The 556208-nt window shown below is 48.2% G+C and overlaps 9 protein-coding genes, 1 long non-coding RNA gene, 1 other non-coding gene and 1 pseudogene across 44 annotated transcripts; 7 read left to right on the top strand and 5 right to left on the bottom strand.

The window, feature by feature from the left end:
* The first annotated feature begins 8648 nt into the window (after positions 1 to 8648).
* Positions 8649 to 8761, top strand: LOC123797037 (small nucleolar RNA SNORA28). The gene has a single exon (XR_006780864.1). It is a non-coding gene; the product is annotated as a small nucleolar RNA SNORA28 (small nucleolar RNA).
* A 1420-nt stretch (positions 8762 to 10181) lies between these two features.
* Positions 10182 to 10690, bottom strand: GTSF1L (gametocyte specific factor 1 like). Its single transcript, XM_087853908.1, is given in 2 exon segments — positions 10182 to 10258; positions 10261 to 10690. Coding segments are annotated over 2 exon segments (507 nt in total).
* A 19909-nt stretch (positions 10691 to 30599) lies between these two features.
* LOC148108026 (large ribosomal subunit protein eL32 pseudogene) lies at positions 30600 to 31436 on the bottom strand (annotated as a pseudogene).
* A 102258-nt stretch (positions 31437 to 133694) lies between these two features.
* TOX2 (TOX high mobility group box family member 2) lies at positions 133695 to 262201 on the top strand. 5 transcript variants are annotated; one of them, XM_045804664.2, is made up of 9 exons: positions 133695 to 133835; positions 184815 to 184880; positions 215904 to 216149; positions 254053 to 254292; positions 256594 to 256821; positions 257254 to 257334; positions 257986 to 258381; positions 259073 to 259203; positions 261528 to 262201. In XM_045804664.2, the coding sequence occupies exons 1-9, from the start codon at positions 133737 to 133739 to the stop codon at positions 261556 to 261558; spliced, it is 1518 nt and encodes a 505-aa protein (XP_045660620.2). In that variant the 5' UTR covers positions 133695 to 133736; the 3' UTR covers positions 261559 to 262201. The 5 variants fall into 5 exon arrangements, with proteins under 5 accessions (XP_045660620.2, XP_045660619.2, XP_045660616.2 ...); XM_045804663.2 differs by having other exon boundaries at positions 261466 to 262201; XM_087853566.1 differs by lacking the exon at positions 133695 to 133835 and adding an exon at positions 161423 to 161568 and having other exon boundaries at positions 261466 to 262201.
* A 7669-nt stretch (positions 262202 to 269870) lies between these two features.
* On the bottom strand, positions 269871 to 334232 carry JPH2 (junctophilin 2). 2 transcript variants are annotated; one of them, XM_045804666.2, is made up of 7 exons: positions 333350 to 334232; positions 312832 to 312902; positions 312107 to 312801; positions 276691 to 276809; positions 273859 to 274565; positions 272989 to 273083; positions 269871 to 271627 (listed from the first exon to the last, which is right to left on the bottom strand). In XM_045804666.2, exons 1-6 carry the CDS (start codon positions 333726 to 333728, stop codon positions 273003 to 273005), a joined length of 2052 nt encoding a protein of 683 aa, XP_045660622.2. In that variant the 5' UTR covers positions 333729 to 334232; the 3' UTR covers positions 269871 to 271627; positions 272989 to 273002. The 2 variants fall into 2 exon arrangements, with proteins under 2 accessions (XP_045660622.2, XP_045660621.2); XM_045804665.2 differs by having other exon boundaries at positions 312107 to 312902.
* A 6583-nt stretch (positions 334233 to 340815) lies between these two features.
* OSER1 (oxidative stress responsive serine rich 1) lies at positions 340816 to 352665 on the bottom strand. Its single transcript, XM_045804667.2, has 4 exons — positions 352517 to 352665; positions 348624 to 348740; positions 345592 to 345705; positions 340816 to 341643 (listed from the first exon to the last, which is right to left on the bottom strand). The coding sequence occupies exons 2-4, from the start codon at positions 348698 to 348700 to the stop codon at positions 340956 to 340958; spliced, it is 879 nt and encodes a 292-aa protein (XP_045660623.1). The 5' UTR covers positions 348701 to 348740; positions 352517 to 352665; the 3' UTR covers positions 340816 to 340955.
* A 93-nt stretch (positions 352666 to 352758) lies between these two features.
* Positions 352759 to 399832, top strand: GDAP1L1 (ganglioside induced differentiation associated protein 1 like 1). Of its 13 annotated transcripts, none has more exons than XM_087853562.1 (9): positions 352759 to 352895; positions 361751 to 361927; positions 362556 to 362591; positions 362911 to 363026; positions 381334 to 381526; positions 382614 to 382787; positions 387434 to 387531; positions 388329 to 388443; positions 398389 to 399832. In XM_087853562.1, the coding sequence occupies exons 5-9, from the start codon at positions 381421 to 381423 to the stop codon at positions 398730 to 398732; spliced, it is 837 nt and encodes a 278-aa protein (XP_087709688.1). In that variant the 5' UTR covers positions 352759 to 352895; positions 361751 to 361927; positions 362556 to 362591; positions 362911 to 363026; positions 381334 to 381420; the 3' UTR covers positions 398733 to 399832. The 13 variants fall into 13 exon arrangements, 7 of the variants coding, with proteins under 7 accessions (XP_087709688.1, XP_087709689.1, XP_087709690.1 ...); XM_087853563.1 differs by having other exon boundaries at positions 361751 to 361955; XM_087853564.1 differs by lacking the exon at positions 362556 to 362591.
* A 9304-nt stretch (positions 399833 to 409136) lies between these two features.
* Positions 409137 to 476188, bottom strand: FITM2 (fat storage inducing transmembrane protein 2). 3 transcript variants are annotated; one of them, XM_045804682.2, is made up of 5 exons: positions 475224 to 476188; positions 451745 to 451804; positions 433176 to 433328; positions 414459 to 415025; positions 409137 to 412449 (listed from the first exon to the last, which is right to left on the bottom strand). In XM_045804682.2, the coding sequence occupies exons 4-5, from the start codon at positions 414803 to 414805 to the stop codon at positions 411834 to 411836; spliced, it is 963 nt and encodes a 320-aa protein (XP_045660638.1). In that variant the 5' UTR covers positions 414806 to 415025; positions 433176 to 433328; positions 451745 to 451804; positions 475224 to 476188; the 3' UTR covers positions 409137 to 411833. The 3 variants fall into 3 exon arrangements, with proteins under 3 accessions (XP_045660638.1, XP_045660639.1, XP_045660640.1); XM_045804683.2 differs by lacking the exon at positions 451745 to 451804; XM_045804684.2 differs by lacking the exons at positions 433176 to 433328; positions 451745 to 451804.
* R3HDML (R3H domain containing like) lies at positions 429206 to 437591 on the top strand. Its single transcript, XM_045804685.2, has 5 exons — positions 429206 to 429478; positions 432046 to 432164; positions 432274 to 432406; positions 433687 to 433802; positions 437185 to 437591. The coding sequence occupies exons 1-5, from the start codon at positions 429221 to 429223 to the stop codon at positions 437315 to 437317; spliced, it is 759 nt and encodes a 252-aa protein (XP_045660641.2). The 5' UTR covers positions 429206 to 429220; the 3' UTR covers positions 437318 to 437591.
* A 2680-nt stretch (positions 476189 to 478868) lies between the features above and the next one.
* On the top strand, positions 478869 to 504543 carry HNF4A (hepatocyte nuclear factor 4 alpha). 7 transcript variants are annotated; one of them, XM_045804681.2, is made up of 10 exons: positions 478869 to 479673; positions 483529 to 483703; positions 484794 to 484888; positions 489329 to 489435; positions 490155 to 490310; positions 493655 to 493742; positions 494633 to 494788; positions 497071 to 497307; positions 500191 to 500313; positions 501411 to 504543. In XM_045804681.2, exons 1-10 carry the CDS (start codon positions 479559 to 479561, stop codon positions 501551 to 501553), a joined length of 1395 nt encoding a protein of 464 aa, XP_045660637.1. In that variant the 5' UTR covers positions 478869 to 479558; the 3' UTR covers positions 501554 to 504543. The 7 variants fall into 7 exon arrangements, with proteins under 7 accessions (XP_045660637.1, XP_045660632.1, XP_045660635.1 ...); XM_045804676.2 differs by having other exon boundaries at positions 497071 to 497337; positions 500191 to 500343; XM_045804679.2 differs by having other exon boundaries at positions 478871 to 479673; positions 500191 to 500343.
* A 5095-nt stretch (positions 504544 to 509638) lies between these two features.
* Positions 509639 to 513375, top strand: LOC123796919 (uncharacterized). Its single transcript, XR_006780837.2, has 2 exons — positions 509639 to 510987; positions 511284 to 513375. It is a non-coding gene; the product is annotated as an uncharacterized LOC123796919 (long non-coding RNA).
* A 755-nt stretch (positions 513376 to 514130) lies between these two features.
* Positions 514131 to 555147, top strand: TTPAL (alpha tocopherol transfer protein like). Of its 9 annotated transcripts, XM_087853558.1 has the most exons (7): positions 514131 to 514361; positions 518183 to 518394; positions 533198 to 533349; positions 541508 to 541967; positions 544415 to 544608; positions 546436 to 546546; positions 548555 to 555147. In XM_087853558.1, the coding sequence occupies exons 4-7, from the start codon at positions 541523 to 541525 to the stop codon at positions 548831 to 548833; spliced, it is 1029 nt and encodes a 342-aa protein (XP_087709684.1). In that variant the 5' UTR covers positions 514131 to 514361; positions 518183 to 518394; positions 533198 to 533349; positions 541508 to 541522; the 3' UTR covers positions 548834 to 555147. The 9 variants fall into 9 exon arrangements, 7 of the variants coding, with proteins under 7 accessions (XP_087709684.1, XP_087709686.1, XP_087709685.1 ...); XM_087853560.1 differs by lacking the exon at positions 518183 to 518394; XM_087853559.1 differs by lacking the exon at positions 533198 to 533349.
* The last annotated feature ends 1061 nt before the right edge of the window (positions 555148 to 556208 follow it).

Raw genomic sequence — 556208 nt, 5'->3', positions numbered from 1 at the left:
CCTGGCCACCACGGGGACCGGGAGGGAGAGCCCACACGGGCGGAGGGACTGGTTCCCAGAGCCGGTGCTGACAGCCCCTCTGTGGTTTGACTGGGAGTGTCGGGGCACATAGTGCTCCAGAGGGCTCTGCATCCCGTGGACGGCCTGGGGAAACTGGGTCACATCTGGGTGGATCCAGGGTCCAGTATTTCCTAGGCCGGTGTGACTAGCAAGACGGAGGTAGGTGCCGAACACCCGAGTTCAGGGACGGAGTACAGGAGACGAGATAGTAGGAGGGAAGGGTGGGGTTCAGTTAGGATGGCAGAGGGCGGGTGTTCTGACAGGATCCAGACGGTGGCTCGGCATGTGCAGGCTAAGAGCCTGGAAGTGAAGGAGAGAGGATCAAATGCACAGAGATGAGAACTCCAGTAATGGCCCCTAAGGAACAGCTGTTCCCGGAAGCCACGCCCACGCAGGGCACGTGATTTGCTTTGTCCAATGGCGATCACTAGTTGCCACGTGAGGGATTGTGGGACAGCCTGCCGAGAGAGGCGAGAATGGCCCGCGGTTTTAGCGGAGTCCAGTCGCGTGAGCCAAGCCATTCGAAGCCATCTGGCCTCACCTGATCTGGCCCAGTCCAGAAGAACTGCCCAGCTGAGCACGGACTCATGAGCCATTGGAGCTCGGTATTATTTTAAGTCCCACGAAGTGTGGGGGTGGTTTGTTGGTACAGATGCTGTCCCGGGGAACTGGGGCGTGTGGGTACTTGTATGGTCAGGATGCATTGGCCTGGTGTGCTGGCCCTCACCGAGCGGGAGGCTGCAGCCGAGGTGCAAGCTGGACCCGCACGAGGGTGGAGAAGAGTTGGGCAGTGAGGAGCCCGCGTCCCAGTCATGAAGAATTCCGAATGGGACAACGGTATTCTCAACTCAACGTTGTAGCTGGGGGTCGGAAGCAGGCCCCCCGGGGACGAGTGCGGCGGGTGGACATCGTGTGAAGCTGCGGGGACTTATGTTTAGGTACAGGGCGTCTATGTGATGTTTGAGATCCGTAGTACGCTTACTTGGGTTTTATATCTCCCCTTTAATAAAGGGAATTGGCTTCTAAGATGCTTTTAATACTTTATTGTCTCTTTTTAAATTTTAAAAGGCTCACATGAAATTCAAGTGATACGAAGGGTACGAATTAAAATGCGGACGGTCCGTCTCATCCATCCACCTCCATTTTCCTCAGAGGTAACCACCACCAACGGGCTAGTAAAGTGCTTCCCGGATTCTGCACGTGAATCACATTAGGATCCTGTTAAAATGCAGACTTTGGTCGGGGAGGCTCTCAGGTGGGGCTTGAGGTGCTGCATTTCTAACAAGTTTCCAGGTGATGCTGAGTTGGGCACTGCACTTTGAGTAGCAGGGATTAATGGTACTAATTCAGTTAATCAAAATCAATGAGATGTCTGGGGCCATTGCTGTCTTTTCTACCTTGGGCTCCACAGCATCTCACAGTTTCACTCACTCTAAGAATTCAGTCCTGGCAGATTCAGGGCAGCCTGTGCCATGTGGTTTCTGTGGTGATAGCCACCTGGGTCCCCTCCACCTGCCTGCGTCTCTCAGGCAGTGGGACATCCACTTGGGAAGGGCCCACCTAGTTACAGTTACACTTGTATTGTGCTGGCTTAAAGTATGACTCCCTTTTGCATGTAACTTCCAAGAGAGCAGGGATGATACCTGCCGTGTTCACAGCTTTATCCCCAGCACTCATCAGTGCCTGGCAGATAGTAGGTGCTCAACAAATATTTCTTGAATGAGTATGAAAACCAAGAGGGATCAGTGATGCTCTGGCCATTGTTGGGCACTCATGAGCTAAGGATCTCTTGTTGGACTACTCAAAGTGGAGTTGTCCTCTTTTTTTTTTTTTTTAAGATTTATTTTGAGAGAGAGGGTGCATACAAGCAGGGGGAAGGGGGAGAAAGAGAAGCAGACTGCCTGCTGAGCAGGGAACCTGATGTGGGACTCCATCCCAGGACCCTGGGATCATGACCTGAGCTGAAGGCAGGTGCTTAACCTACTGAGCCACCCAAGCGCCCCCATCAGGGTGGAGTTGTCCTCTTGCCAAGACCAAGGGAAGACCTGAATTTCTGCTGTGTGACCGTAGGACTGACCGAAAAGCATCCGTGGTCCAAGAGTTGTATGTGCATCTTCACAGACCACCCCTCCTTCCACCCCAGCTACCCAGACACAGACCCTGCAAGAGCCCAGAGGCCTTTCCCAGAGAGATGCCCACCCCTTCCCAGATGCAGGCCTCCCTGTTCCAGGCTGGACTATATCCTCCATCAATACTCACCTGTGCTGGGGTGCCCAGAGATTAAAGTGACTCCGAAGGCCTGATTCACAGTCTCCGCTCATGACTGATAATCCCAGATCCCTTCTACATGAGTCTCAGTTTTGTCCCATTTTTTAAAAATTGTGGTTAAATACATAACAAAGTTTACCATCTTAACCTTTTCTAAGTGTACAATTCAGCCATGTTAACTCTATGCACATTGTCATGCAACAGATCTCTAGAATTTTTTCAGCTTCCAAAACTGAAACCGTACTCATTAAACAGCTCCTCATTTCCGCCTCCCCCGGTCTCTGGAAACTGCCATTCTACCTTCTATTTCTATGAATTTGACTACTGTAAATATATAAAGTGGAATCATACAGTATTGTTCTGTGACAGCTGATTTAACTTAGCATAGGTTTATCCCTGTTATAGCTTGGGTCAGAATTTCCTTCCTTTTTACGACTGAAGAATATTCCACTGTACATAGAGACCACGTTTTAGTTACCCATTCATCTTTCTGTGAACAGACAGTAGGGTTGCTTCCAGCTCTTGTCTATTGTGAATAATGCTGCTATCAACATGGGTGTGCATGTATCTCGAGAGCCTGCTTTCAGTCCTTTTGGCTGTATACCCAGAAGTGGGATTGATGGATCATATGGTAATCCTTTTTTTAATTTTAGTTGTTTTTATTTTGCTTCAGTTAGGTTTTTGGTATTTCCAGGAAAAGCTGTGTGCTGGGCTACTAAAGCTTTTGCAGTGATGGTGTGACTCTTTCACCACCTGGTGGCCATTTGTGTGTTCGCAGCAGCAGGTAAAGTGAGCCATAGCAGTTTCTTGAAGGTCTTGGAAAAGTCCTTGAGGCAGTTTTCTGCTTTTCAGGCCTTTTCTTCAGCAGCCTCATCAAGCAGTTGTTTGGCTTTTGCTTGAACACCTCCTCTAATTGGGAGAGGTGACTTTTCCTCAGCAGCCCACTCCATTGTTGGACAGCAATTGTGAAGAAAAAGATTCTTTATTTGGAGAAAAAATTCTCCCTCCTTTGTAATATCTAAGTAGGAATGACTAGGGTACATGGGAAGCTGGTCTGTGGTGAAGTCAGGGTCCCAGGACAGGTTGTCGATAGGCCAGGATTACCTGGGGACTCTAACTGCCAGAAGTAGCCACGATCTCAGCAGACCCTAGCATGAATCAATTCTGCCCTTTTTCCACAAATCACCGAGTCTCTGATTTAGTAATGATAGTGATTCAACCCTCTCTCAGATGGATTTATGTTTCCACCTTCAGCCATGTGTGTTTTAAAGTAATTAAAGCTGAATTTTGATATGAATTAAGAATCAGGCTTTTCACTGATGTAGACGGGTGGTCTCAGCTGGCCAGGATGGAGGTGTTTCACCTGTATGTTAACTAGGGCTGCCCTGTAGTTATCTAGGTTAAAGTATGCAATAAATGTACCTGGCAAGGACAGGTGTAAAGCCTGAGTCACAAATGCCCTTCAGAAAGGCACAGCTGAGAACATGTCTCTCCTTCTCTGGGAAAGAGTCCCTGCACCCTGCCCGGAGAGCAGCCCAGCCTGGTATCCAATAGGTGCTCAGTAAATGTCTCATTCTGCCGCGAAGTGATGTGGCAGGAAGAAATGCCTTGGGCAGCTAGGATCAGAGAGGTGGGGGAAGCTTTATCATTTTTTAGTGTTGATTTCTATCTAAATTGTGTTCCCTGTGGTCAGGGAACATAGTCTATGTGGTTTCATATCTTTAAAATTTGTCAAAACTTGCTTTTTGGTCAAGCATGTGATCAATTTTGATTAATTTTGTAATTCCTCATGCATCTGAAAAGAATGTATAGTCTGCAGGCATTGGGGGCAGTGTCTCATTTTTGTCATATGCTAATCCTACTGTCTAAATATCCAATATCCTGTTTTTTTTGTCAGCTTTTTGTAAACCTAGGTTAGTCAACCTCCAAATGACGCATGGTAAGAATGTTGTCTCAGCCGCTGAACGTTGGGGTGGTTTGATACTCAGCATTATTGTGGTAATAACTAGCTGATACACAAGGTAGACTTGTGTTCACTAGAAAGCCCTGGAAAATGAATAGTGCACTCTGGGCTCAGCTGGATGGAGGAGGAACTTAGGAGACCTGGAGTTCCTAGAACTGGGCTGGAAATGAGTGCAGTGAAGGGTTCTAGAATTCAGAGCCATGTGACTATGCCTGTGTCTTAATTGTTCCCCAGGACATCGGGCTAGCTTTCCCAGGCTCTTTGACTTTGGATCAGACAGACCTGGATGTGAATCCCAGCCTCGCTGTTACTGGCTATGTCTCTTCCCTCCTCTGAGCCTTGGAGTCCTCATGATAAAATGGGGAGAATCCTTAACCTGTCAGAGTTGTTGAAGGGACTAGAGAGAACACTGGCACACACTCGAGGCTCAGGAAGTAGGGCTCTTAAGATGTTACTACAAAATGCTTTGTCATCCCTTTCTCATGCTCAAGAAACCCTGCAAAGAAGGAGTTCGTGTGGAGTTCCATGCTTCAGTGGAGTGCTCCAAGGGGAAGTTTCCAGGCAGGGCTTGAGCCACTTTGGCTTGGAGGTTTGCCCTTTGGTGTGCCCGGTTCTGTGTCATCATCTGCTTCGTAGCTATCAGCTGGGGAAGTGGTGTGCTGCAGGAGAAGCAGCCTGGGCATTAGGTATGGGTTCAGTATTTTTTTTTTTTAAAGATTAATTTTAGAGTGAGAGCAAGATAGAGTGCACGTGTGTGAGCTAGTCGGGGGAAGGGCAGAGGGAGAAGGAGAGAAGGAGACCCCCCGCCGAGCTGGGAGCCTGACACATGGGGCTTGATCTCACAACCCCGAGACCATGACCTGAGCTGAAATGAAAGGTCGGACGGACGCTTAAATGACTGAGGCACCAAGGCGCCCCAGTATAGGTTCAGTTTTTAAAGACTTTTCATAATAGTTCAACATACAGAGAGCAAAATGCACAAATCCCAAGTGTATAGCTGGATGAATTTTCACAAAGTGAACACAGTCATGTAGCCAGCACCCACAGCAAGAAATAGAACGTGACCAGCACCCCAGAACCTCCCTCCTCACCTCAAACACCATCAGTTTGTTTTGCCTTTTTAAAATTTTACTTTATTTTTATTTTTATTTTTATTTTTTTGTTTTTAAAGATTTTATTTATTTATTTGACAGAGATAGAGACAGCCAGGGAGAGAGGGAACACAAGCAGGGGGAGTGGGAGAGGAAGAAGCAGACTCATAGCGGAGGAGCCTGATGTGGGGCTCGATCCCGTAACACCGGGATCACGCCCTGAGCCGAAGGCAGACGCTTAACCACTGTGCCACCCAGGCGCCCCTACTTTTATTTATTTTTAAAAGATTTTATCTTTAAGTAATCTCTACACCCAACACGGGTCTCAAACTTACAACCTCTAGATCCAAGAGTCCCGTGCTCTACCGACCAAGTCAGCCAGGAACGTGTTTTGCCTTTTTTTTCTTTTTTTTTAATGTGTAAACTGAATTTCATAATACATAAGATTTACCCATGTTGATTTGGGTAGTTACAGTTTGTTTATCCTCGTCACTGTATAGCATTCCATGGTATAATTTTTGCAGAATTTACCCATTCTCCTAAAGGACATGGGGAAAGTTTCTGGATTGGCTATTATAATTGAGCTGTTGTGAACTGCTTGTCCTAATCTTTTGGTGAGTTCACATACACATTTCTGGTTTATACATACATGGGAGTGGAGTTGCTGGGGATGGGTTCGAATTCAGTAGGCCACTTGCTACTTACGAGCTTTGTGAACCAAGGCTCATTTTTCATATCTGTATATTGGAAATAATAGTTGCCCCCCTCTGTTGTCACAGGTCTTTTTATTTTATTTTATTTTATTTTATTTTATTTTATTTTATTTTATTTTATTTTATTTTATTTTATTTTATTTTTTTAATTTATTTGAGAGAGAGCGTGAGCAGGGGCTGGGGGTAGAGGGAGAGGGAGAAACAGGCTCCCTGGAGATCATGACCTGACCTGAAGGCAGGCACTTAACTGACTGAGCCACCCGGGCACCCCTGTTGTCACAGGTCTTAATAAAACAATATCTGCAAGGCACCTCGTCCCAGTGTAGCTCCCCTTTTTCCCCTCTTTCCTCTGCCATGCCAGAGTCCCCTCTGCCCTAGGACACAGCTCTTCTACTAGACTCCCCCTATGCCAGGAGTTTTCGACATGAACTTGGAAAGCTTGCCTGCTGCTCAGAGTTGGTGGGTGCTTTTCCCTGGCCATGGGCTCTCCTTTGTGATTCAGCCACTGGCGCCCAGCCCAGCACTAGCTTGCTGTGGTCAACATCACTGCTGACAAATGTTTTTATGATGGTCTTGGTAAGCATGTGGCTTGAAGCCAGTGTTCTCTGGAGACTGGTCCAGGAGAGGCAAGGAATGAGGACTGAGGAGAGGGAACAGCTGGTTGAGAGCCAGCCCAGGAATTTATAACAGATATTCCTTTCTTGCCTGGTCTTTCTTTCCTAATGTCCAGGCAAGAGTTTTTCTTAAGCCCTTTTATTCCTTATTTTTCCTGAAACACCTCAGGTCAGGCCATGTGGGTCAGTGGGCCAACTGGAAAACTTGCCTACAGGGGGCTCTGTCAAGATAGAGCTTACTTCTGTCTCTGCACAATGGAATCCTGGAGCATTGTGTTGGGAAAGATTCTGAAGGTATTGTCCAGGCTCAGGAAAGTGCTGTGATTGATTAGTTATGTCTGTTATACGTGGGGAAGGTGGTGGCGGCGGCACACGTTTCATGTATTTATCTCTATCTTTGGCTTAAAGGTATTGGTTAGTATTGCTCAGAATAGACATGTTTTTGGTTTAGAGAGGTAAATGGAATGTTTCTTAATAGGTGGGTTAAGTCTGTTTCCATTTATATGACTATTGACATATTTGGATTGATTTTTACCATTTTATTTTGTGTTTTCCCCTTTTCTTTGTTGAATTTATAAAGTTTTCTGTAATCTGGTCTATTTTCTCCTCTTGCCTGGTTTGAATTACATTAAAAATATTTCTCTGATTTTAGAGGCTATTTAAAACTTTTTAATATGCATGTTTGTTACTGTTTCTGTCCTTTTGAACGATAGCCTTTCCTGGCCTATTTTCATTGAGTTTTGTTTTATCATTTTAAATGCAAAATTGATGATTTTCTCAGTTGATTAACTTTGTGTACATATTTTATAAATTCACTTACTCATCATTGTTTCTCTTACCTCATTACATTTTCTTTTTGCTAAGTAACACCACCTCCATTTCTGCTACTAGTAGGTAGCATTAGTTGAGAGCTTCCCGAGTGCTAGACACTATCCTGATAATCGTACATGAGTTAGATCCCTCAACGCTCCACATCGTCCTGGGAGTTTGTCATCCCAGGAATCACACAAGGGTTAGGTTATGCCCGAGATCTAGCATTAGGAAGAGGTGGAACTGGGCTTCAGTCCTGGCTATCGTGCTGCTCTTTGCTCTGTGTGTGTTTAAATTTTTAGTTTTGAAATCATTTTAGATTTACAGAAAACTTGCAAAGATAGTGCAGAGAGTTCGCATATACTCCCCACCTGGCTTTCCCTAACGTTAACATTTTACAAAAGCATCGTGCATTTAACAGAACTAAGGAAGTTTATATTGGTACAATACTAGTAACTCAACTACAGACTTTATTTGGATTCACCAGTTTTTCCACTCATGTCTTTTTCTGTTCCAGTATCCAATCTGGGATCCCACATTGCATTTAGTATATATACATGTATTTTTAAAAACCTTTTAGTATGGAAGATTTTGAATTTATATAAAAACGGAGAGAATAGTAAAATTTATCTATCACTCAGCTTCAGTGACGATTAACTCATGACCAATTTGTTTAATTCACGCCCCAAACCAAATTACGTTTTTCTTTTTCCTGGTCCTGGTGGCCTATAGTTTACAGATGTTTACAGGTGCCCTACAGATCACCTTATTTCACCTGCTTCCTATATGACAGTTTTCTAATTCATGTACTTTATTAATCATGGAGTTTCTAAAGCCAACACCTAGAACAACAACTACTAGTACTACTACCACCACCACCACTACCTCTTCCCCACCCACCTCCTCCTCCTTCTTCAGAAGAAGAAATCTTTATTTCACACTTTGTAGAAAGAATTGAAGGGCCCGGGATTGGCAAAGCTATGATTATTTAAAACTGACTTAGTTAAGACTTCCTCCTGAAAAGCTTTCAAAAGACTTAAGTCTTTTGCAGTTTAAGAAAATGTATTTTAATTCTGTGGCCTGATGATATATTCATATATACTCCCATGTAAAAGTACTGAAGGGTTGCAAGCAACAGTCTGTGGCAGATGATCGAACTTGTCTGACACAATATGAGCAAGGTCTAACCTATTTCAGTGTTTTCTCCTCCGTGAGACCAGCTGTTACATAGACTTAAACAGTGTTCCAGCTGTTGGCTAAAGTGCAGTTGAAGTATGCCCTTGTTCAAGTTCATGAGGGAGGGAGGAGACTCACGAGTGTGAACGATCATGAATTACCAGGCCTTCTGAGGCATCACCACTTCATCTTAATCTTCCCCAACAGTTAATACCTCTACTATTTAGGGACATTCCATTCTTAACCTGAGTTTCTTACATATGAAATAACAACAGATGAATTTGGTCTGTGAATCGTCTTAGAATTCCAGGTAGCATTGTGTTGGTGTGTGGTTATCTGAGGGGAGGGTTCCACAGCCAAAGAGTGCAGGGTTTTCAATGTTCATGAGACACAGTGAGGTGTAACATAAACCATGGCATTAAAATTTTACTTCTTTTTTTTTTGTCTCCCTGTAGAAAAAATAAATAAAAGATACTAAAGGGTCTATAGGGAAGTGTCTCTCTCCTGACTTTCGGTTACCTAGTTCTCTTCCCTGGGGAGGGCTGGTAAGTTTCTAGGGAAGAGACCAGCCAGCTTTTTCTGTAAGGGATCAGATAGGAGACATTGTAGGCTCTGTGGGCAGGTGCCTGTTCTGGTGTGTCCTTGAGGGAAATTTTATGCAAATACAAGAACATACATATACATGTTCTCTCCCACAACTCTGCAAAAATGGTAGTATAATATACAGAGTATTCGGGACTTGGCTTTTCTCAGTTAAACCAGGGGTTGGCAAACTATGCCCCATAGGCCACATCCAGCCTGTTACCGGTTTCTATAAATAGTTTTATTGGAACCTACATTCATTTGTCTACGTTCTGTCTGCGGCTGCTTCTCTGCCACCCAGGCAGAGCTGAATAGCTGTGACAGAGAACATGTGGCTTGTGAAGCCTAAAATGTTTACTCTCTGGCCTTTTAGAGAAAAAGTTTGCTGGTGTCTGAGTTAAACACTGTGTTTTAGCCTTTCCAAGCTAGTCCAGAAAGAGCCTCCTCACCCTTTCTCATGGCAGCATAGACGTCTTTGTATGGCTGTGTTATTCATTCAATGAAACCCTCCCCTAAGGGATATTTAGACCATTTCTGCCTCTTTGACCCTCACTGCTACAAATAACGTGGCAGTGGATAAGCGTGCACTTACCTCATTTTCCGCAAGTGTGAATGTAGTCACAGGATGAATTCCTAGAAAGGGGATTGCTCCATCCAAGCAGAGCACACTGCTGACTTTTACAGCTAATGCCTAATCGCCCTCCACAGAGGTTTACCTACCAACTTACGTTCTCACCAGTGTTATGAAAGTGCCTGTTTGCCCCATCTTTACCAGCAGAATGTCCTGCCAGCCTTTAGATCTTTACCAACTGCTACATGGAAAAAAAAAAAAAAAAAAAAAAAAAAAAGGCAGCCCAGGGTGGTTCACTTTGCATGCTTTTATTTGGGTGAGTTGCATCTTCTTTCAGGTATTTAAGAGGCGAGTGGCTCCTTTCTGCTGCTGGTGGTTTACTCTCCTGGTCTGAGGGTCTTCTGGGGGGTGGTCACGGATGGGGGGTGGGCCTCTCTCTCTGACTCTCTTGTATCGCTTTCACAAACAAGCTTTTGGGGAACAAAAGTCTTAAGGACAAACATGGGATGGCAGTTAGTGCCATCAACATTCCAGACGTCAGAACTGGGGAGCCAGGGGGGCCCTGGAGGGGCCTTTCCATTCTGCTCTGAACTTGGAAGGCTAACTTTCAGAGGGCGCAAGCTGTCCTCCTCCTCCATTGTGCTTCTGTTGACGCAGGCAGCCTCGTGCTCCTCCAGCTTTTTGATGGGGACCACGTGGCAGGCGTTGTATTTGCAACTGGCCATCTTTTTGGCTTTCTTGGGGTTCTTTTTCCTGCAGGATGCCAGGTGGTACTGAAATCTGCTGAGTGGGACTCGGTGGTGAGGGTTGTAAGGGCAAATTTCTAAGGCTTCTGGCTCCATGAGAAATTGTTCTTGAAGCAGAGTAGCTCACTTCCCAGAGTCAAAACGAAATGCGCCTGGTGGAAAAACCCTTTGGTAGGGAGGATGGAGCTGTCCTCTGCCCAGAGTTGGCCCTTAGAGCTCTGTCGGCCAAGTTCTTAACAACTTATGCTTCCTGTGCTGTGCGACCACGAGTGGTGGGTTAGGAAAAGGAGAGGAGCTGTCAGGGGCAGCTGCACAGAGAGCTGAGTTACAAATGGCAGGTGAGACAGAAGAACCATATAAAGCACCTGCAAGAGCCAGAAACCACAGCTGCCCCACAGGAACGTAAAGAAGGTACATGCCAGCCCCTCTTGACTCTGAGAGGTACACTGTGTGATGTCAGGGAGCAGTCATGAAAGGTCACAATGGGCAGCTTGAGTCATCAGCAAAAGGCTACTTGTCGTCCATCGCTTTTAAGGGGTGGGGTGGCTTTGGGAAAAGCTGCCATTCAAAATTACTGGTGGCATGTCTGTTGTCATTTAACTGTTTCTAAACTTATGTGTTTAATATAATTATCTATATTTGGGGTTAAAACTATGTTATTTTGTGTTTCCTTATCTATTCTTTGGTTTATTTTTTCTCTTCACTAATTTTAAATAGACAGTTTTAAAAAATCCCATTTCCTCCATGATTTTGTAGGTTACACATTCTCTAATCATTTAGTGGTTATTCTACAAATTGAAATATTCATAAATAGCTTACCAAGGTTTAAAGTTCATAATAGTTTCATCCTTTTTCCAAATAATGCAGGACTTTTTCTACATTTCTTCCCTCCTAACTTATTATTTTAAGCCTAATTTTATTTATTTTTATTTTTTAAAAAGATTTTATTTATTTGAGAGCAAGTGTGAGAGAGAGAGCGTGAGCTGGGGGTGGGAGGGGCAAGGGAGAGGGAGAAGCAGGCCCCCCTGCTGAGCAGGGAGCCCAATGTGGGGCTTGATGCGGGGCTCGATCCCAGGACCCTGGGATCACTACCTGAGCCAAAGGCAGAAACTTAACCCACTGAGCCACCCAGGCACTCCTTAAGCCTAATTTTAAAAAGTTCCTAAGACAGCATTGCTGTTGTCATTTGACAAAGTCCAAGTTTGTGGACACCTGTCCTCATGTTGACTCCTCTCTGCTGCTGGTGTTTCAGACCTGCTGCATGGGATGGCTATGTTTCCACTAGTAATTTACTTTTTAGAATGTTCTCGTGATGAACCCTTTTGGTTTTGTTTATCTGAAAATGTCTTTATCTCATCCTCATTCTTGAAGGATGATTTAATGGAGTGTACTTGTGCTATTTCCTTTCTTCCCACTGAAGCAGAGTTCAGTTTGTTCCAGCTCCCACTCTGGTTGAGAATTCAGAATTCCACCATCACCTAACTTCTTTGGAAGGTAATCTGTTTTCATATGTCTGTTTTAAATAACTTTTCTTTATCTTTGGTTTTTCGGTAGTTTCACTATGATGTTGACATGTGGGTCTCTTTTTATTTATTCTTTCTTTGTTTTTACTTTTAGACCTGTGGAATCTGTGGAATAGTGTCTTTCATTAGTTTTGGAAAGTGTTCAGCCATTGTCTCTTCAAATGTTGCTTCTATCTTATTCTCGAACTTCCACTGAAATGATACATGTCACTTCCACCAACATCCATTTTCCAAAGCGAGTCTCAGGGCCACACCTAAGATGCAGGGTCAAAGAGGCACAGTCCTATCATGTAGCCACAAGGGGGAGAATAGGAACTTTGTCAAGAGTCCTAAAAGGGGTACCTGGCTGGCTCAGTTGGTGGAATGGGGGAGTCTTGATCTTGGGGTTTTAGGTTCAAGTCACATGTTGGGTGTACAGATTACTTAAAATCTTTAAAAAAGGGGGGGTCCTAAGAATGTCCTGTCTCTTCTTGTCACCAGTATTTGTTTCCCTTTTCTCCACACATGCAGAATATACTCCCCTCCCCCCCCCCACACACACACAAAGGGAGAAAACCCAAAGTCCTAGCTTAGAGTGGGGTGACTTGGTCAGTGCTCACTGGGGGCTTCTTACATTCTGGCAGGAACTTACTCTAGGATAGTGGGCATTCTAGTGCCTCCAACCAGCCTGTTGCTGTGAGGAATGAGGGGCTCATAGAGTCATGCTCACTGTACCCCCACTACTGCTCATCCCCCCGGGGATATCTCCTGGTATACTTTGCTGAGAAAGTGTCCTTGGTAAATTGTAACTTCCATACCATTTATGGGACAGTGTCTGTTTTCTCCAAGCCTGCAATCCAGTATTGGAGGAGGTATGACCTTGACCCTGCTGGGAATTAACAGGCGGTTCAGCATCTGCTCTTCCATACCTCCAAAGCCTGGCACGGTGTGTGTGGGCGATGCTGACAGTGCTTTTTCATTTCCTAGTCCCATAGCCTTTTTCATGCTCATGACCAGGGCTGACCGAGGTACCGAGTAATTCAGGCGTGTGGAAGTGTGCAAATGGAGATAATGAAGGCACTTCACCCGTCATTGAAATCCACATAATAAGGAATAGGGCTTTAGCTCTTCTAGCTTCTTTGTGGCCACCTGCCCATTAGTGTGGCAGGCCAACATTTAGTCCATTATGGAGAGAGGGAAGGCCGGGCTTGATAATGCTTCTAATGGATGTCTTGAATGGTCCTCAAGCCTGCAGCCTTCTCCCAGCTTCTGCTCTGAGCCCGAGACCTGACAGGTTGCTCACCATGGCAACTTGAGAGGAGCGAGGGATGCATACACACCTATCTGAGTGGCACGTCCCAGGCCTGTCAGCACCTACCTGACCAATAATGCGTGTGAGGTCAGATTCTGCTCCTTCCCCTCCCGCGCTTAGCATCTTGAGAGATGCTGCTAACAGATGGTAATGCAGGCGTGGAGAAGGTCACAGAACCGCAGGAACAATGTTTTCTAAAAATGAACAATTGTGTATCTTGGCCAGCCAAATCTGCAGTTGTCATCATGGGGTGGGATAGAGCCATTAAAAGATTAGAGTCACAAACTGGGAGAGATATCTGACATCAAGACTGGCTTCTCTCTCAGGGCTGGGGTTCCTTCTGGAACATCCCTGGAGGTTGGTCATATGATGACAGGGAGCTCCCTACTCCCTAGAGAGTTCTGCTGTAGATTTCTTACACTGAGCCAAGCTGACCTGCCTCCTCGTACCCCTTAGAAGTCATTGTGACCTCTGTGTCCTCTGCTCTGGCACCATCCTCCAGGATGTAGGGATATCCCAAACATGCCAAACTCCTGTCATGTGTATGTGGCTCTGGGGTGGGCGATCCACTCTGTTTTTGGCTCCCAGTGTCTCCCTGCATGTCCAGCAGACAGGTGCCCCCCCCCCAACACTTGAGCTCTGGCCCGGGCTTCCCCCATGCTGCCCTCTGTGGGCTGCTCCTTGCTCAGGGCTGCCCCTGTCTCAGCCCATTGGGCTCCTGCTAGCTCCTTTGATTTGAGGACTTGATTTTGAAAACCCTCCGTGTCCTGTGGTACAGTGCTGCTCAAATTGTAACATGCATGTGAATCGCCCGGGATCTTACTAAGATGCCAGGCTGGGTGAAGTTTTGGTTATGTCTGTCAGGTTTATGTGACATCGCTGTGCTAGATTTGTAGGAGGAGTTGGAACACATCTTATCTTTTTCTGCTTTCTGGGTAAACAGCCTAGCAACATTCTTGGAGCGTTTGAAAGGACCTGTTTACTAAACTCTCTCACACCTTTTTGGGACATGGTTCTATGTCCATGTTCAACTTGGTTCCGTGGTTTTCTGTTTCTCTTGGCAATTGTCATTTTTCTAGAAAAAGCATGCTGTTATGGACTGACTTGTGCCCTCTACCCCCTCCATATGTGGAAGCCCTAACTTCAGTGTGATGGTATTTGGAGAGGCCTCCAGTTAAATGAAATCATAAGGGTGGGGCCCTCATCCATCAGGAATAGTGTCCTTGTAAGAAGAGGATGAGAACCCAGAGATGTCTCTCCACAGGAGCACAGAGGAGAGGCCATGTGAGGACACAGCAAGAAGGTGGCCATCTACAAGCCAGGAAGAGAGGTCCACCAGAAACCAACCCTGCCAGCACTTTGATCTTGAACTTCCAGCCTCCAGAATTGTGAGAAAATGAACTTTTGTAGTCTAAGCCACCCAGTCTTTGGTACTTTGTTAGAGAGCCCGAGCAGACAAATACACATGTGTTCCCCATTGAACACTGTAGATAAACTAGCATACTGTGTGTATTTAGTATTCTCTTATAATTTGAAAACTCTTCTCTGATTAAATTTCCTTTACTTTCCTAATTTTTATTTATTTTTTTGTATTCTCTCTCTCACCCCATTCCTGTTCCCTCCCTTTATTAGGCTTTTACAAGTCTAGATATCTCATAGATCTTTACAAGGAGCTGAGTTTTAGATTGAGCAGTTCTACTGATTTTTATGTTGTCTAGTTCATTAACTTTTACCTTAACTTTTAATTCTCTCCCTGACTTTATCTTGTTGCTTGTTTTCTAGCTTCTTGAGTTGGATGCTTCACTTACTTTCAGTCTTCCTTGTGTTATAACAAAACACTTAGAGCTACAGGCAGTGTCTGGTTACAGTCCAGAGTCTTGCTTTGCGGGGATCCAGTTGTCGTTACTTTTGACTGTAATTGCAGTTTTGTTCCCTACCTTCACTTGAGTTATTTAGGAATAAATTTTCAAGTGATTTAATTTCTTTCATTTATTCTTTTATATTTAATTTCTGTTTTTGCTGCATTGTGGTCAGATAATGTGAACAGAGAGGATTGCTCATTAGTATCTCTGAGGTTTTCCTTGTGGCCTAGAATTCATCAGTTTCAGTCACTACCTTGCACATGTTTGAATTAAATGTCTTTTTGTTTGTGTGTATTTATTAAATGAAGCTGGAACATGAGTCCTTCACATTACTTAGGGAACTGGCATATTGTATCCCTCTGTGTCCATCAACACGATCTGGAAAGTCCTCTGGGAAACAGCCTGTGTACCTTCACTTAGCTCAGTGTTTCCAGGCCTCAGTTTCTCTTAATGCCTCTTATCATCTGGAGCACCCAGTTTCCCTGGAACACATTTCAGAGAATTCTGTTTTAAGGTTTACTCTTATTTCTCGAGTGACAACTGTTTATGAAAGGTCATAGTACTCATTCATTCCTCAGGCCCCTCACTTTGGACTTCTGAGCCCATCATGAGTCCTGAGTTGCTTCTCTGTTCATTTTTACAGAAGGAGGAGCTGCAAAGGGGGATGTCTGTGTGTCTCTGTAGGATGCTGTATCAGTCTCAGCACAGGTAGGATTTGCTGTCCTTTTGCTTTGTTATCTTGGAGGCCCCATTGTCTGAAGCACCCAGTGGAGGAGTGGAGCTACATGGCAGTGACTTCACTGCTGTGTTTAAGGTTTCTGTTTGCCCTGGTGGCCCAAAGTTAGCTGGCCCCCCTTCTGCATCTGCCCGCAGGAACAACCCATATGTCATGCTAACACCAGTGCTGGGGGTGTGAAGTGGGGTTATAGCCCGCAGTGCCGTGAGCTAGCCCTCCTGTACCTCTTCAGAGGTAACAGCAGTACCAAGTGTTGGTCCCCTACAGCTGCCCTGTAGCATTAGCTTCCTTGCTCCTTATGCTTTGAGCTTGTCCATTTCATGGAGTCTTGCTGGGGATATGGCTCTGTCTTCAATTGGGTTCTCCCAGAAGCAGAGCCCAAGGCAAGGATTCAGACGCAAGTAGTTTCTTCAGGAAGTGCAGGTAAGCCTGTAGAGAGGAGCAAAGTGAGATACATGTCTGTATGCATGTACAAATATTTAAAAAGAATGATACAAACACTGTAATGGTATATCTTCTATATCTTCTAAAGCTTTCAATGCACATATTTTTCCATTTATTATGGAAAACCAAAAATTATATTTAGAAAAAGATACATGGAAACAAGTAAAGACTTACAAAGGTTAAAGTATGTGTGGTTAATCCAGCTATCTCAGTGGGCATCCAGGGGCCTTTGGGGAAATAATGGGGAAAAAGTCACACAACTCAGAATGGCCCCACCCAAGGGGTCAGAGAGCTGGAGTATGTTTACACCAATTTCCGAGAGACTCGTCTTGGAGGGCTATTTCAGGGGTTTGTAAGTTCCTTGGCACTTCTAACCTGCCTAGTACGGGCAGTTCTGGAACCATGAACAGATGTGGAGACTGGGGTTAGCCAGAACACACTGGAAGTTCCCAAGGATGGGTGGAGCACTGACTGCACCTGCCCCAGGGTCCCGTTAGCTTACTCACAGATCTGTTTCTTCTTATTTGGTACTTACGGCATAGCCAGTCCAACAAATGTTTAACAACCAGTTCTTAACAGCAACAACAAAAAGTCCCTGATTTGTAGCATCTGCTAATTTCCATGGTATGAACACTCCCATTGTGGCCATTTTCGAGCTACCAATGGTTTCACAAGGAGCTGGCAAAATCCAGCTCTCTCCCAGCACACCCCATGTCAATCCTTCGCTGGTTGGGCTGTCCTAGGTTTATGTCTCACTTGAAGGTTTCTAGCATGTGGTCTGGGTTTCTCCGAGGTTTACACACTAATACAGATTTTTCTGTCTTTTTCTTTTGACCATTTCAGCTGACATCTGGCAAAAAGCAGTTAAGTGTATACCACTGTCAGTCATCTGGAAATCCTTTCACTTTTAACGTTTATGTGACATTTCACTGCATGTGGGCTTTTCGTAAACAGCATTTATGTGAGTACAGGGAGGGAAAGCTGCTGCCCTTTGCTTGCTCTGACATCTCCCTAGGAGGAGCTGCTGACCGCGTTGGCCAGATTGCAGATTGAGAAATCCACTTTCACTTGTCTTCCACATCCCCTGTCGCGTAGCAGGGTGGGGGTTGTGTGCCATCTTCCCCTTCCTTGGCTCTCATTTTCTGATTTATCTGCTACAGTGTGCTGGGTTGATGTTTGGGAAACACCATGTTTCATTTACGAAGAGAAAAAATAGTTCTGGAGAGGTCTTTGAGAGTCAAGGACTGGCCACAGGGGCTGTGTCCCTGGGAAGCCCAGCAGCTGCAGCGCCGCCACCACCGCCAGAGGGCAGCATGGCCCCAGCTTCTGCAGCAGCTTCTCCAGCAGGCTGGCGGGCTTGGGGGTGGAGGGCCTGATGGCTCCCCCTCCTTCCAAAAATGGGGTCTTCTGGATTCACCTTAGTCTAGGGATCCTCAAACGGAGGTCTGGGACATGCTTCCTTCAAAATTACCTGGGGACTTACTACCAGATTTGGGGGGGCCCTTCTGAACCCATTGAATCAGTACCTCTGAAGCTCCAGGTGTGTGGGATGGGGGTGTCAGGGTTCAGAAAGCAAGGTTAGGAGACCTGGAGAGTTTTGAGAACTTTTGTTCTAGGGAAGTGGGCCCCGGTCTTCTAGGGTCAGAGTTTGGGGGTAGTGTGTGTGTGTGGTGTGTCACAGTGGGGAGCATTAGATTATCACACAGAGTAAGTAGAATGGAGGGTAGAAGGGCTTGGGCTTGCATTTTAGCCTCATCATTTACCTGGATGGGTGACAAGGTTTTGGATTTTGTTTTGTTTTGTTTTTCTTGGGTTTTGTTTAGCATTTCTCAACCATCTGTTCATCATCCATCCAATATAGTAACTAAATTCCTATTTTGTGTATTTTCTAGGTGTGAGGATACAGAGGTAGACAAGACAGACACTGTCCTTGCCTTTCAGGAGTTCATGCTTTTATGGAGGAGTCAGATACTAGCAAATAATCCCACAGTTATGAAATTACAAATTGTAATAGGTACTTTGAAAGAAGAGGAGTTTAGGATGTTATGTGAGTGAAGAACTATAGAAATATGTGGGAGGGCATGTGAGGGATTCAATTCAAACATAATTTCCTAAGGGAAGAGATCTGAAGGGTGAGTAGGAGTTAACAAAGTGAAGGGTCAGGGGGAAGAATGTTTCAGGTGAAAGACTCTGCGCGTGCAAAGGGCCTGAGGTGAGAACCAGCTTACTGACTTTGAGGAACTTCAAGAACTTGGCATGGCTGGAGTAGGGAGAAGAGGGGAGAGTGCCTGGATGTGAGGTTTGGACAGTAGACAGGGACTAGTACCCTCAGGTTCTCAGATTTCTCATCTTCAAAATGGGGTAGTAAAGTTTATCTTGCAAAGATGATTAAGTGTAATGATGAGTACAGAAGATCTAGTCTAGTGCCCAGTACACAAATGGTGTCAAATGTGAATTCGTGTGGGGAGAGGGCACCTGGGTGGGGGGCACAGTCTGGTTAAAGAGTAAGCCGTGGGGAAGTACCGGGCAGGTGCAGGGACCAGAGCTGTCTCAGTTAACTGCAGGGACCAACTGAGAAGCATATTTTAACCATGGTGAAAATTACCGTTGGCATCACTCTCGTTAAAAACAAAGTGAAATTGGAGAACATACTGTTGTCTTTAACTAAGCCAAGATGACTAATTATTGGACTCATTTTCTAAAGGTTACCATATACAGACATGATTAGCTGGAGGGAGGAGAGTTTGGAAACTGGATTCATTCTGAAACCCCGTAGATGGGACTCGTGTGAGGTTTCTGTGCGTAATGACTGTGAACATTCAGTTTAACTCAGCTGTCACCACAGGTGTGATACAAAACAAAATGTTTTGCAGGAGCTCTAAAAAGCATCTTGGGGGCAACTCAGGGCAGTGCCTGGGGGGGGGGATCTCTGCCAAATCGTGAAGGGTAGGAAAGTGGGAGCTTGTGTTGGGTCTGGAGGGACCCTGAGCCCTAGCTATGTTTTGACAGTTGGTGACCATGTGGTCTTGGCTAACTTCCTCCTTTCTTTGGGACTTAGTGTCCCCATCTGGAAAAAGAAGGGCCAGACCAGATGATCGCTAAGGGCCTTTCCAGTTTGCTGCTGTATGATATTTACTGATAGTGTGATCATGGAACTTTGCTCTGAGTCCTTGCTCTGCTCATTGTTATATCCTTAAGGCCAGGACCAGTGCCCGGACCCTGATAGGACATCAGTAATATTGGTTGAATCAAATGAAGGATTTTTTAAAAAAGATTTTAAGTAATCTCAACACCCAATGTGGGGCTTGACCTCACAACCCTGACCCGAGATCAGGAATCGCGTGCTCTACCGACTGAGCCAGCCAGGCACCTCAAATGAAGGATTGAAGGAAGGAGAGAAATGAGCTTTCATCTGATACGCATTTTTGCCCATACCAGGAGCACTTGCTGAAAGCTTCCTGAGTCACGTTTTCTGGTTTCTATGTTAAGTATGTTTTGAAGTCATTCACATGGTAGATTTGACCTACAGTATAATTTGACGTTCCTTTTCAGTGCAGAATCTACCTCATTTTCTTGGGTACCTTCACTTCTTTCACTCTCATTACCAACAGAAGCAGTTGGATTTCTTTTCAGTGCCATTTTTTCACAAAAAAGCAAAGTTTCATCACTTCTTGGGAATGGTTGGTGACACATAAGGACCAAGAAAGAACAGAGCCCTGTTGAGATGCACTGGGTGGTGGAACTGGCTCGCTCATTGGCTAAGGGATTCACCTTCAATAGCTTCTGTACACAGTACACATCATTTGAATTCATTCCTCAGCGAGGCAGCAAGTGATTTCATGTCCTGGTGTTGGAGGATGGCTTCCAAATGTCATTGTTGACTTCATGAATGCCAAGGAGTCTATTGGGTTTATCAGTCTGCTTGAGAGTCCTTGGTGTCTTCCAGGCTTCTGGGGCTCATCTCATTCTAAGTTCTCTTTGTTTACTCAGAGATCTAGAATCCCAACCACCAAGTTTCTCTCAAAGGCTCAGTCTCTCACTCGGAGAAGAGACATGTTGCTAGATGTTAGGCAGTGAGATGGCTGTGTCTGGTCCCCTAGTGTTCTTGGGAGCTAAGCTTTTAGTCATGTCACCTCTTGCCCTTGGTAGCTCTCTTGTGTATAGACAGTGGGAAACTAACACCTGAGGTCAGGATTGAAAACCTTTTTATGTTTCACAGTCATGAAGGATTTCTCCTCCAGCTTCCTTGATCTGTGGTCTCCTCTATTCTGGCTACCAGCATTGAGGACCTACTGTGTGAACCATGGCCCTCCATGAGACACAGGGATGAGCGAGACAGAGCTCTTCCCCCTCAAGAACGCAATGTCCAGTCCAGAATGGAGGTGGGACAGGTGTGGCAACATTTCCAGAGTAAAGAGAGTGACGTGTGTGCTAGGAGAGAGGAGTGAAAGAGCTGTGATTGTAGCTAGGGCGGGGTCAGGGAATGATGTACAGTTTTCATAAAAATGCATACACGTTAAAATGCAAAAAATATGGAAAGATACAATAAATAAAAGACCCCCCCATACCGTAAAACCACCATTTGAACTGTTTCTGTGCAGAGTTTCTAGATGGAGAGGTAGATAGAAATACTTTTATAAATGGGATACTTTTGAAAATAAAAGTCATTAAATGTAATTTTATTTGACATTAACAGAAAAAAAGGAAATCAGTGAAACCAAAGGAATTTCTGAACCTCAAACAAGTATTTCATCACTAGTGGAATTGTTTCCTAAAAGATCCCACCAGGTTTAATAAGAGATTAGGAAAATATGGTGGTTGGAGTCCTATGGTTTTAAAAATACATGTATTTTATCATAAGCACAATTAGCAATGGTATTCTTCTCAGATAAAATAGTTTCAATTAATCCAATGATAGAATTTTTGAGAGAGCAACATAAAATTATCCATTAAATCAAAAGACATGGTCATAGCCTGTGAAAAGTCTGTGACTAACTTTTCCATTCGTTCCCTAATCCGTTTTTCACGGAGCAGTGTAGAGCCAGTCCTGTGAGTTTTGACAAATGCACAGTCACGTCATCAAGATGCGGAAGCCCCGCCCTCACAAATCTCTGTGTCCCTTTGCAGTTAGCCCCTCCTTCCACAGCTGGACCGTCGCAACCACTGATCTATTTTCTAAAACCTATAGTTTCACCTTTTCCAGAAAATCACAGAATTCTTACAGAAGATAGCCTTTTGATTTTTTTTCCCACCTAGCACGGTGCATTTGAGATGAACCATGTTGTGTGTTGTAGTAATTCTCTCCTTTTTGTTGCTCAGTCCACTGTATAGGTGTACCACAGTTTGCTCAAGGATGTTTGGGTTGTTTCCGGTTTGGGGCAACTTGAGTAAAGCTGCTAAATAATTGCATACAGGGTTTTCTGTGGACAAAAACTTGCCTTTGTCTCTGGCAAATACCACTGGGAGTGAGACTGTCAGGTTGTACGGTAAGTGTTTAACTGTGTAGGAAACTGCCAAACTGTTTTCCTGGGTAGCTGCAACATTTTGCATCCCTACCAGTAATGTACAAGAAGTCCAGTGGCTCCGTGTCCTTTCCAGCACTTGGCATTGCCAATTTACAAAATCTAATCATTCTAATAGATATGTAGCAGCATTTCATTGTGGTTTTAATTTTCATTTTCCTGAGAAGAACCATGTGTTCTTAGAATCCTCTGATCTGTGGTCAGACGTGTTATCCATTGTGCCCCTGGCCCCATACTGAGAATCGTGCATTCTCAAATGACATGCTTACCTGCCAGTATGGATAGATGGGTGGACTCCTTGTAGTAAAGAATAGGTCACTAACCTTCTGCTTCCTCCCACCTCATTCCTAGTCTCCATATTTTTCCATTGCTAAGTTTTAAAGCATTTGAATTTCTATGAAATCACAATCTGAACATTGGTGTAAACTCTAATTTTAGATGGATTGATTGCTTGTGCTCAGTCCTTTGCCATGATGTTTCCTTCTCCCTCCCTGAGTTTTCTATTTTTTATTTATTTTTTCATTTGCTGGATTTTATTATCAAGAAGTTTTTTCAAGAAAGATTCATAGGCAAGGTACACTCTGCGTTAGCAGACGTTTGTGAGCGTCTGCCTGTTGCCTTTGCATTTGAACAACATCTCTGCGGGATGGAATGATCTTGGCTCACACGATTGATTGATTGATGGATTGATTTAAAATAAAAGATTTTATTTATTTGAATGAGAGAGAGGGAGAGAGTGAGGGCAGGGGGAGGAGCAGAGGGAGAGGGACAAGCAGACTCTGGGCTGAGGGCAGAGCCTGTGGTGGAGCCCGATCCCATGACCCCAAGATCATGACCCATGCTTAACCGACTGAGTCACCCAGGCAGCCCTTGACTCACACACGCTTTAATCAAAAACACCATTTTCCCAAGATCTTCTGGCTTTGACTAGCACTGAGTAGAAGCTGAATCCAGGCTGATGCTTCTTCTCCTTTGTAGATGATTAGCTTTTTCTGCCAGAATGCCTAAAATTTATTACTCAAAGTTTATTTTCCTTTTTCTAAAAATAATTTCTATTTTAAAAAAGAATAGTTGACTTAGATGAAAAAGTCAAATTGTACTTCCTAGGAAAATCAATTCTCTCCTCTTGCCTTTCTTCATTCTCGCCAACTTCTTCCAACTCTTGAAGTGATTTCTTTTAGTTTTATGTTTGTATTTCTAAATAACAGGGTTACATTCCATAGGCCCTGAGTGAGTTTGGGGAAAGGTGCTTGCTGGCTGATGGGCTTTACTTTGGAGTAAAGGGGCAGGGGTCAAGGTGTGCCACTAGGAGACCTCAAATGTTGTTATCTCCAAGTCTTTTCTGTTGGGCTAGTTCTCCTGGGCTGGAGGAGTTGTTTGCTCTCCTGCCTCGGGGCACCAGCCTATTTAGGTCTGAGTCGGGGAAGGGCTTCTGCCTCCCACTGTTCAGCGTGCGCACTTGGACTTCATCCTGGTGTCTCCATTCGAGCGCCTCATACCCTCCATGAGCCGTACTGATGTTTGTTTTTGAGCCTCTGGCTTCAACCTTCCCAAGGGAGTAAACGCCCTGCTTTTTTCTGCTGGGACTTTGCAGGGTCAGGAAAGGAGGCTGGTGTTTGAGATGCTCGTCATACAGACTCTTGGTCACTCCTGTTTCAGCATCTCTTGTACCCCAGCCTTCAGTGTTATTCCGCTTGATTCAGAGTTCTGTGACTCGAGTCTGGTCTTTGCAGGTTCCCCACTCTGCAGACCCCACATATAGGTCTCGGTTTTTCATTTTCCTGGGTCGGTTACCACTCATCTGTTCATGTTTTATCTTCCAAATGTTAATGACATCTCTCCTCTGCTGTCATGTCTTCTGTTATATTTGGTCTTGAGAATTTATGCCTTTAAAATATTTGTATTCTTATTATATAGTTTTGTAGCAGAGAGCACTTACGTGAAATTTTCTTCTGGATTTGAAATTATGTTTTCTTCTACACTGGATTCTTTATCTTTGGGTGATTCTTTTTCTTGGGATGTTGGTCGGTGTATGTTTGTGTAGTTGCCATCTGTTTCTTGTGCTCAGGCATTTCTTTTTTTTTTTAATTTTTAATTTTTAAAAAGATTTTATTTATTTATTTGACAGAGAGACAGCGAGCGAGAGAGGGAACACAAGCAGGGGGAATGGGAGAGGAAGAAGCAGGCTCCCAGGGGAGCAGGGAGCCCGATGCAGGGCTCGATCCCAGGACCCTGGGATCACGCCCCAAGCCGAAGGCAGACGCTTAACGACTGAGCCACCCAGGTGCCCCTGCTCAGGCATTTCTATCTAGGTATTCTTTTTGCTGTTATATAGTGTGACTTTTGGACTCATTTCTCAGCATTATCTGAAGTTTGCGTACAGTCTTTGGAAAAAAATACCTGGGGCTGTTCTCTCTCTCACTTATGAAATTTTGTTACTACATGATGCCAAGGTACACCTCCTTGGGGAGAAGGGTTGCTTTTCTTTGGGAATTGGGACAGTTAATACTCAACTGCCCCCAGCTTTGCTGGGGGAGGGGCAGCAATAAAAGTCACACCCAACATCCTGAAATGAATAAATGAAGGTGGTAGAGAGAGCCCTGTGGGGCAGCTAGTGGCTGAGTCAGGCTGGTGTGATGAGGGGATAGGATGGGGTCCCCAAAGCCCATCCCCGGTCTCCTTAGTGGCCATTATGAGAGTGAGTAGGTAGGACAGGAGTGGGGTGGCCCAGTCTGGAAATGCTGGCAGTGGACGAGTGGCCCTGTGGTTGCTTCTGGAACGTGTGCCAGGATCAGGATCCTGCAGTGGAGAATCTGGCAGGCTCTGACCAGTGGCTAAAGAGTCCAACTCCAATCTGAGCTCAAGTCACCGGGGACCATTTATTGATGTTTCTAGGGAGAAATGAGAAGGAATACATCAATTGAATAAGATGATGTTCGTTTATTACATCCCTGATGTCTTTCAAGGCTTTGAAAAACACCCTCTTTTGTCTAATTAGTCATTGTGACATGTCGCCATGGAAACCATTATGTTTGTACTCACAATAGACACGTGTGCATCCATTAAAGGGACACAGTTGCCAAATGTGAGCTATGGGCTCAGGATGGAGTGGCTTTTTACGGCACAACCATCAGGGCTTCTGCAGAAAGTGCCAGAAAACAAGCAAATGGCTGTTCCTTCCATGAAGGAAGACACTCTCTGGTGTCAGACCCTGGATTTAGGGGAGTGCGAAACCAGGAAAACTGAGAGTTCACACTCAGGGTGAGACCCCAAAGGAAGATTTCTTCTTCTTCTTTTTTTTTTTAACCCATGTCAAGGAAGTTTTTTTTTTTTAAACCCACTAATTTCTGAAGGATCCAGAAGGTATTAAAAGCTGGTTTGGAAGAAGGTCCAGAGAGCAGATGTGAATATAGATAAGTCAGGAACGTGGAAATGAGTTGGTTAATGGATACAAAATTGGCTTTTTCCAAGAGGGCTAAGGCCAGGGATAAAGTTTAGTTTCTTGTTTAAAAAATACTGAGAGCCAGCAGGTGCCCAGTGGAGGTAATTGAGTGCTCTGGTTGGGGTAGGCAGGCTGGGGTGAGGGACTAGAGCAGGGCCATGCTCCCCAGGCCTGGGTGGTCTGGAAGGTTGTACACAGAGGAGCAGGAGGCTGCCAGGGGATGAGGCTGGGTGGGTCCCATCCTGCTTGTGTTAGTATCCGCAGCATCCAGATATTATTGTCTGTAAACTCATGCACTGGCACGTCTTTGTTCTCATAGCCATTATCTCTTGTTTTGCACACAATTCTAGTAACTCTAATATTTTTGGCTTCCTGGTCATGGTGAATTTGAAATAAGAGAAGAGCCATTGGTGTGACTGTTGTTGGCAAGCACATTGGCACCAGCAAGCGGGAATGGCTGAGAGCCTCATGGGTCAGGGCCTGGAGAAACATAAAAGCAGTCACAAGATGCTGGGACCCAGCATGCTGGGCCATTCAGTGTGGGAGCAAAAAGCTCTCCACTCACCCCTGGCCTAGCCCACTATTGACTGTGCTATTCTTAGCAATAGCCTTGAGTCATCCAGGAAAGAGGTTCTTGACAACAGCGGGAGTTTGGGGCCATAAAGTTCGGGGTTCAATTCTCCACTCACTGTTTGTGGGGCTCCAGGCAAATTGCTTATAATAAAGCCTTCGTGTCAGAGTAATGGGAGGATCGCCTGAACCTATAGGGCACATGGTAAATGCTCATTACGAATTAGCTGCTATTAGCAGTCAAGTAAATGATGGTCACTTACAGGCCACCACATGGATGCATCTCAGAAACATTGTGATAAGGGAGAGAAGCCAGGCACAAACAGGGATCCACTGAATGGGTCATCTACAAGAAATCACAAAAACAGGCCAAACTAATCTGTGATATTAGAGGTCACGATAGTGACTATGAGGTGTAGTGCCTTTTCTGTTGTAAAATAGAACAGACGCAGAAGTCCACGTAAAATAAAGGTGTAGCAACTTAGTGGATTGTGGTAAGGCCACTTGAGAACCTACTGTTAGAGTCTCCTTCCTCCTGCCAAATGTTTTGCTTCTTGATTTAGGTGTTGGTTCCTCGGATGTTCAGTTTGTGAAGTCAGGGAGATGGGTGCCCTTTTCTGTATGCATATTATGCTTCCATAGAAAGTGTAAAGTGTTAGCTGTAATTATGATTATGGTTATTATTTTTTATTTGAGAGAAAGAGAATGAGTGGGAGGGGCAGAGGGAGAGGGAGAGAGAATCCCAAGCAGGCTTCGTGCTGAGCACGGAGCCTGACACAGGGTTCAATCTCACAACCATGAGATCATGACCTGAGCTGAAACCAAGAGTCATTTGCTCAACTGACTACGCCACCCAGGCACCCCTGTAATTATGATTATTAATGTTATTCTACTAAGTTTTTGGACCTCATGTTCTTCATCTTTACTACGGGGATGATAATCCCTTCTTTGCAGAATTGTTATAAGATGTAGTGTTTATAACATGTTCATTTGTTGGTCCATTCAGCAAATATTTACTGAGTGCCTATGGACCCAGACACTGTTCTAGGGGCTGGTGATAAGCAGTAAGCCAAACAGACAATAATCATGGCGCTTACATGCTAGTGACGGGGGAGACACATGCAAGGCATTCGCTTGAAAGGGACCTATTACCTGCTACAGTGCCTTCTGGTTTCGAAAACAAAACCCTAGAACACATCTCCATCCCAAATGGTTAAGATTTTTGTTTGTTTGGTTTGGTTTTGATTTGGCTCCTAAAATAATTTGCTTCACTTGTTACGAAAGCTTGGCTTGAACCAAGTCAGACCAGTGAAGGCATATATATGCTATACTGAGAATTTCTGACTCTTCTAGAATTCCTGGGTGCAGTTAAATTGTGAATTAGAGCAAACCATCCTTCATGAACTACAGCGTTGGGGGCTGAAGGAAGCATATCCCGGCAAAGAAATGCCTTCTCCCTCCTGCTTTGAGGAACTTAGATTTCTAGGCCCTGAACCCTGCAGGCAGGAAAGCGTTAAGAAAGAAATGTGCATTTCCACTGAACAAGAAAATCAACTTAGAAAAGAAATGTGTATTGGAAAATATCTATTTGCCTGCAAAATAATGTAAAAATAATGAGCTCCTATTCCCCTTTGATGTGCAGCGCACGCTTTTAAGGAAAGATTCTGCATTTCTGAGATACTGGGCCTGGCGTGTAATGAAGTGGTTGTTATGGCAACAACTTTCAAAAGCAAGTATTTTCTGAGAGATGTGCTCCACACAGCCAGCGTGAGAGAGGAAAACATGAAAACAGAGACAGGGAGATGAGCTCAACAGAAAGCATGAGACGCTGAGAGCGTCTGCTCTGTCCGAGGGGGAGGGAAATGTGCCACTCATCACCACCCTGGCCTGGCGGTGCAAACTGCAAGGAAGCCAGGCCCCTGCCCTGGAATGGGGGAGGGGGAGAAGGGAGCAGGGACCAAGGCAGTGTCTCTTACTTGGAGATGCAGCCTGGGGCTGGGGGCTGCATCACCAACCGCCCTTCATGACCCCCTTCGAGCTGGCCTCCCAGCCTCAGCCTCTGTCCCTGCCATCCTTCTCCATCAGCTCCCTCCTGGCCCCCGTGCTTCTGAGCATCAAAGGCCCCCATTCATTCCAGAGCCCAGTCTTCCACTGACATTCAGTTGAAGGGCCCTCCTGCTCACTCCACTCCCTCGTGTCCCTGGGGGCCCTGCCAGGCCAGTGCCCTGTGTGTGCAGACATGGCCCAGGAGCTGGCATTTGTCATCTCCTCTGTTTTCACATCAGCCCCCGGTAGAACAGTGCCTGGCACAGAGTGGCTGCCCAGTCTCTATTTGTTGAGTGAATGGATAGTCCTTCTCTGGTGCTACAGCCATTGTCCCCATTCCACAGATGAGGAAGCTCAGAGATGTTAGGTGACTTGCCTAAGCCCGAAGACAGTGAGTAGTGGAGCTGGGCTGCCCACACCCCTGCGTGGTGCTGCTTCTCAGAACCCCCGGCTTCCCAGCGTCCTTGTCATTGTTCATGCTGTGTCTCAGCCTGGTCCACGCCCTCTTGTGTCCTGCAAGGCGTGGCTCAAAGGCCACCTTGACCGTGATGTTGTGAGAAAGCCCCCTCTAAATTAGACCCTTGGATGTGTCAGGGCCCAGAGATTGGGCCCGCACTACCTGCTGTTGAGTGTGGGCTGCGGTCACCAGGAACAGCTACTTCTGGGGTCAGTGTCTGTCTGTTCACTACCCTCCCCACACAGTGCCTGGCACAGGGAAAGCACTTGACAGCCCTTAGTTCAATGAAGGAAACTTTAGAGCCCAGATAGTCCTGGAAAATCCTGTTGGGTCAGTAGCCAGATTTCTGAGATCCCTGGGGCTACCCTGGCCAAAACTGAAACCTGCTGCTATCCATTCCCAGCTCACATTTGTGGATGGGTGTGTGTGCATGTTAGTGTGTAAATGCATGTGTGCACGGCCTCTTTGTAGGGGTTTTGCGCTAAAAGGGTCAGGCTATGTATGTGTGTGCTTATGCACTGGGGTGAGGGAGATGGGTATGCACAAGGCTTTGAGAACATTTGAATGTCTAATGTGTGTGTGAGAGAGAGAGAGAGAGAGAGAGAGAGAGAGAGAGAGAGAGAGAGATGAAGGAGTATGCTACAGGAAGATCTGGTGTAAATATGTGTGTAAGGCATGTGCCTGGGAATGTGTGCGTGGATGCGTGAGGGGAGGGGTATATTCATTCAGGGGCTGCTGCATTTACCAGGCAGAGGCAAAAGGAGCCCACGGAAGATGGGCTGTATTTTCAGTTCGAGGCTTCTAGCTAACCTGCAACCACAGAGAAAGGCTCTGCTATCGGACTGTCTTGTGGATCACAAAATGTGAGCGTTAGAGCTGGAAGCAGCTTTGGAAGTCACCTCATTGTATCCCTATGTTGCAGCTCACGAAAAACAGAGAGGGGAAGCAACCTTCTGAGGTCACACAGCAAATTCAGGAAGAAGCTGGAACTTGGACTTGTATCTGGGTCTGGGCTCCCTCATTTTCCCCAGTCTGCTGCCAGGTCCCTGAGGAGGAGGGAGAGGGTTAACCATGGAGTAATTAATATCAGGCACCAGAGTATTACACAATTTCATTCGCACTTTAATTAGGGGAACTTTTTTTTTTTAAATAGAAGTCTTTGTTGTGTCAATTAGTTGATTGACTATCACTGGTTTCTAGGTTAGGAAAACTTGATCTGCAGTGAATGAATTTGTTTATCAGGGAAAAGGAGCCAGGGGATGGAAAAAGAAATTCAATTAAGTGTCAGGCTGCTGAGTGACAGGCTGCATTTGATAGGACTTTTAGCTTAATTGCTTGTATTTCATTAAGAGATTTATTTATCAAGAGAATTCTTCATTTTAAAATCTCGGGCACTGTCTGAGTGGCTTCTGGCTATTTTTCTGCATTGATTGAGGACATAGAAATGGGGACCTGAAGAATTACCTGGGACCTTGGAGACGTTCTTGTATCTAAGACCCTCCCTTACCCTGGCTGCTGGGGCTGACAGTCCCCTCATTCCTGCCATCCCAAAGTTAAACCCAGAGTTTGGAAAAGGTCTGCATTTCTCTGAGGAGAAGAGTCCATATTTCTCTTTAGATTTTCAAAGGGATATGGTCCCAAAGAAAGTAACATCCGATAGGTTGATGACTTTTGGTTCTTTGTTGTTTTCCTCCACAGAAGAGGTTTAACTTCACCCGCATTTGTAAAATGGTACAGGTAGGCAGTTCCAGAAACTAAATATTGCTAAATAGTAAAGGACTTTCAAAATAAGTATCCTTTAGAATAAAGTCATCCCTATAAGATTTAATTTAGAGAAATGATTACTACCAGTTAGAATAGGCTCCATAATGGATGCATTTGAAGTCAAATGGGTCTTGTTGTCCTAGAGGTAAATACATCGTATATGATATGACTTATTCGAGCTGTTTTTCCTAAGGACTCCTGATCCTGTTCACGAGAACTGCCCAATGTATAATCGACAATAGTTGTAGGAAGTGATCACCTCAGAAAACTGAGGCTCAGAGAAGGCAAGAGGTTTTTCTAAGACACATAGCCAGCCAGGGGCAGAACCAGGATGAGTACCTGTTCCTCTTACTTCTTTTCCAAGGGTCTGGCTTTCTGTGGGTCTGTCCGAGTTGCTGGGCTGAAGGCCTGCAAGGGACAGTTCACCTGGTGGCCCTTTTCCTTTCGCTCTAGCAAGGCAGGAGAGTAGAGTGGTTAGGACTGCCATCGCCTGGACCTACCGCTCATTTTGTGTCCTTGAACAAGTATCTCCTCCCTTCCAGTAGACTGGTGATAGGAAGATTATCTGTCTTACTGGTTTGTTGGGAGGATTCAGTGGGGTATGCCATGCGATGTACTTGGGCTGTATTCATTACATAGTAAATGCTTAATAAATACCAGCCATAATTATTATCATGCCTTCCAGGTAAGATTTCATGTGGAAAGAAAAACTTTTTTGGGGGGGTAGTTTTATGGTTTTATTAACACAAATATGACATGCCCATAAGCTGTCTATTAGTTTTCTTAGCTGCGCAGCCTGGCATTAGGATTGGTGACTGTGAGGGCCAGCTGGGCTGCTCTTTTTGCAATGGTTTGTGGAGGAGACACTGTGAGCATTCTCTACACAGTAAGATTTGTTGCACGTCAGCAGCACTTCAAGCTCCTTGATATGTGGACGAGGTACTTCCAGAAGCCACTGGACCGCAGTTGCACTTCCAGAAGCCACTGGACTGTTTTCTTGTTGCTCCCGTAACCAGTGCTGGGCATCAAGGTCTGGCCCTTGAATCTTCTGCACACCCTATCATCGGTGCCTCTGGGTTTCCGCCCTTTGCTCTTAATTTTGACATATCAATCTGACTGGTGCCAGATGAACTTCTTGGTCTTCTTAACAATCTTGGGCTTCACCAGAGGTCTGAGGGCAGCCATGATGCCGAGTAAGAGATGGCTGCCTTTCTCAACATTTGCTGCAACATGGACGGCACTGGAGGAGATAATGCTAAGTGAAATAAGTCAAGCAGAGAAAGACAATTATCATTTGATTTCTCTCATCTATGGAACATAAGAACTAGGAAGATCGGTAGGGGAAGAAAGGGATAAAGAAAGGGGGGGTAATCAGAAGGGGGAATGAAGCATGAGAGACTATGGACTCTGAGAAACAAACTGAGGTCTTCAGAGGGGAGGGGGTGGGGGAATGGGATAGACTGGTGATGGGTAGTAAGGAGGGCACGTATTGCATGTTGCACTGGGTGTTACACGCAACTAATGAATCATCGAACTTTACATCAGAAACCAGGGATGTACTGTATGGTGACTAACATAATATAATAAGAAAACATAAAAAAAAAAAAAAAAGATGGCTACCGCCAGTGCAGGCAGCACCAAGGAAGAGAGGGGCAAGAAAAAAAGTTTCTGATTCTTAAAAATAAATGAGGACTATTGTTCTGCATTATGTGAACCCCCCCCAGCCCCCAGCCTTTTTTTTAAGAGATTTTTTTTTAAAGATTTTATTTATTTGTCATAGAGAGTGAGCACAGACAGGGAGAGTGGCAGGTAGAGAGAGAGGGAGAGGCAGAAACAGGCTTCCTGTTGAGCAGGGAGCCCGATGCAGGACTTTATCCCAGGATCTTGAGATCATGACCTGAGCCAAAGGCAGACACTTAACTGACTGAGCCACCCAGGTCTCCCACCCCGCCTTGAGGACCATTGTTTTGTGTTACATGAACCCCTCCCCCGCCCCTGTACTTAAGAAGAAATAATTTACTCCAGCAAATGGGTGGATTCTTTCCTAGTCCATGGTGACTGGTGGCGAACCCAGGTCTCCTGCTCCTCAGGCTTTGCTCTCTCTGGCAATACTGGTTCCTGAGTATTTTTATTTTCTTCTCTAAGTAGACATTTATTCGTGGTTCTCCCTTCCCCTTCTTTTATTTCTCTCCATCTTCCTTCCCTCCCTCCCTCCTTCCATCCATCCATCCATCCATCCATCCATCCATCCAACCATCCATCCCCCCAACCATCCATCCACTGTAGCACAGAAGCTGCTTCTGTAGACATGTATGCACCAATTTTGCATGTGTCTTTCCAACTGTGTTCAGTAATGTCATCTTGGTAGCTTGTAACCCAATAGTGGTGGGAGTATTTGCACTATGGCAATTGGAGGACAGTATAAGTGAGGGCTTTTTTGTTTTCAGATAGCTATCTTCCACGCATCATTGCATCCATCCATCCATCCATCCACTTTCATTCATCCATCTTTTAGTATGTTCAGACATCCACCCACCAAGCCATTGCCCATCCAACCACCCATGCATCCAACATGTATTAAACACTTCTTGTGGACCAGGCCCTGTACAAGATCCACTGGGAGCACAGAATTGGTCAGAACCTCTTCCTTGCCCTTGAGGAATTGACAGTTGAGTGGAACAGACACCTTACATCTGTCTCATATTCAAGGACTGTCCTGGACATCATTTCATTTGATCACCACGGTCAGTATTGTTATCGCAGAGTAGCAGTTGAGGAGATTAAGGCTCAGAGAGGTTAAGTGAATTGCCTGGGATCACACAGCTGGCTGTACAATCGTTTGTTTATTCGTATGACAAGGCATGACATTCCCCTTACTAAGCTGCTCAAATCCAGCCAGAATGTCAAGGTGAAAACAGATTTTCAAACCTGTCCTTCAGAAATAAGCCTTCTTAAAAAAAAAAAAAAAAAGAAAGAAAGAAAAGGAAAGAATAGGGAAAGTTATTTTTCCATCTTGCTTAGATGGGGACAGTTTTGAATTTATTTTTTCAGATTGAACAATCGTTCCTCAAATGGATAGTGATAGGTGATCTAAAAAATAATCTTTAAAAATGTCGCCGAGTTGGGCATTTCCTCCGGGTGACATAACTCACTGTGACAGAATGCATTTAAATTCACAGAAAAGAAATTGAAAGGAGTGCAGCATGGAAGGTGTTTGTGTGGGCTGCCAGGTTCTTAACCCTCTCCTTTTACCATCCTCGCCCTCTCCCTCTTTGCCGCATCCTGGTGGGCACTCCCATCCCCCCCACCCTTTGCCTTCCACCAGGTCTCCACAGGCACCAAGCCCTGAAACTACTTCCTTTGCTGAAGGCAGATCCTAGGACATGGCCAGCTACAGGGTGGGGGAGAGGTTGTGGATTTCCTCATGAGCCAAAGAAAGAGGTGTTTGGACCAATCGGGAGGTGATGCTCTCTCTTTCTCTCTGGTTCTTATCTGTTCCCATTGCATGACTGTTCCCCCACATGGTTAATGTCGTAACAAGGAGTAGGCTTTGCCTTGGGAAGACCAGGGTGAGGCCAGACAGGGCTCAGGGACAGGGCCTGCTGGATCCATGGAATCTGTGCCTCAAGACCTCCCTAGTTTGGTGGGTGGCCTCCCTCCTGGAGGCAGAGTTCCAGGGCCATGCTAGGTTTGCTGGCAGATACCATGGTGCTCAAGACCTTAAAGGGTCTTTTGTGTGATATTTTCATTGCACTTCTGAAGGCATGTTCTTTATGCTGATTTCTCTTTTCCTGCATCCAGTTTGCTGTTATGGCTCTGGCAAAAGAAAGTAGCAGGTGCCATCTTGAGAAAGAAGAGGCAGATCTGGTGCAGGGTAGTGTCTTAGGCCAGCTGTTCTAGAATCAGAGCCTAAGATGGGGCCTCTGGTGAGAGTGATTTATGGCAGGAAGCAGAAGGAGAGGGGAGGGCCTGAAGCTAGAGGCCAGCCTCAGCCTAACTCCCTGAGGAGCTCTGGAACATGAATTGTATCACTGAGTTGGTCCCTACTTGAGACAAGGCGGTTGGCATTTATACTCCATGCCAGTTAGTCAGTGGCCACTGGATGTCACTCGTTAGGGAGAAAGAGTAACCTAGTAGGTGAGGCAGATCCTGCCAGAGGCAAGTCTCCAAGGAAGGGGATGCTGTTAGCCTTAGCAGCCAACACTTACCAGATGTGGGGACCAGGGGCTCTGGTCTAGTAAGGGGGATACGGCTTGGGAACCAGTGGCATCTACCAGAGGGAGAGCCTCAACAAGCCGGGAAAAAGAAAGGAGGGACTGTTGTATTTCCCTGCCTGGTGGCTTGTGGGAGGGAGACAGGAAACGGGAGAAGCAAGCATGGTGGCTCATGTGTCCAGATCTGCCCTCCTTGGCCTAGAGATAGGCTGGAGAGGCACTGAGCCCTCTAGGAGGCCTCCCCTCAGCTTCTTGTCTGGGGCATCAGGAGGAGATGGCTGCATAGAAAGGCCCCTGAAGGGTGGGAGGGCAGAGAGGTGAGGTCAGGGCAAGGGTTCAAGCCAAGAGCCTTTCAAAAGGGCAGCTGTGGTGAGAGGTTGGGGGTCTGTAGCAAAGGCTTCTGCCAGGGGATGCCTGGGGCCGTACCCGCTGCAGTGCTGGTACGAGGTAAGGAGGGGCTCGAGATATTCTGAGAAGACACCACCCTGATATCTGATGGAGGACGATCACAGACTTAGTAACTGCCAGCAGGGTGTCTGAGACCAACCAGGCTGTGTGGTAGTGACAGCTGGTGTATCACCTCCCAGTCATTCATGCTCACCCTCCCACAGTGTGGAATTACTGCTAGGAGGTGGCTGCCCAGGTAGGGACTACATTTCCCAATTAACCTTGCATCTGTGTCTGGCTGTGTGACAAGTCCTCACCAACAGAATGTGAGTGCAAGTCATGTGTGTCACTCCTGGGTGGTAGCTTTTTAAGAAGTGGGTGGGAATTTGTTTCTATTCTGGTGGCTAGGAGAAGACTCTGCGGTCCGAGAGGCTAGCAGAGCCAAAGATGGGAAGAGCCTGGGTCCTTGAATCATTAAATGGAGGAGAGCTCCCCACAGACTAGGAATTGCCTCATTGGACTATTCTGTGAGCAATATGGGGAAAGTCTATTGTGTGAAGCCACTGAAATCTGGGGGCTTATTTGTTGCATAAGCTAGTGGTGCCGTGACTTTGACAGGCCTGATGAGGAATTTCCAGCAAACCACATAATGCCCATGTTGGCACTGGTGCAGAACCAGTTCTTCACCCTTCCACCCTCCACCGCCACTCCCCAGGAGCGAAGGTTCACATAAAGCCCCCTTTCAAGACTCAGGTGCCATCTTGGAAAGGAGGAGGTGAGGGAAGAGATCAGAAAGACTCACTCATTAAAGAGAAACTGAGGTGAGAGATTGCTCAAAGTGGGGTCTCTGGACCAGCAATGTCAGCATCACCTGGACCTTGTCAGCTTGGGCCTCCTGAATCAGAATCTGCATTTTAAAAAGACCCCCAGGTGATTTGCATGCACTTTACAAGCTTGAAACGCTCTCCTCAGAGAGAGGTATTATGTCAGAAAATGTGCCTCTTGGCTGGACAGACAGCCGAAGAGCAGCACAGCATATTCACTCGTTCTTGTCTTCATTATTTCATTTGTTCTTTCCATCCGTTACTACTTATTGAACATCTATTTTCAGGCAACGTCCTGGAGAAGCAAGGCGGATACAGAATCTGCCCTCAGGGAGCGTGTTCTCTGTTGGGAAGCGAGGAGGGGGCCGACATTAACCATCATATTATATAAGTAATTATGACTGAGAAGTACTATAAAGAAAATGTGCAGATGACAATGAAAGCATAAAATGAGGTGCTGCCTGACTTGGTCTGAGGGCTCAGAGAAAGGTTCTGACAAAGGAGCATTTAAAGAGATAAGAAGAAGTCAGTCAGGTGAACAATGGGGTCAGCCATGCTCCAGGCAGAAGAAACTGTGTGTACAAAGGCCCTGAGGCAGGAAGAACCTTAGAGATCTCGAATAATTAAAAACAACAGCAACAACCCAGTCCTTGCTTTGAACTTGAATTAGAGAGAGTGGGGTGAGATGTAGGGGTGAGACCCTACAGGCCCTCATAAGCCATGAAAAGGATTTGGGACTTTGTCCTAAGAGCACAAGGAAATTTAAATCCTGGCTCAGCCACTTACTAGCTGTGAGATGGTGGGCCAGTTACCGAACCTTTCAACACTCCAATTTTCTTAGCCGTTAAAGGAGAACAATGCAGTGCCTATTTCATATCATAGGGTGGTTTTTAGGATTAAATGGGTCAATATATGTAAAGGGCTTATACAGTGTATAACACATAAGAATTTGCAATTATCGTTGAAGAGTTTTAATCAGGAGAGTCATGTGATAAGGTTTGTGCTTCAAGAAATCCCTTGCTCCTGCATGAAGGGAAACCAGCCTTCAGAGGGGAGAGGCTGGAAGCAGAGGGCCCCGGAGTGACACGATAGGTGGCTAGTCCACGCAGGAAACAGTGGAGACAGAGGAGGCGTGATGAGGAATTGGTGACTTGTGGGATGTGTGCCGGGAGGCCTGAGGGGGTCAGGGATGGCTGCCAGGTTGCTAAGTGGGGCATCTTGGTGGATAGGAGTGCCAGGCTTTCAGTGGAAGCTGATGAATTAAATTTTGGACATGCTGAATCTGAGATGCCCGTGAGACATGAAGATGGAGATACTGAACAGGAAGGTGAGATGCTGGAGGTGCGTAAATACTTGGGAGCCGTTAGCATGTGGATGGCAGTAAAAACCATTGGAAGAGATGAGAGTACTCAGAGCATGTGGTGTTGGAAGAGTTTGGGTTCGAAACCCCACTGGCTGTATGTTTTGGGGAGTTACTTCTCATCTCTGAGACCCAGTGTCTGGTCTGAAAAGTGAGACTAATGATCCCTGCACCAGACGGCTGTGTGGGGCGTAACCGAGATAGTGTAAGACACCTAGCACACCTGGCCCTCGGCTCAGTCCGTAGTAATCCCTTTTCTTGGTCTAGCTCCCTTCCTCACTTACCCCACACATTCTCTCCTACCTTGGTTTCTGAAGCAGCCTACACCCAGGGCACATGGCCGGCCTGCTTGCCGCCGCTGCTCAGGTGCTGAGCCCAGAGCAGTCAGCATCCAGATGGGAGCACCGTGGACCAGCCGAGGCCGCCAGACACGCAGAGAGTGAATCATTCTGTGAAATGAACACTGGCCTCCGAGTCAGTGGGACTTCATTCAAGTCCCATCTCTGCCTCCCTGAGGCCTCATGTAAGTCCTTGCACCTTCTGGAGCCTCGGGCACTTCATCTGCAGGGGGAGGAGTTAGGTGATCCTGCTCTGTAGTTTGTGAAGGCTGCTATGGCCAAGTGCCACGAATGGGTGGCTTAAAAGAACAGATATTCATTCGCTCACAGTTCTGGAGGCTGGAAGTCTAAAATCAAGGTGTCAGCAGAGCCATGCTCCTCTGAGACTCTATAGAATCTTCCCTGGCCTCTTCCTAGCTTCTGGTGGTGGCTACCAGTCCCTGGTGTCCTGGCTGGCCACTGCAGGACTCCGATCTCTGCCTCTGTCCTCACAGTGGCCTTCTCCTCTGGGTGCATCTCTGTATCTCGTCTCTTATAAGGACCCCAGCCACACTGGACCATGAACCAGTCACCCTACTCCAGTATGCCTTCGTCTTAACTTACTATATCTGTGGTGACTCTGTTTCCGAACAAAATCACATTTTTGATGACTAGGGCTAGGACTTCAAACAGATCTTTTTAAAGGGACACAGTTCAACCCATAACACATTCCTAGTCATCTTTTCTCTGAATTGGTAGGAAGTAAGGGGGAAGAATCTCCATGGAGGAGAGAGCTGGGGAATGTTAATTATATTTTTACTTGTTGGAAAACAGTTTCTGATGGCTAGAAATACATGTTCTCTCTGTTAATTATGGTCTCCTTGTGGCAGGTAATCATTGCCGGTGAAAAGGCCTTTTATTGAGAGAATAAACAGGAAGGTAAGAGCTGGACCGTGCTACCCCTGGAGAGAAAATATTTGTGCTTAATTGGAAAATGCAAACTTTTCTGCCTTCTCTGCTCTCTGGCGCACTCTGTAGGGTGGAGGCGGGCCAGATGGCGGGGGAATTGTCTTTCTGCCTCTGTTAAACTGGACCGCTAGACATCATTTGCCTTCTGTATCGGTGGCAGTACGCCTTTGCCCTCCTGCTCTGGGGAAAAGCCAGCTCTGGTGATGAGAGGCTCTGATGTCCCACCAGCCCATACAGCACCCTGCTGGTCCACTCCACTGACAAGGTGATGCTGTGGCTTCTGGAGAGTGTAAGGGGCCTGTGTCCCACAGCTCTTGTTGGGCCTCAAAAGTTTATGGGCCCATTGTGCTCCTATAATACTGTATCCAAATGAGTTGAAAAGTTATGTTCATACAAAACCCGCACACAAATGTTTATAGCAGCTTTATTCATAATTGCCAAAACTTGGAAGCAACCAAGACGCTCTTCAGTAGCTGAGTGGATAAACAACCTTGCTGTGTATATCCACTCAAGGGAACATTATTCAGCAATTAATTCAGTGATAAAACAAAAAATAACTATCAAGCCATAAAAACACATGAGAAAACCTTAAAGGCATGTTGGTAAGTCAAAGAAGCCAGTTTGGTAAGGCTACATATTGTGTGACTCCAGCTATATGACATTCTGGAAAAGGCAAAGCTATGGAGACAGTAGAAGGATCAGTGACTGCCAGGGATGGGGAGGAGGGGAGGAGAGAGATGGAGCACAGGGCATTTTTGTATAACACTGTAATGATGGATAGGTGACACGTGTTTGTCGAAACCTGTAGAATCTACAACACAGAGGGTGAACGCTAATTAAATTATGGAGTTTAGTTATTAATAATGTATCAGTATTGGTTCATCAATTGTACTAAATATACTGCCCTGTGTCGGGTGTTAATGATAGGGCCACTGTGTGCAGGGGTGAAGGAGGTATAGGGAAATTGTCCTTCCTGCCCAGTTTTTCTGTAAGCCTACAAGTGCTCTAAAAAACAATGTCTGTTGATTAACAAACAAACCTCATGGCCGGTCACTTTTGGGAAGCTCCTGGGGCTTTGGGTGTGGCACTTCTCGGAGTTTCCCCCGTGAAGCGGAAGGTACCTGCTGTAGCTCCTCAGATCTGGGTGGCCTGTTTCAGTCACTGACCCCGCTGTCATGCCACCAGTTCTGAATGGCACTGCAGGCAAGAGGAGGCCCCACAGCTGGTCCAGACTGTTGTGCGAGTGACCCTGCCTCTTGACAGGTCTGGTGGCACACTGGGACGCTGTTTGCAGCTCGTGGAAAATTTTGTGATTCTCAGCAGTGTGAGGCAGGGCCGAGGGTATAGCAAGTCAGGCATTTGCCGTGGGCACAGAATTTAAGGGGATGTCCCAGAAAACCTCAGTAATCAAGATGGATAATGTTTTAACAGTGTTTTAGAAAAAGAAAAGTGGATGCAAAAATGTCCATCATCAAAATATCAGAACTTTGAGTAAAGCCAGGATTTGACCCTGTGCTTGCCTGCTTCTGCCTCACTGGCCTCTCCCTTATCTTGGCCCTGTCAGATCTTATCTTTATCTAGTATTTTGATATTTGATTCGTTATAGAGTGTTCTGTGTTAATTTTTATTTCAAACATTTCAACAAAATATTTTTTGTCTTATTGAGATTTTAGGCACCTCCCTTCAATTTTGTGCCCAGGGCAAGCACTTCATGTGCCTCACCCTTGTCCAGGCTAAGCCCCTGATCAGATTAGTATATTCATTCAAAAAGTATTTATTAAGTATCTACTGCGTGCCTTTTACCAGTGGATGAGAGGACTCGCCCCATGGCTGTTGATCTTCCTCCTTCCTGGGCCAGCCCTAGTGCTCAGGGAGCTCAAGGCCATGTAGCCACAGCCTGCATGACCCAAGACCCAGCCTTCCTGGGCTGCCCCCACTGCTCCGTGCTCAGTGTTCCAGCTGCAGATGTCTGGCACACGCCCTTGATGAGGTGTCATACGTCACTGAGGGGACCTGGTGGCTGGATGGTTAATTGGCCCTCATTTGCGTTGGAGGAGAAACAATTTGTTTTAGCAGAATAGACACTTGTTCTGGATTTCCCTTTCCATCAGGTCCTGGCAGCATCCTTATCCTCAAACTTGTTAAATGCGGCTTCATAGCCACAATATTCCCTCTGGCCACAGCAAGAGCAGGGAGGCAATGAGCTGTGAGGTGCTCATGGGATTTGCTATTTTCACTATGCAGAAACAAGCAGTCAGTCCGCTGGAAGAAGTAGCCCGTGGAAGACTCAGCTCTGCCAACTTTAAGGCTGGGCTGCTGTTCTGCAGGACACAGTATGTACTCTGAAGTAGCAACTTGTATCTAATGTTTTGTCTTCCACGGCCAGAATACACAAGTCCTTCCCATTGACCCTGGATTCATTTTACTCAGAGACCTTGATTTGGAGCCGAGACTTGCCCAAATCATTTCTCTACTCAGCAGTCCAGCCTGTGGCCCCCTGTTCATACCTACTATTTTTCACCATTTTCTCCCTCTGGCAGCTGAGGATTGCCCCCAGACTTTTGAAAGCAGCCTAGATTCTAGCTCTAAACTGGAGGACCCCAGAACCAGGACATTTTGCTAGCTTCATAGTGCCCATGCTCTCCAATTAGAAACCTATCTATGGTCCCACAGTTTGCCCTGAGCATAGGGTCACTGTGTACAGGAGTATAGGTTGTGCGCTGCACAAGCCCAGAGGGCACTATTCAGATGGAATAAGATGTGAATGATGCCCTTGGAATTGTGCAATACAGCAGCCTTGCCTAAGAAGTTAAGCATGAGATGACCATACCCTTAAGGAACTTGTACCAACGTATTGAGGGGAAAGGATATTGCAGACTGACTCTGGTGCCCGAGGTCAAGGTGGTGATCATAACAACTACAAAAACCCTCATGACAACCCTGTTAGGTGATATTAATAATTATCCCCATTTTTCAGAGGGGAAACTGAGACCATGAGGTTGGGTAATTCGCTAAGGATGCACAGCTGAAACGTGGTAGAGCCAGAATTTGAACCCAGGTAGTCTACCTACCCAGCTTTTGCTCTGAAACATGATCCACCACGGTTGTTCCTCTGACCTCTTCATTTCAAGACTGAGAACTGGATCTGCCTCAGTAGAACCTAAGATCTTGCCAGGACCCTAAACATACTAGAGGGGAAGGAGATTTTTCAAACAAGACAATCTGGGTCAAAGCCACATTCCACCACGTACCAATGTGACTTTGGCCCCATCCCACAGTCTCTCTGAGCCTCCATTATCTATTCAAATGGGCCTTTGAAGGTGAACAGGTCTTGTTCCCACTTAGTGGATGCCAGGCACAGCTAAGACTTCAACTGCATGACCTCAGTCTTTGCAGCAGGTCTTCCTGGGGCCCTTGCTGCATGGGACCCTGGCCTGGAGTGGCGGCCAGATAAGGTGGGTGTGGAAGGGCTTTCGAAGCGTCAGTGATCATGCACACGCATTCATCGGCAAGAGCGACGATTCTAAATTTGTGGAGCCCCCACTTCGCATGAGGCCCTCGCTGGGTGCTCCATGTGCAGCATCTCACTCATATAAGTCAGGCTCTTCTGTTATGTCCACTTTCAGATGAGGACACTGAGGCTCAAAGATGTGGAATAACTTTCTCTGGGTCACAAAGCTAATAGGTGGTGGACCTGGTGTCTTAGCCAGGGCGGGCCGACTGCAGAGCCTATGCTCTTGACTTCAAGTGACAGCGCCCAGTGGACTCTCCAGATGGCCCTGCTTCCCGGGCCCCTGTGCGCCACCTACCTTTTGTGGGAGCATGGCAGTAGGCTGGGAGCAGACGTAGAGAAACTCAAGGGAAAGAAGCCGCGAATTATCGTGACAGCTGCAGCCTAGAGCATGTGTGTGATTGGTCCACAGTTTCTCCAAAGGGTGGGTTTTGTTCCTCGTGGTGCATAAAATTGGGACCATGGTGGTGCCAGGGACGCCAAATCTGCCTCCTTTTGAAAGAAGTTGGGCACAAGGGGAAGGCCCTTGGAAGGCTGAGTTTTCTCCTTTACTGTTGCCAAGGTCTCCTTTTTGATTTCATCTTCATTTGGGGCCATTGAGAGGGAAGAATAAAGTTATAAAAAGACTTGCTTCCCAGGCATGTCATTAAGGCATCTCTTTGTTTGTTGGATTCTGCTGGGTCTTTACTGGCAGCATTTGCAATGTTGGGGGACTTGTACCTGAGCCCTGAGAGAGGCCCAGGCACCCACATGGCCTCACAATGCTCTGGATGACCCTTTCACACACCTTGACAATTGGAAATTGAGATCCATAGATGTGTGACAGGATTTGGGGTAAAGAGAAGAGCAGACTGGCCACTCAGGGAGTGGGGACAGGTGCATCAGGCAGGGTTGTTGGTCATACCCTGGGGGATTTCTCTCAACCGGGAAAGATGTTTGAATGGTGGGGAGTCAAAAATCAACAAAGATGTATGAGGCGTGACCTTCAGTCCTGACTTGGCTTACAGGAGGCATGAGAGCTATGGGGGTGAGGAGCACTCTGGGGTGAGTTCTGCTTTAAGCATCTGCTCCCTGGGCTGTGGTGGTGCTCTGCACTACTCACTGTGTGACCTCAAGAGGTCTCTCAATCTTTGCCTTGGTTTCCTCATGCACCACTGTGGGAGACTGTGGTGTTACTACTTTGGTTAGTGTGTGCCTGCCCAGTCTCCTCCCCACCTCCCTTCTGGCTCGTTTTCCTACTCTACATGGTGCCATGGGGCTTCCATCTCAGTTTTGCTAGTGCCCAGCACAGGGCCCGGCTCAGAGCATGTAAACCAAATTAACAAATTCATGAAGTAAGTGCTGATAAACAGACCGTGTGGAAATAAGGAGCTGAAAGGAGATATGTGGGCTCCACACAAATGTACAAAAGCCCCTTGGGAGATCTGTCATTCCATCTCTCTAGGAATTTTCATCTCGATTTATTTCACATAGTGATGCTTTGCCCTGAAAAACTGTAACCCTCAATCGAAATGGCCATACAAATGTTATACTTTTATATGAAAAAGTAAAGAATTTTTGTTGTTTGGGTAATTAGAATTTATTCTGAACATTTATTCTGAATATATGTTTTGATTGTCTAGTGCAGACCTGTCAGAGATAACCTCTTATGTCTGGTTACTAAGACTCTAAGCTATGTGGGATGCATGTTGTTACCTGTACTTCTGATTGACTGGATATAAATGGAGGTTCCCACAACCCCCTCTTCTTGTTTGATTCGTTTGCTACAGCACTCACAGAACTCATAAACATGGTACTTACTAGATCACCTGTTTACTATTAAAAAAACTCAGGATCAGCTAGATGGAAGAGATGCACAGGGAAAGCCTGTGGGGAGAGAGCAGAGCTTCCGTGCCCTGTTTGAGTGGACCTCTCTCCTCGAATCTGCACATGTTCACCAACCTGAAAGCTCTCCCAGTCCCGTTTTCTTGGGTTTTTATGGAGGCTTCATTACATAGTCATGGTTGCTTAAATCATTGACCATTGGGGATTGGTCCAACCTCTAGCCGCTTTCCCTTCCCTGGAGGTCAGGGGGTAGTACTGAAAGTTAGCCCCTGTTGGCAACCAGCCGACATCTTTAGTTGCTCATTAACATAACAAAAGGGACTCTCTTAGTGCTCTCAATAGTTAGGAAATTCTAAGGGTTTTGGGAGTCAGGAGCCATGGATGAAGACCAAATATATGTAAGAAATATATTTTGCATTTCTTTGTGTCTTCCTCAATTTCTTTCAGAAGTATTCTATAGTTTTCAGAGTACAGATCCTTTACCTCTTTGGTTAGGTTTATTCCTAGGTATCTTATGGTTTTTGGTGCAATTGTAAATGGGATCGATTCCTTCATTTCTCTTTCTTCTGCTTCATTGTTGGTGTATAGAAATGGATTAGAAGAACAAATGTGGTTAAAATGTCTGTGCTACATTCTGTACATTCAGTGCAACCCCTATCAAAATACCATCAGCAGTTTTCACAGAGCTGGAGCCAACAATCCTAAAATTTGTATGGAGCCAGAAAAGACCCCGAATAGCCAAAGGAATGTTGAAAAAGAAAACCAAAGCTGGAGGCATCACAATTCTGGACTTTAAGCTATATTACAAAGCTGTGATCGTCAAGACAGCATGGTACTGACACAAAAACAGACACATAGATCAATGGCACAGAATAGAGAGCCCAGAAATGGACCTTTAATTCTATAGTCAACTAATCTTCAACAAAGCAGGAAAGAATATCCAGTAGAAAAAAAATAGTCTCTTCAACAAATGGTGCTGGCAAAATTGGACAGCTGCATGCAGAAGTATGAAACTGTACCACTTTCTTAAAACCGTACACAAAAATAAACTCAAAATGGATGAAAGACCTAAATGCGAGACAGGAATCCATTGAATTCCCAGAGAACACAGGCAGCAACCTCTTTGACCTCGGCTACAGCCACTTCTTCCTAGGCACATCTCCAAAGGCAAGGGAAACAAAAGCAAAAATGAACCATTGGGACTTCATCAGGATAAAAAGCTTTTGCACAGTAAACAGTCAACAAAACTAAAAGGAAATCTATGAAATAGGAGATGATATTTGCAAATGACTTACCAGATAAAGGGCTATCCAAAATCGATAAAGAACTTATCAAACTCAACACCCAAAAACCAAATCCAATCAAGAAATGGGCAAAAGACATGAATAGACATTTCTCCAAAGAAGACCTACAAATGGCTAATAGACACATGAAAAAGCCTCCACATCACTCAGCATTGGGGAAATACAAATCAAAACCACAATGAGATACCACTTCACACTGGTCAGAATGGCTAAAATTAACCACTCAGGAAACAACAGGTGTTGGCGAGGATGCAGAAAAAGGGGAACCCTCTTACACTGTTGGTGGGAATGCAAATTGGTGCAGCCACTCTGGAAAACCTTATGGAGGTTCCTCAAAAAGTTAGAAATAGAGCTACCCTACGATCCAGCAATTGCACTGCTAGGTATTTATCCAAAGGATACAAACATAGTGATTTGAAGGGGCACATGCACCCTGATGTTTCCAGCAGCAATGTCCACAATAACCAAGCTATGGAAAGAGCCCAGATGTCCATTAACAGATGAATGGATAAAGAACATATATATATATATTTTTTCATTCTTTTTGATGGTCAAGGAATGGGCAGAAGACATGAATAGACGTTTCTCCAAAGAAGACATACAAATGGCTAACAGACACTTGAAAAAAATATATATATTTCATTCTTTTTGGTGGCTGAGTAATATTCCTTTATATATATATCCATTCCATTATGGAATATTACTCAGCCATCAAAAAGAATGAAATCTTGCTATTTATAATCATGTGGACGGAACTAGAGGGTATTATGCTAAGGAAAATAAGAGAAAGACAAATACCTTATGATTTTGGTATTTGTGGAATCTGTGGAATTTAAGAAACAAAAAATGGAGACATAGAGGAAGGGAAGGAAAAATAAAATAAGATGAAAACACAGAGGGAGACAAACCATAAGAGGCTCTTAACTGTAGGAAACAAACAGGATTGATGGAGGGGAGGTTTGTGGGGGAATGGAGTAATTGGGTGATGGGCATCAAGAAGGGCACTTGATGTAATGGGCATAGGGTGTTACATGCAACTGATGAATCACTGAATTCTACCCCTGAAACTAATAATACAGCATATATGAACTAAACTGAATTTAAATAAAAAATTAAAAAATATATTTTGGTTATCTGAATGACCAAATATATATTTTTCTTATAAATCACAATATCACAATCTTATAGACCCTTACATAGCTTTGCTTTTCTCTGAGAAGAGAGCCAGTGGAGGGTTTTGAGTGAGGAGTGGTTTGATTTGACTTAGGCTACAAAAGGATCGTTCTGGCAGCCACAGCAGGATAATGTGGAAGACGGCACAGGTAGAAGCAGAGCGAGGAAAGAGGATCTTGCAATGGTCCAGGTAAGGAATGACGGTGGCTCAGGCCAGAGTGTTGATGTCGGAGGTGGTGACAAAGGGTTGGATTCCGCATCTGCTTTGAAGTGTAATGTCCCAGGATTTGATGTCCGTAAAAGAAAGATGTCAGGGATAACATGAAGGTTTTAGGTCTGAGCAACAGGAAGGGTGGGTATTACCTTTTCCTGAGATGGAGGTGACACTAGGAGGAGCAGCTTTGAGGCACAGAAGGGCAGTAGGAAATCAGGAGCTTGGCTTTGGACATGGCTTGTTTGAGGCACCGGTTAGACGTCCTGGGCAGTGTTGGGTGGGAGGCAGTTGGATATGCAACTGTGGGATTCAGGGTGAGTTCTGGGCTGGAAACTCTCAAGTGTATATGAACCCTTTTTAAGGGTTTTAAGGCCTTTAAAAATAGTTGTCAAATTCCTTTTCAGAAGGGTTCATAAACCAATGCTCTCTAGAGGATATAGAAATTCCCAAATGCTGGCTGTTACTTTAAAAAATCCATGCCATGGGGCACCTGGGTGGCACAGCGGTTAAGCGTCTGCCTTCGGCTCAGGGTGTGATCCCGGCGTTATGGGATCGAGCCCCACATCAGGCTCCTCCACTGTGAGCCTGCTTCTTCCTCTCCTGCTCCCCCTGTTTGTGTTCCCTCTCTCGCTGGCTGTCTCTATCCTGTCGAATAAATAAATAAAAATCTTAAAAAATAAAAAAATAAAAAATCCATGCCAATTTGATAGGTAAAAGATGATGTCTCAGTATTTCAATTTGCATAATGTGAATTTCCAGTGAGATTAACTTCTTAATTTTTTTGGCTATTTCTCTTTCATCCTCTGAATTGCATGGTGTGTCCTTTTGTCCATTTAAAAAGTGGGAATGACATATTGTCTTTATATTATATTTAGCAAAAGAAATCTTCAATATTATGTTATTAGGTGACAGTTTTCTGAATTTTAATTTTGTTTGTAGTGCTTGCTGATATATGAAAGGTCGGCATATTTGTGTAGTCAAGTATATCATCTTTTCCTTCTTGGGTCCTTCGTTTTGTTTGGAAAGCCTTCTCCTAATATCAGAAAAATATTAATCTATATTTTATTCTAGTTTTTTATAGTTTAATTAAAATAATAACTCTGATTCATGAAATTTATTTTGATGTATGGTGCCAGGCCTTGAATTTTTTCCTGTCGCAAATACTGAATGAATTGTTCTTGCATAATTTATTGGCCATTCTGCAACATTTCTCATGAATTTCAACGCCACTTTAATCGATACTAAATTCTTGCCTAGACTAGGGCCTGCTTCCAGGCTTTTAATTTTTTCATAGCTGTGTCTATTTTTCTACACTGTTTTAATTATTATAATTTACAACCCACCTAATATCTGGTAGATCAGATCCATTATTTATTTATATTTTTGAAAATTTTCTTTATTATTCAACCCCTTTTTATTTTTCTGTTGATACTTTAGACTTGACATTTTTAAGTTCCAGAAAGTTTCCAGCCAAATTTTAATTGCAGTTCCATTAAGCTTAGACATTACTTTGACAGAATCAATAGATGTGTAATATTGTTTTCGCACCCTGGAATATGGTGTGTTCCCTAACTATGCGTGTCTTCCTTCATGTCCTTGATATTCTGTTACTTCTTCAAACACTAATGCACATATCTCGATTATTTTATTCCTAAGTAAAAACATAAAGAAAAAACCCAAACTCTCCTCCACCCCTCTATCTAATCTGTCTTCTGTCACAGTGGTTCTCAACAAGAGCTATTTTGTCCCCCAGCGACATTTGGCAATGTCTGGAAATCCTTTAGTTGTCGCACAGGGGCCCCAGTGCTGGTGTCTAGTGGGAGAGGCCAGGGGTGCTGCTCAGCACCCTACGAAGCCTAGCACGTCCGCACAACAAAGAATCCTCTGGCCCCAAATTCAGGAGTGCTGAGGTTGAGAAACCCTCATCTCTTTATGTGGTGCCTGGAGTCTTTCCCCATGGATTGTCCTTCTGGTATAGTGCTAGTTTGATAGGTGACAGAGGTGAGTCTGTTAAGTATCACAAGGGGTACCTGTTCTCTAGGTGTCTGCTTTGTGCCCTGCGACAAGCAGCCTCCTGTGAGAGGCTGTACCCCTGTCCTGCATGACACCGAAGAGCACTGAGGTCTGCAGTCCTCAACCGTCACTTGCTCTGTCATGTGTCTGTTCTGAACCCCTGGTGTCCTAAAGAAGGCCAGTTTTCCAGAAGGAGGCCCTGGAAGGCCTGAAAGGAAACCTATGGTTCCATTTATGTATTTATATATTTATTTTAAGAAGATTTTATTTATTTATTTTGAAAGAGAGAAACAGAGGGAGAGGGAGAAGTGGACTCCCCGCTGAGCAGGGAGCCCCATGGAGGGCTCAATCCAAGGACCTTGAGATCATGACCTGAGCCAAAGGCAGACGCTTAACCAACTGAACCACCCAGGTGCTCCCCATGGTTCCATTTAAAGAAACTTCAAGAACAGGCAAAACTCACATCAGGTGATAGAAATCTGAGAAGTGGTTGCCAGGGGGAGAGGGTAGAGGACTGGTAGGGCCACAAGGGAACTCTCTGGGAATGGTTTATGGCCTATTGAGTTTGGTCATCGGGTGGAGTGTTTTCTCCAAGGCTTTTTATTCCTTAAAAAAGAAAAAGAAAAAGAAAATAGCTACAACCATAATGCAAGCCCCTTTGTATGCTTCCCAGTCCCATTCCTCTTCCTCTATCGCCAGAGGAGGCCAATATTCCAAACTTGGTATCTTTCACATCTATATTTTTGTATTTTTCCGAACAGTATAATCTGTTTTTCAACATTACATATAAAGTATCACATTGTGTATATAATCCTGCATTTTCTTTTCCATTTGCTATTTTTATATCGACTTAGTTCATTTTAACTGCTATATAGCATTCTATTGTGTGTGTATACTTCCACTTATCCAGTCTCCTATTATTGGACATTTAGGTGGTTTCCAGTTGTTCTTTATCATAATGCTTCAGTGAACATCCCTACTGTGCCTGTATATTTATTTTGTAACCAGTCAGAATATTGTTTTTCAGTTGGCCCTCTTGAGTTCTCTAGAAAGACAATATTATCATGGGCTAAAAATTATACTTTTGTTTCTTTCTCTCATAATTGTGATTCATATCTATTTCTGGTCCTTTTACATCGCTTAGAAATTTCAGAACAATAGTAAATAGCAGTGAGAATAATGGCCATCCTTGTTTTGTTCTTGACATTAATGAGGTGGCCTCTTGAGTTTTACTGTTAAGGATGATTTGGGTTTTCATTTTGAGATTGATACTATTTATCATGCTGAGGGATAATCTTTTTTTTTAACCTGAGTTTATTAGGAATTAAGATCATGCATAAATGAATTTTATAGACCGATTTCAATGTTATTATGATATGCTATTTCTTATTTGGATTAGTATAGTAATAGACTTAGAAAATTGAAACAACCTTGAAGTTTTTTGATGTATTGTTCTTCTGATCTGTTGCAAGATTACCTTTGCCAATATTTTGTTTAGTACTTTTGCATATACAACATATTAAGTGTGATTAAGCGGTTCTTTTATTTATTTATTTTGGTTTTTAAGTCATGGTCACAAGGTTTTTTTCTAAGAGTACATTATTAAGGTATAATTTACACACAGTAAAATGCACAGATCTTAAGTGTACAACTTGATGATTTTTGACAAATATACACACCCCAGTAGCCATCACCCAGATCAAGATATGGAGCATTCTCATGGCCCCATAAAGTCCCCTTGTGGCTCCTTCCAGGCAGTCCTCCATCCCCACCCCCAGCAACCACTTCTTTAATTTTTATCACCACACATTAGTTTTGTCTGTCTTTGAGCTTCATATAATTGGGATCATATAATTTATACTCAGTGTCTGGCTTCTTTCATTCAACATAACGTTTTTGAGATTCATCCAAAACCTTATGTCAATAGTTTTGCTAGCTTTGTAAAATGAACTGATAAGATTTACATCGTTTTTCATGCCCTGAAGGGGTTTATGTTACATGGAAATTATTTGTTCTGTGGAAGGCTGAAGTAACGCACCCATGAAATCATCTGAGGCTGGAAGCCATTTTAGGAGGCAATACTTTGACAACTTTCTTTAGATTTTTTCCCCTTTATTATCGGTCTATTCAGGTGGTCTAATTTTTCTTGAGGCAATTTTGATATGTTATGCTTTCCCAGAAAATAATCCATTTCACTGAGGTTTTGAAAGTATTAGCATATAATTATGCATAGAATCCTCTTACAATTTCAAAATTTATGGTTTCCCTTTTTACATTTATAACATTTATTTATGTCTCCTCCAATGGCGGAAACAAGGCTATTTCATGAACCAGCTCTAAGATTTATCTACCAATTTTACTGTTTTTTTCTGACTATTAAGTTTACTAATCAATAACATTTGCCTTAACTCTATTTTCTAGATTTCTTTCCATGGTTATTTTGATCTTTTATAAAATCCAAATTTATTTAAATCTAAATTAATTAACATCTAATACTTAAGATGTTTATTTTACCTACTTTCATGTTTTTCTGATTAACGATAAAGGCATTTAAGGTTATCAGTTTGCCTGTGAATCAGCTTTGCCTCATCCCATAAGATTTCCTATATGATTTTCTCTTTTTCATTGTTTTTAAATTGCCTGTTTGCAGTTTTGATTTTTCCTCTTTAGCCCAAATGTCATCTAGAGGACACTTAAAAATATCCAAGTGATTGGGTTTTTTGGTTTGTGTGCTAGGGAAGCATATTATTTTTAATTTGCCACTGCCTTGTGGGGAGGTTTCTGTGGTTTCTGTGCCTTTAGGGTTCTTTGCCTGATAGATAAGAAAGATAAGGGATCTTATCCAAATATAAGAAAATTAGAGAAAGAGACTAAGAAGTCCAGCATCCAAATACTAAGAGGTCAAGAATGAGAAAATACAGACAATGAAAGGGAAGACATTATTAATGAAATAATTCAAGAAAAATTGCTAAAATTGAAGGATATGGATTGTAGGACCCCTCAAATGCTCAAGAAAATAGACCCACACTTTTGAAAAAATATGTATTTTTAAAGGATGGTGCATCTTAAATTTCTGGTTGACTTAGAAGATAACTGAGGCCACAGCTGAAGAAAGCAGATTCACTTGTGATTTGCACGTGGCCACACTGTATAACAGAAGGACTTCTGGCCTCTGATAACATAATGGATTGGTATTATGTCAAGGAAATAAGTATTCCTATTATGAAAGAACATCATGTAGAAATACAACATTCTAACTTTTAATGTATTTTAGACTTAAGGGTGGAGGAAAACCGGTCACAAAACAAGGAGGGAGGCAACAAATAACCTAGTACTTTTTTAGAGCTATCCAGTTTACAAAGCGCTGTCACCTGTGTGTGATAAAATATTTCAGTTAATCCTAACAGTATCGTGAGTGAGGCATGATGACTCCCATTTGGTAGACCAGAATGAGGCTCAGAGTGGTTAAATAAACTGTCGCAAGTTCATAGAGTTTGCAGGTGCTAGAGCTGGGATTTAAATAGAGGTCTCTGATTCTCTTGGCCTGTCCCTTGTGGTCACCTCAAGGTCACAAGATGGTTGAAGAAGGAAGAGGAAAGCATAAAAAATAAAGGATGAGAAAGCTGAGCACACCTGCCTTTAATGACATTTCTCTGTAATTTATTCTTACATATCATTTGCCAGATGATGCTCTGTGGCCACCCCTCTTGGCAAAAGAAGCTGGAAAATGTAGCATTTTAATTGGGTACATTGCTCTGCTGAATGAAACCACAGTTGTGCTAGGAAGAGTGAAGGAGAGTTGAGTAGGCAACCATGAGTCTCTGTGGAAGCTGGGAGCAGAAGCAGCCAGTTCATTCCTTCCTTTGGCTACCTGGAAGCTGTTTACATGGATGAATGAGGTTTTTTGTTTTTGTTTTTGTTTTTTCTCCTTGGCTTCGGATGATGTGAATTATTTTTGTGGAATGGAATCAAGTTTTCAGTATATTGCATGTATTTAATACTTAAATACCATAAGTTGGCTGGCTTTTTCTCTCTTCATGACAAGATTATTATGATGGTCCCAAATCCTATGGAGATTTAATCTTAAATTGTCCTAATAAAAATGAAGTGATAGCATTTAGTGTTTTAAATATACCAATGGGGTGTCTGGGTGGCTCAGTTGGTTGGGTGTCCAACTCGATTTCAGCTCAGGTCATGATCTCATAGGTTATGAGCTCGAGCCTCATGTTGGGCTCCTCACTCAGCAGTGGGCGGGGTGGGGGTCTGCTTGAGAGGTTCTCTCCCTCTGCCCCTCCCTCCACTTAACGCACACTCTCTCTCACTCTTGCTCCTTCTCTCTCTAAAATAAATAAATCTTTAAAAAAAATTAAAAAAAACATACTGAAAGTGGTTGCTTAATTTTTTCTAACTTTCCTTTCTCTGCTATCTTCCCTAGGACTGTTTCCTCTCTATTCTCTCCTTACTTCCCGTTCTTCTCCATCAGTGCTGTCCCCTCTTACTGAATCTTCAGCTCGTAGACTACCAGAGAGAGCCTCTGGTTCAACCAGCTCATGTTGTGGGTGGGGAAACTGAGGCCCAAGGAGTCAGGGAGATCTCCGACAAGGACTAAGGCCCCCTCTCTCTACCTAGACTTTTTTTTTTTTTTTTGAGATTTGTTTGAGAGAGAGAGAAAGTGTCAGGGGGAGGGAGGTACAGAGGGAGAGAACCTCCAAGTAGACTCCCCACTGAGCATAGAGCCTGATGCAGAGCTCAGTCCCATGACCCATGAGATCATGACCTGAGCTGAAACCAAGAGTCAGGTGCTCAACTGACGGAGCCACCCAGGTGCCCCTCTGCCTAGCCTTCTTGAAGGAAGATCAGTGATCCTTATTCCCAGGATAGGATATGGAAAGTGAAGGCTCTGAGTTGGGAAAGAGATTGAGGGCATTTGAGAAACCAAAGGAGGATGGTGTGCCTTGGGCACAGGGAATGAAGTGAGTGGGTTGAAGAGTCAGCAAGAAGCATTGGAAGCCAAGCAATGAAGACCATGGTAAGGATATGGGATTTATGAGCTAGTGAAGGGTTATCAGCAGGGGAGGGGTAAGATTTAGCTTAAAATCTCAAAAGATCCTTATGACTGCTTTGTGGAAACAGATTGGAGAGAACAAGGAAGCCAAAAGAGAACAGGAGCTACTACAGTCCTCCAGGTGAGAGATGATGGAGGCAGTTGGGTTGGACAGAAGCAGAGCAGACAGAAGATAATATTGATTTATAGGGTTTCATGACAGATTTACAGATTGGGATATGAGAGAGGGAGGAGGCAAGGATGAATCCTAGGTTTCTTTCTTTCTTTCTTTCTTTTTTTTTTTTTTAAAGATTTTATTTATTTATTTATTTGACAGAGATAGAGACAGCCAGCGAGAGAGGGAACACAAGCAGGGGGAGTGGGAGAGAAAGAAGCAGGCTTCCCAGCGGAGGAGCCTGATGTAGGGCTCGATCCCAGAACGCCGGGATCACACCCTGAGCTGAAGGCAGACGCTTAACGACTGAGCGACCCAGGTGCCCCTGAATCCTAGGTTTCTGCTTTGTGCAAATAAGTAGGCAGAAGAGCCCCTATTGAGCTAGAGAGCACTGGAGGAGGAGCAGATTTGAGTGGAAAATGCAAATTTCACTTTTGCGCAGAAGTTTCTGTGATATATTCTCATGAAGTCAGCAAAGTATCTGGATATATATCATGAACATATTTTTAAAATTCTATTTCTAACTGGCTATTGTTAGTATATAAGAAAACACTTGTTTCTTACAAATTTATTTTGTATCCAATCATTTTACTGACCTTTTTCATTAGTTGGAATAGATTTTCTGTGATTTTTCTTGTTGCTTTCTGATACATAATTACATTGTCTGTAAATAATGATAAATCTGCTTCTTCATTCCCAGCAGTTTTACCTCCTTTTTTTTTCTTGTCTTATCACTGTGGCTGTAGCAGAGGTTCTTCTATAGTTACTCTTAATGGTAAAAATGATGTTGATATTTGAGCAGCCAGGGGGAAAATGATTTGGAGACAGAGGAAGCTGGAGGCTGAATAGACAATTAGGAAATTATGGCAGTAGTTGAGGGGTGGTGTGATAATGTCTTGAATAGAGTGATAACTGAAGACCTAGAGGAGGGTAGCAATACCTAGCCTCTTCCTCCGACACTCACACACAAAGGATTGTCTGCCATAAAAAATGATCACAAAGCCTCAAAACTAAAGCATGGTGGTCAGAAACCAAGAATATCTAAGCAGTAAATATTAAAATTGGGTCGTGTATGTTTATCCAAAAAAGAGAACAGAAAGAAAACAAAAATTCTCAGTTTGTGAACGGTTCTAAAAAGGTAGGATCAAAAGAAATGAATATATATATTTATTTATTTATTTATTTATTTATTTATTTTTTAAGATTTTATTTATTTATTTGACAGAGACAGCCAGCGAGAGAGGGAACACAAGCAGGGGGAGTGGGAGGGGAAGAAGCAGGCTCCCAGCAGAGGAGCCTGATGTGGGGCTCGATCCCAGAATGCCGGGATCACGCCCTGAGCCGAAGGCAGACGCTTAACGACTGCGCCACCCAGGCGCCCCCAGATATATATTTTTGTGATTTATCTCCGTGGTTAAAGCTTAATCCATCTTCTTCCAAAATGTCCTGTAACAACTACAATTTATACAATGCAAGCGGGCATATAACCTCATTCGGTTCCCCAGTATTTCTGTGATATGCAGAAATTCATATTTATCCAGGACTTGACATTTTCTAACATGCTTAGATTACCTCATTTGATGCTTATAGTCCCAGGGCTCACTCCCTTGCAATTCAGGCTCTAATAAACAATCTATCTTCAGTTCTTTGAACACAAAGTCCTGTGTTCCCTCTACTAAGCTTGTGGTTCACCTTGTGCATACCTGTTTCTCCTTCAAAACCTAGTTCAGACTCAAGGAAAGGTCTTTGTTTCATTGTAGGAAGGGAGAAGTGGGTATAGACAGCAAGGTCCCTGAAAAAAATCCCAGCCCAAGGGCGCAGCACAACCTCAGATATGCCACAGATACAGTATTACTTGCTGACCTGGGCTTTGCTGAGCTCCCTTGCTTCAGGGAAGAAAAAAAGTCCCTCCTCCTTTAGCCAAATGCATTTTCTTTTCACATTTTCCAGGATTACCTGTGGGAGGGAGCACATTAGACTGTTCACTGGCTTATCCTTACCAGCCACCCTTCTGTATGGGGCAGATGTCAAATCATGTGTTTTGTGGTGCAAGAGACTCATGGGGGTGACGTTGGGGGCTGGGTACTGTCCCAATAAGGAATGCCCCAAGGCTTCAGAGTCTGGACAGTCCGAGGCCTTCTTGCTGGGTGAGTAGACCTTGGCAAAGATGGGATATGCTTTGTTGGACCTGAAACTTTGCAGTTAGGTCTGGTGGGATGGGATGGGGTCTTGGGTGGTCTCCAAGACTTGGAGACCCCAGACCTGTAAGGACCCATTTCTGGAACCTCTTCTGTACATGCCCCAAGCTCTCCCTCTTTCAGGCTGCCAGACTGATGGGGGTATGGCTGAACCTCCTTCATCTCTCTCAACTGTAGTGCAGTCTGGGGCCGGGAACGCAGAGGACCACAGCAGATTTGGGTGGAATTGAAGCCACAGTCAGGCTTTCCTCTCTTCTCTGTGCCTCCCACCCCAGCTTCTCAGCCATTGCTCCATAACCTGTCACGTGGCTGCCTACAAAAGAAGAGAAAGGTAAAGTCCCAGGTGACTTTGTGGATTGAAGTGTTTCAAAGCTCTTGCTTTAGAAGCTCAAGCAGAAGTTTTACCCTGTGTTGACAGGATAAAGCATTCTGTCAGCAAGCCTGGGCTTGCCTGTGACTGGGGGCAGGGGAGAAGGGAGAGCAATGTTGTCACTTTAATTGCATTGGCATAAATATTTGATATTCAATAAATTAGATCTGGAGCAAGGAAAACATTCTTGCAAATGGATTTTTTACCTGGAGCCCAGCCCCATTAGCAGAGGAGTGGAGGGCAGCCTGCCCCAGGGCCGGTAATTAACTCAAGTGGAGCAGAACTAAGCATTTTTGACAGCCTTCCTGGTCTGGAATTAACTGTCATCTCAGAGGAAAAAAGAAACTGCACTGTCACATTACCGTTTACAAGAGGCTCCCAATGCTGCCAGTGACAGAGTTGAGTTATGTCTCCCCCACATGCCCTGCAATGTTTTTTCATCATTAAAGACAAGCTTAAAAGCAACTAATGATGTATTTTATATCCACGTACCTGAATCACAGATTTCGCCAAAAGAGAAGACATTAGCATGGTAATTCAATTTTTTTTTCCTTTTGGCAGTTGTAATGCAACAAGATACAGTGGGTGCTGTTATAAGTCACAACACTGTGATATTTGAAGGTAGTACAAACTGGATTTCTTTCTCCTCTCTGTATCAGGACTTGGCTATAATGAGCAATAGCTTAGCCCCTGTCTGTGCTTGCCTCCCCCTGCCCCCACCCAGTGTTTATGAAAGCAGCAGTTGATTCTCAGAAAAGGCAAAACCATTGGAGCCTGAAGCTCTTTCTAGAAGCCGCTGCTTGTCTTCTTGTTCTGTGGAAATGGATACAGTGGAAATTGGTATTGTGCTGGGCCTCCCCTTGCCAGTGTGCAAGCAGATTTTTGTAAGGTTGGAGATCTCTTAGCCAGACTCAGTGTGCGGGTGTGTGTTCACAGTCCACTGTGACGGACAGCTGACTTCAGCAAGGAAAGGCTGAGTGTGCATGTGTGTGCGCTTGCTTGTGTGCATGTGTGTTTTTGTGCATGTGTGTTGGGAGGGGTGAGTTGTACCGCTAGTATCACAGATCACACCTACTCCTTGAATTTTCCACCAACTTCAAAAGTAGTGGAACCACCGCTCACCTTCCTTATCACTGACCCACACTGTTTTCCTCCTGTCCTGCAGTCAATGGAAGCCTGGATCTCTCGACTTTTTCCCCTTTCTGCCATCCTGTTCATTCTTGGCTTCTGTCTGGCCTCACTTCCTGTACAGTGTCAGATCTGAAGATGGAATCATGTCCCTCCCTGGTTAAAAATCTTTCTGACTTTCCACTTGATGTTCCAGCAGGGGTTCCTGACCTTGGATGTCATTAGGATCTGAGAGATCCAGACTGGTGGGACCAGAGTGCAAAAGTTGGGTCCCAGGCAATTTGGATGCTCTGTTGGGTTGGCAGCCCCTGGCTTACGGGATCAAGCCCTAAAATCTTAGCCTAATATCTTAGCCTGGACTGCCATCTCGCTTTTGGGTCCCAGAAAGCGTAAGGCTTGGCCACATGCCTAGACCTTTCTCTCCTCCCACTCTTCTGAAGCTGGTTAACTTGCACTCATCCCTTAAGGCCCAATGAAATGCCACCTCCTCCATGAAGCCTTCTTTAATACTCCCAGGTCATTCATTTATTTACTGTCTTGCTCATTCATTCAACAAACACTTAGTGATTGCAGGTGCCAGGCTTTGAGCTGGGTTTTGTAGATGACTTAGCAGTAAATAAAACAGAATTGAGGAGTCCCTAACTAGTGGGGAAGGTAGGGGAGACATAGCCTGGGTGAGAGGAGTCAGTGAGGGCTTCCTAGAGGAAGTGACATTTCAGTATGATCTGAAGGATGTGTAGAAGTTAGTTACAAGGCGTGAGGGGTGAGGAAAGGAAAGTCCTTTTGTATGGAGAGAGTGTGTTGGAGGATAGAAGGGGTGAGATCTAAGCTGTAAACAGAGGCCAGGTTCCAGCCTACTTCACTGTTATGTGGTGTGTCCCCAGTGGGAGGAAGCTCAGTAGGTATTTGTGGGTAAAATGAAAGGCCTTATCCTGGAAGGTTGGGCCTCCTAGTTTAGAGAGCTAGTGGGGGTGGGGCTGGTAGAAGATGCTGGGGTGGAGATCCAATGTCAGGGAACACAGGATATATTCCCCAGTATTACAGAGCTAGAGAGATGGTGAGGTGGGTCCTTACTTTAAAGATAAACATGTAAAAAATGTAGGGCCCTGTAAGGAATCATTATTTCTGTTTCACAGATACAGATTTGGAGGCACTGACTAGCTAACATGCCCACGGGCATTCAGCTGCTAAGTGGTGGAGCTGGGATTTGAAGCCCCCGCTCGGCTCTGGAGTCCATGCTTTCAGTCACTGCTGGGCAGCCTCAGCCTGACCTGCCTCCTCACCGGAGCTGCCGGTTCTTTCACCCTCTGCACAGTCCATGCCAGGCTCAGGGCTGACTCCTGGGGGTGACTAGAGGCTGAGAGTCCTCACCAGCCATCTCTCTCGCTGGCCGCGGAGGTCTGTGTCACATCCCAGGACTGGAATTTTCAATGACAACATTTAAGAAGGAAAATGGGTTTTTGAAAAGGAGTTCAGATCTCTTGGAGAGAATGTTCTGTGACCCTAATGTGGCTGTTGCCTTGCTGCCCTGCGTTGGGGAAAAGCAGGAGATGTAGGAGGAAAAGTTAGCAGCTCTCACCTGAGAGCCGGTTCTGTGTCGCCGCTGTTGCTGGCTGGGTTCCCACAGGCTGCAGCTGGGCCGTGTGCTCGCCTGGATCAGGGAGCACTTTACGTGCTTCTGCCCCCCTGCCCCCCCAAATATTTTATTGAGAGCTGATTTACACCCAGTAAAATGACAAATCTAAATACTCAGTTCAGTGGCTTTTTTTAAAAAACACCTTTTTATTTTAGACTAATTTTATAGTCAGAAAAATATTGCGAAGATGGTACAGAGTTCCTGTGTACTTTACACGGTGTTTCCCCTAATGTCAGCGTCTGTGCTATCCTAATACACTTGCCAGAAGTGAGAAACCAGTGTTGGCACACTAGTGTTAATACAGTTCCAGCCTCTATGTGGATTTTACCCGCCTTCTTCACTAACGTCCTCTTTCTCTTCCAGGATCCCATGCAGACACCACGTTTCTTCAGGTCTCTGTGGTCTGTGACGGTTTCCTTGTTTACCGTAGCTTGACAGTTTTGAGGAATACTGCTCCGGCATTTTGTAGACGGTTTCTCAGTTTGGGTTTCTGTGACGTTTTGCTCATGTTTGCACTGGAGTTAGGGATTTGGGGGAAGTGCCCTTCTTGTGATTTCATATCAGGGGGCACATGTTCTCCACAGGATTCATCCCAGGTCACCAATGACTTTTTTACAGATCTAAATATAGATCAAGATATAGAGCATTTCCAGTTTTTCTGAATGTTACCTCCTGCCCCTTTCCAGTCAGTCTCTGCCTCTCACTCCAAGGTAAGCACCGTGGGGATTTCTGTCACTACCGGTTAAATATACTGAGGAATCATCAGTATGTTCTCTTATTTGTCTGGCTCTTTTTGGCAAAACATAACGTTTTTGAGATGTATCCCACTTTGCTTTTTCATCGTTGCCTAGTATTCCATTGTAGGGATACACACGATCAGTTTGTTCATTCTGCTGTTGATCAACATATGGGTTGTTTCCGCTGTTATGGATAAACTGCCATGAATGTTGTTGTGTGGTTCTTTTTTTTTTTTTAAGATTTTATTTATTTCTTTGAGAAAGAGAGAGGTAGCAAGAGAGCACAAGCAGCGGGGAAAGGGAGAAGCAGGCTCCCCGCTGAGCAAGGAGCCTGATGTGGGACTCCATCCCAGGACCCTGGGATCATGACCTGAGCTGAAGCCAGACGCTTCACCGACTGAGCCAGCTGGGTGTCCTATTGTGTGGTTCTTTTTGTGGACATGGCATGCTTCAGTTTTGAGAGTCCAGGTTGGGGGTAAGGGAGGCGCTTTAACCTCATCTCTTCAGCTTTCACTTTGAAGACTTTCTAAAAATGCCCTCATTTGCTCTCTCTACAAATAGATTAGGGTAGAATTAAGTCTCTAAAAGGAACAGAGAAAAAAAAAAAACTCTTGCTAGGAGATGAACAGTGTGTTAGCAAATCTCATCAGCTTTGGTTCCAAAATATTTCTTAAATATGTCTGCTTCACTGTTTTCCTAGCTCCCACAAGGGATGAAACCACCTCTGTCTCTCCCCTTCTCGCTGAACTGGTCGCCTCCATTCTGCGCCGCTACCCCTCAGTCCACTCTCTACACGGCAGCCAGAGTGGTCTTTTCACAACACCAACCAATCCTCGACCTTTCACACACCAGTAAGGCCCCAGAAGCTTCTGTCTTAGGAGACACTTCCAACTCCCCGTCCTATGCTCCAGACCCCGTAGCATGTAGCTTGCCTCATCTCCCTCCCCGGCAAGCTCTTTCCCGTTCGTCTTTGCCCTGGCTCTTGCCTCTGCCTAGTGTGCACTTCCCAAGGAAATCTGCATGGCACCTTCCGTCCCTTCAGTTAGGACTCTGTTTTACTGCCACCTCTGTAGAGTGGCCTTCCCTGCCTACCCAGTCACCCAACCTGTGTCTTCTGATTGGGTAAGTTAATCCACTTACATTAAAAATAATTACTGATAGGTGGAGACAGACCACCTCCATGTAAAAAACTCTTTTCTGACTGTTTTGTAGTTCCTTTTTTCCTCTGGTTGTCTTTGTGAGTTGATGACTTTTTTATAGTGTTATGTTTTGATTCTTTTCTCCTTATCTTTTGTGTCTTTACTGCAGGTTTTTCCTTTGTGATTACCGCGAGGCTCACATAAAACATCTTATAGTTATGACAGTTCATTTTAAGCTGATGACTTAATTTCCATCACATACAAAAGTCTACACTTTTACTCCCCTGCCCCATTTTGTTATTGATGTCACTATTTACATCTTTTTATAATATGTGACCAGGAACAGATTATTTAGCTATAGCTACTTTAAGTACTTTAATCTTTTAGCTTTGATGCCAGCATTCAAAGTGATTTATGCACCACCGTTACAGAATTAGGGTTTTCCGAATTTTACTGTGTGCTCACCTTTACCAGGGAGTTTTATACGTTCATATGTTTTCATGTTCCACTCGATGTCCTTTCATTTCAACGTGAATAACTTCCTTTAGCATTTCTCAGAAGACGGTCTAGTTGTGATGAACTCCCTCAGCTTCTGTTTGTCTAGGAAAGCCTTTTTCTCTCCTTCATTTCTGAAGGACAGCTTTGTCGCGTAAAGTATTCTCTGTTGACAGTTTTGTTTTGTTTTTCTTTTTTCCCTTTCAGCACTTTAAGTGCATCCTGTACCTATCTCCTGACCTTCATGGATTTGCTGAGAAATCCTCTCCCAGCCTGATGGGGGTCCCCTTGTATGTGTTGAGTAGCTTTTCTCTTGCTGCTTTCAAAATTCTATCTTTGACTTTGGACAGTTTGATTTTAATGTGTCACATTGAAGATCTCCTGAAATTCAGCCTGTTTTGGTTCTGTGGATGTTATAGTTCTGGGCGTTCATTTCCCTCTGGACATTTGGGAAGACATCTGTCATGAAATTGGCGTTTCTGTGGGGGTATGAAGCTTCTGTGGGGGTATGAGGCTCTCCTGGTCCACCATCTTGCTGCCAGCACCTCAGGTGTCTCCTCCTTCGCTGCTTTAGACGTGGTTTCCTTTGGTTCTTTCAACATATTTAAAAGAGCTGATTTAAGAAGGGGGAATGAAGCATGAGAGACTATGGACTCTGAGTAACAAACTGAGGTCTTCAGAGGGGAGGGGGTGGGGGAATGGGATAGACCGGTGATGGGTATTAAGGAGGGCACGTATTGCATGGTGCACTGGGTGTTATACGCAACTAATGAATCATCGAGCTTTACATCAAAAACCAGGGATGTACTGTATGGTGACTAATATAATATAATAAAAAATATTATTATAAAAAAAAAGAGCTGATTTAAAGATTTTGTCCAGCAAGTCCCACACGTGTGCTTCCTCAAGGACAGTTTCCATGGATGTTTTTGTGAGTGTGTATGTATGGGCCATATTTCCTTGTTTATTTGCATGTCTTACAGGTTTTTTGTTGGAAATTGGGCATTCTAAATAACATAATGTGACAGCTCTGGAAATCAGATTCTCCCTTCTTCCCAGGGTTTGTTGTTTTTGCTGTTTTTGTTACTGTTGTTTATTTGTTTAGTGACTCTCTGGACTAACTCTATAAAGTCTCTGTATTTTTTTGCTGTTTGTGGCCACTGAAGTCTCTTCTCAGCTTAGTGGCTACCCCTTGATTGGACAGAGGTTTCCTTAAATGCCCAGAACCAGAAAGTCTCCCAGGCTTTGCCAAGGGCTTCTGTATGCCTGTTGGGGTGTGCTTTCACTACGCAGCCCAGCACCTACAGTGCCGGCCTGGCCCTCACTTCCTGCTTGCAGTTAGCCTCGAGGCGAGCCAGTGGTGATCGCTTAGGGCCTTCTCACATCTCATGTCTTTCCTGATCATGCACACAGTCCTCGGTGTGTACACAGCCTTCTTGTCCAAACCATCTGTGGAATTCTCTTTCTCCAGCTTTTCCTTTTAAGTTTTGTTGTTAGTTCATTGTTTGTTCAAACTTATCTCTCCTTCAGGCAGCTGATGTTAAATCATTGCTACTTACTGTTTTTGACAAAAGCTCCTAGGGGGAAAAAAGGACTGTTCACACTGGCTGAGCTCTGAGCCAGGTCCAATAAGGATGAGCCTTACAAGTGGGGTTTTCCAGGGGACTGCCGGACAGATCCAAGTAATGATGGTTCTTTGAGATTAGGGCTCTGAAAAGCTCCAGCCCTGTTCTGATTCTACCAGTGGCTGCTGGGCTGCTAGTTTTCCCAGTGATTTGTTAGTGATTTGGGGCCATTAGTTTTCAAGGTTATTATGGGCTGGAGAACAGGGAGCAGGACTAGGGCAAGTTAAAATGCCACAAAGCTCACTGTTCTTTTCAAGAGTCAGTGTTTCTTGAAGAAAAAAAAAAAAAACCAAAAAACCAGCACCCTTTCCCTGATTGCTGCAAACTTCTGGTTAATTTCTAACATCCTGAAGTAGTTGATTCTGACAATTTTTGCCAGTGTTCTCATTGCTTTTATGGTGGAGACGGGTTTTTGGAGATTCTTACTCTGCCATTTTTTTGATGATGTCACTCCTATGTAGACAAACTTAGGCCTTTTCTTCTTTGTGATATCCCTTACATGCTACTGTTAATTTTCTCCAACTAAATACCACCATGGACATACTATAGTTGAACAAAGGTGGGTTTATTGACTTGTTGCAACAAGAGAGACCATACATTATGGAGAACTGTGAGGCCCTTATCAGAGGTGTTTCAAAGTACTTATTACAGGATTTGCACCTGAGTCAAGTGGTTTTGAGAAGGTTTCAAGGAAGCAGAGCTTTTCTCTCAATTGGATGCTTTCTGAAAGTGAAGACAAGTCTATGATTGCATATTTTAATATATCTTTTGTAGAAAATGGTAGGAATAGAGTGAGATTAAGGCTGTAATTGATAAAGAAGTAGTAGTCACCCTCCGTAGCTGGAGTTGGGGGCAGTGTAGGCTGAATAATGGCTGCCAAAGACTCAGATCATAATCCCTGGAATATGCAAATGTTCCCTTAGATGGAAGCCTGGTCTTTGCAGGTGTGCTTAAGTTAAGGATATTAGATGGGGAGAGTATCCTGGATTATCCAGGTGATACAATCACAAGTGTTCGTATAAGAGAAAGGTAGAGGTTCACACGTACACTCTCTCTGTCTCTGTGTCTCTGTCTTTTTTGGGAGAAGACAATGTGAAGATAGAGCTGAGAGAGATTTGAAGATGCTGGCACTGAAGATTGGAGAGATGTGGTCATGAGCCAAGGAATGATAACACCCACCAGAACCTGAAAGAGGCAAGGGGTGGATTCCTTACTAGAGCCTCTGGAGGGAGCACCGCTCTGACCACACCTTGATTTTGGCTGAGTGAGACTGATTTCATACTTCCGTCCTCCAGAACTGTAAGATAATAAATTTCTGTTGTTTTAAGACACAAAACTTGTAGTAATTTGTTACATATAGAAAACAAATATAGGGGATGTTTGATCATTTTTGTGGTTTGGACAATGTCCTCATAGTTTCCCAAGTTCATGGGTTATGGGTTGAATCATGTGCCCCCCAAGTTCACATGTTAAAGTTCTAACCTCCAGTACCCTAGAATGTGACCTTATTTGGAAATGGCGTAGTTGCTGATGCAGTTAGTGAAGATGCGGTCAGTACACTGGGCCCTTAAACCGACATGAGTGATGTCCTAATGGAGAGGGGAAACGTAGACACAGAGATGCACGCAGGGGGAGAGCACCAGGAAGAGGTTGGAGTTAGACAGCCATAAGCCCAGGAACCTCCAGAAAGTAGGAGACAGGAAGGAACAGGTCCTTCCCTTGCGCCTTCAGAGGAAGTGTCCCGCAAACACCTTGATCACAGGCTTGCGCCTCCCAGAACCGCGAGACAAGAACTTTCTGTTGTTCAATCCATGCAGTCTATGGTACTTGTTACGACTTTCCAGCAAGTGATACAGTTCAGAGAATGGTCTTGCTTTTGTCTTGCTCAGTCATGGTCACAGGGTGACCTTTTTTGATGTTGATATTGCTATGAGATTGTTTATGTTCAGCAGGAAAATGGCAGTGCCTCGCTGTGCGTGCCAGGCCAGCTCTCCCAAATGTCAGGGACTGCTTTTCTCTTTCTTCCCACAGAATCTCTACTTATCTGATAAATGTCCACTTTATATTGTCTTTAAGCATTTTAACTAATTCTTTTTTAAAAAACATGGAAATCTTCAATCCAGTTGGCATTTATTCTGGAGTGGGGATGGGGCAGAGGTGTACGGCCTCAAGTAGAGGCCATGATCACAGGGGCTCGAGCTCCCGACTTGCTGAGGTCTGTATGGACCTGAGCATTCCACAAGGCTATCTTAGACCAGTCCCATCAAGCTGGTTTGTACTTAGAAGTAACCTCAGAACAATCCTTCAGAGCATTTAGGGAGTAGTTTCTTTCTCTCTTCCTTGTCCTTCTTGATTGAAGGAAAGGTGTCAGCCCCCTTCAGTTAGACCAGGTCATGGCTGTGAGTGCCTTCTCCCTACAGCCATTAATTCAGAAGATAGGCTCATCAGCAGAAAACCCTCCCAGAGCCCCACGTGCCCCGGGCATCTCCTCCGTCTATTTGGATAAGTGCAGCTCAGGATCAATTATGGATGAGGCTCTATGGGAGATGAGTAAGTGGGCTGTTGTCTACTTTGAAAAATTAATGGGATCTGATTAACACAAGAGCACACTCCCTCTTCCTCAGGCTGGAGAGGCTCACATCTCCCTAGAAGCCAGGGGCAGGGGTGGGGTGGGGTGGGGTGGGGGCAGCAGCCCCTGTGTCTGTGTAGAGTTAGATTTGATTCATGGAATCATGCTTTGGACTTAGCCACCCCCTTGACAGATGAGAATACTGAGGTCCCTCAAGGCTGAACAACTTGCGCAAACAGCAAAGAAGAAAAGACAATAGTCAATTACTGTTATTTTTAAAATAGATTTTTTAAATATGGAAAATTAAAAATCTATGCAAAGTAGAGAGATAATATCATGTAGACATTTTTTTTAAAGATTTTATTTATTTATTCGACAGAGATAGAGACAGCTAGCGAGAGAGGGAACACAAGCAGGGGGAGTGGGAGAGGAAGAAGCAGGCTCATAGCAGAAGAGCCTGATGTGGGGCTCGATCCCATCACGCCGGGATCACGCCCTGAGCCGAAGGCAGACGCTTAACCGCTGTGCCACCCAGGCGCCCCCATGTAGACATTTTCAAACTTTTTGGTTTCATTTTACACTCTTAAAATTTTTTGAGGACCTCCATGAGCTTTTGTTTCTGTGGCTCACATCTATTGATATTTACTGTATTAGACATTAAAACTCAGACATTTAAAAGTATTAACTCATTTAAAAATAATAGTCCCATTACATGTCAACACAAATAACTTTTGTCCTTGACAATTTGTTTCTATTCTAAGCTTTTAGATGGCAGTTGTACATCATCCATTAGATTTTACTGTATTCTATTTTGTTATTGTGGTAAAATGTATCCGAATTTACAGTTTTAACCATTTTTAAGTGTATAGGTCAGTGGTATTAAGTACATTCACATTGTTGTGCAGCCATCACCACCATCCATTTCTTTTCTTTTTTTTGATTTATTTTATTTTATTTTACTTTTATTTTTTTAAATTTTTTATTATGCTAGTCACCATACAGTACATCCTTAGTTTTTGATGTCATGTTCCATGATTCATTGTTTGCATATAACACGCAGTGCTCCATGCAATACGTGCCCTCCTTAATACCCATTACCAGCCTATCCCAGTCCTCCACTCCTCTCCCCTCTAAAGCCCTCAGTTTGTTTCCCAGAGTCCATAGTCTCTCGTGGTTCATTTCCCTTTCTGTTTACCCCCCTTCATTCTTCCCTTCCTTCTCCTACCGATCTCCCTGCTATTCCTTATATTCCATAAATGAGTGAAACCATAGACAATTGTCTTTCTCTGCTTGACTTATTTCACTTAGCATTATCTCCTCTAGTCCTGTCCATGTTGCTGCAAATGTTGGGTGATCATTCTTTCTGATGGCTGAGTAATATTCCATTGAATATATGGACCACATCTTCTTTATCTATTCGTCTGTTGAAGGGCATCTTGGCTCCTTCCAGAGTTTAACTATTGTGGACAATGCTGCTATGAACATTACCACCATCCTTTTCTAGAACATTTTCATCATCCCATACTAAAACTCTGTCCCCATTAAACACTAACTCCCTATCCCTGCTGTCCCCAGCCCCTGGGAACCACCATTCTTCTTTCTGGCTCTAGGAATTTGACTACTCTGGGTGCTCCGTATGAGTGGAAACATATGTATTTGTCCTCCTTTGTCTGGCTTACATCACCTAGCGTAATATCTTCAAGATTCATCCGTGTTGTAGCATATATCAGGGTTTCCTTCCTTTTTAAGGCTGAATAATATGCCATTATCTGTATAGACCACATATTGTTTATCCATTCATCCATTGACAGAAATGTGGGTTTTCACCATTGGGCTGTCATGAACAGCGCTGCTACGAATGTGGGTGCACAAATCTCTCTTTGAGACCCTGCTTTCAGTTTGTTTGTGCACACACCCAGAAGTGGAATTGCTGGATCACATGGTAATTCCATGTTTAATTTTTTAAGGATCTACCCTGTTTTCCACAGTGGCTGCACCATTTTACATTCCCCCCAGCAAAGCACAAGGGTTCCAGTTTCTCCACATCCATGCCAACACTTGTGGTTTTCACTGATGATTTTTTTTTAATAATAGCCATCCTAATGGCTGTTAAATAACCTTTTGATAAGAAATAAACTATATTTTTCCAAACAAAATTAATAAGAAGAGAGGCATTGTTTTACATTTTACAAATCCTTTGAATGTCTGGCTTAATTGGCAGCTAACTGGCTTTTCAGATATGCTTCTGCATTTAACAGTTGTCCAATCACATGCCATGTAACCTCTGGAAAATTCCGCAGTACCCTCATGAGAGAGAGGGAGAAAGGTAAATGACATTGTAGTATTGTTAGGAAGATAATTCTGTCTTTGCAGACCTCAGTTTTAATTACCAACTCAGGGTCTATACTGTTTCATCTCTTCTCCTTCCTGTGCCTCCTCTCCATCATCTTTTTTTTTTTTAAAGATTTTTTTATTTTTAAGTAATCCCTACACCCAACATGAGGTTTGAACCCACAAACCGGAACCCACAACCTTAACCCACAACCCCAACCCACAACCCAAGATCAAGAGTCACATGTTCCACCAACTGAGCCAGCCAGGTGCCCCTGCCCCTTCAACATTTGAAGCAGATTTGTAACCATCAATTATTACCAGCATTGTAGTGGGTGCTTTCTTGCATTGGCTTCTTAACCCTCATTACATATCTGCTTTATTAGCACACGTGAGTATCTGGTGGTTCACCTGTGGGGACCAGGCTCCAGGGATGTTAGGAAATTTTCCCAAGTTCATGCCTCTGGAAGCTGATGGTACACAGGGTGGTGCCCTGGTTGGATCTTTATAACACATTCCCTTAAATTTGTCTTCAGACCATGGGAGTTGAAGCTGCCACTGGCTTGCTTCTTTTTCCCATTGGGACTTTAGGGAAAGCATTCCCTACCTCTGTCTCTTAGAGGCATGTGGATGCTCTTTCACAGATCTTCAAGAAGCCCTCTGGGCCAGGCCTCACACAGGCTGCTGGGCATGGAGGTAGGTTGGAATCTGCCATGTGAAGTAATTCTGGTCATTTCTTTGTGCATGAGCTGAGAAAGCATTCTCCCTCCCCATTTGGAAGCCCAGCCTGGGAGTGGAGGAAAAGCATCAGAAGGACCCAAGCTGGTGGAGTTTGGTATGGTCTGCTCCAGTTTGAACCAGGATACCTCCCCTTACTAAAGAATTCACAGAGCTGAGAGCAGGTGGGACTCCCAGGTCATATAGTCCTGACTACCTCCCAGGACAAACAGTCTGTGGATGGTGCTCTTACTGTTAGAAAGCTCAGCTCACGTTAAGTACCCTTCCAGGAACAACCCAAATCTGTGTTGTGATGGGAAGAACCAGTTTGGGAGTGGAGATTGCTGGTTATGAGATTAAGGTAGCCATGGGTGAGCCCATCCCCCTCTGAGAGTTTTTCTTTGTTGTGAAGACAGCTTGTCTCTGGTTCTCTTTACCACTAACATTATGGTTTATTTTCTGATTTAGCCTCCTTTTGTACAGAAGTGACCTTCAAGAACTTGGAGAGAAGCTCTGGTCCCCTTCAAATGCGGGCATCACCATTCCTCTTGGGACACATTCTCAGCTGCCCATCCAGGCACTACCTCTGGAAACACCCCTGTCTTCCGCTGGCTCTCTTGTGGAGTTTGATCTCAGCGCACACCTCCAGGGGTTCCCCGGGGGTTCCAGAAGCAGGCCTGAATTCCACAGAGCCTGCTACAGCCCCGAACACCCATAGCTGCTTCATCCACCTTCTGCGACAACGCCCTCCCCCCACACCAACCTCTCACTTTATAAAGACTTGGTAACTGCACAAGCCATGAGACTTTCCACGCCCTTCCCATATATCCCAATTGATTTTCAAATTGTGAGACCTTCTAACAGGAAGAAGAAAGAAAAATAAAGCAAAAGAACTCCCCAGTCAGGTAACTGAGAGAGAGCTGGGGCTCAGACTGTCTTTTTGGTTTGGAAAGGGTGTGGATATGGCTAATCTGGTCCTGGCCTGAGAGTCATTCCAGGCTGGCAGGCTGGACCGTCCATCTCCATGGCAACCGTTGTTATTGGTAACTGAATAAGCATCTCCAACAACAGGCTGGAGTGGCTGCTGATGGTTTTCCCTTCTAGTTGAAAGTGAGAGGAGCCAGGCTTTTTGCTGACTGATCCTAAGTGTTGGGCTCTTCGCCCCCATTTTGGGATCTTCTGTTGATGTTGGACAAGAAGAAGCCACCCTTCTATTTCCCTTCCAACTTCTGTGACCTAAGTGATGGGACAAATTGACTCAGCATGTATTTTCCAGCTTCCTTCTGAGGGACTGAGAAATCTGCTCAAGGACATCAAGCTAGTAAAAATCAGAAGTTGAAGCTTGACCATCTAATTCTGAAAGAATGCTTGTGACCACATGGCTGTTGTGGTCTCTGTCCTTTTCCTCTGAGATACCATGGAAAACTTCTCAGCCCTCCTTGCGATACCATTGATCTAATTATTTGTGAGGACAGGTGGCATCTCTTGGTGATTCACAGGCCCAATGAAGCCATCTCACTTGACTGTCCTCTCATGGAGTCAGTGGGACCGCAAGATGCCGTAGACCTGGAATTATTACGGGAGCAGAGGATTGGTGAGATGAAACGACTTGCTCACCTAGGCCACTGTCTCAGACTGCCTGCTCTCCCTTTCGCACCCTCCCTCCATCCTGGTGGGACGGATGCAGTGGGGCAGACCTGTCCTCTCGTAGAGGACCTTTGGGTGCGGCATTATGTTTTATCACACTCTCTGTGGGCGCTCTCATTTTATAGAACGTTTCAGGCATACTTCCACTGATTGATTTTCCTGGGTGGGCTTTGGAATTGCTTTTGTTGGGACTTAGATCTGATCCTGCTGGGATTTTGAGTGGAGTTGTACACAGATCACAATTTGTGAAGGCCTTGCCATGTGGAAGGCAGAAAGAACCCAGAGTTTGGTGTTTGGCCATCTGTGTTCACATCCTAACACCCCTTCTCAAGAAGGACCCTCGTGTTTCTGATTTCTCGGTGACTTCTGACAGAGCTGACCACTCCCTCCATCATGAACATTGCCCTGCTCTGGGCCCCTGTGACCCCACCTCTTCCTGGTTTTCCTCTTGTCTCTGTGGCTGCTCCTTCATGGATCCTGTGTTCTTCCTCGTCTACCTGACCTCTACTTGTTGGAGTGATTCAAGGCTTGGTCCTAGGTGACACCATCCACCATCCCTATGGCTTCAATTCCCTCCTGTCCCCAGCTCACACCTCTCTTTTGAGCTCTAGACCTGCATTTCTCATGGAAGACATTGCAGCTCTCCCTGGATATCCCACCACAAACTCAACTCATCCAAAACTCAGTATGACTCTTCCCTACCAAAACTACTCTCCTAACCCTCCCCACCCCACCCTCTATTCCAGTGTTTCCCATCACAGGAAATGGTGCTACTCTCTCCTCAGTAGTCTAGGCAGGACCTGGGGAATCATCCTTGATAGGTCCTCCCCCTCAAGTAATCCATCACTAAGTCCTGTTGTCCCTCTATTCTAAAAAGTCTCTAGAATCTGTCCATTTATCTCCATCCTACTGCCATTGCTTTCATCCATCCACTGTTATGGCTGGCTTCCTTACCATTCCCTCTGCCTCCGTCCTCCCCCAACTCTCTGTTCTGTACTCTAGTTAGAATGACCTTAAAATACAAATCAGATCCTATATTCCCCTGCTAAAATCCTTTTACAGGCTTCCCCTGCTCTCATGATAAAGATCTGTGGTGGTTTTTAAACACAGCTGCAAGGGGCACCTGGCTGGCTCAGTCAAAGTGTCTGCCTTCAGCTCAGGTCATGATCCCAGGGTCTTGGGATTGAGCCCCACATCGGGCTCCCTGCTCAGTGGGGAACCTGCTTCTCCCTCTCTCTCTGCCCTTCCCATCCCCTTGTGTTCTCACACACTTTGCATGCGTGCTCTTTCTCTCTCAAATAAATACATAAATAAAATCTTTAAAACACAGCTGCAGACTACATTTCCCCCTTGAATCTAGGTGGTGAGTGTTTCAACTAATAGAGCGTGGTGGAAATGATGTTGTGGGACTTCTGACGCCAAGTCATAAAAGGCCATGCAGCTTCTGTCTTGTTGGTGGAACATTAGTCCTTGGAGCCCTGGGTTACCACGTAAGATGTTTTGATCACCACGAGGCCTCCATGCCACCAAGCCCAACCCATGGGGAGTCTACATATTGGCGTTTTGGCCAACCGTCACAGCTGAGCCCAGCCTTTGAGGTATTTCAGACGAGGAGCCAGATATGTGAGTTGAAGAAGCCTCTAGATGATTCTGGATCCCCCTACCTCAGCCCCTGAATCACCGTTGCCATTCATGTCTTCCTAGCGGAGTCTCCAGACTTGGAGGAGCAGAAATAAGCCATTCATGTTGTTTCCTGTTTGAATTCCACAGACAGCACGAACATAAAATGGAAATTGCTTGGGGTGGTGTATTCAGCAGTGATGATTGTACCAAAGTTCAGGTCTTCCACAACACACGGTGCACAGTGACCATTGGGTGAGTGAAAAAATGGCTAATGGTAATATGATCATTGATATTGTTTGGGGGGCATATTTGGGAGTCAGGAGAACTTCTGCTATTAAGTGACATGGTGCTCTCCTGAGCACTTCTTACAGTGACTGGGAGCAGATGGGAAGGAAAGGGGCAGGTGTGGGGCTGTGTGGGGTTTCGGCTGTGGTGGCACCCGGTGGGGAGGAGAGTCTCAGGGCAGCCAGGGCTGGCAGGGTCAAGCAGAGTGTACGCTCCAGGCACCAGGTCTCGACTTCGACCTTTGTACCTGACTACCGAAAATTGGCTGTGGTAGGTGGAGGCGAAGCCCACTTCTAACTTGATGGAGAACTTGGATAGGGTTCCCTCAGCCTCCCTGGGCCCTGTTTTTATACGGATGTTGGACAAGAGCCCCACAAAAGTCTGCTTCAGCTCTATGGATCTGTACGTAAAGACAGCCAGGAGAGCAGGCAAAGCTGCTCATAAGTAGCTCTGTGATCCGGGCAAGTCAGCAGGGAGGGTTGCAATTTGTAATTTTTTAAAAAAAATTAACCAATTACATCCTCAATGCATTCAATTCCTAATCCCCTTGAAAATGATCTTTTAGGCATCTAATTGACATATTTTAAGAGACATATCAGCTATTAGACATCAATTGACATCCTTATTAAGTATCAATTAACACATTCCCTAACTTGATATTTAATTAGCTTGCTGTAGCTATTCTTTTAAAAGTCAATTAAATGCTTAGAATATTCTTACAAGTTGACTCCACTGATAGCGATTATGTATGAATTCCTGTCATAAGTGGTTTTTAGTTAATTGCAGGGCAAGCTGATTCTGAGTATACATACCAGGTCTTTCAATAAGAATTTTAGAATCAATCATTAGATACTTAATGAACCCTCTTCCCAGTGCTGATTATGAGTAAAAGTCACGTCTGGCTCTGGGACTGTGGGCTATTGTATTTTCACATGACTGTAGAAACTCTAGGTCAAACAGTCCATGCCCCAGCCCTAGTTAGAGTCATGCTTCATTTTTTTTTACAATTGTGATAAAATACACATAGCATAAAATTTACTATCTTAAACATTTTTTAAGTACGCAGTTCAAAAATGCTAGCTACAATCATGTTGTTGTAGAACTAATCTCTAAATCCTTTTTATCTAGCAGAACTGACGCTTAATACCCATGAAACCACCCACCCCCATGCCCCGTCCCCCCAGCCCCTGGCAATAACCCTTCTGCTTTCTGCCTGGAGGAATTCGACTGCTCTAGGGACCTTGTGTAAGTGGAATCATACAACAGTTGTCTTTTCATGACCGGCTTGTTTCACTTAGTGTAGTTTCCTCAAGGTCCCTCCGCCCTGTAGCCTGTGTCAGAGTTTGTTTCTTTTTTAAGAATGAATAATTTTCCACTGTGTGTATAAACCACATTTCATTATACATTCATCTCTCCGTGGACTCTTGGGTTGCTTCCACTTTTTGGCTATTGTGAATAACACTGCTGTGAACACGGGTGCACAAATCTCTCTTTGAGACCCTGCTTTCAATTCTGTTGTGCACACACCCAGAAGTGGAATGACTGGATCACATGGTAATCCTGTTTCCTCTTTTGAGGACATACTTCATTTTTAAGTTTATTCAACTCAGTGCATTCTTTGAACACCTTGGTGAGGTAGACGGTCCTTTGATCAGGAGCTCATTCCAGGGGGGTTGCCAACCCAGGAGTAATTTAGCAGTGGGGCTACTGCTGTAGTAGTGAGGTCCTAGCACAGATGGTGCGAGTGGGAGAGTTCGAGTAAATCGCATGGCGTGGGTGTGGTGCAGCAGAGGCACCAAGAAGGAGAAGGGGTAGCTGGGTAGGGGAGCTCGGCTGCGAAGAGGTAACACGGCAGGCCCAGGCTTCCCCCACACCTTCGTAACTTCCACAGTGCTGGATGGTTCCCGCACCCCACTCGATATTTGTCCTTCACCTCTGGTGGTAATCTCCCTAAAATTACTGAGTTCCTAGTATCTGCTTGGAACTTTGCTACATTTTCTCATATCATCTGTCTGAGAATGAGGAGTTGTGAGCATTTTCTCTGCTTTGCACACAAAGCTCTTGAGGCTCAGGAAGGCCAGCTAAGCTGCCTGGGGTTCCACAGGGCTCAGAGCGGAACAGTCCCCGCCTGACTGTCGCCAGACGTGTGTTGCTTCCCCTACACTCTCACAGCTGAGGAGCTAGGGTGGTACCTCAGGCAAAGAGGGCGCTTGCTTGGGGGCGTCACTGTTGCTGGAGCTGTCCAGAGCTGTCTTGCGGACCAGCCTGGAGTCGCTTGCGTGGCCTTCAGGTCAGTAGCTGGACCTGTTAGTGGACCTTTCAGGGTTCACATGGGAAAGGACTCTGATCCCTCAAAGTCCTCAACAATGGGGTGGATAGGTCCCAGAGGCAGTGAGTTCCCTGTCACCTAAAATGTGTTAGCAGAAGCTAAAGGATCATATGGCCACTTGGGATCGATTTGCACTAGAGAGTGTTTCGGGTTCACAAGCAGTTCATGCCCACAATTTTTGCATTTACTGTTCTTTTTGTCTGAAGCGCTCTTCATGTGTGCCTTCTTATCTTTCAGATCTCAACTTCAATGTCCCCTCCTCGAGGAAGTCTCCCTTGATTACCCACTCAAGGTAGGTTTCTTCTTCTCCCACCCTCCTATTTTCTATCTCAGAGACCTGTCTGATTCCTACATAACATTTTTCACAGTTTGTTATTAGTTTATTTGCTTGTTTAATGCCTGTAACCCTGATACAGACCAAGTTGTTTTGTTTACCATCTATATCCCCAGTGCCCGGCACATAGTAGGATCTCAACATGCATTTTTTGGATGGATGGATAGGTGGGTGGGTGGATAGTTGGATAAATGAATAGATGGATGGATGGGAGGATGGATGGATGCATGACTTCCCAGGGTTTCAGGTTCAGGCTTCTCTGTGCGTTCATGACATCCATATGTATACATTCTCTGCCGTGTGTGCTTTCATCTTCAGTCCCCATGGTCAAGAATTATGACTTGTCCTTAGGGAGTCACTGTAATGAACTGATTAGGAGATCATTACGAGAGAGAATTTCTAGGTTTTAACCCCAGAATTAACCACATGAACATTGATGATGAAAATCAGAGACTGGGCAAATTCATTTGAACATAGTTTAACATGCTTTTCAGCATGTAGACCGCTAACGAGAATGGCTATCTTTCACATCCAAATCTCCTCTGAAGGGTTCTCCCTCATGTCCCAGAGTCACAGCCAGCTCTCTTAGAGTGTGGCCTAAAGACCTCTGGAAATGGTTCAATCTGAGCTTTGTTAAAATGCAGATTCTGGGGCCCACCTCACACCTGCTGAATGAGAACCTCGTAAGTAGAGCCCGTGGTGGGGAATTTCTGAAGTACCCTGAGATGGTCCTGTCTCCAGTGGCATCCTCTCTGATTCCAGAGAGTGTCAGTGTTTAGGCAGTGGAGAGACTATCTAGTACAGACCCTAACAGATGATGAAACAGGCCCAGAGAGGGGCGGTCACCTATCTGAGATCACACAGCAAGTCCATGGCAGAGATCAAACTAGAATCTTCCCTTTCTTCTGCTAGACCAGCTTCTTCCTGATAATGGGTAAGAGGGAATGGAATTTAGGGTTAAAATAATCATAGTGCTCCCAACCTTAAATTTATATTTAACAGTTAGCCCCAATTTTCTACGAATAATGTCCATTAAATAATTAATGTTACTTAAAATAGTCTGTGTTCCCTCATGCCTTTTTATTCCTGGAACATCAAACCCTTTCAGATCATCATTAATTAAGATGCTTGATGGCCCCGAGAGGTAGCTAGACACCCACAGAAACTTGGTAATTCATTCTGGATACCGTGGGACACAGTCTGCATTCCAGAATGTTCCCAATTCAAAGACTGCCAAGGAATGAGGAGGAGGTGGGACTGGAGAGAGACTGCTGTGGGTCCCAAGGCTGCCACGCACCAGGCAGCCTGCAGAGTTGTTCCCTGCATTCAGGCGTGTCAGCCTCACAACCCAGTGCGGGGGAATTATCACTTGACAAATTGAGGCCACGGAGGCTCAGACCACAGGGCCAACCCTTCAGCACAGTGACATTCGAGGGAGTGGTAAATCTGTGTCACAGTCCCACCTGTTGAAGTGGTGACTTGTCCCGCGCTGTTTTTAAAACATGCTTTGCTTGTTGGTTGATCCGTCCTGACCAGCTTGGCTGAGCGGAATGGAGGGTGTTCATCCTGGGATGAAGGAGAGATGAAGAAGGGTCTGCAGAGTTGGGGCTGGACAGAGGCCATGCTGCAGAGAACCTGCCTCAAGGTGACTGGTTATTTGTGAGTCCGTCTTGTGTTATTTACAAGTACCCTTCCCTTGCATCCGTCAAGGCCTTCGTAGGTGCCACACACCATCACCCCTAGCTGTTTGTTGTTTCATGTACTCAACGAATATTTCCTGAGCACCTGCTGTGTGCCAGGCACTGTGTCAGACACTGCGGAACCAGCAGTGAGCGGGAAAGACTTTGTGGGTGACACAGACGATGAATCAGCCAGCAAATTAATGAATGACGCACTGTGACCCATGCGATGACGGTTGCAGATGTTGCTGTGGTTCAGGCATTGAGGAGGCAGCCACTTCAGGAGGGTGGCCGGGGAAGGCCTCTCTGCGGGACCGAGATTTTAGGCTGAAGGACAGGGAGGAGCCGGCTATTCGAAGATGGGTTGTAAGGGTGCTCCAGGCATGTGCTGAGGCTCGGAGGTTAGGGAAAGCTTGATGTGTGTGTGGAACCCAGAGAAGACTCCTGATGCTGCCTTGTGTGGTGAGAGGGTGGGGGCGTGGGGTGGGTGGGCGAGGGGGTCTGGGCTAGGTCCACAGGATCAGAGCATGAGGGCGGTTTAGCCCTGGGTAAGGAAATGAGGGCCTCTGGAGGGGTTGGAGCAGAAGAGGGACGTGAACTGACCTATGTCCTATGCGATCCCTGTGGCTCCGGAGTAGACAGCAGGTGGGATCCGGTAGCTGCTGGGAGCCCAGGTGAGTGGGGCTAGCGGCCTGGTCTGAGGATGGAGTAGTAAAAGCATGAGCCCAGGTCACAGCCAGATGTATTTGGTGGAGGAAAGGACACCCACCAAGGCTCACTTCTGGCTGTTTGGAGGCTCCCTCTAGGCCAGGGTAGGGACTTCTCTCCCATCAGACAGATGACGACACAGAAGCCCGCAGGAGTGAAGTTCTTTCAAACACCTACAGCTCTAAGCAAGGTGTCTGTCTCCTTGTGTGGCCCTGCTGAATCCAGGGACCTGGTGTGTCAGGAAGTGAGTGAATCCATTTTAGGAGAGATCCCTGCCCTGTTGGTCCTGAGGGCTGACACAGCCTCTGTTTACAGTGAGCCCCTTACCTGGGCTCAGAGAGGTGTAAGCTCTGCAGGAGGTCACAGTCCAGTGGGGGAGGGAGATAAGAGGACCAGGCATGACACAGTTAAATAACTACACCAGCAGGAGTTCTGATGGTGGGCAGCAGGAGGCCTTCCTGGAGGAGGCAGCAAGGGAACCATAGGACCAAAGATGTAGCCAGCAGGGATATGATGAGAGATGCCAGTGAGAATGGAGGGTGGTGGCAGGTGGGTAGTGGGTGGGAGAGACCCTCCAACGGGCGCTATTTTGGGATTGAGGATTAGCCTCATCTGTCCAGGCGGGGAAGCAGGAGAGCTGGCTTATATAGTGTCCATTCTGCCCTGAGTGACCAGCTGCATGAAGTGGCCAGTCCACATTCCCTCCGTAGAGTTCATCCCACCCCCTGAGCGTCTGTGCGGTACCTCTCAGCATTCCCCGTTCATGGTAAAAATAATCTCTCCAACCCTCCCAGAAAATTTATAAATCTATTTCATTTCTTTCATATGGCATATGTTAAAAAGTATTTAATTATTTAGATCAGCATACTATTTAAGATTGTATTACAAAGTTTATGTTTAATACAATCGTTATACAAAAACGGACATTTTTTATCTTGCTCCTTTAAAAAGAAATGCATACAATTAATTTATTTTGAATTAATTATGTAACAAACTGTACAGTTTGCTGACAAATACATCTTTAAATGACGTATCATGTTTGCTTTGGGGAACAAATCCATGTTAAAATGGGGATTGACATTTAATCGTGTTCATCATCAAAACAGAAAAATTGCTGTCATGGCTTGATGTTAGGGATTTTTGCATTTCATGGCTAAAATAAAAGCCATTGGCTTATTAGTTAATTTTGAGGTTTTGTTTTAAATTAGCTAAATAGGAGTGAAGGTTTCAGGCTGGTGTTGGTAAGACCTAGCCAAGGAACACATTGCGGGCTCATTTTTCCCTCCCAATAAGTGCAAAGCCGAATTGGTTGTACTCATGTCTGAATTTCCTCTCTTTATAATTGGCTTTGAAGGTGCTGGAAGCATATGGATGTGCTTTGTAAGGACTGTGATCACATGGCGCCAGTGAATGTTACTGTTTCAGCGATGTTCATTAACTTGTATTTCAAATTCACTGTCATCAGACTTCCTGTCCTTAACCAAATTCTGTTGTGGATATAAATGAAACACCGTATGAGTAAGAATGTGAACTTGAACTGTCATAGAGCCAAAATCCCGCAAGCAAATGTGAAATTACAACAGCAATAATGCCTTTCATAAGATGCTTATTACAGTGCCTGAAATATACTAAGTGGCCAATAAAGGTTCGCTACGGTCATGCTGATAATTAACGCCATGAAGGAGAGGGGCGTGGTGCACAGTGTGTATGATATGGGATTTAGTTCAGAAGTGAGGGCTGTGGAGCTAAACTTCTGTGTGACCATGAGCAAACTGATTAAACTTTCTGTGCTTCAGTTTCTTCACCTGTAACATGGAGATGATCAAGAAGCCTGCCACAGATTTGTTGTGAGGTTTAAATGAATTAATATATGCGAAGTGCTTAGAATGTTCTGAGCACACAGTAAGAGCTAAAAATACTACTTTCAAAAAGTCATCTTCATCATCACTTTACCATCATCATATTGTTATGTCCAGGGAGGCCTTGCAGAGGAAATGACTTTGATCCGAGCTGTGAAAGATGAGTCAGTGGTAGCTAGGCAACAGTAGGAGGGACAAGCATCCCAGGCTGAAGGAACAGAACAGTATGTGCAAAAGCCCTGTGGGGGGAAGGATGGTGGTGCATTTGGGGAGTGAACAAAGCTAGTGGGGCGGCAGCTGTGTGATCAAGGGGGAGGGGGACATAAGGCTGGGGAGATAAGCTGGAGCCAGAGCAGGCAGAGCCTGGGAGGCTTGACTAGGGCTTTTGGTGTTTGTCCTCACAATGGTGAGTGCCAACCGAGGGTTTTAAGCAGGGGGAGAGTCCAAATCGGATTTGCCATTTGAAAAGCTCCCTCTAGTGGCGTTGGGGAGAATGAGTGGGAAGAGCCCAAGAGGGCTTTGGTGGGATGGGGCTAGTCAGGATGAGGAGAGCAGAGGAGACTCTAGTAGGTGGACCCCCAGGAGCTGGTGATGAGTGGGGTCAATGTGAAGGGTGAGGAAGAGGGTGGAGGCAAGTCCAGCTTCCCCTTTAGTTCGTGTAGCCATCGGGTGGATGATAGTGTCTGAGAATGATGGTGGTGGGGTGAGTTGCTTTACCTCTCTGAGTCTCAGTTTCCTGATCTGTGCCCTCCATCCTGTTGTGAGGATTATTAAGTAAGAGAACACATGAAAGTCAGCACAGCCCCTAAAATGTGTCTTCTTCCCCCAAACTTAGCGCTCGAGACCTGCCTCTCAGCTATCCTGGGTGTGGGTAGAATGGAAGGTACCTATCATCCGCATTGAAGTCTCTGGGTCTTCATTTCTCATCCATAAAGCGGGGTTCAGAACCCCTGACCTACAGATTTCTATGAGTCCCTGAAGGTTGACAAAGGTGAAGGAGATTTCTGCCCATGGAAGGCCATACTCCTATGGATCGTGGTCAGTCAGGGGCCAGCAAGCCTGGGAATGCCTCTGAGACATTTCCTCTTCCCACCCTCCCTTCTGCAGCATGCTCCGGCATATCCATTTATGTGTGCACATGTACGTGGACACACGCGTGAGCTCACACATTCCTCCTTACACATGCACACACACCCTCAAAAGATTTTAACTTAGGGCTCCAGAGCAGTGCTGTCCGATAGAAACATAACGTAAGCCAAATTGATAATTTAAAAAATTCTTGTAGCCACATTAAAAAGTAAAATGAAACCGGTGGAACTCATTTTAATACCATATTTTATGTAACCCAGTATATCCAAAATATTATGTAAGCTGTGTAATCAAAATAAAAATTGATTAAAGAGATATTTTAAGTTCTTATTTTTTCGTACTAAGTGTTAGAAATCCATTGTGTATTTTACACTTTGAAGACACACGTGGCTAGTGGCTACCATACTGGACAGCACATCTCTGGATTATCTGCCCATTCAACAGATGAGGAAACTGAGGGTCAGTGACTGGCTCTGGGGAATTCAGGCTCTTGGCTTCATCCCAGATCGCCCTGCCATGTAAGGTGTCTGCGGTACCCAACGCCTGCAGAGCAGCCCCCGCGCGGCTCCCACCTCCAGCCTCCCGGGAGAGGTGGTGCCTGTGCAGCCTCTTATTTAACCTGCTGGCTTGTGATCTCCCTTTGAGGGAGCCTCAGCTGGAAGCACCAGGTTCACAGGCATGGAGGCAATGCTTGGGTCCACCGCTTCTCTTACACGCCCACCTGGAAGGACCACATGGAAGGCAGAGATGGGTGTAAACACGGTGGACATGGTGGATCTGGTCCTGCGGTCAGTACATCCATTCTGCTTGCCCCAGGCCCACCTGTAGCTGCTGAAGACAGAGTTCACAGATGATAGATGGCTGACCCAGATCCCAGCTCCTCCCATCTGTGAAGGTAGCTGTGTCTTCAGGCTAGATAGGAGGTAAGGAGTCCCCTAGAACAGTGGGTCAGAGCCCTTTAGCTTCGGCTCACCTGCTGCTGAAAGCCTCTGCATCAACTATCACACGGGCTCCAGGGTGAGACCTGCTGGAACTGGGCTCTTTGAGAGCGGGGTCGTAAGACTAGGCCATGGAGGGCCTGTGGGCCACAGGGGTTGGAGATGAGCAGGATTCCTGGGGTGGCTTCCTGGGCTCTGCTTCCTGCCACCTGGCCCTTGGAGAGGAGACAGGAGCATCTGCCACACACTCAGGGCCAAGTGCCATCAAATTTAATCCTCTCAGTGACCTATGGGCAGGTTGTACTGTGACCATCCCCATTTTACAGATGAGGAAACAGGCTCAGCAGGATAAAGGAACCTGCCCAAAGTTCCACCATCAGTAACAGGAGGATTTATTTCTGACCCTGTGGTAGGGGTGCTTTCATCTGTCGTGTAAGCCAAGCAAGCTCCATTGCTCAGCCAGATCTCTTGCCAGGCTTCTCTCCCAGAGAGCCAACTGTCCTGTGGGTTAGGGTTACCTCACATGCCACACACCCAACCTCAGCTTCCACTGGTCTCTGCTCTGTCCCCTTTCTGGAGATGGAGGGCTCTCAGAGCTTAGAATTAGATTCCCAGAAATCACCCTGGACTCCTGCCCCTCCTTCAACCCCAACCTAGGGGTTCAACCTCTCATTCATCCAACAAACATTTATTGCACACCTACTATGACAGGCACTGTTCTAAGCTCAAAAGAGAAGTCAATTTACAAAACAGACAAATGTTCTACATTCTATCTCAGAGGCAGACTAAACAGTAAACAAAGAAAATAAGCAATTGATATGTGTCAGGATGGTAGTTGCTGTGGACAAAACAGAGCTGGGTAAGAGGAATTGGGAATCTTGGCAGGGGGTGGGTTGCAATTTTTAATAGGTGGTCAGAGTATGCCTTTTAAAGAAGTGGAGCAAGCACTTTAGGTGATCAAGAGAACTAGTCATGGGTATATTGGAGGGAAGAGGATTCCAGGAAAGGGAACAGTGGTGCAAAGGCCCTGAGGAAGGGCCTTTGAAGAGTGGGTGCAGAGGAGTAAGAAGAGGAGAGACAAGTTAGTAGATGAGGTAGGAGAGGAAACAGCAGGGAGAACATGCAGGGCTTCATAGGACATTGGCTTTTACTCTCAGTGAAGTGGGCAGAGGAGCGAAGTACTCTGATCTGCCCTCTAAAAGTCTCAAGTGGGGAGGCAGGGAGGCCAGTAAGGAGGTTGCTGCCAAATCTAGGTGAGGCAAGATGGCAGCTGGGACTGGGGGTGGGTGGGAGCAGAATAGGTTCGATTTGAATTGTGTTTGGAAGGGCTTGCTGATGGATTAAATGTGGAGTGTGAGAGGGAAGGAGGAGTCTGGGGTGATCCCCCCTACCCCTCCACCTCGGGTTTGGCCTGAGCAACCAGACTGTGGAGTCACCCCCAAATGTGATGAGTATGACTGTATGGAGCGGGTTGGGGAAAAACCAGGAGTCCACTTTGGACTTGTGGGGGTTGAAATGCCACATGGAGATGCCGAGAGGGAGTGGAGTTGATAGGGCTGGCGTGGGCCGCTGTTTTGCTGGCATGTAGGCAGAGTGATGCCATGGCCTGGAATTGTTGGCAAGGACTAAGTCCCAGGGTCCTGGGAGGGGGCTGAGGAGGGGTGGCCAGTGGGGTGGGAGAAGGACCAGGAGGACCAGGGTTCTGTGGGTCAAGTGAGAGGAGGACTGAGCTCTAGCCAACATGGAGCTCCTCCGTGACTGCCCTTCTCCAGGTGTGGGCAGTCCCCCTTTTCTCCCCATTGTAGGCTGAATAACGGCTCCCAAAGATGTCAGCTCCTAATCCCTGGAAACTAATGTGGAAAAGTGGTCTTTGCAGATGTGATTGAGTGAAGGATTCTGAGATGGGGAGTTATGCGGGTGGGCCCTAGGTACAGTCACGGCTATAAGAGGGGGCCAGAGGGCATCTGACAGAGACTGAGGAAGGACAGTGTGAGCGCGAAGGGAGCTGGGAGCCCGGGCAGCATGAGTCTCTGAATGCGGTTGCCCCTGGGAGCTGGAAGAAGCAAGGAACGGATTCGGTGCTGTGCTGCTGACACCTTGATTTCAGATTTCTGGCCTCCAGAACTGTGAGAATAAACTGTTGCTTTAAGCCACCAAGGGTGTGGCGGTTGGTTACAGCAGCCCCAGGAAACAGATGCACTCCCTCTGGCATCAGACACCCTCCTGGCCCTCGTCTTAGTCATCAGAGTCCAGCAAGTGTCCCAGCCTCAGCACCAGACTCCTGTGCTGCCTACCCCCAGCCTTCCCCTTCACGGTCAGGCTGTGCGTGACCGAATTCCCTCCTGAATTCCCCCAGCACAGAGCCCACATGTGTTAGCCCGATGTGCAAGACTTTTCCTGCCCCTGCCCCCCACTACTTCTCCATGCCCATTTGTTCCCACTGCCTTCACCCCCCCCCCCCGCTGTAGCTGTATCAGCACGTTCTCTCAAGCTTCTGCGCCTCGGCATCCTGCTGTTCCCTCTGCCTGAAACCTCTTCCAGCAGATACCCCCAAGTATCTCCACGTCTTGTTTCCTCATGGACTTCAGGTCTTTGCCCAAAGACTTCCCTGATGACCAGTTTCAAAGTGCAGTCCCCTCTTCTCACCTTTCTGATTCTCCCACCCAACCTTGTCTTTCTCCATGGTACTTACCATTACCTATGTATTTAACTATTTGTTCGTTATCTGTTGCCCCCCACTAGAACTGTATTCCATAGGGGTAGGAAATTTAGATGGGGTGCCTTAGGCAATGAACTGTTATTTCTCACAGTTCTGGAGTCTGGGAAGTCTAAGATCAAGGCTCTGGCAGGCAGGCTCCATGTCTGGTGAGAAGTCTGAACTCTTGTCTCTATAAGGGCACAGATCCTATCATGCGGGCTCCACCTCATTGACTTCATCTAAGCCGAATCACCTCTGAAAGGTCCCACCTCCAATACCATCACACTGGGGATTGGGCTTCAACATATGAATTCGAGGGGGAAACACTCATTCCGTCCATAGCAGGAGGGTTTGTGAGTGATGTGTAAGGCCGTCTGGGACCCTCAATCCTTTGCAATCCTCAAGGTCAAAGATTCCTAACCTTTCTGAGCCGTGCACCTCTTCTTCTCTGAGCAAGCCTTCTAAATACATAAAATCAAATGGGTTAGATTACAAAGGATTCCAATTATATTAAAATGCAGTTACCAAATATTAGAAAAACATATTTTTGATAACAGCAATAAATGTGCTTCTCTATTAATGCACTAAATACCAAGAGCTAGGGACAGGTCTAATTAGTGTCATAATCTTGAAGCGATGATGAGTGTAAACAATCTTTTAAGATAGCAGCAGTGATAGTAATGTGACATGAAAATATCTGTGATTTCTCTTGGTGACAGTCATGGGCACTGCAAATACTGTGATTTGCTGTTAGCATTCACAAGGGGAGGAAATGATACATTTCAGTTAGAGGTGAGTGAAGAGAAAGGTATAATCTTTTTTCACTTCCAGATTTGCCAACCCCCACCCCCCTCCATGAAGATCCCCTGTCATTGCTGGAGTTGGAGGTGAGCCAGGAAGGGCTCAGACCCCAGGATCTGTCAGCACAGAGAGGTGCTGCTGAGGAGTGTACCCTCCTTAGCTATAATGGGGGGGGGGGGAGTGTAGTGAGAAGCAAGCCCCAGCAGTAGGCAAACCTGAGATCTTTACGGGCCCTGCCCCTTCCTCCCTCCAGCCCTGGTGAGTCACAAAACGTCCTTTCTCAGGAAGACCAAATATAAACAGTTCAGGATTATCTTGAGAACAAGATGTTTGTTTACTTTTAAAATTGCAGACATGGCAAAGCGCTCAGGCCTACAACTGCAATTAATAATAATTTAGGTCAGTCTCTCCTGGGGTGAAGCTTCCTCTTCATTTTAGAGATGAAGACCAACATTTTCCTTATTTTGTGTTCAGGTAACATTATGTTGCTTATCTCTTCTTAGTCACAGATATTTGAATTGCTCCCCCTCCCCCGCCCCAGCCCAGATTATATAAGCAATACATTCTCATTGTAAAAATTTCAAAACACAACAAAAAGTGAAATTTCCCCCATTTTAACTTATTCCCCAGAGAGAACCACTGATAATGGAGTAGACTACATCACACATGCTTTTTGTCACCATGAATGTACTTACGCACATTACCATACACAGAATTTCTTTTTCCAAACAGCATCCTATGAAAATTGTTCTACATCTTATGCTTTTCACCTGAGATATCACAATTATTATTTGTTTATCTGTCTGTCTCCTCAACTAGGAATTTGAGGTTCAGAGGGGGAAACCCTGTGCTTTATTAGTCTATAAATCTAATACCTTGCCCAATAATTAGGATCTAATAAATATTTGCTGAACAACCAAATTAATGAATAAATGATTTTTTTTTCAAAATGATATTGCACACTTTTCTGTGTTTGTCCATTGAACAATATTTCATCGTTTCAGGGTGCTGAGAATTAAGTTGTGCGGATGTGATGGACTTTTTCAGTAATCACTAACAGGTACTTAGACTTGGATTATTTCCATTTTTTCAAGTTTATATCTGTTCTGCACTGAATATCCTTATAACATATATATCTTTGCATACTTCCTTATGCATTTTTTTAGACTCACAGAAAAGCTTATTTTGATAGATATTACCAGATTGCCCTTTCTTTTTTTTTCTCTTTTTCTTTTTTTTAAAGATTTTATTTATTTATTTGACAGAGCTAGAGAGCACAAGCAGGGGGAACAGCAGAGGGAGAGGGAGAAGCAGGCTCCCCGCTGAGCAGGGAGCCCCACTCGGGGCTTGATCCCAGGACCCTGGGATCATGACCTGAGCTGAAGGCAGACGCTTAACCATCTGAGCCACCCAGGTGCCCTACCAGATTGCCCTTTCGACAGGTTGTAGCAAATTGCAATACTATCACTGGAGAATCTGCTTTTCTGTTCTCTCACTAACACTGAATATTAAAAAATACACATATTTTTGGGGCGCCTGTGTGGCACAGCGGTTAAGCGTCTGCCTTCGGCTCAGGGCGTGATCCCAGCGTTATGGGATCAAGCCCCACATCAGGCTCTTCCGCTATGAGCCTGCTTCTTCCTCTCCCACTCCCCCTGCTTGTGTTCCCTCTCTCGCTAGCTGTCTCTATCTCTGTCAAATAAATAAATAAAATCTTTAAAAAAAAAATAATAAATAAATAATACACATGTTTTTGAAATTTCAAGCTTACAGAAAAGTTGCTAGAACAATGCAAAGGACTCTCATGTACCCCTCACCCAGATTCCCAAATTGTTAACATTTTATCACATTTGGGCTCTCTTTCCATTATTTTTTCTCCGAATCTTTGGAGGGCAAGCTGCAGACATAATATCCTATCATCTCTAAACATTGCACTGTGTATTTCCCCAAACCTCGTTCATTCTGCTACATAACCTCCACGCAACTCTCCAAATCAAGAAACCAACTTTGGTGCCAATACCACCTTCCAGTACACAGACCTCATTCAAGTCAGCTGTCCCAACCATGTGCCTTTCCCCTTCTGGTCCAGGATCTTCTCAATCTTTTCAATGAGTATGTATCACATTTAGTTCTTACAGGCCTCCAGTTTCCACCAATCTGGAACAGTTCCTCCATTTCCCCCTGTGTTTTGAGACCTCCATGGTTCCAGAGGGTATGAGCCTTATATTCTGTAGGATGACCCTCAACCCGGATCCACCTGATGTGTTCTCAGTTGCACTCAGGTCAAGCCTCTTGGGAGGAAAGACCACAGAAATGATGCTGTGCAGTTTTAGTGCAGTGTGTGTGTGTGGAGCGAGGGGGCACATGGCAGTGACTCATCCCACCCCAGAGATGTTAACGTTGGCTCCTGGTCATGTTGGTGCCTGCCAGGTTTCTCTACCTTAAACTTGTCGTTGCCCTCTTGTCACTGATGGCATGTTGTCTGCGATTATGTCAATACTCTGTTGCTCATCAAACCTCCTGCATGGATGGCTCCTGCCTGGGCCAGCCACCTCTGTGATGGTTGCCAACTGGGGATTTTCTATCCCCATCATTCCTTCTCCACTAATTAGTTGCCCTTGTGTTGTAAGGAAAACTTTTTCCTTTCTCCCATTTATTTGTCTCAGCAGGAGCTGTGGATCCTTATTTTGTAATCCATTTCTGTCATTACTTCTTTTGATGCTCTGATTGTCCCAGATTTGCCCAGTGGGAGCCACTTCAAGGACACAATATCTCCGGTGTCCTTTTGACTTGACTCTATCATTCACTGATCATTTCTTTACCTTCTGGCACAATGAGATATTCTAGGCTCATCTTCTCACCTTGACTTGGCTTTGGAATCCATCATTTCTTTGATTTGTCCTGGTTTATTTCAGTGAAGGATGATACTTAAAACGAAGATATGGGCACTCAGTATGCTCATTGTTACTGGGATGTCATTGCTTCTGTCTACCTATCTATGTATCTACCTATATAATCAATGTAATCCATGTGTATATGTATCTATCTACCTGTGTATGTACACGTATACACATATAGTCATATATTCACCTTTAGGTTATTTCTGTGTCTATTTGTATACGTATTATAGAACCATGCGTTCATCTTGAGTCCTCCAATTCCAATCCAACACCTTAGGGTTCTTTCTAGCCTTCCCTTTACATTCGTAAATATCTTCTTAGGCAGTTAAAATCTTGGCTCTTATTATCCTCAATATTTTTTTTTTAAAGATTTTATTTATTTATTCAACAGAGATAGAGACAGCTAGCGAGAGAGGGAACACAAGCAGGGGGAGTGGGAGAGGAAGAAGCAGGCTCATAGTGGAAGAGCCTGATGTGGGGCTCGATCCCATAACGCTGGGATCACGCCCTGAGCCGAAGGCAGACGCTTAACCGCTGTGCCACCCAGGCGCCCCTATCCTCAATATTTTTACTTATTTGCTCAATTGATATAGTTTTTGCTTGATATAACCCATCCCCCCACTTGCCCTCTGTCTTCTTTGCCCACCAGCTCAGCACCCACCTCACCGTCTTGCAAATTTGGCTGCTCTGTCAGCCCACACCCCAAGCAGCCCCCCAAGTCTCCCTCACCACCCAGCCAGCCCTGCCTCCTTGGCCATGGACAAATACCTCTATGCTCCTATTCCTCCTCAGCATTTTCAGTTACTAAATACTGCAAATCTTATAGTTTAAAAGAAATGTCAGAGTTACAGTTTGAGTTCTTTAACTGTTGGTGAGATTGAGTATCTTTTCATGTTCTTTCTTATTTGACTTGCTTATTTATTTTGCCCATTTTTCTACTAAGGTCAGCTATTTTCTTATTGGTATGAAAGAGCTCTTTGTACTGTAGAGACCTTGGCTCTTGGTCATATGCTACAATTTGTCTTTTGATTTTGTTTATGGTGTTCATTACCATTTAAAAATTGTACATGATAAAATCAGCCTGGTTTTTTTCAGGGTTTCATATTCCCCAATTTTTATATAAATATTTTTTTCCTAGCATTTTAATCATTTAAAATATAGGTAAACCACTGATGTCTGGAATACACACACACACACACACACACACACACACACACACACACTAAGATTTTTATTTACTTTAGAGAGAGAGAGACACCACAGCCAGGGAAGTGGGGGCAGAGGAGATGGAGAAGCAGGCTCCCCACTGAGCAGGGAGCCCAATGCAGGGCTCCATCCCAAGACCCTGGGATCATGAGCTGAGCCGAAGGCAGATGCTTAACCGACTGAGCCACCCAGGTGCTTCTGGAATATATTTTAGTATTAGGATAAAGATTGGGAATGTCCCCCCCACAAAGCGCTAGACAGTTATCCCAATGTCTTTTATTGTGTAATCCATAATTTCCTGATTTAAATTCTTGCCATTATTACAAATTAAACTTCAATGTATATTTGAGTCTAATTGAGTTCTCCAGTTTGTTTCACTGATTGATCTGTCTCTTTAGGCAACATGCCACATCATTGATCACAGTAGTTTTAGAATACATTTTAGGGCGCCTGGGTAGTGCAGTCGTTAAACGTCTGCTTTCGGCTCAGGGCGTGATCCCGGTGTTCCGGGATCGAGTCCCACATTGGGCTCCTCTGCTAGGAGCCTGCTTCTTCCTCTCCCACTCCCCTGCTGTGTTCCCTCTCTCGCTGGCTGTCTCTCTGTCACATAAATAAATAAAATCTTAAAAAAAAAAAGAAATCATTTTAATACTTGGTAAGGAAAATCCTGCTTCATTGTTCTTTCAAAAGGATTTTTACAGCTCTCTATATTCATTTTTCTTAGCAAAGTTTAAAATTATTTTGCTAAGATCCCAAAAAATGTTTTTGAGCTTTTAATTTAGATTGCGTTAAATTTTAGAAGAATTTGGAAGAATTTATATTTTCATGATTCTAGATTCCTCATAAAGAAGGTATCTATTACCACTCATGCAGGTCTCCCTCACTTTTATGTCCCTACATAACACGTTTTCTATTTCTCTGCATCATGGTTCTGCACATTTCTTGTTATGTTCATTCCTAAGTATTTTCTTATTTTTGCTGCTATTGGGAAATGAGTCTTTTATTTCATCATATTTTCTGACTAGCTATTACTCGTACATCTGAAAGTATACCGAGAGGAAGCAGTCCCTGATGGTTAGGCAGATGGGCTTTGGAATGAAGCTACCTGGGTTTCCATCTTGGCTCTTTCACAAGCTGTGTAACTATGGGCTGGTGACTTCGCCTCTCTGAGCCTCAGTTTCCTCATTTTTAACATAAAGATAAAAATAGTACCTATTTGATGGCAATGTGCCTGGTACATAGTAAGTCCTTAGTAACTATTAGCTATTATTATTTAAAATTTTTGTAATGAGCTATTTTCCTGAACTATTATAATGTATACATTTTCCTGAATTATTGCCTTCTTATTTTTGTATTCTTGTATTGAATTGTTATATTATTTCTAATAGTTTATCAGTGATTTTTTTAGATTTCTTAGGAAAAAAATTGTATACTATATGAATACTTTGTTACCTCCTTTACAAAAGCTGTATCTTGTTTAATTTTCTTATTTACTTGTGATGTCCTAATCTTATTTCTGATTCATCAGAAATACTCCTATTGCTTAACTTTTGAGTAAGATGTTTGTTATTGGAGACACTTGTATGTCTTTATCCTAAAGATATCCAGAGATATGTAAATAGATATATGTTTAACAATGTTATAAAACAATATTATTTAAAATTCTTTTTCATTAGAAATGGAGATTTCATTTTTTAATTTTTAATTTTTTAAATTAACATATAATGTATTATTTGTTTCAGGGGTACAGGTCTGTGATTCATCATTTTTACACAATTCACAGCACTTACCATAGCACATACCCTCCCCAGTGTCCATCACCCAGCCACCCCATCCCTCCCACCCCCTCCACTCTAGCAACCCTCAGTTTGTTTCCCGACATTAAGAGTCTTTTATGGTTTGTCTCCCTCTCTGGTTTCGTCCTGTTTCATTTTTTCCTCCCTTCCCCTATGATCCTCTGCCTTGTTTCTCAAATTCCACATATCAGTGAGATCATATAATAATTGTCTTTCTCTGATTGACTTATTTCATTTAGCATAATACCCTCTAGTTCCATCCACATCGTTGCAAATGCAAGATTTCATTTTTGATGGCTGTATAATATTCCTGTGTGTGTGTGTGTGTGTGTGTGTGTGTGTGTGTGTGTGTGTGTATCTCACACCTTCTTTATCCATTCATCTGTCGATGGACATGTAGGCTCTTTCCATAGTTTGGTTATTGTGGACATTGCTGCTGTAAATGTTGGGGTGCACGTGCCCCTTCGGATCACTACATTTGTATCTTTGGGGTAAATACCCAGTAGTGCAATTGCTGGGTCGTAGGGTGGCTCTATGTTCAACTTCTTGAGGAACCTCCATACTGTTTTCCAGAGTGGCTGCACCAGCTTGCATTCCCACCAACAGTGTAAGAGGGTTCCCCTTTCTCCGCATCCTTGCCAACATCTGTTGTTTCCTAACTTGTTAATTTTAGCCATTCTGACTGGTGTGAGGTGGTATCTCATTGTGGTTTTGATTTGTATTTCCCTGATGCCGAGTGATATTGAGCACTTTTTCATGTGTCTGTTGGCCATTTCATGTGTCTGTATGTCTTCTTTGCAGAAGTGTCTGTTCATGTCTTCTGCCCAAGAAATGAAGATTTCATTTTATCCAATACCTCCCCAGCCTGCGTCTAAGGAAATGATCTTGTCATTTTTCTATTTTGACCTGTTAATATGGTGAATCCTATTTACAGATCTCCTAATATTACACCATCCTCATAGTCTTGGAACAAACCCCTGCTTGGACATATTATGGTAGCTTTTTAGTGTGCTGCTGTGATTGGTTTGTTAATATTTTATTTAATGTCTTACAATCAGTTTTCCCCTTTTTTGTTGTTTTCAGCTTTTAGTGTCATATATATACTTGCTTTCTTAAAAATTCAGAATGCTGCTTCTTTCCAAATGCTCTGGAGTGCTACCTTTTTTCCTTAATTGTATTTGAAAAGTTATCATATAGTAAAATTGACTTTTTTGGGGAGGGATATACAGTTTTCTGAATTTCAACATATATATATTCAACATTTATGTATATATATATAATTCAACATTTATATTTATATATATAAACATATATTTACACACACAGACATATATATATATATATAGTGTAATCAACACCATAATCAGGGTATAGAATTATTCCATTGGCACATACATCCCTCTTGTGTTGCTAACCCGAGAAACAAGGAGGGAGGGAGGGAGGGGGAGAGGACGAGGAGGAATCTGTAGAACACAGAAGCAAGGAGCAAGGGGTCCCAGAAATGTTTTCATGGGGCACTGGGTAGAATACTGGACTATGGTTAGTGGGATGGGGGGGCTGACAGTCATAGTAATTTGCATCTTAAGATTACTTTGCAGCCATAGACTGCTAAAGTCTAAAGACATGTCAGTTAACACTTGTTTGGAATGTAACTATTGAAGACAATGAGTTTTCTGAATCTAGTTTCAGTTTCTTCCTCTTCTTTTTAAATATTTTATTTATTTTTGAGGGAGAGAGAGAAGCAGACTCCATGCTGCACAGAACCTGACGCGGGGCTCGATCTCATGACCCTGAAATCATGACCTGAGCTGCAATCAAGAGTTGGTTGCTTAGGGGCGCCTGGGTGGCGCAGTCGTTAAAGCGTCTGCCTTCGGCTCAGGGCGTGATCCTGGCGATCGGGGATCGAGTCCCACATCAGGCTCTTCCGCTATGAGCCTGCTTCTTCCTCTCCCACTCCCCCTGCTGTGTTCCCTCTCTCGCTGGCTGTCTGTCACATAAATAAATAAAATCTTAAAAAAAAAAAAAAAAAAGAGTTGGTTGCTTAACCGGCTGAGCCACCCAGGTGCCTCTAGCTTCAGCTTCTTGATTTCTTCTTTGAGCCAAGAGTTCTTGAGGGTAGAAATTGTCAAAAGAAAAAAAAGAGAGAGAGAGAGAGAAAAGAAAGAAAGAAAAATTGTCTCAATTTCTAGTTTTGGGTTTTTTTTGCCTTTGCTACTTATTTACAATTTTATGACATCAAGGTCAGAGTTAGTGAGCTGTAATGTATCTACTTTTAGAATTTTTACGTTTCCTGGGGCGCCTGGGTGGCGCAGTTGTTAAGCGTCTGCCTTGGCTCAGGGTGTGATCCCAGTGTTCTGGGATCGAGCCCCACGTCAGGCTCCTCTGCTGAGAGTCTGCTTCTTCCTCTCCCACTCCCCCTGCTTGTGCTCCCTCTCTCGCTGGCTGTCTCTATCTCTGTCAAATAAATAAATAAAATCTTAAAAAAAAAAAAAAGAATTTTTAGGTTTCCTTTGTGGCCTAGCACATACAAATTTTGCAAACACCACATGACACTTGAAGAAGAAGAATATTGTTTCCTATGCACTGAGTTTAATATATCATGTAGAGTCACTTAATAAATTTAGATTATGTATAGCCTTAATATTTTAACTTAGTCAAAAATCAAGAGAAGGGAGTTAAAGTTTCTTACTCTTGTATTTCTATTATTCCACAATATATTTATCTATAGTTTTTACTTCATATATTTTGATACCTTGTTATCTGAAGTGTCATGACATATGTTCTCATTGTGTTTCATACCCTTTATCCGTATAGGTGGTGCTCTTTCTCATTCAGTAAGTTTGGGTTTCAGTTCAACCTTTTCCAAAATTTGGATCATGGATCCTGGTTTAGTTTGCATTTACCTGGCTCATCCTTGAAAATCTTTTTACTTTTTAAAAAAAGAAAAAAGAAAAAAAATCTTTTTACTTTTCACTCCCATCCATTCCTTCTTGCCTCCTTCCTCTGCCCTCCACTGTGCTGAATGGTTACTGATACAGTTTATCGTATATTTTTGCTTTCCTAAAAATAATATACTCAAGCCTCTTTTTCTTGATTTGTCAAGAAACAGAATAGCACATGATAGTATAAATCTACTTTTTATCATGAAAGATCATAAATCTAAGTATTCATATTTTCCCCTCCATTTAATTTTGTTGTGGTCTGAGATTGCTATCAGAGTCAATTATAGATACTCTGTTATTTATTTTTACATAACATAGGTTTTCTTTAGGAATTACAGTTTTCATTTTGATTTAAAATTAATTTTCACAGTTATTGAGGCTTAGTTTTATATTTAAAAGGATCCAAGACTCAGTTATTACCCTTCCTTTCAATAGCTTTCCTGTTTCTGATTTCTTATTTGGAATTAACTTATGATTGTCTGAGTTTTATTATCAGAACATTTTTGAAAAGAAATGCTGATGGATCCTATAATCCCTGAGTAAATATGAATCAAATATTGGTTCGGTGTAAAACTCTTAAGTCATACTTTTGTTTTAAAACTTTGCAGGTGTTACTTTGGTCTTCTGACGTGCGTTAATGTGGAGAGATTGAGGGTTAGCTAATATTCCTCCCCATGTTAATGACTTGGTATTCCTGGCTGGGTGCTCAGATCATTTCTTCTTAAATCCTTTACGTTGAATGTCTTGATCAGACTAGATGTAGATTTGACCTCTTCTCTAAAAATATTTTTGCAGGGCACCTAGGTAGTGCAGTGGGTTGGGCATCTGACTCTTGGTTTTGGCTGAGGTGGTGGTCTTGGTGTCCTGGGATAGAGCCCCATGTCAGGCTCCATGCTCAGGGGGAGTCTGCTTGAGATTCACTTCCTCTCCCTTTGCCCCTCCCCCTCTTAAACAATAAGTAAGTCTTTAAAAAAATAAATAAAAATATTTTTGCAATGCCATGTCCTCCCTCAATCTCCATGTTCAGCTTTTCTCCCTTTGTTAGATGCTGGATTGTTTTTATGATGTATTTGCTCTGCTCTCGTCTTCAAGGCTGCTCATAGGTATGTTTACTTCCATTGTCTGCCATCCACAGCAATCATCTTCTCGAAATAGTTCCGAAATCTTTGACCTTTTCCTTTGCATTTTGTGTGGTTTTTCTATAGGTTATCTTTAATGCTCCCCACTTACTTTTCTGCTGTGTCACTTCTGTCCTCTGGGTTTCTTACCTGTTCGATGGTAACACAGCAGGATGATTCTGGTGCATAATTCCTTACCTTGGTTCCCCCATCCTACTAATCTTATCTGTTATCATCTTATCTTTAGTTTCTTTGAGGCTGTGATACATTTGTGGTCTCATTTTTTTTCTGTTTCCTGTCTTTTTGGCCATATCTTTTTCCAAAATGGAGTCTCTGTCTATTTTAAGCATGATCTATTTCTTCCTTTTCTTTCCTGTTGTCTCAAAAATTTCCATAGTTTTGATGTTTGATGTTATTTAAGCTTATTTATTTTTGAACCAGTGTACTTTCATCAAGCCTATCATTTGCCCAAATTTAGAACAGCTGTATTCTCCCTCACCTCCTTCCCTGTTTACCTGGGTCTTCTCTGTACCCCTCAGATCTTGAATTTAACGGCTGCTCTTCTGGTTCCTGGAAGGGAGGAGAGGAGGGGCAGGGGCCCTGGCAATGGTTAGAAGTGCAAGTTCCATGACTTTCTGTGTACAGCACATGGCTTGAAGGCCTGCAGGGGAGTCACTCTGCTGGGTTGGGGACACATCCAATAGTGGGCAGTGAGGGGAAGGGACACTTTCAATTTCAGGTGGTCCCAGCTTCAGAGACGGTCTCAGCTTCAGAGACGGTCCCCTTCTAAGGCCAAGTCTTTGCCATCAGAGCAATCAGTTTCAGACCATCAGTCCAGCCCAGCTCTTCTGCCTTCGCATGAGACTGAGTTCTAGGGATTCTGGCTCCTCTATCTATTCACAGGGAGAGAGAGAGGCCAAGAAGGTCATTCTTCACAGTCCACATCTTTCCCCACGCTCCCTTAGCCCACAGGAGATGCTGTGGTCTCTCTCTGTTCTGTAAAGCTTTGGTATGTCATTGGAGTGCTTTGTCCTGGTGTTTATCCCCTTGAAAGAGTTCTGCTTCCTTCTTGGCTAGAAGCACACATCACAGGTTTGTCCGAGTTTGGCCAACTTACTGTTTTCTGGAGTAAGGGAGAGAGTCTTCTAGACCATTGGTTCTCATCTAGGGGCAGTATGGCCTTATCCCCCCAGGGGACGTTTGGTAAATTCTAGAGATACCTTTGGTTGGCACAGTTTGCGAGGGGGTGCTTCTGGCATCTAGTGGGTAGAGGCAAGGGATATTATTAAACATCTCACAATGCACAAGGTAAACCCCCCCCCCCCGCAACAAAGAACTCTCCAGTCCATGAGTCAGTTGTGCAAAGTTGAAAAATCCTGTTCCAGACCAGCATTCGTGACCCATCTCTTAGACTGTGCATCTCCCTATCACCACCCCAGCAAGTGGGGTGACATCATGAGATTCTTCTGAATTTCACTCATCCAGCATTTTTACCATTGCAGAGAAGATCAACATATCAATTCTCAGGGTCTCCTTCCAATTTGATCCTTTTTTTTCCAGGAAGATACGTACTTTTCAAAATTTGACTCAGGTCGTTGGGGTCCATTCCACGCTTCAGAACTGCTGGCTTATTCTTGGTCATTTAAAATTTACTTTTGTTCATTCTCCTCAGGGGTTGGCCAATGGCTAAGGAGATTGGTGCTTTAAAATACCTGGAGCGGGCGCCTGGGTGGCTTAGTCAGTTAAGCAGCTGCCTTCAGCTCAGGTCATGAACTCAGGGCCCTGGGATAGAGCCCCACATCATGCTCCCTGCTCAGCAGGGACTCTGCTTCCCCCTCTCGCTCCCCGCTCCCCCCTTCCTTCCCCTCTGCCCCCCCCCCCCCGCTTGTGCTCACCCTTGTGCTTGCTCTCTCTAAAATAAATAAAATCTTCATATAAAATAAAATAAAACAAAATACCTGGAGCACTCGGCTTTCACGCTGTGAGGCCTCAAGACAGTGTTCAGTGAAAAAAAATGAAAATTTTGATGAAACCATTCGAGTGGTTCTGTGCCCCACTCCTGTCAACAAGAGGAAGAGAAAATACTTGCTGTTAGAAATGTCTGGGCCCCTCTCCTGCCCTGTCGCCCTTGGAACCTTTGTCATTTGCTCAAAACTGGTGGAGCCTTCGTACCCAATGCAAGGTCTTTGCTAGAGATTCCTTTCTCCATAAAACCATTTTGAACATCCCCCCAGATTAATTTTTGTTCATTCTGTTCTATTCTATTCTATTCTATTCTATTCTATTCTATTCTATTCACAGAGAGGGACATTTAGTAAGCCTGCATTTATTATACCATCTTTCCTTGAAGGTTTCAGATAATTTTAAAGAAAACCACAAAATAATTCATTTGATTCCATGTTCCAGCAGCAACTGTAATGACCATTAGGTGTACATCCTCAAATCACCCTTTCCTGCGCATGATCTCATTCAATCCTCCAGCAGCCTGTTGAAGTAAATATTATTATGCCCATTTTACAGTGGCTCTCACGTACCCGTGGCTCATGAGTTGTTGTAGATTGGATGTTCTTGACTCCAAGTTTTGTGTCTTTTCCACCACACACACTCCTTCTCAAGAAATGAAGCAATGACCTCCTTGTCTGCTGGAGAGCGTGTTGGTCAAGGAGATGGGATTCTGACAAGACATTGCTCACCACATCTACTACTACCTAAGGGCATATTTAACTGAACTTAATTGGAACAACTTCCCAGGGTTTTAAATTTATCATTACTTTTTCTACCTCATTGTTAAGCAACTGCAAAAATTCACCATCATTAAAAGCAGGTGTTATTATAAGGGCAATTATATGTGAACGTGTTTTTCCCCTCTACCTATTGGAAATAGAAGAAATCTAACAGATGTATTGGCTCACCCTGGATTGGAATTTTCCACCAGACCCCCTCCCCAATCAACTGTGGGATGGATCACTACATTCAGGTTACCCAGAGGAAAGAACACCGTGATTCTTGTCTCAGCTGTGTGACCACGAGCAAGTTCTCTAACAGTTCTAGGCTTCATCCCTCTTCTGGTGGGAGTGAAGGGTGTAGGGCTATCCATTCTTTCTGCCTTTAAGTTTTCAGATTTCATGAAAGCCAAACCTGGGAATTGACCCCCCAACCACAGCTTCAGCCTGGGCTTTGCTATATTTCTGGGTGGCCCTGGCAAAGTTTCCTTGGTTGGTAAAATAACCTTGTTTTATAAGCCCTGTGGTTTTCAAACTGTGTTCTGAGGAGCCTAGGAATTGTGGTTGGGGAAACAGAAAGACCACGCTAGTGCTTTATATGCTTGAGTTCTGGGTAAGGTTACATGTGTAACAGGTACTCCATTATTTACAGATTTACAAATTGGTGCCAGCTATTCCTTCCAGGACAGTCTCTTCCCTGAAAGAGTTTCCCCCAAGTAAACATTCTTAGAAACCAAAACTTGTTCCTTAAAGCATCATTTCGGTTTGGTATTGAATGGGAATGAATACCAGGTGGATTAGATATCTTGCCTTATTGAACGTGAGAGACTGAGTATTAACATTTTCCTGATGTTAAGGATCATTGTCACGAATATCAGCGTGACACAGTGATGCCTTGAGGACCTGGTTCCAGTGGGAACAACCATCACCCGTTTGCTGACTGTGCCCATGGGATTGTGCTGCTTTAGCTTGTGTGTCTGTTTGCTGTGGTTTCCTCTCTCCCCCATGGCCATCAGGCCATCTGATGTCCTTACACATTGCACTGAGGGGTCATTCTAGACCCTGAGAAGAAAGTCCACAGGGAAGACCATTTTTAGAGGCATCCGCTTCCTCCTAGCATTCTCTTCTCTTCACGAATCAGTGGCCTCAGGACTCCTTGCTTTGTTGTCCGAGAAATACTTCAAATCCAACACCCGGTCTCTGCTTCCCCACAACAGCACCTTTTCCTGCAAGGGCTCCTCATCTCTGTGCCTGACCCCAGGACAGAAACCTGTGACTCATCCTGGATTCTTCCGTCGTCCTCAGCCTCACCATCCCATTCGTTACCCTGCCCTGCATCTGCCCCCAAAACAGCCCAGTAACTTTTCACACCTCTCCTGGTTTCTCTGAAAGGAAGAAGAAGGCAGGATGGCAAGATAAAAGGAAGGAAACAAGCACGGAGTCCCTTCTCTTTGCTGTAGGCATCATATAAAGAATTTGACATCAAACAGATGGGGTCAAATCCGTCGCTTCTGCTTCTTCGCTTTGTGTCCTTGGCAAAACAACACCGCCCTTTCTGAGCTTGTTTCCTCATCTCTCAAACAGGGTTGATAAAGTGTGTTTTGAGGATGAAATGACACCGTGGACCTGGCACTTATTCAGCAGTTGGTGTACCACAGCCAGCCTGCCTGTCGTCCTTCCTTCCTCCTTCCTTCCTCGCCTCGTGGACAGTCTGGCTATTGAGCTGTACTTTTCCATCCAGGCAAACGCTCTCCCCCACAAGCGTGTGTGTTGTTTGGAGTGTGGGCCGTGAGATGAGGCTGTGAGTTGCAAACACATCACCTCCTCCAGTTTCCGTTGCTGGCCTACAAATGTCACGTTCATCCAAATAGCAATTTCAGGGCATACTTCTTTTCTGATTTGTTGGTGCTTCTGAAAAAATTAAATGGAGAGAACATTGTGGTGCCAGGAACATGATGAACTCACTGGAGAAGCAGAGTCAGCTATTCCCCCAAACCCCAAAGCTCTAAAATTAGACTCAGCCAACCCTGTGAGGAGGGCTCAGTCCACTCTTGCCCCCAAAGCCAAGGGTGTCCCATTTGCCCTGAGGACCTGAAGTTTGGGGGACAGACCCTCAAGGCTGACCCAGAGTTCATAGCATCTCTCACCTCCCTCGTCTTTGACATTGAATGAACCCCTATTGGAGAGGCCGAGCACCTGCCAATCAATGTCTTGTTTAATTGTTTTCCCTTTTGAAAATGCGGGGTATTGAGATATCATTTACATGCGAGAAAATGCCCCCATTCTAGGCATCCAGTTCAGGGAATGTTGACAGAAGCCCACATTCATGTAACTACCAACATCCTCACCCTGGTAATTTTTCTTTTAAATTCAGAAACGTTACAACCACCCAGGAAAGAACAGAGATTAATACTACAAAGTAACATTTACAAATTTGCCACCAAGATTTAGCAAATGTTACTGTTTTGCCATATTTGCTTTGGTCTAGTCTCATTTCTTATTCTCTCTCTGCCCTCCTTGTCCACCCTCCCTTTTAAAGACATGGAAAAAAATTCTTTTGAAGAAACAAAACATGATAGATACACTTGGAGCCTCGGTCATCTCAATCCCCAAAGGAAACTACTGTCATTGCCCGTGTTTTAAAGGTACCTATATTTTGAAACTCTTACGGTATTGTGTATAATCACAGACAATAGTTTTGTTTGGGAGGCTTCTGATATTTACATAAAATAATGCCATAACGTACGTGTCCTTTTGCAACTTACTTTTACTCAACACATGCTTTTGAGATCTATTCACCTTTTCATAAGTAGATTTGGTTCATTTGCCTTAATATAGTGTTGTGGTATATGATTGTTCAAAAATTTCCTTATCCCTTATCGGTAGGCAGTTAGATTGTTTCCTTTTTTTTCTTCTTAAAAATATTGATGCAGTGGGGCGCCTGGGTGGCTCAGTTGGTTAAGCATCTGCCTTCAGCTCAGGTCATGATCCCAGGATCCTGGGCTTGAGTCCCGCATCAGGCTGCTTGCTCAGCGGGGAGCCTGCTTCTCCTTCCGTCTCTGCCTGCCACTCCCCCTGCTTGTGTGCTCTCTCTCGCTTTCTGTCAAATAAATAAATAAAATCTTTAAAAAACGATATCAGTGCAGGAGGAAATATTCTTGAGCCCGTGTATAAGAGTTACTCTAGGGTATTTACCTGAAAGTGGGATTGTTGGGTCATAGGATCATGGGGCATGCACATCTCCAGCTTTACTAGATATTGCCAAATCGCTCTCCAAGGTAACAGTATCCACACCAGACTATACAAGTCTTCCTCTGTATTGTTAGATAAGCACCCCCCACCAGTCTAGTATTTATGAAAGCTCTGTCCGTTGTTTTAATTTGGGTCTCTGGTCACCAGTGAAGCTGAGCATGTTTTCATATATTTATTGGCCTTTAAAGTTTTTTTGTGAATGTTTGTTGATATTTTTGTCTTCTGATTGCTTCTACTTCTTCTACAAAATAACAAGCAAGGTGAGCAGCTATGAATGAAAGGTGGTGGGAGTTGGAGATTTGAAGGGAGGGGACATGGGGAGAGTGGTTTATTTTACTCTGGGTTGCTCAAAAGCAGTCCCTGAGACAAGGATGTAGTGCATATGGTTTATATGGAAGGTGATCCCAGGACACACAGGTGGGAGAGGGGGAAGTGAGGCAGGGAAGGGGAGAAAGCCAGTAAGGGGTTCACAGTCAAGTCCATTACCATGGTGGGCAACTGGGGGTCAATCCCACTGGGGAATTTGGGGAGCCACCCTTGAGGGGAAGAAGCTGGAGTATCTATATATCAACTCAGGGTGGTTTTTACAAGAAGGCCACTCCTGTTTGGGGATTCCATGGGTCCCTAGCACTTACATGGCTGCAGTGGTGGAAGGAGACCTCTGGCCAGCAGAGAAAGCCCTTAGGCAAAGATATGTAGATAAAGGCGATTAGGAGTTGGGTCAGCACTGAAGTGGTCACTGACCCCAGCTCATGGCTAGGAGAGTGAATTAACCAGCAACAGGCTGGCTGGGCAGTATCGTAACGGGCGGTTCAGGGCTAATGGTGGTAACTCTTGATCTCCAGGTTCAAGTCCCACATTGGGTGTAGAGATTACTTAAAAATAAAATCTTAAATAAATAAATAAATAAATAAATAAATAAACAAATACATAAAGGGAGGCAGAGAGCATGACAAGTGCCCAAAGGATCTTATCCATCACCAACCCTCTGGCTTACAGACGAGAAACTTAAGGCCCCCAAGGAAAGGGGACTCTCTCAAAATCACAAAGGACTCAGTGCAGGAAAGTTAAAATAGCTTTTATATTACAAAAGTAAAGCATGATTATTGGAGAAAATTCAGAAAATATAAACAGAAAGAAAAGTCAGTGTAATACCTGTAACTGTCAACAACTTCATTTGTATCTTTCTAGGCATATACATATCCATATAGGGGTTTTTTTCCCTATAGTTTTTCTTCAACAAAAATTCTTCTTTTTTAAAGATTTTATTTATTTATTTTGTTTTAGAGAGAGAGGGACGGAGAGAGACAGCAGCATGAGCTGGGGGAAGGGCAGAGGGAGAGGAAGAGAGAGAATCTCAAGCAGACTCCCGGCTGAGCTTGGAACTCAATGTGGGGCTTGATCTCATCACCCTGAGATCATGACGGGAGCCGAAATCAAGAGTTGGATGCTTAACTGACTGAGCTACCCAGGAGCTCCCCCCGGCCAAAATTTCAATCACATTATACATGCAAAACATACCTGTCTGTAACATGATTTTTTTTCATATTCTGGTATATCATGTATGTCTTTTCGTACCATTGAATATTCTACATAAATATTATGTGCTCCACAATATTCCATTGTTAAACATTTAAATTGTTTGCATTTTTTTCATTATTATGAACACCATTGCAGTAAATTTCCTGGAAACTGTAAGGATGACCATGATTACCTCCTAAGAATAAATTCCTAGAAATGGGACTGCTGGCTAAAAGTGTAAGCACCTTCTAAGGCTGTTACTCCATGTTGCCAATTCGATAAACTTTGTTAACTTTGGGAACTGCACAACTATTCGCTCAGTTGCTCAGGCCAAAATTCTTGAGTCTTGCACATTGTAATTTTTTTACTTTGTGCAAGATTTCTGTGGGGTCCCTGGAAATGGGTTTGCTGAACTTAAAAAGGTGTGCTGGTGGCTGCCTGGGTGGCTCAGTTGGTAGGGCTCCGTGTTCAGCAGGGAGTCTGCTTACGTATTCCCTCCCTCTGCCCTTCCCCCTGCTCTTTCTCTCTCTCAAATAAATAAATCTTTAAAAAAGTGTGCCATTTTGATATACACTGCCAAATTGTCTTTTAAAATTATTTACACCAATAGAATGTTCTTATCCAAAAGCATGCTGTTTTTCTCCCTTTTCTATTAAATATTTGGGTAGAATTAAGTAGTTGTTCCTTTTTCGGTACAGGTCATGTACATTTTTAAAAGTTTATTTTTAGATCTGTCTTTTGTTTTTTATTGATGGCATTGGAATGAACGCAATTTTGAAAAATCTGCTATATTTTCTAATTGGTCATTGCTGGAAATCGAAGAAAACTGTTGATTTTAGTATATTTATTTTAAACCATCTACTTTACTGAACCTATTATTATTTCTAATACGTTTTTAATTGATTATCTTGTTTTCTCCCCAGACAGAAAATTATATAATGTGTGACTATTGATCATTTTGCTTTTTCCCCCAAATATCTATGCCTCTTGTTTTATTCTCTTCACTTCAGAATAGAGGGCAAAATGGGTGGTAATAAGTTGTCTCTTTATCTTTCCTCATGATTTAAGGGGAATGCTTCTGAGTGTCTTGCCATTGAACATGATGCCAATAGTCATTTGATGTGCATGTGTAATTTAAAAAAATATATTTTATTTATTTGAGAGAGAGGGAGAGTGAGCACGAGAGAGCGAGTGAACACCAACCAGAGGAGAGGCAGAGGAAGAGGGAGAAGCAGACTCCCTGCTGAGCAGGGGTCTTAATTTGGGGCTTGATCCCAGGACCCTGAGATCATGACCTGAGCTGAAGGCAGATGCTTAACCGACTGAGCCACTCAGGCGCCCCATGTAATTATTATTTTTTTATCATGCTATGGAAATATATTTCTCTTCTTCTTCTTTTTTTCTTTTTTGAGAGGGAGTGCACAGAGGGAGAGGGAGGGAGAGAATCTTAAGTAGGCTCCACACTCTCTGGGGAGCCTGATGTGAGGCTCCATCTTACGACCCTGAGAGCATGACCTGAGCTGAGATCAAGAGTTGGACGCTTAACCAACTGAGTCACACAGGCGCCCCCCCTTTCTAATCTTATTTTATGAAACATTGCTATCAGGGGTAGATTTTATTTTAAAAATCAGGTTTTTTTGTCATTTATTGAGATTGTTTTTTCTCTCTTTGCATTAATAGTCTATAAAATTTTGAACAATTGTTGCTTAATCTCGCATTTCTTCTTTTAACATACTACTTAGTTTATTTGCTAATATTTTAGTTAATATTTTGCAGGTGTATTCATAATTGGGTTTATGGTGTTCCATTTCGTGCTTTGTCTTGTCTTTTTATATTAAGTCCTGCATAATTTGTAAAAAATAATTGAAAATCTTCTTTCATTATGCATTGGAATAATTTAAATGACAGCTGACTTCTATGATATTCGAATGTTTAAGAGAATTCTGCTTTGTCTGTTGCTCACATTGTGCCTATGCTTTCTTCTTGTTTGTGTTTCCTAGACCCTCTTTGCTCTTCTTCTTACTCATAATCTTTCTGAATCATTTTGTTTTACTTAAGTGTTTTGTAGGCATTCCCAAGCTGTATTTTGTGTTTTAATTTAAGCAGGTTTTTAAAAATATCTGTGTTTAACCCTTTTTCATTTGTTGTCACAATAATTTCTGTTGTTTAAAAATGTTCGAGTATTTTGTTTTTTGTTGTGATTTACTGCAGCATTCTTGCTTTATATCTTTTGCTGTAACATTCACAATTTTTGAAGTAATTTAATAACTGTAGACTCTGTTTTTTAGATCTGGTAATAGTTGAATGATTAATCCTAGATTCTCTAATACATCAATTTTAGAAGCAAGACCTTGTCTTATGTCTCTCTCTATGAAAGGGGAGGAAAATTACACATTTTTACTTCTTTTTATCCTCTCCTCTGTCAATCTCAACTCCAAATCTGCACCAGACTAGTGTATCCTAAATTTTTGTCCCACTGTATTATAACGAAACTATTATTGATAATTATATTATGTGCCCTTCTCTGTCAAGGAATTGAATATTTCCATTCTGTTTTATAATCATATTTCTTATAGTTATTAAGTCTTAATTCCATGCTTAGAGTTGGGCTGGATTTGTCTTTCTCCCATGACACAATTTCCGTGTTCAAAAGTATTTATGTATTCAGCTAGTTCTTGCTGGAAAAAGTATGGTCTCCTCAGATTCTTCAGTGTTTCATAACATCTTGTCTGTTTCCTTACTGGGTGATTGGCACCTTGGCTGGGTTTAAAGTCTGGGGCCATGTTCTTTTTATTCCTTCAGACCTTGTCTCTGGCAGTGAATTGTGTGGCAGAAAAGTCAGGGTCCTGCTTTTCTACATGGATATTTACATAAAGTTTGATTTATACATAAAATGGAATAATTTTATCAGAATTTTCTTTGTTACTGTTTGTTTGACCAATTTGTTCTGGCCTCTCCTTTAGGAATGCCAACCATCCTACATTGAATATCTGTTGTCTTTCTTTTATGGATTTTCCTATTCTTTTGTCCTTTGCCCCATATCCTGTGTTAATTTTCGCAAGTCTGTTCCCCACCTTGCTGGTTTGGGTTTCTTCAATGATGAGTCTGTTTTTCATTGCTTTGTATACCATTTTTTTAAAAATGTTGCAATAGCATTATTTCCTTAATGATTTTTCTTAGCATCACCCATTCCTTTGTTAACCTGATCTGTTGTTATAAGGATCTCATTTTTCATCCCTTTTTCTATGGAGTCCTTGGTGATTTTTTTCCATTCCACTGAGAATCGAAAGTAGCTTTGCCCCAAGTTTTCATCTGTTTTATGGGTTTGGTTTTTAGAAACATATTCTTCATATCTCCATGCTGCTGTGTTTATTTCATTCTCTTTTGTTGGAAAGTTTTGCTTATGTTCCCTTTTGTCATCTTTTTTTTTTTTTTAAGATTTTATTTATTTATTCGACAGAGATAGAGACAGCCAGCGAGAGAGGGAACACAAGCAGGGGGAGTGGGAGAGGAAGAAGCAGGCTCATAGCGGAGGAGCCTGATGTGGGGCTCGATCCCATCACGCCGGGATCACGCCCTGAGCCGAAGGCAGACGCTTAACCGCTGTGCCACCCAGGCGCCCCCCCTTTTGTCATCTTTGAATAGGATTCTTTTTAGGATTTTTACTTGCCTCAAACTAGCATGAACAGATTTTCCTTGGTGATTCCCTACATCTCACACTTCACCCCTAGGTATTTGAGTAGCTTTGGCTTCATCTTACTAGAACTGTATATTTTGGTTGTGTTTGGAGAAAGATTTAAAAGGATGTAAAACTAACAGAAAATATTGGTTACTTAAAGGTAGGTTTGGAGGGAGAGACTTTTAACTTTTTCTTTAAGAATCTCTTATTAAAAAATGGACAAACATTATGAATATCAGATACAATTTATAAGTGACTAAATTACCATGTAAAAAGATGCTTGACTTTGCTGATATCCAATGAAATGCAAATTAAAGCAACACTGAAACATCATCCCTTGCATATCAGATTGGAAAAAATTAAAATTTTATAATATTTAATGTGGTAAAGATATGGGAAAAGAGGCACTATTTAAAAAAAATTTTTTTTAAGGGAACTTGATGACTGTATCATAAAACTTAAAATACTATTTCAGGCATTTAAAACTCAGATTAAAATGGGGCTATGGACAGAGTGGGTTAATTTAATCTTTGTGTATTTTGACTAAAGAAGTATTTCATATCCTTTTAAGAACACTATGAACAAATTCAAGATCAGACTTTATTTTGCATTAGGATTGCCTTTAGTTTTTCTGAACTGTTATGTTTTGCCTAAAATGGTGATTTCTCCACTGCGTTATCAAATACCAAATACATCAACATTATAAAATAGATATATACAGAGCCTGAGGACTTCAAGTTCCTGTCAAGGTGACCTTGTAGCCCAGGTTGATGGCTCTTGCCCTCAAACTCTACCCTAGAGAAATGATAGAAATGGGAGGAAACATGGATTTGAGGAATTAATGAAGAACTGAAAGAAACCCGTGGGGAGTCTGCAGGCTGCCTTGAGGTGGAGTGTGTGTGTGCACGTGTGCTGTGTGATGGTGTGTGTATGTGGTGTGTGTGTGCACATGTGCTGTGTGATGGTGTGCGTATGAACGTGTGCTGTGATGGTGTATGTTTGCATGTGATATGTGCATGCATATGTCATGTTTGGTGTGTGTATGCATGTGGTACGTGTGTGCCGTGTGATGGTGTATGTATGCATGTGTGTGCGTGCGTGCTGTGTGATGGTGTGTTTACGCATATGGTGTGGGTGTGCATGTGTCATGTGTGTGGTGTGTGTGCATGTGTGCTGTGTGACGGTGTGTGTTTGCATGTGGTGTGTGCACGCACATGTGCTGTGTGATGGTGTGTGCATGATATGGTGTGTGTGCATGTGTCATGTGTTTGGTGTGTGTATGCATGTGGTGTGTGTGTGTGCACATGCGCTGTGTGATGGTGTTTGTATGCATGTGGTGTGTGTGCGCACATGTGCTGTGTGATGTATGCATATGGTGTGTGTTTGTGTCATGTGTTTGGTGTGCATTTGCATGTGGTGTGTGTGTGCACATGTGCTGTGTGATGGTGTGTGTTTGCATGTGTGTGTGCACATGTGCTATGTGATGGTGTATGTTTGCATGTGATGTGTGCATGCACGGGTCATATGTTTGGTGTGTGTATGCATGTGTGTGTGTGCACGTGTGATGTGTGTCTGGTATATGTGTGTTTGGTGTGTGTGTGCGTGTATGTGGTCTGTAGTGTGTGGGGGGTATGTGTGCATGCTCACATATGTTGAGGGGTAAGGAATAGGGTAAGTAAAGACGATGGTGGGAAGATAGATTAGAGCAATGGTTCTCAATCCTGGCTGCACATTAAAAATCATCTGAGAAATCTCTTAAAAATATTCACACTAGATACAATGATAGGTAGGAGAAGATTGGTGTTGAAGTATTAAGGATGAAAACTTGTGATGTCTGCAACTTACTTTCAGTGGTTCAACAAAACACCCTCACCCCCACCAGAGAGAGAGGAAGCAAATGTGGCAACATTCGGTAAATCAAGGTAAAGACCACACCAGTGTTCACTGTACTATTTCTTTCAATTATTTTATAGGTCTGAATTTTTTTTTTTTCCAAAATACAGTGTTGAGAAAATCTTTGCTCACCTCTGAACCTCATCCCAGGTATCCTGATTTTATAGTGTGTGGTGAGGTGGCATTTTTTTTTTTTAAAGCTCCACATACAATTCTAATCCTGAACTAGGATTAAAACCTGTTGGGTTGGAAGAAAGCTTTTAAAAGTTCCGCTCTTGCTGCTCTTCCTAAAGTGCCCCAGTACTGGCTCTGGCTGCCATTTCACAGTCTTTGGAAGGAACAGCCCAGACCTCCAGGGTCAGTGGAATAACAGGACAGCTGGGGGCTCTGCTGACATTTGTGGAACCTTGAACTCACAGGCCAAAGTAACTAGACACTGGAGAAGTACACCTCTCATAAAAGAAAGGCAAGAAACTGAATGCATCCCACCTGAAGCAGAATTATTGAGACCAGTGGATTCAGAATTTAAAATAAGCATTGTAAAAACCCTTAAGGAAATAAGGAAAGACATTAAGAATATGAAGAAAAATTTAAAATTGTTTAAAAGAACCAAATGGAAATGTTAAGCGTGAAATATGTAGTAGTCAAGATAAAAAGATACAGGATAGAATTGATAGCAGGATGGAAACAGCTGAAGAACAAGTTAATGAAATGGAAGATCAGGTTGAAGAACTTGCCTAAGAAGCAGCAGTAAATGATAAAGAGGGAAAATATCTACTATTAAAAATGCTTTGAAATATGAAGGTTAGAAACAGAACTGCCAGCATTCAGAAAATCAGAACTCTAGGAGAAGAGGAAAAATGGAGAGGATAAAATATTTGGAAAAATAGTAAAAATTCAAACTTTCTAAAATTAAAGACAAGAGGGTCCTGGCTTGAAAAGGTTTATAAAACACCATGTAGAAGAGATAGGAAAAATCTACACCTGCTGTAGGGTGTAACATAAGAGCATCAAAGACACATTCTAATGTTTCTGAAAGTGAAGCAGACTGTCAACAAACAAGAATCAGACTGACATCAAGAGGATACCACAAATAATATGTAAAACAAGGAGGAGTAGATATAAATACTGTCAAGTTCAAGAAATAAATAAGGGAAATTGAACTTGAGTATAGGTCTTAAATTAAAGACTGTGTAGTGGTTACTACTAACCACAACAAAACCAAAAGCAGAATATATAACTTTTGAACCAGCAAAAGGAAATTCTCCCTAAACAATGGAAACCAGGAAAGAAAGAAAGAAAAAAGAATCCTTATCAGTCGTGAAATATGTTCTAATATAACAATAATTGCCATAAATGCAAATGAATTAAACTTACTTATTAAAAGACACCTAAGATTAGACTTTTTAAAGAAAGAGTCAATATTATTTTTTTAAAATAAGAAATACACTTAACATGAAAAGACAAAGAATGTGGGACCAAGACTGGATTCCAGGCAAATATCAAAAGAGATCTAGAGGTAGCAATTTCAGTATGAGACAAAATAACATTTAGTGTAAAAGTATAGGGGCGCCTGGGTGGCACAGCGGTTAAGCGTCTGCCTTCGGCTCAGGGCATGATCCCAGTGTTATGGGATCGAGTCCCACATCAGGCTTCTCCGCTAGGAGCCTGCCTCTTCCTCTCCCACTCCCCCTGCTTGTGTTCCCTCTCTCGCTGGCTGTCTCTATCTCTGTCAAATAAATAAATAAAATCTTTAAAAAAAAAAAGTATAATAATGCAAGAGGTTGTATACTAGTAAAAGGAACAGTATAAAAGAGAATATAACTGGCGGGAAAATACATGTACTTAAGAGTATACAAATATATCAAGCAACAGTTCGCAGAATCCCAAGGAGGTGTTTGATAATCATTATTTGTCATTGGACATTTTATCATATTCCTCTCAGAAATGGACAGATTAGTTAGTGGTCTGAAAATAATCAGAAATATATTTTTAAATTTTTTTAAAAGATTTCATTTGTCAGAGAGAGAGAGTAAAAGCAGGGGGAGCGGCAGGCAGAGCAGGCGGAACAGGCAGAGGGAGAAGCAGACTCCTCATTGAGTGAGGAGCCCGATGACGGGCTCCATCCCAGGACCCTGGGATCATGACCTGAGCCAAAGGCAGATGCCTAACCAACTGAGCCACCCAGGTGTCCCAATCCAAAATATTTTTAAAAAATCTCTTTGCTACTGGTGTTTTGAAATTTCATGATGGTATACTTTAGCATGAGTTCATTTTTTGTCCATCTTGCTGGATACTCATGGGCCTTTTCACCATGGCAATTGATGTCCTTCTCTGTGGCTGGGAATTGTGATTATTTTGTTGCTGACATACTGTGATATCGTGAATTATAATAAGTATATATTTGGTCTTCAACCTATTCGTAGCACTGAGGTTCTAAAATCTTTGATGTTACTGGTGATTGGAATGTCTTATTATGTTAATGAGGTGACCTTTAGAAAGCCCTTAGGTAACCTAAGGATGGGGGCTGGTTGTTGGGGGACCAACCATGTGATCAGAGGTTTGGAACTTTTAGCACCCCAGTCCCCCAACCTCAGGGAAAGAGAAAAGGGCTGGAGGTTGAATCTATTGCCAGTGGCTAATGATTTAACCGCTTTGACTATCACTACCATAAAAACCCAGAAGGAAGGGGTTTGGCAAGCTTCTGGGTTGATGAGCACATGGTGATATGGGGAAAGTGATGCCCCTGGAGAAGTCCTGGAGGCTCTGTGCCCCTTTCCTACACCTTTCCCTATGCAACTCTTCCATCTGGCTGTCCCTGTGTTATATCCTTTTATAACGAACCAGAGACCTGGTTAAGTAAATTGCTTCTCGGACTCCTATGAGCCACTCTAGCAAATTAATCCAACCCAAGGAGGGGTCATCAGAACCTCTGATTTACAGCTGGTGGATCAGAAGTACAGGCTACAACTTGGGCCTGTGATTGATGTCTGAAGTGGGGTAGGGAGCCGTCTTGTAGGACTGAACCTTTAACTTGGGGAATCTGATGCTATCTCCAGGTAGACAGTGTCAGGACTGAGTTGCATTGTAGGACAGCCAGCTGGTGTCCAAGAGTTGCTTGTTGGTGTTGGAACTGGTACCTGAACCTATTTACGTACTGCCCTCTGTTTCTCTAGAACTGCTCTGATTTGGATGTGGCATCTTCTGGATAGTTTCTTATCTTTTCTTGCCTATTTTCTCTGTCTTTATCATTTGATCTACTTTCTGGGAAATTTCTTCATTTGTTATCTTCCAACCTGGCTGTTGAATTTTAACTTTTAACTTCAAGAGTACTTTTTTGTTGTCAGAATATTGCTTATCTGGGGCGCCTGGGTGGCACAGCGGTTAAGCGTCTGCCTTCAGCTCAGGGCGTGATCCCGGCGTTATGGGATCCAGCCCCACATCAGGCTCCTCCGCAGGGAGCCTGCTTCTTCCTCTCCCACTCCCCCTGCTTGTGTTCCCTCTCTCGCTGGCTGTCTCTATCTCTGTCAAATAAATAAATAAATAAAAATCTTAAAAAAAAAAAAAAGAATATTGCTTATCTATCTATCTATCTATCTATCTATCTATCTATCTATCATCTATCTATCTATCTATATATCTAAAGATTTTATTTGAAAAAGAGAGCACGAGCAGGGGGAGGGGCAGAGGGAGAGGGAGAAGCAGACTCCCGGCTGAGCAGGGAGCCCAACGTGGGGCTTGATGTGGGGCTCGATCCCTGGACCCTGGGATCATGACCTGAGCCAAAGGTAGATGCTTAACTGACCGAGCCACCCAAGTGCCCCAGAACATTGCTTTTCTTAAAAGAGAACCCTGAGCTTACAGTACTTCATTTCTTTGAGATATGAATGCTTTTAAGAAAAAAATATTTATCTCTTCTTGAAACATACCTGTCTCTCGAACCCCCCTGTGTTTGGTTTTTATTGCTGCTGTGACAAATTAACACAACTAAAATGTACCGTCTTACCATTCTGTAGGGTCGGAATTCAGTATGAATTCTCCTGGGCTAAAATCACGGTGTCTGCAGGACTATATTTCCTTCTGGAGGCTCCAGGGGACAATCTGTTTTCTTGCCTCTTCCAGCTTTTAGAGGCCACCTACCTTCCTTGACTCATCCCCCCCACCCCCATCTTCAAAACTAGGAACTCACATCTCTCACTCTTCGCTGGTTGTCACATCCCCCTCTGACCACGGCCAGGAAAAGTTCTCCATTTTTAATGACGCATGTGATTAGACTGGGCTCATCCAGATAATCCAGGATGATCTCATCTCACAGTCAGTGGATGAGCAACCTTAACTGCATTTGCAGCCTTCAACCTGCAAAGGTGCCATGCAACATAATACGTTCACGGGTTCTAGGATTAGAGGCCTTTCGCAGAGGCCGTTATCCTGCCTGTCTAATCTTTTGTTTTGTTTTGTTCTCTGATTTTCACATTAGAGGATTTCTTCAGATGTCTGGTAGTCTTTAGTTATCTGAGCACGGTCTTCATCATTCACCCTACGACCATGGTCTCAGAATGCTGTCTTTGTTGGGAATGGGTCTCCAGTTTTCTCATGGCCCATCCATGTCTTTCTCCTCATGCTTCCAAACTGGAGATAGCAACATCACTTTGCATTTCGTTTTATAGCCATAGGAATATCCAACATCATATATGCTTAAACAGAGGGCAACCCAGAATTTAAAGCACCTCCAGGGGCACCTGGGTGGTACAGTAGGTTAAGCGTCTGACTCTTGATTTCGGCTCAGGTGGTGATCTCACAATCGTGAGATCAAGCCCCGTATTGGGCTCTGTGCTCAGCGTGGAGTCTGCTTAAGACTGTCTTTCCCTCTCCCTCTGCCCCTCCCCACCTCTCTCTCTCAAATAAATAAAAATTAATCTTTAAAAAAAAGAAGCGCCTCCGTTCATTTTCCAATTTAGAATAGCCTCCAAATTCTTGACCAGCTTACATATAAAAAACCATTGGGGGCATAACTGAAATAGATATTTACTTCTAAATTTTACTGGGATAATTTCATTACATATACACATTGACAGCGGTATATTATAAAACAACTTAGTGTACTGCTTTTTTCCCATTTATATTTTAAGAAACAATGGTATTCAAACTCTACACCAGCATCTTAAACGTTGGTGTCTTCACCATCAGTAAAGCCATGTTTTGAATCATCCCGCAGTTTGCCACAGTCCATCATCTTTATTTCCATTTGAGGTATTTAAGATACGTTAATGTTTGAATCTATATTTTTGCTATCACCGAAATTTGTATCCCAAGCCACAGTAACCCATTTCAGGGCAGGGTTGTGGTGGTTTAATCTGTCCTCGTGGTATATGTGCCTGACTTCCACAGACAACCATTCCCTGTATTGATTTCAAAGTGAGCTTTAAAAGGCTTGTTTACGAAGACATCTGACACTTGCAATTGTGAGGTGCTACCTCCAGCAATAATTACTAAATCTGTGTCAAATTTCTTTGCCTTCCTTATTTACTGATTCTGTCAGGTGCCATCCCTAATCATCCCAAACCAACATTGATTGAGGTCATTTCAGGTTGATGTTTCTTCCCCAAACAGGATTTTTGTTCAAAATAAAGAAATTAAGAATGTATTCCCATAAGGTGAGAGATTTTGTAAGAACTTAAATTTAGGTCAATTCTTTTCTGAGAGTTAATGTTTAGAAATACATGATATTTGGGGTGAATTCCATACAAAATCAGTTTTCTTGCTTATTCTCAGTTCCCTTTCATCACAATCTTCTCATTTCTGGTCCCATACTTTGATCGAACAATCAGCGACCTTTAAGGATGGGGGTTTTAAATATCATTTACACACTCTGTTTTCTATCTGAAGCCCTGACATCCCCTTCATGTTCAGGTATATATTCTCCTGGCAACTCAGCACCTCCAGCTGTTGTGATTGATGTCTCATAGGCATCTACAACTTAAAATGTCCAAAAAAGAACACGGAATTAGCAGTGGCCTCCTTCCAGGACTGTTCCTCCTTCTGTCTTCCCATTTTAGTTAAGGGCTCCATCATTCATTTTGTTGCTCAGGTTCAAACGCCTAAAAGGTATTCTTGATTCTTCTCTTTCCCTCATCAACTCCCACACCCGATTCTTCCCAGTTCTATTAACCCCCTTCAAGATTCACCACTAGTCTGACCACTTCTGACCTCCTTCATCACCCCCACCCTGGTCACAAGATACTCCTCTCACTCTTTCTCTCTGGGGCTATTGTGAAAAACATCAACACTGGCTTGCCTGTTTTCACTCTTGACCCCATACAGCTTACACACCATGTAGCAGCCAGAGGGATCCTTTTAAAAACATAAATCCTTTGCTCAAATCCCTCCTGTGGATTCTTTTCACTTGTAGAATAAAATGCAAAGCCTTCAAGTGGCTGGAAACAGTGCCTCTCCATCTTTAACAGGCATACAAATCATCAGGGGATTTGTTAAAATACAAATTCTGATACCATAAGTCTAGAGTAGGGCCCGAGATTTTGCATTAAGCTTCCAGGTAATGCCCAGGCCGCTGGTCTACTTATGGCACTTGGAATAACAGTGGTCTTCAAAACCATTCAGAACCTGACCCTATTTTTCTGATTTTAGCCTACCACTTTCGCTCTTCCTCAGTTTGTACCAGCCATCCTGGGCTTCTTCCTCCTGCATGCAAATGCCTTTTCCTGTGCTATTTCCTCTTTCTGGAATATTCTCCCTCCAGATATGCACAGGTCTCTCACTTCATTCAGGTCTCTGCTTAGATCTCGTCTTCCTAACTACAGCCTGTCCCGTTCACATTCTTTCACATTGAACTTTTCTCTGACCTTTTATTTTAGATCTATTTCTAGTTAAAGAGCCTATAAAAAGAGTTTTATGCTTTTTATACAGTCTATCTTTGTCTCTTATTTTGGTCATTTAGCCCAAATGTATTTAATGTAATTATGGGTATACTTGAGTTTATATCATTTATATAATCACATTTTACTATGTGATTTGTCTTTTTCTCTGTCCTGTGTTTTTTTCTGTTGGAGTTGTGTATGTGTGTGTGTTCTCCCCTTCTGTTATCTTAGTAATTATACATTCTTTTACTATTGTTTTAGAAGCTACCATAGAGATTATAGCACATGACCTTGACTTATCAAAGTCCAATGTTAGTGGGTACTTTTATCTTCTTCCCAGTCAATGCAAGGACCTTGGAACATCTTAACACTGTTTACCTCCTCCCAGCCTATATGCTGTTATTGTCACATATTTTTTTAAAAGATTTATTTATTTATTTATTCATGAGAGCACAAGAGAGAATATTGTGAGGGAGTGGGGAGGGGCAGAGGGGCAGAGGGAGAGGGAGAGACAGAACCTCAAGCACGCTGAGCATGGAGCCCGACACAGGGCTTGATCCCATGACCCTAAGATCATGACCCGGGCAGAAACCAAGAGCTGGATGCTTAACCCACTGAACCCCTTATTATCACATATTTTATTGCAATATATATCTTGAGCCCCATAAGCCATTATTATTGTTGTTGGTATTATTTTATATAGTCTGTAATTTATTTTAACCTATCCATGTATTTATCCTTTCCATTGCTCTTCATTTTTCTTACATCTCTGAACTTTTATCTGGGATCATTTTCCTTCTGCCAGACCCTTGGTAATCTCATTTATGTGAGTCTACTAATGACAAATTATCTACATTTTGTGTTTGTTAAGACTTCTGAGGCAGAATTGTAGGTTGGAACTTTTTTTCCCTTACAGCATATTGAAGATGCCATTCGATTTCCTTCAGTTCATTTTGCCAGTTTTAAGAAGGCAATTGTAAATCTGGCTTGCTCCTTTGAAGGTAATCTGTCTTTTCCCCTTGCTGTTTACAAAAGATTTTCTTTGTCATTGGTTTTCAGCAGTTTTAGTCTACTGTGCCTAGGTGTGGATTCTTTCTATTTATCCTGCTTTGTATTTGGAGTGCTTCTTGAAGCTATACGTTCATATCTTTCATCAGTTTTGGAAAATTCTGAGCCATTATCGCCTCAAATATTATTTAAGCCCCATTCTGTCTTTTCCTTCTGGCGCTCCACTTACGCATACACTGAATCCTCTTGCTCCATTGTCTGTGCTGACTATTCTCTTTCCTATGTCTTCCCTCCATTTTTCTCTCCTCGAGTGAATATACTTCACTCTGTGTATTTTGTTTTGTTCTGTCTTCCAGCTTACTAATTCTGTGTTCAAGTGGGTCTATTATGTTCTTTAACCCCATCCATAAGGTTCCTCCTTTTGGTTCCTGTCTTTTTTAGGTGCCAGTATTAATATTTAGTTCTTTTACAAATATGCTGTTTTATTTTTAAAAATGTTCAGTTCTGTAACAAAATTCTTTACATTTCCCTTTATTTTACATTTGTATCTGGTTACTTTGAAACTTGGAGCTGTTGTGGGGCCATTCCCTGTCTGTGGTTTCTGCTGATTTTATGTATGTTGTGTCATTGCCCAGCTCTTTCAGAGGTCTGGGTTAGCACCAAAAAATCCAACATTACACCGTTGCTCAAAAACCTTCATTGGCTTTTCATTGCATTCTAAACAAGAGCCTGAGTTTTGGTCTAGCATCCATAGCTTTCTAGAATATGGTCCCAACTCCCCTGTTCAGTCTCCTGTGTAATTCTCCCCCAACATCTACCACCCTTCTTTGGTACAGCTGGCCAAACTGTACAGTGAATTGGGACTTCTTTATGCATCTAACATGCCATTCCACACAGTGCAGTGGAGAGCATGGATTTGGGGTACAGGGAGACCTACCTCTGACTAGCCACGTGACCTTGAGAAAGTCACTTCAATTTTTCAAATCATAGTTTTGTCGTCTGTCAGAATGGTGAATAAGTCTGCCTATCTCACTCTGGTAGTGAGGCTAAAATGGAATAGAGTATGTGAAGAGCTGCAGAGGACAAATTTTGCTTAGTCCTGCATTCTTTTTGTTGGGGGAGAGGCTTCCCATCCTACTTCCACTCTTTGGTTATGTCTATGGCTGTCAATCATTGCAGCTTACTTCCCTGGACCAATCAGAATCCTTCCTGGGAGTTTTTAAATTAGAGTTGAGGGAAGAGAAATAGCATCTTCCAGATGGGAGAGCTGGGAAATGTGAGGCAGGGAGTGGGTGGTGTCCAGGTGGCCCACACAGCCCATGGAAGAGTGAAGCCTAGAGCTCTGGCGGCATTTAACTTTGGGTTCTGGTTATTTCTGAGGCCAGCTGCAGCTCTTTCCATATTAAGCAGACTCATCCATCGGTTATTCTTTTTTTTTTTTTTTAAGATTTTATTTATTTATATGAGAGAGAGAAAGAGAAAGAAGGAGAAGCAGGCTCCCACTGAGCAGAGAGCCCGATGCGGGACTCGATCCCAGGACCTGGGATCATGACCTGAGCTGAAGGCAGATGCATAACCAACTGCGCCACCCAGGTGCCCCACCCATCAGTTATTCTTTTTGCCCAAGCTGGATTACTATAAGTTTCTGACTCTTGCATGAAGTCACTTGATGAACTCAGGGGTCAAGGGTCAGGGGACCCTCAGATGAGGTCATTTTCCTCCTCCATTCTCTCCCTTCCTCAGGCCCCTCACCACACCAGTTTTGTCTTGTTGTCCTCTGATTCTTATCTTCCCACCAGATCGAGGGCTGTATGTGAACAGAAAAATAGTCATCTGACTTGGTGTTTCTAGTGAGCTAGCTTGGGGTTCAGTCAGGTTTGAGGATGAGTTTGCTAACTCACAGGCTCAGACAACAGCAGAGCGTCAGAGTCCTTGCCAGGGGGATACCTCGAAAGTTCCAGTATGGTTGCCCAGACCTCTGCCAGCTTCCAAGGAGGGCTGAATTTGGATTTCTATGAATCTCAGTGGCTGAACTACCTTCATTTCCACTCACACCCACCAAACCCAAGTTTCCACAAGTGGGGCTGAGAGTCTGCATGTTTGTCAAGCATCTGGAACGTTTTAATGCAACCAGAAGTAGAGAATCTCTGAGCTGGGTGTTTTTCTGATGCCTTGAGTTAATAGTTTTACTTCTTCAGACTCCTAAGCAGAGCACTTTGGGGGAAGTTATGAGCAAACAAGCCAGTGAGCAGAGTTTCTTATATTAATGGTCATGGAGGCCTCATAATTACAGGATAACACAAGTGTCCCATAATTAGCGTCTGCTGTTCTGTTCCTGGGGGTGAATTGTTCTGCAACAATGGCCATGCACAGCCCTGGACAGCCTGCAGCTCAGCTCACTCCCCTCCACATTCCATTCCCGTGAGAGAAGAGTCCCCGGGTTCTCAGGACTTTAACCCTCTCCTGCCAGGACCCCAAGGACCAGCACTAAGGTGGGAGAAGTTCATGATCTGGTGCTGGGCATCCAGGGAAGTGGGAGAAAGATTTGCAGAATGACTATTTGCGTCAGCTAGCAGTTTGCATCTGAGTCTGTGTTCCTCGGACCCAACACATTCACTTTTGGGATTGAAGCCCAGGGCTCCTCCTGGGGACTCTGGCTGTGGCAGGATTTGGGACACACTGACCAATTCCCTGCCTTTTCCATGCTAAAGAGTTGGCTAAGAGGGCAGGGGGACTCACTCCTGACATGTATTTGTCACTCAGAGCAGAATAGCCTTCCCCGTTCTCAGCGGGATTATGAGTGACTAGTGGCAGCCTGGTGTGGTGCCTCAAAAGCTTGTGTCAGTTCCTGGCTGCCAGCCACCAGCTGCCTGATTTCAGAGTCCTCATCTATAAAATGAGGCTAAGAACACTCACCTCTATTATTTGCATATTTAGATTGTTTCCATTTTTCGTTGTCTTTTACACTATTCTTGGTATTATCAGTTTAGCATTCAGAGTTCTGACCAATGGGTAATACTTGGGGTCCATGAAAATCACCTGGGGAGCTTTTACAAAATAAAGACCTAGGTCCATTGAGTTGAAATCCATGAGGACACAACTAACTCAGGAATGGGTACTTGGAGAAAGTTCTGCAGGTCCTCCTGATGGACTCCATCTGTCGAAACCCGTCTATGAGAAACCTGCAAGGACTGTGGCACGTGGAAGCACGTGATTTTGCAGAGGCATCGGTTTAAACTGTGCACACTGCTGGGCTGGAGCAAGTTAGCAGGGAGTGGGCCTCGTCAAGTACCCAGCATTGGCCTGTGTGTCTCTTTCTAAGACTAACAGCTGTTTAAACACTTTACGTCAGTCCCTTATTTAATCTGAAATTTCTGTTGCTAGTCTGGGCCGCTCCCCTGAGCTCGTCAGCCATGCACCCAGCTACCTGGCAGCTCTCTCCACTTGCAAGTGAACAGCTGTGTGCAGTGGAGTTTGTCCCAGGAGAATTCCCGGTCTCCCCCAAACCTGCTCCGCCCTCCATCTCAGTGGCCACTCACTTCATGGCAATTCTTGTAATCTCTCAGGCCGAACATTCTGGTCTTCACCACACTCATGGTAAGGTATCTTTACCATCCTCATGGCTCCCACTCCATGCTAAGCCACCGTCACCTCTCTCCTGAATAAGTGCTGTTAGCATCTGAACAATCTGCCTGTTTCTGCCCTTGACCTGCTCAAGTCAAGTGTCACCTCACCAGGGGTCCTTCCATGAATACTCCACCTCAGATGCAACCCCCTTCCTCCAGTCCATTTTCCTGCTTAATCTTCTTTTTTGCACTTAACTACTGGCTCCTATAATTCTGTTTATTTTGTGATTGTCTGAGCTATCCTATAATATAAGTTCCACAAAGGCATGGATTTTTGTCTGTTTTATCAGTCCTGGGTCCCTAGTACTTAAAACCATGCCAAGTGATAGACGCTCAATACATATTTGTTGAATGAATGGATAAATGAATTGCCTGCAATATCTAGGCGTTATCGTCTGCATTTTATTGACCAAGAAATGGAGGTTCAGAAGATAAGTTATTTTTCCCAAGGCCACATCGTGAGTTGAGAGAAAAGCCGAGTTTTGAAATTAGGACTGACATACTCCAGAGATCATTTCTCCACATGGGAAGGAGGGGCCATTTTTGCAATCTACCACAATTTCCTTCTAAATGTAGCTCCTGCTTTTGCATTTCAAATCGAGATTGCTGTACTCATAGATCAACAAGAAAGCTTAACTTGAAGACAAAGGGGCTTTCTTGCCCCGGTCTCCAAAAGCTCTCTGCGCTGGGCCGAGCTAACCCGAGAGGAAACCAGGCAGCTGTTGTCAGTACTGACATGATAAGAAGTTGGACCCTCCATGGTTCTTGTGCCCACTGTTCCCACTGGTGAGGAATCATAAGGAGGAAGATACACAAACCATGGGGAGACCCATTTGCCCAACAATATTTACCACTGAATTACTCACTCAATGGAATCCTTGAGAGTTTCAACTCTGAGCTCCAGGGTCCAAGGCTAAGAGGTTCTGGGAGAAGAGAAGGAACCAGAAAAGATACCAAAAAGGAGTAACTTGGGCGGCCGGAGGAGGAGCAGGGAAGTGTGGTGTCCTGAAAGTTAAGTAAAAAGTATATCAAGGAGGATTCTAGAAACAAGATCAGGAAATGGTCTTGTGTGGAGAGAACAGTGAGTTTGCATTGAAGGATATAAAATAGAGCTTTAAAAAAATATAATAGTAAATAAATAATAGGACTTCCTATCCTGGATAAGATGATTCAGGATAGCAAGGATGTTCATTCTTCTTAGATTAGCCTTTAATTCAGTGTAATCCCAACAAACACACATATATACCCTCAAATTGATGGGATTGAATAAGATTATTATAAACAGGTGTGAAAGAACAATGAACTTTTCTGAAAAGAAAGCATAATTAGTGGGACTTACCTTACCCTTTTCCCAAACCATGTTGTAAAGTAAAGTAAGGAAAATCACAAAAGAGACACTGATGCTGAGAACAGGACACAGAGTGGAGGTATAGACTCGAGGACCCTTGGGTCTTCAGCATGCGATGAAGTTGGTGTTTCACATTTGGGAAGGAAATAATGAATTATTCAGTAAATCATATCTAAATTGGGTAGTCATTTGGATTTAAAAAGTTAAGCTAGAAAGTATCCTCAGGTCTTTACTCCCAAATAAACTTCCGAGCTAGATCAAAGATGAAAAGAGAAAAAATTTGATCTGTAAATCCATGCAGTATTGAAAAAAAAAAACGAGAATATTTTAGCAAACTTTAGAAAAACTGAAGGAAAAGGCAGGCGATTTAATTGCTTGAAGATAGATTTCTATAGAGCAAAAGAAGTTGTAAGGTTAAAAGATAAATATCAACATGGAAGAAAAAGTTTAAAAATGTGTATGAGGGAAAGGGCTAATACCATGACTATTAATTTGGAGTAGGGATAAAGTTGGGGGTTAAATAAACATTTAGGTGGGGGAGGAAGAGCCTTAGAGAATGTCCACCGCCACTAGACAGTAGCTTCCAGGTGGGCAGGCTGGGCCATGGGGATGTTCCCAAGTACCAGGAGCTGAATGCTGCCCCCCCCAACCCAAACCAATCCTCCACCCCAGAGGGCTCACCCTGGACCCTCTGGCTCTTTTCCCTCCCTCAAGTGGTAATGATGGGGGTCAGGAGGAGTCCTGTGAGTCCTCTTCCCCTCAGAGGTGATCCTATGGAACTTGAGGCCATGCTGGACATCTGAGCTGAAGGGGGCAGGGTTAGGCCTGGTGGGTGGGGGCTGAGGTGGGGTGAAGAGTCCCAGGGTGGGGCATGTGAGCTCTGGAAATCATGAATGGCATCTAGGAGGGGAGTTGAGGAAAGGAAGATTTGGGGGTAGGGGCCCCAGGCAGGTAAGATTCAGGGGCAGAGCAGAGGTGGGCAGCAGAGGGGGGTGTCACAGGCCCCAGAACTGTCACTTTGCACTTCCAGTCCTCCAATTTGGAATGAGTTCCATTTGCTATGGGGAAGTTACCCACATGTCCTGTTTTTAGGAAATAATGTGATGTGTGAAAGCCCGTCTTGAGACATTACTTACTTCTTTGGTGCATTCATTCAATAAATGATGTGTTGATTATTTACTCTGAGCCACAGTGAGCCAGGCTCTGGGATAGTTCCATTCTTCTGCATTTATAAATTTTAAGGCAATGTGAGAATGTTTGGATTTAACATGGAAAATCACAAATAACAGTGTTCTCCACCAGCTCTAATTTGCTGCCTTTCGTGGGGATCAAAGAAACGCAGGGTGTGGATTTCCGTCTTAAGTTTATTGCACCTGCTGTGTGCCACACACTGGGTGAGGCATGGGGAGTACACTGCTGATGATCCTTCATCCGCACTTATTAATTTCATATAAGGCCCCCAAACCAGGGTCACATGGTATCCAACATGAAACAACCTTTGGACTGACACAGTCTGTTCCATAGCAGCTGAGATCGGTTGCCTTTTTGGCATTTGATTTTTGGTGCTGGGCCAAAAAAAGGGGGGGATGGGGAGACTCTTACATAAATGCAGCTGTTTAATCCACTGTCACTTTGTAAGGGTCCCATTGAATTTTTGATGGGGAAGATGTTTTTGTCTGGGTCCAACTTCAGGACAAAGGGAAATGTAGCGAACACAGGGCAGAGTTGATAGTGTTTAGAAACATGTTCAAAGATCTTGTACTTTGTAACTGAGTTGCTGAGCAATAATGGAAGAATTCCTGACACAGCAGGGTGAGCCTGGCTAAGCTGAGCCCACTGACAACTGGGAGGAGGGGCCTTTATTCCCCAGTAGAATGCAGGCTGGATTTCAACTCCACTCACCTCCTTTAGGCAGTACACAACCTGTGCATCCGTGCTTGGTCACCTTGGCTTTGAGCTCCAAAGCCTGGGTTATGGGGTCCTCTCTCAGGGTTTGCTTCTCCAGCTATATCCAGACTCTGCCATGCCCTATATTCTTTACTAGTAACTAGCTTCATGGGACGCTCTGCGCGTAACAGGCTACTTTCCTTGCTTTTGCTGTTTCTTCTGACTAAAGTTCAGTCAGTTCCTAGTCATTCCTGAGACTTTGGGAGGGTCTTTATCCTGAAAGGCCATCTGTACTCCTTCCATCCTCCCTTCTTGCCTCCCACAGCCTCCACCCCTAACACCTGCAGCCCCTGGGTAACCCCCTTTGGTACTCACCACCCTCCACTGTGGTGTCTGCCCACACATCTGTCTAAACCCAGCTGCTCTGTGGCGGGGACCACATCTGCCATCTTGATAGCCTGCCCTAGCCCTAGACCTGGCTACAGAGGAGAACAGGAAATGGAATCGGATGGGGGAATGGCTTCAGCCTCCAAAAGTGGTTGATAGGATGGAATGAGTCCCTACTGATAGATTCAATCGGTCATGACTTGCTGGTTCAGCAAATATTCTCCAAGTACATACACTGTGCGCCAGGCCCTGTGCTGGCCCCTGGTGCACAGTGAATAACAAGACACTGTTTCTGGCTCTACTGGAGCCCCCAGTCTTCGCTTCTGCACACATCCCTGGAACAGAAAGAGAAGTGTGAAGTGGTGATTCTGGTTGGAGCAGTGACAAAGGAAAGCAAAAGCCTCTAGAGTCTTCAGTGGGCCTAACCCGGCAGGTGCAGGGTGAGGAGCCCATGGTTCTGGGAGCAGAAGGAGGGCAGCAGCCTGGGCCTCGGGCTCTTCTCTACCCTCCTGGAACCTTTAAGAACCTAGGCCTTGCTCTTGAGTGACCAGCTCAGCCAGGCTTGGGCCAGGCACTGCCTACCCATTCCCCCACCTCCCAACTTCACCTTTGAGGAGGGAAGAGCCTCCAAGGCTGAATGACACTTGGGTCCCAGAGCTGATCCAAGTACATGGGGGCCTGCGCTTAGCACCAGCCCCTTGCTGTCAAGTACAGAGGCCACACCAGAGCCAGGGGCAGTCAGGATCGCTTTCTGGGCCAGTGCCAGGCTGCTTGCTAAAATTTGAAGAGCCCATCTGCTCACCCACTGCTGCTAGAGTTGCCATTTTAATAACCAAGTTTAGGAGATTCAATTAAGATTAGGAGCCTCATCCCTCTTCCAGGTAGTCCTTACAATTGGTGTTTTTCTCTGCGAGAGCATGAGTGGGGCCCTTTGCAAGGGGTTTTTGGACAGCAAGCGGCGCAGAGAGAGAGAAAAGAGAAAAACAACTTTGGTTCAAAGATGCCAATAATAGGGGATTTCTTTTCTCAGTCTCCCCATGGAAGGTTGTCAACAGTGCAGGCATAATCAGGCCGGGCGGCTGCCCTGCTCAGAGAGGGGGACGTGTGCTCCTTTGTTATGATGGGCTGAATAGGATGTCCCTGCACCCAGACCTGGCCTCCCGGCTAACAAAGGGCCCCTTTGTCACCCCGGGCAAAGAGTGCTGCAGAGGTTGCCACAGCAACTCAGGGACACAGACTTAACGTGCAAGTGACATTTCAGACGGGAAGCGGGCATTCAAAAATTCAAATTTCTTTATGTATAGTGGTTTCCTTCTCTGGGTATTTTAAAGAAACCATATAGCAAATGAAAAAAAAAAGCCAGTGATAAATACAAAACCAAGCAAACAAACACAGCAAGTCAGCATGCTGGTTCTTCCTCCCTCAATGGGTAAAAAACCATCTTTGGGGCCCCTGAGTAAGCTGTGAGCTCTTCTTATCCAAAAGGCAATTGGACACCATTACAGAAAGTTTGAAAAAAAAAAAATCATCTGGAATTCCACCTGCTGGACCCAGGACATTTTTTCCTTGTCTCTGTGTCTGCATTCCTTAAGTGACTGGGGATGATCCACTTCATGCCAGGCCAAGAGCTGGGGGATGCAAAGATAAATCGAGTTGTTGTCTGCAAGGTTGACGGTATGGTGGGGTTCCTGTGTGCATGTGATCTCCATACAACTCTACTCTACTTGGCCCTTAGTTGGGGTCTAGACAGTCCCCATCAGAGGTAGTAACCAATGCTGTACGGGGAGAGGGGGTGAGCAGAGCTTGATGGAGGAGGAGGAACCTGAGAAGTGATTTGCTGCCAACTGGCACTTTGTTCCTATTTGTTGGATGAAATGAGGGAGGAGTTGGGGGGGAGGGAGGAAGGGGTGGGAAGGGTTTTCTCTGCATTCTTTTAAAGGGGAAAGCATAGCAAACAGCAGTGAGCAGGCAGAAGTGTCAGGCACAAATGTCTTCTCAGAGTAGCCACCACAACGCACAAGATATTTCCCCCAACACTTTATTTTGACAGTTGAACAAACAATGTTGAAAGAATATTAGAAGTGAAGACCTGTATATCCACGGCTTGGGTTCAGCCATTAGCGCTTTACTCTCCTGGCTTTATCATATTCATCTATCCAGCCATTTCTCTATCCATCCATCAATCCATCTCATTTTTTTTATACGATTGAAACACAATTATCCTTTAACCCTAAAACACATCAGTATAGTATCATTAATTAGAGCCCCAAATTTGTTTACATTTTCTTTTGATTTGAAATTTACATGCAATGAAATGTACAAATCTTAAATGTACATTAACTGAGATTTGACAACTGCATCTGCCTATGTAACCCAAACCTTTATCAAGATATAGAACACTGTGATCACTCCAGAAAGTTCCCTCAGGCTCCCTCCCAGTCAGTTCCTGCCAACACAAGCTCTCTCTCACACACACCATTTTGTCATTTGCTTTTTTCATTTACTATTACAGTGCAATTAATTTCCGTGTTGCTTCCTAGTCTTCGTGGTAATTCATTCTTCTGTCCATTCACTCCAACCTTTAGTCACCCAGGGTCTGCTCTGTCCCATGTGCTGGGGACATGAGCCCATACGAGCTGGTGTTCAAGGACCCCAGAGCCAGGTTGTTTGGGTTTAAGTCTCAGGTCCAGAGTTATCTAGGGCTAACCTCGCCTAACCTCTCCAAGTTTCACTTTCGTGACAGCCTTGCTATGGGGAAAGCAACTTCCCACAGGTGGTTGGGAGGATTAGGGGAATAATTCACGTCAAACACTTGTATTTAGTAAGTGCTCAATAGTTTTCTTGAGTGAGTCCACAGCTGAGTGGTTGCTGTCAGCACATCAGGACTATGAAACCCTTCTTTTTCATGGCCATTAACCAAACTGCTATCTCTTTCCAGTTTAGGACGTTAGAAGTCCTACTCCTCTGGACTAGGAAATTGAGGTTTCTGCAGAATGGTTTCCTTGAGGTCCCAGGGAGGATTTGGAGGGGAGTGATCAGAAAGTTGTACAGCTTTTATTTTAGTGTACTGGCTCTGATGTGTCCCATAGGCTGAGCCTGTGGACAAAGCCACCAGTAAGGTGGGGGAGTAGCTATCACTATGAGGAATTTTGTCACGTATCTTCTTCTATTTTTATTCTCCTCTGCCCAGGCCTGTACATGGCTAAGGCCACTATCAGTGGTAGAGAATATCGGGTGGGTCAGCTGAAGATGGGTCCAGGGGTGGAGCAAAGAAACGCCCATCTTTTTCATTAGTGTAACGCCTTCTAATCCACTCAACACCGCATCCTTCAGGAAATCTTCCTTTGTGTTCCCCTCCACTTTGTACTTGCCTCTGTTGTGTTTATCACATTGTATTTAAATGACCCTTTGCTTGGCTGTCTCCCCAGTTCAGCTGTAAGCTCCTTGAGAACACAAATTATGTCTCAGTCATAGTTGAATCTCTGGTCTCTGGCATGTGTTCAAAAATATGTTTTCATGTATTAACTTAATGAGCATTTACCAAATGCTAAGTACCAGGTACTTTATAAATATTATCTTTGTTTTTAAAAATGTTAATATTTTAAAAACCCAGTAACTGTAGAAAATTTGGAGAGTAGAGGAGAATATAGAAAATAGAAAATATAGATTAGAGAAAAAATATAGTGACATAGACAAACCTTGAGTATAATTGATTTTAAAAAAGGAAAAAAGCATTGATAATAGATACAATAGAAATTTTTTATCAAAGTATGGCTGACTCACAATGTACATTAGTTTCAGGTGTACAATGTAGTGATTCAACAAGTGTATAGATTATGCTGTGCTCACCACAAGTGTATCCACTGACCCCATAAAACGCTATATGATACCATGAACTCTGTTCCCTATGCATGCCTTTATCACTGTGACTTAATCATTCTGTAACTGGAAATGATACAGTAGAATTTTTAAAACTAAAATAATACTAAAAACACCTTTACACCAATACATTTGAAAAGTTAGAGGAAATGAACAACTTTCTAAAAAAGTATAGTTTACCAAAATTTACTGAAGAAAAATAACGCATAATGATCCAATTATAATTTAAGAAGCTGAATCAGTTATCCAAATTCTTCTTCCCCAAGTCATCAGGCAAAATAATTATAATCTTGACACACAAAACTTGGCAAGAACAGCATAAAAAAATGTAAGACCAATTTCGATTATTGACATAGCCATAAAAAAACCTAGATGAAATAATTGCAAATGGAATTTAGCAGGATTAAAAACCAAATTCCAGCCAAATATAGGTTCTAACAATTTTTGCTAGGAATTCAAGGATGGTTCAATACTAGCTTTGAAGATAAAATCCAAATGATTATTTCAATAGATGCTCAAAAAGCATTGTAAACCATAACTAATGCCAGAAGAAATCTCTTAACAGACTAAAAATAAAAAGAAACTTTAACTGATAAGGAGTATTACCAAAAGTTTACAGTAACTATCTTACTTAATGGCTTAATGGTAAATGTGAACAATGCGTTTATTGAAGTAAATAAGACGAGAATGCCTGATACCCACACTTCTATTTAACTTTGATCTGGGAGGTGCTGGACAATGCAATAAGAAAAAACAAAAAAGTGGTAAGATGATTGGAAAGGAAAAGAATCCCTCTGCAGATTCCATGATCATTTACACAGAAAATCTACAGGAAAAAAACTATTGGCACATACCAGACAATTTGGTAAGTTTCCTAGGTACAAGATAAGCATTCCTTATTTGTAAACCAGAGATAATAGTAGTACATACCTCAAGGGGTTGTTATTGAGATTAATAGAGGCACTAGATGTCCAGCACTTAGCACAGTGCCTGCCACACATGAAGTGCTCAGTAATTCTTTGTTGTGTGTCAACTATCCTCAAAGGAAAAGAAAAGAGAAGTCTTGGCTCTGGCTGTGTGACTGAGGCTCTGGGAGGGCTCAGTTTCCTCATTTGTGAAAAGTGCTTTGATAATAATGCCCGCTTTGAAGTCTGGTGAGAGGATCCCAAAAGCTCAGGTGCTGGTTCTCAGCAGGTGTTCCATGAACTTCCCGTGGACTCTTCCCACCCTCCCTCCTTCCATTCAGCCCCCGCTTCCTCTCCCCAGGAAACCCCAAGGAGTATGAAGTCTCCCAGATGGACCTTGGCACTGCCTCTCTGGAAAGATAGACAGGGATTCAAGAGGGGGGCATCAGGGAGAAGTCTCCTTTTGTGAGGGGACTTTGGAATCCTTGACTAGGAAAACATCATTTAATGATTCACAATTTAATAGTGCTTCACAGTTTTAGAAGTGCTTTGTTATTTCATCATTGCTTCTCACAACAAACCCTATGTTGTAGAAGTGGAAACTGAGGCTCATAGAAGTGCAGTGATTTGGCTAAGATCAAACAGGATGTTGAGCAGAACTCAGGACTTGAATTCAGAACCCTTGGCATCTCATGCTTTTTTTCTGTGCAGGGGCCTGAGTGAATCATCTTGTTCCAAAGCCTCCACCACACGCATTGGTCCATTTGGTCTTTGGTCTGGCAGACATTTGGAGTGGATGCTGTAGACTGACTTGGCTGGTTGTCAGAAATAATGGACTGGAGCGCTGGAGTGCTGTTGTGGGAATACGATGGCCAGGGCCCTAGGAATGTCCAAGTACTGCCCCAGACAATAGTCACCCACCTCAACTAGGTTCCCAAAGGAGATGCATGTGTGCATACACACACATAGAGTGAGCGTGCCTAAGGAAAGCAGAATTCTGCCCTGTTATGGGACGGATCTGAGCCCTGTTGCAGACACTCCTGTGCTCCATCCATATCCCCACAAATCTTACCATTCCAGCATCACGACACTGCTGACTGCTGGTACCCGTATTTCTTTGTCTAATGGCTTTCTCTGGTTTCCAGAAACCTATTCTACCTTCCTAGGTCCTTCAAAGCTCTGTCTCCTCTGGAGGAGGGCATGACATATCCATGCTGTCTTAGCTCCTGTGCTAGTCGCTGGAGGCGCCAAGATCAGTGAGACATTGTCCCTGACCTGGAGATACTCACGGGGCAAGTGTGTTACTAAGGTTTGGTGAATTTGTTCCGTGTGCAAACAGTTATTGGAGCAGCAAATTGAAACATTGAGTTGGAGTCTTGGAGAAGTCTTCACCAGAGAGTTGTTACTTGATTTGGGTCTTAAAGGAGGAGTTGGGATTTGTTAGGGTTTTTATGATGACAGAAAAGAGAATAGAGTCAATTATGCCCAGATCCTTTAACTTCTTGGCGGGAAGTGACAAACATTTCTATTTATGTTCCCTTGGCTAATGCAAGTCACACTGTCATAACTAACTTCAAGGGGAGGGGAAGTATAATTCTACCAAGTACCCATAAGAAGACTGAGACAGAATATTAATGATGAGACCTAAAGACTTCCACAATTGGGATTCAGCTCCTTGGCCACAGGTGTTTTTAGAGAGTTGGCCATTTTGATTTAAAGCCAGGACATTCCTCAGGTAAAGGGACCATAGTTGGAGTAGGACTGATTTCTCTCTGGGATCCTGGGGATGAGTGGACATGTCTTGTATTAACCATGTCCTTTCTGTATTTGATGCTTTGATATCTGGGGCCTTGCAGACCCTGGACGGACTGCCCCTTCTAGAGTTAGCCAATTCCTAGAGATAGTAAACAGCTCTTCTGTGCATGTGCTTTTCAAATGTAAACCAACCAATCTGGAGCCCATACCAGCAACCATCTCCTTTACCTAGCTCTCACACTCCAGGCCACTGTCCACTTGCCCTCACCACCCAGGGCTGGGTACCAGACAATTAAGGTCAGTCCCTAGGCCTGGAGGCTGCTGAAATTATTTGAACTAGCCAATCCTCAATCTGCTTACCCTATCTTGCCTATTCTTTTCCATGGGAAACCATAGTAAATGCTTTTGCTCACACTTCTCCCCTCTCCCTCTGCCTCTGAGCAATGCATATGCTTCCCTGTGTGCCTCACCCCATCCCACCTCCATCGCGTGATGTGCCTCCTTCTCTTGGGAGCTGTGAGTAACAAACTGTCTTTTCAACGGCAATTGTCATAGATATTGCCTTGACATATCTAAGTAGTAAAACATATTAAAACATATCTATATTCTGATATCTCAGCTGTTTATGATACTAGAAGGTGAGAACAGGAAGATGTACAGGAAGATATTCTGGGTCCCCAAACCAGGTTGCTGAAGGCAGGGCATGACAAAGCTGTCTTGAACCAGCTGGTCACTGGCTGAGACCTGAGTCTCCCCTCTCACAGATTCTGTATGGAATCAAGAGAAAGAGAGGAAGGGTCAAGCCCTATTCTTATCCTGAGGACAGCAAATGAGACTGGATATTTCTTTGGGGAAACTGAGTCATCAACTTCCTATCTGGTCAACTGCCAACATGAAAGGGCAAGTCCAAGCTTTGGGTCTGCACGGCTTCCTTGCTGGGCTCCTTGCTGGCCTTCCCAGAGACCTCCTTGGTGCCCACCCTCTCCTTAGGGAAGGGAGTGGACAAAGGACGGTGTTGATATTGCTGCTGCTGGCAGACGCTTAGAGAAGCCAAATGGCTGCCTGCAGCTGACCCATTGCACATGGGCCTCCATACTGTGGTGGCTGTTGTTATACATATAGTGGGACCAGGACTGTGGAAGTAAGGGAAGCGGAAGTGCTCCAGGTGGGATTTCTAGGCCTATGTACTGCCAATTAGTCCTGCTATTAAGACTGTGATGTTGAGCATTCCTCTCTGGGCCTTATTCTTCTCATCTGCAAAATGACCACAGCAGTCTTATTTCCTGATGTACAGGATTGCTGTGAAATTTGACCTCCCCAGCCCATAGCAGAGTTATCTACAAAAAGTAACAAAACAACATAATGAAATTAAACAAAAAACTATAACAAGCACTATAATTAATGGTGAAATGCTGATAGCTTTCCTTCTGAGATCAGGAATGAGACAAGGATGCCTGCTATTATTACTTCTTTCCAACATTGCACTGGTAGTACTAGCTAGTGCGATAGGCAAGAAAAAGAAATAAAACGTATAGGGATTGACAAAGAAAAATAGAACTTTCATTTTTGCAGATGAGATAGAATATGGTATATTTTTTAAAAAGCTAAAGAATCTAAAGATAAATGGTTAGAATGAGTGAGTTTGGGCAATGTTGCTGAATACAAGGGCATTATACAAAAATCTATATATGTTCCACATCTATATTGCTAAGTAACAAATCACCCCAAAACCTCATGGCTTAAAATCACAATAGTGTTTTATTATCTCTCATGATTTCTGTACATTTTGAATTCAGGAAGGGATAAGCTGTGTTTTCCCAGGGTTTTTCATGTGGTTGTAGTCAAATAGTAGATGGAACTGGAACAGTTGGGGGCTGATCCAACTGGGGGCTGGTGAGTCATCTTACTCTTTTAGTTTCAGGGTCTTTGCCTATGGATTCTATGTATAGGTTACTTCAGACTTCTTTAAAGCACAACAGCTTGGACTTCTTACATAGTGGCTTTGGGTTCCAAAGACCCAAGAGAGGGAGCCAGGCAGAAGTTGTATCGACTTTCATGACCTAGACTCAGAAGCCATGTGTCATTTCTGCCATATTATATTTGTTAAAAACCATTCACCAAACCCATCCCTTTTATAGGGGAAAGTTGTTAGATTCCACTCCATGGAAGAGTGAGGGAATTTGTTGACTTGTTTTAAGACTGCTGCACTGTACTTAAAACAAACAGAAAAATAAAAAGCCATATAAAGAAACCATTTATAATAGCATCAAAGATATAAAACATTCAGGACTAAATCTAATAAAAGATGTGCAAAGGCTCTACATAGAAACTAAAAAAAAAAAAAAAAGTGTGAGGCGTGTGGGTGGCTGAATCCGTTAACCATCCAGCTCTTGATTTCAGCTCAGGTCATGATCTCAAGGTCCTGAGATCGAGCCCTACATCAGGCTCTGTGCTCAGTGGGGAGTCTACTTGAGGTTCTCTCTCTCCCTCTCCCTCTGCCCCTTCCCTCTGCCCTCCATAAATAAATAAATAAATAAATAAATAAATAAATAAATAAATAAATCTTAACAAAAGAAAGAAAAGTATAAAACACTGCTGAGAGAACTTTAAAATGAAAAAATTTAAACAAGTGAAGGGACATACCATGTTTATGGATAGCAAAACTTAATACTGAAAATGTCAATTTTATCCAAATTGATCTAAAGATTCAATGTGATAGCAATATAGCAATCAAAATCCCAGCAGGATTGTGTGTGTGTGTGTGTGTGTGTGTGTATGTGTGTGTAAACAGAAAAGCTGAATTAAAAATGTCAGGTTGAAGTTCAAATGTCAAGAATAGCCAAGACAGTCCTGAGGATAAAAGTGTGTAGACCTATTCTGTGGGGGCACTTATTATAAAGCTACAGAAATTCAGACAGTATGATAATGGCACAAGGAGAGAAAAATAGGCTAATGGGACAGACTCGAGAATTCAGAAACAATCCATACACATATGGATGACTTGGTTTATAACAAAGTTAACACTGCAGAGAAGTGGGGGAAAAGGTGATCTTTTCAATATATAGTGTTGGGTCAGCTGGATGTCCAGATGGAAAAAAAAAGTAGAGGGGCCAATGGGAAATTCCTTCTGATGAGATATGGCAGTGTATTTCTAGAAACAATGACTGATGAAATTTATTTGGAAGTTCTTTCCTTTCTGAGCAGTAATTTCCCTCTGTCGTTCCCAAACCTTTAGCGAAAGCCTGTTTCCCACACCAATCTTGTATTAGTGGATCTTTATGGTCACAAACAGTGGGTCATAGCTCGCAGTCAGGACGAACAAAGCTCAAGTAGCAGTTGGGAGCTAAGTTCCAAGCTGGCTCCTGTGTGGCCAACAGGCTCACTCCCTTTTCTCCAGATAGCATCCCATGTCCAGCTGCCATCCAACAATCCCATTCTGACCCACTTCTGCCTCCTGGCCTCCTGGCACTTCCCAGCCAGACATCCCAGTGTGCCAGAGCCAGGAACCAGAGGGCAGTGGTATAGCAGTCAGTAGGGGTGAGGGAGTGGAGACTGCTAGTGTAGACAATTCTACAATTCTTGGATGAGAAGGGGAGGAGCAACAGGCCAGCTGCGGCAGGTTATGTGAGGAGTTAGGGGGCTTTTTTCTGTGGGAGAAGGAGCCTGCTTCAGTCACCTTTCTGCTCCACCATGGGAACCATTCCATATCCATTCTTCTCTGTCTCCAGGGGAACTTGGGGTAGGGGTTGGGGGGTAGATTCTGGACCCTCAAAACTTCAGTTTCTAGGACATTTCTGTGGCCCAACCCTATCATTAAAGGGGGCAGGGTCCTCTGCCTTCTCCCGGTTGTCTCAGACCTGGATCCTCTGGGGGCAGTGGGCCCACTCACTTGGAGCTTCATTACTGAAGTGACTGCCCTTGCCTCAGTTTCCTCATACGTAAAGTGAGAGTTTAAGCTCAGCAACTCCCAGAGCCCCTCTCACAGTGATTTCGGATCAGTGGGACAAGGAGGGAGGGCCTCCTAAGATCAGCCGCAGGGGCTGGGCCGTGCTCCCCCGGGCAAGGCAGCACCCATCTTCGAAAGTGTTCTTGTCACAGCCTTCCTCTCCCGCCCCCGCTTCCTAAATATTCAGGGTGGGCCGTGTCCCACTTCTGGGGAGGGGTGTCAAATGGGCTGCTCCCTCCCCTCACCCTTGGTGGGGAAGGCGGGACGGGAAAGGGCCGTCTGGACAGGCGCGCGCCCCTCCCGGACCCCCGGGGTGCAGAGCCAGGCGAGGGACCCGGCGGCGGCCCGCCCCGAAGGAGGGGCCCCCTCCCCTGGGCCCGGTCCCCGGCCCTCCGCGGCGCCCGAGGCCGGAACAATAGCGCGCACGGGCGGGGCGGGGCGGGGGCGGGGCGCTCCGCCGGGCCCCGCCCCCGGCCCGCCCCCCGCGCTCGCACACCCGCTCGCACACTGGCTCCCACCCGCCGCCCGCCCAGGCACTGCCCGCGGGAGCCGCCGCCGCCGCCGCCGCGCCCGCCATGGACGTCCGCCTGTACCCCTCGGCGCCCGCGGTGGGCGCGCGGCCCGGGGCCGAGCCGGCCGGCCTGGCGCACCTGGACTATTACCACTGCGGCAAGGTAGGCGGGGGCCGGGGGTGGGCGCCGAGGCTGGCGCGGCCTGCCCGCGCCTTCGGACCCCGCGCCGCGGCGGGAGCGTCCCGGGCTGGAGTGCGGGGCAGGAGTCACCCGGCGGCTCGGGACCGGGCACTCTCGGAGACCCACGGGGGGAGGTGCCGGCGGTGCCAGTGCGCGGGGACCCGCACGCATCAGCCCCGCCGACGGGCACATGCCACTCACATAGAGACCCTCGCCGTTACCCTCATGCCCTGAGTTATTCCGTTCACAGGCAGAAGTCACCTCGACAGTCGCTCACACGATGGCACAGTGACACGCTCGCCTACGTCCCCCTGACAGCCTCACATTCATTCGCAGGCTGACACACAGTGACCCACTGCCACACATAGGCAGCCAAGCACCTACTTACACTGTTTTACCGTCCCACAGAAGTCACCCTAACAGTCATTTATACACAATGACATGCAGTCACTCGCCCACGTACACTGTCACATTGCCACATACGAGTCACCCATTCACACAGTACGATGCCACACACTCCGTTACATGCCCCCATCGCCTGTCACACCCAGTCACAGCAGGGGACAGTCACACAAAGAAGTTGCTCCGACAGTCACACGCTCACACACACGGGCGCACACTGTCACGCACAGCCACCCATGTACGGTGAACCTGAGACACACTAGTCGCCCGGCGGTCACACAGCCACACACGGTCACGTCCAGCCTCCGCGCCGTCCCGGCCCTCACCCCGGTCACCAACTCGCGCGTCGGGGCTTTAACTTCCCGGCGCCCAAGCGCACTAATTGGCCGTTCACTAATTGCCCGGCGGGGCCTGAGATTCCGAGTTGGCAATGGCCAATCGAGGCCTGTACCCTCCCGGGAACGGTGAGCGGGCGTCCCTCCAGGCTGGGGCTGCAGAGAGGGACACCCCCTACCCCCCGGCCTTTTCCGACATCGCCGCCCCCAGCCAGGTCCCCGCTGCGCTGCCCCGGCGAGTCCTCCGGATGGAAGAGTCGCGTGCCCGGCACCCCGAACAGGGGCGTCCGACCCCGCTCCCCACGGGACGGGACCCTTAGGTGCAGCTGCGCAGTCCGCGTCTCTTCCCTCGCTGGGGAGGGAACTTTCAAACTTAGTTAGCAAGCCAGACGGTGGGTGCGTCCGGCGGTAGGCGCGTCGGTCTTGGGCCGGCCGGAGCCCAGCGCGGCTTTTCGTCACTCGGAGCCCGGATTGAACGGCGCGCGTGGGTTTCCCCGCGGCCCTGGCGCAGACGCGCGGGCTCCGTGGCGCTGCGTGGTGAGTGCGCGTCGGGTGGTTGGATGGGCGGCCCTCCGGGGTCTGAACCTCACCCCACCCACCGGCTTTACGCGAGCCCCTTGCTGTGTGGATGCTGCGGGAAGGGGGCGTCCCCTCGCGGAACGCAGGGCCTAGGGGCTGGGCCTCGCTGAGTGCGTCTTCAGGCCCTGGGGAGCGGCTTCTAGGGTCGCAGGGCAAAGCCCTCCACAGTTTCCCCCGAGTGGAGGAGTGGGATCCTGGGCCAGTAGAGCCTGGGCGGTGTGGGGGACGAGGTGGGCAGCAAGTGAGGTCTCACAGCGGGTGGGTGTAATTATCTTTGTCCTGTGACCGGCAAAGTTAGAAGCGGAAGAGGGGGATGGTGTCCTGAAGAGGAGGCCGGTTCTCAGGCTATTTCCAGTCTGATGGAGGGAATATTGATTAAAAGTAGCAAGTGGAGTCTTGAGAGAGCAGAAGACGACTGTTGGGTGCGGGGGCAGCTGGACTGTCTTCTGCCCTTGGCTTTATATTTTAAAATATTAAGTTGGCAAGGTTCCAGCCTCTGGTTTGGGGGGGGGGGGGCATGGGGATCTGGAATTTGTGCCTCAAAGCCTGGGTCGGTGGGTGGGTGGCCTTTAGCCCAGAGTGCTCCTTTTGCGGGTGGTGTTTCTGTAAACCCTGCCAGAGTGGGGTGGTCCCACATGTGGGCCTTCTGGTGGGGGGCACTCAGCTGAGGCCCCTGTTTTATTCTGATGCTCTGTAAAGCTCTGACTCAGCACCAAGAACTAGGGTGAAACCCGGCCAGGGAGGGAACCACTCAGGGAATGAGAAGCTGGTGATTCTGTTTCTGTCTGTGATCTAGGACCCCTGGCCCAGAGCCCAGGGTGTGTCCAAGTGGAGGAGGGTGGCAGCTGGTCCACCAAGGTAGGTGAGAGAAAGGTCTGACCTTGCACTTGGATGTGAGACCTGCTTCTCAATCTTCAGGCTTGTGGCAGAATGAGGAAGGGAAAGTCACTTGGCTCAGCTGGGGTGGGTCAGATGCTTATTGGTAGCAGATCCCAAGTGGGCAGTCATCTTTAGTGCTGGTGGTTGGGAGGTAGGGCACATTGTAACCAGGGTCTGTTGGTGAGGGACTGGGGAGGGAAGTGCCCGGGCTCCAGTCTTACAGCTGATCACTATCAGAACTGGAGGGGAAACTGAGGCCCAAGGTGCACCCATGACCAAACTTGGGGTCTGTAAATTGGGCTGCAGAACCAGGGCACAGCCTGCACACTAGGGGCTCGGTCCTTGCAGTCCACGCAAGAGGCTTGCCCCCACAGAGACCTAGGCCTAAGAAACACAAGGGCAAGCATTTACCCAAGTGATGCCGGACGACTATGGGACAGTTGACCCTGAAGGGCCCTTGGCGACTGTTCCCTTGGTGACTGTCCCCTTAGTGATGCTCTACACAGAAATTCCAGCCACTTTAAACCAAAGTCATGAGCAGTGGCTGCTCTTTTGGTATCTTTTGTTTGAGAAAATACATAATGGCAAAAGCTGCTGTGGTTTCATTTTTGCTTTGAAATAGATGTTATTTTATTAATTACAATAATATTAACATGCATTTGAAAAATAGCTTACCAGATATGAGGCAGACACATTACTCATTTCATGTAATAACAATGCCTAGTGAGCATAGGAGCTTGTGGCCCTGTGGCTCCCAGGATCTGTGGCCCCATACTGGGAACCACTGATCCTCTCCTTCTTCCTTGCTTCACAGAAGGGGAAACTGAGTCACAGAGTAGTATACTTATAGGTTACATAGTGTGTGGAGAGCAGAGTTGAGGCCTGAACCCAAGTTTCTTGACTCCCAGCTTGACACTTATGTGCCCACCCCTCAAGTCTCTGTCATGGTTTAGGGGTTAGGGGGAGATTGTGACACTCTTCCATGGGTATCTATGGAGTCCCTTCATTCTGACTTTGGCAAGGCACTTTACCAGGCTCAGGGCATTGCCTGGGGGCCCCCCACTCAACTATGGCAGGCTAGTGTAAACTGGCTATTGGAATCGGGCAAACATGGGTTCAAATCTCCAATTGTGGCTTTGTGATCTAGGGCAAATGATTTGTAGGTCATTTTTTACTGAGATATGATTGACATAAAATAAAATGCAAATTTCAAGTACACAGTTCCATGAGTTTTGACAAATATAAACACCTGTGTAACCACCATCCCAATCCAGATTTTGCTCATTTTCCATACCCCAGAAAGTTCCCTCATGCTCCTTTCCAGCCCACGGTCTCCATCCCCGCCTCTACAGGAAACGACTTATCTGATTTCTATTACCAATGCTTGCTTTAAGTTCAGTTTCAGTGTGCTAAGTATACTTGAGTTCTAGAATTTCATATGCAGCATATACATCTTTGCATCTGGTTTCATTTTGCTCACCATAGCATCAAGATTCATCTGTGTTGTGTCTATCCAGAGTTGTGGTTTATTGCTAAGTAAAATTACATCGTATGAATATAGCTCAATTGGTTTATCTGTTCACCTCCCAATGGATGTTGGGTTTGTTTCCAGGTTGGGGCCATTATAAATAAAGCCGCTGTGAACATTTTTATACAAGTCTTTTTGTGAGAATTTGCATGTCTAGTGAGCTCCCGGGTGATGCTGCCAGCAGTCCAGCAACCACACTTCGTGTAGCAGCGGTTTGGTTGTTTGTGTACGGGTTTCTGTGGGCTCCCAGCACCTGGCACAGCGCCTGACCCAGAACTACTCAGGAAGCATGTGCGTGGGTAAGTGATGCAACTCCCTACCCATGCAGCTCTGGGCACAGCGTCTCGCGTCTTGACGGGATCAACACAAGCTCGGCTAGTGAGCGATTGGAGTCTCCCTGGGACGAAAATCCAAGAAGTGGGAGTTGCTGTCCCCACCTCACCTGTACTTGAGATTTATGAGGCCTGCTTAGCCTTTCTGGTGGGTGAGGTCCCCACTGCTTCTTTGTGCAGGGGCACAGGTAACTGCGGGTGGGACCTGTGGGCCAGGTGAGCTGAGATGGCTGGTCCTGGGGACTCTGGAGGATGTGAATACTTTCCGTCTAAATGTGTTTTCCATAACTCCTCCCCTAGTCTGTCCTGAAGGGTCCTGTCGGCCAAACTTCTGTACCATATGAGTGTCAAGAGCCATAGCCCCGGCCTGGCACTGCTGCCCGCAGTCTGCTAGGTGACCTTGAGCATGATAGTGCCATTCTCTGGGCCTCTGTTTCCCTCTTGGCAAAGGGAAAACGAATCAGTGAACATCAGTCTAGTGAGATGCGGAGCTGTGGTGTGGCGATATAATGAATGAAGCCTGGGCATGTCCCTTGTAATTGTGAAGTGTAGTGCACCCAGGAGGGATGAGGATGATACTTTTAGAGGAGATGCGCCCTCATATGCTTCAGAGGGCAGGAACCACTGTGTCTACCTTTACTTTTGTATTCCCAGAGCTGGCCTGGTACATAGGTGCTCAATAAATATTCGCTGAATGAATGCATGAATGAATTCAGGGCTCGCCAGTTTTCCTCTGTAGCTTGAGGAACTTAGCATCTCTTTGGCTCTTAGAAGATTTTAGTGAGGGACGCCTGGGTGGCACAGTCGTTGAGCATCTACCTTCGGCTCAGGGCGTGATCCCGGTGCTCTGGAATCGAGCCCCACATCAGGCTCCCGTGCTAGGAGCCTGCTTCTTCCTCTCCCACTCCCCCTGCCTGTGTTCCTTCTCTTGCTGGCTGTCTCTCTCTGTCAAATAAATAAATAAAATCTTAAAAAAAAAAAAAAAAAAGAAGAAGATTTTAGTGAGCACATCACACCCAGGGTGGAGCAGGGGCCAAGAGTCTCTTGGCTGACCTGATATTCCTAGAGGAGCTTACCCAAGTAGGCCCAGAGGACAGAGCCCAGCACAGAGAGCAGCCAGGAAGCCTGGAAGAGCAGCTGAGTTTGTGCATATAGCAAAGGAAACCCCTGCAGGACTGCCAGCCCTGTGTGATTCCATAGGACCAGCTATTTTGCCTCTCTGATTTCCTAGAACTAGTCTCAAGATAGGAAGGCAGTGTAAGTTCTGGAACGTGGCAGAACTGGGTTTGAATGCTGCCTTCACCATCATCAGCACAGGCAAATTATTTAACTTCCCTGCGCTTCTGTCTCCTCATCTGCAAAATGGGTACAGGAACACCTCCCCCATGGGGTTTGCCTTGAGGTTGGAAATCGTGCATATATAGCATGTGGCCCCAGCAGGAAATGCTTTCATTTCTATTCATAAAGAGCTGCACAATTGAAAGTTACAATGCTGGAGGAACGGGTTTCAGCCCTGGATGCTGGAGGACTGACTGTCCTAGCTGCTGCACGGGAAGGGTCCTCCTAACATCAGGTGTTTCCATGCCTTGGTCTCTGGATCTGATTTTTCCTGTATCCGGTTTGAAGCAGTCTCTAGTTGGACCACTCAGCCTAAAGAATTAACAAAGAGCTGCTCACTTCCTTGGCTTCTGATTCCTTCTTGAATCTGTGTGGGAGGAGAGTTGGGTTTATCAGGCAGAGAAGACTGGTTCCAATTGCAGCTGCGCCATTCGCTGGAGAGGTCTGGTGACCTTGTGCACATCATTTAACCACTCCACGTCTCAGTTTTCTCATCTGTACAAGGGGACAGTAATGCCTTCCTCATACTGTTGCTATGAAGTTCAGATTAAAGAAACATTTATGGAAGTCCCGTTTGACCTAGAACAGTGTTTCCCAGCCTCAGCACAGTTGACACTTCGGGCCTGATAATTCCTTGTTTTGGGGGGGCTGTCCTGTACATTATAAGGTGTGTAGCTGCTTCCCTGGCCTCTATTGATTAGGTGCCAGTAGAGCCTCCTGCCTGGTCATGACAGCCGAAAACGCCTCCAGACTTTGCCAGGTATCCCCCGGGGGAAGAAAAGTGAGCCGGTTTCAGAACCACTGACCTAGAAAATGTGGTGCAGGGAACCTAGAGAGTCACGGGGATGAGAGGGGTGGAGCTTTAGAGCTTGGACTTTCAGTTCGATATTTTAGTCCTGCGTCTCCCTGTCAGTAAATTCTTTATCCACGTGGTTGGCAGTCATCCTATTTACATGGACCGGAATCCTGCACAGTGATTTTTCAGTGTGGTTTGGGAGCAGCAATAAAAGCATATGGTAAGTAATTATTAACTTAATGAGTCGTGGTAAATTGTAATTTTATCTCTTAGTGAAAACATGCCGTATAACACGGGATAATAAATTTTGATCAATTATCCTGAAGCTTCAACTTGCTCCTGTAAGAACCGCAAACTTCTGGTGCCTGCTAGAATGAGCAACAAGATGGTGGTTTTTCAATATGTAATTACCCGTTTACCGCTGGGCTTCTCAGATGTTCAGTAGGTTTTTATTGAGTGCCTACTGTGTGCCAGGGGACCCAGCCTTGTCCGGAAGCCTCAACCACTCAACGGGAAACTTCTCTTTGTTAGCTGAAAGGCTGTGTGGATCTGTAACGTGGCTCCAAATGCGGAGTCATAATTAAATATAGAATTGTCTGGGGCAGTGCCAGGGGTGTAGGAAGGCCTCACAGGCAGAGTCTTAAAGGAAATGGTGGGCGGGCTATGTGGGGGCATGTAGAATTCCTGGAAGCATGTCCTAGGCAGAGGGAAGAGCCACTGCAAAGGGGGCCTGGAGGGTGGTTTGGGGATTCTATCAGCCTAAGGCAGGGAGGCCTGCCTACAGGGGAGCTGGGACACCAGCAGAGATTGTTGTAAAGAGTGTCACATCCCAGCTGGTTGGGTTGTAAGTAGAGGAGTGCGTCGGAGCCAGAGGTGTGGAACAGAGTATGGGATGTTTCATGTTGCTGGCTCAGACTCTTGTCAGCAGCTGTCTCTTGGTCTTCTGCTGATGGAAAAGTTTAATGTCTTGTGTTTGATTTCACCTAGTAGTCAGGGATTCTCTGCTTTTCAACCTTCAGAATCACCTGGAGGGTAGTTGAAACACAGATCGCTGGGTGCCCTCTCAGACGTTCTGACTCAGTAGTAGGTCTAGGGAAGGGCTGAAAAGGTGCAGTGCTAACAAGCGATGCTGATATTGCTGGCATGGGAAGTATACTTAGGAGAACATGGCTATAGACTGGGATGTGGGAAGGTTTTCCCACCTTGGCTTAGGACAAGGGGGATGTATTGCTGGCCTGTGCCCTGTAGCCTTGGCTCAGACACTGTCAGATATCCCAGAGACCCCCGAGTTCTTCAAGCCCCCATAGGTTATAGGGAGAGTCTCCTTCGTCTTGGACAGAGTCTTACATTGGCTGCCTTGGAAACAGACCCTGAGGTGGAGAGTAGCCTGTGGAAGGTTTATTTGGGGGAACTTCTCATGAAGTATACCTGTAAGGGAGTAAGGGAAGCAGGACTGGGCAGAGGGAGAAGCTGGCCTGGAACCTGGTCACTGATCTGGGATGGTTCTTCAGCGTTGTCCCAAACTGGGGCAAGGGAGCTGCTTGTGCCTCTTGGTTCTCGCAATATCCAGTCATTGGCATCAGGGCATCTCCTTGTCCCAGGTAGCTCCCTGTGGCAGAGAGGTTCCTCGTGCAGGGGTACAGCTATGACATTCCCAGCAGCTGGGGATAAATGCATAGAAAGGGGATCACCATAGTGCCTGTCTGAGGGAGATGCATCTTAGGGAGAAAACTCCTCTTCCTTTTGGTTCCCTGGAAGTCAAGGGCCAGCATGTTGATGATTTTTAGAGACTTTGAGTCACTTGCTGAGGATTCATCCTTATCTCGTGATGGGAGTGAGAGCTGCAGGATAATTGCTTCTTAGGTCGGAGTGAAGAAAAATGATAATTAACGGAATTTTCTGGGGCCCAAGGAATTCTCTTACTTGAGATGTCATGCACATTCTTGTGTGGTGGAGAGGACTCCACACTGATTTCTGAGAAGCTTCTGGATTGTGCCTAAGGGAGTTAGCTCTGGTCAGGGGACCATGGCTTTCTCCTTGGGTTGGAGTCCTGTCACAGCTTCAACAAGAGGCTCTTCACCTGGTCCCTGCCTCAGTGTTGGCCATGATCCATGGCTGTCCTATTCCCATTGTCTTCAGTGGCTCCCAGGAAGCTTGGAGGTAAATGAGTGGGTCCTTTGTACCTATAACATAGGATATCACACATGTCTTTTGCTTGTTAACTTCTAATTTCATTTCACTCTTCTGTCATTTTCAATTTATCTTGAGTCCCGCCATCTTTTTTTTTAAATTTGTTTTTATTCCTTGTAAGATACACAGAAATATAGTAGGCTATAAAGGAAAATGGGGGTGGGGGCCACTCATTCTCATTTCCTCTCCCTACTGCCCTCTCAGCCCCATTCCCCAAGGCTAACCCCTAAGGGGAGTTGGGTGGGGGTACTTCTAGTCATAACCATTCTTCAGTTCATGTCCAGTAATTTTATTGTCACTTTTCATTTCCCAGAATTTTGTAGTATTTCTTGATTGATTTTACATCAGGGTATCCCATTCCTTTTTTTCTAATGGAGTCCTTTTGAGGATTATAATACAGTTAAAAAGTTATCATCTGTTTCCTGCATTAACTCTGTTTTCTTGGTGATTAGTTCTTCTGTTCACATTAGGCCCCTTTTTATGCTGATATTTTATACAAATGCCTGGTGATTCTTGACTGACATTTACTTGTAAACAGAGGTCTAGACTGATCTGCTCTGTAGTTGTGAGTTTCCTCAATGCCTGTGAGATCCACAATTCTGTGGCTAAGCAACGTGGCTGTTGATTTTGGGTGCCCTGGGTATGGTTTGTGGGTGGACACTCGAAGCGGGTAACTTCTCTTAGTGCTTGGGACAAGCTCACTTGAGGTTGGGGCATCTGTTTCTCATGTAGACCAGCAGTTACCCAAGGGCACTGGTGCACTTTGTTTTTCCTGTCATGCCTCCCCACGGGGGACAGTCTCTGAGGCACATCTCTCATTTAATTGGAGTTCTTCTCCCTGGCTTTAGCCTGAAGGCAGATCCAACAGTCAGCTTCTCCAAGGTCTGTAGGCCACCACACAAATGTCTAGTCACATGCCTGGCCCCGGGCTTCCTGCTGCCCCTCTTTGGGGATGTCCTGGGGTTCAGTTAGGATAATAGCTTTTCCAGAGGTCTCATGTTGGTGTGCTGGTGCCTTGAGGCTGATAGGCTTCTTTGTCAGTCTGACTGCTTACTTCCCAGCAGTCTTGGTGTTTCTGATCCCCAGTCCTTTCTTGTGTTTTTATGGGGGCTTTTTTGGAGTTAATCTATTTTAATCCATCTATCTATCTGAATTATGAATATATATGTATGTGTTTGTTTTGTTGTGTATCTTTTGGGGGGGCATTCTAGTGTTGTTTAGAAGAGGGGAGAGGCAAAAAGTGTATGTCTGTCATCTTGAACAAAAAGTCCCCTCTCACTGATTTTTATTTTTAAATTTCGTGCTATTTTGTGGAGAAAAGTGGGGTAGAAATAAGCACAAATGTATTTGCTGTGCATTTACCCATCTTAGGCTCATTCTCATATCATCTCATTAAGCCTTCGTAAGAACCGTACCAGGCACACGTGTCTCCATTTTGTAGGTGAGAAAACTGAGGTCCAAAGAGGTCATGTTACAAAAGGCAGCAGAGAAGCTGGTTGGCTGAGCTGGCGTTCAGAGTGTGCTCGTCTCTTCTGCAGCCTCTGTGGTGCCACGTGGGGCTCCCAGCCTCTTCAGGGATGGAAGAGGGGGTCGCTTCCCCTTGGTTTTACTGTTAATGCATTGGCTCTTCTAGGGGCCAGGGGATTCCCAGCTGGGCCTTCTGCCTTGGTTTTCAACTTCAAACATCACTTGGTAATAGAATGCCTTCATATTACAGCTAATTAAAACGTGCTTATCTCGAAGTTGGGCCTAATTTGCAGGAATGATTTAGAAACTTGTTGGAAATGAATCTAACTCAGTAGTATCACCCAGGGTCAATCTCATGCATAAATTTTATTGTTCCATTTTGCTGTTTTGACTTGAACTGAACTTGATAATGTGGAATATGGACCCTGGGCCTTTTGTTGCTCATTTATTTTGCAAATATTTACTGAGTGCCCCAGGGGTGCTACCTACATTAAGGAGGTCCTTTCACCCCAACCCCCATGCTTGTTTCTATTCTATACATTCATCTGAGCTATAAGTGAATTGTTTTGCAAAACCAGACAGTGGATTCAAATGTGATTTTGAGTTCAATGGAAATGCCTGGCTTGATATCCTGCCACTTACAAGCTGTGTGACTTTGGACCTGTCACTTAACTTCTCTGATCTCCAGTGTTCTCACATAACCACAGTTGCATCCCAGATTTGTGGCGAGGCCTCTGGGAGATCATGCAAGCCATGCCCTCCCTCACTCCTGCTGCCAGCTGCCAGCTGCCATTCAGGTCCTCTGTAGGACAGTGAACATAGGCTCCATCCCAGGTTTTTGGTCTTTTATAAATGGTATAAATGGTAGAGTCTCAGGAGCTTTCCAGTTCAGAACGGGCATAGTGGTGGTTTTGGTTGGGATGGTTTCCTTTCTTTCTGGATCAGTTCCCTTATTTCTCGTTGTTCTCCCACAGGGACTCTATGAGGTTCAGTTAAACATTCAGACTCACAAGACACACATGGGCGATACTTGGTCCCTGTCTTCTTGTAAGAGGTGGGCAGGACCCAGCACCTGCCAGCAGGGCACAGGATCTGCTCCTCTTCCGTGGGAATAGTTCCAGCCGCAGCCCCTGCCTTAGTCCACGGAGGTGGCCCCCAGCTCTTCTCTTGCCTGCCTGCCCTCTGCAGGTTTTACTGTAGGTGCAAGGGAATAAGCCCCATGACGGGTGGGTTTGGAAGTCACCCTGGCTCGGAAGCCTTATTCCCCAAAGGACCCGTAGCTCCTGTAGTAGTTCCATCTTCCAGGGTATCTTGCAAGGGGCATGTCAGTTGTAAGTGTCACTGCACTCAGGAAAATCTAAAGTTTGGTTTCTTTATCAGATATTTATAATTTATTTATAGTTATTTCCAGTCCAGATGCAGCTTACCAGCCAGGGGTCATTTTTGCCATAAGCAGAGTTGCCTAGTAACATAGTTAACATCTTACCTTCATCAGGTTTCCAGGGGAGTTATGCAAGACAATTAGCAAAGGTGAAATTCTCTTGCAAAAGGAAAAAGGATTTGCTTAACCCGTTACCCTTAGACACCATCCTGTCTTCCCCAGAGAAGTGGTGTTTTTCAGGATCTCTTTTGGAGGGATGAATGAAGTCCTCAGTATGGTTGTAATATATTCCATGCTTATTTATGTTTTCTGATTGATCAGTATAAGACACAGACATAGGGGGCGCCTGGGTGGCACAGCGGTTAAGCGTCTGCCTTCGGCTCAGGGCATGATCCCGGAGTCCTGGGATCAAGCCCCACATCAGGCTCCTCCACTATGAGCCTGCTTCTTCTTCTCCCACTCTCCCTGCTTGTGTTCCCTCTCTCGCTGGCTGTCTCTATCTCTGTCAAATAAATAAATAAAATCTTAAAAAAAAAAAAGACACAGACATAAATTCTGGCCAAGAGATATGCTTGTGGAGTCATATCGGCTTAGGATCAAATCCTGGCTTTGCAACTTATGAAGAGTGTATTCACTCATTCAGCCATGCAGAGAGCATTCACCGCCTGCTGTATGCAGGACTTTGTGGTAGATGCCAGGCAGGTACAGGTGTTTAAGACCTGGTCCTTGACCTTGAGGAGCCACAGTCTTATTAGAGAGATAGGTAAAAATAAGCAATTCCAAATGGGTGTGGGATTACCAGGCCAGGCTGGGGTAGTCAAGGAAGGCTTCCCAGAGGAGGGTACACCCAGTCTGTGCTTGAAGATGAATTGGCCAGGTGAAGAAGGTAGAGAAAAGCATTCCAGGTAGAGAAGGGACAGCATGTACAAAGGCATAAGAGGGGACCAGAGTGTCAAGAGATGAAGCTGGAGAGGGGAGCAGGGGCATTTGGAAAGCTACTTAATACCTCCGGGCCTTAGTTTCCTCATCTACAAAATGGGGTTACCAGTGCTTACCTGCTTATGAAATTAAATGAGATAATAATGTATGTTTAAGCACCTGGGAGAGTTCATTTTAATTTCCTTTCCAAATCTGTCTGTGGATGCCTGAGAGCCAAACTTTGACTTTAAACGAGAGACATGAGACAAGGAGAAAAAACAAACAACCTGGAGGGCTTGGCCACCCACCTGTGTGATGCAAGCATTTCCTCCAGTGGCTCTTGCATTAGTTGTCTTACCTCTTTTTTTTGGATGAAGCGCTAAATGTTTGTACTCTGTCTCAGATTATGTCTTGCAGTATCCGTGAAGCACATAATTGTGTTTTACTAATGGCTCGACATGAACAATAAGCCATGACCCTGTTGAGTCGTTCTCTGGGACAATTTTCCATCTGCCAACAGCCTTGTGCCCATCTGATGCTCTGTCAACACATCCTGTCATTTGCTGCTTTGTCTTGCTTTTCTGAAAAGCGGCCTCCTCCCACTTGCCAGCTGGGGATGCTTAGCTTTTGGGGACATTTACTATCCAGTGACCACAAGTCACACATCAGGATGAGCCGAGGAGCTATCCCAGCCATGATCAAGATCTTTCTGATGTGCAAATTGGACCCTGTCATTTCTCTGGGCAAAACCACTCAATGGCTCTCTGCTATGGCTTGGTGAACTCTTACCAACCTAAATCAGAATTCTGCTTACAACCTTCCAACGGCTTTCCCTGGTGTGTAGGTCTCATCAAATGCTTTTTTGGGTCCATAAATCTTGCTGTGATCTAGCCCCTGCCTGCTTTTCCAGCCTGCTCCCAGCTGCTCTGTCTGAGGCACCAGGCTTCGTGCTAGGGATATGGTGGTGAGCAAAGCCAGCCTCTTCCTCCTTGACACCATTCTAGCCACCCTGGCTTTCTTCCTGTTTTCCAGCCCCCTCCTCTCCCCAGTCTCCCCCACCATGCTTTTTTAGGCTGAGAGGCTTTGCAAATGCTCTTCCCCTTGCCTGGAATGTTCTTGCCTTCATTCTTCACATGGCTGGCTCCTGCTCATTTTTCTTCGCCTTCTCAAAGACACTGACCTCCTAATCACAGTGCTTATCCCATTGTTCTCCTTCACAGTCTCTAGTGTATTTTTTCCCCATTGCATGATGTAGCTATGAGATGACTTGAGTGTCTGTTCTGCCTTTCAGACCACTGGGGGTCATGATGTTTGCTTTACCACTGAGTCCTCAGCACCTTAGTATGGTGTCTGTGTAGTAAGTGCTCAATAAAAATTTGTTGGAAGAATAAATGAATCGGTGTGGAGGTTATATTTTCCAGAGATGACCACTACAATGTATCCTAGGCTGTGTTAATAAGAATAAATCACTCGTCGTCTCTGGGCCTTCCTTGTCTTATTTGTACATTGTTGTCAGGACGATTAAACATATAAATGTGAGAGGCAGTGTCTGGTGCCTGCAGGTGTTTTGTTTTTACATTTTTATTTATTTAAATAATCTCTACACCCCACGTGGGGCTCGAACTCACAACCCCGAGATCAAGAGTTGCATGCTCTACGGACTGAGCCAGCCAGGCGCCCTGGGCCTGTAAGTGTTAATAAATCTGAATTCCCATTGTAACAACACGCCACCCTTACCTGCAGCTGAGCCCAAGAAAGAAAGTTGAAGTGCATTTTCATCAATGTTTGGCTTCTGGGGCAAGGGCTGGCAGACCTCAGACCCCTGTTTTGTCCACCTCCCGTCTCCCTGCCGGGAGTGACCTTGCTGTTTTCAGGAGGGAGGTGTAGCTCCCAGTTGCCTGTGTTGGGGTATCTGGGGCACAGTCAGTCTGGCCTCCAGAGATAACAAAATTTCCAGCTCGTGGGAACATTTCTGTTGAGCAAGCAGAATTTTTCTGGTGACTTCTCTCCTCGAGTTATTACCCCTTTCTTTTTATTGAACTGTAAATTATGAAGATTATGTTACCTGCCAAAAAGTTTAGGGAACAGGGGGAGATCCCCTGCCACTATCCCACCACGCAGACTCAAGAACAGTGTTGATTCGGATACTTTCCTTTCTGAAGATTCAGTGCCACAAACTGTTTTACCCCACCCGGTTCCCCCAGAAACCCCTTACCTGTCTCGTCTTTTCTTTTTTCATGGTGTATAATATGCATGTTCATTACGTTTATTGTTTATGTCCCATCGCCACCGCTTAAATATCGGCTTCACAAGGGTGGGGGTCAATCCGAGCACCTCGAACTGCTCTGCCTCTGGTTTGGGCATTCCCCACCCACCTGGCAAACTTCAACACACATGTCCTTTAAGTTTCTCCTCCAGTGCCACCTGCTTGGCGAGGCCTTTGCTACTGTCCCCTCCGCTGCTGTCATTGCCCCTCCAACACCTGGAACACCTCAGGCCATATCCAGGACCTTGGACTTTGTCTCAAGGGCAGTGGGAGCATTTTTAGAAGAATCTTGGTGACTGTCTTATGGGGAAACATTGGCTGGGGGGCAAGAGTGGATGCAGGAGGACAGATGGAAGTGATGACTATGGTTTAGGAGGGAATCCATGATGGCTTGCTGCACTGTCCAACATGATAGCCACTAGCCACGTGCCCCTATTTCAATTTAATATCACACCAAATCAAATCAAACTCAATTCCTCAGTCACACTAGCCATATTTCCAGCACTCTAGAGCCACTGGGCTGTGCAGATAAAGAACATTCCCACCATTGAAGAAAGACCCAGCCTGTTGGCTATGGGCCAAAGTAGAACCCCTGGGTCCAAAGGAGTGAGCATTTTTATGACTCTTGATTCAGGTTGTCATGCCATTTTCCAGAAGGGTCATCCATGTTTCCTGGCAGCACAAGAAAGTACCCATTTTGTCACACCCTCCTGACGCAGCTTATTGTTTCTGGAAGAACCTTCAATAGTGTAAGTGCCTCTTGTCAAATCTGCCTTCACTTAGGGTCTAACATGTGGACCATGAGGTCTTTGTGATCAGGGAATTATATGTATATTAATGCAGATTTCAATAAAAAGAGTTATGTTTGCCATTGTGGTACAGTCTGATGCTGTTTAAATGCCTTTGGTAATATCTTCAATCAGATGGCAAATAGAAAACAGGAAAGTTAGTAATAAAAAATGAATTAGGACGATTAGCAAAAGGTGAACCGCTTCCCTCCTCAGGCAACAGGGAGCGTTGACCGAGCTTTGCAGGGTGCTCCTGTCCAAACACTCGTCTGGATTATCGCAGCCTCCAGGGCTGGCCCTGGGGTCCGTTCAGCACATAGGACTTGGTTATTGCCTTTAGTTTTGCAAAGGTCATGGACAGCCCCTTAGAGGAACTCTGAGGGGCTTGCACCAGGATGAGGGGCTCATACCCTTGGGTGGCTGGAGTGGGGCCTCTGAAGAGGGGTTTCTGACTCAGGGCAAGCCAGCAATTTCTTCTTCTAAGGCAGAGACATCTGCGTCCTTGTTCCCCCTCCCTACATCCCCCAGGGCCCTGGAGAATCCTAACCACCCCTCTTTCTAGCATCTTCTCCAGGGGTGTCCTTGGGGAACCTTTCCTAGCTGTCTGGTGTTGCGGATGGGGTCTCCTCAAGAGGCAAAGGCTTTAATTGACTAATGCAGACATTGGACTAGTTCCAAAGAGAAACAGAATTCTGGTGACCGAGTAAGGTGTGTGGGGTTGGAGCTCAAGCCAGAAGGACATGGGACTTGCCCTCACCAGAGCACGGGCCACGGTCGTGACACACTGGTGGTCAGAGTGCTTATGTCCACACTAGGTGGCTCACCTCTGCAGTCAATAATCAGGGTTGGATAACGCCCACATTAGCTGTATGATTGCTGCAACAGATGGGCACATTTTGTTACTTCCATGTTTGCTGGATGGTCCCCACAGTTGGCCGGTGGCTACTGACCTTAAGCCAGAGCTTTTCAAACTTTAACGTGCATGCAAATCACACAGGGCCTTGTTAAAATGCAGATTCTGATTCAGGAGACCTGGAGTGGGGCCAGAGAGTTTGCAGGTCTAACAAGGTCCGGGTGATGCTGAGCTGCTGGTCAGTGGACCACAGTTTGAGAACCAAGGCCTTTGTGTCAGGCTGAGCTCCCTAGAAGCAGAGCCTGAGACAAGGGTGCTCGTGAAAGAGTGCTCGCCCGAGAAGGGGCGCGGGGGCCCCAGGACAGGGCTGGGGGAGGAAGTGAGCAAGGAGGTGGTCTCAGCTGGAGACCGGCTTCTGCCCGATCCTGCGGGGAGTCCTGGAGCAAGAGTGATACCCCAGCGCTGGTCCCATCTTGAGACCGGGGCTGGGGGTGGCCTTTTGCATACCCTTGTCAGTCGGTCACAGGCCATGGGCTTCCTCAGGGAGCATTGGGAGAGAGGTGTCATGCTTCCTGTGCTTTTCTCCTGTTATGCAAGGGCACCTCTGCAGAGGAAGGAGCATTAGCACTCACAGCCTCTGGGGGATGGATCTGGGTAGGACCCCGTCAGCCTCCATACACTGTATCCTTGTCTGAGAATAGTCTTGAGAATGTGGAAGGGGAGGCAGGATGGTTGACTCGTTTGAACTCTGCTGTGTGACCTTGGGTAAGCCACTTCTGCTCTCTGGGCACTGTTTGTGCTGCAGCCTCCCACAGTTTTGGTCGTGATTGGTCCTTTGTCCTTGTCCTAGGTTGTGATGGAGCCTGCAGGTAGGGATGGGTGGATAGGTGGGGGTCTGCATAGGTAAGACAACTCTTACTTCAGAGCCCAAGGAGGGGAAGGAGAGAGGGAGCAGAGAAAAGAGGAGGGTGAAAGGGAGGAGGGAGAAAGGGAGGGAGGAAGAGAGAGAGGGAGAGAGAAAGGGAGAGGAAGGGAGAGAGACAGAGGAGGGAAGGGGGGAGGAGGGGAGGGAGAGAGAGAATCCCTGAGACCTGCAGTGTTCAGGGAGTGCTTCCTGGCAAAGGGAGGCATTTAGTGAGGACCTCTAAGAAGGGTAGGTTGGGGACGTATAGGAGAGGGGAGAACAGAAGAGCCATTAATTTCGCATCTATCATGGGATAGGTGTTTTGCTTATATTATTTATTTATTCTTCACAACCACACTTGGAGTAGAAGCTGATCCTGCTCTGCAGGTAAACTGAGGCACTGGAAGGTGACTGGGCCATGGGCACACTGGGGCTGGAACCCAAACCTGTTTGCAAGGACCCCCATTCTTGACCTCTATGACCTCATCCAGCAGGGAGGAGCTGTGGCTAAGGACAAGGGGACGGGAGGCTTGGGGAACCGGGGCACAGCTGTCTGGATGGGTACAGGCTAGTGTGGAAGAGGAGACAAAGCCTGCGGCTTGGGCAGGGCACTGAGTGCCAGGCCCTGGAGTTTGGGTCCTCTAGTGAGGCGCCCCAGAGGGCTTGGGGGCAGGTGTGATGTGTGCAAGGGGAGTAATCCAGTGTTGCACCCCTCTGCTCTGGGGCCCTTCCTGCCCCCACGCTGGGCTCTCTTCCCCACATGTCTGTCTTTCCTGATTCAGCTTCTTCACTGTGCGTGTGTGTGTGTGTGTGTGTGCGCGCACGCTGGATTGGGTGGCTGGAGTCTATCCTGGACCATTTCTGTAGACCACTTTCTTGACATTTGGGGTCCTTGGGGCAGAGGGGCTTCTACTTTTGCTGTAGGTGCTTTGTGGAACAGAGGCGCTGGAATCACACTGCTGTCCAGCAATCTCAGTGTAGGTAAGAGCTAGCTACCTTGCTGCCTTCTTCCTTCCTGCATGCAGGGGCCTTGGAGGTGAAGGGAGGAAGGACCACAGACAGTTATCCCAGATGAAGGTAGATGGGGGCTTGGGTGTGTCAAGACTTTGAGGCCGAGGATTCAGATCTGAATCATTTTCAGCCTTCCTCACTCTCTTATCCATGGTCTGAGTTTTCTCCCCCAGGCAAAGCTGGCAACATCCAGCTCTTTCTCATTCTTCAAGTAAACCTCTCTCTCTCTCTCTCTCTCTCTCTCGCTCTCAGGATGTTATGTAAGCTACAGTCACAACTTGGCACCTGGCACAAGATGTTGATATCGAACATGGAAAGCGTTACTGCCAAGTGGGGGTGGCAGGGCTAAGATGGTAACGTGAGAGGGACCTGCTGGGTAAGGGTTGCAATGGAGGAAGAGCTACTATTGATTGAATACCTACTATGTGCCAGGTGTCTTGTGTATACTGTTTTCTTTAACCCTCACAATAGACCTGCAAGTTACATATTCTTATTACTATGTCACAGACATCTGGTACCTTGTCAGGTGACACCAGAAGCTCAGAGAGGTTGAGAAACTTATCTAAGGTCACACAGCCTGCAGGTAGCAGAGTGGTTCCGGAACCAGAATCTGTCCAGCTCCAAAGTCATGACTTTTATTCTGCAACACTTGTCCTCCCACGTGCAGAGGTCTTTGGCTTTCTTTGGGGGGGGGGGTCTTTCACACGTGTTCCCTGTTTAGACTCAAATCATCCCAACCTAGAAGACTTGGCATAGCATGTGTTATTCCTACTGCAGACAGAGTTGAGTGCCCGCCTTGTCCAGGCTGAAGCCAAAGTCATAGGCCAGTAGGGTTCAAACCCAGGGGCCTGAGCCTCACCTTCTAGATGCTTTCCACCTCCCAAGAGGCTTGTTTTGTTCTCAACTTGAGGTCGTATAGACCAGACACTCGTTCTTCGGCTGGGAGCATATTGTGGTCAGTGCTCTTCTGTTAGCTCCTGTTAGTTGCTGCATTAACAAGCCACCTGAAATTAGTTGTTTAAACCATCCACGGTTTTATTTAGCTCAAATCTGTGGGTTGGCTGGAGGACTGTCTGGGCTGGGCCGGCTGGTCTCTGCATGGCCCTCTCCTACCTCTGTGATCACTTGGCTGTTACCTGACAGCTGGGTGATGCAGGATGGCCTTGCTCACCTGTGTGGCACTTGGCAGGCTGCTGGCTGGGAGTTGGCTGGCTGTTGGCTCGGCTTTCCCCCAAACCTCTTCTCCCAACAGCTAGAAGGCTCCTCCACTTAGTGTTCTGGGGCTCCTGGTGCAGCACGAGCGAGACGCTCTAGTGCACACATGCTTTTCAAGCTTTTCCTCCTGGCACATTTGTTGCTGTCTCAGTGGCCAAATAAAGTCACATGGCTAAGCCTGGCTTCAAGGTGGAAAGACAGACTCCATCTCTTGGTAAGAGGAGCAGTGAAATCACGGTGCAGAGGGCATGCGTGTAGAAACGGGAGGACCTGTGGTCATCTTTGTAATCTGCCATGGCTGACCACAAACATTTATGGGGCCCCTGCTGTGTGCTAGGCACTGCGGGGGGAACTCCAGGGTGAACAAGAGACATATAATGACATAATGAAACACAAAATGTGAGCATAACAGGGCTGGTTAGGAGGGCTGCACAGGTACTATGAAGCCAGGTAATGGAGGGTCAGGGGAGCCTCAGGAGTCGTAGGAAGACAGGTTGCTACATGGGGCAAGGGAGACATTCTAGATAGAACAGCATATGCGAAGGCCCTGTGAAAGGAGAGACTTGGCACATTTGAGCAGCCATTGAAGTGCCAGTCCTCTTTAAGTGTCAGCACAGTTGGTCTGAGAAAAGAACTTTTGGTTCCTAGATGTCCCCTGGGAAGCCCCTATGTGACCCAGTCTTGGGAGGGAGGTGGGGAGAGACTTGCATGGGCAGCCTATACACAGGGTGGCTGGGTTTGGTGGGCTTTGGGATGAGGGAGAGATCGATGCTCATGGGGCACCCAGGAAATTCTTGTGGAAGAGGAGGGATTTGAGCATTGGAAAGACGAGGAGACAGAGAGGGAGAGGTCATGTGTGTAGGATTGAGGGGTGGGTCTGGGGTGCTAGGTTAAGTGAGGTGTTTGGATGTAGTTCTGTTGGCCAGTGATCCTTGAATCATGAACTGAGAATGTTGTCGGATCTAGTGTGGGGACCTGAGTGTCCAGCCCCCTGGAACTGGAATGCCCATGAACTGCCTCTGATGTCCCCGAGCCTTCAACAGGTTCCCTCAAGGCATCTCAGGGGGTGCCATTTTAGAAAAGGCCTGAAGTCTCTGGGAGCCAGAATAATGATCATAAATGAGCCAGCACAGAATTGGAAAAATAGGACAAGTCAGGCAAATTTGAGTTTGAATCCCTGCTCCTTGTGGCGTCGCTATGAAACTCCGGGCAGGTACTGCTAGCCTCAGGCCTTGGTTCTCTCATCTGAAAATGGGGCCTGGTCCCATCCACCGTGGGTCCGGTGGGAGGACCCTGTGGGGCCGAGTTAATCTGAGTGCCTCTCTTCTGGGCATGCAGGCTCCTGCCTGTGTGCAGCCCAGGACAGTGTAGGGACCTCGGTGACTGCAAGTCAGAGTACAGCAAACACTCCTCTTTACCAGGCCCCAGAATAAACAGAAACCATGGTAACCGAGATGCATCACGTGGGCTGCAGCCCATCCTGCAGCTGATTGCTGGAAGATGTTGCAGATATCCCACCAGCAGTGGGACAAGCCGTGGGGACTCCCTGAGCCCTCCCTCCCTGCCTGGAGGTAGGACTGAGCAGTTCTAGCAAGATCAGTCCCGACTTTGGGTTTCTATTCAACCTCACATTTCATTATTTAATTTTATTTTTCAGTCTTGTCCCAGAAAGCATGTCCTGGGTGAGATAAGTTGGAGCAAACCTCCCTGCCCTCTCCTTCCCCCTGTCATCTCCCAATTGATGCCCTGGAGGGAGTTGCCAGGATGCTGCTGGAGGCAGGCACTGAAACAGCAACACATCTCCTCTGGGAGGGAGGGCACAGGGCCGGTGGGCTCTGCATGTCCACAGACATCCAGCAAGGTGGTGGCATCTGGCATCAATACCCCAATTTGCAGAGAGGCTCACCTTACCCAGGGTTCACAGCTAGTAAGTGACAGAGCTGAGATTTGAACCTGAGTCTTCATGCTTCAGAATTCATTTCCATTCTGCCTTTGGCTGAACTGGGGGCTCAGACACCAGTATGGCTGGGAGGACTGTGTTTGTCAGCTCGCCGTGTGGGGCTAGCTGGCTTGCGACGCCTGTCCCACCACACAGGGGTCCAGGGTGGTTGTGGTGGAGAGGCAGCGGAGGTGGCCTTGGAGATCCTGAAGGTTTCTAGTCCTTGTGTTTCTGCCCGGCAACCTCCTTGTGTACCTCTGGCTGGAGTGGTCTTGTATCCTTGCTTCTAGAAGCATGGCTTTGCCTTGGCTGGACTTTGAGAGTGGGGCTTCCTGGAGCCCCTGGCTTCTCCATCTACAGCTGTAGCCATCCAGACCTGATAGTCAAAGCCCAGGCTTGGGGGAACACTTTGTCTCTTGGAACCTTGTCTCCTTATCTGTAAAATGAGGGACTCAGTGACTCAGTTGACAGCACCACAGTGAGAGGAAACTTACTTCTAATCCTGCTTGTGACACTTATTAGCTGTGCACATCCAGCAAGTTACTTACCTTCTCTGTGCCTTAGTTTCCTTCTCTGTAAAATGGGGATAATAATTGTATCTACCTAACAGGATTGTCTTGAAAACCAGTATGTGTAAATGCAGGAAACCGTACCGAGGACAGAGTATGTGCTACTCTCAGTGTTACCTCATGTTGGGAAGTGAGTGTGGATGTAGTGGGACCTCTTACCTCTTGTGCTTGGCAAGAAGCAAATGTGCAGAACCTGCTTTTGATTGAGGAGGGGAGAAGATGGGGTTAGATAGGAGTAGGAAGAGCACGCTGGGCTCACTGTGGGACCTTGGGACACCGCCTAACCTCTCAGTCTCACTTTTGGTGGTTGCTTGTTTATTTTTGGTTATTCGGTGACAAGAACACATACGAAGATATAGGTAATACACTATAAAATTAGAGCCGATGAAAACATAAAATAGAACTAATTCTAGGCGAAAAAATGAAAGCAGATATGTTGGCCCTGGGCTCTACAGTTATTGAAATTGGCCTGCAAAGCTGGCTCTGGGCTTCCTGGCAGATAAGTGAAAAGGGAAATAGGTTTACTCCATGATTTCTTTGATGAGGGGGAAGAGGATTGGCAGCTCCTCACAAGAAAGACAGCCTTAACTGGCATTTGGAACTGAAAGCAGTTCCTCTCACCAGCCTCATGGAAGTTCTCAGACCTCAGTTTCCCCAAATATAAAACAAGGGGACGAGCCCCTGCTCCCTTGCTGCTCTGGCTGCTGGTGGGGATTACATGGGCTCAAAGAACCTGGTGCGCGCCCGGCCAGTAGTGGGCGCTGGGAGGGCACAGTGCTCACCCCTCTGCTCCTGTGGATTTCTGGACAACAGCTGTGGCCGCACAAAGTCAGGCCAAACAAGCCTGGCAGCGCCCGGGAGTAAAATTGTGCTGTTGGAACCCAGTGGGGGGAATTCCGTCTGTGGGAGGTGGTGGCTGCTCCATCACAGGACAGATGCCAAGGCCAGCGGGGCACTGAGACACAATGAGGCTGGAACGTGGTGTTGTGGGCGCGGTGACAAAAACGCACACGCTGTGCAGTGGGAGGCTGTGTGAGGACCATTTGGTGCGACTCTGTGCAGCCAGACATGAGTTCGAATTTTGACAGGGCTGTGGGGGGGGAGTGGGAGGCTCTGACAGAGGAGGAGGGGAGGCAGGGCCCCGTGCACCCTTGGGTGCGCAGGGCGGCCCCACGGTGGCCGGCGTTTTGGGCGAGGAGGCACGTGGGATTGAGCAACCACAACGTCCGAGTGGGTGCGAGGATCCAGACGGGCACCAGAGAGGCGTGAAACGGCTTTAATCACTCCCCTTGGGCGAGATGTATTTAACAGCAGCTCAGAGCTTCTCAGCACTTACAGGTGCTGACGGGGGCATCACAATATTGTGAAATTAAGCAGGGAGCCGACTTCATTACAGCTTACCTGGCAAGGAAGCAGCCGCCTTAGTTCGCAGCGATGGTTGGATGTGACAGAGCTAAAATTGAACTTGGCAATTACGCCCCAGAGAGGTTCTCGACGCCGTAAAAGGAAGTTCCATGGAAATCAACCCTGGTAATCACAGGGTTTACAATTAGTCAGTTACTATTAAGGTTGCCCTGTCAGCATGTCCTTCAGGGCGATGCAGGGGAAGGGATGGAAAGGGTTTTTGACTGTCTCGAGTTACCATGTGTTCACCTGCATCGGCTTTTTTTTTTTTTTTTTTTTTCATTTGTTGCAAGGACAAAAGTTTTAGAGACCCTGTGTTCATGTCATGGTGCAGGGTGGCCATTTGATGACGGGTCATTGTAAAGTCCTTTTTTTTTTTTTTTTTTTTTAATTTTTTTATTTTCATGAGCTCACACCCCTTTTCCATGTTCAGGATTTCTCCCTACTTGTGAAGGTGTTTTCCCAAACAGCTTCGTGCCTCTCCTTGGGGTATCGTACATGGAGAGCTCAGCTTTTTGTTGACTCCTTGTCCCAGAGGAAGGAGTGATGTGATAACATTGAAGGTTTCTAAGCACCTTCATGGCAGTATTTCATTAAGCTGTGACTAGACTCTTTCAACAACCTCAGAATATTGTTCCCATTTTGCAGATCAAGGCTGTGAGGACCTGGTGTGCATTGGACTGCTGGTGAGAGAGAGTCAGATGGACAGAAAGAGCTTATAGAGATTCACTTCTAAGTCAGCCTGGGGTGTGTACACTGACCCTCTTGAATGGGGAGAAGGACACTCAAGTCAGCTCATGGCTTTGAGCCCCAGTCCATTCAGCCGTAAACTGGGACCTTGTGTTCAGCAGTGTATAAGGATTAAGTGAGTTAATCCAGGCACAGCAGAAGCTCGGCACAGGTCGCTGTAGTTACTAATAGCCATATTTATTGTACACTCTCTTTGTGCCAGGCATGGGACCAGACCCTTTCCATGAGTGACAGCAGCTTTACACAAAGACCCCGCAAGGCGGTCTTAAGTAAACACGGGCTCAGACAGGGTATAACTTTGTCCAGATCTTCTGAGTGAGTGAGGGGTAGTGCCAGGATTCAGACTCAGGCTGTCTGGCCCCCAGAGCCTGGCCCTCATCCCTGCCCCCACTCTGGGAACAGCTGAATGTCAAGAAAACAAGGCAGCCTGGATGAGCTGCCTCTGTGGCCGAGAGAGAGAAGCATTCAAACAGAAATATCTTTTCCAAAAGGCTTCGGCTCTTCACATGAAGCTGAGTCATCTCTCTTTGTTTTGAACCATCACCATCAAGCTGCCTCAAATTCCACCCCCCCCAAGAAAACCTAAAAAATGCTGAGTTCCGTCAAGGTGCGGTGGTCTGTCCCCAGCTCCACCCCAGAAGAAATTGACTGAGCAGAGGGTCTGTGGAGCTGGGACCCCCTCCACCCTGCACTGGGTCCGTTGGCCCAAATGTTTAATGGGACAGGCACTCTCAGGGTGAGTGAGTCTAGGTCAGGAAGCTGTTCTCTGACCACGCACCGGGGGACAGCATCGTCACAACCCCAGAATTCTCTGTCTAGCTCATGAGTGGCAGAATCAAATCCAGAGTCTTCTGGACCCAGGCTCAGCTCTCAGATCCCTTTTCCCACCCGTAGTGGAGTTCAGTGTTTGATGGATAATGCAGGGACTTTCTGCACGGGCCCCCTGTCGCCCCACCTCTGCTTCTCAACATGCTTCCTCCCTTTTGTATACCTAACACTGCCCCTCCTTCCATCCCCGCTTGGATTACACCTTTTCTGGGAAGCTGCCCCCTCAGCCAATGACCCTGAGGTCCTTAGCCAGGAGCACTGTCTCCCTTATGTACTAACTTCTCACCATGTATTTGAGCTGAGCTGTCTTCGAGGGCAAGGACAGTGTCCTGATCACACATGACCCTCCTGTCTGGAACCTTGCCCTGCACAGAGTAAGGACTAGGCGCAGGGAACAGACAATGCTTTTGAGTGAATGAATTAATAAATGATAATTGAGGGCTTTTAGCTTCACACTTTCTCTGTAATAATCAGTTACACCTTTTGCTTATTGGAGTCTCTGGTTTCCAATTAGAAAGTTCAACATCCAACAAGCAATATGGACCTCTTTCCATATCAGAGAATACAGATCATCTGTCATGGCTTCAGAGTATTCCATCATATAGAGAGTTGTGATTTATTTAACCAATACCCTATCAAGGGATTTTATTCTTTCTTTTAAACAGCAACAGTGTGACATTTAAAGATTTTTATTTGAGAGAGAGTAAGAGAAAGAAATTGAGGAGAGGGGCAGAGGGGGAGGGAGAGGGAGAAGCAGACTCCATGCCGAGCATGGAGCCCAACTGGGGCTTGATTGCACGACCCTAAGATCATGACCTGAGCTGAAACCAAGAGTCAGATGCTCAACTGACTGAACAACCTAGGCACTCCTTAATGGATTTTATTCTTGTTTCCATTTTCTTATAAATAATGTTGCAATGAAGAAATAGATGTCCATGTGAAAATGAACTTCGGCCTAGAAAGTCCTTTCCCATCTTAAGCCTATAGAAGCATTCGTGGCTGGGCTTTTCTAGCACCCTCCCAGCTTTGTGTGTGTGTGTTTTCAGATCTTCAATATGTCTGAAATTTCCATCTTTCTATCACAGTACAGAATCTATATTTCCCTTTCCTTCACACAAGCTGCATGTGCTGGGATCTGGGCCTTGGATCTATGGATTGTGTGTCCTTTCTATTTTTTGAGCATCTGCTGTGTGTCAGGCCCTCTGCTAGGAACCAAGACCCAGACCTGTGCAAGGCTCTAGAAGGTCCTGGTCATCCCGGAGCTCACAGCCTAGTGAGGAAGATGAACAATAAACAGAAATGAAAGCCATCAAAACAAATAAGCAGAAACCATTGGCTGGAGGGGTGTGCTGTGAAAAGAGTAATTCCGTGTGGGTGAGTCAGAGGAGCCCTCTCAGGGGAGGAAGGAGATCTCCAAGCAGGATGTGAAGGATGAGACACCAGTTGTTTGAGGGTCTGGCAAGTGTGATCCAGGCAGAAGGAACAGCATGGGAAAGGTGCAGAGGCACAGACACAAGACTCTTCCTCTCTGGAGCCCTTTCTGATCCTCCCCCCCGAGCCCCCTCCTCACACAGAGATCTGGGCATCGGTCCCCTTTGTCACCATTTGTTACCCAGGTCCTTCTCCTTGTCACTTAGTTTATTATTGGTATAAGTGTTCAATAATGGGATTATTCCCAGAACACCTCTCACTGAGTCCTGGATGTCCTCAGCTCTCTGAGGCTTCCTCAGCAGCCTCTGGTGTTTCTGAAATGTCCAAAAATTAAAATTGGTTTAACAGTGCCTGGCATGGTACATGGCACTTAATAGGTACTGTCATCCCCATTTTACAGATGAAGAAACTAAGGCTTAGGGAAGCTAACTGTTCCAGCAGGCACAGCTAGGATTTGAACCCAGTTCTGTCTTATTCCAGAGTCCACATTCTTCATGGAGCCCTACGTTAACTGCACTTGTGTGAAAGCTAACAAGGCTGCCCCTAGGGGGATCCATAGTGCCTCAGGCCAGCCCTGTCCCAACCTGATCCAGCCTTGGGGTGGGTGACCTCGGTCCGTGGTCTGCTGGTGTCAGAGGAGCAGGAAGGAACCAGGAAGGCTCTTATGTTCTTGTTTTAAATTACAAATGTCATACGTGCTTGTGGAAGAGAAAAAAAGAAGAAAATAAGACAAAAAAGAGAAAAGTAGCAAATGAAAATACCCTCTCCTCCTACTCCGCAGGGTGACCACTGTTCACAGTTTGGCATCTTTGACAGTGCATATCCACACACACACACACACACACACACACACACACACACACACACACACAGAGTTATTGTTTTTTATAAAAATGGAATCATGTCCTTGACTTTCTCTCCCAACCAGTCTCAAGTCAGCACCTGCAGACCTTCCTCATTCCATCGTATCGCACAGAATATATTTTAATCTGTTCACCCGGATCCTGGTTTTAGACACTGAGCGCGCCCCTCATTCTTGTCTGTAATGAACAACATCTGTGGGCATGCACTGTGCACACCAGCACAGGGATGTCTGCAGGACGGATGCTCAGAAGTCTGATTGCCAAATGAAATGGCATGCAACTTCCACATGTTGACAGGTGCTGCCAGGCTGCCTTCCAGAAGCCTTTTCAGCTCAATACCGGCTCCCGAAGCAGTGTGCGTGAGTGGGGAAGGCTGCCTCCCCTTCTGCTCCCCGAGACCTGGTGTGGAGACCGCTGCCAGGAGCTCCAAACACTCAGGCCCAGATTGGGATAGGAGATGGATTTTGATAAAAGAGGTTAAATAACAGGTTTTTCCATTTCACCTTATAGGAATGGGATGGGGGGCGGGGGTGCTGGGCCTCCAGCCAATAGAGGACCAAGACTTGTCAGGAGGGCTTATAAAGCTTGCTATTTCTGGCATTTTTTCTCTTTCTCTGCTGATTATGCAGCAGAATCGCACAGAGGCTGTCGCGGGCGCGTTCTTTCGCTGCCAGGGCTTCTGTGGAATGAGACTCGGGCTCCTTCTACTTGCAAGACGCTGGTGCATTGCAGGTGTGTTTCAGCAGAAGGTAAGCAGCGGGTGCCATCTCCTCCTGCGGTGGAGGTAGTCAGGCCGTTGCTGCGGGGTGAAGACAGACGGTGCCGGTTGGGGGGGCAGGCTGGGACCTGGACTGGTGCTTGTCACCTTGTGGAGTGAAGATGCTCTGGAGGGTCCAGGAGGCCTGCAGTTGGCAGCTCCTTCTTGAAAAGACGTTCTGAAAGTGGCTGGGATTGGCCCCTAGAGGGGCAGGTCTTGGCACCTTGAACACCATAGGTGCCCAGCGTGCTTGGAAGTATTCGTTCGTTCATTCATTCATTCGTCCATTCAACACCCCCTGCAGTGGGCCTGGCCAGGTGTGGGTGGGGGTTCTGGCCAACTCAAACCAGAAATGGGGATGGGGCCAGTACATGGTATGGTAGGAGCCCAGAAGATACCTAGAGTGAGGAGTGGGAAGGGCTTTTCAAGAGGGAGGGATGAAGAGTAGCCAGGGCTGTCACTAAGGAACAAAGTTTGAGCTGCCTTCTTGCATTGGATTTTGGAGTTTGTGGAATCAATAAAACTTCCTCCCCAAATTTGCCAGTACCACCTTTTCCTTTTGTCCATTAAGAATCTTGAAAAATAACCAGTTGGGATCTCCAGCTGCCATCCTGTTGTAAAAGCAAGGACAGCCAAAGATGAAGGAGGACGTTGTCACAGATTTAAGGGCAAACACATACACACAAAATAGGTGACAGAGATTTTGAATGCAGAAACCTAACATTGATGGCATTTTCTAGCTGTCGCTGGGGAGATGGTCTTTGTGGAGGGAGTTGGCTGAGTTGGGGGTGGGGCTGCTTGCAGGTGACGGGGCTGCACCCCACTGAGCAGGAGGCCTGACCTCTTCTGGTGCTGTGATTCATCACAGTCATTGTTGAAAAACTGGCTTTGTGCACGTGTGTCCCAGAAACAGAAACCGCCCTCTCATGCCTGCTTTCCCTTGCCTGGAATGTCCCAGGTGAACTGAGAGAGACCAAGAAGCAGGAGCTTCTGTGCCCCCTGTGTGATCTCCACTTTCTGCATGCTGGATCAAAGACAAGAGGCCACAGGCCCTGTCTTCTGAGGAAGGCTTTGGAGCCAGCCAGCCACTGAGGAAATGGCCATGGAGTGCACCCTGTGTACCCGAGTCTGGGTTAGGTACTAGTTTCAGATCTCAGCTCTGCCTCAAATACAATCTGTGACATGGAGCAAGTTTCTTGAGCCTTGCAAGTCTCAGTCTCCTTATCCATAAAATGGGGACACTGCTATTTCCTTCCCTGTATTGTGATGATTGTGTGTGCATGCACACACACATTGCCTAACATTTTGCCTTGTATGTGGTAGGACCTCCATAAATGTTGAATGAGTGAATGAACAAATGCTCCAAACCCTTAGCTCTGCTTAGGAGAACTTCATGGCTAACACTCTGTGTGTGTGTGTGTGTGTGTGTGCACACAGACGTGCCCATATGGGCACAGGACCTGGGGAGCGCTCCCCCTTGTGCTTATAGCTAGAGACTCCGTGTTCTGGTTCCCTTCTGAGGGAGCTTGGATTCAGGACCACATTCTGCTACATAGCCCTGTCTGGTACCAATTTCTCTATGTCTCTGGTTACATCCACGGGCTCTTGACTGGGAGAGGAGTTAATTATAGGGACTTATTGGCTGTCTTCAACAGAACCGACTCTTATTTTTAACGCTTCCTGAACAGCTTTCTGAATACTAGCATTGTATTGGTGGGATCTTGGGACAACAGCCAGCCGGTAAGCCAGTGTTGCTGAGAGCCCAAGGTCGGAGAAGACTTTGGAAGGGAGGTGGGAGTGGTCTTAGAAGGGAGGGTGTGGCTGGAGTATCACCACCCCTGAGTCCCCCTGGACCTGGAGAACAGGAGCTGCACCCAGGTCTAAGACTTGACTTTGAGTCCTGGCTCTGCTTTGTGTTTGCTGTGTGGTTTATTGCAGGTCACTTTACCTCTCTGAGCCAGTTTCCTTACCTAGAAAATGGCAGATTATTAGAATTAAATGGGACTAGATATATAAAGCACGTGTTGGTGCTCAGTGAATAAAAAGACTCTCCCCTCTTGGGGAAGGACCCGGGGAGCCTTTGACTGGGGCACAGGCTATCTGCGGGGTCCTAGTCTGACACACAGCAGACACCTACTGAGTATTTATGCAGAGGTGAGGTGCACAGGGAGTGGGAAGCCAGAGTTATCTGTTTGTATCCTTCTGTGTAGTTGCTTTGCGATCGTGGCTAAGTTTCTTTGCCTTCTTTTGGTCTCCGATTCCCTAGGAAAAATAGTTCAGCCTGGTCCTACCAACACCTACTCTTCTATTCCACGTTGGAAATCAGGGCTGTATGTGGAACCTCCAGTGGAGGATAGGTTCATGTTGGAAATTAATTTCCTTTCTGTGATTAGTGGCGCCCGTGAGGACTCTCTCCCTCCTGCTGCCTCCTGCATTCGCAAACCAGTAATTAATGGAATTGGGAGCAGAGGCAGGGACGTGAGGTTTCCTGCGGAGGCAGCTCAGGCGTAGCTGGGGCTCCCCGTGTGGCACCTGCTGTGATTGCCTCAGGGGGCCCGAGGGCTGTCCAGGAGTCACCACCTCTATCCAGCCAGGGGCCGGGCAAGTGTTCCCATGTGTGGACCATAAATGAAGCCCTGAAATATCATAGATGGGAAGTGATTTCTCCAGCTTCTCCCAGACCCTGGGGTGCCATTTCCCAGGGAGGGTGTGGGGGACTTGCTTTTGGGTGTCTGTTGAAATGGGCATTGATACAGGAATCAGGTGGGCCTGGATTTGCAGGCTTCCCTCTCTTGATTTCTGGCTGAGACTTAAGGCCACGTACTCACCTTCTCTGGGTCTTTCTTACTTGCTGTGCGGAGCATTTGAGGCCGTGGGAACAGCAGCCTCTTATAAATGGGGGAATGGTATAGAAAAGCCACTTTGGTTTGCACATCCTTGCCCCAGAGGGTTCATCTGAAGGAGACGGTGACTCTAAATGGTCCTTGTCTTGATTCATCCGCCCCTGCCCCCAGACACACCCTCCCTTGTCTTGCCCATCTTGGTAAACACTGTGACTATCCATTCCTCGGCTTACGTCATCCCCGGCCCTTCTCTCTGCCTCACTCCCTGATGGCTGCACCTGCAGGTACAACCCCATCTCCCCAATTCACTGTTGCCTGGCTGATTGCCTGGGTGATGCAGAGCCTCCGCTCAGGCCTCCCTCTCTCCACCTTCCTTGTAGAGGTTGCTCTCCTCACATTGCCAGCAGGATCTCTGTGAACCACTCCCCTGCTGAAAAGCCTTTTGTTGGATGGTTGCTTGTAGCCTGTTGGATCTGTTCTGATACCCTTAATGTGGCCTCTTGAGAAGCTGGGGCACCTGTCTGATCTCATTTTTTTGCAGTCAGCAAGCTAGCTTCTGCCTCCTCCCTCCCAGGTGGAATCATCACTTGCTGTGCAGCTTTCTGAAGCCCCCTCCCCCACTAACCAAGCTGTGGTGCTTCTGGATTTTGTACATGCAGACCTTTTTGTCCAGAATGTTTCCTTTACCCCTTGAACTCCTGCTCATTCTGGCAGACAGAGTTGTGGCATCACTGCTTTCCAGAAGCCTGCTCTGATTGCTCCCTCTTCCCACCCCCAACAGCCTGGGCCAGGGACCCTTCCCTGTATCCACCCCATCGTAATCCTCCCCATCAGGGCTGTGATGCTCTGGGGGGACTGATGCCGGGTATGATGCTCCTTTATCCTCATGCCCTCTGGAAGGACATATAGCACAGAGCAGCTGCCTGGAAAACATTAATTTAGGAGCAAAGGTAAATAACTCTTTGCAAGTTAAGGGGCTTCAGACCTTAGAATCCTCAGCCTGTGGTTTGATTTGGCTGTGTTACCCTGGATAAACCATCTAACCTCTCTGATCTCGGAGGGTCATGAGGACGGACAAGAGGACACGTATAACAGATTTCCTCTTCTTTCCCACCTACTGGACAGTAAATATCCCCAAAGACACTTGGAACATTTAAATGGCTGAGCAGAGCAAACCCAAAGAGGGGCCAGGCCCAGCGGCCCCCAGTACTGTGCACAGAGGAGCCCTGCACAGAACCTCAAACAGGAGCAAAAATAGCACCCATTGGGGCAACCTGCATTGCAGAAGCCACAGGAAGAAGCCGCAGGCCGAGCGGATGTCAGCTGCTCTGAGGCCCCACTGAGGCTCCTCGGATGTGTTGAGCTGTTGCAGCCCTCACGCCTGCCCTTACTGGCTTCTCTGACCACAGCCATCAGATAAGGCTGCGGAAAAAGTGCTGGCTTCCTCTCTCTGGGGAGGAGTAATCTCAGTGCCATCTGTGGGGTACACTCCATCTCTGTTGCTTCTCTGGCTTCTCTTCCCCCCACCCCCTTGCTTATTCTGCCCACCCTACTGGTCTTCACCGGCACAGCCCCACCTTTGGGACTTTGCATGGGCTGTTTCTCCACCCCTCCCCCCCGCATACTTGCCTGGCTTAGTCTCTTCCCTCCTTCCAGTTTGCCCAACTGCCTAGCTGCCCTGAGGCCCACCTTAACCACCCTGTTTAAACTCGCATATCCTCCCTCCCATTATTCCTGATTCGTCTCACCTGCTCACCTTTTTCTTCTTTCCATAATTCTTAGAACCTTCTCACACACTGTGTAAGTGACTTATTTACTATGTTGAATGTTTGTTTTTTGTCTTCAATGCAAGAAGCAGGCTCCACGGATCTTTGGTCCTGGAATAGTGCCTGGCCCCCAAGTAGGGAATAAATACTCTTTCAGGAAATGAATGCATGAGTGAGGGGATGAGAACCAGCCCAGCAATCAAAAGAGGGTCAGGCTGGATGTGTTTGGATTCTTGTTTTATGTGCACATTTACTCACATATGTGCTCACACTGATGTCCTTAGCCACTTTTTGAGCCTTTCCTTGTTCAAGACAGAGTTGGCCTGGGGTAGGTGCTCATCAAATGTTCATAGGAAGGAGGGGGGAATGACAGGAGGGCCAGTGTGAAAGAGGCCTCGTGCTTTAGGGAAAGGACCTTGGCGAGTTCCAGGAGTGGCTCAGGTGGCATGAGAGGAGAGGTGCAGTGGGAGATGATGAGGGATGGGGCTGGAGAAAGTGGCAGGAATTAGGTCAAGCAGGACCACAGAACCCAAGGAAAGAAGTGGGAGCCTTTGAAGGATTTTAATCAGGGCAGTGATTTATGGACGATTGAGGACTGGTTTCTCCTGGTTTGTGATTAGGTGGGAAAATCCAGTCTTTGCTCTAAGTCAGCTCTATGCCAGACACCCTTGGCTGTGCTTTTTATGAGGTTTCTCATGAACCCATGATGTAGATGAGAAAATTGAGACTATTGGGAAGGAGCCTCACAGAGTCCATCCTCCCCCTATGACAGCCTGAGTCATCTTTTAAAATGTAAATCAGAGCATGTTAACTCCTTTGCAAGAACTCCCCAAGGGCTTCCTGTTTGGGATAAAATCCAAATCCCTTCTATGGCCCCAGGATTTCACCTGCTTCCGCCCCTGCTGACCACTCTGATCTCAACCTTGTCCCTCCCCTGTGCTCTAGCCACGTTACTTCTCCCCCGTGTGACCCCAGGGACTTTGCACTGAATCCCTCTGCCCAAGCGCTTTTTTGTGTGACAGGCCCCTTCTCCAGCTGCAGGGCTCCCCCAGTTTAACCCTAGAGAGAGATCTTTTTAAGTCTCTCCTCTCTGTCTTCTATCTCTGTAGTTCCCTTGTTTGCTTCACAGCATTTATCACGATTGTAGCCGTGTTTGTGTGTTTGCGTGTTTGTTGCCTGCCTCCCCCAGTGGGCTCTGAGGTCTGTGGGGGCTGGGACTATGTCTGCGGAGGATGCAGGGAGCTCTGGGCCTGGGTGGCCTGGATGGCTGCAGGCCCCTGGACCTGTGTGAGGAGACAAACACGCCTCCCGTCCCCCCCCCCCCCGCCCCACCGAGGAGGAGCACCACAATTCCTGCTGCATCTGATCTTGTCCCCACTCCCAATGCTGCCCACATTCCCCATAACGCTCAGTGCTCTGCCTAGCATTTCAGCCGCCTGGAGAATCCATGAATCCATGTGGAAAGATGTCAGGTCTGGGCTCAAATCTCACCTCATCCACCTAATGGTTGTGAGACCTTGAGCAGTTTCCTTTACCTTTCTGAGCCTCACCGTGCTTATCTGTAAAATGGGCACACAGAGGGATGGTCTCTCAACAGGGGCCTCGCACCTGTGTGCCCCGTGCTTGACTCAGCTCCAAACTCTCTTATCTTAAATCCAAAAAGCTCCGCCACCAAATGTTGGTTTGTAAATATGCTGCAAACTCATTTGGCCCCAGAACCTGATCTGAACTGACACAAAGCTCTTCGTAATTTTTACTTAACCCACTTGTGTGAATATTCAAGGATTCACTGCAGAAATATGTGTTTTACTGCACGTGTTACTCCAGACCCGTACTGAAGTTACTATGTAATTTGTGGGATTATCACTTCCTTTTGAGAAATCCAAACAAATTCCAAATTCTGAAGTCCCATGAGTTCTTGCTAAGGGGCTTGAACCTGTGTGTGTGAGCTGGTACTGACGACCCTCTTGGGGCACGGGAGGGCTGGGGGGCCTCTGACAGCTGTCACAGAGCCAGAAACCTCTTGTTTCCTCTCGGTTTCTTGGCAGCCAGTGTCTTTTTAGCTGCTTGGGGTTAAGTTGGGTTTTGTTTGCTCGGGGCAGAGGTTATAGCTTGGGCAGGGTGAACTCAGGTGCTTAAGCATTTCAGATTTGAATTTAAAAGGGGAAATTTTTTTCTTATGAATCATCAGAAAAAGAAATCAGAAGGAAGCGTGTGACCAAGGAGAGGAAATTAGGGTTTGCAAACTGCGTGAGTCACCCCCTTTCTGACTCCTGGGTGATCCCTTGCTCTTCGCAGTTTTCATTCATCTCTGAGACTCTCCGTTCTATAGTTTGGAAAACATACTGGAGACTGCCGTGGTTTCATTCTGGCTCCGACCCCGCCAACAACATAAATGTCTAGCCATTTTCTAGCCATCAGTATAAATGTCTCTTTTTGAATCCCTTCCACACTGGTTTACTTATTATTGCTTCATCAAATGTTTCTTCTCTGCCCAGGCTCTGCTCAGAGTCCTGCTTCCTGGTCCCCACCCTGCCGATCGTCACAGCAGCTTCTGCCTGGCTTCCTGGACAGGCTTTGGTCTTTCCTTTTCCAGCCCATTCTCTGTCCCAAAGCCAGAGGCCGGCTTTCTACACCGGCTTTCTACAATGCAGCTCCCATTGTGGGCTTCAACTCCCTAGTGTATCCCCGAAAGTTCCATCTTGATAAGGTCCTGTTTGCCTCGCATTTCAGCTCTCACTGCCTCCCTGCTCAGTGCGTGGGCCCACTCTCCAGCCCCCCAGCCTTGGTGAGGGTTGTCCCCATGCTCTCTCCCTTCCATCCGGTGCCTTCTCTCATCACCTGGCCAATTATGCTCATCCTGCAGGTAGAAGCCATCTCCTCTGTGAAGTCTTTTTACATGGCCCTTCTCGAGGCTCCCATGAACTCTGGCTCCCAGTACACTCATCACCTGCATTACAATTCCTGGTCCCGTCCCCTTCACTACACCACAAACTCAGGAGGACAAAGTCTGTGTCCCACCCATTGCTGGTACCATCTCCAGCACTCAGAACAGAAGATTGTTTTAAGCAAGACTAGGTATACTCGAGACAAAGGGGCAGGTGTGGTGAGGGGGTGACTCCTGAGGCAGGAGACAGAGGTCTTGGGTTTTCATCTACCCTGCTCCCGGCTGGCTGGCTGCCTTGGGAGTGGCTGCCATATCTTTTCCCAATAGGCTGGAAACTGTTTTCCTTGTCACCAGTGGAGTGAAATATCCCTTTCATTACAGTAGGTGTGTTTCATGTACATTTCTCCCCTGTCATTGAATCAAGTGTACATTTTCCCTATATATTTGTTTCTTGGTAGATTGCCTCTTGCCTGACTTTCCTGTTTGTGTCCTGTGTCCTTTTGTCTATCAGCATCTTGCTGTCTCTTTAATTTGACTGAAATGTTTCTGCATCGTATATATTAACTGTCTCGTAGTTGGTGCTGATATTTTCTTAGTCTGATGTCCTTTTCATTTTGGTTTTATTATGCTTCCTTCTACAGAAGATATTAATGCATATATATTTGAATCTGTCAATCTCCCTTCTTCTGTGATTGCTTCGAGGGCTGAGGAAGTTACCCTGCTGCCGTGGATCTGATAAACATTCTGTTCTGTTTTCTGATATTTCCCTATAACATGACTTTTTATACTTAACTCTTTAATCTGTTTAGAGTACATTTTGGTGGGTGGCTTGCAGTGGGTATCTAGTTAAGTTTTCCTAAGTAGGAACAGGATAATCCTGTCATCCCAATTTTTTTTTTTTTTAATAATTGGGCTTTGTCTCTTTGTTTCCAAAAGAAGAGACAAAACAGAATAGTTGTTATGAGGGTGAACCTTGGCAGAGTGAAGATTCTGGCTTTGCCACTCTCTAGCTCTGTGACCTTTGAGCAGTTGCTTAAATCGTACCATGCTTTTTCTCCTCCGTAAAGTGGGCTATCTCCCTCCTAAACTCCAGTGAAATAGTGTATGTAAAGCATGTCATGTGGTACCCAGCATATCGTTAAGTGCCCTCCTTCACCATACATTTTCATACAGAGTCGGGTCTAATTCTGCACTTTCTCTGCTGTTGCCCTTGACATCACTATCACACTCCTTCGGTTTTTGGTCTCACAGAAAGTTTTAGTCTCTGGCCAAACTAGGCACCCCTCCATTACTCTTCTTTTAGGAATATTGCTGCAAACTCTCCCCATTTTTTTTCAGTGAATGTTGATTCCTTCTGCCCACTCTTCACTGCAGCCCCCCTCAATGGTTTCTAGAACCCCCTACCACTTGTGCACGCACACCCCGGGTTGTTTTTTTTTTTTTCCCCTCTGCTCACTCTGTTCCCTCTACCTAACAGGTGTGCATCAACTGCTCTCACCTGGCTTATCTCCCTCTAGTGCCTTGTCACCCCCAGTGTCATCAAGTCCCGGTATCTGTATTCCCTCTGGACCCAAGCTTCCCTGGAGGTCACTTCTGTGTCCAGTCCTCCGAGTCTGGCACGTGGCTGGTACATCATAGGTACTCAGGTCGGAGATTGGGGAAGGTGACATGCTCCCCATGACCTTAGGCTTTGATGGCAAGCGGGCTAACTCTGGCTTCTTTTGGAGGCCCAAGCTCAGAGGACCTAGCAGTGTGGTGGTCGTAACCCTCAGCATGCTGTTGCCAATAACCGTGGGCCATCTCCCAGCCCGGGCCTCAGTTTCCTCCTTGGGTTAAGGAGAAGGTCTCTGAGGCCCCTGCTTTCTCCTACCCTGGGTGGCTGCTCTATAGTGAAGATGGTGGGTATTAAGGAGGGCACGTATTGCATGGAGCACTGGGTGTTATACACAAACAATGAATCATGGAACATGACATCAAAAATGAATGATGTACTGTATGGTGACTAACATAACATAATAAAATAAAAAAAAAAAAAAGTGAAGCTGAAGCAGAAGAACTCACTGGCCTGTGTTGAGCCTTGGAGTTCAGGCTATTCTCTCTCTGTTCTCTGGGGAGAAAAGGTCTGTTAGGACAGAGGTTCCTCCATAGTCCTCCTGGCCCCTGTGCTGCAGGGTCCTCAGGGAGGGCCCAGACTTGGGGCATAGGGGTTCGATTGTCAAGAACAGAGGGGTGGGGGCGGGAACCCACCTCAGTATGCCCAACACACCGGTTCCGTTCCTGTTTTCCAGGGGAGGAGTCTGAGGATCCCACAGGCGAGGTCCTTGCCTTGGCCACAGGATCACACTGGGCGTGAGCGAGCTCAGGTCTGTGGGGCTTCCAGAGCTGCGCTGAGCCACTGTTCTCTCAGCTCCCAAGTCCAAAGGCTCGTTTTAAGACAGCACTTAAAAATATAGCAGCAGTGTTTACAAATATTATTTCCTGTGTTATCTGGCACTGACAGAGGGAAGTGAACGTAGTACTTTGTCTGTGTTAGGTTTTGGGGTTAGATGCCTAAATGCCAAGTTCAGGTGACCTAGAAAACCTTTCTAGGTCAAATTACTATTTCAAAAGATTTTTTTTCTTTTCTTCCTTTTTTTTTTTTTTTTTTTTAACCGTCTCACGATTGAACGCTGTCGTTGACATATTTCCCTTCCAACAATGCAAGCCCTTTGTGGCATGATTGAGGGCTTGTTTTGTAGCTCTGGGAGAAAATATCTCCCAAATCATCTGCTGCTCATTGTCTCAGGCACTCGCTCACCCCACCCCCCACCCCATGCCACAGTCCCACCCCACGCTCGCTCATGTGGCCTTTGGTTAATTGTCTTTGGCAAGGATCAGTTTTGGGACATGTTCCCAACCGCGGAGGGTAGATAATTGTCAAGCACGAATACTGGCAGTCCGGTCAACCTGAGGCTCTAGACCGCTGACCGCAGCCGGGTCTCTGGGGAGGCGGCTGGGATTGGACAGCGCTGAGCCTCTGCAGGGTAGCAAGCCGAGGTCGCAGATGCGGGGTAGCCTAGTCGTTAGAGCGGTGACCCTGCTGGTGGACTTCTGGGTTTGAGTCCTGACTCTACCACCTACCAGCTGTGTGGCCTTGGGCAAGCCACTTCCCCTCAGTTTCCTCATCTGTAAAATGGGAGCCTGTGTAGTAGTAACTTACCTCAGGGTTGTCGAGAAGATTATATGAGCAAAAATTTACAAATCAGTTAAAGGAGTGCCTGACTTAGGCAAGCGTGGTGTAAATGTTGCACCAACTAGTTAAAATGAATAAATGATCATAGCAGTAGTGGATGCTATCATGTCACCCAGATCCCTCCTCATCTGGGACACTCATCCTGCCAGCTACTCAGTGTTGGCTGCCGTTGCCTGGCAGCTGAGCCTCTCTGGCTATTGCCTTTGGTGGAAGGAGGGGGCCTTTTCTGAGGTTATCACCCTCCCCTGGGGCAGCCTGGGTCCTGAGGCTAGAAATGCTGTGACTCCTTGTCTTAGTCTGGGACATGGCTCCAGAGCTGTCCTGTGGACAGGCTGCTGCCTCTGATGTGACTGCATCACAGCTCAACTTGTCCCTCTGCCCCTCCTGCCTCCCGCCTTTCCTGTAGTGCCCCCTGCCCCGTGAACTTCCCACCTTCTCTCTCAGAGCCTGTTCCCAGGACCCTGCCCTAAAACCACAGGTAGCCACCAGATGCTGAATGGATCTTGACATCCATTTTAAAACACATTTATCTCACTTGCTTGCATTTCCAGAAGCTCACTGAGGAGCAGCCTTGGGGGTGTGCACCATCCCCATCCCCCCAACTCTGCGTCTGCACCATTTGTGCACCGTAGACCTGCCTCGGCAAAGTCCCCCTGCTCTGTAGGGTTGTGGCGGAATGTTTGAAGGGAGATTGGTGATTTCAGGACCCTCTTCTGGTGGGAAGAGGAAGGTCTAATTCTGGGACAAACAGCAAAACTTAAAACTGACCAAGCGGGGGGTGCCTGGCTCAGTCAGTTAAGCGTCCAAGTCTTGGTTTTGGCTCAGGTTGTGATCTCATGGGTCGTGGGATCAAGCCCTGCGTTGGGCTCTTCACTCAGTGCAAAGTCTGCTTGAGTTTCTCTCTCCCTCTCCGTCTGCCCTCCCCCTGCTCACATTCCTGCTCTCTCTCTCTCTCTAAAAATAAATAAATAATCAAAACAAAACAAAACAAAACAAAACCTGACCAAACGGCTAAAGGACCCAGAGAGCCCCACCCATGCAACCCCTTCATGTACAAAAGAGGAAAGTGAGGCCCAGAGAGTGGACGGTATTGTTGAAGGCCACACAGCGAACAAGTGCTTCTCCTTTTCCCCCCAGAGGAGATAGTGCTTTGGGGAAATAGTGGAACCGTCTGGTCTTAGGAGTCAGACATGCAGCAGGCAGGTATGACATTACGGTCCAATAAATGCTTTCGTGCTGCCCCCAAGCAGAGGGGCAACCGGGCTCATCAGGGGCGTCCTGGAGAGGGCAGCATGGAGTGAGTGGGAGTTAACTGCAAAGAAAGGGAAGAGAAGCGAGGTGCGGGGGGAGGGCGGTAGTGCAGAACTGTCCAGGCCTGGATGTATGTGTGAGACCTCTTGAAAAGGCAGAGCACGAGAGGAGCCCAAGTGAGGGCCAGGAGGCCACCAAGAGAGTTGGGTTGGCTGGGGACAGGTTCTCAAATGCTTTCCAAGACTTTTCTTCATTGGGAAGGATGGAGCTTGAGGGAGAGGGTCCTGGGCAGAACCAGACAGGTGCCTTGTCTTTCCTGACCCATGCTGGCCCCTCCCTGCCAGGCCTTTGCTCAGGAAATAGTTGTGGAATAAATGATGAACAGATGAGGGAAGGGAAGATTATGCTGGAGAAAGATGGCTCCACTGCAGTGTGGGGGGTGGGTGGGAGCAGGGACAAGCTTTGAAGACACCAGCTCCTGGTGGGGGAGGGCTCATGGCTCCGAGCTGGGAATGTAGGTCCCCATCCTCCCTCCTCCCACCCCAGAGAGGCCCATTGGCGCCAGCTGAGATGAGACTGTGGGTACACTAGGGGTGCAGGTGGGACCAGCTGAGAACACACAAGCTGGCCTCTCCTGCCGCAGAAGCCCGGTGGAAGGCCATCAAAGTCTGTGCCAGATCTGATGGGGTCCTTGCCCTGCTCTTGGACAACCTCATTGGACCACACCCTGACCCACTTCCCAGCCTGCGCCCTCCATCCAGCCGCAGGCAGCGTCTGCAGCCCCCTTGGAAACATTCCCCCTCACAGCGGCCAAATGAAAATGTTTGTTGAAAACAACATGTGCATAATTAAAGCTTAATGAGCGCTTGTCTGTTTGGAATGTGCAATTAGATTTATAATCGGGGATGGGAGCGAGCTCCAAATGGCTTTAAATGGAGCTGAGAGAGAGGATAATTTTTGCCATAAATCTGCGGTAGTGTGGATGGTATGTAAGCAGCCATCGGCCTGCCAGGCAGCCAAGCTCTGCCCACTGGGCTACCATGCCCATCAGCCTCTCCTGGCAGCTGCAGCTGGCTAATGGCCTGTGTGGGACTCACCAGGGGTCTTTGAGGTGGTTCTGCTCTGGTTTGGAGTGGGAGCTCGAGTGTGTCTTCCTGTCTGTACTCCCTGAGCTGTGTGATCAGAGCTCACTATGGGGAGATGAGGGTCGGTGCTGGGTCCGGCTGCCCTGGTGTGTGGGGGCCTGGTCAACAAGGAGTCCTGCATCATCACTGTGTCCCCCCTGGGCTGGGAAGTGGCTCCACATGTTGTTCTCGGCTGCATCCCAATACCTAGAACTCAAGTAACATTTGTCCAATGAGTGCTATGCCTCTGTACCAACCTCTTGCCTTAAACAAGTTACTCCCCCTTCTGGGCCTCGGTTTCCCCATACCTATCACAGAGAATTCTTCTATTCACCTGGGATCACATCTCAACCAGTGCTGTCCAGTAGAAATAGAATGCAAACCACATGTGTAATTTCAAGTTCTCTAGCAGCCACATTAAAAAAAGTAAAAAAAAAAAAAAAAAAACCAAAACAAAAACAGGTGAAATTAATTTTAATAATATATTTTAGTAAATTCATATATTCAAAATGTTATCACTTTAGCATGTAATCAATATAAATTTATTGATGAGGCATTTTATATTCTTTTGTTCTTGTTCTGAGTCTTTGGTATCTGGTGTGTCTTTTGTACTTACACACATCTTAATTTGGACTAGCTGTGTTGCAGGAGCTCAGGGGCCAAATGTGGCCTATGACCACCCCACTGGACAGCATAGGTCTAGAAGGAAAATAAATGGTTGGAGCCAGTTGAAAAGGTTCTGCTTCCCCATCTGTAAAATGGGGATAATGACTCCTATCTCCCAGAGGAGACAGGTGGCTGGTAGCACTCCTCCGCGGGAGCTGTAGCGATCACTATCTTTTTACACTCCCTCTCAATGTGTTTTATGACTAAAACAGGCAGCACCATCCACACCAACTCTTGTCAGCGGTAGGGAGGAGGGTCCTGCAGTAGCCACAACACTGGGCTTGCTCACAAGGCCTGCTCCCTGCCCCACTGGCAGGCATTGCTCCCCTTTACTGGTCGATGAGGCCCCAGGAGCAGAGTTGTGAGGTCACCCGCTCTGGTTTACAAAGCTTGGAAATGGTGGGGGTAGGAAGCCAGTATAGGCCTTCGGGGGGCCAGCAGCCTGGACTGCAGACTCAGCCCTGCCACCTCCTGGCTGTGTGGCCTTGGGCAAATCCCCTGACCTCTCTGGGCCAATCATAGGGCTGGGTTTCTCAGTGGGCAGAATAAGAATGTGCATTATGCCCCATAAAGCAGGTGCACCAATAAAGAGAAAAGCTTTTTTTGGGGGGAAATTGATATTTGATATTTAGGAACAAAGGATAAAGGTCATCATCATAGGAAAAATCTGCTCTCACTTGGACTTTTATGAAGATTTTAATTTACAAATTTTATTTCAAATTATACATGGCAGGTAGAGGCATCAAGGGTCTTTCCCATGTGTAAAAGCTCAGAGGTTTGTATGAAGGCCCACTAAGTTTCCTCTCCTATGGAAGTTATAGTGACCTAGTGACCTCTTGGGGTAGTTCTGAGGATTCGGTAATAATATAATAGCTAACAATGATTGAGTGCTTGCTGTGTGTGTACCAGGCGACATTCTAAGTACTTTCTGCATATTAACTTATTCAATCTAAATGATCGTCATACCCATTTTCCAGATGAGGAATAGTAACTTAGTTAAAACATCACACAGCTTGAAAAGCAAGGCTGAGATTTGGACCTAGGGAGCCTGGCATCAGAGCCGGTGTTTGTAACCACCATACTATCATCCTTCTCTAAGTGCATCGGCGCCTGAGGCTCTGCCCCTGGCCCCCTTCCATCTGCGCAGCACCTCTCAGCCCCTCCCCCCGCCCTGGTCCTGATGCACATCTCTCTGTGACACCGCCACATAAAACCGCACTCTCGGCAGGGCCCATGGCGCAGCTGCCACATTCGCTGCCGCTAGCTTTTGAGCCGTGTTTTATCTGTGCAGAAGGAGGGTTCTCACGGCCCGTCGTGGGGGTAGGCAGGCGCGGTGTATGCTGCTTTGATTGTTTCCTCTTCAGATCTCCGTGAGGTGCAGCACTCAGTGTCTACCACTGGCTGCGCTGGGGGCTGTGCATCCTTGGTCTTTGATCTGTGTCTCTGTGCAGGGGGCAGCAGGGGGAAGCAGCTTCTACAGAATGACTGTTGCTTTGGTACCAGGAGTCAAGGCCAGGGCCAGACTGGCTGGGTGGATCTGGGCAAGGTCTCCAGCCACCCTGAGCCTTGCCTTGCTCATCTCTACAGTGGGGCTGGTCCTGCAGCCTTGGCATTTCTGGGAGGGTTCCAGCGAGATGACTAGGCACGGCTCTGGAATGAGGTCTGGTATATGGTAGGTGCTCACTGGCCTGAGCTCACAACAGCCTTGAATGCCGTGTTCCCTGCTCTTGGCCTGGCCAGTTCCTGTGTGTCCTCCAGCATGGAGCTTCCAAGTGACCTTTTCAGAATGCCTCTCTTGAGAGGCCCTCCTCCTTGTGTCCACTCTCCTGCAATAACCGTATCCTACCATTGTCACATTTGTCAGAGAAGAAGCCATTATTTGACATCTGAAATGCTAAATTCATTGCTATACTTTGCAAAGCTAGTCTCTCCAAATCAGGCATGAACTGAGCTTTGTAGGGTTTGGGGGGAGCATGGAGTCCTAGGGTAGAGGGACTTTAAGAAGCAAGAGGTTCTGGGACTGGCTGAGCCCCAGAGGTGGACATGTGGCTATTGGAGTTAGACTGTTATTGATCACTTGACTTTCAGAGGCTGGGTAATGTGGAGCTGTCACTGACCACTTGGGACACGCTTCAAACAATTTTGTAGTTACTTGTTCTCATCTCAGGACTATGGCCAGAGAACTGCCTGTCTTTCTCAGATGTGGAGAATGGGAACATTTTATTCTCTGAAGCTTCTACGTAGAACTGGGGGCTCCTTGAGGGCAGGGACTATGTCATGATCATTATGCCTGTGTCAGTGCTATGTTGGGCACATGCTACACGCTCTCTAGATACTGTTCAGTAAACAACAGTTGCCCCCTCTGTAACCTCAGAACCCTTTGCTTTTATGTTTTTGTGCCTTGCGACAAGTTTTATTTATTTTAATTCACAATGGTTGGGTGGGCATTACTTGGCACATTGTAGGTCTTTAGTACATGATATACAAGGGCATGGACTGATTTCAGTTTGCTTCTGCATATTTTAATTAGATCCTAGACCCCAGACGGAGAGTAAGGGTGAATGAGGGGAAGATGTGAGGGGTGGGGTCAAGATGAATGGGTTGACCTTGGACAGGACTGAGATATTTCACCTTTTCAGACAAAAGGGAAGGAGGGCAGGATGGGTGTCCTGTCACCTGTGTGGGGGAGGGGAGAGATTTGAAGGGATAGCTGACAGCCTCAGTGACATAGGAAACATGGTCCTGATGGAGAGGGTTGCCCCCCTGATGTGGGGGTAAGAGTTTAGCACGTAATAACAATAATAGGTTAAATCTGAGGTCACACACAAGTGGTTACTGGTAGAACCAATACTCTAATTCATGAATCCATACTGTAGCCCAGGACATCACACGACACGTAGAAGTTGAATTGAATCTAGAGCCGACTTGCGATGGAAGCTTTAAGGTTGGGCCCAAAAACACAGGTCTACAGAAGCAAGCAGGACTGCTAAGGGTACATTGCGTAGCCGGAAACAAAAGATCTGGGGAGAGTTGGATTTCAGTGGGTAGAGAAGGGGAGGGTGCTCCAGGCTGATGATGGGACAATGTGTGTAAAGGCAGGGGCGCTGGAGGTTCCTGCAACCTTGACGGATGCCGTGGGAGCTGAGGCTCAGGGCCAGTTGTCATGGAGGGTCCTGGATGCCAAGGCTGGTGATGTGGTGTCACTGCAGGGTTTTGATCGAGCACTCACTGAAGTAATCACTAGTGATAGCCAGGGTGGAGGGTGGATTAGGGGGAGTGGGAGCTGAGCACAAAGCCTCTGTGGGTGTTTGGATTAGGGGGATGTAGGAGCGACAGCGCCCAGAGTCATCCTGGAGGTACTGCCTGTGTCCTGTGTAGAAGGTGACATCTTCTCTCCTGATGGTGGACCCCTGGAGAAAGAGCAGGTCCACGCACATGTCATGAGTTCAGTGTGGGGTGTGTGGAATCTGAGATGCTCATGGACCAGATGTCCAGGGAGAAACTATACATTGGAATCTGGATGTAACTTGGTTGCAGATGAACATTTGAGAGTCCGTGGTATGTTGTAACCCTAAGAAGCCATGGTATTGTCCAGGGGAAGTGTGAATAGAGCAGAAGGAATTATCAGATATAGTTATCCACCGACCTATCCATCCCACTCACCCACACAGCCACTCCATCAACCCAGGCATCCCACCATCTGTTTATCTCACCCACCATTCCGATCATCTTCTCATCCACCTGTCTCTCCATTCTCCCCGACCATCCCATCCATCCATCCATCCTACCCACCCACCCATGCCACCTCTAAATCTGCTGTCCAGTCACTGAGTCATCTGTTGATCTACCTACTGGCCCATCTCTCCCATTCGTTTCTCCAAACCACTTATCTTCCCCACCCCCCTATTTATCATCCATCCATCCATCCATCCATCCATCCATCCATCCATCCATCCCACCCATCCATCCTACCCACCATCCATCCACTCATTTTACCCAGTACAACTATTTCCTTCTGTATTCACTATGTCAGCCACCAGCCACATGTGACTGTTGAACACTTGAAGTGTGGCTAAGTCTAAACTGAGATGTGATGTAATGTAAAATACACACCATATTTCAAAGACAGTACCAAAAGGAAAAAAAAAACCAAAAACATTAAACCATCTCATTCACAGCTTTTCTGTTTGATTACCTGTTGTAATCATAATATGCTAAAAATGTTGGGTTAAATAAAATGTCATTAAAATTAATTTCACCTGTTTGTATTTGCTTTTTAAACTGTGGCCACTAGAAAATTTAAAATGACATCTGTAGCTTGCATTGGTGACCTGCATTATACTTCCATTAGACTGTGCCGATCTATACATCTATCATCCATCCATCATCCATCCATCCATCCATCAATCATCCATCCGTCCATCCATCCATTTATCCACCCATTCATCCATCCATCCACCCATCTGTCTCATCCTCCACTCCCTCCCTCGTCCTGTCCACTCATCCATCCAGTTATCGCATTTGTCCGTCCCACAGATATTTAATTTACACCTGTTATGAATCAATGACTCTGAGGGTTGTAGGAATGAGGAAACCGAGGCATAGAGCAGCTAAGTACTTGTTCACAGTGGTGCTGATGGAGCTGGCATCGTCCGATTCTAAGATCACGGCTCTCACCTTTCACGTTGGCTGCCTATTTGCTAAGTTTCCTTAAAGATAAAAATGGGATCTAGGTTGGGAGGGCTGTTGGAATAGGGGCCCAGGAGCCCCTCTTGCCAAGGGGACCACACGACTTGGGGGAGAGACAGACCTTTCAGAAGCCTCTGGAGCCGGGTCCCTGGTGGCCGTCATGAAAGGGTTATCCCCACACATTCTATATTTGCAAAAATGTGGGTTCTTTCAGATTCCAAAACTCATTTCCATGACAAAACTCTTGGGAAGAGAAGATGAAGGTCTGGCTCTTGCAGAACAATCTTCCAGCTGTAATGAGGACTGAAGATGGCAATGGGAAAAGGAATTATAATTAGAATATGAAATGGGGGAAAATTAATCTATTCCAGTCAGTGGTAAGAGGCTGTTCTCCTGGCATTTCACGGAAATTCTTAGGCCGTTGTTTCCCCTGCATTTTATGCCCCCCCCCCCGATTTTAAAGCATACAGAAGGTTGTGTGGTGTGAAAAAAATATTTTTGGCCGAGGAACTGATACACTGTGAAACATGCACGGAGTTTAAGCTCCTCTGTAGGTCTGTGCATGCTCATGCCATCCATGTTCGTGGGCACGTGTAAGTGAGTTCCGTTTCTGTAGCTGCAGATGAGGGTGAGCCCTTCCCTTCTGTGTGTGCATGCTGTGGGCATCGTGTACCAGTCACATGAAGGGTCTATGACATGTGCACACTCAGGCTTGGGCTATGGACCCCTTTGTGTTGGCCTGTGTTCCCCATGGGTGTGGGCTGTGCGTGACTAAGTGCTGTATGGTCCCCCACTGGTTTGTGGTGTGTGTGTAGTCACCAGGCTTGGGCACACTGCATCTGTCTATGCATTTGTGTTCACATACACACCCAGCGTTCGCTGTGTGGTGGGTACAGATATGGGCATTTGTGGTCTTGGTTGTGCACACAGAGGAGCAGGGGGCCCTGCTTTGCTCTGTGATTTCTCCCCTTGGCTTACAAGTTCTTTCCCCCAGAGAGCAATCTCCCTAAAAGGGCTGAGGAGGTGAGCTCCAGGCCTTAGGACCCTGGGGGCCAAGCCAGGAAACGCCTTGGACCCTCAGGGTCACCCTGTCTCCTTCCTCCCCCTCTGCAAGGGCTCTGATATGGTGGAACTCTGAGCAGAAGTAGGGCAGAGAACAGACACCCCACCACCACCACCACCACCACTGGGTTCATGGCTGCTCAGTAGCCAGGTCCCAAACCCAGTGTGTTCCCAGGGCACTGTGCAAGGCACCTGGGAGTAACCAATCAGAGGCTGACCCAGGCCTGGCCTTGGGAACCTCTGCCAACTTCTCAGGTCCTCCTCGAAAGCAAGAAGTAAGCTTTACTTTGGTATGTGGCATCTTTTCTTGGTTGAATAAATGAGTGGATGAATGAGCCCAGTAGAGGCAGGCCCTGGTGACCTCATGTGGTCCCCCTGGCAGACCCCCTTGTGTCTCCCACAATACACACATCAAAATCCAGGGTTTTCTTTTCTCATATCCCCAGAGCCATCCCCCACTGATCACTGCAGATAATGCCTCCCTCCCTGAACCACTAACACGTATTTACCAAACACCTATTATGTGCCAGCCCCAGGCTGGTTCTATAGTGGGGTGCAGCAAGGCCTTGGTCTGCACCCTTAAGGAGCTTCTGGCCTAGTGGGAGAGACCAAACCAAAGAAGCAGGCAGCCCACTCTGAAGCCCAGCCTGTCTAAGTGTGCAGTTTTGGGCAGCTGCTAATCCTCTCAACCTGTTTCCTTGGTTTTCAACGGGGAAAATAATACCTGCTTTGTTGGGTTGTTTTGAAGATGAAATGAGATCTTTTATGGCAAGTGTTTTGCTCAGTGCCAGGTATATTCATCCATTCACCAGATGTTTGTTGAGTACCTGCTGCGTGCGGTGGGGAGAGCAGACCGGGGTCTTTCCTTTTGCGGTGGTTCCATTCTAGCCAGCAGTTAATAAATGGGCTGTAACATGGAGTTTTGGGGAACATCTTTCCATCTGCTCCTTTGATACATGTTCCTGTGTTTTTAACGTATGCCATACTGTCTGATTACTACTGCCTTATAAAATGTTTCAGATACCTGGCTAAACTAAGTCCTCCTCCATTTCTAGTCATTCTTTCTTACAGAACATATAAATTATGTGTGGTTTTTTAAAAAGGTTTTACTTTTATCTAAGTAATAAATGGCCACGGTGATACATCAAATAGTACCCAGGAGTTTTTGTTGAAAGCTCCCCACCCTGTCCCATTCCTAATCTCATTTCTGATGCCAGCCTGTTCCAAGTGCTGGGGGGGGGGGGTGGTTGGAGATGATCAGGACACAGTTCTAGCCTCCATGTTGCTCCCACTCTGGAGCAGAAGACAGATGTGGATGTAAGAAGGACAGCCAGAGGAGGCGAGAGCATGGCAGGCCTCCTGGAGGAGGTGATTTCTGAGCAGGGCCTTGAAGCATGAGCTCCAGGCACAGTGTGGTAGATGGATTCCTGCATTGGGAGCCAGTTCCCAGACTCTAGGCATGGTTTGACCTTTTCTTTTGTTAATCCAACAGTCACTGAAGGACTCTGCCCATCCCTGTGCTGGCAAGGCATTTGGGTATAGCCATTAATCCTACTGCCTTGATGGGAAGACTGGCCTAATAAAAGACAATGTGAATGGTGTCATGCTTGTTTCATTCCTTCATTCATTCAACCAACAAGCAATTATTGATTATCTGCTTTGTGCCAAGCACTATTCTAGGTGTTTGGGAGGCAGATAGACTAAGACCCCTGACCTCCAGGAACCTCCATTTTGACAGGGGAGGTCCATTATAAGCAGCGAACATGGTAAAATAAGTAAATGCTCTAGAATGCTAGAAGGTAGAAGGGTCTACGGAACAAAGAACAAGGTAGAGCAGGGCAAGGGAATCAGGAAGGGTGGCGGGGGTCGGCCCACAGAGGTAGCAGGCTGGCATCTGAGTCTCTCTGCGTGAAGAGGGTCTGGATGCACTGACATCTTGTGCATGATCGTGGGAGGGTGCTTGGCAATGCCCACCAAAATTACAGACGCACACACGTCTGGACCCAGCGATTATACAGACTAATCCTCCAGATAAACTCACACCCAGGCGATATGATGGATGTACAGAAATATTCATGAGAGCAGTGCTGGTATAGGGAAAGACTAGAAACAGCTCAATAGCCCGTGAGCTCAACTAGTTAAATATATCTGTTACATCCATACCGTGGAATACCAGGTACTGGAAGACAGAATTATGTTCTGATATAAAATACTTCCCAGGATGTGTTGCTAGGAGAAAAATGAGGTGCAAAACAGGGTGTATAGGATGTTGTCATTTATGTGAAAGAAACGACTATAAAATGTGTATATGTGGACCATCTCTGAAAGGATGTAAAGGAAGCCGTTAGACTCAGTGGTAGCCTCTGGATGGCGGGGAGGTGGGGCGGGAAGAATTTTCACTCTGTTGCTTTTTGTGCTTTGAACCATGTGAATATAACCTAATAAAAAAATTAAATTTTCAATTAAAATAAAATGGCCAGCTGCCATTGGGGCCCCACCCAGATCCCTTTACTAGCCTCTGCAGCCACCTTCCATCTGCTAGGAGCACTGGCTGCACATGGCTCACGGCTGGCACAATTCCCTGGGGGAACTGTCCCTGGCCAAATGGGGGCCACCCTGCTCAGAAGGTTATGCCTCCCCTTGTCTCCTAAGGGCAGCCCCCAGACAGTGACTGACTGAACTCCATGGGGCGATTCATGCCCCACGGCTCCTCATGGGATCGGGCTGCAGCAGGTCTCCAGTTGAGATCACATCTTTGCTTAGCTACTTCCACTGCCCTGTCCTGCTTCCCTCCCTCCCTCCCTTATGGATTTTGCTAAAGAGCACTTCTCAAAAATCACATGCATTTGAATCCTGGTCTCAGGCTGTGCATTTAGAGAACCTGATCCAAGACACCTTTCTCAAGGGAAGAGAACTTACTGAAAATGAGCTAAGTGCCCTACGTGTTTTGGTGCAATACCCCACAGAGAGGTATGACCACTGTCATTATCCTCATGCAACAGATGAGGAACCTCAGAGGTTCAAACACCAGCTTAAGAATACGCATCATGGAAAAAAGCCAGCGCCCCAAAGCCCACACTTCTCCCATGACACCTGCTTCCTACTGCAGGGAGATCTTCCTGCATCCAGACTTGGCAGTTTATCAAAACACAGGATTGTAGTTTCTGGGCATGGTTTCTATCACAGCCCTCACTGCCTGTGGCCAGAGGTGGCCTAAGGGGCAAATGGGAGGGGGCCAAGCTTCTTAGGATGGTAAGACCTGGGGGGCATGTCTGGGCAGGTGTCATGATCCCAGGGCTCTGAAGATCTCAGCCTCCTTCCATCTGTGAAATTCTATCTCTAGCTGATAGTCCGATGTTCTTTTGGCCAAGAGAGATATTTGCATACCTCCAGGGATAGGGAGCTCAGTATCTGACAAGGACCATCTGCCACATCTATAGACAAGGCATAAAGGGCAGAAAGGTTTTCCTCTCTTCATCCTGTGATTAATGATGCTAATTCAAGCCCATGGGGGCCACAGAACAGGGGCTGCTCTTTTCACCCTAGAGGGAGTCCTGCTAAAATGGGATTTGGGCATCTTGGGCTCAAACTTTGCTTCTCCAGGCCCCACAGACCTTTCCCCTCAGTGTGTTCAGTCTCCTGACCTCCTCGGGCATCTCCTGGGGCCTTCTTGAAAACAACTTACTCAGACCCACTTCTCTCTCTTTCTCTGTTCTAGTTTGATGGTGACAGTGTCTACGTGGGGATGAGTGACGGGAACCCAGAGCTGCTATCAACCAGCCAGGTGGGTGCTCTGTCCTCCCTGTGGGGCGTTCCGCCTGGGGCTGGCTGGAGCTGAGCTGCTGCGAGGTGGGGCTGGGATGGTGCAGAGCAGTGGGGCATGACCCACTACTATCCTCTCTCACAAGGATCAAGAATATCAAGTATCCCCTTAAAAGTGACAATCCAACTGGGACCACAGTGTTTTCTGTAAATCACCTACCTGGCTATGGTCGGCTTAAAATGGGCACCACTGAAAACTTGGTAGAACTCCAAATGTGTTGCCCACATTTCCTATGCACAGAGGAGAAATTTTCAGCAGTAGTAAGTAAAGATGTCACATGCTCCCTGGTACTCTCTGCCTCTTGCCCCCACATAGCTCCTGTGGGATCTGCACTGGCACAGAGGCACACGCACGCATGCAAAGGCACGCAGACTTCTCCTGCCCACCTAGAGTTGTCTAGTACCACTGGGGAGGATTGCGAATGTGGCATACAGGGAAGAGAGGAGAGGCTTCCCGTGCGGTCCTCCCTGGGAAGGAGACTGAGTCAACCCTGAGCAAAGCTATCCCAGTCCCCAGCCTTCTGGGAGTCCCAGATGCCAGCTAGAATCTGAATTTCCACTGAGAGCCTGGTCTCCATAAGTTAAGCGTTCTTTCAGCCAGGAGCATCCTCACTGCAGGCTGGGATGCTGGGGAGGGTCCTCACTGCAGGCTGGGATGCTGGGGAGGTCCTCATGCAGGCTGGGATGCTGGGGAGGGTCCTCACAGTAGGCTGTGGTAACCTGGAGGAAGGTTCCTTAAGGCAGGGTGGCAGCGGCTCAGGGTACAGAGGAACTTGGGGAGCTGGAGGGCAAGCCCGTCCCTGGAGCTGACCTCCATCCTCTGTGCAGTCATGATGGTTGTGGCAGTCTAAGTTGGGTGGCTGGGCCCATATTTTCCAGCTGGGGACTCAAAACCCTATTAATTCACAAACACTTATGTGCCCTTTTATGTGACAAATCCAGGTGCAGACATAGATGAGTGAGGCGTGGGCCTGTGGCCCCCTTAGGGCGCAGCGCCAGTGAGGGAAGATCCTGTACTCAGTGCGGTGTGTGAGCTCCACTGCAGGGCACTGCACCCCCCACCCCTGCCATTGCAGGGGTGCTTGTGCTGGGGCCACCATGCCATCCACACCCCTTCACTGGCCTGTGACCACGTGAGCATCATGATGCTGCCGCAAAGCTGCCTTTAGATGGCACTGGCTCGTGCCAGCCTGAAAGACACTCTGGTGGGCAAGGCTCCAGGTCCTGGAAATGCTCGTTTTGGAAGAGACCACTGAAGTCATTTAATTGCTCATAATCAGCTTGGACATGTGGTTGTCTCAGAAGACCGGAGCTTCCTCCCGAGCATCTCATCGAAGCCCTTTCACAGTGTTTACAGCGCATTTTGTTAATGTGCCGAGCCTGGCTCTCAGAACCGTGGCCAGTGGAGTCGCTGTGGCTCAAACCCTGATGGAGAGCGTGGCCACCATACTCCCATGAGAAGGGAGGGTGGGGCTGGTGGGGCTCCGCGTCTGCCCCAGGCTGGGACAGGGGAGCACAGTCCTTTGCGGGGCAAATAAGCGTCCCCACAGGCTGTTCACAGCAGCGCCCTCACCTGCCCGCCCAGCACATCGTCACGGTTGCAGAGCCTTTTCCTCAGTGGTTATTTCAGCTCATCTTCACCAGTCTTGAGAAGTAGGAGGTTGCCAATAATCCCATTTTATAGATGAGGAAACCAAGGCTGGAAGATGTTGAGTGGCTCATTCAGGGAGGAGACAGCTGGGGCTCAGAACTCCACACATTACTTTGCTCTGTTCCCACCTCCAGCCTGCCGCCGATGTGCTTCAGCTAAGTGTCCCTTTGTCACAGAGGTGTTGGTGACTCTGAAATCCAGATTAGGTCCCCTCCCCTTGATTCTCTCTCATGACACCATGTCCTTTTAAATTCGTGGCATCTGTCACTGTTTGGGTTCACCTGCTCATCTGTGTGACAACTTCCTTAGCATCTGATTTCCACACTAGCCTGTGACTTCCGTGAGAGCACGATCTGGTCCCTCATTCACTGTTGTGTCCCCCAGTGTGTTACAAAGCCTGGCATGTGAAAGGCACTCAGGACTGACTTGTGTAATGGGTCGTGTGGCCCCTTCTCTTCTCTGGACTTCAATATCCCTGGCAGTGAAATGAGGCAGTTGGATTTCCCCGGGTCCCTTCAAGTCTCTTGTGCTGTCGCTCAGAGAGTTTCCATAACTTAGTACTTACTTTATAAAGAAAACATCAGGATTCCCTGCAGTTGACTAAACACCTGGTCGCATGAGCCAACCTTGATGGAAACAGATTTAGCAATGACAATCTAGACTTCTTTCAGGGTACCAGTTGGCTTTTTGCTGCATAAGAAGTATGTCAAGGAGCATCTGGGTGGATCAGGCGGTTGGGCACTGGACTCTTGATTTGGGCTCAGGTCATGATCTCAGGGTCGTGGGATTGAGCCCCACATCAGGCTCTGCGCTCATGATGGAGTCTGCTTGAGATTCTCTCTCTCTCTCTCCCCCTGTCCCTCCCCCACCTCCCCATTCACCCTCTCTCTCTCTAAAACAAACAAACAAACAAACAAATAAATAAAATCTTAAAAAAAAAAGAACCAAGCAAGTCAAAACTTAGTGTCTTAAAACAACGAATATTTACATAGTTCATAATTCCATGGTTTGGCGGTTTTGTTGGGTTCAGCTGGGTGTCTCTTCTGGTCATGGCTAGGAACCATGTAAGTGGCAGCTGTAAGCTGCCAGGTCAGCTGTGAGCTGGTTGGTATGGGGACTTGCTTCTCTTCCAGACAGTCTCTTTTTTTTTTTTTTTAAAGATTTTATTTATTTATTCGACAGAGATAGAGACAGCCAGCGAGAGAGGGAACACAGCAGAGGGAGTAGGAGAGGAAGAAGCAGGCTCATAGCAGAGGAGCCTGACGTGGGGCTCGATCCCACAACGCCGGGATCACGCCCTGAGCCGAAGGCAGATGCTTAACCGCTGTGCCACCCAGGCGCCCCTTCCAGACAGTCTCTTGTCCCCCGACAGGCTAGCCCAAGGTTGTTAACATGGTGAGAAAAGGGTTCCCAGAGCAGCAAGAGCAGAAGCTGCAAGACCTGTTGAGGTCTAGACTTAGAACTGGCACATGAGTACTTCCAGCACGTTCTATCACTCAAAGCAAGTCAGAGAGCCAGTCTGGATTCAACGAATGGGGAAGTAGACCCCACCTGTTGATGTGAGGAGCTGCAAAGTATTGTGGTCTTTTAACAAACCCACAGGAACGTGGGATGTTGTTCATACTGATTTTACTGAAGAATAACAGACTCGTCCAGCACATGCAGCCCCCAGTGGCTTGGTGGGGCTCCAGGATCCCTAATTCTTAATGTTTTCTTCCAGTCTTTTCCCTGAAGTGCTTACCTGAACCCCCCCTCCCCGTCCCCACCCCATACACATATGCATATGAATGCCCTGTCAAGATGGGCTGCCCCACCAACTTCAGGGATTGTATTGTCCCAGGTCCTGGGGGGCTGACATAAACATCTGGGCAAAATGATGGTCTCCTCGCCAACAGAGGATTCAGAAATACAAACACTCTGTATGTGTGTGTTTTTAAGTAGGCTCCTTGGCCAGCGTGGAGCCCAATGTAGGGCTTGAACTTAGGACCCTGAGATCAAGACCTGAGCTGAAATCAAGAATCAGACGCTTAACTGAGCCACCCAGGCGTCCCCAGAGTACAAACAGTCTGAATGGCATAAAATGCATTTTATAAATACAGTTGAGTATGAGATTCACCCATTGAACAAATGTTTACTGGGCACCTATTATGTGCAAAGCTCTCGATGTAAGCAGGAAGCCATTTCTGGAAGATGTTTGCTTCCAGAACACAGAATTTCATCATATTAAAAACCTGCTCTTTAATGTAACCTCCTCCTGAAACACCATCTTCTTTATTTAGAAACTTCAGTGGAGACACAGGTTCCTATGGGATATACACCAGCCAACTGCGCCCCCTGTTACAAACTTTCAAACCAGCTCTTGTGGGCTTGCAGTTTCTTTTGCAAGTGCATGCTTTATTGTTTGGTTTTTACAAGTTTCCACAAAATTCCCACCTGGCTGCCTTAGCTTTCACACGGTATCCCCTTTCCCCCTCCCTGGATCTTGTGATTATTTTGTACCAGACTCCTGTGGGTGGTCTGAGACCGAAATGCAGTGTTAGGCATGGCTTCTGGCCCATCAGCAGCTTCTGAGAGGGGAGGGCCTTGCAGAGATAAGCTCTTCCCCCCGTTGAGAACAGACCCTGGCCAGGAGTTACAAGGATAATATTTCGTGGTTGTGGACCCGGGGAAGAGTCTCCTTCTTGCTGGGATAAGACTGAGGAGGAAAGGAACGAGGGAGGCTGTGGGCTCAGCAGACTTGGATTCAAATCCAGCTCGGGCACATCCTAGCCAGATGCCCTCTATAACCCTGTGCAAGTTGTGTCAGCTTTCTGTCCAATAGGACTAGTAATGTCTGTGGTGCAGAATATTTTAAGTACCTGAGGTGAGTGGTGTGGATTCCTGTCACCAGGCCAGGGCACCCATCCTCCAGCTGTTGTGAGTGCTGCCTGCTAACTATTCAGAGCTGCCCCTTCCCTGGAGAATTGGCCTCTGTCTGCCAAATGAGAACCATGAATGGGGAGAGGTGTGGGGGATGGTCTAGAAGGCCAGGTGGGTGTCTTGTCTCAAGCGGGGAGCAATTCTGCAAATCTTCACGGAGCTCCAGCTGACGTGGCATCCCTGCTCAGCTCCTTCCTGTCCTGTTGCCCTCCTTTCCCTTCCGAGGCACTTATCAAGAGGAATGTCAGTGTCACAGGAATCCCCATCTCAGGCTCTACTTGAAGAGAATCTAACCTAAGATACTGTATAAACTACCAGCATTCCGTAAAACTAGCTGGGACTTATTTCCATGTTTTTCTTATCATAAATAATGCTTTGGTTACACAGATGACTCTCTGGTCACCTCTCATGCTCATTTATAGCTCTGTGCCTTTGTATGCATTGTTTTTTCTGATAGGAATCCCCTAGCCATTTTCACCCAACAAATCCCTATTTGTCCCTTCGGGAGCACTGCACATGTCACCTCCTCAGTCTACCCTTCCTGGCTGTAGGTAGAATGTTCCACTCTCATAGCTGTAAATATGACTTCTGCTGAAGATTTCTGACTTTGTCCTAAGAATTATTGAAAGGGTGTGTGTGGTGGTGGGGGCGGGGGAGGGAGAGGACTGGCATATCACTACTTCCAGCACATTCTATTAGTCGAAACAAGTCACTGGGCTTTGTTAGTGAGAAAGAGATTGAGATTGGATAACATGATCAAAGAGTACAGTTTTAAAAGCTCTCAATGGCAAGAGTAGATACAGACAGACCACACAGGAGGGTTAAGTGAAGGATGGTGTTGTCCTCTATTGTGGTAGAGACAGAGGAGATGGAAAGGAGTTAATGGGTACGAGATATGCTTTGAAAATAAAGTTTGGTAGGCCTTGATAATGGATGGATCTAGGGCGAGAGAGAAATGAACGAGTAAAGAATGACTCCCAGGCTTCCAGCATAACCCATTCTCGAGCATGGTGGTATCATTTTTCTGAGTTGGGGAAGGCCTGGGGAAGTGCAGGTTTGGCAAGGTCAGACTTGGACAAGTTACATTTGAGATGCTCATTCAAGTGGAGGTGTCCAAGTAGGGAGATGGTTGTACAAGACTGGAAGTCACTGGGAAAGTCACCTTGGAAGTCCTTAGCCCGTGCTGTTAAAGCCCCATGAGGAGGAAATTTACAAAGCCACAGAGAGAGAAGATTGAGAAGAAGACCAAGGAGTCTTAAATGTTGAGGTCCAGTATTTGAAAGCAAAGTGTAGGAGAAGACCATGAAATAGGTTGAGAAGCAGTGACCAGAGAGGTAGGAGGAGAACATGGAGTCTTAGATGGAGGTAGGTGATCTGGGGAGAAATTATGTTGGGTCCATAGCTTCTTCCCTTTGATAAATCAAAGATATATATGTACTCATGGGAACCATAAAGGCACCAGAAAAAAACTTTAAGGTATATTTTACAGCTTTAGAGTGGGAAAGATATTTCTATGACTCAAAGTCTTAGAAGAAAGACTTAAAAATTTGACCACAAATAAAAAGAAAAACAACTTTTGTATGGCTAAAACAGCATAAGTAAGCCAAAAGACAAATAAAAAATTGGGCCACATTATTTTCAACTCACAATATAGTCAAAGGATTAATCTCCCAAATACATAAAGAGTTCCCAGAAATCAATTCAAAACCCTGGTAGAAAAACAGGTGGGAGATATGAACCAAGAGTTTCCAGTATAGGAAATGCAAATGGATCTTAAGTTTGTGAAGAGATGCTAAAATCAGTTCCTGAAAGAAACAAAACTACATTTTTCACCTCTTAGATTGACAAAAATGCAAAGGTTTGATGATAGACTCTGTTGGAACCCTGTGGGGAAACAGGCACTTTTGTAGTTGCTTGAAGGCAGAGTAAATTGGTGTAAACCCTATAGAGAGCGAATTGGCAACATCTATCATAATTACGAATGCATTGACCTTTAACCCAGCAGTTTCCCTTTTGGAAACATATCCTACAGATATATTTGCTCGCATGAGGAATGATGTCTTCAGGATTACTCATTTTCTTATTGGCATAATGGCAAAGGATTGGCAACAACCCAAATCTGCTACAATATGGGACTAGTTAAATAAATTAGGTACATTTATCAAGTGGAATACTGTGTGACTATAAAGAAAGCATGAAGAAACTGGAGAGATATAGAAGTTCTTTAGATACATTGTTTATTGAAAAACACAGGGTGGTTAACAAGTAAGTATAGTATGTTACCATCTGTGAAAAAAGGTAGTGAGTGTTTCTTTCTAGGTGCTTGTATTTGATTAAAGCAACTCTCAAGGGTATGTGGGAACTAAACAGTGGCTTTGTTTGTTGTGTGTGTGCACATATGTGCCTGTGCATGTTTATATGTGTGTTCGTGTATGTGCATATGTGTGGGGGTGTGTGTATGTGTGTTATGGAAACTGGCCAGAAAGACAGGGAGGGAAAAGAGACTTTTCGTTGTACCTTTTTATATTTTAGGGGTTTTAGGCCTTAGAGATTTATTATTAACTTCAAAAAGTTGAATAAAATGTGCACAAGAAGGAGACGGTCAGATGCTTTGAGGGATTCGTTGGGATAAGAGTTGAAATGTGTCCAATAGTTTTAAGAAAAAGAAAGTCATCCTGGATCTCAGAAAAAGCAGCTTTGATGGACTTGGTGCAGGTCCTGGGGCGGATTGAGAGGGAAGCGTGCGGTAAGGATGTAACCAGGGAGTGTACACAACTTGTGTCTTGTGTGTGAAGTCTGGCTGCACAGGACAAGGGCCAGGCCGTAGCTCAATGAGATGAGGACTCCAAAGGAGGGATTTTTTTTAGATGAGAGAGTCTTTAGGGTGTTTAGTTGTCATTGGAAGCATCCAGGAGAGAGGGTAAAGCATGGGGTTCAGAAGAGGAAAGCGTTAATTGATGGTTTACATTTTGAGAGGGGCTGGGTCCTGCCCAGAGGTGGAAGCTCTGCCTTAGCCAGGAGTGGGGACAAAAGGGGAAAGGAGTGAATCACTGTAGATTGTTCCTCAGGAGCAGAGGGCATCTGCACCTGAAAGCATCTGTCTTCCCCGAGAGGTTGGTGGGTGGGTCACCTGCTGAGTCAGGGCACCAGAGGTCTGAGGGGGTGGAGAAGGTCTGGGGTATTTGTGTGGCCTGTGGGAGACTGAGCTCTTGGTACAGGTGCTATGGGGGCAGACAGTTGAATCCAGGGTGAGGATTTGCACAGGTGTACCAGAAGGACACTCAAGCTTTTTTGGGCAAAAGAGACTGAATTCAAAAAGTTGAATTCATCTGAAATGAAGAACCAGGGAAAGCTAAGCTGGGTAAGGAGAGAAGAGAGGGGGACCAGGCTCTGAGAGTCCCCAGGTGGGGTGCTGGGCAGTGAGGACATCTTAGTCATGAGTGGGAAGTGGGTGGTGATTCTGCGAGAAGGAGCCGTGAGCATGGGATCCTGGGTGTATCTGGGGAGTGGGCAGCTGACACTGAGTGCTGCAGAGCCCAGCATCAGCACGGTGGCTGAGCTGTAGGGACCCAGAATGATGCTGAGGTGGGGTGGATGGGAAGCCAGAGCCCAGAGCCGAAGGCTGGGAACACGGAGGGGTAGGGGGACAAGCAGGAGGTGTGTGGGCAGCATGCAGGGCCGCATGCTGATGGAGCTGAGTATGGTGCAGTGGGATTTGTAGGAAAGACGGACAGTGGTCCAGGTGGGGCAGCGGAGAAGCAGGAGGATGTCAAGCCTGCCTTCCAACCTGAAATACGTAAACAGTGGGGAATGAGCAGCTCATCCACAGAGGAGACAGGAAGGGAATGGAAGGCGTGTTCCAAGGAGCTCTGGGGAAATGGAATTTTTTTCTTCTTAGAGTAGGAATCCCAGTGGGACTAAGGGCTATTTGCAAGGGAAAAGGTTCAGGGGGCTCACATTTGAGGTGCTCCTTGGGGAACCCTAGGGCCTCCAGATCGTGGTCAGCACCACCAACTATGAGCATTGCTGGCCGTGAGCAGGATCCTGTGTGGGCCCTGCCTGCGCACTGCTCCTTTTGCGTCCCTTGCTAATGGAGCAGCAGAATGTGAGCTGGACTGGAGTGATCTCATAAAGGCCAAGATTCCCATACTACGCTATGAGGCCCCACAGTGCCTCACACCACACCGGGCACACATAGGTGTGCAAGGACTTGCAGTTGAGCAGATTCTTGCCGTGGGGTCTGCACACCACTGTGAATGACCTTCCTTCATAGATCCTCAGGGATGCCTGGTCCATTTTTCTTACCATTGGATCAGGCATAGTCCTAGGCTGTGTGGATGGTATAACCAGGAACCCAGAAGGCCAGAGCTGGTCAGAGTCACACCTGCACTTCCTGGGCGCTGTCCTCGTGCCTTAAGGGTGCAGCCTTCTTCCAGCAAGGGACCGTTTAGGATGCCCGGAGTAGGGAAAAGCCCAGAGCTCCGAGTTCCAGGTTCTGCCTGCTCTATTTCCTTCACCTGGGTTGGTATCTATCCCAGCCTATTCCTCATGTGAATTAGGAGGGGAGATGGTCTGTTGAGTTTTCCCAGCCCAAATACTGATGATGCTGATGATAGTGAACGTCCACAGTGCACTTCCCGGGGCTCAGGCACTGGAACTTAATGTTTCCCATGAACTCTATCAGGTAAGTCCTGCTGCTGTCCCATCTTACAGACGAGAAAACCGCAGAGCAGAGAGACAGAGAGGGGGTTGAGTCGTTATGAAACAAACAAACGATACACTGGGAATAAATGCACAAGCAGTAAATGCATGGGGAGGCAGGAGGCCCTCCTGTCCTTGCTGCAATCTAAGATTCTGGGCTTAGTAACTCTGGCCTCAGAGTCTGTGTACATCGTAAAGGGCAGGGACGACACGGCTTTTATTGCTTTAATTAAAACCTGGGTGAAGAGCTCGCGATTCATATTAAAATGAAATTGTGTTTCGCTGGCCGTGGTGCCGAGAAGGGAATGGCAGTGATTACTGCTAAGATTACAAACAATCAAAGAGAAAAGGCCTTTTGCAAGCATTTCCTATTAAAGTCACAAACATCACACTTTAAAAATAATTATGGTTGTGTTATCCGAACATGATTCATGAATTCTGAATAAATATGAGGGGGCCTTGAAGGAAACTGTTTCAAGACCATAGATTTTGTTCAAATCTGATGAAATTTAATATCATTTCGCAGCTGGAGAATAAAATGCAAGGAGGGAAAAAAAACCCATCCTATGTGCATGGAGAGAATTGAGTATATGTCAGACGGGACTAATGAGCTTTCCCTCATCAGTCCTACACACGTGCTTAGAAAAATGGACGAGCCTCTCTTGTTTTCATTGAGAGAAAACTGCTGAGAAGGAGCTGGTACTTACACCTCACAGATCTTCATTTTGCATTCCAGCAGCTAAAAATATATTCACTTTAAAGCTCTACGTTCCTGGCTGTGAGATGATTAAATGTTCGAGGGTGCAAGCATGGAGGCCTTAGGGGATGGATTTGGGGGTGGGGGATCTGGGTCTGTGTTTACTCAACCTTCCCTGTAGTAAAGATCTTTTCCATACAATGCGGTGAATGTTTACAGCATATAGTTTTGTTTCCTTCCAACTATTATGGGAGAAATTGAATCCCTGGAAACGATCCTTCTCTCTAAATGGGATGGAAACAATGAAGATGATGCAGGAAGTTTATGGGTTGGGGGAGGGAACAGCAGTGGGTTGGAAATGTCATTGCAAGGATTTTCTTTAAAACAGCTCCCCTCTCCCACTTTCAGCCACTTTGAACTCAACATCTCCGGCGGGGCCTGGGTCTTTGCTGCGGAATGTGGGAGAGCCGTCTGCTCTAACACATTTGTTCACTGCTACATGAAGCTAGCATCAAGAAGTAGAAATGAAGCCAGATGTGGGACCTTTCCAGAATGTGCTGGGTCCTTAGCTTCTGGAGGGTTGGGAGCCTGGGTCTGGCCCTCTTCAGCCTCTTTCACTGTGTACCCTTGGGTAGGTCATTTGCCTTCTCTGAACCCTGTACTTTTGTTTTGTTTTGTTTTTTGTTTTTTGTTTCTGCATCTGTGAATGGGGGCTGAATTGGTGTCTCTGAGAGACCTTCCAGGTTATAATCTGTGGCCAAAGGGTTGGTTTCCTCCACGCCCTGCCTGAGTCGCTAGGAGGGACAGTGGTCTGTCCAACATGCCAGAGACTCACCTCCCCCACATAGTGAGTTGCCCCAGTGCTGAGGGGGCCTTAGAGATAGAGGTCAGTGGCTCTGAGTGAGGTTCCAGCCCACCACTGGTGACAATAAAGAGATGTCAGTGGTTGGGTAATAAGGGTAATGACATGAGAAGACAGACCTGGGCTCAAATTATGGTCTTTGGGTTGTTTTTTGTTTTTGTTTTTTGTTTTTAAGATTTATTTATTAGAGAGCGAGCACACACAGTCTGGGGGTGGGGCAGAAGGAGAGGAAGAGAAAGTCTTAAGCAGACTCCCTGCTGGAGTGTGGAGCTGATGGGGGGGGGGGGGCTCAGTCTCACGACCCTGAGATCACTGAGCAGAAACCAACAGCTGGACGCTTAACCGACTGAGCCACCCCTGCGTCCCGCTGGTCAGCTATTTTATCTGATGCAAATCAAATTATGTGAAGGGTTGAAATTGAAAAGATGATATTGAAGCTATCTTGTTTTAAAAATGTGCCAAGAAATGTTCCCCCTCAAATAACAAAAATAGTAGAAAATGCCTCCTGCCAATTGCCAGCTCGCTGAAGCTGTGCGAAGCCTTCCCAGCCCCCTCCACTAGACAGACCTCCAGCCCAGTGCTCCCGGGAACAGCAGGGGTGGTCAGGCCTCCTTCATTCACACTAACATTAAAAGGCCTTCATGGGGTCCAGACAGCCCGTTTCTCTGTCTCTCAGATACTCAAAGCCCGTGGCTCTACTGGGGAGCAAAACTCCAGGCATGAGCCGGTCGCCCTTTCTGGGCCTGAGGTCCTTCGTCCTGCCAGCTGCCAGGAGAGTGTGGAGCACAAGCGACCGGTTGGGTTGGGAGTGAACGGCAGGTCTGTGGTCCGTGGGACCCCTACTTCTGCCTTGTTTTTGCTGTATGATCTTGACCAAATTACTCACCTTCTCTTGGCTGTGCTTTCTACCTCTGTCAAATGGGACTATTATTACCTTCCTGGCAGGTTAAGAAAGCCAGAAGTGGGTATAACTTCGCTGAGTAGTTTAGTGTAGTTAGACTAGTTAAGTGGGTATAGGCTAGTTGAGAGGACTGGTTAAGTGGATACAAGGTAACCAGCCAGGGCTGGTTATGATAGGAGCTTGGTAAAGTTTTTGTTGTTGTTTTTAGAATTTACAATTCGAAGAAGAAAAGCAAAACAGTGAAGGAGCTAGGAGAATGTTTGGTATCTCCATTCTGTGAATGCTTGTTACACAGGACTGGGATGCAATGAATAAGATGAGGTTTGCGCTTCAGGTAAACAAACAGAAATCTCACCGCAGGCCAGCACCGCGGGCCCCCGAGATACACCCGTTTGCCTGGTGGCACGGTCTGAACAACCACCCAGGGCCACTGAGCCGTTGGAGGGGGGCTGGCTCACAGGAGCCTGGGGGAGCTGGGGAGCATGGCCTCGAGGGGAGCTGGGCCAGGCTGGGCAAGAACGGGGAGGTGGGCCGTATGAACGACTGCTGGCTTTGGAGATGGGGAAGGAGGGCCTTGCTGAAGTCTGGCTTTGCTTCATGAGGTGGGATTGTCTCATGGAAGTCCCCTGGAGAAAACCTTAGAGTTCTGTGTAACAGCAGAGGCCTTGGAAGCTGATCTGGGCTAGTTTTGGCTGTTTACCGGGTGGGGATGGCCCTCAGGAATGGGTGGCTTGTGGCTAGAGGTGGCGTCTGTGTGATATGTACACGTGGGGCAGTGCTAAGTTTGCTACTGGCCTTCGTGAACAATCGCCAGAGACAGCAGCTCGAGCCAGATGGCAGAAGGGATGAGGACGCATTTTGAAATTTATTAAATTCTCCCCCTGTGCCACCGAATGCAGAAAATGGGAGAGACAGAAAATACCGATGGGGCGCCTGGGTGGCACAGCGGTTAAGTGTCTGCCTTCGGCTCAGGGCGTGATCCTGCCATTATGGGATCGAGCCCCACATCAGGCTCCTCCGCTATGAGCCTGCTTCCTCCTCTCCCACTCCCCCTGCTTGTGTTCCCTCTCTCACTGGCTATCTCTCTCTCTGTCAAATAAATAAATGAAATCCTTAAAAAAAAAAAAAAGACAGAAAATACCTAATTAGCCAGAATGTGGAGGAACCAGGGTCCTCATATGTTGTCATGTAAATTGGCACAGCTGTTTTGGAAAACCATTTCTCAGCGTCTAAAGCTGTGTGACCCCATCATCCAGCTCCTAGGTGTTCACTGAACAGAAACGCATTCATCTGTTCACCAAAAGACACCTGTAAGAATGTTCATAGTGGCCATTTTCATAAACACACGAAACTGGAAACAATCCAAATGCCCGTCCACCGTAGACCGATGAACTATGGCAGGAAATTCCGACACCGTGGAATAGTACGCAGCAATGAGAAGGAGCCATGTGTCACCGCACGGGGTAAAATGGATGAATCTCACAAACCCCAGGGTGAGGGGCAGAAGCCAGGCCCCCAAACAGAACATTCTGGATGATGCCATTTACTTAAAGCACATGAGCAGGCAACACTAATCTATGGCGATAGAAAGTCTGAATCATGGTTGCCCTGGTTGGGGCGTGGGTCGTGAGGAATCCTGAGGGGCTTTGGAGGTGCTGGTACGGTTTTCTCCCTTTATTTAGGTGCTGTTTCCATAAGTCTGTTCGCTCTGTGAGGATTCATCTTTGAGCTGTATACTTATGACTTGTGCACTTTCTGTGGGTTACCCTATGCTGCAGTAAAAAAAAAAAATTCAAGGTATTTGCACAGATGTCTCCATTTTTAGAGATGTGGCAAGATGGGGAAGGGGACCTAGCCACATATCTTGTGTAGTGCGCTCCCACTAGGGGTGTGGGCAGACTAGCCCTTCATAGCCTGGGCAATTTATTTAACTTGCTGGGAGGGGAAGGACTATTTTCGCCTCATAACGGATGATGAACTGTGAAATTGCTCCAGCCGTGGCTCGCCCCAGGGAAACAGGTGGTATGGGCTTCCCTGGATCGGCTCAGCTCTGCAGGCCCTGACCTTCGCTCCTGTTTCTCTGTGGACAGAGCTTTAGGAAATGTTTGAAAATATGAACACCTGAAAAAAGAAAGCGTGTGTGCACGTGTGTGTTTTTGTGATGCTGTGTTGTGGTGCCAGGAAATCTTGTTTGTGGAATATTTGAAGATGTCTGGACACGTGCACAGATACACACGTACTTGTATACAGACACGGTCACGCACAAATACAAACGTGCATGTCGCGCTCGTGTAGGCACGCTCGCTGACATACGCCTTTTCACACACTAAGCATCACTTTGTGACTCTAAGCAAGCCACTTAACCTCCCGGTGCCTCAGTTTCCTCCGTGAAACGGAGGTAATGATAGCATCCAGTTCTTGCGGCTGTTATGAACGACACACACACAAATTAGATTTTTGTGTTTATTTGTTTGATGGCTGCCTCTCTCCTAGAGTGTTGGTGTCCTGGGAGCCGGGACCTGGTCCAGAGTAGGAGCTGAGGGAGTGAGGGAGGGAGGGGACAGCTCTCACAAACCCACTGGCACACATGCTGATGTTTAGACGCATTGACACACACACTGGTGCATGTCTGCAGACACATCCATTCATATGTGTAGACACGTTTAGGGATATGCACACACACACCTGGACAGACATGTCCAGGCTCAGGGCTCAGGAGGCTGGATTTAGCTGCAGTATTAAGACTCTGGGCTGAGGGGCGCCTGGGTGGCACAGCGGTTAGGCGTCTGCCTTCGGCTCAGGGCGTGATCCCGGCGTTATGGGATCGAGCCCCACATCAGGCTCCTCCGCTATGAGCCTGCTTCTTCCTCTCCCACTCCCCCTGCTTGTGTTCCCTCTCTCGCTGGCTGTCTCTATCTCTGTCAAATAAATAAATAAAATCTTTAAAAAAAAAAAAAGACTCTGGGCTGGAAGTCAGAGCACAGGGTTCTGTTTGGGGCTCCAGGTAACTGTTATTTATTATGTGACCTTGGGTAGGTCTTTCCACCTCTCAGAGGTTAAGGACTCCTAGCCGGGATGTGACAGAATTGGAATTTGAACCATGGTCTGTCTGGGTCCAAGTCTGTGCTTTTAATGCCTAAGATTTTGCTGTCCACAGGGTGACCCACAGACCAGTGGCCCCACCTGGAGTTTCTTGGAAATGCAGCGTCTCAAGTCCCACCCCAACCTCCTAAACTTTAACAAGTTCCGCAGGTGGTCTGTGTGGACATTACAGATTGAGAAGCATGGCCTGAGGTACACTGTCTTCCCCCAGTATTAAGAGGAATCGGGGTTCATAAGGTGGGCGGAGCACAGGTGCATGCCCACCCTGGGCACCACCAGAGAGGAGCAATCAGAGAACAGGAGGGGGGCAGCCAGGAGCTGCCTGTGGAGACGGAATCAACAGGGGGGCTCAGCATTGCTCGTGAGGGTGCCCAGTCCCTGCTATTTATAAAGGTGCAGAATCACATGGTACCAATTCATGAGCTAAACTTTTAAATGTAAAAACAATACATGTTAATCATCTTGTAGCTCCTGAGGGTCAGACACCCAGGTTTGGCTTAACTGGGTGCCTCTGCTGAAGACCTCTCGCGAGGCTGGAGTCCCATGTAGTGATCAGTGCTGCAGCCTCATCTGAAGGCTCGACTGAAGGGAGATTTGCTTCCAAGCTCATGGGCAATTGTTGGGATTCATATCTCTTGAGTGTGACTTCCAAGTTGGGACCAGGCTCTATCCCTTCCTAGCTGCATGACTTCCATTGAATTTCACATCTCAGTGCTTCTGTTTCTTCCTCTGTGAAATGGATATAATAATAGCACCTGCCTCATAGAGTTATTGTAAAGGCTAATAAATTCATGTACGAAAAGTCCATAGAACAGGGATGCATTTAGCACATTGTAAGCCCTATATAAATTATTGCTGTTATTATTGTTATTTGAACAAAAGTACAGAGAAGCAGGACTGCATGAACTTGACTCCCAGAGGTCACTCAATAAGCCTTAGGGGAGTGGATGAGCTCTGGGTTGCAGTTTCCTGTTGGGGCTTTGGGGCATATTAACAGGAGCTTGGGGTCTAGGCTATAGGAGGAGGCTTTGCTCCATTCTGCTCAGAGTAGACTTAGAGTGCTGGCCTAGTCCTTGGTACCGCCACCTGGGAAGCAAGGCACAAGGGTGTTGTGGTGATCCTGAGCATGAACAGGTGTCACCTGGGGGAACAGTGGCCCAAGAAGAGGGGCTAGCACACCCAGGGGCCTGGTGGTACCAGAGTATGCATTGTTTGGGTTTGTGGGGAGGTGCAGTGGGTTCACTGTGCCTGGTGTCAGGTGATGTTGCAGGATCTGGTCCAGGAGGTGTCACATGCCAGACAAACACTAGGACCCTACTCTGAAGGCAGTGAGCCTTGGAAGGAAGAAGTCTGAGCAGGGCAGTGTCCCTGGAGCAGCATGGACCGGGGGACTTGCCTACTTAGCTGTATGTCACAGGACCTCAGAGCACTCACAAAGGCCAGTCTCTGCGGACTTGGGTGCCTTCATACCCAGGCAGCTGGCTTGGCACATTTTTAGATGATGTCACCTCTATAGTTTTCAAAAGGTACAGATAGAAAAGAAAAAAGACTGCAAATAGACAGATTTTTCCCCAGAAGCTATTTTAACGTGGAAACAACTGGAGAGCCTACTCATCATTTTTAAATGCTTTCAAAATTAGTGCTGCCTCACGTCCGCCTGTGTACCTGCAAACCAGTGGCACAAACATGGATTAAATTTGGGTTTAAAAATCCCTTGGTCCGACCCCCTCTTTTCACATGTGGTGTAACTCATGGCTAAAATGGGGCAGTGACTTTCCCAAGGTCACACAGCCTATCTGGGGCAGAACTGGGACTCTAGCACCTTCACAGGAAGATGATTTCTAAGACGAGCACAGGGAACCGGGAGACCCTCATGGGTGAGGTGAAATTATTTCATTCTGAGAAGCATTTCTAAGAGGAAAGCCACTTCAGACGTTTGCTAACCTCTTAGAGCTTATGGGGAAGGTGGTGAAGAGCCCAGCCCTCTTCAGTAAATTGCAGGCCATCAGTAAATTCATTCACAATTCATTCATTCAAAACATTATTTACTGACCTTGTGTCAGGCAATGTTCTAGGTGCTAGGAATACAAGCGTGAAAACAGTAGTCCAGTCCCCTGATTCTCATTCATTCATGTATTGTTTCATTCAGCAAATGTTTATTGAGGGCCTACAGTGGGAAAGGCACTCTTCTTGGTCTTGGGATAATCAGTGACCAAACAGCAGAATTTACATTCTGGTGAAGGGAAGAGGCAATATAAATTTTTTTTTTTTAAGTCATGGATATTGTGTGTTAGATGGGAGAAGTTTGGGAAGAAAAACCACCTCTAGGACGGGGCTCAGCAAACCATGGCCCTTCGGCCACAGCTGGTCTTGTTTGTAAATGAAAGTTTTATTGGAACACAGCTGTATTTGTTCATTTAAATGCTGTCTCTGGTTACTTCCATGCTACAGCAACAGAGTTGAATAGTGACTGAAACGGTATGACCCACCAACCAAAAAGATTTATTATCTGTACCTTTGCAGAAAAGTTTGCTGACCTCTTCTCTAGGATACCCAAGGGAAGGTGTCAAAGAGGCAGTTGGATATGTGATTACAAGAAATATGTTATTAAAATAAGCAAAACTCTGGCACTTATTGGAAAAGGGGACTTCCTTATCTGTAAAATGGGGTGGTGCCCGGTGCTCAGGCCGCCCCCTTTCACTGGAATGCTGTGGCCCCAAGTTATCCTCAGCTTTGCTACTTGCTGGGATTGTTTCCTCCTAAAGGGGAAGGGAACTCCACCACTCATGGCTCATTTTTCCAGAAACACTGCCCGAACCCCAGGTGTATCAGTCTAGAAAACTACCTGAACCTTAGAGTGACAGAGAATTTCCCAAGCAAAAACACATGGGGATAATCATCATGTTTGTTCCCAGGTATAGTCTTAGTAAACAAAACTCACAGCTAATGTGACTGGTGGTCTAGTCCCATTGTGATGCCTCTGGCTGCTCTGATCTAGGCTTTTCAGGGTCAAGACCACCAGCAGGGCGTGTCTATACTCCCTCCTCCACCCCTGTTGCTGGGGCTTGGGAGCTCTGCCTGTAAATAAAGGCTTCAAAGGATATTGCATTCCTCCCACTCCTCCAGAATCCACATTTAACTTTAACTATATGGCTTTTTCATTTCCATTTTGTTTATATATGGCATGAGCTTTTATTCGTTTGTTTGTTTATTATTTATTTTTAAGAAGCATTTTGAGTCCGGGGAAAATGATAGCCCAACAAGAAAGCATAATTGTACTGATTTTCAGAAGTGCGGCAATACTCCAGCTCTGATGGACTGCGAGACATGAATCAGAAAGATTCTATTACACATCTCTGGGACGGGCGACACAGGGGTATTATCCAAGGTGATTAATTTGACTTGGTCATTATGGACACAGACAAGCCTGACAAAATTGCATTTCATTCCCCACTGAATTCATAAAATCGCTGTACACGTAATCAGTTACAGCGCTGGGTGCCCTGCTCGAGTCAACGGGATTTCAGGTTTGGATAAGGTACCATTTTCCTTGTTTTGAAAACAGAGCCAGGAGACACTGAAATGAATGAGTCTTTTCGCTGCGATGTTCCCACAGGGTGTGGATTTTACTTGCGAAAATGGGAGGGTGGTAAGGAGGCTATATCATTTACCGCCCAGGCCAGGATGATTTTAGAGTAAAAGACGGTATTAAAACTTACCCTGGGACAAGAAGCATAAACCTGGACTGTCCCGGGCTAATCAGGATTAAGGTGTGTGTGCTGGGAGGGTGCGAAGAGGGGCATGTGTTGGCTCCGGATAGGGTGTCTTGTCCTTGTTCCCATAAATGCTACCTGAGGGACTCTGGATAAGTCATTTTGCCTTTTTGGACCTCAGTTTCTTCATCTGTACAGTGGAAAAGATACTTTACCACCTGACGTCTTTTTCCCCCCTCCCTGGGCATGGGGGTGGGGGTCATGTTGATTTTCTGTTCATGTATTTTCACATCTGTTTCCTTGCATAATTCTCTCAGCTGCTAGGTGGGGTTTCCCAGATAAGGACACTCAGGAGTAGACAGTTTGGATAAGCGGCCAGAGGTCCCTCAGCGCAAAAGTGGCGGGACTGGAATTCCCCCAGGTCAGACTAACTCCAAGGCCAATATTCTGTCTGCAGATCAAAAAACCCCCCAGTACTCCCTGATTATGTATTCCAAGAAACTGGAACCTTTTTTGGGAAAAATATTTGAAATACATAGAAGCATCTGGAACCCTGAAGTCCTGTGTCAACATAAGGTACTGTTGCTGTCCCTCGGGTTATTTAGTCAGCACCCTGGATTTCTACAAGAAGGCAGAGGTCCATCCCTTGCTCTTTCCTCCCGGCTCAGGGCCTGGGGGGCCAGCAGTGGGGAAGAGGGCGGTCTGTCACCTCACTTCTACTCCCATTTCCTCTGCTGCTGCTGGAGACCCTAGGGTTAGGCAGGGTGAGGTGGGGTTAAAGGAGTAGGGTCAGAACCTCTTGCTGACAGATGTCCTACCATCCGCAACCCCTGATTTAGCAAATTTTTCACATGCTGCTGCTTTTCCATGAGGCACGCTGAGCTGGGATTCAGATAGCAGCTCCCCTGTTATGGCCTGCTCCGCAGCTAGTCCACCTGTTGATGGAACTCTTGCTGCCGAGACCTCCATGCCCTCTTAGGCCACTGTCTTGGGTGGGACCCTTTTAGATGCCTTCAGCTGGCTGCCTTCCTTATTTCACTTGCTCCCCAGGACCGCTCACGCATCCTTGCCTTGCCAAACCGCACACATGCAGATTGTTCTCTGTCTCTGTCTCTCTCTCATCCTCTCCGTCTCTCTCTTCTAATCTCTCAATCTCTCCTGGCCCTGCCAGTTCAGGCAGCTCCAGCTATCCTCCCATCTTCCCAAAACCTATCAGCACCAGTGTCCTCCTGAGCCTCTCTGGGGACACAAGCTGGGTCCTCCTGAGAGCTCTCTCTCACCAGGCTTCACCAGGAGGGAGGTGCCACCGCCTGTCTTGTGCTGCACCCTGAGTCCCAACCAGCTGTGTCTGTGGGGCCTTTCTTACTGGGCTCGAAGGTGGGGCTCCTCGACTCCTCTAGGCTCCCCCTTTGTCTTATACAGTGTTGGATGTAAGTGGGTGTTGGAAGTGGAGTCCAAATGTCAGTCTGAGAACCTTCTGGAAGCATGAACTGGATAAAGTAGGAAACCATCAAATTGTGAAAGGTATACTTCCCCAAGAAGGTATCATTCATTCGTAAATACTTAATGACATAGCCCTGAGACAGAAGAAGCAAAAATGAACAGAAATACAAGAAGAAATGGATCAAATCACAATCATGGTAGACACTTTTTACCTCTCTCAGAAACCAAGCATCGATCAGACAAAAGAAAACTAATTATTTAGAAGATTTAAACAACATAATTAAGCTGGAAATAATAAACATATGAAAATTAGCTTTATACTATATTACAAAGGAATTTGCATTGACTTTCAAAGAATCAATATATTTTTCATTCCCTTTTGGGTATTGTCTTTTTTTTTTCCTTGTCAGTGGTTTTCCCATTTGGTAGCCTTTTAAAAATGCCCAGCTGTTCCTTAAATTTATCTAAAATTCATTATCTGTTTTATTACTCTTTCTTCTGCTGACTTTTGGTTTATTTTGTTTCTGTGTCTAGCTTCCTGAGTTGAGTGTTGAGTTTATTTTTTTGTTTTTCTTGCCTTCTAATAAATTCACTTAGGTAAACAGTGACAAATTTTCCGTTATTCACTCTTCGCAGGTTTTGTCAGGTACTGTTCTCATTGTCTGTGATTTCAGCTGTAGTTGCCTCTTTAACCCGTAAGTTATTTAGAAGATTGCTTTTAGAGTGTCCAAAGCTTTAGAAGCCCCTGCCTGCCTCCATTTTTTTCTGCTCCTTTTTCCTCTACCTTCTTTGTTTTTTTGTTAAAAACTAGGCTTGTGCATTTAGATAGTAGAGTGTGGTCTATATCATTTCTTCCTTTTGAGAAATTTGAGATCATCTATGTAGCTAGTACACGGTCATGTTTTTTTAAGTGTCCCATGGACGTTTGAAAAGAATGGGTGTTCTTTAAATAGCGGAAGAAATCAAGAGGGTGAATTGTGTTTTTCAACTCTTCTACCTTATGGATGGATTTGTCGGTTTTTGAAGAGAGGTGTTAGTGTCATTGTGTTTATGGTTTTGTTGAATCTTCTTTGTACTTCTAAACAGTCTTTTACATTTTATATTCCTGTGGTTTATCAGTCTACATAAAAGTTTACATCTGTCGTTTCTTCTTCCTGGATTGTTATCATTTATCAACTGAAGTATTCCTCTTAGTTCCTTCCATGCTTTTGCCCTGAATTGTACCTTATTTGTTATTAATTTTGCCACTTCTGCGTTTTATTTGCCTGATGTATTGATTTATTTTTAACTTTCTGTGTCATTTTATTTGGGGCATGCCTATTATAAATGTCATATGCTGGATTTATTTATTTTAACCAAAATATTAATCTTTTCTCTTTTAATAAAGGGATTAAAATCATTCCTATTTATTGTGATTAGTAACATTTAATTAGTACTGTTATCTTATGAAGGTTCTTTATTATCGAGTTTCAGAGTTCATTCTTCTTTTCTTTTTTTCTTTTCAGATTTTTGTTAGGTTGATCCGATTCTATTTTCTTTTCCTTTGTTTTGGTTCCTCCGATAGTGTGGAATTTCTGCTCTCCCTTAAAAAATACAAACAAAAATAGCTAATAAATGAATTCAGTGAAGTTTCAGAGTGTAAGATCTACACACAAAAAGCAGTTGTATTCCTATATACAATGCAACGAACAATCCCAAAAGGAAACCAAGAAAAACAATTCCATATATAATAGTGTCCAAAAGGAGAAAATATGTAGGAATAAATTTAGCCAAGCAAGTGAAAGACTTGGACACTGAAAACTACAAAAAATTGCTGAAAGAAATTAAAGAAGATCTAAATAAATGGGAAAGACATCTTGTGTTCATGGATTGGAAGTCATAATTTTGGTACAATTGCAATATCATGAAAGCGAGCTACAGATTGAGTACACTCTGTCAAATTTCTACCAGCCTTTTTGGGCTGATATGTAACAGCTGATCCTCAAATACATATGAAATTGCAGGGAGCCCTGAATAGCCACAAAAATCTTACAAAAGAAGAATGAAGTTGGACAGCACACATTTCCCAATTTCTATAAAGCCACGATAGTCAGAACAGCGCGGTACTGTCCTAAGGATAGATATACAGACCAATGGAATAGAATTAAAAGAATCTAGGAATCAACCCCTACATCTCTAGCCAATTGATTTTTGACAAGGGTGCTAAGACGATTCGGTGGGGACAGAATAGTCTCTTTACCAAACAGTACTGAGACAACTGGATAGCCATGTGCAACATAACGGAGGTAGACTCCACCTACTGCCATATGTGAAAGTAAAGTCAAAATGGACCCATGACCTAAGTCTCAGAGCTGAAACCATAAAAATTGTAGAGGAAAACATAGGGGTAGCCCTTCATGACATTGGATTTGGCTATGGATCCTTAGGTATGACATCAAAAGCATGAGCAACAGAAGAAAAAATAGATGAATTAGACTTCATGACAATTACACACTTGGTGCATGAAAGGACATTATGAGAAAGGTGAAAAGACAACCTATAGATTGGGAGAAAAATATCTTCAAGTCATATATCTTATAAGGGCCTGTATCTAGAATATATATAGAACTCTTTAATACAACAACAAAAAGACAACCCAATTTAAAGATGGGCAGAAGACCTGAATAGACATTTCTTCAAAGAAGATATGCAAGTGGCCAAGAAACACGTGACAAGATGCTCACCATCATTAGTCACTGGGGAATACAAATCAAAACTGTAGTAAGATACCATTTCATGCCCCCCTAGGATGGCTATAAAGAAACGTAGTGGAACATAAATGTTGGTGGTGAGAATGTGAAGAATTTGAAACCCTCATACATTGCTAATAGGAATGTAAAATGTACAACCACTGTGAAAAATAGTTCGATGGTTTCTCAAAGTTAGACAGAATTACCATAAATCCAGCAATTCCCCTCCTCGCTATCTGTGCAAAAGAACTGAAAACAGGGGCTGTAACAAATATATGCATACAGAGCAGCACTATTCACAATAGCCGAAAGATGGAAACAGCCCGAATGTCCGCCAACGGATGAATGGATAAACAAATTGTGGTATTTACACACGATGGAATATTACTGAGCCGTAAGAAGCAATAAAGTGCTGATACCACTAGAATATGGATGAGCCTTGAAAACGTCATGCTAAGCAAAAGAAGGCAGACACAAAAGGTCACATATTATATGGTTCCAGTTCTATGAAACTATCCAGAATAGTTAAATCCACAGAGACTGAATGCAGATTGGTGGTTACCATGGGTCGAGGAGCCAGGGAGAATAGAAACTGCTTCATGGGTATGAGGTTTCCTTTTGAGGTGATGAAAATGTTCTGGAACTAGATAGAAGGGGTGGTTGCAGAGCACTGTGAATGTATTAAGAGCCATTGAAGTGTTTATTTTCATTTATTTATTTTTTTTTTAAGATTTTATTTATTTATTCGACAGAGATAGAGACAGCCAGCGAGAGAGGGAACACAAGCAGGGGGAGTGGGAGAGGAAGAAGCAGGCTCATAGTGGAGGAGCCTGATGTGGGGCTCGATCCCATAACGCCGGGATCACGCCCTGAGCCGAAGGCAGACGCTTAACCACTGTGCCACCCAGGCGCCCCTATTTTCATTTATTTTTAATAAATCTTTTTAAAAAGATTTTATTTATTTATTTGAGAGAAAGAGAGCACAAGCAGGGGAAGTGGCAGAGGGAGAGGGAGACAAGAAGACTCCCTGCTGAGCAGGGAGCCCAACACGGGACTCGATCCCAGGGCCCTGACATCATGCCCTGAGCCGAAGGCAGATGCTTCACAGACTGAACCACCCAGGTGCCCCCTTCTCAAACCATTCTCTAGGTTTGAGCTTTGAGTATTTGTTTCAGAAAGGATTATTTAAAAGAATATATATATATATATATTTATATTTATATTTCTCCCTATGGATGAATTTTTTATTCGTTTGTCATTTTATTTTGTTGTAGTAAATGAAAGAGTATATTCTGATAATTTCATAGAACATAAGCTTATCCCTGTAGTAGGCTTCTGGCTCATTGGATACTCTTAGATTCCTTCCTCTCTGTCCCCTCCTCTGTCCCCTCCTCAAGGCCCAGAGACCTCCCCTTTGCCCCTGTTTACTCCCCTGCCTCAAGGAGTCATTGCCTTAGATGTTCAATGAAGACCCTTCCTCCTAGAAACTCCAGGAGAAGACTTAGGCTTCCCTGACCAAAAAGGGCAAGCCACACGTTGGAATCAGCCTTGCATTCTTCCCTTCCTGGTTGCACAAAGAGCATGGCAGTCTGTCCTTCTGCCTGCCCCTTCTACACCAGCCATATTGCTTTGCTCTGAATTTTCATTCCTTAGTTATTTGGAAACGAGAAGCACAAATGGAAGAATTGAGGAACAAGGTGATCCTAACAGCCTCATAACCCACCTCTGTGTGGTTGGGGAGCTCTACCTCCTTGTGTGTTGGTAAACTCCGCATCCTGGCCCTGCCATTTGCCTCGATGCTTCCTCCTTCCACTTCTCCCCCCAAAAGGACAATCAGTTATGGTTTTTCATGCACCACTTCTGGGGCGGGAGGAACACTGGACTATTCAAACCACCTGTCCTACACTTGGGTCCCCGCCAAGACAAGCCTCCCAGAAGGAAAATCTTCATGGTCTGCCAGTCTGTTCATTTTCTTCCTACTCTTGCTTCTGGCATTTGGTGAGAAGTTCATCTGTTCATTCATTCACCCATTTATTCATCCATTTACTTTTTGAGCACCCATTACTGTTGAAGAAACTGGGGATACAGCAGTGAACAAAACTGATGATAATCTCTTCCTTCATGGAGCTGACTTTCTAGTGGGGTGAGATAGGTAATAAATCAATAAAATATGAAGAACGTTAGAAGGTGATAAACATGCAAGAGTGATGAACAGAAAATGGAGATTGGCTGGTGGTTTGTGATTTTTAAACTGAGCAGTGAGGGTAGAACGCATTGAGAAGGGGATATTCAGGTAAACATAAGTGACCAAGGAATGAGCTGTGTATTTGAGAGAAGAGTGTTCCAGAGAGTAGGAACGGCAGTGCAAAGGCTCTGAGGCAGAATCGTGCCGAATATGACCAGAATGTCATGAACCGGGTGAATGGCAGGAGGTGGTAGGTAGGTTAAGGAGACGGAAGTGGGGGCGCTAGACCATACGGCATGGGGTAGGAGGCCATTGTAAGGGCCCTGTTCTTACTCTGAGTGACAAGGGGACCGCTGCAGGGTGGTGAGCAGGGGAGTGATGTGATCTGATATTTTCATAGGATAATTCTGAGGGAGAAAGCAAGAGAGGAGGTGGGGAAACCCATCTCTTAGGGGCAGTGACCCAGTGTGGGAAAATGCTGGATTCAGAGTCAGAAGACCTGGATTGGAAGCCCATCCAAGACTTCCTAGCCATGTGACTCCCCCACTTTCTCAGCGTCATCTTCCTCACCTGCAAAACGGAGCGAATAGGCCTATGAGCTCTTGCAGAACTGACGTGGTCTTGACGGAGCAAGCGTGTGCGAAAGCTGCTCGCGTGGCCGGCGCAGGTGGTGCTCCGTAAGCAGCAGCAGCAGAACGGGGCGGTATTCCGGTGTCACACATTCAGGATTTGATTGCGTTCGAGGGAGGCATGTAGTGTTTGCATGTTTAGTTATTTTTAAGTGTGCTAATCGCCTCTTTAAATGAATTGTCATAATTGTGTTATTCCAATATTTTGATACAACAGATGCTTATTTTTGCAAAAGGCTTCTGGTTGGTTGGGCTGGTTCCAATGTGTTAAGGTTTGGGTTTTTAAATGAAAGGAATGGACTTGTGTAGTCATTTAGCCTTGTGTGCCAGCACCTGCTCTGGGAGCTGGGGGGCGGGGTGGGGCGGGCAGGGAGGCGGTGGTGGAGAGGCACGAGCTGCAGATGACTGAAGGGCTTACGGTCTGTCGGGAGGGACAGATACAGATACACCTAGGTGAGCGCTAAACCTAGAGTCTGGCACAGTCCCCATCTTGTGTGTGCATTCACCACGTTCTAACTGAGCACCTCTGTGTGCCAGGCACTGTGGTAGGTGCTGGTGACGAGCCAGTCTTACCCCTGCCCTCATGGAGCCTGGGATTGGGGGCTGGGGGTCGGGGGACACAAGTAAAAAGTAAGTAAAGAATCAAAAATAATTGCAGGTGTGTGTGATACTGGGGAGGGGGCACGAACAAGAGGCTGCAGAGGGAGAATGTGAGGAGGAGAGTTGTGCTGCGGGATGGGCAGGGGAGATGGGGGAGGCTTCCTGGGACCCTGCTTTCTGGGATGATATGATGCTGGTGGCTGAGTCCCACTATAGCCAGTCAGCCCCCAGCCCATCCCGGTAGTCAGGCTCAAGACAGACATCACCCCCAAGGCACGCAGGCTTGGGGTGTGAGGAGTTCAGAATGCTCCCAATGAGGGTACCGAGTGCATGAGCTGCTGTCTACTTGCTGTGTGTTCTTGGGGAAGTTCCTTAACGTCTCTGAAACTCTGAGCAAGAGCAACAGTGGTAACAGTGACAGCCACCACCGAGGGGGCTGACTCTGCACCAGGCAGTGTCCTGAGCAGTGCCCATGGATTGATCCAGTTACTCTTCACAGCCACCCTGTAGCACCTGCTGTTATTTCCTTCTTCTCACAGATGAGGAAACTGAGGCACAGAGAGGTTAAGGAGTGTGCCCGAAGTCACATACCTAGTGTGTGGTGGAGCCAGGATTCAAAGCCAGGCCCTCCGGCGCTTGACCGCACACGGCACTCCTGTGCCACAGGGACAAATATCATACATGTCCAGGGCCATCAGGAAGGCTGAGTGAGATGTGTGCTCATGGCGTCTGCCCTGGGGCCTGGCGCATTCATCCATTCAATTCATTATTTTTGAGCTCTTACTTTGTGCCAGGTTCTGGGAAACAGGACCAACAAGGGCTGTCCTGGCAGAACTCACAGTAAACATTAAACAATTACGCAAGCAGTTTGTTAACTACGCAATGAGGGCTTCCAGGGGGCATGCGGAGCCACCCGGGGGTATGTGATGGGCTCTGACCCACTCTAGAGAGTATCGGAGAGGCCCTCTAAACCAACCTGTTGCCGAGGGATGAGTAGGAATGAGCCAGATGAAGGGAGGACGTGTGGTGAGCACAGCATTCCAACAGGGGAACAGCCTGGGTGAGGGCCTGGAGGCAGGCAAGGGCATTGTGGCTAGAGGGGTCATGGGGGGCAGCCATGTGAGGACGACAGGGCAATGTTTGAGACTGTGGACTTTATCCTCAGGACAGTGGGGAGCCACAGAGGCTCAACGTGGAGGACTGGTGCCTGGAGACTCCTTGAAGACCTTGCTGTGTCACAGGAGAAAGGTGTGGATCCGACCCAGTTCCCTCCTTACGTTGTAACCTGGCTGAAGCCTCTAGATCTTGATTTTCTGATCTGTCAACTGGGGATAAATACAGGATTCTTTTAAGAATTAGAGATTAATTATATGTTAATTATATCTTCCTAAAGCTGGAAAAATTCATTCAGCAGGGGAACCCAGGAGACATCCATGTCAAGGTAGACTCACCTGGAGAATTCAGGAGATAACCCACACCAGGGTGAACACACTTGGGGAATTACAGAGACATCCCAGATCATATTAGACATGTATTTGTAATTAGGGAAGCACAGGAGGTCATTATAGACATGTCTGGGGTATTAGGGACACGTTCCATTTCTGTGTCACATGCCTAGGAAATTATGGAACAAAAAACCAGAACCAGAGATGGTGCCCATATAAAGCACCCTGCATTATGGGTGATCAGGAGTCATGATGGTTATTATTCTAGGTAAGAAATGGTAAGGAAGAGGGTTGGTTTGGGGTCCTGTGTAAGAAAATGTGCTTTTGATCTTCACAATTTAGAGGGAGGTGTTACTTTGCCAAGCTCATCAATATCAAGGCTGGACCAAAGCCTGTTTCTTGGTCCCCAAGCCTTCAATTTGGCAGTGACTTGGCCCCTACTCGAAGGATTATGAGGACCCAGATTCCCAGGATCTGTGTTATAGACACAGATTTGTCTTCCTTTGGAGACAGTGTGAATTGGAGGAGGAGGGAGGTAACCGGAGTGAGGCTTCTTTCTAATTGTGTGACTTTGGGCAAATAAATTCCCCTCTCTGTGTCTTAGTTTCTCTATCTATAAAATGGGCATAAAATAACAGAACCTCCTTCATACGGTTATTGTAAGAATGAATTCATTAAATGTTTGTAAAGTGCTTGCACCTGACATATGCTACACGTTCAATAAATGTTAGATTTTATATTCCTTGATTTTATCTTATTTTTTTTAAAGATTTTTTATTTATTTATTTGACAGAGAGAGACACAGCCAGCAAGAGAGGGAACACAAGCAGGGGGAGTGGGAGAGCAAGAAGCAGGCTCCCAGCAGAGCAGGGAGCCCAATGCGGGGCTCGATCCCAGGACCCTGGGATCACGCCCTGGGCTGAAGGCAGATGCTTAACGACTGAGCCACCCAGGCGCCCCTATATTCCTTGATTTAAAAAAAAAAAAAAAAAAAAAAGCTTAAGGAAATTGTTTTCCGCAGACCTGAGACCTACCAGGACATGGTCTCCACCTAAGTGCTGAGCTTGATCAGGAGGGACTGAATCTTCCTTGGGTCCCTTCTCCTGGCCATTCTGTTAATCTCAGGCACCAGCCATGAGTCTCCCATTGAATTAGAATCAAATCCCACAAATATTGATTAAGAGTAGCTAATATTCTTAGCCATGGAGCTTGAGATGGTTGAGATGATTCTATCTTCCACTCCCTTTATGCAAATGGGGAAATTGAGTCAAGAGGGGGGCAATGATCATGCAATAAAAGAATATAACTTTGGAGTATATATATAGAGCAATGAAGCAGGGGTCAGTCCCCAAATCTATGCAAGGTTTTCCTACCCCAAGTCTCCTGAATCCTGGTCCAGATCTTGAAAGAAATTACATGTAATAGGAAGGAGCCAGATCTTGGGGTCAGAAGACAAGGTCCTATTCCTGATGGTTGAGAATGTCCTTCGCCACCAGCAAGGTCACTTTTTCCTGAACTGCGCTTGCCTACCTGTGAAATAACCCCACAATAGCCCTGCAGAGGGAGCCAGTGAGCAAGAGGTGGGTTGGGCTCTGGGTCCAAGGGATGCGCACGAGTGTGGCAAGGTGCTTACCCTCTCAGAACATGTTTCTGTGGATATACAGGGCTCTTCCCTGAGGAATTGTGGTGAGCTTCAAACATGGTGCCCGAGGAGAAGAGTTTTGACATCAAGCAGGTGTTTAGATACTGTGTGCTACTTGGTCTCACCATAGGTAGTAGTAGGACTCATGTCCTACTCACTCTTACCACTCAGTAGCCTCAACCAACAAATATTTACTGGGAGCTGTCATACCAGGAACCAGGTATTGTGTTGGGCTTCAATTACCTGAGCTATTCTAGCAAACATACTTAACTTATCAAAGGGAACAAGGATGTTAGAAGATGTTATTTCCCATATGCTACCATGGTTTTGTATGGTTCCCCCCTCCCTTTTCCATGATATGTATTATGATTGTTCTAAAATTTACCATTGTATTCACCAGTACCTCTGGTGTCTTTCTTCAGTTCTGGAATATTCCCAACCATTATCCCTTCAATTACTTCTCTGCCCTATTCTCTCACTCTTCTCCTTCCAGAATGCTGATCAAACAGATATCCTTTAGACACCCTCACTTTGTCTTCTGTGTCTCCTAACATCTCTTTCCTGTTTTCTCCTGTTCATCTTCCAGTCCACATGTGTCTCTTCTTTGAGGCCTGATCTCTTTCAGAGTATAAAAAACGGGAATGATCCCTGAGGCTGACATCACCTCTATGTCTAAAACCAGCAAGGGCAGAAGGAAAGAGGGAAATTACAGGCCAGTCTCACTCATGAACTAGAAGCAAAAATCGTGAACAAAATATCAGCAGTCAAAATCCAGCAAGGCATAAAAACCATAATACATCATGACCAAGTAGGGTTTATTCCAGAAATGCAAGGCTGTTTTAACATTAGAAAAACCAAGTGAAGTAATTTACCAGTTAACCGAATTAAAGGAGCAAAGTCACTTGAGCTTTCAGAGATACGGGGAAAAGGAGTCCAATAAAAGTAAAACAACAATAACAACAAACCACACACAACTGAAAGAAAAATAAACACCTTCTTGACAAACTAGCCATGCCCTCATGCTGTTCCAGAACACCTGTAAGAACCTATGGCCGACATTGTACTTAGTGGTAAAACATTGAGATATTTAAGGTAAGGAAGAAAGCAAGGCTGTGCACTCTCACCATTTCTATCCAGCGTTGTACTGGAGCTTCCTGATCAGTGCAGTGAGGGGGGAAAGGAACAAACAAGGATTGGAGAGGAAGGTGTCCGCTGTGGCTCCTAGCTTGCGCTTCTGGGGGAGTCTTTGTACCACTTACCAAGATGAGAAAGACCAAGAGAGGACCCAGTTGGGCTGGTGTTCAGGGCACCCAAGGGAAACGTGTCCAACTGCCCTGGAAGACCACCAGGCGGGGAATCAGCTCCATTCCCAACTCTTTGACTAGACTGGGATGGGCCACTTTCCTTTTGGACCTGGATTCTCCCATCTGTAAAATGGGTGGGTGTGGGAAGATGGACTCATGGTGGGCTGCAGTGTCCAGATCTGATGGGAAAATGAAGATGGGAACAAGAGCTGGTCCCACTCTCCAGGGGGGCAGGTTTTTGTATACAGACCCTCTAGTGGAAGGGAGCACCCATTTGGAGATGGGGCAGGAATATGACCAAGTCATAGGGCCATCTTGACTGTCTGCCTTCCAGAGGAATTATCCCTTCTTTCCTTTGTCAAGAAGTTGTTACCATTTTGTTACTATTATTGGTGCTATTAAGTGTGTTCTACAGTTGTAAGACATCATGACCCCCAACAATGTGCCCTTTTGATGTTTTAGACCTACAACAGCCAGAGTGAGAGCAACGAAGACTATGAGATCCCCCCGATAACACCTCCCAACCTCCCTGAGCCATCCCTCCTGCACCTGGGGGACCACGAAGCTGGCTACCACTCGCTGTGCCACAGCCTCACACCCAACGGACTGCTCCCTGCCTACTCCTACCAGGCCATGGACCTCCCAGCCATCATGGTGTCCAACATGCTAGCCCAGGACAGCCACCTGCTATCGGGCCAGCTGCCCACGGTGAGTCCCTGTCACCCACCCCCCCAAATGGATCCACTGGATATAGCAGGGAAGGAGGTTGAGAGGGGAGCAGAATGCCAATGTTTTGATGAGGACCCTCTACTTGTGTGCAGGGCATGGGCTCAGATGTTTGCATGGGGTCTGCAGAATATGAGGGGTGGGCATGGACGGTAATTTATGTCTTCACACGGTTGACTTCTGGAGCTCTGTTTTTGTATCTTGGTATTATTTGTTTCATTGTTATTTCTCATAGTATAATCTCATCTTTATTTTTATTTTATAATGGCTTTATTGAGATATAATTCTTATACCTACAGTTCACCCATTTAAAGTGTACAACTCAATAGATTTTACGGGGTTGTATGACTATCAACACAGTCCATTTTGGAACATTTGCTTCACCCCCAAAAGAAATCCTACACCCTTTAGTCCTCATTCTCAACCCCCCACAACCTGCAGCCCTAGGTAACCACTAATCTTTCTGTCTCTAGATATTTGCCTATTCTGGACATTTCGTATAAATAGAATCATAATATTTTAAAAATATTGTATCTTGTTTCTCGTTTAAGCTGTCAGGGAGAAGGGTGATTGCTGAGTTAAAGTTCAGGATAATTAGAAAATCAGCAGGCAGACTAGGACAGGAAAGGACCTTCCAGGTTGGGGGAACAGCGTGTACAAAAGCAAGAGGCAGGAGGGCTCATACCATTCTTGGGGACAGCATGTCCCCAGCATGTCATTCTCTTTATAGGTCAGGAGAGAACTTGGAGCCAGAGAGAGAGAGGGAGGTGAAAGAGCTAGCAGCACCTGGATCATAAGGTTCCTGAATCCCATGCTAAGGAGATATATGATTTCTTAGCATAATGGCTGATTTGAACAATCAAGAGCTATAGAAAACCAGTAGAGCATTTTTTGTATAATAGAAAAAGTCCCTTAAGGGAATTCTAGAACTTCTCCTGAATAACTATGGTTATATTTGTTTGTATATAATATTATATATTAGTCACAACTCTTAAGTTCATTCCTAAGTGACAGGAACCAAACTCCAACTAGCTTAAGCAAAAAAGACTGAAATACCCAGGGGTGGACAAGGGTTTCAGGTATGGCTGGATCCAGAAACCCCAGTAGTGTTATTAGGGCCCTACCCCGTGCCCATTTCCACAGAGCAGGCATGATGGCTTCTGGCAGCCAACATCTTCCCTGACATCTCTGGCAAGTGACAGTTTGGGTCTTCCAGGGAGGACCATGGTGGAGGACGCTGGACCAACAACCACTGTGTCCAGGAGGAAGCAGTCTTCGATTTTGTCAGCTTGGGTCACAGACTCACCTGTGGCAGGGGAGGAGGGACCGCATAGTTGATTTCCTACCAAAATCACACGGTATTGGGTGGATCATGCAGATCTCTGCCGAGGATGCTCAGAGGTCATAGCCATGTACGCGGCCCAGTTCTAGCAGAGGCCTGGGACCTTCGGACGCACAGTGTATACCGTAACAATCTTGACAGTGTTTTATTTATTATTTACTCTTACTACCACCAAATCTCCTTGCTTAAGGAAAAAAGGGTATCCTGTATGTATTTTTGTAAGCTACATCACAGTTTTTCCTCCTTTGAATCTAGGTGAGAAATAAAAGGAGGGAGGGACAGAGGGGAGAGGGAGGCAGCCAACTCAAGCTCCACATTTTATAACGTTCCGGGTCGGACTGAAGTGCTCAGTAGAAACTGATACTCCATTTCTTGAGGAATACTTTTCTTTGGGGCCCATCAAGCATGCAGGCCCTCAGCCTCCTCTTCTCTAAGAGACCTGAAGATTCTGGAGCCATATGGTTTTAATTCCACTTTGTCAGAATGATGTGTCTTAGCCGCCTGCCCAGCTCCTTGCTCACAAAATGTCACTACTCCAGACTGTCCCTTTTGGGGAGTTATGGTACCACAAGCAAGGGAAGGCCAGCAGACCCCTCTGGCATGCGCCCTACGGAGGGCTGGGAATGCCAGGGTCAGTATGGCTGCGGTCCTGGGCCCCAGTGCTGCTGGCCTTTGGTGCCATTGGGCAAGAGAGACAGCGTGCAGGCTCTGGAGTCCCACAGACCTCCCTTAGGTCCTGAGTCCACCTCTGGAGTTTCATTCCCTTGTGCTGGGATCCTAACAGTACCCACCTCAAGACTGCAGTGAAGTGTATTTGAGATAACGTGTGCAAAGTCTTAGAAAAATGCCTGGCAGAGCGTAACCAACCAGGGAATCTTTATTGTTGTGATTATTAGTGATAAAAGTGAATTCCCACTGTAACCAAATGGGGACATTTTTCCCATGAGTCTCACTTACCTAAAGGAACAGATTGCACATACCCCCCGTACCTTTATAAGGCCACCTGGTTATAACAGCTCTGATAATTACAAAGAATGTCATCTGTATGTCCAAAATGACCTTCTGATCACTCCTCCTAGGATATGTTTCGGTTGGGTTTGGTCCAAATAGGCACTTTGCAGTCATTTTCCAGATTTCTTTAAAACTAGCTCATGTTAAAGACGCTTCACAAATTCAGATAGCTTTAATTCTTCCATTAATCAGTTGCCAAGGGCTCACTGAGCTTTATACTCCCTTGTTCTATAATGAAAGAGGAGCCAAACTGTGTTATCCAGGGGAGGGCTACTAGACCAGATGGGAAACTCGGTAAACACACGTGCATCTGTTGGGCCTCTCTGGCAAAGAGACACGAGGCACCCTTAGAGACAAGGTTTTCAAGTTTGTCCAAGCAGTAGGTGGCAGGTGTGTGTCTGTGCGTGTGTGGACGTGCGTCCTGAGAGTGGGGCTAGACTTTGCGTCGCCACCTGCTAGGTGCGGGGGGCTTTACAAACTGTTTACACACTGCTCCCAAGAACCGAGTGAGGTGGTTCTCATTCCATCGGGAAATGGAGGCTCGGAGCAGGCAGGTGACTGTATTGGCTTCCTGGGGCTGCTCGAACCAATTGTTGCAAATGCAGTAGCTTAAAACAACCAGAAGTTGGTTCTCTCACAGCTCTGGAGGCTAGAGGTTGAAATCCATATGGCTGGGCCCACATCGATGTGTCAGGAGGGGTGAGTTTCTTCTGGAAGCTCTGAGGAGAATCCCTCCCTTGCTGCTTCTAGCTTCTAGAGGTGGCTGGCCCTCCTAGCTTGCGGCCACATCGCTCTGACCTCACGTGGCCCTCTCTCTGTCCTTGCGGTCTCCTCTGCTTTTCTCGCAAAGACGTGTGTGATAGCATTTAGGGATAATCCAGGATAATCCTGCCATCTCAAGAACCTTCATTTAATCACACCTGCAAAGACTCTTTTTCCCCAAATACAGTTTCCAGGGATTAGGACCTGACATTTTGGGGGGGCTGTTTTCAACCTTCTGTGGTGATCACCTGTGCAGCCTCCTAAGGCTTATTGAGAGCCTCCTAAGTACCAGGCATTGTACTGAGCCCTGGCTCTACAAGATGCCCTTGAGGAACTCCTGGTGCAGGTGGAGAGACAGGTGAAGACTCCACTTCTGGAAATGTAGTAAAGACTCTGATAGAATCAGTGCACGCTGCTGTGTGTGCCCAGAAGAGGCACCTTTGGGAAGTGATGACCTGACACATAGCCGGTTCTGGAAACACTTTATGAGTAAATAAGTGAATGAACGTCACACAGTTATTAAGAAACCAAAGCAGAACTCAGGCCCAGCTCTGTCCACTACCGTGCACCTCTCAGTTTTACCAGGTGACAGAGATGGAGCAGCCGGGCTGCAGGGCCACAGGTGGCCCAGAAGTTGCCCCGATGGCCAGGAGGTCACAGATGCTGTTTGCACAGATAGAGATGCGTCAGGGATGTCGTCCTGGGAGAAGTGGGTGAGGCCAGGGCATCTGACAACCATCTCATTTGTGCCAAGCCCTTTTGGCTCTGGTCCCAGAGGCCACTGATTCCTTCTGGTCCCCTGCCTCCGCCTGGGGGCCTCCTGACTGGCAGTCGGCTTTTCTGCTTTTAAGGTATGGCTGCTGGCAGGAATCCTGTGCAGTATTGGAATTGGGCCCCTTTTACAAAATTAAATATGCTTAAAGCTTCTCCCTCGACTTCAGCGTCTTAACTGATTAAACATTCATTTCCAAGACAAAAAGAGTCAATTTAGTATGAAAGATACATTTTGCCAGTTTAATTTAAAGTACTGCACCTCCATCTGACCCCTATTTTCATAACTCAATAATTTTATCCTGTGTTGATTGTCTCATTTTGAGAGAGATATTGTATGTATAAATCAGTTTCTAAAATACCCAAAGAAACTAGAAGAGTGGAATTTATTAAGCAGCCTCTGTTAAGTCTGAAATAATTTATTTTGGAGTCGTCCTTGGGAAATGTTCAAGCTTATGGTCCCAACATACCCAGGAGAGGAATTATCCTGGGAAGGGACAATGCTGGATGTTGCCAGACAAGTCCCAGGGAACCTATACCTCCTGCGAAATCAGAGAGAGTCCTGGGAGAGCCTCGAGTGGCTGGAGGCAGGCCCGACGGGAGAGGAGTCCTGGCAGAGCTGTCCCCACCCCAGCCATCGTTTCTGGTGATTGGGGCAATCTGGGTTTCCCCAAGCAGAGCCCTGTGGGTCACTGGAGCTGGGTGGGTGCAGTCTTGGGCCTCGGTTTGCACGGGCGTAGCATGCAGCTGTCATTCAAGCATTCTCTTCCAGAGTTGACTATTGTTTGCTTTCTCTGGGGCCTCAACAAGTCACTTCTCTCCCAGCCTCAGTTTGCCCATCTATGGAATGGGGATTGGGGTGCCAGCTCTGGTGAACTCACAAATGGGAAAATGGAAATAATGACTCTGTCATCTGTGATACCCTGGACAAGTATATGGATTTGAGGTTGGATAGACCCGCCGCTACCACCACCACACATGCCACTGTGGTGGGCTCAAGTCTTACCATCTTGGATCAAAATCCTGAGTGCTAGACTGGTAGTTTTAGATCCTTTGTGTTCTTGGTCCCTGTCCCAAAGCATCTTGCTAGGAGTGGACTGGGAGCCATGGCCCAGGGACCCCATGCCAAGGGAAAGGTCTTCCCAGACTAGCGTCCTGGGGCAGGCTTTCGGGGAGGGGGTTGGGCGGTCCTCGGTTGCCACTTCACCCCTTGCTTTAGAGGTGGTTCCCATGAGAGAGCCTGCAGTGCAGGAAAGGGCCTAGAATGTGGGGCAGGGCTCGGAGCTTAGGAGCAGGGCCTGTGTATTGACTCTGGGAGGTCCTTGATATGCTCCTAACACCTATCCCGCTGTCTTCCTGTTCTCTGCTCTTCCCCTCCAATCCCCTCTCTCCTCCTCCCTTCCCTGCCTTATCCCTCCTCACCCTAGGAGATTTGGTCCACCTCTATGTGATTCTCACAAGCTGAGATGTGGGGGTTCCCCTCCTGAGTCTGAGGAAAAAGGACCAAAGACACCCCCCCCCCAGTCTTGTTTGGATGACTGAGCCACAGGGGGCAATGCAGACCCCTCCAACCCAACCTATTTGTTTTATTGTCCTTAATGCATTTAATTTTTGTTTTGTTTTGGTTTGGTTTGGTTTATGATTGTTAGCAGTTAGTTTTTGCTATGTAACAAGCCACCTCAACACTTAGTGGCTTAAAGCAAACAACAAACTCTTACTATTTCTTGTGATTCTGTGGGTCAGTGGGTCTTTTGATCTGGACTGGCTGGCTGACTCCTGGGGTCAGCTTGCAGCTTGGCTGAGACTGCCTGGTTGAGGATGACCTTGTTCACATCGTGGCAGATGACCCAATGTCAGCTGGGACCAGTGTCTCTCATCCTGTGGTGGCCTGGGCCTGCTTACGTGGCAGTGGCCAAGGATTCCCCCAGCAACAAGGAAGGACAGGCCCCAGGGTGCAACCGCTTTTCAAACCTCAACTCGCAGCACGTTTGCTCATGTCCCCTTGGCCAAAGCCAGGCACATGGCCATGCCTAGATTCAAGGAGTGAAGCAATAGACCCGACTTGCTGAGGGGAGAAATGTCAGCATCAGGTTGCAGAAGGGTGTGGATGCAGGGAGGGCAGGAATTCGTGGCCATTTTCATAATCTATCGTGGTAGTGTTTTGGTTTGCTTATGTCCTTTTGTTTTCTTGACTTTAGTATCACCTGTGAGTTAGGAGCATGGGCTCTGGAGTTAACTGACCCAAATTCAAAACCCAGCTCCACCATTTGTTACCTTCCACCCTGTGACTCAGATCAAGGGATAATCCTCCGTGAGCCTCAGTTTCCTCATCCGTAAAACGGAGGTAATGTTACTTGCTTCATAGGAACGTGTGATGGTTCAATGATCAGATGTAGGGAAAGTGCTCAGCCCGGTGCCTGGCACACAGTAGGCACTCATAATAAATGTAAGCTACTGTATTAATTATTCATTTTGCTGATGGGGTTTGGGTGGCTTCAGCCTCGTATCTACGTTTGCCCAGCCAGACCTGCTGGAAGTTGGCTTTGTTGGGGGGCAGAAGGTAGTCAGGCTGGCTCACCTGCCAGGGGCTGGGCCCAGAGGTGGGTGCTGAGAAAGGCAGGTCAGAGGCTGAGGTGCAGGGGGTAGGGAGAGGGCCCCAGCTGGAGAGTGGGCTGGAGGAAAGCGTATTACCTCCACTAGGACCTCAGTCGGGGCCCAGAGCTTGAAAGCCACCGCAAAGTGACAGTCCCACTGCCTGCCAAGAAGGCAAAGGCACCAAACACTACTTCACTGGGCTGCTTGACCAGGGGCAGGATCCATCTGGGTAAAGGAAGGGGTTTATAGGGATTCTGCAGCTTGGGCTTTTCCCCAGGGGCCATGTTTTTATCTAATTCCTCTCTGGGGGTGGGAAAGGGGGTGCGAATCTCACAACAGGCCCCTGAGGATCCTTAAGTGGGGGTAACCAGAGGCCCAGAGGTTTCTTTATATTCAGCCAAGTCCGGATGAAACTCCCACCCCCTGTGTTTTCAGAGGCAGTAAGCGAAAGAAATATGTCTTTTTACATTTTATAAAACTCAGAAAAATGGCTTTAAACAGCTTTTGCTCTCCTGCTATAATTATTTATTTTCAAACACTCCTGCAGGGGACTGCTCCGTTTTCTTATCCTGCACTCCCTTTTCTCATAAATGAACCATCACTTCAATAAATCATTATGAAAACAGAGACTAACACCAGCTCTGAAAGGTTGAAAGATTTATGTAACACATTTATGTTTCCCATTTTCTCATTCTGGTACTCGGCTGCAAAAGCTAAGCTAATAAAAGCCGCTATTAATATTTCTTGTTGCCTAGCAACCCCAGAGCGGGAGTAATAGCTTCAGCTAGAAAAATAGATGACCGATAAGGAAAAATTCAATTCTTTTATTATCTCAGGGGGAAATGGCCTTTTACTGGAACATTATGATGTACGAGTATGAAGTTGAACACAAAAGATTTTTGTGTGTGTTTGTTTTTCTATTTTTAATGAACATTATTTTACCTCCACTAACTCTTTTAGGGCACTTTTGTTTTCCTCCATCCTCTCCCCACCCCACCCCCCGCCCACCCCATCCCTCATGCTTAATTTAGCAGCTATAGTAGTTAAGAACCTGTCAGCGTTTTTTAGTTTAAAAATGGTTTTTGCAAAGGTTTATAACTCGGTCATAAAAATTCACTCCCTGTTAAAACTCAGGCCAGTGATAAGCCAACACACAGGCTAGTTCTCTGCGAGCAGGCTCCCGTTTGTTGAGAGATAAGACTCGTGATTTTCACTAAGAGAAAGGTCGGAAAAGAACAGAATGTGTCCTTTTCCGTGTCCCAGTTTTCTTTGGAACCCAGGGCTGCTGCCTCTTTTGAGAACTGTTTGCTCTAAAGTTTGAGGTGTGTTCAAAGGGGGAAAGGAGGGGGTGTAGACATTTATTGAGTACCTGCTGGGTACAGACTTGGTCCCATTGCCTCCTCCCAGCAACCTGTTAGTATCCCCATTGTTCAGATGCAGAAACTGAGACTTACAGAGGCCAAGCAACCAGCCCAAGGTAGCATGATGCCACGATGTCTCACACCCCTGTGCTCTAGCATAGGGTTTCTCAACCCAGCACTCCTGACATCTGGGGTGGGAAAGCTGTCTGTGGTGGGGGGCTGTCCTGGGCATTGTAGGATGTCTGGCAGTGTCCCTGGCCTCCACCCGCTATTCCTGGCCTCTGGTAGCATGCCCTCAGTCAAAATCACCATAAAAAATGTCTCCAGTTAGTGCCAAATGTCCCCTGGGGGACAAAATCAGCCCTGGTCGAGGACCCCTGCCTGCTGTTTCTTCTGTTTGGAAGTCTCTTCCCCCTTGTCATGCTGAACTCCTTTTCCTGTGTTGGGACTCAGTTCAGAAGTCATCTTCTCTTTGACGCTGTCAGGATCCTCTGGGTTGGGAGTGGAGTGAAGACAAGTGAGGCACTTGCCTCAATCTAAAAATTTGAGGGAGCTCCAAAAACCTCAGTAATCAAGATAAACGGTATCTTACTGTGGTATTTTTTTAAAATCAGAATTACCACACACACAAAACAACCCCATGATGAACTATATGTGAAAAGTACAAATAAAAGTGGGATGAGTCTGCGTTCATGGAGACAGGTGGTCAAATGTCCGTCTGTGCTCCCAGCCTGGGACAGCCTGAAGGCCGGGTCTGTGCGTTTTTCTCTGGCACCAGCATCTGGCAAAGGGCTGCCTTAGCAGATCACCCTCAATGGCTGTCTATTGACTGAATGAATGGGAGAAGAGAGATTACGCGTCCAAGGTCACATAGCGAGAAGAAGGGTGGAGCTGGAACTTGAACCCGCGCCTCTGACTCCGAGCTCCCTGCCCTCTGCACCCTTCAGGCTGTGCACAGGGGAATGGAGGTGCCTGAAGAGTGAAACCTAAGCCACACAGGATTCGAAGATGCCCCAGCGTGCTCACAACCAGGGGAGGGCCCGGCTCACAGCAGCCAGCATCTTAGCGTCATGTCCACCTCGCTCTCCCTGTGGCTCTCATTTCAGCCTCCCCGCCCCCTTGGCAGGTGGGAGCTGACGGCTTTCCAGTGCGGAGCATCTCCAAGAACGGAACCACGACGGCCTGGGCTCACTGTGGGCAGAGATTCCTTATCGTGGCCTTTGGAGGGCAAAGACCGCATCGGGTTTGACCCCATCTCCTCTTGGCAAACTTTTCTCCTACGTAGTGGCTGAATTGTCTCTAACTGTAGTCTGCTAACATTTCTTTAGCACTTGCCATGTGCTTGACACCCCTTTAAGCCCTTTCTGTTTGTTATCTCATTTCATCCTTCACCCTGAGAAGGAGGTACTCTTATTGTTGCCACTTTACAGATGAAAAAACAGAGGCACAGAGAGGCGAATCACTTGGCTACACAACTGTCGGTGGTGGCGCCAAGATTTGAACCCTGGCAGGCTGACTTCCCGGTATTCCAATATCTACAGCCTTCAAACGAGTGAGTGAATGATAAAGGAGGGAGCACGGGAGTGGGCCAGCCAGGATTGAGACCCATTTTATCTATTCGACTCCGAGTCAAACCGTTCATGTTCATAAGGAAGCGTAGCATGAAGTATGAAATGTTAGCTTGGAACAAGGAACAGATGAATACTGAGGACTTCAGATGAGAGTAGTAGCAAGGAAGGCTTCCTGGAGGAGGTGGCCTTGGGGTTGGGCCTTAGGGACCAGAGAACAGCAGCAGAAGCCCGAAAAGAGAAAACTTCACACCTGTCCAGACTTCCTTGTTCAGACCCAATCGCCACCCCTTCTGCTGGGATTTGCAAAACAGTTTGTGATGTTTTATGATCGCTTAGGTGCCCTCTGGTGGCCATCCTCTCCACCCCTGCCAGGCTCCTAATCGGAGCCGTGACCCTCTGGCCGTGAACGGGGCAAGGGCCAGGCATTTAACTTCCATTCTGGGCGAGGTGCCAAGCTTGGCAGACTACCTCTCCCTCTGAGACCTGCTCCCGAGTCATGAGGGAGAATTCAGGGAAAATCACAGCAGCATCCGTCAGCTGCAGCTTCGACATTACCCGGCATAATGGCCCTTTCCTCCGAGTGCATATTCAGTACCATGTTTGGGAAAATGAGCTTTTAATGTACCGTCGGCATTGCTGAGAAACCATCTCTGGCTCCGCAGAATGTCTGGAGCACATAAAACTTGAGATCTATTGGAGTCATTTTCCCTCTGCTCTGGCTGGATCATAAAAAGTCAGTCTCCTGCGCTCGTTCTCTCATCTTGTGGCTTTGTCCATTTAGAACTCGCAGTCTTTAGAAAAGGCAGCAAGACAAATACAACTCATCTAAATATCAAGGCTGCAGAGGAGAGCGTCGGTGCACTGTTGCAGCTGCGGAGCCACGAACATCTGAAGAGTCTGCGGGAGATTGCAGCACACCAGTGAGGTTGGGCTGTGGCTGCCACTGGGGTGGGGCCTCCTGGTGTCCAAGCAATAGTGCTTAACGGGGGGCCTGCAGTCCCGGGGTCCCTGTTCTGCCCTGTTGGGTGGTCTGGGGCATCACTCTCCCTCTCTGAGCCTCAAATAGTTGGGAGCTGATGCTGTTTGCCCCACAGGGTGGTGGTTAGAGTCAAATGTGCTAATAAAATTCTTTATGTGTGGAATAGAGCAGTGTCTGATAAGGGTTTGTCAAGTGACTGGCACACTGACTATTCAAATGTTGCCTGTGTCAACACTTCCCAAACTGTAGAGTGTTGCCTCTGTCGTTGTTGGCGAGTAAGCCAGGCGGGGCCCCAATAGCTTATTCTGTCTTAGGTCCAGTCCACCTTATCTCATCTAACCCTCCTGTCGACCTTGGAGGGAGATGGAATTATTCTTATTTTACATATGTGTCCCTGAGACTCTGAGGGCAAGTGGCTTGTCTGAGACACACAGCCAGGAAGTGGCAGAGGCAGGACGAAAACCTCGTTCTCTTGACCCCAAGTATTTTATGCCCTCAGTGTTGTACAGAAGCGTCCCTCATGGGGTGCCTGGGTGGCTCAGCCGGTTAAGCATCTGCCTTCAGCTCAGGTCATGATCTCAGGGTCCTGGGATCGAGTCCACATGGGGCTCCCTGCTCAGCGGGGAGTCTGCTTCTCCCTCTCCCTCTGCCCCTTCTCCCCTGCTCCTGCTCTCTCTCTCTCCCCCTCTCAAATAAATAGATATAATCTTTAAAAAGAAAGGGAGGGAGGGAGGGAGGGAGGGAGGGAGGAAGGAAGGAAGGAAGGAAGGAAGGAAGGAAGGAAGGAAGGAAGGAAGGTAGGTCCCGTGCCCCAGTCCCTGGCCCTGGGCCTCTGGACTGAGGGCTGGGACTCTCCCCTCTGTCAGTCCAGCCAGTGAGGGAGGTCCAAGCTCTCACCTGAGACAGAGTAGTGAGAGGGGCAAAAATGGCCCCCAGCGGCTATTTCTGCCAACTCTTGGTAGAAGGGCCAAAGGAAAGGAACTTTGGGGTGAGTGGTTACAACCTGTCATTGAGCTGGGTCTGTCACATGGAGCCGTGGGCCTGCAATGCTGGAGCCTTGAGGTGTCTCTTCCAGATAAGCCAGTGTGAGTTTTTCCTGTCACCCCAGAAACTGACCTAGAGACCCGGAGTCCGGACTCCCTTCCTACCTCTGCCACCACTGATGGATTATGTAAGGCCAGCCGCTTTCCTTCCAGCCTCACATTCTTCAAATGCTTAGTGGACAAACCTCAGATTACAGAGGGAGCCCAGGAGAGGATGTAGGGAGGGAGCATCTCTGAAGCGTCCTTTGAATGGGCCCTGCAAGGGGTTCTTGTCACTGGGGTTGCGGGTCAGAGCCACAGGTCCGGGAGCCTAGGGGTCCGGCAGCTGCATGTGTAACCAGCTGTGTGACCTCAGCCAGGCCACTTAACCTCTCTGTGCCACAGTTTCCTGGTGGGGTTGAGGTGAGGAGTAAATGGTAGAAGGTGTCCAGATCTGCACTGGGGGGAGGTCCACGTGGTCCCACAGGGAGGTCCCAAGCGTGAATCAGACCAGAGTTGCCGGCCTTGGCCTTGGTGCCTCTGGGTGAGGTGTGAGTCAGTCATTGGTCACAGGCTGGGGTCGGGGAGGGGCTTGTGCATAGCTTCCTAGATGAGATGACTCCCACGGGCCAAGGGCAGTTCTTAGAGGGGGCAGCTGCGTGCGAACCTTTGGCAGCCGGTACACCCAGGAGTCCATCGACCAGAGGCTTGGGCAGCATCTGTGTCTAAAATGAGTTCCCAGTGGGATCAACATCTCCTGGGAACTGGTTAGAGGTGTGGATTCTCAGGCCCCATCCTAGCCCCTCGGCCTGAGTTCAGCCAGCCCCCCAGGGGATTCTGATCCTGCTGATGCCACCAGACTGCACCATCCTCGGTGGGGGCCCAAGTTCTCCGCTGTTTTCAGGGTACACAGAACTGTCGCTGTGTGTCAGTTTGCCCTGAGGATTGTATCACACCTGTGACAGTTGCAAACGTTTTCCCCCAGAGAAAGCAGAGAATCCACACCTTTGCGGGTGGTTCCAGACTCTTGCCAGCCCCCTACACCTCTCATTGGCTCAGGCCTTGAAGCAGACCCTTTGGCATGAGGACCGTGCCCAGCCTGGGATCTGAAGGATTCCAGGCCAGATCTCCTCAGATTGTAGAACGCCTCATCCTTGTGAGGTCCGTGGGCCCATGCAGAAATAGAAACAAAATGCAGTAGGGGAAAAGAAGGGGAACCCAGGGCGGGGAGATCACCGGGACCTCCGTGTAACCGGGAGCTCAGGTTCTGCCAGCTGCTTATGGGGGACTGTGTGTGCTGGGTACGGGGCAGTCAGTGAAGCCTGTTCTCAGAGACCATGAGAGGACAGAGTGTGAGCAGTTGGGCAGACTCCAGCTTGACACCACCAGCACAGAACAGCTGCGCAAGAAGAAAGGTGCCTGGGGCAAAGGGGACAGCAGAGCATGGCCCCCCCCACCCCGCGATCAGGGCCCAAAGGGTCAGCCTGAGATGGCCACTTCCCCATCCCACAGCACTCCTCCTCTCCCTTGGGAACCCCAGACCTTGGGCCCCTATTTGTTTGCATGTAAGACCCTCCTCCCCGCTCCCCTTCACCTGCCTCGGGACTTGACATATTCTTACTCGCTGTGTCCCCGCTGAGGAAAAGCAGAATTCCAGCCAGCAAATTGGCAGCTCCCTCCTCTGCCGACCCTCACCACGGTGACTTTGGTCAGACCGAATTGGAGCTGTATCTTCCCAGAGCCCTACGTGGGGTAGGGAAGGGGCTCGCTGTGCCCCAGCACATGGCCGAAGCCTGCCACCCAAGAAGGCGTCCACCGTGCAAGTGACCAGCGGCCAGTCAATGACACTGGGGACAAAACTGCCTTCTGGGAGTAGGGGCTTAGCCTCTGCTGCGGCCTCTTAGCCTAGACACTCACACCATGTCTCTACCGGCTGCTCACTGCTCCGCTGAAAGGGGGTCAGCACTTTGCCAGAATTAATATCACTGGCTTTGGACCTCGAGAGACTTGGATTTAGATCTGAGTTCCTCCAGCTGCTTGCCATGTTGAACAGGCTCCCCACCCCCTCTGAACTTTAGTTTTCTTATGTGTAAAATGGATATGTTAAGAATTCTTACCGTATGGAGCTGTTTTGATAATTAAATGCTATAATGCTTATAAAATGCTCAGCATGATAGCCATAACAATGCTATTAGTCGCTAAGTGCTTTGCGTATGAGCTGCCTCTGTTTTTCTTCCCCGCCCACCCACATGGAGCACTCTGCATCCTTTCTAGGTCTCCCTAGAAATCCACCTGCCCAAGTGTTGGTGGACAAAGTTGGCTCCCTGGGGGTCTTAGGGGTTGCCCACCACAGAGAGCTGCACATGTCTATGCTGCTGAATCCGTTTTTGGCCACACAGATGCTGTGATGACCTCTCTGTCCTATCCCTGCCCTCATGGCAAGTTTGGGGTTGGGCTCCCCTCCGTTCTGTCTGCTGCTGTGTTCCCCCCAGCCCGTGCATCTCCGCCCAGACCCTATAGATCCAGACGCCCCGCTGAAGTCGGCCGAACGAAGGCTCCTCCATTCACAGCACGTGACTTCTTTAAAGGTTAGGTGAGGCCCCTTTGGTTTGAACTGAGCACCCTTGGGGTCACCCTCCACCCTGAGCAGGGCAGAGTGCATTTCTCAACACAAGTGAAGTACGGTTCTTCTCCCACCGAGGGATCCTGGTTCCCTTAGTTTGAATCCACCAAGAAGCAGCCCCAGACAGGATCAGGCAGGGAAGAGATTTGTTGAGAGGGAGAAAGAGAAGGTGCGAGGTGGGGGAAGTTTCAGACCATGATGGAGGTCTGACACCTGTTGGGGGGGGCGGCGGTTGGGTATGAGGAGTCTTGCGCAGTGCACAGTTCCCAGAAGGGTTAGGCCAGGCCAGTGGGGAGTCCTCCGACCAAAGTCACCCACCAGAGGAGCTGCTTGTCTCACCAGCTGGTGTTGCCTCAGTATCTCTCACGTGCTCAGCCCCTCAGGGAGAGTATGTTCATGGAGCCAGGGGAGCAGTGGCTGGGGCTCTCAGCACTGGGGTTCCCAAAGCACAAGAGTGACCAATGCACTTGACCATGGCCTGCCACAGTCCACGCCTTGTGCCACACAGGTCTAATTCTCCGTGGTCCCCCAGGCCCCTGTTCCTGAAGGAAACTTAGTGGAGCAAATGACAGCTCCCCTCTCCCTCAGCTGTCCCCTCGATGGATCTGGTGGCTTCTGTGTCTTACCTGCTTCGAAAGGTCTGGGTCCTTGGCCCTTGTTCAAGGTTGCCACACCTGTGCATTCACAGTGCAAGGGGGAAGGGAGTGGCAGGAAGCGCCAGGTGGGTCACCTGGGCTACAGGTGTATTAGACTCTCTGCCCCCACTGAGTCACAGCCACCCTCCCTCCTCCTGCCGATCAGGATTGATTCCCCTGCCGTGATGGTGAGTCCTCTTCACACCTGCTGCTCCCTAGTTGTAAGAACCCCCAAGGCCCCTGGCAGCAGCCATACCTGTTGTGTCCTCTGGCAAGAACACACCCCTTTGGGGGACCAGGTCCTCCAACCCAGCCTAGCTGAGAATTGCAGAGTCAAGAAGCACAAGATCCCCGGCGGGTCTCTGGGAGCGATACCGTGCACGGCCGCTTCTGCTTGCACCCCTTGGTTCCTGGACCTGTGTACTCTTCACAATCACATGGAGGTCTCCAGTGTGATGTCCATACCACATCACGAAGGACGGTGCCCCATCCTTTCAGTGTTTCCACGCTAGGGCTTTGCCCGTTCAGAAGGCCCTTCCAGCATTCTGTGAGGATACTGATTTCTGGCCGGTGTGACATGTGATGTGGCCACGAGACCCTCATGACGAGGGTACATTCCCACACCTGTCTCTGCGAAGTGGGCCCCCTGGTTGTGTACCATGTCATGGGGGATTCCATGCCTGTGGACCAGGCTTTCTGTCAGCCCCCCAGAGAGCAGTCCTGGCCAACGTCCTGTGGATAGGAGAGGCAAACCATGCCCAGAATATCTATCCTTGAGAGGATGCCCTGCTGGCTTGTCCATGATGGAAGGGGCCCAGCGTAGAACTTATCATCCAGGGGCTGTTTGCTCTCCTCAAGGAATGATGCCATATGTGGGGCCCAGCATTGGTCTCTGTTGTTGACAGGGTGGACATTCAGAGGCGGCAGCAGCTAAACTGGCCTTGGCAAGGGGGAGTTCGTGTCATTGGGCCCATAAAGAGCCTCCATCTTTGCCTCCTTGGCCACTCCATCCAGGTGCTCAGTGCCGTTTGGGGGTGTTTGGTAGTAATGGCTGGCTAATGGCAATGGGCCGAGCCATTTTGTCCACTTGATCGTTCCCATTCTATGATGAATACCTTCTGCTTGGCAAAACATGATTCAAAAATCACACTTGATGCTCACTGTTGTATCTCCATCCATACACCTCTCCCCCAGACCAGCTTGCCTCCAAGCTCACATTTCTCTTCCTTTTAGGCCCCTGACCGACAGCCAGGCCCGTGGCCACTGCTATCAATCTGTATATAATCCATCCTCATTATTGGCAGGTTTCTCTGTTTGCCACTTCATCTACTAGCTAAAATTTATTTATAACCCCGAAATCAATACTCACGGTGTATTTGCGGTCATCTGCGGGCATGCACAAAAAGCAGAAAATTCATGTCACTCTACGTGCACGTTTCCAGCTGGGGTCAGACAAGGCTGTGCTCTGCCTTCTGCTTCTGTTTTCCTTCCATCAACAAGGATCTGTTTTGCAGTTTGTGTAATGCCACATTTGTTTTGCCTTTTGTGGCTTATTTCGCGGTTTAAAAGTGGTCCCCAAGCAAGGGGCTGACATGCTGCCTGGTGCTTCTAAACTTGAGAAATGCCTCACAGAGAAAATAGGTGTGTCCAGGCATGAGTTACGGTGCCCTGAAGTCCGTGTTAATGAGTCAAGTCTACATCAAATAAGGCGTTTTTAAACAGAAACACACATAAAACAAGGTCATGTATTGATTGGTAGATGAGAATGTTGTGACCAGAGGCTCCCAGGAACCTAACCCTGTATTTCCCCTAGGAGCAGTGGTTCAACGATCGCTAATCAGAACCCAACTACTGTGAAGGATGAGCATTGACTGTAGTCTCACCCGCTCCTTCTTCCGCACAAAGTGGGTGACCAGATGCAGGGCTCACAGCCCCACCCCCTGGGAACATCGTTCTGATCTGTTCTCTTTTTTCCTTTTTTTTTAGAGAGAGAGAATATATACATGCCCTCGCAGTGTGGGGAGGGCCAGAGGGAGATGGAGAGAGAATCCCAAGCTGGGCTCAGTCTCACAACTCTGAGATCATGACCTGAGCCAAAATCAAGAGTCAGACACTTAACCTACTGAGCCACCCAGGCGTCCCTGCTCTGTTCTCTTTCAAGGCCCCTCTCCACCCCCATGTATTTTGCTACAATGGAGTCACCACCCACTTTTTAGCTCATACCCACGTGGCGAACTGACCCATCTGTAAACTGTACTTGGGCCTTTCCTTCTTGTTTTGGCTGGTTGTTCAAGACCTCTTCCATTTACCCAATGCCTATTAAGTCTATATTGAGGTGATCATATAGTTTTTCTTCCTTAGTATGTTGGGGTGATGAATTTTAGTAATAGATTCCTCAGTATTAATATGGTCTACTTGGTTATGATATGCATATACACATACATAGTTAAACATACGTGCATATATATGTATTTTTTTAATGTGAGTCTGGATCTAAAGCACTATTATTTTACTTAAAGTTTTTCTTTTACTTTTTTTTTTTTTTTAAGTAGGCTCCATACCCAGCGTGGAGCCCAATGCGGGGCTCAAACTCATGACTGTGAGATAAAGACCTGAGCCAAGATCAAGAGGCAGACACTTAACTGACAGAGCCACCCAGGCACTCCATCCTTTACATATTTTTATAGTGACTGGATCTGTAGTTTTCTTTATAGAAGATAACTTTCTCGTGTTTCTGAATTGAAATATATATAATCTGTATAACCATCATAGAGGTTATACCATCATCATAAAATGAGTAGTTCATTACACAGAGATCTATACGTTATTACCACTGAATTACATGTAATATTATCTTATAATTTTTATAGCCTTTGTACCTGTAATTACATCCCATTCTTATTCCTAAAGTTGCATATTGTAGTTTTTCTCTTTTTTTCATGCTCATCTTTATGGGAGGCTCATTCATGTTATTGGTCTCTCTACTTTGTTTCGTTTATTTTAGTCAGAGAACCAACCATCAGAATTACGTTTTAATTCTGTTACTTTTCTTTTTTCTTAATGTATTCACTTCCCCTTTTACATCTATTAATTCCTTCCTCTCTTTCTGTTTCCATGTTTCCCTTTGGATTCTTTAGTTCATTTACTTTTCTTGATTATTGCTTGGTGATTTAAAAGTTGATGGTTGTACATTTTTTTTGAGTATGGCTTTGCCTGTATCTTACCCTAAATTTTAAAGTGAGGTGTTCTTGCGTCTTCTACTTCTTCCAAAAACATACCTTTATTTTGATAAAAATGGTAGCTGGTTCATTGTAAAAAAAAAAAAATTACACACAAATACAAAGAAGAAAGAAAAGATCGTTGAACTGCACCAGCCACAAATAGCTATTAGTAACCTAACCATTTGCTCGCTAGGTATCTTTTCAATCACACCTTTGCACATCACACACATACAGTTTACGTAAATAAGCCAGGATCTGGGGCCTTTTCCTGGACTTTGTAGTCTGTTCTGTTGGCGCTGCTCTGAGGCCTGACGCTTTTCTGCATCAGTAGCTTAGGCAAGTATTTCCACGTCCGTCATCACAGGCCGCGCCCTTACTTTTAGTGGCTGTGTAACATTCCGTTGTGTGGCTGTTTCGTTAGGAGCGTAAAGAGTGTTCTGTCGGCCTTGCGGCTGTTTCTGACTTTTCTCAAGTATAAAACTCTCTTGAGATGGGTTCCTTCACATTGTGGAAGCGGTTTTTGGAGGGCTTGGTCTCAGAGAGGGAGGAAAAGAGAGCTGTACCCCAGGCATGCTTCTTCGCCTCGGAGCCTCCGTCTTAGCTGTAAAAATGGGAGTCGTCACGGTGCCCACCACCCAGGAGGGATATGACGCTAAGGCAGGGGCCATCTGTGGAGGCTTCCAAACTACTTACAGGTTATAGGGGCCCTAAAACTCACCCCAGGGAGAGGGGACACAGAATCCCCTGACCTGGGCATGGAGGGGCGGGAATTCTGATTTTTAATGGCGGAGCCAGCCTGGACTGCAAAATGGCCTGTGGCAACACTTGGCCATCGCCTTGAAGAGGCTACACAGCAAGCCGTTGGCTTCCTGCGTTCCTAACTCTGTCTCGGAGCCAGAGGTCCCCGCTCCCCCTTCGCCGATTACTTTGTGGCAGCTTAGGCGGAGGGAGCGGCCCCAGAACTCGGAGTCCCGGCTGTGTCCTGGATATGCCATGTTACCTGAGGACCAGTCCTTGCCCTCTCTGGGCCTCCCCTCCCTGAACCCTTCCAGCCTGACCTGCACCTCTTCTGAAAGGGTGTCAGAAGCTTGGCCTGCCGCCTCCAGCCCCTCCCAGGCATTTCAATCTTGGCTTAACCAGGGACTTCAACAGGCAACGCTTTTCTCGAGAGTTCATAAAAACATGTAAACACGGATGAGGATACAAAATATTGAGCAGCAAGGCAGTAAAACATGCCAGTGTTTGTTGTGTTAATTGAATATTCATGAGCTGACTGTTTAAATTACAGTTCACAACTGTTGCAGGGCCTGATGAATAATTTAAACGAGGGTGGCCAAAGAGATTTCAACATCGCATTAGCAAACTGCTCAGGATCAGCTACAGAGAATTTATAATTAGCTTGGAATATCCTATAATAAATTCTTTGGAAAGATGGTTTTAATTAGCACATGTGCTAATTTAGAATGTAGAACGTTCGGTGTTGAGTAAGGGTGAGTAACCCTTCGCTCTCCTTGTGCCTCCCTCTCCTGTGGGTCCCAGACACCTGGAATCTCTGAGCCACGCTGAGCCTGCCTCCTGAGTCGCTCCCACCTCCACTGCCCCTGCCTCGACCCCGCTGCCCCACCCCCTCTCAGACCTCCGCTGTCATGGCCTGGGCTGGCTCCGAAGCCCGTGAGCTGGTCTCCCTGCTTCTGTCTCTCCCCTACAGGTTCATTCATGAGCTGGTTCACTTCCACTGGGGCAGCTGGGGTAGCTTTCTGAGATGCAGATCTATTCCCCCTCTGCCCCATTTAGAGCCCCTCCACCGAGGAAGCCCAGAAGGTGAAGTGGCTGATCAACGTCATTCAGGTCATTCAGGGTAAGGTCTTCTCACCCTGAGCACCCCAGGACCATCTAACTCCAGCCAGGCTCTAGACTTGGAGGAATGGTTTGGAACAGCATAAGCAAAGGCAAAGAGGCAGGACTGCCAGCGGGGAGTGTAAGCCTCAAGCAGAGGAGGCTTGAAGGAAGCAGGAGCCCAGGCGGGCATGTCTCCAGTGTGGAGAGGGAAGAGTAGGAGGCAGTTCCCACTCAGGGGCTGGGTATTGACTGGGCTGGCCTGGAGCTTGGGGAAGGTTGCCACTCCCTGGCTCATTCCCTCCATGTTTCCTGAGGGCCTGCTGTGTGCCATGCCTGGGGCTAGACATTGGGGAAACAGCCCCGAGCCAAGCAGCCACAGTCGCCAGTTCATGGCTGGAGCACACAGCCAGAATCACGCACACAGGCAGGGAATGTGTACTCACAACCATGACAAGGCCAATGAAAAACACAAGGTGTCATGAGAGGCAGTTGCTGGAGGGCCCTGCTGTAGGTAGGAGAGCCAGTGAAGGCCTCCTGGAAGCATGACATTTGAGCTGAATCCTGAAAAGTGAGGAGGGAGGCAAACAGGGTTACAGGCACAGGGAGCTGGGCCAGCAGGGCATCACAGCTGCCCATCCCCAGAGGAAGGTGCTGAGGTCAGGGGTCTAGCAGAGTCTTGGCAGTAGCTTGGTGTGGGGGTGGGGGGTTGGCCTGGTAATGGGAAAGGAGCTTCTGTTCCTGGGGAGCTATTGCTGGAAGGAAAGAATCCCCTTTTCTGGTCCCAAACCCTGTCTCCAATGCTTAAGGCTGTAAGGCCTTGAGCAAGACATGTGGCATTTCTCAGCTTTGTTTCATCGGACTCACTCCTGCCCTTTTCATTCATTCTGTAAACTTTTATGGAGCCCCTTCTGTGTACCGGGCCCTCTCTCAAGCCCTGAGCAGATGACAGTCCTGGTCCATGGAGCTTACATTCCAGTGTGGTGGACAGATGACAAGATGAGGAAGTGAAACACACCCTTCCCGCCACTCAGATGGAGAAGCAAAGGCTGGATGCCAGATAAGCAGGTGCACCCTTGCAGAACGTTTCTCGGCCCTAGTGCTGTTGGCAGGGACTTGAGTGCCCTTCAGAACTGGAACTGAAGATCAAGTTCAGGAAGACAGAGGATTCACAGCCTGGACAGGTCGTTTTGGTTATCAGCTGCCTGTGTCCAAGGGCACGGCTCCACCTCTCAGCGCTCTCCTGTCCATTACATCTGCCCTGGGTGCCTCCTGACCCCTACCTCTGGGCTCTTGCCCTGAGCACAGGAAAACTGCTGGGCCATCGGGGCACCCCAGAGCCTGCAGGAGCAAGCTCTCACCCCTCGTGATCTGCCCTCCGGATTCGCCCAGCGTCATCACTGCCTGGGCCCCTGTGCACCCGTGTCCTAGCAGGCCCCGATACTCGGGGTGACCATCACGCTGACTCTGGACTGAAAGCCTCCAGTTCGGTTCTAATCACAACAGTTTCCTGGTGGTTTTCATTGCTTTCGTCCTGCAGGCACTCCGTAGGCCCCCATTCTTCACAAAGATACAGAAGTGTTCAGCTATCGTCAAAACAAGACAGCGATGCTGGGCCAACTGCCCTGGGTGCATAGCAGAACTATTCCTCTGGGTGTTCCGTGACTGTGGCCCAGCCAGGCCGAGAGGCCCCTCCACCCTCCATAGTGGGAAGAGCTCAGATGGTGGGGTCAGGCAGGGTCAAGGAGCAATTGAGGTTACTGCTCTGGGACTCCATGTGCTCATCTGTAAAGTGGGCGCGGCAGCATCTGCCTCCAGGGCTCGTGGCCGGCAAGAGGCATAGTGGTGTTGTGGCCCCTCAGACCTGCCGTTCACGTCCCCTCGGGGGCATTTCTGGGACAGGAATCGCCACTCTCCACGACCGTGCTTTCCCCTTAGCATCTACATAGAAGGTCATCCTTAGACACGTGCCCACTGTCCGGTTTCTCTCCCGATGGTTCCAGTAGAGCTCCCAGGGGGTGGGGTTCATTGACCCTGGTTGTCTGTATTTCCTCCCTCCCATTCAGTCTGACCTCTGCCTCCCCCCAGCTACAAAACTGTTCCACTTAGGGGCACCGGTGGCCTCCACATTGCCAAGTCTATGGGGCACATGCTACCTCTATCATACTTGACATTTAGGGGCCACTCCCTTCCTCGGGAAATGCCCTCCCTCTCTGCTTCCTCGATATGACTCCTGCTGTCCTCCACTGCTCAGACCACCCCTTCTCACAGCTCCCTCCGACACCTTCCTCCCTCTCGGCCTGATTCTCCACCATGGTGGCTGGGTATCTCTGGGGACCCCAGGACAGGTTCCTTTGCTCAGTCCCCACCTCTAAAGAGCAGACCATGTAGTTGACCATCCCCACCTGGAGGCCCCGCTTGGCTGCTCTGCCCCAGCTCAGCCTGCCCACAGCTGACCACTCCTCCCCACCTGGCTGCACACATCTCTTCTCCCCTGTGACCAGCCTGTGAATATGGTGATCTGGTGTCGTCCTGGACCACCTGCCGTGACCGGTCCCAAATCCTGCCTCTCTCCCTTCCCTTGGTATCTCTCACAGCCATCTCTTACTTTCCATTATCTGAACGTGCAACAGTGATTAGGTCACTTCTCACCTGTTAGCTGCCACCTGCCACCTGCCACATAGCATCCAAGCTGGCCTTTCTAAAATTCAAGTCACTGATCTGCCTAAAATCTTTCTGGGTTCCTGGTGACCCTCAGGATGAAGTCTGAACATCTTTACCTGGCTCCTTCCTGGCTCTCTAATCTCATCCTTCCTGCCTGCCTCACGCCTCCCCACTAACCTGCTCACTGAGGCCATTCCAGAGCCCCAGTCTGCCCCTAACAAGCTCACAGTGGTCCATAGCTTTCCTTCTAGCACTCATCACCATTGTGACTGCATGTTGGTTTGGGTGTGGAATTGATTGATGCCTGTCTCCCCCACAAGACCGCCAGCTCCGTGGGGCTGGGACCGCGCCTGTATTACTCATCATGAAATCCGTGCTCTGCAATGCCTGGCACATAGCAGATAGTTAGTAAATACAGATGTTTCTGCTATGATATGAGAGATGTGGTTTTACAAAACCTGCAAAATCCTAAAAATGACAGAGCTTATGAGAAAAATAGGGCTGAGGCAAACCTCTCAAGGTCTATGCAACTTTGTAACCACAGCCATTAACAGAAAACCATAATAATCCTAATGCTCATACCTGCACAATTAAAAAAATACGTTAAATTCTTACTAAATAACCTTTCAGTAAGAACTGGAAGGGTAACTTCATGGAAGGTGGGGAAGGATGCCTTTTTGCTGCTGGGTTATGAGGGAAAGGACAAAATGCACACAGACTGAAGAGAAATAGGCAGAAAGTTCTTCCATGCCAGAACTTGTGGCCGGGCAGGATGAGAGGAGGGCAGTGGGGGGCAAACGGGCACAGGGAGAGCACTGACCCCTCCACTGCCTGCTGGGCTCAGCCGGATTAGCGTCCTCTGTGGCCAGAGACGGTTCCTTGGTGGCCCCAATATTCATGTGCTGGCAGAGTCTCGTAGGCCCGAACAGGACCTCGCCGGGGTGCAGGCTTCCCCCGTCCACAGGGAGGGGCTAAGTTTGTGTCTCAGGAGCGCAGGCCGCAGGGAACACACCGCGTTTGTTGTGTGGCTGAGTGCGTCCGCGGGGCATTAATAATGTGTCGCACTGTCCGACATGGTGGGCTCACTCATCTGTCTGTCCCTCTGGACTTGGTGGCCATTCCTGAGTGACAGGGGCTGTGCCTGCCTTCTTTGTGTCTCAGGGCCTGTGGCTCATGGGCAGTCCCCGTGAGGGCCCCGGGGGTCTGATAGACCACTAGGCCTCCGCTTCTGCCCTTGAGGAACTGAGCATGTGCCAGGTGGCATGCGGGAGTTACCCCAAAACACTTGCTAGTTACCCCAAAACACTAAGCAGCCCATGAAGAGGCTTTTCATTGTTCAGGAAAAAGGAATGGGCTCTGTGTTCGTGCGGGTTCTCCAGAGAAGCACAGCAGCACATGTAGACATACATATAAGAGGGAACTTAGTATAGGAATGGGCTCCTGTGGTCATGGAGGCTGAGAAGTCCCATAATGTGCCATCTACAGGCTAAAGAGCCGGGAGAGCTGGTGGGATGGTTTAGTCCAAGTCCAAAGGCCTGAGAGCCTGGAGCTCCAATGTCTGAGGGCAGGAGAAGATGGACGTCCCAGCTTAAGAACGGAGAGAAGTGCCCTTCCGCTGCCTTTTTCTTCTCTTTTGTTCTCTGTGAGGGTGCTCAGTGGATTGGCTGGGCCCAGGGGAATCCTCTTTACTCATTGGCCGACTCAGATGCTCATCTCTTCTGGAAACGCCCTTCCAGACACACCCAGAAATCATGTTTTACCCGCTCTCTGGGCACCGCTTCGGCCAGCCAGGTGGACACGTGGAATTAGCAGTCGCTGGCTCTGAGCCTGGGCCAGAAGGGGGGGCTTAGCAGGTCGTGAGGAGGTGGCCCTGCCCGACCTGGAGGCCACGCGGATGTAGGACGTGAGGGAGGAAGGAGTCTGAGCGGGTAGTTCATTCAGCAAACATTCGTTGAACCCCTACCGTGTGTCAGGAGCTGTTCTGGCGCTGCCAGTACGTGGGTGAGCACAAGGACGACGTGAGCCCGTGTGGAACTCACGCCCTGGCGGGGGAGCGAGACGAGAAATGGTAAAGTGATGGAGAAGTCATGTAGTGTGCTCACAGGTGATCAGTGCAGGAGGGGGTTGGGAAGGTGGGGGGTGGCAGGGGGGCGGAGGGCAGTTTGGGGAGGATGGTCAGGGAAGGTAGGAAAGGAGAGATCGGAACAAGATGGGTGGGAGGTGAGGGAGTGAGCGGGGTAAGTATCCCCCTTGCTGGGGAAGAACGTCACCTACAGAAGCAACAGCTCACTTACAGCGTTTCCCACCCTTGGTGCTACTGACGTTCGGGGCTGGGTCATTGTGGTGGGAGGGTGTCCTGCAGGTAGTAGGGTGTTTAGCAGCACCCCTGGCCTAGGACCCAGCAGATGCCAGTAGCATCTCCCAATCATAACTGAAAATGTTTCCAAATAGTGCCAAATGTCCCCTGGGGTGCAAAGTCGCACTGAGCTAGAGAAGGACCCTGAGTGTCCAGCATGCTTAGGTGTCTTCAAGGGATAGCAGGTGCCGGAGTGGAGTTAAAGGGTCTGGGGGAGGGGAGGCCAGAGAGGTGGCAGGGGCAGCTGGTACTGCTGGTGGGGTTGGTCTCGGAGCAGGGGGCTTAGTAAGGACTTGGGCTTTTCTGGGAGCGAGGTGGGGTACTAGTGCAGGCTCTGAGCGGAGCGTGAGGGCCCACATCTCAGAGATGGGAAGCGCAAGGGGCAGCCCCCACCCCAACCCAAACAGAAATCTCACACCCCCAGCAGGGCAGCCCCAGACCCAGTGTCTCAGAGACCTTGTTTTGCAAACCTTTCTTCCAAGACAAAACCAGCCCTGAAGGGGACAGATTGCTTTCCATTTACACCCTTCCCTGCTGGTGCCTTCATAGTCATAATGGTATGATCAGTGTAACCAGGAATGGGGCTGTTGCTTTAAAAGGATAAATTAGTCTGACTCTTAACTCAATAATTAAAACTGTGATGGCGCTCGGCCTGCAGGGATAATGTACTATTATTATAGTCGTTTGTTTCAATTAAATGCTTACTGATTTTACAATAGCAGCTGGGCACCTGTGCACTATAGCTATTACTCTGAACAAGACATCTCAAATTTCTGGAGAAATTTGTCAGCGTGCAAGGGATCTCCCACCAAGCATGAAAGTTTATTAGAAATACTTACTGACAAGGCTTCCGGGCGAGAGGCAGGCACTGGGGAAGGCTTCCTATTGGCTTTCGTTTCTTTTCTTTTGTGCTGGCATGTTTTTTGTTTTGTTTTTTGGTTTTGTTTTTTTCCTAAAAGGAAATAATTTTCCAGTATTTGACTTCTTAAAAGCCCAAGGAAACCTCAGAGACCTGATTTTGTTGGCTGGGGAGGAACTTTCGGTGTGACTTCCCACATCATTGATTCCTGAGTGTGGTCAATGAAATAATGCCCCGCCCCCGAGAGGGCCACGTTCCAGTCCCCAGAGCCTTTGAATATGTTACCTTATTTAGCATGAAGGGTTTTGCAGATGTGATTAAGTTAAAACTCTTGACATGGGGAGATGATCCTGGATTATTTGGGTGGGCCCAGTGTTGTAATCATGAATCCTTATAAGGGGGTTGGGGAAGGAGGGTCTCCCCTGGACTAGGTGGTGTGACAATGACGCAGAGGGAGGAAAGGCCACACGATGCGGGACCACAAGCCAAGGAGTAAGGACAGTATCCATCCTAAAAAAATAATAATAAAGCAAAGAGACAGATTCTCCCCTGGAGTCTCCGGAGGAAACCACCCCTGCCAACACCCTGACTCTAGTCTGATGGGGCTGATTCTGGACTTCGGGCCTCTGGAACTATAAGGGGATGAGTTTGTGTTCTTTTTTTTTTTTTTTAAGACTTTATTTTTAAGTAGTCTCTACACCCGCTGTAGGGCTCGAACCCGCAACTCTGAGATCATGAGTCACACAGTCCAATGACTGAGCCAGCCAGGCGCCCCGAGTTTGCGTTCTTTTAAGCCACCAAGTTTGAGGTAATTTGTTAGAACAGCGATAGGAAGCAACAGCTCAGGCTTTCTGTGCGTCTCAGAGTCCTGAGACTCTTGTTAGCGTCCCCAGACGACTTTCTCCAGGCAGGTTCTGCCACGGATCACAGGACTCCCTGGCGGCTGGCAGTACACAGACCTGGGTGCTGAGGTTCCTCGGCTCAAAGCCTGTGGCCATCCCCTTCGCACCTGCAGGCCCTGTCCCTGCACCTTGGTCCCCCGGTGCTGGCGTCCGATGCTGCTTTATCCTCGGCTCCCACTCCTCCCAACAGTCCACGGCTGTGCCAGACCCTGTGTGGATGCATCTCGGCCTCCCCCCTCAGACTGTGCGCTCCGGATGGGGTGCTCTTTTAGTCCGCTCTTTGTCTCCTGCACCTACCCCAGGGGCCCGGACACAGCAGCCCTCAGGGCATGTTTATTGAATGAATGAGTGACAGAAGCAGGCTTGGGACCCTAGTGGACTAGAGAAGTCCAATGACCACAGAGGTGGTTCTGACGAGGGCAGCTCAAGGCAGAGGCCTAGCTGAGGACCTAAGAAGGAGGCTCAAGACAGCGATGGAAGGTCAGCGTCAGGATAGGGGCTGACTACCAGGTCTCTGTGGCCGGCCCAGGCCTTCCTGATTCTAACGAGAGGCTGCAGTGCAGTCAGAGCGAGGGCCCAGATGGTAGCCAGGGCAGGTTTAGCTGAGGGACCGCGCCAGGTGCTTGTTTCCTGGGTTGGGGGCTGGACCAGAGAGTCGGCTGGAGGTGTAGTCCCTGAGGACACGAGTGTGGCAACCAGGCGGCCTGGATTTGAATCCCAGCTCTATCACTTACACTAAATGACCTGGGGCATGTTACTTCCCTTTCTGAGCCTGAGCTTTCCGAAGGGTAAGATGTTAATGATAAACACACCCTCCTCCCATGACTGCGTGAGAATTAAATACACTGACAAGGTCTGTGCCTGGCAGATGTTAACTGCCACCTGAAGGATAGTGCTTCTACCACTATTTCTGTTTACTTAACATTCAACTAAAACAGAGATTGGCAATCTATGGCCATAGGCCAATTCTGGCCCTCCACTTGCTTATGTAAATAAAGTTTTATTGGAACACAGCGATGCCCATTCATCTACATATTGTCCAAGGCTGCTTTTGTGCTACAGTGGCTGAGGCCACTGAATAGTTGCAGCTGAGGCCATCTGGCCTGCAAAGCCTAGCATATTTCATATCTGGCCCTTTATAGAAGAAGTTTGCCAACTTCTGAACTAACAAATACTAACAAATATTTGTGAAGCACTACCCATGTGCCAGGCCTTGTGCTATTTTTACTTTCATTGGAGCCACCTTCCTGGTTTCTCTCATATTCTAGAAACTTCCATTTTTCTGACCACTTCTTAGCCCAGTTGAAATCTGGTTCAACAAGTTCATAAAGAAATGAAGGAAAGGAACACCTACGATGTGCCAGGCTCTGTACGAAGTTATCTTTTCATTGGATCCTCATACCTGCCCTGTGAGAGTAGGTTCATTACCCTGAACCCATACTAGAGCCCTTAAGATCTGTGTGGCTGCTGTGAAAAGATCTCTGTCTCAGAAGACAGCCCAAATTCTGACTTTCCCACTTCCTAGCTGTGTGACCTTGGGAGAGTCACTTAACCTCTCTGAATTTCAGTGTCTTTATTTTAAAACGGGGGTGATAAGAGTGTTTGTGTTGTTCACGCTGCCCCTGGCATAATGCCTGGCACATAGTGAGTACTCCACTCAGTAAAATAGTAAGTATTGTTATTATCACAATTGGTACTGTCCTCTGTAGAACAGGGAGATTAGTATCTATTGGAAAGAGCCACTCTGGGGCCATGGGACAGATTGTAAAATGCTGGTCAGTGGCTTGTTAATTTTCATTTGGGGTCCGACTAGAAACTAAGGAGAAGTTTCTGGCCCCTGTGGAGGTGAGGCAGAGGCTTCAGTGAGAGCACAGAATTGAGCTGAGCCACTGTCGCCTCCAGAAAAAAAGTCCCAATTCCCCAGGCAGAGTGTGAGGCTGTGTTTAATGACACCACGTCCCTGCCTGGGAGGAAACAGGCGGAGTGTTAGTTCTGTGAATCAGCGGAAGGCGGGAAGGAGGAGGTGTGATTTCTTATTCTCCGCCCCCACCCCCCCACCCCCGCTGAGGGTGGGGGGCCCCCCTGGCACCTGGGGCTCTTCTCTCCACAGAGGCTGCAAATGGGGAATTTGTGAAAAACACCTCTGTGTTCCTGCCCCTCCGAGAATCTATTAAGCCAGGCGAATCTAATTACGTTCACAGCGATGCCTCCTTACTGTTTCCTCTGTTCATCCTTCCCTGAGAGGCTGCAGATGTGGCTCCTGATGTGTCCATATGTTTCCATGAGAGAAGCAGGAGGCTTGGTGCCTTTGGTCGCCAGACATTGCCTAAGTGCCAGCTGCGAGCTGGGCCGCCTGCCCAGGGCTGGGGAGGCACATTCCGCGTCTCTGCCCGGAAGCAGATGCTTGATGCCCACCATGCTGAGCCCTGGGAAAGCTGGGGAAAGGGGTGTGGCCAGAGGAGGGGGCAGGTGGAGAGGGAGGTCAGGGAAGGCTTCTCTGAGGAGGTGACCTTTCCGGTCAGCCAAGTCTAACCAGTGAGCCACAGGGGAAACATCTCCATTTAGAGGGAAGCCCGCATGTCCCTGGGGAGGTCTGGGAAGGATCTGGAAAAGTCAGGAAGACAGAGGTGGTGCAGTTCTTTGTCCTTTGGCTAGGATAATGCTAGCAGGCCCTGGAGGAGCTTCTGAAAGATTCTGAGCAGGGAGGAGACCCAGTTTTCCTTGAGAGGGGTCGCTCCGGTGGCCAGCATAGCACCTGAGAGGGGGCTGGTGTCTTAATTTGGGATCCCCCTAAAATCAGACTCTGACACCAAGTTTGGGTGCAAGTATTTTGAGTGGGGGTGACCCCAGGAGGGTCAAAGGTGGAAGGGAACTGATACTGAAAGGGAAGAAAGCCAGGAAAGGGCGGGCTGGTGAGTCGTGACCCTGTGGCCACTGGAACACAGCCCCACTGCGGACCCTCTGAGGAGAGCATGGAACACAACTCAGAGTTGCCCCACTAAGGAGAGAGGGAGCCCAGGCTTTTCCACATGCTCCTGTCGCTCAGGGTCAAGGGGCACACTTCTGGGCCCTCGACTTCCGTTCTGCCCTCGGTGGAGGATGCTCTCAGGAGACAATAGACAAATAAGCAACAAAATAGAGTGTGAAATAACCATTATGAAGGAAACAGGCAGTACGATGATGCAAAATAACGGTTGTGGGTGAGGATTTTAGACAAAGTGGTCAGGGAAGGCTTCTCTGAGCAGGTGACATTCAAGTTAAGATCTGAAAGACGAGAAACCACACGCAGACACCGAGGGGAGGAACGCTTGGGCACAGAAAGCTGAGCCTGGGCAAGGCCTCCTGCCCTTGAAGATCTGAGAGAAGGAGGCCGGGGCAAGCGAGAGAAGCAGCAGGTGGCGGGGACAGTCAGCACGACGGGCTGGAGTGTCCGACAGGGCTCCCTAATGCGCGGCCTCGAAGACGGTGGAAGGGGGAGTGGGTGGTGTTCTAAGAGGATCCGGATGCCAAGAATTTTCAGGAGGGGAGTAGCCTGATCTCCTCCGTGTGTTTTAGAGATCCTTCCTGCGAGGGCATGGGAAACAGGCCGGCGGAAGCCGGCGAGAACAGACGACGAAGCAGGAACAGAGAGCTGACAGTGCTCGGGAGGGAGAGGGGTGTGAGGGACTTAGGGTTCGCTGTAGAGGCACAGGCAGCAGAGGTGTGTCTGGGTGGGGGAGAAGGTGCAGGGAACACGGAGAAATCAAGGTTGGTGCCCCGGGGTGGGACTCGGGCCACTGCGAGGCTGACAGGCCCATTTAGTGTTCTGGAGAAACAGACGAAGGAGAATGGAGTTCGGTTTTCACCCCGTCAACGTGCTTGGGGGCGTCCAGTGAGAGGCAGCTGGGCAAGGGAGCAGAGGCCTCGGGGCCCAAGCTGGCGCTCGGGGGGGGCGATCACCCCTTATTTCAGGATGCATTATATAGCCAGGTGGGTGGTGCGCATGCCAGCCGCCTTCCCGGACGTCCCCAAGCCCGGCACAGTCTGCCTCGACCTGATGCTTTGAAGAGCCTGGCTTCTTGTTATTAATTATTATTTGCTTTGGATCTGTTTTTAAAAAATTAAAATATTACAGATACAAATTCAGTGGCTTTGTATCTGTCTATTCCTGAGGGTTTTTTTTTAAATGCTTTTACTACATTTTTGTACATCCTTAAACACTTTATAGTAATAGTTTATGTTTTAAACACGTACATAAAGGTGATATACTGCATGTATCCTTCTGAAGCTCTTTTTGCTCATTACCGTTTCCGAGTCTCTCCACGTTGGCAGGTGTGGCTGGAGGTCATTCCCCTTTAACTCTGCGCAGAATCCCATTATGTGAACAGATCACAGATTTCACCATTTCGCTAACTGGTGAACACTGACATGATTTCCAGTTTTTCTGGAATTTGGAAAATACTGTAATGATCATCTTTGTTATCAAATGTATATTTTTTGAAAGGTAACATCATGACTCTGGTGCAACTATAAAATGAAGATGTGTCCATTTATTTAACTCATTCCAATAATATATTACAATTGGCTCAAAGGAGAATCTGATGAATACACATAGATATCAGCAACCAAGGATGTTGCCATAAATTTTCTAATAAATACAAAACTGGTTGATATCTATAGAGCCAGAAATATAGTGTTTGGAATCTTCTTTTCCACAAGGTGGGATCAGTTGTACCTCTACCAGACAACATTTTATTTGCATTTTTATGGATAAGAATCCATTGCATTCCATCTTACTAGGATGGCTACTATAAAAAAAATTAATAAGTGTTGGCCAGGATGTGGAGAAATTGGAACCCTTGTGCACTATGGGTGGGAACGTAAAACGCAGCCACTATAGAAAACAATATGGCAGTGCCTCAAAAATTACAAATAGAATTACTGTATGACCCAGCAATTCTGTTTCCGAGTGTATACCCCAAAGAACTGAAAGCAGGGACTTGAAGAGGTAGCAGCTTTATTCACAACAGCCAAATGGTGGAAGTAACCCAAGTGCCCATCAATAGAGGAATGAACCAACAGAACGCCGTGTACACAGACAATGGAATTTTGTTCAGCCTTTGAAGGAAAGACAGTCTGGTGTAGCTACAACATGGGTGAACGTGGAGGACATTATGCTTAGTGAAATCAGCCAGTCACGAAAGAACAGATGCTGTAGGATTCCACCTACCGGAAGCACCTAGGGGAGTCCGATTCATAGACCAGTGGTCCGATTTCACAGTAGTGATATGGTGGTTGCCTGGGGCCGCAGAGAGGGAAGAATAGGAAGTTACTGTTTAATGGGTCGAGCTTCAGTTTTGCAAGACAGAAAGAGCTCTGGAGATGGATGGTGGTGATGGTTGCACAGCAATGTGAGTGTCAGCGGTACACTTCCAAATGGTGAAGGTTGGGGGCGCCTGGGTGGCTCAGTCGGTTAAGCATTCGACTCTTGGTTTTGGCTCAGGTCCTGATCTCATGGGTTGTGGGATCGCCTTCCCTTCCTGCTCTCCCGATCGTCGATCGTTGATTGGGGGAGTCTGAGAATTCTCTCACTCTGCCCCTCCCCCCATTTGTGCACGCACACGTGCGCTCTCTCTCAAATAAATAAATCTTTAAAGAAGTGGTTAAGGTGGTAAATTTTATGTTGTTACCACAATGAAAAAACATTTTTTTAAAGTAGGCTCCACACCCAGTGTAGAGTCCGACACGGGGCCTGAACTCATGACCCTGAGATTGAGACCTGAGCCGAAATCAAGAGTCAGACACTTAACCGACTGAGCCACTCCAGTGCCCCTACAATGAAAAAAATTTAATGATAAAAAACAAGATGCACTAATTTCAGTTTTCTACAGCTTACGAAGTTTTACAATAGCCTAGTCAAAGACAAGAGCACATGTTCCTTTTTTTTTTTTTTAAGATTTTATTTATTTGACAGAGAGAGAGACAGCCAGCGAGAGAGGGAACACAAGCAGGGGGAGTGGGAGAGGAAGAAGCAGGCTCCCAGCAGAGGAGCCTGGTGCAGGGCTCGATCCCAGGACCCCAGGATCACGCCCTGAGCCAAAGGCAGACGCTTAACGACTGAGCCACCCAGGCGCCCCATGGGCACACATTCCTATAGAAACAGATAACCCCAGAAGTCCACGGGCTGATGCTCAGCATTCCATCGAAAGGACAGTCATACGCTCATTCTAATGTCTTTAAAATTTATCCTGCAGTATATATGTCTTCTTGTGCATCTGGTGAAGTTCTTTATAATAAATATCTTGGAGAAGAATTGCTGGGTTACAGGACCGCACATCTCCGGTGTACCTGGGTATTATTCCGGAAGGATTGCTTCTGGAAGCATTTACCTTACTAGCTTACGTTTCAACAGCTGCATAAATAGAAACCCAAATGGCCAGTAAGCTTACGCAAAGGTGTTCAGCCTCTAGTAATCAGGACAGTGCAAATTAGAACAACTTTGAGAACATTTCACACTTTACAGATCTGCAAAAATTCAAAAGTCTGCCATTACCCCATGTTGGCAATACATTAAATTACAGAGTCAGGAATATCTGGTTGAAGAATTCTAAGCACGCTGCTAGGAAGGGAAAAAAAAGCAAAACACAAGTCCTAAACATAGAACCCCAAGGCCATTTTGCCCTTGAGGAAATAATGTCAGACTCTTGTTTAAGATTCAGGGAAGGAAGAATGTGTACATGTTGAAATGGAAGAGGGATGTTTAGAGAAGAGATTTTAAAACCTTCTACTCTTTATTTTCTTGAGAGTTAAGTTTTTTCCAGCTTTATTGAAATATTACTAATAGTTAACGTGTGTAATTTTAAAGTCTACAACATGATGCTTTGATGCAAGAGTATCTTTTGTGCAATTATTATTACAGTAAGGTTAGTTACCACCTCCATCCCCTCACATATTACCTTTGTGTCTGTGTGTGTGTGTGTTCGGTGATAATTTTTAAGATCTACATTCTAAATAGCTTCCACGGGTATAATAGGTATTGTTCATTAGAATCCCCACGCTGTACATTAGATCCCCAGGACTTACTCATCCTGCAGTTAGAAGTTTGTACCCTTTGACTGCCGTCAGCATTTTCCCCAGCCCCTGGCCTTGGAAACCACCATTGTCTCTCTCTTTGAGTTTGGCTTTTTTAGGGCCCCACATGAGTGAGAGCCTACAGTCTTTGTCTTTCTCTGACTTATGTCATTTGATAATGCCTTCCAGGCCCATCCATACTGTGCAAAAGGCAGAATTTCCTTCTTTTTTATGGTCGAATAACAGTGTATACATGTACCCCATTTTCTCTATCCATTCATCAGTTCAAAGACACGAGGTTGTTTCCATGTCTTGGCTATGGTAAATAATGCAGTGAATATGGGGACACACATAGCTCTTCAAGGAAGAGCTTTCATTCCTTTTGGATCAATACCCAGGAGTGGTATGGCTGGATCCCATGGTAGCTCTATTTTTAATTTCTTCAGGAACCTCCAGACTGTTTTCCATAGTGGCTGCTCCAGTTTACGTTCTCACCAACAGCACACAAGGTCCCCCTTTTTCACAGCCTTGCCAACGCTTGGATCTCTTAACTTTTTTTTTTTTTAAGTAGTCTCCACACCCAGCATCTCTTATCTTTTTGATAATAGCCATTCAAACAGATGAGAGATGGTATCGCGTTGTGGTTTTGATTTGCATTTCCCTGATGCTGAGTGCTGTTGAGCACCTTTTCCTGAACCTGTTGGCCACTTGTATGGCTTCAAAATATTATTCAAGTTCTTTGTCCATTTTTTAATTGAATTGTTTGTAAAATCTTTTATGCTTTGAAGCAGTGCACTTGAAGTCTGTTTCTTGGGTTTCTTTATGATTACTATAATAATAAAATACATATTTCATGAAAAGTAAGAGCTCAGAACCAAAATCTACCCATACGCTACTTACGAGATGCACACTTAAAGTGGCGAAGAACAATAGGAAAACGGAAAAACAGAGAGAGAAACGGATCACAGGTGAAGTCAGATCTAAGATGAAAGCATTAATTGAGGTGAAGAAGTTTTTTTGTTTTTTTTTTTTAATAAGAAGGAGAAGCCATCATGAAAATATAGCATTCTGGAACATTTCTAGGAATGAAACGTCACATCAATATATAGGAAGAAACCTGTTTAAATTCTATAAAGAAACTGAGGGGAACACGGGAGCAGTGGGAGCTGCTTTAACTCATTTTTCTTGAGATCTCACAGCTGAAGTAGTCAAAACAGTTTACTGAATAGACCCATAGAGAAACGTGTATATTACAGCATCAATACACTTTCAGATGCACAGGAACATTTTACAAAAGATGATCGTACCCTGAGCCATAATGAAAACCCCAATACCAAAAAGATAAAATTCTAGGAATCATGGTTTCTGACCATAATAACCAAAGGATACATTAAATAAAGGCTCTCCTCCAAATAACTTCAGGTAAAAAAATAAAATCTTCAATGGTAGAATATTTTTTAAAATATTTATATGATGCAGTTAAAATGGTCCTCATTGGGGGGAAAATCATAGTTTGGAGCAGGGGTTCTCAACTTCAGCACAATTGACATTTTGGGATGCATAATACCTTGTTGTGTAAATGGGGTGTGTGTAGCAGGCATTCTACACATTGTAGGACATTCAGCAGCACCCCTGACCTCTGTCCACTAGATGCTTGTAACACCACCTCCACACACACACCAGTTGTGAAAGCCGGAAACGTCTCTAGACATTGCCAGGTTTCTCAGCAAATGGTCCCTGTTTGAACCTCTGCCCTAGATACTAATATTATTAGAAAAGAAAATGTGAAAGTATAAATAAATTATTTAATTTGAAAGCTACATAAAAAGCCACCGGTGATTACTGAGGTCAACATTCATAGAAAAGCGAAATTTAATTATCACAAAACTTATCAAATTGATTTTTTTAAATATAAGAACTGGTTCTTTGGGTAGATAGTTAAAACATATAAACCTTTGAGAAGTAAAGTTTTAAAAAGCAACATGCATTCACGATATTGCACTTGGAAATTTAACTACAAAAAGCATAGAAGCAAGTTAAAAATATGGTAATATTGTCCTAGGGATATACTATTAGTGCTAAAATCTAGATGAAGTAGACAGTTTAAGAAGTATATATTTATGTAACTAACTTATATATATAACTCAAGAAAGTATGGGAACCAAAATAGCCATGGAAAATATTATGAAAATCAGTCTTTCAAAAAGCACATAGCACAAATGCCAGCATTTGCAAAAGATAACCCCCCCAAAAAAATGGAAGCGAAAAGAAACCTAAAAGAGAAAGTTCCTCAGAACTGAGGACACACCAGACAAATTCAAACAAATACATATCCAAGCAAGGGTGGCGATGTTCAGATGAGACTCCACTGAATTAAAGGCAAAAAGGGAGACTCTTTATAATAATATTAACATTCAACCCATAATGAAGACGTAACTGGCAGTTTTCTTTTTGCAATAAAAACCAACATCAAATTCCCCAAACAAAGCACTTTGAGTGTTGCAGGAAGATTGTGATGGAGGCAGAAAAGTTGCAGGCAACTTAGACGTGCTAAAAAAGGTGAGGAAGGGGGGCGCCTGGGTGGCACAGCGGTTAAGCGTCTGCCTTCAGCTCAGGGCGTGATCCCGGCGTTCTGGGATCGAGCCCCACATCAGGCTCCTCCGCTGTGAGCCTGCTTCTTCCTCTCCCACTCCCCCTGCTTGTGTTCCATTTCTCGCTGACTGTCTCTGTCTCTGTCGAATAAATAAATAAAATCTTAAAAAAAAAAAAAGTGAGGAAGGAATCAAACTCATCCCACGTGGCCACTAATGGAACAGGTTAATCTGCACACAAGCTCGAGAGCTCGCGCTGTTCCTGAGGGCTGTGGCACAAAGCCGAAGGATAAACCTACCTCGATCCCAAAGAAACCGTACCAAAGTCTCACAAGTGCAAGTAGTACAGACTGTCCTTTGATCACTTGTTACTAGAAATTAGTAGCAAAGGGAAAACAAACAAACAAAACCACGAACCTCCTAGAAATTTCAAAACTTTCTTTTTCCAAAACGTTTTTTAAACAACTCTTGGATGAAAGAAAATAAAAACTGAAATAGACGCACAGAAAAGAGCATGAACGAAAATCTTACATGGTGAAGTCTGTGAGAAATGTCAAAGGCATGCCCAGAGGCAACTTCATGGCATTACACATATTTCTAAACATTGAGAATGGAAATGATGAATTGGAAATGTGACCAAAATGGGGGTGGTGGTGGAAACAACAGTCACGCATCTTCTAGAATCAGAAGATGTAATTAATAAAGATACAGATGAATAGATATTAAGGAATTAGAAGACAGAGAAGTGATAAACGAATTTGAAATTTGCTTCTTTTGAGGAGGCTCAAACCTCTCACATAATCAAATGGGAAAATCCATGAGCTTGCCTCATGAGGAAAACACAGCTTCTCGGTGTTAGGATTAACAAAGGGAAAATGAACACAGATGCAAAAGCAATAAAAATAATCATAAGAGTGTGCAGATTGGTATGCCTCGCTCCACAGTGTGTGTGTGTGTATTTAAGATACTTAGGTGAAAAGGACACACTGTCCCACATACGTGTTTAGTGCGGGCACTGCCTGTAGGAAAAATCAGTAGCTTTCTTATATTCCCAAAATAACCAGTTAGAAATATCATAGGGAAGATTTAATAAGAAAATTACTGACTTAGAGGAAGAGAAGTACATAGCTTTATTAAGGGATTTACTTATTGTACGTATTTAACAAACCGTCACACAATATATGGCTTACTAGGTGCCAGGCACGTTTCGTCCTAACCAACCCTTGAAGGTAGGTTTAATTATTATCCGCATTTTTCGGAGGAAGACACTGGGGCACAGAGAGGTTAGGTAACTTAGCCAGAGTCACCCAGCTTATAAGTGGCCGAAACAGGCTTCAAAACGCAGTCGGCTTCAAGCCTCTGCGTTCTTTGCTGCCGGACCCCACAGTGAATAAATGAAGAGACACACCGTGTCCCAGGAGGGAAGATTCGATGTCATTGAATGATCAATTCGCTGCTGGCCTGAGCTCTCTAGTAAGGGCTGCACCGCTGACCGTCTGTCCAGGGTGAATCTCAACAGAAGGCAAGCAGTCAAGGAGGCCGTGCCCAGGTGCCCGGAATCTCGCAGGGGTCGGAGTAGAAGGGCCACACTCACCCGGGCCTGGGGAAGCGCAGCTCACAGTGGAGCTGGCCACCCTTCTCATCCGCCTGCACCTCGTCTGAGCCCCGCCATGCAGACGCGATGGTGGCGGGCAGGTCCTCTCTGACTCGCCGTGCCCTGTTCTCCTCTCTTAGATCCAGGAGATGGTCCACTCGGAGGTCGCCGCCTACGACTCGGGCCGGCCGGGGCCCCTGCTGGGCCGCCCGGCGATGCTGGCCAGCCACATGAGTGCCCTCAGCCAGTCCCAGCTCATCTCTCAGATGGGCATCCGGAGCAGCATCGCCCACAGCTCCCCGTCACCCCCGGGGAGCAAGTCAGCCACGCCCTCCCCCTCCAGTTCAACCCAGGAGGAGGAATCAGAAGCGCATTTCAAGGTAGGTAGGGTGGCCACGCAGGGCCGTAAGATGCCCTCCCGTCAGCAGGTGGGTGGGCCCTGCGTGGAAATGGGCATCACCCGCCTTGAGACCAGACCGGAGGAGTAGCGCCGTATCCTTTGCTGGCAGACGCAGAGGAAGGAAATCAGCAGGTAGAACAGGGCCCGCCGGCTGGAGCCCCCAGTCAGTGGGGATGGTCTGGCTCGGAATTGGGGATTTCTGGCCGCAGCTGCTAGATTTGCGGCGCGTCCTTGCCACGCTGTGCCCCTCCGCTCCCGTGGCCTTGTGTATGAAGCAGAGACAACGCTCACCAATGGCCAGGGGGCAGATGAGAGAATCCCGTGAAAACGTGGTGAAGTCTTAGTCCTCAGTGGCCACGGGGTCATTTCAGTGACATCGATGGCATCGGCGAGATCCTCAGGGTCACGTCTTATGGCCACTTGGGCCTTTCAGGAGAAGGTATTCTGACAAAGCCGTGGGGCCCAGCAAAGGATATCTGGGCAGCACGGAAACTGAACCCCCCACCCCGGGGACTTGCCCCCCCGCCAGCATCCCTGGAGTCATGGGTGATCCTGCCTCTGAAGAACACGTCAGGGGTGAGGGGTCACCAGCTGTCCAGGCTTGTCCTTCCTTGCACCGACAAATCTCACTGGCTCTTGGAAGGCATCCTGTCCTACCGGGGCGGAAAACAGAGGCCGGGGAGGCCAGGGATGGCAGCGCTCACTGGCACTGTCCCAATGAGCCTGTGGCAGAATCTAAATTTGATCCCCCAACGCCCTCCTCCCTTTCTTCTTTCTAAGGGCTCTCACCCCTTTCCACACGGTGGCCCTGCAGACACCTGGGGCAGTGACCATGGCGCCCGCGCCACCTGGCAGGGACCCTGACTGCCTGGGCTGGGTGGGTGCCCCTGGATCCCGCCCAGCTTCATTCCCAGGATAACTTGGTCTCCACAGTAGGCCAGGCAGGAGCCGTTTTTATTTTATTTTTTATTTAACGGACACTGTTGGGGCTGAATACTGTTCTAAGCACATAACGAGCATTAACCCGTGGGATCCTCATGACGGCCCTGTGTGGTCGAGACCTGTCCTCTCCGATTGGCAGATGGGAAAACCAAGGCCCCAGAGAGCTTATGTCAGTCTGGCTGCAGAGAGGATAGATGCAGCATGGCTACACGGAGGCCCGAACCTGGCCCAGTGGCCCGCTGCTTCCCTGTCCTTTCCTGGTGTCACCTTCATCCACTTGGCGCAGAGACTGACAGTCTTCACTGCAGGGTCCAGGGCCTTTGACCAAAGTTCCTGGTCCCTGTGTGGCCTGAGGGTCCTACCGGTGACCCACGGAGTCTGGCGAGCATCCCTACACGGTTCCCATCCCGCAAGCCCTGAGCTGCACGCTCACAGGATTGCGGTCCTGCTTCCGAGGCCGGCGTCCAGAGCGAGGCCGCACCCACCGGGTCACATAACCTCTTTCCCGTCCAGCCATTTCACGGGGCCCCGGGCACTAAGCCCCCTGCCCCAAGTCACACACCTGAAAATTGGTGGAAGACACCGATCTTTTGTGGTTAAGGATCAACTTTGGGGATTATTTGTGATCACAAGAAGGGAGAACGGTTAAGAAAAATTGATGTAGTCAAAACTTGGAAATAGGGCCCAGCACAGGGCTGTGCACACTTTCCGTGGCGTACCACACACTGTCTACAGGCTACGCGGGAACCCCAGATTCTCTAGGAGAACATACCGTTGTTGTGAGGCATTACTCATGATCCGTTAGGGGATTTTTCACTCTGCAAAGGTAGATGTTACCTTGGGAAAGAAGTGGCAGAGAGGTAAACAATTTTTGTGTGATTGATTATAAGGCAAATTAATTTTTCCCTGTAGAGATGCAAACGACTTCTGCCCGGGAGGAAAGATTAAAAGCCCTAAACATGATCGTTTCATCACTCTGTAGGGCAGTTTCTCTCGTATTTCTTTGAATCAGCTTTGCCACCAGGCTGATTTTCATTCATGAGTTAAACCAACACCCCAGGGTTCCTAGCTTCTACCCTGGACGGGTGTGGGGGTGTGTGCGCGCGCGCGTGTCCTTTGCATTCCTCACCCAGGGAGCAGTGAGCGTGACAGTGTGGCCCACGCTGCCGAGCTGGAGCCCAGCTGGTGGCCAGCCCACCATTGGCTTCACGTGCGCAGAGACGGACTGGCAGGTGCTGGGGCTGCTGAGGAAGGTCCCTTCCACCTCAGGCTGGGGTGCGGACCCTGTGGTGGGAGGCCCGTGGCGTCTCTGCTTTTCTGACTCCTCTCACCTGTGCAGATGTCGGGAGAGAAGAGACCTTCAACTGACCCAGGAAAAAAGACCAAGAACCCAAAGAAGAAGAAGAAGAAGGACCCCAACGAGCCACAGAAGCCTGTGTCCGCCTATGCGCTCTTCTTCAGAGACACTCAGGCTGCCATCAAGGGACAGAACCCCAGTGCCACCTTCGGGGACGTGTCCAAAATCGTGGCCTCCATGTGGGACAGCTTGGGGGAGGAGCAGAAGCAGGTGAGTCTGTCCCTTTCAGGGCCCTGCCCTGGGGCTTTGAGGTCCTGGAGCCAGTGACAGACTTGGAATGTCTGAAATCAGGAAAAGCCTCCTGCAGAGGTCTCTCCTAGACTCAGTTTGCCCATCTGTAAGCTGGGAGGCTAGAGCCCTTCCCAGTCTGCTGTTTGCCAGCTGCGTTCACTAGGGGCATAACTGTTCTGATTCCTGCTTCCTCTTCTGTAAGTCTGTCTTGTCCCTCCAACCGTGCCAGCCTGGAGTCCAGGCCAGAGCTTCCTCTCCCACTGAGCGTGCGCTCCCGGCCCCTCTCAAGGGCGTCCAGGGGGAACAGGGAGCAGAAAACCAGCTCAGAGGCAAATGCCAGCTACCGATTGTGGGACCTCCGGCTGATCACCTGACCTCTCCCCAATGTTGCCCATGTCTTGGATTTTTCAGGCCTACAAGAGAAAGACCGAAGCAGCAAAGAAGGAATATCTGAAGGCTCTGGCGGCCTACAGGGCTAGCCTTGTCTCCAAGGTAACACCCTGGGCCATCGGCCCAGCCCCTGATAAGCGGGACACCGAGGCCCACAGGAATGGTCAACACTGTAGTTCCTGGAAAGGATGGATAAGCGCAGTGGGGTCACTTGTCCCATACACCTGCTGTGTGCCACGCTCATGCCGGGCACTTTACGTGCATTTCGTTTCATTTAATTCTTCCAACAAGAACCCAGCATTCAGTGGGGTTAAGCAGCTTGCTTGAAATGATGAGCCTAGGGGCATTGTCTGGAAGCTGTCACAGAGCACACGGCATGTGGGTCAGGCCACAAAGGACCAAGCAGGGAGGGCGGTCCAAGTTGAGGGAGCAGCACGTACAAAGGCGTAGAGGCCGGAGAGGCGCATAGAGGATGGCCCAGCTGGATGAGGCCGACCTCATGGGCCAGACTGAGGAGCCCGGGCTTCCTCACGGGCGGGGGAACCCCAGGAATTAATGCAGGAGGTGGTTGGATGGTCAGAGCCAAGTGCACTGAGGACCTGGGATTACCTCTGCTTAGCCTGCAGCTCCCCGCCAAGGGGCCAGCGAGCCAGCCAGGGACCCTGTCAGCGGGTTGCAGACCCAGCTGGAATCACGGCCCACGTTCTGGCTTATCCGTCTTCTCCAGAGTGCCCGGTGTCTGTCTCCTTGCAGGGCTCCCCGGAGCAGAGTGAGACCAAGGGCACTCAGGCCAACCCGCCAGCCAAAATGCTGCCACCCAAGCAGCCCATGTATGCCGTGCCGGGCCTGGCCTCCTTCCTGACGCCATCGGACCTGCAGGCCTTCCGCAGCGGGGCCTCTCCCGCCAGCCTGGCCCGGACGCTGGGCTCCAAGTCCCTGCTGCCAGGCCTCAGCGCGTCCCCGCCGCCGCCACCCTCCTTCCCGCTCAGCCCCCCACTGCACCAGCAGCTGCCACTGCCACCCCACGCCCAGGGCGCCCTCCTCAGTCCGCCTGTTAGCATGTCTCCAGCCCCCCAGGCTCCGGTCCTGCCCACTCCCATGGCACTGCAGGTGCAGCTGGCTATGAGCCCCTCACCTCCAGGGCCACAGGTAAGCAGGGCGCAGTGGGGACATGCTCTTCAGGACTCTCTTGGGGAAGGCAGGGAGCCCAGGATTTCAGATACCGGCCCCGGCCCTCACCAGCAGCGTCACCTCGGCCTCGGCATCCTACCTCTCTGAGCCTCGGTCACCACATCCGGGAAATGGGTCTAGCCGGAGATGTACTGGCTGCAGTGAACAGTTGACAAGTTCCCAGACAGAGTCTTCAGAGTCTTAGGCTCTCCCAGGCCCTCCTCTTATCCTCTGTCCAGTTCTGCTCTCTGGCCCACGGGGCTGAGGCCATGCAGCTTCTGCCAGATCAGCCCCAAGCCCTGGCTCTCCCCAGAGCCTTGGAGGCCTGACCCCACTGACTGTTCCACAGATGCTGTTACAAGACTCGCGTGGCTCAGCACTCCATTTTACAGACTGGGAAACTGAGGCTGGAAAAGGAAAGGCCCTTGAAAGCAGAGCCCTTCACCCCCCAGATGCAGCTAGAAGGGTTCAGTTTTCCAAAAGGTGCTCTGCTAGGGAGAAGGAAGAAGCGTTCCAGGAGGAGAGAGAGGCAGAGGGGAGGCTTTGTAGAAGCCAGAGGAAGTGTGTCCGTGAAGTCCCGCGGGCGCGTAGAGTTCCCGCCCCCACTTGCTGTCTGCGCCGAGCACCCCCCATCTCTCCCTTGCTCACCCGCCTCCTTACCCCTTGGCAGGACTTCCCTCACATCTCCGAGTTCCCCGGCGGTTCGGGACCGCGCTCACCTGGCCCGTCCAACCCCCCAAGCAGCGGCGGAGACTGGGACAGCAGTTACCCCAGTGCGGAGTGTGGCGTCAGCACGTGCAGGTGGGTCCTCCCCGCGGCGTCCACTGCTGCTGAAGAGGGGGCACGGGCCGCCCAGGGATGGGGAGAGGCGAGGCCCCGCGGGTCACGGTGGCCCGGTGACCGTGCCTCATGGCTGCTGGCTGCCTGCCATCTTCACGAGAAGACGCAGAACAAGGCGAGACCCCAGGAGGACTCAGCAGGTCTGAGGCCAAGGCTCCGCTTGGGGAAGGGCCCCGCTTCAGTCTGGCTGTCTCTCCTGCCATCCTGGCTTTCTCACAAGTGCTGCCTTGTGACACTCATGGATGGGTCATCCGCCTTCGGTCAGGCTCCCTAGAACCAGAGCCTGGGCAGCAGGGTTTGGGCGCCCTTGATGATGTTGAGGGAGGGCTTGCGGGGAGAAAGGGAGGCAGGGTGGCGGGCCAGGGCCAGGGGAGGAGGCAGCGAGAGTGCGCTCTCAGCCAGAGACTCGCTTTGGCCTGATTGCACCAGGAGCTCCGGTGCACAAAGGGCACCACGGACTGGGTCCCACCTTGAGGTTAGGGCTTTTTGTCCCCGTGTCAGTCAGCCACGGGCTGTGGGCTGCCCCAGGGACTGTAGCTGCTAGACGAGGCAGCTCTCGTCCCACCGAGGGCAGCTCTCTGGAACAGAGGCAGCTGGCAGGACAGGAAAGGGGATCTGCGGGAGTCACCCCCGGGGTCCACTGCACCCTAGGAGAAGGGCGAACGAGCCAACACCAGGAGTCACACACCTTACTGGGACCCCCACTGCTACAGCCCAGCACCCCCTCTAGCACGCCACCCCCCAGGCCACTTGGCTTCTCCCTGGCCCTTACGTGGACCTCATTCTCCGGACCCCCCTCCCCCATCCTGCACTCTTAGCCTCTTAGCCCTTCAGCGCCATGCCTGCTGCCCTTCCTCTCGAAGGTCTTCCTGCTCCAAGAGACAGTGACCTCTCATGTCAGCCAGCAGAAGAGGAAAATGGGGTGGAGAGGGCACCCAATTCTTTACCTGCCAACCCTGACTCCCATCCCCCTGGCAAGAACCAATCCCATGGCCGCCCCTGCGGTCTGTGGTCTCAGCAGCGGCTCCACACCCTGGACAGTGATGTGTGGGGGACAGGCAGCCGTCTCTGCACCATGCTCCAGCTGCTCCTAGCCCCGGCTGTTGGCCTTTCTGCTCCTCACCCAGCCAAGCCCTCCAGTGAGCCAGCAGACATGGCATGTGCTTCCACGGCTGACGGCCCGGGGCCCGGTGACAGAGTCTACCTGGGCGGGCAGCTCAGCTCAGCCGGAATCTCCTTCCCCACCCCCGGCAGGTGCAGACCCTCCCACCTCCCCACTCCTGCTGCAGGCTCCCTTCCCGAAGTCAGAGTGTGGGGGTGGGGGACTCTTTAATGGACATTATGGAACGTGTCCAAGCTTCCCCCCAACATGGAGGGCAGACCACAGCAGTGCCCTACTTTAATTTTTTTAAATGGAGGGAGAAGTGGCATATTAGTTGCAGGCATACGACTTACCGCTCCGCAGGAGGCTGGTGTGTGCTGGGGACTGACCACCACCATGAGTCTAGCCACCATCCGTGGCCACTCACTTACAAATGGTTTTCTTGTCCTGTGAGAACTTTTAAGATCTACTCTCTTAGCACTTTCAAATACAGAAACTTACAAAATACAGTATTATTAACTGTGCTCCCCACGCTGTACATGGCATCCCCAAGTTTTATTCATCCTACAACTGGAAGTTTATGCTCTTTGACCCTACATCCGTTTTACCTACCCCCACCCCCAGCGGCCCCCATTCTGTTCCACCTGTGAGCTTGGTCTGGGATTTGTTTAGATTCCGCATGGAAGTGAGATCATCCAATACTCAGACTCCTCTTCCTTGGACTTATTTCACTTGGCATGATGCCCTCAAGGTCCCCCCGGCTCTTGATGAGCGAGCCTCCTATTTTAAAACACAAGAGACACCTGCCCTCCTCTGATTCTAATGACTAAGAAGGACCCGAGAGCCATGGTGGTGTTGGGACCGGCTTCTCTGAAGGACAGAGGTGCTACGGCCACCTTCTCCCAGCCTGGAGGACCCAGTGGTCCCCAGCCGGGGTTCCAGGAGGGGAGTCTGGTTCAGCTGGTGGCCATCTGTCGGGGAGGGACCTGCGCGCGCTCCACTCGTTCTCAGAGGGGCAGCGCCCGTCCAGGGTGGGGGTGACGGCTAGTGAGCAGATGGCCTGGCGCCCCCTAGGTCCGGCTGGGGTCCCACGGCTCTGACAGCCCCTCCTCTCTCTCCAGCCTGCTCCCCAGGGATAAATCGCTCTACCTCACCTAATCCCGCCTCCCCTCTCCTCCCTGAGGCTTGCTGGAGGGGCACTGCTCAGAGCCTGAAGGGCCCACAGCAGAAGGGAAGCCTGGGCAGGAAGCAGGATGACCGGGAAGAGAGCAGTGACACAGCGACGACGCCCCAGGGCCAAGTCTCTTCCTCGACCTCCCACCAGACCCTGCAGAGGCGCCGCCCGCCGCCCGCCCACAGCACCTGCGGGAACCTTCTGCCCCCCACCTGCCTGCTCCAGGGCTACTGTGGACCCCGCTCCTCGCCCTGCACACCGTACTCTGTGTCTGGACGTCCGGCCCCAGCCCAAGCTCCCGGGGGCTGCCCCCGGAAGGGCCGCCTTCCAACCGAATCCCACCCCCAGACGCATGGGCCCGGGCCGCCCGGCCGAGGACGTGCAAATGCGGTTTTACAGTGTGAACAAAGATCACCAAACCTCTCAACCGTTGGCTCCGTGTAAGTAGTTGACTACGTGTGTTAGAATGTGCTGCAGACATCGACGGGATGATTCTGTGGGGGAGGGGAGTAGTTTCCTTTAAGGTGAAAAGCATTTTATATGACCCCTTAGCACCTATTTCTTTTTAAATTTTCTCTGGAGGGAGACGTGCACAAAAGCAGCTGCCTATCCGTCTCCTCCCCCGTCACAGCGAGAGCTGGGCCACTCAGAGCCACGCTTGGAGACGTTGCGCTTTTTTTTTTAACCCTGTTTCCATCTATTTAAAATTGCCAGCAACAACTTTTGTCTATTTATGAAGCAAAGTTGAGAACAGAAATGCAGTTTATCATAACATGTGTGTGATTTTCGGGTTTGGTTTGGGTTTTGGTTCTTAAAGTTGTTTGCGGCTGTTTCCTGGCCCTGGCAAGTGTCCGTCCCGGTGCCCAGTGCTTCTCTCAGTTTCTTTATAATAAAACTTCTGAAAAGTTGAAAATCCGTCTGTCTCTTCGTGCGCTTGGTAAGCCAGACCCAGGCCTTCCGACGTGGATTTGGTGGCAGGTCTGTCAACTGACAGAGCCCTTGACGTCAGTGGGATTCGAGGCAAGCCTCACCTGTCATGTACTCCCCCAGAGGGTCTGCGTGGACAGCGGGCCCCCCGCCGGCCTCAGTGTGGTCACCTCCAGAAGTAGGAGGACAATGGCGCCGACACGCTCTGTCCTGGTGATGAGCAGGGATTATGGGCACAGAGCGCTGGGCGTGCAGGGGGCAGGCTCCCTGTCTGCTGGAGGTGAGAGGTGGGTTCAGGGGGCCCTGGGCAGGGGGTGGGGGGCTTCTTCACACCTGAATGTAAGGGGGCAGCCCAGACAAGGGACTCTAACCCAGATTTCCTGACAGATGTCAGGTGGTGACACTTAACAACAACAAAAGTAATAATTATGTGACAATTTAACTGTATCTGGAAAAATAACAGTTTCTTGGTATGGAGGAGCTTTCGGGAGCTGCCCCTGTTGGGCCTCGTGACATGGCTGTTTTGGGGTGGAGGTCAGTGACCCAGACGGAGGAGCCTCCCCCCCTCCCCTGTCGGCTCTCAGGGCCTCTCCCTCTGTGATCTCGAAACCTCCCTTCTCCCAGAAAACAGCCCCAGGGCTGGCGCGCAGTCTCACTGTGTGCAGTTTCCTCACTGGAGGGCATTTTGTAATCCACTTCGGAAAAAGAAAAAAGAAAACCAGACCAACAACAAAAACAACATGCTGCCCGTAGCATCACTGCAATGTGAAGCATAAATATTTCATGTGGTTACAATTTCCTTTCCTGCGCAGAGCTTGTCAGTAACACGGTGATGACTTAGTTTAATATTCGACTCCTGCTTCTACACGTGAGAAAACAGCATCCTTGGGATCCATGCGGACAACCCAAAATAATGAGCGCCAGGCTCTCAGGTTCTCGCCTCCAAGCAGAGGCCCCCCCAGCCCCCCACTGCCTCTGCAGGTGTCCGTGTGCACTCAGAGCGCCCAAGCCGAGTCTAAATGCCCTGCCTGCTGGTGTCAGGGGTTGTGGTACCCCCAAGCTGCCAAGGCCAGTCTGTGGTCTGGACCCGCCACACTTCGAGGCCTCCTGTTGTGGCCTAGACCCTAGAGCCGTGATCCCGGCACTGGAAGGATCGGCAGCCCCCGCAGCCCATCCTGCTGTCCACAGAGCCAGCCCTTCCGGGGCCCACACCCCTGCTTCAGATCCCTCCACCCCGCACCTCCTCGCACAGACACACTGGAATCGCAGCAGAGGCACGGCCTGGGCAAGGGCCCAGCCTCCACACCCCAGGAGGAAGAGGGGGCTGGTCCCAAGATGGTCCGGCGCTAATCGCTCCCTGGAGGGCCCACAGGAACTTCCACATTAGATTGGAAGATGGGCAACACCGCACGGAAGCGCCTTCCGATTACTCTTACGAGGACACCGAGCTGAAATTCCAGGTGTTCGTTCCGCAAGAACGCAGCCAGGTGAGCAGTTCCTCTCTGCCGCAGCCGAGCACGGCGACGCTGGGGCGTCTTACGCAGATCCCACCCCTAGGAGCTTAGGTCCAGCTGGGGAGGCAGAGAAGGAAATCGGGGATATTTAGTTATAAAATTATAACTTTATAAGTTATAAAAATATAAAATTATACTCTGTGACAAGTCTGAAAGGAGGGGAGGGGCCAGGAGAATGCAGAAGAGGGGCCCCCAGCCTAACCAGGGGCCCCAAAGCCTTCTGGCGTGAGGCGATGTTAGGCTGTGCCCGTCCAGTGAGCGGGACTGAGCTGGAGGACTGACGTGTGGTTCCAGAGCGCCGTGCTTTCGTGGTTCAGGACCCCAGACGCTGTGGCTCCGTGATGGTGAAGCTTATCCAGAATTCGGGGCGCATTCTCCCTGGAAGGAGCTGGGGCGGAGCCCACGCAGCTGCGCGGGGGTCTCTGAGTCGGGAACAGGGCAGCTGTCCTCAGGCTGAAGGTGAACCGCACGCGTGTTCTCAAACCCTTGACCTCCGCAGCCCCGTCCTGGGTCTGGGCCCACCCAGGCTCCCTGTGCGCGGAGGGGGGGGGGGGGGGAGGGAGGGGCGCGGCAGTGCGTGTCTGGGCGTACTGTGTGGTGTGCGTGTGGAGGTGGTGCGAGAGTGGGTCATGTGCCCGTGTGTGTCCTGGGGGGGCGGTGAGGTGTGCACGTGTGGTGGGCTTGTATCTGCGTGTAGTGAGCACGAGTGCATGCGTGTGCTGCGCGTCTGCACGTGCGTGTCTATGCCGGGGTGCACGGTGCACACAAGACAGATGTGATGTGCATGCCGGGTGTGCGTGTGCAGCTGGTGTGCATGTGGGAGAGGACACATGTGCACCGTGCCCAAAACATAGGCACACACACACCACACACACACCACACACACACACACTCACACAGGTGCACACAGTGCATAATGCATAGCCCAGGGGCAGGCACAGCATACGCATCACATACCACACGCATGCAATACCCACCCCTAACCGGATGCAATGTGCATACACATGCTCAATGACATGCCACACACACACGCGCGCGTGCACGCATACCTCACACACAGGCACAGTACATTCACACACACACAAGCCCACCACGCACACGCACACAGCCTCCCTTCACCCCCCACTAGACACAGAAGTGCATCCTGCGTACACACCACCATCGCATGCACACGCACGAGACCACACAACTGCGCATGCTCACGCACGGCCCATGCGTCCATTAACATAGGAATGAAATGTTCCCAAAAGTTTGAAAGAATTCATATGCAAAAAATCTGACATGCAATTATAAGTTCTGGGGCTTTTAAAAAATTGCCCAACACATCAGTTATTACGAAGCTCTGCTCCCTAAATTGCCCCAAAGGAATAACCCCAAACCCACTGCTGTGGAAGGGCAGTCGCTTCGAGGACGGGGTGGGGCTCAGGGCACAGCCTGCCTGGAGAATGTGGAGCCGCTGCCTGCGCCCCCTTCCTCTCCCTGCCCGCCCCCCGCCCCCAGCGGCCCTCAGTAACCACGGTCCAGGTGGGCTGCTTCCCGGCTGCGGTCACGGTCACGCAAGCCGATGTTTACTGCGGGGCCACGCCGTGCACTCTAACTGTATTTGTCCCTCGAGTAGCTCCTTGTCCGCTATTGCCGCTTCCCCTCTGTTGCTTGCACGCTCCCCTTCCCTGGAGCTTTGGATTTTCTGTGTCTACAGCCCGAGACAGGAGAGCGATGTATGTGGGGGCGGGGGGGGAGGGGCGCTCGCTGCGACGCCCGGGTGGACCCTCCCGCCCCGCACCCCGCAGCCCTGCTAGATTGTTCTTGTCTCCAGCTTCCTCTCACTGCTAGAGCACGTTTGTGAAACCAGGAGGCAGGAACTTGGCTTCCTGGTGCTCTTGTCCATGAAGAAATGGTGGCCGCCCTCACTGATAGAAGGGGAATGTGGGAGAGCACACTAGGGAATTGTTGCATGGAAGGGTCTAGCACGGGGCGGGGGGGGGGGGGGTTGGGGGCTGGGAGGGCAGCGTCCGGCTCCTTTGTCGTCCTGTCTCAGGCCGGCTTTGGCCACACTCGCATCCCCAGCTCAGCCGGCCCGCGTCCAAGCCCCCAGCCAGCCCGCCTTCCATGGAGACGGTACAAAACACCACAGCCTGGGGGGGGAGGGGGGAGCTTTAACAACAGACATTTATTCTCTCACACTCTGGGGTCTGAAAGCGTCGGAGGGTTGGGGTCTTCTGAGGCTCCTCTCTCGGGCTTGCTCATGCTGCCTTACCTCGTGTCCTCACGTGGTCTCTCCTCCGTGCTCAAGAGCCCTTCGTGCCCCCCGTGTGACCAAACTTCGTCTTGTTGTAAGGACACCAGTCCAGTTGGATGAGGGCCCACCCCAATGGCCTCGTTTTACCTGAATCACCTCTCTGCGGGACCTATCTCTAAAGACAGGGACATTCTGAGGTGCCGGGGGGGGGGGGGGGTAGGGCTTCGACGTATGCATTACCGGGGAGCCCCGGCTCACCCTAACAGACGGCTGGTATTGATTAGAAACTCCACAACAAGGGTGAAGTCTGACCACTGGCTCGATTCCCCAGATGAAATCGTGAGACCCAGTTCTGGAAGGCTTCCGCCTGGGTGTGCAAAGTAGCCAGAGCACCCCGCTGGGAGGATGTATGAAGCGGAAACGAGCCACATCTGCCCCCCCCGCCCCCGTCTGTCCCAGGAGGCCCGCAAAACTGGCGCGGAGCCACGCACGCTGGAGTGACTCCGTTCAGACTCTGTTCGAGGACTCATCAAGGAAGAACGCGCAAGGACAGGGCTGCCTCCCCGCACCCCTGGAATGACACTGGGCCACAACCATTTGGCATCTCTCCCAGGAGCCTTCCTACATCTCCAAGCTCCCCCTTGGTTTTTTCCCTAGATCTTCTGATTCCAGTCCCTGAAATGCTATTAGCATAAATGGGGTTGCAAATTCAGATGACCTCAGAGCTGGGCAGGTCACATAAACAAAGGAATGAGGGTAACAGACGACAGGGCGTGGTTGCGTGGAGAGTGACGGGCCTGCCAAAATGCATTTAAATTCAGCGTGATTTAAAACACTGAGCTGGCCCAAGCAAAACCAGCTTGCCAGCCGGATGCAGCCTCCAGGCATCGAATTTGTGCCTTCCACGGAGGACATGGTTAAGAGATGGGCTTCGAAGACAGATCTGGTTTTGAATCTTAGCTTCTTATCTGCAAAACACAGTGGTGTTTCAAATCATAGAGCTGGTGTGACGAATGTACGAAATAATGCACGTGAAGTGCTCAGTGCAGGGCCCGGCACATAGTGAGTGCTTAATTTATAGGAGCTGTTATTATCGTGGTAAGTCAGAGGAGAGCGGTGGTGATGAATTTTTTATAAAAGCAGCCTTCCTTCCCAAGAGCGAAATGATGCGGGCGGGCGGGCGTGCGGGCGTGGAGCCGTGGCGCCCCCCGGTGGTCATACTCCATAACGGCAGTGCGGTGTAGCGGGCCGAAAAAAATGGTTAGGAGCCAAGTTACGCTTTCGGATCAGACAACGGGTTTGAAGGCAGTTCTGCCACGTGCAAGTAGGCGACAGGGCATTCACCTCCACTCCTACCCTCCATCTCTCCATTTCCGACAGTTACAATGCCATGGAGCGGCTCTGACAACTTAATGAGACAATATAACATCACCAGGCAGGCAAGTAGTATTAATCGCCGTTAGAAAGTGCTGGCTAGGATCCTAGCAGGATCCTAGCACAAGGCCGACACGACGACAGCATCCTAGCGCTCAGAACACCCCTGGCCCCACGCTGCCAATACCCTTTCGTCTTGTGAGGAGTAATGGAGGGATGCCCCATTGTTACTTAGTTTTTCTTTTATTGGGTGGAGCTAAGGAGGAGTTACTCTGCTTTGGAGCCTCTGACCAAAAAAAAAAACAGACTCCTGTGGATACCTGACATCTTCCTGGAGCAAAGTATTCCTTTGATTATGCATTGCTCTCTCCAGACTTCTCTTTTACAGTGAAAATTCCCCTGGAACTTTCAACCCCCCCGGTGAGGATGAGGGCATCAGCTGCTTTCCTCCCAGACAGGAGGGACCCCAGGGGTACCAGGGGTGGGGGACACTCTGTACTGTCATTATCTCCAGCGGGACCCCACTCCACATACACCCTTCACCCCACTTGTTCTTCTGCCCAGAGAGGCGACTTCCTTCCTTCTGAGGGACCAGAAGGGGATGAGGAGCTCACTGAGGGAGGCCTTCCTAGGGTGGGAGACCTGCCCCCCAGCTGCTGAGCCGTCCCCTGGAGCTGGAGGAACCAAGGCCATCCTGGGGCTTGGACTGCAGGGCCCCTTACCTTTTCCCTCTGGAACAGCAAGCCTCACCCCAGCCCCGCTCCTCCACCCTGCTCACACGCCTCCTTACAGGGTCTTAGGCTTTTTCCAGCAGACTGAAGTTCCTTCCCCCTGAAAACCCCAACAGAGGGACCTCTGCTTGCTCCCTGAGTATCCTTTCCCCCTGCCCTGGAAGCTTCCTGCCAAGACCCCACGGTAGCGGTCAGTGATCATAGGCCCTGGCAGTGCCCATGGGGTCGTTTCAGGCTCCCCTATGGCACAAGACACCTAAAACTAATGCTGGGCATGGCAGAGCGCGGGCCAAACTTCTAGAGCTGGCGCCGGCCAACTCTGGGACCGTGTGTGTGCGGGCCTGAGCCACCAGGGGGCGCCCGACTCTGCCCAACCTTCCCTGACCTGGAGGCTCCTGTGGGACTCAGGTATGAGCCTTCTTTTCAAACCATCCAAGGTGATTCTAATGCAGCCATCCTCTGCTCCCACCTCTCACTCCCATTCCTGCACACGCACGCGCGCGCACACACACACACACACACACAGAGTTTTTGTTAAAATCCCACCGATTTAAGCAGCTCCCTCCTCATTCCTGTCCTCACCACCCCTCCAGTGGTCCCTCCAAGCCCATCCTTCTTCCTGGATCATGCCAGGGTTTCGAACACCTCTTTACCACCCACAGTCCCCCTCGTCTGGTTTCTCACTGCACTGCCTGTGAAGAAAGCCACAGGCAGGCATTCTGGTCTCCATGGCAGAAGGGGAAAGAGAAGGAAGGAATGACACAAAGCGAGTCCGTGGTGGCACCAGGGCGTCCCAGCCACCTGCTCCCTCCGGGAGCTGCTTGTCAGGGGCGAGGGACCCTCCCCTCCCACTGCCCCAGGGGGCAGCCAGCTGTGGGAGAACTTTCACAGTGCTTCTTCACAGACAAGTTGGGACAACTGCTTTCCTGCGCTGACTCACTGTGTGACCTCTGGCAAACCTTTCCTCTCTGGGCCTCTGTAGACAAGGAAGGAGGCCTCTGGGTCCCCCCAAGACATTCTGTGACTAACTGGGGACCAGATCGTCTCCATGTCTTTGGGGCTTCTGAGGTCCCCAGCCAAAACACAAGAGGGCTTTTAAGAGGGCTTTGGCAGTACTGGGGTGTTCGGCAATCATAATCCAAGTCTACATGTCTCCACGGCTTCCTCGGCTGGGCTTTACTCCACGAGCATCGACACTTCGTGGAATTCCCACCACAGCCTCGGGAGGGAGGGAGGTACTATTATTTTCCCTGTTTAGAGATGGGGAAACTGAGGGTCAGAAAAGACATAAGTGGCTGAGCAGGATAGGTCAGGAAGACCCAACCTCAAAGGGCAGGCTCTCTCTTCTACCATGTGCTGCTCAGGGAAGGTTCTGGAAGCCTGCTTTGGAAACTCAAGGTTTGCCTTAGAAGGTCTTTGATCTGCCCCAGCCGAACCAAAGCCCTTGGGCTGTCCCACAAGAGGTATTATGGGAACTGTAAGAAAAAGACAGGACCCGCAGCGTCTCTTGCCCCTTCGGCCAATCCTTCTGGCTGGGCCCACAAGCAGACACCGCAGCCCCTCCAGAGCCCGCGAGCAGATGCAGGTTTATTATTGTACAGACTGCAGCACCCGGAACCCTCACCCCAAGCACCAGCCCTAACCCGAGGTCCGGGAGCTCTGGTACCCAGAGGCTTATCCCCAGCCCTGGGCCAGCCCCAAACCTGGACAATGCTCTCAGAGCCGAGGCCTGGGGCCCATGGGCCCTGAGCAGTGCCCCCAGCCCAGCCCTGTCGTTCCCTCGGAGTCCGGAAAAGCCCAAACACAGACAGAGCCACGGGCTGGCTGAGGGTGGGAGAATCCACAGGCTCCTCTCCACACAGACGCAGTCCAAGATTCCAGCCCCGCCATGAGGCCCCAGCGGTGCTTGAACAGCACGCGTGGAGCTGGAGGAAGGTTCCCAAGTACAGAGGTGGGAAGGCAAGGCCAGCCTCATCAGGGGCAGACTCCAGGTTGCGGAGTCGGCTGGCGAGGCTGGACCACGACACCAAAGCCCCCAATGTCCACAGAAACAAAAACAGGAGAGCAGCACCCCCGCGGCTCTGCTTGGATGCCGCTGCTGCAACCTTCCCTGGGTTTGGAGGGGCCTAGAAGCCCTTTCCCTTTGTCCTGCCCGGTGCAGGGGCCCGCGAGCCCTCGGCCTCCACCCAGCCCAGCAAGCACAAGGGACTGGAGACCCAGTGTGGTACAAAACATCTGTAATGAGCTACATGCAAACACCGTCTTCTGCCAAGCAAGCCAGGGGGCTCATTATCCGACAGACTGCACCCACTGGGGACCCCAGACTCGCTCCGCTCTCCCTGGGAGACACTTGTTGACAAACAGCCTGTCTTCAGCACCTGCCTGAGAGTCTGCCTGGGAAGGTCTGCCTGGTCTTCCAAGGGCTTCCACGCTCACTCTCCCTTGAGGGTGTGGGGGGCCCTGGTGTGGGAAACAGACAAACCAATTCATAGGACAACCCGCTGGCATTACCTTGGCAGAGCCGGGGCTCCCGCAGGGTAACCCTTCACCGCCCTGGGCACACCGGAAGCCCCAGATGCGATCCCAGCCTCGGGCTCAGGCACAAAGACAGGGGCCATCCCAACGGCCCCTCAGCCCTTCCTCCCGCCCCAGGCTCCAGTGCCTCGTGTCTCCCCCTCGTCTGCTGGTCCAGAAGGGAAGCTGACTGGACCAGTGGTAGGAGACGGGAGCGCTGTGTCCTGAGATATTCACACTGAGCACGTCCATTTCCTCTATTGTCATCCAGAACATCTGTAAGCAAGGGACAGAGTGTGCTGCGTGGAGCCCATGAAAGGCAGGGCCTTGGCACCGTCTGGGGGTGGCTCCCTGGCTCGCCTGCCACAGGGGTCTGTCAGTCCCTCAGCAGCCAGACGGTTAAAGTAAAGCGGGGCAGGGGTGGAGGGAAAGGGGCTGGGAGTTAGTATTACTATTCTGGTTTAGTGATGTCTCCCAAAACACACAAAAGCTCAGGGAAGGGGGACCCTAGCAGCAAGGCAAGGGACTAGATGAGGATGAGGGACAGGCGAGCTCAAGAGACCAGGGCTCTTCCTTCGAGGCTTCCCCTGCCACGGGGAACAGAGCTCCCGGAGGATCCCCAGCACATTACAATTCCTCTGGGCACCACTGCCACCCAGCACCGGGGCCACGGGAGGCCTCCTTAAATGGATGTGGTGTGGATGTGAGCTGGACCCCAGGGCTCCAGGTCCAGAGTTCAGTCCTCCTTGGCCACCCTGCCTGGTAATGCAGAAAGATGGGTCCTCACATCCCCAGCAGGAACTCCTGGCTCTGCAAAGAGACAGTGAGAGGCTCAGGTGAGAGAGGGGGGAGGGAGAAAGGAAGAGGCTGAGCCAGGTTCAACGCAGGGTCCAAGCCTCAGGCCTGATGTTGTCTGGGGCAAGGACCCACCTCTCCCAGCCCCTGGGGCAGCCCTGTCCCTGGGCTCTGACTCAAAGGGATCAGAGTCAAGTCCCTGCGGCCTCTCCTGGCCTCGCTGTTCCCGTGCCTGGAAAACTCTTCCCTGTCCTTCTCCCCACTGTCATCTGGTTTGCCCTTCCACCCTTCGGGTCATTAAGCTGTCAGTCCCCACAGCCATCACGCCCAGATCCCCTGTGAAACACAGGCCCCAGCAGAGCCCAGCACGCACCCCCAGGGCATCACCTACCAGGCTAATACTGTCACTGGCTATTTACTGGGTGAGTTCTTGTCCTCTCCTGGGACTGAGTGGGAACCTCCAGCCCACACTAAGCTAGGATTGGTGGTGGTGGTGGGGGGTGTCTTTGGTTGGGGGCAGGGCAAGAGGCAGAAACTCTGTTAGCATCACCAAGCATAGGATTCATGGTGTGAAGGCTGGTCCTAGCAGGGAAAAGATTTTATTTATCTTGTGGATATTTCACCCTGAGACCCATGAGAGCCACCTCCCTTCAGCCCAACGCAGCCCAGTGCAGCCCAGCGCAGCCCAGCCCACCTCCTTTTCACCGGGCCTTTCCAAGTTCTCCCAGCTCCAGCATGGGGCAGCGACTGACTGACAGAGGGGTTTCTGGAAGGGAGGACTGGGGGATGGGGAGGCTAGGGGCAGAGGGATTACAGACTGAAATGGGCAGGAGAGAAAGGAAAGGCAGAGAGAAGAGGGCCTGGCTGGCTAAGGCAAGCTCAGGTGAGACTGTGGGAGTCTGGGGAGAGGCTGTTTGCCTCACCTCTGGATGTCTGACTTTTGCATAATGAGCTGTAAGTTAGGGTTTACTCTTATCTTCACCCCATTTCTTAGGGCAGGAGTGGGTCCCTGCTGTATCCCTAGATCCCAGCAGAGCAGCTGCTCAGTAAATGGTGGTCAAATGAATAAATGAACGAATGAATGGTGAATGAGTGAGTGAGTGAAGCCCCCAGGGCTCACCTGGCAGGGAGCAGGTGCTCTGCACATGTTGAGCTAACGAGGTGTGTGTGTGTGTGTGTGTGTGTGTGTGTGTGTGTGTGTGTGTGTGTGTTTTGGGGAAAGCATGATCCATCAAATCCACAAATCCGTTGTTCCTGCCTCTGCTGGGGGCCGGGCCTCAGTTTAGCCGCAGGACAGGCACCCAGCAGGCAACATCCTTCCTCCATCACCCTGGTGCCCAGAGCTCTCTATAGGCTCCCACCCCTGGTAGACGTACCTGGTAGACAAGGGTCAGGTCAGGAGGTGAACAAAGAGGATGGCCAGGCCGATGTTAAGCAGGATCACCATGCAGATAAGGACGGTATTGGGGACCTGGGAGCAGTGGAGAGAAGCTAAGTTCCCATGGCCTCTGAAACACCCCCCACCCAAGACCCAACAAGGCTGGACAGAGGAGCAGGAACTTCTGAAAGGACCCTCCTGAGAGCACCCCTCGTTTTGCTCACTGCTGTGTCCAGCACCTGGACAGCAGACCATAAGAGCTGGAAGGATTCTGGGAAATGATTAACCGAACTGTTCAGGGTCCAGAGAGGCGCAAGGATGTGTCCCAAAGCACAAAGTGGGCAGCGCTGGGCCTGGAAGCCAGAACAAGCCTTCTTTTCTGCTAATCACCCCTGGACGGCATCCACCGGTCCCACAGAATCTTGCCTCACTCGTGGTCCCTGAGTTTCTAGCTCCCAGCCCCCCTCTAATAAGCCCTACTGGGTCCTTCCTCCACTGCCAGGAAGCCCTCCCTGCTACACCTTGTAGAAGACGCTGCTGGTGCTCAGATCGCCCTAGTTCCCCAGGTGCACTCACTCCCCCCTAGCTGCTTAGGGCTCCCAGCACCCCCTTCTCCAAAGCAGTGCCCCCCCCACCTGACTACAGGCACAAAAGCCCGCCCCCCCGTCCCAAAGTGGGGGGACTCTGCAGTGAGATTTATGCTACTAAGTCCTGATTAGGCTACACGTGACTAAGCAGAGTTTTCCCCTGCCCCATCCTGGGCCATCACCCTCCCCATCCCCAAATCATCCGCACTGGAATCCGGCCTCGAGCCCAACCACCCCTGGGGGGACCGAGCCGGGACACATCCTTCCGCCACCAGCCTCACCTCCTCCACCTCCACTTCGGCCTCAGCTGCCAGTGCCGCCTCCTTCCGAGCCTTCTTCTTGGCCCCCGCCTTGGTCAGCCCTCGGGCCTCCGTCTTGCGGGCCTTGGCCTTGGGCTCGGCTTTGGGGACGATGGGCTTGGGCTCCAGCTTGGCCGGGGACTCGGGCGCGAGCTCGGGGGCCCGCACCGGAGCGGCGGCCGGCGACGGCGGCGCGGAGTCGGGCCCGGAGGCCTCCGGCTCCGGCTCGTCCTCGAAGGGCGGCGGCGCGGGCGGCGCGGTGCGCACGGCATAGCTGTGGTAGCCCCGGTACAGCGCCACCTCGGGCTCCGGCGACGGCGCGGGCGGCGGTTGCAGCGCCTCGATGGCCATGTGCTCGGTGGCCGGCCGCGCGGGGCTGCGGCGGCCCGCGCCCTCGGATGGCGTGAGCGGCCGGCTGCCCTCGGCGCCCGGCTCCCCGTTCCAGGCGCCCGGGCTCGCCAGGCGGTCCCTGGTCGCCCCCGGGCGGGGCCGCTTGGGCTGCGGGGGCGTCCCGGCCGGGGACGGGGGGCCGCCCTCGGGCCCGAGGGGCTCGTGCTCGTGCAGCTGCGGGCTCTCGCGGGACCGCAGCGGGGGACCCGCGGCCCCTGGGCCCCGCTCCGGGGGCTCGAGCAGGCTCTCCGAGTTCTCCAGGATCTCCTGCAGCAGCCGGCGCTTCTGATACTCGGGTCCTGCGGGGGACAGGCAGCGAGGTTGGCCTCGAACCCGGGTCCCACCCGGTGACCCTGGACGAGCCACTTCACGTGGCCCAGCCTGCTATTCACCCAGCCAGCACCTTCGTATCGTCTGGCGTGGGCCCGCGCTATGTCAAGCAGTTCCCAGAGTATAGCTCATCTATAGCCTTCTAACGACCCGAAGAGGCCCATGCTATTATCGGCCTCATGTTTACAGAGGAAGAAAGGGAGGCTCAGAGAGGTAACATCACTTGCCCAAAGTCACCCAGCTGACAAAGGGCAGAGCCAGGACCAGCACCCAGTCTGACTGGCTCCGGAGTTTATGCTCTTCACTGTGACACTGGTTTCCTTCCATTCCTTTAACCGAAAAATGGCCTAATTGTACCTACTTCATAAATACTAATGGAAGGGTTAGTGGAAAAAAATGCATGAAAAATGCGGAGCTCAGGTCCTGGCACATGGTGACAGCTGTTGCTATGACCCCCCAAGGTGGAGGCCCTGCCGGGAGGTGTCGCTTTTCCTGGGACCAGCAGGGGGAGCACTGTGCACGGAGGCAACTTAGCCCCCTAGGTACACATCTGCGCTCCGCGGTCCCCCAGCTGGTCCCCTGCGGTGTCCCTGCTACAGCCAGAATAACAGTTAGAAGAGACAAGTCTAATCATGCCACTTGCCATAAACCCCTTGGATGCGCCATAAACCCACTGCTCTATCCACCCACCGAGTCTCTATCAGAGGCAGGGTCCCTCTTATTCTGTGGCCTCTTTTCCCACCAGTTCCTTCCTGTTTTACTATCTAGCCTCTGCGCCTGCCAGTCGGCTCCAAGTTTCTGTGCCTTTGCACCTGCACTCCCTTCCTCCTGGTTTGCCCAGCCCACACAGCACTGCAGGGGCCGTGATTCTCAGTGAGGGTCCCAAACCGGCAGCATCGCCGGTGCCTGATCCTTGTTAGAAAAGCACATGCAGGGGCGCCTGGGCGGCTCAATCAGTTAATCCTCCGACTCGATTTTGGCTCAGGTCATGATCTCGGGGTCCTGGGATTGAGCCCAGCGTCGGGCTCTGTATTTAGCATGGAGTCTGCTTGTCCCTCTCCCTCTGCTCCCCACCCCCATCTCTAAAATAAGTAATAAATAAAATCTTAAAAAAAAAAAAAGAAAGAAAGAAAGAAAAAGAAAAGCACATTCATGGGCTCCACCCCAGACCTACTGAATCAGAAACTCGGGGTGGGCCCAGTGTGCTGTGTCATGTTTGAGCCCCACTGACCTGGCGTACTCTCCTTCAGCCTTCAAGATTTGGCTCCAACGGCCTCTCCTGGGGGCAGCCTTCTCTAGCATCCCCCTGCCGGACTGGGTGAAGGGCGCCCTGAGAGCTCCCAAAGCCCTGTTCAAGCCACACAGAACTTATGCTGTGCGGAATTTCATCGCAATGGTGAGATAAGAGCCAACAGTTATCAAGAGCTCGCCGTGGATTGGGCCAGGTGCTCCCCACCTGACATGCATTTGACCCACCTCCCAAGAAGGTATTATTCTTACTCCCATTTTACAGATCAGAAAACTGAAGTTTCCAGAAGTTAAAGAACGTAACACGGTCGCTGAGCTGGTCAGCAGTGGAGTCAGGATGTGAATACATGCCTCACTCCCTGATACGTTGTCTCCACGCTTCTCTGCTCCTCTAGATTCTGGAGCCCGGAATCCCGATTTTGTGCCCCAGAGCCCAGCACAGCGCCTGACACACGCGCAGCACTCACTTAATGCCAGACTGAAAGTGATGAGCAAGGGCAGGAAGGCTTTTTGCCTCTTGCTCCACAGAGACCGCTCCCTTTGCTAAGTTTCATCGGCTCAACGCTCAGCCCTGTCTGCAGCAGAGAGGAGGCAGCCTGGAGGGGGTCCAGTCCACAGCCGGGAGCCTCTGACTCCCCCCCACCATCTCAGCCTGAGCCCCCAGTATCACAGCTTCCCAAGCTTTCACCATACCCGCCCCTCCCCCACCGGTTGCTTGAACTCGCGGACATTTGTGAACCCAGTTGGGCACCTCGGCTTTCCAGCAAGCAAGTGAAAAGAAAAACAGTCCAACCCTGGGAGCTCCCCTTACCCTGTCCTGCCCGTCCCCTCCCTGGCTGGCCCTACCTGGCTGGTAGAAATCCGGAGCCAGCTCCCTGGCCAAAGTGCGGGCAATGTTGGACTCCTGGTTGGCAGCGAGGGCAGCCTGTTCCGCTGCCTCAGCTTTGGCCTTGGCGTGGCTTGTCCTAAGGAGACAACATGGTAGAGACTCAGGATCCCTCCGGAAAACCAGACCTTTGCCCACCAAAGACACGCCGGACGTAGCACGCATTCACCCAGGCTGTCAATACGGATGTGCTGAAACCCGTGGGCCAGACTGCTGCACATTCCGCAGACCGTCCCTCTTCCTTCTGGGCACAGAGACGGACTCCATCTCCCTCGCAGTCAGTGCGGTCTGGTGACTGAGTCCCGGCCAGTGCACCGTGGGAGGACATGGTGTGTGCTGTTTCCAGGCCGGGCCCATAAAACCCCCTGTGCGATCCCTACATCCTCTCCTTTCCCCCCGCTGCTGGTTGAACAGAGGGAAGGCCAACACCCCAGAACGGGGACCTGAACCTCTTTTGTGTCACAGACCCCTTTGGCATCTGGTGACACTTATGGACCCTTTCTCAGAATGAGGTTTTAAAATGCAGAAAATACACAGGATTACAAAGGGATGCAGTTATACTGACACGCTGTTACCAAAACAGTAGGAACAAGTCCGTAATGTCCTTCGTTAACACGCTGAACAAAATATCCGGCAAGTGAACTAACCACAGTAATTTTAAAGTACAGATGAGCAGAGAGGATATTTCAAAGATATCCAGCACAGGCGCGCCCGGCTGGCTCAGCGGGGGGAGCGTGCGGCTCTTGATCTTGGGGTCATGAGTTTGAGCCCCACACTGGGTGTGGAGATTACTTTAAAAAATCAGATCTTTATAAAAAAAGACTGCAACAATAATAACGTGACATGAAAGTATGTGCTTTCCACTGGTGACAAGGTCACAGGTGTTTCTAATGCCACTATGGTTTATTGCCTACCTTCACAGTTGAGGCAAATGCTAAATTTCAGTAAGAAGTCAGTAAAAGTAAGATAGTTTTCCCACCTGTTGTAGACACTTTGGTGCCCACCGAGATCCCCTCGCTAGGCAAATACACACACCCCCAGCTCCTGGACAGGCTGCTAATGGCTCGTTGCTATCCCAGAGAATCACACCCAACAGAAGCCGCATTGTTCTAGAGGTCAGACCACCTCCCCCACTCCAACCAAGCAGCCCACAACTAGTGACTGATGACACCCACCAGTCCCCCTCTCGCCCCAGGAAGAACCAACTCTGTGGTACAAGCCAGGCTCCAGAACACCCACCATGGGGTCAGGCTGAAACAGGACTGCAGGTAAGACCACATCCTTGCTTGGTTACTTCCCAGCCCTACCCTGCTTCCGTCACTCCCCTTCTCTCCCAACAGTGTCCCCTCAAAAAAATCATCTGCTCAAGAATCCCCACCTTGGGGAGCCTGGCGGGCTCAGTCGGTTAAACGTCCACCTCCGGCTCAGGTCATGATCCCAGCGTCCCGGGATCGAGTCCTACACTGGGCTCCCTGCTCAGCAAGGAGTCTGCTTGTCCCTCTCCCTCTGCCCCTCCCCCGGCTTGTGTTCTCTCTTGCTCGCTCACTCTCTCTCTCAAATAAGTAAAATCTTAAAGAAAAAAAATCCCCACCTCAGGCTCAGCTTCTAGGTGGTCTAACCTAAGACAGCATCCAAGTTCACAGACGCCCTGAATTCTATCCACAGAACCCCCTGTGGACCCCACGTTAAGAAACACAGTGGAAGGAACCTCGGTCTGGAAATGATTATTGCATAGTGCAGAGTTCCCACACTGGAATATGGAGCACTTAGGCACCACATTTAAACATCCAATGTGAACATTTAAGCAAACCTCACATGCTTGTGGAGTTAAGCACCTGAGATTCGGGGGATGTTTGTTTCCGCTGTTAGTCTAGCGAGGAGCACCTGCTAAAGTAGTAATAGCTCTGTTACGAATGGGCCAGGCACAGTTGTAGCAGATTGTCTCATGCAGTCATCATCACACCTTAGCAAAGCTGGTGCTGTTATTATTTCCCCAGTTGTGCAGAAGAGAAAACTGAGGCACAGACAGGTGAAATAATTTGCCCTGGGTCTCAGGGTCCTTAAGTGCAGGAGCTCAGATTTGAACCCAGGCAAAACGACCTCAGAGCTTGTGAGCTTGAACACTACTTGGGAAATGTGCCACACTCGGCCAGGAGCTGAGGACAGAGACTCCGGGGGGTAAGCCAAGCCCCGTCCCTGTCCTCACTGTCAAGTCAGGGAGGAAGGCGGTAAACTACAAATAACAGAATGTCTTTAAGAAAAGTTGATTAAATAAAAGGTCCTCAATTGCAATTGTGAGAAGTGCCATGAAGGGAAAGTCGAGAAGGCAGTGACCACATCGAGCAGGAAGACAATACAGGTCGGTGGCAGAGGTGGGGTCAGGGAAGGTGTCTTTGAGAATGTGACAGTTAAGTGACATGAAGACAAACAGAAGTTAGACCCATAATAGGAGAGGTGGGAACAGCAAGTCAGGTAGAGGAAAGAGAGCAAGAGCTCGGTGCCTTTGGGGCACTGAAAGGTCAAATCAGCGTCGGCACTGAAGCTGAGCTAATTCCTCGGGGAGTTGACGTGGGTCTTTGTACCTCAGTCTCCAGCGTATAGAATTGGGCCTGCAATAAGGGAGAGGGCTTTTTCGAAGCTCCTTTCCCGTGAAAGGCCCATTACCTCTGCTATCCCCTTCAATTCTCAGAACGGGCTGGGAGGTGGCTCTTCCTGTTCGTCCTTCACACATGGGGAAACTGAGGCTCAGAGAGGTATCCCCCCAAGGATGCAAAATGATAGTTAACACACAGCATTTACTACATGACCCGGGCTTTCCAGAATGAACTCATTTGGGTAGCAGACGTTGGTACCACCATCCCTCTTTACGGAGGAGAAAGGCAGGGCCCCAGGTTTCAAGGAACTAATGCAAACTTACACAGCCAGCGAGTAGCAGAGCAAGATTTCAAACCAAGGCCTTCTGGGCTCTAGAGTCTGGGCCTTGAACCATAGGCTATCCCTCAGTAGTGAGCAGTGAGGTCGCACCCACGACTGTCTGGTTTCCGAGCCCTGCCCTCTACGATGCCACCTTGCCACAGTAATGGTTACCGAAGGGAAGAAGACACAAACGTGGGGCGCCCGGCTGGCTTCGTCGGTAGAGCATGTGACTCTTGATCTTGGGGTCGTGAGTTCAAGCCCCACATTGCATGTAGAGTTTAGCACAGGGAATAGTCCAGAGCCCAGCTTTGGATTCCAACTTTGGCTCTGCCAAGGGTGGCGCTAGGGTGAGGCAAGTGAGGCCCTCGCCTCAGGCTCAAGATTTAGGAAGATGCCAAAAACTCAGTAAGCAAGATCAAACAATACTTTAAAACAATATTTCTAAAAGTCAAAAACAATGCCAACAAATCCTTGATGAACAAGCTACGAACAAAATTTAAATAAAGCCTGGATCAGATCCTACATTTTGCATGACCTTGCTCGCGTCACCCTAGTCCCGACCCCACGGCAACTGCAGGACTGTGCGTGAGTGGCTCTGCCTCTCTGTGCCCCGCTTTCTTCGATCTGCACAACTGAGATCATAACTCTCCCCTCTTGGAGTTGTGGTGGAAACCAACACGTAAGAGGCGGCCTACAAAAGGGCTTGGGCCGGAATGGGGCCGAGCGGAGGCAGTGGGGGTGGTGGGAGAGGTGGAGGTGGTTGTGGTGGTGGTGGTGGCGATGCAGGAGGTGGCGGTGGTGATGGAGGAGGTGATGGTGGCGATGCAGGAGAGGAGGAGAAGGAGGAAGATGAGGTTTATGACATCAAGACAGAGTGTGGTACGTGCATATCTCCAAGTCCTATTTGCCTGTACACAGATGCGTGGGATTTAAAGTCCTACACTTTCCAGAAACGCTTCCCTGGAAACCTGAAACCCCAGGTGGGGGGGGGGGGGGGAGGAGGGAAAGGGCTGGGCAAACCTTCAAAGGGAGAAAATGTCCTTTTTTGGTAATACAAGCTGGATGGTGGTTGCTTGTTTCCTGGTGCTCTGGGAAGCTGTGTTGCAGGACTCTTCCCAAGGTTGCAGCGGCAGCCTGCACACAGAGCCCCGGAAGAATTGAAGGGGGGTTAACCGTGGACCCCCACCCAGAGCAGTCAGAACAGGAGTGGAGAAAGGGGAGGCCACACACCCCAAGGCAATGAGGGCTGCTATGTTCAAAGGAAGCCCACTCCCTTCCCCGTGTCCATCGGTCTGGCCGAGGGAACCCCTTATCAGCCCTCCCCCATGTCTCTGGTCTCAGGAATGGCTCCCGGCCTTCAAGCCAGGCACCCCGGTGTCCTCCCGCACCCTCCTCCTCGTCTCTTTGCTGCAGCCAAGGCCATGACTCACCAGGTCCCTTCTCCTACTCCTGCTGTAGCTCCAGCATCTGCGGCCTCGCCCTCCTCCCGTCACTGCTCCTCCGAGCCCCCGACGCGCTCCCTACAACTGATTGCAGTGACACCGTGCGCTGGCTTAATCCAGTTGTCCAGCGGCCTCAACTCTTGCTTAAAATCTCTGCAAGGCTTCCTACCACGCTCAAAATAAAGCCCAGGGCACTTAACACAGCCTTCCAGGCTCTCCAGATCCTCGGCCGGGCCGTCCTGATGGGTGTATCACCAGCGGCCTTCATAGGGCAGCCCGAGGCAGCTCACAGGGTGAGGGTGGAGGGCCCGCTGTTGCCCAGAGGCTCTCGCAGGCCAGGGCCACTCACAGTGTGGCCCATCACCCTCCTGGCCCCTTCATCACCTGGGAGCGTGTCAGAAATGCAGGTTCTCAGGCTCCACCCCAGACCTGAGTCAGAACCTCAGGGGAGGAGCCCAGGAATCTGTGTGTTATAAGCCCTCCCGAGCCTTCCCCCCTCACTGAAGTTTGAGAAGCATGTGCTGGCAGACGGACAGAACCAGCTCTATGCTGGGCAGCTCCCAGCCTGCCCAAATCCCTGAAGAGCTCCGGGTATTTCTCCTCAAGCACCAGGATCCCTCTCTGAGTTCAGGTCCTGCTAGGGACATGCTGGACCCATTTCTTCTCCTCTGACTGCTCCCTGTGTCTGGACTGAGGCTGCTGGGGGGAGGTCTCTGAGAATGGCTCCGACCTGCAGGAAAGGAAAGCAGCAGAAACTGGGGCAGTGGGAGGGGCAAGGAGCTCACTCTTCTTGATTTCATTTGGATTATCTTCCGTCAGCAGGGTTAAAAATAAGGCTGGTGGTTCTGGGATAGGGGCAGGGCGATAACCCCACAGAACCACTTCTGAGAGCACCCCCGTACCCCAGCCTCTTTCCCCCACCCCCAGGGCTTAACTGCTGCTTCCAGTCAGCCGGGCTGCCTGGTCCTCTCCACCAGGCATTGATAGCTTCATGGACTTATCCAGGCATGCTGGACTTATCCCTGACTCCAGGCCATCACTCAGGCTGTTCCCCCACCTGGAACACTCCTTCCCCTCCATCCACTCTCCCAGTCTTAAAGGGCCAGCTCAAGACCTACTTCTACATATTGATTCATTCATTTAATACAACTTTCTGGAGTGCCTGCTGTGGGCCAGGCAGTGTTCTGAGTACCGTGGATACCACAGCAAACCAAGCATCCAAAATCCCCTTGCAGAGCCCCCGTTCTAGGGCAGGGGGCGGGCAAATTGCAAAAGTGGCCAAATCCAGCCCACTGCTGGCTGCTGTACTGCCTACAAGCTAAGTCTGGTTTTTATATTTTTGAATGGTTGAATGAAAAAAAAAAAAAACATGAGTAATATTTTCTGACACATGAAAATTACATGAAATTCAGATTTCAGTGTCTATATAAATAAAGTTTTATTGGCATCCAGCCACACCCATTTGTTGACACATAGTCTCGAGTTAAGTAGTTGCCACATAGACTGTGTGGCCTGCAAGGCCAAAACTATTTACCATCTGGTCTTTTACAGAAACAGTTTGCTGTTATTTGTTGAGCTCTTTGTGCCCAGCTCAGTGTCACCTTAACACAAATGACCTCAGAGACGTGGAGTCCCTTTTCCAAGGTCACACAGCTAGAAAAGTGAATCAGCCCAAGCTCTTACCCATTATACCAAGCTGTCACCCTCTTCCCACTGACTCTGGGCCAAGTCCTCCATGTGCTGGGACCAGGGACGGGGATGAATAGGACCCAGAAGCCACCGGAAGAACTCACGGCCTAATGTAGCCCTGCCCAACCACACAACATCCCTGAAAACCAATGAATAAACGGGGGCCCAGAGCAAAGACTCTAAACTGCTTGGTAGAGCATCTAAGAGAGGGAGCTTGGGTGTGGGGTCCTAGCTCTGCTCCTTAAGCCCTTCGGCATGTCTGAACTCCCTGCACCCCGATCTCCTCATCTGTAAAATGGGGGTAATAACAGCAGCTACTGGAGAAATGCTGTAATGAATGCCCAGTCATCTGGCCCTCGGAGCAGTGGCCGGGACGCAAGAAGTGCTCACAGTGCTTGTTAATAAAATAAAGACGCATACTTTTTTGGAGAAGACCAAAAATCCTGGATGTATTACATGCTACGGGTTTGTTCAATAAAAATCAAAATTATTTTTTCATTTTTAAAATGAAAACAAAAACCTTCAGAACAAGGAGCACGTGGCGTGTGTGGAGGACAGAGGCGGGTAATGAGAGTCCCCAGCTCAAACCTCTGCCAGCTTGTCTGGAGGCCACAGAGGTGGCTGACAGGGACAGGGACAATGCTGCCAAATGTTTTCCTGCGGTAGGGGATGCTTCGGATGCCACTGCCCTGCCCTCTCCCAAAATAGCCCCTCGCCCACAGCTCTGGCGGCCGTGGCCATTTCCTCCGGAGCAGTCATGGTCAGAGTAATCACGAGGAGGAACCACAGCTGGGGTGTTCAGACACCCACCCAGAGAGCTCCCTGGAAGAAAGCCCCCAACCCCCGCCCCCAAGGATTTAGACAAGGGCTCAGTCAGGGAGTCCCGAGTGACGTGAGGGGGCAACTTCCTCCCCACCCCACCCCCCGGACTTCATTTGGCAAATGGGGCTAAGCCCCTGCTGGGATGCCCCTCCCCAGAGGGGTCAAGGGCAGACACTCAAGTTCAAATAAGAGCCCCATCACATTCGAGGTATCTGACCTTTGCTCACTGGTCTCGGTTTCCTCAACTGTGAAATGGGGATAATAATACTTCACTATGCTACTGAGAGTCTGAAATGGGCATTTAATAAATATTGGCTTTCATTATCATGGTTTTTGTTCCCATTACAACAATGCTTACCAGCAATTCCCTTCGGAATTCTATGGTCTGCCCACAGTTGGGATATAAATATGCGTTCTTGTAGAAGCGTAGGTCATCTGAACCCTGTTCCAAGGCCCGCCCATGTTGTAGCATGTATCCGTCCTTCATTCCTTCCTACTACTACCAGGCCTATTCCACCGTGTGCATGAACCAGATGGAGCTCATCTGGTCCTCAATCGGTGGAATAGGTCTGGAATCGGGTTGTTTCCACCGCTTGGTTGAGCATTTGAGCACAAGTTTTTGTGTGGTTGTGTGTTTTCGTTTCTCTTGGGTGCAAACCTTGGCAAGAAATTTCTGGGTCATAAAGTAACTCCATGTTCCAGGTGAAGAACGGCCAGGCTGGTTGCAAAGTGCCTGCACAATGCGACATCCTCCCCGTATATATGAGGGCTCCCGGTTCCCCACGTCTTCGCCAACACTTGGTGTTAGATCCATCTTTTAAATTTTATTCATACTAGTGGTTTGTGAGATGCCCTCCCAATATGGTTCTGATTTGCATTTCCTGGAGGGCTAATGACATTGAGCATCGACTCATGGGCTTCATGGCCATGGGTATATCTTTTGAGGAGAAATGTCTATTAGGATCCTTTGCCTTCTTTTAAATTGGGTTTTTGTCTTTTATTATTGAGTTGTAAAAGTTCTTTATATATTCTAGCTATAAGCCCCCTATCAGATATCTTGCCAATCACATATTGCAAATATTTTTCCATCCTGTGGGTTGTCTTTTCACTTTCTTGATAGTGTCTTTTAAAGCAGAACGGTCTTTAAGTTTAATGAAGTCTAGCATACCTGGGTTTTTGCCTTTGTCGCTTATGCCTTCTGTGTCAGATCCAAGAAGGCTTTGCCTGACCTATGGTCATATCTTCCTCTGTATTTTCCTCCAAGAGTTTCCTAGTTTTAGTTCTTACGTGGTGATGTATAAGCGCTGCTTCTCATCAGAAAAAAATGAGAAATAACCTAAGGGTTCACGCATGCGGCCCTGGCAGGCAGGCTCTACCACCATTGTGCAAATGAGCAAACGGAGTCCCAGAGAGCTGACGTCACGTGCCCATTATTATAATGAACCCTGAGCCAGACATGGAAGGAAGGAGAATCCGGTAGGAAAGACTAGACGAGATGAGAGGTCCTGAGATCAGAACAAACAGAAGGCTACAAAGTAGCAGTAAGCCCATGTGGTAGGTCATATGTTCATAGTCTGTCTGGTTATCTTACATTACATATTACAAAACAGATCGTATAAAATGATATGGCTTCATTGTAGAAAACTTTTGAAAATAAGCAGGTTTCCTTTTTTAAAAAGAAAAAAATGCTATTAATGTTTTGGTATTTTGAGGTGGTTAGGAGCACAGCTGTCTGACCGTGTATGACTTAATGAGTTCTCTGTGCTTTGGCTTTTCTCTCTGTAAAATGGGGACATGAACAGCCCTGACATCACGGGGTTGTTGGGATTATAGTGAATAACTGTAGTCAAGCGTTTGGAACAAGGCGTGGCAGATAGTGGGCTCTTTGCAAGAGTTTGAAAAATTTCGATAAACCGGTTTTGTTCTAGTTGAAGTGGGGGGGCTGTGCCACCTCCTCAGGCCCCAGAGAAGCTCCCCACCTTGGAAACCCAGCCCCAAATCCCCAGGCCATGCAGGTGACCTCTTCCAGATCACGTTTTATAGTGACCTTTCTCCCCTTCTTGAAGAAGAGCCTCCAGCCCTGCTGGGAAGTCTCCTCCACATGTGAGCAGGTGTACGACCCCCACCTCCCCCACCCCCCACACCCCCCTAGGTGGGGCGAAGGCAGAGGCAAAGTAGGGAGAGTTGCTGTTTACTGAGAGCTAATTTTGTGCCAGACACCTGACCTGTGTGGTTGGCTGAATAATGGCCCCAAAGACATCCCCATCCTAATCCCTGGAACCTGTGAACGTGACCTTATATGGCAAAAGGAGAGTTTTAGATGTGATTAAGGGTCTTGGATGCGGGGATTATCCTGGATTATCCAGGGGAGGCCCTAAATGTGATCATGCGATTCCTTATAAGAGGAGGCAGAGGAAGACGGGATGGCAGGAGAGGAGACGGAGAGGTGATGACAGAAGCAGAGACTGGTGAGGTGTGATGTGAAAACAGAGGAGACTGAAAAGTCAGGGACTGGGATTCTCCAGAAGGCTCCAGGCCTGCTGACCTTGGCTGTAGTGTGGTGAGCCTGATTTCAGACTTCTGACCTCCAGAAGCAGAAAGGAACAAATCCGTCTTCAGGTCCCAAGTCTGTGGATGTTTGTTAGGGCAGCAACTGGAAACTACGACAACTTGTGTGAGCTCCTGTCACCTCCAGACAACTCACTTTACAGGGGAAGAAGCGCAGGCTCAGAAAAGCCTTTGCCCAAGGCTCATGGCTGGTGAGTGCCAGAGCCAGCTGGAACATGCGTCCAGGGCCTTCTGGCAGGGGCGCCTTTGCTGACCCACGCATCCCCCGTGCTGCCCCACTTTCCAGAAGGGCCCCGCGGCCGCCACCCAGCCTCTTCCCGCAGGAACAGTGTGAGGCCCTGCCCGTCTGAGAGGGCCTAGGGCTAGTGGTTACCAGCAGGGATAACCCTACTTCCCCAAAGAGAGGCCAGTCCGTCAGCGCCTGGGAACTGGCTGGCTGACTACATATGACTGAGGTCTGGCTGCACTTTGGTGACAAGTGACGTGACAGGGCAGGGACCTCAGGCCTTGCACCCCTGCCCCACACAGGACTGGGTTCTGCAGTCCCACCCGGAGCCTAGTTGCCCGCTGGGAGGCCCCTTCCACATGAGCTGGCAGAGACCTGCAGAACAGCATAAAAAGTTTATACCAGGTTTGAAAATCACGTTTTAGAAACCATGTAAACAGTAACATTAAAGCAACGGCACTCTGACTCCACTGAGTTTCCATGGGCACAACCCATCTTCAGCAGGGCTCTGAACACTACAAACATTCCCTGTTGAGGGACAGTGCTCAAGAGCCTGGAGCCTGAAGCCACACTAGCTGGGTCTGAATCCCCGAGTCATGCACGAGGCTGTGTGGCCTGGGAAAACTGCTTCACTTCTCTGCACATCTGTCTGCTCTTCTGAACAATGCGCAAATCTGAAGGCAGATTTCTCAGCTAGCTGCTGCTATCCTCCCCATGGAGCCATCCCCGCCCCTCGCGTGTGGGCTGGACTTAGGCTTCTAAGTAAAAGAACACGGGAAAGGTGATGGCATATCATTTCCATGCTTGGCTTATCAAAGAGAGTGACTTCTCTCTTGCTAGCAGTTTCTCTTGCTGGCTTGGATGGGGAGGTCCACATAGCAAGGACCTGAGGGAGCCTCCGGCCAACGGTAGTGAAGAACAGAGGCCCTCGGTCCAAAGGCCCGCAAGAATAGGTCTATCTGTGGTATTGTGATTTATAAGAGATACAGCTGACCCTTGAACAGCACAGAGGTTAGGTGTGCCAACCCCCCTCACAGTCAAAAATCCAGTATAACTCCGATTCCCCACAAACTTGACTATGAATAGCCTGTGTTGATTGGAAGCCTCACTGATGACATAAATAGTTGATGAGCACCTATTTCGTATGTCATGTGTACCATATACTGTCTTCTTACAATAAAGTAAGCTAGAAAAAAGGAAAGGTTATTAAAACCGCAAGGAAGAGAAAATACATTTACAGTACTGTACTGTATCTATTGAAAAAATCCGTGTATTTAAGTGGACCCGTGCAGTTCAAACACATGTTAATCAGGGGTCAACTGTACATATTGAGTCATTCAGATGACCAAAATATATGTCTCATATATACTTGGTCTTCGTCCATGGTTCCTGTTTCATGGTTTCCGAAACTCTTGGAATTTCCTGAGTGATAAGAGCAATGGGAGCATATTTTGTTACAATATTTGGTCTCTTGTCCCCAGTTCCTGAAATCACTTCAGAGCCATAAAAATGAGATGGGTGTCTTGATATTCGTAAGAAACCCCTTTCCAACACAACCGAGTTTATGATAATGAGGTGGCTTTGGGAAAGCCCCTAAGGATGGAGGCTGGTTGCCAGGGGAACCAACCAAGAAGGGAGGGTTGGAACTTTCAGTCCCACCCCATGATTTTGGGGGAAGGAAGAGGGGCTGGAGGTTGAATCAATCACCAGTGGCTGATGATTTAATCAATCTTGCCGATATGATGAAGCCTCCGTAAAAACCCAAAAGGACGGTGTTTGGAGAGCTTCCAGGCTGACGAACAGGTGAAAGTCCAGGAAAAGCGTCACACTTAGAGAGGACACAGAAGCTGTGTGCCCTTCACCCTATCTTGCCCTACACAGCTCTTCCATCTGGCTGCTTCTGAGTTATATCCTTTTATAATCAACTAAGCATCTAGTAAATGGTTTCTCTGAGTTCTGTGAGCCACTCTAGCAAATTAATTGAACTCAGAGGGGATTGTTGTCCTCTCTACAGCCGGTTGGTCAGGAGCCCAGGTGACACCCTGGACTTGCAAATGGCATGGGGGGACTGTCTCGTAGGACTGAACCCCTAACTTGTGGGATCTGATGCTATCTCCCAGTAGTTCATGTCAGAATTGAATTGAATTTTCAGACCCCCAGGTGGTGTTGGGGAATTTCTTGGGGCCTGGGGGGAGAACCACAGCCCCTCTCCCCTGCCACATGTTGAAATTGGGTGGGGAGCCCCCTTACTACCTCCTAGGGTTGCTATGAGAATTCAAGGCGTTCACGTGCAGAGCAGTGGCTCACAGAGTGAACGCTGCAGGAGTGCTGGCTACTGCTACTGCAGATTTTCCACTGAAATAATTTTCTGTGTTTCTGTATGTTCGCGTTTATCATTTCAAATTGCTCAACATTTTCCTTTAGAAATTTGGCATCTACATTTCTTTCTATGCCAGTGATCCCTCTTTGGGGCATCTGGCCAACAGATAAGCTCAAAATGACGCATGTTCAAAGGCATTTATGGCAACGCAGTTTGTAATTGCAAAAGCCTGGAGACAACCCCAAAGCTAGCGGTGGGGCACTGGTTAACTGAGTCATGGTATGGCCATTGGAAGGACTTGATGCAGGCAGTACTAAGAGTGAGACAGACCTTTAGAACAGAGCGAATCTTGATATGCCAAGTTGAAGAGCAAGGTGTAAATTACTGGATATTGTATGCAACATTTTGTTCCTCTGTTTATGGACTATTTCTGGAAGGATAGGTAAGAAATTGGTAATACAGGCTGCCTACTGGGAGGGAAACTAGATGGCTGGGGAGGAGGTGGAAGGGAGGGAGACAGACACACAGATACCCTCTGAGCTGTATGCCCCACCTCCTCCCCCTGCCCCACACCACCCTCTACCCTGCGCCGTGCCCCAGGAGACTGTCTTCCACCGTCTGCAACCACAGAGCCCTTGCTTTCTGGCTCCCAACTGGGTCTGGCCCATAGGGAGCACCAGCCAAGGGCTGGAGGACGGAGCGGTCAGGGTATTTATTCCCTATCCCTCTTCCAGAGGGCCCTCTCCTCCACAGCTTGTGCCCACTGACTCTAGTGTAACGCCACTTCCTCCCCTGGCCCTTTCGGACCCAGGACACTTGGCTTCCCACCATCGCTGGTCCTGGGGAGCTCAACATCCCTTGTTAATGTGCTGCCCACAGGGTACAAACTTCCAGTCAGAAGATGAATAAGTTCTGGGGACCTAATTTACAGCATGGTGATTACAGTTAAGTATACCGTATTATATACTTAGAAGGTACAAAGAGAACAGGTCTTAAATATTAACACCACAAAGAAGAGCTCGTAATTACGTGACACAAAGGAGGTGTTAGCTAATACTAGGGTGGTAATCATTCTGCAATAGGTAAGTGAGTCAAATCAACACGTACAGAGTGTCGTAGGTCAATTACAGCTCAATAAAGTTGGGGGGGAACCAGGAGCTTCATGAAACTGTCTGCAATTGAATTCTCTGAATATATCCCTTCATGCCAGGACTCTGACTGATGCAACGCTTTTAGATCTTTCGAATGTGCATATAGTATGCCTATTCCAAGATAAGTAAATAAATACGTTTTTAATAACCTAACAGCTATGAGTGCTAGGACTTTTAAAGGTACGACTTAATTTATTCCTGAAAACAACCCTAAGGGGTGTTACTATTACGTCCGCTAAACAGACAGAGCCAATAGCCGGGAAGTGCTCTAGACCCCAGGTTGGCCTGATTCCCAAGCCTGTGTCAGTCGTGCAGGATGGGTCCTAGTGGGTATTCCAGTCTTCCCTGCCTACCCTGCAGGAAGAGGGCAAGGACTGGAATAAGACCCAAGTTTCCTGAGCTGGCCCTGCTCTGCTGATGTTCTCCAGTGCTTTCTTGGAACTGGAAGACTGACTAAGATGTATGCAGCAGAGATTAAACATATCGAGCCACTACGGGGAGTGGGCACCCACCAGGGAGAATGGCGTGCCAGGTGGTTAACCATGTAGTTGCCGGGTCCTGGAGAAGTCCATCTTCTGGGCAAGAGGCCAGGTGTACAGGACAGTAACGGGAGGAGAGGAGCACGGAGGGAGCTCAGGGAAGCTGCTGGTTACAGACTGGTATAAACCAGAATATTTAAAAACTTTAACAACTGGTGTGATGTTCCTGGAGTGTCCAGCTGGATACTAACCCTGGAAGTAAGTTTTCCTTCTTACCTCCCACCTGCTTCAGAAAGCCTTCCCCAGAAGCTGCCCCCAGTAAATGGGATCTTGACCCTCTGTGGAAGCCTCCTCGGAAGCCTCCTCAGCGTCTTTCCCATGACTGGAGGAGAATGCAGAAAGGCATTATTATGCTGTGCATATGACCTCATGATCTAGCCCCTGCCAACCCTCTGGTCTTAATGCAAACCAGCCCTCCAGACAGCCAGAAATTTCCAGGTCCCCACATGTGCCCTACTATTTCCACCTCTGGGGCTTGTACACAGGCTGCTTCCATTCCTGAGAACGCTTGTTTCCCCCTTCATCCTTCTTCTCTTTATCTGGCGAACTCCTACTCATCCTTCAGGACCCTTCCTCAGGAAAGCTTACCCTGACTGTCAGCTCTCTGCTCTTGCAGTCCCCTGCACTTAGCTGCCGGGTCACTTCATCTTCCTCCAATTAGTCTGTGAGCCCCCCAAAGGGGCAGAAGCCTCACTGTTGTGTTTCTACCGAAACAGAAGCAGGCACGTAGCAGGCGCTCAGTAAGTACGCATCGGGTAAATATGTTCTATGGATCACATATTTGACTGTGAGACTCACACAGCTGCAAGGACCCTCAGAAAGGATCTCTTCTCATTTAATAACTATACAGTAAGAAGATGGAGAAAACTGAGGTCCGGAGAGGCCTGTGTGATCCTTTTCAATAACTGAAAATAAATCATGATGATTGTTACCTCTGTTGCAGACATGTTAGAAGGGTCACTTACTTTGTGGCAGGCTCTGGTCTAAGTGCTCACACATATTATATCACTAAATACGAACAACTGGGTGGGAAATATTATTATTATTCTCCTCGGTGTACAGATGAGAAAACTGGGACTCCGGACATTTCAATAATTGCTCAGGGGCACACAGCCAGCAAGGGATGGGAATCCTGACAGTCTGGTTCCAGAATCTGTGTTTCCCCAACACTCCGCTCTGCTGCCACCCCACAGTGTGGCCACAGGCTCCTCGAGGGACGGCAGCAGCGACCAGCCCAGACCTGGGCACACAGTAGGTGCTCATGGAAACCCTGGGCAATCAAGCTGACATGAGGGCATGATTGCGTACTAGGTGTTAACAGAGGAGAAAACCCAGACGCCTTCCGTCTCTTGCTCTGGGAATCTGAAAGGCTTCAGGCTGGCTAGGAATGGCTCTCTCCAGAGGGCCATCCTGCGCTCCAGGAGGGGACAGAGCCTGCTGGGAAACGGCGCCCCCCTTTGTTCACTCGGCTGCTTGGGTCCAATCCAGCCAGGAGGACGCTGAATCCCGAGACCCATCCTCATTGCCACGTTACTAACAGATGATACATGTTGAGCACCTACTGTGTGCTGAGCACGATGCTAAGACATCGGCATGTGTTCCTCCACTTAGCCCCCACAATAAACCCTAAGGTAGATATCGCTATCGATTCCCATTTTACTGGTGAGAAAACTGAAGATGCAAAGGTTGTAGAGTGGGTCCAACTCGCACAGTCGATAGAGGGGGAAAGCCAGGAATCCCAGTGTGGCTGGCGCCAAAATAAGAAGGGGGAACATCAGTTAGTGTTGGAATCAGAGAACCTGGCTTCGAACCCCAGCACCCCCTCTTCCAAGTTTCATGACCTTTGCCAAATCATGGAACCTCTGTAAATCTCAGTCTTACCACCTATAAAATGGGTTAATAATAGCACTTAGCCACCAGTAGAATACTGTAAGGATCAAGTGAACTGTGGCATGTGAAGTGTATATTCATTCAATCGTGACAAGTATTTACTAAGCACCAACTGTGTGTTGGGTCCTGAGCTAGACCTGGGAGTACGGCCGTGAATAGGAGAAACTCCCCACCTGGAGCTTACAGACTGGCCTCGCCTAGCGCTCTGTGCGTAGTAGGTACCCGTGAACGGTAACTGCTATTTTTGTGATTATTACTTAGAGGGTGATTTTTCTCCCCAAGAGTTGGACTTCCCATGGGATTGCCTGCCCAAGAGCCCATTGACTTGGCTCCAGGCGTGCTCTGCACACACACACACACCCCACACCCTGCGTGGTGAGCCAGCCAGCAACAGCATCCCACAGCCCGAGTCAGCAGACATCTCCTGCCTAAATAAGGACAAGGCGCCCAGGAAAGCTTTCTGTGAGCCTGAGGAATGTGACAGCTGAGGCCTCCCTGACCAGCACCCTCCCCCACCTCCGGCCCCTCCCCAGGTGGGGCTCAGACTGTGGCATTCCAGCTTTTTCCAGAGCAGCCCCCAGTGTCCCCAACACCCCCCTTATCCTACTCCAGGCTGCTCTGAAAACTGATAAGGAGCCTTGGGAAGGAATTCCAGGCAGCTACAGCTGTTCCCAAGGCCTGGCATCTCTGCCACCGCAGGGATGGGGAGGAAAAACCACAGGGAGGGGCCAGCCCCAGCCCCAGAGCATCACATCCCTTGGTTCAAAAAGCATTTCCAGAGATTTTATTTGGTCCAGGCACCGTGCCAGGCTCCAGAGGGGAATCTGACCCTGTTGCTGTCTTCCTGTGACAAAACTGTGTCACAGCAGTCCTGACTGGATAAGTCTGTGGGGTGGCAGAGGGGAAACACATCTAGCCCAGGGCATGGGATGAGGGAAGACCTCTTAGAAAAGTTCACGGGCAGGCAGTGGCTGAGCAGGGACACTCTGGCCACAGATGACCTGGGTTCAAAACCTGGCCCTGCTTCTTCCAAGCCGTGTGACCTTGAGCAAGCTACTTTATTGCTCTGTGCCTCAGTTTCCCCATCTGTGGAAAGGGTGAATAGTAACACCAGCCTCCTAGGGTTGGGAGGATCACATGTGTTGGTTTGTGCAAAGTGCCTAGAGCAGTCAGAGGAGTGTCCTCAGGCTTTGTTTCAGGTGACTGGAGAACTTATCCAAGCCAGGGAAGCTGAGGGTGAAGGGGAGGCTGCTAATAATTGTACCTGGCATGAACTAGGGCTGTCCCAGGGAACTCGGGGCCATGGGGTCATTCCGGCCTTGACCACACCAAGGCGCCAACTGGGCTGAAGATGACACTCTGGGAGCCCCACAGCACGAGCATCATACCCAGCACACAGTAGGTGCACACAAGGGCTGCTGAGGCTTAATAGATCTGACCTTCAGATTTCCCAGGAAGAAAAAAATCACTCATACAATGAAGCATTTAAAACTTGAGACTTGGTCCAGAATCCAAAGAAAATCAAGGGTTTCAATGCATGAATTACGAGATGTTTACTGAACTATTCACGTGGGTCCATGCCCAGGCCCTGGGGTGCTGGAGTGAAGGGGAGGGGAAAGAGGAATCTCAAGGGAGCAAAATAAAGAAGCAAAGGGTTCCATTCCTGGTGGCCAACCACAGCTGGCCAGATGACGAGGAAGATTTGGAAACATGGCCAGAGACACAGGAAAGACGCTGTCAGGGAGGAGTCAGGTTGCAGGTGGCCTGAGGGATGTGTTCACAGGAACAGATTGAATGTGGAGACGGCACGCTGGGAAGGGCATGGGGATCTGCCTGTGCAAAAGCAGAGAGGTGGGCAGGAAGGGGGCCTGTGGGGAAGGGAGGGCCTGTTGTGATGGCTAAGAACCCGGTTCTGGGACCAGATGCCAGGGTCCAAGTCCCATCTTCGCCCTCTATGCACGGGCTGACTTCTGGCCACTCCTGCAATTCTAGTTCTCCTCACGTCCTGCAGCAACGAAATGGAACTAAGTACACCTTCGTCCTTCAGGCTTCTGGAAACGGAATGAGATGGTGCCTGGGAGATTCCTCTCAGTGGGTGGCATGTTGCAAGTATGAGAGCAAGCTCCATGAGGAAGGGATTTTTGTCTGTTTTGTTCATTGCAGAATCCCCAGCACCTAGAACGGGGCCAGGCCCAGAGAAGGTGCCTCACAGAACTTTGTCGAACAAATAAACAGCGGCCGTTACTGTGATTATCATCATCATTACTACGCAGTGGTAGGCCTGGTCCAGCCGGAGCGGAGGAAAATAAAGGAGCCTTGTGTACAGATGGGGAAACAGGCCCGGCCAGGTGAAGGGATGTGCCTGTCGTCACACTGCCAGCAAGTCACCGAGCAGGAACTGCTTCTCTGAACGGGCTCTTCAACCTCACCTGTCCCACCCTTCTCTCTGCCCGCCTTCTGGAAGCACTTCCTGGGTGCTTCCTAAGTGCAGGCATCCAACCTTGCAACAGGGATACGAAGAGCTGAGCCCTGGCCAGAAGCAGCCTGCAGACTAGGAGAGAAGACGGAGAGGAAAAACTCCGCTTTGGAATGTTCAGGGAATGTTCAGAGTCGGGAGCCCTGAAGAAACAAGCTGACAACAGCTGGGCGAAGCTCCGTGCAGAGCAGGGAGGAGGAATCAAGGCCCGGGTTCGCTGCGTGCGGGGGCCGCTCAGCCAAGGCCTTGCTCAGAGAGCCAAGCCTGTCACCGCTCTTCCCAGCTCTGCATTTGGGGACAGCACTTCGCAGCGTGAAATGGGCCACAGTGGCGGTATACACGCCACAGAGACTGGCAGACTGAGGCAAGCGGGCCCCCCCCCCAAGGGCTATTTCATCAGCACACGATTTCTCAGAATTGACATGAACTATAAAAAAGTTAACTGTCTGAGCAGATTCAGACCCTCACGTTTCACCTCCTCCCTGAACAACTTCTGTGACCCCCTTGGAAAACAGGCTACTAGCTTTCTTGACAAAAAGCCTCTGAGGTTTGTCATCTCTGACGACGGCCCCCCTATCTATCGCAGGACAATTCGAGGAGTGGTGTCTGCGTCTGAGAGGAAACCTGCAATTTGCTTTATGAAGGAGGTGGGGGAGAGGAAGAGGACCCCTCCAGGCTGTGGACAGGTGTCCCCTCTTCTCCCTGAGTGTAGTCCTTGGAAAATGACAAAGTCTTATTTTTAACTCTGAGACTGTGGTCTTATTCTCCACATCCCTGTGAGCTGGTCTGTCAGAGAACAGGAAAGACGTCAGAAAAGGCTGTTCTGAATAGAGGGAACTGCAGGAGCCAAGGCACATGAGGACACGGGGACACACACACACACACACACACACACACACACACACACACGACTGTTTAAGAAACCGAGAAAAGTTCAGCCTGACAATGTCAATGTCATGAGTGGATGAAGACCTAGGACGGAGGCAGATGACAAAGGACCTCGAATGCCATGTTCACTAAGCATGGCTGAGACCAGTTAGCAGTTCACCAAACCAGTTTCCTCTTCTTCCTGGGCACACACCTGCCTGGACTGTTCCCCAGCCTCCCTTGCAGGAAGGTGTGGCCCTGGACTGGACTCTGGCCAATGGAAATTGAGAGGACATGACGAGCCCTCCTTCCTGGCCTGGACAACAAAAACCACCCATTTGCATTTATTCTGGGTGTTTTCCCTCTTCACTGGCTTGATGCAGAAAAGCATGACAACCATGGAAGCCAAGTGTTGAAGGTGGCAAAGCCGTAAGATGGAAGGAGGCTGGGCCTCCGAATCACTTGCGAGAGCGCTGCCTGGCAACGAGGGCCCTGATTTTGAACTTTACACGAGTGGGAAATAAATTCAGGCTTGATCTATCCTACAGCTGTATGTGTGTTTGTATCCTACAAACACGTGAAGGGATGGCAGAAGTCATCCTGTCCATCTCGGTGGCTCCTGTTCCAGTGCTCCCCCAGCAAGCCTCAGCTGTGAGGCAAACCATTTGCTGCATGAGGACAGAGCGAGAAGAAGGCATCTGCTCTTAGACAAGATTTGGGGAGGCACCTGTTGGTCTGAATGCCCATCCTTTCATAAGAGCCTCTCAGGCCCACTAAGAAGTCAGTCACTGGCAAGCATTTAGTGAGTGCCTACTGTGTGCAAGGCTGTCTTAACTTGGGTGCCTCTCACCCAGAACGCCACAGAATCTAGTTCCTAGAGCACAGAACCTTCCAAATCGGCTTTCCCTCTCTCTTTCTCTGAGGCTCTGGGAGGATGGAGAGGAGAAATCTGTCTCTTCAGGCCAATGTTTGTAACTGTGGAATACTTAGCCCTTGGGACCAAAATGACAGGTGGCACCAGGACATTCATTAGGTAACACTGTTCTTTTATTTTTTTTTTAAGATTTTATTTATTCATTTGACAGAGAGAGTGAGAGAAAGAGCACAAGTCGGCAGAGCCGGCAGGCAGAGGGGGAAGGAGAAGCAGGCTCTCCACTGAGCAGGGAGCCCCACGCGGGGCTTGATCTCCGGACCCCGGGATGATGACCTGAGCCAAAGGCAGATGCTTAACCAACTGAGCCACCCAGGTGCCCCAACACTGTTCTTTTAAAATTAAAATTCAACCATCCTGATTTCATCAATGAGAAAGTCTCCTTTGGTGCTTATATGTCTTTAGTGAGTCTCTTATAGTCCATTTTTTAGCAGAGAGACAGCACAGCAGCAAGGAGCCCTGATCTGAGTTTTTCATGAGCAACAATCTAAGGAATGGTTTAATGACGTTTTTCTTTTTCTTGTGTGTGTATGTGCCTTTTTTTTCTTTTTTCTTTTTTTTTTTCCGCCTAACTTCTTATCTAATACTGGATTTCTATTTATGGTAATGATGTAAAAAGTTCCTTTATAAAAATAAATGTAGGTTTAAGAACGTTAAAAATATTTTAAAAATAGTAAAGAGATAATAACCCAGATGGTACATGGATACGGCATGGCTTACGAAGGTACGTCGGTGAGTGGTATTTGGGAAACCTGGCCTCACCCCATGCCGCCGCAACTCTGTGCCTTTGACCCCGGTGGTCCCTCTGCCGGCTCTTCCATGCTGATCTCATCGGGCTGCCGTGGCCTCGGGTGGGGCTGAAATCATCTCCCAAAGGAGCTGTGGTGACAATAGCTGCACGTGGCAGCCGCGCGTGGCTGGAGCGTGGGAAAGGCCATGCAAGCAGACGAATCTGGGTCGGCTATTTTTCCCAAGGACAAGTAAAGGAGAGCTCAGTGCTCCAGGAAACAGAGACCCACAGAGGCAGGGGCTTGCCCAAGGTCATTCAGCACGTCAGGGAAGAGGCCTCTCACCCTCGTCTCACATGGATGGGAAGATAAAATGGGACAACCACTACCGACAGCCTTTGATCTCGTCATTGCCCTTTGGCGAACTTATCCTAGAGATATACTAACGCGTGGATGAAATGATGAGTGTCCAGCTTTATTTAACATAACAAAATTCTGGAAATGACCCTAATGATCATGTTCAGGCAAGAAGGTCCTGATTCAATAAATTATAATCCAGCTATATAATGGAATACGATGCAGGTGTTTAAAAAAAGTTGATAAAGATCTTTATTAGGGGAAATATGGAAAGATCCACAATACAGACACAGCAGAGAAGCAAGCAAAGTTCAGAATGGTTATGTGTAATATGTGCTACCTTTAGTGTAAGAAAGAGAAAAGTAGGAATCCAGGTATGCATTTGCTCGTGTTAGGTGGAACAGTATGAAATTGCCATTTTGCAAGTTGGACATGGTCAGTTTCATGGGACACACCTTCATATATGCACAGAGTAACTGGAAGGAAAGGAAAGAAACTGCAAACAACAGTTGCCCATGGGGTGTGGAGATGTCCTCAATGGAGGCTAGGCAGAGGAGGCGGACTCTACATTTTTATAACTGTGGGGTTCTGAACCACAGGAACGTGTAACCTATTTAAAAAAAATAAAGGAAGAAATAATTTGGGCTCCAGGATGGCTTTTCTGCTGCACGAAGATTGTCTCTATATCCACCAGGGAAGAACTGTGCCGGCCTGGAGCCCGGGGGGGCTGCCCCAGGTTAGTCTCTGACAAATCCCCTTCTGGAGGACCCGATCTACGGCATTTCTGACCTTCTACCTTGGCCAGCCTTCTGGCAAGGCTGTGGCGAGTCCTGCAGGGTACAGTTTAGGCAGCGGGCTGCCGTGACCTTGGGGTAACACCCCCTTCCAGACAGGGCTGCCCGAGCCAGGGCTGATGGGAACGGCACTCAGCAGTAATGTGATAGACCCACAAGGGATGTGGCTTGGCCAAGGGTGGCCCTGGAGAGGGATCGCACTCTAGCCCCCCCTTCCCATCTGCAGCACCACTCCACACCCCTTCTCGAGACGTCAAGAGAGAGGCTCTCCCCGGAGTGACTGCAGGGACTGTGGAAACACCTTGGCAATCCCAGCTGATGGAAAAGCGGAGCAGACCCTGGCAAGTGGAGGCCAGAGGAAGGGCCTGAATCAGCTTAGGTCAGAGAAGAACCTTGGGGTGCTTAAGACAGTTTTTATGGAGCAGATGTTGCTGGCTACTCACCAAATTTTCTCCACCTTCCCCACTCACAGAAGGTTAATCTTGTTTAGGAAAATGACATGTCTGGCTAAAAATATTCATCTTCCCAGACCCCTTGCATGCAGGGAAGGCCATGTGATCCATTCTGGAAAATAAAATGTAAATCCCTGGGGTGGGCCTCACTCCCCCATGGAGAGAAGCTGTTGCTTTGTGGCCTCTGCCCTGGAACGCAGAGGTGAAGCTAGGGTTGTGGTAGCCATCTTGGAGGACGTCAGAGGCCACACTCTCAGGAGAGCAGGAGGGAAAGACAGCTGAAGATGGTCCCTGCGGGCATTCTGGGGCTGCTGCGACAGCCTGGCACTGCCTCCCTGATCTTATGTGAGGTCAGCCCAGTGGTTAAGACACTAGAGGCAGGTTCTGTCGCCTGCAGCTGAGACTCGTTCTAACTGATCCAGTCCCGGAGCTAACCGGGCTAACTGGGACCAGTGCTCAGAAGCTATAGAGAGGCAGAACATTCTTCTAGCTTTAGCAAACCCAAACATCAAGGTTGGCCTGGACCTTCTCGGGGGAGGGGGGTGTCTCCTATGTCCAGAGATACGGAAGCTGTGACTGCAGGGCCGCCTGGCGAGGATGACGGAAAGGCATTCTGACATTGGCTGGGGCTGGACTAGACGGCCTTGCCTGCTTTAATCATACCCACTTTGGGAGGTGAGGAAAGGACCCCAGGATGTGTGCCCAGTTATGTATGGGTGAGGCTGCTGCCCTAGCATGACCTGCAAGGCCCTCCCCAGGCACTGTCCAATAGGGCTGTCAGCGGGGGAAACGGGCTTTATCTGCACCGTCCGGGTGGCAGCTATCGGGCACTGGACACGTGCCTACTGCAACCGAAGAATGGAACTTTCCATTTATTTAATTTCAACTAATTTAAACTTAAATTGCCACATGTGGCCAGTGGCTCCCATGTTGACGGAGTGATCTGTCCCCGCCCCAGCCCCACACTCTGTCTGGCCTCGTCTGCTACTGTCCTCCTCTCCCGTTGCCATCAGCCACGCTGGCCTCCCTGCTGCTCCCAGAGCGGGCCAGGCGTGCACCCACCTTGGAGCCTTCTCCTCGCCTAGCTCTCTGCTGGGCTGCTCCCCCTCCCAGACATCCCACTGGCTGATTCTTTCAGCTCCTTGGTGTCAACTTCTCCGCGAGGCCGACCCTGACCCCTACGGTGAAAAGGCAGCTCCCCCGCTACCACGTGCTCTATCATTTACTTATTCTGTGGGCTGGGTTGTTTGTCTCCTCCACTAGAACTTCAGCTCCACAAAGGCCAGAATCTTTAGGTTTTCCTACCCCAAGAGCCCAGAATACTACCTGGCCCATAGTAGGTGCTCAATAAATATTTGCTGAATATGCATGAAGGCTTAAGTGAGTCAGATGGAGGGTGCTTCCCATCATGACGTGTTTGGGACCTGACGTTACGTCCAGAGCCTCACCCCGTGCTGGGCGCTATGCCAGGCATTGGTACCTGGCAGTGAACACGGCAGACAGGGTCCCTATCTTCAAGGAGTATACAACCTAGGGAAGACGGGATGAGTATGGACAATGGCAGGGGGTGGGTGGTGGCTGAGGCAGGGGTACACAGGATGCCAGGGGCGCCTAACACAAGGAACCCAAACTAGAAGGGAGCTCTGAGGAAGAAACATTTGTGCTGAGTGAGGCCTGATGAACGACAAGGTGCTAAAGAGTAAGGGAACCATTTCAGGCAAATGGAACAGGATGTACGAAGGACCATGGGCAGAAAAGAGAACGGCCCTTTGGAGGAACTGTGCCTGAAGGTGGGTGATGGGGAGAGCGGTGTGAGATGGGGCTGGTGGGGTACGCTGGAGCCAGACAGGATGGGTCTTACAGGCCAAAGTCAGAAATCTGAAATTTTTCCTAGAAGCAGACATTCCTGTCCCCACGTCACATATCCTCAATCTTCTCGTAATCTCACCCACTGCTGTGGAGGCAAATTCCACATGTGGCAACATTCCCCTGGCACAGCTGGTGTCTCACCCAAGCACGGTTTTCGGCTTTCTGCCCAGAGCCTGCTCTGATGAGACCCTACCCCAAGTGCAAGCACACCAGGGAGTGGAGGGAGATTTATGTCGCCAGGGGAAATCTCCAGTGAATGGGGGACTGGAGTGGGGGGAGGGGACAGGGCTTTGTCCACCCACACTCCATCCTCCAGGTGCACAATCTGGGGGGTGTTCTGTACCAAGGTCCCGGCCCAATCCACTCCCTGTGGCCTAGAGTGATGCCTCTATAACACGCTCTTAGACTGGCCTTTCCTTCTTCCCTGTTTCTACTCTACCGACTTACCCCCCTCACCTTCTCCTTCCTGCATCACCTTCCACATCAGCTACCTGCACCCAAATCCTTGCCTCAGGCTCTGCCTTCAGGGGAACCCAAACTAAGAGCCCCAGGGAAGTTTTGCTTACCAGACAGGCATGTTCCAGCTTACATTTATAAAAGCTCATTCCACAGCTGTTGTGTAGAGGAGAGTACAGGGCAGTGAGAGGAGTGAGGAGCTGCTGAGGGGCCCTTGCAGTGGTGCAGCACTCGAGGCTGGTGGCCAGCACTCAGCTGGTGGCAGTGGAGACAGCGGGAAGGGGCCAGAGACACTTGCATCTCCCTGGGGAGCAGAGGCTCAATGGCAAGGTGGGTGATGGAGGCTTGGCCTGCGCCTGCCTGGCTGTGAGAACCAGGCCCGCCAAATTCCATCCAAGTCCAGCCTGGCTCTGGAGCCCAGTTGCAAAGGAGCTATTTTTAGAGAGCTGGGTGTTTACTTGAAGGATTTGAAGACTGGGCTTTATTTTTAACTCCTCCCCAATGGTAGGGACTCACTGGTGTGGACTTAGGAAGTCAAGTGGAAGTTGGATTGGGCTTTGGAAACCCAGGGGAGCCAAGTGGCTTGCACATGGGAAGGATGAGCTCAGACGAAGAGCCTGCTAGCCCCTCCATGTTCCACTCACCTGAATTTCTGATGGTAAAATAGGCCACGGCCTCTACTCACCAAGCACCTGCTGAGCACCAAGACCACACAAGCCCTCTCTGCACATCACCTCATGGAATCCTCCCCGTAACCTGGGAGGCAAGGCTGATACTGTCCCCATTCTACAGATGAGGAAAGTGAGGCTCAGAAGACCAAGTGCACACAGCCAAGTAACAATGTGGGGTTCAAACCTCAGTTTCTCGGTCTCTCCAGCCTATGCTCTCAACTGCTCTGCCATATGAAAGCAACGGCCAGGCACCAAGGTCCAGGCACAGAATATCAGACTGGCAAGATAGTGACCTGAAACATTCAAGCTGAAGGACCTCCTCTTCCAACTGTGGTGAAGGGGGCGGAGTCTGGATCTGAGAATTCAAAGTTTGGTTGTGTCATTTACATTGGGCCTTTGAGCTAGTCAGTTTCCTTGCCTAGGAAATGAACAGCACCTCACTCATGAGGACTAAAAGAGATCATGTGTGTAAACGGCATCAGCACAGAGCCTGGCATGCCGTGGTGAGAACGGGCACTGTCCTAAGCACCGTCCTCTCTATGTCCCACGAGGCAGGTGCTCCCACGATCCCATCTTCGAGATGCAGAAAGGGAGGCACAGAAAGCTTCAGGGGAAGTCACTTGCCCACGCGGCCAGCCAGTGTCCAGGACTAGAACGCAGGCAGCCCACCCCGGAGCTGAGCCCTCGAGCACTCACCTTATGGCAGCCCCCATCACTCTCATTCTGTCACTGTTATTCCACCACCCTGTGTCCTGGCCCTTCTGGCTCAGACCTCTGAGTCCCTTGTGCTGTTGGAGTTCAGCTCAAGTGCCAGGGTCAGGGGCCAAGCACTGGCTTCACACGGTCGGATTTTCCACTGGGATGTGGGGAAACACTTGCATTGACAGAAAGTGGCACTTTTATCCCAAACGTGCAGGCTATTGGCCTGTCTATTCTCCGCTATTGAGGCTAAAAAATCAAGCTGGAAAAGTTCTGGAGCGGGCCCGTAAGCCCAGTTTATAGGGCTAAGGGTTGGGGAGAGAAAAACATTCCTTTCCATCTTCCAGAGCCCTGTGCTCTTCCTAGCCGATTTATTAAATGTGACCCAGAAGTCAACTGAGGTTTCACCAGAGCCCTCCAGCCATGTCTCTCTATCTGCTTTGTCCCTCTCTCTTTATGACCCTGGCTGGGTGGCCATCCCTTTTTAGAGCTTGGTTTCCCCAGCTGTGAAATGAGCACATTGGGCTGTGTCCTCCCTAAGGTGCCTTCCAGCTCTGACCAGCTTTTTAGGAGGAGTGATAGGAACTCACTGGGTCTTTCCTCGGGTTTCCCACTCTCCAAGGCCTGGAGGAAGGCCTAGCTCCCGCAAATACATGGCCTCACAGTTTGAACATCTTCTTGCTGCCAGGGGCCCAGGCAAGGTCTTCTCTCTCCCCAGACGACTCAGCTCAAAGGCTGGCCTTGGAGTCACAGCTGCCTCATGTATGTCACAAGAGTCCGGCTCTGACAACTCAGGACATTCCATTCACCCTGGTCTTCGGTTTCTGGGAGCAAAGGGATTTTGTCCACTGGCCATTCTCCAAGGAGGGATGTGATGGAGGGCAGGAATCGAGTGTCAGGGGCCTCTCCAACATTTCAAGGCCATCCCTGGGGAGTTTAATCCCCCTCAATGGAACCCCATATCCAGGAGGAGCCAGGAGGCAAGCCAAGGACAAGCTTTTGCCTCTATGAGCATGGGTAATTGACGGTGGTCACTGGGTTTATGGAACACCTGACTGTCCTCAAATAATTTGGCAAAGATGCAAAAGACTGATAATACATGGTGTTGGTGAGAGAGTGAGGAAAACTGTCCTCCTGGGCACTACTGGTGGTGAGGCGATGATATAAATTTGGTGCAGCCCTTTAGGAGGTTAACCAGGGTTCCGGTAAGAATGAAAACACACATTCTTTTTGACTTGGCAATTCCACTTCCAGGAATTTAACCCATAGATGTAGATCTGTACGAGCAAGGACAGGCATCAGGCTAAGAATCTGGCCCCCCTCGCAACAATTATTCTTAAATATCTATTGAATATATATGGTGGGGGGACATTAGACAGAGGTGGTTCGGATTTCTACTTGTTTGTGTTAATCCATTCAAAGGTACTTGAGTACTGGAGGAAAGAGACTGCCAATTAACCTTTTGACAGTGAATGCCAAGAGTCAGTCCCCTGCAAAGACCCAGGTGGACTGGCATCGTATTTCCAATGCATTCCAAGGATGGTCAGATGTCGCTGATGGAAGAAGGTACCTGGCTGAGCCATTCCTTTCACCAGCATACTCTTCTGTGAGCAAAAGCATGTGTCCAAGGATGTTCGCTGCAGCCTTTTTTGTAATCGTGGAGGCATGAAATGGTTTCAATCTCCATCAAGATAGATCTGGCTAAATAAATCATGATACTTCCAAATTACCGAGTAGTATGCATCTCTTAAAAAGAACAGGGCAGATACACGTGCGTAAGATTAAAAACAAAGCTCAAAACATTATGAAGTCAAAAGAGCAAACTAAAGAACATTATGTAGATAATCCTAGCTGCAGAAGAAAAGAAAAACAAAACCCCAGAATGGATAAGCAGAAGAGGGCTGAAAGTGAGCTCTTAACAGTGGTTACATCAGAGCTGTGGCTGAGACTGGAGTAGGAGAGGGGTTTGATTACTTATCTTTTATTATTCTGAATTTCATTGAATTCAATGAATATGTTGGTCTGAACAATGTAAAAAGAGAAAAGGAAGAAAAAAGAAACGAGAGAGAGAGAGAGAGAGAGAGAGAGAGAGAGAGAGAAGCTCGCGAATGTGAAGGGGCAGACAGTAGTGGCTGAGAACGCAGACTCTGGGGCCGGACTGTCAGCCCGGCACGGACTAGCTGGGTGACGTGGAGCGTGTTTAAGAAGTCTCTCTGTGCCACCATTAGAACGAGCTGAGTGGACGCAGCCAGGCACCTAGAACAGTGCCCGCGCACGGTACGTCTGCCACTCCTCAAGCTGGCACTCACAGCCCATCCTACCCTGGCCGTCGGCGGCCTTCCCAGCCTTATCTCTAGTCTCTTCTCCACCCGCTCCAGCTCCCCATGAGTCACTGCTCCCAAAATACAACACACACGTTCCTACCGCCGTGCCTCTACCTGGAGCGACCTTTCTGTCCTTCTTGTCCATCTGGCAAACTCCCACCCAGCGTCACCCACCACTGCAGGGAGCTTTCCCGAACCACCCCTGGGGTAGTTTCTTGTTCTTTCCTTGGGCCTCCCTCTGACCCACCATGTGCTGTGTTGAAGCCCTGCTTGTCTCTGCCGCTAAGCTACGAGTCCCCGGAGGACGCTAACCGCACTGACACGCTGGGTGCCCCGTGCCCCAGCACAAGCCTGGCACAGAGGACGTGCTAATCAGTTTGTGACAGAAAATCCGCCAAAGGTCAGATAATGGTTAAGAGCATTCTAGAACCAGGTCTCCCAACTCTGCCATTACTCAGCTGAATTATTTGAGATAATTATTTGAGATTAACCTGGCTGTGCCTTGGTTTCCTTATCTGTCAAGTGGTAATAATTTTACCTTTTTCAGAGGGTTGTTTTGAGGATTAACTAGGTTAATACATGTGAGGAACTTAGAATCCTGCCTGGCTCCCAGAAATAAGGACTATATGGATGTCTGTCAGATGAAAATCAAAAAAACATGGGCAACTGCCAAGATCCCCCTTACACCTAGTCCAAGGCCAGGCCCTCTTCCCCCTGGGTGGTCTGCATACCCTGGTGGTGCTGGAAATGAGCACTGGCAGGGCAAAGTCCCAGCTTACAACAGCACCAGACCCATTCTTTTGGTCGAGGACGAACTTCAGCCAGGTGCATATAGGTCTTTCATAACTGGCAATCTCTCTCCAATGTCTCTTTTTAACAACAAGAGAGCAGACTTTGGGTTTAACACCTTTCATAACAAAAGTCTGACTTCTATTTCAGAACATGATACCAGTTTCCCACTTTCAACGGTGATCAGAAAGTCTTCCTTTCCAATAACTGTGCATAAGTACTTTTAAAGATAGAGATTAAGAAAGTAAGTAGAGGGGGTACGTGATGCAGCAAGAATCGGGAGGCGGCATGCAGAAGAGGCAAGTTTGGGAAACAGCTGTATGGACTGTGAGAGAAGGCGATTTCACTCTCAGGAGAGTCTCTTAGATCCGTGCAGATAAAGGACTCGCAGCGACAGCTTACACGGCCTCGCACACCCTCAACACATAGGCCCTTTACATGAGCTAGTTCTATTTTTTTTTTTTTATTCTCTTCAACACCACTTTGAAGAAGGAATTAATTTAATTCTCATTTGACTGAAGAGGAATGTGAGGCTCAGAGAGATGAAGTAAGTTGCCTAGGGTCACACAGCTTACATGAAGCTGAACCCAGATTCAAACCTGGGTCCATCCAAGCTCTTAGCTAATGTAACACACACTCCTGCCCACCTGAGAAATCACCTTTCGGTAACCTTCAAAGTCAACTCTAACCCTACACTCAGGTTGGGAATTCCCAGGGCCAGTCTAAGGAGGAAATGGGGGCTGGGGAGGTAGCAGAGCAGAAGACAGACCAATGCAGTGGGTCCGGTCTTCAGGGCCAAAGGATGCTATGTTGGCACAAAACCTGAGATGTTCCAAACTTCTGGCCCTGGGGCAGCTGAGAACTCCTGCAGGCCAGCCCTGGCCTCTGCTGTGGGAACAGACGTCAGGAATACTACAATGACAAGAGCAGCTAACATTTACTGGACCCTTGCTGCTTCTAGCCCTGTGCTGAGTGATTCACATGCAGTTTTCTGATTTAACCCTTGTCATATCGTTATCTTACTTTCAGAGATGAGAGAACTGAAGTCTGGAGATAAGACAAGATACGGCAAGCGAAAGGCAAGGCCAAAGCAGCACCCTTAACCACTCCTTGTGCTCCTTATGGAAGGGAGCCATTTATCATCACAATGTTGGCATGACAACCAGAAACATTCAGGCACTCCCCAAACATCCAGCTTCCCTCCACCAGGATCCATGACCTTAAAAGGCATCACAAAAAGAGTTTTTAGCCACAAAATCAGAAGACCTGAGGCTAGCTCCCCCTTGACCACTTAGTGGCTATGGGTATGTATGTCTTTATCCTAGCTGTACTTCCATTTTCCCTTCCGGTTGGGGAAGGAGTCAGACTATATCCCAGAGCCCCGGATGGGTCTAGAGCAACCCTGCCCCGTAAAAATACAATGTGAGTCACATGTATAGTTTTTAAATTTTCTAATGGCCACATTCAGAAAAGTAAAAAGACAAAGACGAAATTAATTGAATAATTATGTTATTAATACTATTAATTTGGCAATTATGTAACGATACATTTTATCCAGCTCAATACATCTGAAACATAATCATTTCAACATGTAATCAATATAAAAATATCAATGTAAAATTCATAGATTCCTTTACACTTTTTTCTTGCTAAGTCTCCAAAATCCAGTGTGTGTTTCACACTTAACAGCACATCTCAGTTCAGATCAACCCCATTTCAAGAGCTCGGGAGCCACTGAATGGCTACCATATTGGACACTGTCCGGTCTAGAATCTTTTTCGGTCCATTGCCCATTTTAGGGGGACATGATGCTTCAACGTTCTCTCTCCCCCACCCCAGGAAAGCTCTCCTTTTTTTTTTTTTAAGATTTTATTTATTTATTTGACAGAGACAGCCAGCGAGGGAGAGAACGCAAGCAGGGGGAGTGGGAGAGGAAGAAGCAGGCTCCCAGCGGAGGAGCCTGATGTGGGGCTCAATCCCAGAACGCTGGGATCACACCCTGAGCCAAAGGCAGACGCTTAACAACTGCGCCACCCAGGCGCCCCCAGGAAAGCTCTCCTGATCCTAGACTCTGAGTCGACAAGTTCCATGGAAGCCCAGGACCAGGAGCTTGAGGCCACGATGAAGAGAAACCCCAGGTCTGCCTGGGCCAGGGAGGCTGGTGGCTGCTAGGAATGCTCCCTGTTCCTCTGCAGCTCAATTACTCACCAAAGCTCCTGCAAGGGAGACAATTCTGCTTTTCCTCCTAACCCAAAGATTCCCTTAATTGGAAATTCAGTGTGAGTTTAAAACCGAGCCAGGGAGCTGCCCCCCACAGGGTAAGAGCCCTGTAGGCATACAGGACGTGCTCCCTAGACACATGAGGAATCCAAATCTCCCCTGCACTCCCCTCCTGGCAGAGCCTGTGGAGGAAGTTGGACAACACCTTCTCACTCCAGAGATTCAATTCCCAGCTATGAGCCTGGCAGCCTTCTCCAACGGAGCTCAACATAGTCAAGTTCAAGGGCACAGGCCTTAGTGGCAAGGACAAGGAGGTCAGGGAAAGCAAGAGGGACGGGGAGGGGCAAGATTTTTTCCCCCAGCAGGTGAGAGCTTGGGGAAATCCCTCCTTTTTCACAAGCTTCTATTTCCTCACCTTTAAAATCGAACAGATTGGATGATGACAATGACTGCTTTTGCTGCTGGCTGCTCTGAGCCAGGCATTTTACAGGCATTAGCTCATCTACTCCTCAAAACAACCCTAGGAGGAAAAAAGATCCAGGGTTCAGAGTGGTGAAGCCCCTTGGTCACACAGCTCTTCGGTAGAGGAGTAAGAACTCTAACTCATGATCTTCTGAATCAAGAGCCTAAACTCTTAGCTGTTGTAAGCTCTGCCATGTCCCAGGGTGGCCCAGGACAGTCCAGGCTTATGCCTGTCACAATGATATACACTTGGCTTAAGAGTAAAAAGTGTTCCCTTTGGAAGAAGGGACAAATCTTCCTTCCAGAAGAATTCCAGCTAATGTATGTTGATACTCCTCCCTGGAGTATCTGCAGCTTAATTCTAGACTTTTCTCCCTCTCAAATGTAGACTGACCTCCCTGGAGTATCTGTAGCTTAATCCCAGACCTTTCCCCCTTTCAAGTGTGGACTGAATTTAGTGTCTGGATTCCAAAGAACAGAGTATGGGAAGGGGGAAATGGTAATTTTACAACAAAGGAACCTGGCAGACACCAGGTGTTCAAGGTTAACGTCATCTGTGATGACTCATGTTAAGACTGCGTGCTCCTGATATGATATGATATATGATATGATATGATATGATATGATATGGCACCTTGCTTCCTGTAGTCTTCTTTTCCCAAATCTATAAGCTCAGTCTAACGATGAGACAAATATCAGAGAAACTGAGGGGTGTTCTACAAATGCCCAGCCAGGAGTTCTTCAAACTGTCAAGGTCATGAAAAAACAAGGGAAGGCTGAAAAACTGTTCCAGACCAGAGAAGACTAAGGAGACATGACCACTGCATGCAATGTGGGATACCGGATGGAATCCGGAATAGGAAATGGACAATAGAGGGAAAACGAGCACAACTGAAATGAAGTCTGGAGTTAAATTAACAGTAATGTACCAGTGTTGCTGTGACCAATGTATTATGGTAACGTAAGAACCTAACACTAGGGGAAACTGGGCCGAGAGTAGGGGTAATTTTCTTAAAATTTAAAAATACTTTCTTTCCATCTTAATGATACTAACCGCTCACACATTCACAGCAATTTAAAGTTTACAAAATTCAGAGACAGCAAGATGTGCTGGTTGAAACTTCAGAATCAGACATTTAGGAGCTGAAGCCTTGGTTCTCCCACTTACTTGCCAGGTGGCCTTGGGGGACATTACGTTCCTTCTCTGGGCCTCAGTTTCCACATCTGTATAATGAATTCACTGAATGACGACAATGACTTGTAATGCTTATTGAGCTTTGCTAGGTGTCCAGCACTGTAGCAGGTACTGTGATGTGCCACCCAGTTTCCTCTTCAGGACCCAAGGACTTATTTCTCCTCTCCTCCTCTCCCAGCTGCTCAGAGGGGCACCTGTTATCAGCCCTGCCCAGGGATGGCCTTTGGCTGAAGAGAACCATCCAGCCCCAGGTCGTGCCCCCTTCTGGAGGGTAGATGCAGCCAGCCCAGAGGGTGTAAAGATCCAGCACCCTCTCCTCACCTAGGGACAACTTTGAAGGTCACCTCCACTGCGGCCCACCCCTTGTGGTTAGCTGCAGCCTCTGTGGAGACTGCAGCCTAGTGTCTCCCTCTGCCCAACCCAGCTTCCTTCCCTTCCCCACAAATGTTGCTCCTAAGTGTTTCCCATAAACTCGCCCCATGACAGCACTGTAAACCACGGGACCTGCACTACCTTTCTTAACCCTCAGACTAACCCTATTTTTATAGATGATACAACTGAGGTTGAAGACGAAAACTGATTTGGCCAAGAACATACAACTAAGAAATGATGGCGTCACAGATGGGCAAACGGATCTGCCCAGGTCTCTGAGCTAACAGATGACAGAACCAAAATTTGGTCCTATGTCTGCTTTACTCTAAAGACTACAGTGCCACAGCCTCCAGCCCAGGCCATTTGGAGCCCCCAGCAGGATTGCTATGGGCACCAGGACAGACAAGTGCTTTTCACCACTGTCCCGTCACACCCGCTGCCCTCTCTGCAGTTCACTCCACATTTGCAAAACGGGAATAATAACGGTACCTACCTTTTTTGAGATTAAGTGAGTTAATTTATGTAAAAGCCTCGGAACAGTGACTGGAGCATAAAGAGCCCTTTATAAACGGCAGGTTAAAAACAAATCACATAAGCAGCATAAAGTTGCAAATGTGAGACACTGTAAGAAAATGCCCATGCAGTCAAATGAGGTCAGCCTGTGACAGGGGGCTGGGCTTCATCAGCTCCCTAAGGGAGTCAGGCTTGACCTGAGCTCTGAAGGAGGAGTAGGAATTAAATGGGCAGCAAAGGGGAGGAAAAACAGTCCAGGCAGGGAACAGGCAGGAACAAAAGCTCTCTGGCAAAAGGAACTAAAGAAGGGTGAAGAAAGGCCAGCATGACTAGCAAAGAGAACAAAATTCAGGTCCAGGGCAAGAGTGATAGAAAAGCTAAATAGGAGTGTAGGAACCGGATTATGAAGGGCCACTCACTACCTGGTGGTTTGGAGCAAGGCACTTTATCTCTCTAAGCCTCGTCTAACCTGTGTGTAAAATGGAAATAAAACCAGAACTGATCTTATAAGGTACCCTAAGGAGATTAAATGAGTCAATATTTGTAAACTACTAAAACAGTGCCAGGTACACAGCAAGAACTATAAATGTTTGCAGATAACATTAGGACTTTTTCTGAAGTGCAATGAGAAGACATGGAGGGGTCTGAATATGGATGAAAGGGTGGGTGCTGAATGGATAGGAAGGTGGGTGGACACAGGGTTAGTAGGTGGATGGGTGACAGTAGCTGAGTGAGTGGAAGAGAAGATGGTTTGTTGAATGGAAGTAATGGTTGGGCTCTAGAGATGGTTGTATGGATGGATGATAGATGGGTGCTTGCATGAGTGGGTAGGCGGGTGGGAGTGGATGTTGCTTCAGTTGATGGAAGCATGGTTGGGTGATGGGAGTGACTGCGTAAATGGAGGAGACTGGGTGAATGGAGGTGGTTAGTGAATAAGGGGATGGGTGGGTGGTTGAATGGCTATCTGGATGGGTGTCTAGGTGGTTGGGTGGATAGGTGGGTAACTGAGGGGTTGGGTGGGTAGAAGGGTGGAAAGCTGGATGGGTGGATGGGGTGAATGAGGATGTGGGTGGAAAGCTGGATGGGTGGATGGGGTGAATGAGGATGTGGGTGGAAAGCTGGATGGGTGGATGGGGTGAATGAGGATGTGGCTGGATGCATGTGGTTGTCCTGGTAGATGTCAGAGAGACTGAGAGATGAGGTCATTGTCCTCATGGAGGGGTAACTCAGGAGGTTAGTGGAGAAGTTAGTTGAATGAGAGACTGGGTGAAGGAATGGATGACTGGGTGGCTGGATGGGTGTCTGGAGGTTGAATGGGTAAACAGAAAGTGGAATGAGTAGGTGGGGTGAAGAGATGGTTGTTCAGGGGGCTATTGGAAAGCCTGGATGAATGGAAGGGTTAAGTGAATGGAGGGCTGGGTGAATGGGTGGACAGGAGTAGTTGAGTGGATGGACGGATGGATGGACGGATGGATGGACAGGGGACCAGAAGTGCCTCCAGTTAATTCTCTCGTCGGTGGGTACCCCTGACGGTGAAAGAAGCAGAACAGGCTTGGAGGCTGGGCCTCCCGGTCGCCCTGCCTGGAACCCCTTCCCCAGCAAGGCCTACCCCGCCTGCGCCCAGCCCGCGGGGCCTACCTGGAGGCAGCGATCTCGGCCTTCTGGCGCGCGATGGCGGCAGCGCGCTGGGCGCCCTCCACGCTGTGCTCCACCTTCTGGCGGACCTTGTTGCTCTTGAGCGGCAGCACGCGGCGCTTGGTGCCCTTGACCAGCACGTTGTGGCGGTACTTGCCCTCCTCGCGGTGGCCGTCGGGCAGCGTGGTGCAGCCGTAGCCGTGGCGCAGGTTGTCCAGCCACTCGCCCTCGTAGCGGAGGCCGCTGGAGCGCTCGCTCACGCCGAAGCCCGAGCGCTTGTCGTTCTTCCATTCGCCCATATAGGTCTCGGTGGTGGTGGCGTCGATGTCGGCCTCGAAGGGCGCGGCCTCGTCGGCGCCCTCCGCGCCCTCGGCGCCCTCGCCCAGGCTGGCGGTGGACGCGGCGTCGCTGGCGCCCGAGCTGAGGTCGCTCTTGAGGAAGCTGACGCGGCTGCGCTGGCTGCCCAGCGACGTGCGCGACTCGGCGCGCCTCAGCCGGCCTAGCAGCGCGCCCCGCTGGAAGAGGCCGCCGCCCTTGGGCGCCCGCGCTGCGTCGGCGTTGGCCAGCAGGCTGAGCGCGAAGCCGCCGCGCGGGATGGCGTTCGGGGGCAGCGAGGGGCCGTCGGGGGCGGGAGAGGCGGGCGAGTCCGGGGCCACCGTGCCGTTGCTGTGCTCGCTGCGCAGGCTCGAGAGCGACGTGCGCAGCGGCGAGCGCACCACCACGGCCATCCCGTAGGGCACGCTCTGGCGCACGCCGTAGCCGTGGCGCATGCCGTTGGTGAACTGGCCCTGGTAGGTCCCTGCGGGCGAGGAGAGCGCGCGTCAGTGGGCGGCTCACGGGCCCTGCTGACGCGGGGCAGCGGGCGCGGTGGGCGGAGGCGAGGAGCGCGTGGGTGGGACAGGCGAGGGTGCGGCAGGGATGGGGGACGTCCGTGAGGGCGCCAGGACGCAAGGGGGCAAGCTGGAAGGCGTTCACGCAGGGGTGTGAATACTCCCGGTGGTGGGAACGCACAAGGTCACAGTGGGCAAGGCAGAGTGAGGTTGTGCGAGTCACGTCAGTGTGTGAAGCTGTGTGAGCAGGCAAGACCCCGAGTGCATGCGGTTGGTTAAACGAGTGTGTGAGGACACAAGGGGACGGCGAGGAGTTTGTGCGATGGTGTGAATATTTCCGGTGGTGGCCACGCGACAGGGTCACAGTGGGCGAGACAGAGGGAGTTCATGTGAGTCACAGCATCAGTGTGTGAAGCTGTGTGAGCCAGCGAGGCCCCAGGAGTGCATGGGGTTAAACGAGTGTTCAAGGACACTAGAGGATGGCTAGAAGGAGTTTGCATGATGGTGTGAATATTTCCGGTGGTGGCAACATGGCCGGGTCATAGTGGGCGAGGCAGAGTGAGGTCGTGTGAGTCACATCAGTGTGTGAAGCTGTGTGAGCAGGTGAGATATCAGAGTGCATTCCGTTAAACAAGCGTTCCAGGACACGAGTGGGTGGCTGGAAGCAGTTTGCACAATGGTGTGAATATGTCGGTTGGTAGGAACACAGCAAGGTCACAAGTGCGCAAAATAGGGTGAGTCAGTTTTAAAGTGTGAAGTTGTCCAAGCAGATGAGGTTTGGTGAGTGTGAATTTGAATGAGTGCACAGATTTTTGAAACACACAAGAGAGACTGAACATGCAAGAGAGTGAGTGACAAGACAGTGAGTATGTGTGGTAATGAGAATATTTGCCTGTGTGGGAGTGTGCAAGGTAGTGGGAGCATGTTGAATCATGAGTGTGCAAGGCAGTGTGCACACAGAGGGTGACTGAGATCACATGAGTGTGACATAATGGGATATAACATAAGGTCATGAGAGTATTTGAGGTCTTGAGTATGTAAGGACAGGCAAAGTTGAATGAGGGTGCAAAACCATGAGAAATTCAGCGTGTGGAGTTGGGTGAGCAGGCACCTCTGTTCGTATGTGAGATGAAATGCATGTGCTTAGTCATCCTATTGTGCAAGGTGGTGAACATGTTCAAGCTCGTGAATGGATAAGACAGTGAGTTCGCAGAGTAGTGTGACTACTGGAGAGCGTGGGACTCTTGGAAATCACGGAAAAGTGTACCTGTGCAAGGCCACCTGCATAGAAGATTTTTATGGACATGGATGTCAGTCTTTTGACTATATGAGATCATGAGTGTGCAGTGCAGTGTGTACACAGTGGGGTAAGTGCCCAAGTTCCTGGAGGTGACATTATGGGTGTATGGGAGGTTCTGGCTGTGCAAGGCTGTCTCAGTGTTAAAGCACAGAGTAATATGTAGCACTTGAGGCTGAGTGTATCAGGTTGTGGGCATTAGGGAAACTGAGATCGTGTGAGACCATGTGTGTGCAGGATAGTGGTGTGTACAAGGAGGTATCTGCAGTGGAGGCCTGCATGTCCATTAGTGTGAGCAGGTGAGCTCCTAGGAACAAGAGTCTATGTAAGTAATCCACTGAAAGCCAGGTCTCTGCCTTCATCGTCATGCCTTCAGCATGTAGAACTGTGCCTGCCATAGTGTTCAGTGAGTCGAGGGGGGAAATTCAGAGCCTTTGTTTTAAACACAATCTCCTATTTTACCCTGGTTAACCAAAACACCCCAAAAGGCCTTCTTCCCAGCAAATTCCCAGGATGGGTAGGGAACTGAAGTGGTGAGCCAGGTAAGGGATTCCTAAGCTTAGCCCAACAGGTGTGCTTCCTCTCCAGCCTTTGCAGTGGCTGTTCCCTCTGCTTGGAACTCTCTTCCTCCAGATCTGCCTACACCTCCACAAGCACCCAGGTATCCCTGATCTACTTCTGTTTCCTATAGTATGTATCCTTTGCTAACATATCATATGACTTAATTATTATATTTATTGCTTTTCTTTCCCCACTAGAATAGAAGCTCTATGAGGGCAGGGATCTTTCCTGTTTTGGTCTCCAATGCAGCCCCAACAGCTCGAATAGGGCCTGGCACATAGGGGTGCTCCATAAATACTTGCTGAATGATTGGCTGAACTTGTCTGGAAACTCCATCTCATTGTGTGACCTTGGGCAACTCTCTTCCCTTCTTAAGGCCTTAATTGCCCTGTCTGTCAATGACGTGTTGGATATGAACCTCTCTAAAGTTTGGCCTAACTTTCAGATGCTGGCCTTCTAGGAATTGGGCACTGTAACTCTGTAGGTGAAGGACAGCATATCCACGTGACTCCACACTGCCTGGTCCCTTCCAGGACAGGCTGCTTCAGCTCAGGCCTCCAGTCCTGTCCATCCCCCAGCCTTTTCTGCATGAAGAGACCCCATTAAGAGTCATGTACAGTGCCTAGGGCTCACTGAAACCTCTCAAAGGTCCTATCAGGTCGGTCCCATGATGATGTTTCTTTACAGGAGAGAAGATGGTGGTCTGAGAGGTTAAGTGACTTCATCAAGGAAGCAGAATCCAAACCCAAGTCTGACTGATGCCCAAAGCTCACACTCTGAGCCCACAGTTCTCTATCCTGGCTGCCCTTCAGAAGCTCTAAAAAATACCAATTTCCAGGTCTCACCACCAGAAAATCTGGCTTAATTTGTTGGGGAGGGTCCCCAGTTCTTGCAGCCTCTCTGTACAGCAGGCAGGTGCAGCCAACGGTGAGAGGGATGCAGAGTTCTCCTCCCTTCAATGACTAGCCATGAAAAACCAATGACCGTAGAATATGAACTATAAAGGGCCAAAGAGAAGTGGAGAGGGACAGAGAAAGGAGATATCACTGGGCATGCTCTCAGAGAGGAAGATACAAACACATCTCCATTTCACAGGTGGAATGGTTTAGAGAGGTTATGTGACTTGCCCAAAGTCACCCAGTAAGAAAGGAGGAGAACTGGATTTGAAACCAGTTCAAATGGGTGTGTGTGGCAGGTGCAAAGAATAGAGAAATGAGAGCATGGTGCAGGGGATGATCAAATGGGGAGATGGATAGATGGAAAACTAATGTGTTACCATTTCCAAACACATTCCCATGGGGTCACATTGTATGGGAGGCAGGGGGACAGACAGAGATGTGAAGTCTGAGACAAACTGATCTGAGACATCATCTAATCTGGAGAACCTTGAACAAGTTACTTCTTCTGATTCTCAATTTGCTTATCTGGAAAATGGAAAAATAATACCCACTTTCTAGGGTTCAGGGGAGGATTAAAAAGGAGACAACAAAAAAATGAAAACCACCCACATATCCATCAACTGGTAGATGGATGAACAGGTGGTCAACCACACAGTGGAATACTGGTTGGCATTAAAAAGGAATAGACTACCGATTATAGAGCATGGCTCTCAAAAACGTGCTAAGTGAGTAAAGCCAGAGATGAAAGAATATAGTGTGATTCCAGTTACATCAAAGCCTGGAAAAAACGAACGGATCATGACAGAAAGCAGATTTGTGGTTACCAGGGCTGTGGGTAGGAGGGATCCACTGCAAAGGGACATACGGGAACTTTCTAAATTGATAGAAATGTTCTATACCTTGATGGTGCTGGTGGTTACGCAGGTGTATACATTTGTCAAGACTGTACACTTGAAATGCATTTTATTGCATGGAAATAATACCTTGATTTAATAATTAACTAATTAATTAATTAACTTCTAAGGAGGAAAAAACCCACAAACACCCCCATCACAGTATTCTGCAAATACCCATCGGAAAATCCTGTCAACTCTCCTTTCCGAGTGCATCTGAAATCCAGCCACTTCTCACTACCCCCGCTGTTACTAGATGGTAGCCCAAGCCTCCCTTGTCTCTTGCTGGGATTTTCATAATGGCTGCCACGCTGGTGTGTTTCCGCCCTGTACTCCTCTATCCATTCTTAATGCACCTATCACAGGGATTCGGTTCAAATGTAATAAGTCAAAATCATGACAGTGCTCTGCCTCTTCTCATGCAGAGGAAAAGCTGAAGTCCTTAGTGATCCACGGACCCTACCTGATCTCATCCCTGTCATTCCTCTGTCCTCTCCTCCCTCAGTTCTCCCCTTTCCCTCACTCCACTGTAGCCACAAAGGCCTCCTTGCTGTCCCCCTCACACATTAGAGATGGTTCTGTCTTGGGGCCTCTTTGCTGTTCTCTCTGCCTGTAATGTTCTTCCTCCAGAAATCTGAATGGCTCATTCCCAGAGAGGTATTTAGTGGTTCCTATAAGACTCACCCAAGGCAACACAGCTAATAAATATACAAAAACTCACATCCATGTTTAGCTGTGCTCCTTCCATTGTGCTCAGAAGAAAGAAGAAAAAAAAATCTATGAAAGGCGAAAGTCACCAAGAATAGAGCAGAGAAGATGGTAAACTGGGAGAAAGACAGAAGACATCTAATCTCTGGGTTGGACAAGTTTGTGAAATTAAACCAGCCAATCTACCTTTAGCTTAAAGTTGGCATGAGATGGGCTGACATGGTCCCTTTAAGCCCAAGAAAAACTGAGATTGCAACAGGAGAGCGGCTCTTGGCCACCAGTTGAGGAGGAAACGGCCAGGCTATATTAGGAAACTTACAAGCAAGTGGCAAGAGGCACAGACACCCAGGGGAGGCTGGGAGTGATGGGGCCCTGGGAAGGGGGAAAAGCCAAGTGCTGGGGCCATCCCCAGCCTGACTCTCTCTAAGACAGGGCAGCTCCCCCTGGGGACAGGAGGAATGCATCAGCATCCAAAGAGAGGGAGCAGGAGGACCCCGCCCACAGCCATCTGGCTGAGAGGAGCTTTCTGTGGAAGGAAGTGCCTCCTGATAACCTTTGGACTGGCCCCCTCACTTGGCCTTATAGATTCTGTGGGACTTCCCACTGCCTTCGGGATGAGGGGCAAGATTCTCAGCAGGCTATAAGGCCTGGTGTAGCTGCCCTGACCACCTCTCCTGATTCATCTTGAACAACTCTCCGTTCACACTTGCCTTTCCACCTCAGGACCTTTGCACATGCCCCCCCCCCTTCTCAGCATCTTCTCTCTTCCCCTGGCCAACTTCTATTGATATTTCAAGCTTCAGCTTAAATGTGACTTCATCCGGGAGGATTTCTTGAGCCCTACCCCCTGAGACTGCTACATGATGTCATGTCGCCCTGTACTTCTTCTTGGCACTTTTCCCAACTGCAGTTAAATAATTACTAAGATCATCTGTTCACCATAAGCTTTTCCCACTGGACTTTGGCTTCCAAGAGGGAGGAGCCACGTCCAGCTTATTCCTGCTATGATTCCAGCATCTAGCACAGTTCCCAGGCCCAAGGAAGCCCACAGTAAACGTCTGATGAATGTATTTTCTCAGTGACACCCTTCCGTTCTTCCAGGGGCAGGAACCACATTTTCTTTATTCCCTCATGACTCAGCATGTGGTAGGTTGCTCAGTGGTGGCTGGCAGTGGCTGCCAGTGTGTTCAGGTCTAGATTTAGCAGCCCAAATCCCGGGAATTATTGGGGTACATGTAAATGGCTGGTGAAGGCCACAACCAAATACAGTTCTGTCCCTCACACCAGGCTCCTAAATTTTATAAAACCTGAGTATTCACCTTCTCCCTGCAGCTGCCCTTCTGCTTTAGTAGAGAATAACCTGGGTTTTAACCTTCACTCTGACACCAAATAGTTCTAGAACATGCATGAACTATTTAAGCTTGCCGAGCCTCCGTTGGTCCTTTTTAAAATGGAGGTAATGATGCCTACTTCAGATTATCATTCATTCATTTATTCCAATTCAGTAAGTATTTGCTGTGGATCCTGTATTCTTGTGTTAGATGCTGGGGACACAGTGGTAAATAAATAGACATGATCTCTGCCCTCAAGGGGCTTGGAGTTGAATGTCAGAGAGACTAGATTTAATCAACCATCAGAAATAAATGTGAGGCAGCCACAGCATGGTGCAGAGTGCCTTGGCTGGTGGGGGAGGGTTGGTTGACCACAGACTAGGTGAACCATATGTGAGGACGCTGGCACACAGTAAGCGCTCAATAAAGGTTAACTTTTTGTCAGGCCAGAATCTTTGCTCAGAAAAGCTGGCCCAGAAAGGATTAACTGGAGAGATGAAAAGGAGCCAGGGAGGACAGAAAGAACTCAGAGGGAGAGAATGAGACCAGCTCCGATTCTCTGCCTTGGTCTGCTTGCTTGTCAGAAAGCAGGCTTCTGCCCCCAGAATGCCCAGGCTTGGCTGATTTGGCCACATCTCTGACGCAGGAGGCCTTAAAGCTACTGTCCTTGGGAGGAAGAAAATTTGGGAAGTCTGTTCATCACTGAGACGTGCTTCCACACCTTCGAAACACACATGACAGAGTAGCTTCTGGAAGCCACGTCGATAGCACAAGATCCGCACTCCTGGCTAGAGAGTGTGATTTAATGCATGTGGACGCTGGAGTTTTTATAAAGCACCTCTGATGGTTCTAATATGCAACTCGAGAAAGAGCTGTAAAACCTCTCCACCGACCTCCAGTTAACCAGTCTGCTGGGCCCGCCAGGGGTTGTGCAGATCCTGGGGGTTACCCAACTGCAGACCTCTCCTTTGCTGACAGAACATCAGTGTGGTCCGGGGCCCAGCCCTCCTCCCTGGGCCTCAGAGAAAAGTTCCCTATGCAGGGGGGTTTCCTGACTGCTCTCAACCAGATGTCCTGTCTGCCCACCTTGCCAATGATTGGATTCAGTGTGAGCATTTGATGAAATCCAGCATTGAGACGAGAGGGGAAGTCAGCTGTGGGGGCAGGCCAGGGAAGCAGGAAAGAGTTCCTTGTTCTTATAAAGAGAAACATGCGGAAATGTAGTCTTCTGCTGCTGGGTGTCTTTGCAGGTGGAGGTGACCCCTGGAGCCGTGGTAGCCAACTTGGTACCATGAGTGGAGCTGCTGAGAACAGAACTGACACTATGGATGGCAGAGCAAAATGTGGCAGGAACCTGGGCCCTAGTTGACACCGTTGAGCCTCTAGTCATCCAATCCTGAGACTGCCCTACCCCTGGATTCTTCTTTACGTGAGATCATAAATATCCTTATATGATATTTATGTCATATATGGTAGCCACTAGACATAAGTGGTTATTGAACACCAGATTGCAAAGAATTAGTACCCCCCAAAAAAGAATGTAAAATATCTCACTAATAATTATATATTGATTACATGTAGAGATGATAATATTTTGGGTAATGGGTTAAATAAGATATATTATTAAAATTAATTTCACCTTTTTAAATATGGCTACTAGCAAAGCTTAAATTGCATATGTAGCCCCCATTATATTTCTATAGAAACTACTTGTTTAATTCACTTGGAATTAGGGTTTTCTATTGCCTGCAGACAAAAAAAAAAAATCCTAACAAGTATAGGTGTCATCATTCTGATTTCATAGTTGGAACAATTGAAACTAAGAATTTAAATGACTTGGTTTGTAAGGTTTGAAAGCCCCCACCCAAACCTCAGCTCTGAAGGAAGCTGACCATTTCAGAAACCCAAGGGAAGTCTAGGAGATCCAGAGTCCACTTTGAAACACAGACAAAACATGTGAGCCAGATCAGGGATTCTGCCTCCAAATACAGAATGGACACTGAAAACACCACCCCCTCTGGCCAGTGACACCTGCCTATTTCTAGGAGACTGTCTGAGGTCTGAACATCAGTGTCCCTGGAGGATTGAACAGAAATGGAGAGAGAAGAATCATGACTAGCTCCTCTCCAGGGGTCCCTGCTGCATATGGAAGTCCTGACCTGACAGTTCAGGGTCTTCATGACCTGGTCCCAATGCGTCCTCCCAGTTTTATCTTCCCAAATCCACCAAAGCCCAGCATCAAAGCCACCTCCTTCAGGAAACCTTCCTGGGCTATCTTCCTTCCTCCATACTCTCATTGCTTGAGACATTGTCTCTTCTTACCTCCTATCACAGCTATCTTGTCTCTGTCTCATCTATTTGGGCTAATAGCCATCCCCTTCTCTAAGTTCTCTCATATAGGGTCAGATGTTAGGACAAGATCTTTGGATGGAACCATGTGTCCCATGTGTCATCAGCATATTTCAGACGGGGATGGAGAATGGCAGGTAGGGGACTGAGCACCAGAGAGTCCAGGGGTCAGTGGTTCTTGTCCCGGCACACCAGAATTGGACCAATGCACAGGGTGAACCAATGAACAGGCATGCCCTATGCCACAAATACCTATATAGATGCTCCTGAGTATAGGGGACCCATCCCAGCTTGGCTCCAACCCACCTTGATAAAGACCATGGACCCAGTGTCCCTGAGAAAGCAAGCCAGGCCTGAGATGTCTTTGTGGGCAGCAGAATAATAGAAATTGTTTGGGCTTTGGAAAAAGACAGGCCTGACTCTGAATATTGTTTTAATTTCCCCCACTTCTCTTTATCTCCACCTCATCCATCTGGTCCAGGTTGCACCCTTCTCCCTGGTTTACTACAACAGCATCTTCCCTGGTGTTTCACCTCCCCTGATGCTTCAGTCCATCCTTTGCTGCTGCCAGAGTCATCTCCTTAATAAGATGTAGCTCTGATCGGGTAACCCCACCTAAAAACCCTACGGGGGCTTCTGAGTGCCTTGAGGATTGTCTTGGGTCCTCAAGCCAAAATTGTATGTGAGTGATTTGGGGGGAATGCTCTTGGGACAAACATCTGTAAAGAAGGAAGCAGGATTCAACAGCAGGAGTTGAACTCTTGTAACCAAGGCTTCCACTGATCCCATGGGAATCTCTGGAGCTGCTATGGCCCTTCAGAGGCCCAAGGAGGCTGGGTCTTTGAACTCCTGTATCAAGCACTCATTAGCTAAGGGTTGCCCACAGAGCTAGCAACTCCTTTTGACAGATGACAGCACCCCACTATGAGCCATCAGCAACCAGCACTCCTGGCAGTGGGGCTGGGGAGGGAGTGGTGTGGAGGGAGGACCCTGCTCCTGAGCAGTAAATGAGGGTGTCCAGCAGTATCTACCATAAGGGTGAAGTCAAACTCTACACTGCAACCCACAAAGCCCTCATGACCTAGGCCCTGCCAACCCTCCAGCCTCACTGACTCCATTCTTTCTCCTGCCTTTTCTTGAACACAACAACCTTTTCTTGTGTCCACCTCCAAGCCTTTACATTCATTGTTCCTTGTGCCTGGCACAGTGTGGCACCTGTTACCCAGCCATCCCCTGTTCATCCTTCAGATCTTAGCCTCAAAACCACTTCCCTATGGAAGCCTTCCATGATTACCAGACCAGATCAGGTTCCCGAGACCCCCGTACACTCTTCTATTTTCCCTTCAAATTGCTTGTCCCACTTGTAATTAGCTAGCTGTGCAATGCTGGTCTCTGCTGTTAGAACACAAGCTTCTGAGGGCAGGGACCAAGGCTGCCGTACTCACCAGCACTCAATGCAATGTCTGACACATAGAAAGCATTCAGCAGATACTGTCAGATGAGTGAACAAGTTCATGGCCTTGGGCACATTCTCTTTGAGTCTATCTCTGGTCAGTAAAGTAAGCAGAGCAATTTTATTTTGCAGGGTTGCTGGAGGGTTTGCATGGGTTCTCTAGCAGAGATCTCAGACTCTCAACAAATGTGGGCTCCCTTCACTTCATGGGAAAGAATTTCAAGACGACCAGTTCATCCCAGTTTGCCTCAGACTGAAGGGTTTCCCAAGACATAGGACTTTCAGTACTAAAACCAGGACAGTTCCCAGGCAAAGCAGGATGATTGGTTACCCTCCATCTGGGTAAGAAGGAAAAATGGGCACTTCATATTAGCACAATGTTCAGTGGTATGCTGGTAGAATAGCTCTTTGGAAAAATAAACAAACAACCCTAATTTGTAGTGCTAGCCAAGTTCCATCATGTAAATAACCCACAGTGGCTAGTCAGGCCACGGTTGAACAGCCAGCTTGCAAAATTCCTGAAAATTTAGCGATGGCCTCTCATGAGATGGTAGCAGCTGGTGCCGGCACCCCACATGTAATACAGACGGTCATATTCCCTCCTGCTATCTGCCAATGTGTAACACATTCATAGACAACCTCAACTCGGGGGTAAGTGAGACTATCTCAATCCCGAGAAGGTCACAGGTAGAGTGGCTCTCCGAGACCATCTAATTGAAGACAACAAGTAATCTGTTATATGCGCCATCTCTTATCCATCCTGTGACTACACAAACATTGCTAATCAATCATGATACTGAATCCTAATGCCTTGCTCTCTGGCTTGCCTGCGAGGTGGCACCAATGTCCCTTCCTATGGCTCCCAAACACTGCCACCTATCAAAGCTCCACTGTCCCTGATTTTCCAGGGTTGCTGAGAGGTAACCCAAAGCAGACGAGCTAGCAGTGTTTGTGACCAGCTCCTGGGAGCAGGGTCAGGTTACAGCGGGTGTATGACAAGTCCCTGTAGCCTGCAGGGCTCCACCACCCCCACATCCAGAGGCTGCCACCCCAGAGGACACCCCACAGCTCACGCAAGAAGCAGGGGATTAAGCAAGTGACATCATCTGGGTACCACCAGGCCTGGGGACCTGTGGCCTGGGTGGAAGTCCCTTTGCCAGTCTCTGAGTCAGCTCAGTAACCCTGAGGGCCTTTGAAACCAGAAATAATTGGGTGTAAGGGAGGCAAAAGAAATCAAGAGGAAAGAGTCTGGGTTCAAAGGAGGCCCCACATGGGTCATTCTGGCCCCCTTTCTATGCTCAGGCCTGCTCACAACCTTCATGCCCACGTGGCACATGCAACAGGCATCCTCTCACCCATAACGTCCAACACCGAGCTCCTGACCTTCCCTCTTCAAACGCCTGGCCCATCCCAGGTCAGGGCAATGCCATCCTTCTGTGACTTAAGCCAAAGCCTCAACTCTTTTTTCTCACTCCCCCTGTCTAGTCTATCAGCAAAATCTAATGACTCTACCTTCAAAATACATCCAGGATTTACCTACTTCTTTTCACCTCCCCTGCTACAAGGTGGTGGCCCAAGCCTGTATTCTCACCCGTAACATTGCAATAAACTAATTCATTTCCCTGCTTCTACCCTTTCTGCACCACCTCCCCTCCCCCAGTCTCTCAACACAGTAGCCAAAGGAATCCCTTTAAACAAGGTCAGATCATGTCACTTTTATAGGCCTCATTTTTCTCAGAGTAAAAGCCAGAGTCTTGCGATGGCTTACAAGACCCTGCGTACACTGCCCGCTCTCCACACCTTCCTGGCAGGACTAGAGTGTAGTGATGTTGTGCCCTTCTCTCTACGTCCCATCAAGGGCCTATATTGTAAGGTCGTCCTGTCATCAGCGATGTGAAATTTGATCACTTAGTTAAGATGGTATCCATAAAGGATTCAAATTTAATTAAAAATAAAAGTCATAGGGGCACCTGGGTGGTTCAGTCGGTTGAGCATCCGACTCTTGGTTTTGGCTCAAGTCATGATCTCAGGGTTTTGGGATCAAGCCCTGCATCAGGCTCTGTGCTCAGTGAAATCTGCTTGGGACTGTCTCTCCCTCTGCCCCTCCCGCCCCTCCCTAAAATAAATTAAATACATCTTTTAAAAAAATTAATTAATTAAAAAATAAAAGTCATAGGGGCACCTGGGTAGCTCAGTTGGTTGAGCGTCTGACTCTTGACTTTGGCTCAGGTCACGATCTCAGGGTCCTGGGATTGAGCCCCATGTCAGGCTCTGAGCTCAGCAGGGATACTGCATGAGAGTTCTCTCTCTCCCCCTCCCTCTACCCCTCCCCCTGCTCACGCTCCTTCACTCTCTCTCTCTAAAATAAATAAATAAATCTTAAAAATATAAAATTAATACAAACATTGTGCATGCCAAACAGAGCATTTCCTGCAGGCTGTATGCAGCCCTCAGGCCTGCATGTGTGACCCCCTGCTCTACACTGTCCATATGACAGTCAGCAGCACATGCTTGAATACTTCCAGGCACAAGGTGCTCTCTGCTTGCCTGGAGGGAAGGGGGTTCTGGAGTTCCCACAGCCCCTGGATCATCCTATGGCTTTTGCCAGGTGGGTCTGGGTCAGTCAATTCTCAGTTATAGAGGAACAAGCAGGGGTCCTGGATGCTTCACTTGTGACCAGTCCTAACTGTCCACCTAGTCTGTGGCTCTGGCTTCGGAAGGGATAGGAGAGGACAAGGACAGCCCTCTGGTCTATGGCAGGAAGCAACTCTGTCCCACTCAGCCTGCACCCCAGCCTCAACCAGGGCCCTCAGAAAATGAGACTTAACATTCTTCACAAGGGTGTGGCAGCAAGGGCTGGTCCAGGGAACAGCTGCTGGGGACACAGAATTGCAGTCTCTGGAAACAAGCAAGCTTGATGAATCCCAAGGGCCTGGCCTTGGACAGGAGCATTTGTGCAGAGATTTGGCCAATTGGACACATGCACCACAGAAGGCATGGCTGCAGAGAAGAAAGACTAATTGTGTCCACTTTCCTGTCTTGCTGAGGGTCCACTCTGCTCCCCTGGGGTCCCACATAAAGCCAAGAAGCTGCCATGACAGCAGCTCAGCCAGCTGTCATGCTGGCCCCCTAGCTGTGAACTGGGACATGAGATTTTCAAGATGAGGTTAAATTATGCTGATTCTACATTCGAAATGGAATCGTGCCTGGCATAAGTTCCATCTACACTGGCAGGACTCAAGGCAAAACTAATCGAATCAAAGTCTTAGTTTATTAACTGCTCCAAAATCAAAAGCTAGTTTCTGTGCTGAACCAGTCTCCCCAAAACAGCTGTGGTTCAGGCCACCCTGAATTAGCTCACCCTCTAGACTATGGAGGAAATGCAGAAAGGGGGATCGTTTCAGCACTTTCTAGGTGCCAGGCAGTATGCTAAGTGCTTTTTATGTATTATTTCATTGTTTCAACCATATTCTGAAGATTTTGACACCTGTAATGGAAAAAAGGCAATGAGAGCCTAGAGAGGTTATGTGCCAACATTCATAGAATTAAGAAGTGGCACAGCTGGGATTCGAACCCAGAGCTGGCTACTGTAAGCCGCAAATGCTAAGTACCACATGCCTCTTTTATTCCTGTCAGACTCTCTTAGGACTTCCACACTTGATTTTTAATAGCTATCAAGAAACTTTTTTTAAAAAGATTTTATTTATTTATTTGACAGAGATAGAGACAGCCAGTGAGAGAGGGAACACAAGCAGGGGGAGTGGGAGAGGAAGAAGCAGGCTCATAGCGGAAGAGCCTGATGTGGGGATGTGGGGCTCCATCCCATAACGCCGGGATCACGTCCTGAGCCGAAGGCAGACGCTTAACTGCTGTGCCACCCAGGCGCCCCCTATCAAGAAACTTTAAATTAAAAAATGTTCCTTTTAAATCCAAAAAAAGAACAACAACAACAAAAAATCCCACTTGAACTAAGAAATTAATTTTAGTGGCATAAAAGGATTCAAAGTCAATGTACAAAAATAACTGCATTTCTATAACCTAGCAATGAACAATTGGAAAAATGAAATTTAAAATTCCATTTTAAAAACTTATGAATTTTACTCAACAACAAAAATGTGCAAAACACTGAAAACTCCAAAACATTGCTAAGTGAAATTAAAGACCTAAATAAATAGGGATATATACCATGTCCATGGATTGGAAGGCTTACTGCCATTAAGTTGTCCATTCTCTGCAAATTGATAAATGGGTCTAATGCATTATTAATCAAATTCCCATCAAATTACCATCTACTTTTTAGTAGAAATCAATAAGCTGATTTTATAATATATATGGGAATGGAAACGACCTAGAAGAATCCAGTCTTAAACAAGAAAAGCAAAGTTGGAGGATTTACTCTGACTTTAAAATGTACTATAATGCTCCAATAACAAAGGCAGTGCGATAGTGGCATAAAGGTAGACGAACAGATCAATAGAAAAGATATTCCTTTGAAGAATGAATGAGTGAATGAATGAATGAATGAAGTCGCTTCAAGGAACACATACCCCAGACCCAGATAATGTGACACTAGGTGTTGCTCAGGCTCCTATCCTGGCAAATTCATTTTGCTCCCATGTTCACAGTCAGTTGGGTTAAAATGAGCTTAAGTCATCAGCTTTGGGCAAGAGAAAGAAAATCAGATCCAGAGAGCAGAAGCCTGGGGTTTTGACCCACCTGTCATAGTTAAACATAAAAATATCATCTTTTCAGGGGCGCCTGGGTGGCACAGCAGTTAAGCATCTGCCTTCGGCTCAGGGCGTGATCCCGGCGTTCTGGGATCGAGCCCCACATCAGGCTGCTCTGCTATGAGCCTGCTTCTTCCTCTCCCACTCCCCCTGCTTGTGTTCCCTCTCTCACTGGCTGTCTCTCTCTGTCAAATAAATAAATAAAATCTTTAAAAAAAAATATCATCTTTTCAGGGGCGCCTGGGTAGATCAGCTAGTTAAGCATCTGCCTTTGGCTCAGGTCATGATCTCAGGGTCCTGGGATCGAGCCCCACATCAGGCTCCCTGCTCAGCAGGGAGCCTGCTTCTCCCTCTCCCTCTGCTGCTCCCTCAGCTTGTGCTCTCTCACTCTCTCTCTCTCTCTGTCAAATAAATAAATAAATAAAATCTTTAAAACATATATCATCTTTTCAGTATGCAACAATAATAATAAAAGCCCTAACCACATGTCAAGCTCTGTTCTAAGTGCTTTCCTCTATCAGGGCATCATTTAATTCTCTTAACAAGACAGAATAAAAGAAAAAAAATAGCAAGCATTGCATATAGGAAGGGAAATATTATTTTGTGATGATTTATTTTAGTTTTACATTTTAGTGTGTGTATGTACAGAATTACGAGGTGAAATGCTTAGTTTACAGCGGGTTGCAACCACAAAGATTTGAACGCCACTAGTGTAGTCAATGAGAGTTATTAATAAGCCAGAATAATATAATGTGTGTAAGACTCTTAGCACAGAGCCTGGTATAAAGACAGAATAAGTGGTAGATGCAGTTGTGACCACCGTCAAGGCCTGCCTCACGAGCGTCTACCTGTGTCATCGCTCAGGGCTCTGCACTTAGAAGGCCCTACACTTGGTATAATGCTCTGCTGTCATTACCTGGAAATTCTTCATGAGTTTGAGGAGGGGGTCCTGGATCTTCATTGTGTACTGGGTTTCACAAATTATGTAGCCAGCCTTATTTTGTATAGTTGTGTATCACTTATTAAAATAGTTACTTATACTATGAACTATTTTTTTTAAGATTTTTATTTATTTGAGAGAGAGGGACAGAGTGAATGAGAGGGAGAGGGGGAGGAAGAGAAAATTTGAAGCAGACTGCACACTGATCACAGAGCCCAATGCAGAGCTGGATCCCACAATCGCGAGATCATGACCTAAGCTGAAACCAAGGGTCCGAAGCTTAACCAACTGAGCTACCCAGGCGCCCCATATACTATGAGCTATTTAATTATCACTTATTACCATCAAATTCTATCTCTGCCTCTTACTAGTTAGAGGACTGTGAGAGAGAATACAGTACATAAATCCTCTGTCTCCTTTGCCTTTTCTGTAAAATAGGGTATAATAACAGTACTTCCCCAGAAGGTTGTCGTGAAGGTTTATTTTTTTTTAAAGATTTTATGTATTTACTTGAGAAAGAGCGAGAGTGAGAGAGAGCACAGAGGGAGAGAGAGAAGCAGACTTCCTGCTGAGCAGGGAGCCTGATGCAGGGCTGGATCCCAGGACCCTGGGATCATGATCTGAGCCAAGGACAGACGCTTAACCAACTGAGCCACCCAGGTGTCCCATGAAGGTTTAAATAACATATGTTCCATGCCAAGAGCACCTGGCGCATAGTAAGCATGCCAAAAATTAACTATTATTATTATTATTATATTATTATTATTATTATTATTATTACTATTGGATTTATGAACAAAGTTAACCTTGGGCCTGTTTTTTGTTTTTGCTTTTGAGAGACAGTGAGAGAACAGGGGATGGGCACAGGGAGAGGCAGAGAGAACATCTTAAGCAGGCTCTACGCCCAGCCTAGCATGGATCTCACGACCCCCAAGATTATGACCTGAGCCGAAATCAAGAGTCGGACGCTTAACTGACTGAGCCACCCAGGCGCCCCTGGGCCTGGTTTTTCCACTGCACATTTTGGGGGAAAGGATGACTGACTATAAGAGTGGTTCTGGAACTTAGCACCAGATTACTTTGAGAATCTGATGGCTATCTGAGGAAAAACCCAGACAGTCCATGCACATAGGCACACATATTGCCTGCACGCTGATGGGCCTCTGAGGCAAGGCTGGGGCTCCAGGTCAAGGACCTCGGAAAGCAAAGATCACCAGTAGCTCTTCCGGTCCTGGAGTCTGTGGGTCTCTGGGGTGGGAACAGCCAGGCAGCCAAAGGAGCATTACTACTTAAGGCTGGGGTGTCTGCTTGCTTTGGCGCTTTAAGCCAGCAGCTATTTTTAGTTTTGCTATATATGGCCAGGGCAGGAAGAGGGCTATAGGCGGGGGAGGGGTGCCAGGAGGCTTATAGTAGGGTTGGAGAGCGGGAGCTCCTTGCCTTCGCCACCTTCCCCTCCCCAGCTAGAGAGCTTAATTAATCTCTGGCTGACGTGCCAGGCATGGAGGAGAGGGAGAGGCTGTGGAGGTGGGAGTGGCAGCGGCTTCGATGAAGATGCCACGTCAAGTCACTTTAGAACAGTGATTTTCAGACTTTTTTGACCACAACCCGAAGAAATACATTTATACACACATCACGTAAGAAATACGCAATGCATGTAAACACAGAAGTTTTTATACACACACACATTATTATATATGTCCATCTATCTTCAGCTGAACAAACATTTCAGGAAAAAATGCTTTCTTATGCTCTATGAAACACTCTGCCTTTTCTGTTCTTTCATTTTTAAAAATGCAGGTCATGACCCACTAAATTGATTTCACCAACTATTAATGGGACGATACCTCCAGTTTGGAAAACTGCTGTGTCCTTTGACTGCAAGGTAAGGTGGAGGAAGGTAAGTGCAAGGTTAGGTGGAGGAAATGGGACATACTGTCCCTTTGATCAGTACTTCCTAAAACTGGGGATAAGATGCAAGTTTCAGCTTTATCTCCTGGCTGGCTGCAAGTCCTAGGCCTCCTGGCTTTTGTGCACTCTGTTCTCTCAACCTGGAGCACTCGTCCTCGACCCTTGTCACCTGGCTCACTCCACACTTCAGAGCCCAGCTTGCCACTTACTCCAGGAAGCCTCCCTGAATGCCTAAGTCTGGTTAGTTGCCAGCCTCTTCCTCCCTTAGCCCCCAGTACTTTCCTGCCTAGTACTCAACACTCTATTGTATGATTTCTTGTAGATTCTGTGGAAGGTACGGACCCTTTCCATTCTGTTCATTTCTATACTCCTCCCTCCCAGGACTATACTGCTGGCTTCATAATAATCACTCAGTACGTATTTATTGAGCGAATTAATGAGAGTTAACAGTAATTATAGCAACTACCGTTTATTTGAGTACCCATTTTTCCCATGAGAAATCTTAGGACAGTTTAGCGTAAGTCCATTTTATTGGTGAGGAAACTAAGGCTCCACAATATGAAATAATAGGATAGGCCCAGGTAATAACTCAGGGCTGCCCGACTCCCAGCCGTTTCTAATCACAGGATCTTATTTGTCCACATTCTCTTCAGCACTACTCAGGATGGGGCAAAGGGCAGGTCCTTAATGAACCCTCAGGGAACTGATGACAGGTTGATTAAAGAGATTTTCCGAAGCAGTGGCCACATCTAATTTTGGAGAGCTGCACCTCGTGTGTTGCTTGGGAGAGATCTGTGAGGTTTCCAGGGCCCCTGGATGTGGAACTGTGTCATTCGGAAGAACAGTCTGGGCCTCTGACAACCCAGAGGAGCAGGTCTTCCAGCTAACCTGGCCTGAAGAGCTCCCCCGCACACCCAGAATCAAACCCAGGGCTCTGCAAAGCCTACGTGATTTGGCTCACACGCACAGCTCCAACATCAGCCCCTGCCTGTTCCCTTCATCCACTCTATTCCTGCCACCTGGCATTCCTGCTGTTCCTCAAACATGCCAAGGCCAGTTCTGCCTCAGGGCCTTTGCTACTGCTGTTCCATCTACCTGGAAGGCATTACCCTCTCCCAAGTCCTCCCATCCTGCTTCCCAGACCACGCTATTCAAAAACTCCTCTTCTTCCTTCTCTATTTTTTTTTGTACCTTTGCCTGCTCACTGCCCTGGCTCCTGGAGCTTGCTGTGGGATGGTGCCTGCCACATCGTTGATGCGCCAGTGATGCCACTTTGCATAGGTAACTGACACCCAGCCAGCCCGCAAGGATCATCTCCATGATGTAGCCAGAGAAACTGGGGCCTGCTCGCCGCGTGTCCCCAGCACTCAGTGTCCAGCATAAACATCCAAGGAATTGAATGGCACCGAATTGTAGAGGTTCAGCAAATGGCTGAAGGTCACCGAATTAGGAAGTGTGGAGCCAGAATTTGTCCTTGCACTGTCCAATTCCAGCCAGCGCTGTGTAGCCACTGTACCCACAGAAACTCTGGGGACACAACCTCATTAACATCCAGGCACATGTGAGGGTGGGCCCTGGCCAGACACCCACCAGCGGGCAGCCCAGTCGGGAGCCCATCCTGCACCTGGGGCCCCTCTGTATGTGCCCACAGGTCTCAGCTTGAGCACACCCTCACCCTGGGCTGGCTTGCGCTCCTTTCTGCTCCACGACAAACCCACTCCCAGACTGCCCACTTCCTGCCCTCTGTCATAAAGAGGGAAGACCAGTGACAAATATAATATACTATGAATGCCTTCTGACAGACGCCAAAATACTTTTTTTAAGTAGCCATAGTTTTGAGTTATCTGTGTCAGCTCCTCTTCCCAATGGGGTATGTTAGGGAGACTTCACGGAAGTAGCCTGAGCTGGAAGGAAACTGCATGGCCCTTTAAAGCAGAGCCAACCAACTTTTCCTGTAAATAGCTGAATAGTAAATATTATAGGCTTTGTGGGCCAAAAGGATATTATGTAGGGACTTTCATATAGTTTCCACATGTCACAAAGTAGAATTCTACTTTTGATTTTTTTCAAATATTTCAACATGTAAAACCACTTTCAGCTCATAAGCTGTACAAAAACTGGCAGCAGGCCAGTTGGGCCGGCTATCTATAGTTTGCAAGTGCCTGATTTAAAGCAATGCTTCTTAAACTTCAATGTATATAAAAATTTCCAGGGGGGTTTGTTAAAACAAATGCCTGGACCTACCCTTAGAGGTTCTGATTTAGATTCAGGTCTAGGTGAGGCCCCTGAATTTGCAATTTTAATTGGTGGACAGATGATGTTGATACTGCCTGTCTGGTGACCATATTTTGAGCAGCACGTGACATCCTAAAGCCCATTTTGTGGATGAGGAAACTGAGGCCCAACTAAGTGATATATGCAAAGTCACGCCTAGTGGATGAGGTGATGGTATCTTCTCTGCCACTTCCCTCGGCTGTTTTGCCACAGAAAATTCCTCTCCATCTCCTTAACCCACCGGCCATGCTCATGCTTTGGAGCTTCTTTCTCATTCCTCTCCCCACTCACACCCTCTCTAAGGAATTTTCCCAACAAATCCCGCTCAGATGGCACCTCTTCTAAAGCAGTCCCCGACCTCCTCAGATCTACCTTCTCTGCCACAGCACTCTGTACCTACTCGTGTATAATTTTTTGTCTACAAGCCTGAAGCCTTGGGCTGTATCTTATTCCTCTTTATATCTAACTCGTTTTATAATACCTGGCAAATAGGAGGTACCACAGAAATATGCACTAAACAAAAGGATGAATGGATGGATGGATGGATGGATGGATGGATGGATGGATGGATGGATGATTGGATGGGTGGATGGATGGGTGGGTGGGTGGATGGATGGATGGGTGGATGGATGGGTGGGTGGGTGGATGGATGGGTGGGTGGGTGAATGGATGGGTGAATGAATGACTATTTCATGATCTATTGCTTGAAAATAATTTTCATGGCAAAGTTGAAATTAGACCCAAATTCTTCTAGAGCACAAGCCAGAGCATATTCCGTGGCTGTTTGTAATCCTAGCATGCAACCAGTAGTAGTTCGGTTTTACTGAACATGTGTTGAGTGTGTATTTATACAGCAGGTCTTGTCCTAAACACTGCTCAAAGGCCCTGTTATCGGCCCCACCGTTACAAACAAGGAAATGGATGCTGAGAGAGGTAGGGCAGCTTGCCCAACGCCACACAGCAAAGAACATCCTGGCTCTTCTGATTCTGTGTCACATCGCCCCTCCCTCTTCCCACCCTCCACCAGTCTTCCTCACTGGCTCCTACCAGCTCTGCCGGCCCCAGGCTGGGCTCACCTCCATCTGCATAGGTCTCAGTGCCATAGCCGTCCTGCAGGCCATTGTTCCAGGTGCCCTCATACTTGGCACCGCTGCTGCTGCTCTGCCGAGTTCCGTAACGTCCCTTGAAGCCGTGCGTCCACTCGCCCTTGTAGAGCCAGCGCCCCTTGGTCTCTATGCCCAGCCCATGCCGTTTGCCCTGGCTCCAGTATCCCTCGAAGGTGTTCCCACTGGGCCAGGTGTAGACGCCGGCCACTTCAAAGCCAAAGTTCCAGGAGCCCGAGTATTCGCCCTGGCCCTTGGGGCCCGTGCACAGTCCGTGTCCGTGGGCCTTTCCCCCCTCCCAGCCCCCGCAGTATGCCCCGCCATCATCAAAGTCAAAGCGGCCCCCACTCATCTCATCGTAGCCCCTGACAGCCTCACCGTCCTCCAGCTTGGGGGAGAGAGGGCGATGAGGGGTGCCAGCGACGTGCTCCGAGCACACTCAGGGCTGGGTGCCCCTGACTCACCACTGTGCCCCAGGAGGGAGAAAGCAAGATGCCACCAGAGGCTGAATGAGCCCAGGAGCCAAGTCAGCACTGGGTCGGCTGGTCAGTGCCATGCCTGGGAGGCCCCCACTCAACCAGCCAGAGGAAGGCTGCCAGTTGGGAAGGAAGCAGGAGGGGAAGATTCAAAGTCTCCATAGAGCGTCCCAAGTCTGGCTTCCCTGGAGTCAAAGGAAAAACGGTGTGATCCCTTTAAGAAGCACAGTGAAAGGGGTGGGGTGGAGGGGTCCCCAGTCTGTTTTGAAGAGGGGAAATTCCTCCTTGGTGACAGCCCCCAGCCTGAGGCTGAATTCCTGCAGCCGGCTGGCCCCCTTCTCCACCCAGTGGGTGTGCAGGGCTGTCGATCTCCCTGCCGCTGCCCCGCCCCTCTAGATCCTGCCCTCCTCCTGGGACGGAAAGGTCAGTGTTGCCCTAACAAGGCCATTGGATCTCAGAAGCTGCTCCCAAAATAACCCCCTGGCCAGCCCAGCCTCCTTCAAAGCGGGAGGGGTGTTTCAAATTGGGCTAGTGCTTCAGACCCAGGGAGTAGCTGGAGGGGCGAGGAAGGGCAGCTGAGAACTAAGTGTAGGTAGCTGGGGCAACTGGGTGGCTTTTCTTCCCCTGGCTAGGAGCTCCCTTCCACCTTCGGGGTCCCCTAGTCTGCAGGAGGGGAAGGGGCAGAGGAGTCAGGGAAGGGAAGGGAGGGGAAAGGGGGACTAGAAGAACAGCCAGTCCTGGAACACTTAAAATCCCCCAGAGCGTAGAGGTTGGCAAATCTCAGCCCCACTACCACTCACATGCCCTAACAGGTCCTGTGGCTATACACGCTGCCAGCCCCATAAAGGAATCCGGTGACCTAAAGGGAAAGGAACGGGCATGGTTTCACATATGTTTTTGAAAGCAGAGGAGGGAACTCAGGAAGAGAAGTGAGGTTCTGGAAACACAGTCTGGAAGATAGAGAAAACCTGAGTCCAGTGCTCATGCACAGCCCCCAATCCCTTTCCACATGTCCGGGAAAACCCTGGAAGGAGCCCACAGAAGGTAGAAGGCTCCCTGGCTCTCTTCTGAGGGGCGAGGAGCTTCTTTCTCTACCTCTGAGACACAGGGTTGCTGGTTATTTGGAATGAGATTGTCTCTGCAGTACTCAAGGACCGTGATTTAAAAAATATATATATATCCCCTTTCCAAGTTCTCTTTTTCTCTGGTGTCCTCAGAGCCTGTGAGGCCAGACTTCAGAAAGCTCTTGGGGCAGGGTCAGGAGTGAAGGGCCTGGGTGGATTCCCAGCACTCAGGTTCCCACCAAACTTCAGTGAAAGGGACAAATAAATCTCTATGACATGAAGCTGTGGCCAGGACTAATGATTGGAAATCCCAACTGAGCCCAGGGTTAACAGGAGCATAGAGTAATTCTGGGAAAGGTAGGAGCCATCAAGAATAGGAAGCTGTTGTGGGGAGGGGGGGTGGAGAGATGAGGAGGGGTAGGGTAGAAATCACTAAAAAAGCAAGGGCAGAAGATACTTGAGAACTATTGGACTATTATCTGACTTCAAACTTAATCTGACATACTCCAAATCCCACGATGACTCAGGCTCCTTGAAGTCACTGCAAAAGATGTGTTCTTGTTTCAGAAATGGACAGAAAATGTTCTCTCCCTTCATCCCAGCGGACTCCCAGTTCTTCCTGGTTCCTCCTCTGTTAAAGAGCCCCTTCTGGGGTCCACGTCCCACCCCCAGGCAGAAACACCCAGCCTCTGAGCTCACTATCGCTGGCTGTTTGTTGAGTGGACAGGCAGCAAGTAGCAGTGGAGAGAAACTGCATCGTCTAGGCTTGGACTCACCATCCGGCCAGACGGACGGACTGAACTGCTTACACAAATTCACTTCTAAGAAGGCCCCGCTGCCGACCCCAGAGCGCTCTGCTTTTGCCACCTCTCACCGAGGTCTCTGGAGATCACACGTTTCTTTCCAGCTCTGCTCTCAAGGGGAGAGGAAAGCAACATCTCAAAGTGGAAGTTAGAGGAGTTTGAATCGCCCAAGCTCAATACTCTTTGTAGTTAAGTGCTGGGCAAATCACCATAATCCTGTTCTAAGGCTGGTGGCTCCTGTGTCCTCCTGAGCTGTTCCACCTGATAAATTTAGCCACTGTGCAGCCCTGCAGCTCCCTATGGTGGTTCCCTACCAAGGGTAGGTACACATAAGATTTAAGTTCAACACCTGTTGAATTTAAAAACATCAACAGATTCTAGATTCCAGAGCTACCCCCCCCCCAAACTAATGAATAGATTGTCCCCGGAAAAGGCTTGGGCAACTGTATTCTTTTTAAAAGCTCCTCAGATGAATCTGACTCATTCCTGGTTAAGAACCACTGTATGTTTTCAATTAAGAAACTGTTTCTTAATAGCATTTACACATTCACGAATCCATTTACCATAGGCCGTGTAGGGTAGGTAGTTGTGGAGTTAGGTACGTGTTCAAATCCCAGTTCTGCCGCTCACAAGGGGTGACCTTGGACCAATTGTTAATTTCTCTATGCCACAAATTCTTCAACTGTAAAAGTATCTACCTCAAAGGATTATTAGTACTGAGGATAACAGTATCTTCCTTATATGGTTGGGTAACTTAAGCCTGTAAAAAGGCTTAGAACACACTAAACACCTAATAACTATTAGTTATTATTAATATTATGTTCACATAAGTTGCCCTTCAAACTTGAATGCTTAATAAGATAGTCACCAAAGAGGTAAGTCAGAAAAATAATAAATACCTTGACACCAAAGTACTCCTTCCTCTTCACAATACATGTTTACTCAACACTGCCTGGTGGTTTTTCACTTTTTAAACTGATAAACTATGTTATTGGTAAAGGGACACTTTGATTTCTTAAAAGTTTAAGTAAATTTTTTTGCCAAATTTGGTACTGGCCTTAGGTGACCAGCGCCAAGCTTGTCAAGAGGCTTTTGCCTCTCCTGTTAAACGAATGCATTCCGGGGAAAGGGAGGCCTCTTGAGGCCATCTGTGCATTACAGCCGCTTTTCCTTAGGAAAACGCAGTTCCTCGGACAGAAGGGAATTCACTAACCTTGGAATGAATTCTAAACCGCTCTTAAAGATAGCTATCTCTTTCTTGCTTTTTCCCAGGTCTTTTCTTCGTCTGTGGTTCTGTTCTTTGATCAGAGAGGGCAGTCATTTGCTTCCTCTGTTTCTTTCTCATTTCTCAGGTGTGGATCGCTTCCTAGGGAGCCTAGAGGGGAGGGACCCGAAAAATCCAGAACAGAGAGAAGGGCTGCACACAGAAATTCACTTGAGTACTTCTCAGCCACTGAGGACTCAGCTGAAGAAGCCCTGCCTCCCCAGACAAGTTTCCTGGCTGGGTTAGGTGCCTTTGCACATGTGGGCTCTTTCTCCGAACTATGAGTTGTTTGAAGCAAGGATTATCTTCACTCCAAAAAAAAAAAAAAGCACGAATGCATACTTAGCACCTGGCGCTCTGGCTCACACTTGCATGCCCAGTGTCTACACATAGTGGGTGCCCACCTTTCCTTCTCTGCACCGTTTGGCGGTTTACAAGTCCCTTCTTAATTAAACGCTTTTTCACTTGACTGATAGGACTGCTCTCTTGATTCTGCTCCCGCCACTCTGGCTGCTCCTACCTAGTCTTTGGCTGGTTCTTCTTCATTCCGCTGACCTCTCTACCGTGGGAATGTCCCAGAGCTTGGTCCTCTGTCTGGGTCTTTACCTACATACACTTCCTAGGTGGTCTCCTCCAGTCTGAGCTTTAAGTAACACCCTATCCTGATGGCGCCTACATCTGTGTCGCCAGCCTGTACCCCTCTACTGATCTTCAGTATAGGTCCACCACCAACATCACCACAGGGGCTTCTCAGAAGCACCTCAGACTTGATAAGAACAAAACCAGACTCCCAACTTCTCCTTCTGGATCTGCTCCTCCAGCCAACTTCCAGCGTCTAAAAACCTTTGGAGTCCTTAGTTGCAGTTTTTTGCACACCCTGTATCCAATCTATCAGCAAATCCCCTCAGCTGTACCTCTAAAATAGTTCCAGAATACATCTTTTGCTCTGCACTGCCAAGTGTCAAAGCCTGATTTACTGAAGTGACCTCCTACCTGCCTCCTTGCCTCCCCTTCTCCTGCTCCCCTCAGTCCACACAGAACAGCTGGGTGCTCTCAGTAAAGGCCAGTCCGATATGCCTCAAGTCTCCTCTAATCTCCCCAGATGGCCCCTTACCTTATTCAGGAATCACAGCCTTTAAAATGGCCTGTGAAGCCCTCCATGACCTGCCCCTGCCCCATGCTTCTGTGACCTCGCCTGCTTCAAGCCGAGTTGACATCTTTGCTGTTCCATCTGTCAGGAATGCTCTGCCCCCAAATATCAAGGCTCACTCCCTCACTTTCTTCGGGTCTTCACTCAAATGTCACCGACCTCATCACAGAAGCTTCTCTGACCACCCAAATAAAAGAACCACCCTGTCCCCAGCCCTTACGATCTTGGAATTCTCCTCTCTCCAATTGAGTACAAGGATGTCATTCTGCTTGCCGTTCTATTCCCAGCACCTAGGATGGCTGGCACTCCTGGAGTATTTGCTGAATAAACGGATGAAATGAATGTTCTATGAATAGTTAGTAAAGGCACATGTCAGGATGCTACCTTTCAAACATCAGAGTAAAATTTCTCAATCCATGATCTGAGTCCATCTCCCAGGGTGCATTCAAGAAAGATTGGTTCCATAAATCGCATTCTCAAAAGGTCCAATGTTCCAATGAGGGACACTCATACTAAAGTTGGCCCAACTGGGTCTGAGCAGAGTGTTTAGCTTCAAGATTCATGTTCTGAGATCTTGACTGAAATGTAAATACTTAAAACTTATTCCCATAGATTGGGAATGCTTAGCTTTCATCCAAGTCTGGATTTCTTCAATAGGTTACTCAGCTGTTGGAACTCTGTTCTCAACTTTGTCCCGACACCCCTGCTCACAACTTTTGTTTGAAAGGAAGGCGCATCTTTCTTCATTCTCTGATGACTGTTCTGTTAGCATACAGAGTTAATAACCAGACCACAGGACCGAAAAGCTAAAAAGGACTTAAAAGACTGAGGAACCATCTTTATTCGTGTACTGCACTAAGCCAGAATTGCTCCACTCTTGCCAGTACAAAAGGTGAAGCAAGACACTGGTTGTGGAGATGAGGTAGGTGCCTTTATGGCAGAAACTCAAATAGGCTAATTAGTGGTTCTTAAACTGTGGTCTGGGGATCTACTCTTTCAGGGGATCTGTGAGATCAAAACTACTTTCATGATGTTAACATATTAACTGCCTTTTTCATACTCATTCTCCCACAAGCGTACAGAATTTTCTGGAGGTCACATGACACGCAATGTTCACAAGAGGTTGAGTGCAGAAGCAGATGAGACCTAGCTGTCTTCTATTAAGGCAAACATTAAAGAAATTTACAAAACTGTAAAACAACACCACTCTTTTCACTAAAATATTTTGTTAAAGTTTCAATTAAAAATGTTAGTATGTAATAAAATCATTATTTTTAAATCAAGTAATACACATTTTTAAAACTTCTTAGTTTTAATTTCTAATATGGTAAATAAGTATAACCCACAAAAACACAAGCTCTTTGGCACCCTTAATTTGTAAATGAGTCGTGAGACCAGAAGGTTTCACAACTGTTGGCTTAGGCATATGCAATAGCATTCCTTCTGTCAGCATTATTCAGTAATCTCTCTGCTGCTTCCAGTGCTGTGATGGCAAGGTACCGCGCTCCCTTGCTCGAACCACAGCCTTCAGATGTCACTAAATCCACACTAAACTAGTAACTAGCAGAGATCTCCCACTACTTATGTCCAGGGCTTTTCTGGGGAATACTCTTCCCACTCTCCCAAGTACAAATCACAGTAGGTGTGAAGCCCAGACCCCAGTGTCATGAACCAGCTCCAGTCAGTGGGATGTTTTAGTAAAGAATAAAACTTATTTTGTAATCTAAATAAAAGTTAAACCAACTTTGTTAACATGATGTTAAAATGGCTGGACGAATTTTCACTGAATCTGATGGGAATGCTTAGGATGATGGTCTGAATTAAAATATGTTATATGGTTATGTGTAAAATTCACTTTGCAGCCACCTGAAGAAGATAGGGATTCATCCTCCAGCTGAAACTGAGGGGAGAGGTTTTTTTTCCCACCAAACTCTGGAGGGAATTTTTGGATGGCCAACCAGAAATACAAGATATAGCACGTATAAAATTCTGTTTGGGGTTGGCTGGGGTAGGAGGGCAGTGCGGAGAACACCCACCCAGAACATTTGAAACTGAGGTATGAGATCTACATTACAACTGACTGAAACATGCCACATGTTAAAATGCCATAGATGGAGAAGATGCACGCTAGTTTCAAATATTACACCCCCTCTTTCCAACTGAAGCAGCCCGCTCCAAGCTGCTTCTTACCTGAGAAACTTCATGTAACATGCCTTCATGTACCAAGTGCCAGCAGGGTTTATTTGGTGATGGTTAATGATTCTCTCAAACAATATAGGGCGGGCCAGCTAGTTTATTCACATTGAATCTAAACCTTAGATCTCTGGCTTAACAATAACTTAAGGAACCCTGAAAGACACAATAAACTTGTGTTAAATCAGAGATGGTTTAAATCAGTCATATAACTTCTAAGATTCTGGGCTGGCAACTACAGTATGACGAATGTTCAGTCCAGTTACAAAACGTTTCATTTTCCTTGGCCAACAAATCTTAAACAGATCTGAAAAATGAACTGCTTTACAAAGGCTTTTACCATATACCCATCGCTAACAGTCAAATGATTATGGTTTCTTCATCTCCCAGAAACTTTTCTAAAGAAGAGGGATTTTCCTTTGATCTGCTCACCTTGGTGCGTATGTAAGAACGCAGAGAGTAAGTTTAAAGAACGAAGATGAACGGAGATGCCAAGAAAAGTTTTTATTGCAAGCACAGTGAGCAGAAGGAGACGTCTTCTCACAAAACGTGGCCGCAAGGTCTGCCATTAACTAAATCTCTCTGACAACCCTTCATTGGTTTAAAGCATATTACTTAGCTTCTTGCTATCAGGTGTACATCATTTCTGCCATGTGGGACATTTTCTTGGGAATATACAAGTAATATTCCATGTAGCCTGACAGGTCCTCAATGGTCACATCATCCACATAGACTCGAGCTTGCTCAGAACAGGAGCGGGGGGAGCCAGACAGAGTTCTGGTGTGGAGCGACTGAGAGTAGTCCTCAAGCATAGATCTTCGTTCTGGGGCCAAGGGAGGGACACTCTGCAGGCCTGAAAAGGAATACACTTCCATATCATGCCATCTCTTACACTGGCACTCCTTGCCTATGCATGCACATGGCTTGCCCTGGTTTAGCTTGGAAACAGATTGAAAGTCAGAGAGATCATTGGCCTTGAGACTTGCTTGGGAGACTTGGGTAGAATCAGAGGTGTCTTCCTTCTTACTCTCTGATGGGAGCCTGGGAACCGCAGTTCTCAAAGGCTCAACGACTGCCCCTGTGTGATTAGTATCGAGAGAAGTAGAGCATTCTCCTGCATTGAACTCTTTAGGGGTGGAAATGCCCAGCCCACTGCTGCTATCAGGGGAGTCAGTCTGGCTTTTGTGCTTGAGCTGGCTGCTGGAAGAAGAAGCTATTGTACTGCAATGTATAAACTTTGGAGGATGAAGGACAGGAGACTTAGAACGTCGACGACGCTGGGTTCTCACTGCTCCTCGTGAAGACTTCCTTGTAGACCTAAGAGGAAAACAGTGCACAAAAAGATGATGGGACACGCAGCTCTCCTAAACGGATTCTTGGTGATAGCTGAAAATTTACCTCCTCTCGAGTATGAGGTCCTAAGTTTCCCCCAAAGAGATGTGCCTACCTCCCTTTTCAAGCTGCCTAAGTCTGTGTCTCAAAAACCTCAACATCTCCTTATTAGCAAGCTATAGACACAGGAGAGGTAAAGGGTAGTTTTTAATTGCATTTCTTGGGCCAAACATTGGGTGCAGAACACTTCCCTATCCAAACCCTGGGCCTGAGAATCTTCAGCCACTGGGGCTGGAAAAGCACCCCTCCCCAACCCACTTGATGCTGTAAAGCCCAACTGTTATGTGCTGTGCTCTGAACATAACAGCTTCCATACCACTGTGTGAGGCTGATGATGCAAATGGCCACTATGTCATGCAGTCATGATTACCACATAGAGAGAGCAGCAGATTTAGGATTCATTTCTATCACTGACAAATAAATTTAGACTCCCTCAAGTTTTCAGACATTGGGAATTACCAGATGCTCTACATAACTTTTAATAAAATATTTAAATAAATAAAAGAGTTGAGCAAAGGAAAAAAAAAAAAGAGAGACTCAAAACTGCCAAGCAAAACTGAAAACAGAACCAAAAAGAACTTTAAAAAATAAAAAGAAACCCTGTATTTGAAATTAAATTAAATGGCTGGGCCAAGCAGCAGAATAGAGCTAAGGAAAGAAATACTGAACTGGAAGATAAATCGGAATTAGTTGTAACAGGGTTCAGCCAACTGTAGTCTATGGGTCAAAAAACTGGCTATTTTCATACAGCCCACAGACACTACTCCTGTGGGCTAGCACTGGGAGCCACAGAGACCAGGCTGGGTATCCCCCTTCACCCTGGTCTCTACTCCCTGTGCCTGCCTTCCTGGCCAGCAGATGTGTCACACCACTGCCGAGGTCCCATGCTGGTGCCATCTACATGTTGGGGCTCTGCTGTCAGCAACTGCCAGCACCTGAGAGGTGGCATCTCAGTTCAAGAGTGTGGCTTGTGTGGGGCCCTCTGGAGGAAAGAAGGGCATGCTGGAATCTGGGTACCACTGGGGCACAGGGTAAAACTGATTCTAGTACTGCCACCCATCCCCCCATCCCACCCAGCTAATCATTTCATCCTGAAACAAGCAACTCAACACAAAGTGTGTCCACCAGCCAGGATGGTGGGCATTAGGCAAATGGGGCAGGGTAGGAATTTTCTCGCTTATATACATACTTACATAACATCCTTGAATCTCACCTCTTGGCCTCCAAAGCCTAAAATATTTATTATCTGGCCCTTTACAAAAAAAGTTTGCCTACCCCTGACCTAAAACATAGTATAGAGACTTGGAAAAATGCAGGAGAAGTTAAAAAAACACAGATAGAATAAGAAATCTCGAGTTTCCCAAGGAAAGACTATAGAGCATGGAGGACAAGTGAGTTTTGAAGAGATAAGGGCTGAGAAATTTTCTGAATTGATGAAAGAGATCTACAGATATAGGCAGGACCTGAAACAGGACAAATAAAGAGCAATCCACATCTAGACCCACTGTAGCAAAACTGCAGATTCTCCAAAACTGGAACATCTTACTAAAGGCAGCCAGAGACCAGACAGATTCCCAAAAAGAACACCAGTAAGATCGAAGGTTGACTTTTCAACATCAATAATGAAGCCAGAAGAGAATGAATATCTTCCAGGGCTATGAGAAAATATCTAGAACGAGGACTTCAGGCATATCAAATCAGGTGTATCTTTCAAGAACAAGGATGAAACAAAGACATTTTCAGATAAAGCAAAGTATATTTACCAATAGAACATGATGCTATACACGGAGAGGGAGCCATTCAAATTCATTCTACGGGGAGTTCTACGATAGGCCCTAATTACTAACAACAGATCTTTGCTAAAGGAATTTCTTCAGAAATTCCTTTAGGAAGAAAGAAAGACAAGCATCCTATATGGAAGGTCTGAGATGCAAGAATGGTGAGCAAAGAAACTGTAAATGAGATAAACAAACACTGTTTATTTAAGTAATAAAACCTGTTTGTCAGATTAAAAAGAAGTGAAAAAACTAAAATATTGGGCAACTACACATAGAAGTCAGGAGGTCAGGGGCGCCTGGGTGGCACAGCGGTTAAGCGTCTGCCTTCGGCTCAGGGCGTGATCCCGGCGTTATGGGATCGAGCCCCACATCAGGCTCCTCCTCTAGGAGCCTGCTTCTTCCTCTCCCGCTCCCCCTGCTTGTGTTCCCTCTCTCTCTGGCTGTCTCTATCTCTGTCGAATAAATAAATAAATTCTTAAAAAAAAAAAAAAAAAAGAAGTCAGGAGGTCAGAATAAGAAGATTATAAGGAGGGTTAGGGGCGCCTGGGTGGCTCAGCGGTTAAGCGTCTGCCTTCGGCTCAGGGCGTGATCCCGGTGTTATAGGATCGAGCCCCACATCAGGCTCATCCGCTATGAGCCTGCTTCTTCCTCTCCCACTCCCCCTGCTTGTGTTCCCTCTCTCACTGGCTATCTCTGTCAAATAAATAAATAAAATCTTTAAAAAAAAAAAAAAAAAAGAAGATTATAAGGAGGGTTAAAACACTGCTGATGCTTAAACAAGAAGGGTCTGAACTGGGTGGGCAAGCTTACATGCATGGATTTTCTATAGTACTTGCAAATGTATTTTTTCTTCCTCCTAATTTTCTTAATAAAGTTTTCTTTTTCTATCTTATTGTAAGAATACACTGTATAATACATAAAACACACAAAATATGTGTTAATTGACCGTTTATGGTATCTGTAAGGCTTCTGGTCAACAGTGGGCTACTAGTAGTAAAGTCTGGGGGAGTCAAAAGTTATATATGGATTTTTGACCTGCACAGAAGTTAGCATCCCTACCCTCCGTGTTGTTCAAGGGTCACTGTAATAACTTTTGTCTTTGTTAATAAGCACGTATGGTGGAATTTCAAGGCTAACTAATAATAGAAACACAGCATATAATTTCCAAGCCAGTGGGAGGAAAAGTGGTGGGGGGAAGAAAACAAACCTATTTCAAACAATTTTTTAAAAGGAGGGGAGAAGAAAAGGGAAGGCAGGAAGAGTAAAAAAACAAAAATCAGACACAAAGAGGCAGGACAAATAGCATAAAGTAAAATGGCAGAAACAAGTCTAAATATATCAATCAATAATCAAAATAAACGTAAATGCACTGAACTCAGTTTTAAAAAGATTATCAGAATGGATAAAACAAAATAAGCCATATGTATTTATGAAACACATCTAAAATTTTAAAACAAATAATGTTTGAAAATAAAAGATAAAACATGATACAATAGGCAAATACCAACCAAAAGACAACTGGATTAACTATATTAATTCTGGCAAAAACAGACTTTAAGACTAGCCATTACGAGGAATTAAGAATGTCACTTATATCATTAAAAATCTCAATTCAGAAGAAAAAATTCTAAACTGGTATGAACCTGGACTGTATAAACCTAACAAAATGGCTTCAAAATACACAAAATAAAAATATGGAACTTAAGGGGAAAACAGACAAATTCACTCCCATAGGGAAGATTTCAACATACATCTCTCAATTATTGATAGATTGAAAAAAAAAATTGTGGAAAAAAATATTCAAATAATACATTTAAAAGTTTGATTTAATGGACATAAAAGAGTGCTCGCTTTGGCAGCACATATACTAATGGACATAAAAGAAACCAAAGAACACATAGGACATTTATAAAAATTGACTATAAACCAAGCCACACGGCAAGTCTCAGCAAATTCTCAATTGAGAAGAATGGCTCATCTCTAATCATTGGGCTTGGGGTTTGGTATCTTAACATACTCTTTTCAGGATACTCAGGAAAGTCCAGTAGTATTGTAAAGTATTGGACACAACCCATCTGCAGTAAGAAGCTCTTACCCATGCCAACTGTCTTTAGATGCACACGAGGTTTTCAGTTTGGTATCATCCGCTGCTGTTCTGACTGATGCTCTGGCATTTGTGCCTTCTCCAACAGACAGTGATGCTATGGACCTGAAGAAAACAACGAAGTTTACTGCTTACAGAAAACTGAAAGTAGGAGAACTTACTGTTCTCACCAACACAACTTATATTAATACCTTTCTCTGTCGTTTGGGTTTCTCAAAAAATTGCTCATCTTTTAGGGTAAATTTTCCTCCAAAACCAAATTTAGGGGATCCTTAAAAGCCCATGGTTGCAGAATCAGAAGCCAAAGAGTAATTCTTAAGTATGACGAGCAGCAGGATATAAATAGACTTTTAGGTTGTTTATCTGGGGCAGATAAGGCCTTACGTCCACAGAGAACCCTAATGACACTGACCACTTATTTTATGCGGGCAAATCAAAACCATGAGAACTAAGTTGAGGAGCAAAAACCTCAGGAGACTCACTCTAACTTGAAAATGTGTATTTTTGACAACTAATAAACTTGAAATATTACTGGAAGTTAAATCTTTGCAATTTAAAATTACAGAAGTAATATGGGTTTCCAGTAAAGAAGATGAAAAAATTTGAGTAAAAAAAAAGAACATCTATAATCTCACAACCCAGAGATTTACAACATTAACATTTTGGTATAAATCCTTCCAGACCTTTTCAATATACACGTATATACACACATACATTGGGCTCCTACTATACATGCTGTGGTATTAGTAACAATCCTTTAGAAAGAAACATTAATCTACTAAGTAAAAGGATGCTCACTGAAATTAATTTAAAATAAAAAGTAATAGGAATAACCTAAATGCCCAGAAGACAATAGAAAATACTACATTATATAAATGATGACACATCTATTCAATGGAATATTAGGAATTTATTAAAAATTTAGTTACAAAGAACTTGAATGACACAAGAGAATGCTTGTAACATAACATTAAGAGAAAACAGCATTAGATAAACAACTATACATATATTATGATCTCAACTATGTCAAAAAACTATATGGTGTTAAGTACAGATGGTCTAGATTATTAACAGCAGTTATGATAAACTGAGATTTTTACTTCCTTTTTGTTTCTGTGAATTTTTCTATAATAAGCATGTGTTATTTTATAATCAGATAAAAAGGATTATGTTGTTTTCTAATAAATATATAGAGATTTATCCTGGTAAGACAAATACCATTGGGAATCGAAACCTGTTGAACAGGATCATGCTAAATTCCTGGCAAGGCCTGGTTAGTTATGAGTCAGTACCTCAGATGTCCCATTTGTAAATCAGCAACAATATGAAACAACCAGAACCATATGATACATTACGCAAGTCTTATTCTACTTAGTCATGGTAATGACTCACCCCTTACACTTTTATTTGGTTTTCTCAAATGTTCTCCACTGCTCCTTCCCTTTCTGTAATTCTACTTCAGGCAGATTACATACTACAAAGATGCCATATCTGACCATAGATATTGGTCAGATATGGCATCTTCAAAGGTTTTGTTGTTATTGTTTTTAATGTTCCAGGTAATTTTTAGGGGCATTGAAATAGCTTAATTTTATGTTCCAACTTCTTAAAACACCATGAAAGAAATCTGTGTATGAAGAGTTACCCATATGAATTCATACATTCAGGGATTTATTTGAATATGTTTGTTTCTGTGTATGCACATTCCTAGCATTTTCCTGATTAAAAAAATTATTTCTGTACCAGAAATCACTAAGAAATGTGACCATAATCTGGAACTATCTATTTCTCTACTTTGTTTTTATTTCCCAAAACGACTTAAAAATTACTGATCAATTTAAATGGCAAGATGACCGTATCAGAAAAGCCTCTGGGAGGAGAAAGATACTTATCTGAAGTCTCACTGAAGCAAATGGGCGCACCATTAACAGTTCTTGTGCAAACCCATTAGTATATCACCTGGTAGGCCAAACAAACAAACAAACAAACAAAACAAACAAAAACGTACTAGCAGTAAGCAAACAGCCCTAACAACAACTATCTAATTTTTACTATGTGCCAAGTACTGTGTGCAACTCTTCATGTTGTCTTCAAGGTATCATATAAAGGAATGGTTAAGCGCACAGTTTCTGGAGGCAAATTGGGTTCAAATTCTGACTGTACCACTTCTCACCAATGTGACCTTTAGCAAGTGACTTAACTCAACTGTAGGTCATCTGTAAACTGGAATCACTATAATATCTATCTTCTAAATTGGTAGTGAGGACTACATAATGTGTACAGATACTTAAGCCAGTGTCTAGGGCATAGTGAGTAATAAATCTCCGTGATTATTACTTGTTGTGAAGTGTTCTACTCTAAGCTTCTAGGGTTTATTTTCCATTCATGAAAAGAAATATTCCTGTATCTGTCAAAGATCTGAGATTTCTTCTGGCCTGGGGTGAAGAATGGGGATGAAAACAGTCCTGCACAGAACATTTTGCAAAGGGCGAAATATTAACATTCAGACAGCAGCTGGTCTGCAGGTGCTCTAATTAGTTTGGCTAAAGGGTCCAAGATTATTGATCTCAGTGACAGAACCCTAATGAATAGAGGTTTCCATAGTGACAGACTTAGCAATCAGAGCACATGAAATCGAGAATGTCTGTGGATTTCTGTGGAGCCAGTTCACTTTTCGGGAAAAAAACACTGTGATTCCCTAGAGATGTATGAGGAAATTCCTGACGGGACACTGCTTGATAATTTTGATTAAAGACCGAGGTAGGCAACTTTCCTCAAAACTAAGGGAAACCAAAACACCCAACCTGGAGGTACGAATGAGCTGCTACTTCTCAAAATTTAACATTAAGAGTTTCTTTTGTAAGTAAAATAATGCTGTGCAAAATTTGGTAGAATGTCACACTGTTAACATTTTTATCTTTCATGAATAATGAGAAATTTTAGAAGACAAGATCTTCTTCAGTGGAAAAAGCTACTTAAATCTAGTAAACAATTCCCAAATAACATATTACATATTTAATTACCCTGATGCATCCACTCTTAATTTCTTGAAAGCAGTTTGTAGACTCTCCTCCTCTCCATCCTTGGCTTCAGATTTCATTGTGAAAGTTTTTACACTACTCTGGATGTTGCCGTTAATACTAAAAATAAAATAAAAATAAAATGAGCAAAGTGAAAACTGGTAGGTTCAAAAGTATACCTTTTGTTAAAATCTATATTCCTGATACTAGTACTACTTGTTGGGGGGGGGGGGGAAGCAAATTTCTATTTCTAAAAGGAATTTTCAGTGTAGACAGTTGGGGACGGTAGGTTTTATTTCTTAAGAAAAGACAAATGAAATGATACAGAAACATGTATTTATTATAACAGATTTTTTTATTGACGTATAGTTGACATGTTATATTAGTTTCGGATGTACAACACAGTGATTCAATAATTCTATCTTACTCAATTATTATGACAGAATTTAAACTGTCCAAAAACTTGATGCCAATATCCTATTACAGAGCTTTGGAAACTAGATCACCCGAAATCTGTGTTTAAGTATACTTTTTAACATGGGGGTAAAAATTCGTCCAATTGGACAGGTCTAGAAACCTACAGACAAAGTGACCTTTGCACCAAAAATAAAAGGAAAAAGCTCAACCTACAACACTCTGATTCTTTACAGTGATACTGAGTATTTGTGTGGTCCAACCCCAACAATTCCCGTTAAGTATAACTTCGTGACACATGATAGCATTTCTCTAAAGCAATCCTGACCCAGGTATCACTATTCATATTCATATAAATATTCAGACTCAGATATCAAGATGTTACCATTGTTAAAGCAGGATTACAAATATGTTTCAATGATTACTGATTATTCCACACTCTTATCAGTAAGTTTGATACCTTCATTTTTTTAGCTTTGAATTATTTTAATTATTATACAAGATAGAAAATAAATGAACTATGCATACAACTCGAAAAGATAAATGGAACAAACTTTGCCAAAAGAAAAAGGTGGAAAGTAAAAAATTACATAAATTATTTTTCTGTAGATGCATCTTTAAATGATCTCCACTTAATCAACCAGTTTGATTAATTAAAGTTCTCCATTCTTCCACCTTGATTTTTATACTTAAAGAAAAGGGGAACAGGAGCCAATCAAAGCAATAAGAGGTACAACAGAGAAGCAGAGAAGTCTGTTAATAAATCCTTTGAAATCTAGTTTCCTTATTTTTCCACTAAGGGAATTAATTAGTTAACATTAGTTAACATTAAATCTGAACAAAAAATAAATCAGTATCTATGATCATAGAGAATCAGAAAGAAAAAAGGTAAGACAAAAAATATAAAATGGTGGATTTGTGAAGCAAACGATTACCTTTACCTTTTCCTTATTTCTAACTTGCTAACCCCATCTAACCCCCCTTCCCCCCGCCCCCCAGGCACTCTCAGAAGGAGCAGTGCCTCTCTGTGGACCCTTGTAACTTCTCTGATTCCTTATGTGCTTATTTCTCAGGGGTGAGTTTGAGGTTATTGTGAGACCTCTAATATTCCAAAGGTCAGGGTGTCATAATATGTTTGATATAATGTAATCATATAGTACCAGTGGCAGAATACAGAAGCAAGGCATTAACACTACTCGCTTATTTCATTTATTTATTTACTTACATGTAGAAGGTATTTTAGGCAGATCACTCTGGTGAACACTGAAAATAGTCTCCAAAGAATTCAGCTAGCTTTTACTGCAACTTCTTAAATCAAAAAATTTGAACACACTCCCCACATATTCTTGCTGGTTTATTTAACCAGTACAAGAACTTGAGGAAACATTAATTCCATATTTTGCTGGTTTCTAATGCTTTTGGATTTAGAGGGGGATCCTCCCCCAGATACACATTAATGTCCTATATATCTGGGGAGGGAGGCAAGCAAAGATCACATATCCTAATATTTTTGAAGCTCCACAGTACCTAAAAGAGTGGTACCAGAGATTATAAACAAATCCTTCCTGCTGGTAGAACTAAATTAAAGTTTGGCTTATAGTTTTCCTCAATTACTTTATGACCAGTCAGTCAAATGCTCAGACTATTGGCCCTTACAGAGTTAAACAATCTGAAGAGTCTCCCCATCCCTGAGGACCCCACACAAACCCTTTTCTGGGACTCTCTGGAAATCAGTACACATCACATCTAAATATACACTGCTTAATTCTATGGGCAGAAATTCATTCCATCCACAAATATTTACAGAATCCCTACCATGTGCTTTAGCACTAGACTGGATTAGGGATAGAAGGATAAACCTGACACAGGACTGTGAACCCTATTTCTGTAAGAATTGGAGTCTCATTCCTGCCCTAACACTGTGCTAAGAAGCTTTGCACCCAGATATGTAATTTTTAATTATACAGTCCTAACTTAATGGCACTGCAGGTGACCTCTAGATATTTATACAAACTTAGTTAACATTCTTGTTGACACACCAAAAGATCTATTATTTGAAAACCAAAATAGACCAAAATAAAAACTGGCTATAGACTAAAACATTAGGAATGAAGTTCTGTCTAAACTATTTTCAGACTTCCAATATTCTGATTATGCACCCTTTCCCTCTGTTACATTAACCCAGAGCAAAGGAGAGTCTTAGACATGACCTTAAGAGCTAAATCAGACCATGTTTGTAATCAAGAGTTGTACAACTAACTCCGGGAAACATATAATTGGTTTGCCCTTTTTCGTTAACATTAAATTTGTGGAGACATTTCTTGCCATTTTCACTTCACTGACTTCCTGAAAATGGAACAATTACCAAAGAGATCAAAGTTTAAAGGCCTATTAGAAGTTACTTTGTATTGTTTTAAGTTAAATCACAAGGGGCAAATTTAACTCTGCCTCGGATTTTCCCAACCTTTCAAAAATGACAAGTAAAATTCTCCTAAGTTCCTCCATCAAAAGGGCAAATTCCTGGTTTTCTCTGACTTTCAACGAATAGCATGTGTCACACTCTTATTTGTATCTTGTAGTTTTAATCATGACCTCTTTTAACCTCAAGCCTAGATCCAAATTTCCAGGACCCTGAAAAGACCTGAGATCGATAAATAAAGGATCCCCGCGTAAGCGTGTCATCACAATGTTAAAGATTTAGAAACTTTCCCAGCCTCCCAGGATGCGCGGAGTGCAGGAAGAAAACCCTGTCCTGCAACCCCCTTAAGACACAAACAAGTCTAGGTTGAAACTATCTGCCCACAGTCCAAAACACATTCACATCTCTCTCTAAACACTCTCTCACCCCCTACACTCTCGATGTAGAGCAAAAGCACGGTGTTATTTCTGTCCCCCCCCCCACGCCCCCGACTCTGGATGGGTCGCGATTAAATACGATCAGGGGGAAAGGTCAGAATCGGAGCGGGGGGCGGTACTCGGGTGGTGGAGAGCAAAGGCCCCAGCTCTGTCCGCCCCGGTCTCCAGCTGGAAAGGTGCCTCTGCTGGATGCTCCCCCGGCCAGAACGAGAGGCTGGAGTTGCGCCGAGGCGCAAGGGATGCAGAAGAAGGCGGGAGCGGAACCGAAGAGGCAGCCAACGAGGCTGGGGCTCAGAAACAAGCGGGAAAGGGCGGGAAGGGGCAAAGGGCGACCAAGGAAGGCGAAAAGGGGAAGCTACAGCCGGGCGGGAGCGGGCGGAGGGGCGGGACGCGGCGGGGACCGCAGGGGCGCGGGAAGGGGAGAGAGAGCGGAGCTTGGGCCGACCCAAGCCGCGGCGGCCGAGGGGGCGCGGAGAGGCCCAGGCCCGGCCCGGCCCAGGCAGTCAGCGCCGGGGGGCGACGCGACGAGAAGCGGGCGGGCCCAGGGGAAGCCACCCAAGGCCAGGCCGGACCGGCAGGCCGAAACGGGATGCCGGGGCCCCTCCCCGTCACGTCCACGCACTCACCTCCTCGCAGCTGGGGCGCTCCGGGAATCCAGTCCCGTCAGTTCAGATCGTCTGTCCCCGATCGCGGCGCCTGACTGACCCGGATCCAAACCCGCGGAGGGGCCAGCCCGCGCCTCCGGAGTCGCACTGCGCCTGCGTCACTCAGCCACGCGCCCCGCCCCCTGCTCATGCTCCTCCCACCCCAGTGACTCGGCAGCGCGGCAGGCGGTGGCTGCGCAGGCGCGGGGCACGGGCCTTGCCTCTCAAAAGCCCTGTACCCGCCCCTCTAGGAAGCACGTGCGTCTACGTAATTTCCTGTTATTCTCCTAGCTTAGTCCTCGGTTCTCCGTGGGTTTGCTCGGGACCGGCGTTTGGGGCGTGCCCGCTTCCTCTCTGTCAGGTGAGTGAGTAGGCGCTGTTCTTCCCGGTCGCCCAGCCGCCTCACTTCCCAAGGTCTCCCTGGGCCTGGTGCTCGCCCTGGAGTCACGGTGGCAACGGAAATTCCGGGGACCGAGGCCAGGGTGGGGGAATCTTCGAGGCACCCGCTGAGCTCTTGGCCCGAGTCTCTTTGGTGCGAAGGAACCTGACGGCCTGCGACATCTCCAGAGCTCGGACGCAAGCGCTCGTCTCCTGGCCTGCAGAGAAGCGGGGGAGGTTATCAATCACGGCCAGGGCCGGGAATGTGAGGCCGAAATTGGAATGGCTGTAATGCCTCTGTTTGACTTGAGACGACTGCTTTTACCTTTCTGGGCCAGTTTCTCCAACTGTTAAGTGAGGAAGTGGACTATATCAGCGAATCTCATTTTTACAGGCACGGACCCCTTGGAAAATCTAGTGAGAACTCGACGGAGAAATGCACATACGTACTAAATTTTGCAAAAAGGTTTATGGGGCAGTTCACCGAAGTAGGTGATTTTAAGGGATCTTTCCATTTTTAGGACTCTGACAGTTGCTCAGATGAAAGGCAGAGAAGGGGTGATGTGTGCAACAGTTGCAAATCAACCTCCCCCCCCCCTCCCGTCACCAGGACTGGTTCTGCTGAAGTAGCTTTGCCGCTCCGCCTTCACCGCGCCCCAGTTAAACGTTTGTATTTCTCTGAGCTTTGTGGAAAAGATAGATTTCCTTAAAAGAATTGGCTAGAGTTGGTTCTGGCCCAACACCAGGGGGAGGGTTGTTACCTGAGCCAAAACTGGGCCCTCCCACTCCCACCCGCCCTGATACTCAGGTATAGTCACCTAACTAGATAGGCTGCTGGAAATAGTTGAGTCTGTCCAGCTTAACTACAGCCAGACCTTGGAATGCCTGACCCATGTCTGGGAATGGAATCTACAAGTCATTGTATAAGGATGTTAAACATAAAGCATGTAGTGGGCCCTGGGTGAAACATTTTAAGTTCTCCTTGTTCCTACCAAAGGCTCATTAACTGACGGGATGAAAAAAAACTATAAATTGTGAAATTCCAACATCAAACTTAATGATACTAATAACAATGGCTATCCTCTTCTGTGCAGCAATGTGCATGTTCTCTCATTTAATATTCTTGTGACTTTATACATTTTACAGATGCGGATGCCTGGGACTCAGGTGTTCGATCCCTTGTTCTAGCTCCCTTTGTCTTATCACCCAAAGCTAGTAAGTTACCGAGTTGGCATTTAATTTGTCTCAAAAGCCTGTCCATCTGCTGCCCATTTCTCAACATCTCTTGGAAAAGAATAAAAAAGAGGAAAATATGGTGCATTTTTTCCTCAGGAGTTGCAAAGTGAGTTGCATCAAGACTTGTTATTAAGCTGTCATTTGAAAATACTGCTTCAGATAAAACTCGCACATACTTGAGGGCAAGGACTATAGATCAGTAATGAATCCCCAAAGCCCAACAATTCCTGGAGGTTAGTAGGTGCTAAATACAGTTTTCGTGAATTCTTCATTCTACCTACTTCCTTCCATTATGGCATTAAATACTAACAGCCAAAAATTTTTTAAGTGCTTCATGTAAGCATATCTCCATCATAAAGTCAGATGCTTTCTGAGAATGTGGCTCTTTCCTCAGAGAGTATTTGGAAGGCAAGAACGTCTGGGGAATACTTACGAAGTCCATTAACTCACACCACTTGCTGTGGCCTGAAATTTCAAGTCATGACAGACAGGCCTGGCTCATTGTGTGGCACCTCATGACGGAATGAGATAGAGAAGCTAGAAAACATGTGATCTGAGGGAACAAAAAGCCAGATATGCCTCCTGTATTAGCAACACAGGGTCTTTCCAGCCATAGAAAAAGCCCTGAACTTACGTGCAGACTTTATGTACTTAGGAAATTGGCTAGGTATTGGGGGCGCCTGGGTGGCACAGCGGTTGAGCGTCTGCCTTCGGTTCAGGGCGTGATCCCGGCGTTATGGGATTGAGCCCCACATCAGGCTCTTCTGCTGTGAGCCTGCTTCTCCCTCTCCCACTCCCCCTGCTTGTGTTCCCTCTCTCGCTGGCTGTCTCTATCTCTGTTGAATAAATAAATAAAATCTTTAAAAAAAAAAAAGGAAATTGGCTAGGTATTAACTTAATGCACATAGTAATGTCATTTCATCAGGAAGCTATCGTAGCTTTTAAATTCCTTTAGCAGCACTTCCTATTCCATGTATCTTATAACTGACTGAGTAGAGTAGACTTAATTTCATCAATTATACTGCAAAAACAATATACATAGGAGGATAACTTTGATTTTAAAAAATAACTTTGAAGAAGGCAAGTTCAAAACCTTCAAAAAAATTTATTTTCCCAACAATGTGGCTGCCATCCTACCAGCTGGTAATCTGGAATAGTCGTCTTAAGTGTTTTAAGGCTCAAAAACATTGTTCCTTACCTTGATACAATTTGAAAAATGATTTTGGAGTAGAAGATGTTGATGATAATGATCATTTCTATCTTTATTTACAAGGACTGTCTCATTTAATCTTAATTTAATTCAACTTGCAAAGCAGTTGCTTTTATTTTGTCCATTTTACACCTGAGTAAAGTAAGGATCGGAGCAGTTAGATAAGTCATCCAAGGCTACACAGCTTGTAAGTGGCAGAATTGGGATTCAAATTTAGGCCATTTGACCCTATGCCCACCTTCCTGGTCACTTGAGTTAGGCCACTTTTCTTAGTCTCAACCCATCTTCCCCTTACACACCCTAACTAGATCAGGCATACTTGCTTTCACCTGGGAAATTCATTGGGCTTGAGGAAATGTGCTGCCTAGGATGTGGGACTGTGTTCCAGCTGCATTTGACTTGCCTATTCTTGGACTTACCAGGCACATTTCCCTCTCAAGTCTTTTGTATTTGATGTTCTTTCTACTTGGACATTGTTTACCCACAACTCTCCTCTTCATTCAAGTCTGCTCGTGTGGTTCCCCAGCAGGGCCTTTCCTGGCTACCCCAGAAGACCCCTTCATCTGTGTCCCTTGAACTTTCTTTTTATTATAGCACTTACCACTACCTGATAACATATATTCATTACCATTCCCCTCACTAGAATAGAAGTGAGCTGAAAACAGAGACTTTGTCTCTTTTGTTTATCACTACTTTTCTCATTGACTCCTAGATGATATTTCCTACAGTTAAGCACTCTGAAAAAATGGATGTGTCTTATAATTGACACCTGTGTCCTGGTAGCATTTTTTTTTCTTGATTATACCTACAATAAATGAGGAGTCTTTAAAATAACGGTGTCTTAAAGTTGATGAAAATACAGTCTATCCCCAGGGCCCAGACTCTTGCCTGGCACAGAGTTGGCACTCGGTAATTACTTGTCAAGTGAAACCACTGAAAGTTCACTATGTGCCAGAAACTATTTAAATATTTTTAATCCCCCACGATTATCCTGTTATGAAATACTTCTGTTATCAAAGCAGTGTGGTAATAGGGAGTAAATGTGTGGTGTCCTTTTGGAAGTCTGGGAAAGGGAAGAGAGCTGCGTCCTGGTCTCTGCCATGGGACTGCAGTGTGTCTGGTTGCCTTGCTTGTCCTCAGTTCCCACTCTTCTTTCCGCAGACTTCAGTGAATACCTGCTGCTTGCCCAGTGCGGAGGCACAGGAAGCCCTGGGGCACCCAGAAGGGTTGCCTAGCCTGGTCTGGAGGTGCAGGGGGATGTCTCAGACAAGGCTTCCTGGAGGAGGTTCTGTCTAAACTTGAAAGTCAGACATTGACCTGGGAAGTGGGAAAGGACGAAGGTGAGACTGGAGAGAGTCCAAGCCAACTCAAGGAGGGAATTGTGTTAAATAGCTTCTATTTTGCCCTTAAGCAAAATAGTGATGTTCGGTGGACTATTTCTATCACTCTGGCAGCCTGTTAGTGGATGAAGAAGAAGAGGAATGTAAGAGAGGCCAGTTTGAAGACATTTGAATTAATGTAAATGAAGGCCGGAGAACTGCACACAGTGTCTGAAGGGGGAAGAGGCCCTGAGGGGCCACAGCATTTAGGATTAGGGGGACTTGGCTGAACGTGCTCCTCAGAGATGTCTGGCCTGAGTGAATGAGTGGCCAGTGGGTGGCACCATTCACTAGGGAGGGAAATCCAGGAAGCCAGTAAGTTTGGGAAATTGGGAAGAGTTTGGACCATCAGGAGTTTGAAATGCAGGTGATAGCAGAAATCCTGTAATGAAGGGTCTTCATCTTAGAGGCCTTGGCAGAAGGGTTATTTTCAGAATCGTGGGGACTGTGGAAGTGAAGAGAAACGACCATTTTACTTTAGAACGATTACTGTGGTTACAGGCTGGATGGCACAGTGATCTGGGCCTGCGTTGGCAGTGATCTAAAGAGCAGGTGGCCATAGGACTGGAGAGCAGGGTAGCAGATTGAAAGTTTACTACATTGGGCTTTGGTGAGAGATTAAATGTGAACAGGATGGGCAGTGAGCGAAAGTGGATAATGAAAATTTGCTTTCTGGTTTGAGCCACTGACTGGATATTGTTGCCTATTTCTGATGTCACCCTACTGAATCAGATTGTCGGGGAACAGATGGAGAACAACATTTAAATGGGGTGTAATGATAAAAGCTCATACTTTTATAGTTCTTACTGTGTGTCAGCAAACTCAGTCTAATCCTCTCAGCAGTGTACCATTATCTTCATTTTCCAGATGAGGAAACTGACAGAGAAGTTCAGTAACTTGTCTGAGGTCGCACAGCTAGTAAGTGGTGTGGCTGGAATTTGAACCAAGGCAGCCTGGCTGAAGGCTGATCTCACTGCCTGCCTGAAGTGAGATGGCTCTGAATGAGGAGCTGAGTTTACACTCACAGAACTTGAGAGATCTGTGGGGCAGCCCCATGCAGGTTTCCAAGGCACAGGAAGATACATGGGGCTGGGTGGGGACAGCCTGGACCTTATATTCTGACCTATGCCAAACAACAACTGTAAATGTGAAGAGCCCCTGCTCGAAGGCTGTTGAGCTAAGCATTTAGGTACTCATACTTACTATATCTGCCAGTTCACAATGGCTGTGTTGAGTTTTTTAATTTGAGTTAAGTCTTGATAAGTCTTCAACTTAACTCTACATTTGAACTGTTGTATTATGGTTTCCTGGCTCAGCTTAATTCCAGAAATTCTTTCCTTGCCCATGGTCTCTTAACCAATCTTCCCTCTCAAGCGTTGACATTTAGCTATAATTTGCCAAAGTATTTCTTCATTCTCTGCTTATACATTCATGAGCATCTAATTCTGTCCAAGGGAAAAAGAGAAGTTTTCACCAGAAAGGTGCATCTGTGTCCTCAGAAGCCATTGGATTTGAGGTCTTGTTCTGTGTCCTTTCTTCTTGGCCATCTCTACAGCCATTCCTTCCCCTTTTCTCTGAGACCAGTCCCTACTTTGACACCACTTTGGTTCCCATCTTGCCACTGTTCTCAGGGGACTCATTCCATTTTTCCATACATGCAAACACCTACGGTATCTTTTTGCATCCTTTAAAATACAGAAACAATGGGAAAAAACCCAAACCCACAAAGCCCCCTTCTACCCAGATCCCCCCTAAAGCTCCTGTCCTTTCCTCCCCCTTAAAACCATAGTCAATATCTCTACTTCTTCAGTTCTCTCTCTCTTCAGCCCACTGCAGCCTGACTTCCATCCCCACCGAAACACTTCTTGCCGAGGTCACAAGTAACTTGGGTATGACCTCCTTCTTAACTCCAGTCCTCTTCTGGCTTCTGTGGCCCTGCTCTCAGCTGTTCCTCCTCTACCCAGATGCTGGTCCTCAGGGGCCTTGCTTCCCACTCCTCTCATCTCACATGCTCTTCCAGGATGACGCTGTGTCTGAGGGGAGAAAAATCTGTGACTCTCATGGAAAGGATATCAGAAAGGTCACTCAACCAACAGGAATGCTGAATAACCAGGCCTTCTCAGACTGGAGACCAGAGCCTCTGCCAGCTGCCGGGAATTCCCAGGCAGCTTCTCCGGGGCATCGTCGTCAAAGTGATTTAGTCCCATTTTTCATTCTTCTGTGTCCTTCTGTGCAGTAGTCAAGTTCTTTGGCCCATTAGCAGCGTCAGATTTTACCCGCTGCTACTCTGGTCCGAAACTGTACAACTTCCTGTGTTTCCCTCCTCTCATGGATCTCAGACTCCATTCTCTCAGTCCTGGGGGGCTCTTTCCCTCTCTTCTAGTTCATACACAGTTGTGCATAAATATTCAGTATTTCAGGGTTTTCTCCCCTCCCTCTTCTCCTTTCATGGTGCTCCTCACCCCATGTGGCATCTGGGCAGGAGAGGGGGGAGGCAGACGAGCTTTGTGGTTCAGGTGTGGTCCCTCCCCGCTGCTGGTCTTCCCTGCCATGTGGCTACTCTAGACTTGTCCCTCGGCATTATGGATTCTGGTGGGGCCCACCAAAACAGGGCTGGCCCGATTTCTTTCCTGAGCAGAATCATGAATATCGCCCGTGTTTCTAGTCACAAGGCCCTTGTGTGCCGTAGTCCTCTCAGCTTGTCTCCTGACCTTTCCTCGTCTGCCCAGCCCCTCACTGGGGCAGCGTATGCTTCTGGATTACCCGCGTGGCACACGGTGAAAGGGGGCAGAGAGAACTGCTCTTGTCCACTGCCTCATCTCCTGGGGCTCCTTTTACAGCCGAGGTGCAACTTGGTGCTGCGGCCCAGCTAGTGTGGGTCTTCTCTGAAAGTCCAGTGCTCTCCCTCGGCTCTGCTCGGGGAATGGGGCACCAGCGTCCTCTAAACCCAAGTGCTTCTGAGCCCCACGCAAGGATTTGGCCTTAGAGGAGGGCAGACCAGAACACCTGTCCTGCGTTTTCTCCTGGACAGTCCCAGAAGGCCCTTGTCCCTTCCCGCTCTATGGGAACTTCTCTTTAATCTTATGGTGTGTCATCTCCACACACTGTAGCTAATAGAAACTCTCTATCCTCTCACCCCCAGTTTGTGTTCTTAGTCTACAGAGAGTTTGGAAATTAGGAAGTCTTTTTTCCTCCCCAAAAAGCCAGATTTGAAGACTCTTATCTCACTGTGGACTCAAGAAAATTAAATTTCAGACTGAGAGCTGAGCAATGGCTCCCAAGCAGCAAAGGCCATTTCACTAAGTGGCTGGGCATTGCGGGCTTAATCATTGACTTACCTGCAACAGAAGTACAGGTTTGACCTCAAGAAATGTTCTCCTTTAGCTTGATAGAGTGCCCATCTCTTATAGAGCCAGGCACTTTGCCCATCTCACCAAGACTACAGAGAATGGGTAGGGCATTTCTCCAAAGGAAAAGATGGGTTGCTCTTACCCAAAGAAAGGGATAGAGGGAACAGACCAGTAGAAATAGTAAGTGTCTTCCACAGCTTTGGTGATATCTGCTTGTTGTTGACACCACATCCAGGTCTTCAGCCCGTATGTCCCCTGTCGGGGAGCAAGAATTTCTATACCCTTCAAGGGTCCTTCTAGCTGGACTAAGAATCAAATTGACCTGAGACAGAATAACAGGAGAAAATCAAATTTAATAGCATACATGCAGGGAATCTACACAGACAGGCAGAGTGAGGTCTGTATGTCATCCTGAACTAAAGAGAAGGGGGTAGGAGCCTGGGACTTCAGAGGAAAGGAATGTACTTTACGTTGGTAAGAAAAGCCGATGTTGATAATTAGATGTTTGTCCTGCCGTACAGATAGGTCACTCACATACAGTTTATCTCTGCTAATAACTCCCATTCTGGGGAGGACCGCCAGTTTAGATTCTTCTGTAGAGTTAAGGGAGGGGCAAAAGTTTCTCTTGAGCCCACAGGGTCTCTGTCACTTTCAGCTCACAATAATCTTCATGTCAAAATGGCCATCTTGGGGCGGCCTGCTCACGGCCCCTGCCCCCACCACCATACCTCTGTGTCCTGTGTCCTGCTGCTTGTCTCAGCGCGGATGTCCCACAACACCTGGCGAAATGAGATGTGTTCAGAACCTGACGGCTATCTTTCCCCCTATGCCTAGTCGTCTGGCCTTTCCCGATCCCTTTCCATTGCATCAAATCAAATTGGATCTGATTTGCCACCTCCCATCCATCTGGCTCCTAGGTAATTTAGTACCCCTGGTACTTTGGAAGTATTTTTAATGTGTTATATTATTTTTTAACAAAAGCTAATTTTAACCAAAGAAAAATGTACCTCTATAGAAAATGTGGAAAATATAAAGGAGAAAAGTATATGTTGTTCAGCCCCAGCACTGGGGGATGACCACTGTGAGTGTTTTGTCACAGTGCCACAGAGTTCCTAAGAACCAGACTGGCTCTGTTAGCAGTCCAGCCCCACGACCACCACCCCTCTGTGTGGCCCTGGACATACTGCCTGAGCCCCTGTGCCTTCATGTACCCCTCTGAGAGATGGGGGTAATGTTAGTACCCACCTCCGAGGGCTTGGAGAGAGTTGTATGAATAATGGGATAAGACACTGCCTGGCTCATAGCATCCAGCACATCGCAGTTGCTGTTATTATTATTATAAATGTATATATGTTAATTGCTGATAAACTGGGTGTACAGTTTAATATTCTTCTTTTCATTAACTATTGTAAGCGTTTTCCAGGTCACAAAATACTCCTCAAAAACATGATTTTAATGACAGTATAATAGTCTGTTATTTAAATATATTCGTAATTTCTTCTGTGATTGACTGTTCCTCTATTTTTGGACGGTTGGGGTATGTATGTTTGCTGTAATCACTCTGAGCTGAAAATGCTTATTTATGTGTATATGTACATTTAAAGCATGTGTATTTGTGTGTGTCTGTATCTACATCTGACTATGAGTCTGATTATTTTCTTAGAACAGAATTTTACACCTGAAGAGGGGATGAGCTGTGTAAAGCCTCCAGTAAATGTACTGAGAAATCGCATAAACGCAAGGTTATCAACCACACACACTCAGGGCCCACCTCACCACCGACTCCAGCAGTGAGATGAGCTTGTTCAAGTTTGCTGTTGTTGCTGCCATTCTTGACAAGGTCACTTTCACCACATTTCACTGGGATGGTAGGAGATGGAACCTTGCCCCGGGTGCTTCTGCATACATTACTTTTTATAATGTCAATAAATTAACTGAGCACTCCCGTAAGCCCTGGACAGCCATACTAACTTGCTTCCTGCCTAGTCCGTGTTTCTGTGAATAGAAGTACAATCCATGGTGCTGGCAATACACTCCATTGGGTTTTCTTGTTTCCCTGCTCCCCTGCCCTAAGATGGTTAGCATTTTGGCACCTCTCCCTGGTGACAGCACAAGTCCCAGAGCCCAGTAAAAGGTTCGACGGGAACCTGGCTCAGGTAAGGTACTAGCTTAGATGGACTGACCCATTTTCTGAACTCTCTGTGTGGCCTTCTCAGCATATTGCCGTATATTGCAAATCTTTGTACAATGTTTCAGGTTCAGATTTCCATTCAATGTCTTCTCCCTTGTAGTGACCCCAGCAGTGTTACTGTAACCCCACAGGAAGAGAGCTAGAGTTTTATTTTGCTAAAATAAAATCAACTAATATTTTTAAGTGCTTTCTGTTTTACAAAATGCATTCGCAAACGTGATTCTTTTGAGCCTCAAAACAATTCTGGAAGTTAGGTACGTTTATCTCCATTTTACAGATGAGACCCAGGGAGGTGAAGCCACTAGTTGAGCTGGTGAGTGACAGGGTTGGATCTCAAAACCCTCCTCTTCCTAAAGCATGATGCCTTCAGCAAAGGAGAGCCAGAAGGAGGAAAATGACCACGGGAGAGGAATACCAGCTTTGCTAGAAGGAATGAGAGCTGAAGAAGAGTTGAAGGAGTAGAGGCCACAAGTGGGAGCACTTGGACAGGGCAGGCTTGTGAGGCCTATGGTTGTGAGAGCCTGTGGCTGGATCTGCTCCTGTGATTTGGGGGCGTGGTGCCTGGGACTCCAGAGATGTGGGCCCTTGGGCAAATCATGGAACTCACTGAGTCTCAGTCTCCCCATTTGCAGGATGGAAATAACTCCCCCCTCTGCCAACTAGAAGATTGGTGCTGTGGTGCCTCTGATGCTGCCTTGGGATCTTCGAAGGGCAGGGCAAGCCTTTCAGCCAGGTTTACTTACTCCAGGTGAGAGCAGGCAGGACTCCAACCACGGTTCCTTTCTTTTCCTTCTTTTTTCCTTTTCTACTTATTTTTATCTTTATTATTTTGCAACATCCTTGTTGTAAAATGATATAAGTGATTCTGAAATATTTAAAGTAGAGATGGAAAATCCCAGATGTTCCCCCCCGTACCCCTCTATCCTACTCTGCAGAATGATAGCCACAGTTTGTGATTTCGTGCACTTTATTCCAGGCTTTAAAAACATGTATCCGGGGCGCCTGGGTGGCACAGCGGTTAAGCGTCTGCCTTCGGCTCAGGGCGTGATCCCGGTGCTCTGGGATCGAGCCCCACATCAGGCTCCTCCGCTATGAGCCTGCTTCTTCCTCTCCCACTCCCCCTGCTTGTGTTCCCTCTCTCACTGGCTGTCTCTGTCTCTGTCAAATAAATAAATAAAATCTTTTAAAAAAATAAATAAAAAAAAATAAGAACATGTATCCATACATATTTTGATGTACATATTTATACACACACACACACACACACACATATCCACTTATTCATACAGTTCTTTAAATTTTACAAAAATGTTATCTACACTCTTCTGCTCCTTGCTTTTTCCCCCATAACAGTTTTTTTTAAAAGATTATTTATTTGAGAGCGAGCATAGGAATGGGGGAGGGGGGAAGCAGAGGAAGAGGGACAAGCAACTCCCTGCTAGGCAGGGGGCCCGATGTAGGACTCGAGTTTTTCTTATTCAGAACCCTGAGATCATAGCCTGAAGCAGACACTCCACTGACTGAGCCACCCAAGTGCTCCTCCCCCCCGCCCCCCAGGCAATAACATTTTATCTTGAAGACCTCTCTATATCAGACCTAATTCAGTTGTATGTCTGGGCATTTTGCAGCCAGATAGATAGATATTTAACCAATTACCTATCAATGCTATTTATATCATTACCAGTTAAAATATTACCAATAGTGCTACTTTAACCACTAGTGCCATTATGCATTATTATCCTTAGTGCTTGAACAAAGGATACAAAGTGCTTTGTACTCCTGTAAATGTATTTTGAAGTGAAGTTCCTTGTGACACAAAATTTTTTTAAAGACTTATTTATTTATTTGAGAGGAGAGAGAGAGAATGAGCAGGAGGGGGGGAGGGTCAGAGGGAGAGGGAGAAGCAGACTCCCTGCTGAGCAGTTTCTGGGGCCTGAACCCAGGACCCTGAGATCATGACCTGAGCCAAAGTCAGATGCTTACTGACTGAGCAACTCAGGAACTCTGTGACACAAATTTTATTATCTGATAAGTATGTTAAACTGCCAGATTCTACTCCCACCAGTGGTGTTTGGGGTGTCCATTTGCCTGCAATGGCTCTTAGCAGGGGGTCATTTTGCACCCCAACCCCCCACTCCCGGGGACATTTGACAATGCTTGGAGACATTCTTGGTTGTCACAGCCTGGGAGGTAGTGCTGGAGATGCTCCTGGCATCTAGGGGGTAGAGGCCAGGGATGCAGCTAAGCACCCTACAGTAAACAGGGGAGCCCCCACCACAAAGAATTGTGTCCGTACTGCTAAGGTTAAAAAACCCTGGCCTACACTCTTGCCAGTGCTGGAGATGACCATTTTTTTAAGCTTGCCTATCTGGTAGTGTGAAAAATGATACCTTATTTTATTTTGTACCTCTTCAGGAGAATGGAGTTATATTCGCTTCTTACATTATGTGTTATTTGAATTTGTTATGATTAATGTATATTATTTTTATAATTTTCTTGAAAAGCCCCTGAAGATTTTTTTTTTTAATCAACACCTCTTTGATTATTACTATGCAATTTGTTCTTAAGATTTCGTCACGTAAGTGCCTGTTTGTCTTTCCCTTATAAGGTGTAGAAAGAATTCCTCAGGGTGAGCCTTAAGAACCTGTCAGTGCTTTAGGTACAAGTCTCATCCTCTGGCCTTCAGAATTTCTCTACTGCACTTCCAAAGCACCTTCTCCCAGTGGACATCCCAACCCGGGAACCACCTCCAAGAATCATCTTAGCCCAGAAATACTCTTTATCACATACCAGAGCCCCACAATGAAGCTGACCTTAGGACACCCAGAACAACCACCATGGACTCATCTGCCCAGATGCCAGAAAAAAAAATACAGTAAAAAAATCCTTATGCTCATTTCTCAGCTGTGAAACGTGAGATCCATTCACCCTGTGAATTTTCCAGCCTGTCTCAGCTGAGCCAAGCCCCTGGTGCTTCTGCAGAGCCTGAAGCTGCTGGCGTAGGTTCTGGCACAGCTTGATTGCTTTCACATTCCCTCTGCCGGGTCCTATCAAATGGAAAAGGAGTAGAGCCCAGGCCTAAGCCCTGCTCGGCATGGCCAGGTCTCCTGGAGAAGCGCTCTACACCTTTCACTTGGCTCAGAGAAGCCAGAGCTGGACTGGAGGAAGCGTCCATGGAGAACTTCTCAGCAATCCTGGATACTCCCAAGAAAATGTCCCACGTGGCAGAAATGGCACAGACTTGCCTGTAACTTTTGCAGATCACCCAATAGCAGACTTTCAAAGTGGCCCTGGTGCCAGGGACAGGCTTCTGCCAGAAGTTCTGTGCATTTGATCTGCAGCCTGTTGTGGTTTCCCAGTAAGCAAAGACATGTGGAGGCTGCCTGGTCTGATGGCTGTCTCCACTCTGGAATCTACTCAGATCCTGTCAGTAAAATGAAATATCCAACCTGTGAGGCCATGAATACCTGAGACAGCCCTGCATTGCTGACTTAGAGAAAACTGGTTCACAGCAGGAAGGGCAGGGAGTGATATATAAGAGAGAACACTCAGGGGCCCCTGGATGGCTCAGTCATTAAGCGTCTGCGTTTGTGTCGGCCTTTGGCTGAGGTCATAATCCCAGGGTCCTAGGATCGAGCCCTGAGTGAGCAGGGAGCTTGCTTCTCCCTCTGCCCCTCCCCCTGCCTCTCTCTCTCTCTCTCTCTCTCTCTCTCTCTCTCTCTCTCTCAAATAAAATCTTTTAAAAAAAGAAAGATCACCCACCTGCAAGTCAGGGCCTGAGTTCTGCTCTTGCCTCATGTATCCTGGGACAGATAAATCATTTTATTTCTCTGGATCTCAGCTTTCTTGTTAAGTGGTTATTGGAAGCATTCACTCTGTTTTTCCGTGTGCAGTTTTCTCAAATGATAACACTGCCAACTAGATAAAGCTGGCTAAAATAAGAGATCTAAAATAGAGTTTAAAACCAGTCCAGTTCCTGCTGGTTAGTTTTTCTTATTCAAAAGTAATAGATGTTCAGAACAGAGGGGGAAAAAAAACAAACCACAAGATAGAGTCAAGCACAAAGTAGTTCATAGAGAACAGTCACCTGGAGACCATGCTGTTGGCCTCTGGTTGGGATGCTCCCAGGTACAATGTTCTTGGATTGGTGGTTGGGCTTTGCAGAGGAGAGCCCCTGAGTGATTTAATAACACCCTCCCCTTCCTGGGCCATTTAGGATATATGAGTTGTTTTTCCATTACAAAGAGTGCCATGCAGATACAAGCTGGATGAAAAAGAATTAGCACTTAATGAGAAAGCAAGCAGGAAAAGGGACAATTTGAACACCTGACAAAGATGCTTTAAAGGGCACAAAAGGATGCCAAATTGCCCCACAGAGTACAAAAATTACCAGTGAGAGCCAAATAGATCAATGCTCACCGTCAGCCGTTTGCATTTAAGTTAACACATATTTACTGGACAGTTGCTGTTGTATCTGTACCAGATGCTGTGGACTCCGCAGGCAGCCCAGCCACTGACCTCACGGCTTTCAAACTATTGGAGACCAACACGGAAATTATTTCACACACACACAGTCATTTGTGTTTAAGCAAACTGCCTTCACACGTGATTGGTGCATTAGAACCCTGAATCATCTCCCTCCCGAGCTCTGCTCCTCGACCCCGCCTCCCAGCCTCTGAGGGCCTGCAGGTCTCAGCCTTGAGGGGAGTACTCCTTCCTGCTCACATCCAATCCAGACGGTGCCTCTGAGTGCCCCTGCATGAAGGCCATTCAACTTTTGCTTGTCCTCTTCGGGGAACAGGAAGCTTACAACCTTTGATTCTGCCCCTGCTTTTTGGAAACTTTTCCCTATATTGAACTCAACCTCCCTCCCTATAGCTTCCTCTGATTGGTCCCAGAACCTCACAAAACAAGTCTGCTTTCTTTTCCAAACTGCAGATCTAAAGAGCTTTAGATCTTCAGGTGAAGCAACCAATCCCATGGTCTGCCCCCAAGACAGTACCCAGCATCTGTGATGTCCTTCCCTGGCAGAAAGGGCCTTCAAGTCCCCTGTTGATTCATCAGACCATGCGCATGCCCAGACCAAACGAAGTATTCATGAACAGATGGCCACGGCACGGGGGCAGCAAGGCCCAGACCTTTAAGGACAGATTATGCTAGTGACACTAGAAAACCTCCTGCAAGCTTCGGGAGGGTGGATGGGGATGGAGAGAAGATGAGCCAGCCCTCATTGGAGGACCTAATCTGCTGTCCTCCAAAAAACAGCCTGTGTGCCTAGAGCATGTTTATCTCCTGGGAATTTTAATTCTGCAGGTCTAGGGTAGAACCCGAGATTCTGCTTACAAGCTCCCAGAGATGTGCTGATACTTCAGAGGATACTTTGAGTAGCAGAGCCCTAGGGCAGTGGTATTGTAATACCCTGGAGGAGCTTTAAAAATACCGAAAGTTTGGCTTACCCCAAACCTACTGATTCAGTCTTCTGGTCCATTTATTGAGAAGGTCTCAACCTAGGCTGCACATTAGAATTAGTTGAAGAGTTTTTAAAATGCTGACTCTCACTCATCTCTCTCTGTCTCTCTCTCTCTCTTTCTCTCTTCCTCTTGCTGCTTTAGTTTGAAAAACTTACCAGCCTAATTTGGTGTGGGAGCAGAGGTTCCCAGCCCTGGTGGCACATCACAGTCACCCGGGAGTATTATAAAATGTCAGTGTCAGGGCCCCTCCCTGAAGACCCACTGAATCAGAATTTCTAGGGGCTAGGGCCAAGGGATCAGCATTTCACAAAGCTCCCCCGATGATTCTGGGGTGCGGCCCCTGGTGCAGAATCTGAGAGAAGAATCATCTGGGATTCTTGACGAAAATACAGGTTACCACACTCTCCCCCGGACATTCTGGGACTTGTATGTTTAACAAGTGCCATGGGTGATTCTTAGGAAATGGCAAGGTTGGGAAACACAGAGAGAGAGGAAATGTCCCTGGATTGAAGTCAGCAAAGACAATGTTCCTGCTACGAGACGTCAAAGGTCACTTAACCTCTCAGATTCATTTCTTCATCTGTAAAATGGAGAGGACGGTAATTGCGTGGGGCAGAGATGGATAAATGCCCCAGAAGTCTGCATAGCTAGTCTAGAGGACGGTTCTTGTTGGAAACTGGCCGCCACAGGTCAGAAACTACATTTCCCAGCTCTCCTTTGCATTTTGGTGAGGTGGCCACAGGACTGAGTTCTGACGGGTGGAACACGGGCATAACTAAGGAGGGCTGCTACCCATTAAAACCTCCCACAAGGTCCTCTGCTCTCTTCACTGTGTGCCCACTGGATCGCAATGCCTGGGTGATCTTGGAAGCCACATGGGAAGGTTGACAGAGAACTCCCTGCCCTTGCCCCCACCTACTGCTAATTGGACTTTATGTGAATGAAAAATAAACTTCTGTGTAAAGCCACTGTGGTTTCTCTCTTACAGTAGCTAGTGCTATGTTAACTAACATACTGCCCCTAGGATTGCGGCAAAAATTATCTCCTGCAGAGGCTGCAAAGTGACAATGTGAGGGCTTAGATCCAACCCACAAGTATGTTTTGTTATTTCTGTGCCAGCCAGTTTTTTTTTTCTTAACACATCTTAAAATGAGAGATTTCACGTGAACATCTGGATCTCCAGGTTCTTGAAAACCTGGAATAACTGGCAGCCAAGCTTGCAGTCCACTCCGGGAGTGACTGACCGGGACAAGGAGCAGCCGGCTGTACGTTAGGTGGCACACATGCTCTCCTGATCCACCATGCTCCCCACCACACCCTTATGGCATTTCTGGGGCCCCTGTAGCTTCCTGAGCCCACAGGCCCTCAGGTGGTGAATGTAGACATTAGATGCATTCACTGTTAGGATTTTTCACAGCGAATTTCTTCGGGCAACTTCTAATTCCCAGGAGAACCATTCATCCTGCCCCAAACTTGGAAACAAAATCTCCCGAGTGATCCTTCCAGGCTTGAAGGATGTCCTCCACCCCCACCGCAGCCCACCCATGGCCGTGGCCCGTTCGGCCTCTGCTATCTGTGGAGGCAGTGGTGTGTGGAGAAAAGAGCTCAGGTGTATCTGGGGGTCAGGTAGACCTGGATCCCATAGCCAGCTCTGCTGCCCAGGGCAACAAGGAAATACAGACCATTCGCTGGGAAAGAAATTAAAATGGATTCGAGACGGTTGAAAAGATGAAACTCAAAGAATGCTAGCTGATAAATGCACATGAAACGGCAAAATTAGAAAATGGTTTTACAGCCCCTGATAATTGGTCCTGGCAAGGACCATCAGTGGATGAGAAACCGGATACCCATAAGGTCCTGGTGGGAAGAGGAAAAATGGACATTTAACATGGAGAGTGGTGGTCAGCACCTCAAATCAAACATGGCATCATTAATAGTGGGACCCCAAGACATTGTGGATCTCTGGACTGGAGGCAAAATGAAGCACAGGGCTCCACCCATGAAGGATTAGTTAAATTCTTGTGCCCCAGATGCTTCGACTGAACCTAGTCTATCCTTTAGACCTAAGTACTAGTTTATAAGAAACACAGAGGAGAATACAAGTTAAAAGGCGTGACAGTGACCAAGCAGAACATTGTACAGGACAACTCCGTGAGTTAACATGGTGGGGAAAAAATATATAAAGGAATGAGAACCATTCTCCATAAAAGAGACTTGAAAGGTAATGACAGAATTCATGGCATGGTCCTTGTGTGGATCCTGGTTCAGACTCACTATGCAGACATTTCTGGTACAACAGAGGAAATGGGAACATGAACTAGATATCAGGGCCTTATTAATTTTTTAAATGTGAAAAGTGTGTTGTTTATGCAAGAAAATGACTTACATTAGATAGAAAGTATCTAATACTGGGGCGCCTGGGTGGCACAGCGGTTAAGCGTCTGCCTTCGGCTCAGGGCGTGATCCCGGCGTTGTGGGATCGAGCCCCACATCAGGCTCTTCTGCTATGAGCCTGCTTCTTCCTCTCCCACTCCCCCTGCTTGTGTTCCCTCTCTCGCTGGCTGTCTCTATCTCTGTCGAATGAATAAATAAATAAAATCTTAAAAAAAAAAAAAGCATCTAATACTGAAGTATTTCATGAATGAAATATCATGATGCCTATAATTTGTTTCAAAATACTTCAAATCCTCCTTCCCAAATTAAACAAACATGGCAAGTTCTAACCAATGATTGTATTTAAGTGACGGATACATGGGTGTTCATTGAGCTAATTTGTTTGCGTGTCGTGTGTTTGAAAATTTCTTTATCATAAAAACTCAAAAGAGAGAAGCAAATAAAAACCACAGTGTACCATTTTTCACCCAGAAATTCAAAAAGAAAAAAACCCAAATGTTTAAAAAGATGCTGAGTTGGCAAGGGTGCGGGGAAATGGGCCCTTTTGGAGATGGTTAGTGGTGGGGGCGTAAGCTGCAGCAGCCTCATGGGGGGAACTTGGGTAGAGACATAGTCTTCAATCTAGCGACTCCACTGCTAGGAAGCTATCGTACAAACTATACTCAAACTTGTGTGCAAATCTGTAGGAATAAGGATTTTTGCTGCAGTGTTGTTTTTATAACAAAAAATTAGAAACAGCATATATATCTGTTAATAGGAGTTAAATTTATTACAGTGCAGCCATACAATGTAGACTGTTACAAACCGTGGGCTAGACCTATGTTGATAGGAGGCTCTTTCCCAGACATATCAGTAAGCGAAAAATGCAAAGAGCAGGCCAATGTCTGTCTTATGTGCCACCGTATTTTGATGCCATTGAAGTGCCTAGCATGCAGTGGGTGCACAATTCATATTTGTGGAGGGAATGACTATACACTTGAGTGCAACTGCTGTGACAAGGGCTCCCTGGATGCATTGAGGTCGAAGACACAGAATAGGGACTGTGGGGCATCCCAGTTGGGTGGGGGCTGGCAGCGCCAGGGTTGAAAGAGTCACCCAAGGCAGAACAAAAGTGATAGAAGTTTATTGAATACACTGCAAGGGAGCAGCAGCAGGACCGCAAAGGAGAGATGGTCTGCCAGGAGACAGTGGTGAAGAGCTGTAGTTATAGGGTGGAGTAAGGGAGTATGGGGACATATGGAACTGTACTGTTTTGTTTTTGTTTTTGTTTTTGGTAATCTTAGAAACTGTGCTTGGTTGTAACTGGTCAGTTAGGGCTGATGGCTATTTCGAGTTGGGTCTCTTAAAAGCCAGTTTGCATCAGCTAGGTGGTCACTGTAGGTCCTTTTGCCTTGCTCAAATTTCCATGGCCTAAAAGCAGCCTCTACAGGGACCAGATTTTCCAGCCTGATCAAATTTCTAAGGTCTTACTTCCCTGAATTCAGACATTTGAATTTTCCATCAAGACACATCATATTCTGCTTCATAAAATCAAATCATGAACAACAAGACACTTTGAGGAAAAAGAAGGAATACAAATTCATGGAGGAGTGACTGAGTGGCTCAGTCGGTTAAGTATCTGCCTTCAGCTCACGTTGGGATCTTGGGATCCTAGGACCCAGCACTCCCCCACCCCCACCCAATCAGGCTCCCTGCTCAGTGGGGAGTCTGCTTCTCCCTCTCCCTTCGCCCCTCCCCCTCCACTCAGTGTTCACTTGCTCTCTCTCACTCGCTCTCTTTCTCTCTCAAGTGAGTAAAATCATTAAAAAAGAATTTCATGGAAGAGTGACAAAGAATTTGCTGAACCAGGGAGGCTAATGTGGCAACTGGTACTTAGCAGAAAGTGTAGCTCCAAGCTTCCTGGCAGCCAAAGCAAAAAGGGAAGCCCATGGGCCACAGAACTTTTGCTATCTGGTAGAAGGAAGGACACTGATTCCTCAAGAGCCAGACTTAGCAGTCTAAAAGGGTGAACTCCTGTGCTCAGGAGTTCTTGATAGCATCACGGGGGGGGGGGGGGGGGGGAGGGCAAATTCAGAAGCTTATCTTCCTGGTGCATCTATTTGCTCAATGGTAAGTAAATTAAAACAACATTTATAGCAAGGGAAGCAAGGGTATATTAAGGAACTTTATGTAAAACTGCCATGAATATTTAGGATAAACTAGGTGACAGCAGCGCATTACAGGCTTTCTTGGGCTCCGCCTTGTGCCTCAGTCTCCGGGGTAGAGATGTGACCTTGGACCAATGACTTGACATCTTTGAGCCTCATTTTCCTCCTCTAGTAAAAATGATTATCATGCAGATGAATGAGATGATGCGTATAAAGTGCTTGGGTTGATAAATGCTTGCTGTGCTGTTGTCTTTATCATCATCATGGTATCATGACCTTATCACTAAGAGCATAGACTCTGGAGCCAGGCAGGATAGGTTCGAATTTCGACCCCACCACTTACTAGCTAGGGGACCTTGGCCAAGGTCACTTAACTTCTCTGTGCCTCACTTTCCTGCTCTGTAAAATGAGGCTTATAGGATTATTGTGAGGGCTCAATGAGTTGATGGCTGTAAAGCTGGGGCACAGGGCAAGTGCTGTGTAAGCATTTGCTCCGGACTTCACATAGTTTTCTCCCTTCTGCCCTTAGAGGTCCTTCAGGAGAAATGCTAGAAAATGACAGCCCCTAAGAGAGACAGGCTATTTCCAGACACTGATTTATAAAAGGAATTGGTCTCTGTAACACCAGTTGTCCTAAGAGGTATTTGCTTCTTGGAAGATAGAGAGTCAAAATGCGTTAACAGTGGTGGTCTTGGCAGATGACTGGCCAGATATGAGCTATTTGCGGGGCATGGCCCACCCCCCTGTGGCTCCTCGAACCCTTCCATGGTGCCAGACCGAGAGGACTGATGGTTTCTCTGGCAGGGGCCAGGGGCGTGCCAAGGAGCTCCTGGGATCCCCCACGCCCCTCCCCCACTCACCCAGCGAGTAATGACATTCACGGAGAGGGGAGGGAGGGAGCGAAGCAGAGGGGCAGGCTCCGCGAGGCCATGTGATGCTGGGCGATAGAGAGCCGCCGCCGCCGCGGAGCCTCCTTCTTTCCTCCCTCCGATTCCCGGCTGTCATGGCGACCCCCAACAACCTGACCCCCACCAACTGCAGCTGGTGGCCCATCTCAGCGCTGGAGAGCGATGCAGCCAAGCCGGTGGAGGCTCCCGTCGCGCCCGAGGCGGCCAGCCCCGCCCATTGGCCCAAGGAGAGCCTGGTTCTGTACCACTGGACCCAGTCCTTCAGCTCGCAGAAGGTAGAGCCCGAAGGAGCGAGGGAGCAGAATGCACCCAGTGGCTAGGAGGCTTGGGGGAGGGGATCCAGGGGGCTGAAGGGGGCTGAGGACCCCGGTGAGAGGCTGGAGGGTGGAATGTGGGGTTTCGGGGCCGGAGGGTGGAGGATGCCGGGCTGCTCTCCCGGGAGGTGACTGGCCCTGTCTTGGGCCCCAGGAGCACCGTCCCCAATTCTGGGAACATCCATTATGCCTCTTTCCCTCCCAGAAAGACCTGGTCTGTTGGAGGGCTGAGAAGACAGACAAAGGCAAGGGGAAGGGAATGGGCACTGCTGGGAAGGCGGCCTGTTGGAGGGGGCGGCTGCTGCGGGGAGGGAGGAGGAGCGCTTCCTGGGATCCAGCCTCCAGCCCCAGTAGTCGGTGGTGGGCCTCCCCCCACGCTGCTGTCCTGGATACTACAGCCCCCCCCCCCCCGGGTCACAGCTCCTGCCTAGCTGAGAGCCTTCCTCTGGCTGGGGCTTGGAGGATCTGTACCTAGTCCTCTCCAGCATCCACGTTTATCTTGAGCTGAGAAGGAAGGAGTTAACCCATCTCCTTAGACCAGCTCGGTTCGGCCCCTAAAAATCGATGTTTTGCTCTTAAAGACACAGACGGCCCCTCCGCCCCTTCTCAGACCCAGACGAGCTGGGGGGCAATTAGGAATCCAACCTGGTGCTGAGTTTTCGGGGTCCCGCTTCCTGGGGGTGAGGGCCAGACACTGCGCTGTAAGACAGCGGCACCTCTAGGGGCGCAATCTCCTACCCTGGGTGGCTGTCCGTCAGTGGGGCATGAATTCAGCACCATGGCCAGGGCCCAACAGCAAGTGCGGCTGATCTCTAAGTGGCGTCCATTGACAGACCCTGGGACTCCTCTTCTTCCTGGAAGATCCTTTTGTTCCATTCACTCATTTTTCAGATGGAGAAACAGATTCCATAAAGAGAAAAGGCCTTGGAACCAAAAGATTTGGGTTTGAGTCTTGGTCCAGGCTCAGTTCATCATCTGGAAAATGAGATGATGATAGTAGTAATAGTAATAGTAATAGTAATAGTAATAGTAATAGCTACTTCTTCTAATTCCCACCTCTTCTCAGAGCTGCTGAGAGGGTTGTCAAAGAGGCGGTATAACTTAGTGTTCTAGATGGCACTACCCAAACTTGAGCATACATTAGAATCGCTGTATGATCCTGGTTAAAACACAGACTGCTGGGTCCCACTCCAGATATTCTGATTCAGCAGGTCTGCAGCAGTAGCTACCAGTGATGCTGATAAAGCTGATCCTCCTTTGAGTAGCTCCAGTTTAGAGTATAGACTCTGAAGCTAGACAGTCCCCAGTAAAAGAGCCATCTTCCCCAATAATTCACTGTAAAGCTTTGGACAGGTCACCTTGCATCTCCAAAGCCTCAGTTTTATAATCTGTAAAATGGAGCTAATGGCAGTACCTTTCTCAGATGGTTATTTTGAGGGTGAAATAAGGTGACACACAAAAAGTGCTGATAACAGTGCCTGGCACAGGGTCAAGTCTCTGATAATTATAGGTGTAATGATATCACTAAAGTGCTAGGGGAAGGAGGGGTCGGGTTAGCTAGGGCCACGGGACTCATCCATAAATTCTACACGTGCATGCTGAGCACCTACTGCATGCCAGGCTCTACGCAAGTTGCTGGCGGTTTGAAGATGAATCAGACTGACCTCCAGATTTCAGAATACCTTCCCACCCAGAACCTCAGGAGCCAGGCCTCAGTGGCTGGGACTGGACAGGGGGCAGAAGGATGGTACCTCCCATTACCATTCCCCAAGGGAGCTTCCTGCTCTTCCCTTTGCCCCTGGAATATATCCTATTCAGTCTGCCCTCAGGGCTGAGGTGGTCCCTATTCATGAACAGGACTACCCACTGTAACCCCATTTGTGAACAGGCCAGCCTCAGTATCCTCCTGCCTCCCCTTTCAGGACCTTCCTCTTGACTGAGGAAGATGGGTTCTAGGGGCAGTGTAGCCTGGTGGAAAGGGCATGGGCTCTGCAGTCAGATGGTCTTGGGTTCCATTCTCATCTTAAGTGCTTACTGGCTGTGTGACCTTGGACAAGTCACTTAACCTCTCTGTGCCTCAATATCCTCATCTGGCAAAAGGGACTTTTGCATCCGACCCTGCAGAATTCCTGAGGGATTAAGGGGTTATGGATATATGTTAAGTGTTTGGCACATAGTAGGAATTTAGCAGGTGAGTTTCCTTCTTTTCAGTCCTGAAGGGCCCTGCCCTGCCTGCATCCAGGGAGCATTTCCCCTTTGTAGAGCATCTGAGAATCCTGTCCTTAATGGTGCATGAATAGCAGAAAATAGCCTACCCCCAAGAGTGGTAGTGGTGGCTTCATGGGACATCCGGGGACTATCCCAAAGCCAGAGGGCAGCAGGACAGTGAGGGGGGTCCAGAGCCCAGACTCTGAGGCCAGACTGCCCAGGGTTCAATCTTAACTCTGCCACTGACTGGCTGGGTAGTTCTGGGCAGGTTGCTTAGCCTCTCATGTCTCAGACATCACGTCTGTAATTTGAGAATAATACCAGCACCTCCGGGATAGGGCCATTGTGAGGATTCAGCAAGTGTATCCATTAAATCACCTAGAGCAGCGCCTGGCTTATAAAAGTGCCCAGTAAGCACACTTAACATTTACCAGACAGGAGATCAAAGCCTGACTGTGCCACTTCCCACTGTGTGACTTCGGGCACGTGTCTTCACTTCTGCAAGTCTCCGTTTCCTCCTCTGTGCAGGAGGAATGATACCTACCTCAGAGGGCTGTGAGGATTGAATGATAACATGCATGGCCACACACTTAGCACAATGCCTTCAAGATCGCGTGCTAACAGTGAACTTTCAGGCACCATCATAAGTGATCACCTGGGGCCCCAGGGCGCAGAGGAGGTTCTAAATGCAAAGTGTAGATGTTAGCTTGTTTCTGAGGCTATTCCTGCCCCCAGCCTCCTTCTCCCTGGCTGGGGAGGTGGACAGAGGGGTGAGACAGGGAGGGGCAAATATGCAGACATTCTGACTGCTGGCATTCCCACTCACTACCTTGTGACCTCAGGTAGGTCCTGACTCTCTTCGATCCTCAGCTTTTCAACATGAAAATGGACTTGATGTTTGATACAACCTGCATCCCTCCCTCCCCAGGCAGGAAGAACCGTGCTGTCTCTGTGTGTCCCCAGCTCTTTGAGCATCCTTCTGTCTTCACACCAGCCAGTTTTTTAAAAAACCACGATTGTTCTTCATTAGCTGTGTGGCTTTGAGCAACTTAGTGCTGTCTCTGTGCCTATTTCCTCTTTTGTAAAAGGAGCCTGATACTAGTACCTACCTCATGTAAATGTCTTAAAGCAGTGCCTGGCACAGAAAAAGTGCTATATGAGAGTTAGCTATTCTTGTTATTTCTACCAAGGTGAGTCTCTGAGAGCCATCCTTGGCTTCTTGCAACAAGCCCATTCAAGGTTCCCTGACCCCATCCTCTCAGGGTCTGCCGTTGTCTTAGATGTACCTGTGGGGAGAACCTGGCCCAACCTTCTGCCCCCAGCAGTCAGAGGTCCAGACCTGGGTCCTGTCAGAAGACTGTCCCGACACCCAAGACTGAGCAGGTCTTCCAGGGGCCCCTCTCGGACATGGCAGGAGGAAGCAAGAGGTGGAGGGTGATCCCTGCCTCCCACCCCGGCCTTGCCTTTCAAGCTCTTGGGTACTGGCCCCCAGCCCCATCCTTGCTGCACTTGCGCATTTACCTCACCCCACCCCCAGAAGCTCGGGGGTGACAGCTACAGATCTCACGGCTCTTCTCAGAAGCCTGAGTGGCTCACCAGGTCCTTCTGGGAAAGAGCCAGATCCTCCTAATCACCCTAGGCTCTACTGCAGGATCCTAACCATGCCTGGTCATGGACCACTCATCAACAGGGGCAACCCTGTGGATCTTTCTCACAATAATGCTTTTAATGGAATAAAGTAAAATATATAGCATTACTAGAAGGGAAAGCCAATAAAAGTACAGCTATTGACATATTTTTAAAACAAATTCTTTATATAAGTTTCTGTATTAACCCGTTATAACCCGACCTAGTGGCAGGACCGATCACTGTAATGTCAAAGTCACGATGAGTGTAACTGTAGAAATGTGGAGTGATGAAAGTGATTTCTTGTGGTGACAATATTTCAGGCACTGCTAACACTACCATGCTTTGTCGCCTACACTCATAATTGCAGAAAATGCTGTCAGTATGAGATTACTAAAAATAAACATGTAATTTTCCCATCCTAGTTCAAGGAGTCCCTGGATTGATTCATGGACCCCTGAATCTGGGAGTCTTGATTACAAGGCTGTGCATGACCTCCTCTCTTCTCATCTCCCTGTCCCCCCATTCCAGCCACACTGGCCTCCTCGCTGTGTTTCAGATATGCCAGACATGCCCCTGCCTCAGAGCTTTTGTACTGGCATTCCCTCTGCCTGGAACTCTTTTCCTCAGATCCCTGTGTGGGCCACTCCCTCACCTTGATTAATTTAAAAAAAAAAAGTATTTGAGATAAATACACTGAGGTTCAGAGACTCTAAGTGTCTTTTACAAAGTCACACAGCAGCAATGGTTGGGCAGAGATGCCAACCCAGCACCTTGCCGTTGCCTCATAAACAAGGGCCTGGGTGAGGAGGGGCAGTGCCCAACTATGACTGAAGCACCAGTGAGCTAATTCCATGCACCCACGGGGAAGATAGTCTGCCCAGGGGTGGTTGATGTCTGGTCACTCTGAGTGGTGACCACCTAACTCTGGTCCAGTGTCCGGGATGCAGAGATGGCAGATGGCCTCAGTGACTGCATGCCCTTCCTCTGGGCCTGGCTTCCTCCCACACTCCCCTCCCCTGCAGGATGGCACATGGATCTGGCCTGCAGCTCAGCTAAAGGAGAAAGTCTCCTTGGCTGCCTGCCAGCATGACCCTGAAGCAGCTCCAAGCAAAACTGTTACATCCCTAAAGAGAGTCCCCTCCCCAGGCACTCGCCCCACGTGGCGCCCTCACTAGAGTCCCAGGACAGGGCCTGGGAGTGGTCCCTGGGGGCAGGTGCCCAACCAGGAGGCAAGGCCAAATGTCTGAACCTGCCAAGGGCAGGTTTTGGTTTGGCAGGGGTTTGGTTTCCGTTTTCATCCATTCAGCCATCCCAGCGTGGCCCAGAGGCTGGATGGCTGGGCGGAGCCTGATCGCCGAGGGTGGAGGATGCCAGGATGGGCAGGAGGAAGGGACTGGGCAGTTGGGCTCCAGCCAAACTCCAGCCCTGACTGCTCTGGGGCTTCTCCAGGGCACTGGCACCACCCAGGAGTTCAAATACACACAAGCGCATCCTCTCTTTCTCATGCACACTCACCTATACATACACGCAAGGACACACACATGTGCCTGTGCACACTCATAGCCACACTAATGCACATGCCCTCACACGATAATGCAGTTACTCAGACACTCATCCATACACACCCCCACTCATGCACGCATATGCACACGCACTCATCCATACACACCCCCACTCATGCACACATATGCAGGCACGCACGTGCGCGCGCACACACACACACACACACACTCGTTTATGCAGTTGCCACTCACATTCAGGCTCATGCACTCATACTCTCACATCCCCAGACCAAACAGATGCCTCCCCCGGTGCTCGCTCTCTGGCACATTTCCTCCCCCTCTCTTAGACAGAACCCACAGTTCCCTCCCACTGTCTCCGGCGTGGTCCGAATGTAGTGTCAGCTTGCAGCAGGGCGGCGGGGCGTGCCTTGAACACGGAGACCAGCCCTCATTCTACTCATGATTAAAAGGAGACTCAGAGAGGGGCGTGATAGCTCTAAGGTCACATAACATTGCTGTGGCAGAGCCAGGGTGAGGACCTCCCAGCCCCATCAGCAGGGCCTGCTTTTGGCTAATAGAACAAATGAATCTGTGAATGAGGGTTGGGGGTTCAGGGGCTCATTGCCTCTCCCTCCCCACCAAGAAAGGGGTGTTCATGTTAGTGGTGAGGGTGCAGCATGAAGTACTGCTCTAGGACATCAGCCACGGGCGTGGGGTAGTGTGTGTGTGTGTGTGTGTGTGTGTGTGTGTGTGTGTGTGTGCGCGCGCGCGTGCGCGCACATGTGTGTGTGTATGAGTGTGAGATAGTGATGGTAGAACCCATGTATTAACCTCCTGGGCTGGGACTTCATCCACGTCCTCCCATCTCAACCTCATGCCGTGCTTGAAAGAGTGGATTACATTCCTCATTTCATAGAACCTAGAATCAGAGAAGTCAAGTGACTTGTCCAAGGTCACAAAGCAAATAAGCAACAGAGCCAGGCTTCAAGTCCAGATCTGTCTGCTTCCAAAACCTGATCTCATACAAGTGGCTAAGACACGTAATGCCTACAGTGTGCCAGGCGCTGTTCCGCAGGGACTAAAGTGTCTCATCCCCACAGCAGCCCTCTGCGGGAATTGCTAGTGGGACTCTCATTTGACAGGTGAGGAAACAGAGACACACAGATGTAAAGCATAGTCACCCAGCAAGTAGGTGCTAGAGCTGGGATTTGAACTGACAGGCTGGGCCCCAGTCCAAGGTCTGACCATGATACCGTGCTGCCCTTCTGAGTGCTTAACTCCTGGCACCTGGGAGGGAGGCCAGGGACACCCAGTCTGGGTGTCACCCCCAATGTCTGGGGATACCCAGACATTGACATTCCAGGAGAACCACTTTTGCTGGCCTCAGAGATGCCCTCCCTTTCCCCTGAACTGGAGCCATTAGTGGGGAGGAGTGGAGTCACTTGCCATTTTTTTTGCTGGGAGACCTTATACAAGTCATCTTCTTTCTGAGTCTCAGTCCACAGGCAGGGGGCAGTTGGACCAGGTGATCTCTAATTGTCTTCTAGCTCAGAAATGTTGGGCTGGGTGAGGAACAGGCCCCAGCTTCAAGGGTCTCCATTAGCTTCTACCAGCTCAAATGTTTGGTACCCCTTAGAGACATAGGGAAAAACTAAGAAGGGACAGGTCCAGGATTCTCTGAAGGTGACCGCAGGGCAGAGAACACTGGGCTGGGAGTCAGGACCTGTTGCTTCCAGTTTCAGGTCTGTTGCTACCTTGCTGTGTGACTTTGGGTAAGTTACTTGCCCTCTCTGGGCTGTAGTTTTCTGATCAAGAAAAGCAGGGGGGATAGTTCCTTTCTACCCTCTTCTGGGAGGCTATTGTGAACATCCAACAGCCAGATGGGAAAGTGTGGGGCCATAAAAGACAACTGATGTTGGCAAATTATTTTGCACCTTGTTTTGTTTCCTGGATAGTTTGAGAAATTAAGCTATTGATTATGTTGATAAGAATTTCTATGAATTTCCCAGTCACATCTACCCCTGGAGGCCGGGCTGAGCATCTAATCATGATAATGAAATCATGAATGGCGTGCCATCCATGTACCAGACACTGGGGTGGTACTATTAACACTTCCATTTTGCAAATAAGGACACTGAGGCTCAGAAAGTTTAAGGAATCTGCCCAAACACACACAGCAGAGCCAGGAATCCTATCCCAGGTATGTCCATCTGTGAAACCCAGTCCCATCACCACCAGGGAGCACTGCCCCTTTACCCCAGAGTAGGGTAGGGCTGTGTTCCTCCCACCAAGAGGCTCCAGGCCCCTGGGAGATTCCACCCCCCACCCCTGCCCACCAGGAGCCCAAGAATGAGCTGGAAGCAATGTCACTTCCTGTGTGTGACCTCTGACCTCCCTCCTGCATGCCCCGTCCCTCCGGGCAGAGTGCCCCCCCCACCCCCGCTTCTTCCCACCTTCCCCACTCTGGCCCTGGTGCCTGCAGGTGCGGCTGGTGATTGCCGAGAAGGGCCTGGCGTGTGAGGAGCGGGACGTGAGCCTGCCGCAGAGCGAGCACAAGGAGCCCTGGTTCATGCGGCTCAACCTGGGCGAGGAGGTGCCCGTCATCATCCATCAGGACAATATAATCAGCGACTACGACCAGATCATCGACTATGTGGAGCGAACCTTCACAGGAGGTACGGCTGCCATACCCACCAGGGCCTCAGCCACAGACCCCAGGGACCCCACAGGCTCAGACAGGTTCCCAAAACCTTGGGCAGCCTGAAGAAGCCCACTGGGGCTGTGGCCATGGCCCAGTCTTCCCCAAAGGGAACGATGGCGCTGCAAACAGGGCTCAGATGCCACCCAGGAATCACAGAGCTACAGGCATGGCCATGATCCTTGGGACGCCACAAACCCTCTCCCCAGTACTTCAGGGAAAGGCTAGCGAGCCAGACACGCCCCTAGGAATACTGGGGCTGCAGCCTCCTTTCCCAGGAGCTCGGCAGTCAGAGGCATGGCCACAGGTCCTCAGAGCCCCCAGGCGGGAGCAGGAGCCAGGCCCTCCACAGGGTGTCACCTGTGTGTCACCACAGACAGGGCCCAGATCTTCCAGCAATGCCAGGGCACGGGCAGGGCCCAGCCCCCTGAATCCCTAGAAGCATAGTCAGCGCCATGGGCCCCCTGGGCACCCCATAGACATGGGCCCAGGAACCCTAGAACATTGCAGATGTGAGCAGGGACCAGAAACCCCAGAATCCTACAGGACCCTATGTCTGTCTCCCTCCCTCCTTCCAGCCTGCTTCAGGTTCAAAAGCCCATTGCCTATGGCAGATGCTGCAGACCTAGCTGAGAGGGGTCAGGGCCCAGACCTGTACTGTGTAGAAAGAATATGAATTAGTTGCCAACAATTAAAAATCAAAGAAAGTTTAGTTCTAAGCATCCAGATTTCTGGCTTCTCTTGAAGCCTGGCAACACAGGGCCTAGACCCCCATCAGGCAACAAGCCTGGAGTGGTGAGGGGCTGCCCTTCAGGAGACAGGTTGGCAGGACTCTAGGGAGGTGAGTAGGCAGGCAGGACCACTAGGATACCCTGTCAGCTGGGTGGAGATTGTATCTCAGGAGCCTGGGGAAAAGGCTGGTCCCTGTGGGCCTCGACATTTCAGGGTTCCAGAATGCTGGGATCAAGGGGTGCGTACCAGAGCCTGGCCTGTCCAAATCAGGGTGGGTAGGGGGCCAGGGCGGGACCCACCACCCCCAGCCCAGCCCCGGCTGTGCCCCGCAGAGCACGTGGTGGCCCTGATGCCTGAGGCGGGCAGCCCTCAGCACGCGAGGGTGCTGCAGTACCGTGAGCTGCTGGACGCACTGCCCATGGACGCCTACACGCACGGCTGCATCCTGCACCCCGAGCTCACCACCGACTCCATGATCCCCAAGTACGCCACAGCCGAGATCCGCAGTGAGTGCCACGGCTTATCCCCATTTGCCCACCTTTCCCCTTAGCAGCAGTCCCCCTCCTCTACCTCCTGCCCCTACCGTGTGTCTCTCGTTTGCCTTCGTCCTCGCATCCCTCCTGATCTCCCTCATCCCTCTCTGCCTCTCTCTCCAGCCCTTTCTCTTGTCTCTGTTAATCTGTCTGACCCTCCCTCTGGGCGTCTCTTGCTTGATCCTCCCTCCCTCCTGCTTGCTTTCTCTCCACCACTCTCCCTGGCCTTCCATCTCATTCACTCTGTTTCAAACTGAAATGTCTCTCCCTCTCTGGCTGTCTCATTCCCCTGTCCTGCCCCTCCACTTGTCCTGCCATCCCATAAAGAGGCTATGGGGCTCTCTGCCCCCCAGAGGCTTGTCTTATCCCTAGGGAGCTGGGGCACCATCATAGCAGAGTCCCAGCCCCAGACACCTGGAGTCTGGGCCCAGGGAAGTCAGGACTGTGGTTGGTGATCCAGGGCACTGAGTGACATCAAGGTTGGTGCCACCAAGGAAGGCTGCCCAGATGTGCAAGGCCCCCTGTGGGGTCTCTGATTTCTGATGTAAGCATCACCCGCATCCTGTCCTAAGTGCTAGCCTGGACGTGCCCATAGCCTGGCTCATCCTTTTGTTTCCAGCACCCGGTAAATGGGGGTTGGATTAAATCAGATTATCCATCAACAGCCATTTACAGACTTTGCTCCAGGCTCTGTGCAGACACCATGGGGTCCTATAGACAGATGAAGTGTGATGATTCCAAGTAGATACTAGGTGCTTAGTAAATGGCCACTTCCTCCCTCTTGAAGGAGTGAGCAGATGTTTAAAAGTGGGAAGGGGCAGGTTGTGGAACTTGATCTCGTCCCTTTAGAGTACCCTCGAGCAAGACTTGGAATTTATCAGCATCATCCTATCTCCATTCAGTCAACAACATTGATGAGGTCTCCTACGACCCAGGCCCTGGGCAGGGGGCTGGGGACAGATGGGGACAGACAGAGCTTCTGCCATCCCAGGGTCACAGTTCCATCACAGGGGAGCAGAACGACAAATGACCGGGTAATTGCAGTGCGAACAGCCTCTCAGGAGGGCAGCCTGGCAATCTGGATCCAACACAGAAAGGCCCGCACCTGGGAGGTGATCCCGTAGTCGCACCTGGATGTGCACGCCAAGAGTCGTGTACAAGGACATTCATCGCAGCATAGCTGGTAACAGCACAAAGCTGGAAGCAACCCAGCTGTGCATGAGTTAGTCTTCCCCTACACTGCAACACTTCTAGTCTTCCCATACGATGGAACACTGCAGCTATTAAAAAAAATAAGCATATGACACTGGGTGTTACATGCAACTGATGAATCACTAAATTCTACCACTGAAACTAATACACTATATGTTAATTAACTTGAATTTAAATGAAATCTAAAAAAAATAAGCATATGGGATGCTCTCTAAGATATATTAGTAAGTAGGAATGAAGGGCAAAAAAAAATGCATCTAGCGTGCTATCATTAATAAATTTAAAAGGGGGTGAAATGGACACACAGGTGCTTACAAACACAGAGGATTTCCGGAAGGATACATGAGAAGCTGTTTGTTTTTGGGGAGCAGAACTAAGAGACCACAGATTGAGAGGAGAGATTTACTTTTCACTGCACATTCTTTAATATTGTTTGAATTTTTAAACAAGTATGTATGTATAACCTGTTCAAACAGTAACTGATTAAAAAACTGTTACCCTCGAACCAATGAGTGTTATGGTACAAGACGGTGCCCATCCCAGCCTTGGGGGCACCAGGGCTTCCGAAATGGAGCAACACCCAAGGATGACGAGGAGGTAGAAGGGGAAGGAGAGAGAGAATCCTTTCAGCTTCAGGAGTAGGAGAGGGTGTGGTGTGTTTGGGGAACTGAAGGAAGTTCAGTGTGGATGAAGTGTATAGCCCAAGGGAGGTATGAGCGGCCATGGTATGAGTCTGGGGAGTAGGTCTGACAGAACTGGAATCTTGTCGAAAGAGCAGTGGAGAAACGAGGGATGGAAAGTGAACGTGATCTGATGTGCATTTCATAGAGCTCCCTCCACTGAGAGAAGAATGGGTGCGGCAGTTAGGAGGTCCTGCTGTCATCTAGGTGAGCAATGATGGTGGCCTGGACTTGGTGGAGGCAGTCCTTAAATGCTTCTGGGGGCTGAAGGCCCTTCCTCATTCTGCCATGAGTCATCTGGTGAAGTCTAGAAGGCAGTGAGGGGTCCTGAGAAGGCCCAGCCTGCTCCTCCTTCAAGGAAAGAGATCTCAGGACTCCAGCCCCACTGGGGGAATGAGGGGGATCTCACAGGATACAGAAGTGATCCTGCAGTGATCCCTCCAATCAGCCCAAGGTCTTTCCTGGGCTTGGTTTGCCCTCCTGGAGTCTAAAGAGAGCCACATGTGCAGCCCTAGGTGACTAGCAAGAGAGAAAATGCTATACTTGACCTTCACATTCATAAAATATCCATGAGACTTAATATAGCCCCAAAGCTGAAACGTCTGGGAGTGTGTTTACTGGGTTTTGTATCAGGCCAGGAGATGGGGTGGTAGATGATGAGACATTAGAGGGCAGAAGCTGAACATGTGTAGTCACTCATTCACTCATTCACTCATTTATTCATTCAACTCTCACTAAGCTCTTGTTCTGTGTCAGGCCTGTACTGGGTTTTAAGGAAACAGAGACAAATCTGACATAGCCACTGGTCTCCAGAGACGCAAATTCTAGTGGGAGACATACACATCCAGAGATAAGTACAACATCCAGAGACGTAGCAGTACAGGTTGTGCACTGCACAAGTCCAGGGGGCACTTTTCACATAGATTGTAACATGAATGGATTTGTGCAGTGGAAGCTCTGATCACTGTATTTGCATTTTCTGGCAGAAATCTGTACAATGTACACCGGAGGACAAAGGCATTGAGTGGTCAGACCTCCTAGAGGATCAGGACAGGCTTCATGGAGGAGGTGATCTTGAACTGGATCTAGAAGGGGATTTTCAGGAATACAGGAGAACGATACTCCAGGAGGTAGAAGTAGTGTGAGCGGAGGCCCAGAGGTTTGGGATGGTCTGGCACATTCAGGGAATGCCAAGCATTTGGAGCAGCTGAAATGTTACCACCTGGGGACAGGGACAGGTGGGGCAACTCAGTGAAAGATGGTGCTGGTAAGAAGAGAGGATCCTGCTGTTTTTTTAAGGCAAGTTGAAGAGCTTGGACATTATCTGAGGGCAGCGAGGATCCAGGGATGGGTTTTAAGCAAGGAGTGGCATGGTCAAGTATGTGTGTGAGGAACACCTCTTTGGTGTGAGTGGGGAGAAGGGCACGGAGAGGAAACAGTGCCAGTGCCTTGGGCTGGGTCAGAATCATCCAAAGAGAGATCAATGAAGGGGTCTGAACTAAGGGAGGCAGATGATTGAAAGGGAGAAGCTAAGTATGAGAAAGAATAAGAAGGAGGAATCAGCAGGACCTGGGACTGATTTGGTGCAGGGAGGAGGTGAATGAGGAATTGAGGACACCCACCCCCACCCCAGGCATCTGGCTTGCCTCAGTGTGGGGGAGGGGTGCTGCAGTTAGGGGAGAATGCAGGCAAGGAGCAGGTGGAGCAGGGAAGATGATGAGGTTAGTGGGCCAGGATGAGTTCAAGGAGCCTAAGGGATCTCTAAGTGGAGTTAGGACACAAGGGAAAGGGCAGGGCAGGATTGAGGCACCACTGTCCACATGACCCACCACATCCCAGACTTACTGGCCAAGAATTCTGGAGAAATCCCATCCCAGTCATGGACAGACCCCAGGATCCTATCCTGAATGATATTTTCACCTCCTCTTACAACTCCCACAATTTACAGTTAGACTCTCAAAGTTAGACTATAGGACACTTCTCTCTCATTGCCTTGAGTTCTATCACTGACCCTCTGTTCCATCACCCTTCCCTTTTTAACATCTTTAAAAGGCCAGTTTTCTCAGGAAGTATAGGCTTAGCATGTTCCTAAATCTTCGGGAAAATTGTCTCACCAGAACGGGAAGTTTCAAGACAGCAAAAGTTTCTTATGGGTTTTCTTGGCATTAAGTAAGTTTTTCCTTGTGGGCTACAGTGAGTGAGCACTAGACTAAGAATCAAGTGGACCCAAGCTTGAGCCCTGCTTATCCTTTACTAGTGTGGCTATTATTTAGCCTCTCTGAACCCATTTCCTTACCACAGGAAAGGGTGGGGGGAGAAATGCACTGAAGTATGAGTTTCTCCAGGTTTATAACCTCTCCATTTCTGGCCAACATCTCCTCATCTCTGAGTAGTCTCCTCCTCAGTGAGGCTTCTTGATGCTCTGTGGCCCAGGCAGGTGGCCCTCTGTGTCCCACAGTGTTCTGTTCGCTCTTCATTACAGATTGATCATGCTATATCACAGCAATTTCTTTATGTGTCTGTGTCTTCCACTCGCCTGAGCCTCGGGCAGGATGACATGTCATCCGTCCCTACGCTGCAGGCTGTCGGGCCTACTAGGTGTTGGCTGTTGATATTATTACTTCCCAGATCAATGTCTGAGTGGGACCTACCCGTAAACTTCTGGAAGAAGGGGTGGGAGTGGCCCTGGGTGTCAGAAAGATGGGGCCTTCCTTATTCTCTCCCCAGGACATTTAGCCAATGCCACCACAGACCTCATGAAACTGGACCATGAAGAGGAGCCCCAGCTCTCTGAGCCCTACCTTTCCAAGCAGAAGAAGCTCATGGTGAGTGCTTCCAGGCCTGTCCAGTTTCCTTCCCCACCATCTTTCCCTTGGAACAGAACAAATGGGAGAAACTCGTTCTAAATAGAGGATCAGCTGATGGCATAAAAGGAAAACAACACGGCTTGGTTTTCCAATCCTGTCACTTACTGGCTCTTTGACCTTGAACAAGCCACTGTCCCACTGGAGCCTTGGTGTCCTCACATCTTAGGTTCTGTCCCTAAAAGCAAAGCATTGGACAGAGGTTCTTGGGTAAGAGTGGCATTGAGGGAGTGTTCTGAGGAGAACCCAGTAAGGGTGGGAGGGATAGGAAGGAAGAAGGGGCCAAGTTTCACCTGATCCCACAGGGAGCTCTGCAGCGTAAGTGTCACCACAAAGTCAATCCACATGGAGACAAGGGCAAGCCTTTTATACCCCTGTGTCAGTCAGTCATTGGCTACAGATTACCTGGCCGGGACGTGAGGGGTGGGAGATACCCTCCCAGGTATTTCCAGGCAGCCCTTGTTGGCTGAGAGTAACTCTGGAGAAGGGGCAGCAATGAGCTGCTATCAACCGATCCTCACAGCAGCTGGTGTATGAAAGTGCCAGGTCTGGCCAGGACAGCCAAGCTCACCGGGGTGCTGTGAGCACCAGATGAGGGTGCTTTTTCTGTAACAGTGGGTCACCCTCTATGCTGAGAGGAATATTTGGAGGCTGGGTTTGCCGAAGGGGGTTTGGGTCAAGCTCCTTCCAGCCCTGGTTATCCAGGCTTCAATGGAAGCCAGCTCAACTCCTCTGGCTCCTGCCTGTCCTGTCCCCAGGCCAAGATCTTGGAGCACGATGATGTGAGCTACCTGAAGAAGATCCTTGGGGAGCTGGCCATGGTGCTGGACCAGATCGAGGCGGAGCTGGAGAAGAGGAAGCTGGAGAACGAGGGTGGGTGCCAGCTCTGGGGTAGGTGGGTGCTGGAGCCCATCCAGTCTACCCGCTCCTGCCCACTCCCAGCCCCTTTATCCCAAAGATCTTAGAGGACCTCCCAGGTGGTTAGGGTCATGCGCCATGGAGGCAGACAGACTTAGGTGTAAGTCCTAGCTTGACCACTTACTAGTTAAGTGACCATGGGTCAGGTACTTCACCTCCCTGGACCTGTTTCTCATCTGTGAAATAGGGATAAGAATAAGACCTACCCCAGAAAGGTGTTGAGACATTGCATGAAATAATACATGTAGGTATTAGGTCAGCGCTTAGCACACAGTAGATGTTTAATAGAGGTTGGTGAAGATGATGATGGTGATGGAGGTGATGACCACGACCCTCTCACCTTTCCCCTGCTGAAGGATGTGTTATGGCTCTTTCTGACCTTGACTCTTTCTGTCCTGGAGTGGCTCTCTGGACCCTGAGCGTGCCAGCTTCGTTCCCATCTCCACACCTTTGCTCCTGCAGTTCTTCTGCCTGGGAGTACCCTCTCCACACCACTCTGCTCCTTTTTCCTTTTACGTGCTGTCTTTGCCACTGCCCCTCTTTGAGTTTGATTCTGGACCTTCTCATCTTGCTCTGTTTTAGGCGGCCAGTTAGTCTTGTCTCCTCAGTTATGCTAATTTATAGAGCCTACGTGACAGGCACTGCTATATCACAGCCTCACACATGCACACACCATCTGTATGGGGAAGCCGTGGAGCACAGTGTTCGAAAAGATGGGTTTAGGAGCCCCCAGTTGGCTCAGTTGGTAGACCATGCAACTCTTGATCTTGGGGTTGTGAGTTCAAGCCCCACACTGGGGTATAGAGATTACTTAAAATAAAATCTTAAAAAAAAAAAAAGATGGCTTTAGAGTCAGACAGGGGTTTGAGTTAGAGTTCCGGCTTTGCTGTCTCTACCGTGTGACTTGGATAAGCTGCTTTCCCTACTGGAGCCTCAGTTTCTTCATCTGTAGAATGGGATGGTACTACTATAACTTAATACCATCTTGTTGGACTCATAAAAAGTAAAAGCATTCTGCCCATTGCCTGGAACATGCTAGTTTAAACATATGACAGCCAAAGCCTTGCACATTCTCTATTTGAGAAAATTGAGGCTCAAAGAGATACAGGGACTTGCTCAATTTTGTGCAGCTCATAAATGGCATGGTTAGGGCAAGAACAGGTTCCTTCCTGACAGGTGCAGTGCTCTTCCAGCATCTCACAACTGAGGCAAGCATAAGGTGCTCATAGATACCTAAAGTCCCGAATAGGACACTGTCAGGAGTTCTAAGGCCAGACCCTAACTCCTCTGTAGAAAAAAGCATGGCAAGGCTTAGTAATAAAAATAGTACGCACCTCAAGCAGGAACTTTCTCCTTTCTGTCAGAGAATGTGCTTGGGGGAGCCGTCGTAGAAGAGTGCTCAGAGGCCAGAAGGTGTGGTGTTTCCATGACTGCCTCTGGGGTCAGAGGCCCAGCTCTGCCATTCTCCCATTGGTTGACCTTCATTACCAGGCACATCTTACATATTTACGGATTAATTTGCTCAGCTGCCCTAACAAAATACCGCAGACTAGATGTCTTAAGCCACAGAGATTTATTTTCTCAGTTCTGGAGTCTGGAGTCTAAGGTCAAGGTGTGGTTCTTCGGATGACCTCTCTTGGGCTTACAGAGGCCACATTCTTGTTGTGTCTTCACGCAGGCTTTGCTCCGAGTGCACGGCCCTGGTGTCTGTGTGGCACAGTGTCCTCTCCTTATAAGGACACCAGTCAGATTGGTTAGGGCCAACCCTGATGGCCTCATTTTAACTTACTTCTGCCTTTAAAGGGCCTCTCTCCAAATAGAGTTACATTCTGATATACTGGGGATTCGGGCTTCAACATATGAATTTTGGAAGGCCACAATTCAGCCCATACAACGTATCTTTTTTTTTTTTAAGATTTTATTTATTTATTTGACAGATGTAGAGACAGCCAGCGAGAGAGGGAACACAAGCAGGGGGAGCGGGAGAGGAAGAAGCAGGCTCATAGCAGAGGAGCCCGATGTGGGGCTCGATCCCATAACGCTGGGATCACGCCCTGAGCCGAAGGCAGACGCTTAACCGCTGTGCCACCCAGGCGCCCCCATACAACGTAACTTTAACAACACTTCCTGGGGGCCAGGCACTGTGCTAAGTGTTTCACGTAGTTCAACTCATTTAATGCCCCTAGCAACTCTAGGAGGTAAGTAATATGAGTAATCCTTTTTAACAGATGAGGAAACTAAGGCACAGAGAGGTTCAGTAACCTTCCCAAGGTCACACAGACAGAAATGGTAGAGCCCAGATTCAAACCGTGGCTCCCAGAGTCTTGAGTTTTTAAGCGCTAGCTCTGCCACTTCTTCTGTTCTGTTAAGGGTGATAAAATGAAAGCCTACTTCACAGGGCTGTTGTGAGGCCCAGTGAGAAAGTGCGTGTAAGGGAATAAGCACATGGCCTGGCACACGGTATGGAAATGTCCACAAGTATTAGCTGCTGATCTATCAAGGGAGACACAGAGTGTGACCTAGAGGGAGGGCAGAGTGGACAGTCCTGGAGAACAGCTGTAGATGTTCATTCCTCATGCGATCCCTAGGTTGGGAGCCTCCAGACCTCAGTCTCTGTTTTGGTCCTGAGCTCTTCCAAGAGGAGGCAGCATTGTACTGCCCCATGGCAAGATGACTGGGGTTGTTCCAGATGGAGATGTTGGGCAGTCCTTGTGTCCCTCCATGGCTGGGGGAAGCAGCACAGGTCTGCGGAGGTGGCTGGGCCCACTTGGTCTCATTCATCCACTGGGGCAGCCCCAAACTTCCTGGGGGTGATGCTTATGCCCTCCACTTGTTCCCTTGTGAGGCAGGGACTGGGTTGGGAAGTGTTATAATGTCACAGTTGAGAACCCTAGCATGGAGCCGGATGACACCGATGTGGATTCTTGATCAGCTACCTCCTAGTTCTGTGACCTTCTAGAATTCACTTCACTCGTGTGTGCTCATCTACAGAATGTGGATAATAACAGAATCTAACTTACAGGAAAGTTGTGAGGGTTCATAAAGATAATGGGTGTTACCGCTCTCCACAGTACCTGGCTAAAGGTAGAATGTTCTAGAAATAGCAGTTTCAAAAATAATTACTATTACCATTTTTCCTCATTCATTTATTGAAATATTTCTTGGATACCGATTGTGTGCCAGGTCCTGAGGATAAAACTGTAAGTAAAAACAAGACATTGTTCTTGCTCTCGTGTAGTTTATAGTCTTGCGGAGAAGAAAGACATTAGTCAAATAATCCCATCAGTAAAAACAGAATTATAAACAGTGATAAGTATTAAGATTGACAGTAAAAAGAGCCAGGCAAATATGATAAAGGTTCTCTGAAGAGGTGGCATTTCAAATGAGACCTGATGGATATGGAAGGGCCAGCCTAGTGAAGAACCAGGACTGGTGTGTCCTAGACTGAGGGGACGCCGTGGTGAGGGGATAGCTGGGAGCTCTCCAGTAACTGGCTACTATGTGGTGAGTAATGGGAAGAGTGGCATAAGTGAGGTTGGACAGAGCCAGAGAGATACAAGATCATGGACCTGTATTTAGAATTTAGAATAGACCCATATTTATATTTTATTTATATTTAAAATTTAGTCTATATTTAGAATTTAGATTTTGTACTATGTACAGTCCATCATATGGGAAATCTTTGGAGGGTTTTGAGAAGGGGATTGTATCAGTTAGCTTTTGCTGAGTAACAAATAAACTCTAAATCTGAGTCACTTAAAAGAACCTTTTATTTGGTCATGATTTGTGGTTTGGCAGTTTGGACTGGGCCCATCTGGGATGCCTATCTCTGTCCCACATGCTGGTGGTGGCATCACTCATGTATTTGCAGCGAGCTGGCAGTCAGTGACCTCCCTGGCATGTCTAGTGGCTGGCTCTCTGTCAGCCGGGCCACTGGGCCACAGGTTGCTCATCACCCAGCAGGCTAACCCACGCACATTCATATGGTGGTGGTTGCAGGGTTTCTGAGAGCAGCAAGGGAGCAAAGAGTCAGCATGCAAACACTTCTCAGGCCTCTATTTCTGTGGAATTTACTAGAGTCCCATTAGCTAAAGCAAGTCTGGACTAAAGGGGTGAAAAGTGAGATTCACCTCCTGTTGGCAGAGGTAGCAAAGCCACGCGCATACAGGAATGGGAGGAACTGGCGGCATTTTCACAGGCCACCCAGGGTGAGACGTTCTGATTTTAAGAGCACTCTGGATGCTGTGAGAATGGATTTCAAGGGAGACAGAGTGGAGGCTGTCCCAGCAGCCCAGGAGGGACGATGTTGGCTTGGACCGAGGAGGTGGCAGGGGCGATGGGGAGGCGTGGATGGACTCGAGAGGCATTTTGGAGACAGAATGGATTGGAACTTGTTGAGTGGCCGTATGAGGAGGGGAGAGTAAGGGAATGGAATCCAAGATGACTCCTGGGTTTCGGTCTGAGCTACCGAGTGCCATTTCGTGATACGGACAAGGGGGCCGAGTGTATGATTTGGAACACAGTGTGTTCAAGAGGCCTTTCAGACACCCGAGAGGGGGTGTCACACAAGCCATTAGGTATTCTAGTTTGCCTTGTGAAGGAGAGGTCAGAATTTGGAGAGAGATCTGCGAGTCTCCAGCACATATGTGGTATTTAAAGCCATAGATCTGGGTGATTCATCTAGGGAGAGAGTGGAGGGAAACAAAACAGAGTCAGGGCTGATGTGTCCTTTTGCTGCACAGCAAATTGCCCATGAATTAGGGGCTGAAGCAGCAACAAAAACCACATTTATTACATCACATTTTCTGTGGCTCATGACTTTTGGAGCAGGGTGGCTGGGTGGTTCTAATTTAGGGCTGTACGATGCAGGTTGCACTCATGCTGTTGGCTGGGGCTGCAGTCGTTTGAGCTGGAGAAGCCACAGCCAAGATGGCTCGTTCACAGGGTTCGTAACTAGAGGTCTCCATTCCCTGCTGGCCGTTGGCGGGAGGCCCCAGTTCCTCACTACCTGCGCTTCTCAATGGGGCCACTTGCGTGTCCTCACAGCACGGCTGCCGGCTTTCCCCAGAACCGGTGAGCGCAGAGAGAGGGGGAGAGGTGGCCACAGTGCCTTTTACAACCTACTGTTGGAAGTCACTGTCACTTCTGCCACATTCTCTTCACTAGAAGCAAGTGACAAAATACAGTCCACGTTCAAGGGGAGGGAGATTGGGCTCCAACAGAGAAGTACAGAGTGGCTCGTGAGTGCATTTTAAAACTGCCACCCCTGCCCTGAGGCCCCCCCCATGCCGGGGGAGGGGTAGAGGCAGAGGAGCCAGCAAAGCTGACAGAGTCACCAGTGAGGCAGGAGGACCCTGTGTCAATGGGACCCAGAGAGGGTTGTGTTTTAAAGAGAGCACGATGTCACACGCTGCTGCTGGGAGTCTGAGTGAAGCGAGGGTAGGAAAGCGTCCCCTGGATTTTGCTGGTGACCTTGCCAAGGGCAATTCGTGGGAATGCGGGCGTGGGTGGCTGAAGACTGAATGCAGGTGAGGAGGTGAGGGATGAAGACGGCAGGTGTAGGCACCCCTTTTGAGATGTTTGGCTATGGGAGGGAGTAGAGAGATGGGATGGTGCCTGAGGAAGGATGTGGGGTGAAGAGAGGAGATCCGAGAGCGTGTTTTCAGGTCGGTAGAAAGACCCAGTGGGAAGGAGAAGTCAGTGCTGTAGGACGGATGACACCAAGTCCAGGAGAGGACGCCAGGGGCATGCTCCAGGCTGGGGCCCCGTGGGAAACAGGGCACCTTCAAATGGGGTAAGTTGAGGAGGACTTCATCCAGGGACTGTTCACAAATAGTGAATGGGGTGCCCCGGGCCTGAGGCCTTGAGGGGTGGGAGCAGTTGCAGGATGTTGGACAAAGAGGCTGTGTGGAGAGGGAGACCGCCTGACAGGAGGTCAGGAGCTATGCCTTCCGTCTGTGGACCCGCGGAGAGGACGCTGAGGGAAGCAGGACTCCCATCTCACTCTCGCCCGCCCTCCCACCTCCTGCCTCTGCTCCCCAACAACTTGACCTGACTGGAGCCCGAGGGTTGGGAGCCCCACTGGGGTATCCATCCAGTCGTCCTCCTGGGGCGCAGAGCAACGTGGAGAAGGGAGGAGAGCGGATCTGGAAGGTGAAGGGGAGATGCGTGGCCTCAGCCGATGCAGAGAACCGCAGGGGGCCTGGCCTTGAGTGGGGGGGGGTGGCCGGAGGCAGGGTGCGCGTGCCTGGCTTAGGGTTCACGGTCGAGTGAAGGCTTTCCTGGCTGAAGGCTCCTGTGTTCTGAATGCACGCGGTGGCGTCCCGGTTGGAGCGAGGACGAGGGCCCGGGTGTGAGGAGAGGTGAAAGCTGGAGGGCTGTGTCTGCAGGTCGTGGGGAAGCCAGCCTGCTCCAGAACTCGCAGAGGCCCAGGCGTGCCCAGGTGCCCCCTTGGGCTTTGTGTAATGAATTCGAAGCCTCACTGGTCAGCGCTCTGAGCTGGCAGACCCTGGGAAGGCCCAAGATAGGGTTTGTCCAGGGCTGGGGGCTTTTCGAAGGGTGCGCACAGCTGGAGGAGAGGCGCAAACGGAAGGGTGTCCTGCCAGGAAGCAACCCGTGTCCACGTACGGGGTGGTCGTGGCTCTCAGCATCTGCCCACAGACAGAAACCCAGGCGTGGACACACTTAGACGACGCCACGCGCAGACATGCTTGGGAACATCCGTCTGCAGGCAGGCAGCCCAATGACGTGGGCATACACTTCACTGACACATCTGGGGGTTCCGCACCGCACGCACGCAGGTGGCCATGTGGCAGATAGCCGTGTGCATAAACATGGACTTGGGCAGGCACACCCAGGGGCGAACAGACACGCCACGTGCGGTGCGGCCACACAGATCTGCACACAGACCCGACGAGAAGGCACCTGTGGAAAGGGGCCCGAGTGTGTGTGGAGATACATGCCTGTGCGTGTGCTCGTCTGCGTGGGGAAAGATGCAGTGCTCTGTAGCGGTTACAAGCACAGACTCTGGAACTACACGGCCTGGGTTCACGTCCAGATTCTGCTCTGCCACGTCCTCGCTGTGTGGCTTTGGCTAAGTTACTTAACCTCTCTGTGCCTCAGTGTCCTTATGTGCAGAGTGGGGATAGTAATAGCACCTACCAATAGGGTTGCTGTGAGGACTGGGGGGTGACACCGCCCGCTCTGGCGCACCTCCCACTTCACAGACAGATCCTTCCCCCACAGCTTTGCCGGGTTCTCCTTGTCCGTTATCTAGACCTTGGCGTGCCCCAGGGCTCAGTCCTTGGTCCTGTTCTCAAATCTGCCTGTCTCCTCCAGCCTGTCGCTGGGGACTGCAGGCCCCTGATCCTGCCTCCCTTCGCTGCCCCTCACCCCCATCCCAATCGCACCCTGCTCCGGACGTGGCAGTAACGCCCGTTGTCCACTAGTAAGAGCACTCCGTTGCCTGCGCTGTCGGCGTCCTTGCCCTGCTCTGGCTTTATAGCGTACTCTGCAAAACCTCAATGGTTCCACCTGACTCACCACCTCGTCAGTGCCTGTGGGCCCAAGCGTGGCTGGAGAAACACGCGTGCCGGCTGGTCTCACTTTGAATTCACGACCACGAGCCTTAGCTGGCTCTCCGCCTGCCCTTGGCCTCCCCCTGCCATCCCCTCTCCAGGTGACTGCTTAATACCATCTTCTTCCTCCTCAACCTTCCACCCGCTGCCCCCAGCTCTCCCCTCACTCACCCAGGAAACCGAAGCCCTCTGACCCCACAGCGCCGCCCCCGCCAGCATCAGTGCTCGTACTCTACACACCCCATTTTATCAGCTCTAAGAGACAGCTTTGTCCCATCACATCCTAACATCTCTGAAACTGGAATGCATCTCACAGTCAAAGTCGAATTGGCACCGCTTGTGCCCCCCGGGGTGGCTGCCTTCCACTCCGCGGCAACTTAGATCTGGTGAGATACAGCTGCACGCACTCCCTCGAACCACCGACAGTGAGCTGTCCTTGAACGCGCAACCCCTCCCCTGGTGCACTGGACAGCCATCCGCTCAAGCACCCGTCTTGGTAACTCCCCCCACTGTCCTCTGCAGCGTCATTGCCCCCTCTGCTACATCATCGCCGTCAAAGTGCTGGGTTTTCCCTCCCCACTTGCAAAGACACTCTTGACCTGCCTCACATTATTGGCGTGTCCTTCCCATCACAGCGAAACTCCTTGACAGTGGGATCCTTGCTCACAGTCTCCAGTTCCTCTCCTCCCTTTCTCTCCAACCAGGCCTCCCTCCAACCAGGCTTTCAGTGTCAGCATTGGCTCCAACTGCTCTTGTCAAGGTCACCAGTCACCAAATGCCACCACAATTCTCCGCCTCCTACTTGACCTCTCTGCGGCATTCGAACACCTCCCTTCTCCTTGGAACACTTTCTTATCTTGGCTTCCAGGAAAACACTCTCTCCTGGTTCCTCTCACCTCGCAGGTGCTCCTTCTCATGCCCTTCTGCTGGTTTCTCCTTGCTGCCCAACATCCGAATCTCAGAGCCCCAGAGCTCAGTCCCTGGTCCTGTTCTCAGATCTGTCTACTCACTCCCTTGCTGATGTCCTTCCAGCTCCATGCTGAAGATGCACACTTGAACTAGCTGTGTGTACCTCTAACTGCTGATTCATCATCTATCGCCCCGTGGATATCCAGCAGGCATCTTGAAGGTTACGTACCAAGAACAGACTTTGGATTAGAGCCTTCGTTACACTTTACCTCCTCGTCCTGTGGAAGCACAAGCCTCTCAGGACCCTGTGTCTTGTCACGCATCATGTCATCTCAGGGCTTCGTGCCAAGCACATACCAGTAGATAAACATGTTGGGTGAATGAATAAATGAATGAACAAGAAGCCATGAGTGAGAGGGATAGAGGGGCTCAGGCTTTGATGGTGGAGGGCCTCAGATTCCGGATATTTCTGAGTTGAACGGAACACCTGCTCAAAGATGCAGAAGCAGCTTCCCGGGACAGCAGACCTCACAGGAAGTGGAGGCAGAGGGAAGAGCATTTCAGGCATGAGGCCTGGCAGGGGCAAAGGCCCAGAGGTGGACATGGAGCTCCTTTGGTCTCCTACATTACGTCTTGGCTCAAAACCCTGCAGTTCTCCCCCACTGACCATGTTCATGTCCAAACTCCTTTGCGGGGGGTTCTAAGCTTTACCCTAGTTTATCTCCAACTACTTCTCTAATCTTGACTTCTCATGAATCACTCCCTGCTCACCGGCCCCCACCCCAAGGCAAGCCATGACTATTTCCAGTCCCTCCAGCTGCTGTGTTCAGAACAGACTTGAGGATGTCAAGGGCAGAGGCAGGGCGATCTATCAAGGGGACATTCTTATAATTCAGGTCGGACAGGATGGTTGTTTGGACAGGACTGGCAACAGCAGAGGTAACCTCACACCCTGGATGCATTTGGAAGAGAAGCTGTTGGGAATTGCTGACACACTATACGTGGGGAATGAAAGGAAGAGGACTCGACGTGGCATGGGGCTTTGGCCGGAGCAACTGAATGGGTGGGCACACGGTCGCTGACCTGGGGACGAGTGTAGTGGGGTTTGGGGGTGACGATCAGGAATTCAGTTTTGGATATACCGAGTGTGAAGGGCATGGTGGATATCCAGTGGAGCCTGTCAAACGGGCAGTTGGACGTAGGGGTCTAGAGTTTAGACACATGTATTTGCACTTAAAAGTCAGTTGATTTAAAGAAAAAATACTTAGGTAGTATAAGCATTGAGCCAAAGTGATCGAAGCTGTAGGGAGCGCGTGGCCCAGTGGCGCTGTGGTGGGCAGGGGGTGGAGGCCAGAGGCATCAGCGGCGGACCAGTGAGCCCCTCTACCCCCGTCTCCTCTCCCTTCCACTCCAGGGCAGAAGTGTGAGCTGTGGCTCTGCGGCTGTGCCTTCACCCTCGCCGACGTCCTCCTGGGAGCCACCCTGCACCGCCTCAAGTTCCTGGGACTGTCCAAGAAGTACTGGGAAGACGGCAGCCGGCCCAACCTGCAGTCTTTCTTCGAGAGGGTCCAGAAGCGCTTGGCCTTCCGGAAAGTCCTTGGCGACATCCACACCACCCTGCTGTCGGCCGTCATCCCCAACGCGTTCCGGCTGGTCAAGCGGAAACCCCCATCTTTCTTTGGGGCGTCCTTCCTCATGGGCTCCCTGGGTGGGATGGGCTACTTTGCCTACTGGTACCTCAAGAAAAAATACATCTAGAGCCAGGCCCGGGCTTGGTGCCTGTCGGTGTGTCTGTACTGTGTGACTCCCAGCAAGCTCTCAGTTACGCACTGTCTCATGAACACTTGAACAGCCACTCCCCGCCCCGTCTGGAGTAATTCTACCGTCAATGTGAAAACATTCCATAGTTTAGAAGTAGACGTTGCCAATGCCGTGTGTTGAGGCCACGGCTCTACTAAAGGAGAGAAAGAGTGAGTGTGAGAGAGAGAGAGAGGGAGAGAGAGAACACGAGAGAGAGAAAACACGAATGCCTCTTCTTTTGATTCGAGGTGTCAAGATGGAACTGTGGGGACTGGTTAGGATCTGAGGTGAGTCCCAGGTTGTTTCATCCACCAGGGCCCAGATTCCGGGAGGTGCTGGGGGCTCGGAGGGCCTGACCCCTCGCCTCCCCTTCCCTCATGCCCAGGGAACTCTTCCACAGGACAAAGCCAACATCAACACTGGCTCTTCTAAGTGGTGCCTCCGGGTGGGGCTGGAGACCGCAGACCCCAGGGAGGCGCCTGAAGACCGAAGGGGCTCCACTCTTCTCCTGCACATGGACTGAGACAGCACTGGCTCCAGCCAACGCAGTGGCAGCCAACCACCAGGTCACGCCTGGGACCGACCCCATGAGCACACCCTCTCATTCCCCTCCTGATTTGGCCAGTGTGTTTGCTTTGACACTTTACCAGAAGCCCCTGGAGGCAGCATCCATCCATCATCCTCTTCCTACCTGGGGTTGACATTTCCCACCATGGGAGGTGGCTTTCAGCGACAGCCATGTTGACCTTCTCTCAGAAGGTCAGTCCTGGCCTGAGTGCAGGGGTGGGTCTGGAGGTGGATTGGCTAGTCTTTGTCTGCCTATGCCAAAGCCACCTCCTTTAATGCCCCCCTTCCCCATCACTCGTGGGGCTCCCCCTGTGCCCCATCATGCCACGTGGAGGAGGGGAGATCCCTGCATCCCTGCTGCCCTCCCTGGTCGTGTCTCACTTTCCTGTGCCTTTTGCATGTTGGGAGAGGGTCTGGGTGTCACTGCCGCTCATGCGTAGAAACCACTGAAAGCCCCCAATAAAGCATCCGGGAGGAGCAGTTGCTTTTCATTTCTAAACCCGTGTTGTCCATCCATCTCTCGTTTCCGGAGTCTGGGGCCGGAGATGCAGAGACACCAGGTTCAAACTCAGTGCTTTGTAAGAGCAAGCAAGGGTTGAGTCCAGGCTCAGGTTGCTGGTTGTGGGGATGGCTTCCAGATGGACTTTGCAATGCTCTGACCTTGGCCCAAATCCACCTCATTTGGACACAGGGCTTCCCAGCTTATAAAGCATGTTCACAACCATCTGCTCACGTTAACCTGGCAGTGGTCCCCAGGGTACACCCAGGGCACCTGCCCCACAGTCCCCCAGAGGGAAAAATGGGCTAAGATGTCTAAAGAACATTAAACCAGGGATATAACTTATAGAACATAAAGCATAGTTTATTGGTTTTGCAAAAATGCATACTAATTTGCCCATTTTTTTGTTCATCAAGATGAAAAGAAAAAAATAGCCAGGGCCCAGACAGAGCAAGCGTGGAACATGAGAGCAGAGTCACCATCTAGCGCTGTTCCCCCCTTAGGCTACTCAAACATGCACGCAGACTCTCCGCTCATAATTAAACTCCACTCAAGAACAAAAACGTCATGCTTCATCCCGGTGGGGTTGACTGGTCTCCTGCTCTCACCCCCTCTCCAAAATGAGACTCACAAAGCCTCATCAGAACATCACTCTGGATGATGCTGGATTCTCTTCTCGTTCCTCTACTTCCAGAGGTCACCGGCACTCCTCAGCATGCTGTGACCTACAGATGAAGACGTCAGTTCAGCCGTCACGGTGGTCCTTATGCACAATGTATACACACACATAACAAGCAAGGAAGGAAATCCACACAGCTGCCGGAGTCCTCATTTCTGTAACTTGGCCATTGTTGATACTGATAATTCCTCTTTTACCCACTGGCTGTTCTAAATTCTCTTTGTCTTCAACCAGCACCTCATGGTTGGGGTATTTTACCTGGGGAAGGGCTTCAGACTTTGGTGGTCCTGGGGCTGCTGTGGTCTTCCATTAATCTTTTACTATCGGTGGTGGCAATATGATGGGGCACCCCGGAGAATCCTCTACTTCCTGTACAGAGTGTTCCATGCCACCATTGCAGTAGCAAGCCCATTTACCCTCGGTGATTGGGACCAACCACCATAGTCTGTACACGAAACATTTTGCCTGTAGTTTCAATGGTCTGAGGAGATCAAAGTGGCCAAATGGCAATCTCAGCTTCTGCTAATTCAGCTGAACCACTGATGTATTCTCCAACAGAAGCATTCCTTCCTTGGGAACTATAATCTCCAAACCATAGAAGTCCAAAGATTCAGGGATGGGAAGTAACATTTTAGTGAATGGGTTATTAGGTGCAATAGTGAGAGCTAGTTCCCATTTCACCTCAGCACTGCTGGATCTATGTTTTCTGGGTGTAGGAGAAACAGCACTGTGGTTTGTACAAACTGTATATTGCATCCTGTAGGACATCACCCCAGCATTGCAGCATCTCCTGGCTGGTGCTGTCATGGAGTCTTTAATAGGCCATTTCAATGTTCTATAAGCCTAGCTGCTTCTAGATAATGGAGCACATGGTAAGACCAGAAATTCCACAGGTATAGTTACACTGCTGCATTCTTTTGCTGTAATATCAACTCCTTGGTCAGAAGCAACGCTGTATGGCACACCAAGACTGGAACTAAGGTGTCCATGGGCATGGTGGTCCAAGAAGGCAAATCCATATATGGAATATACAAATTGCTGCCCCCTCCATGGTGGAAGGGGTCAGTGTACTCCATCTGCCACAAAGTGGCTAGTTCCTACGGGAACGGTGCCATATCGGGAATTCTGTGCCAGCTGGGCACTCCATGCTGGTACTAGCTACCTCAGTCTTGCCGAGAGGAAGCCCATGTTGTTGTGTCCACCTAGAACCTCTAGCTCCATTACCAAGGCCATTTTGTATTTCAGCGCACTGAGCAAGCACTAGGGTGGCTGGGGGAAGGGATGGCTTACACCTACAGAACAAGGCATGTCCATCTACCTGCTGAGAGTCTCCTCTACAGCGAGTGTTTCCAGCGGGGATATCCGCATAGAACACAAATATCCTCTCTCTGCGCCCCTTGTTACAGGTCCAGCCACAGCCTTTCCCTCACAGAGCTCCTCATTACCAATCTTCCGTTCTTGTTCTCGGTCACCCAGCCAAACCACCCATCCCATGCATATGTGTAGACCCGTATTTCTGGACTTCTGTCTCCATCTCGATACAGCGGACGACCACAGGTACTGCTTGAAGTCCTGCTCGCCAAGAGCACTTTCCTTCTCCCGTGTCTTTGAGGCCATTCCCGTAGTGCTGCGACCATCCACTTCCAGTTGGTGCAAGGACTGACGTCTTTCTTCTTCCGTCATTTGATCGTAGGGAGTTCGTCACAAGGCCTTAGGTGTCGGGTGAGGAAGAGGCGGCAATGTGGCAGGAACAGCTGACATAGTCTGAGCTGTTTCTTTTCCGCTTGATAGAACACTGCTGGACATACCTAGCTTCGTGGCTTGATGGCTCAGATGACGTCCGGTTCGCGATGGGGAGCTCAGGCCGCCTCGTCATTGGGTGTCTCATGGTCAGGTGTTCGGTCTCGACCAGGGCCCAGTAGCAGACCAGAAACTAGTTTTCAGAAGGAGGATTGTTATTTGCAGAAGAGGACACGGATTTGTTGCGAGTGCCCGGGTGTGCCCGAGATTTTCCTATGAGGGCTGGCTGGAGGCTCCACGCACCACGTCTACATCACAGACGATTTACACACCACTGGATCTGCTGAGACACAAGGCTCGACGGGCCGAGCACCTTGCACTGCAGCCTGCATCTGCTTGGGGATCCCTGCAAACCCAGCAGTCTCACGGACCGTCAGCGAATGGTCTGGAGCGGCACACAGATGGGCGTACATTGCCTCTCAAAGCCAAAGGGGGCCAGCACCCGCAGTGCTTTGGTCTTAGCGGTAGGTGTAGCCACTTGTCTTTCACTTGGAGGGGATAGCCGGACATTTCCTACCCCCTAGGTCCCGACAAATCTCACCATGGTGACGGGCCCCTGAGTGTTCCTGCCGTTGAGATCCCACCCTCTGGCATGCGTGGGTCTTACTAAGGCATCTGGTACACTTGCTCTCTCCTGCTCACTGGGCACAGCCCGATGTCATCACTGTAGTGCATCGGTGTCCTGTGATACAGACCAAAGGTCTCTACAGATCAGATTACGACAGAGGACAAAAAGCTGACACAGCCCCACATTAAGAAACTGTTGCCGTGCCAAGTAACAGCAAATGGCTTTGGTCCTTACTAAATGATACGGAGAACCACAGTTTCCAGACCAGAGGTTGAATTCAAAGTGCCAGACACTGTTCATTTGCTTTAGTAAAGAAACCACATCTGGAACAGCAGCAGTTCGAGTTACCACCTGATTGAGTTCACAATAAAACCTTCTCCAGGAGCCATCCCCTGTCCAGTGTGGAAACTAGTCTAGTGTGTGGGGGTGGTGGCAAGTTCTGGGAGCCTTCCCCTCAACTACCCAAATGGCCCTTCTACCTAAATGGGGAGATAAAATGTTGGGATGGGCTTAACACATAACTTCGGCCCAAGTGCTAAGTGGAGGCTTAGCCTGGGTTATTGGGGACGGGAGAAGAGGGTGACCGACCAGCAGGAGGAGGTAGAGGTCTGTCTGGTGACTGCCCACGGCAGACAGAGAAGCCCCAGGCTCCGTTTGGAGGCAGGGAGGGTCTTCGGCTGTTAGAGGAGCTGGCAACTGCCCAGAACCTGCACAGAGACTGATGCCCAGCCGAGCTGTGTCTCCACCAAGCGCCTAACACACTCGAGCTCTCCCAGGGCACCCTCCTGGAGAGCAAGGAAGTCGGGCCTGGAGAAGTGGGAATGAAGAAGGAGAAGGAGTATAGCAGGCAGGGAATGCAGAATTGCTATGGTGCATACCAAACAGTTTTTAACAAGAGGGAGAAACATCGGGGACTTAGGAGAGTGGACATTCAGTGTTCTCCCATTCACGAGGTGAGTGAGTGGTAGAGACTGGCCCGGAAGCTGTTTCTCACCTTCGTTCAGGGACCCAGAATCACCGCATGCTGTTGCCCCACCTTCCTCCGGGGCACTGTCCTCATCCGCAGGGGCCTGTGATGCCCAGGTTTCATCTGATCGGAAGGGAAAGAGAGGACGGAAGAGCACATTTCCAGTGGTTTAAGACCTACACTTGGGAGGTCACATCACGACCACTCACATTCCATGGGTACGAATTTAATGGCCGGGCCTTGCCCAGCTGCAAAGGGGCTGGGAAATGTCGTCTGCTTGGCCAGCCTATTGCTAAGGAAGGAGAGAACAGATGTGGGTGGACAGCTAGCAGCCTCTAACACAAAGGATAACTGAATGAGAAGAGGCACAGGCAGACAGCCGGAGAAAATCACAGAGTCCAGGCTGGAAGACGCCATGAACCTCCAGCCACCTGTTCCACATATGGGGAAACTGAGGCCCTAGATAGACTGGTGTCTGGTTTGGTCAGGATCCCACCATGAGTGAGCCAGAGCCGAGAGTCCTTTCCCTGGTCGCATTCTGTCTCTTGGAATGTCACGGAGAGAACCTAGGGTGGGAGCTGAGAAGGGGCAACGCACAAACATTTGCTCACAATCCATCAGTTGCTGAGCCGTCTATGAGGCTCCGCGGAGGGATGTAGGGATGAAGTGGATGGGGGGCTATCAGAGTTTGGTCACCACCACCCCCTGGGCTATGGGAATGGGGCTCCCCAAAGTTCCCACTCTCACGAAAGGTCTGTGGTGGGGAGGACAGTAATTTTACATTCTCCGTGGCTCACCGACTCTTCACTACCAAAGCCACAGAATCACTTGTCCAGGTCACTCCAACATATTCCCGAAGACCTGTTTGATCCTCCCCTCACAACCTGGGTCCACACTGGCTAAAGGCCTCAGTTTTCCCATCTCTAAAATGGAGCTGGTAATACTGATATCTGCCATCTAGTGAACACTAACCATGCCCTAGGAAATTCACAGAAATTATTCCTAACTCTGCAAAACACTGATTTTCATGTTTCACTGATAAAGAAACAGAGGCTCAGAGAGTTAAGTACCCAAGGTACAAGGGGTAGATTGGGTTACTGGATTCCCTCACAGGATGATATATCCACAGCCTTGCCTTCCCACTGTGGGCAGAGTTTGCTCCCTGGCCCGTGGGTGCTGAGCTTGCCCCTGTGACCACCTTGGGCCAGTGGAATGTTAGTGGAAGGACGGGACGCAAGCAGAGGCTTTAATGTGCTGTTCAGTTTGTCTTAGCCTTCGTGCCTGGTGATCGTCACAAGAAGAGCACATCCCAGGTAATTGCTGGCCTTTTTGTCTGGGCCCCAGAATGAAAGTAGAACAGATATGAGCCCAGCATGTGGCCTGGAGCAGAGCTTACAGGTTTGGGCCGGTCCACGTCAGTGAGTGGCAGTGACCTGTGAGCATCTGTGGTCAGAAGCCATCATGTTGGGGGAGGTCTGTCACCAAGCATTATTACAGCAATCACTGATGAATACAGTGGCAGAGTTGGGATCAGAAGCCAAAGGCATTTGTTAGAAGCCAAAGACCTTCCCGTTTTGTCTAGGGCCTAGTCGTTGGGAATTACGGTTGAGATCATATAATAAAAATGTCAGGCGCCAGATTAAAAAATTCAGAACAAATCCTAGCTGTTATTCATTGTATTCAATGTTGCATTTTCAGGAGTACATTGATGACACTGAGTCATTTCAGGGTTGCTGGGGAAATGTGGGAGTTACAGTGCCCAGGCTTCTGAGAGAGACATTTACTAGGCAAAGGGGAATCTCTTCAGTAATGAGCAGCCCTCAAAGGTGCCTGACATCTTAAAACTTACAAAATATCTTCCCATCCATGATTTCATTACACCAAAGACTAGAGAGGTAGAAAAAAAAAAGTATTATCCCCATCTCATAAATGAGTAACAAGCCCAGAGGGGCTAAGTGACTTGCCTAAGATCACACAGCCGAGGCGTGGACAAGCAGGATTTGAATGTAGTCTGCTTGCTCCAATCCAAAGCTTCTAATAACTCCGGATGAGAGTCACCCATTGGCCCCCGCATTAGTCCCCAGGAGCATGGGGGTACCTGGCAGACACAAAATGCTCAGGAAATGCAAGCAGAAGTCAGAAAGGGATGAAAGGAGGGGGCCGTGGGCAATGGACGACAGCAGCCTGTTTGGGCAGGGCCCAAACAACTTTGCTCCAGAAACGAAGGTGCTAATCAGGGGTGGCTCCCAGGCTTCTCCACCTGTTTATCTCCTAGGCGCTCAGACATCTCAGGCACACGTACCCAGGCAGCCACACCCTGGCAGAGAAGACCAGCGGAGTGGCAGGGCTCCATGATAAGGCATCCAGCCCAGTTCTCAAAAACAAGCTGCCAGGTCAGCCAGACTTTAACTTGCCTGTGTGTGGACGGCACCTCAAACAGGGAGACCTACTTTACCTTGCCCCTCAAACCCCACAAACAGATGGCCTTTCCTTTCGGCTCTCTTGGAGAACACCTCTCTTGCTTTCCCTCAAACCACCCCCCCTCCACCAACCCTGAAAGCAGACTGCAGACTCTCAGAGGCTCCCTTCCCACACTAGGTCACCGGCACATGGCCTTCTACATTCATTAACTGTACATTTTAATTACTTCTGAGCTGATCAAAATTAAAACACTGACGTGTATGGGGTTTCTTTCTCCTGATTGTAAAGTAAGTCATGGTGACGATGGCACATGAGAGATTCTGTACACTGAAGACATTTGACCATACTTCCCACACACTAGGTCCTGTTCCAAGCACTTTGCAAGCATCAATTCATTTCATCCTCACAATAACCCTATGAGGTGGGTACTTCTATTATCCCCATTTTACAGATGAGGAAATTGAGGCCAGAGGTGAAGGAACTTGTTCAAGGTCACAAAGCCAGTGTGTGTGTGTGGCAGAGCCAGGATTGGAACCCAGGCAGTCTGGCTGGAGTCCATGTTAACCTCCTTCCTCCTTCGCTCTGCTCAGCGCTTTCCGCAGACCGCCTCTGCCCAAGCTGGGCAGGTCAGGGTGGGTCAGGGGCACACCCTGCTTTAGGGGTTCAGCACAGTTTGGAGTCGCTCCCTTCCTTGCTTGCACCCAGCTAGACGAACCCCTGCAGGCCCCACGTCTCTCTGGACGAACACTGTGCTTCCCTCGGCGCTCCCGCAGTTCGGGAACCTTGAATGTTGAAGGAGGTGAGGCCGTGGCATCCCAACCCTCCGCTTCAGGAACAGGGGCTCAGACAGATGGATGTGATTGAGGGCACACAGTTGTAAGTCCTGGTCGGCAGGGACCCAAGGCTGCCTGCCCCCAGATCCCGCGCTGAGTACAACAGCACGGATTCTCTCTAGTGAGCGCATTACGCTCCCGGTACAGTTACCATAGTCCGTTTACTGATGGGCATCAGTTACACAAATCTTGACTTTTCACGATTATAAGGAGCTGCAAGAAAGTCTTTCGACTTCTGTTTGCCCACTTCCACAAGCACTTCCACAGCCCGTGGCCCTAGACTGAGATTGCCGGGTCTGCACACGCTAAGTCTGGACACTACCAGGTTACCTTCTAAACATGGGTACCAATTTACCGTCTCCTGTCTCCCCAGCCACGGGAGTACCTGCTTCCTGCGCTGTGGGTGCACAACTTTCAAAACCCGTCAGAGACTGTGCGAGGGGGTTTCTGGGACAAGTTCTGAAGGTGACTGCAACGCACAGGATTTCTCTCAACAGGACCTCCCTCCTCCCTGATAGCCGCCAAAACGGCTTGAGTGCAGCTCATCGCCCTGGGAACGAGGCTCAGCTCCCAACGTCCGGTAAGTGCAGGGAACACCTGCCATCAGGTCTGGGCTGCCCTAGGCTGCTCATGCAGAGTAAAGGTCTGGGGGGTGATAAAGAGCCCCCAGAGGTAGGCTCCTCCGTCACTCACTAGAAAACCAGCGGCCACCTCAGCTCTGAGTAGGAGTTTCTTTTCATGTTGTTTCCTAAAATAGGAGTCATAACCCGCTTAGGAAGCTTCACCAGGCAGAACAGAGAAACAGAATAGACCAGAAGAGTTGGTGAGATGACTCTGTCTGCTCCGATTGTTTATCAGATAAGGAAATTGAGAGCCAGAGAGGGCGAGTGACAAATCCAAAGTCACACAGAAAAGCAGCACGAGTAGTGGCAGAGTCTGGCTCAGAGCCAGGCAGCCTGACTCCTAGCTGAGAGCTCTTCACATCACAGCGGGGCCATCCATCACCTCCGCCGGGTCCTTCTTTAAGTCGACCTTTCTTATGCTCTGTTGCTCTTGAAAATGGGGGGAATGGTAGGTTTCTTGAGAAGGGATGTCGGATAAAAATCACCATAGCATATCTTTGTGCCTCTGTGCATCCTATTGTCACTTCCTGGGATTCCCTTCTCCGCCTAACTGGTTCTGTTCTGTGAAAATATCCCCTCCCTCCCCAGGGCAGCCGGTTGTGCCCGCGCTATGGCCCCATGCCCTGACCTTGCCCCAGCACTCGGAACACTTGATGGTGCTTTCTGGCTCCTTCTGCGTCTCCTCCACAAGACTGAAAATTCCTTGAACGCACAGATGGATCACGTTCTCCTCCGCAACCCCAGCACACACCCGAAGTTCCGAGGGCATGGACTTCGGACCACAAATGCCAGCAGGGAGGGAGTTTATCCTACCCCATCAGCTGCTGGCTCACAGTACGAACTCGGGAAGTTTGGTGCCGCTGAAGGAACGTGCACAGGGAAGTTCTGCAGCATGAGGAGCTTCTAATCCTGGAGCCGTGGAGTTTTCGACAGACACTGCCTGGCGGTGCCAAGCAGGTCAGGCTGACAAATGAGTGGGCACGAAAAGGCACAGAAAGCCCTCACATGTGTCTAGGCCTCCAGGGCACAGGGCATGGGGCACTTTCCCAACAGACCTCATGGGAGTGAACTTTGTAACTGCTCTCCAGCGGGACTTCCATGAGGCTCAGCTCTTCTCCTTCTGCCAGGAAAACTCCCAAATCTGGTTGATCCAGACCTCAGGACTCGCAGACATGGATATGGCACGAGGGAAGGAGTCAATGAAGCTAGGAAATATGTGACTGAACATAAACCAAACTCAGTTTATAGGATTTAGGAGGAAATAAAAAGATTAAGTACGGTCATGAAACACTCTATATAGCGAGAGCTCAGGTAAGAACTACACCACTGTCCTCAAGTAGGCTGAGCCTTCCTGGTTCTGGGCTTTCTTAAGGGTTCTAGAAAAGAACACACGAGACATGGAATGTGGGATTTCATTATCTCCAGTTTACTTAATTTGCTTGTTTACACACACGATCTGTGTGTGCATAACAGTGGCAAGAGCCATTCTCTAAATACAATCTGCTACTCAGACGATGACAGATGCACATGGAAAAATGAGGCGTCAGTGAATGAACCTCAGCACGAGAGGCAAAACCAGCGTGGCGGGGTTCTGGGATCACAGAGCCTTTAAAAGCCTCTTGTTCAGCACCTGGGGACAACAGACACTTTCCAGATGATACGAGACTATTTCAATGGGAGACCCAGACCCCAAATGGTACTCGAAAGCACATGCTCGTCTCCCTGCCTTCCCTAAGGAGCCACGAAGTTCTAAAGGCCTGGTGGGGAAAAGGGAGATGGGGGATTATCGTCTGCTGAACACAGGTGCTAGTGTTTTACATACATCACTGCCCTTAATCCTAACAGTGTCATCTCCTTCATTGTCCACGTGTGGACACGAAGCTTGCCCGTGGTCAGACAACTCTCAGCAGTGGTACCAACACTGGAACCCACATCTTGGATTTGCCTAAGCCCACACTCTCAGCTACGCCAGGCTGTCTCGCATGGGGATACGGAGCGTGTCCCCAAGAGAAAGGCAAGGGTGCTAAGAATGAACAGGAAGTGGCGGGAGACCACTCGACACACAAGGGTCAGTCACGGACACGTTCCACAGAGTTAACTTAATGCTGAGCCTGGATCCGATCTGCGAGAAATGACTGGAGATTTAAGGGTGACACATGGACGTGCAGAGTTACCTCGTGCCTGTTGCCTTTTGGTGCTGAACATGAAACTCAGGAGAGACCCCAACCCCTTCAACTAGCCCCTGCCACCTACGCCACCCCCTCTTCCACTCCCCGTTCACAGACGGAAACTCCAGAGGGCAAAAAAATCTCTCACGGGGCCCGTGCCATCTTGCCAAGGCTCTCAAAGCACCCTGGTGACATCTCTGGAATCTCAGTGCCAGTGTTTCTGCCGCGTCTGGGTACAATGTATCACAACTCACATTGGGATGGATACGAATTAACATGCAGCCTGATGGGATACCAACTATGTATTTTAAATACATCTTTATATGAAAGACAATTTACCCTGAAGATTTTCCAGGCCTCAAGCTCTTAACAATCTAAGCTTGAGTTAAGGCAGTCAAGTGTAGTGCTTGTCAGTTAATGCTATTATCAGGCTTAACTTGGGGGGACAGGAGGAACATCAGGGAAGCTTCCAGGATGATTATCCAAAGTGCAGGGGCTGGGTACAAAAGGCCTAAGGACACAGTCTGTGGGGGCAGGCGGGGGGGGGTGTCCTATCACAGAGCTGCAACCGCACCTTTGTGGGTAGAGGTGACAGGCCACAGAAGGACAAGGCTGGACATCAGGAAGTGTGCAAAGGGGAGAGAAAAGATCGATTTCAAGGCCAGCTGAATAGGCCCAGGTTTGGTTTGGTGTTGGTACAAGTAGGAGGGTGGGGCCAAAGTCACTCCAATATTTAATAGGGACATTTTTGCAAACAGGTTGGCTTCCTGCCATCAGAGGCAATGGAAGGCACGTTCCTTCACCTCCAATTTATCATAATCTTGTTCAAAATATAAAAATTCCTTAGGCCAGAGCAGACTGATCAATGTACTTCTCAGCATGCTATTCAGATTAACCACTGATGTGTGGTCAGGAAAGTTTCAGTGCAAGAATGCATTTTGCAAAGTTACTCTGACTCAGCTTAAAATTCATCCAGTTGTCATGAAAATGTCTGCTGTCGGATTTTATTCTTAATAGAGAAAACAGCCCCTGAAGTGAGGTGGAATTTAATACCATAAGCCAAGAGTCTGGATTATAAAAAGTAAATTAGTATTCTTAAAAAACAAAAAACAAAACCCTCCAAGCTATCTACACACGTGCCAAAGTGCAGCATTGAAGTTGTGAGTTATTCTCAGGGGTTTTGTCAACAAAGAACAAATGCCACAGTTGTTATTAAAAACAATAAAGCATTTGCTCAAAATTGTAGGAAAAAAAGGTAACCTTATTGCTCCAAAAACCAATACATAATAGACAACACACACAGAAAACCAGCAATGTTCGTTACATAAATATCGTCCAACACTCAGCCAGAGAGGCACTCCAGGGTCACTGTTTTGGTAGGTAATCACAAGTCAGTGGCAACAGATAACATTCTGTGGATAAAGAAATATCACCACCAGACAGCATCTCTCAGGCGGTTGGTTGTTCTATAAAGAACCCTGCTGGAAGTAAATGCTTATGCAAAACTGACCAGAGGGCAATACTGTTAAACCACAGCGTCAACAGCCATTACAATACAGGACACCCAGGATCAGGGAGACAAAGATGGCAGCGGAGAAGAGTCCTGAGGCCCCGCCTCCCCTTCCAACGCACAATAGCGGCTCTCCTGAATCTGTCCTTTCACTGAGCCTTAGCTCTGCCCTCCAGGGACATAAGGGACCTTCCAGATTAAGGTCAAGTCTTGCCAGGGACAAAAAGTGCCCGCCTGGGAATGGTGGTCCTTGTGACAAGAAGTGTGGGGATTAAACTCACTCCCCAGACTCCACCACCACTCACCAAACCTTCCTGGTAAGCTTCCTCTCTGAAGCAGGATCAATAATGTAGTCAAATAACTAAGAAGAATCATGAAAAAATACATTAGCTGTTGTCCCGCCATCACCCCTTTTGTTTCTCTTTTATTCCTTGTAACTGTCTTGCTTCAAATTCAAACTAGAGCTCTGGGGAGGAAGTCCTGGGGAAAAGGCTTTCAGATACCAAAACCCATAGGTCCCATACCAGCTCAGCAAACCAAACAGGGTGCCAAACACCTTCTGGGACAAGTTGTGGAAGTAAACGGCTGTGCACAGAAACATGCACACCCAGATGAAGGTCAGGAAGCCCAGGGCCACCACCAGGCTGGTGATGGCAGTGTGGAGGCAGTGGCTGCGGTCCGTCTTCACCTCATGCAGCACGGCCATCTCCTCCACAATCATAAGGGCGCAGAAGGTCAGCAGGAAGGAGTGGCCCGAGATGTCAAAGCCATGCCAAAAGCCTCCCTCCCCGTGGCACTGCTGCTTACTCTGGTGCTCCTTTCTGACCCCCTCCAGGGCGGGCGACTGGTAGCAGCTGCCCGTGTAGTGTTCGATGTTGGAGAAGAGGGCTGTGCAGACATACCAGATGGCCGTGCCCACAAGCAGGGTACTCAGCCGCCGCAGGACCAGGCCAGCCTTGCCTGTCAGGTGGTAGTTGGTGAGGGCAATGAAAGGCAGGAGGAGACAGAAGGTCCAGGCCCAGGCCAGTTTGACAAAATACCTGCCAGAAGACGAAAGTGGAGGTGAAGACAGGGGACATGGCAGAGAGGAGACAAGGTCATGACTCGGGTCTCTAGATTCTCCAGGGAGGGGAAGTAAGAAAAGTTGATAAAAGCTACAGATAACAACTTCACTTACCAAGTTTCAAATGGAATAACTCCTTAATGCTTAAACAACTCAGTGAGGTAGGTACTGTTATTATCCCCATTTTACAGATAAGAAAACTGAGGTACAGAAGTATCATGCCCAAAGTAGAGGTCATAAGTGGTGGAGCTGGGATTCAAACCTGGTACCTGTGATCTTAATCTGTGATCCAGGGCCTGGGAAAGTGGACACATAGAACACTCATGGTTACCCTGGGAAGAAGGTCTCATTTGCCCCATTTTATAGAGAATGTGAGGCTCAGAAAAGTTCCATAACTTGCCCAGGGTCACACTACCAGCAAGCCCAGAATAAATCAAGGTTTGGCCAGCCCCAAAGCCCATGTTTTTTTCTACACCCTGGCTCTTTCCTACATGGCAGCAATGATCTCAGAACAGAGCCTGAGCTCAAACTAGAAGCCCGGTTCAAATCCTGACTCTGACTCAACCTGTTACCACACGTCTCCAGGCCTCAGTTTCCCCAGCTGTAAAATAGAGCTGAGGACACCAAGTGAGTTTTTAAATCCCTCCCAGAGCCAATGATTCACTCGTTGCCTCCAATTAGCACAGAGGCCCTCCAATTAGCACAGAGGCTGGGAACAAAATGTCAGAATCCATGGTCATGGTTACCCACAAACAACAGGGACTTGTCTGCCAGGCCGCTTGGCTCCCAGCTCACCCAGGCCAGATAAAGCAGCAGCTGCCTGTCTGCCTCCCCTCACTCATCAAATGTGGCTGACCTGGGGACCAGCCATGGGAAACACACATGCAAGAGTTGGGGCTACAACCACACTCATCATCATCTATTCTTAGCCCAGCCACCAGAGGGTGGGTGAGGAAGGAAGGGGGGCCAAGGGCAGGATGACTTTTTCCTGGGTTCCAAAGGCTACTCAGACACCACCCAAGAGCCTGTCACTCACATCTTCCCTGAGACTGATATGCAAGACCCGTCAGGCATTTGGCAAAACTGCTGGGGAAAGCAGGGTTTAAGTAGATAGCCAAAGTGGGGCTGACTTTTGGGAGATGCTACTGACACTGTAATTCTAAAGAAGAATCTCAGCTCACTTCAAGGAGAAGTTTTTATCTTTTTTTATCTTTCAGGTAAAACTTTACTACTTTACTACTGCAAGTGTTTTTGTGCAAATCCTTGAAATCTAGGAGTTAAAAAAAAAGAAGAAAGAAAAAAGGCGTGAGTGGGTGGAGTTAAGGAGATGTCCCAAAGAGCCCAACTAGGCTTGCTTTCTTGGGCCACTGCCATGAACTCTGAGTAGCTGAGAAGGTCCGAGGAGATCCAGGGTAAAGGTCAGAGGGACTATCTTGGAGCGGGGTTCCATCATCGGCTGGAGCAAGGCTCGCAAAGGTTGGGGGGTCAGCAGGAGACGGCACAGGTGGCGATGGGATTCTGTTATAAGCCAGGGGGAGGGGTGACGTGGGGGAGGGGTCGGACTCAGCGTGGGGTCTGATACAGCCAGGCAGGAGGGAGGTGGCATCTTCCAAGCAGGTCCGGGGTCGAAGCCTAACTCCAAGAGGATGTGGGGGGCGCAGCGACTGAGACTAATTCAACACCCCATCCCACCCCATCCCACCCCGCCCCCCGCCACGCGCGCGCCGGCACACACACAGCCCTGCCAGTCACTCCCTGCCCAGTCAACTCAAGCCTGCTCGTCTGGGCGTGTAAACCTCAACTGCTAGTGACACAACCATTCGGGGGTCCCTCGGTCGCGACACGCGTGCAGATGCAGCTGTCACAATGAGGAGGGCCTCCCCGTCCGATGACTCGTCCATCAGGGCCGCTAAGCCCCGGCTCTCGGGACGAGGCGACGGAGGGTCGGCTATGGCGGGGTCAGGGGAGGACCCGGGGCGCACTCACACGTTGAGGACGTTGCGCTTGTTGCTGAGGTAGCTCTCGGGCAGCGGGGAGAGCTCCTTGAGGAGGGATCCCGCCAGCATCGAGGCCGCCAGCGCCCAGGGCAGGTAGCGCCGCACGGCCGCTCGCACCAGCGTCCCCCGGAGGAGCCTCGCGCAGCACTCCAGATGCTCCATGCCCGACCTCGTCGGCCACCGTCCGCTTCCCCGTGTCCTCTCGGCCACCGTCTTGCCCTTCGCTCGGAAGAAGCCGCTGCGCCCCTCCGGACGCATGCGCGCCGCCCGCGAGCTCCACCCCTTGCAGCGCGCTCGCGCTCCCCCATCTGGCCAGTGGCGGCCTCTGCAGCGCATCCGGTCCTGAAGTCCCGCGCTCCTTTCTTCCAGGTCCGGCCGCCAGGCGACAGTCGCGGCGTCTTGCTCTGGGTCTGGGAAAAAGAGCTCCTGGGAGTATTTGCTGGAGATGCGGAAGAATAAATGCAGCACTGTAGGAATTAGAGCAGTGGTCACAGCATCATTTAGTCTCTCCTAAAAGTACGGAGACACCTCCTCCGTCTGCGCCTTCGTTTCTGATCTGTAAAATGGGGAGACAAGAGGAGCTCAACACTTTCCAAGAGTTAGTTTATGAACCCGAGGTCATTACGGTGATCCAGGTATAGGGAAAGGAGACTTAATTTTATTAGAAAAGAAGTGCATAAAATAATTACTCAATTTAAATGTTATTAGATTTTTAAAAAACTTTTTAAACAACTATTGTATTGAGTGAAAATGCTGGACCCTGGGGGTTAAGATCAGATGAGGGTGTTGGTGATTTAGTCACTCAGTTTATCACAGAACTAAACCCTCTCACCCCCATCATCGCTGGGTGCCTAATTCAGTGTTTCCCACATTTCAGGCTCCCCCCCGCCCCGCTCATTGTATCAGCCTCCTAGCACTGCCATAACAAATTACTACAAACTTCTTTTTTTATTTTTTAAATTTTAATTTATTTATTCTTTTAAAGATTTTATTCATTTATTTGAAAGAGAGAGCATGACCAGGGGGTTGGGAGAGGGAGAAGCAGAGTCCCTACTCAGCAGGGAGCCAGATTCGAGGATCAATCCCAGGACCCCTAGATCACCACTCCAGCTGAAGGCAGATGCCCGACTGACTGAGCAGCCCAGGAGCCCCTAAACTTCTATTTTAAAAATTATTTATTTATTTATTTATTTATTTATTTATTTATTTATTTGAGAGAGAGACAGAAAGAGATAACAAGAGAGAGCACAAGTAGGGAGAAGAGGGAGAAGCAGGTTGGGGAGGAGAGGGAGAAGCAAGCTTCCCACTGAGTAGGGAGCCTGATGTGGGGCTTGATCATGTCATGGAATCATGACCTGAGCTAAAGGCAGACGCTTAACTAGTGAGCCACCCAGGTACACCTACTACAAACTTCTTGGTTTAGAACAACAGAAATTTATTTTTTTACAGTTCTGGAAGCCAGAAGCCCCAAGCTGTTGGCAGGGTTGGTTCCTTCTAGAGGCTCTGAGAGACACTCCTGTCCATGCCTCTCTCCTAGCTTCTGGTGCCTGCTCGCAATCCTTGACCTTTTTTGGCTTGAAGCTGTGTAACTCCAGTCTCTGCCTCCATTAACATGTGGCCTTCTCCCCTCAGTGTGTCTTTCTCCTTCTGTCTCTTATCAGGACAATAGTCCTTGGATTTAGGGTCCACTCTAAATCCAGGATAATCTTATCTTGAGATCCTTTATATCAGCAAAGACCCTATTTCCAAATAAGGTCACATTCCCAGGTTCCAGGAGTTAAGACACATCTTTTTGGGGATCACTGTTCAAACCATTACAGCCACTTTAACTGCTTTTGCTATGTCCATACACCACCAAATACTATCATTTACTTAAAGCTTTCCTCTAAACAGCACACATTTCAAACTTAAATACCTACTGAATAGCTTCCCAAGCCGAAAATATCCTCGAAATAATGAATTCTGTGTGCCAGTTATATTTATTCTATTACAAATAAAACATTTATAATTAAATATTCATCATCACCAGCTGCCTAAAATAATCGCAAGCCCCTAAATCAAGGATAGCTAACAGCTGGAACCATTGGGAAAGACTGTCCTGATTTATGCCTATAATGGACTGATGTTTAAAGTCTCTCATGCAGAGAATTAATAAACTAATGAGAATAAAAGCATTAATTTCTTAACCACCTCAAGATGATCTTCATATCTATAAATTTGCATTTACCTAATCAGGGTTCTTCCATAGCAAGATGTCTCTGGGCCTTCAAAAAGTTATGTTTTAAAAAGAAAATATAATGGTGATCACACCAGTTTGGTTTTTCATGATTGGTAATAAAAACTACACAGCTAGAAAGATGTTATTTGTGAGGGCAGCTTGTAAATAGTATCTGAAACCATTTCTAGCTTCTGAAGGTTGGCAGGTGCTCAATTATTGTTCCTTTCCATAGCAAACTGTATAATGGTTAAGAACAGGGAGGTACACTGGTCATTATTAAAGTGTTTCATTAGTGAAAATCCAGATGCTGACCCCCACCCCAAGAAAAGATGAAAGGGTGCTAGGCGAACAGAAACTCTAGACATCACCCAAACTGAACTTTCAAAAATGTACCCCCTGAAACTTTCAGGATTGATATTTCCCTTTCTTTCTTTCTTTCTTTCTTTCTTTCTTTCTTTCTTTCTTTCTTTCTTTCTTTCTTTCTTTCTTTCTTTCTCTTCCTTCCTTCCTTCCTTCCTTCCTTCCTTCCTTCCTTTTTTTTAAGATTTTATCTATTTATATTGACAGAGAGAGCGAGAGCGCAAGCAGAAGGAGCAGCAGGCAGAGGGAGAGGGAGAAGCAGATTCCCCACTAAGCCGGGAGCCTGATGTGGGGCTCTATCCCAGGACCCTGGGATCATGACCTGAGCCAAAGGCAGACGATTAACCAACTGAGCCACCCAGGCGCCCAGGGTGTGTATTTCTGTAGAAAGGATTTGGATTTGTTCCATTTAAGATTATGCTGCTTCATCCCTGGAGAATTTTGAAGACCAGGTTAACCCCAGACCTAAAAAATTGTAGGTCTTTAGAGAAGTTTTCTTCTTCCTTTCCCCCTTCCCTTCCCTTCCCTTCCCTTCCCTTCCCTTCCCTTCCCTTCCCTTCCCTTCCCTTCCCTTCCCTCCCTTCCCCTCCCCTCCCCTCCCCTCCCCTCCCTCCCTCCCTCCCTCCCTCCCTCCCTTCTTCCTTCCTTCCTTCCTTCCTTCCTTCCTTCCTTCCTTCCTTCCTTCCATTCTCCCTCTTTCCCTCTCTTTTTCTTTCTTTCTTTCTTTCTTTCTTTCTTTCTTTCTTTCTTTCTTTCTTTCTCTTCCTTTTTCTTGCTTTCTTGCTTTCTTGCTTTCTTTCAACTTCAACCCATATTAGAAAATGTATGTTTCTGTTGTGAGTCCAACGGTGTGCTGGGGCTAACCTATTCAGGCCTATGAGAGCAGAGTGTTAGATTTTCAGGACTTTTGAAAGCTGATTGTGAAACACAGCCATTATTTTAAATTATGTTATATAAACAAACAAACTCAACATACATATTCAAAACTCATTATTTCCTAATTATTTTACTATGTGTCCTTATTTTCCTTGCTCTTGGGATTACTTACATCCATTGTATCTGTATGGTATGTTACAGTGCAATTTTCCCAACTGTGCGTTCAGCGACATCACACCGGTAGCTTGAAACCAGCCACGGTGGAAGTCTTTACACCGGTGAAACTGGCAGTCATGGTAAATCAGGGCTTTATCTGGTGTGTGGATTGTATAGATTGAGAGGAGACTCCATTTGTCAAGTACGGTTGAACTGCAACTGTAAGTTGTTTAGAGAGACAAGAGTCCAGCAAAAATCAGGGAAGGCGTTCTGTGAAGTTACTATCTGAAATTTACAGTAAAGAATATTTGTGCATGTTACTACTTGTAAAATCTGTACTATACACTTTATATTAAGAAAACTTGATGATAAACCTATGCCCATATATGCTTAGACATTTTCTCAGAGCGCTCGTTGTTAAACATTTATCGATAAATCACTGGCTGTAATCCAGCACACACGTAAAAATATATCTGTAGCATATGAGGGAATAGACATGCTAATAGATATATAGACATCGCGGTAAAAATGGTTTTATGATAGTTCATGACAGAATTTGCCTCTGCTAGGTATGAGACGCTCTGATATTAACTGTTTAGTTATAAAATCAATTTTTTAGAAATGCTAGTCATGACCCACTGAACATAATTTTACAACTCAAATGGGTGGGGATCTGTATGTAGTTCGAAAAACTCTCTGGAGGACCATGCCCTAGCCTTCCCCACCAGAGGGTGATAGAAGACCGCAAATACCAGGGTTCTGCCCCACCTGAGGCTTCCATTGTATCGCCTAATAGCTAGTTTCATCCCTCCTTTATCTATCCAGCAACTATTGTTACAAGTATATCGTCTTCAACCTCAAGGAACTTAAAATCTAGTGAAGGTGATCATCATTCATTTCCTCAGCCAAGCAACATTTATTAATCTGCCCTGCACCAAGCGCTGGGCTGGATGTTAGGACTGCCTGTGTGTTGAGTGGGTGAGTGTCCTTAATAACTAAAGATTATCACCCTTTAAAAACACAATTTCCCTAGTTGGAGGCAGACTCACTGACTCCATGGAATGGTTGCATGGAAATCATCTGAGGTTGCCATGGTGCTTTGGCCAGGTTGGACATGCATATATATAAGCTAATTAAATACAAGAAAAAGTAAGTTTGTGCTGCCTTCTCATGAAGAATTCTTCTTCTTTATAACCACATTACACTATAGTGCCACTGGATTTATAAGGAGATTACATTCTGCCAGAGTAGAATACATAAAAATCTTGAGTGTTTGTTCCATTGGAAAAGAGATCTTTATTTTGACAATGATCTTGGTTCGTTTTAAAGTATATTGGCCTGAATCACTTGATGAAATGGCAAAGAATAGGAGGTCTCTATGAATGAGGGGTATCATTAAAGGTTCTTTTAAAAATACACTTTAGGGGCACCTGGGTGGTGCAGTCAGTTAAGCTGGGGTTGTAATCTCAGGGTCATGAGATTGAACCCTGCACTGGCGCCCCTGGCCCCCGCTCTCTCTCTCACTCAAGTAAAAATAAATAAATCTTTAAAAAAAAATAAAAAATCTTTAAAAATAAAATACACTTTAAAAATACAAAATAAAATACACTTTATAATTTACATACTTGTTTGTTTATTTCTGTCTCCCCTACTTGAATGTCAACTCCAGAGGGCAGGGAACATTGCCTCTCTTGTTCACTGATGCATCCCAAGTGTCTAAAACTGTGACTGGAATCTACCAGGCACGCTTTTTTGTTGTTGTTAAATAAATGAATGAATCGTTATTAATATGCTGGTGTAAAGGAAGTTATTTTAAATTAAAATGGCTTTTTTAATAAACTGAAGAGATGACAGAATAATAATTATGAAATTATTATTTTTTAATCTTAAGGGGTTTCTAAGATTGTACATCACCAGGAAAGGGATTTTTCTGGTCCATAAAGTCTGAACGATGCTGCAGTAGAATGATAGTGGGTTTGGTAGAGGTTGCTTAGGGCCAATGAGGAGAAGACCCCATAGGACCCAGAAAGGGTCAGGGAAGAGTTCTTGGAGGAGATGATTTCTAAGTGGACATCAGGGGTTGTCCAGAAGAACAGTGGGAAGCGGTCATTCCAGGAAGAGCGACCAGCAGGTGTCCTTTTGTTGGCTGGTGTGTGTGAAATAATTCACTCTGGGTTGGGGGAGGGGGCAGGCAGCCCAGTAATTCTCCCAGTGGGCAGCCCGCTCTGTCCACAGCTCCTGGCCAGCCAGCACCAATCCCTTCCTTCTGAGCTGTTCTCAGCAATGTCTCCCCCATTCTTAACCTCTGGCTACCTCTTTCTGGCCGGAGGGGACGACTAGCCACTCCCTGGGGTGAGGCAGCTGAGCAAAGCCAATGTCTGCCAGAGGCCAGGCGGCCTGACTGCTAACTGGGAGGGGGTTGTGTCCTCTGGCCCTGCCCCCAACACACACCACCCCCGGCAGCTCAGCTCATGGGCACAGAGTCAGAAGGGCTGGTGCAGGAGGGGCAGGGACCCGGCTTTGCTCATCTACAGGCCACAGGGAGACCAGTAGGAGGGGCTGCTTGGACCCTCACCAACCCTACACCCTCCTCCACCCCCACAGTCTCCTATGGACCCCAGACTCTCCTCCGATCTCAGGCGGTCACAGGGCTGAGGTTTTGTTGTTCGAAAAAACATTGGTAAACTAGAAAGAAAAGCCAGGCACTGAATATCCCAGTGTGGAGAGCAGTTACCTGTAGGGTGAAGGAAGGGCACTGGGATCAGAGGGGGCATAGGCAAAGCTCTAGTTCTTTACCTGGGGGGTAGTCAGATGTTTACTTTAAGGAACTGATTAAACTATATATTTATATTTTATACATCTGGTACACTTGTTATATTTCACAATTTATGAGATGGTATATATTTTAAAAAGGAACAGCAAACTGGGAATAAAATACCCAGGTTCTAAGAAGAACCAGTTTTACGGAACCCTAATTGAGCGACCGGCACTGTGCTAAGTGCTTTATTGTGTTCGACTCTTTCTTCTCACAACAACTCCATAGGTAAGTACCGCTATCACTTCATTTTGCAAACACTGAGGCACAGAGAAGCTAAGAAACTTAGCCAAGGTCACACAGCTGGCAATCCATCAGACCTGGGATTTAGACCGGGGTCAGTATGCCTCTAAGACAAGTCACCTACCTCTCCGTTTCTTTGTCTGAAAAACAAGAACCCTATAGTGTCAGCTTTGTTGCCCAGATAAATAAGCCAAACCTTATTGTGCTAGATGTCATGCGTACAGTTGGCGCACAATAGATGATCACCTCTGAAATAAAGATGCTCATGTCTGGCTGCTCACTGTAACTTGTGAGACAGGCACTGCAAGGTGTCACTGTCCCCACTGAACAGATGAGAAGTCTGACTCCGTTCGCAGGCCGCGGAGGAGCCCGGAGGCCCAGAGGCTCCCCTTGGTCCCTTCCCGCCCCAGCCCTGCTGAACTCTTAAGGGCTGGCGGTGGCGGGGATGTGGCCGCGGGGCTCGTCTCCGGACTCCGCGCCCTGTGCAGGAATGTGGGGCGCCTCCGCGGTGGTGGCCAGGCGGGGGGCGCTGACACTGAGGCTTTTCCACTCCGGCTGCACCGTCCCGCGACACAGCAAATTCCATGACCACACCTGGCGGTGCAGCTGTTCAGGCTGGACCCGGAGGACGATTCCCCAATCCTCTGGCCGCCGGCCCCCGAGGGCGCGGCCTTGACCCCTAGTGGCCTCACACTGGGACTGCGGGCCAAGGCACAGGAGCACAGGGTGCCCCCGTTGGCTTAAGCCTGCCTGGCCAGCTCCAACCTCCAGCTTCCCCCACTTTTTTTGGAGGGGACCAGTCCTCTCTGACACCCAGGAGGTAAGGGGCTTCCTGGCTCAGCCCCCGTGAACATCCTGCTTAGAATCTTTAGTGGGAGAGGGAGGACTGGGAAGAGCCTTTAAGGGCACCCCTTTGGTTTCAGGGTTCTGGGGGTCCTTGGGAAATCAGCTTCTAAAAGTTTGGCCTGGGATGAGCCCTTTCCCTAAAGGGCTAAGCCCTGCTCTGCTCTCCCTGCCTCCCTCCCAGCCCCCAACCCCCACACCCCCATAGGGTAGCAGGACTGGACACAGGGCAAAGCACAAAGGGTGATCTCAGGTCCTCACCCGCCCTGCAGCTGGTGTGGCACCCAAGGCCTCCCACCAGCGAGAAAGGGCTTCTGCTCACCTCTGAGCCCATCTCTCAACCTCCTTCTTATACTCTCTCATCCCCGGAGTCTTCCCTAACCTGCCTTTTGTTCGCTTCACATGGACTGAACTCCTGCCTGCCTCAGAGCCTTTGCCCATGCTGTCCCCCACCTTGTAGTGCTGTCCCCAACCCCCACCCCTCTGTCCCAGCTTCACCATCCACTCATTTTTCTGCTTCTGCTCAGTCATCATGTATGACTATCATTACCACTCGTGGAGGGTCTTGCAAATTCTTGGGCCATGACTCTTCTGCATGAAGTTTAGAATCAGCTTGCCAACTTCCTCCAGAAAACTTGGACTTTTGGTTAAGGTTGTATTGAATCTAAAGAGTAATCTGGTGAGAACGGACAGCACACCCAAGTTCACTAAAAATGATGTGATGTGAGTCGCTGAAGATAGAGACACAAATCACACAGCTCCTTCCCTCAAAGAGCGTATTTGCTCACTCTCTTCCTTTGTCGTTGATTTCATTTCATGAGAGAAATGGGCCCATTTTGCAGATGAGCCCGAGACTCAGAGGAATTACATGACTTGCTTCAGGTCCTACAGTGAGGAAGTGGTGGAGTCTGTCTGACTCACGAATCTACTCATTGAGTCAGTTTGGTCTATGGGTTTGGCTTATGTGTGTCTCTGTTTGTGTGTTTGCGTGGAGGGTGTGTTTCCACGCACCCAAAGTGGAAAAACATCTATATTTGAAGATGGTTGTGCTGTGAGGTTGAGTAGGAGTGCAGACGTGTCTGCTCTGCTGGACGGTGACTTCGGTTTGTGTTGATGTTGGGGTCTCTGGCTACGTGTGTAGAGTGTTGGGGGTTTTGGTGGGTGTGGGGGGGTAGTCATGTGTACGGGGGAGGAAGTGTGTGTTGTTGGGGAGACAGAATGGGATAATTCTATTGGTGTGTGTTTTCTCTTATATAGGATTTTCATTTTATACTTGTCGAAAGAACTCTTTTAAACAAAGGTTTTTAAAAATCACATATAACTAAATTTTTTGATTAAGGTGTAACTTAATTTTAAGTGTTGAAATCTCAAGTATGCAACCAGATGAGTTTTTACACACGTTCACCCTGTGTCCACTGCTTGGGTCAAAACAGAAGGCAGAGACAGCCCCGGTCGGAGCTTCCATCAGTGCCCCTCAGTGTAGCTGCTTCTGACTGCCATTACCTTCAGTGAGTGTTACCTGTTCTCAAGCAGCTTGTCAACGGAACCACAGTGTTTCTCTTGGGGGAGGTTAACAGCCAACATTGAACGGACTTGGCTTTGTGTGCTAACATATATCTCACTGAATTCTCATAATAGCCAAGTAAGGTAACACCCCTTTATTGTTCCCATTTTACAGAGGAGGACATTGAGGTTCAGAGAGCACTCAGAGTCAGGTCGCCTGTCTGACACCGTAGCTCTGCTCCTTGCCCACTACGAGACCATCCTGCCTCCTTCCGGGTAACCTGCTTGAGAGGTGACACGGCCATCCGGGTGCAGACCTGGGAGCCCAGAGGGGCTTCTGAGTGTGCTTTATTTTCTGAGGAGTCAGTTTCTCTGCATCTGTCATGAGGCGTCTCCGGTTCTCCTTGCTGGGCCAGGAACTACCACTGGCCGCCCAACCACCGCTGTGCTGCGGAGACGCACCAGGCCCCAGGGGTCGAGTCCCGGCTCCCAGACTTACTTGCTGTGTGACTGTGGGCAAGTTGCCTCCCTCTTTGAACCTCTCATCCTCAACTATTAAAAGGAGATTAAAATCCTCATGCGTGGTTAATTAAGGTGGTAATGATTGGAAAATGTCGATGTATAGATGACTACCCCGTTATTTTGTAAAAAAAACCTTTCTATTGTAACATAAAACAAGTACAGAAAGTCACACAAAACAGTGGGGACCCCATAAGGCAAACTACTTGTAACCACCAGTCGGATCAAGAAATAGGAGCCCCTTGGGGCACCCGGGGTTGGCTCCGTTGGTTAAGCATCCGACTCTTGATTTTGGCTCAGGTCACGATCTCAGGCCACGACCTCAAGGTTGTGAGATTGGGCTCCACATTGGGGGGGCTCCGTGTCGGGGCCTCTGCATGAGGCAGCTCCCTGTCAGACGTGGATATTGTTTAAGATTCTCTCTCTGCCCCTCCCTGCCACTCTCCCTCTCTAAAAAAAAAAAAAAAAAAAAAAAAAAAGGAACCCCTCAAATGTCCCACCCTGGTCGCAGCCTGACTTTTATAGTATTTCTTTGTGTTTCTTTATAGTTTTATTGCCCAAGGACACATCCCTAGACCCTATAGTTTAGTCTTGACTGTATTTTTAAAAATGTGTATCTTTTAAGTGTCTACTGATTCCCTCTTCAACCCTTGCATTTTCTTAGCTTTTCTTTTGGAAGAATCTGCAGCACTTGACCTGAAGAGTTTTCAAGAGTCTGGACCCTCACTCTTATTTTTCGTGTGTCCCCCTCCCTCCAGCCCCCTCCCTCCCCTCCCTGGATTTGGAATGACGCAGATCTGGGTTCCAGGCCCGAGTCTGCCAGTCGCTATGTGACCTTAGACAAGTCACTTCACCGCTTGGAAACTCTTTCCTCAACGGGCAGATGAGAGGGTGACCCAGAAGTTCTCTAAAGCTTCCAGGTTTCTCAGGCTCCTCCTGCAAACACCATGCTTTTGTCCTGCAGTTTCTACTCAAAAGCGACTTTACAGAGTAAGGATCAGAGAGGCCTGGTTCTGGAATCCAGCTTCCACTGGGACTAGCCCTGTGAACTTGGCCAAGTACTTAACCTCTCTGAGTTTTCACTTCCTCATCTACAGCGTGGGGATTCTGGTACCTAACCCACGGAACTGGAGCAAGGCTTACATAGGATCCTGCCCTTCAAGCATTTAGTGCCTGGCACCCAGTATGTGCTAAATAATCGTTGGCTGTCATTGCTATTGTCGTTAGCTATTGTTTTTTAAGATTTTATTTATTTATTTGATAGAGAGAGAGAGAGAGAGAGAGGGCACAAGCTGGGGGAATGGCAGGCAGGGGAGAAGCAGACTCCCCACGGAGCTGGAAGTCCGATGCGGGACTGGATCCCAGGACCCTGGATCATGACCTGAGCTGAAGGCAGACACTTAACCGACTGAGCCCCCTAGGCGCCCCCACTATTGTTAAGGCTAACATATATTGGCTGCTTACTCTGTGCCAGGCACTATGTCCAGTGTCTTAAGATGTACTAACTCATTTAAGCCTGCCAACAGTGCCATGAGGCAGCCCCATTTCACAGATGAGGAAATTGAGGCTCAGAAAGGTGAAGGAACTTGCCCACAGCCACACAGATAGTCAGCCATGAACCTAGGCTGTCTAGATCCAAATCGGCTTGGCTAGCCACTGAGCAATACTGCCTCAAATACTGCTGCTCTCTAGAAGAATTTCCCCTTTGCTTGCCCAAGCCCTGAGAGAATTCCAGCAGGGGTGAGGATGGAGCGGTAGCTGAAGCCAGCAGGATAAACCCCAGGGGTGAGAAGGCGTTCCTACCCTAAAGTGAGGTCCCGGCTCAGGGCGTGAACCTGCCCCACCCCCACCTTTCTGATGGGTTGGTAGCCTGCTGAAGTGAACCTGGGAACAGGTGTAGACGATGAGGACAGCAGAGGAGCTCCCACCCGGTGGAAGGGCCGGGGTGTTGCTGGGTGCTTGCCCAGAGCGGTCATCTGGGTTTCTCTGCGTGTGTGAACCGGAGCGGCAGGAGATGGGGATTTTGTGTGTGGAGACATCTGTCTGTCTGTCTCTGTGCAGAGGCAGTGTGGCCAGCCTGCCTGGGTTCCCATCCCGTCTGTGCCACCCACTGGATATGTGACCCCAGCAAATGACTCACCTCTTTGTGCCTTAGTATCCGCGTGTATATAGAAATGGATAGGGTGACGATGGTAGCACCAGGCTGGCAGGCTTCCTCTGCAGGTTCAATGAGCTCAGCCAGGTAAGTGCCTAGAACAGTGCTGGGCTCTGAGAAAGGAGCAAGTGTCCAGCTTCTGTGTTTTCACAGGATTAAATGTGTAAAGGGTGAATTCCTGCATATGTCTGCGACGCACCCGAGGGTGCACAGTACGAGGGGTCTAAGGGGGGTGAGCTGTCCCTGTGGTTTGTAGGAGAAGGATGTGCTTGCGGGAGCGTGTGCGTGCCCGGGGGTGTGGCATGTGCACGCTGGAGGCATATGCATTCTGTAAACGTGTGAGGATATGCACTGCGGACCCCTGTGACCACACCAACAAGCTCCCAGCCCCAGGACAAGTCACTGAGGCTCCGTGTGCCTCAGTATCCCCAGCTGTGCAATGGGTGGGGTTACTACCTCAAAGGCAGCCGTGAAAACCATTGAATCCTGGAGGTGAGGCTCCCCACGTGTGCCAGCGCCCACGACGTGGGGGAAGCCCCGTTGAGCACGCTGACAGTGGGGCGTACTTGTCGGCACTCCTGGGTTTGTAAGTGCCAAGACTGTTCGTGTGTGCCTCCCCCGGGCTGCCGCGGGTCCCAGCCTGCCCTAGGCATGTAAGCCCTTAGTCCAGTTTCTTTCATGGGACATCTGAGGCCCAGAGAAGGATAGGGCCTTACCTCAGGACACCCAGCACTCTGGAGGCGGAGATGGGGCCAGACTGGAGCCAAGCTCCCTTGTCCTTCTGGCATGGTGGTAAAGGCCTGTGCAGGTCAGGCTTGTCCACCCCACCCCTCGCTGCCTCTGCCTGCCCCCCCTCCCCCGCATCCAGCAGGCAGCCGATCCAGCAGGAAGGTGTGTGCTTTGGCAGCAGGCACTGTCTGGGCCGGGAGGCTGAGGCTGGGTGACTGCCTAGGGTGGGAATTCCATCTGTCTGGGGAGAACCCCAGCCCGCAGCCCTTCACTGCCACCTGGCTCAGCGGCACCCTGAGGCTGAATTCTGCCTGGGGTTCTCAGAGGTCACTGGAAGAGGCGGCGGAAGGCTTACAAACGCTTCAACTTTGGGTTTTTTATATAACCTCTTTCTTGTAAGTCTCCCCCCTCCATTACAGATGTATTGCTTGTTATTTGTGAAGAATACAAGTAAGCAGAGAAGAGAAATTAAGCTCTTTCTTAACCTAGAAATACAGCAACTCAGAGACCAAAGGGGCTTTGAGAACACACATGCACGCACACATATAGACATCTGCATGCTCGTACATGTGTCTGTACACACACACACACACACACACACACACGCATACACACAGAGAACACGCTGTGTGCCAGGCACAGGTCTAAGCGCTCCACAAGTGTTAATCTGTTTAATCCTCATAACCGTGCTATAGGGTAGGTGCCATTATTACTTCTGTTTTGCAGATGAAGCACAAAGTGATTGAGTAACTTGCTCAAGGGCACCCAGTTGGTGAGTGAAATAATGGGGATTTGAACCCAGATCCATCACATGGTAGTGACTATCCTCCCAGGCTTTTCCCCTTTGCATTGATATTGGTTTGGTTACAAAAACAGCATCCTTTTTATATACTAACAGGGCCCGGGGTTGGACTTGGATTTGAATCCTGTCTCTATGGCAGACAAGCTGGCTTGACTTGGGGCTTGTCCCTTCATCTCTCGGGCTCAGTTTCTTCATCTGTTAAACGGGGACCTACAGTATCTGCTTCTCAGGGTTGGCTGAGCTTGTGTGTGTGGAAAGCACTCAGCCCAGGCCTGGCACAGAGTAGGCGCTCATCAGATGGGGCCAGGTTAACTGTCTACTCTGAGGCCGGACAGCTTTGTAGGGAAAACAGAGAATACTCTCTGGAAGCAAGGTGGCTTCCATGCTGGGGTGGGGAAGACAGAGCGAGGGCGGGGGGTGGCATTTCCTCCCAGAGTCCTTGCCATTGCCACATCCCTACCCCAACCAGCAGCTCAGCCCCAGCCCTGCACACCCCAGGTGGAAGAGCAGACGGCAGAGGCCAGAGGCGCCAGAGGGCGGGAGGGGAAAGCCCACAGATGGACAGGCGGAGCCTCCTCCCATCCGAGTCTGGCCTGCTGGAAGGGGAGGGGGCTGTGGCGCCCTGACGTCGATGCCATCAGCTCCCAGGGGACCATTAAAGTCACCGCGCTGCCAGGCGGGCCAGGGTGTCTGCAGAGGTCCCTGCATCCTCGGCGCCTGCTGCCACCCGCCTGGGCTGCCCGGCCTGGGTACGCGCCCCTGGGAAGCTGCTGTCTGGTCTCTCGCATGCCTGTCTCTGGCTCTCTTTTCTTTAACTCCGTTTCTCCCTCTGTCTTCTCTGTTCTTCCTTCCCCCGTCTCTCTCTCCCTCTGCTTCTGTCCTATGTTCTTTTTCCCCTTTACTGTCTCCCATTCTCTCGTCTTTCCACCTTTCAACTTCCTTCATCCCTGTTCTCTGTACCTTTTCTTTCCAGATGCCTTTTTGGTCTCTCTCATTTTCTTCCTCTCTGCTTCTCTTTTTCTCTTCCTCTTTCATCCTCTGCCATCTGGCTCTTCCCGTATCTCACTCTCAACCCCCAAAATGCAGCAACTCGGGGACGAGAGGGTCCTGCGTGATGCCCCAGAGAAGGTTGCCCCTGCCCCTCTGAGGGCATCGATGGAGCCGTTTGGAGCAGGATTGGTGAAGAGGGTGCTCAGGCTGGACAGGACTGGTGTCTGTCTCCTGGGCTGATGGGATGGAGCCCTGCCTTTGAAGGAGTAGCACCATCTGCCTCACGTGGCCTGAGCAGAATCAGCTACTGTCCGGGCATTTCCCTCCATCGCCCAATACACTGAGTCCACGGGGTTGGGAAGGGCAGGGTGTCGGGCACCAGGACTAGAGCTGAGTCAGGAGATCTTTGCCCAGTTCCCAGGGGTTAGCATCCTCGGGGTGGCAATGCTGGCGAACACTCAGGGTTTGGTGCCCTCATGCCCACCCCCTCCAGGCAGCCAGCTCTGACTGCACGTGGTGACGTGTGACCCTTCCAGCCAGCCATGCCCCTGCTGCGCAGCACCGTGGGCCTGGCGGGTCTGCTCTTCTGGGCAGGCCAGACAGTGAATGCCTTGATGCCTAATACCACCCTGGCACTGGCCTGGACCAAGGGCACAGCTGTGTGGCCCCTGAGTGGCCTCGGGGTGCCCCGGTACCGACGGAAGCGCCACATCTCTGCCAGGGACATGAGTGCCTTGCTGGATTATCACAACCACATCCGGGCCAGTGTGCACCCACCTGCGGCCAACATGGAGTACATGGTGAGTTCCCACGCCCTCCCCTGTGCCCTTTCCAGCGAATGACAGTCAATTCAGCGTGTTCTGGAAGGGCTGGACCATTTGCCAGCCTGGCCCCACTAGCCAGTATCTGGGTGTCTGGGTCCTGTGGAAAGGGCAGGAATTAGTCTACCCATTGTAGAGATGAGAAAACAAAGGCAGCTGCACAGGTCCTCCTGGGAAGCAGGGTCAGCAGACTGCTATGCAGGGAGCGTCCACTGTGTGCCTTGCCATAACCTACGCACAACCCTGAGCGTACTCCTTTTCTTTCAGGGTGGGGCTCATCACCTCCATTTTCCAATAAAGAAACTGAGATGCAGAGAATTAATTTCCAAAGGTCATCCAGCTGGGATTCTAACCCAAGTCTGCCGGCTGCTAAAGGTTGTAGTCTTAACAGATACTATACCCCGCCCAAGGATTTGGGCTCCCTGCTGGGGACCTGCAGGGGGTGGGTGGCTGGAGCTTTCCGTGGTCTGCTGGACACACAGACTGTACTCAGCAAGCCCGTGGAGGCAGAGTTTGGGGGTCTCAAGCTGAGGATAACTGGCAGCTGACCAGCTGCAGAAGCTATGTGTTCCCTTAAAGAGGCAGGGCCAGTGGCTGTCACCCCAGTCCCCCAGAAGCCAGACTCCGGGAGTGGAGGAGGGGAGCCTTTCTCCTTATCACAGTCCCTCCCCTAGGACCTTTGTCCCAAACCAGCCTGGAGAGATAGGCTTCTAGCCCACCCACAGATTTCTTTAAGGAAAGAGATTGTCAGTCCACCCCCTCCGAGACAAATGCGTGCTACTCAACAGCCTGAAAATTCCTATGCTTTTGCAATGTGTCCATTCACTTGTGTACGAGCTGCGGCTTGGAGCCAGGTCCATGCTAAGCCTCACGCACACTGCTGAGAACAGGATGGACAAGCGTCTTCCGTCATGGGGATGACAGAAAACATATCCACAACACAAGGTCTGGATAACATAGTATCCAGGAGGAATAAGGTGTTGGGGAGAGCCTGGGATAGGAGCCAGAATGGCTGGCAGCTGGAGGTGGAGCGTTGTTACTTTGTTCATTGAAGGACTCATTCACTTATTAGCACAGTGACTGGCACATGGAAGGTCCTTCATTTTTCAAACAAATGACACATTTATTGTGTGTGCAAGGCACTCATTCCAACAAGTGTTTATTCCATGCACGGTGGAACAGAGAGCAAAATGTCTCACCATGGACCCTGATAGGGTCAGTGAATGGGGGTGTGATGTTAGCATACTCCTTCCCTCAGTTTACCCCTTTGTTGCATGAAGGAAACATTCCTCTGCTTTCCCTAAGAGTGTGAATTGGACAACCCTGGGGCCATGTTTGGACCCCTCTCTTGGTATCCCTGTGTCTTCTTCACTAGCTGGCTTCTGCCCACAGGACAGGTATCCTGACAAAGCATCCTTTGCTCAAAGAAACTTCTCTCTCCCACCGCCTCCCCAAAAGTTCCAGTCCCCCGTTTCACATTCTCACACCCACCAGGATTGTAATGATTGCTTAATGTCTCATCTCCTTGCTAGGCTGTGAGTCCTGCGTCCCTAGAAATATTGTTCAATATTTGCTGAATGAACAAATAAAATGAATGAATGACTAATATCTCAGAGAATCCCCGGAAGTCAGAGTGGAAGGAAACTGGTATCTTTTTTTTAAGTGGTGTTTTTTTCAAGTTATGAAACTTGGGGCATTCACACATTGGAAAATTATGAAGCTGTTAGGAGGGGTAAGGAGGGTATTCTCTATGTGCCGAAGTTGAATAACCACTAAGTTATGTTTGGGTGAGTGAAAACAGCAAGGGGCCTGATAGAATGTCTGGTTAGCTGCTATTTGTAAAAAATAATAATGTAAATTTGTAAAAAATTTTGAAAAAAAATATTTTATATATACTTATGTATACTTAATCATATACAATTATATATACTTATATAATTATGTATGTGTGTATACTTGTACGGGTATAGAATATTTCTGGAAGAGGATGCCAGGAATCACAGTGATGGTTGCCTCTAGGGGGCAGGGTGGCTGGGGGAGCAAGGAGAGGATTGAGATGAGAGACTTTGCACTTTTCCTCCTTTGGGCATTTCATATATTATATTTGTGCCTGTTTTCACTATTCAGAAAAAAAACATTTTGAATTCAAATATTTAATGTTAAAATTTGTTTTAAGAATACAACAACCATACTAAAAAGCCAGTCCCCTCCCCATCACCCCGGGCTCAGCCACTTCTAGGGACTGCTAACTCCCAGACCAAGAGCCTGGGACCCGCTCAGAGCAGAGAACCCCCAGCCTGAAGTCCAGTGGGAGGAAAGGGTGCTGGAAGAGGAGTCAGAGATCTGGGTGTGGGTCTTGGCTCTGGTGTGGACTGTGAAGTCCTAGGCCTTCTCTGACTCCCAGTGTTCTAAGCTGTCGACCGGATTTGGTGCAGGGTTCCAAGGAGACGGAGGACGAGAGGCACCAGGGCAATGTGTGTCTCTGGACGCGGCTGGGATGATGGTGGTTGTCACCCTGGGGAATCTCATGGCCTTTCTCTCCCCAGGTCTGGGACGAGCAGCTGGCCAGGTCTGCCGAGGCCTGGGCCACCCAGTGCCTCTGGGCCCATGGGCCCTCACAGCTGATGAGATATGTGGGCCAGAACCTCTCCATCCATTCTGGCCGGTGAGTGACCTTCTGCCCTTCCTTCACTCGGTCACTCAGCAAGGTCACCGAGCAAAGTGGTGGCAGGGCAGCTTCTCCACTCCCCAGCCGGCCTTCTCTCCCTCCCCAGGTACCGCTCGGTGGTGGACCTTGTGAAGTCTTGGTCTGAGGAGAAGCGCCATTACTCGTTTCCGGCCCCCAGGGACTGTCGGCCGCGCTGCCCCTGGCGCTGCAGTGGCCCAGTCTGCTCCCACTATACCCAGGTACCCCTCTGTCGGGACAAACAGCCAAAGGAGAGCAAATCCAGGTAGCTTAGAAGAAAAAGAATATGGCGGAACAGAAATGACAGAACAGAGGTCCTATGGACTTCCCTTCACACAATAAGCGTATTTCTGGAGAGCTGTGTGTAGACTGAGTTGAGCTGACTGGATCTTGTTTTGAGTGTCTTAGGTGGGCTGACCAGATTGTTTGGCCACCAAAATGGAGATGGGTGGTCTGACAAGTTCAAGAATGCTTCTGAATTCAATAGGGCCGAACTGTTTCTAGTATTTTCTGTCTTCTCAGGATCCCACTATCTTTATTTATTATTATTATTATTATCATCATCATCATTTTGAGTAGACTCCACACCCAGAGTGGAGCCCAGTGCAGGGCCTGAACTCATGACCCCGAAATCAAGACCTGAGCTGAGATCAAGAGTTGGACGCTTAACTGACTAAGCCATCCAGGTGCCCCTAGGATCCCACTATCCTAAAAAAATGAAATCTAAAATAAAATGACAAAAATTGTAGCATATTTTGAGACTTAATATTGAATATGTTACCATTTGTTACACATAAAAATATAACGCGATATAATGTTGCAGGAAATGGAACCAAAACTTCCCATTGTGGGACAAATATTTTCTTCCAGTCTGTCCATCTCTCTGTGACCCATGTGGAGTTAAGGTCAAAAATCCACATTGGAGACCCTCTAGGACACGTGAGGCCTAAATCAAATTGTCCTTCCTGATATCCCAGGAGATACTATTACCTTTATTTTACCAAAGAAGAAACTGAGGCACGTCATGGTTAATTGACTTGGTCAAAGTCACACACTAGGGATATTGAGATTCTGATCGAAGGCTGTTTAACTCCAAAGTTTGTGTTTTAACCTCCAACACAATAATGATTTTCAAACTGGTTGCTAGGGAAAAAAGAAAGAAAGAAAATTAATAGAAAGGTATAGAAAATATTAGCATATATTATATAAGAAAAGATTAAATGTTGGTTCACAAAACTTTTGTCCCAACTTTTGTGTGTGTGCATGTTGTACACTGAGTAAAAATTTAAAATTCATTCCTTACTGTTGGTGGTAGTAAAAAACAAAAAAGCTTGAGAAACATTATAGCACAATGTGTCTCCAGGAACATTGGACAGGCAGACTGCCTTCCCCCAGGAAGACCTCACCCACCCTGAACCACATCCAGGAGCCTCCCAGCCCCCAGGAACCTGGGCCCCCCCGAGTCCATCTCAAAGCCTTCCCTGTCGCTGTCCTTCCTCAGATGGTGTGGGCATCCTCCAATCGCCTGGGCTGTGCCATCCACACCTGTGGCAGCATCAACGTCTGGGGCAACACTTGGCATCACGCCGTGTACCTGGTCTGCAACTACGCCATTAAGTAAGTGCAGCACTGAGACAGGGGGCTGTGGGACGGGGGTGGGGGGGGCTGAGTGGAATGGGCAGAATTCCAAGAAAAGGAAGATGCCCAGGATACCCTGCCTTCTTCCATTCTAAGTAACCTCAATACCATACAATCTGGTAGATTTAGAGTCAATTAATACTTCTTCTTTACCCAAATCGCAAGAAGTGATTGGGAGATAGACAGCGGACCAAGTCAGATGGATAGGCAGCCTCACGGATGAAGTCAATAGTAGAGAATATGGTTTCGATGTGCCAGACAAGCGGGCTTGCAACCATCTCACCCTCGAATTAGACCTGCACACCGACTGACTGGCAACACCTGAGAGCCACAGTCCTCTTCCAATGAGCGCAGCCGGCCCCTCTAGCGTGTCACAGGACGTAGGGCAACCAAGAACACGTGTTCCCTGCAGCCAGGCAGATCCCAAACGAAAGAAAAGGATAGAACAACTATGCTCAGCTCCTTCCTCCAGGCTCTCCAATCAGCTTCATGGGAGAGAGGTCAGGAGTGGCCTCTATACGCAAGTCTCTTGGAAACATGGAGAAAGAAGGATGGAAGTTCCCATCCAGCGTACGGTATACAGACTTGCCAACAATACTGATGCTCATATAAAAACAAGGACACATTCTAAGCAAACGTGATGTTTAGAATTTCAAAATTACATGCTGATGACCACCTTTTACTTTCAAGTAGCTCTTGACTGCTTACCAAATAGTTTCACCTCATTATCTCACTGAAGAGATGAAAGAGAAAGGAAGGAAGGAAAAAGGGAGGGATACTGGGAAAATATCCTCCTTTTTTAAGAATAAGAAATTGAGGATCAGAGAGGTTAAGTAATATACGAACGTCACAAAGCCAGGAGGTAGCAGAGCCGTTTGAAATACAAGTCTTGATTTCAAGTCTATGTTCTGTCTGCTATACTATTCCGATGTTCTGGAAGTCACTGGGAACCTGAACACAAATTCTCAAGCTATTTATTTGTTAGTGGTGACATCTATTAACAAAGTATCAGCCCAGCTTTATCAGACACAAAAATACAAAGCAAACTTCGTTACAAATAGCCTAAGGGACTGTTCCAACTTGCTGATACACTGAATTTTTGCAGCATTAACACTGTACTTGTTAAGATTTTTATGCTCTGGAGTCAAGACTCTCAGGGTTCAAATTTATGATTTAACTTAACTTCTATGTGCCTGTTTCTCCATCTGCAAAATGGGAATAAAATAGTACCTACTCACTGAGTTGTTGAGAGAAGTGATCTGACCAGGGTAACACCCCCGGGCTCATGACGATAGAATGCTTGTTGGCGCTTACTGCTCTGCCCAGATCTGGGTGTGATGTCCAGCTCTACCATGCGCATAAGAGGACTTTGTATAAGGCATCTCACCTCTATGGACCTCAGTCTCCTCTTTTAAAATTGGGCTGATCCTACCTGTGTCACAGATGATCACAGTACACAGTTAGTTGCCCATAGTACGTGCTCAATAACTGGTGGCTGTGGTTATAACTAGGTTAAAAACTCTTCGCGGGTGGGAAATAGACCTGATTCATTTCTATACCCTTTTACTACAGTGATTTCAACTCCCTCCCCTTTTTTTAAGCAAAACTTTTTTCCAAGTGGTTAAATTGAACAGAAAAAGAATGAATTTTATTCCATCACCCCCAGGTGTCTTCACTTCCCACATTCCCTGCCCCCAAACTTCCAGGAGCACCTTTTGAAAACTATACACTCACAGCATCTGGCACCAATCCTGATGCCCAAAACAGATGCTCTGGAAGTGTTTGTTGAATGAACAAGTGAATGAACCCTATATAAAACCAGAAATGCATACTCTTCTAAGCATTTCTTGGCTGACTTTACTTACAGTCATTCAACAATCGCTTTTGGAGAAAAAAAAAATCCATTTCTGCCCGCAAAGAGGGTTCATATAAGGTGTGAGAAAAGAAGGCACTGGATTTGCAAAGATAACACTACAGGCCAGTGGTAAGATTACCAGGCAGGCATGAGCAAGGACTGGGGAGATGATTTTGGGACTTGAGAAAAGAAGGGAGAAAAAGAAAAATCTGTGGGCTGGGTTGGAGCAGAGAAATGTGGGAAGGTGGGGTATGTGAACAGGATTCACAGCTGCTGGAACAGTCTGGAATGCCAGACCAAAAGCTGCAGAAGCTGCATGTGCCCTTCTGGGGGGGGGGGTGGGGGGGGGTCAGCAAACTAGGGCCCCATGGCAAAACCTCACCAGCTGCTTGTTTTCATAAATAAAGTTTTATTGAAACACAGCCACGCCGTTCATTTACATCTTATCCAGGGCTGCTTGCAATGCAATAGAGATATCCGGTCCACAAAACCTAACCCATTTGCTATCTGGACCTTTACCTGAAAAAATCTGCCAATATCTGCACAGGCGAGGGGAATCCAATAAAAGTTTCTGAGCAGGAGAATGTGATGACGGTGGCTGGTTGGTTTCTAACAGCTCTCTTGAGATGTAATTCACAGCCCATACAACTTGCCCATTTGACATGTACAATTCAATGGTTTTGGTATATTACACTATTAATTTGTTTTAATTGTGGTAAAATATCGATACCATCAAATTTGCCATCTTAATCATTTCGAAGTGCACACCTCGTGGCATTCCTTGCATTCACCATGTTGTACAACCATCCCACCATCTACTTCTAGAACCAGTCCATCATCCCAAAGAGAAAGTCTGTAGCCACTAAGCAATCACTCCTTACCCCTCTTCCCCCAAAAGGCCATGGTCTGTTGAGAGGACAAACTCAGGAGCAGGTAGGCTGGGTTTGGGATCTGGCCGTCGTGGAAATGGGCAGTGGTGGCCATGACGAGGCCTCATGGCCACGTGCCACCGTGATCAAGTATACTCGGCTTTTCATTACTCTAGCTCCTAGCCGCACAGCACTTTCCTAAGTTCTAAAGTGTTTGCACCTCGTTTTTGCAGATACCGTTTCATTTCATTATTTTATTCAGAAGAAATGAGGTGGTTTATTCTGTTACCAGCTGGCCAGTGGCAGAATCCAGTACCAGAACCCAGAGCAGCCCGGGTTGGGGACGGGAGGTCAGATGGAGGGAGCAAGAAAATCAACACTTACTGAAGAGTCACTGTTTGCCAGGCATGGTGCTGGGTGCAGGCACACAGGCCCCCATTATTTGATCTTTGCTGCCTCCCCGTGAGGCAGGGGAGTCTTCTCTTGGTTTTATGGATAAGAAACCAAGGCTTGCAGGTGTGACTTGCCCAAGGTCGATAGCCCATCATCCGCGGTGCTGAGATATGGAAACCTGTATGAACGCTGCCCACATTAACTCTCCTCTGTCCCCGTCTCCTTGGGACCTTTTCTCTTCCAGGGGCAACTGGATCGGCGAGGCACCATACAAGATGGGGAGGCCGTGTTCTGCCTGTCCCCCAAGTTACCGAGGCAGCTGCAGTAGCAACCTGTGCTTCTCTGGACTCAAATCCAATGGGCTCCTGTGGTTCTAACTCTTCCCTGGGCCCTGGAGGGAGCTCTGGTCCTCCCCCAAAGGCTCCCTCCCCAAAGACCAGGTGAAAGAATAATTGTTTTTGTAAGGGACATTATTGGGCTCTGTCCACTGATCTCAATTTTCCCTCGTGATTCCTTCCATTCCTGAAATGTCCAGCATGTGCTAGAAGAAAACACCTCCTGGCTGGCTTGCTTGCTTGCTTGCTTGCTTCCCTTCCTGCCTTCCCTCCCTTCCTTTCCTTCCTTCCTTCCTTCCTTCCTTCCTTCCTTCCTTCCTTCCTTCCCTCCCTCCCTCCCTTCCTTTTCTTCTTTTTCTTTCTTTCTTTTCTTTCTTTCTTTCTTTCTTTCTTTCTTTCTTTCTTTCTTTCTTTCCTTCCTTCCTTCCTTCCTTCCTTCCTTCCTTCCTTCCTTCCTTCCTTCCAGCTTTCTTCTCTCTGTCTTCTGGGAAAGAGGCTTGCATCTTTCATAGACTCAGTGCTCAGAGAGCGGGGGCTGGATGGAGCTGACTCTCGGGTGCCCAAGCCCGCGTGTCTTTGTCCATCCAGTGAAGGGTATTTATTAAATAATCTTTAGCCTGAAACCCACTCTTGTTCATCCAATAACAGCCAACTTCGAGGACTCGGGGTTTGCTCCGTGAGTTGAGAACATTTCAGGTCCAAGCTTTAAAAAAAAATTAACTGAAATTGACTTGTGGATTCAGGCCCCCCTTTTACAGATGGGTGCACTGAGCCTCCAAAAAGGGGTCTCATCTACTGATAGCCACACAGCTTGTCCCCAACAGCACCCAGGTCGGAGCTCAGGCCCTGACAAGCCCTGCAGGCTGCTGGACCCCTCTCTGGGCGTCAGGACTGAGAGTGCAAAAGCAAACCTGGCCGGAGGGAGCTGTCGTCTTCTGGACCTGTCTTTTTCTCTATCATTCCACACGTCTGTCTGTCTGTTAGTCCCTTTCTCTCTGCCCCACACCCTCTGTAAAATCTCATTCTCATTCCCATAAACCATTTCCTCTCTCCCCACCCCACCCCACCCCACCCAGATATCACGACACACAAAAGTCCTTTTGTTTCCAGAGATAGTAAAATCTCCCCCTCAGACCTTGCCCTCCAGCTGGGGCCCACTCCCTGCTTGGCCAGAGAGCACTCCATTCAAAGACCTGGATGGAAAATGGGCCCCTACATCCTGCTGGATGGAGTGAGTTTTCTACCCTCTTGGTCATTCCCACTGAGGCCATGGTCCTTGCATGTCAACCCCCCCAACCCCGGCCCCCAATAAAGTCCTTTGAGATCTGATGCAGTGGCGCGTTCTGGTCCCTCCCTTTCTCAGCTCCCAGAGGAGGTCAAGAAAGGAAGGAAACTGAGCAGGGGGAGATGGAGTGAGGGCAAAACCAGCTCTAGAGGAAGGCCAGGAGAGGGGGCTGACAGCCCCTACTCTGTGCCAGGGGCCACAACCAGCTCAGTGCACGCGTGCACGGGTGTGCACTACTATTCCCTTTTACCAATGAGATGAACGAGGCTTAGGGTGACCGCCCATTTCCAAATGCTGGAAATCTGGAAATGAGTGAAGAGAAACAAGGATGCTGTTGTGAGTTTAGTATTCGCAGATTATATCCTTCTTCCTTTTTAAAAAATTATTGATGTCTTTATATTGGGGAGGAAAAAGGCTTGCTAGCCCTATGCCAATTTCCTGAAATGTTCTGGAAATTTAAGTGGCACGTGACCCCTTGAATTAAATGGTACACATAAGGTTATATAGCTAGCAGGGAGCAGGCATAGGATTTGAATTTAGCTTGATCTGACCTCAAAGCCTGTGTGATTTTGATTGCCCCACATTGCCTTCCCATGCCGAGTACCAGAATGACCATGACCATGACGACCACTGGCATCTACGAACTGCTTAGTACACTCTTTAACCTCATTGAATTATCACAGCCGTCTTCAGTGATACGTACGTTCCTGTCCACCTTTACAGACATAACACCTGAGGCAAAAGAAGCTGGATTTGAGTATGTCCTGTGTGACTCAGGGGCCCGATGTCTTAATCCATTTCCTTGCTGCCTCTCAACTAAGAAGGGGGAAACTCAGAGACTGGACAAAGCAGAAAGTGCCATTGTAAGGGGTGGGAATTCAGACGACCTCCTAGTTTCCCCACTTTTGAAACCGCCCTTGAGAAGAGCCCATGCCAACAGAGCAATGAGCAGGTCGGGCTTGCTCAGCTAGCCAAGGCCTGGACACTGCAGACCTGGGGGCGGGGACTCAGGTGAGGCGGGTTGCTCATAGCATCCTGGTTTGTCAAGCTGCTGTTCTAACTGAAAGGGAACTTTTGCTGCAAGAAATTTTTAACTAAACATTCAAGCCTCTGTAGTATTTTGTACTCTCTGAAGATCTTCATAGCCCAATCTCATTTGATTGCTTGTTTGTTCATACATTCATTCACCAACCGAGCAGGTTAAGAGTGGAGACTCTGGAGCCAGATTGTCTCAGTACAAATTTAACTTTGTGGCTAAGTGTGCTTGGGCAGTTTACTGTGAATTCTCAGTGCCTGTCTCATCTCTAAGTGGGGACACGAACAGTATCTGCCTCCTGAGGGCATTCAAGACATTAAATAAATGAATACATGGGAAGCGCTTAGAGCAGTGTCTGGCATAGAGTAAATACTATAAAAGTGTCAGCTCTGAGCACAGTGGTCACTAATATATAGATCAGGATGGACAAACTATGGCTTACAAACCAAATCTGGCCCACTGCCTGTTTTTTATAAATAAAGTTTTATTAGAACACAGCCATGCTCATTTGTTTATATAATGTCTATGGCTGATTTCATGCTTCCACAGCAGACATGAGTAGTTGCCAGAGACCACATGTATTTACTATCTGGCCCTTTATAGAAAACATTTACTGATCCCTGAGGATCTATAATGTTCCTATGCTCCTGGAGCTGGTAACTGTAGTGTAACAGTCAGGCATTAAACAGAAGGTGAATACAAATAATTTATTGTAATGGAAGGAAGTGCCTGGGAAAAGAACGGGGAATTACAAGAGTGCCATCTAAACTACACGTGGGTCTTCTGCAGCGAGATGTGTTTTCTTTCTTAAAAGATTTTATTTATTTACTTATTTATTTAAGAGAGGGAGAGAGAGCGTGCACACACACTTGTGCAAGCTCGAGTGGGGGTGGGGGTGGGGGGAGAGGCAGAGGGAGAGAATCCTGAGTAGACTCTGTGCTGAGTGGAGCCCAATGCGGGGCTCGATTCCATGACCCTGAGATCATGACCCAGTGGAAATCAAGAGTTGGATGCTTAACTGACTGAGCACCAAGGTGCCCTGCGAGATGTGTTTTGATGAAGGAGAGAAGCTGGTCAGTCTCCAAAGCAGTAATGACAATGTGGGTAGAAAGCTGGGGGAGAGCACGCAGGGCAAGATCAGGTTCTAAAAGAGGCCTGCTGTGTGAGAAGGAAAGGGAGGGAACTGACCCTGGGAGGGGAGGGGCAGCAGGGGCCAAATCATGAATAATCCTGGAGCTTCACTCAAGACAATGGGGAGGCATGGCAGGATTATAACAGTGGACTGACATGTCAGATTTGCATTTGAAAAGATAATTCTGCAGCATTCAAGGGGAATAGATTTGACAGGCTCAGAGTGGATGCTAGGATCCAGGTAAAAGGCTATTTCAATCATCCAGGTGAGAAGGCTATTTCAATCATCCAGGTGAGAAATGACGATGGCGGGGTGCCTGCGGGGCTCAGTCAGTTGAGCATCAGACTCTTGATGATGGTTCAGCTCCTGAGATGGAGCCCCACATCGGGGTCCACGCTCAGTGGGGAGTCTGCTTGAGATTCTCTATCCCCCTCTTCCTCTGCCCCTCCACCCTGCTCTAGCACATACTCTCTAGATAGATAGATAGATAGATAGATAGATAGATAGATAGATGATAGATAGATACAAGGATGGTTTAAACCAAGATGGCAGCACTGGAGACAGGGAGAAGCAGATACATTTGTGACATGTTTAAGAAGTGGAATTCAAGGGGCACCTGGGTGGCTCAGTCAGTTGGGCATCTGCCTTCAGCTCAGGTCGTGAGGCTGTAGTCCTGGGATCAAGCCCCTAGTCGGACTTCCTGTACATTCAGGAGCCTGCTTCTCCCTCTCCCTCTGCCCCTCCCCGCCCCCACTCATGCTCACTCACTCTTGCACTCTCTCTCAAATAGATAAATAGGATCAAAAATTTAAAAAAAAAGAAGTGGAATTCAAGTGGACTTTGTAGTGGCTGGGTGTGGGTGGGAAGGAAGTGGAGTGGATGAGGGTGTCGTTTTATCAAGATGGGGAATTTAGGGGAAGGAGTTTTGATGGAAGTGAGGAGTAGGAGTGCAATTAGGGGCATATCGTATTTGAGATATCCATGGAACACAGGTGGAGAGATCTAGGAGGCAGCTGGGTATATGAATCTGGTGTCCAGAGGAGAAATTAGGTTGGAGATCAGGATGGACAAACTACTGCTTACAAGCCATAGGTTGGAGATACACAATTGGGAATCACCAGTATGCAGATGACCGTCAAAACCACGGTAATGTATGTGATTATGGGAGGAGAGATAACAGAATGAAAAAAAATAGAGAAGGAAATCTAGAATTGAGCTCCAAGTAACTTTAGTATTTGAGGACAGGTAGCGAGACATGAAACATCAAGAGACAAAAGAAAAAACCAGTCAAGAAGGAAGAAATCCAGAAGACTATGGTAGTATAGATGCTAAAGGGAGTCAGCTGTCAAGTGCAGTTGGGGGTTCCAGTAAAATGTCCTTTGAATGTGTAGGCATGGAGCCATTCCATTTCACCAGCGAAGACTCAGTGGTGTGTGTGTGGGGGGGTGGAACAGAAACCAGACTGAAGAGGGTAGTGTTGTAGGAGGGAATGGGAACAAGAGAGCCCTGGTGTAGACAGCTATTTTCAAAGTCTGGCATCAGAGGGTGGAAAGAGGTGATGTACTGGCAGAGATAGGGAAGGAAGTTATTAAGGGAGGATTATTTTTAAATAAAAGAAATCTTACAGGATATTTAAACATTGGTAGGATTCTGCTTCTAGAAATTTGTCCTACAGATATACTTTCCACACGCAGGTCAAGACACGTGTAGGAAGACATTCACTGTGTGTAGTGACAAGAGCCTGGAAACATCCTGAATGTCCAGCAACAGAACACGAGTCAAATCACTCATGGGACAGTCACACCCCTGGATCAACACTCAGGAGAATGAGGCGGATCTGCCGGCGTAGAAACAGCCCTTAGATCCCAAGCCTAGATCCCAAGCCGGAAAGCGCAAGGGGCAAAAGCGCCTCTTCAACACGGTCCCGTGTGTTTTGTGCATTGACATTTGTGTGTGTGTATTAGTCAGCTCGGGCTGCCATCACAAAATACCGTCGGCCAGGTGGCTTAAACAACAGAAAATGATTTCCTCACAGGTCAGGTGGAGGCAGCAAGTCCAAGATCCTGGAGCCAGCATAGTGGGGCTCCGGGGAGAGCTCTCTTCTGGGCTTGCAGAGAGCTCCCTTCTCACTGCGTCCTCACAGGGCAGGGAGAGAGCGAGCTCTCCGTGCCTCTTCTCTTAAGGACACTTATCCTATCAAATCAAGACCCCACCCTCATGACCTCATTTAACGTTAATTACTCCCTAAAGGTCCTACCTTGAAATACAATCACCTTGGGAGGTTAGAACTTCAACATATGAATTTGGGGAGGAAACCATTCAGTCCATAGCAGTGTGTATCTGCATATGTTTAAGTGCCGGAAACACAGACAAGAATTTGTTTAAAAGGTCCATGGAGTGAGATGTGGGAACTAGGGTAGGAGGAAGGCTTATTTTTCATTATATGCTGCTTGTGCAATTTTTCTTTTTCTTTTCTTTTTTTTAAACTTTATGTATTTATTTGACAGAGAGCGAGAGAAAGCACAAGCAGGGGGAGCAGCAGAGGGAGAGGGAGAAGCAGGCTCCCCACTGAGCAAGGAGCCCAGTGCCAGGCTCGATCCCGGGACACTGGGATCATGACCTGAGCCGAACGCAGATGCTTAACCGACTGAGCCACCCAGGCACCGCATGTTTGTGCAATTTTCATTTTTAACACGTGAATGTACTACTTTTTTCATTAAAAAAAAAACTAGTTTTAAACAAATGAAGGCAAAAAGAAAGATCCCATCACATGGTTCAAGTTAAAAAGACTGACACCAATAAACAGCGATAAGGAGCTCTCTTACCCCATTGTCAGGAATACAAGATGGTAGGACCACTTGGGACAACTGCTTGAGAGTTGCTTATAAATGAAACATACATATACCATATCAACTGGCAATTCCTTTCCTGGAAATTTAACCAAGGGAATGAAAACGTACGTCTCCATGAAGCCTTGTTCATGACTACACATAGCTGCTTGATTCTTAAAAGCCCCAAACCGGCAATCCCAGTGACTGTGACCAGGCGAATGGATGAACAAATTACAGTACGTCCATTCAGTGCAATACTCCTCAGCAAAAAGGGACACGAACGTAGATGAATCTCACCACCATGCCAAGCAAAGGAAGCCAGGCACAAAAGAGTAGATGCTGTCCGATTCTATTTCTATGATACCCTAGAAAAGACAAATTTAACCGAGAGGGGCAAAAGCAGATCAGTGTTGCCTGGAGCGGGAGGTGCCGCAGGATTAATGGCAAGGGAATAAAGAGAACTTTTGGGGGTCATAGAAATGTTCTGTATCTTGAATAAGGTTATAGTTACATGGGTATATATATTTATCCAAATTCATAAACCTGTATACCTAAAAATGGTACATTTGATTATATGTAACTTATACCTCTAGAAGGTTGATTTTAAAAGTCTAAAGAGAGGGGTGTGCCTGAGTGGCTCAGTCAGTTAAGCATCTGCCTTCAGCTCAGGTCATGGTCTCAGGGTCCCGGGATCGAGCCTTGCGTCTGGCTCCCCACATATTGGGGAGCCTGCTTCTCCCTCTGCCCTCCACCCCCCCCCCCCCGCTCTGCTGGCTTGTTCTCTCTCTCTCATGCTCTCTCTCTCTCAAGTAAATAAAGGAAATCCTAAAAAAAAAAAATTCTGAAGAGGGAGAGGTTGAATGTATAGGAGAAGCCCCACGTGCTCACGCAGGATTCGTGGGGGGGGGGTTGGGGGGGAAGAGGCAGGTGCACACCGGGTGGATCTGGATGAAAGGAGGAGAGTGAAGGGCATGTGCAGGTGATGGTGGGGAGTTCAGGCTGGTCCAGGTTTAAGGCTTCTTTCTTCTCTGTGCAGAAGGTAAAGTCTCGTTCTGCTGAGGATGACAATGGAAAAGGTGTGAGGAGTGGAAAGATTGGAAATAGAGGTAGAGACTAGAAAAGCCAGGAGAAGGGAAACGGGGTAGAAGTTCTGGGCAGCATGGAGGGGCCAATCAGAGTAGGTGATTTCAGAATCCCAGTTCAATCCTCCAGTCCCAACACTGGGACAGAAGAAATGGGACTGCTCCCAGAGAAGCCAGGGAGCAGGTGTATAGCAAGTACGCGAGAGGGCTGAGTTGCAGGGATGCTCAGCAGTCAGAGGGCAGAATGCTCATTTCAGCAGTAGGTTGCCTTTGGAATGAGAGAGGGAAGGAGACTAATGGACCAGGGGAGACGGCAGGCAGAGTGCCTTTGGCCCAGGGGCCTGGAGTCAGACCTCTTTCTCCATCCCTCATAGCACTCCTCGGTTTGTAATCGTATCTGTGTCATAATACCTTTGACTAAATAATCTTTAATAGTGTCTGACAAATGTCCATCTGCCCCAGGAGTCCATAAGTTCCATGGGTGCAGGGATGATGCCTACTTTTTTTTTTTTAAGATTTTATTTGTTTATTTGAGAGAGAGAGAGAGAGGGAGCACAAGCAGGGTGAGGGGCAGAGGGAGAAGCAGACTCCCCACTGAGCAGGGAGCTGGATGCGGGCTCGATCGCGGGACTCCAAGATCATGACCCGAGTCGAAGGCAGATGCTCAACCGACTGAGCCACCCAGGAGCCCCAGTGATGCCTACTTTGCTCATTTCTGTATCTCTGGAGTCTAGCACAGGGCCTGGTATACAGTGGGTGCTCAGTAAATATATATTAGATGAAGGGGAGATTGTGGTTTTTAATGCTCACTCAACTCCTTTCTTGCCAGCTGTGAGATGGCAGGGAAGCAACTTCTCTGTGTGGCTCAATTTCCTCCTTGAGGTTTAATTTAAACGTCGTGATGCCCACATGTATCTCCCGGCATCCAGTAGGTGTTTAATATGTACCGTCTCCCACCCGTTCCTTTTCTCTGCCACCCCTCCCTCTTGCCACATGCCACACCCATTATGTGGAGCCAATAAAACCCAGCCCAGGTTGGACTCTCACCGCCTCACCCCTTCTGGCCGGTCCCTTACCTCGTGTTGGGGTGAGGGGCTGGTGTCCCCTATATCTGGCTCCAGGTCTCCCCAACCCCAGAACGCAGGACTAGGGCCCAAGTGGACCTCGGGGCTGGCCAGGTTGCCATTGCCATGGTAACAGTGACAGTCCTCGGCCGCAGGTTCCCTAAGTGACTGGTTACTCTTTAACGTATCCACCCACCTTGGGTGATTAGAAGAATCAATAAGATAACCAGGTGGTGGCAGCTGGCTGTACTCACTGCCTTCCTGGTGGACTGGCTCCCGGTGGCCCCGCTGCCGTTGTGTATGGGGGCCCGGCTCCTCCATGCCCCCGCGTCTCTGGCTGGGTGGGCTCGGCCATGGTCAGTGTGAACGCGCCCCTCGGGGCTCCAGGGGAGAGTCCCTATGGTGAGTGGGACCCGTGGTCGGGGCTCGGGGAGGACTGGGCAGGGCAGGACCATGGTCAAGTTTGGGAGGCCATGGAACGCCCCACTGTGTGTTTCCAAGGAGCCCAAAGACTCTTGCGGGCTCCTCTAGAACGGCAGGAAGCCCGGGGCTACAGGTGACTTGTTTCACTGAAGTCCTACACTAAGGGGCATGGCATTTTTGGTCTGGGAAGTGCTGGGAGGGGCTGTAGGAACCACGGAGCACGGGCTAGCTGGTTTCGCCTGCCAAGAGAGACTGCTTTCCTGGGGATATATCCTAGCGGTCTTTCCGAAAAAGACCCCCAGGCTACCAGGGACCAGTCAAAGCCAACAGGGAGCCCTCCTGGGCCTAGCATGAAGCTAGCTCATGGTCTAGGTGGGACGGGACCCAAGGGGAGAGTTGGCCAACCCCTCTGACGAGGGCCGTCAGGTCTGGATAATTCACCAAAGGGAAGCCCCTTGAATTAACACCCAGCGTGGGGCGTCTGATAAGGGAAATGATCTCATGCTAGATGTATGAAACCCAGGTGCAAGGCTAGGAAAGAGTGTGTTCCTGACGGTGAAAGCTCAGGTTCTGCTCCTGGGGTGACCCCATGATTAGAAGTAACCCAAATGTCCCGTAGTAAAGGATGGGTAAACAAAGCATGATGCGTCTTTCGCAAGGAATGCTGTCCCATTGTTGAAGGAAAAAATGCAGATCTGTGTGCAGATAGGGAAGGGCCTCCAGGTTACCCTCGGAAGAACTGTGTGCAGCATTTCACATTTCCGATAACAGAACGGATATACGCATGTGTGTGTACACACGTTTGTATTTGCATAGAAAACCAGTGGGAAGACAGAAAGACCAGTAACAGTTTTATTGCTGGGGAGGGAGGTTCAAGAAATATTGTTTAATGGGTTTTTTTTTGCACATTTTGGATTTTTAAAAATTAGGTGCGTTTTATAGCTTGATTTAAATCACACAGACACATACAGTGCTTGGCCTCTGGAATCCGGGTTCTAGTTTTGTGACTTTAGACAAATTATTCAACATTTGTGTGCCTCAGGTGTCTTCTCTTTGCCGTGGAGAGAGGGTGTCTTACAGGCCCTCACTGAGGATGAAAGGAGACCAAGGTGTAAGCTCTTGGCACCGGGTACATAATAAGGAGTCCGCAAATATTATTGAATATTGTCATCAGCTGAGGATAGATGGCCTCAGGGAATCAGGGGCCGATCTCTTCACTGGTCCAGGGGATCATTCTGTGATCCGCCATCAAGCAGAAGTGTGTGATGGGGGGGAGGGGGGCAGGGGAAGTAGCAGGAGCCGAGGAACCAAAAATTGCCTGGGGATCCATCCCCCACGCCCAGCGTGTGACCTTGGGCAAGTTACTTCCCCTCTCTGAATCTATTTCTCCACCTGCAAAATGGAGAGACCTGACAAGACCTATCTCGCAGAGGGGCGGTGCAGCGAGAGGAGATAGCATAGCTGAAGGGCTGCACATGCCCTAGCTGCTTCATCCATGGTTAAGACACAATTGTGAGACTCGATCAACCCTGTAGCCAGAGGAAGACTGTCTGCATAGGGACCAGATAGTCAGCTTCTGAGGAAGGAGAGCTCCAGGCCACAAGCCTAGGCTAAGGGTGAACAGAAGGCGCCCCACGTTCCTTCCAGGAGGTACTGTAATAATAATAATACCCGACGGCCTTTCCCTGTCTCCCAGGTCTATGCACTTTGTAGGTGTCTTCACACCCCTTCACCCCGACCCCTACGCGGTACTCATCACCAAGCAAGTGGGCCACCCGCATTTATTGGGTGGCTGGATGGATAGATGGTTGGACGGATGGATGTTCTCTGCCTATGACTTCATTTAGAATTCTTAAAATAGTTGTTCCAGATAACAGTATTGTTTTCTCCAAGGGTAGAAGAGAAAACTAAAGCTCAGGATTGTTAAAAAAAAAAAAATCATCTGACTTCAGTCCACTTGTGACCCTCTTGACTAAGCTACAAATCTGGCTGGGCAGAGAAAGGAGCGCTCCTCTGGTCAGATTTGCAGGACCCATCAACAGAAGAACATTGTCGGCCTGGGACGGTTGGGCATTTGTTGGGGTGTGTGTGTGTGTGTGTGTGTGTGTGTGTGTGTGTGTGCACCTTCCTTTTCGGAGAAAATAAATCTGGGTTAGCATCCTGGGTCTGCACCCTCCCTTTAAAGCTGTGTGGCCTACTCCTCTCTGAGCCCTCATGTTTCACCTATAACATGAACTAGGGACGTTGTGCAGAAAAGCTCTAGGAAAAATGCCCTTTCTGATGAAAGATAATACCGCACCCCGAAAGATAATACCGCACCCCCCAAGGCTGCAGTTGCAGAGTCAAGTCGCAGGGTAAGGGACGTGGTACATAGCAGAGCCTCAGGAGAGGTATTGGCCGGCAAGGTTGTAGTTAGAATCATATGAGTTAATACAGGAGTGCTCAGAATAGTGCCTGACACAGAGTAAATGTGCCATAAATCTCAGTTGCTGTCTCACATTTTTGAACCCTGGTAGGACAGTCTTTAAAGGGCTGTGCTTTGGTGTGGTGATACTGGGTGAACTTGACCTTCTCCTGGGCTTGCAGCGCGCTCATGGCACACTGGCTTCTCCTTTATAGTTCTCATCACGACTCGGATCAGATAGCATCGGGGTGTTGTGGTGTCTGTGTCCCCCACTCAGCTATAAGCTGCGTGAGGTCAGAGACCATCAGTGGTTTGTTCGGCCCGCACACGTCTGGCACAGAACAGATGCTCAGTAAGCATTTGTGGGATGAATGGACTGAAGGAGGTTTTAAGAAACAACCCTATGACAATGGTCAACAATGTCAGCCAGATCCATGCTCTTCCCTCCTTCTTCTCTCCCTGCTCATCGTATTGGCTTTACAGACCCAGCATGGCTGGCACAGTATCAGGTATCTCGTCTACCCTCAAGTGTCTGAAGCTGGAAGGGATATTCCTTGAAGCACTTGTTTCTTTTATCAAAAAGAAAATTTCCCCCAGAAACCTCCCAGCAGACTTCCCTGGCTCAGGGAAAGCTGAGATCAAGTATACAGTGGAAAGAAATGGGAAAGCCAAGATTGGCTTAGACCAACGATATTCTTTTCTTTGGGTCTGGCACAGTACTGCTCCAAACAAAATCAGGGTCCTCTCGGAACGGGTTTCTCAGCTTCAGGACTAGGGACATTTTGGCTTGGACGATGCTTGATTGCAGTGGCTGTCCTGTGCATTGCCAGATATTTAGCAGCTTTCCTGGCTTTGACTCACTCGGTGCCAGTAGCATCCTCCCTATCAGTTGTGCCAACCAAAAATGTCTGCAGACATTTCTCAATGTGCCCCGGGCACACACAACACTACTGTGTTACAAGGAAGCAGGAAGAGCTGCTGTGTGGTGTCTGCCACAATGGAATATCCTGTGACTCTGACGTTGTCATGTTTGCTGTGGGTGCCAGGAACTAGCTCACAGGCAAATCTGGAGCTGCCCTTAGCAATTATGAGGATAAGATGCTATAGTGTGCTTATCTATGTGCTAACCAGACTCCTGGCTTCACTATTTTCCTGCCCTCTCCTATGCTTTTTCTTTTAACAAGCTTCCCTTAATTATTTGTTTTGGTCCTTTGGGAATTTGTCATTTTTGTAAGCATTTCAAATCTCCTGAAGGCAAGGTCTGTATTTGTCTGATACCTGCTGTTTTATTATAGGCTACCACAGGACCTGGCCCTATGTTGACTTTGATAGAGGCTTATTGAATGAATGAATGAATGAATGAATGAATGAATGAATGAGAAGATGGATGGATGTGATGGGTGGGTGGGTAGATGAGTGGATGGGTAGGTATGGTGGATGAATAAGTAGATGGATGGGATGGATGAAGAGATATGTGGATGGATGTATAAGTGGATGAATAAGTAACTGCATAGATGAGTGGATGGATGGATGGATGGATGGATGGATGGATGGATGATGGGTGGGTGGATGGAAGGGTAGATGGATGGGTGGGTGGATGGATGGGTGGATGAATAGGTGGATAGATGAGTGGAAAAGTGGATGGATGGATGGGGGATGGGTGGATGGATGGAAGAATGGATGGATGGATGGATGGATGGATGGGGGATGGATGGATGGATGGATGGATGGATGGATGGAAGAGTGGATGGATGGATGGATGGATGGATGGGAGATGGGTGGATGGATGGAAGAGTGGATGGATGGATGGATGGATGGATGGGGGATGGATGGATGGATGGATGGGGGATGGATGGATGGGGGATGGGTGGTTGGATGGATGGATGGATGGATGGATGGATGGATGGGAGATGGGTGGATGGATGGAAGAGTGGATGGATGGATGGATGGTTGGATGAGATAGGCGGGGCTGGGCGAGCAGCACCTGTAAGTGCTCAGGGCAGAACAAGTAAGGAGATGGGGTGATTTGGCCACTGGTCGACAATCCTTCATCAGAGCAGGATATCTAAGTGACAGATGAGCCTGATGTTTCCTGGGTAAGTGGGTCTAGTTCCCTTGACCAATAGTATCAGCCTCAGGCCAGATCAGAGGCTGTTGTCAGAGGCAGTTTGATTAAGTAGCTCTCCCACTGAAAGCTGTACAACGGTTGACACTTTGCTTCAGCCATCTGAGTCTGAATTTCTTCATCCATCAAATGAAACTTGGTTGTTGTGAGGATTCTATGAGCTAATGAAGGAGGAAAGTATCATAAACTACAAAATGCTTCATTTCCCTGAAGGGTTGATGGGTCCAAAGTTGTTCGGAGGCCAGATGTTGGCCAGCTATAGGACTGTGTTGGATGTCAGGCGTGGCTTCTCCCACTCTTCGTTCCTTAAGTAGACTCCCCCACCCTTTTCCCTTGCCTCCCCTCTTTTATCACCTCTTCCCATTTCACCTCAACTCAGTTTCAGCCTCTATGGTTCACTGGTTCACAAACCTAACTGCAAATGGAAAACCTTCTTAGAATGACATGTTTTGGAGCTCCTCTCCAGACCTGGTGAATTAGAATCTCCTGGGGTGAGTTTCAAGAATCTTAAATTTTTTATTAGGTTCCTTATGTGATTTTGGGTCCAGATGAGCTAAAGTATAGAAACCATCATCTTATTTTGTCCCAATTTATAAAGGGAGGATGTCGATGCCCAGAGTGGATCCTCTCTCCACCCAGGAGCCTCCTGTATTCATTACATCACTGAGGGCTTATGGAATACAAGCATTCTGCTAGGAATGGAGGAGAATGAAATGTGGCTTCAGATCTTGGAGAGCACCCCATCTGGTGGGAAAGACAGATCCCCTAGCCACAATCAAAGACGGAGTGACAGGATGTGGTTGGATAGGGCACACAAAGAGACTTAGGAGGAGGGCAGGGGATCAGGGACCTCTTGACCCTGGAGAAGTGGACTTATATTGAAGCTAAAACCCAAAGGTTTAGCAGGGATCAGCCAGGAGAGGGAGGGGAATACCATAAGCAAAGGCCTAGAGCCTGGCATACCCTGCAAGGATTTTACTTGTACTTAACTGCAATTCATTCGATCCTTTATTGAAAGTATCTTGGGACTTTCCTGATTGTTCTGTGAATGATTTATCTCATTCCTAAAACATTATGAGATGCTTACCTGTACGAACTATGCCTTCCATTTCTTTCTGACTCACATGCCTCTAGCATGAGGGTGGGCCTGGAAAGAAGAAAGGAATCTGTTCCCAATGAAGCCCTTCTTATGCAACAGGCAGGACTCTGGCGTTACTTTAGATGTTTTCTCCCTTTTATTTTTAACATTTCATTCACTCATTCATTCATTCATTCATTCATTCACGTAATCTCTACACCCAGTGTGGGGCTCAAACTCACGACCCCGAGATCAAGAATTGCACGCTCCACCAACTGAGCCAGCCAGGTGCCCATGTCTTCCCTTTCAATCCTTGCAATGACCTATCAGGGTGAGGAATATTATCATCATTTTATAGATGGGGGAAAATGAGATTCAGAGTTGTTAAGGCAGTTTTCCTGCATCACACAGCTTATGAGTGATGAACATCTAGTCTGCTTGACCCCAAATCTTCATTCTTTCAGCTACACCTGTTACCCTACAATAGCCTCTGAGGAGCCATCGTGATTAGCAGCTCAGAGCCGAGAGGCAGGCTTGGGGTTGCCACCTTTGTCATCTGTCAAATGGGATGATAATGATGGTACCCCCTTTCTAGGGTTATTGGGAGAATCCAGTGAGGTTTATACCTGGAAAGTATTGAATATCTGGCACCTAGAAAGCGCCATATACATTTTCATGATTCTTACACCACCTGTGGAGTGTGCACCTTGCATGGGAGAGGGACAGGGTGTTTACTGTGTGCTAAGCACCTCGTAGCAGCCATGGGACACACTGAAATGAACGAGGGCTATGGAACTGGCTGTTCCACGTAGTTGGCTGGGTGGAGAGTCAGAACAAAGCCTAGTTCCCAGCCTTGGGATGCGCTCTGTTCTCAAGGGCCTGGTTCATAGTCTGGGTCTATGGGGAGCAGACGGGAGGCATGGACACAGTGGGAGCTTTGTGGCCCCACTCAAGTCATTCTGCTGGCTCTCTGCCTCGTCTTCTGAGAAAAGAGGGCATGCTTCTTACTCAGAAGTCATCATGCATTATTCACTGGAGCTCGAGGAGTCAAGAAGGATTTCCCAGGGTTCCCTTTTGAGGCCAGTATGGGGGTTCAAATGAAGCAGGCTCCTAGCCTCCCCCACTCACAATGTCTGGTTCAACCAGAGAAGCTGCATGCTCCCTTTGAATGGGAACATTTGATGCAAGGACTCCACAGTTCAACAGTGTTTGGAAAGCCAGAGGACCGGTCAGTGTGTTTCAAGATGCAGTCTTCACCCATTAATGCCTCATGCAATTTAGTGGGTTTATGATTTAGGGCAACCCTAGCTGATGTGACAAATGAACCCCAGATGGAAGTTAGAAGTTTACCTCTGTCATCCAGGGACCCTAGAAGTGGCCCTTGACTCAGAATGACATTTGTCATTTCTGCTCACATTCCATTGGTCAGGACTAGTCACATGACATTGGTCAAAAGCAGCGGAATCTGGGATGCGTGGTCCCTATAGGCCAGCTGTTTTCCAGGAATCGCTCTAAACTGTGGAAGGGGGACATGAATTTGTTGCTATACAGTTGACCGCCATAGTGCGGGGTCAGGCACGCACACAGGTGCCCCCCCCCACAACACAAATACATAGGGCGAATGTAATACACGATTTTTAACGTCAAATATTTCAATAAAAAAGTGCACAGATACATAGATAGTGATAAAGCAGATGTGACCGAATGTTCCTCACTGATTGGAATCTCGGTGAGGGATAAGTCAGTGCTCACTGTACTATTCTTTCAATCTTTACTAGGTTTGGAAATTTTTAAAGTAAAATGTTGGGGGAAATATAATTGTTAAAATCTGCTAGACTTATGAATAGACTAGAACAAGCTGTAAATAGAAAAAGATTTAATTTAAGCTTAGGGGCTTTGCCTTGTAACTTGAATACAAGGGTCGGCAAAGTTTTTCTGTAAAAGGGCCAGATAGTGAATATGTGGGGCTTTGGAGGCCAGGTGGGAGCTGTGGCAACCACTCAGCTCTGCTGTTGGAGGACCTTGGCTGCATAAAGCAGCCGTGGGCAACATGTAAATGAATGAATGGGGCTGTGTTCCAATAAAACCTTATTTACAAAAACAGGCAGTGGGCCAGATTTAACCAAGAGGTTTTAGTGTGCTGACCCTTGCTTTAATATATGATTTTTAAAAAGCCTTTGAAGCACACATTTTTTATTTCAGGCAGGTATCTTAGTCCTAGACCTTAACTCAACAGTCTTTATTAGAAATTATAGATCAGCACATCCCAGCTATTAGGGGCCCCGAGTCTGTTAATGACCCTCACTGTGTTAGACAACATAATTTCAGCACATTTGCTGTTGATATAATCAGCTGGTTTCTTTCATTATCATTTCTTGCCTTTTCTTTGAATAAAAATGTACTATTTGGGGCACCTGAGTGGCTCAGTCAGGTGAGCATCCGACTCCTGATTTCCACTCAGGTCACGATCTCAGGGTCGTGAGATCGAGCCCCACATGGGACTCCGTGCTCAGCGACGAGTCTGCTTGAGATTCTCTCTCTCCCTCTGCCTCTGCCCCTCCCCCCCCACTTGCCCGCTTGTGCTCACTCTCTCAAAATAAATAAAATCTTTAAGAAAAAGTACCATTTAAAAGAATATTTTCATGGAAGTATAATGTTCATACAGACAAGAACATGAATTATAATCAGAAACAGATAGTGAAATTTCACAAAGACAACCACATTTTTTTTTAAGATTTTATTTATTTATTCGACAGAGATAGAGACAGCCAGTGAGAGAGGGAACACAAGCAGGGGGAGCGGGAGAGGAAGAAGCAGGCTCATAGCAGAAGAGCCTGATGTGGGGCTCGATCCCATAATGCCGGGATCACGCCCTGAGCCGAAGGCAGACGCTTAACCGCTGTGCCGCCCAGGCGCCCCAAGACGACCACATTTTTAAAAAATGAAGTAGAAGAGAAAACATCCTAGTCCATCCCCTGCAGTAAGAGTAAATTTTGCATGTGTGAGAGTCTTGTTTCGTTTATACATGTTTACGGATGGGTGCTTGGGGTTGTGACCACAGCAAAACTTTATAAAGTCCTTACTGGGGCTTTACACATACTAACTCCTTATCTTCATAATGGCCTTGTGATGTAGATGCTATTACTGTCATTCCCGTTTTATAGAGGAGGGAATGGAGGCACAGAGAGGTTGAGTCACTCAGCGAAAGTGATACAGGCATTAAGAGGAAATGCTGAGATTCCAACCCAGGGAGGCAGGCTTGAGTCCCTGTTTTATAGGGTCATGGTCAAAATGGCTTTAAAGCCACTGGACAGAACGTTCCCAAAGGTTCTTTATAGACCTAAAAATAGCATACTTCTCCTTAGGCGTACCCACGGGGAAGGGCTGATTTTAGGAGTACATGGACAAACATTTTGAAACCTTACTGGCTATATATTACTGTGTGTTAGAGAATTTTATAACTAGCATACTAAAGCACTAACATAAAACATACTTTTAAAAATTAATATATGCCTTCAAAAGAAAGAAAAATATCAAGTAAATAATTACAGGTAAATAAAGTACAGGTAATAGGCAGATAGATAAAAATTGTGAAGAGAAATACAGATGTCTAGGACTTTGGGGTCAGATACTGAACTTGGCATCATGTGGCCCAGATCTGGGTCCTGGTTCATTCATCTTCCAGTTCTGATTGATTTTATCACGTCTATAGTACTTACTATGGGCCAGCCACTGTTCTAAACAATTTGTAACGATTACTTCCTTTGGTACTGCCATCATACCCATTTCTCAGAAGGGGTAACAAAGGCTCAGAGATATAACTGAACCCCAAACCACACGGACTAGGAGTCAGGGTTGGGATTCAAACCCAGGCATTGTAGCAGTCGGGGCAGTGCTGGCTGGTGTTACTAACAGACCCAAAATGTAAGATAGAAGAGTGTAGCTCCTTCACATGGGGACCCCAGCTCCTTTGGGGTAGATGAGTATTATTATTATTATTATTAAAGATTTTATTTATTTATTTGACAGAGATAGAGACAGCCAGCGAGAGAGGGAACACAAGCAGGGGGAGTGGGAGAGGAAGAAGCAGGCTCCCAACAGAGGAGCCGGATGTGGGGCTCGATCCCACAACGCCGGGATCACGCCCTGAGCCGAAGGCAGACGCTCAACTGCCGTGCCACCCAGGCGCCCCCGATGAGTATTATTTTAACCACTGCACTGCATGGTGATAGGTAGAACTTTCTTTGTCATTTCGAGATGCATGTGTTCTGAAAAATGGGTGAATAATGCCAGCTCACCTTACCTCTCAGGATATCTCTGCAGGTGCAACCCATGTTGTTGGTTGTAAAGTCTTAGTATTGTTATGTTAACCAACCAATAACCTTACAGTGTTATTGTGAAGATTAACTGAGATAATGCCGGGAAAGCTCGGGTTCATATACAGATGACATCAGCTGTGGATAACAGTTAATGACAGCAATGTGGTTGTGTATATGGAAACAATGAATATTGACTTATCTCTAGATTGGGAAATAGTTACGTAGGATCTTTCCTATTAGCAAGTTAATACATTACATCTAAGACTGAAAAATCAAGAAGTAGTGGTATAACCATAATATGTAGAAATACAGAGGAAAACTAGCTACAGTAGTTGGAGATGGTTGCCTCCGGGTGGTAGGGCTAGATTCAGGGAAGGGAAGGTGGACAGCGACTATTATTGATTATCAGCTTTGTAAAAATAATTGCTTGCTTTCAACTGTGTACCTGTACGGCTTTGATTAAATTTTTGGAAAGAAAATTTAAATTAAAAAGGGAAAGAGAATAACGAAACCCTATTTCAAACACCCTGGAGTGTACCTGAAAAATAGAGTCCTGAAACGGAAAGCCCCAGAGAGAAAAAGCGAAGTTAAAGTTACAGGAGAAATTCAGAATGTATTCATGTTCAAAATCCCTGCTGAACACCTTTCGGTACCTTTGTGCCGAGTTCTTTTCCCTAACCTAAGAGGTCCCATGCAATCCAAGTCTTGTCTGCCCCTCTGCTGGCCTCTCCTGTCTTCATCCCTTTTGCTCACCCTAGTTCAGCCACACTGACCTTTTACTATCTTTTAATCTCTCCAAGCGTATTTCTGCCCCAAGGCCTTTCCCCAGATCTTCCTATAACGGGTTTCTTCTCATAGGTTGGGGCTTAGCTCGAAAGTTTCCCACTTAGAGTATCCCACTTAGTGGCCTTCCCTGACCACCCAAATCTAAGACCGCCCCACCTCCACCGTCACTATCAATCCTCTTATCTTCACAGCTCTGGAATTGTGCATTCATCTGTCTCCTCCACTACGGTGGAAGTTCCATCAGAGCAGGGAGTCTGGCCTCCTGTTGCCTGCTGAATCCTCAGCATGGGGAATGGTGCTTGGCACACACTAGTGCTCTGTAAAATCTGTGGAAGGAGCCAGTACAGCCGAGGACAGCTGAGTTAGTATGCTGAGGGGCTGGATGGGCCCGTGGTCTGAGGAGGAAGCTGCAGCCTCTGCCTGGGCTCTCCCCTGGGTCAACAGGCCTCCCGCTGCCCAGACAGCCACTGTTTGACAACTGTCTGCTGTGGGACCGGCCAGGCGGGCCGCCACACTGCCAAGGCCCCAGGATTCCCCGGGCCTAGCAGCCGAGGCAGCCACACCTCAGGGAGAGCTTGTGAAGGAACAGGTCGAAAAGTTATCCAAACAGGCATGAGGAAGGGCGGAGCACGTGGTGAGACACAGAGGGAACAGTTGGCCCTTCCCTGGGCAGAGCGCAGAGACGCTGGAGGGAGGCCCTGGCACACCCAGTGGGCCGCTTCCCAGGCGGGGCCGGCCTTCCAGGCTGGGCCTCCAGGACCCAGGTCTGGCCCCGGCTCTGGTTCTGACTTGCAGACGGACCACAGGCACTTGCTACCTCTGGGTCTCAGTTTCCTCCTCTGTAAATCAAGGGACCAGGGACCGTGGCAGGTCAGTGGTTTCTAAATTTAAACAAGAAGAAAGGAAAGAAAGAAGAAAGAAAGAAAGAAAGAAAGAAAGAAAGAAAGAAAGAAAGAAAGAAAGAAAGAAAGAAAGAAAGAAAGAAAGAAAGAAAAGGAAGGAAGGAAGGAAGGAAGGAAGGAAGGAAGGAAGGAAGGAAGGAAAGGAAGGAAAGAAAGAAAGAAAGAAAGAAAGAAAGAAAGAAAGAAAGAAAGAAAGAAAGAAAGAAAGAAAAGGAAGGAAGGAAGAAAGAAAAAGAAAAGGAAGGAAGGAAGGAAGGAAAGAAGGAAAGAAAGAAAGAAAGAAAAGCAGTGGCAGCCTCTCTTCAAACAAAATCTTACCCGGAAGCCAATTCAGAGGAATGATACAATGGAGGCCGTTGGTTTAAAGCAAGAGTGGAGGGGCGCCCGGGTGGCTCAGTGGGTCAAGCGCCTGCCTTGGGCTTGGGTAGTGATCCTGGGGTCCTGGGATCGAGTCCTGCATTGGGCTCCCTGCTCCACGGGGAGCCTGCTTCTCTCTCTCTTTCTCTTTTCATGAATAAATAAGTAAAATCTTAAAAAAAATAATAAAGCAAGTGTGGATGTGTAGGAAGCTGCCCACACCGTAGCCCCAGCCCCTTTGGAGGAGCCCCAGGGTGAAAACCACCGGGCTCCATGGTCTCTGAGTTTCTTCAGGGCTCTGCAGCGTAAGAAGCATAGCCAGAAGGGGCATCTAGATTCTTCTAATCAAACAGAGATCCATGTTCATGCCCCACACTGGGATCTCAGGCAGTTCACTGCACGTTTCTGAGCCTTGGTTTCCCCTCTCTAAACCTGGCATCATAAACGTTACCTCCTTGGTGGTATGGTACGTAAGTTCACCACAGAACCCGTGAAAAAGAAAAAATCAATGCTGGTTATTAGGAGAAGTAATCGAAATGAGGAGAAGAGCCAGTTCTTTGTCTTTGCTATGAGTTGGGAAAATAGTTAACCGCCGTGAACCAAGTTTCCTTCTCTGTAAAACATAGTCAAGGATTTGATGGGGACCAGAGGCTGAGATCTGGGTAGTTTGGGGGTTTTTTTGAATATGATTTGAATTGACTGCCAACCTTTAAAAATCCCAGCTTCCTGCTCCTTTCAAACACAATGGGAAGCTGTAGCAACACTGGTCCCCCGTGGCCATGAGACGAGTCTACGGGAGCAATTTAGCTTGGCGGTGCTTTCTCTAATTTGGGGCCGTTTCCACCGTTCCTCAATGCCCCTACACCGAAGTTACACTGATGACCATAAACTATTGTTCGTTCGCTGCTGGTTTTCTTACAGGAAAGTGTGAGATTGGCTTATGTACCATCTATTCCGCATACCGTTGAGGGCAATTGGGTTTGGGACCCCTGATTGCTGAGACCAAGGGAAAGCTCATTATTTGTGAAAACGATCTCGTCTTTCATAAGTTTACCATTTTATTTTAACGTGACTGTTGAAACATTTAAAATGACATTTGTGGTTCCCATTGTACTCCTGTTGAATGGTGTTGCTCTGGTCCCTTGGACACCAGGGCAATGACCGAGTCCACTGCTCACTCATCACCTCTGTGTCCCATGCTGAATAGATCGGTCCTAGCCAAGCCTCGGGCTCCTGTCCCTGGCTGGCTCTTCTCTCCTCCCTACAATTATCTCTGGCGTCCCCACCCTGGTTGCCTGCTTGTCCGTCTGGAGGACCTAGGCTCCAGAACTCCAGTCCTGCCTTCTAGAATTCTCCCCTTGGGAAATCTCACCTCCCAGCCCCCATCTGGCAGCCATTGTGTTTCCTTTATCAGACATTTGCATAACACAATAGTCAATTTGAAACTTAATTACACACCCATTCTTCTGTCTCCAGCCTGTCCAGTTTACCCCAAATCCAGTGATTTTGGGGGTGGAGCTGGGGTGGGGAGAGGCTTATTTTTCCCCCCTCTCCAGGGCAAGTCATAGTTTTTGCAGAGATAAGGTGGACCGGATTTGGGGGAGGGACAGAGTTCATTCTATGGCAAAGGCGCAGACTTTGTTTTTGGAAGAGATAACGTCCAGAGCTCCCCTGGGGGGATGAGAGAATCCTGAAGGACTCAGGGAGCCAGGGGGGAAAAGGAATCTTGGCAGGGATGGAGACACCCCCCCCCTTCCAATGGGGGAGGCCTTGTCTGGTAGTGGCTGAGAACTTGTGCTTGTGAGTTGGGAAGACGGGTTAGAGCTATGCAAGCCGTATGCCTTGGATAGCTGACGGTACCCTCTGACCCTCAGTCTCCTCCTCTGTAAAATGAGGATAAGAACAGACCTATCCTAAGACAGTGCATTTGCACATAGTGCTCCATAAATGCTAGCCTATCACCATACCTTTTGAAAAAGGGCCCATAGGGACCTTGTGGGATATTTTTAATCAGTTTTTATTTTGCTTCAGTGCATTTTCATAATTCTCCTACCATGAATCTGCTAAAATAGTGAAAAAGTTAATAGAGCGAGGAGGAGTAAAATCAAGTGGAAATGTCACCCTAACACAGGGCTCCAGCATGGGGTATTAGACCTGGAAATAGGTAAGAAATCTTAAGAGTCTAAACTTCACACACACTCATTTAATATCTTAAATTGAAGCTCCAAGAGGAAAAGTGAGTTGGCCAAAGTCTACAGCAGGTTAGTGGCAGAGTCAAAACTGGAATGGCTGACCGTGGAGGTCATGAGGTCAGACCGTGGAGGTCATGGGGTCAGACTTTCCCAAGGCCGCTCAGACAAGACAGATCCTATTGTTAGATGTTGGATTAAAAGAAGTTGTGCAAATTTCATTACTGAGCACTCCTCAGAGTCCTTAACACATGACAGTGCCTTGGGCACTTCAAGAGAGACCTCCAGTGTGCCCGCAATGGCTCACACCGAGCCCCTTGAAAAACATGAGCACCCATGAAAGCTCTCCCTGCCCCGAAGCAGAGAAATGCTATAGCTTAAATACATTCTTAGATTTAAAAAATAATAATTTTTTAGATATTTTAAATAGTACGATTTTTAAAAATTACATGCAAATCATCTGTTGCTGGTAGAAAGAAAGTTAAATTTTTCATAATATCTTTCTTTTAAGTTGGAAATATTACAAGCACGCAGGAAAGTATAGAGAATAACACTGAACACTGATGTGCCATCACTCAGGTTTGTGGAATCTTACCGCATGGCCATTTCTTCACTGGATTCGTTTTTTGTTCTAATGAGAAGTGAGATATTATATTTTGCGTTGAAGCCCCCTTGTACCTCTCCCTGATCTCATCCCCCTGCCACCCCTCTCGAAGGTGACCACTGTCAACTTTTGCTGTTTATCGTTGCCAGACATGTTTTTATACTTCTGCTCTACGTGGCTACATAAACAATATGTACTATTCTGTCAATCTGAAAAATGTACTCAAATGGTATGTTGTACGCATCCTGCAGCGCCCCCCTTTTGTTCCTTCCTATCACAGCTTTTCGGCTCTTTCCAGTCAGACACAAGTAGGTCACTCACTGGGTATGCTGTGTATGAGTGTCTAGTTTTGGACAACGGAGTCATTTCCCGTTTCTCGCTATTTCGGAACAATGTTGCAAAGAACATTCTGATACCGTGGCTGCGGGTTTCTCTAGGATACACGCAGGAGTGGAATTTCTGGATCTCAGGCAGCGGGCATCCTCACTTTGGGGTTCCCGTCACTCCACATCCTCACCGGCACCTGATTCCAGAAGATGATGAACGTAAGATGAGAATTTGTATTTCCCCTGTTCCAGAGGGAAAGGCTCTTTTTGTCATTTGAGTTTGCGCTGGGAGTGCCTGTTCATATCCTTTGCCCATTTCTCTGTTGCATTATTTACCTCTTCTTATCATTTGAAGGAACTATTTATTCTTTTTTTTTTTTAAGATTTTATTTTTGAATAATCCCTTCACCCAACGTGGGTCTCACATGCACAAGGTGGGGAGTCTCACCGACTGAGCCAGCCAGGTGCCCTGGGCGCTATTTATTCTTGACCCAAATCCTTTTTCAGTTATATTAGCTGAAAGCATCTTTGATCAGATTGTAGCTTGTCTGTTCACCCTCTTTAGAGCCTCTTTTGTTGTATAGAAGTTTATGGTTATATGGAAGTTACCTCCTGGTTAAATGATATATCAGGTCGTTAACTTTACTGATCTTTTCCTTTATGGTTTGTGCTTATTGTATTTTGTCCATAAAATCTTGTGCTGCCCTGAGATCATAAAGATATTATACTAAATATTTTCTTCAAGTTTTAAAGTTTTATTTTGCATATTTAGGTGTTTATTCATAGGAATTGATTTTTGTGTGTTGTATGAAATAGAGATGCCATTACTATATTTTACTTTATACGGATACCCAGTTGGCCCCACACCATTTACTGAATAGGATATCCTTCCTTCCTTCCTTCCTTCCTTCCTTCCTTCCTTCCTTCCTTCCTTCCTTCCTTCCCTCCTTCCTTCCTTCCTTCCTTCCCTCCTTCCTTCCTTCCTTCCTTCCTTCCTTCCTTCCTTCCTTCCCTCCCTCCCTCCCTCCCTCCCTCCCTCCTTCCTTCCTTCCTTCCTTCCTTCCTTCCTTCCTTCCTTCCCTCCTTCCTTCCTTCCTTCCTTCGCTTCTTTTTTAACTTCTTTCTCTCTCTTTCTTTCAACATCCTTTCTTGACTGACATGCAATGTCATTTCTGTTTGTCTCCCATTTTCAAATCTATGGCGATCTGTTTCTAGGCTCTGTATACTGGTCCACTTACCTATCTCTAGTAGCCACATTTAAACAATAAAAAAATTCTTTAAACCCAGGTGAGTGAACCCACAATTATACCAAAATAAAAAGTTTAATTTAAAAAAGCCCCCAAAAGAAATGGTTGAAATTATTTAATAATATATTTTATTTGATCATATATATATATATATATATATAATTTCAACATCTGATCATTTCAACATCTAATCAATAAAAAATAATGAGATATATTTTGTTCTTTTTTAATACACAGTCTCAAAATATGATGTGTGTTTTATACGGACAACACACCTTAGTGGGAACCAGCCACATTTCCAAAGCTCAGTGGTCACATGTGGCTGGTATCTACCATCCTTGGCAGTGTACCTGTAACTTTATATATTGTACAGCGTGTCCTTCTCATAGTATAGTTGTTCTTTAAAAACCATCTTGCCTATTCTCTTTGTTCATTTACGTAAATTTTAGGATGATGCTGAACAGAACAGAACAAAGGTTAGAGACCAGTGGCATATTGATCTCCTCCACTGGGCTTCAGTGAAAGCAGCCACCATATTTTGAGTGTTTGCAATTTGCCAAGTACTGAGCTAAGTGGCTTTGTCCTATTGGGCTTTTAATTGAAACTTCATTGAATTTATTAATTTGGGAAGAACTGACGTCTCTATATAATAAATCCCTCTGCCATGAGTACAACACATTGATAGAGGTCTTCATTTATATAGGTCTGCTTTTAAGTTTTTCAGTAAAGTTAGATAATTTTAATCATCCAAAGTCTTTTGTTACATTCATTCTTAGATAATTTATAATCATTATTGCTATTGTAAGTAGTTTTTAAAACTGAGTCTTCTCATTTGTTGATGTTACATTTTCAAAATATTAAAACCAAAATGCTTTGAATATATTAAAAATGTATCCAGTAATCTTGCTAAATTCTCTTATTATATCTGTTTTTAATTTCTTGTTTTATTGCATTGTTAGGGCCTCCAGTAAAATATCACACAGAAGCAGTAATAATGTGCATATCAGATAGGGTTTAGTTTGTCCATAAGTAGCCGAGGTACAAAATAATAGTAGCTTAAGCAAGGTAGATTATTCCTCAGTTCTGTGAAAGTCCCGATGTAGGCAGCGTAATGTTAGGATGGCTGCGCTTCCCCATAGTAGTCCTCAGGAACCTAGGCTCCTTCCGGCTACTGTTCTTTCATCACCATGAGGTCTTTATCCTCATGGTCCAAGATGGCTGCCAGAGCTCCAGCCACATGTCCTCGTTACAGAAAGTTGGAGGGGACAAAGAAGAAAAGGGAGTCAAAGTCATGTTGCAGCTGTCCTTTAAGAAAAATCCTGGAAGCTGCCACATTACATTTCTTTCATCTTCCCATACTGAATCTCTGTACCCATTGGAAAATAACCTTCCATGCCTCCCTTCCCCCCAGCCCCTGGCAACCACCATTCTGCTTTCTGTCTCTACAGTTTTGACTGCTCCAGGTTCCTCATATAAACGGAACCATACGGTACTTGTCATTTTGTGATTGGCTTGTTTCATTTAGCATGAAGTCCTCCAGCTTCCTCTATGTTATGGCATACCAGAATTTCCTCCTCTTTAAAAGCTGAATGATATTCTATAATATGGATATATCACATTGTGTTTCTTTTTATCACACAATATCCCATTATATGTATCTATAACATTTTTTGTTTTGTGTGTATATCACATTTTGTTTGTTATCCCATTTGCTTGTTTTTCACAAACACACGTTTGTTTATTATCTGTCAATTGACACTTCCGTTGCTTCTGCCTTTTGGCTGTTGTGAATAACATTGCTATGAAATGGGTGTAAAATATCTCTACCAGACCATGCTCTCAATTCTTTGAGGTACCTGCCGAGAAGGGGAATTGCCATATCCTATGGTAATTCTGTTTTTAATTTTGTAAGGAACTGCTATACTGCTCTCCGTAGCAGCTGCATAATTTTATATTCCCCCCAGCAGATCAAAAGGGTTCCGATTTCTCCATATCCCCACCAACACTTGTTATGATCTGGTTGTCGTTTGTTTTGTTTTTTTAAATAATATCCATTCCAGCAGGTGTGCAGTGGTATCTCACTGTGGTTTTGCAATGATTTGCATTTCACTAATGAGTAGGGATACGGAGCATCTTCTCATGTGCTACTTGGTCATTTGTATGTCTTCTTTGAAGAAATGTCTATTCTCATCCTTTGCCCATTTTGAAATCTGTTTTTTGTGATTGTTGTTGAGTTGTAGGAATTTATATACTCTGGGTATGAACCCCTTATCAGATGTATGATTTGCAAAGATTTCTCCCATTTCAGGGATCGTCTTTTCACTCTGTTCGTAAGTGTTCTTTGGTGCACAGGGGTTGTTGATTTCAATGTAGTCCAGTTAATCTATTTTTTCTCTGTTTCCTGTGCTTTTGGTGTCATATCCAAAGAAATCACCACCAGATCCAATGTCATGAATATTTTCTCCGGTGTGTCCTTCTAAGAGTTGTATAATTTTGGCTCTTATGTTTAGGTGTTGATCCATTTTGTGTTAATATTTATATACAGTGTAAGCTGAGAGTCAGTTTCATTCATTGGCAAGCGGATATCCAGTTTTTCCAGCATGAATTTGGTTGTAATCACGTTTTATTTAAGACTTCTGCACCTAGGAGATGCTACTTTGATTCAGCCTTGGATTGATGGCTGGAATCCTTTCACTGTCCTTCCTGACCGATGGTCATTTAGCTTGGGCTTGATGCTTCCAGTGACAAGACGCTCACAACTTCATAAAGCAGCTTCTCCCCTGGTAGAACCGTTGCATCTGGTAGAAACATCTTAATTTGGCGCACACACCTTCCTCTCTGTACCATTCATCTGTTGGTCCTGGTTTGTTTTCTGGGGCTGTAAGAAGAGATAAGCATTGTTTCCCAAAGTAAAGTACTTTGACTTCAATAAATAACAGAAGTACATGACAGGCAACTACGTGCCACGTTGTAAGGTTGATCACATTGACTCTACGAAGCAATGGATTAACAAGTCCTATTATTGATTCCTATTTTACAGACGAAGCAAATAAGGCTTGAAGAGCTTATAATTTTCACAAGGTCAGTTATGCGAATGGTAGCATGGATATTTCAAAGGTAGTGGCCTTGACCATTCTGCCAAGCTGCCCTTTTCCTCATCCCCATCAGCCAGCCCAGAATTCCTTTGGTTCTTTAATTATTCTTCAGAGGATATGGTTTTCTCATCCTGTCCCATCCTATGACACAGGAGGTCTTTATATATTTTGGATATTAATTCCTTATCAGATGTATGATTTGCAAATATTTTCTCCCGTTCCATATGTTGCCTTTTCATTGTGTTGATGGTTTCCTTTTATGTACAGAAGCCTTTTCGTTTGCTGTAGTCCCACCTGTTTACTTTTTGTTGTCTTTGCTTTTGGTCCTCCCTGATGTCACATGAACCCAGGTGAGAGGTGTGGGCAGCAGCTGCCAAGTAAAACCTCTAGAACTTAGTCATGTCACCTGCCACTAGGGCAGCTCTCCCCACCCACACTGTCTAGGTGATTGATTTTTAAGCGGTGTGGAGGATTTCTCATTCCTCTTCATCGAGTTCAGACATTTCTTCAAATCCGTGTGGATCCTGCTCCTGACATTATTGGAGAGTGCACACCTGTGCAGAACACACCGTGTGCCAGGCACAGTTCTAAGTCCTTTCCATCTATTAGCACGGATAATCCCCACAACATCCCAATGACACACCTATCATTATCATTCCTATTTTGCCAATTAGAAAATAGTCACAGAGCAGTTAAGTAACTCACCTAAGGTCACACAGCCAGTCGTGGCAGAACCAGAATTCAAGCCCAGAAAGCCAGACTCCAGAATTTGTGCTCTCAGCCTGCTGCCTCCAAACATCTGACAATCTCAGCCAGCTTTTTGGAGTCCAAAAGATTGCCACACACTTAGGGACCTCCTTTTTTTTTTTTTTTAAACAAAGAGAGAATGACCAAGGGCCCAGAGTGTCTGAAAGGCAACAGGATTATATAATATAATGGTTTATTTCATTCCATTTATTTCCCATTGCTTTCTATTTATGATACTGGTGTTTCATTGGGTACTAATAACATTTCCTTCTAAAATCTAAATGAAAATCAGTGAGTTGATGTAAGAAAAATATTAAGTAATAGCATAGGTGGCTTTCAGATATGACAAAAATCATAGTGGTCGTAGGAAAATCGGGGATCTTTGGAAAGATCGTAAGCAGTCAAGTTAGGTGAGGCCGTGCTGCCGTGACAAAAGTTCCAGTCTCAGTGGCTTCACACAGCTGAGCGTATTGCTGACTTACAGTACCTGCCCATCGGGCCAGCAGGTGCACTCCTTACTCTGGTAACTCCACACCCACACTTGCTTCCATGATGCCCCCAGCACTGGCTCTTCATGCTCCTGCCCAGGTGTGATGCACGGTCTTTCTGCCCTCATTTCATTGGCCAGAACAAGTCACCTGGTCACATCTAACTTCAAAGGAAGCAAGAAAGTGGCCAGGTGCCTGAAAGGAGAGGAGTGGAACAGTGGAGAACAGCCCACAGATAGACTATGAATAAAGGAGTCTGAAAGATGGGTCTAGAAAGGTAAACTGAGTCACTGGATTGGTCTGTCTTTGACCACTATGACCTGCCTCACCAAGTGGCCTTCTCAGAGAAGGGACTCTGGTCCACCAAGGAGAAGACAGTCTGACAACACCTTTCTGTTAAGCCAATACTGCTCCTTCAGGCTTCCTTTTGGGTGGGAGTGCTGTTATTTCATAAGCAGTGTGGGCTGAACTGTGTGGTTGGGTTTTGTTTCTCCCCTGAAGGTAGATGGAGCGGCGTGAGCTTCGGCTGAGATAGGATCTGGTTCTGTCACTACTTTGAAAAGCTATCCAGGGAAGGGAATTGGAAAGGAGAGGAATTCAAGGATAGGGTCCCAGGAGCCATTTTCCAGGCGAAGAAAAAAGAATGTGCAAAGACCCTGAGGCAGAAAGACAAGCAAACAAAAGGCCAGCGTGGCTGCAGCCACTGGGGTTGCGGTGAGCAGGGATAAAATGGGGTTGGAGATGTGGGGATATAGACGCAAGGGCATCAAGGTCCCACAGTCTGGGGGAGTTTTGATTTTTATGAGTTTGATTACAAATGCACAGGAAGCCATAAAGTTTTCAGTAAGGGAGGGACCTGATCCAGTCTGTGTGTAAGGATCATCCCTGGCCCCTGGGTAGACAGTGGGTGTTAGGGGAGCCAGCACCTGGGAGAACAGACGTGAAGAGACGTTTGCAGACCTCCAGAGATGATACTGATGTGCACAAGGTTGGCTGTGGTGGAGATGAAAACATGGTGAAAATCTGCGATACGTTTGGAGGTGCCAAGAACTGGATTTTCTGATAATTTGGAAAGGACGGGAGGAAGAACATAAAGATAGTGACTCCCATGGTTTGGGCTTGAATGACTGAGATGGGCTTGGGTGATGAAATAGTCCAATTAACGTAGGCGGGATTGCTATTGTTCTTTCAAAGACTGAGGAAGGGGGAGTGGATTGTCCTTCGCAAACCTGGTAACTGAGCTCCAATTCAGGGGTGCCTACTCCAAACAAAGGGCATACTTTCCCCACTCTCCCGGACCCGCGCATTAATTTTTATAATGGGGGATATTTAATGCTTTTACTATCACTCAGTGTTAAAATACATAGATGCCCCCGAATGCAAATGTAGACTTCGAAGCCAGCCCGAAGCTTGGGACCCTACTTAAAGACGCCGGCACTTTGGGACCAGGTGCTGGGAATATACATTTCATAGATGTAAGGGCGACGCCATACCAGCCTCGGGGAACAAGTTTTAAAATCTTGCTTTCCGATTGGTGCAGTGGCCAAGTGCTGGTGTGTGATTGGAGGAATGTTAGCTTACTCTGTAACTAACCTCAGCAAATTGCGATTGGTCATCGTGCGGAGCTGGGTTTGGATCGATGTAGTCCGTCTTGGCCTGTGATTGGTGGGATTGTAATGCTACTTCCGCTATGATTGGTTAAACCCGTGAGGTTAATGAAAAGTTTCTGAACGCCAATCCAGCATTGGCCACTAGGTGGAGCCCGGGATGCGCGAAGCGAGGTGCTGCAGAGTGTCTGGGCCGCTCCCTCCCCGACGCCCTCCGGTTCTGCCCTGGCACTAGTTCTGCCCTGTGCCCTCCGGCAACCGCGGGACAGGGGTAGGGGTGTGGGGGACGGTGTTAGAACTCCCTGCTCCAGCCCGGGTGGCCACGCTTCTCTGCACAGCCCCTTTGGCCCTTTCTTCTGGCTCCCAGCCCCGCAGAGGACTTTGGCTGACCGAGGGGTGGGACAGCGAGTTCGTGAAGGTTTGTGAAGGCCCAGATCCAAAATGCAAAATTGTGGAGTCTGTCAAAGGAGATACAGCAGCGCCCCCCCGCCCTCCACTGCGCCCTCTGCCCGCCTCGGAGCCCTTCTAAGTTGAACGGCCTCCTCCGTGCCCTTTCAAATCCTTAAAGGACTTTTCCAAAGGAGCATCTCATAGGAGCTTAGGACTGTGTCGTGCAGGTCAAGGCCACTAGCTGGAGATCACCCTATCCAAAGACGCCCCTGTCATGCCTGCTGTTTGACCATCTTGCCACTGCAACTTCATCACTATTTGAAATTCTCTTTTTAAAGATGTATTTCCTTGCTTACTGTCTCTCCATCACACCTCTGCACCAAAATATAAGGTCTGTGAGGGAAGGAGTAGGGAGGGCCAGATACTACAGAATGCCCAGTGACATTTGAATTTGAGATAAACAACAACTTATTTTTTTATTGTAAGTATGCTTCATGCGTTATTTGGTACATATTTATACTAAAAAAAATCATTGTTTATCTTAAATTCAAATGTCAGTGGGCATCCTGTATTTTTATTTGCTAAAACTGCAACCCTGGGGGGATAGCTCTTGCCTATTGGCTTCACAACTGTGTCTCCACACCTGCCAGAGTGCACGTGGAAAGTGGGGAATACATGTTAAGTGATTGGGTGGGTAAATTCCTCCTTCGTTCACTCATCCATCTAACCCATTATGTTCAGTTGCAGCTGGGTCCTGGGAACAGAACAGTAAATGGGACACAGTCCAGTGGAGGAGGCAGTAACCACCATCTGATTACACTGTGATGATGTCAAGTGTTGGGGGCTGTGTGAGCACAGAGAAGAAACCAGCAGGGCTGTGGGAGGAAGATGACGAAGATGGGACTTGGAGGGGCAGGGGAGAAAAAGAAAGGGTGACAGCTGCTCTGGGCAGCAGGCTCGGCATGTGCAAAGGCCAGAGCCAAGGGGAAGCCGTGGGATTCTGAAAGCTGCGAGTGGCTGGGAGTGGGGGGCAGGTGTGCTGGGGAGGCAGTCAGAAAGAGCTGAGGAGGAGGCTCGTTCACTGAGCATCCGGACCCACCAGTCAGGCACAGTAGCAACGCTAGGTTGGTATCACTGAGCCCATTGCACAGATGAGGAGACTGAGGCTCAGAGAAATGAAGTGCTTGGTCTGGGTTTACAGTCTGACTAAAAAGCTGAGCTTCAGATTCATGTCTGACATACTCTGAAGCCTGTGGTATTCTGGAAAAGTCTCTGGGTTAAGCACTGGAACCGAATTGGAGGATGAAGAAACTAAGCCTCAGAAAGGTGACAGGGCTGTCCCTGTGAATATGGTTCCTCCAGGAGCCCCACCCCTTGGTCAGCCAAAGGCCTCCTCCTCCTGACAGGCAGTGAGAGGGGTCTGGTTTGTCTCAAGCCCTCTGAGACCGTGGGAGGGCCAGGGCAGGACCCAGGAGTCTAGGCTGCTGTCCTTCCTGTTCTGTTTGGGTTGGGTCTCCAGGACCCCCTTGCTGAACCCTGTGGCTAATTCCTTGCATGGGTCCTGGGCGGGTCCTCCGTTTCCATGGAGACCGCCTCCTACCATCCCTGAAATCTCATTGTGACCAGTATTAAGAGATTAGCGCTGCCTCGCAGCCCTCACAGGGTACTGGGTGCCAGGGTGGCAGCAGGAGCCCCCTCAAGGATGAAGAAGTTGCTTACTGTGCGGGACCCCATAGCACCAGGAGGAGGATGTCAGACTGGGGCCAGGGCTTCCCCCAGCACCCCCCAGGTATGGTCCTGACTCCACATCTACCTGGACAGGAGGATGGGGTGGTGGAAGAGAGACCCAGGACCCAGGGGAGGAGTCTAGATTGGGGAGCAGTGCAGAGGCCTCGTACCCCGAGCCCCCAAGCCAGAAAGGCCCAGGGTTCTTAATGGGTGGCTGCCGTTCTGATCAAGGCGGATCCAGATTCCCTCCACAAGGTGAGGGAGCCTTATGGAGTCTTCCAGCTAAAGACCAGCTCCCTCATCTCCTTCATTTTGCACTTTGGGAAACCAATGCAGAGAAGAGAAATGACTGGCCGAAGTCAATGAGTTAGTGGCCTGAAGCAGGTGGACAATCCCGAGGCAGCCCTGAGGTCGCCTGGGCAGAAAACACCGGTTAGGATGGCATTGCCCCCTCTGCCTTGAATTCCAAGTGCTCCTCCCTGACCTCCAGGAAGGGGTCCCCTCGGACTCCTTCCCCTGGGCCTGACCCATTGACCATGCTTCCCTTCCCTCCCCACCTTTTCTCCTCCTGGCCTTCCCTGCCTCCCTGACAGCCTGATGCTGGCAGAGTTCCCGATAGGCTCCACTCCACCAGAGGACATGGCCACCAGACCCTAACTCTCCCATCCAGGGGACATCATCTGGCTTCACCAGATGGCTTCACCATCTGGAAGACTGTGGACATTTTTTGTTCCCCCCTTCAACCTCTCTGTGTCTTTGGGGTCCAGACACAGTGGGGGTCCTGACAGCCCACCCCCATCCCACCTCCTGTCAGGCCAGCCCCGGAGAGATTTAGGTCAGGCTCCAAAGCTCACTGGGCCAGGTTTCCTGGAAGGCCACATTAGGGCAGGGGACAAACACAGCTCTGGAGCCAGGTGGAAATAGCTCAAACACTCAGCAGTCTGAGCCTCAGTTTCCTCACCTGTGAAGGGGGGGCAATAACCCTTCCTTCCTCAAAGCTTGCTCTCAACTGCTATGGAAGAGTCTACAGTCTGCTATTAAAGACCAGAGCAAGGTGTGGAACACTGCCTGGGGCGGGGGTGCAAACCCAAGGCCTTGGATGCTCCTGGGTTTGCAGGAAGCAAGTTTGGAAGAGGCTAAGGAAATGAGAGAAGTGGTGGCCGGTGTCGAGGAGGGGAAGTGGACTGGAAGGCAGCCAGGGAGGGGAGCAAGACTTGTCAAAGTGCACCTTTTTTATTTTTTATTTCTGAACCACGTGAATGTAATACCGAATCAAAAATTTAATTAAAAAATTTAAATAAATTAGGTAAAATATCAAGTAATAACAATCACGCATGCCTCAATAATATGAAAGGCGTGCAGCCAAGATGGAGACCAAAGTATGAAGACTTGACATAAGGAACAGAGAAAGCCTGCCTCCGAGTCTCTGAATTTTTGACCTGGAAAGGCCCTTTATTTCAAGCCAGTCTCATTTTGCCAATAGCAAAATACTGGTCATTGGTACCCAGAGTCCGGAGCTCCCTACATGCCGGCCATAGTGCCACGTGCTGTCTGAATATCATCCCGCTGAATCGGCCTTCTGACTCTACCAGGAAGCTATCATCGTTCCCATTACAGAGATGGGGAAGCTGAGCCTCCCTGGAGTTGCAGAGCATGGATGCATATCTAGGCCTTTCCAGCTCCCACTGTGGGTCTCAGTCTTAGCTGCACATCAGAATCACCCAGGGACTTTAAAAAATACTGGTGCCTAGCACCCATCCACCCCAATCCCTAGATTTGATCACTGGCCTGTGATGGGGCCTGGGCATCAGTATTTTTTTAAAAGTTCCAGGTGAATCTAATTCACCGTCGGAGCTGGATCTCTGCTTTATGCTAGAGAACTTTTCAAACAGGAAACCAAGGCCCAGGAGGGAAATGAGCTTGCCTAAGGTCACACAGTGGCTGGAAGCAGAGCTGAGGCAGGGCTCTCATGGAGCCTTCGTGAAAATAAATAAGAGGCGCTCTCCTCTGGGCAGATAAGTCTCCATGGGCACTTGGTTTGGTAAGCGAAACAGGGGCTAGATTTCTACACTGACTCACCTCCTTGCACAGAGAACCGTTGTGCAGTGGGCAACCTGTACAACTGTATGTAGCAACCCTGGCTTGAGTCTCAGGACTCCCAAACACTACATCTCAGTGACCTTCAGGCAAATCCCTGGGGCCCTTCAGTACCTGGGTGCAGGGAGACCCAGTGCATTTCCTGGGATAGGGAGGGGTTCATCCCTTACACCATGACCAGGGCCTGGGCCAAGCAGGGGCTCACTATCATCTTTCAGGCCCCACAGGGGCTGTGCAGGCCCCATCTCACTCCGAAGGTCACTTGTGCAGATAAAGTCAGGAACATAACCAGGAGGGAGGAGGGATAAAAACAGGAGGGACAGCAACAGCCTCAGCCCAAAAGTCACAAGCCACCTGGCAGGAGGCAGGCCTCAGGCAGGCCCCGCCCACAGACCCAAGTCCTCCTGGCTTCCTTCCTGATCATTCTCCGGACCATACACTCTACCCTACCTCCTGAGCCTTGTGGTCAGCATCTCCCACAATGCCCTGCTCTCTGGCCAGCGTGCCTTCCATGTCCTTCCGTCATCAGCCACCATGTTCTCCATTTCTGGGTATTCCCATGGCCCAGGATGCCACCTCCTCCAGGGATCCATCCCTGACCACTCCAGCCCAGACAGGCCTGCCTTCTTGGGCCTTCTCCAGCCCTCACAGTCCATGCACACAGCCCACACGTGCCTCAGGACGGGGCTTACTCTGTCAGCATCCTGGCCAGCTTGCCTTGGGCACCAAGTGTCAGCCCTGGAAGGGCAAGGGAGCCCCGGGGGTAAGAGCACAGACTCTGGAGCCGCTCAGGTTGGAATCCCAGCTCTTGTTCCTTATACGTCGTAGGAGCTCAGGCCTGTGGCTCAGACCCTCTGTGCCTCAGGTCTGCAGAATGGTAATAAGATGACTGCCTGCTTCATCGATGGGTGTAAGGGTTAATGAGTTAGCCCGTGTAAAGCCCCCCAGACAGCTGCGTGGACACCAGCCATGGCTGTTCACGGCTTCGGCCTCCACGAGCCGGGGAGGCAGGTATGATTGTTCCCAATCAGGTGAGGAAATGGATCCACGAGAGGTCCGGAGTCAGGGCTGGGCCCTGCATCTCTCTCTCTCTCTCTCTCTTTCTCTCTGGCCCGACCCCTCCAGAGAGAGGATGTGGTCGAGGCAGGTTCCAACTTGGTTTATAGCTCATGGCTGCTGCTCAGAGGGCCCACAGGGCCAGGGCCAGGTGAATTCCCCAGACTCCAGGTGGCTCCAGGCACCTCTCCGCTCCCAGCCAGCCGCGGGAAGGGGGGTGAACAGCGGAGCAGGGCGTCTTCAGTGCATCTGGTTTACTAATGTCCGGAACCCATCACTGAGTCCAGAGAGAGCCCCTGTCTTCTCAGGCTAGCTGGAGACTCAGAATACTGGGGTAACCTTCTGTGCTGGATGACAACAGCACCCACCCCGCCCCCACCATCTGCATAGGGAGTGAGGGGATGAGCCTGGCCCAGCATCTTTCCAGTCCCCACCATTGGCTCTGGCTCCACCTTTCAAAGGAAATACTAAGGGGAGGGTGTCTAAGACTCTAAGAGGCAGGGACTGGGTGAAGCGGGGCCTGTGCCTACCCTCCCGGGCTCCTGGGAGCCTCAGATTCCATTTGAAAGGCCCCGGGGCCCACATCCTCCTAAGCACTCTCCGGGCTCTGACACCGCAGGACTCGAGAATCCCGTGCTCAAAGCTGCCGCACCGCATCCCTGTTTGTAAAGCTCTCCCCCCAGCGGCCTTTATCTCTCTTTGGTAACAGAGCAAATTTGCTCAGGACCTAGAGCGGGGGCAACAAGCAGACTGTTGACTCTTGAGCAAAACCTACCCTTTGGAGAGCGGGAGAGGAGGCACTGGACGTGCGTGGGGAGGCCAGCAGCCTCTTGCATAACCCGGGTGGCCTCCTGCCCACCCGGGCCTTTTCAGGGTTAGGGGTGAGGCAAACCGCAAACTCATGCCCAGTTAATTTTTTAAGGCAAAATCAACAGGCTCAGCAATGATTAGCAGGCAAGTAAGTTCGTCTTAATCATGCTGAGGAGAGGGAGGAAGGAGGCTTCTGGGGGCCCAAGGATGGGGCTCGGTTATCAGTTAACCACATGAATGTTGTTTCCTTCCAAATCCACTGGCCTTCAGCCCCGAGCTCCCTCGTCTTCCTCTCGGAAGTACTCCCGTGGCAACCCCGTGGCCATCAACGACTGAGGGAACAAACGTTCTACCATGCAGGGTCCCCAGGAGGCACTGCCAGGGCCCTTGAGGGCTGGGATGCAGGACACCCAGAGCTTGGGGTCTTCTTTTGAAGGCAAAGCCCTTCCACCCCCTCCACCGCTGTGTGGCCTTGAGCAGTTCCCTTCCACCTTCTGGGGCTCAGGGAGGGGCCTGAGGTCTATGGTTCAACGTACAGCCAGCCGCCACTACCCTGGGGCCTCAGTGTCTCCATCCACCAAATGGGTGGGTTTGTTGAGACACCCTTTCTAGTCTTGAAGTTCTGTGAGGTCATGACTGGATTCAGCCAATGTGGCCTTATCCAGGTGAGGACGGTGGGATGGGCAGTGTTTGAAGAATTCAAGGAGGGGAAAGGTGCCCAGAACAGGGAGGGGGCCTACCTGATATCTGCTGTTGGTACCAGCAAGCGACAGATCCCAGCTTCAGGAAGAGAGCTGTCCTCTCAGATGGGAGGCAGGGGTCCCAGTCGGGTGGGGTGGGGTGGGGTGGGGTAGGGCTGCAGGGATGGCCTGGCAGACCCCACTTGGCCCAGGACCCCCCCTTCTCCCTGGTCTTGAGTGCTGCCAAGGGAAGCGGCAGGGCCAGGCCAGCCCTGGGCCTGCTGGCTGCCTGGACTGGAGTTTGGTCAGTGGTTGGGGACCTATATTGTGAGAAAGTTTAGGACTTTGTCCACAAACTGGAATTTGAAATTTCAAAGGGGCGAAACTGGAGGGCCCTACCCCAGAGTGGAGATGGCTCTTGGCTTCTTTCCCCCACGACTTTTGTTCTTTGTCTTGATAAGTCCGGGTTCCCTGCACCACTCCCTGGGCGGTGGGGGTGGGGTGAGGAACGACAAAAGATAGCGGGGTGGTAAGCGGGGTGGTAAGTGGCCAGGGGAAGTTAGGGTGCCAGGCAGCCTGGGATGGCCAGCGTCTGGAGGGTGCCTCTGAACTCTCATGTGACAGGGACAGGCTCCTGGGCTCCTCAGATCCCCAGTCTCTGGTCAGTAATGTGATAGGATCACCAGCTCCGGTGCCCCCGAATTCTGATGTCCTTTCTGGGATTCCTGGAGGGAGGCAGCATATAGGGGGTGAAGCCCTTACGCTCTGGAGTCAGACTTGGGCTCAGATTACAGCTCCTCCCGTGTGGGCTCAGGCAAGTCACTTCTTGTCTCTGAGCCTTAGTTTTGTCATCTGTAAAGCACGGCAGATAAAATGAGAAGAGTGGCAAGTTCTTAGCACCGGGCGGGCCTAGCACAGAATCTCTCCAGAAACATTAGCCATCATTGTGGTTTAAAAGGAGAAGGAAGTGGTCAAGCGTGGCAGCTCTCTTAACCACTGTCCAGACTGGACGCTGGAAGGCCCTGCCCACAGCTGGGTCTGCAGCAACCCCATCCCCCTGGCTGCCCCGGATGAGCCCTCCTGCCCTTCTAGAGGCCTCCATCTCTCCATCTACAACATGAAGGAGTTGGACCTCTCTGTGAGCTCTGAGGTCCTCTGTCATCTGCTGGGAGCCACTGCATGTCGAGTGGGGTCAGACAGACCACAGGGTGGGGTGGAGAGCAAGAGTGGCCGCTGAGCTGATGGCAGAGGGGCCCAGGTTTGTCCATAGTCGGGCAGGCCGTCCCCGGGAGCTCTCCTGAGCAGGGGGTTCTGACTGCCACCGATTGTGTGGCCAGTGGGTCAAGGAATCAGCCACCAGTGATCATTGCCCCTGTTGCGCCAGATGCCTACACTTGGTCATTTAAAGCCCACACCGTCCCTGCAAAGAAGGTATCAACCCATTTATCTGATACCAAAACTAAGGCTGGGAGGGGTGGGACCTGATGTCATAGCTTTGGGAAGTTGGCAGTGCCTGGATTTTGACCTAGCTCTGTCTGATTCCCAGGCCTATGGTTTACCCTCTAAGTGGTGGAAGGGAAAGGGAAGGAGGACTAAGAACCCTTATGATATTTTATTTAATCTTCACAACAAACTACAAGTTAGGCCCATTTTATAGAAGGAAAAACTGAGGCTTCAAAAGAATAACTTGCTGGAGATCACAGAGCCAGTGGATCTTATAGGTGGCATGTCATTTATATGAGGGACGTGTGTCTAGAAGATACTGTTCGGGGTCGGCTAAGGGTGAAATCAGTCATGTCTGTAATCAGTTATGCAAATTCACGTGTGAGCAGTTACAGCTCGAGATCTGGTAGATTTACATGAGGAGGAGGCTGGGGTGTGTGCGACGTGGGCGGGGCATGAAACAGGTTTCTGGACTGTGACTCATAAGCAGTGGGTCATGCGTGTTGTGTGTTTGGTAAAGTGTTCATGTCCCACTCTGTGTTCTTGGTAGCTTATCACATGCGACTATCCACCTGCTCGTTCTTCTGTGTAGTGGGTCATGTATGTGGCATGCCATGGCTCACCCCGGTGGACCATAGACCTTGTTTAATTCAGTCTAAGATGTCATCTATAGAGATTGAAAAATTGTTATTTTTGTTGCCAGTGAAACTCTGACATGCTAATACGCACATCCCACTTCTGGCGATGGGCGAGTGTGCCTCTTAGAACTGACGAGCCGCCGTGTGTGTGGAGGTCACATGTGGCCAGCTTGTGAGAGGAGTCGTTGTGTGTGGCCTATCACAGGTGCCAGACAGGTGGCAGGACCTGGGGTCAGCCCTCAGAGGCCCCTCCCAGAGCTGCCCCTCCTTCTCTGTGTTTATGCCTCAATCGGTTCTCCTGCCCTGCTGAGCTCTGTCTTGGCTGCTGGAGCTGGGGTCAGAAGTCCCCGGGTGGGCACGGGAGGAACCTGCCAGTAGTCGGAAGTCTCCTTCGGGCCTTTATCAAAAACTCTAGGTGCACACTGCAGGGTGGGGTGGGGGGTCTCTCTTCCTCCCTCCCTGCGGGTCTTGTCCAACAGACAAATGGGCCAAGATCTCCCCATTTTACAGATGGGGAAGTTGAGACCCCGAGAGAGATGTGATTGGAACAAAGCATCCAACTAGTGACAGTACTAGCTCCCAAACCTGGGTCTCCTGACGTCAAATCCAGCCTCTCTTCTCCTCCAGGACAATTGCTTCCCTATCTCAGCTCCGGGGGGACGATGGAGAGGGGCAGAACAAGACTACACGGGGCAGAGAAGGGGCTTCTACATAATTGGAAGAATGAGGAGGATGCCTCTGCCCATCCTTGAACACACACCACCTCTCCCACTGATTTGCGCACACAGAAACCCCGCCACTTGTTTACTCATTCACTGATTCCTTCACTCTTTCACTAATTCACCCGCTCCTTCCTTGATTCACTCCACCACTAACTCACCCCGTCGCTACTCGCTCATCAGCTGTCACTAATTCACCCACTCTTACTTCAGCAGACCCCGGAGACAGGCTCCCAGCCTCCCAAGTCTAGGCCCTTCTGCCCTTGCCGGCGCTTTCGACCTCCTGAATTGTGACCTCACCTCCCGGGCTATGTGGGGAGCTCTTGGCAGGGCCTGTGTCGAAGGCCCAGGGGGCTGGAGGACACGACGAGAGAAGGGTGAACGCCCACAGAAGGCAGGCGGGACCAGGTGCAGAATTCGCAGGGCGCCTCGCTCAGAAATCATTAAGAATTTCAGCAACAGCAGAGCATTAAACCAAACACAGGGACCTATGTGTGGGGTCCTGTGCGACTGCTCAGGTGACAGGCCCACGAAGGCCCCTCTGAAGGAGGCGATGGGTGGAGAGAAGAGGGAGATAGAAATGGGATGGGGGGGAGGAGGGATGGGACGCTTGATGGGTGCTGCCCGATACCATCTCCTTTAATACTCAAGCCACCCTGGGAGGTCGATTATGCCTTTTACAGAGGAGGAAACTGAGGCTCCAGGAAGAGAATCATTTACCCAAAGTCATGATTGGCAGGGGGTAGGCGCCTGATAATCCAGGTCTGTGGGGCTGCGAGCCTCGTCTCTGGCTGTTGGAGGTGGGGCGGGGGAAGGAAGCAGGAGGAGGTGAGGGCACTGGGAGACGTTGTCTGGCGGGGCCTGAGCCGCTGGGGTGCTGTGGGTGCTGGTGGTGGGCACTGGGGGGTCGTGGGGAGCAGGAGAGGAGAACCCAAGGTGAGTCCATGCTGCTCCCCAGGGAGGTGGGCAACTGGAAGGGAGTTCCCAGAAGGAGGATCTAGAAGATTGGTGTCTGGGGCCTGGGATTTAGGCCTTTAATTCATGTGCCACAAGGCAGCTTTATCTCCTCGAGAGCACTGAGGGTAGAAGTCAATGATTTGGGAAGTTACTGAATCAGGGCATCTTGGAGGTGGGCTGTCAGCGTCTCAGCATATCAGTTAGAATGCCTGACTTGGGCCAACAGTGACTTGGGGGGGGTGGCTGATGAGTGCCGACGAGTTAGCGTGCCCGTCTTAACAGAAATCCGTAGCTGTATATCGGGGAGTTAGGGCCCCAACTGTTGTAATAGCACCCCGGTGTCCACCAGAAACCAGCAAACAGCCAAATCCCTGCAGCCCCGCCCAGCCTATCCACCAGTGGGGGAGCCGATTAACCATTAACCCCCACCCCTCCCCGGCAGAGCCTCCACCCCTCCTCAGGGGCTAGGCCGAGACTCCTGGCAGATCCTCCCAGAGGACGGTTTGAAACGCAGAAAGGCAGAGAGGGCCCCTGGGAGGAGGCAGTGGGAGGGCGGAGGGAGGGGGCCGGGGCTCTGCCCGGAGCCTTCGGGGTGGGCATCCTGGGCAGGGCGAGTGGTCGCGGTGTGGAAGGGGAGGATGCGCCTTTCCAAAACCCTCGTCGACATGGATATGGCTGACTACAGTGCCGCGCTGGACCCAGCCTACACCACCCTCGAGTTCGAGAATGTGCAGGTGTTGGCGATGGGCAATGGTAGGTGGGAGCAGGTGTGCCCGGGCGTGCTGCTGGGGAGTGGGTCTGTGGCACTCGATGCCGGACTGGGAGGAGGATGATAGAGAACGGCAGTTCGGGCCTAGAGGTCAGTACAGGTGTTGTCAGGTGAGACAGGTGTGCCCAGGTACAGCGACCAGAGGCATTCTGGGTGAGGGGAGGCCTGCGTGGGCAACGCTCCAGCAAAAGTAGATCCCAGGCGGTCCTGTCTGGCCCGTCTGGTCCCTGTTACCTCAAGGCGCTCTCTGCTCAGCGCGTCACTGGGAGTGGCGACATGATGGTGACCTCCCCCTTGGTGTCCAGTTCCCATAGTTGGGCCCGACTAGGCCCCTTCTTGAGCCCTTCGGCTTAGGTCCGGAGAGGTAGAAAGGTATGCTGGAGATGCTGGATGGAGGCACCGCCGGGTGTCTTTGGGACTTTCCTGGGGTGAACGCCCCACTTAAGAAAAAAAAAATGGAGTCCTTAGGGAAGTTTTGCTCAATGAGATGCCAGTCAGCGGTGGGTGCTGTGGTGTGCTCGTGGCCTCGTCTGGGTGTGCGCGCGCGAGTTTCCGTGCACTCGTGGGTGGGTGGGTGGGTGGTGTGCTGTGTTGGCAAACGTGGATGTGCCTCCCGGAATCCATTTGCATATTGGTGTTCGTTTGTCTGTGTGTCTGCTCTGTCCGTCTCCATTTGTATTTGATGACTGCGTCTGCGTTGGCTGGTGTCTGTCTTGCTTGTGTCCGGAAGCGCGGCGAGCGTGTGTCCGTTTATCTGTGGATGTTCGCACACAGGCGCTGTGGATGCGCATCTGTGAGTGTGCCCTGTGCTTTCTGGACGTATGTCCTCTCTGGGCATGCTGTCTTGTGGCCCCGTGTGCCCTGCTCCTGTCCGGGTGCACGTTCCTGGACTGGGGGCTGAGCGGTACTCTCTGCTAAGCTGGATTCTGCAGGGGGTTGATCCTGACGTTTGCCGAAGGAGATTCACCTCAGCTCCACGTCCGTTTCTCTCTGAGCAGATTTTGTTCCCCACGTGTGTCTCTCCCCAGGTTTATATATTTGTTCCCACATCGCCAAGAGCACGTCTGAAGCTGGGGTGGGAGGTTCTCCTCCCCAAGGTGGTGGGGGAAGGGAGGAAGCCTAGAAGCCAGGACGCTTCTAGAGGAGAAAGGCCCTAGGCCAGCCTCCAATAAGATGTGTGGCAGGTGACTGAGGTCAGCCTGCCCCCTGCCTTCCTTCCATGGCTCTGCGGCTGCAGCCAGGGTCTGTAACGCTTGCGGTCAGTTCGGCTTAGTCAGAAAGACGTGACCGCCATGCCCTTGCTCAGCCTCACCAGCTGCTCCCCTGCCCCCGCCGTCCGCTCACTGTGCGACCTTGGGCCGGTCATGTCCCCTTGCTTGGCCTCTCTAGCTTCTGCAGAATGGGTTTAATCATCTCAGGCCTGCTGGCCGGCCGGCCTTGAGGAGTGTCCATGTCAGGGAGTTGAGGGGAAAATCACAGCAAATGGTAAATAAGAAGCTTCTGCACTAGGCAGGGTGTCGTGCGACCCTGCGGGGACATTATGTGCTGTCACCCTCCTGGCCACTGCCCAGCCCCAGACTACTCCCTGGGGCCGGCCCCATCACCCCCTCAGCGCCTGCACCTCCCAGGGGCCCTGTGTGCCTGGGGTGGAGGCCGCCACTGCATGTCCCATGGAGAGCACGGCCTCCGGCTCAGGAGCCAGAAAGACCTGGGCTGACGTTCTGCAGAGATGCTTTCTGCCCGTGCGAACTCCACAAGCTGTCTTCCTCTCTGAGCTTCTGCTTCCGCATCTGTCAAATGGGAGTACCTGAGAGCACCTGCTTCCCGGAGCTAACCGGAGGATTAAGTCAGAAGAGGCCCCCGGTGCTCAGCTCTGGTCCTCGCCCCACATGGGTCGCCCCGAGAACACCAGGCACCCGTAAGAGAGGCCTGCGGTCTCCCCTGGAGTTTGAAAGGGTGTGAGTGTTGGGATTACATTTTACATACTTCCCGAGCTGTTGGCCCCGGAGCTCCCCGGAGAGCCCCTCACCTGTCTCCCACCCCTGATTTGGAAGCAACAGCAACAGCGGGTCTTTGTTTACCAGAGGCCCCAGCAGACGCCCCAGCAAGGGCAGCCCAGGCCAGAGTCATCCAGCACGCCTGGGCTGTAAGCCTGGCTCCTCCCCTTACCAGGAGTGGGATGACTCTGGGCAAGTCCCCCATCCTCTCTGAGCCTTGGTGTTCTCACCTGGAGAATGGAGCCTGTCTGCTGAATGCAGCGGTGAGGTGATACCCTCACCGGCACCCAGGCCCTTCCACGCAGGAGGGAGGGACCCCTGCCCCCAGCCCCCACCTGAACGGCCAGGAGTTGTGGGGTCATCTCTCCCCAGGGGTCGAGGGAAGTGAGGCTGGAGGAGAAAGGGCACCAACATGGCTTAACAATTATCCCCACCTCCGGGAATAATTCACCAAGTGGAGGGGGCCGAGCTCTGGGTACCGTCAGGAATCTAGGCGATGTCAGCCCGGCGACAGTGGAGATGAGACGTCCGCCTGAGCAACGGTGTCCGCTTAGGCCTGAAGGCTGGACGTCATCTGCTCCAGGAGTTTGATTCTGCAGAAAAGTTTGTCCTTCACAGATGCTGATACAGTGCTTTTATGTCCCAAGCATGTCCCCTCCATTGATTCACTGCCTCCTCCGAGCAGTCTTAGGGAACTATGATGCTCCCTGTTTCCCACGCAGGGAAACAAAGACACGGAGGAGAAACTCAGGCGGCCAGCGTCACACGGCTGAGAAGTAGGCGAGCTCAGACTTAAGCTTGGCAGGCAGGCTACGGCGTGCCGTTAACGGCAGCACGCTGCCCCTCTCCAGTTCTCAGTGGGTCGTTCCCTAGGAGTTCAGTGTCAGATGCAGGGTATCCATGGAAACACATGTGCGTATGACTGTGTGGTGTGCCTATGCATGCATTTTTCTGGGGAGATGGTCCCTGGTTTCTCATCATCTCCAAGAGGTCTATCCTTGATGGAAGATCTGCTCACACTGGGATGGTTCAGCTACTGAAATTAGAAAAAAAAAATTGCAGACAACCAGAACAGTTGAATCACTGCCTCTTACAGTTAGGGATACTGAGGCCCAGGGGGACTTGAAGGGAGGAAAAGGAACTCGCCCAAGGTCACAGGTGAGTTAGTGGCAGCATCAGCAGTAGCACCCAAGGACCCCACACACCCCATCCAAGGTCTCGGCCGCCTGTCTCTTATCCCCCTTCTCAGACTTACGTAGATGCTAGAGCTTTTGCCCCTGAGACAGGTGGTATTTGAAAGATGCCCAGAACCTTGCCATGACCTCCCAAGAGGACGGACAAATGGGCCACTGTCCTTGGTGCATGTGTTCCCGTTCCCTGGAAGAGTTTGTGAGGCCTCTGGATACCACTGAGAAACGAGGGACAGGACCCGAGCAGGTTCTGAGCAGATGCTGGGGGCGTATTTGTCCCTTCCACAGTTCCCTCTGTCCAAGCAGTCAGGGTCCGTAAGGGGCAGATGCATCATAGGGGCGTGATCAAGGTTTCATTACTTCCCAGAAAAAGCTGGGCCTACCAGTCTCCCCCGTGGAGTCGCAGACGCTCACGAATGACTCTGTGAAGTCATTGTCACAACCATCCCTAAGTAACAGATGCAAAACAGGACTTCCGAAATGCCAAGGGACTTGCCCAAGGTCACTGACCGAATGAGAAGAGCCCATGGGTCTGGATGAGGCTGAAGCCCTGGGGGGCAGATCCCCACAATGCTTGTGTTGGTTCCTGTACCTAAGCCACCAGGGGAGCAGGGCCCCTCCTGAGTCCTCACTCTTGTCTCCTCTGGTGCAGACACATCCCCATCAGAAGGTGCCAACCTCAACGCACCCAACAGCCTGGGTGTCAGCGCCCTGTGCGCCATCTGTGGGGACCGGGCCACAGGGAAACACTACGGTGCCTCGAGCTGTGACGGTTGCAAGGGCTTCTTCCGGAGGAGCGTGAGAAAGAACCACATGTACTCCTGCAGGTGAGGAGCCCCTGCTTGAGCCTTGATTTCTCTAGCTGGGAAATGGGTACACTTGGGCTAATGATGTTCCGCAGAGTCTGTCTGCTCCCTGACTAGGTCCCAGAGGCATCTGCCTTGTGAGGCCTTTAAGCTTCCCCTGGTTTCTTAGGCCTCGGGGATCCAGATGGGCACATCCATTCTAGGAACCTCACTCACTAATCATATAGCTACTAGCTGCCCTTTACTGAGCACTTACTAAATGCTGGACATGCTGAGTCTGTATATGTATTTAACGGGCCCTACAAGCCCATCGTTACTTTTCCTGTTTAGCAAATGAGGATCCATGAGACTTGGGATCAAGCCTCCTCGGAGGCCTCAGAGGATGGGGCCCATCCCCCAACAGGGTGCTCTCCCTGGGGCTAATAGAGGATTGGCCCCAGGCCTTTCTACTGCCCCCCCCTCCCCGGGGCTTCCCAAGGCCTTGGGAATCCTTCCTTCGAAAGCACCTCCCATTCTGAGTAACAACAATAATAAAATCATAGCATTCGGTTATGATGGGTTGCCATTTGCATATGCTGTACCAAGTCCTATCCACATATTTTCTCATTTCCACCTGTCAACACGCCTCAGACATGGTTGCTATGATTCTTCCCATTTTCTAGAAGAGGAAGCTGTGGCTTGGAGAGGGCCAGGAATCTGTCCAAGGTCATCCAGCTTGAATCAGGGCTCCACCCCTCACCACCGTGGGGCACTGCTTCTGCTTAAGTGGGTCACTTGGGCGGACCCAGTATTGAGCCTGAGCCATCACCAGGAGCTCCTGCCAGGGGCTCTGGACTTCCCTAGAATGTGGTATAGAGAGAGCAGTGCCCCGGGTCCTCAAGGGGCTAGAGTTTCCAACTCAGTTCTGCCATCAGGCTGAGTGATCCCGGGCTACGTGTCCCCTCTCCAAGCCTCAGCAGGACAGGGCTGGATTCCTAGAGAGTCCACAGGGCCTTTCTCGTGGTTAGCATAACTCCTGTGATGAAGGCAGGGAGGATGGGAGTCAAGGCCGGGATGGCCTCGGGATGGGAAGGCTGTCCCTTCTGCACCCAACCGTCCGAGCCCTCCCCAGATTCAGTCGGCAGTGCGTGGTGGACAAAGACAAGAGGAACCAGTGCCGCTACTGCAGGCTGAAGAAGTGCTTCCGCGCCGGCATGAAGAAGGAAGGTGAGCCTCGCCCCCCCCTTCCTCCCCACTGCCCCACCCGCACCCCACGGTCCAGGACAGTCATTTACAACTGCAGCCACACTTTATGACTCGGTGACAGGCCCCAGGGTGAATGGCTAATGGCTGAGACGAGGGAGGGCCTGGCAATCTGGTCACAGGGCGGGGCTGGGCTTGGTCTTGAGAAAGAGATAAGCTCTCATTCTGGGCTACTCAGGTTCCCAGCCGTCGCCACCCTCTACCTGCCCCACGGCCACGGGCAGCCCAGTTGGGCGTTTTCTCTTAATCTGCTGTTGCAAACAGGAAGAGACCAGAGAATGTCCGTGTTCCGGCCACCTAGACTCAGCAAAGGTGGACGGTGAGGGGGGGGGTCTCTCTTCCTGAGCTTCCTGTCCCAGGGATGAGTGCCCGCCCCCATTCCTTAGTCTTCACTCTTGAGTATCGGGTGACCCAAAGTTGTCACGTTCTCCAGAGTGGGAACAAGGCATCAGACTTGCCCTGGGTGGAGGTGGAGGGGAAGATTTATAGAGTTCTCTCCAGGTTTCCTGAAACCAGCAGATGCCAGCCGTTGGGCTGGGCTTTTCTACAAGTGACGTGGTGCCCTATGTGGCTGGCACTATTGTCATTCCCCCTTTCCCTGGATGAGGGGACTGAGGCCCAGAATGGTTCAGCAACTTGCCTGAGGCCCCCCAGCTGCTCAGTGCAAGACCTGAGGTTTGCACCCAGTGCTTCAGACTAGAGCTGGGTGCTATCTGGTGATACCTCGACACTGCCTCCTTTATGACCTCCAGACCTCAGGGACATTTATAATTTTTGCAGCCCAAGCTCAGGAAGCAAAAATCCTTTAACTACTCCATCTCCTTCTCCCCTCCGCTCACCTTCCCCAGCTCTGGCACCAGAGCCTCGCTCCTTGCCCACAGCTTTTTCACACCAGCCCGGCCCTAGGTCTAGTCCTGTACACACACCCCACCCCCACATACCCCACCCCAGGACAGGAACTGGGGACCAGCCTGCCCGAGCGACTGCAAAGGAGGGGCAACTCCCCCCTACCCTGTCTCTGCCTCGGAGCCCCTCATCCCCCTGTCCCTTCCCTAGGAAGTGTGTCTGCGTGCCATCCCTGAAGGGCCCTGCTTTGAGATCATGAGTCCTTTCGGGGACTTGGGCCTGCTGACACCTATGCGGCACTGGGTGGGTTCACTTCGGAGACATTTCTCCTGGACTCCGGTTTTCCCGTCTGTAAAATGATAATGATGCCTTCCAGCTCTGGGAGTCCGGCTACCCACTCACGGATCTACCTGCCCCCTGGGGGCATGTGTGTTTGTTCCCTGGTCCTCCACTGGAGCTGCTAAGGAGGCAGCAGACTCGTATCCTGGCTCCTGGAAGGGAGGGAGAGCCCCAGGCCATTCTGCCTTAGCGTGGCCTCAAAAATAGCCTGAGCTGCTTGGCTTAGGGAAGGAGGCTTTAGGCCAGGAGGATGGGAACATCGGCTGGTGGCAAGCGAGTGTGAGCTAGTCCGTGTTGGTACCGATTTGCAAGCCTCGGTTAACTGGAAGATTGTGACACCTGCAGTCGTGTGCTTGCTCAGAGAATAGGCCGGCGGGCATGGTGTTTGGTCCTCACGGCAGTCAAGCTCTGGGAAGAAAGAGTATTACCAGTTCTACCAAAGTCTTGTAGTCCCGACACCCCTCGTCAGCCTGGTGGGAAGTCCCCAAAGCCAGGAGAGATTCTCGGTGGAAACCTCCGTGATCAGGAGAGTTGGGACAGGTTTTCATTTCTCTTCTCTGATAGCCTTAGGATTCAGGAATTGAAACCCAGAAGTGGTCCCTGACCACAGGAAGGCCTGCGCTGCCAACAGGATTTATGGACTGGCCCATAGGCGAGGTCACCAAATCGACCCCCTCCCTACTTTACAGATGGGGAAATTCAAGCCAGACAGGTGACATGATCGGGTGGAGTCAGGCTCCCCTGAGCTGGGCACATGCTGAGCTCCCTGGACTGAAACTGGGAGGGCTCAGCCTGGGGACATCGTCTCCGGTCTAGAGTCCTGAAACTTCCTCTTGACCGCAGGGAAGGGCTCCAGATCCCACAGGCCAGAAGTGGGTTCCCTGAAGGGACAAAGACTCTGGGGAGAAAGCTGGCGGTCAGTGGGCCCAACAGCAGGTCTCGAATTCTGTCCTATAACCTGAGACAATGCCTACCTGGGGCTTGGCTGGCAGACCCAGGACAAGTGCCCAACCCCTGCACGAAGCCCACCCAGGAAGCCGGGCCGGGGGTGCAGCAGGTACAGGCTAGCGGTGGGCCAGGGGCGGTCTGATGGGCCCTTCCTCAGAACCCCGGCCCAGCCCCCCATAGGCCCCATCCAGGGTTCTCTGGGAAGACAGGCTCATCTTCCTCTCTGCCTCTGGCCGGGTCGGTTAATATTCAATAGAAGTTACATTAGGTCCCCGACCCTGCTAATACTGAGCAAACATTTGGAAAACATCATTCCGTGACTGAGCTCGCGCTGGGCACTGATAACACCGGCTAACCTTGGGGAGCCCAATCCGCAGCTGCTGACAGCAGCCCTTTTATTGGGCCCGCCTCCACTCGGCGCCCTGGTGGGTGCGGGCGCTGGCAGCCGGGAGGGGTGTCGGCGGGCAGGGCCGCCACGTGTGCAGGGGAGCGGCCCTGGGGCCGGCCCTGGCCTGGGCCGTGGGTCTCAGGAGAGATTTCTGACCTGGCGATGGCCGTCATATCCCGCTCACGCCGGGGCTCGGTTTACACTGTCTGGCTTTCATTCTCTGATTTCAACGATGTGTGAAATCAGGAGAGAGGTAAATGGCTGCACGTGGACGTTCCATTGAGAAATAGGGCCCGCCTAGGAATCAGAGTTCTTTCAGTCACTCAACAAACATTTCTTGAGCACCTACTGTGCGCCAAGCTCCATGCTAGCTGCTGGGGCTACAGCAGTGAACGGGCACGGAGTTCTAGCTTTCTGGAGCTTTCCTCCCCATCGAGAGACAGAGAGTAGAGGAATGAACAAGCGATTCTATAATAAGGGCCCCCGAGGGGAGGAAAGCAGGAGAATAAAGGGCAGAGCCTGAGGGAGGGAATGCCGCATCAGACAGGGTGGTCAGAGCAAGTGTCTCTGGGAAGGTGACGTTTGCGCGGAGCCAGGAGCCAAGCACAGAGGCAGCTAAGCTGTGGGGGAAGCAAGTTCCAGGCAGTGGGCAGCGGCAGTTGGGCGGGCAGGGTGGGATCGGAGAGGAGGGGCCACGGTGAGGGCTTCACTTGCATGAGATGGGGAGTCACCGCTTTTGAGCAGCGGGGGGATGTGACTGAGTTCGGTTGTAGCAGATCCCGTTGTCCTCGAAGAGGTGCCCAGACGGTCAGGGCGAGGCCAGAAGCCAAGAGACCAATGAGGAGAGCCTGAGCTGCTCCTGGGAAGAGGCAGCAGGGCCCAGGCCAGAGTGGAGGGTTCTGGACGGCATGTGGGCATGAGCAGAGGTGGCCCATGAGAGAAACAGAGATGGACAAGCTTATAGATGGGGAAACCGAGGCCCCGAGAGAGGATGTGATTCGTACCAGCACACAGAGAGTAAGTGGCAGGTTCCAGATGGGCACCCGGGTCTCCTGCCACCTTGCCGTCTCTCCTGCCAGCTTCAGCAAAGCCTCGTTCCACAGTGAGGCCTCTTGGACTCCAGGGGACGGGGCCAGAGCTGCGGAAGGTCCATCTTGTATCTTAGGCCAGGACTGACACAGATGGGGAGGCTCAGGGGGGTGTGGGGCCCTAGCAGATGGAGGCCCCGGGCTCTGAGTTCCTGGGGGTGAACCCAGAGGTGGGGCAGGAGGGAGCCAGGGCTTGTCCGTGCTCTCTCTGAGAGGGTTAGCCTCCTGCCGATGGATGGGACTGTCGGGGCAGGTGGGGATCTCCAGGTCACCTTTCCCCGGGCCTTCTGTCTCGGTGTTCAGGGATGCCTGGGCCGTCTCCATGTCACCCAGAGCCAGTCATTTTCCTTATTTTACACACTGTCATCTGGAACAAAAGGGGCCTTTTCCAAAACAGAGCTTAAAAACCTCTAGACAGCTCCTCTTCAATACCCAAGACCCATCTCCAGCCCTCTGCCCAGGTGCCACTGTGTTGCCTCCCTCCAGGGACGAGTGGGTCACTCCCGCCGCACCCCACTGTGTTGGGGGCAGTTCTGGGGCTTCGAATGTTCTTCCACACGCTGGGCTGGAATCCATCTCCTCTCATTCCCATGTGCTTACCCAGGCTCTGCCCCTCGGATGCCCCCTCCTCCTCCCACCTCCAACCGTTTCCTTTACTGCAGGTCAGCCCTGCAGTATCTCCTTGTGGGTCAGACTCTCCCCTCACACCTCGTCAGCTCCTCAGCAGTCAGGGTCCCGCCCTCCCCTCCGTCCCATCCCTGCCCCCCCTCCTCACCTCTCTCTGCCTCCTCACAGCTGTGCAGAATGAGCGGGACCGGATCAGCACTCGCCGGTCGAGCTATGAGGACAGCAGCCTGCCCTCCATCAATGCGTTGCTGCAGGCCGAGGTCCTGTCCCAGCAGGTATCAGGGTGACCCTCTGCCCCCTGGCGATCCCCCACACCAAAGAGGAGTCTCGCCGCCATCCCTGTCCTCCCTGGAGCAACAGCTGGAAGGGCCCTGGGATATCACAGAGGGGAAACTGAACCAGTTCAGTAGCAAAGACCGAACCCGAGCCCAGGTCTGACACTCTGTGGCACTTTCTAGTTCATCCTTTTGCATGCATTCTGCGGGCCAGGCAGAGTTGGCTTTCGCGGAAGGCCTGGGATCAGGTTAGCCCTAAGAGAACAGATTAGTAGACAAGTAGACAGATTAGCAAACTGGGGCTCAGCCCAGCCCTTGCTGTGTGACCTTGAGCAAGTAGCAGCACCTCTCTGGGTTGTGGTTTTTTTCACCTGTCAGATCAGAAGGATGATTTTAGCCCTGCTTCTCCTATAGGGCTGAGGGGTTCCTTGGGGTTCCTCCTATAGCTGGCAGAGGAGGAAGTGGGGGGCAGACAGCTGGTGGAGGCCCAGGGAGAGCCCTCCTTCCTTCCTCATATCTGCCTTCTTCAGCATCCTTCCTTCTCTTCATTTGCCCCCGGACTTCCTCCTGAGCTGAGAGGCGTCCACAGTCCGTCTCCCCTTTTCTAGACAGGGAAACTCTCTCGGGGGGTGGGGTGGGGGGGGCTGGCTCTCTGCGCAGGGGGCAGAGATTGTAGGGAGGGCCTGGCCATCCCCAGCGTTGTCCTTCACGCCCCCCAGATCACCTCCCCCGTCTCTGGGATCAACGGAGACATTCGGGCGAAAAAGATCGCCAGCATCGGAGACGTGTGCGAGTCCATGAAGGAGCAGCTGCTGGTGCTCGTGGAGTGGGCCAAGTACATTCCTGCTTTCTGCGAGCTCCCTCTGGACGACCAGGTGAGAGCAGACACTGCGGGCAGTGGGGACACTGGGACGGTGGGTCCTGCTGGCAACCTGGGATATAGCCGTGGATTCATGTGATTCTATTTAACAAAACACACATGGTGTTCCTGTGTGCCCAGAGCTGTTTAAATCACTATACAAATCTTAACTCATTTAATCCATCTGGCAGCACTATGAGTTAGGTACTATTATCATTCCCATCTTATAGGTGATGCAGTTGGGGCACAGAGAGGTTAAGTAACTTGCTCAAGGTCACACAGCTGGTATCCAGCACAGCTGGGATTAGAACACTGTGCATGCAAGTGTACTTTGGTAGGCAAGCTCTGAAGTCCAGGCTCCTAGCCCTGCACTCCTGCACCAGACGGCTCTCCTGGGGGATTTGGACAGGGCCCCAGAGCAAGGGATCATGAGAGTTGAGCTTGAGGCCTGGCCCTGAGACTGGTGCTCTGTGTCATCTTGGACAAATTGTTTCATCTCTCTGGGCCTCAGTTTTCTTATCTGTAAAGTGGGAATTATAATACCTCTTTCAGAAAGAATTAAGGACATTTAAAATGCATAAATCATGTAATGAAACACCTACATTGTGGCCGAGGCCATAGCTGGCCTCCCTAAATGTCACTTTCATTCTTGTATCCCACTGAGATGGTTTAACTCAGTGTTCTATTTCCCCAAGTACCTTCTTTGGAATACCAAAACTGTCCTGGGGGGGTGGGGGAAGGAAGAGGCTGGGGTGGTGGGGGTGCACGTCTGAGGACAGATGAGTTTCTGAGGCCCTGCAAATGATCACTCCTGACCAGGCACCTTCTAGGCCTCTCCTGTGTGGGAAAGGGTTGCTACACCGGGTCACCTTCTCAGCTCGGAGAGAAGCTCGGACAGCGCCCCAGACGCCTGTTCCTGGTGCATTTGCTTCCCTGTTTTGCACATTTGTACAACACACTGGCAATGTATGTTAGTCTTGGAAGGTTTCTGAGAAGTCCTTCAGGCAAGGAAGCTGCTTGAAGTTTGTGGGACCCAGGGCTTCTCAAACTCCCTTAAGGCCCAGACTCTCTTGGAATACCTGGTAACATCCTCTGGTGGGATACACTGTGGAAACACTGGTTTGGCTGGTGCTCACCTTCACACTGGGGCCTGGATTAGATGCCCTGTCTCATGGATCCCTCCCTGCTTTGGGAGGGATGACAGGCCAGGGATCCTGGCCAAGCTGCCCCTGCCTTTTCCCCTGCTCCTTGTGTGCTGGCCCTGGTCCCCTCTGCTGGAGAGTCTGTATTAATGTTTAATCCCTTCTGCTCCTTCCCAGGGGCTCAGCAGGGCAATAAGATACCCCCAAGCTGAGCAATTGTTAACCTCGATTTCCCACCTAAACCTCCCTGGCTGGGGCTCAGAGCATTCTTAGAGAGCAGTGATGGGTGGCCAGCAACACAGGACAATCATTAACACCCCCCACCCTGCTTGCCCATCCCCCGAATAGCCACCATGTCAGGAGGGTTCCCAGCTCCCCATTCATGGTGTGTAAGGAGCCCAGCTTGTCCAAGAGGGTTGGGACACACCTGGCAGAATTAGGGGACACTGTCCTCCAAAGGACACCCCAAATCCATCGACATTGCACCAGGAACCACTTTCCAAGTTTGTTCGCTTCTCGATTTGTTTTGGACATCAACCCACTGAAACCTAGGAGGCTGGGTAGCATTGAATAAAGGGGCGGAGGTCTAGAGAGGGAAAGGAATCTAGATGCCCCAGGTTGCAGAGCGAGGCAGCCACAGGGCTGGGATTTGCTGCCGGGGCTTCTGCCCTGGGTTTGAGAGCCACCGGAGTCAGTGACGAATGCCCTCCACAGTGCCTGGTGATGGCAAGTACTCAGTAATAAGCATCCGGGGCCTCCCTTGTCCTGGTCATGGGAAGTGGCCTATGGCCTGCAAGGCTGTTTGCCGTTCTCCTCTCCCTTGTCATCCTTACAGGATGTAACCCTGGGAGGATAGATGAAGAAGGGCAGGTGGCTGCTAGACCTGGGGAGGGAGTTAACGAGTTTGCCCATTCATTCATTCATTCACCCATTCCTTCCTTCATTCAGATAAATATTTATTGAATGTTTACTATGTGCCAGCTGCCTTCCATGCCCTAGACAATGTCGCCTCCTTAGAGTGACTTTCTCTGACCTCCCCATCTAATGCAGCCCCTTTTGTCCCATCGCTCTTTATCACATGGCTCTCACCCCCTCCCTCCCTGTCATCCTTCCTTCCTAAGAAGTTGGGCACTTAACATTTGATGACTGAAAGAATGAACAATCGAATGAATGAACAAAGCATTTTTAATTCCTAGCTTAGCCTGCTAAAAAAGCTCCAGAATTCCCCAGCTCAACCTTGCAGACAAGATCCTTGAGGTTACCAGCTGGCTACTACTTTCACCAGCTGCTTTGTTTGCCATCCTTTGGGCCCAGGGCAAGCCCCAAAGCCGATGGCTCGGAAAGGACAGACAGTGTCCTCCTGGCTGGGTCCCTGCCTCGGACTTCAGGCTGCCAAAGCTGCTCTGTCTTCTCTGCGGGGAAGGAATGTGTCAAGCTCATCCCCTGCCAAAGACCAGCGCTCACACCTTGGCCTTGGGAACCCATATCCATGTCCAGCCTCTTGGAACTCACTCTCAGAACCCTAGAATCTTATAATGTCAAGTGAGGAGGTGTCCTGGAGACCTTCCAGAACAGTGATTTCCCAAACACAAGTGCACATCAGAATCAACTGGGGAGCTTGTTGAATGCAGATCCTTGGGCTCACTGCCGTACGTATAGACGTGGAATCTCTGGGAGTAGGGCCTAAGAATCTGCATTTTATTAAGTACTCTTCATAATCTTCTGCAGCTGGTTCATGGGTAGGAATCCAGGACCCACAGTTTCAGAACTTTTGGCTCATAGACCCTCTTGAGAGTCTGATGAAAGGCATTGTATCTCTGCTGAAACACACACACACACACACACACACACACACACACACACACACACAGAATGGTGTTAAGTTTCATCAGGCCCAGAAATGAGGCCCAGAGGGAAGAGGCCGCTTTGCTTGCCCAAGAACGCAGCAGTTCAAAGATAGAGTCAGCATTTGGCTTCGCAGCTCTGAGTGCTCGTTCTTTCCCCTTCCAGGTTAGCTGCATCTTTTCCAGGTTTTATCGGTTTGGGCAGGGAGGCAGCAGTTTTCTGATGCCCATTTTATAGTTCAGGCAGGTAAAGGCAAGGGAAGCATTAAGCCGACTTGCCCAGGGTCACTGAGTTGGCTAGGAGCAACTTCCCTGGGGGTACAGACACCTTCCCAGGGGTGCAGCTGCCAGACACCATCCCTTCTGTCTTCCAGGTGGCCCTGCTCAGAGCGCATGCTGGTGAGCACCTGCTGCTCGGAGCCACCAAGCGATCCATGGTGTTCAAGGACGTTCTGCTTCTAGGTACGGAGGCTGCCTGCCCCAGCCGGGGCTCCGCAGAGGGCATGCCCGGGGTGGAATGCACCCAAGCATGGGAGAGTTCCAAGATGGCATGCAGAGGCGAGGGAGAAAGATCAAGAAGGTCCTTTTCCCAGTGTTCCCAACTGGGTCCTCCACTCAGATGCGAAGAAATGTGGGTGCAAGGAATGGAAGTTCTCCAGCATTAAAGTTAGAGCACAGCGGGGTTATCCATGGAACTGCCCGGGCACTCTGATGTAGCTTCTAGAGCAGGAGCAAGAGGCCTCCAGGAATGTCACGAGCCCCCGGCCTATGTCACTTAGGCTTCCATGGCATGTTTATGTATTATTTTAAATATTTTTATACATCACACCATGGGCCAGATACTAGTCTGAGTACTTTGCAAACATTACTTTCTTAATACAACAACCCTCTGAGGTATACCAGCTCTATTATTTATCCCCATTTTACAGATGAAAAAACTGAGGCACAGAGAGTAATTTATCCAAATATATGTGGTTAGTTAGCGGTAGAACTGGGTTTCAACCCCAGGCAGTCTAGTTCTAGAATCTAGGCCCTTAACCTTGATGCACTGGTGCCTCCCAAGTGGCCCTTGAATGTCACTGGTCTTACGGGTCATATTGGAGAACGGAGTGTGGGTGATGTGAAAGGCTCCTAGAAAGCCAGGCTCCAGATCCACTCCAATGACTTCAAGTAACTCATTCCTTTCATCCTCCATTTCCTCATCTGTAAAATGGGCATGACAATCCCCATGGGGACCTCTCCCGTGGGCACCAGTTACATTTCACCTGCAAAGGGCAAGGCCTGTCCAAAGCTGGGGAGAAGGGTATACCCAAGGTGGCGTCCTCATCCCCTCTCCTTCCCAACCCACCCAGGCAATGACTACATCGTCCCTCGGCACTGCCCGGAGCTGGCAGAGATGAGTCGGGTGTCTATGCGCATCCTCGACGAGCTGGTGCTGCCCTTTCAGGAGCTACAGATTGACGATAACGAGTACGCCTGCCTCAAAGCCATCATCTTCTTTGACCCAGGTACAGTCCATGCCCCCCGCCCACCCCCGAGGCTCCAGACCCTCTGTCAGACTTCTACTGGGTTATGTCACCTGCATTCACAGCCTCACTCTCCAGTACAATAACTGGCCGAGGCCGTTTGCATGAGCTGTTTAACAGACGAGGAAGACCCGGGTTCAGAGGGATGGTGTGACTTGACGAGACACACGAACTCCAGAGGCTTTGTTCTGTTCTTCCCCCCTTTCCCTTCTGTCCCCTCCTCCCTCCTTCCTCTCCTGACCTCCTCCTATCTTCCTTCTTTTCTTTCCTTTCATCTTTTCTTCTTTCGCTCAAAAATTTTTATCAGAACAATATCTGCACATACTTAAAATGTACCCCACTGTCCCTGCCAAAGCCTACTCTCCTGGGGGAACCATTTCTGAGTCTTTTAACTGTTTCTTCTGGCTCTAAATAAAATGCTAAGCCTTCTCTTTCTTGAGTTAGCATTTTCGATCGTATTTTTCCTCCTGCCCTGGTTGAAGGTTTCACTTTCTCTGTCACCGCTCCCAGATTTTCTCTCCCATCTTCTTCCTGCATTTTCACTGCAATTTTAGTGTCTCTACTGATTGTCTTTATATGCTGTTGCCTCTCCTCTCTCCGTCCCATCTACTGCCTTTCTACCTGTGTTTTTACAGGATGCCTTTGTAGTTACGTCTTTATGCAAAGCCTGATTTCATTTCACAATATCAGGATGCCTGGACTCCAAAGCCTTGCTTGCTCCCTTCCCTCCTTACACATTAGAGGGGACCTGCTGCGTGCCAGGCACTGCCCTTAGTGCTAGGCTCTACCTACATGGAGATCACCTCCGGTAATAATAGTAATGAAGAGGGAGATGACCATAGTTCATGGAACACTCACTAAGATACCATTCTAAATACTTTACGTGGATTATGTCACTTATTACTTACAGCGTGGTACATTTGAGGTAGGAATGGCTACTATCCCCATTTTGCAGCTAGGAAAACTGCGGCACAGGGAGATTGATTAATTTGCTCAAGGCCATACAACCAGGAAATGGCAGAGCCTGGATTTGAACTTCAGACTGTCTAGCTGTCAAGCCTATATTCTTACCTACCACACACCACTCCCCATTTCTTGAAGAGTAAGATTTCTGGTTCTGGTTTCCTTGAGAGCCGGACCCAAGCAGTATCCCTGCAGTGCTCAGCACAGAGCTGGACAGATAAGAGCAGCTGAATAAAATGGGGAGAATTATTGATGCTGAGTCAAGGTCAGCAACCTGGCTCGGAGGGGCAGGTGACCTAGTGTAGGGCCTGGCATGTAGGCGATGCTCCGTAGATGTTTGGTGACTGAATGAAGGCATGCACAAATGCAGATCAGTGGAGCGAGCCCTGGACTGGAGGTCTCTCTGCCGCTTACGTGGTCCATAAAAGAGGAAATAAATGCATGACCTCCATGAAGGTTGAGTTTAACCATTGGACCATCACTTGAATCCCGTTCTAGGTTAAGGATCTAGAGCTTATCTCTTGATTTTTTTTTCATTCACTCATCCTTCCATCCATCTAACCATCCCCTCATCTAGTTATCTATATAACAAACCCCGACCATGCATGGCGCTCGGTGTTGGGTTTAACACGACCAACGAGACACGCCTGCCCGTCCAGAGCTCCCAATCTAGTGGAAGAGACAGGTACAGCCTCTGTGGCCGGTAGTGACAGAAGACCCACAGAGGGGGTCACTCGTGAAGCAGGCTTGGGAGGGCGGAACAGAGAAGGCTTCCTGGAGGAGGTGAAACCTAGGCTGAGACCCCAAGGTGACACAGGCAAGGGAGGAGGGAAGCGAGGAGACTCTTCTAAGAGAAACAGCATGAGCTGAGGTCTGGTCGGTGGGACCTCAACCGTGATCAAGAGCCCCAAGTCCCCATTACGGATCTGCCAACAGCTGGATGCACGACCTGGGCCACGTCCTTTCCCTGCTCCCTGCCTCATTTTCCCCATGTGTAATGGGGAGGTTGCTAGGTGCCCTCTTGGGTATGTTCCTGAAGCTCCCCCACCCCCCATCTCCCAGTTCTGCATCTCAGGAAATGTGAGAGAAACGCTTTTTCTGGCTGCATCCAGGAAGCTACAGATGCACTAGTGTACCCCGGTTCTTGAGGACCCTGAATCCTGGTCCCAGCACCGCTAAGGACTCCACAAGTGACCTGGGGCCACTAGGCCCCCTGCCAGGGCTTCAGGAGTCAGGGGCGATCCGGGTGCCGGCTCCCCTGATGCTCCAGCGGGGCCCGTGCCCATGCCCTCCCGTTGCAGATGCCAAGGGGCTGAGCGACCCGGGCAAGATCAAGCGGCTGCGCTCCCAGGTGCAGGTGAGCCTGGAGGACTACATCAACGACCGCCAGTACGACTCCCGCGGCCGCTTCGGTGAGCTGCTGCTCCTGCTGCCCACCCTGCAGAGCATCACCTGGCAGATGATCGAGCAGATCCAGTTCATCAAGCTCTTCGGCATGGCCAAGATCGACAACCTGCTGCAGGAGATGTTGCTGGGAGGTCCGTGCCAGGCCCAGGAGGGGCTGAGAGGTGGGCGGGGCTCCCGGGCGAGAGAGAAGCCTCACACCTAGCTCACCTCTCCGCGCCACTGCCTCCTCCTTCTGTGGCTTTGCCCAGATCCCTTAACCTACCTGGGCCTCCTCAAACCCCTTCCTGGCTTTCTTCATCAAGAATGGGGCCAATGGTCCCTTTATTCAGGCACTGAGAGCCTGGTGTGTGTCAGCCACTGTTCTGAGTGCTGGGGTTGCAGCAGAGAACAAGAGCTCTGCCCTCCAGGTGGTTTCGTGGGAGTGTGTGTGCATGTGTGTGCGCACGTGTGGTTGTGCACATACATGTGCATACACGTGTGCATGGGGCGTGTGGGAACTGACAGTAACCAAGTATACAATAAAGGGGATAACTACAGTTTTGAACTAAGCAGGTAATATGATAGAGTGTAACTGAAAGGGGGCCTATTTTGATAGGTTGGCCAACAGGGACAGACCTCTCCGAAGTGGGGACTTTAGCGCTAAGACCCAATGGATGAAAGAAAGTAGAACATTTAAAAGTCAATAGAAAAAACATTCCAGGCTGAACTAACTCCTGGAAAAGCCCTAAGGCAGGAGAGGTTTGTGTGTTGCAGAAAGAAGGGTAAGGTCATGAGATGGGGTGAGGGGGCGGCATGAGATGAAGACGGTTATGGACAGACACCAAATCATGAGCATACGGTCTTGTAGGCCATGGTCAGAAATCTGGATTTCATTTTCATTGTAACTTTAGCAAGAAGAGTAAAAATCAGACTACTCTTTGAACAAACTACTCGGCATGTTAGGTAGGAAGTGAACTTCCGGGGGGCGCACGAGAGACAGGAGACCCCAGAGAATGTTATTGTCACCAGGCAGGGGTAGGACGGTGGAGGCTGGGGCGGAGGCATGACTGGATAAACTGGATCATCTGCGCAGAGGAAGAACATGCAGGCTTTGCTGACTGATCGGATGTGGGGGGAAGGGGTGGGCCAAGAATGAAACCCACATTTTTGCTTTGAGTGACAGGGACGCTCATGGAATAACTTAACTGAGGAGGAAGATGGAGGGAAAACAGATTGAGGTTGAGATGGTGGTGGCCATGGAGACGAACCAAGAGACCATTTAGACTTCGGCGAAGCTTGAGCTGACCGTAGACATCTGGGAGTTACAGGAGGCAGTTTCATGTTTGAGCCTGTTGCTCGAGCAGGAGTTCAGCTCAGGATGGAAGGCAGCTCCGTGGTGTTCCAGCAATCAGGGGCCATGGTGACAGATATAAAGAAGTAGGGGTCACTGACTTGATGGCCACGATGGGGTGAGAGAATTTTTGCAGTGATAGCACTAAATGAAGTGGGCTGGAAGGGTAGGAGTCAGGATCTAAGCGAGGGTACTTGAACTCAGGACTTTGGAGGTGACACGGTCACTGGTGATGGTATGGCCAAGGGCCACCTCGACAGATATTTGAGACTGGATAATCTTTTTTTGTGGGGGCTGTGGTATACACTAGCTCCATCCCTGGCCTCTTCCCATGAGATACCAGGAGCACCCCTGTAGGAGTGCTGGACAAAAATGTCTTCAGGTATTGTCAAATGTCTCCAGAGGGGCCCAAATCTCCCCCAGTCGAGAACTACTAAGTCATTTCATTTTCACTTTGACCCTGTGAATTATGAATCCAGTGTCATTGAGATCAAGATCAGAACAGGGGTGTCTGGCCGGCTCAGTCAGAAGATCGTGCAAATCTTGATCTCAGGGTCGTGAGTTCGAGCCCCCTGTTGGGTGTAGAGATTGCTTAAAAGTAAAATCTTAAAAAAAAAGAAAAAAGATCAGGATGGAGCTTGTGCCCTGTTGCCAGATAAACTTGGATAAAATAATTAGTCTCTCTGGGCCCTGTAATCTCATCTGTAGAAGGGGACAATAATGATAACGATACCCTCTCTATAGGACTATTGAGAGGATTCAATTATTTCAAACATGAAAAACACTGTAAAATAGTACCTGGCACAAATTAGATGCTTAGTAATTGGTAGCTGTCATTGAAACTTTAGAGGCCTCTTGCAAGCCCTAAAATCCCATCATGGCACACCAGTGACCACAGCCATTACCAAACTATACCTTCTATGGTATTATCATTCTGACACATTTATTTTGGAAGTAGTTACTTTTTCTAGACACTTTGCTAGTGTCTCAAAGAGAAGAAAAATATATCTGTAATTGTAATGCTCATGGACAGAAAAGTAGATGTTCCCAAAAGATGGGTTATAGATACTTTACTATGGGAATTCCAAAGAAGGAGAGGTTTATTTTCTGCTGGAGTGTGGAGAATCAGGAAAGCCTTCCCAAAGGTGGAATTACCTGAGCTGGAATTTTTGGGCTGGTGGACATGGGGGTGTGGAAAAAGCATCTCTCATGGAAGGAACATAGCAAAAGCAGAGATAGGGAAGTACAGGGAACACTTAAGTGCTCTCAGTAGGTTAGTTTGGCTGCAGCAGAGATGGGGGGGGGGACAAGGCTAAAGGTGAGTTGGCACCAAATGGAAGGACTGGCATGCTATGTAGCTTTGAGAGCCATTGATTAAATCCATTATATTAATATTCAACCAGTACACTACTTGTTATAATATTTAGATCTCACAGCTTCCGTACATGTTCCTTCTTTCTTTTAACTTTTGTCCTCTTGGTTTGTTGGGTCCTCTCGGTACCCTCATGAAACCTATGGATAGGCATGGTAAGCCCCAGTTTACTAACTCAGAAGTAGATAGCCAACAGGCACTGTCAGTGTTGGACAAATAGGTTGATTGGCCACACCTGAGGAAGATGTACCTCAAGGCCCATGGTCTTTATCTCAGACTCTCCATCCTGATTGAGTCCCTCTCTACCTGCAGGGTCCTCCAGTGACACGCCTCATGCCCATCATCCCCTGCACCCACATCTGATGCAGGAACACATGGGCACGAACGTCATCGTTGCCAACACGATGCCCTCTCACCTCAGCAATGGACAGATGTGTGAGTGGCCCCGACCCAGGGGGCAGGCAGGTGGGCAACTTGAGCTCTACTCAGCAAGGGATGAGGTTGGGACCTAAGAGGGGAACCAGGAAAAGGGTGGGTCTAGAAGATGGGAATTGGGATATAACAGTTCTGTGTGCTCCAGGGTGAGGAATGAGGAGTGAGATTGTCTGTTTGGTAAGGCTTTTTTTTCAGTGAGGCCGTTTATTCAGTGAGGTAGTTAACAGCCTCTATTGAATGAAGCTGTCCTTGGGATGAGGGATCCATTGGGTGAACACGTCCATTGGGATAAGAATTCCATTAGGTGATGTTGCCTATTAGGTAAAACTGATCTTTGAAGTAAGACTGCCCAATTAGGTAAGATTACCCATTAGACAATTGGGTGAGACTACTCATTGGGTGGGGACGTCCACTGGTCTAGATGGTCCTCCCAGGTGAAATCTCACAAGAGTGAGTTTGTCATTGGACAAAGTTTTCCAAAAAGTAAGGTTATCATTGGGATGAGGTGGTCCACTAAAATGAGATTGCATTTCATTGAGACTGTCCTTTGGGAAACTTGTCCATCAAATAAAGTTGGCCAAGTGGCTCGTGGTGTGAGTCAAATACGTGATGCTGTGAGGCCAATTAGTTTCCATTATTCATCTACCTCAATATCAAAAAAATGGTATTTTTGGAGCCAGTTGGCCAGACACTTGGGTCTCATCATCTGCTGCTCTTTCTCTCCAAGAAAGGATGTTGTTGTCACATGTCCCATTGTCCTTGAAGAGAGTCAGAATTGGGCCCTGGTTTGGGAGAAGCAGCCCAGATCTCCATGTTAAATGGTGGAGGAGATGGGGGTTGGTAGGACCTGGTCAGAAGCCTCTGGCCATACCTGGCCCAGCCACAGCCTTCCAGACCTCACCAGACTTAGACTTCATGATCTGGGACTCAGAAGGTTTGAGCTAGAGGAGAACTTAGACATTGTCTAGTTTAAGTCTCTCGTTTTATAGAAGAAGAAACTAATTCAGAGAGGGGGGAAAAACTTTCCCAGGACTCTTTGGTTACTCCCCAAAGGTTGGAATTCTCAGCAGCCCCTGTCTGTCTCTCTGTCCTTCCAGCCACCCCTGAGACTCCACAGCCCTCACCGCCAGGTGGCTCGGGGTCTGAGCCCTACAAGCTCCTGCCAGGAGCGATTGCCACGATCGTCAAGCCCCCCTCCGCCATCCCCCAGCCGACCATCACCAAGCAGGAAGTCATCTAGCAAGCCGCTGGGGGTCGGGGGCTCTGCTGGCTCCCCAGCCCCCACAGAGAGCCCCGGTGGTCACTTGTTCATAGTGAGGAAAGCCGTGACAACAAGGCCAGTCTCAGGGCAGCAGTGGAAAGGCAAGGGGACCAAGAACTTAGGCTGTGGGCCACATCCCATTGCTACCCTCCATCCCCTGCTCTGGATGACGGGGCTTTGACTTGGGGAGACCCCAGCTGGAAAATCCGCTGCTGCCTTGGACAGCTCTTCCCTTGCTGAAGCCACTGCCTTCCCCTTCATCATCCTACCCCCGACTTCTTCAGCCCGAAAGGACAGCTGTCTGGAGACGACATGGGACCTTGCTTAAACACAGCTCCCTCCCCCCTCAGACTGGTACTTCTTTCACCAAGTACTGTCCTAGTCCCCAGACACAGAGCCCTTCAAGGCTGGGTCAGATCGGGGCATCTGACCCCTCCCTGTTCTGCTGCCCTAACCTCCAGCGCTCCTCTCCACCTGCCACTGTCACCTTCCTCAGCCGTCCTAATTTCACCACAGACACCTCTCCAGAGGCTGAAGAAGACTTGCAGACAATCCCCCAGTCATTTCAGGAGCATTTTTAAAGCACTAGCTGGGCTAGGCACAGTGTGGGAGACTGTTGAGAAGGAAGACACCATTCCGCCTCTAACCCATGGCTCTTCCCTTCTTAGGGAATCGGGCCGGTACTCGGGGTGATGCTCCCCACAGGCTGTCAAGAATGAGAGGACAGTCCAAGGAGGACAATTGCAACAGGAACTTGGAGAGGCCAAGGTGGTCAGAGGAAGCACTGGGAAAGGGGCAGACTCTGCACTGGGCCTTTAAGGAAGGGCTGGATTCCAGCCAGTGGAGCAGATGAGAAAGGACTTTCCAAGGAGGGGCAGACAGTCTGGGCAAGGCCCCAGGTTGGAAAAGGACGTAGCAAGGAGGCAATGGAAAGACCAGGCTGTCTGGAGCAGCATAGGGGTCTTGAATGCCAGGACTGAGGCACTGAGGTTTGGGCCCTGAGGCTGAGAGCAGCTGGGGAGGATGTGCAGTGGGTTGGGAGGGAGCAGGGAGGTCAGAAGGGGACGATGGCGTGATCCAGATGGTGTGATCCAGGTGAGAGCGAGGAGACCTGGAGACGAAGATGGATGGGTGCACGCTCAGCTCAGAAGGATGTCAGGGAGGAATTACCCCCCTCCAGGGCCTGTCTCAAATTCTGCTTCGTTTCTGGCGCTGTGTTAAGGCATTCGACATGCATCATCTTGCATCCTCTCTATTACCCAGAGACTGTTGCAGAAGACGAAATTAAGATCTAAGTGGTTAAGTGATTTTCCTGAAACTCACACAGCTAGTAAGTAGCTGAGTCAGGATTGGATCCCAGGTCTGCCTGGATCAGAACAAGAGTTCTTAACCAGGGTGGTGGAGCATCTCTGAAAGGGGCCCTCGTCCTCACTGTGATCCAGTTGAGGGCCTTCCCGCCCCTGTCATTAGCCTCAGAAGCCGAAGTCTTACTCTTCCTGGGGGCCCTGCCCACACCCAGGATGAAGACTGGCTTGAGGTTACACTAGTGTCCAGGCAGGGTCCAGCATCCTGTCTGTTGAAGACCAGGAGAACTCATAACTCTTGGACCCCTTTCCTCTCTTCACTCCCCAAGTCTGGGGGAGGGGCGTCAGGGGTCTGGTTCTTAGGAGATGGACCTATGTGGCCTGGCGGTCCAGGAGTGGGATAATTTGGGTGGGCCAAAGGAGAGCTGAGAAGGCCTGGGTTTGAGCACCGCTCTGGAAACATTAAGCCCCAAAATGGAACAGCCAGCACATCATCCATGGGAATTTTGGTGTCTTTGGGAAAATTCTGGAGAAGGCCACTAGCTAGTGGGAACAAAAGTGATGTGTTCTTGGGGTGGAGCTGTGCTTAGGTAGAAAAGTGAACAGTTAGACTTGCCACCTATCCCCACCCCATGCTGACCCTTCTGAGTGGATGGGGGCAGGACCACAGTGCCCCAAAATTCCACCATTAGTGATTGCTTTTTGTGGCAGAGGCATGAGGGATTTGAGGGCAGTATGTCCACTCTATATCTCCAGTGGTCGTAGGCGTGGCCTACCCATGCCACCAAGCCAAGTCCCAGTCCTAGGAGAGACTATCCCCTGCTCAGAGCTCTCAGGCCATCCCTCACTCCGAGTCCCCAGAAATCCCAGTCAGGGAACCCAGACTCATCTGGCGTAAGGTGGGGAAGCTGGAATCTTTCTACCATTGTGGTCATTCCCACCCTTTGCTCCTCTAGCCCCCAGTGTCGCTCAGGCCTCGGTCATGGGAGCAGAAGTTGAGGTAAGAATTTTCCACAGGATGGAGTAGGGTAGCAGTGGCTTTTAACAGTGGCAGTCTTCTGGGTCAGGGGCTCAGTCCTCAGCCCCAAATTAACCCTTCCAGGAGGAGACGTCCATTCTATGTTAATAATTTTATTGTAATGCAGGAAGCCTGAAACGAAGAGCAGTTTACTTTTCTGATTCTGAGGACATGGCATTGGAAAATCTTTCTCTCTCTTGCCACCCGAGTTCTGGTCCTAAAATACAAAATCTGGAGAACTGAACAAGGGTTGGAGGGGCAAGCAGTTCCTCCAGTGCCTCCCCTGAGACAGCCTCTTCTCTGGGCAGCTCTCAGGAGCTTCCAGAATCCACATGACTCCCTGCAGCATGGCTAGAGGAGAGGGTCAGAGATGGATGCTCCTGGATTTTTTGTGATGACCAAGCCAATTACTTATGCCAAATTGTTCTGTGATTTTCCCTGATTGGGATGAATTGTGAAATTCACACCAAGTGATTCTGGAAGCGGGCTGCTTCCCATGGGTGTGAATACCACCAGCTCCCGTGCTGACCCCTGAGCCCGTCACTGCCGCCCAATGGGGCAAAGAAGCAAAAAAAAACCCATTTCTTACTCTTGTGTGTTTTAACAAAAGTTTATAAAGCAAAATAAATGGCACATATGTTTTCTAAGTCCTTGGATGGGTGTCCTTTCTTCCATGTCAGGTGTTAGAAACAATGAGAATAGCCAGGTAGTCTTTTACGCTGTGCAAAATGCTTTTATATGCATTACTGCTTTTTCATCTCACATCAAGAGGTAAGCAGGTTAGACATTGTTACCCCTGTCCCGCTCCCCCCTTTAGAGCTGAGACAACTGAGGCTCAGGGTAGCGGTAGAAGTGGGACTCTAACTCTGATCCTGGTTCCAAGTGCTCACTGTGGAGACAGAGCGAAAGTCAGTCCTCCTCCTTGAAGAGGGGATGGATGTGGGGGGGCAGTGATGGAAAGATCTGGGAGAATGGCAACAGGGTCTGAGATGGAACCCAATTCTGGGTCATTGCCAGGGACCTGGGCCAACGGCAGGCCATAGGGGATGGGTAGGCAGGGGGAAATTTCATAAAAGCAAGTGTTTTTTTAAAAAGAACAAAGGCAAGGACACACTGGAGAATTTCTAGCCAGGTCTATGGCCACCTTGGTCCTTTCCCCTGATGAACTAGGTAGGTGGGCTCGTGCCGTGGCCAGCACGTACCCCAACCTCATAATCACTCAGGGGTGTGCACTGGAGAGCCCACTGTTAGCTTTTCTTCCCAACTTCATGTTTGGCAGTGTGGCACTGACGGTGACGGTGGGACAAGAACGGGTGAGAGCTGCAGATCAAGGCTTTCCCCCTGGGGAGCGAGCGGCTACCCATCACCAGCACACCATGGCATTCAGCGATGGCAGGGCGGGGCTTGCTGGCTAGCTGGACTCTGGGTGCACAGGTGTGGGAACACTCACAGATGAGGGCAGAGCAGGGCGATCCTTTCAGCTTCCCCAAGGGAGGTGACAACAGCTGTGGTCTGGGAGTCACAGATCAGTGTAACTCGGCTTCTCCGAGCCTCATCTGTAAACTGGGAATGACGCCTCCCTCTGGCAGTGTTGTCAGGATTAACTTGAATGAGACCACAGTAACTGTTAAGAGCTTTTGGATATGAGGTGCCCACCACCCCACTGAGAGCTCAGTGTGAACTCTCCACCCAGACCCTTTCTAATGAGAAGCTGATCATCAAGTTCTCCAGCCTCAAGAGCACCCATTCATTGCGTGCAGATCCCTGAGGCCACTCCTGCCTTCCGCTGTCCCTCCCCTCCCCTCCCCTCCCCTCCTGAGCTCCAGGAAATGTTTTCCATAATGTTGCAACCCCAGCCTTGTCCATGCGGCTGCCAGCATGGACATGGGGGCTGGGGGCCAGGGGAGGCTACTCAGTCCTAGACTGTGCTTAATAAATCCATATCAAAACCATAAACCCAGGGCTGCTATAAATCCCTCTGGCCTTGGCTCCTCCACCTCATTAGCCCTTTGCCCCAGTTAATCTCAAATCTCAGCGTGGGCGGCCAGAGCCTCCAGTCTGATTTTCATTTCAGTTGCAAAACAACAACAGCTTGGGTGACAAACAGCAGATCCACTCATCCCCGGGTTAGAGTGGATGAAACCGAGATTCAGAGAGGCAAAGGAACCTGTCCTGAGGCACACAGCTAGGGAGCCACTGAGCCAGAACTTGAATCCATGCCACTTCTACCAACCCAGGTAGCCTCGCTGAGAACTGGGACCTGGTCCCCTACCTACAAAGGTTGCTTCCAAAGCCATGATGTTCAAAGCTTTTTATCCCATTATTCCAAATGTCACCCCGTTGCTCAGAGTGGGGATGAGAAGTGGAGGTGATAGGCTGCATGAAGCTCCGTAGGGAGTTCCATGCAGTGGGAATGACCCATCACCCCAAATTGGTGGGGATGCCCTACTTCCTCTTTCACGGAACCCAGATCACCTTTGATCTACATTTCTCAAATCGGAATGTCCTATGTAAATTCCAGGATGTGATCTAAGAGACCAGAATCCCAGGATTCCGAGTAGCTGTTTGACGATAGTGGAACTCAAAACCAAATCCTGATTCCAAGGACAACATTTGACTTCTTCCTCTTTGCCAGACTTTTCTTGACAGAATTTGATCCTCACAATAACCCCCCGAGTTGGGCACCTTGTTGTTCTATTTTACAAATGAGGAAGGTACTTGCCCAAGGTCCATAACTGATGTGACAGCTCGGATTCAAACTGCCAGTTGTCTGACACCAGGGGCCACCGTGATCGAGGAGGACGTCGATGACTGGGTCACTGCATGGTGGGCACAGAAATAGTCAATGGGCTAAGCCTCTTGCCAAAGCGTCCTGGGGGTTATGATGACGCAATATCGCAAGGTGCCTCCTTCGTGGATCTTCCGATTTTCCTTTGCAGAGGGAAAAAACCCAAGCAGTTGAATATTAAGAGCCCAAGGAGTGAGAGTGACCGGCAGTGAGATGGTTGTTTGAGGGAATGATTGCTGTGGTTGGGGAAAGGGATGGCGTGCTCTTGCAGGGGAAGGATCAGGTGCTAGGAAGGCAGAGAAAAGACAGAAGCACATTCAGGATTGAGGAGAGACAGCTGAGCAGGAAGTCGGGGCAAGTAGCAGGAAATGCAACCTGTGGATGGGAGGAAGGACAGGGACCAGCTTCCCACCCCACAGTCATTGCACACACCACCTAATGTTGTCCCTGTGTATCCCGAAATCCCTCAGCATGCCACTGAAGTCTTCATCCCACACCTGCATGCACGCTATGGTGGCTCACCCCCCATCCCTCCCCCAGGTGGTAAGGACCTCAAACGCTGGGCAAATGGAAACAGGAAACCACCTGGAGATTTGCGATCAGGGGAAGGCTGTGGCCAGATCTGTATTTTTTTTTTAAGAAGATCTCATTTATTTATATATTTGAGAGAAAGAGAGTGGGGGACAGGGGGAGGAGGAGCAGGGGGAGAAGGACAAGCAGACTCCACCCCTGGTGCAGAGCCCAACGCGGGGCTCGATCTCACAACCCTGAGGTCATGACCTGAGCCGAAATCAAGAGTCAGACGCTTAATCAACTGAGCCACACAGGAGCCCCAAGATCTGTATTTTTAAAGGATCATCCTGGCAGCTTCACGGAGGACAGACTGGAGGAGGTGCAAGTGTAAGCAGGGAGAGCAGCGAAGCTGGGAGGGACCAGGCGACAGATGGTGGCAGCAGAGTGGAGGGGAGGGAACCAATCCAAAAAAATGCGCATCCATACGTTCACTCACTCAACACATATTTAGTGGGTGCTGTGCACAGGTGAGCAAGACAGAGTCCCCGACTCCATGAATTTCGCTTACTGGGGGAGTAGGCAGACAGTGTTTCAGTGGATAAATGAATGAAAGTGATTTCAGAGAGTCAAGCGTCAGACTGTCGGAGAAACAGCCAAGCTCTTTAAAAGTAAAACAAGCTAACATGAAAGTGTGAATATAAGAGAGATCACAAAACAGGGTAATTTGAAAGGACTGGGGTTGGGATCACATCAGGCGGGGGGCAGGGGGATCCAGACCGAGGTCTGGAGGATGAGAAGGGGCCAGCCACGCGGAGCTGGGAGTGGGGAAGGCCGGCCAGGCGGAGGGACTACGGGTAGAAAAGCCCAGGTAGGAAGTCTTTAAGCATCTTGGAGGATGAACAAAAAGGTCAGTGTGGCTGGAGAGGAGGTCAAGTCTGAGGCGGGGAGGGACAGGACCTGGTGGGGCCTTCTAGGCTGTCAGAAAGATCTTGGATTTTATTTTAGGTACAATGAGAAGCTCTTAGAAGTTTTTAAATAGGGCGGTGATGCAATCTTAGAAGCTCACTCTTGGCTGTGTAGAGAGCAGACAACATGGAACGGGAGTGAAAACAGCTCAGCCCGGGGGCGCTGTGAGAGGTCTAGGGGAGAGAGCATGGCAACTGGGACAAGAGTGGGGTGGTAGGCAGCGTTCGAAGGGAACGCCAAGACTCCTGCCCCCTGGTCTGTACACGCCATCTCTCAATTATTCAAACAGACGCTAATGTGGGTGCTGCCGTGAAGGGATTCTGCAGATGTAATGAAGGTCCCCAACCAGTTGACTTGGTGATAGGGAGATCACCCTTGGTGGGCCTGCCCTAAACAGCTGAGCCCTTCAAAGGAGCTGCTTTCTTTCTGGCAAATGAAATGAGAAGCGTGAGAGGGATTCGAGGTTGGGGGTAGGCTCCATGCCAGCTTTGAAGATGGAGGGAGCCCCATGGCAAGGAATGCAGGCAGACTCTAGAAATGGACAGCGACCCCCAGCTAACAGCCAGCTGGGAAACTGTCATCTCCATCCTACAACCATGAGGAACCAAATCCAGGCAACAACCTGAATGAGCCTTGGAAATGGATCCTTCCCTGGAACCTTCAGGTAGGAATGCAGCCCAGCCCAGGTAGGAAGGCAGTCTTGTAAGACCGTAGGCTGAGAACCCCGTCACGCCATGCCTGGACTTCTGACTGGACACGGAGATAGTAAATGAGTTTTGTTTCAAGCCATTAAGTCTGGAGTAATGTGTTACGGGGCACTGAAGATGAATAGAGGTGGTGGAAGGGGCAAGATGGCCAGATCGGGATTCAGCCAAAAGCTTGCTAATGAGTGGGATGTGTGAAGGGAAGAAAAGAAGTAGCTGTGGGACTGCTGGTCCCGATTATTGAAATGAGGAAGACTGGGGGACTGCAGGTTTGGGGGAGCTAGCGATTTGGGTAGCTGTAGAGTTGGGGGCTATAGATTTAGGGGTCTGAGATTTGGGGAGCTATAGATTTGAGGGGGGCAGTAGATCCAGGAAACCATAGGTTTTGGGCAGTAGAGCTGGGTTTGAAAGCAGAGTTCTGTTGGGAATGTTTGGTTTGGTTTGAGATGCCAAAGAAACATCCAAGAAATCACTGGATATACAAGCCTAGAGCTCAGGGCAAAGTTGGGTTGGAGAGAAGTCCAAGTCATAAGCATAGATGTAATTTAAAAGCCAGATGGGAATGCTGTTCAGCAAGAACAAGGAGCAAACCACCAATCCAAGCAAACTGGGTCTCAAATGCATCGTTCTGAGTGTGAGATGTCAGACCCCAAAGGCTACATGCAATAGGGTTCCATCTCTATGATATTCTGGAAGAGACAAAATTCTAGGGTCAGGCACTGTCCTTGCCAGGGGCAGGGGTGGGGGTGGAGGGTCCAATACGAAGGGGCCTAGTGGAGGGGGATCACAGAAATGTTCTGTATCTTGACTCTGGTGGTGGTTACATGGCTGTATACACTTGCCCAAACTTGCAGAACAATACCTTCAAGAGAGTTAAGTTTTAGAACATGGAAATGTCTACCTTCATATAAAAAATGAAAGAAAAAGAAAGCCAAGTGGTTGATGGAACTCATTTAAAGAGGGAGCGTAGCCAGCAGCGATGCAGGTGAGGACTTCACCCTGGACCACGCCACCATCCAGGCTGGAAGGAAGAAGAGGCACAAAGAACAAATGGGATGGAAATCGATGGTGAGGGAAAGGGGCTCAAGCCACATCCGTTGCAGGCCTACTACAGGCTAAGTGCTCGCTGACACACTTGTCTGGAGTGACCACCTCAGTGAGGCTGTGAGGCAGGTAACATCCACTGTCCTTGTGCAGACGAGAGCAAGTGACTTGCCCTGGGGCCATACGGTGTGTCCGAGGGACAACATCAGGAGAGCCATACTGGTGTGCCCTGCAACCAATACCCTGTTTGTTGAATGAATGAGTGAAGAAATCCGTATCACTGTGCTCCAGGTGCTGGAGGTTTCACCACCAGGTTCACGCTGAGGATATGAGAACGCGGTATTTTTAGAGAAGTTGGGGCCATAAAACTTGTTCCATGTTCCCAACTTGTGTAATGCCCGGCCCCGCCCCCCGTGGCTCTGAAATTGCTCCCCGGCCTTGGGAAGGGCTCCCAGGCTTATCTCAGGGGGAGAGTGAAACTGTAAAAGCCTTTATAGCTTGAGATCACGTCTGGCAGGGGCAGTGATTGTCGCCATAAAACAGAGCAGCCCTGTGAGGGCAATGCCCCAGGCCGGGAGAGTCAGGGGACACTTGAGTAATGCCAAGGGACAGCCACTGCTGAGCCAGGCACACGGGGCCTGTGGTCAGGGCCCGTCACACACTTATCACGTTCCGTGCTTGCCTAAACCCCAGGAGGCTCATTACACCTGGCTTAATTAATTTAAAGCGGTTATTGTGATATATTTACGAAGCGCCTTTTTTCTCCTTGTATCTCTGAAGGTAGGATGGGTCTGTAAGTCAACGGCATCCCATAGGTGGTGAGATCAGGTGGCAGTCATGACCTGGTTGGTTCTGGTCCTTACTCCCGGTGGCCTGAGAGCTCACCCTGTGTATTTCATCCCAAACGATTTAGGGACCGCCGAGGGAGGGACACGAGCCCTGGCTGTTTCCTGAAAACCCTCTGTTGACACCTAATAAGAGCAACGGAAGCACTAGCATCAACCTTGCAGGAGAGGAGCAGGTGGGAAGGAAAGCCTGGAGACCATGGAGTGGAACATGGTTTCAAGAACTGCCAGGTGAGCCAAGCTCTCGGTGTGTGGAGGACAGCACTGCTCGAACAAATACGGACGAGGAACAGTCCGTGCGAGCGGCAGAGTTATCTAGACGAGCTGCGTGCTGACCGTGAGGAAGTTTTCCGAGTTCCCTAATTCATTTCGCTTATATTTTCCTTTGTATTTATGCACAAGGGTGACACGCGATTTTTAAAACAGTAAGTCAGTCTCTGAGCTCTTTACTAAATATAAAACAAGCATTCTAAACCATAAGAAGGCATTATGTCATAATTTCATTGTCAGTGTGTTTTCTTTCTTAGTGATATACCCAATGCCAGTGCCTCTGACAGCTGAAGCATCCTAGGTGAGACTCCACTCATTTCGTACACGAGAAAACTGAGAACACAGGGCACAGGGCAGGTAAGCGATGAAGCCAGGATTCTGACAACAGACTGTGTGCTCTTTCTGACATCCAAGGCTGCCTTAGACATGGACATTGACTTTCATTTCTGCCTCCAAGGCCTTGCCCCCAGCCAACTTCAGCCTGCCATCCCAGGGGGGCTCTGGGAGGCCGCGAACTGCCCTATTGTTCAAAATTCAAGCAGGAGACAATGTGCAAGGTGCCCTCTGCCCAATGGATCAACCACTGCTGTGACCGATTGCCCAAGTCAGCAACCCCAGCCTGGCCAAACCCGTGAACAGAACCTTCGGGCTTTCCCTAGGACTGTGGTGTATGTGCCCAATACAACCCCACTTCTAATCATGGGGTCTGGCTCCAAGCAGACTGGGCTCTCACCTCATTTTACAGATGAGGAAACTAAGGCCCAGAGAGGTGGCCTGACTCTCTCAAGGTCACACACAAGTCCGTGTCAGGAAAGAGTCTGGAATCCAGGACTCAAAATCCAGTGTTCTTTCCAACTTCACAGATCGCCTAGATCCGGAACAGGCAGGCAGAGATGGGAGAGCAATCACTCAAAGTGGGTCAAAAGAAAGGACATTATGGCAAGAAGGATTGCCGAGTCCTGCACACATAGCAAAGTTTGCAAAATGTCTTTATCTGGGTCTCATTGACACCAACAAGTTCTAGGACAGCTGTGCTTAGAGGGGCAGCAGAAGCACTGTGTCGCTCAGAGGCGGGGGCAAACTACAGGCATCTCTCCCACCCCTACCAGATCCTACTTCTCCCTCTTAGAAGCCTCCAATGGCTTCCCACCACCCCTAGAACAAAATTCAAAGCCTTTACTGGGGCGCCCAGACCCTATACGACACGGCTCTGACCACTTCTCCAAAATCATCTTCTACCACTCTGCCCCTCGGTCACTCCACTGCAGCCCCCTTGGCCTCCTCCCTGGTCTTCAACACACCAAACCTGTTCTCATTTCACAGCCTGATGTCTCCCTTTTCTGGAACACTCACTCTTTCCCCGGCTCCTCCTGTGGCTGCTTTCTTCTAACCATTCTGATCTCTGCTCAAATGTCACCTCTTAAAAAGACCTTCCCTGACCAACTTAGCTAAATATACGAGGCTTTGCAGGCTATAGTCTCTGCTGCAACTGCCTAAATCTTCTGTTACAGCGTGAAAACAGCCATAAACAATAACTAAGTGAATGGGCGTGACTGAGTACCAATAAAACTTTATTTACAAAAGCAGGCAGCAGGCCAGATTGGACCAATGACTCTCCTTTGCTGACCTGTACTTTAATTTATTGTCTTGTGTGATTTCCTTCATTGTGCTTACAACTATTGAAACTATCTATTTATTTGTATATTGATTTATTGTCTTCCTCTACCCTTCCCCCAGACTGTTAACTCTAAGAGCAGGGACGTTGTCAGTTTTATTCATCACTGCTGTGGTCACCAGCCTTCAAGATGGTCCCCAATGAGCCCCACTTCCTGATATTCACACATTGTGAGGTCCTCTCCCAACCTGACCAGGACTGCCCTGTGTAATCCCCAAGGATACTGTGGAAATGAAAAAATGTGACTTTCAAGGCCAGGTTAAAAAAGGCATTGTGACTTCCATTTTGCCATCTTGGATTACTTGCTCTGAGAAAGCCGGCAGCCATGTTGTAAGGACATCAGGCAGCCTTGTGGTGAAGTCCACACAGAGGGGGGGCTGAGGTCTCCTGTCAACGGCTAGCCACGCGGATGAGACATCGGCACCACAGGAAGCCTTCGGGTGACCATGGCCCTGGCGGACACTCTGACGGCAACCTCATGAGAGACTAAGCCAGACCATCCGGCTAGCCACTCCTGAAGTCCTACCATGCAAAAACTATGAGATAATACATTTTCTTTAAATCACGATAATTGACTATGTAGCCATAGATAAAACACAGTTGCCAACACAGTGTCTGTACATAATGTGTGCTTAACAAATATTCCCTAATAAATAAGTTTGGTGCTTAATACATATTATGGAAGGATATGTTATAAAAAGAAACGTTTGCAAGACATGAATATAATATTATATAAATACATGTAAAAATATAAATTAAATATATGGAAGAGCACAACTAAGACTTTCCTAATACACTAACACTCCTTGGACAAGTTACCTGTGCAAGAATTCTTCCCACCTTGAGGTCCTGCTTTGGGAATTCGCAGTTTGTATTTCTAATACTCTCTAAATTGATGATTATACAATTCTGAGATTTCAGGTTTTTGTTTTGCCAAATCCATGATTCTCAAATTTTATGATTCTGTGATTCTAACATACTAAGATTTATTTAACAATACATATCTTTGCTCAGCGACTCTTCACCGCAGGCACGGTGCCAGGAACTAGGGGTTCAGTAGAGAAAAGATGACCCCCGTTTCTGCCTTCCGATAACTCATGTGGCCGATGGGGACACAGGTAAGCCCATGGGCACATGTGATACATAGCACAGTGAGCAGTCAAGCGGGGAGGCACAGGAACTGGGGGCGGGGGGTGGAAGTAGAAAAGGAGGCACCAACCCAGCCTCCTTGAGAGGGGTGTGAGCAGAAATGCCTTCCCAGAGGAGACAGGAAGAGAGAGGGAGGATTCCAAACAGAGAAGGGGGCGCTGGTGCACACTGTGGTCCAAGTGGAGGGAACAGCAGGTGCAAAGGTCCAGGGGTTAGGAAGAGGGAAAGAGAGTGGATATCTCCTAAGATGAGGTCAGTATGAGTTGGTGTAGAGCCGGTGGACGGGTGCTGGAGATCAGCAGAGTAGCAAGAGACTATGGCCAGGTGACAGAGGACCTAGTAAACCATGTTAAGGAGTTTGAACTTTATCCTGAGGGCAAAGGGGGAGCCAGTGAAGGGTTTTAAGGGGAAGAGTGGCATAATGTGCCTAGAGTTTGGAAAGTTGCTTCGGCTGCTGCGTGCAAGTTTGGAAAGAGGAGAGACCAGAGAGAAGGCTGGAACAAGACCCCAGGTGAGAGAAGAAGAGGCCTAAACAGATGGGAGATGGGCCAGAGAGAGCCATTTTATCCGTGGTGTGGTGAAAGGATGGGGGGGGTGTGGATTACACTGCTAACCTGTGAGTCTGGGACTCCTGGACTTCATGATTTCTCTGATTCTTGGATTCTGTGCTCAACACTCCATAATTCTTTGTCACAAAATGCCTGTTGATATCACTATACATTGACAGTCCCTGACCCCACACTGTCCTGCACCTCCCACCCTTTTTGAGCCTGTTTTCCCTGTTTGCAAAGTGGGGATCCCCAACACCTTCCTTGCAGAGCAGCCAGCGGAGTGAGAACTGGTGTGTGGTCAGCACCTGCACGAAGCAGGCATTTGGTCCATGCGAGGCAGGTTGGCCCTAAGCGTTCGATATACAGGCATTGCCAGGAAAGAAGTGGGTCTTGAGAGAACAAGAGAGATCAGAATGGAGGAACAGAGGTAAGGAAGAGCCCTGTTTTCGGCTGCTCCTGGTGATCTGGGTTGTTCTGGCTTCTGGGTTTCTGGCTGGGCATCTATTTGGTTCCCAGATTTGGTTATTTGCTGGTGTACCAGTTGGCTGTGGGACTCCTCATATCTGTAGCTTACTGGCCCTCCCAGCTCCTCCTTCTGGTCCTAAACTCCCCCACCCCACCCCCAGGGCTACAGACACCAGCTGGGGGTAGCCAAGCAGGATCTGGTCTTCCCTGGGCAGGTGTGAGCCAGGCCAAGCACCACTCTACTTGCTCCCAACCCAGCCCACGCTTAAGGCCATACTACAGTATTCTTTTCTTAGGCAACTGTTCTGTTGACTCCAACAACAGCAGGTCTTTGGAGACAGAAACCTCACTTGTCTCTCCTAAACAACCACATGGGGTCTCTGGAACCACACCCAAGGCTAATGTGTGCTCCTGTGTTACAATGCGCTTCTTGCTAGTGGTTCAGCTTTCATTCTGTTTAACCCACAAAACATCAGGTGAACAACACAACTGTGGGCAAACCCTTGGCAGGGCTGGCAGGGTCCTTGGAGACTCACTCCTTGCTTGGAGGAGGAAATGGGAAACCACAGAGTGTTTGGTGAAGGATCGAGCTTAGAGTCCAAAGCCAGACTCCTGGTCCATCTCTTTGCACACAGTAGCAGTTCCACAAACATCCGTGAAATCAAGTCAAATTAGAAGTTTATACATTTCCCAGCTAGCACTTGCTTTGACTCTTTCTAGAAGGCGATAAGAGACTGGAGAGAAAGGTGGCCTCTGGGGAGGTGAGCTGGGTAGCTGGGGTCAAGGGGGGGAGGAAGACCTACTTTTCATTTTATGCCCTTTTGTACCATTTGAATGTTTTATTTTCACCTAGTGCTCGTAGATCAGAGTCAATCAATCAAACAAACAATCATAATTAAATAAACAATTAAGTGAGCCAGGCTCTTTTGTAACTCTGTGCCTTTGTACGTGCTGTTCCCTCTGGAGAAAATGCCCTTTCCCGGTCTGCCCCACCTGGAAAACTGCACAAGTTACAAGACTGAGCTCAGATGCCCAGTGCCCGGGGCCTGCTGCCATCTCACTGCAGTGGTTATCTTCCATTTGCCCACCACCTCCACGTGCCCTCGTCTGCCCCGCTCTGTGCCCTGGGAGGCACCCACGCCTCCCGACTTCTCACTGGATCCTGGCAGAGGGAGGAGTCGGTGGTAGATTAAAGGGCAGGATGAGAAACAAGTAGGGGTGTTGATGCAACTCATCATCTCCCGGTTTTGCCTTCATCTTCTTAGGGTTACATTTCTCCAAGATCTGCACTCTTGTCTTGGCCTTGCTTCCACAGTTCCAGCTCTCCCTGGGAGCACCAACACTGTTCCCTTCTCTTGCCCCTTCAAGCCTTGATCCCCGCTGTTTCTAGTCCCTGGGTGCCTCGATATTCCTTAAAGTTTCCCTTAGCCTGCCCACGCCTCTGTAAATACTTCCTTTGTTAAATTCGCTTCGGTGAAGCCAGTGGTTCCCTATCTGGACTAATTTTGCCCCTCAGGGGACAGTTGGCAAGGTCTGGAGACACTTTTGGCTGTCTTTGTTAGTATGGGGGTGCTACTATTGGCCTCTGGTGGGTGGAGACCAGGGATGTTGCTGAAAACCCTACAGTGTTGGAACAGCCCCCCAATACAGAGAGTTGTTTGGTCCCCAATATTAATGGTGTTGAGTTGAGAAACCCTGATTTATACCTTTGAGATGCCAACCGCTCCCTGCTGGGAGCCTAAGAGTTCTCAGCTGAGGGTTCTGGACACCCACTGCCCTCTCTGCTCTGTGATCTACTTGACAGGCCTGCCATTGGTCTGCTCTTAATGGCAAAGAGAGGAAGAGACCCAGTCTTTGTCTTCGAGTCACCCCCTGTACAGTGGGGCGAGAACCTGGGGAGCTGGTTCCCTCAGCAGACTCGAGTCCTTGCGGGCAGGGTCTCTGGGTCATTCACTACATAGCCCCAGTGGTAGGAGACATTTGCTGATTGAATCAAATAATCCTTCCACAATGTCTTAAAACAGGCTACAGCAGACAAGGGTCTAGACTCAGTGACTAAACAAGACCCAGGGAACCTGGGTTGTTGTGTTTTTTTTCTTTCCCCGTGACAGAAACTTCAGGGAAACCACAGTTAGGCAAATACATACAGAATGAATGAGTAATGCGTGAATGAATGATAGTCCTGGAGATATGGTGGGTGTGTAGGATGGAAAGCAAGAAGGCAAGAAGGTGTCTCATCTCTTAAATGGGTATCATAATAGAACCCGCCTCCTAGGATTACTGTCAGAATCAAATTGAGGGAAAATGCTTAGTATGTTATAGTGCCTGGTGAGCACAAAAGACACAGTATCTTTCAGCTACCTGGAGGAAGTGATGAAAGAGAATCATCAAGGTGGGGCTGGGGAGGAGCTCTGCCACGAAAAGAGGGCTCCTTTGCATCTGTGGGCATCTGTAAAATGGGCAAAACAGAGGCAAGATTGGTGCTTTGCAGAAACTATACCATAAGGGATGCTTTAGGGGCTCTACGACATGTGATTCAAATACTATTTTCTAAAGCAAATCTATAATTCAATAAAAGTAAAAGGCCCGGTCCGTTAAGTTACGGTGAGATACAACTGTCAGGCAGGCTTAAAGTGACCGATTCATCTTTTTTGCCTGGAACCTTGCCAGTTTTAGCAGTGAAATCCTGTGTTCTGAAAATCCCCTCGGTCTTGGGCAGACTGAGATGGTGGGTCACCCTAGCAGGTCAGATGGTCAGTCTGCCTACGTGATTTTTAAAATAAGTAAGTAGCTAACGTATATTGAATACTTATTCTGTGCTAGGTGCTTTTCTAATGACCTTGTAAGTATTATCTTATTTAATCTTCATAAGGACCCAGTAAGGCAAATATTATTAGCATCCTTCTTCATACAGTGGCACAGAGAGGTTCTGTAATTGCCTGAGGCTACACAGCTTCTCAGTAACAGAGTCATGATTTGATTCCAAGTTGTCTGGTCCAGAGCACCCATATTTCACCATGACCTCTATGATACATATGAATGTATTTTAAAAGAGACTTTGAGATAATAATGGTAATAGTAATAGTAATGATGATGGTTGTGGTGGTAGAAATACACTTTTAAAACATTTTTTGAAATAGTCATAATGATATTATGTTCTTTGAGCACTCGGATATTCATTCCAAAGTCTAACCCAGTGGAGACAGCTTACATTCTAACTTGGGCTCCAGATTACCTATTGTGAGGACCTCAGAATAAAGGGCCACCTCTGCTGAATTTTTTTTTTTTAAAGATTTTATTTTTATTTATGTGACAGAGAGACAGCCAGTGAGAGAGGGAACACAGCAGGGGAGTGAGAGAGGAAGAAGCAGGCTCCCAGCGGAGGAGCCCGATGTGGGACTCGATCCCCGAACGCCAGGATCACGCCCTGAGCCGAAGGCAGACGCTTTAACGACTGCGCTACCCAGGCGCCCCCGGCCTCTGCTGAATTTTAGCTGGAGTGGAAGACTCAAATATTCACAGGACCAGGTGGGCCACGCCGGTGTGCAAGGTGGGCCTGGTTGTGGTGCAACAGGGGCTGATGGGGATTGTGGCAGAATGGGAATGGAATACACGTCCTGCTTGGGAGCAGCCAGGACACAGCCCCGGGCCCGTGAAATCGAGGGTCCGGTAAGGTCAGATCTTCCAAGAGAAGCCAGACATCCGCCTTTGACAGCAACTAATTTAGTGAACACAGAACAAAAACACTAGGTGCATGAAACAAAACGGATCTCTGGGTCAAACCCGGTCCCTGCCCCTTACGCCCCACGAGCTGTTAAAAAAAAAATGACTATTTGAAATGTTGGCGTATTCACATGATGGAACATAATACAGCAATGAGAATGAATGAACTCTGGCTGTAAAAAGTATGGGTGCATTTCACAAACATAAGGCAGACACAAACACACGTGTGCTGTGTATTCCATTTCTATAGAGCCCAACGGCCGACCAGATTAACAGGTGTTAGGAGTCAGGACTGTGGTCACTCTTGCAGCGGTAGGAAGTGAGTAGCTGGAAGAGGGCACAAGCAGGGCTCCTAAGGGGCTGGCTGGCTGCTAATTCTTCTGGGTGGCCGCGACATGGTGGTGATGGGTGGTGATGGTGTTCTCTTGGTGAGGATTGTTGAGCTGTCCACTTAGGCTTTGTGCATTTTTAAAATTATATAAAACTTTCGAAGCACACATACACACAGACGGTTACCATTTGGAAATATTTCTCTGGATGAAGCAGGATTACATTTGGATGTGAAGGAAACCAAATACTGAAATAATGGGATTTTGGAGGCTGGCTTCCCTGCAGGAAGCGACCGATGGCTCTTTGATGAATAGATGCAAATAGGGCCATTGTCCAGTAAGCCCTGATTTGAAATTGAGGGTTTAATAAAACAGCTTCTGCTTTTCTCGATGATTTCTTCGTATAAGAATATCTGTGCTGAGAATCGTGTCTGTTTTGTTCACCGGGTTTACCCAAGTTCTCAGGTATTTGAAGTCATAAAAAAAATAACTTTCTATACATTTATCTATCAGGTTTTCATGGGGAAAGGGTTTCTTGGCTCAAGTTTAGAATGTGAGAATATTCAGGTTCTAAAATTCTTTCTCTGAGAAGCAGGCTCCCCACGGCAGGATAGGTTTGGGGGTGATTCACCCGCGGAGATGGGCGGCCAGGGAGTGCCTGCTCTTGGGGGCGGAGGGAGCACCCAGGAGCCACGGCAGCCACTTCTCGAAGGGCGTGTCTCCATTTACAAAGGGCCTTTTCATCTGTAGTCATCTGTTCAGCAAACACGTCCAAGCGCCCACTCTGTGCCAGGTTACAGGGCGTAACGTTCATCCAACAATCACAAAGACGGAACTACCAACAGTGGCAGGTCACAGGAGCACTGGCCCGGGGACCCTCGTTGGTCTCCACCCTGCCTCCCAGAGCACCCAAACCCGCCCCTTCTCACGGCCCTCCTCGGCCACCCTGGCATGGTCATCCCACCATCCCCACCTCCACAGTCACCACCTCGCTGGTCTCCTTGTCCCCACTTGGACCCCTCAATCCATTCAGAAGACCTCACCCCTACCCTCCCCCTAGCTCAAGAATTAATCCCAGGTGACAGTGACATCTACAGCCCAGCAGTCCTACATGGGCCCGAGTCGCCTCTGCTCCCCTTTCTGCCTCTCTTCGGTCATGAGGTCCTGCCTCAGGGCCTTTGCTCTGGCCTTCCCCTCTGCCTGGACTCCTCTTCTCCCACATCTTCAAACAGCTGCCGTTTCTCAGGAGTCAGATGTTGCCACAAATGTCACCCACCCCCCAAGAACCTGGCAACACAGGGACCTCTTTAGCTGGGTGATGGGTACTGCCTGAATTTTGTACCACGTGCCTATTCAAAGAAATTGTTAGTTTATTTTTATTTTATTTTTTTAAAGATTTTATTTATTTGACAGAGAGAGAGAGACAGCCAGCGAGAGAGGGAACACAAGCAGGGGGAGTGGGAGAGGAAGAAGCAGGCTCATAGCGGAGGAGCCTGATGTGGGGCTCGATCCCATAACGCCGGGATCACGCCCTGAGCCGAAGGCAGACGCTTAACCGCTGTGCCACCCAGGCGCCCCAGAAACTGTTAGTTTAAATGCAAGTGTCTCCTTGGAGAGGCCTTTCTGGAAAGCAACCTTCCCTGCTTACTTCCTGTTAAGGTGCTGTAATTTTCCCTTATGAAGTATTTATAATAGCCTGTAATTGCCTTGGGGTTTTTTGTTTTGTTTTGTTTTGAATCTCTTTTTAGTTTATTGTCATCTCCCCTTCATGAAGACATGGACTTTGCCTTGTCTTACCTACCACCTACTACAGTCCTGCACATAGTAGGTGCTCAATAAATATTTAGCGACCCAGTGATGAAAAGAAGGAGGGGGGATGGAAGGACGCCTGAGTTGATAATGGAGAGTTACCCCGCAAAGCTGGGGGTGGGAGGGTTGGGCTTCATTCCAAGCAGGGGGAGCAGTTGGCAATTTGAGGGCTCTGAGAAGACCAGGCTGGTGGGACCAGGGATGAGAACGCCAGGGTGTGAGGCAGGCAAGATTACACCCATTTTACAGATGTGGAATCTGAGGCTCAGAAAGGGCAAGAGACCTACTCAAGTTGTCCTGTAGGCAAGGATTTGAGTTTAGAATCCAGATCCTAACTCAAGGTTAAATAAAACCTCACAGTTACTGAGCACTTCTATGCACTAACTTAGGAAATGGGTACTGTTATTACAGCCTTATTTCACTGATGAAGAAACTGAAGCACAGAGAGGTTGGTGGCTTGCCCTAGGTCATACAGCTTGCAAGCAGCCAAGCCTCAGGCCTTTCCCTGGCTCCCAATGGTTCCCAGTTTCCACCTCCCAATTCCCCCACAGCCTCTGGCCTCACACAGAATTCCAGCCTGGACACGGAAGGGCTGTGAGTTTAAAGACGGACCCTCTCTGGAGTTTGGGACAAAGCCAGAAAATTCTCTGAAACCTTCCAGGACTTAGGCTCCCCTAACTTCAGACCAAAAGAGAGCAAAACTAGCCCTACTTGCAAGGCTGCTATGAGAAAAAAAGCGATAAAAAATAATTACAGGACTCGTAAGTGATAAAAAATAACTGTAGGGCTCCTGGCAAACAGCCTGGGCTGTAGAGATACTGACTAACGACAGCAGGAATTTATGGCCCTGTGGGCCCAGTCTTTTAGAGGCTGGGGCGATAGGAGCCGGGGTCATGAGTGGGGTCATGGGCAGAAAACTCCCAGCGGCCCCTTCCTATCCTACCAGACTGGGCAGGGATTTGGGGGCTCTCAGATGGCCAAGCCCTTCCAGGCCAACGGGCCACCATTCATCATCCATCTGGTTGGGTCTTGTGTCTCTTGCCACTTCTAAAAACCTGTAAACTATTAGCAAGTGTGGTGATTTGGTTCATTCATTAATTCTCAGGGCCCCAGGGGAAGGCAGGGTGCAGATCTGGGTGGTGGGGTTTATAGAAGTAGACCAGGCATGGCGATTCATGCCTCCTGTAGCCAGTGGACAGTTATTGAGGACCTACCCTGTGCCAGGGGTCTTGCTTCCCTGGTGGACCCCCCACCCTGGGGTAGGAGGACATAAGAGCTGGACCCTGGGTCCCCAACTCCAAGGACTGTGGTCTCCGCACCACAAAAAAAAGATCGGGAGTGGCTTGTCCCTGTATGTGTTCACAGCTAATTCTTCAAGACATCAAAAACCCTCCTTAAAACCCCATGTATTGTTGCTTTTCTAAAAACAAAAGCTACATATCACAACAGCTCAAATAACGCAGAGAAATTCGAAGTTCAAAACCCCGAAATTTTACCACCCAGAGAAAAACTACCCTTAGCAGAGGTAACGGAGCTTAGTAAGCGCTCAAGTGCTGAAGCCAAAGTGTCCCGAGCTAGCTGTCAACTCTCCTCTGCCTCAGTTTCTCCAACCGGCAATACGGTCCGATGGCAGCACCTGGCACCCAGGGCTGCGAGGAGCACTAACTGAGCTAACTACTTACAGAACACTTAGGACAGCACCGCCACTGTTTCGCACATGCGCACTACACCTGCTTGCGGTTTTAGAACCCGATTTTGAAATATACCCAACAAGATATTCTAGGCACCTTTCCATGTCTATAAGGTCATTTATGTAAGATTTTGATTTAAGGGCCTAGCAGCTACCACAGGCAGGAGCCCCCTCCCCACGGTGGGTCCGCACTTCCGCCCTCTGGAGGCTGTTTATTTTCTGCCTGTATCTGCCCCCAGAGCTCTCCGCAGATCGCTAAGGCAATCCAGGGCAGAGGTGTGGAAACGAGGGCTCATGGACAGCAAGTCGCTTAACCCGGCTCACAAAGCTGCGACTTGAGCCTCTGACATCTGGACTCAGGAAGCACAGCTCAAGACTGAGAAACAAGCACTGAGAAATTCAAGATGGTTTGGAGTCAGGTGGACATGACTTTGAATTCCCGTTCTGCCACTACTAGCTGTGTCACCTTGGGCCAGTGCTTTAACCTCCATAAGCATCAGTTTTCTCATCTGTAAAACGGGACGGCTGATACCCATCACACAGCGTTGCCACAGAGATTGCCCCCATCTGACTAATAGCTGCTGTTTCTGGAACAGTAATGCGTGTGGGGCTCCATGTTAAGTGCTTTTCAGACGGTATTTCATTAAAATAATAAGCACAGATAAAGAGCTAATATTGCAAACAGCAATGGAATGTGTATTTCATAAGGGCAGAGGCTTTGGTTGTTGTTGTTGTTGTTTTTTAAGATTTTATTTATTTATTTGACAGAGAGAGACAGCCAGCGAGAGAAGGAACACAGCAGGGGAGAGGGAGAGGAAGAAGCAGGCTCCCAGCGGAGGAGCCAGATGTGGGACTCGATCCCACAACGCTGGGATCACGCCCTGAGCCGCGGGCAGACGCTAAACGACTGCGCTACCCAGGCGCCCCGAGGCTTTGGTTGTTTTGCTCACTGTTTAACTTCAAGGTCTAAAACAGTGCCCGGTGCATAGTAGATGCTCAACAAAAATTGTTGAGTGAATAAATGACTCTCATTTCACTTATATCAGTGACAAAAGGGCTCTGTTACTAGGTGTGTGACTTTGAGCAAGTCTCTATGTCTCTGAACTTCAGTTTTCTCCTTGGCCTAATGGGTACAATGACACTGGCAACATGTATTGAGCACCAGCTGTGTGCTGGGCCCTATTCTAAGTGGTTTATATCGCCCAATGGTAATGTCCCCTTTAAACCTTATAACACCCTTTGGGTACTATTATTAGCCCATATTAAGGTTAAACTAGCGGAGGCACAGGGAGATTGTCCCCTGGATAACATCTCCCGCGTTAAGAGGTGAAGCTGGAATTCGAATCCCCCAGGCCGCTGATACACTTGCAGAGTGCACCTGCTTCATCCTACTCTAGAGTGCCTTTCTAAGACAAACCTCCCCTTCCCCATCCACAGTAGAAGCAGTAAATATACTGAGGTATATTTGTAGAGTGAAATACTAAATAGTCATGAAAAAAGAGTAAATTACCCATAACCATAACAACATGGGTGAATCTCACAATTATGTTAAAAGGAGCCAGGTGGGAAAGACATTAGAGTTGTCAGATAAAACACAAGATGTTCAGGTGAATTTGAATTTCAGATAAACAGTGAATTTTTTTTAGCATAAATATTTCCCAGGTGAAATTCAAATTCAACTGGAGTTCTGGATTTTTATGTGCTAACGCTGGCAACCCTAAATATTATATGTGTATGATTCCATTTATACAAAGTTCAAAAACAAGCAAAAGGAATAAATGATGATAGAAGTTAGGATAGCAGTTGCCGGGGGTGGGAGTGGGTGGAAAGGCAGCAAAAAAATTCATATATCTTGGGGCGCCTGGGTGGCTCAGCGGTTAAGCGTCTGCCTTCGGCTCAGGGCGTGATCCTGGCATTATGGGATCGAGCCCCACATCAGGCTCCTTCTCCATGAGCCTGCTTCTTCCTCTCCCACTCCCCCTGCTTGTGTTCCCTCTCTCACTGGCTGTCTCTATCACTGTTGAATAAATAAATAAAATCTTTAAAAAAAAAAAAAGAAAATTCATATATCTTGATCTGGATGCAGGGTTACCTGTGTATACACACTTGTAACAATTCACCAAGTGGTACACCTGATATTTGCCCATCTTACAAGATTTGTGAATTGTCACTCCTTAAAAAAATGTTTAAAAATTCTAAAGAGCAATGCAGTCTATTTATAAAACCTTAAACAGTCTCTGACGGGTTATTCGAAAAGATAAAATGAGATAAAGGTAGTGGGTCTCTTAGCACATTTGAAGAGCTCATAGAAAGAACTCAATAAATGCAAGCCATTATTAAATGTAACCACAGCATTCATATTATTATTATTATTATCACACCCTTTTGTGATTTCCTCTATTGCAGATTGTGTGGAGCGCCCTCAAGTGTCTACATTTTGTCATAGCACCTCAGTTACTGTAAAGAATACCCTTTATCCGACTTTGGAGTCTCAATGCTAAAGGGCAGTGCTTTTTGCTTTTCTTTTGCTCCAGGACACAGAAGAAAAGTACCCAAATCCACATCGGACTAATGGGTCCCAAGTCCAACTCTAGCCCTGCCCACAGTTAGCCCCCTGAAGTTCGTGGGAAGGCAGGCACAGGGGACGCCCAGGTCTCTTGTGTTTCGCAGTCCCAGCACAATCGCAAACATCTTGTGCCCAGGAACTCACATGATCATACTTGAAAGTAGCATCGGACAGGCTACAAAATGCTTTCACATCGACAAGAATCTCAGCTAGCTCTCAGTGAGTGCTTCCTGTGTGTCAAACACCAGACGAAGAGATATATGTCCGTTTTTTTCCCTTTTAATCCTTAAAATGACCTGTGGGGTATATATTACTTGTAGCCTGCTTTTTTCCCCCCCAGGAGTATGCTTTGGGCATCCTTCCACGTCAATAAATATAGCTGGGGCGGTAAGTACTTGATTCAAAGGCTGAGAAACTTAAACAGTCAGCAGCCACTGCCCAGGTGAAGATCGATAATAGTTAACATTTATTGAGTGCTTTATTACACACCAGGCCCTATGCTAATTGGTTAACTGGAACTATCTCCATTTGATCCTTGAGGCAATCTCAAGGTGGCTCCTATTATTATTCAGATGAGGAATCTGAAGCTCAAAGAAGTAAAGGAGCCATCCAAGGTCAGACAGACCCCTGGTGTAAATGGGAGCTGGGATTCAAACCCAGGTGGGTCCGATTTGGGTCCTGGGCTCTCCATGGGCACATTTGAAGGACCATAGGGGGGAGAGTGCAAGGGAAGGTCCCCAAGTGGAGCAGGGAGCCACTCACAAAATTCCAAAGGCAGGTAGAAGGGCAGTGTGGACCCAGGTCATGGGAGAGGCAATTTCTGAAAAGCCGTAGTTTACCATGGAGGGGATAGAAGACTTCCTGGAGGTGATGCTGACTTTATGGGCTGACTTTATGTCTCCAGCCAAGAAAGGGGGGCTTTTAATAACTCACCAGCTCCCTAGTGGTTTCACATCAGACTCACACGGCTTCAAATACTAATCGTGCCACCCTCCAGTTTAAAAACAAACAAAAACCAGCACTATTGAGGCATAATTGATGTACAATGAACAATTCCTATTTAAACTGCATAATTTGATGAGTTTTGACATATGTGCATACCCATGAACACATCGCCACAATCAAGATGAGAACATCTCCATCACCCCCAAAAGTTTCCTGGTGCCCCAGTGTAGGCCATCTCCTCATCACACCCCACTCCCATCCCCACGCCACCGCTATAGATTCCTTTTCACGATAGATGACTTTAACATTTCTGGAATTTTATAGAAATGGAATAGTACAAGATGTACCCTGTTTGGCATCTTTCATTGGGCATAATTATTTTGAGATTCACCCAGGTCGTTGCCCGTATCAGTAGTTTGTTCCTTTTTATGGCTCTTTTTATTATATGTGTATCAGTTCATTTATCACACTCCCCTGGGGATGGACATTGTTTTCCCCAGTTTGGGATCATTATAAGTAACGCTGCTAAGAACATTCTTGCGCACGTCTCCAAGTGGACAGACGCTCTCATTACCTGAGGGCCAGTGCCAAGGAGTGGTTTTGCTGAGTCATGTGAGTGTATGTTTAACTTTTTCAGAAGCCACTGCAAGCCATTCTCCAAAGAAGCTGTGCTATCTTGCGTCCCCACCAGCAGAGTAGGAACAGTCCCAGTTGCTAGGGCGAGTCCTTTTAGTTTTAGCCGTTCTAGCTAGATGTGCTAGCGTCTCTTCACCTGTGGGCCCCACCAGTGGTCCCTCAGCCCTTCTGGAGCCCAGTTTTCTCCTGTGTAAAGTGGGGATAATCTAAGAGCTTTGAAAGGTCGTGAAGACAGAAGGAGCTACCACACAGGCAACATACAGTATGGGGACGAGCAGATCGCTGTTTCTGAGAAATGGCAATTTTATTACACTTGACCCCCTGCCATCCCACAGTCTGGGGCCTTCCCCCAGGACACATCCTCAAACCGGATGGTAAAAGCTGCCTCCTTCGTGTGAGGTCAGCACACCTAGCCCAGAGGCGTAACAAGAGCAGCAGTGATTGTACAGGTCCGGGGCTCGGGGTTGTGAATGGTCCATCCTTACAAAGCCTTGAGGAGAGTGGTGGTTTTTTTTTCTCGATTTTACACATGGGAAAACTGAGGCGTGGTAAGCAGTCATTGGCCACGGTCACACAGCAGTTAAGGGATTGTGCTGGCATTTGCACCCAGGTCTGTCCGACTGCTTTGGGATCCAGGAGAATTGCGAATGGAGTAGCGGGCTCAGGGCTAGCAACATGGCCCAGTCACAGAATGCCTCCGGAGGCTCAGGGCGGTCTTCAGTTGGGTTCCCTGGAAACAGAGCCTGAGGCAGGGATGAAGTACCTGTGATTTATTAAGGGTAGAACCCAGAAGGGAGGGAGGAAAGCAGGATGGAAATGAACCTAGCCGAGACTTGCTCTCAGGTAAAGTCTGGCAAGGGGGGGCAGCCTTTTGTATCACTTCCGGGTCATTGGCTGTGACCCACCTGTGTGGGTGAGAAGGATGACATCTTGGGTGAGGTGACTTCTGAGGTCACAGTGCTCAGGAGAAGGAGACACAATAAGACATCAGACACCAACCACTGAAGCTTCTGGGGGGCCAGAGGGTGCTGGCCCCATAAAGGAAGGACTCGGAGGTCCCCAGAGGCAGCCACACTTCTTGCCTGCCTCACGAAGCAAGCTCTCGGACATTTGGGAACATTCACTTCCAGGCTTGTTTTGGAGAATCGTCCATCCTGCTGCAACCAGCATGTTGAACAAACCCAACTTGTGACGTCATCTAAACACACCTTTATTTTTATCTCCCAGCGTCAGTTTTAAAATTTATTCAGTGAAGAGACATTTTCTCTGCCACTAGGTGAAAACTCATCCCTGTTACTTTTCTGCTCATTCTCCAGAAACAGACAATTCTGTAATCACTTTAGGTCACACACACAGTGTTGATTTAGAAATGAGAATGTCCGGTAAAGCTACTGATCACAACTCCAACTCCCAGCTTGATTTGGGTTTAAAGCTTCTGCCCTCTGCCAGCTGGTCCTGCTTCAGGCTGGCAGCCTCTGCCGTCGGGAGGTCGTGTAGGAGCCTCCCCTCTTTCTCCTCCCCTTCCCCACAGGTGGGGTGAGGGGGCTGGGTAGAGATGGAGAGGGGAGAAGGGTCTCACTTGACCAGCCACCATCCTGGCTGGCTTTGAGCTCTCTGGGACACATTTTAAGCTGCCCCTTTCTGTCATGGGACGCTGTTGTGGGCTCATGGAGATGGCCGATGCCACAGGCCCTTCTCACCTTGACGTTGATAGATGCACCTCTCTTCCTAGGGGTCTCTAACAAGTCCTTCCTCAGCCCTAGGAATCTGACATCCAACTCTAGCTTTTTGCTGCTAGCACCCCTCTGCCCCTCCACAAGGTCCTGTGGGACACGACTGTACTGTCCCAAGTGACCAAGGGGTAACCTTGGACCCCTTGTGGGTGTTCTCTGCTCATGCTGGTCCATGGGAAACACAGTGGCAGCCTTTGCCTTGGAGCACATGGGAGCATGGCCTGATCTCGGCACACCCACACGCTCTAGCTCCTTCACCAGCACAGCTGGGCAGCCCATTTCTCCCAACCTCCAGACATCCCTGACCACATTCAGCTCTTCAAATTGTCCCGCACCCCCACCCCAGCCAAGAGCCTCCACCATTCCATTCCACTCTTCCAAGAAGATGGCCACAAGGACTGTTGCCCCCTCTCCCCACCATAGGAGAACTATGGGTGAATATAGGGGTAATAATCCATATCGGGGTTTTAAGTGGTCATGGCCAAATTTTAGCACTTGTGGGCTTTGGACTGTGCTCTTGAAAAGTTCCCGCTGGCTGTCACAGCAGAGCTTTTGAGCAACATTGTACAAGTCCCATCCACCTCCCCGAGCCTCCATGTTCTCCTATCTTCATGAAGGTGACAGTACCTACCCAGTGGGGACATTGTGAGGGCTGAGTGACATATATAGAGTGTAGCCAGATCTGACTCTCTAGGATCCCACAATCACAGACCTGCAACTCCGTCTCTGTGTGACCACTGACAAGTGATTTTCCCCTCCTGATCTCAGTTTTCCCACCTGTCCAATGGTGCCATAAGAGCCCCTCCCTGATAGCATCTCCACAAGGTTGGTGGGATGAGTATATATAAAGTCTGTAGGCCAGTGCCCAGCATTTGGTAAGGATTCAGTACTGCTGGATGTTACTGATACAGTGGAGGGCGGTCTGGGGGGGCTTTTAAGCTGATAGTAGTGCGGCAGGGAGTGCATAGTCTCCACCCCTCCTGGTCCCCTACTATTCCAGGCCCTGTTTTGGAAAAGCTTCAGCCCAGCTGGGATGTAGGGCCCCAGGGAACAGAGAGGACAGCCTGTATCTCCAAACAGTCACAGTCACGCTGACTCACATTTGAAAATCAATGTGTGACCAGAAAAACACAGCTAAGCTCTCACCTCTTATGGGAAATCTGCACAGCCAGCCCCACTCACATCTTTATCTCAAGCTCAGAGAGGTGGCCAGCCTGATTCTGGGCCCTGACTCCAAGGCTTGTGAGCAAAAAGGCTGGCACAGAGAGTAACAGAAGTCTCTGGCTCCTTGAGGCACGCCAGGCCCATGGGTCACAAGCTTCGCATGATCCCCCGGTTGGGGTCAGGCATGTCTGGTGCTTGCCAAGCCCTTGACTTCTCCCAGCCCTAGTCTGGACACTTCTCAAGCCAAGTCAGGCTCCGGACGGCTGGTTGGGCAACCCATGACCTCAGACTGGGTCAGATCCATCAGATGAGCATCTGTTTAAGAGTATGGAACATTTTGTTCTTTAGAATCCCAAGGGCCAAAGAGTATGAACCCTCCCCATCCACAGCTTACCCCTCCCCCCCCCACCAACTGCCACTTACGTTGGGCAAGTTTCTTTGCCTCTCTGAGTCTAGTTTTCCCATCTGTCAAATGCAAACTAGCGAGCACCTCCACCCGCCAGGGGTGTTGTGAGATTCAGGTCATGAGAGTCAAAAGATGGCACGCACATTGGCAAGCACTTGATAGGGGGAGGTTATGCCTGCAAACGGGCCACTGGACGCCAAATGAAAACAGTGGGTCAGAGTATGGACTGTGGAGGCAGACTGCCTGGGTTCAAAACCAGGCTGCTTTACCACCTTCTGTGTGGCCAAGGTGACCTCTCCGACTCTCAGTTTTCCTCTCTGTAAAATGGGAACAATAACAATAGAATTATGAGGATGCCATTAGATGAGATGTACTGGGAATGGTGCCTGGCCCGTCATAATCACTTAATGAGTATTAACTATTTTTGATTAGTCACACAAGTTAGTAATGTTAGCAGTGGTGCTGAAATCACACCAGTAAGGCTGTTGACAGGATTAACAGGGAAGAGGACTCATAGTTATTGAGTACCTACTGTGTACCAGAAGTTGGATATTCAAACATGGGTATGTGCACACACACACACACGCTGTGAGGTAGGTAGTTCTGTTCTCACCTTTTATTTTTTTATTTTTTTAAAAGATTTTATTTATTTATTTGACAGAGAGAGACAGCCAGTGAGAGAGGGAACACAAGCAGGGGGAGTGGGAGAGGAAGAAGCAGGCTCCCGGCGGAGGAGCCTGATGTGGGGTTCGATCCCAGAACGCAGGGATCATGCCCAGAGCCGAAGGCAGACACTTAACGACTGCACCACCCAGGCGCCCCTGTTCTCATCTTTTAAAAACTTTATATTATAACACAAATCACAGATGTGGAAAATTATACTAATTGAATTTGTAGCTTAGTGATTATTTGGGGGGCAAACATCCTGGTAACCGCCATCCAGGTCAAGAAATAAAACTTTGCCAGGGACCCCAGGAGCCCCTCCATGTACCCCATCTCAATCATAGCCCCTCCCCCAAAAGTAATTCCTAGCCTGACTTTTATAGTAATGATTTCCTTGCTGAATCATTTGAATGTGCATCCCTAGACATTATAGTTCCATTTTGCCCATTAAAAAAAAAACTTAATATGTGTTTTAAGCCATAGATTCCCCTCCGGATCTCTTTCTTTTCCTTGTAGTTTATCTGTTATGCTGTTTGACCCATAGAGTTTCTCCAAGTCTGGATTTTGCCTACAGCATCCTCACAGTCCAATTCAACATGGCCCTTGCCCTCTGCATTTCCTGCGTATTAGCAGCCGAGTCAGCCAGTTTCCATCCCTCTGGCATGATTATAGGTGGTTCTGTGTTCTTTTATCAAGAAGCACGTACACGGGGCGCCTGGGTGGGTCAGTTGGTTAAGCGTCTGCCTTCAACTCAGGTCATGATCTTGGGGTGCTGGGATCGAGCCCACATCGGGCTCTCTGCTCAGTGGGGAGCCTGCTTCTCCCTCTCCCTCTGCCTGCTGCTCCCCCTGCTTGTGCTCTCTCTCTCTGTCAAATAAATAAACAAAATCTTAAAAAAAAAAAAAAAGAAGCAGCAGCAGCAGCACATACACGGCTAGAGTTTGCTCTTCTTTGATATTAGCTACTATTGTGTACAACGGCTACATACGCTCATTCATGGCAGGTTGCAAATGGCATTGTTGTATCATTCTGTTTTCCTGTATCAGTAGTAATAATTTTGTAAGATGTTTTTCCTGATCTATTACTTGGTCACCCAGTGGTAGAGTTCATAGGAAAAGTGGGACAAATACTCGATTCTTCTGTTTTAGTTACATAGTTTTTAAGAATATAATTTGTTTCTATGCCCTCCTCCAAAAGTGATCAGTTAGTGTTTTTGTTGAATCTCACTATGAACTTATTGGAAGGTATTTGATGCATTTCAATCAACTGAAATTATAATCTTTGTTGCAGCTGAAATTGTATCATTCTTAGGTTGGTTTCTAAGTCCATATGATAGCCTAGATGGCTTCCTCGTTATCTGGTATGACATGATATTCTAGGCTCATCTTGTATATTTCCTGCCATCCCTCTAGAATCAGCAATTTCTCCAAAAGTTCCCTCTATTTTCTTCAATAGAAAAGGGCATTTCAAGACTATAAACTGAGTGTCATGTATGCTCACAGCTACTAGGTTGGTCATTGTTTCTAGGTCTTTTTAGTGAATAGAATTAGGTATTTTATATAAATATAGACATAGATTTTATTATATATTTATTAATATAGATTATAGAGTGCATATATGTATATTCCTTTGGTTTTCAAGGACACAGGAGATGAAAAATGTGAAAGGTTCTACAATAACTGCTTTGCCACTTTATACATGCGACAGTCTCGGAATAACAACGGTAAAATTGCCACTACCAACGAGAATACTGAAAAATGGACACAAAAATGTTTGCATCCACTCGCCCCTTCCCCACCACTTTGGGGGACTGTGTAATAGCTACACTGTTCGAGCATATGGGCACTATAAATTTCGTTTTTCTTTTAACTTTCATTTAGTGTTCCAAGGAAATATATACTAAGGGGTTACTACCAGTCCTCATGGTAGTGTCTCTCCAGGCATGTTGTTGGACTGGAGCTCATTCTCGGTAGACAACTCAGGAAGGGCTCAAGGAAAAAATAGTGTTTGCAAGGTAATAATGGGTCTTTACAGAAGGTCAGTTTTGCTGGATATAAATTCTTGGTTCATACTTTCTTTGAGTATCTTACCTATATTATTCCATTTCCTTCTGCCTTAAAGTATTGCTGTTGAAGAGTTGGACGCGAATCTCATTTTATTTCTTTTTTGCCTACATGCCCAGGGTGCTTAAAGAATTTTTTCTTTCTCTTTAAACCAGTAATTTTACCGAAGTGTGCCTTGCTACGGGTTGTTCTGGGTCGATGATGTATTCCTTGCTTTGTTTTTGTTTTTTGTTGTTTCTTTGTCGTATTTTTCTCTTCAGTGACTCCTCTTATTCCTAAGTTAGATTTTCATTTCTGAACTTCGATATTTGTCCCTTTCCCTCAAATTCTTTTATGTCCTCATTTAACTTTGATTTTTTAAATTTGCCCCCTTTCACTTTCTATTGATATCAGCTATCTGTTGGTTTTTTCATTTGCTCTTATATTCCATTTAGTTCACTTTTCATTTTCAAGATAATTTTTCCTTTATCTCTGGTTCTTTCATGAGTTGGGACCTGTCTGGATTTCTATAGTTCTGATTCATGTTGTTCTTTCTTGTCTTACATCATTTTGTTCATGTTTTTATCTTTTTTTTTTTTTAAGATTTTATTTATTTATTTGACAGAGAGACAGCCAGCGAGAGAGGGAACACAAGCAGGGGGAGCGGGAGAGGAAGAAGCAGGCTCCTAGCGGAGGAGCCTGATGTGGGGCTCGATCCCAGAACGCCGGGATCACGCCCTGAGCCGGAGGCAGACGCTTAACGACTACACTACCCAGGCGCCCCGTTCATGTTTTTATCTTGCTTTACTCTCTCTCTCTCTTTTTAATGTCTTTCTGGGTGGCTTTCATCATCTGAAGGGTTATTATTCTGCTGCTTCTCCCTCCTGGTCTCTCTCTCTTTCTCTCTCTCCTCTTCTTCCTCTTCCTCCTTCTTCTTTAAGCCATCTTGCTTTCCCAGGGTTTGACTTCGATACTTTTCCATTGCTCATTTTTATGTGAAATTGGTTTTTCTTTTCTTTTTTTTTTTAAAGATTTTATTTATTTATTCGACAGAGATACAGACAGCCAGCGAGAGAGGGAACACAAGCAGGGGGAGTGGGAGAGAAAGAAGCAGGCTCATAGCGGAAGAGCCTGATGTGGGGCTCGATCCCACAACGCCGGGATCACGCCCTGAGCCGAAGGCAGACGCTTAACCGCTGTGCCACCCAGGCGCCCCTGAAATTGGTTTTTCTGAACATTTAGGAGGAGGCTTGGTTAAGCCAACTTTTGTATTTTCACAGAGCTCCCCCTTCTGTTGTTCCTGCATATTGTTAACAAAAAATCTGGCTTTACCTCTAAGGTTTCTGGCTCTGTTCTCCTCCCCCACTTTCATCTAGCCCATTTCTTTCCTTGATTTCTGCTTTCCCTATCCTGCTCCATTGTAATCTCCTTTCCAGGAGTTTCTCGTCCTGGGTCCTGTCCTGGAAGGAAGGCTTGGAGGTCATTTCTGAAATTCATGGGCATTGAACTCCTAAGCCTTGTGGCAGAGCCCTTGCACTCCCCCAGCTGGAGCTGGCAAAACCCTTCCCAGTTTTAGCTGCTGTTTTCAGATTGCCTAGCCATGCTTTCCCATGAACAGATGTTGCAATCTGGGGACCCCAGTTCTTAGGTCTGTTTGACACCTAGGTGCTTCTCTTTTATATCTCCTCCTTCATGGAGGCCCTGGTGGCCCTCAGGCCTCAGTAGCTGTTGCTGAATTGTCCTCACTCATTTGTTCATGGAGTTCCTGAAAATACCTTGTCACCTAGTTCTGTTGTAAATGTGGGTATGGAATTTTGTTTCTGTTTTTATGTGGGGACTTGAGAGGATTTAAATCTGGGCTGGCTATACTGCCATCATCTTACCAGAACTTGCCAGCTGCTATCATTTTACAGATGAGGAAACTGAGCCCCAGGGTGGTTTGCTCAAAATCGCACAGCTAATGACAGGGGATAAACATATGTGAGAGCACCAGCTGTCCTGCATGGTACAGAGAAGATGCTTCATACAGACTACTTTCTCCCTGTCTCCCCTACTTCTTCCTCTCTGCCTCCACCAGCCAGCGTCCCTTCAGGATTCTGTTATTGACAACTAAATGAGATTATTCAGGCAAAGAGTTCACGGCACTGCCAAAAAAAAAAAAAAAAAAAAAAGATGTTCAGTGTTAGCTGTTAGCAGAGAATTTATGGTTGAAGAAACCAAGGTAAGTCATTGTTCCAAGGTTGTACAGCTAACTCATGTCTGTCTGACCAGGAGTGAACTTTCTTTCTTCTATACCAGTGGTTCTCAACTGGGGCAATTGTGTTCCCTCGTACATATTTGGTAATGTCTGAAGGCATTTTTGCTTTTCACCACTGTGACTATGGGGTGCCACTGTCCTCTAGTGGGTAGAGGCCGGGAATGCCATTAGACATCCTACAGTGTATAGGCTGGCATAAACCTCCACCCCTCAAAAAAGATTTGCACAGCCCCAAAGGTCAATAGTGTTGTCGATGAGAAACTATGACCCATATCATGGTGCTATCCTAAATAGGCCTTACCTTAGAATAAATACTAAAACTGGTTCTAGCAGATTGTCTGAGGTCAGAATCACATGCTTCGAAAACAGTGATAGAGGGGCGCCTGGGTGGCTCAGTCAGTTGGGCGTCTGCCTTCAGCTCAGGTCATGATCTCAGGGTCCTGGGATTGAGCCCCACATCGGACTCCTTGCTCAGTGGGAAGTCTGCTTCTCCCTCTCTCTCTGTCCCTCCCCACCACTCATACTCTGTCTCTTTCCCTCTCTGTCTCAAATAGATAAATAAAATCTAAAAAAAAGAAAAGAAAAAAAAAACAGTGATAGGTCAGGCATTTCTGGCCTCCTCTAGAACATACCCAATGGCCAGATTTCTTTCTTCAAAGACTGGATGAAGCTAGGAGAGCAGGATGTTTGGAGCCCTCCAACCAAGATGCAGGGCAAGCTGCCCTCCCTCCAGGGACCTTTCTGCTCTCAAGTGGGGCAGTCATCATGAGTTAACAGACATGTCACAATCCAATGTACCAGAACTCTGCACATGCCATTCTACTGAATCCTTCTAAGGACCCCCTAGACAATGGGAAACCTACCCCCATTTTACCCCCAAGGAAATGAATCTTTTGAGGGGTAGTTCAGAGTGTGTTACTTCTGAGTATCTGGTGCAGAAAAGTAAAAGAAGTTCAAATCCCAGCTCAATCTTGGAGTCATCATGTGACCATGGGCAATTTCTTTTCCTTCTCTGAGCCTGCTTCCCAACCTGTAAGAACAAAGAGGCAAAGTAACCTCTAAGGCAAAGTAAAATTTGGGGCTGTGTTGGCATACAGACTTGGGGTCAAACCCAGCTCTTTGATGAACTGTCTTGAGCCCTGGCAAGTGATTTTCCCTTTCTGTGTTTCAGTTTCCCCATCTGTACATGGGCCAATCCTAGCTTCCTGTTCACAGGGTTGTAGTAAGGTATAACTGAAATCATACGAACAATTTAGCATAGTACCTGGTGTATATAATCCCTCAAAACCTGAAAACTTTCTTTGTTGATTATCTGACACTCTTCTAATCCTAAAATAACTTGGTGCCATGATGTGTAAAACCAGTTGGAAACAAAAATAATGGCCCTCAATTGAGGGATGGGGCAGGGACTTCTGGGGCCTCTCTGAATCTCCTCCCAACCCTCCTTGGTCCTTAAGACTTGATTCTAGACCCATATTCTTCTCCTCCTGCTGGCAGTATCTGGGATTACAACCTGGACGGTACCACCAATGGGTCCTGTGTCTGGGTGGAGAGTTTATTCCAATGCCTAGGACACCATGGTTTGGACAAGACCATCCCTTGCCCCTTGCCATGAGAGCTGCCATCTGTAAAAACACTTCTGTTTGCCTGGCAAGGAGCAAGGTTTTTCCCCAAGACCATCCCTTGCCCTTTGCCATGAGAGCTGCCATCTATAAAAACACTTACTGTTTGCCTGGCAAGGAGCAAGGTTTTTCCCCTCATGAGCTTATTTAACCAGCTTTTTTTTGCCCATGAAGAGCTAGAAGGCTTTGGAAATTTGAGTGACTTGGCTATGGTCACATAGTTGGACATAGGGTTGCCAGATTGTAGTAGGCCGAATAATGGCACCCCAAAGATATCCTTGTCCTAATCTCTGGAGCCCGTTACTATCTTATTGCATATGATAAAAGGAACTTTGAAAATGTGATTAAGTTAAGGATCTTGAGATGGGAGATAATCCTAGATTATCTGGGCAGGCCCAACGTAATCACAAGAGTCCTTATAAGAGGGAGGCAGGACACATTGCATCTGTAGTCAACGATAATGTATTGTACACTTAAAAAAAAACTGTTAAGAGGGTAGATCTCATGTTAAGTGCTCTTGCCACAAGAAAAATTTAAAAAAATTTAAAAGAGGGACCCGGGAGGATCAGAGTCAGTAGTAGATGTGCCAACAAAAGTAAGAGGCTGAAGTGATTTGAGGAATGAGCTATGAGCTGTGGGATGCAAGTGACCTCTAGAAGCTAAAAAGGTAAAGAAATGGATTCCCCCCCAAAGTCCCCGAAGAGAATGCATCCCTGTCAACACCTTGATTTTAGACTTCTGACCTGCAGAACTGTAAGAGAATAAATTTGTGTTGTCTCAAGTCACCACATTTGTAGTAATTTGTTACAGCAGTGATAGGAAACTAATACATAGATTTGGGGGAGGAAACCCGAAACAAACACAACGCAGGGTGTTCGGTTAAATCTGAATTTCTGAGAGATAATACATTTTTTAGTATAAGTATATCCCAAGTGTTGCATGAGACATACTTACACTTAAAAAGAAATTGTTGTTTACCTGAAATTCACATTTAACTGAGTGCTCTGTATTTTATCCTAGAAGTGGTGGCGCCAGAGCAGGAGTCAAAATTTATGACTCTCAGCTTCCCTACTTTCCCCAGCAATCTGGGATCTGGCAAAAATCGCCATGTTCCTGTGGCCTTCATGGGTCAGTTCCCATCTCCCAGAGTGCCTCTTGCCTCTGGGGTCGGAAGAGGAAGGGATTGTTTAAGGTTATCTCTTGGATACACCTTTGGGCTCTCAATCTTTCCAGGCCACAGAATTTATTCGATGGGGATTTCAAAGCAAGAATCATGAGACATATGGGGAAACTGAGGCCTGCGGTCACTCAGCTATAGACAGACAGATGTCCGCGGGATTGGCATCTCCCCCTTTGCAGCACCAGTCCTGACAGCAGCTGCGGCGGGGAGAATCCTGGAATGCTAATCCCGAGGTCAGGTTGGAAGCTCTTTATACTTCATTGATTGTCAATTTCCCTCCCATGAAATAGGGGGATTCCATAAATACGAGGATTTAATAAGACAGTGGATGTAAAACACCAGGTATATGCTGGTATGTTCTCGGAAACAACAGCTTCTTTCCTTCTTTCTCTGGGCCTCATTTTCCCCATCTGTACCTCCCAAGGCTGCTCACGCTCCCTGACCCTCCCACCTAGCCTCTCTGCAGGCCTGACTCCTCCAGCTCACAGACTTGGCCGCTAGGTGGAGACAGAGGGCCGGCATTGCGGCGAGATATTGCACATGCGCAATCACGGGAGGTGCCTCGCCTTCCCACGCCCCGCGGACGTCACTTCCGGTGCGAGGGGCCGCGCCGGCCGGGCAGGGAGTGCGGGTCGGTTCAGTGCGCGCTGCCGGACGAGGCTCCCGCCGCAGATAGACCCGCGCTCCGCCCCGTAGCCCGGCCGGTGAGTGCCCGCGAGTCCTTCCGTGTGTCATGGGGGTCGGGGAGAGGGACCCCTGAGAGGGAGAGGTAACCGGAAGTTAAGGGACTCAAGGAGAGAGACCCCAGGAAATGGGGACACCTGGGGAAGGGGTGACAGCCGGAAGTGGGGGGCCTCAGAAGGTTATCGACGGGACATGGGGTCTCTGGGGCTCCAGGAGCGGTGGCTTCCTGGCCTCTTCTTGGTGGGGTGGGGAGGAAGGCGATGCTCACAACATGATGGGCTCCAGGTGAGGAAGATTCCAGGCTTCACCGTAACAAATGGTGTTTGTACCCATCCATACGCCCACCCATCATTTCATTCTCGAGACTGAGTCGTGCCTGAGCTTGACACTACCGAGGCCCTGGAGATTAAACAGGAAGCTCCAGGTGGAGGGTAGAGCCCAGTGTGGGGCTAGACACGTCCTCGCTGTGCCTCACTAGGTGTGTATCCTCCGGCACATCACTTAACCTCCTATCGTCATGTGCCAGGCTAGGCCTATAGCCTGTGGACACTACAGTCTATCTCCCAGGTAAGCACTGGATTGGGATTACAGGCATCTGTTGGTGACTCCTATGGAAACAGCCCAGGGTGGGTCCTGTGAACCGTGATTGTTGGTTCATTCCTCACTTAGCATTCCTCTGCCAAGCAGATTCAACTCATTCAGCAAATATTTATGGAGTGCAGACTATGTGTCTGACACTTTGTTAGGTGATGGGTTTAAGGTGACGAACAAGACAGATGTGGATGTTGCCCTCAAATTGCCTACAGACAATTACAACAGAGGGAGAGTGCCAAAGAGCTCCTGGTGGGGAGGCTCCTAACCCTGGCCTGGAGGTTGGAGAAGGCTTCCTGCTTCAGGCACCATCATCTCTTACCTGGGTTACTGCGGTAGCCTCTGTATGGTCTCATCTGTCCTTACCCCTTACAATCCATTTGCAAGACAGTTGAGCAATCCTTTAAGATAGAAATCAGATCGTGTCACCCCACTCAGATGGGTCCCATCAAACTCAGTAATAAGTCAGAGTTCTGACTGGCCCTCAAAGCCCTGTACCAGTGGGGCCCCCGGTACCTCTATAAATTCATCTGCTAATATACTCCACCTTGTTCTTTTGGCTCTAGCCATACTGGCCTCCTCGCTGTTCTTTGAAAAAGCCAGGTGTGTTTCTGCCTCTGGCTTTGCCCTTGTTCTCTCAGATGTTTGCATAGCTCGCTCTTTTATCTCCTTCATCTTGCCTCAAATGTCATTTGCGTGAACAAATCATCCCTGACCATCCTATTTAAAATGGCAATCCCTATTCCCAGGTACATCCAACCCTCTTCCCTGCTTTATTTCTCCCCATGGCACTTTCATCTGGTTGGTTATACAGTTTATCTTGCTTATAGTCTGCCTCTCCCCCTAGAATCTAAGTTCAACAAAGGCACATTTTTGTTGTTGTTGTTCACTGATGTATCTTCAGTGCTGGGAAGGGGGCCTGGTACCTAGTAAGTACTCAATATTTGTTGAATGCACGAAGTGGCATCTAATTGGGACTTAAGGATGAATCAGTGTTGGTCAGGTGAAGAACTGGAGGAAGAACAAGCTAGCCAGAGGAAACAGGATGTGAACAAGACAAGAAAACATAGCTTTGGGAGGAAATGAAAGCAGCTGGGTGGGGCTGGAGGTTAGAATGCAAAAAATGGAGTGGGCAGAACTAAGATTTACGGGGACTGACCTGGGCACCAGCTATGTGCAGAGACCCCTGAGGTGGTCCCTGCTCTCCTTGAGCTCAGAGTCAGGGACCAGTGGTAGTCTGTGGACGAGAGCTTGGGCTTTGGAACCGGACAGCTGCTGCTACCTTATTCCTGGGATACCTAAAGCAACTGTTTTGTTTTTGTGTTTTATTCAATAAATGTGTTCAGATCTTCCAAGAAGCAGACACCAGGATGAGGATAAGATGAGGCATGCGGGAAATTGGAGGGAGCACCTGTGAAGCATAAAAGGGAGGGGAGGTGCAGCAGTCAGGGAGAGCCTTCAGACAACGACAGGAGTCCAGCCCCCAGGAAGGAGGTTTGGGCAGGGAGTCCTGGACTGCAGGGCAGTTCCACAGAAGGTTGAAGCCGAACCTCCAGGCAAAGTTGCCTGTTAGAGGAGGCCCATATTCCACTCAGTCGTTGGGGACAGTCTGTGGGAAGTGTGGCATCCACTGATGGAAGATCCAGAGGGACAGCACCTGGGGCCGTCCATCAGTTATGCTCCATCCCCGAGGGAGAGCCTGTCGGCCCAGTTTCTTAGCCATCATGATATGTCGCATGTGTATATGGTGGAAAAGTCAAACAGTACAATAAAAAAGTCTCTCTTCCTCCTTAAATGTCCAGTTGTCCAGTACTCTTCCCTAGAGGGAACCACTGGTAACAGTTTTCTTGTATTTCTTTACGGAAATTTTAGGTGCAGTCAGTATATAGGTATATATTTTTAAAAATATAAAAGGTTATTTTATGCACGCTGTTCTGCAACTTGCTTTCTTTTCCTTAGTGTGTCAGTTCATAAAAACCTGCCTAATTCCTTTTCGTGAGTGAATAGTATCCCATTCTTAGGATGATATTATTTAACCAGTCTCCATCTGGTATGCAGTTAAAGTATTTCCTGTCTTTTCCCCTTATAATCAGTATTTGAAGTGATCATCCTTGTGTATATTTTGCACACACATACAAGTATATGTCCTCGAAACAGGATGCTGAGCCAAAGGGTGTGTGGTTTTAAATTTTGATAGATATCGACAAACTGCCCCGTAAGAGGCTAGGCCAGTTTACTCTCTGACCCACAGCAAGTATCTCGGTACCCATTTTGTGTTTTTGCCAATCTGACTTTCAGAGTTGTTTTAGTTCACGTTTCTAGAATTACGAGTAGGTCGAGCAACCATTTGTACATCTGTAAGCAAGGCCATGGCGTTGGGTTAGGAGTGTGTGTGTCCTGCTGCGGCTACCTGGGGGCCTCGGTGGGGACCTTCCCTCCACTCAGTCTGGGGTGGGACCTGGGCACAGGGTTCCAAGCCACTTCATTTCAGCTGAGAACCCCCGCTCTGACAGAAGTGCTCCCCCCCCCCCGCCACAGTGCTGCCCTGAGATGAGCGGTGCCGGGCTCCGTTCACTCGGCTCGGGGTTTGTGTTTTGGCAGGGACCCTGGTAGCTAATGTCAGAAGAAAGTGACTCTCTGCGGACCAGCCCCTCTGTGGCCTCACTCTCGGAAAATGAGCTGCCGCCGCCGGCTGAGCCTCCCGGCTACGTGTGCTCGCTGACGGAAGACCTGGTCACCAAAGCCAGGGAGGAGCTGCAGGAGAAGCCGGAATGGAGACTTCGAGACGTGCAGGCCCTCCGTGACATGGTGCGGAAGGAGTGCCCGAACCTGAGCACCTCCCTGGACGATGCCTTCCTGCTGCGCTTCCTCCGAGCCCGCAAGTTCGATTACGACCGGGCCCTGCAGCTCCTGGTCAACTACCACAGCTGCAGGAGAAGCTGGCCCGAGGTCTTCAACAACCTGAAGCCCTCGGCCTTGAAGGATGTCCTCGCCTCTGGATTCCTCACCGTGCTGCCCCACACCGACCCCCGGGGCTGCCATATCCTCTGCATGCGCCCAGGTACTGCCCGGGAAGGTCGGCAGGTGCCTGCGTGCCCCGCACCCTCTCTCCCTCGCCTTTTCCTCTTCACCTTCTCCCGGTTTAGTCAAAGCTCTTTTGATGACAAATGACAAAAAGCTACTCAGCCGGGCTTAGGAAAAAAGGGAGGAGCTAGTCTAACGAAACAGGAGCATGCCGCAGAACCAGCGAGCTGAAAGTGTAGCCGCTTTCTCGGGGCCCTGGGCCCCAGAACCAGAACCTGTCCATTCCCTCATCATTAGGAACTAAGCCAGCCATTCTCCGTGCCTCTGTCAATCTGTGTATCTCTCTGGGCCACACATTTCTTCTGTGCTGTGCCTGTCTTCTTCACTCTTCTTCCTGTAGACCGGCTTTGGCTGCCTCTGTGCCCCTGGCGAGGTCTCCTACCCCTTAGCGCCCAGGCTTCCTGGGCCACCCAGCCAAGTTCCTCATTCCGAATTCCTGATTTCTAGTGTTGAGAATCTGGTGGGCTGAGAAAGCTGCTCTGGGGATAGGGTACAAGCAGGCCTGCCTCATCCCTCCTTTGTGAGTAGGTGAGGCAGGCATCAGTGGGGGCTGCGCAGACGACTGGAAAGGTGGCTGTCCGCCATGTGCCTCTTCCTCCTTTCCCTCCTTTCCTCTACTTTGTTAAGCCATTGATTGACTTTAGATTCACTTTTCGACCTCAGCACTTACTGATGGTAATCAGGACATCTTACATTTCCCTGGCAGTGGTTTTAATTAGGGGCACCGTTGTCCACTGGTCCCCACCCCCCACGGCCTTAACATTCTCTGTCACACCACAGCAGAGACAAAATTTGAAAGTAAGATTGCAGTGTTCTCCCAGCCAAGCCGGGAGCAGGAGAACATGCCTGCCGGCAGCCCTCTTCTACTCACTCATGCTTAGTCCTCTTGAAGGGATGCCTCACGGGGGGTGGAGACCTCCCTGCACTTTCCTCTGCCTTTAAGGCCACATCGCCATTGCTTTGGTCATTTACCACCAAATCCTTTTTGGAGACTAAACCATCCTCTTGAGCCTTTACTGTGTACCAGGCACAGTGTTAACTGCTTTACCTGCTGTTTTAGGCCCTTTCCAAAATTAGGGTTATTTTAGAATAAGCAATGCAGTGGAGATTTTAGGGCACGAGGAGACCTAGGGCCCAGTCAGCGGGGTTTTTCTGCTACTCCTCTGTACTCAACTCCTAAGGATGTTACAAAACAGATTAGCACACTGGTGTCACCTCTTTGCTTGTGTGGTTTCAACCCTTTGCTTGCGCGATTTCAACCCTTTGCTTGTGAGATGAATTTCTTCCCTGTGTGTCTGGAGCAGAGCTAGACCCTCCCCACCGACGCAACTCTTCAGGGCAAGGCCTACTGAGAAGGTTTTGTTCTCAAATGGATATTAGCTTTGCCTCTTTGGGGACATACGTTATTGAAAAGGATGACATCCGGTACGTAGAAGCAGGTCTATTTGGCAGCAACGTTCAACAGCAAGCTGGCACAGCTTCTGGACAAAGATTTTGTTCATGGGAATTTTGCACGTTACATATCCCCTTGGTGGTGGCAGTCACGTGGAGTTTTATCTTCATAAGAAAAGGACACCCAGATGTTGGTATTCTTGAGAATAGCAGTTAACAGTCAAAAGTTGTCATTTCCATCTTCCTCCCAGAGAAAGGAGGTACTCCTTAAATACACGGGGAATACTAAGGGAGCAACCGGCCCGGAAAGGGGACGAGGTGCAAAGCACAGCACTGGAAAGTGGTCTCCATCTCTGCCTTCGTCGGCACATGCTTCATTCTCATGCCAGCTCTTGTCTCCTGGGGCCCCAGAGTCTCAGGCTCCCAGCCTCACCACTACAAGAGGGAAGAGGGATCTTTTCTTTCCAAAGAGCCACAGTCGCAGAATTGAGTCCCCTTGGCTCTGTGTGATCTGACACTGTGGCCAGGAGGATGTAAGACCTTCACTGACCACGCCCACCTCTGCAGCCAAGAGGCAGGTCAGTGGCACCCAAACCGCAAGGCTAGCATGGGAGGAGGTGGCTCAGGGCAGTGGTATGAAAATCTGGGCACACGTCTGTCGGCAGACGGCACAGATGTCCATCGGGGTCAGTATCACTATCCCATTCTACTTCTGAGGAGATGCGGGCTCAGAGTGAGGAGGTAACTCACACAGCGAGGAGGAATCAGACCCCCCGGTGTGTCTGACTTCAGAGCTCAGGCTTTTAACTTCAGCACTCAGTTGCATTTCCATTTCAGAATGTGCTGCTGCCTTTGGAATTAACATCAGCTGCTGCTCAGGTGTCCCATTTACTAACCTAAATAGAGTCATGCCAGTAGAATATCTTTCTTTCCATTTTTAAGCAAGAGTTCTAGTAAGGAGATAAATCTTAGCCTGTGATGACTTGTTTGTATCCGTCTCTGTAACATTCTCTCCATTTCTTATGACCTCAGACAGATGGATACCGAGCAACTATCCAATTACCGAAAACATCCGAGCCATATACTTGACATTAGAAAAACTCATTCAGTCTGAAGAAACCCAGGTGAATGGAATTGTAATTCTTGCAGACTACAAAGGCGTGAGCTTATCAAAAGCATCTCACTTTGGCCCTTTTATAGCCAAAAAGGTGATTGGCATCCTTCAGGTATGGCCCCCGTTTGTCGTGTGCCTGTTCCGTGGCGGTTTGGGCTTTCCCCAGGGAGCTTTGTCTGTTCACCGACATGATACACAAACCCCACTTTTCCTACAATCCAAAAGATGCAAAAGCGTTATGGGAAGAAATGTAAGTGTCCTATTTACCACTCATTCTTGTCGGGTTCTCCAGTAGTTTCTGAGGCCCGTTCAGTCTGGGCAAGATCAGCTCTAGGGCAAGAGCCCAAACAACCAGAGAAATGCTTTCTGCATGTTTTTTCTTTTTTTTTTTTTTTTCCCCCTCCAGAAGACAGAGGAGCAGTTCTAACAAATGAAACTTTGTGTTTCTGTCTGACGCGCTAGAGCCTGTCCTGCCCTTTGGGACCTGGGGATGGGGAGCCTGTTGGGACTGTTTTGGACAGATGCTTTCACATCTCGTGTGTTATGTGTTTTATTTTTTATTATTTTTTATTTTTAGAGAGAGTGCGCCCGTGCACATGTGCATGGGGTTGGGGCAGAGGGAGAGAGACAATCTCAGGCAGACTCCACCCCCAGTTCAGAGCCCCACGCAGGGCTCAGTCTCACAACCCTGAGATCCTGACCTGAGCTGAAATCAAGAGTCAGGTGCTCAACCAACTGCACCACCCAGGCGCCCCGTGTTCTGTGTTTTAGAACACAAGTGTGGGGCAACCCTCTCGGGTCCCCTCCCTCTTAGGAGCTTTGTACTATCATTTTGCTATTGCTCCATAAACCTTGCTTTGCTGCCCACCAAAAAAACAAAAAACAAAAAAAACCCACAAAAAACCCACAAGTGCAGGGAACCAGAAAGTTCCTCCCATATGTGCACAATGTTCAATGGTTTACAAAGTGCTTTTACAGTCATTATAACTCGTTCAGTCCTACAGGGACTCCTCTGAGATAGACAAGGCAAAAATTACTTTTTCTTTTTAGTACACGTGCTGTTGAAGTGAGCACAAATTACTTCTCCTTTTTGATGGATGGGGACACAGCCCTCGCAGGGTTAGCCGGGCCTGAGTCTTATGGCTCTGACAGTTTTGGCTCTTCATTCCCTCTGACCAGCCTGTGGGCGCTGTCTCGTGAGCTGTGGGCAGAGATACAGAGTTTCCCCTGTGGACCCCACAGTGCGTGTGAGCCCCTACTGGGCGCCAGGCTGATTCTTTAAACATCAGCGTCACATTTGGTCATAATCAGAAATGTGGAGCCAGTACTCTGGCTTCTCTTAGCTTCTACTCTTCTTTCGATGCCCCTGCTAAGTACTGCGTAGATTCAAGTATCAGGATAAGGAGTTTGGATCAGTGTTTTCTAGTCTTCCGAGGTGATCTGGGGGGAGAGATTTCCAGAGTTACGTAAGTTCGGGGAATGTGGTATAGCATGTCTCTTTCTTGGGAATGTGACTGCAAACCTTTGCACACGACGGTCCTGCGGTTCAGGAAACCCGTGTGACTACACAGTGTGCTATTCTCAAACTTCTTTACCTACCGTGGAACCTTTTTTGCATCACACCTCATACCTGTCCTCAGAAATACCGTTTGGCAACACCGACCCCGAGGGTCTGATGTTTGCTAGATCCATCCACTCAGGCTCTGTTTTTCGTTTGGTTTGGTTTTGCTACAAGAAGAGCAGCTCTCCAATTGTTGGCCTAAGTCTAGGCCCCAAGAAAGCTCTTTCTCTGAGGCTCGTCTTCCTGGGTAGCCCCCACTTGGGCTGTCTTTGAGGAGGCCATGAGAATCAGACCAAACTGATTTGGGGGCCTAAAGAAGATTTAGAAGGAGGCAGGCTGTGGACAGATGTTCTAACATCTCCTTCCCTTCCCCCACAGGATGGCTTCCCCATTCGGATAAAAGCAGTCCATGTAGTGAATGAACCTCGAATATTTAAAGGCATTTTTGCCATCATAAAACCATTTCTGAAGGAGAAAATAGCAAACAGAGTAAGTGATGATTCTGTTGACTTGATCCTTTTTTTTTTTGCTCCCTTATTTGTGACATCAGTAAACTTCTCTTAGTTTATTGTTTTTGCTGTGGGATAATTTGGAAACTACAGAGTTACAGATAAAGTAAATGAACAATCCTTTCTGTGAAAAGAAGATAAAATTAATAGGATATAATATTTGACAGAGGAGAGAGCAGAGCAGGCAGCTCTCATAAGCGTTAACATGCTGTGTAGTCATTTAGACTCTTTAATATCCTGGCCTGGGCACTGCGAACCAACATTGTATTTCGTGTGTGAGAGGACAGGGAGAAGGGTAGTATTGGGCAGGTAGTTAAAAAGTTACGGTGATTTCTTACTACAGCTCCTTGGGGTTTAAAAATGCTGTTTTAAGCCCTTCTATTTACCTAATTTGTTGTCTTGCTGTACCAAGTTTGTGGAATACTTCAAGGCTTATAAGATAAGTGAGTTTTAGCTTGCGTGTTATTTAAGAAAGGATAGATGGCACTTTGAAAGATGGTCTTCCTCTCTGACCTTAGAAGAGCCACTTCTCAACCTTTGCTAGTACTGTGATTGCCTGGGATGGGTGGTATTTTTCTCCTTCTTCCCTAGGCCTAGGAACAGTGTGGTCCCTCCAAAGACTGGGTCTTGAATTTTTTACTCTTATACAAAGAGGAAACAGAGATAGAGAATCTCAAGGTTGCAAGGGAAGGAATTTAAACTACAGAAAGGGGGCACCTGGCTGGCTCAGTCGCTGGATCGTGCCACTCTTGATCTCAGGGTTGTAAGTTCGAGCCCCATGTTGGGTATAGAGATTACTTAAAAAGAAAATCTTTACAAAAATAAAACAAAATAAAATCCAGATTTCCAGGCCCTTTCCCTGAAGATTTTTAACTCCGGTTCAGGGCTGGAGCGTAGGAGCCTCTCTGCTTTTAAAATCTTAGGTGATTCTGACGCACAGTCAGGTTTGAGAATTGCTAATTTAGTGGCATCCCTGTCTGGGTTTGAACCTATCTTCATACCTGGAGATCCTGTTCAGAACCTGCTTTTAAAGCCAAAGCAGCCTTTGGAACAGGCCTTTCGTATCTGTGAAATGACATTATTTGTGGTCCATAATCTTGTTCATTTCGTCCTTCATATGTTCATTCATTCATTCAGAAATATCTATCGATCAACTACTGTGTACAAGTATGTTCTGGATGAACAATATAGACCAAAATTTCTGCTCCCCCCCCCCACCCCGGGGGAGCTTACATTCTAGAGAGAGACACGGATAGTGGATGTATATTATCTAGTATTAAGATGTGATAAGTGCTGTGGAGAAAAATTAAGCGGAGAAAGGGGCCAGTACAGAACAGGGGCAAGGAGTTGTAGCATTCAGTAAGGGGGTTAGGGATGGCGTCGCTGAGAAGCTGGCCTTTGAGCAAAGGCTTGGCAGAGGTGAAGGAGGGAACTTACAGATCTCTGAGGACCAGCAGCAGCACTGCCCTGAGGCGGGAGCACATCCGGCATGCAGGAGCAGCGGCAGACGGAAGGGGGAGGGGGCGGAGGGGCGGCAGAGGAGCAGCAGGGGCCAGACCGCGACAGGCCCTGGGGGCCAGCGTGCGGACTTCGGCCTCCAGTGTGCATGAGGTGGGAGCACTGGCAGCCCGCCCAGAAAGGACTGGCATGATCTGACTGGCACCGAGAAGAGCTGAGACTGCAGAACAGGCTGCGAGCAGGGAGACCAGGGCTGAGGCTGTCGTGGGAACCCAGGGGAGAAGCGGTGGTGGCAGGGTTCCACGAGGCGGGCCGCAGAGTGGTTGGATCCTGGATATGGTTTGAAGGACCAGCCAACAGAGCGTGGGACATAAGGAAGGGGATGAAGGATCTTCAAGCTTTTCGAGGAACTGGAAGGGGCCACTTGCCAGCAGCCGTTCCTTTATTCATTCAGCAGATGTTTGAGCACCTACCTGGCCTGCGGGTGACTGATTAACCTGAGGACACATGTGTTTCCATTTCCCCTTTAGTTTTTCCTCCATGGGTCTGACCTGAACTCTCTCCACACAAGCCTTCCCAGAAGCATTCTCCCCAAGGAGTACGGGGGCACGGCTGGAGAGCTCGACATCACTGCCTGGAACGCAGTGCTGCTGGCCTCGGAGGAGGACTTCGTGAGAGAGTTCTGCCAAACTGTCCCTGTCTGCGACAGCATCCTGGGCCAGGCCCTGCCACCTGAGGGGCTGACCTCAGATGCGCAGTGTGATGATTCCCTGCGGGCCGTGAAATCACAGCTCTATTCCTGCTATTAGCTAGTCCCCTGTGAGTGCCACCATCTTTAAATGCTTTCCTTTTTCTTTGGAGAGGCGCAAGGAGAGTTTGAGGTGCCAAGGAGTTGGTCTTGCTGCTTGTAACGAAATTGCAGCCTGTAGAGCTCAGAGGGTGAGCCACAGGGTAAGCCCTTGGTGACTTGAATTAATCCGTGGAAGACATGGAAAATGTCCCCAGTGATTCCCAAACATTTGGAATCCCAGTTTGCAACCATTAATCTGGAAGCTGTATCTGGTTCTTAGAGATCTTGAAACAAGAAAAATCAGGACCAAAGTCACTTCGGTCCCACATTCCAGGAGAAAACCACCTGACTGGCCAGTCAGCACACTCCTATGAAAGAACCTGGCCAAGCCTACAAGGTGGCCACACAGGAGACTTCGGGAGTTTGTGTCTTTCACCTGAACCCTAACTACAGACTTGTGTTGCTCATCAGGAAATTTCTAGTTTGAGGCCCAGGCCCCAGCCGCCACACTGGGTTTGGAAAGCACCTTAACTGAATCATGGGAGCATCAGGACATAAGCAGCACTTCCTGATCAAATTTGGGAGCCAGAGACTTCAAAGCACCTCTGGGATTCATTGGCAGACTCCTGCAATAGAAACTGAAGTTTTTCCAAACCCATAAAGCCTTAGCCCTGGTTCTCAATAGAATCGTACAGGATCCTAGAGGCACGTGAAGAGACCAGGGCTCCAGCCCCAGAGGTGTGACTGAGGACAAGACCTGGGCCTCTGTGGGCCTCACCTTTCTCATCTGTAAAATGAGGCTGGATGAAAGGACACCTAGGGCCTTGGCTGCTGATGTTCTGGGATTTGGTTTAGTAATTGAATGCTAGACACTGGTTTTCTGTCTAGAAAAATGGCTCTCTAGAGGCAAGTGGTTGGATCCTGCTTTTTTGTGATACACCTGGGCCTTTCCAAGAGGCACGTGACACCATCTGGCCCTGACTTTAAGGAAAGTAGTATGTATATTCTTGGGACCTGGCGATAACCAACTTCCTTTTTTGTAGGGAGGGTTAAACTGGAAAAGGGCAGGTTAGATGACCAGTGTTCTGTGAATTCCTTCTATCCCTGAGGCTCTGGTGGTACACTGGAAACCTGGCAGCAGGGAATAGCTAAATTATTTGGGATTCTTAAATTTTGGTGTCTGGAAACGAATGCAAGAGTGGGTTATCGCTGGACACTTCTGGGGCCCCCGCCCTCCCAGATACACTTGCATTTCTCTCTCTGGTGTGGGCGGACAGACTTCAGCCAGCGAGACCAAATGTTAGTTCTGCGTTTCAGCACTTTAGACCCTTCCTGTCAAAACTTCAGCCTTAGCCCAACCACCGACTTAGGTGGTTCATCTGGTGGCTTTTGACCTATTTCCTTTCATATTCATTCCTTGAAAATTATGGCGTTAAAAAGCAACAAGTACTATGTGTTGTCTAAGTACCTTCTCCGTGCATTTATGAGACCACCAGGCAAAGGGACAGCAGCTCAGTTAGGAAGAGGACAGTGCTCTGAAACACAAGGGCCAGTCTATTGTTAATCTCTTCATCTTCACGGCACTGTTTAAAATGCCTGGAGAAGTTGATGGTGAAAATGATTCACCTCATTAGTGCCAACCCCAGGGAAGGCTCGTCGCCGTGGATACTAACCCTGGATCCTCTAGGGACCTGGCAGAGCTGGGAATGCCAGCATGCAGACCCCTGGCAGCCTCCAGTTCCATCTGCCAAGGACAGTGTGACCAGCACTGCTGAGAAGATCTCAACAGCACAAGCAGGATGGCTAAAGTAGGTTTAGATCCCAATTGCTTGGATGTGGGAATTGGTTAGAGGCGTTCTTAGACCTCAGAGAGGAAAGAGAGATTAAAAAACAAAACCACCCCCCCCAAGCTAGAGAGAGGGAGAGATGAACTGTTCAGCCCCGCCAACCCCGGTTTACATGCCGCACTGTGTTCCTGGCCAGTTTTGCCCGTGTCCATTTGACTTTAAAAGCTTACAAGTATGGAAGCTCACCTAGACCAGGATCTCCAAGACCGGGATGTTACCCATTTCCTAGGGCTTTGCAGTGGGCCCAAGGAGCGGTTTCATTCAGCTTCTGCAAGGAGTCAGAGCCGAGACTTGTCCCTTCTAAGCTGCTGTGCTTTATTTTGGTTCCAAAGAGAGATCAAATAGTTTGGACACCTCAGGAAGTCTGAACCAAGCTGTGAAAGCAGGACCTCCCTGGGTGAAAATCAAGGCAGTTTCTGTGCGGCCCCACCAGGCGTCTGTAGAGAGCTGCCCCAGCGGGATGGGGGAAGGACCAGGGGAGCACACGGTGAGCCTGACTCAGGAGCGGGGGCCGCTGATGGGGCAAACAAGTGAGCATCGGGAGAACTGGGAGTGTTTTTTTTCACGGAGAAGTTCTGGCCCATTTCACAAACGTCTGCAAAGTAACTTTTCCCTAAATTCAGGGTACTGTGGGTACATGGGGAAAGGAGTCTATCAGGAGACCTGAGTTCTGGCTTTACACTGCTACGTGGCCCTGGATGAGGCCCTGAATCACAGGATAAAAGGGAGCCCCACTCTGAGCTCTGAACCCTCTGTTTTAGGCATCATTTGGCTTTACAGCCACAGGGACATTATACTCTACCTTTTAGAAGCCTTTTTTCTTTTCCCCCCAGATCTGGATTATTTTATAGGAAATGTAGGCCTGAATGAATTGACATCTGAAGCTCCCAAATGAATCTGTAAGCTTAGGTAATATGAGGGTTTTCTTCCCCTTCTCTTACACAGAATCTGGAAAATTGTGCCTCTTCCTGGAATTCTGTTCTACCTTCACAGGGAGAGGCCGGAAGAAACGTACAGAAACAACTGTGCGACTCTGGCCTCCTCTCCCAGGCTTATTTGCTTGGGTCAGAAGTGGCTTTAGCTTCCCCATACTTCATCTCGCTTTCACAAGGAGCCACTTGTCCTTAGAGGTTTGCAAACACTTCAGCTCGTAAACTACATTTTTGCCAGACTGAGAGGACAGTAAGGGGTATTTTCCCCAAATTCCCGTGAGATACTGAGCCTTTCTGAATTCTTCCTGGGTGGGCAGTTTCTTTAAATGCCACCGGATTCTCAGGTCATGGGATTACTTTTTCACTTGCGTAGGCAAAAGCTGGGGCATTGTTGTGGCATTATTATAATACTTCATCTTAAAGTTTTTAGCTTTTAAGGTTTTCCTTTGAAGTCCCTTCTTTCATTGAGGAAGTGAAGTGTTAGCAAAGGTACTGAACGCAAGTGTGGCTGTTCTGTGGATATGCGGAGACACCAAACAGAAACCTCTCAACTGTTTGGGAAAGAGGCCCGTCTGGTGAGGTCTCTCAGCATTGGGATCTGTTAATTTTGTAAATCGAAAGTAAATTCCTTTCTGCTTTCCCGACTCAGAACTGGTTTGCTTGAAATGTAAGCGACAGGCATCGACAGTGTCAAATACTCCTCAACAGACAGCTCGCTCCGCAGGAAGGCCCAGTGTGACTCGTGGAGGGAGAGGCTAGTGATGAACTTACTGTTGGCCAGTTCGCTGCTTCTCCTTTGGTCTCACTGGGTGGCACGTTCAGTTGGTTAGAAAGTCAGCTGCTGCTTGGGGATTCTGTGGATATGCCTCCACCTCTTGGCACATCCGGTGGTCAACGCCGGGCCAAGAGCCCCTGATCCCACTCTGCCAGGGTGGGAGGCGGGCTAATTTTCTGACCAGATGGGGGCACCATTTCAGCCACTGGTCCCATTCCTCACTTCAAACTGAGATTCAGGTTAGCTTTGAGTACACGGACATGTGGTGGTGGATTCATCTACTTCAGTATTTGTTTTGACCAAAAGTTTATTTTTCTAGTGCATTTTCTACGTCAAAGTGGTGAGACCATGTAATTTTAGTATGCATGACTGGGTCTTAATAAACATCCCTGTAACGTTATGTGTGGCGTTCTTCTGTGACAATGACAGTTTAGATAAAGCCTCTTAAGTTTTATTTTTCATGGTACCTGATGGCCCGGGTAGAGCCTCCCTCCAGGTCAGGCAGGGCCCGGTGGCAACAGAGTGCATCTACAGTTTTTGGGCCGGCTACCTCTGAAGAGTTTGCACACTCAGAAGATACCAGTGCATACAAAGAATGGCACTTGATATACACAGTGGTAGACAATATGCACATTTTTCAGTTCTTAAAGCTGTCCCTTCTAGACCTCATTTAATCTTAATTAAGTAGTATTACTGCCCCTGTGGGGGAAATGAGGCCTGGAGAAGTTAAGCAGCTTGCCCAAGGGCACACAGTTGAAAGTGGAGCTGGGCTTCAAAGCCAGGTAGTCAGACTCTAGTCCAACTTCTCCTGATGGTTAGAGCCAGGCTGTTTGCCTTTTACTGTCATTCATCCTCTGACAGAATACAGAAGGAAAGAATTTTTTTTATAGGGGAAGTCTAATAAATTAGGTTGTTTTCTGGCTTCTTGTAAAATCTAAAGTGGAGGTTCTTAACCTCTGAGACCCAGGCTGTAACTGAACATGTGATTCTGGAAGCACTTGTAAGTAAACCCAGACTCCTTGAGGGATAACGAGGTGCAGCTTGATGAACTCTGGTCCCATGCATGCTTAGCTGTTTCTCTCCCTGCTCCCTGTTGGTTTCTATACAGGAGTGTGTGGTCTGCCTCACAGGAGACAAAAGCTAGGCGTCACGGTGGGTCAGCTGGGAAACAGTCTCATGCAGGACATCCGTACACTTACCGCAGACTTGTGATGATGCAACAGGTAAGTTCTTACACTGCAACACGCCAGCTCTTCAGGTCAGCCTTCCTAAGGAAGCTGTGGCCCTAAACTCAGTCCATTTCTCACATCTGGAAAAATGGACTACTGGCTCCAACCAATGCAGCAGAGTTACAAGGATCAGCAGGTGCTTTACAAGCTGTGGGAGTTATTTCCCATGTTAGGAGTCCATGCTTTTCTGAAATACCTCTCCGTTTTTCCCAGTGCCCGCTCCTCACATAGCGCTGGTCTGGCAAGCCTGTAACTGAAGCAGCAGATGTGTCCTGCTACCGCATTGAAAGCTGGTGAGGAAGAAAATCCTTTAGGGTTGCCACTCTTCTGGAAACAAACGGTTTTAACCAAATGTTCACCCTCTTACCTGATAAGGTGCCAGGGGATTACTTCTCTTCCTTCGTTGGTGATGGGTAGTTTGACAGCATGTCCTTAAGCAGTCCCCAGTTATCTTGGTGCCTAAAACTTTATGCCAAGAGACAACGGGGTCTAACTGAAAAAAGAACTCTCAAGGCCTGGTTTATTTCTCTGTTTTGCCTCTTACTGAGTAACTATGGGCAAGTCCCTAACTTTTCTAAGCCTCAGTCTGATCTGTCAAAGGGGGAGAAGAATCCCCACCTTCCAGGGGCGTGGACAGTGTCTCTTCACAGCTGGGCACACACACTGTTTCTTGGTCACTATTCTTCACCTGAGGAGACAGCTTGTGTGTGGCTTGAATCACTCAGCAGTGATTAGGATGCCACTGAGAAGGCTGCCTGATTTGGGCTCCTAGGTAACAGGATGGATAGAACACCACGAAAGGAGAAAAGAAACGAGCAGCAGCTCTCGTTGATAAGCCTGGTACCCACCATCAGTCTGCAGAGCTCAAAAGCATGACTCCTGTTACTGAACACTCTTGCGTGAATGTAAAAAAAGGAAAAGGACTTGTAATGGATAAAAACATGTGCTGGTTCACAGCTTGGTCCAGAACATCAATAGCAGCCATAACCAGGTCCACGGCCATTCTTTGGCAGGATCCTTGATGGATAAGAGAAGCTTTTACTTCACGAGTACCTTGCTAGACCAGTCTAGAGAGTAAACATCCGGCAGGGCCACAGGGGCCTACAACAAGCACAAGCCTTCTCTCGGTAGATCCAACCAGGTAAAGGTGCCTCGGATGAATTCCTAGACCATACTGCTGACCTCAAAGCCAGGCTGTCAATCTGCAATCCTGAGGGACAGGCCCATTCCTGGTGATGAAACACCAGATGACTTATGTGGAATGAGAGGACACCATGAGGTCTGATGAGTCAAAACACTCGCCGGCTTTCAAGTATGATCCTGGGCTTACTCGACCTGCTGATGTGATTTATGCTTGTGTATAATTCAGTACTCCCGAGTACGGTTCACTTAAGTCTTGAGTAATCATGGGTTTCCTAGCAACAACCCAACTTAGAGTACAGTCAAGCAAACAGGGATACTGCTCCCTAATTTTCAAAAAAATTTTGTTATTTCAAATTAATATCAAAGTTATGAGAAAATAAAAACTTTATTGGACTTTGTTAAACTTATTTTACAATTTAGTATTGCTTTATTTTGCATTACATAAGGTGGGGGATGGCATACCCTCATTGTTTCTGAAGTTTAGGACCTTTAAAGGTCTTAATCTGGCTGCCCCTGCTATTAAGGAAAGTGGGGTGTCTGCTTTACACTGGCGAAGTAAGGGGCTAAACCTCCCCTGATTGCCCCCCCCCACCTCCCCTGCAACTTTCTCTCTGTACCCTGACATAAAAAACTGGTTTAAAACATGATGGTTCCAATGGTTCATATCAAGCTGTGCTTCCCTACCCCCACCCCCCCCACTTCCATCCCAACTGAGATTGTCCCTCTGTGTCCCATGTGTTTAATTCTCTAAGAACACCTCAAATCTAGCCTTCATCAGACTGTGGCTGAACATCTCTGACCTTTGAATACTGTCCAGTCTCATTTTAGTCCACAGTTGACTTAGCAGTTACCACCACACCACCAGAGTGTTTAAAATGGGGTAAGCACTTGCAAAGTAATTTTACTCTTCAAACAATAATATGTACTAGGTACCATCTTTTATTCAAACGAGGAAGACATTGAGGCTCAGATGGTCACACAGATAGTCATTTGCCCAAGGTCATAAAGCATAGTATGTACTCCATATTAGCCGACCAGTTTGACAGAAAAGGCAATGCTGGATACAAACCCAGTCTGACTTCCAAGCCCGTGTTCTTAGCCATTCCTAAGGGACCAACTCCATCCTTCTGGCACAATGTGTTCTGTTCCTCTTCCGGTCTCTGACCATATAAATGGAACCCCCATCAACTCAGGTGATTAAACCAGTATCACTCAGGAATCTGCCTCTCCCCAATAGCTAATCAATTAATTTCCAGTTTTTAAATTTTAATTACTAAGTAGCTCTCAGCTGTCAGTTTCCCCCTATCTTCACTTTCACTTCTCTGTTTGAAATGGCATGTGGCCTGCCCTGGTCTTCTCTCTAAATGCCGCTCTACGTGTCAGCAGCAGTGACTGAAGACCGTTTGTTCATGTCACTATGAATATGCTCCCCACCGCTCTCAACGTAAGGTTCAGATCTTTGAGTGTG

The sequence above is a fragment of the Ursus americanus genome, chromosome 22, assembly GCF_024610735.1.
Source record: "Ursus americanus isolate L20-20 chromosome 22, mUrsAme1.1.p, whole genome shotgun sequence".
Lineage (NCBI taxonomy): Eukaryota > Metazoa > Chordata > Mammalia > Carnivora > Ursidae > Ursus > Ursus americanus.
Note: the sequence above shows the minus strand (reverse complement) of the source record. Positions and strands in the feature narration are given on the sequence as shown.

Bases quoted from the DNA above. Each gene is read 5' to 3' on its own strand.
- TTPAL (XM_087853560.1), top strand. From the start codon at position 541,523: ATGTCAGAAGAAAGTGACTCTCTGCGGACCAGCCCCTCTGTGGCCTCA. The intron at 541,968-544,414 runs GTACTGCCCGGG...TTATGACCTCAG, and splicing joins TATCCTCTGCATGCGCCCAG to ACAGATGGATACCGAGCAAC. The intron at 544,609-546,435 runs GTATGGCCCCCG...CTTCCCCCACAG, and splicing joins AGGTGATTGGCATCCTTCAG to GATGGCTTCCCCATTCGGAT.
- FITM2 (XM_045804682.2), bottom strand. From the start codon at position 414,805: ATGCGCTGCAGAGGCCGCCACTGGCCAGATGGGGGAGCGCGAGCGCGC. The intron at 412,450-414,458 runs GTGAGTGCGCCC...GTCTTCTGGCAG, and splicing joins AAGCGCAACGTCCTCAACGT to GTATTTTGTCAAACTGGCCT.
- GDAP1L1 (XM_045804668.2), top strand. From the start codon at position 373,294: ATGGCGACCCCCAACAACCTGACCCCCACCAACTGCAGCTGGTGGCCC. The intron at 382,788-387,433 runs GTGAGTGCCACG...TTCTCTCCCCAG, and splicing joins CGCCACAGCCGAGATCCGCA to GACATTTAGCCAATGCCACC. The intron at 388,444-398,388 runs GTGGGTGCCAGC...CTTCCACTCCAG, and splicing joins GAGGAAGCTGGAGAACGAGG to GGCAGAAGTGTGAGCTGTGG.
- R3HDML (XM_045804685.2), top strand. From the start codon at position 429,221: ATGCCCCTGCTGCGCAGCACCGTGGGCCTGGCGGGTCTGCTCTTCTGG. The intron at 429,479-432,045 runs GTGAGTTCCCAC...TTCTCTCCCCAG, and splicing joins CGGCCAACATGGAGTACATG to GTCTGGGACGAGCAGCTGGC. The intron at 432,165-432,273 runs GTGAGTGACCTT...CTCCCTCCCCAG, and splicing joins CTCTCCATCCATTCTGGCCG to GTACCGCTCGGTGGTGGACC.
- JPH2 (XM_045804665.2), bottom strand. From the start codon at position 333,728: ATGAGTGGGGGCCGCTTTGACTTTGATGATGGCGGGGCATACTGCGGG. The intron at 312,903-333,349 runs GTGAGCCCAGCC...CCTCGCCCGCAG, and splicing joins TGAGACCTATGCAGATGGAG to GGACCTACCAGGGCCAGTTC. The intron at 274,566-276,690 runs GTAGGGCCAGCC...TGTCCCCCGCAG, and splicing joins TCCGGATTTCTACCAGCCAG to GACCCGAGTATCAGAAGCGC.
- OSER1 (XM_045804667.2), bottom strand. From the start codon at position 348,700: ATGAAATCTGAAGCCAAGGATGGAGAGGAGGAGAGTCTACAAACTGCT. The intron at 345,706-348,623 runs GTAATTAAATAT...TGTTTTCTTCAG, and splicing joins TTAAGAGTGGATGCATCAGG to GTCCATAGCATCACTGTCTG. The intron at 341,644-345,591 runs GTAAGAGCTTCT...TTTTCCTCTTAG, and splicing joins TCTAAAGACAGTTGGCATGG to GTCTACAAGGAAGTCTTCAC.
- HNF4A (XM_045804675.2), top strand. From the start codon at position 481,487: ATGGGAGTACCTGAGAGCACCTGCTTCCCGGAGCTAACCGGAGGATTA. The intron at 493,743-494,632 runs GTACGGAGGCTG...CAACCCACCCAG, and splicing joins CAAGGACGTTCTGCTTCTAG to GCAATGACTACATCGTCCCT. The intron at 497,338-500,190 runs GTGGGCGGGGCT...CTCTACCTGCAG, and splicing joins GGCCCAGGAGGGGCTGAGAG to GGTCCTCCAGTGACACGCCT.
- TOX2 (XM_045804660.2), top strand. From the start codon at position 133,737: ATGGACGTCCGCCTGTACCCCTCGGCGCCCGCGGTGGGCGCGCGGCCC. The intron at 216,150-254,052 runs GTGAGTCCCTGT...CTCCTCTCTTAG, and splicing joins TATCGGGCCAGCTGCCCACG to ATCCAGGAGATGGTCCACTC. The intron at 256,822-257,253 runs GTGAGTCTGTCC...TGGATTTTTCAG, and splicing joins TGGGGGAGGAGCAGAAGCAG to GCCTACAAGAGAAAGACCGA.